Raw genomic sequence first — 487,584 nt, forward strand, 5'->3', positions numbered from 1 at the left:
GGGCTCTTTTATTCTCCTCATGGATGGAGTCCCCCTTCCCCCCCGGGACTCAGCGGCTCAGTCTGAGCTGTGTCTGAGGGGACCCACGTGGACATCTGTGTGACAGAATAGTGAAGGGGGCTGGGTTTGGAAGAGAGGTTGATGAGCGGTGCTCAATAATTCTTCCTCAGATATCTCCACTTATCCCTTGCCAAAATGTACTTGACTTTTGCTAAAAGGCCAACCAGTAATGGGTCTGAATGGAAGTATCTTGTAGTCCAAAGGGGAAGGTTACATTGATAAAGATGAGAAACTTCCTGAATGAACACTTGCCCAGGAATGACACAGCCCTTGTCCTCACAAGTGAGCAGGAGCCCTGTGGGTCTCTGACTGGTGTTCCGCTGGTGCTACGTGTAGCTAGGGTAGTTCTCAGGTGTGATGCACAAGCCCAAAAGGATCATGTGATGGCCAGGTGAGGTTGTGTGTGTACCAGCGCCTCCTGTGCAGATTCCCAGCCTAGGCCTACCTGCTGTGCCGCACTCCCAGGGGACAGAGGTCAAGTTACATTGAATGTGCAAGACCTGGTCAATCATCTCTCTCTCTCTCAGGCATCCCAAACAGATTGGCACCTGGCAGAGAACTGGTGGGGAAGCTTCCCCTGGAACACTGCATTTCCGTAGTTACCCTGCCATGGAAACTGCGAGGTCCTCACTACCCAGTGAACTCACATATGGAATCTGTGACTCGACGCTCTCGAGGTTTTGTGGAGTGCAGGCTGCAGGCGGGGAGGCACCCTGTCTGTGCTCTCATACCTGGCCTTCCCCACCCAATGCCTTGGTCAAGTAGCCACTCCCTGTGGAGCACACCTGTGCACTGGCACAGCCCTGGGGACCACAGGAAGGCAGAAGAAACTCCATCCTGAGGTTAGTGTGAGAAGCAAGATTAACCTAAGACAGCAAGGTTTATGGCACGGACCCTGCAGTTGGAGAGCAGAGATTTGTGTGGACCGGGCAATCAAGGAAGCCTCCTTGGTCATGGGCCTGAGGGACAAATGAAACGTGGACCCATGGAGAGAAAAGGGAAGACATTTCAGCTGGAAAGAGTGAAGGCAAAGACAAGCTCTGCTTGCCCTTGTCCTGCCTCACGCATCAGTTCATAGAACCCTCACATTTCTAGGACTGTGGACTCAAAAAGCCAAGAGGTTCAGTAGCCTTCCCGAGTTACCCAGGGGGTGGCGAGGTGTCCTGCTCGACAACAGTGCTTCCCGTTGAGACCCTGGATTTATAGCTGATAGGAATTAAGGGCTAACTCATCACATTTCAGGGTGACACCGGGAGAGATGTTGAAGGTACTCCACAGGAAAGTGAGGGCCCTGAGTGACTTCACAGTGTGGAAATGAAGGGCCCATTTTAATATGAAATTGAAAACAACTCCATGACAAAATGACAATGGAAAACACCAACCCAATCAACATGCTTTTCTTTCTTTCCAAAAGGAAAAGAATGACAATGCCCCCAGCATGAAAGGGTAAGATGTGGGTGCAGACGCAGTCCGGTGAAAAACATGTCACAGTGCTAAGAGATGTTGTTAAAAGATGACTTGGTTTACTCAGAGGAGGAAAGAGAGAACCCCGCCATTAGCATGGTCGGGCTGTGGAAAGAAAGAAATGTTTGGGAAGTGCTTTGATACAGTGTGGCAAGAACTTCCTAACAATGAGAGATAACCTTCTTCAGGAGGGTGAATCCCTGTGGCTCTCCTTTAATAAGCAAAGATGGGACATAGTTTGCTGGGGCTGTTGTAGAGGGGTTGTGCCCAGGAGGTAGGTTGCTAGGCTACCATTTTAGCAGGTGAGTAACCCCAGCCGAGACCCATAGTGCCGTCTTTCACTCCAGGTTGCTGGCATTAGCACGGTGCTTGTTAGGACAAAGTCATGACTCCTTACAGATGATTACCTTCAGGGAGTGGCAGGAGGTAAAAGGTGAAGGGGAGCCTCTGGAGGAGGTTTGTCCTGGCAGGGGGGCCGACAGGAGACCGCTCAGAATCTCCAAGGCTTCAGAGAGATTACTTGTCTGGGAGTATCCTTCCTATCTGGTGGGGGTACTGATACCTTCTCGGGACCAGGTTGGGCCTCTGGGTAAGGCAGAATAGCATCGACAAATGATTTATCAACTTAAGAGGCCTTGACACTCACCTGGCGATTCCACAGAACAATTTCCAAGTGCCTATAAGTGAATTCTTGGCCCAACCCTCAGATGACATCCAGATCTGGAGAGAGGCTCAGGCATCTGCACGTTTAACAGGCTTCCTCGGTGGTTCTGACACAGTGGTCCATGGAGAGCAACCCAATTATTGTTGAAATCAAGTGGCTTTTGAGAGTCAAAGTGGGCAATATTAAACACTGCATCAGGCATAGACGTGACCAAGGACTGTTCAAGGAAGACAGAGGCGTGCAGTTATTCTGTGAATGAATCGCGTTTGACAAAACCAGCATGGTGGTGAAGAACACCACCCTCGGTACAGACAGGCCAGAGTCTGACCTACTTACTGTGTGATTCTGAGCAAGTTCTCTTAGCCCTCCGAGCTCCAGTTTCTTCACATAAAAAACAGAGCTTCACTGTACATTTAGTACAATATTCTCTCATGGCAAAGGTTGCCCTGGGCCCATTTCTGTTTTCTCCAATTGATCATTTGCAGTGTGCAAGTATTGTTAAGTTGTTTTGTCGAGTATTATATTTGCCTAACAACTATTCATTACTTCAGGCAATGCTTACATGATGTTGCAGAGCTGGAACCTAGGAGATAATGAGAGAATGTTAGATGCTTATTTTGCCAGTTTGGCAAAACACTGTAATCCTCTCTCCTCTTCTGCTATCGCCAAGAGATGAGGAAAAAGGCGGGGACTGGAAATGCACAGTATGCAATACCTCTGTGTCAGTCTGCCTTTTATTTTTTTGCCAGGAGTTCTCAGATTGACCTCGTCAAGACTGTATAGTTTAAAACAAAATTATTACAATTAAAATCATACAAAGCAAAGCAATTCATTTCTTTTTTTAAAACTTTCTTTTATTGTTGTTCAAGTACAGTTGTCTCCATTTTCTCCCACCCCAGCCACCCCCACTTCCCACCCTTGATCCTACCCCTTTTTGGTTTTGTCCATGTATCTTTTATAGATGTTCCTGAAAACCCTTCTCCCTTTCCCCCCCCCCCCCCCCCGTTATCCTCTCCCACCTCCCTGCTGGTTACTGTCAGTTTTTCTTAATTTCAGTGTCTCTGGTTATATTTTGCTTGCTTGTTTGTTTTGTTGATTAGGTTCTATGTATAGGTGAGATCATATAGTATTTGCCATTTCTATAAAAATAACTCATGTGTACATAATATTTATAAAACATACTGTACAATAAAATATATAACATGTTTTCACATATTGCACTTCAGTCATAATCTTCTTCCTCTTCATCTCCTATCTCATACTTCTTATGCTTCTTATTTGCTTTATTATCATCTTCTGCTTTTCTCTTCCCAGAAGGTTCAGCTTCATCTTCACTGGTGAGTTCTTTTGCTGTGAGTAATCTTTGAGGCTTACCTTCTTCTGGTCCTTCAGCACTGTCTGATGAATGGATTCTGGCTCATCCCTCTCCAATGCCCCCTTTGCATAGGTTTGTAATGGCAGCCAAGCTGATGGACTCCTCGTTCATCATATTGATCAGATTCTAAGTAACTAGCACTCAGCCCTGCTCTGCCTCTGCCGTGAGACCAGCAGCGTCCCAGCCAGGGCTGCTTTGGAAGACCTGATCCTGCATTGTGTGGGGCAGGGAGCAGAGCCACACCAGACCTCAGCCAGCAAGCATGAAATGAACCTCTGCAGTTCAAACTCACAGAAGGTTCATTGTGTGTCTTTGTGTTTTAACTACAGAGTAGCCTGACTGATGCAGGTATTTAGTAGCATTGTTAGCATAATGAGTTCTTCTCCCAGCCTTTTCTGTAGGGAAGGGAATGATACCTACATCATTAGGGTTTTGTGATGACTAATAAAGTTACCATTTGAAAGTGTCTGACACAGAGGAACCCATTATAGGCTCTAATTGATATTTGCAGTGATCCTGGGGATGAAGGTGATGATGATGTCCTATTGTTGGAACTTCATACTGTGAAATGTTGTTGCATATGGGTAGTTATGCAGTGAGAAGCATTAATCTTCAGGAAAAAAAGGAGAGCTTTCTGTTTATAATAGTCTATAAAGGCCTCCAGATAATAAACATTTTATTAATGTTAAATCTTGACAGAGTCAAAAGAAATGGGTTGGAGCCCAATATCATCACTTAAAATCCATGTAACGTTGGATGAGCAACACTCGGCTTTATTGAGCCTCTGTCTCTTCTGTTAAATGATCTCGCTCCTCTCTGACCAACCTGGGGTCATTATCAAAATAAATGAACTTTGTCTGAAAGCCATGTATAAACTGTCCAGTGTTCATAGTAATACAAGAGCTTATGAATCCTTTATAACTTACCAACTACTATGTTTTTCCTTCCCATTTATGGTCCACATTGCTTCAAAAACTCCTCTTCATTTCCTACTTTCTTAAGGGAAAAGGCTGAACCCTTTGTTGATGTGTCAACTTACACGAAGAAAATGCAATTTTACTTGTGTTAGATGCAAATATTACTTCAGTGCCCCTTTACTGTAACAGTCTGAAGGAATACACTCTGCCAGCACACCCCCAGAGAGTTAGACCGTGCAAGTCTTCACAGTGAGATAAAGTCATTTCCTTTGTGCCCGTAACATGACTCAGTTCCAGAACGGATACTCCAGCTTCTTTGGTAAGAAAATTGCAGCATTTGAAGCAGGCTGGTAGCCATCTCTGCCCCTTTCCTGTGAATTTCTAAAAGGTACAATTTAAGTGGTACAAGGAAGTTGAGTAGTGATATTGCAACCTCAGGGGAAATTCTTTTCAAATTGTGCATAAATTGTGCCAATATATATCTGACTTTTAATGTGTTTGCAGTTTCACTGTCAGACAATACTATTCTATACATTTTCAGAGGATTTTTTATAAAGAAAAAATACATTTTAAGAAATGATCTGTGTATAAAATAAGTCTGGAGTCAGACTGGCTTGAGTTTAAATCCTGCCTGCGGCACTTAGCAGCTGTGGGATGTTGTGCCTCTCTGAGCTGCAGTGTCTTTATCTGTAAACCAGGAATAATAAGAGGTTCTTGCTCATAGAGTTGTATGAGGATGCATAAACAAGACAAGTAAAGTATTTAGCACATTCCCGGGTTCTCAGTTAGCATTCTATACAAATTCCCTGTTACATTTACTGAGTTACTCATTTTTGCTTATGCAAACTTAAGGGAGGTATTCCTTTTATACTTTAACTGTTTATTTGCATAACCAAGCCAAGAGTGTGTCCACCCAGTGCTGCCGATGGCTGATTTTTTATGCTGACACTGGAGTGCGGTGAAAGAAGAGGCATTTATTGGATGGCTCCACACCATGAAGAACTGGCAGTGTGTGCTGGAGGACCCCGGACTCCTCAAAGGTTAACGGACAAGGAGTTTTTATAGAGCAAAAATCAGGAGTTGCCATGTATAAGGAGTTCAGGGTCCTGGGCCATGTTCATTAGTCAGTTCTCATGCACGCTTTAGCAATCTGGTGTACTCAGCTCCTGGTGGCATCCAGGCTATGGCCAGGTGGCCTTGATGTTCTAGTGCAGCTATTGAAGAAGGGATGCTTTAGTAGTTTTAACTAAGAGGTAAATTCTAATATATGTAGTGTATTATTTGCTTTTGGCTTCATTTGCTTTACTCACTCTTTCTTCAAAATAGCTGTTCTTTTCACTATTTTTTTATTACTGATATTCACAAGCACTAACTGGTCTAAAATGTTATTTGAATAGGCAATATTTTGAGTGGGGTCCTTTTATTCTGAATTGTGTGATGAAGTACAGAAACACACACTCCTCTCCCACGTGAATAAGAATCTACAGAGAATGCATTAGAAAAATTGTCTTTTCACTTTTGTAAATTGCTGCTCCTTGTTTATGTGTTCATTTTACAGGTTGATTCATCCTCATTGTTAATTAAACCATTAAATTACCATCCAAATTGGAATTAAAATAAAATGTCAAAAGCATTTACATTTCAAAGCTAGATATTCCACAAGTACAATTAATCTCAGAGCACTAAAAAGATAAGGGAAATAACATTAGTGTTAAAATCCTAGACACAGCAAAAAAAAAAAGTAGTTGTGAAATAAGCTATTTGTGTGGGAGCATTAGCCAGGGTATGAGGCAGAAAGTTCTACTTACGGAGAGACTGTTGGGGGTCCCCTGCTGAATGAATGGGGCATGAGAAAATAAATAAGGTTGAAACAAATAATAAAAATGAAGCATTCTTCCCCACCTCATTTTCAGACCGATTATAAATTGTCTTTAATCATAATCTCCAGTATTAGAAATTTTGTTGGCTTATTTTTATCATGTGCTAGCATATTCTTGCTCCTTCCTGGGAATAAATGATCTGTTTTGGCCTAAGCCTTTTTATTTTGCAACATTACTATTCCTTTTGCATCTCTCCCGCTGCTCCATATCACTACAGAATATTTGTTAAGTACGGGAAAAATTCATGTTTGCCTCCTGCTTGTCAGGTATAATGTGGAAGAAGGACTAATGAAAACCATTATTCATGCTTATTCAACAGAGACCATTAAAATGAAATGAATGAAATGCCTTTTGCTTAAATTGAAATCTGCCCAAATGTTTCTGTAGAGAGATACGCTCTCTCTCTCTCTCTTTTAGCTAAATAAGCTGACCTTCTATTTGTTTAGACAACAATTTCTCACATTTCCCCAGAAGCAAGATACTGGGGATGATAAAATCAACATGGCGCCTAGGTCTTCACAGCAGGGTTAACCATCTGGACTGTGAAGGAATTGGTCCAATTCGAGGTGAGGAGTGCAGACTCTGTGATGCAGTCTGTCACTCCACGTCACTCACAGTCCAAACTGTCTCTGAAACGGCTTGCGGATGAAGCAGAAAGGCAGACGAGGTAAGATGGGATCCTGAAACGTCTGGCTTCTCTCCTTGATGGAATTCTGTTCATCCTTATTTTATCAGAGAACAGTCCCCTGTGGTAGGACTCCTGGCTCCAATCCATGTCTGGAACTCCCAGAATCATGGTATGGTCCAGGCTGGTGGCTGCAGACAGAGCTTAGCATGAGGTGAGTAGGAGAGGCAGAGAAATGGGAAGCGGGCCCAGGGACTGCTGAGCTTGCACTTGAGGAAACTGGAGGCATGTCCTTCAGAGGTCAAGTAGGAATGACAAAGTCTTGACAGAGGAGGTGGGTGCTAAGGAGGAGTCAGCTGTAGAAATGGGTTTAGAAGTGAGGGAATGAGAATAAGTGAATTTAGACTGAAGTGTGGAAGGTGGCATCTGCAGTGATTCACCAACCTCAAGAGCTTCTGTGGGAAAGGAGACAATCATGAGTAGTGATGGCATGGTTATGGGCAATGATGATGAGACTTTTTACAGCTCAACTTTCTCCCTGTTCCACACCTGTACCTGCTCAGCTGATCGTGGCTTGAGAAACGCACAAACATGTTAACTGGTCTAAGTTGAAGTTCATGACCTTAAGTGGTCCCTCAGAGCTGCCTGGAAGTCATATTCTATGTCCCAGTTCATCCACTCATCTACACTCTAGATGGCAAGTGTATGTCACCTCTCTCCTCATACCTCCTATGTTCTAATTCTAGTTGATGATGTTGATTCCTAATTCACTGAGAAAATAGAAGCAATCAGAGAGGTGTCCCCTATGTCCCACCAGCATACCTTCCCACCTGCCCCTGTGCCCAGACACTCCGACTTCTTTCCACTTCAGTAGATGAAACTGACTACACTCTTCTCCAAGAAGACCCTGTTTACCAATGCGCCGATCCTGTTCCTTCTAATCCCCTCGAGACATCACGGTGTGGCATTTCCCCTGCCCCTCCTGTGTGGTCCTCTGTTCTCACTCTGCTGCCTTATTCTCAGCAGCATACAGCCATGTTGAATTTCTCCCACTTCCCACTCCAACTACCAACCCATTTTTCCGCTCCTGAAGAACTTCAGCTGGCTTTTTGGGGTTCACCATTCTACTAAGTGGCTTCTGTCAAGGTTAGCAATGACTTCCATGTTGCTAAATCCAATGCTCAATCATCAGTCCTAATCCAACTTTGCTCCATCAGCAGGATTTCACAGTGTGAATAACTCTCATTGTAATACCTTTGACACGTAGTTTCTGGAGCACTACACTTTGCTGACTTTTCTCCTAATTCCTAGCTGCTCCTCCTTAAGCTCCTTTGTTTGTCTGACTCATTCACCATAGTCACAAACATTGGAGAGCCCCAGAGTGCCATCCTTGGGGCTTTTCTCTATCTACACCCACTCTTCAGGTGTCTTTTTTGAGTTACATGACTGTAAATACTACCACTATATTGACGATTCCTAAATCTATTTCTCTCCTGAACTCCAGACACATGTACCCAACAATCTATTCGACATCTTTACTTGGATGTCCCATGAAAAATTTGGTGTTTCACAACACAACTCTTCCTGTTCCCCCTTGAACGTGTTCCTTCTGATGCCTATTCTAGTCAGTAAATGGCAACTCCATCTTTCCGATTCATCTCCTGTCTCAATTCCTCCATTCAATCCATCAGGATGTTCTATTGTTCCTATGTTCAAAATATACCCAGACCCTGACTCCTGCTACCAACATTGTTCAAGCAATTGTCATCTCCTTCCCAGGAAAATTGCAATATTCCCTTGTCTGTCTTTGCTGGTTCTACATTTGCCAATAAAAGTAGACATGACTACTGCTCATTGAAATTGGTTTTCCTTTCTTCCTGGGAGGACTGTATTTCCTTGGGCTCTGACTAGTTCTTGGCCATAGAGTGTGAGTAGAAGCAAAAGTCCCCTGTGGATCATCCAGTTCACTTTCTGATTGTGGGTAAATATGTCAGCTGAGTTTGAAATAATAAAGCCACAAATAGAGGCAGCCTGGATCACCACGCAGAAAATAGTTAGCTGCTTGGAGTATCGTCAATCTTACATCAAATTTCAAATGAATGTAAGTCAGACCATGTGTTTGTATTTTACTCCGAGTAAAAACCAAAGTCCTTAGAGTAGCTTACAAGACCGTATATAATTTCCACCATTATATCTCTGCCCTTACTTCCTGTTACCCTCCTCTTTGCTCACTCTACCCCAGGCCACTCTATACTGCCTCGGGGTTAGCCTTTGGATGCCACCCACTTTTTGCCTCAGGGCATTTGCTCTGTTTCCTCTGCCTGCAAAAGTTCCCAAGATGTCTGTATGGCTTGGTTCCTCATCTTCCTTGGGTCTATTTGGAAATGAAATCATCTCAGTGAGATTATCAACTTATTTAAAAATGTAACAGTTTATCTACCCTTGGAACTCCCCAGCTCTTTCTGTTCCTTAATTTCTTCTTTACTGTGCGGTACTATCTTACATATTATGTATTTAATTTATTTATTATTTGTTTGTTTTCTCCAATTAGAATGAATACTTCATCATAACAGGGGTATTTATCTTTTTTCCCCCACTGATCTATCACCAGTGCCTATAACAGTACCTGGTGTGTAGTAGGCAAGCAATGAATATTTTGTGGAGTGAATGACTAAATGGATAAAACTTCCTTTCTCCAACTGTAACATCTGAAGATAACAAATGCTTATTAGCATGTTATAAATGGAATGTGTGAGGCATGACCTCAGAAACTTACAGCCTAGGCTACCTATAATGCATCGGTAGCATACAGAGGGTCACCAATGAGAATCAGATCTCACACGTAGCTTAGATGCAAACCAGAGAGTGCAAATTGTAAAGTCTTAACTACTTATAATTAAAATAAACAGCAACAGGCAAGGACTTAATTTTTTTCTATAATTGAATCTATTCATTTTTATAAAATACCTACAGTGAAATCTGGACAGGACATTACACAGCCCATTAGTATATAACAATTGATGCAGAAAATATATTGCACAGTAAATAGGGTAGGGAATGAGGCAGGGGTTGTGTGTGTGGCGTGTGTGTGGGTAAGCGGGAGTCAGTAAGTGGCCGTGAACGTCCACCTCATGTTAAAGCAGCCACCCGCTCCCAGTTATTTGATGTTTGCTCATAGAGTTATTTCCACATCCACAGTTTAATTGGGAAAGTTCAAGGCTTTAATGTGAAAAATGACCCCCCAAAATGTTCTTGAGATTACATCATAAAGCTAAAAATGCATGGTGTTATTAAATAATGATTTTTCTTAAATATATATTTTTAAGCTGTCATTTTCTTTAAAATATTTAATAAACTCAGAACAATCTGTCAAAGGGTTTCTGTGGCATATGGAGAGGCTACTATAACTAATCCTGAAAAAGCTGCTTGAACATTTTTATGGGGTTTTGTTTGAATTCAAAATCTGCATGTTAAGGACACTCACCTAAGTTGCCTGGAAAATCAGACCAGATAGCACAGGGGTCTTTGACGTAAAATATGAGACTGGATTTCAGCAGCTTGCCAGCCCAGAGTTTACTTCTGACCAGCATTGCCTTTATATTCAGAGATCAATTATCAACTAAATTTTTGGAAACAGTTATAAGGATTGTGAAATTGATATATGCCCTTGGGATTTTGTAAGTATACACTACTAGCCACTGAAAAAGACAATGCCAGTTTTTTAGAGAGTTAATAATGAGGCAATGCGGGAACAGCAGAAGGACACTTGGGTTCTAGAACTTCCTCTGCAATAAACAAAAATGACTTCACATTTCTGAGCATTGCTTTTTTATGGAATGGGATACAGGGGCTACTCTTAACTCTGGGGGATTTTGTGAACTCCAAACAAGACAGCAATTATCAAAGGATGGAAACAAATCTCTAGAAAAACCCAAAAGGATAATAGATGTTATCACTTACAGTTGAAGATCCCAGTGATCTTACTTCCCAGAGTGGACTTCCCTCCCAACCTGGACAGAGTCTGATTATCTTTAATCCACAAACAATATATCGTGTGATGATTTAGAGAGAATGAAAGAGATTGTTTAGGATGAGATTAGAATATAATAGTCCCTCACATCCTTTGAATTCCAGACAATTAGAATTTCCAAGAAGAAATGAAATCTTATAGTTTGTCTATTTACATGGACAAATTTGTCATTTGATCTTTTGCTTCATTTCTTCTTAGCTCTGATTATGGGCACTTGCTAAGTAGTTGTTAAGATCCTTGCTTGGTTGTTCCAACGTGGTCATTGAGGTGTGGTGATGTGCTCCAAATGCTTTTACACACAAACACCGTCAAGTTTCTATGTGCAAAAAAAGATAAGATTATAACTGAAAAACACTTTTCCGATGAGGAAGAATATAACCTCCAGCATATCACATAAAAATACTCAAGAGAAGATTTGCTGGAATTTGGAACATTATTCCACAGATTTTAGTGTATAAAAAGAGACAATTAGTGGGAAATTCCTCTGTAGGGAATTTGCATTGAGTCTTGAATTTTCTGAATTCTTTAGAAGAGGAGTAAATAAAAATTCTTAACAAGAAAAATTATTTAAAATCATCTTTCCCCATTTCTCTCATTTTTTCTTTTACCTGCCCTAACTCTTTCCTTTACTCTCAGTTTTTCTAGATCTATATTTTCTTGCACAGAAAGCTCTTTGTCCTTTCTAATGCATAAATGTATATGTATACATGTCTGACTTTTCTGGGTTTCTTTCTTTCTCCTCAGGACAATATGACAAAAAGTTAAGAGAGTGAAAATTCACAGAAACCTCCTGGAGAGTAAGCTAGGTCCCTCCATTTCCTAGACAATGACCCTTCTATAATGGGAGGTCTATGAACAAATACACATTAATCTTTCATCTGTGCTGTTTGATAAAAATACAGCGAATATGGTATTTTTCACCTTTACCTACAGCTGTTCTTCTTCTGCACGTTGATCTTGCACATGATCTTCACACTAGATTGTTTGTTCCCACCCATCTGGGTAAAGGCCACGCTGTGCAAACACTGTCCGCTAATCCACAGGAGCAATCCTCCCTCTTCCAAGAACCATCCTTGACTGGATATTCCCAAAGTTTAGTTAACCATTCCTCCTTGAGTCCTACACAAATGGCGTTCCCCTTCCCCAAGTTAGAATATGTCTCTAGAGTTTCCCACGCCTGGGATTTTTTTGATACAGGCTTTGTTTTATTTTCTTCTGTGTGCTTATCTAAACACAATGGGGGTCACAAGAATAAATGCACCAAATCATAGGCCAAATAATGGCCCCCAAACATAGCCAGGTGCTAATCCCTGGGACCTGCGAGTATTATCTCATCTGGTAAAAGAGACTTTGAAGATGAAATTAAGAATCTTGAAATAATGAAATTATCCTGGATGATATGAGTGGGCTCAGTGTAATCATTAGAGTCCTTATAATAGGGAGGCAGAGGGCGAATTCACACAGGAGAGGAGAAGGCAATGGGACCATGGAGGTGGAGTCTGGACTGATGCAGCCAAGATCCAAGGAATGCTGGTAGCCAACAAAAGCTGGTAGAGGTCAGTAACCTATCCTCCCCCAGAGGCTCCCAGGGGAGGGTGGCTCTGCTGACCCCGTACAACTGACTTTGAACTTCTGACCTCCAGAGCTGTAAGAGAATAAATGTTGTTTTAAGCCACCAAGTCTGTGGAAATTTGTTGTAGCAGCCATAAGAAACTAATTTGTAGGAAGCCCTACTAAGTGGCAAACCAAATATATTGGAGATTGCACATTTATAAAACCAACTGTAATTATTTAATTACATTTGTTTTCCTTTTACATTGGCCCATACTTGTCATCTAAGAGAAGAAAGAAATAACTTTGCTTTTCATGTTTGTAGAATATAGTCTCAATAGAAGAAAAATGTTCTGACACATGAAATGCCCAGGTCTATTGTGAAAAGATGAAGTGGTAGATTATACTACTAATCTCCAATACCCATCCCCTTGAAGTCAGGCAGAGCCCTGTGCCTCCCTTTAACGAATGAAACATGGCAGGAAGTTTCCCATGCCCCTTCCATACGGAAGCTTTAAGGGACAATGTGTGTTTCCCCTTTCTCTTTCTGTTCTGCGGCAGTTATCGGCAGTGCTGCGCGTGCCTGAGTGAGGCTGAGAGGAGGGGCAGGCACCCAGCTGACTCCCCCGTGGGTGGGGAGTGTGAGTGCGAAATACAACCACCACCACCACCACCACCACCACCACCACCTTTGGTGTTTTAAGCACATGAAATTTGAAGACTGTAATTGTAGCATAATTTAGAGGATCTCAACTGATACACAGAAATTACCTTTCTTGTCCCTAAGTCCACCTCCCCAGTTGTTAATTCTAGAATCATCTAAAGTAGGGACATCCAACCTATGGCCCGCAGGCCGCATGCAGCTCAGGTTGGCTGTGAATGCGGCCCAACATAAAATCACAATTTTACTTAAAACATTATGAGATTTTTGTTTTGTGATTTTGTGTGACAATGTATTTAATGTGTGGCCCAAGACAACTCTTCTTCCAGTGTGGCCCAGAGATGCCAAAAGGTCAGACCCCCTTGAAAAGCACTCATATATATTCGATAGAAAGCCCTGTTCGTGTTTCTTCCACAGTATCTCTCAAAATATCCTTTCCTAGCCATGACCACTGCCTACGGCTGTGTTTAACAACTCCTCATTTCACTCTTGAACCCCTGCAGCTACTGTTCAAGTGTGCCACTACGTCCAGACCCTTCTCTGTGCAGTCTCTCCTGCCAACAGCTGCCAGGCCTCTCTTTAGAAAATGCTGCCCTCATCACACAAGTCCTTGTGCAAACTCCACAGTGTCCGGCTACGCGATAAATATTTGTGCCCTGCCCCCCAATTTCACATGTTCAAATCCTCCCTCACCCCAAATGTGAGGCTGTTAGGAAATGGAGCCCTGGGGAGGTTATTAGGATTAGATGGAGGCAGGAGGGTGCGGCCCTGATACAGGATTCACGCCCTTGTAAGAGTGGTGAGAGAGCGTGCTTCTTCTCTCTGCTCTCTGCCATGAGAAGATACAACGGGAAGCTGGAGAAAGAGGGTCTTCACCAGAATCGCCCCACGCTGGCACCCTGATCTCAGACTTCTAGATCTCCCAAACCCTGAAAAATAAATTTCTGTTGTTTATAAGCCGCCCATTCTACGGTCCCGTGTTATAAAAGCCCAGCTGACCCAGGCAGCTCCCCGCTATCTGTTGGCTAAATACGTCATCCTTCCACCCCTACAAAGGGGCTGCAGTTTTCTGTTCCCAATTTTATCATCCTTTACGATGACATCATACTGTTTTCACTCCGCTTCAGCCAGAGAAGTCTCCTGCCTTATTGAAATGTGTAATGCGCCTTTAGTTTTCCATTCTATCTTTTGGATAATATTTGTTATCTTGTGTCTAATCCTCATAATTGAACATCACCTAGCACTGGTCATATTTTAAAGTGCATTTGAAATATGAGGTAAAGATTTTTTAATTAAACAGCTAATGTCTTTGCCTGAGTGAGAAAGAAGAGAGAGCTGGTCTGAAGAGCAAACCCTTTCTGGACGTGGAGCAATTTATCAGCCTTATGTGTGAGGGCCCTCTCATCTCATGTAATCACCATGCATATATATATGATTTGTCAGAGCTGCCGCAAATTATCGCTCTGCTTAATTTATTCGGACTCTAGCTCTCTGTTTATGTATCTAAATAACAAACACTAAACACAAGGAAGGAGAAAAATCTGTGTTCAATAAATTGAAACATGATTTGCAATATACCTCGTGAAGTTTAGTGGCCTTTGGCTAAAGAGTCTATTTTTGTTTGAACAAAGGGTTTAATTATTATAACCAACACCATGTCAGCATTATTTTCCCTTAGAAATATTGCAGTTAAATTTTTCAATTCAGGCAATTAGTTATTTGTAAAAAAAAAAATTGGCTACCTTTGAGGCTAGAATTAAAGATGATAAAAATTAGCCATCTAAAACCATTTCAATTTTATGAAAAATAAAGCCGTGCGCAATGTTTCAGCTTGAAAGCTCAGATGATCTTTAGGGGAAATTAGTGATGTTGCTAATGGTGGTTTCAATTTATAAGGCACTAGAAGAAAGCAATTAAAGGGGGTGAAAACAAGATAAATAATCCTTAAATGGGACAATTAAATAAAGATCGTTTGTGACAAAATCACAAGACAACATTCCCCGACTTTGAAAGGCAATGCCTTTCTTTTTGTTAATTAGAGATAATCTACATTGTATAATATGTAACTATTTCCTAGGCAGTGGTGTGTTTTCTGTTGATATAAAAACGGATGCATTTCCAGATGGACTTCTATTCTACAGGGAAGATGGCTAAGGTGATAATTTCTCAGTTCTCTAGGAATAACCTTGACAATCTCCAGGCTCTCCATCATTTTCTTCTTCAAAATTAAACTACACATATAAACCATGTACATCAAAACTAAAACTCGTGTAATATATAATATAGATTTTTTTTTCATTTGGTAGAGATATTAAAATACCTGCTTATTTACACTTATGGCTGAGTGTAAACATGAGATGAAAAATGTCACATAGGGTTCTCTCAGGCAAGTATATTCCCCTTCATAATACTCATGCTTGTATTTCAAACCTCATGGAATGAATATTATATACTGTGAGTTTAACAGATGTTGAATGTGTTGCCGTTACCTCATTTACATACACAGATTAGAATGTTTCACTTTGTTATGCACCAGCTTGATCTCTTAATTTCGATGATCTCAAACTGTTTTTATTAAGTTTACAAGAAAAAAATAGTCAATTATTTCATAAAGAAATTCATCCACATAATGTGCATCTATTCATACATAGAATAAATTTTAAATGTATGTATTACTTTGTTCTCTGCCCCATATAGTCAGAATGATAATGTTAGAGCTTTCTTGATTCATATTGCTTTAAAATTCATGCAAATAGGCATAAATACTGGTTTTGTACTTTCGTTTAGCATTTTCATGCATATTTATTCTCACATAAGTAAATATTTCTCACTTTCAAATTCCTTTTTTCTTTCTGAGAAATTAACAGGCCAGAAAATGAAACTGTAAGCAAAATAAATTTCTAGATTCTGCCAAATTTACTTTATTGGGGAATAAAGCATTGCATTCTAGTATAACTTTCTTTCCCCTGGATATAACAGCTATGAGAATCACAGTTAGGGCCTCACTTCAAACGTTTGGCTCCCGATGCTCTTCGGTTTGTTCCCAGGGTACCAGCTCTCCCGGAGCCTTCTCCCATCCCTGACCCACGGATCCCTCCCTGGCTGTTTCCTTTCTATGGGGTCTTGATGACCCACACTTTACTATTACTCTTCCTCAGTCATAGCTCCCAGGTGTTTGTGTTTGCAGAGACCTCCACCTCTTGCAGGTAGAGGGGAAACCGTGTGAGAGCTCTTCCAAACTTTTTTGCCTGACCTTTTCAAAATTCCAGAAGGTACCTGTTCAGCTTTGACTCCATTTAAGATAACACATACTAAATCCCCCCAAGAAGCAGGCTGCACTGTAGCAAGAGTTCATTGTGTGACTCTACCCTGTATCACAGTCTTTGATGAAACTGCCGAGGCTCTGGTGAAGATGTCTGGACAGACACTTTCTCCCTGAGAGAGGGTCTCCTGCTATTTAAGCAGGCTCCTCCCCGCCCCTTCTAGGAGGTTCTTTCCTCTCTCTTTGTTATCAGGAAAGTCTTAATTCCATGTCTCCACTATTTCTACAGAAGAGGCAAAGTTCTCTTAAGCACGTGATTGTGGGAAAATTGTATGATAACAAAACTTTATTTACACCTGCAGTCTCTTCCTACACCTTACTTCTCAGGACCTTCAGTCACATGCATTTAAGTCACCAAATTATTTTACAGTCGCCCCACATTACCTGTCACATTGTGTGCTGTTCTGAGTAGCGTGATAGAATCTCTCAGATCTTGATCTGACCCGCCAGGGATGTGAATCATCCCTTTGTCCAGCTTCTCCAGGCTGCAGATTCTCCCTACTCATTAGTCACTGGCGGCTGTCTTGGTTATCAGATCTACTGTCACAGTGTCGCAGGGCTTGCATTCAAGTGACACGTACAGTAGCCTGACAATGTCATAACGCCTACATCGACATCATTCGACTCACTTCATCTCGTCATGTAGGCATCGCATCCTCTCGTATCACCATCGTCAGAAGGGTGAGTGCGATACTTAGACATTTTTAGAGAGAGAGAGAGAGAGAGAGAGGGGGAGGGAGATCACATTCACGTAACTTTCATTACAGGATATTGTTATAATTGCTCTATTTTATTATTAGTTATTGGGGTTAATCCCTTACTGTGCCTAATTTATAAAGTATGTATGTAGAGGAGTAAACACAGCCTATAGGGTTCCGTACTATCTGTGGTTTCAGGCACCCACGGGGGGTCTTGGAATGTATCCCCCACAGATAAGGGCGATTACTGTATTTTATTTTACCTTATATCATGAAAATCACTGATGGAATTTCTTCTATGAAGAAGGCAGTGAGTAACACAGAGCTCTTAAGAAGATAATAATCCAAAGGGGAGAGAGGAAATACAGACAAAAAAAATCAAAGCGTAAGCTATCCTACGAATCAAAGGGTTCAGAAAGACAATTAGTAAAGCTGTGCTTAGAGGAAAGGGAGGGAAACAAAGGTAAGAGTGGGCTGTTTAATGAGCTCTTATAAAATTATGTGTTTAAGTGGGTTTTGAAGGATAGATAACTCAGTTCAGTGATGACCGAATGACGTTTCAGGCCATGGAAATTTTGAGAGAAAATGTGCTGAAGTAGGAGGGCATGTATTTGGCATGGCCTTGCATGCTGGTGGCAGCTCAAAGGCATGTGTTAGGGAACCGAAGAACGGCATAGCTCTGGATGGATGGAGGGTTTGTTTAGTGGGAAACACTGAAATTATGAATGGGTGGCAGGTCATAGAATAGCTGACACTCCCAGCGATTAGTTTCTTGAGCCAAACTGTGTTCTAGTCCTATGAGATCTTAATAATGACCCTCACAGAACGGTTTCAGAGTAAAAAACTTTATTGAAAAGCACTCTATTATTCCCTTGGATAGTCACAGTACATTTCAGCACAATAAACACTAAGAAGGGCAGCAATAAAGAAATCTGTTAAATATTGTTTAACCCAGAATTTCTGAACCTGATTTAGCCATGGAGCCCATTTTTACTTCTTCACAAAGCACTTTTGCCATTAGCAAGCCTACTCTCCTGGGGAGCAAAGCTGCTGCTGGCTTTACATGGGCTGCAGGAATCTGAGGCAGGGACCGTCGATACCTGCATAATCCTGGGACCATTTGACATAGAAGCCATTAAAAAATATTTTCTTTACAGAAGTTCAGAATCTAAATCTTGATGAATCAAGATATATTTATGACAAAACTTTCATGTGCAAAGCAAAGGGCCTCATTGGCATGGAGAACGCACATATGAATAAGAATCAGCCGCTACCATAATGTACTTACTAGCATACGAGGCAGATAAGACAATTTCATAAATGACTATTATACAAGGAGGAATATAATATGTGAGAATCAGGTTACAACAAAATGTTACAGGGTGAAGATGTGGCCGTGGAGATGGACTTTCTCAAGGAAAGCGTTTGGAATGAGAATGTGCTTCAAGGAAGAACTGGAGGATACCCTGGCGGAAAAGGAGTCTGCGAAAACACAGTGTGGCTCTGACCGCAAAAATGGCAAGCCAGCAACCCGAGTTTCACACTTAGAGGTATTGAGTTTGCCTGCAGTGTTGCCAGTAGTTTAAAATTCAAAAATTTACATAAAATCTGGTTTTCTGACACTTATTATTGACACTCCTTATTGCAAATAAGGAGACTTGGGAACCAAAAGCTGGAGCTGATTGGAAACTTCCTCTTGAGGTGAGGTATTTGGGTTTGGTTTTGGGGACCGTCTCTGCCACAGTGCATTGTCCCCGTACCCAGTGTCTGGGGCTATTTATCTCCTAGGTGACAGCGGTTTTCCTTCTAGTAGAGGTAAGAGGAAAGTGAAACATTTCTTGTGTCCATGTTTCTAGCAAAAGTAGGGAAATAAGAGAGGATATCTGGGCCACAAGTTTCAAGAATAATGGGCAAGACCATGTCAGTTGTGGGAGATAAGAATATTCTTAGATGTTTGATATATATAGAAATGTATCTTTGGTGAAAGAATATAACATAAGAGACCACTTCATCATTTATGTCATGGGCTCAGGTTCTGTAGACATTTGAGTTTGACTCATGAAATAGGGGAACAGGGAAAGTGCTCCCAGGAAGTCAAAGGTAGGAGAGGGTTTCTAAAAAGAAAGAAAAGAATCATCCAGAAAGATTAAGTGGATTAAGAACTAAAAGTGCCCATTGGATTCAGAGAGAGGCCATTGGTAAACTTGATGGTGGAAGTTTTCCTGGAATATGAGGATGGACGCCAGTGACTGAGGAATACAGAAAAAAATGGAGGAGCTAGAACCCATGCAGATTGTTTAATGAAGGGTGTGGGTGAAGGTTTGTGCATGTGTGTAGATTGTTTTAAATACAAAAACCCTACCTGAAGCTGTAGGCTAGTACTCCTTGTCCTTCCTCTTCCTTGGCATTTTCTGACAAGGGATCTCATATGCAAAGCTCGTGGTCAAGGTAAAAAAAAAAAAAAAAAGAAAAGAAAAAAGAAAAAAGCAAGTATTGTTTTTATTAATCTCAGAAAACTTTCCAATGCTCCTTCATGCAGAGTTTTGACAAAATTAATATTATAGAATATAATTTAATTCTAAAGCCATACTTGAATTTTCTACTTTCTTCTCCTTTTGTCTATGCTTATTATACATCTCAAACGTGAGGATGGATCTTATTTCATTGCAAGAAAAAGTGAATTTAAAAGCAAACAAAATATAACCAGAGACATTGAAGTTAAGAACAATCTAACAATAGCCAGGGGGGAGTGGGGAGGGGACAATGAGGAGAGGGGATTACAGGAACTACTGTAAAGGACACATGGACAAAATCAAGGGGGAGGGTGGAGGTGGGGGAGGGAGGTGGGTTCAGCTGGGGTGGGGTGGAGGGATGGGGAGAAAAGGCAGACAACTGTAATTGAATAACAATAAAAAATTTAAAAAAAGTTTATCTATGAGGACAAGAGTAAAAGGAGCAAGATAGCAACAATGTACAAATTTGCCTTAATGTAATGGGGGTCTTGGCAGATCACTGCGAGGCAAGGGAACCCTGATCTGGCGGGAGAGGCTGCACCACCTGGGAGAAGGGGAGGACCCCTGAGAGGGGTTGGGAAGTGCAGAAGGCAGACTGAAATCAAAACTGGGGCTGCTGAGTGATTCCATACCCCAAGGCAACAGTAAACAAGCCAGCAAGTGCTTTGGTGTGTGCTGCACTGGCAACAGAGCAGCAGGGTGCGACACAGCCAGAGGCAGCTTGCACAGAGCTTTCCAGGGGATTAAAAGGTAACAATGGTGTGTGACAAGGTGACATCCCACCCTGGGCAGATATGCAGTACCCCTGCATAGCCAGAAAACCCTCTCACCCGCTTTTGGATCGTGGTGGTAGGAGGAGGGGCAAGAGACACAGTGCAGGCTGAGGTGCATGGTGGACTTGGGCTGTAATTGGCTGGGAATTTAGATAGTTCCCCCTCGCATGGGATTTTTGTGCTGGGACTTTAAAAACGGAGGGCGCATGTGCAAGCATGTGCTCTTTCCTTCCCCTCACAAGCCTGGTCAGGGGCCAGAGCGCTTCTGGGGTGGCGACCCCGAAGACAACGTGGTCTGACAATCCCCATTCTCTCAGCAAGTTGGAGAAGCGGTGGGCAGGGGAGGGAGGAAAAGGGCAGGGTAGTGCACTGTGAGAAAGGAGGCCGGGGCGCACAGACACCAAAAGACACCTGGAGTGGAACCGTGACTGGGAACCAGTTAAGCCACTTATATTTCCCAAAGGAGGTTTTTTTTTGTTTTTTTTTTTTTTTTTTTTTTTTAATGGGCGTAGGGATTCCAGATGCATCCTGAAACTGAGCTGGCAAGGGGTAGAGGGGTTATTTTGCCTTTGGGTTTTAGAGGAAATAAGCTTGGCCAAAATTGTATATCCTTTAAATAAACAACCCCTTTCATTTTTCACCAAACCTCTGCTCCTGGAATTTATTGGCAGCAGGCTACAGAACCCTACCGGGTTGTATGGTGGCAGTAATGCCTGGAGTCGAGTGGTCCTACACTGCTTAGCCTGTGTTTGGTAAATACAGGCATCCCTCAGTATCTGTGGGGGTTGGTCCCATGGATACCAAAATGTGTGGATGCTCAAGTTTCATATTTAAAATGAGGTAGTATTTGCATATTACCTATGCTCATTCTCCCATATACTTTAGTAATCTCTAGGTTACTTATAATACCTAATGCAATATAAATGCTCTGTAAATAGTTGTTATACTATATCGTTTAGGGAATAATCACAAGAAACTGAAGTCTGTACATGTTCAGTGCAGACACAGCCATTGTAGGCCTAATTACATAGTACATGTCAACAACACTGTAGCTTTCTGGAAAGAATAATTTCTGAGCCATGGTTGGTTGAATCTACAGATGTGAAACCCAGGCAAACAAGGGCTGACTGTAACCTGTACCAGGCTGCCTTTGAGAGGCGAGAGGGGAGATAGCCTGTACTTTTCCCTGGAAGGGCAAAAAGACCAGATACTTCTTACCAGCCACTGGTGCTAAAGGTAAAAATACATAGCAGAAATGGAACAGGAGAGGCCTCTGATCCTAAACTTTAGTGTGGTCACTTCACCCACTAGTAAAACACGGCTCAGTGAATGTTCGGATCTGGGCAGACGGCTGTCCGCACACAGAATGACTTGTGTTTATGGGACCCTCACGGCCCTTCAAGAAGATCGCTAGCAGGTCCTTATCAAGAGACACTAAGTAAAATAGTCTGGTTATCGAAAGGTAAATATTGCAAGATTCCTCTTAGAGAAGCTATCAAAAATAGTCAGTTTCCTAGAAGCGAAGTGTGGAAGGGTGACCATGTGGACTGGGAGAAGGGAGGAGTGGGGAGTTAGTATTTAATGGGAATAAAGTTTCAGCTGAGGAAGATAAACACGCCCTAGAGATGTGCTATATCACACTGCGCCTGCAGTCAACGACGATGTATCGTACACTGAAAAACTGGTTCGGAGAGAGGATCTCAAGTCTTCTTTCCAAAATAAAATGAAATAAAATAAAGTAAACAAAACAGTGGAAAGACAGCATAGCGTGGTGGCACGAGTGAGGCTTCTGTAAGCGACGGACTGCAGTTCCACCGCTGGGGAGCCACGCAACTTGACAGTGTATGTGAAGTATTTAATACAGTGTCTAACACATACTAGGTATTAAATAAATTATACACATACGCACACACTTTGACATGATTTTGCAAACCTAATGAGTGCTGTTCCCCCAACTATATTCGATGAAAACCACTTTCCATAAACTTATCGGAAGAAAGTTGTTCCTACCATTGGGAAAAGAGTGTGCTTCATTAGGGGAAGAAAATGAAGTTGAGAGAGACTATACAACTAAATCAAAGCCTGTAATTAATAAATGGCAGAGGTGGAATCTGCAGTGTAAACAGGGGTTGGTAAATTACCGTCTGCTGGCCAAATCCAGCCAGCCGTCTGTTTTTCTTGTTAGATAGAACACATGCCCATCTCTTGCTATTGTCTGTGGTTCCTTTCACGGTATAGCCAGAGTGCTGAGTAGTTGCTACAGAATCACCTGCAAAGCCTACAATATTTACAATCTGACCTTTGAAGAAAAAGCTTGCTGACCCCTGGCCTAGAGTAGGCTAGAGATGGAACAAAGGATAGACATTGAAATAAGCCCAACCAATACTAATTTTTAGTGAGACTTGAAGTAATTCAACTGTTCTGGATCCTAGCCTTTCATATAGGAACTTAAACCTTGAATTTTAACTTGATCAATAACCGTAGTGCACATTTAGATGCGCATTTATATGCTTGGCAGGCATCTGAGTATTACATCCTTAGGAGCAAAACTTTACACTGAATTGGAGTGGTTATAATAATTCATTTTCAGTTTCTGCTTTACTATTCATTTCTACAAGTATTTTATTGCTGGCTCAGATCTTGAAAGTTCTCTTGGGTACCACAATTATGTTGGAGATGCTTCCAAACATTGTTATTCCTCATCCTGAGACCCTGTTAGGCTTGAACCACCAGTCTTCCTTCTCTGCCTGTAGCTTTCTCCGGAGACTCCACATCAAGGAGGGCACAGGGTGATCAGAGCAATGCATTATCACAAAGTCAAATCAGATCCGCGGCAAATGAAGAGCAAAAGAGATTAATGGACTCACTGCTTATACCATATGAAAACCCAGTGATTTGCAGTTTCCACTCAAAGGGAAAAGTGAAGCTTGGAAGGCTCCATGTAGCCTTGTGATAATTTTCCTGTGGAAAAGATTTACTGCTCTGCCTTTTGCCTGTTTCTCCCTCCCCCCCTCCTCCCGGACAAATGGGACTGCATGTTACATGCTTGATTTAAGACTTTAAATTTTCCTGAATTTAGGACTAGCTCCCCTTCTTTCACAATTCATTACAAATAAATTTGCACAAAATCAAGAGCAGGTGCAAACTGATTTAGGTCATTTGTTGCTTTGAAATCAAAACTGTTCCCCCTTCACAGAACTTCAGATGACAGACACCTATTTCTTATGGTTCTTGCCTGGCTGCCAGATGAGATAAAAAATTGGGTCCCAGCCACATTGTGACCTCAGCCAAGTTACTATGCTTCCCTTAACTTTCTTATAAGATGGAGATAAAAAATAGTAGCTTTCTCATATGCTTGTTGTAAGAATTAAATGCGATAATGTATAGAAGGCACTTGGCACAATGTCCAGCATCAATAATTTTAGACCAGGACATACTTTCTTAGTTAAAATGACTGAAGTAATTTTCTTTTTTTATGTAAAATTCATATGGGAAAATATGTCCAAGTATCCTTGATTGATATGGAGAGATTAAGGGAATGGAGCCTTACATTATTTTTGTAACCAACGAAGTCCAGACTGAAATTGCCTTTGTCTTCTCTGCCATTATGGTGATAGCCTTTGGCTTCGGCTTCTTTCCTGCATAAATACCTGAAAAAGTCAAGTGTAGAGTATCAGAAAATTCATTGTTTCACATAATTTAGCAAGAACTTTCAAAAATCTTTAACCTATAGTTTCTTAACCAGGATGCCCACAGAATAGTTTTCTGGGGATCCACAAGAGCCCCGAGGCCTTATGTAACGGTCTCTGTCTGATGTTTATTTATCTGGGAAAAATCTCATGGCTTTAATCAGATTCTTACTACGGTGTTTGATTTGCAGATCAGGTATAGAATTCTAAGAAGTATCAGAAGGCCAAGAAACTGTTAAAAACTTTGGAATTTTGTGAGTAAACAACAATAGCCAAGAACTCTGTACTTTATGACAATTTAACTTTTCTCCCAAGTAAAACTAATGAAAAAGCACTTTGTAAAAGGCAACAAAACAGCCTAATAAAATAAATAATTACACATTTGTGGTGCTGATGAGCCAGTTAAGTATGTTCAGGTGACAGTTCTGTGGAAGGAAAGCTAATTCATTGTGAATTAACAGCACTTTATAATAGATGTTTAACAAACCAGGTAATAAAACATAATCAGCAGACGCCTTTTAGAAGCTAATGTTAAATATTACCAAGAAAATGCTTATATTCCTGAATAATTGTGGATTCTATTCAATTAACTGTTGCCACTCTTCCCGAGAGGCGACCAGAATTGTAAGTCCTCAACATTTTGTTCGTGTGCCTATTACTTTCGGCGGAGGTTACCATATGCATATGCAGCCTGGTGTGGAAAGGTCCGTTTTTTTCTTTTCTTTTTTAAATATATTTTATTGAGTATGCTATTACAGTTGTCCCGTTTCCCTCCCTTTATTCCCCTTTGCCCTGCACACCCCCTCCCACCTTCATTCCCCCTCTTTAGTTCATGTCCATGGGTCATACATATAAGTTCTGTGGCTTCTACATTTCCTATACTATTCTTAACCTCTCCCTGTCTATTTTCTACGTACCATTTATGCTACTTATTCTCTGTACCTTTTCCCCCTCTATCCACCCCTCCACTCCCCCATTGATAACCCTCTGGGTGATCTCCATTTCTCTGATTCTGTTCCTGTTTTAGTTGTTTGTTTAGTTCCTTTTTTTTTTTTTTAGGTTCGGTTGATAATAGCTGCGAGTTTGTTGTCATTTTACTGTTCATAGTTTTGCTCTTCTTTTCTTTAGATAAGTTCCTTTAACAGTTCACGTAATAAGGGCTTGGTGATGATGAACTCCTTTAACTTTACCTTATCTGGGAAGTACTTTATCTGCCCTTCCATTCTAAATGATAGGTTTGCTGGATAGAGTAACCTTAGATGGAGGTCCTTGCCTTTCATGACTTTGAATACTTCTTTCCAGACCCTTCTTTCTTATAAGGTTTCTTTTGAGAAATCAGCTGATAGTCTACTGGGAACTCCTTTGTAGGTAACTGTCTCCTTTTCTTTTGCTGCTTTTAAGATGCTCTGTTTATCTTTAATCTTGGGTAACTTAATGATGATGTGCCTTGGTGTGTTCCTCTTTGGGTCCAACTTCTTCAGGACTCTCTGAGCTTCCTGGACTTCCTGGAGGTCTATTTCCTTTGCCAGATTGGGGAAGTTCTCCTTCATTATTTTTTCAAATAAGTTTCCAATTTCTTGCTCTTCCTCTTCTCCTTCTGGTACCCCTATAATTCGGATGTTGGGACATTTAAAGTTGTCCCAGAGGGTCCTTAGCCTCTCCTCATTTTTCTGAATTCTTGTTTCTTCATTCTGTTCTGGTTGAATGTTTATTTCTTCCTTCTGCTCCACACCGTTGATATGAGTCCTGGTTTCCTTTCCTTCACTGTTGGTTCCCTGTATATTTTCCTTTATTTCACTTTGCATAGCCTTCATTTTTCCTCTATTTTGTGACCAAATTCAACCACTTCTGTGAGCTTCCTGATTACCAGTGTTTTGAACTGTGTGTCTTTTAAGTTGGCTATTTCCTTATCGTTTAGTTGTATTTTTTCTGGAGCTTTGATCTGTTCTTCATTTGGGTCATTTTTTTGTCTTGGCACTCCTGTTACGTAACGGGGCGGAGCCTTGGGTGTTCACCAGGGCGGGGCAACCCAAGTCGCTGTGCTGTGATGCTGTCAATGGGGGGAAGGGTCTGAGAGGGAACAATGGTATTTGCTCAGTTCTCTACCAGCTTTCAGTCACTTCTGCGGCTACCCATAAACAAATTGGGCCCTTGTGGTGCTGATTCCTGGGTGAGTGGGTTTGTGTACATTCTAGGACCCCGTGGGTCTCTCCTGTGAGGCTGGGAGTTTCTCCTGATGCCACAATCCCCACAGGTGTTTTCAGTCAGAGGCTTTGAGGCTTTATTTCCCTGAGCTGGTATAACAGGGTGCAGGCAAGGGGGGCCTCCAAATGGGGATTTGTAATGGGGTCCAGAACTCAGGGTGTCCAGGAAATATTAGAAAAGAAATATACCTATAGGATATCCTCACTCTCACAAGTCTGAGCTGAGGGATGGGATGCATGGAGCAGGGCCATTGAGAGGTGTTTTGTACAGCAACAGTTTTGCAAATAACCTCAGGCATGGTCATTTAACATATGTATAACCTTTAACTGGTTTCATTGATATGTTAAATAGCTGTGGCCATGCTTTGAGCCATGGGGATGGGAGTGACTTCAACCCATGATGCAACTGGGTGGCAACCCCCACTGGTTATAGCGCCTGCGTGAGAGCTTGGAGATGATTGGCTCCATGCCATGGGACCACAGCTGCCTGGACTTACTATGGCAGCCCAGTAAAGCTGGACGAATACAGGAATGCTGGCAGGTGTAACTGATTGTGGGAGGAGTCGGAAATGGTGCTGCAGAGGAAGACTGGCTCTGGGATTTTAAACCCAGGTGCGGCAGCCATGCTGGTTTTTTGGGACCACATGGCTTTGATGAAAGTTGGGACCGTGCAGCTTTAGGGTATGCTCTTTTTGCCACATGGCTTAGTAAGCAGGAGGGACTTTGCCTGGAAGAAAAGGGGTGAAAGGACTCTTGCTGGTGGGCCATGAGAAGGTGCCACACGGTTTTGGATTAACTGGAGATCACGTCGGCAGTACAGCTGATGGTGCTGGGACTGAGGGGCTGCCTGAACCATGGACTTCTTCTTTTCCTGAGATATAGTACCCTGGACTGGGCAAAGGGGAAAAGGAATGTGCATTTGTGGGTATTCTAAAGGACTTTAGTATTTTGATAAAGACATTAAGTCATTACTCTAAGCCTGTATAACTTTTAAAATAAATAATCCTTTTCCTTTTCACCAATCTCTGGCATTGAGAGATGTCTTTCCCTGGTGGTGGGCAAGGTGAAGCTAGTATGGTGGGGGGGACCTCTGGAGCACAAGGTGGGTCCATTTGGTAATAGTGTATCATTCGCAGCACCCCCCACACTCTCCGCCCCAGGGTCTGTTCTGTAACACTGGAACCCTGGGCTGCACGATCTGTCTCACTCCCCAGTTGTTCCTCCTGGTTTATCTGCATGCATAAGTGGGACTGCCCACTCTGCCAGCTGCTGCCTTGCCATGAGTCCTCTCTGCCCCGGCTGCCCGTCTCCACCCCTCCTCCAGGTCTGGATGAATGTTTCTTCCTTTTTTCTAATGTGAGGGAAGTTCCCTGGTTACCATGAGTGGTGGGGTGGGAGGAGGAAGGTGAGTCTTGGGAGCTGCACCCAGAGACTCGATCTCAGCCTCCTCCTCCTACTGTAGTCCTGGAGAGGTGATTGGAGAACAGCTACCATCCTTCCTTTGACTACCTATTCTTCTAACACATTTCCCCCAGATTAAACCTCCTGTACAGGAAGTATATGAAGTTATTTTCTTAATCTATCGTAGCTCTCAAAGAAAGTAGCACATTGTGTGGGAGGAAGAGGTTGTGACCTAATCCAATTTCATCATACTCTTGAACTATATAAGGGAAGGGTTTGTTTATGGCTTAGGCCTTCCAAAAGGAGAATGATCCATACGCTCCATTCTCTGGTTTCTTTCTTATCTTCTAGATGGGAAACCCCATGCCTTTTTGGGAAACTCCACTGTGGCACGAAGATGTTCTTCCCTTTTGACCACATCTCGTGTCTTTCAAAGGTGAGTGTCAAAAGTGAAGACATCACTTCTGGACGTGCAGGTGAAACTGGGTACTCCTATTCCCGTTCCATCTGCCCATCAGAAAGCAGTGCAGCCCACTGCCTCACTAGTTTTCCTTAAAAGCAAGTACATTTTGCCATGTTTCTATTTATTTTCTCATGATAGGAAGAAAGGGTAGAATTCCTTTAATATGACTTTGACCTTGCCCCTAACAATATCATCATTATTGTGCTAATAGTATAGGGAAGTGTGTTTTTCCAGTCCATTTTGTCCCAGAAAGGTCTATTTCCTAAGTTCTAGAAACATTTGAAAAACAGTAACTGTCACGATCGTGATTTATATGGGAAAAAATTGAAGAATTACAAACACTGGTAATTTACTTTTGGTAGACCTAGAAATCTAGAGACTGAACTTACTCTAAAACCACCTAACAATATTTTCTACTAAACCCATATTGAGAGGCATAGCAGAGACTATTAATATCAATAAGAATTATTTTTAAAAATAAGTCTTAGAAGGAAACCCTGTATATGTGTTTATGTTTTAATGTTTAGGCTAATAAGGAAATGAGATGACATAGGGACTTGGGCCCAGGAAGGGAAAATGCCAGATTGCCAGGAAGCTAAGTTGAAGACCAGGTGGCCAGAAGAAATGAAAAAAAGGCACCACCCCTCCGCTCCCTACTCACAAACACGGAGGCAGTTGATTTGATCTGCTTTCTGACTGCCTGCTTCCTTGCAGTTGTTGAAACTCTGCATGTGCACTAGATGAAGGGCTGACTGTTAGTCCCTCTTCCGAGGGTGGTGCTGATAAGCAGTCTGGCATCTTGCCCCATGGTGCAGGCCCAAACACAGTTACCAGGCAGCATAGCTGGAAAAGGAGGTCACCTGACCAAAAGCGGACAATTTGGCAAGCCTGCCTTTTTCTGAAAGCTTGTCCTTTCACACAAGCCCACTTCTTTCTCAGCTTATAGAATCAACCAGCCCCTGAGTGAAGTTCAGAGGACCTTCTTTTCCTCTGTGCTGCCTCCCTTGTACTTGAGAATAAGCTTAATAAAATCTAACTGGAAGTTTTTCTGGGGTTTCCCCTAGCTTTCTGCCTTGGGGAACCCAAGAACCCCAACACTGGTAACAAGTACAATAATAGTATAGCAAGAAGAGTAGCATTTTTGGAGTCACACAGGCATGGATTTAGGTTCTGCCAGGATGACAGAGGGGCTGTGTGTGACCTTGGGCAGGTGATTTAATCTATCTGCAGCTTTAGTGACCCCCCAGCACCAGGCTGATGGTAATACCTAGTAAGAGAATACTAAATAAAGTAACGGCTGAAAGTCCTGAGCACAAAATGAGCATTTAATAAGTGCCAATTGTTTCAACATATTTTTTATTTTTCAGAAAGTGTAGTGTCTACCCTCCATTGTTGTCGATGTGGCCATAAGGCTAGGTTAAGGCCAATAATACATGGTAGAAGTGATATGTACCACTCCTGGGTTTTGCCATTAAGTGGATTGGGAGGACATGTTCCTGGGTTCCCCCCCCTCTTTTTTTCTGTCTGGGAGGTCACGTGAGCTAGAGTAAGAATAGCCACACAAGTGGGAGCCACGCTGAGGAAGGCCCAGCTGTACCAATCTTGTATTTCTGTATGCCCACGGGCTGTATTGTTACAGAGAAATAAACTTGCATCTAGGTTAAACCACTGTATTGCCTTGTCTTTCTTTTTTTCTTCCTTTCCTTTTTTACCCTTCCTTCCTTCCTTCCTTCCTTCCTTCCTTCCTTCCTTCCTTCCTTCCTTCCTTCCTTCCTTCCTTCCTTCCTTCTTCTTCCCTTCCTTCCTTCCTTCCTTCCTTCCTTCCTGGCAGCTTAGGGTGTACTCTATTGTAAAGTCAAAATACCAGATAAAAGGAAAAAAGTAGTCAGGGAAGGCTCGCAATTTCTTTTCTTAATGAACCCAGCTATTATGGAGCCATTAAAATACTTATTAAAAGTATGAAACTATGAAATAATGCTAATGTTAAATTTAAAAAGCAAAACTAAAAATTATAAATATCATTACAACCATAGTTTTGAATTGATTTTTAGATAGAGAAGGAAAGGGGAGAGAGAGAGAGAGAAATCAATTTGTTGTTCCATTTATTTAAGCACTCATTAGTTGGTTCTTGTATGTGTCCCGACTGGGGATCAAACCTGCAACCTTGGCGTATCAGGCTGATGCTCTAACCAGATGAGCTACCCGGCCAGGGCAAATATTGCAACCATAGTTTAAAGCACCCAAGTGAGGGAGAAAAAAAGAGCTGGAAGACAATACAGTAAATAACCATGTTTCTATTTGAATAATAGCATCATGCTACTTTTTATCTTTTTGCTTTATTTCCTGAAATTTTCTCAATAAATTCATGTTATTTTTGTACTGCAAAATATTTTAAAGCTTTTTCTAAGGAAATAGTTAATCTGATAAGGATTTCTTTGCGAAGATGTCCATCACTCCAGCAGCTTTTATTAAAGAGAAATTGGCATCCCACCATAGGAGAGTAGTTAAATAAATTATATGAAGCAATATAATTAAATATTATACAGTATATCTGTTTGTTAGGGCTGCCATAAATAACATCACGGACTGGGTGCCTTAAACAACAGAAATTTATTTCTCATGGTTTTGAAGGCTAGAAGTCCAAGCTCAAGGGGTTGGCAGGTTTGGTTTCTTCTGGGCCTTCTCTCCTTGGGTTGTAGACGGCTACCCTCCTGCTGCTGTTCACGTGGTCAGCCCTCTGTACCGGTGCAACCCCGGCATCCTGTTGTGTGCTCAAATTCCCTCTTCTTCTAAAGGCACCGATCACATTGGATCAGAGCTAACTCTGTTGGCCTCATTTTAACTTAATTGCGCCTTTAAAGGCCCTGCCTCCAAATACAGTCACATTCTGAGGTACTGGGGGCTGGAACAATTTGGTGGGATGGGGGGTAGAGCTTGGCCCCTGACATGCAAAATTAAAAGTCATGTTGGGAAGAACACTTGATAGCATGGGGAAAGGTTAATGGTATAATATGAAGTGGGAAAAAAAATCAAGTTAAAAATTATTTATATAATACAATGTCAAATTTATATAAAATTATGTAGAAACCAGCTTCCCTTCAGGATAGCATCTATGATTCAGTCTATCTTAATATGTAGAAGCTGAGGACTTGCACTGATTTCAAGACCTGAGGAGCTGAAATAAATTGAGGACTGATAGGGACACATGCATTGTCGTTTCAAGGAGAGCAAATTTGCTATCTTAAATGATGGTAAAGGTGGTATTACAAAATTAGCATACTATTAGCATACAATCATAAGTATATTGAAAGGGAATTCATCAACTTAGTAATGTTGACTACCTGATAGCAGATTTATCATGTGATTTTAATATTCTTCTTTGCTTTTGTCTGTATTTTCCAAATCTTTACAGTGAGTTACTACTTGTTTATAATCAGAAAAACAACTGATTTCCTCTTAAATAATGAATCATAATATTGCATGGTTCAGGAAGAGTGGATTCAAGTCATGACTGGCTATCTGCTGATATTAAAAAAGACAAACAATTTAGCAATTCAATTTAAGTCCTTGTCAAACATCCACCTGAGCTAGGCTACAGACGCCTTTTCTAGAAATTGGGGATAGATTTTCAAAAGAATATTCTTACTCCCCCATACTTCACCATTTAATTGAAAAGACTGATACGTATATTTTTTATTTTATTTATTTATTTATTTATTTTTAAAAATTTATTTATTTTTATTCAGTTACAACTGTCTGCATTTTCTCCCCTTCCCTCCACCCCACCCCAGCCAGTCCCACCTCCCTCCCCCACTTCTACCCTCCCCCTTGATTTTGTCCTTGTGTCCTTTATAGTAGCTCCTATAGACCCCTCTCCCCACTATCCCCTCCCTACTCCCCTCTGGCTATTGTTACAATGTTCTTAATTTCAATGTCTCTGGTTATATTTTGTTGGCTTTTTTCTTTTGTTGATTATGTTCCAGTTAAAGGTGAGATCATATGGTATTTGTCCCTCACCACCTGGCTTATTTCACTTAGCATAATGCTCTCCAGTTCCATTCATGCCATTGCAAAGGGTATAAGTTCCTTCTTTCTCTCTGCTGCGTAGAATTCCATTGTGTAAATGTACCATAGTTTTTTGATCCACTCATTTGCTGATGGGCACTTAGGTTGCTTCCAGTACTTGGCTATTGTAAATTGTGCTACTATGAACATTGGGGTGCATTGGTTCTTTTGGATGGGTGTTTCAGGGTTCTTAGGGTATAATCCCAGCAGCAGAATTGCTGGGTCAAAGGGCAGTTCCATTTTTAGTTTTCTGAGGAAATTCCATACTGTTTTCCACAGTGGCCGCACCGGTCTGCATTCCCACCAATGGTGCACTAGGGTTCCCTTTTCTCCACATCCTCTCCAACATTCGTTTGTTGATTTGTTTATGTTGGCCACTCTAACTGGTGTGAGATGGTACCTCACAGAGCCAACAGATGTGTATATTTTTAAAAAATTGTGTGTGGACACAGGAGCAAAGAGTCAGGAACTATTGGTTTTGCCTTGAAGGGTCCTGGAGAGCTATGGGGAAGTAGCATTTAAACTTGCCCTTGAGGAATAAGTGGGAGTTGCTGGCAGCAATGAGTGAAATACCAGTGAATGGAATGAAATCGACATTCCAGGCAATTGACACCCTGGAGCAGAGGCTCCAGGATGCAGCCTCACAATTAGTACCTGGAGTGGGGCATTGTACTTGGTAGAAAATAAGTGAGAAAGACAGGTTAGGGATTTAATAAGAGCAAAACTTCATTCTAAGGAGTTGTACATTATCCTACAGGCACTACACTGTAGGTAGCAGGTCTGTACATTGTTGAAATAGTGCGGTTGTGATGTATGAAGGTCAAGCCTGAGGTACTGATAGAATGAAAAGGAAGGAATAGAAGCCAAGTGCTTTTTGAGGTAAAACTGAAAGTTTGTCCAGGATGGGAGAGGGTCAGAGGAATTCTTTGGTTCCTAGAGTGGAAGGAATCAAGGATGCCTATTGTCAGCCAAACAGAAAAGGTAGGAAAAAAGTAGAGGTTTGGGTACCAGGTGAAATAATGTGCTTAAAGCCCTAAAAGTGCAAACTGCGACTCACAGTTCACCTTCAATATACTGCATGTATTGGCCTTGACTCTGAATGCTGGTCCTGGCCCACTCCACAACAGTCTCATGGGGCCAGACACACTGTAGCTCGGAATCCACTGGCTGCCTTTCCACTCCCTCACTGAACAGTTTTCAGGCATCTTCCCTGATCAGTTGCACAGCCAGCCTTATAACAGTCCTAACGAGCAAGAAAACCAGCCCAATTTAGTATAATAGAAACAACAACGACAATAAAAGAGAAACAAAAAAATCAACAGCTATAATAAAACATACAGGGATAAAATCACCACAAAAAGCTAAGGAAAACCTTTAGCCTAAGTTTAGCATAATCCAATCCCATTAAAAAAAAAAGACCTGGCCCTGAATGTTGAATCTGCTATTCAAGGCAGGAAATACTTCAGAAGGAGAACTGCAGATAAGGGTCCAATGATGAATTTCTGCACGCCAGACTTAAGCACATTTCACTGTGTGTGACTGATAGAAAGTGACCTATGAGAAAATAGTCACAGAAGAATCCTTTCCCTATTGACTCTCATAAATACCACTACACACAAACAGCAACAAAAAGCCTACACAAAATGCCTCATGATATCGACTCATCACATGATAGCCACTCTACAATGTACAAAGAGCTTTCACGAGATGGGATCTCTGATCCTCACAGGAATCACGTGACCTGCGTCGTTAATGTACTCATTTTATGGACAGTGGCCTGAAGCTCAAAGGTTAAGTTTGTTCAAGATCTCATACACACACTTGGCTGCAAGGTCCCCAGTGAGAAATAGAAATGAGCTGCTCTGGGGGCAGGGAGCATGTGTTTTATCTTTGCACTTGAACTCCCAGCACAATACTCATTCATTTCTCATGCAACAGGCATGAGAAATGAATGAGTGGGCGAAGAAATTAATTAGTAATAAAGGAAACTGTCCCCAATCAGGCACATCTTTTTTACCACATGACGAAACTTCTTAAAAGAGAAGGCAATATTTTTTAGTCGGGATGTTAACTTTGGACTTGTTATATTCTTCAAGGAAAAAATAGTGAAATGGGATTCTTTTCATCTGTAGACGCCTTCACACTCTCCTACCGAGGTCAAATTTTCCCTTTTCACATCACTCAGTGCTTCTTTGGTTTTATATTAGCTTTGTGCTGAAAATTGAAATTGGAATATTAGAACTCAGTCGGGGAGCACACTAATTTAATTAAATATTAAAAGCCAGCTGGTTTTATGTTATGTGGGCAAATTACAGAATTAATGATTTGGTACACTTTCTTGTTCCTGTCAAGCTACAGGAACATGAAGAATAGCTCATTCATACCCAGTTACAAAAGGTGAGATTGAAAAATTAGGTCTGCTTTATTAGAGTGTTTCCATCTAGAGTCTTTTGAGAATAAGGTAACATTTATAAAATGCCTCAGAAGGCTCGAGGTGTGGGCCAGTGTGAAAGAACCCGAGAGACCTTCCTGTTAAGCATCTCCAGTAAAACCTCACCTGGGAGAACCAATCCACTTGAGAATGGTGACGAAAATTTTTTTGTGTGTGCAACCTGGTTGGGAGTCACCTGGGTACCTGTTGATGTCTATAGATTCTGTAAACTGATCAGCTCCTGTAAGGCTTGAGAAATATTTTCTCAGAAACACGCAGTGTGAAATGAGATGAGAGTGACATGCAGTTAGTTGAAATGACATTCAGTCCTTAACAGTCATGTGTTATACTAAAGATTTCCCAGGTTCCTTGGTTCTAAGTGTACACACACACACACACACACACACACTATACACTGCGATACTCTAAAAGAGCACTCCATTTACCCCCAAGGCCAGATGCTGGACTTTGTGTCCTGTGTCCTTGGCTTATTAGGTTTATGATTGTTCCTCTTGTTCCAGACTTTTCCCATTTTCCCATCCCATTCTTTTCCTCCCATCACCTTTAACACTGGAACACTGAGATTAAGGCTTTGTTAGAGGCTACGTGTTTCAGAGGAGGATGCTGTGAAACTCAGAACAAGTCACTAAATCTCTCTGTTTCTCATATTTCTCCTCTGACACAAAAATTGGACCAAGTGATAATATTAATCATCCTCTGAAAGGATGAGGGTAAGTGCTTCTGTTACATAGTGCTGTATAACAAAAGCCGTGGCTTTAAACAGCAACCATTTTATTTGTGATGATTCTTCAATCTCTACTGGGCTCAGTGGGTGGCTCTTCCAGCAGTCATTCCTGTGGCTGGCTGCGTGGTTGACTGCGTTCAGGTGTGGATCATTTGGAGGTAGACTTAGCTAGGATGCTGGAACAGCAGGGGCTCTGACTTCCTGTCATCACAGGACTTCCTCTCCAGGTGGTCTCTCCACATGGTCTATCCACCAGGGTTTCTTAAGCAGAGCACCGGACATCTTAGTGAGGTGGCTCAAGGCTTCCACGGTTGCAGGCACAGAGGCTGTCAGACCCAGAACTTGCAAAACAACATATTTGCCATATTTTCTCAAATTCAAGGAGAGGAGACTACATGTGGGGGGTGAGATTCACTGGGGGCTAAAAATGTTACTAATTACCTCAGTGAATTTAGACAACACCATGCTAGTTTGGTACCTACACCTTCTACATGTAGTGTTATTTCTAAAATCATGTTTTAAATAGCTCTATTTTTTAAAAATGGTCATCACTCACAAGGTTAAATTATTTTGCCTAGGGGTTATATCATGGGATTCCCACTCCTGAAGAAAACTCCTTTTCAATACTTTCCCACATTACTGTGGTTACTTTGTTGCTTAAAATGACTGCTTACTTGACTATTTTAGGTGAGCAGAGTTTTGAGTAATTTTCAGTGGACAATGTTAACCTGATTTAACTAAGGAATAAAGCTCCATGCAGACAGGCATACATCTTTTACTTGACTCAGAAATAGCCCCGGTTAAAGTGCAGCCAACCCTAGTGAGATGTCCTTACGTCTCTGAGTAGCTAATCATCTTTCTAAATTGCATATCTGACTATATTCCTTCTCATGGCTCCTCATTTTCTTCCAGATAAAACCTATAATTTCTAAGATGGCTTTTACCACTATCTAGGACCTCCTCTCCCCTCCCCCATACTATTCTTCTGGCTTTTGACTATTTCCTAATTATTTGTCAAGTCTCAGCCTAGCCAATGCTTGTTCTAGGAAAACTGCCCCTGACTCAGTCTAAATCAGATTATGTGCCACTTATGTGTACCCATAAAATCCTAAATGCTGTCTATACTAGTGCCTGTCACACTATAATTTTCTGTACCTTTCTCCTTCATTAAACTCTAAGCTCTGTGAGCACAAACACCATGCCTGTTTTGTTTCTTCTTGTATCCTTTGCATTTAATATGGCTATCGAAGTGCCATAAGTGATTATTGAATGAACAATCAAATGAGTAAATTTCAGGGTTACAGAATCAATGGCTTGGTGCTTTCCACTCCTCTTACTTGAGTCTGCCATACAGAAGGAGCATTTGGTTTTCTTAACGGCTTTAGCTCCTTCTCATTCCCAAACCTCAAACCCTCTTTTCAGTGTCAACAGTATTAGTTGTAATGGATAGAAAATCTTTTAGGATATTTATTTTTTTTAAAAAAAGAGAGCTTTAAACTCACACAAATCTCTGTTTGGTGGATTTTGACAGTGTAATAAATGGTAGTTAAAAAAAATCAGACCGTGCCCAAGGGTTAGGGAGAAGGCAACTGGAGAGATCCACCATGCAGTGAGCCTTCTCAGGCCACTTAGTTTTATTCTAAAGGGATGCTCTTCATTTGTCTATCTATGTGTTGGCCTGTCCAAAGCTGCATTGTTTTCCTCCTGAAAAGTCCCCTTTGCTATTATGATATTATTAGGCTGTGGTAACCATGAAAGTCATTCACATATAGGTTCGAGACATAAGTTTTTCTTGCTTGTCTTTCAGATCACTTTCCAGAGAGGGAAATTTATGACGTGGTAGTGGACATTACTGTTTTCCTGTGAGTATTCATTTAATGGAGCTGCTGTAACAAGGTACCACGAACTGAGTGGTGGAAACAACAGTAATTTGTGGTCTCATGGGCTAGAAGTACAAGCTCAAGGTGTCAGCAGGGTTAGTTCCTTCTGAAGGCGGTGAGAGCAAGTCTGCTCCATGCTTCTCGCCAGGCTTCTGGTGGTTTGTTGTCAATCTTTGGCATTCTTAGCTTCTAGAAGCATCACCTCAATCCTTGTCTTCATCTTCACATGGTGTTCTCCCTCTGTGTGAGTCTGTCTCCAGCTTTTTCTGTTTAATGAGAACATCAGCCACAGTGGATTAGGACTCACCTTAATGACCTCATTTTAACTTGATTACCTCTGTGAGGACTGTTATCTTCAAATACAGTCACACTCTAGGGTTAGAATGTCAACATCCACATTTGGGGGGACACTGTTCAACCCGTAACACCATGTGAATTTTCTCCTTACTCTGTTCTGATTGTACAGCAGTCATATCTACTACTACAGACCTCTCTCGTGCAGACCATGAATGTGCCATTGACGTGATTAATCCCTAAGCAATCTCAGACTCTGGCCATGGTGGGCTTAAGCCAACTGGAGTTTGGCATTAATTTGGTCACAGAATTGGTTTAGTTGTGACCCTGTGACCTAATCAAATGACAAAGTTTACCAACGTTTATGAGAAAGAAGTTTCTTAGCTCTCAAGAAGGAGCCACAAAGAGAGCAGAAAGGCAAATTTTTTATAAAGGGGCAGAGAGTAAATATTTTAGGCTTTGTGAACCATGTGGTCTCCGTTGCAACTATTTGATTTTGCTGTCATAGGTGAAAGTAGTTATAAATGAATGAGAGTGACTATGTTCCAATAGAACTTTCTTAATAAAAATGCTTGACAGGCTGGATTTGGTCCACGGGCCATAGTCAGCCAACCCCTGACATCAGGTGTGAGAAGATGCCCCCTTCCTTTCTGAGGCTGAAGCCCACACAGAAAACAGAGATGAGGACAAGTCAGAGCAAATAATCTGCAGCTCTGCTGTGAACAAGCCTGACTGTGACTCTGACTCTGGACCTTTTCAGTTTCTTCAGTTAACAGATGCTCTTTAAGTTTAAGTTGGTTTGGGATGGATTTTCTTATATTTACAGCCCAAAGCATTCTAACTGATAAGTGAATTCAGCAAGCCCCAAATAATATGAAAAACAAGGGTTAACATGAAACCTTAAGTCATCTCCCGGGGCTGGGACTCTCCATAAAATGAGAATGCCAATGTAAGAAACATCCAAGCCTGTAGAGAATATTTATGAGTTTATTTGAGCCAAACTAATGACAATTGCCAGGAAGCAAAATCTCAATGGACTGAGAAAATGCTCTGGAGAATGGCAGTTTTGCAGTTTATTTTATACATTACAATCAAAGGAAAAGACATAAGGGGGAGTTACACGAAAGCCAGGGTGTTAGAGAGGTGGGAGAAAGCAAAGGAGGAAACCTCTGAGATTGGATAAAGAGTAAAACAGACACATCCTTTTTTTCCACTGGTGGGACAGTTAGCAATGAACATTTACAGCACACAGAGATAGTATGTGAGGAACAAAATAACACGAGGGGTTCTACGGTCTCTGCTCTGGTGGGAGATTGTGCTTGGTGGGTTCTGGAAGAAAGGGGATCCCTGACATTCCCAACGGTATGTTATTGGAGATGCAAAAAGACAATAGACAGCCTCGCTTAAGGTAAAGACTGACTTTTGTCAAGGAAGATACTGGCCTAGCGCATGAATACGCACCATGAATCACTTTTAGTTAGGAAGTATTATATTCAGACCATCCTGTGTGGTTACTTTAGGATGGTCTCCGAGTTTGTAAGGCTACCATGCAGGCCTCCCCTGAGCTTGTCAGGTTTAGCACGTGGCCCCTTTTCTGTCCACAGGAATTTTTAAGAGTCAGAAAAGATTGTTACTTGAAAAAATATGTAGCAACTTATGAATTATGGGCATAACCATTTGGGTCTAACTTCTTTGAAATAAGCAAAATAAGAAAACATCCATAACGCAAGTTGAATTTCTAGTTCTTTTTTGTAATTATGTATCTTAGAATGTATAGGCCAGTGTCCAATACAGAGTCTCAATTTATCCTTGGTGATGATTGATTTCTCACTTCAAAACCGCCTTTGTTTTTGAAGTGAGGTTAAAAATATTTTTGCTATACATGATAAAAAGAGACATTCACTTTTATGTTACTGGGTTTAAAGACGGTAAAGCAGACATCCTCACCCAAGATAAACCATAGATAAGAGAGAATTTTGCTTTTTAAGTTGACTGATAGCATATAGCTATATTTTGGGAGTGTAGAACAAAAGTGTAAGCAGAATAAGAGGCAATTTGATGTTTGAAAGACAAAGGTACTTGAAGGGAACATACAAATAATGGGAAATTTATTTTTACATAATCTTCAGGTGATTTATGGTCTAAGAGCTGCAGGGAGGATAATTAAATGAAGTCTTCCTTGAAATGCAAGGAGAAATGCATGTCTAAGTCTCCTGGACAGGCGTATTCTCGGCACTCAGAATGAAGAAATGCATTTTGGCTAGAAGTTACTCAAAGCGCACACATCATAAAAAGAGATACCGCTGCTGACAGCAAAGGAAAGCAGCCCACAAATGAATGAAGCAGAATTGTTGGGGTTTTTACCTTTAGGCTTCAGGGTACATCTGAAAGGTTTGGAAAAAATCAGTGCAGAAGGGCTTTGAAAAGTTGAAAGGATGTCAGTGATTTTGAAAAAACAAAACACACTTCAGCAAGTGATTGTAATGCAAAGATCAAACAGAAGTTTCCACCGGTTTTCAGGAAGAAATAGTTGTTAAGTTACGGTGAACTGACTCTTTTAGGGGAGGAGCTACTTGCCAGTCTCAGCATCTGGCCACCAAGGTGGCCTCAACCTCCCCTTCATGAACTTTGCGTGGCTTTTTTCCAACAGGCTGCCTGGGAACAGCGTCCTCTAAAGATGCACTAACAGTAGGTTTTGGACGAACTTGCTGTGCACATGAGTATCACAAGACATGGCTTTGCACTGTGGTTTTTAAGACCAAACAGAATTATTAATCAAAGAAATTAAACATGCTATAAGAGAAACTGTAATCATACCTGGAGAATTCAGGTGGCTTTAGCTGTAGCATTTGCTGGAATCAAGCTGCTGATGAAAATGTTTGAGTGGTGCACCTGTTGGGCACTGGTTTCTCCATTTCTTCCTTTCTTGCCAAAGAAAACACCTGAATGCTGCTAACTGTCATTTGGGAAATAAAGGGAAAGTGTCCGTGTGCTTCATCAATTTGTATTCTGTATATGTATTAATTGTTGGGCTTTCAGAGTGTCTGCTCCATCTCAAAGCATGGGTGGAGTCTAACTAGACATTGTGTACTAAGCTCGACTAGGAAATTCTGTAACTAATCTGAAAAAAAGGGTGCCCATAATGCACTTGTAAAATAACGATTTCCCTCATTATTCTTCCCAGTTCTCCCCCCTCCCTACTTCCCTTTGTTTCGCCTTCTCTCCTTTTCTTCCTTAGGCAGCAGTGTTGCTGAATACTAATGAGGCAATTCTTGGCCCTACCCCATTTATTTATTTTCAGGCAATTAATTCAACTTTCTAACATCGAGCCAGAATGTTATGCAGGTAATTTGTGGGTCTGCTTAATTTCTCAGGATCCTGTGGTTATCAGCCAGCAAAGCTCATTGTGGAGATGAGATAATCCAGCTGGTAGGCAAGTTTGATTTCCACTGGTAATACCTTCCCTTCATTAAAGCCACTGAGTCCTTGAGCTTGGCAAGCTTCCCTTGTTGCGTACTTCACTTTCTGATTACAAACGACTCGCAGCTTCTACATGTTTGCCTCAAGAGCTCATTTTCTCCCCTGAAGGACACTGGGCCTGATGGCATTATTAGCAGTTTTTCAACATAAAGTTTCCCAGGGCTCTGACAGCCCTTTCTGGCTCTCTGATGTTGTGTATTTGTGACTAGGGCAGACTGGTGCATTTAGTCCTCAATCCTGAAAGTGTAATAGGTTCTTGGGGGCGACTGGGGGAAAGGGAATAAAAGGTAAAAGACATAATTCCATTTGCTGTGAGGTCCTTGAAGCAGTGACCTACCCTGCTCATTGCTAGGCACATAATAGATGCTCATTGAATCTGTGTTACTTTCTCCTGTGAATGAATGACTGAGATTGTGGGGTGGGAGAAAATAACAACATACACCAGTGGAATATCTGGGAGAGTAATTATGAAAAAATGTATGATTTGTGGCAAGAAAATATATCTTTAAAACATCTCTGAGGGCAATTAAATGATGGTGTGGGATAGTCAGGAACTCTTTGACAAGGATCAGCTGGGAAGAAGAGAATCTTTAAGGAGAAGAAAGGATTTGAAACGACATGTAGTAGAAGATCAAATAGAGTGAAATTTGAAGGACTATAAAGAATTTAGAAATTATGAGTATAGGACCTGGAGTCAGAGAGACTGGGTTTGAATTCCGTCTTAGCCATTTACTTGATGTCTGATGTTAGGAAACTTAATTACTCCTCTGGACTTCATTTTTTTTTGTTATTTGTTAAGTGGGGACACATTACATCATAGGATTGGTCAGGATTAAATAGAAATAATAGGAGATAATTTAGTATAGTGCCTAGAATATAATAAAAATAAATGGTAGATACTATTTTGATTAATATAAATTTGGAGTGAAAGGAGATTTTTAGGGCATGAACATAGAAAGGGGTATGTAGGATAGTCAAAAATTTTGAGGCATTGGGAACAGAAATTATGGAAAATGGTAAACTACTGAAGATTTCTGATAAGGGAGAAGATAATAATATTTAAAGGCAATACTACAAAAAGACAAAGGGCTTGCTTTAGACAAGCAAAGTAGCTAGCAGGATATAGTGATTAGCGAAAAGGGGAAAATATGGTGACTAAAGAAATAAGAAAGAGAAGGTAAATTTGAAAGACATTACATAGGAAAAACCAGAAAAGTGGTAATTAATTGGAAGTGGGAAGGCGATGATGGAGAATATCAGAAAAAGGTAAGTCATACAGGGAGATAATGATAATCAAGTATTGCAAGCAGGAGGGTTCCACTCGTAGTGATAGATTAATTAGCATTTTAAAGAGTATGTTTTGAACCCTAGTACATTGTTGGTGGGAATGCAGACTGGTGCGGCCACTGTGGAAAACAGTATGGAATTTCCTCAGAAACTAAAAATGGAACTGCCTTTTGACCCAGCAATTCCACTGCTGGGATATACCCTAAAAATCCTGAAACACCAATCCAAAAGTACCTATGCACCCCAATGTTCATAGCAGCACAATTTATGATAGCCAAGTACTGGAAGCAACCTAAGTGCCCATCAGCAAATGAGTGGATCAAAAACTGTGGTACATTTACACAATGCAATTCTATATAGCAGACAGAAAGAAGGAGCTTATACCCTTTGCAAACAGATGGAACTGGAGAGCATTATGCTAAGTGAAATAAGCCAGGTGGTGAGGGACAAATACCATATGATCTCACCTTTAACTGGAACATAATCAACAGAAGGAAAAAGCCAACAAAATATAACCAGAGACATTGAAGTTAAGAACAATCTAACAATAGCCAGAAGGGAAGGGGGAGGGGACAGTGGGGAGAGGGGTTTACAGGAGCTACTATAAAGGAAACATGGACAAAATCGAGGGGGAGGGTGGAGGTGGGAAAGGGGGGTGGGTTTGTCTGGGGTGGGGTGGAGGGATGGGGAGAAAAGGCATACAACTGTAATTGAATAACAATAAAAATTTTTAAAAAATCTAAAAATGATTAGAAATAAAGAGAGACGAGTTCTTTATGAGCTCAGGGCATGTAAGTATTTCCAAAAGCACAAACAACAATAGAAAAGATGGATAAACCTTATTTGATTAAATTAAGAAAAAAAAAAGTATGTTTTGATTTTTGATTGTTCATGCTATATACTGGTAAAGAGAAGTATAATCGATGATTGAAGTATTGACCTTGTATCCTGCAGCCTTACTAAACTCACTTGTAGATTCTAGGAGACTTTTTGTAGATTCTTCGTAATTTCCTACACAGACAGTTATGCCATCTGCAATTGAGATGGTTTTATCTTTTTCTTTCTCCTATATGTTCTTTTTATTTGTTTATTTTCTATTGCCTTATTGCACTAGCTAGCACTTCCAACACGGTGTGGAGTAGAGGTGATAGGAGTGGGCCTCCTTGCCTGGCCCCACTCTGAGGAAGAGCACTCAGGCTTTCACCAGGACATGCAACGTTAGACTCAGATTTACATAGACGCCGTCTTTACCAGGACAAGGAAGCTTCCTATTACTCAGGGTTTGCCGGGAGCATTTTTTCTTTCTCTAGAAATGAGTTTTGAATTTTTGTCAAATGTTTTTATTGCATATATTTAGATGATCATGTGGTTTATCTTCTTTCAACTGTTAATATCCCGAATTACATTGATTTTTGAATGTTGAACCAAGCTTGTGTTTCTAGCAAAACTGCACTCCGTTGTAATGTATTATCCTTTTTACATATTGGTTGATAAAATTTTGATAACATTTTGTTAAAGATATTGGCCTATTTTCAGGAGGAATATTGATTGGCCTCTTACATGCGCCCCAACCAGGGGAGCAGCTCGCAACCCAGGCATGTGCCCTGACCAGGAATTGAATACGTGACCTTTCACTTTGTGGGACGATGTCCAACCAACTGAGCCATGCAGGCCAGGGCTCTTGTGTGAGTTTTAAGGGTTTATTTCTTTCAAGGGGTTCATCCATTTTATCTAAGTTGTTTAACTTATTGACATAGAGGTATCTGTAATATTCTCTTATTATCTCTTTGTATTGTAGTATTTGTAAAGATGTATCCTCTTTAATTCCTGATCCTGCTCATTTATGTATCCTCTTTTTCTAGGTGGAGGTCAATAAATTTTATTACTCTTTTCAAAGAATCATATTTTTGGTTTTATTTGTTTCTCTATATTTCTGATTTTAGTTTTTATTTTTCTCCTCTTACCTATTTTATTTCCTTTCTCCTGCTGGCTTTGGGTTTAATTTGCCCTCTTTTTCTAGTTTCTTAATGTGCAAGTTCAGATTATTGATTTGGGAGTTCTCCTCTCTCTCTCTCTCTTTTTTGATGTAGACTTTCATGTTACATGAAAATTCAGCAGAAAATGTTTGTCAGTACTACCTAGTTAAACCTAAGCATATAGATACAGATTTCATTAATTTGAATAAAATTTCTTCCAGTCAAGTGTTTCTCAGAGTTTCAATTACACACAAAGCAGCAAAGAATCATGTGAATTCTGCTACTAAATTTATTCAAGAGCTCTTCGAATATGAAAATAAGATGATTAAAATGGAGAGACAAATGATGAATCTCAGCCACCATGGTTCTGTCCACTAGGCACAAAAGCAGGCTCCTATGGACATCTTCAGGATCAATTGAAACCCGAGGTTTAAAAACTAAAACTGCAACATGTGAAACTTATAAAAAATGATACACTTCATCCAGACTGTAGGATCAACAAGAATTTAATAAAGTTAATCAAATAATTGTAGTTCAATTGCACATAAATTTGAATTGTTTTCCCATTAAAGAGTGCTTGTCTGTAAATTATTGCAGGGAAAGTCATTTTCAAGTTAATGTTTTAACCATTAGAAAATACAAAGGGCATTTTCATTAATTAGACACAGCTCTCTTTCCTCCTAGTTTATCTTTACCTTTGTGAGGTGGAATCAGTTTAGTACTCAAATTTATTGACATGTGTGATTCAATGACACTATTTGTTTAGAGATCATCATATACCTGGTGGAATAAACTCATTAAGTATAAATGAATAGTTATGTAGTCATCATCTAAAATGAGTCAGTGCTGTTCTCCAGAGTCATTATAATAAATGTGAACACAGCTGGAATAAAAGTCTCTGTGAAGGTTACAGGCTTTGTCTGAAATATTTAAGGCTGCACTTTCTTCCTATTATTTGAAGGGCCTTGTTCAGGAAAAAAGACTTGACCTCCCTTTGAGGAAGATTGTCACATGCATTTACTTGCCATTTTATCAAAGCTGTGAATGTTCTACAATGACATCTTAGAAAGGATGAGAACACGGAAAATCCAGCATCACCATTGCTATTTGTGTTTGGTGTGTTTTCTACAGTCGAGGAAGAGTCTGGAGAGGAATGGCCTTTGTGGGTTCCCAGGGCTGCCAAGTCATTGATGTTGTCATGAGGCAAGACCCCTCTATCTCCAACCGGCTCTCCCTGATCCCCCACTGTTCATCCCCTGATCCCCTGCAGGGGGCATGAAGTACCCCATGAAAGAGTGAGGTTCACCTATGCTGTTTTTGAGATTTATAGTGCAGATTGGAATATGGCGCTACAATTCTCTTTCAGTGTCCAAGGGTGGAAGTAGGCATGACCTGAATATGCACGTAGAGTCAGACATGCATATTCCGGCCAAGACGGAGGTGGAGGTAGAAACCCTTCGCTTCCTCGCACAACCAAAAGGAGGACAACAACCAATCTAAAATCAATAAACAACCAGAAGTGCCAGAAAATCAAACCTCATGGAACTCTGACAAGCTTGGAATTAAAGAAAGTCAAATAGAACAATCAGACCGGTGAGGTGGTGGACCATGGGGGTGGGGCTGGCTGCAGCAAAGTGGTGGGCTGTGAGGGAGGGTCTGACTTAAGGGGAAACTGAGACTCAGAGCTGGCTGTGGGCTATGGAAGTTGCTGTGGTGGGAGAAACTCCCAGTCTCACACGAAAGTTCATTGAAAAGTGGGCTAGAGATGAGCAGGAGAGCCTTACTGTTCCCTCTCTGGCCCCTCATCCATAGGCACAGCAAAGAGGGTTGCCCTGCTGAGGTGAATACCTAAGGCCCCTCCCCTTACAACTTAACAGGGGCCTTGAACAAAGAAATAGGGCCACAATGAAAGAACAGAGGAAAACCTCAGAAAGAGAGCTAAGTGATGAGGAGATAGCCACCCTATCTGATGGAGAATTTAAAGCCCTGGTAATCAAAATGCTCACAGAACTGATTGAGCTTGGTTGAAAAAACAAATGAAAGATACTCAAAATGAAATAAAGCAAAATATTCAGGGAACCAACAGTGATAGGAAGGAAACCAGGACTCAAATCAATGATTTGGAACAAAAGGAAGAAATAAACACCCAACCAGAAAAGAATGAAGAAAGAAGAACTCAAAAAGTGAAGAGAGTCTTACAAACCTCTGGGACAACCTGAAATGTTCCAATATCTGAATTGTAGGGGTGCCAGAAGGAGAAGAACAACAGCAGGAAATTGAAAACTTATTTGAACAAATAATGAAGGAAAACTTCCCCATTCTGGTGAAGGAAATAGACTTTCAAGAAGTCCAGGAAGCCCAGAGAGTCCCAAAGAAGTTGGGCCCAAAGAAGAACACACCACAGCACATCATTATTAAGTTTCTCAAGATTAAAGACAAAGAGAGAATCTTAAAGCAGCAAGAGGAAAGGAAAGAGTTACCTACAAAGGAGTGCCCATAAGGCTATCAGCTGATTTCTCAAAAGAAACCTTGAAGGCAAGAAGGGGCTGGAAAGAAGTATTTGAAGTCATGAAAGGCAAGGACCTACATCCAAGATTACTCTATCCAGCAAAGCTCTCATTTAGAATGAAAGGGCAGATAAAGTGCTTCCCAGATAAAGTAAAGTTAAAGGAGTTCATCATCCCCAAAACATTATTATATGAAATGTTAAAGAGACTTATCTAAGAAAAGGAAGATTAAAAATATGAACAGTAAAATGACAACAAATTCACATCTATCAAGAAATGAACCTAAAAAAAATAAAAGAAAAACAATGAAGACAAAAACTAAGCAAACAACTAGAACAGGAACAGAATCAGAAATGGAGATCACATGGAGGGTTTCTAATGGGGAGGGGGAAGGGAGGAATAGTGGGGGAAAGATACAGGGAATAAGCATAATTGGTAGGCATTAAATAGATGGGGAGGGGTCAAAAATAGTATAGGAAACATAACTCAAATAACTTAATGTACAACCCATGGACATGAACTAAGGAGGGGATGCTGGAGGGTTGGGGGGGCAGGGGGGAGGGGGGATAAAGGGGAACAATTGGGAAAACTGCAATAACATAATCAATAAAATATACTTAAAAAATAATATGCACGTAACTAAGGATGGAGGGGTTCACTAGAAGAGTGTTCCAAAACTCTGCTCTAGAATTATGCAAATACAAACAGTATTCCAGAACCTGGCTTTTAACCCGCAGTCACCCTTATGCTATGATATGTGTGCTTTATAGCAAATAAGCCATGTTTAAAATCAGGGAGTCACATCAATAAAAAAGGGAATTTTTTTTTATCAGTGCACAAAACTATTCTGTTCTTCTAGGATTTGGTAGCATATTAGCCCATCTCACAGTAGACACCATTGAGAGAATATCAGGGGAGAGATAAGAGGGAAGATCTGATTTAGTGTAACTTATATAATGCTCCCATGGAGGTTGAGCTCCTGGGTAGACAGTGATGAAAGGATATGGCTTGAAGGCATTCCTGGTATGCGAGATCACTTTTCCTCACCTCCCTCTTCCCCTACCTTTCACCTTTGAAACTATCTGACAAATTTGCTGGGATGTTTTTTAAAATATAGTGATAGACATGTATATTATGATGGGAATATAGTTAAGGTGTGAAGCTTCTTTTAGTTAATGATATTTTTCTTCATATTATAAAAAAAACATTGTATCAAGCAAGTGAATGGTTTATGCCTTTTGAATCCTTTACAATAAATGTTAAATATTATTTATTAAAGTGGTAATACTTTATTAGGCATAAAAACTGAACCTTGGATTGATAAGAAATGAAATTATATCTACTAGTGAGAAAAGATCAAGGAAAGGAAGGATGTAAAGTATATATTCCATAATGAGTTTTTTCTTTTATAAAAAGATCATTATGTGGTGCCATACATATGGTGCCTCTATTCCCCGTATCCCCCCCTTTTCCCTCTCACTCTCTCCTTTCTGGTTTTCCCCTTCCTCCCCCTCCCCATCACCTGGTTTCTGTTGTCAAATACAGCTGCAGATTAATGCCTCTGTCCTCTCCTGAGACTTTCCATAATGCTCTTGTCTTCCCTGTAGGGGTGAAAACTGAACTGATTATCACTCTAAATATTCATGCGTTTGATAAGACGTGGTCTTAGTGAGCTGAGTATTGAGTCTATTGCCTAAAAATCAAGCCAAAAAATAAGAGGAGCTTTTCACACTAATGACCAGGTGGTAGTGCACATAGAGAACAATTTATTGCTGCTCACTCATGCTCTCACTCACTTGTTCAATGCATGTGTATTTTGGTGGCACCATGTGCTTAGCAGATGCCAGGTACTGGGGATATAAAGAGGAATAGGTTCTGTGGGAAATTATAATGAGTTTCACATTTCATTTTTCCTTGAGAAATTAGGTGAAACTTAAGCACAAACAATCGAAAGTAGAATGAATGAATAACCTGAAGTTAGGTAAGTGTGGATTTCAAAATGAAATGGCTGTTGTAGCCTCTCCAAAATGTTCATTCAGAAGGAGGGGACAGGACAGGAAGCGTGGAGCGAGGACAAGCTCCCTGCCCCCCCAGCTCCAGAGTCACTGCTGCCTCCAAGTCCTGGCTTGTCATTCACTGTCCGTCATTTGTCATTTACTATCCGCATGATGGTAAGGTTCCGGAGGGTAGGGATTTTTGTTAGTTCTGTTCACTGATGTAGCCCAAGTGCTTGAAATAGGAGGTGTTGGATAAATGTGCAAAGGATGTTTGAAGAATGCACAGAACTTGGATTGTACCTTCACCTCTCTTCATTGGTTTCTTCATCTGTAAAATAAAGCTAATAAAAGTAACTACCTAGTAGAGTTTGAGTATTCAATGAGGACGTAAAGCTTAGAAGCATGTCCAGCACAGAGTCAGGGCTCAATACTGTTAACTTCGCAGCTCATCGTGCAGGAGCTTCCTGCCAGGCTCCGTCGTGGACAATGAATGCACGAGAGTGAAACAAAGCTGCACAGCTCCTGTCATCTAGGGGGAGTGAGGGGTGCAGACACGAACACACAGAGCACACACACACACACACACAGACAAGTATAATGGCAAACTGTGATGAGAGCCAGGAAGGAAAAGAATATGGGAGGTAACAGAGAGGATGACCTAACTCAGATTGTAAGTAAACGTAGTCGTCATTGATGAATGCAAACTGGTGCCTGGTGGTTGAGAAGAAATTAATCCAGAATGGGTGAGAGGAGGGCTCCACGGACAAAAGGAACAGGGAAGCGTGGGTGGGAGCCGCAAAGCAGTAAAGAGATTGGTGCGTTCAAGATGAAGGGGCAAGCTGTGCCTGGGCTGCACAGGTATGGCACATCTGTGTTAAGACTTCATTGTTTTCAGACCACCATTGTTTTTGTTTTGTTGTTCTTATTAGCTGCTGCACTTTATCATAATTACTCTAGATGTACTTCTCCCCCCACCTCAGATTTTAATATCTCTAAAATCTGGAGGCTTCTTACAATTAAAGCCGTCTTACAATTGTAATTATAGTGTTCTCATCTCTCTTAGTGGAACATATAATTATGTAACCTATTTTAATTGAGGGCAACTTATATTTGATGAAATATGGTGACACATCGTAACAGGTGATATCAAATATTGTAAAATATACACAAAGGTAAAAATTAATTTTTATGTTGAGAAAGTTAATATTTAAACATGTTAATTTAAAATTTATTAGTATCATAAGACTCCTTAGTCCTTATGATATATATAAAGTGAATAATTTGGTTGAATATGTTTCATTATTTAAAAAACTTTAGGCTTATTTGTAAGTTACGATCATTTCTAAATTCAGTTTATTTAAGTAATTGGTGTTATGTCATATTTGAGAACGATCCTTCACAAGGATATGTACATCTAAACCGAAGTTCAAAATAGACTACACTTAATCATGATAATCATTATCTAATCTTAACCAACAGTGAAGCCAACGATTTTGCTTAGAGCCAGCTCATACATTTTCATCTTCCCTGTGTCAGTCAGTTGTTTCTGCAAACTAAACAGAAGATGGTGAATTTTTACACTGGTTTAAAGTCAATGTAATTGAATTTAAAATTATTTTTGAACATTAAAATTTGTTTCCAAGACTTTTAAATATGAAGATATGCAAGTTGTTGTTTCTAATCCGCACCAGAGGACATTTTTCCATTGCTTTTAGAGAGAGGAAGGGAGAGGGTTAGAAAGAGAAAGAAATATTGATGCGAGAGAGAAGCATCAATTGGTCGCTTCCTGTATGCGCCTGGACCAGGGAACAAACCCGCAACCTGGGCACGTGCCCTGACTGGGAATGGAATCTGCAACCCTTCGGTTACACGTTGATGCTCCAACTGAGCTACACCAGGAAGGTCTGCAAATTTTTACAGAAGACACATTTACATTATTATTGTCAACAAAAACACAGTCCGTGGAGATATTTCCAGACCTCTGTTTTTGACATGCTGACTTCATGACATAATTCTCTTTGGAAAAGCAGTCATAGTGTTCATTTGTCAGCTGTCTTCTTGTCAGATTTGGTGAGACTGTCATTGTTCCCCCTGTAATGTGGCTGAGAGCTTTTATCAGATGTTAAGAGAGGAATCAGCTCTGCCATTTCCTTGTTCATTTGTGCTGCACTTTCAGTCCTCCGTGTGATGTGCACGCATGCACGTGTATGTGTGACGTTCACACCTGTGCACGCTAGTGCTCAGGAATCGCTTCAGACCACTTGGTGGAGGTTATGTTAATTAAAGCAACACAATTAATCCAAATGTTTTCTTAAGTAAAGACTGCCTGTTGTTCAATACCGTACCGTGTTCCCTGCTGCACATCCGACAACTTGACAAGCTGACCAGGTGAGGGTGCAGCGTTAAATGGTAGTAAAGCCAAATGTCTTTCTTATTTTTAGATAAAAATAAATATTAATGCGTTCTCAACTTTCTTCCCACACCCTAGTGGATGGGTTGCCTAGTGTATCTCTTCTGGCCAGGACGCTGAATGCTGGAAACCTGGTTTATCAGACAAATGCCTCAGCTTCGGATTCATGGCCTTCCTCAAAGTGTGTCACTCTCACGTCTCCACGTTTATTCTCCGTTTCTCTCTTTCACAGACCTTCAGTCTTCTTCATCTTCTTATTCTTCCAGAATGCAGTGCAAAATAGTGCCTGTCCAGCTTTGGTGTACAGACAAGTCACCTGGGTATAGTGAAGATTCTGAGTCAAGTCCAGGATGGGGCCTGAATTTCTGGATCTCTTAGCTCCCGGGTGATGCTGTTGCTGCTGGTCCATGCATGAATTTGTGTAAAAAGGAAGTAGAGAAAAACTGTCATAAATATATTTACTAATTTCTTGATGTGACAAAGCCACATGTTGGACCTTAAGTTTTTAATATGTAATCTATGGTGTCCATTGACTCATTCTTTCTCCCATTCAATGAGGATTTATTGACCACCTAATATGTATCATGTCAGTTCCTGACAAGTAAGAGGTTTCAGGTACCCAGCAGCTGAGGCTAGTGGATTGTTGGGTGAATTTAACGACTTACCATAAATGGATGCACATTTCAATATATTTTCATGTACATGTATGCATGTATTTAAGTAGCACAAACACATACATGTATGGATTGTCATAGCATGCACAGATACATGTGCACACATATGCACAAACACATTTTTCTACCTGGTATCTTTGGTCCACGTTGTCCCTGCAGCCTGCAGTGCCCTCCCCTCATCTCTTCGCTTGCCTGACCCCACCTCACTTTTGTGCACTCAGCCTTTCCCTTTCCCTCCAAATTGAGCAAATGTTCTTTTTTCTTAACTTTTATAGCTGTTATTTTTGGCAGCATTCATCTGGCATATAAAAAATGCTAAAAAGGCTATTTTTTCCATAATAATATTGGACTGTTAATCTCATTAATGGAGGAATCGTGTCTCATGCTTTTGAAATATAGTTCATTACATTTAGAAGAAGCTCCGTCAATATTTATTGGCAACGGCCATACTACTTTTAGTTTTTAAATGTTATATAATGCCTAACACCGATTCCTAGTTATTCTGTGATTTCTTTTTTATTATTCATCAGTTTTCAGTTAAGTAGCATTTTTTCCTACAAGTTATGGTATTTATAAAAATAAGTTGAATGCATAAAACAGAGTAGAATGGTTGCCAAGGATGGGGGTGGGGGAACGGGGAGAGGTTGGTAAACAGTTATGAACTTTCAGTTACGAGACGCAGGAGGCCTGAGGACCTAATATATAATGTCTGAGGATTTAATGTCTAACACGGTGGCTGTGGTTGATAACGTTGTATTGTATAATTGAAATTTGCCAAGAGAGTAGAACTTAAGTGTTCTTACCCAAAACAGAAAAAAGTGAGGAGATGGATTAGGTGTCAGTTACTGGGCTGTGGAATCCTCTCATCACATATACACATATCAAATTATCACATTGTATACATTAAATACATTAAAATTTTATCAATTGTACTTCAATAAAGCTGACAAAAGAACTTAGAACTATAGTTTAAAAATGACAAATATTTAAGAAACTTTAATAAAAGAGACTTAAAATATGACATTCTTTTTTTATGGTTATCCATTCAATTCATTTTTCTATCATTGTTCCTTGAAAATAAAGATCATATTTTATACTCTGAATACTTCAGAATGCTCATCTTACTCTGCTGTGTAACAATCACTCAAGTGTTGAAAAATAAGTATTAGAGATGAACTTTGTTTACTACATCAAAATAAGAAGTTTCAGGCATTATATAAAACTGTATCAAATCAATAAGTTAAAACAATTGAAACTCATGTGTTCTTCCTTCTTCCTTTGTTTGTAATCATATACAAAATTGTACTATCATTGTGAAAGCACATCCAAGGAGTGATGCAAACTCTTAATTTTTGCCTTTTCGATGTATCTTTATGAATCTTCTGAACGGTTGTGATGGGAATGGAAGCCATGAGGAGCTCTTCCTTCAGGACATGCACCTTTATCACCACGAGATCACTTTAAAAGTCTTCATAGAGGCTGGTCTAGAACCTCGGTTCAGACCCACACCAGCTATCTAGTTTAGATCTCATTGAGCATTAGAGAGTGCATGGTTCATTCATTCTTTTAAAAAATGATACATAAGGCTTCGGAAGATGGCGGCAACATAGGTGGGAGCGGAGTCCACTTCCCTTCAACGCCAGGGAAATACCTAGCTGATCTGAGGAGCAGAGCGAACAGCCAACAGTATTCCAGCATATACAAAGATCAGAGACCAAAGATAGAGGACACTGAAAGATCTGACGGTAAGAAGAGTGCTGAAGGACAATAAGGTCCACGGGACCCAGGACCGCGCGGTACAAGGGCGGCAGAAGCGCCAGCCCTGGTGCAGGGGCTGTGGCAGGAGTATTGGGAGAGGGCCAGGCTGCGCTGTGAGCAGCCAGGTGCTTGATTAGACCAGGGGGGCTTGAAAAGGAGGAATTTCTCAAAAAGAAAAAGAAAATAGAGACACTCAGGGGCTAATTAGAGAACTCTCGGTAGTAGCCGAGGCCCCTGGCGCCCCTCCCCCCTCCGCCCCTGGACTGCTACGCTCACCTGAGGTCCGGTCGTGCACGCGAGCAGATTAGCCAACGGGACCCACACTTGAAACCCCGGAGGGGCGCCCACACCTGAAACCTCCGAGATAATTTGGAGCAGAGACTAGCTGCTCCACCCACAGGCCCAAAACCTCGGAACCAAGTGCCGCGTGATTCAGTCCCAGGGCGGCCCCGCCCGCCCGAGAGACTCAAGCCCAGGGCGGCTGGATCGGGCCCCCAAGCACAGAGCCTGTGGCTCAGCGGGCTGCGCGCGCTCACCAAGCACAGGGCCGGCTGGGTGCCTGTTTTCCAAATACAAAGCTGCTGGCGAGTGTCCTAACCCCAAGGCGGCTGAATCCGCCACCTGTGCGCTAGCGTTCCAAGCCCTGGCGGCTCGATTGGTCCGCCGGCTGAGCGCGCTCAGGGCACAAAATAGCGTCACAACCCAAAGCGGCTTGATTCCCCTGCTGCGCGCGCACGCATCACAAGCCAAAGCGGCTGGATTGGCTGATCAACGGACTGATTGACTGCCAGGGACCACACCTACAAAACAGCGAAGAGTGTGACCCAGGAAGAGAGAAAAGTGAAACCAATCCTTCCAACCACCCCCTCCCGTTGCACAGACAGGACACCAGCAGAAATAACCTGACCGGTTTAAAGCCAACAGAAGATTTTTTTTTTTATCCTTTTTCTTTTTTTTTCCTTTCCCCCTGAATTCCTTCTTCCTCTCTCTTTTTTTCTTTTTTTTCATTCCTTCTTCCTCCCATCCTTTACCATTTTTATGTCTTCTTCCTGCCTTCTTTTATCTATTTCTATGTTTTAATTTTTTCTAAAATTCCTTCTTATCTTGCCTCCGATCTTTCTTTATTCCTTCTTCCCTCCTTCCTTCCTTTCCTCCTTTCCTATTTCCTTTTTCCCTCCTTCCCATCTTTGTTTTGGTTTGTTTTGTGTGTGTGTGTGTGTGTTTTTTTTTCTTTTCTTTCGCCCCCCCTTTCTCTTTTTCCCACAGGTGAGACAACAAAACCTGGAGTGCTGAAAAGACTAGAGTTAGACCGTGTTAAACACATAAACGTCAGCTCAAGACCAGTGAGCACAGGAGAGTAAGGAGACAGCACCACCGAATCCCATTGGCATTCTACCATAGAAGTTCATATCATAAATCCAGGGAGTCAGAACAAAGCAATTTAAGACGCAGAGGCCAACAAGAAGAGCCTCACAAACAATGGGAAGACAAAGAAACAATTCCCAAATGAAAGGAAAGGAGGAAGTCTCAGAAAGAGTACTAACCGAAAAAGAGGCAAGTCAACTATCAGATACTGAGTTCAAAGCAATGGTCATCAGGAAACTCACTGAGCTCTCTGAGCTCAAAGAGAACTACCAGAAACTACAAGGAAACTACAATGAACTCACTGCAAACTATATCAACATGAAAAAGGAAATAGAAAATATCAACAAGAGCCAAGCGGAAATGAAGAATACAATTTCTGAATTGAAGAACACAGTAGAAGGAATTAAAAGCAGACTTGATGAAGCAGAGGATCGGATCAGCGAGCTGGAGGATAAAGTAGAAAAAAACACCCAGAAGGAGCAAGAAAAGGAAAAGAGGCTCAGAAAGAATGAAGAGGCAATAAGGGAAATGCAGGACAACATGAAACGTAACAATATCCGTATAATAGGAATACCAGAAGGAGAAGAAGAAGAGCAAGGGATAGAAAACCTGTTTGAAAAAGTAATGATGGAAAATTTCCCTAATCTGAGGAGAGAAAAAGTCACACAAATCCAGGAAACACAGAGAGTCCCAAGCAAGAGGAACCCAAAGAGACCCACTGCAAGACACATCATAATTAAAATGGCAAATTTCCAAGACAAAGAGAGGATCTTAAAGGCAGCAAGGGAGAAAAAGGAAGTAACATACAAGGGAGCCCCAATAAGGTTAGCAACTGACTTCTCAATGGAAACGCTCCAAGCCAGAAGAGAATGGCAAAAAATATTCCAAGTACTGAGAACCAGAGGCCTGCAACCAAGACTACTTTACCCAGCAAGGCTCTCAATCAAGATAGAAGACCAAATAAAGAGTTTCCCAGACAAAAGAAGTCTAAAAGAATACAGCTCCATCAAACCAGCTCTGCAAGAGATGCTAAAGGGACTGCTTTAAGGAAAGGAAGGAAAAGAGAAAGACAGAGGAACACAGGTAGGAAATAATGGCAATGAATAACTACCTATCGATAATAACCTTAAACGTAAATGGATTAAATGCTCCAATCAAAAGACATAGAACAGCTGAATGGATAAGAAAACATGACCCACACATATGCTGCCTACAAGAGACCCATCTCAGGACAAAAGACTTACACAGACTGAAAGTGAAGGGCTGGAAACAAATTTTCCAAGCAAACGGACAGGAAAAAAAAGCAGGGGTAGCAATACTCATATCTGACAAAATAGACTTCCAAAGAAGGGCCATAAAGAGAGACCCAGAAGGTCACTTCATAATACTCAAAGGAAGAATCCACCAAGAAGACATAAACATTGTAAATGTATATGCACCCAACATAGGAGCACCCAAATACATAAAGAAAATATTGGAGGATTTCAAGAAAGATATTGACAGCAACACAATTATAGTAGGGGATTTTAACACCCCACTATCAAAAATGGACAGGTCTTCCAAACAAAAGATCAACAAAGATATTGTGTCACTTAACAATACCTTAGAGGAAATGGACTTAACTGATATATACAGAGCTTTTCATCCCAAAGAAGCAAAATACACGTTCTTTTCAAGTGTCCATGGAACTTTTTCAAAGATAGACCACATGATAGGACACAAAGCAAGCCTCAACAAATTCAAGAAAATTGAAATCATATCAAGCATCTTCTCTGACCACAAGGGTCTGAAACTAGAAACCAACGCCAAGGGTAAAAACCCAAAACACTCAAAAGCATGGAGACTGAATAGCATGCTATTAAACAATGAATGGGTCAAGAACGAGATTAGGGAAGAAATCAAAAACTTTCTGGAAACAAATGAAAACGAACTCACAACAACCCAAAACCTATGGGACACAGCAAAGGCAGTCCTGAGAGGGAAGTTCATAGCAATACAGGCCTACCTTAAGAAGTTAGAAACAGTTCAAACAAACAACCTAACCCTATGCCTACAAGAACTGGAGGAACAACAACAAAGACAGCCCAGAGCAAGCAGAAGGAAGGAAATAACCAAGATCAGAGCAGAATTAAATGACATAGAGACTAAAAGCACAATTGTAAGGATCAATGAATCCAGGAGCTGGTTCTTTGAAAAGATAAACAAAATCGACAAGCCTTTAAGTAGGCTCATCAAAAAGAAAAGAGAGAGGATCCAAATAAACAGAATTAGAAATGAAAGTGGAGAGATTACAACTGATACCACAGAAATACAAAGGATCGTAAGAAATTACTATGAAGACCTGTATGCTAAGAAATTTGAAAACCTAGATGAAATGGACACATTTCTAGAAAAATATAATCTTCCAAAACTGACTGAAGAAGAAGCAGAAAACCTGAACAGACCAATATCAGCAAAGGAAATTGAAGCAGTCATCAAGAAACTCCCATCACACAAAAGCCCTGGACCAGATGGTTTCACAGGAGATTTCTACAAAGCATTTAAGGAAGAACTAACCCCTATCCTTCACAGACTATTCGAAAAAATCCAAACTGATGGAAGACTCCCAAACTCTTTTTATGAAGCCAACATCATCCTAATCCCAAAACCAGATAAAGACACAACGAAGAAAGAAAACTTCAGGCCAATATCGCTGATGAACATAGACGCTAAAATTCTCAACAAAATATTAGCAAACCGCATCCAGCAATATATTAAAAAGATCATCCACCATGACCAAGTGGGATTCATCCCAGGGATGCAAGGATGGTACAATATTCGCAAATCAATAAACATAATACATCACATCAACAACAGCAAAGACAAAAATCACATGATCATATCAATAGATGCAGAAAAAGCATTTGATAAGATACAGCACCCATTTCTGATAAAAACACTCAGCAAAGTGGGAATAAAGGGAGCAGTCCTCAACATAATTAAGGCCATATATGAGAGACCTACAGCCAACATCACACTCAATGGACAAAAACTTAGAGCTTTCCCACTAAGATCAGGAACTAGACAAGGATGCCCTCTCTCACCACTCCTATTCAACATAGTATTGGAAGTCCTAGCCACAGCAATCAGACAAGAAAAAGCAATAAAAGGCATCCAAATTGGAAAGGAGGAAATGAAACTGTCACTGTTTGCAGACGACATGATAGTGTACATGGAAAACCCTATAGACTCCACTCAAAAACTACTCGACCTAATAAATGAATTTGGCAAAACAGCGGGATACAGAGTCAATACCCAGAAATCAAAGGCATTCCTCTACACCAGCAACGAAACTGCAGAAACAGAAATCAGGAAAAAAATCCCATTCGATATAGCAACAAGAAAAATAAAGTACCTAGGAATAAACCTAACCAAGGAGGTAAAAGACCTGTACTCAGAAAACTACACAACACTGAAGAAAGAAATTAAGGAAGATACAAACAAATGGAAGCATGTACCATGTTCATGGATTGGAAGAATCAACATTATCAAAATGGCCATACTACCCAAAGCAATTTATAGATTCAATGCAATCCCTATTAGAGTACCCATGACATATTTCACAGATATAGAACAAACATTGCAGAAATTCATATGGAACCATAAACGACCTCGAATAGCTGCAGCAATTTTGAGAAAGAAAAACAAAGCAGGAGGGATCACAATACCTGATATCAAACTGTATTACAAGGCCACTGTAATCAAAACAGCCTGGTACTGGCATAAAAACAGGCACATAGACCAATGGAACAGAATAGAGAGCCCAGAAATAAACTCAAGTCTATACGATCAATTAATATTTGACAAAGGAGGCAGGAGCATAAAATGGAGCAAAAACAGCCTCTTCAACAGATAGTGTTGGGAGATCTGGACAGCTACGTGCAAAAAAATGAAACTCGATCACCAACTTACGCCATACACGAAAATAAACTCAAGATGGATAAAAGACTTAAATATAAGCCGTAACACCATAAAAGTCCTTGAGGAAAACATTGGCAGGAAAATCTCAGACATTCCACGCAGCAACATCCTCACAGACACATCCCCTAAAGCAAGGGACATAAAGGAAAGAATAAACAAATGGGACCTCATCAAAATAAAAAGCTTCTGCATGGCTAAAGAAAACAGCACCAAATTACAAAGAGTACCAACAGTATGGGAAAACATATTTGCCAACGATACCTCAGACAAGGGCCTGATCTCCAAAATATATAAAGAACTCACAAGACTCCACTCCAGGAAGACAAACAACCCAATTAAAAAATGGGCAAAGGACTTGAACAGACACTTCTCCAAGGAAGACATACAGAGGGCCCAGAGACATATGAAAAGATGCTCAGCATCACTAGCCATCAGAGAGATGCAAATTAAAACCACAATGAGGTATCATCTCACACCAGTCAGAATGGCCAACATAAACAAATCCACAAACAAATGTTGGAGAGGATGTGGAGAAAAGGGAACCCTTGTGCACTGTTGGTGGGAATGCAGACTGGTGAGGCCACTGTGGAAAACAATATGGAATTTCCTCAGAAAACTAAAAATGGAACTGCCCTTTGACCCAGTAATTCCGCTGCTGGGATTATACCCTAAGAACACTGAAACACCAATCCAAAAGAATCTGTGCACCCCAATGTTCATAGCAGCACAATTTACAATAGCCAAGTACTGGAAGCAACCGAAGTGCCCATCAGCAAATGAGTGGATCCAAAAACTATGGTATATTTACACAATGGAATTCTACGCAGCAGAGAGAAAGAAGGAGCTTATACCCTTTGCAACAGCATGGATGAAACTGGAGAGCATTATGCTAAGTGAAATAAGCCAGGAAGTGAGGGACAAGTACCATATGATCTCACCTTTAACTGGAACATAAGCAATAGAAGAAAAAAGCAAACAAAATATAACCAGAGACATTGAAGTTAAGAACAATCTAACAATAGCCAGGGCGGGGGTGGGGGGTGGGGGCGGGGATAGTGGGAAGAGGGTATTACAGGAACTACTATAAAGGACACATGGACAAAACCAAGGGGGAGGGTGGAGAGGGGGGAGGGAGGTGGGTTCACCTGGGGTGGGGTAGAGGGATGGGGAGAAAAGGCATACAACTGTAATTGCATAACAATAAAAAAAAAAATGATACATAAAAATTGGGGATACCTGCACATCATAAAAAATAGTAATCTAGAAAGTTCTATAGTGAAATAATATTTCTCAGGCCATCCTGACACATACCAACCAAAATTCATACCTCAAAATAATCCTCACTGCCAGTTCTCATGTATCCTTCCATATTAGCTAGCTCTTGATACACAACAAACCATCCCAAACCCGGTCACTTAAAATAGTATTTGTAGTTTTATGAGGCAGCTGAGGACTTTTGTAGTCTCATCTGAGATCAGTCATGGGTCTCTGGTTAAGGGGTTGGGTTGGGCCATGGCTGACCTATGATGACCTTGATTGAAACAGGTAGGAAAACTAGAATCTCTACGGTAGAATCTCATTCACCAGTTGACCCAGGCATCTTCTCTTCTCATAGTGGTGATGGCAGGGGTCTGAGATAAAGAGCAGAAGCACCAAAGGCCTCATGGCAGGCCTGGGCTCTGAACTGACACACTGCCATCTCTGCCACATACTGTGTTTAAAGCCAGGACAGATTCAAGGGGTGAGGAGATGGTTTCGCCTCTTGATGGGAAGAGCTGAAAAACCACCTTGGAAAGGCACAGGTGCAGGGAGGAGTAAGGATAAGAGCCACTTTTACTGTCAGTCCGCTGGAGCTTCAAAGTATACACATTGTGTATACGTTGTGTACATATATACTATGTACACATATACATATATATGTATATGTATACTATGTGTACATATACCATACATATACACATAGTACACACATATACTGTGTGTACACATATTATATATAATAAATTAGGTATATAATTTATTATATGCATATCTATATAACTTATTTAGCACATGGCACCAGGCCATATTTTAGGCACTTTTCTTGAATCAATTCATTTAATCCTTCCCAAAACTTGAGGAGACAGGTACTTAAATCTTGTTTGCATTTTACAAGTGAAGCTACAGAGATATTAGGTAGCTTGCTAAAGTTACCCAACTAGTAAGAGTTGGAGCCAGGATTCATTCAAACAGACTGGCGTGAGAACTGGAGTTCTTACTACTCTGGTACCCTACTTTCCACAGACCTGATAACTTATGATGGCCTACTTTACACGTTATTCTGCACCTTGCTTTATTTATGTAGAAATAGATCTTTGATTTTGGTGTGTATTTGTACATATAGGCTTTCCTCATTATTTTCAATGAGTCTATATATTTGGTTTCATAAATATATGTGTGTGTGTGTATGTATACATTATTTAACTAATCCATTAGTGGTGGACTTTTGGGTTGTCTCAAATATTTTTCTATTACATACAATATCTCCTTAAATATCCCAGTACATTGGTTTATTAAATGAGATCTGAGGGTCAGTTTTACTACTGAAGACAACTACCATGAGTATTTATGTCTTGATTAACATAGTATTGAAATTTAAAACCCAAAACCACTGTAACTGTAAGAAAAAGAATGAACAGAAATATGATTTGGAAGCATTAGAAGATCTTAGACAATGTTCTCAGGTGTTTTCAGATAAAACACTCAAAGAACAACTAGGGCATAGATAATCTAAATGACAACTAAACTGTTTAAATTGATATTCATTAAACTTTACATTATACAAACTGCAAATGCATTTTATTTCAAGTATCTTTCTGACTAAATATTAGACAACATTCTGAACTGCTTTCTATTAAAACTGAAAATTAATACTGAAAGTATAAACATACTAACAAAAATCTGAATTATTTGAAAGACATTATCCTAAAAATGTTTTAGGGAAAGGAAGATCTTGAAACTGCTTAAAATATAGAACCCTTAGGAAAATAATCATGAGACACAACAAAGGAGGAAAATTTATAGTACTTAAAGAGGAAAAATGACAAATTACCATTCAACCCAAGAAATTATAAAAAGAAGAAAAACATACCTGTGTAAAACAGGTAGAAAAATGAATAAACATAAAGCAACAACCAATTAATAAATACAAAGCACTAGCCCTGAAAAACAAATGCAAGCATTGGCCACTTGAATACAATGGTTCTTCGGAGAATCTTACAGAAGATAAACAGGAGAACAATAAGGGAGATAAGATACTAGTGAATCCAACCAAGTGAAAACAAAGAACAAAAATAGGGGGAAAACTATTCGACATTAGAAGTAACTGAAGTTGTCAAGATTAAATGAATTATAAAGATGTATTTTGATTGCATTTATGATAATACAATAGAAAAGTTGGATAAAATATCTAGAAAATGTAAATAACAACATTTAATAATACCATAAAAGAGATTACCAGAGTAATCCAAAAGATCTCTCTTAAAATGTGCTAGTTCCAACTACCTGTACAGGGGCCAGGTGGGCACCTACGGTGCAAGGGGGTCACTTTGTAAATTATATAATTATCTAACCATTATGCTGTACACCCAAAGCTAATGTGAAATAATATGAAATATCAACTACAATGAAAATGGAGAATAAAAATAAAATGCGCTAGGTCCATACAGTTTCAAGGTGAAGTCATTTAAACCTTGAATGAACAAATCATTCCTATGCTGCTGCACACCCTCGACTCTAAGAATCAAGCTTCTCACAATTCCAGGGGACTCAAATCAGCACACATTGTGTAGCATATAATAGCCACATTTAACATCAAATTATTTCAATTTTTCTCTAAAGCTTCTTTTAAATTAATAATGCATTCTACAATGGATAAAGTTGTAGAAGTTGAATGTGCTATTCAAACAGAGATAAATGTCAGCAAATAATTCTACCTCATTCCCCCAACAAAATGCACGCTTCAGCTCCACAGACTATACATTTTTCTGCCACGAAGAAATTTTGAGAATAGTTATCTCGTAAATGTGCAATTTTCTCCCAATTGACTACAAGTCTCCTTAGGTGAGGGATTGTGCCTTCTGCCCCATTTTTACCCATCATAGTGTAAAAAGTAAAATTTGGACAAATACAAGATGAGGATGCATGCTTTTGAGACAGTGAATGTCAGAGGCAGAGGAGCAGTTTTGAATTCTAGCTCTGCCACTTCGTATCTGTGGGATTAGGGAAAATTACTTAACTTCTAAGATTTAGTTACTCATATTAAATATGTATGACAATACCCTGGAGGGAGAGTATTAAACATGAGGACTGAAATGTATAACAGGAAAGCAGTCGGCACAGGGCTGTGTGTAGAGTTCCGAGTGCCCATGATGCTGGCGATGGACTCTGTTGGTTGAGTCTGCATCTCCCTAGGCGGGACTCTTCATGAGGGCAGGGGACTTCGTTCCTTGTCTTACCAGTTATACTTAAAGCAGTGGTTGGCACAGAGCTGGCCTCAAATAAATACCTGTTAGATGAATGAATAAATTTCCAGTGTTTGCCAAGCATAATTTGCTTAGTCCATCTAAAAATAAGTCAGTGGTATTTTCATTATTGCAACACTAAAAAAGATTTTATTTCTTCTGTGGTTAACAATAGATTGGTTTAAAGGATTTGCTAAGTACACATTTATCTTTAATATGTTCCATACCTTTAGTTCTTCTGGCAGTTTTTCTCATTTGGTGTCAAAAAGAAAATATGTGTTGGGGAAATTTTTCTATCAATATTTTGTAGTAATAAAACAGGTGAATGAAATACACTGGAGACTGACAGAAGAAAAAATATAGCCCAGCATCGGGGTAGTATGATTAATTTTTTTAACACAAATTTGTTCACTTAGTGTGTGCTTACATTCATCTTCCATCACTCTGTTCTAATAATGAGTTTCCGAGAGGAAAATAATTATTTCACCAAAACATAATTTAGTGCAGGGGCTATATTAGTTTTAAAAAGGCACAAACCATCATTTCTTTGAACTTGTCATCAAATCCCCTCATTTTAACGGTCATTTAAAAAGCTACCCTCCCCCCATTCATTCAGGATGAATGTCAGTGTGCACAGCCAGGCAGAACACCAATCAATTCAGTATTAATGATTATTGTTTCCATTTCAGAGTGTTTACATTTTCCTTCAGCTTCTCCTAATGCGGCGTTGTACGATTTATGGGAGGAGTCACCGCTCTCTCAGCATTGTGGCACATGTGAGCATTTCTTTGCTTATTCTTCCTGGAGGCATTTAGTTAGAATTTAACACAGAAACAACAACAACTGGCAATATCTTTCCCCACCCCAGTGAACACAAAAAATTAATCATCTCAGAGAGTCTGCATTAGACCCAGCCCTGTGCACAATGCAAATATGACACAAAGTCTATCTTTACATTTAGTTGCAAATGTGTACAGATATGCTTCATATAAATTAATCCTCCATTTCATTATAAGGGAAGAATTACGTCTGTGGTCAAAAGTGGTGGTGCTGGGGGTAGAGCTAATCTGATTTAGCGCAGCATGTGCAAAATTAATTGAAAGTCAGAACTCCATAGTGTTTATTATAAAGTAATTTCACACCAGCTCAGGATTAGCATGGTAACGGATAACAATAGGTCATCACTATGTTAATTGAAAGACAGCATGTTTTGTAAAGAAAGAGGAAGAAAGGGAAGGAGAGAGAGAGAGGGAGAGAGAGAAAGAGAGAGAGAGAGAGAGAGAGAGAGAGAGACAGAGACAGAGACAGAGACAGAGAGAGAGAAGCGTGATTTAGAGACACAGGACAATATAAGTTGATGGTGGTGGTGGTTTGGGACAAAGGGTGGGACCTCACTGAGAATGATAGCCTTTTGCAAAATTAAATGTCTTTCTTTGGGTAGCTTAAGCAAATGCTATGTCTGGTGACATGAAGTCCTGTGACACTCTAAGATTCCGGAAGGTTGAAATGTTTTCTAGTTGCTACACCTTTTACTCTTCTAACTGAAGATGTGATGTGCTCCCTGGTGGTGAGGCTGGAGCCAGTGAAGAAAGGGAAAAAAGCCCAGGCCCGTGGCCAAGTGCTTTAACTTCTCTTCATCTTTTGTTCTCTGAGGACACAGCTTGGCTCTCAAGAGATCCTGAACTCTCACCTGGAAGGATTAGTGCAACAGCCTTGTTAGTGGTCAAGTTCATTCACCAGCCTCAGGGTTAATATAGCTGATAGCAGCTGACAAGTAACAGAAAATAGTCTGTCATTTTGACATCATGCTGACTGAGTGCCCAAGCCAGGCTCAGCGTTGTAGTTGAGTACAGGATCCACTGAGCATCTATCTCTACAGAAACCTGTGGCCCAAGACACTCCGCAATCCCACCAATGGGCTGTGGGCTGGGATGTGCAACCTGGGACCATAGTCTGCACTTTGGTGGCTGAAATAGGGAAGCACTTCTGCGGTATTTATATAAGGGGGTGAGGTGGTAAAGAAGTTTCATGCCACAGACACAGGCAGAGATCACACCATAGGCACAGATCACATGGCATGTATTGCAAATGAAGACTCTGTGTTACTAACTGCCATTATCCCTGAGGTCGGGGCTAGTGATTGATAATGATTTAAATAATCGTTTCCATCAGAGCAAGCAAACACACACACACAAAGTAGCACACTGTAACCTATATTTAACTAAATTAGGTACTGACTCAAGGAAATCAAACCACAGAAACATAGAAGAGAAACTAGCTGCGGACTGCGGGGCGAGTGGCACGTGTGGGAGTCCTGCGTGTGAGCAGGAGGGGTTGTGACCATAGCAAGAGGAAATCAGTGACTGTTATGTATAAAAAGAAGTCATCTTTTTGGATTCTGCAATTCTCTGTGGTATGAGCTGATGAGCATGACCTTTCGGCCTACCCTTTCTTGTGGAAAGTTTGCCACCAGGCTGACATCAGCTCTTGTAATATGTTAATTTTGACCCAGCTCTGCTACAGATACTAACCATGATCTCTAAGACATTTTCACTGAGAAATATAGTCCTTTCAGACATGGCTTTCAGCACTAAGGATCCCAGTGAAGTGTAGTCACCCTTCTAACAAAGGTCAAAGTGTAACAACAAAAACAAAACAGGAGAAGAAAAAGTGGTGTAGAGAAATGCGAGCACCATGGAAATTGTTAACTGTGAGGTTAGCATTCTGGGTAAAGTCCTCCATTTATTTAGCTAAATTTATTGGGGTTATGCTGTTTAATACAATTATATAGATTTCAAGTGTACATTTCAAGGAAGCATCGACTGTATATTGTATTGTGTGCCCACCACCTGAGAAGTCATATCTTCCTCCATCATCATATATTTGACCCCCTTCTCCCTTCACTGCCCCCTCATCCCCCTTCCCTCTGGTAACCATTGTACTGTTCTCTGTGTCCATGAGTTTTTGTTTGTTCATTTGTTGTTTTCAGCTTCATATCACACATATGAGTGAAAGCATATGGTTTGTAACTTTTTCTGTATGGTTTATTTTGCATAGCATGATTTTCTCAAGATCCGTCCATGTTGTTGCAAATGGCAGTATTTCCCCATTCTTTTAGGAAGCTTTGTTCTTTGCAAGAGCATGGAGGTCAGCTGGAAGCTATCTGGAAAAAATTGCATGGAGAAGAATTCAGGGAGACTGAGATGCATTTGGAATCTCCCATCAAGGAGCTGGGTATAATTTTAGAGGCTGGAAGGAAATGGGAAAAGCAGACTTGCTCAGCTGAGAGTGTCCTGTGATACTGGGTCAACATTCATTTGCTCAGGGGTTGACCATCATGGGTCACAAGCTCCAATGCCTCCTAAAGCCAGCCACATATTAGAAAAGAGTGAAACTGTGAAGTAGGTGCTCGTGGGGATTTCAGGGAACTGGGAAAAGAGGTAGTGGCTACTCAGCCCTGATTGATTGTTCCTACAAAGAAGTATACATGAAATGCCTGTACCTTCTGAAGAGACAGAAAAAAAAATTTATGTGAAATTTCCCAGTTCCTAAGTGTGTACATCTAATTTAAATGTTTGAAATTACTGTGTGGAACTAACAAAGACTACCTGTGAGAAAGACACAGCCTTATGCTTATAGTTTGCTGCTGGGCTCCAGAACGTTTGCTCCAACCCCCCCGTTCTTCTCTGAAAGCGTTTGCTGCAAGACAGGTGTCCCTCCGTCAGTATGCATGCTTGCAGAATTGATGTTTATTATTATTATGTTATATTTTTAAATCCAAAGGTTAAATGAGTTTTTCATCCTCTATGATTAGTGACTCTCAACTGTCAATTCTCTGGTAAAATAAAAGGGAAAATATGGAATATGGATTCTGTGACACATATAATTAAGAAGTGTTGAATAAGAGAACATTTCTTAAAACTACGATGTTGTATCTTTTTGTTCCCTTTTTAAGATGAAAAACAAATTTCCTTTGTTCTAGAGCCAAAATTCTTAACACTGGGTTCACTGATGAACCCCACTTGGGCCCTAAGCTCTCTGAAATGGTACATGTAATGCTGAATGTAAATGTGGATTGTACATTTTCCTTTTTTGAAAATGGAAGGTTAGTATTTGAGACTTGGTAGAACAAAAGGTCTGTCTGGAAACTGTCCATCACCTGGAGAATGTTAATATCACCTCGAGAATGGCTTGTGCGACATCAATGTAACCTGGCAACCAAGGAGAGTGGACTGGAGTGCACATGCACGAACAATGATGACTTCACTGTACTAGTCAGTAGGTGAGCATTGTACTGTGTGGCCATCACATTCCAAATGACTGAGCAAGTAGAGCAACGAATCTGCATCAAATTTATATTAAGCTTTAACGTTCCTCTATGGAAACTATTCAGATGATTCAGAGGGCTTTCAGGGAAGATGAAATGAGTGCGGCACAAATAAAAGTGTGGCACAAATGCTTCAAAGATGGTCAAGAATCTGTTGAAAGTGATCCACATTCTGAAAGGCTTGCAAGAAGCAGAACACCTGAGAATGCTGAACATATATGGTCTGCCATCAACAGAGATCGGTGGCTGACAGTGCGAGAGCTAGAAGCTGATCTGGGGATTCCCAAAACTGCTGTGTCTCAGATTTTGACACAGGATCTTGCCATGAATCATTTCATGGCAAAATTTGTTCCATAGCTTCTGCTACCAGAGCAGAAGGAACACTGTGCTGCAGTTACTAATGACTTGATTTGAACTGCTACCAATGAATTAGTTTTGGTACCCTGTGACTCCTGGCTTCTACCAAAACTAAAATCACCTTGGAAATGGAAGAAATTTCAGACTGTTGATGAGATTTAGGAAAATACAATGGGGGCAGCTGATGGTGATTCCAACAAAGGATTTTTTAGAGTGTTGTGAACAGTGGGAGAGGGGCTTGGAGAGCTGTGTGAGGTCCTAAGATGTCTACTATGAAGGGGACTTATATCTTGTATCTTCTTCAATAAATGTCCCTATTCTTCATAGTACGTGGCTGGATACTTTCTGGACAGACCTTGTACATACTTTCCCAGACTTCACATTTTTAGATAATATGCTAGGTGGGCAATTGTCATTTTTTTTAGATATCCAGAATCTTAACCCTGTTCCCCTCTTAGATTTTAAGAACATATAAAATATTTTAAATAATTCATTAAAATTCCTAATGAGCATACATAGAATGGTAATAAAGAGTGAAAATCACAGCTTTGAATCAACTTAGCTTATGATTATATTAAGGTAATCTTCCCCCAAGCTAACTCTTTTCAAAAGGCTAAAGTAAATGTTCTCTGGAAGATATAACATAATCCAGACCCTCAAGTGTTTTCATAGTTTATCACACACAAAAAATGTGTGACCCAGAATGAAAAAAATAACAGGCAAAAATGGCATAAACTGGCCAGAAACCAAGAGGAGAAAATAGAAGCAGGTCAATAGGAAATGCAGGTATCGAAGCAGTGAAACTAATGTAAGTTTCAGAAATTATATGATAAAATGAAGAATTACAGAAGGTAGCAGACATACAACTTCCCCTGACTCAAATAGAAAATCAACTGACAAATAAATACCCCAAATTAAGACTTCAGTGCAAATTAGACTCAGTTGGAGAGAAAATCATTCAAGTGAAATAGGGGTCAGAAATAAAGATCTTTACTAAAGCGAAGAGAGACAATAGATTGGAAAGATCAGGGAAGAGCATTAGATGCATATGAGATGCAAAGAAAAAGTCTAACATATGTGTAATTGGAATCATAGAAAGAAGAGAGAGAGTGAGGAAAGAAGGAGGGAGGAGGGAAAGAGGTGGGTAGGGGAAGAGGCAGAGAGGGAGAGAGAACAAGAGAGAGACAGAGAACCTGAATGAAAAAAATGGAAGAGTAGAAATATTTGAAGGATTAATGTCAAAAAATTGTCCAAATGAAAGAAAAACACTAAGCAACAGTTTCAAGTAGTGCTATGATTCCAAAGCAGAATGAATCCAAAGAGAACTACATAGAGACATACCATAATAATATTGCTGAATACCAAAGACTAACAAAAAAATGTTAAAAGAAGCCAGAGGAAAATGTTATAGTACCTTATAATACCCTTTAAGTGGCAGCAATAAAGATGAGAGATTGTTAAGAGAAATGATGCAAGCCAGAACACAATGAATGGTATGTTCAAAGTGCTCACAGTTTTTGTGTTCAACAAAAAAAGAAAAAAGAAAAAAAAGTCATTCATAAGGGCAAAGCAGATATGGACTTCTTTTTCCAGTCAGTATGAGGTAACAGAGACCAGACTTGCCTTCCTGCCTGCAACAAGAACAACAAGAAACTGGACAAAATCAATAGAACAAAAGTTTTGCAGACACTGGATATTAAGTCTACAAAATTGTATCCTGGAGAGGTGAGAAACAAATGAAGTGAGCACTGCGATGACCTCAGCTTAATGCTTGACTTTCCAACCCATAGTACAGGGAGAACACTCAAAAATTAATAAGAGTGCAAGTGACCCAATAAAGGATGGGCAAACTATTTGGATAGATTCTTTACCAAAGAAGATATACAAACTGCAAATGAGAACTTGAAAAAGCTTAACCTCCTTAATCACTAGAGGAACGACCATTAAAATCACAATTAAATCTCACTAAAAACCTGTTTGAAGGGCTAAAATTAAACCAGCTGACCATACCAAGCGTTGACAAGGAGATGTAGTGATTGTAACGCTCATGCAATACTGGTGGGAGTGTAAAATGGCATCACATCTTTGGAAAAGTTTGACAGTTTTTCAGAAAGTTAACATACACCTACTCTGTGAATACACCATTCCATTTCTAGCTATTTACCTAAAAAAAAGTATGACCCATGTAAATACTTGTACACAAATTTTCATAGTAGTTTTATTTGTATTAGCCTCAAGCTGGAAACAACCCAAGTGTCCATTAACAGTGAATGGGAAGATACTTGGGTGTATATCCATACAATGTAATACTACTCAGCAATTTGAACTAAAGGACTATTGAAACATAAAATAGATGACCTTAAAATAATTATGCTGAATGAAAGAGGCCAGACAAAAAGAATATACTTGCATTATTCCATGTATATAAAACTCTAGAAAATTCAAGCTAATGTGTCAGAGAACAGATCAGTGGTTGATTGGGATAGGAGGGCCCTTAGAGCAGGAAGGAGATAATACAAGAGGGATTTGTGGATATATTCATTTTTTGATTGTGGTATTGTTTCATGTGTGTATACACATGTCAAAACTTACCAAATCACACACTATAAACTGAATATATTTAGCTTTTTTTGTCAATTATATCTCAGTTAACCTGTATTAAAAACATAATGAGAGAACTCTTCATCAGTTTATCTGAACTAAAAGGGTTTATTCAGATGAAAGGAAAATTATCCCAAATGGAAATGAGTGGTGTAAAACAGAATGAAGAATAATAAAAAGGGTAAATACATAGATAACTATAAGTGAATAATGATTTATTAAGACAATAAAAACAATGTCATTTGATATTAAAATGTATGTAATAATATATATAAACTGCAGCATAAAGATGGTTAAATGGAGTTAATGTTCTAAGTTCCTTCCATGGTTTGAGAAGTGTTAGTTATAATAATTTTAATAAGTTGACAATGCATATTTTAACCTCTATATTAATATGGAATAAAATAGTAAATATAAGGACATAGGAGAAAATAACAACAATAATAAAGTATTCCAATGAGGGAAAGAAGAGAGAAAATGGGACATAAAACAAGCGGGACAAACAGAAAATAAGTAATAAGATAGTAGATTTAGTACAAGATATACCACCAGTTATATTTGAAATAATAGGTCTGAATATTTCTATTAAAAATCAAAGATAATACTGGATATAACATTGGATAAAACAACAAAATCTAGCTATATGCTGTCTAATGTAAATTACATAAAGATTGAAAGTAAACAAATGGAAAAAGGTACCTTTGCATATACTAACCAAAAAAAGGTAATATTGTCATAATAATATCAAACAAAGTGAACTTCAAGGTAAGAGAAATACTGGAGATAAAGGGTAACATAGGAGGACTGCCAGCCAAGATGGAGGCATAGGTAGATTCACTGTGCCCCCTCACACAACCAAAAAAAGGACAACAAATTTAAAAACAAAAACAACCAGAACTGACAGAAAGTCAAACTCTACGGAAGTCCAACAACCAAGGAGTTAAAGAAGAAACATTCATCCAGACTGGTAGGACGGGTGGAGACAGGCAGCTGGGAGGAGAGGACTCACGGCAAGACAGTGGCTGGCAGACTGGGTGGTCTCACATTTGCATGCAGGTAAACTGGAAGGAACAACTGGGGAGTGAGACAGACCACGCAACCCAGGGCTCCACTGTGGAGAAATAAAGCCTCAAACCACTGACTGAAAACACCTGTGAGGGTTGAGGTGGCGACAGAAACTCCTAGCCTCACAGGAGAGTTCGTTGGAGAGACCCACAGGGTCCTAGATCATACACAAACCACCCACCCAGGACTCAGCACCAGAAGAGCCCAATTTGCTTGTGGGTAGTGGAGGAAGTGACTGAAAGCCAGCAGAGAGCAGAGCAAGCGGCACTCTTCCCTCTTGGGCCCCTCCCCCACATACAGCATCACAACAGAGTTGCTCCACCCTGATGAATACCTAAGGCTCTGCCCCTTACTACATAACAGGTGTGCCAAGACAAAAAAATATGGCTCAAATGAAAGAACAGATCAAAGCTCCAGAAAAAATACAACTAAGCGATGAAGAGATAGCCATCCTATCAGATGAGGAGTTCAAAACACTGGTAATCAGGATCAAAAATGGTTGAGTATGGTTGCAAAGTAGAGGAAAATGTAGAGGCTATGAAAAGTGAAATAAAGGAAATGTACAGAGAACCAACAGTGATGGAAAGGAGACAGGGACTCAAATCGCTGGTTTGGAGCAGAAGGAAGAAATACACATTACTAGAATGAAGAAATAAGAATTCAAAAAAATGAAGAGAGGCTTAGGAACCTCTGGGACAACCGTAAACATTCCAACATCTGAATCATAGGGCTGCCAGAAGGAGAAGAGGAAAACCAAGAAATTGAAAAGAGGAAAACCAAGAAATTGAAAACTTATTTAAAAACATAATGATGGAGAACTTCCCCAATCTGGCAGAGGAAATAGACTTCCAGGAAGTCCAGGAAGCTCAGAGAGTCCCAAAGGCGTTGGACCCAAGGAAGCACACACCAAGGCACATCATAATTACATTACCCAAGATTAAAGATAAGGAGAGAATCTTAAAGGCAGCAAGAGGAAAGGAGAGAGTTACCTACAAAAGAGTTCCCATAAGACTATCAGCTGATTTCTCAAAAGAAACCTTACAGAAGGGTCTGGAAAGAAGTATTCCAAGTCATGAAAGGTAAGAACCTACATCCAAGATTACTCTATCCAGAAAAGCTATCATTTGGAATGGAAGGGCAGATAAAGTGCTTCCCAGGTAAGGTCAAGTTAAAGGAGTTCATCATCACCAAGCCCTTATTATATGAAATGTTAAAGGGACTTAGCTAAGAAAAAGAAGATGATCAAAATGTGAACAGTAAAATGACAAGAAACTCACAACTATCAACAACCGAACCTAAAAAAAACAAAAACAAAAACAAAATGAACTAAGCAAACAACTAGAACAGAAACAGAATCACAGAAATAGAGACCACATGGAGGGTTGTCAATGGGGAAGGGGAGGAGGGAACAGGGTAAATGTACAGAGAACAAGTAGCATAAATGGTAGGTAGAAAATAGACAGGGGAAGGTTAAGAATAGTGTAGGAAATGTAGAAGCCAAAAAACTTGTATGTATGACCCATGGACATGAACTAAGGGGGTAGGGAATGCTGGTGGAAGGGGGTATGCAGGGCAGAGGGGAATAAAAGGGGGGAAATGGGACAACTGTAACAGCATAATCAATAAGATACATTTTAAAACAACAACAAAAGTAACCTAGAAGTGTCATTCCACCTTAAAATGTAACAATTCTAAACTTGTATGGATATAATTATATAGTTTCAAGATCTTTGAAAAATTATTAGGCAGTATCTACTAAAGTTGAACCTATGCATACTCTACAACAGTAATCTGTACTTCATATTTCTAACAGAAATGTGTACATTTATGCACCTAAAGATGTGTACATGTATGTTCACAGCAACGTTATTCTTAATAAACAGAAACTGGAAACAACTCAAGTGTTCATTGAAGTAGAATGTCTAAGTAAATTGTGGCATACTTATACAACGAACATCCTTTGAATATCTAAAAGTCCTTTGAATTTCAAGATCTCTTACTCTGTTCCCCTGTTGCAAAGTCATGTGTATATATTTTTTGTATATGAATGTTGTGCATTTTGGGGGAGAGACTAAAGCTTTAGAGGTGTACTCAAAGGCATCCATGGCCCCACATGGGCTAACCTCTTTTTCATGAGTTGATCCAATGAAAACTGAATGGTTAGTATTTCTTAAAGAAAACTGATGAGTCTTTTAATAGGAGCCTAGGGTCAAATATGCTCAGGTAACACTGGCAAATGTAGTCACTCTTTTGGAGATTAGCATGCTTAAGGCTTTCATAGAAACCTTGCTGTAAAGTGGCATGTTATTTTGGGCATTTCAGCATCCACTAACAAGTTTGACAAAGGAACTGAATTGCCCTTCCTGAAATGTTTTTGTTTTTGTTTGTTTGTTTTTGTTTTTAAAAGATATCTGATATCCTAAAGGACTAGTCTTTCTTGCAGAATATTTTGGAAAACATTTATGTGTAATAATTCTGTGTGGGGGCCATTAAAAGAATTAATTTATTAAAAAATACATAATTAAGAGATGACTCAATTAATTAATTAAAACTACTCACTGCAAAACCCAGGTGTTAGTTGAAATTACCCAGCCCTTATAGATACACAACTGACTCAATACTCTTTATGTTCTTTAGAAATCCAATCCTGCCCTAATATTTCCCTAAGTTCCCAGGGGATCACATTCTGAGGCTCATTTCTGGGTCTCGGCTTCTACTTTCATTGAACTCTTGATCTTAATTCACTTTTCACCTTCTAAGAGTGTTCTCTTCTTTCTGTTACACGTAAAACTAGTTGCGGTCTCTGCATTAATCTCTCCTAGTCAATGTGAGTGGTAGACCTCGCTAATGATTGATTGGGTCGATAGAAGAGTTTAAGGTGCAGAAAAGCAAAATCTAAAAATTTTTTGAGATCCTTGTTCTCCAAAGTGCATCAGCCCCTTAATTTCCTCACTGGCCACGTCTTGTCAGAGGTTTCTATCCTACCACGTGGCTCTGATCCTTAGTTCCCTCCCTTTGCTCTTTTCAGAGCCTGTCTGTCTCCTTCCCACACTGCCTGTTTTTATCCTGTGGAGGGTGGTTTAGTTGTCACCTGTTTCATGTATGACCTAGGGTTTCACCTGCTACTCATGAAGGGCTTACTCAGCTCTGCTCTGAGTGAATTCTTTTTTTCTGTTATTTTTTATTTCTCACTTCTCTTTATCTGACATTGTAGCCTTCTCTAATCTGTTTCCCACCTTGATAATTTAACATGCACATACAAAGGTGGGCATTTAAAACCTTTTTTTCTTAGAACACAACACTTTCTTGAGGTATAACTAAAGACATATCACCACCTGGGCAAAAATACGTAGTCACGACATTCCCTGTGTATAATACTAAATCTTTCTTTAAGATGCAATAGCTCAAGTGTTTCGACTTAACCATTTCATATTTGCTCTTATTAAGCGTGTGCACATGGAAATTGTTTTCTTGCCCTTAAGACTAATGAAAGTGCTTTGCATTTCTACTTTATCCGGTCTCCAGTACCATGCACTTGTGTAGAAAGAGGAGGAAGACAAATCACTCCTTTCCATCTCTCGTCTTTCTCACCTCTAAAAAAACTGAATAAGCACAAAGGTACCTTCTCCCCACGACAACTTTTATTTTGTGATGTAGCAATTGTATTCTTGAGAACGTGTGTGACATTCATTCACTGATTCATTCATTCATTCTTAAACTCACTAGGTATGGGCTGGGTCCCACCAGCAACTATGTGAGGAAACAGGTCATAACATTAGTCAGTGCCGGTCAGCGCTGGGGTTTGGCGGCTTCTCCCCTTTCAAGCATCGTGCCTTCACTAGTTTTGGGTGATCTTGTGTCACAGAAACAAAGGACAAAGCTTTGATCTAACAATGTATCTAGAAATTTGATTGATAACACCAGTGTTAATTCCGAGGAAATTTTCACTTAGGAGATTGATGTCTCTGCAACTAGAATACTTTTTTCTGCATGACTGTCTGACTGTCTGTTATGTTCTCTTGGTTTATTTCAAACTTCCCTAAAAGGCCTAAGAGTAGTAAAGACCATCAAATTAGACAGAGCTTCACTTCATGAGAAGGGAGCATCTATGAGCTGAATTCTCTTCCAGGGAAGTGAAATTTCATGTGAAGCATTTGGTGCTCCGGGATTGGAAGAGGTTATCGGCCCAGCATTTGCTGTAAAAGCCCTCCCTGCTTTTCCCTGCATGCATGGGAAGATGCGAGTGCTATCAGTCTGACATTTCTGTCAGAACTGGTATTTGAACCACTGGATGATTCTGACAAATGCCACTGCTGTCATTGGCTTAGTTTTAATTATACCTGACTGAAGCTTTCAATGGCAGCAAGCAGAAAACTTAATTAGTTGGAGTCTAGGGCCTGAGCTGGTTGGGGGATGCCCAGTGTTTGGGTTTCAGTGGACAAGTGACAATGTTTAAATCTACCACTCTTGGCAGGGAGCTATCCTGGCCGGGCAATTGTCAAAGCCTCTGAAAAGTGTAGATCGATTTAAATTGTTCTTGAGAGCACACTACACTAATATATTTGCTTTTCTAGGAACTCAGTAGCATATGAGGGTAGGTGAAATAAACAAATACAAATAGAAAAAAAAATAGGCGTGTTGAGAAAAGGACTGTATGTCCATGAGGACTGGCAAAAAGAATGTGTGTGTGTGTACATGCATGTTTATAAGAGGATGCTGGGTTCAGGAAGACAAAGCAGAATGGAATTAATGTTTTTATTACATCGTATGTGCTCAATATTTGCTTTCAAAGTATAAATGTGTTTGTACTTTTTACTTTACATTTCTCTAGAAGCATGCATTAGCAAGCTGTGATGTCAAACTGCTAATATGGTTCCATTAAAAATTAACATAACTCTTGCTTGTTTATTGGAGAAAGGTTTTTTTCCTATTAAAAAAGTAATTTCTCAGAATCACTATTCTTTTGTACAGTATTCCTGACTTTCCATTTGAAGCTACTACAAATCACTGTGTAACTCAGACTGACTACTTTCTTTTTTTGGCTCTACTTTTCAAATTACATGTGGGTTTGAGACTCCTCATTTATCTTCCCTCACATAGGCTAAGCAGTGCAGAAAGCATTGTGCTGAATATTGAGTTTTGTCAAACATAAAGAATAACATTCTGCTTGATTTTACAAAGAAAATATGGCAATGCTCGACGAGACTGGCTGAATAACTTTTGTCTTGATGACTCAGCTAAGACTCAGGATCTCCACTCTTGTCAGCTGTCCAGTTTGATTCCGCTGCCACTGTCACTGCTGCCTGTAAACCCAGGGACGCCTGTGGGACAGAACATTATTGGATACTGATTGACTACTTGGGCAAAGTAAGAGCCTAAGGGGAATCCTACTTCTGAAGGGACGCATGACAGTGTTGGGCTTTGAAATTTTCTCCAGAGGGTTCCTGAGGGAATAGCTGTAAATTTCTCACTTTCAGGAATAATGAAATGCTACTACTTGGCTTAAGTTAGCCTTATGGTACACTGGAATTATTAGCCTTAGAACAATATCTGGGTGGATGCTTGCTCCAATATTCTTAGCAACTTGGGGAAAAAAAACAAATCTTAGGTTTGGTTGTTAAGTAAGTCTAGAAATATTAATTTCCAGGGGTAAAATGACTACTGGGTATGTCTTTAAAATTTAGCAATATGGGAGCTAATTTTAAGCATTGTCTTTTCCCTCATGTATACATTGTATTAGAATGCAGAAGTCTTTTTGAGCACTGATATAATTAACAGTACTTAGTCTTGATCATTTTATGACAGTTTTCAAGAAACATGCTCCTATACCTCTGCTGTCCCCACTGAGGAGAACCAAAGTATGGATAAAGGTTGATGGTGTCTCTTTTCACCATTCCTGTGGAAATGAAATGGAATTAAAATTGGTACTTAAAATTGAATGAGGTGAGGTTCCACGTATCAAGTAAATATAAAGTATTTAAAAGAAAATGCTACAGATGACAGAAAAAGCACAAAAATTGTTCCTGGCATGAATAATTCACCAATTCTCGGATGGTATAAGTCACCTACTAATGTGTATTACTTGCCATTTAATAGTGGCTGTATCTGAAGAAATATGGAAATTGGAATATTTTAATAACTTTCTATATGAAAGATGATGAGACTGCCTAAATGATTAAGAGGAAGATATGTTATAATGAACTGAAGCCACTCGAGTGTAAGGTAATTTTAATTCAAATCTCCATCTGCTTATGTATAATTAAGACTCATTTAACAAGTTAATGCCTACCAGAGAGAACTGATAAGTTTGGTATTAAAGATCTTAAGAGAAGTAAATTAAACTGTTGGGGTTGAACTGGTCTTTAGTTTTAATTTTTTACACCTGAACCTTGATATGAATTTCAGGGTCCATTTCTTTACCTTCGCTATTCATTTAAATACAAAGTTGAAGACAAAAAGGGAAGGGAAATGGAATTATCCTTTTATATTTTAATTTTGGAGTTCCTTCCTGTCAAGGGTGTGACAGCATCTTGACTGATATGAATATTTATACACTTCCTATTGTTCACTATATAGCATCTATATGCCATTAAGATAATGATTTCAAAGCCACAAAAATATTTATGCACATTTGAGATTGGCAGCAAGGTTAAATATCCTCAGAAAATAAGAGAAAGGCCTTGAAAGTGCCAAAAGGGGCTGTTTTGATCTCTGGTGAATTTCATGAGCTTGTTGACTGCTCAACTTCCTAATCAATTCTTTTTCTACACTTACTGCCAAAGAAGTTCCAGCCATCACAAATATGGTGTCAACCTTTTTGTCTTCTAGCATAAAAATTTAATGCCTAGTATATGACTCCTTATTTAGAAAGAAGATGAATGTATCTTCTATTTACATGCTTTTTAACATCTTCGGACTAAATTCAAACAGTAGGCTCAAGGATTCATGCAGCCTTTTGGCTTGATTCTCACTGAGAAGTCACGGGTTTTCGACCACTCTTGGGTAATGCCAAAGCCACTGCGGATCCACAGAGTCGAACCTCCATCTTCTTGCTTTGTCAGCTATCACATATAACTTTTGTCAGGTCACCTAGAATGACAACTTCCTAAGTCATGGTCACCGAAAATGATAACTTCTTAAGTCATAATTTTCACAGATTGCAAATTAAATTGTTGAAACTTTTTGAATCCTCCCAAGGAATTTATAGCTCTAGTCACCTTCTAATATGCATTGTCAATTCATTTCTTACAACTTACAAGCTAGCAACTATTTTATTGCTTAGGTTTTTTTTTTTTTAAATTTTATTGAACCTTACAGGTTAAGGAATTTGCTCAAGTTCAAAGTTCATAGAGATCTGGGTCTAGTATTTTGATTATTAGTTCAGCATTCTTTCTACCATATCCCACTGCCTCTTAGAACTATGAAATCTACCATCTTCCTTTCATACACATATACTATTCATACAAACATGTATTTTTCCATATATATATTCACACAATTGAAATATCCTTAAGTTAACAATGCCTCATTTTGTTAAAAATATGTCCTGGAAGGAAAGTAAACATTTGTGAGTACTTTTGAACTATATAGGAAAGCAAAACCCACTTATGAATGAAACTCTGGTCATCCCTCCAGGAAGTATAAACTATTTTTCCTAAAATGTGCATAGAAAGCAGTGTCTACAGAAAATTTTCATCTACCAAATTACTGAAAATTTGACTAGCCACTTAGTGTGTTCATGTTTAATAGACCCATTCCTATCCACTTTTGCTTCCTCAATAATAGGCCTCCCTTGGGGTATGTAGTCATTACAACTGGGGATTCGCCGCAGAGATAGTGAGATCTTAAGGCAAATATTTTGTTTTCATGTGATTGGGCAATCTCATGCATTGTTTTTGAGAAGGCAATTGTCAATAACTCCCTGAAGGGAGTTTTAAGAATATGAGTTGAAAGTCTTATAAATGATCATATACCTTAATCAAGCAAGCTTACTCCTGGTTATTTATCCAAAGAAAATAATCAACTTAGTGTACAGAGATGTATGAACAAATGTGTTTATTGCATCATTATTTATTATACCAGCAGCCTATTATAAGAGAAAGGAAAAAAGGGTGATTATTAAATAAGGTATGGTTCATCCATATAATGTATATCCTAAACATGAAAATGCTATATATACACATTTATTCTTATAAATATCTATTAAAATAGATTGTTAAGTCAGACAATCAGGACATAAACAGTTTTTATCATATGATATGATTTTGTAAACATATAATCACACATATACATAGAAAGAAGCTTATAAAGACATTGTTTTAAGCGAGTGCTTCTGGTTGCAGTGAATGGAAACTTCCTTTTACTATAATAATGGTGGCCTATCATGAACCTACACAGGGAGATAAGGGATATAGGAATTTCAATCACAGAACCAGTTCTCATGTGAACGAGAAGAAACATTGTTACCAGTCATCACTAAAAAAGCATGGACTGCCAGAGTGAAGCTTCATGGAGACAGAAACTAGACAGCACTCACAAAACTGCCCTGTCCTGAGAACACATGACTTTTCTACTCACGTTTTCACCATTATGGAGATACTTTGTCTTTCTCTCATTCAGCTTCATCACCAGCTACGTAACTAACTGATTAACTTCCCAAAGCTCCAGTTCAAATTCCTAGCAAATTTAGTTGATCTACTTGATTAGTATTCTTGTTTGGGCAAGGCTAATGTTCTAGGCCACTCCTTAGGTAGATGGCTACCACCAAGCTTGGATGCCCTTGAGTTAGATGCCTGCCCTCTAACCCAATTGGCTATGGTTAGGGGTATGGGTTTTCATGATACAAGGAAGTGACCTATAAAAAGAACTAGTACCTCTCAATAGTAAAAGCAAAACAAACCAAAAGACAAGAGTCCCAAATCATCCAATTAAAAAACTTGCAAAGAAGTTGAACAGGTTTTTTTAAAAAAGAAATGGCCAACAAGTACATGAAAAGGTGATCAACATTACTAATCACTAGGAACTTGCAAATCAAAACCACGATGAGAGTTCTGGCCAAAATGGAGGTGTAGGTAGAAACCCTTTGCTTCCTCACACAACCAAAAGGAGGACAACAACCAATCTAAAAGCAATAAACAACCAGAAGTGCCAGAAATTGAAACTGCATAGAACTCTGACAACCAAGGAATTAAAGAAACATTTACCCAGACTGGAAGGAGGGGTGGAGACAGGCAGCTGGGCAGGTGGAGAGGCAAGGTGGCGGACTGAGAAGGCAAGGCGGGGTTGGCTGAGAGGACCCGTGGCAAGGTGGTGGTCAAACTGAGCTATAAATTACTGTGGGGGTTGCCATGGCAGGAGAAACTCCCAGTCTCACAGGAGAGAGTTCGTTGGAGATGGGGCTATAGCCAAGCAAGTGAACCGCATTGTTCTCTCTCTGATCCCTCCCCAACAGACTGCACCACAACACAGCAAAGAAGGTTCCCCTGCTGGGGTGAATACCTAAGGCCCTGCCCCCACAACATAAGAGGTGTGCTGAGACAGATAAATATGGCCCAAATGAAAGAACAGATCAAAGCTTCAGCAAAAGAACTGAGCCGTGAGGAGATAGCTAACCTATCTGATACAGAGTTCAAAACACTGGTAATCAGGATGATCACAGAACTGATTGAGCTTGGTCACAAAATGAAGGAACAAATGAAGGCACCCAAAGTGAAATAAAGCAAAATATTCAGGGAACCAACAGTGAAGGGAAGGAAACTGGGACTCAAATGAACGGTTTGGAACAAAAGGAAGAAATAACCATCCAACCAGAACAGAATGAAGAAACAAGAATTCAAAAAACTGAGGAGAGGCTTAGGAACCTCTGGAACAACTTTAAACATTCCAACATCCTAATCAAAGGGATGCCAGAAGGAAAAGAACAAGAGCAATAAGTTGAAAACTTATTTGAACAAATAATGAAAGAAAACTTCCCCAATCTGGCAGAGGAAATTGATTTCCAGGAAGTCTAAGAAGCCCAGAAAGTCCCAAAGAAATTGGACCCAAAGAGGAGCACACCAAAGTACATCAACATTAAGTTACCCAAGATTAAAGATAAAGAGAGAATCTTAAAAGCAGCAAGAGGAAAGGAGAGAGTTACCTACAAAGGAGTTCCCATAAGGCTTTCAGCTGATTTCTCAAAAGAAACCTTGCAGGCAAGAAGGGGCTGGAAAGAAGTATTCAAAGTCATGAAAGGCAAGGACCTCCATCCCAGATTACTCTATCCAGCAAAGCTATCACTTAGAATGGAAGGGCAGATAAAGTGCTTCCCAGATAAAGTCAAGTTAGAGGAGTTCATCATCACCAAGTCCTTATTATTTGAAATGTTAAAGGGACTTATCTAAGAAAAAGAAGAAGATCAAAAATATGAACAGTAAAATGACAACAAACTCACAAATATCAACAACTGAACCTAAAAAACCCCCAAAACCCCAAACCAAAAACTAAGCAAACAACCAAAACAGGAACAGAATCAGAGAAATGGAGATCACATGGAGGGTTTTCATTGGGGAGGGGGAGGGGAAGAATAGAGGAAGGAGAAAGGTACAGGAAATAAGAAGCATAATGGTGGGCATAAAACAGATGGGAAGCAGTTAGGAATAGTATAGGAAACAGAGAAGTCAAAGAACTTACATGTATAACTCATGGACATGAACTAAAGGGAATGCTGGAGGGTTTAGGGGTGTAAGGCAGAGGGGGGATAAAGGGGGAAAAATTAAGAAAACTATAGTAGCATAATTAATAAATACACCTAAAAATAAAATAAAATATGCAGGGGCTATATTATCCCCCAAAATAAAATAAATAAAAAAAAATTAATTAGTAAACAAAAAACCCCCACAATGAGATACCATCTCACACAGATTAGAATGGCTAGCATCAGAAAGACAAGAAGTAGCAAGTGCTGGTGAGGATGTGAATAAAAGGGAAGGAACCCTTGTGCACTGTTGGTAAAAATGTAAATTGTATAGCCATTATGGAAAACAGTATGGAGTGTTCTCAAATGATTAAAAATAGAACTACTATATAATGCAGGAACCTAACTTTTGGGTAAGTATTCAAAGGAAATAAAATCAGTTTATTGAAAAGATACCTTTACCCCTATGTTCATTGCAGTGTTATTTACAAGAGCAAAGACACGGAAACAACCTAAGTATCTACTGACAGATGAATGGATAAGAGAATATGATACACAAACACATACTCCTGCACAAAATGGAATATATTTCAGCCATAAAAAAGACGGAAATCCTGCCATGTGTGACAGCATGGATGAATCTTGAGGACCTTATGCTAAGTGACATAAGCCATCCAGAGAAAGACAAATATTGTATGATCTCATTTGTCCATGGAATTCCAAAAAGCCAAACTCATAGACACAGTAGAATAGTGGTTGCCAGAGGCTTGGAATAGGGAAAATGGGGAGATGTTGGATGAATCTCACAACCAACATGTGGAACAAAAGAAGCCAGACTCAATGAATATACACAGTAGGATCCCATTAATTCAAAGTTCAAACACAAGCAAAATTAATCTGTAGTTTTAGAAGCCTGGACATTGTTTACCGTTGGAAAGGCAGGAGGGGTAACATTTCCAGGGTGCTGTCCCTGGTCTATTTCATGACTTGGTTGCTCTTTGTCAGGTGTGTCCATTTGTGATAATTTATACAGTTTTCCATGTATGTTTTAGTATGATACAAAAGTTTAAAACATAAATCATTATCAAATAATAAAACACTACTTAGAAGGGAAATACGATGCTATGGGCATTCTGTAGCTTAGTTTGTCTGACATGTTGTAGATGCACCGTCAGATTGCTAGTGGTTATTGCGATGGCCCATGGATGTCTCTATAAAAACAGGCCTTTTTCTCCTAATGTTTTTCCTTATGAACACCCTAGTGCTGTGAAAAGTAATTACCTTACCCCACATTCTTTGTAAGCATCATACTTTCTTATTGGAAAAGTATAGCAATCTAGCAACTATTTGGTTCTTTAAAATAATGAGTTCAACAGGTACTTAATCCTAAATACCTGCAGGTAATATATTGTATGCCCACATTACTAAGGTCTCTTTTCCAATTCAAGATAAAGAATGTGTTTACATATAAACAGGAGAGTAACTCTGTTCTAAGATCTTATTTGGGGGTCTGTTTACTGGGGCCATATCTCGTACCAAGAACAGTATTGGTTGGAGTAAAAGCACGAGAAGAGAAACTTCTTTTATTTCTCTTATTTAAAATAAGATGGGCAGAGTATAATAAAGGGAACTCATCAAGGAATACAAAAAAGCTGAGAATGAGAAAATCCAAACATTAGAAATACTGGGGAGCCAGGGCAAGCCTTACTGGTGTTTGTGGGCCAGGGACACTGTGGAGAGCAGGACCAATAAAATGGCATTGGTCCAATCACGGTAGCATAAAGTATGTAGAACAAAGGGGAGTCATGTCCTTTTGCCAAAAATCTACTCTCATATTCTGCAGTTCCTGCCTGGTGTATTCTCCGCCTTCCTCTGTGTATTGTGGCCTTCCTTGCCCATGGTTATACTCTGATATTTGCTTTCCCAAAACCACTGGTCTGGCAACATATAAGTCATCCCGTGCATGCGTTGTCATATTCTCCTGGATCCTCTGGGTGAGGATTTTTAGGTTTAAGGTCATCATCAAAAGTAACCTTAATATTGTCAGCGGACTTCTCTGTACCATTCTGTGCACTAAATTCTTGATTTTATGTCTATGGGCATCTCCTTGGGACAATGCCTTCAGAATCAATGCCAGCACTTCTTTTTTACAGGCTCTATTAATGAGCGGTTCTGAATTTCTTGGAACAGTGAGGCCTATCCGTACATCCTCAATGGTTTGTAGGGGGAATTTCTTACAAACTTGCACTTCAGTCTCAACGTTGCACCAGGGATCTTCCACTGGCAGGAGAGTTTTTGGTATCCTCTTAAGAGTCAGACCTTTTATTAACTTTCTGTCCCAGGGTTAACATTTTCACAAAAGTTTGGTAGCTACTTATAGAATATTTTAGTGTATGCTAATTCAATTTGCCACCTTATTTAGTTATACTTGGACAAGTTTTTTAACAGTTTAGCTTCCTTTCTTTCAGCCTCATTATAGATCTATTTTGCCAGCCACTCTCGCATTCATTGGTGCTGACTATGCCAAATGTCAAGAGGGTATGTTCGTGATACAGTCTTTCCTACAAGCCAGCAGGGCGACTGTCTGCTGAGCAGCCTGGCACCAAGGGATAGACAAGACTCACACACAGTAACTATGCTATTCATTCAGCTTTTATTAAATGCAGGTTCACTCGAAGTAGAACATCAATGTACATTAATATCCTACTCACACTCTTAACAATCTAAGAAAAATATAACACACACATACACAGAGCAATCAATGGGGAATAATGAACCCAAATCCCAGAGTCTCCGGCTGCAGGTCTGGGAGACAGCAAAGGAGTTGCCAGCGTCTTGCAAGGAAGGATCTCTGGAGCCAGGGGGGCAGCAGGGCAGATGGAGTCCTCAGTCCAGCAGGACAGAGCCTCCAGCAGCTAATGCTAAGGAGATCAGCATGCCTGGGGAACTGCTCTCTGGCATTGTTTCAGGCTTAAGTTAGGCAGGGAAGTAAGGCAGCCAAGAGATTAGGAGACTTCTCACAGACAGAATGAGGACTCAGACTATGTCAAAGCTGAGGGGTGAGGGTCCATCACCCCCTTTTTCTATAGCCCCTGAAGTCCTTCTCTGAGCGCCCCTTCACGACCATGCCCGTCTTAGGTCATCCCTCCCTTAAGGAATCTTACCCGTCATTGGCTAACCAGTCATCCGCCAGGGGCCAAGCAGGGTGAAGTAAAAGGGGGCAGAGGCAGCGCCCCTACTAGGAAGATAAGCTTTGTCTCCTTAGTGGCTTATGGTCCCAAGGTCTCTTACTCAGCCTTAGCCATGGGGGGTTACAGCTTCTGAAACTAGGCAGGGCAGTTCCCAACAGCCCTGGGGGGGGGCTTGGTAAATGTGTTCACATGGTCACCTATTTTTGTAAAATTTGTTAAATTAAGATATTATAACTGTGATTAGTCAATCACTGCTGCATGGCTTCATTCAGATTTCTTCCTTTCATATTTCCCCTCATGTCAGCTGGTGACAGGACAGCCGTGGACATTTGGGGGCTCAGACTAGAAGATGACTTGAGAATATATATATTTATTATCAGTTTATCCGGATATATTTTTGTACTTTCCTTCTGTGCTTAGTTTTGAATTCATAATTTTTTTTTTAATTAGAACTTTTGAATGTTTAAGCCACAGGTCCCAGAAAATCTGGATCGTCCCTGGAAGGGGGACATGCCATGACTTTCCTTCCTCCTGTCCCCGATTACCCTGAAATTGCCTCCATTGACAGTTGAAATGAGAACTTGGGATTGACAGTATGGGGGTCTCTAGAGTAGGGGAACGAAGATGCACTAGGAGGCAAACAAGCCAACGTGTCACAGCAAGGAAGTAGGGAGAATAGGTCCTTTCAGACTCGGCTGGTAGGAGTTCAGATTGTGCCACCTCTGTGGAGAGTAATATTTATGATAGTAACCCTCAGAATCACAAATATATATACATACCCTTTGACCTTGCAATCCCATTTCCAGAAAATTATCTAAGATATACTCACTCATGCATGAAATGGTATATATTTCTAAGCTTATTAATTAAGGCATTGATTGCAATAGTTAGAGATTAGAGTTAATGAAAATATACAGAAATGGGTGATAAAGTAACACACTTATAGTTCATCAGTACAATAGAATGCTTTTCCCTTTCAAAAAGAACACAAGTAAACAAAAAACCCTTTATAGACTAACATGGAATAATTAAGTAACAAGGGGTTGTTCAGTTTTGCCATCACTGATGTAAATAAAGTTCATAATCCTTCAGCTGAAATTCTAAAATTCATAAATTTCCAGGAAAAAAATCCTACATTTCCCCATAAACAATTGGGTTGCAAACCCTGACCTGAACTTGCATGGGGCTATTTATAGTTTAAATATGCTTTGCTGAAGATACGTTTATCTATTTGGTTGAAGGGTACTTTCTTAGATGCCTCTGGGAATGTTTCTAAAACCCATTCTCTAGGCTTGAAGGTGGCTTTGGAGGAGCTGGTCCGACACGTGATCACAATGTGCTTGCCTTCCACTCTTCACAAGGCAGAGATGTGACATCACCCAGATAAGCAGGGCAGGACCCAGGGGATGAAGGCGATGACAATTTGATATACTTCTCACCTCCTGACACTCAGCAGTTTCCTGCTCACTGCTCCTCCCCTGGTAACCAGGTCTTTGCGACCATGAAGGGGCCGAGGTAAAAGAGAAGAAACCAGTGGGTGGTACTATTGGTAACCACAACATGTGTTCCTCCAGATCCTGCCTAACACTATGAACTCCATGTTCATATTTTTAATTTCCCACTAGACATATCTCCCTGGATTGTACTATTGACACCTGAAAATCAGCATGTCCAAGACTTACTTTTTCACCTTTTCTTACAGGTTATTTTTTCATGCTAATCTTGTTCTGCTGAGTAGTGTTATCATTGACCCAGTCACCCAACTAGAACCCTGAACAAAGTCAAGTTCTCCCTGCCTCTGTTTATCTCCCGTTGTACCTCCAGTCATTCCCCGAGGCCTAGCTATTCTACTTCTCTAATAGGATTGTCAGATAAAATGCAGGATGCCTAGTCAAATAAAAATGTCAGATAAACAATAAATAATTTTAATATAAATACATTCCCAATATGCACTTACATTATAAAAAATATTCATTTTTTAGAAATTCAAATTTAACTGGTCTCCTGTGTATGTGTGTGTATATATATGGTATATATGATTTTTTTTCTCTAAATCTGCAGCCCTAGTTCCTAACATCTGTCAAATCCTCTCTCCACACTCACTGGTTCATTATTCAAGTTCTCTTTTCTTCTGGATCACTGGAACAACCTCCTAATTGGCTGTCCTTCATCCAAATATTTCCCTATCTAATACTAGGTCTAAATTACTAATATACAGATTTTCAAAAACATGAATTTGATTACTTTAATCCTCCCCTTTGCATATGAAACCCTTTGTGACCTAGCTCCTGCCTAACTCTCCCACCCTTCTTATAACCAACACGTCATACATTATATGAAGAAACTTGCCAATGTGTCTGCTGGCCAACCACAGAAGCTCTTCCTCAAGTAGCCCAGAAACAAGCTTTGTAAGGCCAGCAAGCTGGTAGTCTTGAGTGCACAGCTAAGAGTTATCCAAGTGGAGGGCAGTCCCTTCCTTTCCTGTCTTCTCTGTAACTATGCCAGTGTCAGAGGGTCCAGGTCTCTCTTCTAGGACACAACTCCATGATGTTCTGGGAGTGGAGAAGACACATGTAGTCTCTCAGAGTGCAGTAACCACCGGGAACGATGGGAAGTCGCACATTCAGGTCTGCACTACGACCTTGCACGCTTTAAAGCTCCGGAAGCATACTGCAGGCCACTCAGAAGCAGATTGGGAGACCACACCTGACAGAGTTTTCACTTGTACAGAGGCGGAATGTTTAGGGGCTTGTGCAAATGCACCGACGGTTCAGATAAATAACAACTACTGTGAGGATCTGACACCTAAGGATATTCAAAAAATTATTGATGTGCTCAAGGCTGGCAAGATTCCAAAACCAGGGCCAAGGAATGGATGCTTCTCTTGACAAGTTGGGGGGAGGCTCACCCTTTGACTGAACCACCCAAAAGGCCTGGCTTTTTGTGCAAGCAGACCTTTAATTTGTATTCAACTGTTACTATGTCACTGGAGAAATAAAACATGAATCTCCTACCTAAAAAAATAGAAAGAAAAATGACTTTTAGAAAGAAAGTATGTGATATGGCAGCCAGTGAATAATGGAAGGAGGGGCTAGGCATTTTTTCACACCAACAGATTGTTACCCTATTTTTCCTTTGGAAAATGTCCCTATTTCCTGTACTAGTAGAGGATGAATTTATCTATCCATAACAAATTGTGGTATGGCTACAATAAAAGGATATTTGGAATACAATGTTCATTATTTATTGGCAATTTTTAGAATGTTAGAAACAAAATGGGTGATGAGGATCATTTGTTCCCATACTCTCATTTCATGGATGAGAAAAATGGAAGCTCAAAGAAGGAATGCAGCCTGCTCAAGATCACAGAATTGATGAGAGCCTGTCCTATGGGTAAGCCGTTAATCCAGGCTGGGAGACTAGGGAAGGCTTCCCAAAGATTGCGGCCCATAGGACACCCCCACTCCTGTTAATCCTCCTGTGCTCCTCACTGGCTCAGTCACTCTGCACTGACTGATTTATCCACTTAGATTTCTCTTCACGTGCTCCTATTTCATCTTCCCAAGACAAGAAGTTTATTAATGACCCACGTAAACCATTTAACACAGTGAATATTGTAGGCTCTCAAACACATTTCCTTCTCTTGACTGTTTTGTATCTTTTTGTGTGTCCTCCATCTGGTTAATTTTCTGAATAGCTTTCTGTTTGAAAAACTAAGTCAGGCTTAATTAAATGGACACAAATAGAAGTCTAGGGGAGGGTTGGTTTCTTGAAACATTTGAGTAGGCTTTGCTTCCTAGAGCACCTTGCAAATATTCCAAGATACATTGGAAAGTTGCATCTGATCTAATCTATCCTTAATACCGCCAGAGATGTGAAGTGAAATAAATGTCTTAGTTTATTAAATTTGGTGACTGAATAACTAGCTTTCACTGTGCTTCCTAGCGAAACAGCTCCACAAATAGATTTCCAAGGGCTTCTTCACAACAACGTCACATTCCTGATGGCGGACTGGCAGGCGGCACGGTGGCCAGGGGGCATAAGAGATGTGAGGCAGAACGTAATGATGTCCTAGGTCGCTCTAGAGAAACAGCCATAAGCTCGCTGACGGACCAACAACAGAATTTACTACCGTAATTCCTCATCATAGGTAACATTAAGTTAAAAAAATAAATAGGTTGGCCCGTGCAGTAGTGCAACCAAAGGAAGAAAGTCAGCACATTCGATGACGCATGGGAAATGGTGTCAGTGCCTGGGTGTCTCTCTGCAGCAGAACAACAGAGCTAAGTGGACAAGCTGCTCTGAACTCTGATATTCATTCTTAATGTGGAGACTGCACGTAATGGAAAGAAGAAAAAAAAGTTGTTGTTTTTTTTGTTGTTGGGGGAACCATCACGAGTTGGAAGCTAGAATCTATTGCTTAGGAGCTATGGAATTTGTGGCAGATCCATAAAATTATATTAGCCACAGTCTGCTCATGTGCAAATAAAAATAATGGCTGCTATCTACTGAGTGCCCATTCTGTGCCAGCACTCATCTATCTTCTTTATATGTATTAACCCATTTAACCCCCAGCCCATGAAAAAGGCTGCAATTGTCTCCACTGTACTGAGCAGCAGCAAGCTTAAGTAACTTGCCCAAGAAAACAAACGTAGGAAGTGGCAAGGCTGAGGGAAGTAAATGAGTAGTGAATATTAATAAGCTTAAAACATTTTATTACTAAGTTTAAAACATGTTATTTAGTAGTAGGATACTAAATAACAAGCAGGACCCTAGTTTATGGATTGCCCATGAACCGGGGAGTGAGCTTATTGCAATACAACACTGTTGACTGGGATATGTAAAGAACGCACAGCACCCCAAATCCCGAGCAGCTGCTGTTTAGTAAAACAGAAGAAATGCCAGAAGGACATATGTGGCAATGGTGACTAACTGTGCAGCACACTGTACTTATGACAGACACATTATGGAAGCAAAAATTAGACTCTATTGGGTGGAAAGTCAAGTGAGTGTTAAGACAATATATCACCTATTTGAGAGCACAGAAATTAGAGCAGCTGTTAGCAGGAGTTAGGGAAAATCTCCTGGAGATGGGAAGACATGAAATAAATATTGACAGAGGGATGGACAAAGAGAAAGGAGTTAATCTAATGTGTGGAGAGTGGTGTTGGAAATGAGAATGACATGTTGGAAAAACTACATGGAGTCCTATCTGACTAAAGCAGAGGCTTTATGGTGCCCATTTATTCAGTTCTACAAGAAGGCTTCTTATAGAAGTGCTCCAGGGTATAGTGGTCTTGCTTGGCTGAAAAGGGTGGCACACTTGAGTGGAAAGAGAGAGACAGAGAGACAGAGAGAGAGAGACAGAGAGACAGACAGATTCAAAGCACTCCTCAATAGATAACTATCTTGGTCAATTATTTGTCAGTAGCTTCCTGAAGTCACTGGTCACTGAAATCCTAAGACCATATCATGCATATTTATAAGAGAAAATGGCTTGTTTTATCTAAATTTTAAGTCTGTTAATATAACTCCAAAGACACACATTCCTACATTTTGGAAAATAATGCTGGAAAACCGAAGGGAGAAAAAAACTTCAAATAAGTGGGAAATAATTGGCTGAGAAAATTTTTTCTGTTTTTTTCAATTTAAAGAACTAAAATTGGTCAGGAAACCTGTGGCAGTGTTCAACTTTATTAATTAAAAATTAAGAAATTATTTACTAATTATTATCTTATATCAATTATATTCATGGTTTTTACTAGAAATAGAAAAATAACACAAATTAATAATTAACAGTATTAATAGAAGATAAAATTTAATTAAAACCTAAAGAACATTAGTTTGAAGGAGCATCACATTATTTATCTACTCAAGACACAGTCTTCTTGAGGTCTAAGTTGGAAGTGTCTCCTGGAAGAAATGCAAAAAATGGGAAACAGATGGGAAAAGCTGATATTAAATTATGGAAGTCCTTGGACAATAGTCTCAGGCAATCGTATTTCCATCCCATTTCTTAGGAAAAGGCACCAAATGCACCTTATCACAGTGAGGAGACGCAGGCTGAGTGCTGCCGCCACGCGCAGCAGACTGGGAAGGGTGCACAGGGAGGCCGCTACAGGCCGTCGGAGCAAGTCCGCTCGAGCCAGTGACGGTCTGGCCAAATGGTGGTTTAACTTTAATAAAGATAATCAGACACATTTCTAAGACAAATTAACACTGATGTGTTAATAGATAATAGACAATTTTGAGAAGACTGAGGAGATAAGGATGAAAGAGCAGGTGAACAGTTGGCACCATCACCAAACAAGGAATTTGAAGCAGAAGCTCATTGGAGGGATAAAAAGGGTATGTTAATGTGGTCGATTTAGACATTTCAAGACATGGATTAAATTAACATGTAGCTACAGAAAGGCTCTGTCAGAGAAGGCCCCCGCACCCCCCTTGGGTGTTTGTAAAGGTAGAGTCCGCACAAATGGAGATAGCTGTGTCAGCCTCCTTCACGGCACACAGCCAAGGGACAGCCTCTGAGTGTACATTATTTTCGAGTTCCTTAGGTCATTCACACATGGACCCCAACACCTACTTCTGTCACGTCTTCAATATAAAAAACAATAAAAGATGTGGAATTTCAAAGGCAAGCCCAAGTAATTTTCCCTCTTTACCTCCACATATTTCTTCTGAACTGAGATAAAATATCCCACATGTAAACAATCATTTTTCTTTGCTGAGCAACAGATTTATTATTCATTTACTAAAAAACATGTGTAGCACAAAGATATGTTATGTAGAAAGATAAAACATAACACTTCCAGATTTCCACTGGTTTTTGAAAACGACATTTCTCAAGTGGTAGAACCATATAAACACAGACATGAAAAACACCATCACATTTTTAAATAATTGGCAAGCACACTTGGTTTTAATAAAAATAAAATTAAACTGGTAACTTTGGAAACACAGCATTCTGTGGGATGTGTACATGTTTCTTTAGGAAAATTTACATGTTTGCTCCAAATCACATTTACCTATAGGAATAATATGAATTCAATAAATATTTAAACCCAGTTGTGTTGAGAGGATACACAACAATCTTAGGCATCAGATCAGGAAAAAACTGAGCTCTTAAGAAAGACAGGCATTCTTACTGAAAACCATTGGATTAAAAGTTAACTCTCAGCACCATCAAAGTAACCTTACTGATTGGGTTAACAAAGGCTAAAGTTAGATAGAGGTGATGAAATTTCCAGTTGCCTTATGTTACTGTCATTATCTTAACATTTTTGAGTCCAGCTTTTCATTATATATAAATAAGATTCACTTCTTTCCATCTATGTAATAACCCTTCAAAAGGTAAGAACTTAGAAGTGTAAAAGAGTAAAGAAAACAATAACAAAAGGACCAATATGTGTAGACAGATAAATTAATAACATAGTTTAACTCAACCAGTATTCATTATTATTAGTCATTCTAGCAGAGATTTAAAAGACAGAGGAAGGCACAAGGGCCGAAGTCCCTGAACTTAAAATCTATGCAGGGAGACAATAAGTTCTATGTATGTGATTCAAATACAAAAAATAAAATTCCACGGTAAAACAATAGTGCAGTTGTATCAGAGTGTATGCCAAACTGCTGAGAAAATCTGGTGTCATCAAAACAGGCTCTGAAGAGAAAATATGGTCATGCTCTAAAGGAGGTGTAAGGTTTGGCACAGAGATCCCAGAGAGAACAGCATGAGATAACTTCAGTGAGAATGGGCAGATAAGGAGCCATGGTAGGTAGGTTTTTAAATAGGAAAGTAGTTTCAAAAATATTGAGACATTGTATCTCCATTAAGTTAAAACAATCTCTTGGGTTTAATAAAAATTTGATTGAACTCATGTGTGCCTGCACAGGGTGGACCTGGCTTTCACTCTGGAAGCGTTGTGATTGACATGATATAGTTTATATATTTTATGATGAAAAACTAGGTTTGAAAACTTACATGATAATCTAACAATCTCACTTTTTCATAAACCTACATAAAAGGCATTTATAGTTGACTATGTGGAAAATGATTAAAAAGATGGTTCCCCAAAATTTATTTCCAAATGATTGAATCAATAAATGCACATAGTGTTGTGGACGAAATTATATGCTCCCAAATTCCTATGTTGAAGCTCTAACCCCCAATGTGACAGTAGCTGGAGGTAGAGCCTTCGGGTGGTAATTAGGTTGAGATGAAGTCAGGAGGGTGGAGCCCTTGTAAGGGGCACTTCACTCCTTGTAAGGGGCATCAGTGCCCTTACAAGGAGAGACACCACAGAGCTTCCTCTCTACCATGTGAGGACACCGTGAGAAGGTGGACATTTGTTTCAACCACACAGTATCTAGTTTTGGCAGCTTGAGTTGACTAATACCTATAGTGTCCTCATAAACAATCTTAGACACGTCACTGATCCTTGTCTCACCTTGCCCGAAATTTTCCTTGGCTGTTCCTTACACCCAGAGGAAGCATGAACTCATGTTTACAGAATTTTAGTTAGCATCTGTGATATGCTCTACATATGTTACTTAATTTAACCCTGGTAAGAATATGTGACATCATGACCTATGGGAAATATTTCAAGATAATTTTATTGAAAAAAAGTGATAGAAAATGTACACATTCTATTATCCACAATTAGGAGTCTTCTAAATAGTATACATACATAACTAATTTATATTGGGTAGCCACAGTGGACAATGAAAATAAAACACTCCTTGATAAGTTTTCTTAAGGATAATCAATAATTTATTTATCTTTTATTGTCACAGTTATCACAATTATCTAGCTATATGACCAATGTCACTACATATCACAGGAAGATTGTCCACCTACACTTGACTGAGACAAGGACAACGGCCATTCATGTATTAAATGTACAATGGGATGTTAAAAAGAGGTGGCTTTATGTATAAGACAAGATGTGGTACATAATTTATTAACACACTTGATTTAATACACATTATGCCAAGAAGCAAGCATAGAAAGGTTTTGGCATTGATTTGTTATTAAAGTAGAAAATAAGTAAATTAGAGAAATAAATCCAGATCTTAACTTACAATAGATACATTAAAATAGGAAATTAATTGGCTCCTCAGAATTTTTGTTCAAGTTTTTTTGTTTTCTTTCCTTTTGTTTGTTTTTATATATAAATGAGTAATATGAATATATCACAAGTTAAAGAAAGTCCTCAGCCAAAAAGAAGGTACCAGTATATGAAAAAAAAATGAAAAATTACCAGGTATTTTTGCTTACAAAAAATTTAAACTATAAAGAGTCAGAAAATATATATAAAAACGCCACATTGAACGAGGCAATCATACTCTACCCAAACTGGTAGCACCCTCTTAAAATCAGCTGCGTTCCGTTCACTAGGTCATACAGTGGTGACTGACAAAAAGGCATTATGAACTCGTGTGCCGTCAGGGGACTTGGCCCCATGGGTCATCAGTTCTTGGATTGTCATCCAGTTGTCCAAAATTTTCTTGTTTCTTTTCTTCATCATCTTTTTGTGACTCAGTTCTATGATGTTGATCTCCTTCTTGCCCTCACTGCCGCTCTGAGGACTCTCCTTGAGACACTCTAGCCGGCTCCGCATCATGAACTCCCGGCGCCGACGCTGCTCTTTGGCCCGGACCAGGTGTTGCTTTCTCTCCTCTTTGCTCCAGTAGCGCCCCATTTTCATCTCACTCATAGTGTCATCGTCTGTCGTCATGCCGCTCCGCTCCTCCTTGATCTTTAAGGCACGTTCCTTCAGAATCCGGTCTCGCACTGGTCTCTTCGTGATGTACCGGGTCCCATCACTCCTAATTTTCACCTTCCATTCCATCTTGGGCTCTGAACATTTCTGGGACTCCTTGCACATGCTCACCAAACTCAGCTGACTCTGAGCGTATTCGACGGCAGACTTTTGCTGGATTAACTGCATGTAGCTTTGATAATGCCGGGCATGTGCTGGGATGTTTGCATACCTATATGAGGAGCTGTGGTAAGGAGAGAGGTAAGGGATGTGTTCACTGCTTGTCTTCTCTTGATCAGAAAGCTTGTTGCTTTCTGAAATCTTCTCCTTGCCTTCAATGCCACAACCTTGTTCAGTGTTTTTGGCTTTGGTGGAGGTCGACTCTTTACTGCTCTGTCCAGAAGAGGACTGATTGGCTGCAATTGTGCTTCTCAGGTTTTTCTTGTTGGTAAGGTTGATCATCCTTGGAAGGGAGCTGTCAGGGGAGCGGTCCACAGTGAGCGGGGTGCTTCTGCAGCTTTCAGCTGTGTTGTAAGCACTAGAGCTGTCCTTGTCTGACCTTTCTGGGTGTTCGATGATGTCATCTAATTTTCCCCTTTGCGTGTCAATGCTGGTGTTATAATTCCGGAATCCTCCATCGTGCAATGCCCAGATGTCTCCATACTGCTCTGTTACCTTATGCAGCCTGTGAGCCTGCATGATATTCTGACACTCGAGTTCAATGTTTCTTAGTTCTTCATTCAGCAGCTGTAGCTCATGCTCTACTCCTTCTTGTTCCCCTTGGTTGCATTCTATTGTGCTGCTTGAGTAATACAGGTCACACTCTCCATGGTTTCGAATCTTGCATTTGAGCTCCAAGAGCTGCCGGAATCGTTCACATTCCTCATCGTGGTTGCCAGGGCAGTCGGAATCAATGTACTCACCTGACACAAAGCTCTCATTGCACTGAAGTTCAACGCTCCCCAGGGTGTCTTGGCTCTTCCCCAGCTCTCTCTTGGTCTTCAAGGATGTGCTGTTGGGATCCTCAGCTGTGTTCTCTTGCTCTGAGCTCTCATCATTCCGCAAGCTTTCGTCCGTGCGTCCCACTCCGCTGTCCTTCTCATGGTTGTTAGATGAGGATGTGGCCGTGTCTGTTGTGCCTTCTTCTTCTTCTTGTTTTTTTGGCTAAGAAAATAATGTCGAGGGAACAAAGAAAACACCAATTGTTGAAAACACTCACTGGAAAAAAACAATGCTTCTTGGCAAATGTGCAGGTCCTAGAAAGCTGCTGTAATTTCAGTATCCACAATAATTTTAGAAATAAAGGCAATTAGCTCAAGGCAGCTTCTTACAATGAATTAGAGAAAGTAAAAGTTGCTTGCATGTGGCTGTTACTCACTTGGGGATAAATGTAACAGGACACAGGTAAATAAATGATTCTTAAGGCCTTCTCTTACTTGGGAAACTCTGGCATGAAAGTGTGCAAAGGAGGTGACTTTCTGAGCTTCTGAGGTGATAATACACAAGAGAACAAGCACCACAGGATGTCTATGGTCTTCAGCGACATGAAGGTCTGGAACTCAGAAGCCACATCATGTTATTATTATTTTTTTTTCTGAATTTTAATTTTAGGGGAAATTTTGTTATCTAATTGTACACTGATAATGGTTAGCCAAACATCACAAAATTTCAGGAATGGGGGAGTATTGGAGCCTGGGACCTTCCATCTATAGGTGAAGAATCTTAATCTCAGATGAATTTAGCTTATTAGTGACAGAGAGGGGTTGAGAAGGCCGATGCCATCTATTCCCGCACCCACGATGCCGTATTCCCGCACACACGTGCTTACCTCAGTGCATCTCCCAATCATGCGGCTCAAAAGCAACAATAATGTGTTAGAACTCATTTGGGGGTACTGAAAAAGATTTTCCCTCTAAACCAGTAATTTCCTTGAAAGGTTTAGTGTACTGAGAATAAACGAACAGTTCCCATGGAAGTCTGAGCCACGCCGATTGCTAGACATAGGCAGAGTATCAAAATATATTTTGACATATATACATAAAGTTATTTACATGTATATAGACTTCCTCGGTAATTTTTGGCTTCCATGCAGAACGATGGACTGTCCCTGTCCTACGAAGATGCACGTTTAGTTCTTTCTCTGTGAATAGGGAAAGTTCCTTTTTTCTCCCCGCTCCTCCTATAGTTTTCTACCTGGTAGTTTCTAGGCTCTATTTTCCTTACGTCCCAGTTTTTTTCTCTAGCAGGTGTAATTATATAGTGAAGCCTGCTCGGGTTAAAGAAGAACAGAATGGGCGATAAAAGGTATTCTAGGACAGGTCTGAAGGGACTCTCCAGATAATTCCTCTCTTCCACAGCAGTAATGACAGAACAAAATGTAACAAAAGGAGAGGGCAGAACATGGCCATGTATCATGTTACTCTAGGATTCTCCATCTTTCCCTAAAGTACTTTTCTTCATTTGTTAAAAACGTACTAAGATTGATTTCAGGTGTCTTATTGATAAAATAAATGTTATAACTAAGTAAAATTGTAGCTAACAATGGGAAGCTTGTTACATCCCTGTGTCCCTCCCTATGAGCTTACAATACTGTTAAATGGGCTGATATGTGCCTATGTGCCATAAAACCCACAGGATATTACTCATACTGGACATTGGAGTCTCCACACCCCATTATTTACATTTATATTTTTCTGTATCTACTAAGAAGCTGAAAAAAAACCACTGGAAAGCTAGCTTTTGCTTTTTCCTACAGGCAGTGTAAGGGACACAGACACATCACGCTGTGAGAGATGGTTTGCAACGCACCAGAGCAGCCGTGGGACCGAGGGTGGCGGGGGAAGCACAATGCCCACGTGCTTGTGTATCTCGGTTTTTAAATATGGATATGCATTTTGAATTCAATTTCCCTCTCTCTCATCACTGTTTATGAGCAAATGCAGAAATAAAAGTTTTCTCTCGGAAACCTGGAATTCCTAGTTTCTAAGGTAATGTTATCTACGATTTATCGTTTCCCTACAGAATTATTGTAGTGGCAGGCAATGCTTCTACCAAGACATTTCTAATGTAGTGATATTGTTTATAAGGGCAAAGGACTTTTAAAGGTTGCTGTACTTATCATTATTTCATTCTCATGACAAAGAGAAATTTTCCCACCACAAAAAAAATCTAACCTCAGGGACGTTTAGAGATACCCCCAAAGACCTAGCATTTGTATTGTCTGATGAGGAGCCATACAGCACTTGACACCATATCGCTTCCCCAGGACAGGATTTCTCCCTTCTTGCTCTATCCCAACACCCTCTTGTCAATAATTCGGCATCAGGTCACATTTTGTATCTAAGAGGGAAAAAGCCTGGAGCGAGGTCTTTCTTGATTGTAACCAGAAGCTGCCGCCCCCAAATATCTTTATCTGTGGCCAGTGTTGAAGTCATACATAAAGATTACAATCTGTCCTCTATTGAAAAGCCATCATGCAGTAGTAGCATTGCTTTTGATCTTGAACTACTGTTTATGACGTGGCTAATGAGCATCCATGATCAGCACAGTGTATAGAGCATACATGGCTACGTGGACACTGCAGTGTACAGTCCAGTGATTTATTTAATATATGGACATGGCACACACACACACACACATCTCTGCTATGGGATGCTAGCATGTCGATATAGTTCATTGTTCAGCTGGGTAAAGTAATGGGATGTTTGTGTTTTATGTTTCTAAGCCTAACTGTCAGGATTTTAAAAAAATGATCTTTTAGGCTGTGTTAAGAATTAATGTTGAGAATAGGATGATAATTAAACAAATTAGCAAACTGACAACAGAAGTATTAATAGAATTATATCAGGCAGATGAATCTCATGAATCTTACATAAACAAAATCTATGATATATTGATCTGATTTGTGTCTAGTAGGAAAACAACAACAAAAATGGAAAGACTTGGTTTGCCCCAAAGCACGGTGTGATCTTTTATTAGTTATGAATTAATTAAGGGCAGAACTTGGCTCCTTTTTCTTTGTATTCTCAGGATCAAGTGTGCGACACTTTCGGTGCTCGGGATATTTTGTTGAATAAATATGTGATTGATGGCAAAATGTTTTCAATAATATCAAGTGGACCTGCTCCTATTTTCAGTATAAAGTTGTAATCATGATACGAAACCCACAAATAAGAATCCTGGCTTACATCATGCCACCATCTTCCCTTAGTTTCCTAAATATTAGAATACATACATTAATTCCAAAAGATAAAATGACTGTTTAGGGGAGGGGTTCCCTTATGAGTTCTGTTTGTCTCCAGCTGGCATTGCTGAGAGGCAACTTGCATTTTTACTGTTAAATTTCTGGACTAGGTTGAGCAGCATCTGGGTCAGCATTTGAATATGACTGTACTCTGTCAACAATGGTCCTAAGCTTCTCGAACTAGACATATTCTTAATAGAATAAAATTGTATTGACTCCCTCTGCTTCATTTGAGATTATCATTAGCTCTAAAAAATTACCATTACAGAGATGTTTGATCAAACTCTTTGATTTTGTTTTTTTTCTTTTTACTCCATTTATGGTTATACATTAAAAAAGAGAACTAGCAGCATTTCAAATGATGTAGTTCAAATTGTGGGCCCTACCTGCTCCACCTCATTGGCGGTGTGCTGCATTGCTTCATTATGTTGTTCTTCCAACATCTCCAAGTTTAACTCCTCTAAGAATTCATTCCTTTCATCTTCCAGCCAGCCTTCATCCAGCTGCAAAAGAATACATTAGTGCATTAGATTAGGTTAGTGGGGACCCATGCTGAAATAGGGGAAACTTAAATGGCGACAGCTGACCAGTTCCTTTTATCATAATGATTCTCTTTAGAATACCAGCCACTGATGGTTCACCTCTCAGAAGGAAGAAAATGTGTTAAAAAAAAAAGTTGGACTCTTATGCCTTTTATCCTTTCCTGAAACAGAGCTACAGATTTTCTCTCGTAACCCAGTAGATCTCACGGCATAGAGCATTACTGCCTTTCCCAGTGCATGAAAGGCATGCTCTGTAATCCACAGCTGTCCTGCTCATTCCCTCCGAGAGTCCCCATGATAACGAAATGCGGTGGTACACATAGGGCCGTGGGAAGATGGGGCTTTTGTCCTTATCAACAACCCCCAGTGTGATGATACACAAAGTACCTCTCCCCACACCCTGACTCTGCCCTCACCCTGCTTTTTAATTTCTCGGTGAGTGGCTTTCAAGTTAGCAAGATGGCAGCCTGCCACAAATGCAGACATCGTTTATGCTATCTGAAAAAGAAAATTCTAAGTTATTCTCAACACCAAATTAAAAAAAAGGTGATGCCCGGTCATGTTTGTTTTGATTCGTTTTCCAGGCCCAATTCCAAATGCTGTGTTTAAGGGTGCTGGAGTGGCGTGCAGCGGGCAGGCTTTGTTTGTGGGCACTGAAGGCAAGAATTCTTGGGGAGTCTTACACAAATTAAACTGAACGTATCCCGTTAGCTTCTCTGTGCAGAGCAAAGTGGAAAACTGGCAGTTACCTTGCTCCTGTGATGAGTGTTGATGGCCAACACAGATAATTTTTCTCCAAGTGGATTTGGGAGCTGGATTACATAAATTAGCTCTTGGCACTTATTAAATTAGCTGAATTATTGTCAGATTTCTGCTTTGCTCTGTGTTATAGAGACACAGCAGCTTTCTAGTGAGCCCAAATTGACAATAGTTTGAGATGTTTTCACCACTAAACAAATGGGCAAAATAACCTTTTAAAGATAAGTGAATCTAAAACTTCAGAACGAAGCAAACCTGACAGAAAGACATTAAACTGCACCAGAAAAGACACTCTAGTCTATATATCAAATTCGTTAACATGCAGGCAATCAGAGTTTTCTTGACATTTATTAAAGGCTATCTAGAACTAAAATTACCTCAAATTTTACTGGGGCCAGAAGCCTGAACACATTTATTTATCTCATTTGTCTTAATGTAGCCTTAATAACTTGATCAAGTTCCACCCCACTGACTTTGATATGCAGATGAACTATGAAAATGAAGCTGACTAAAAATTCAATGCAGTCCAATTTATAATTGTCCAAATTTTACTTCCTTGAATCCCTTTTAAATTTCATGAAGCTGCAAATGCCAGACTCCAAAAGAAATTACTTAAAGCTAGAAGTGTTTCCTTTTTATAGGCACACCAAGGAATATTTCTTAAATCAGGTCAAAACAAAATATTTGCTGACACTGACACAGCAATGATGGAACAGAGTCTTCTGAAATGTAAATGGAGATGTGGGAAAGGTAAGGGGACCGCAGGGTAGAAATCACCGGTTCCCTATAACTCTTTCCTTATTAACTCACCCCGCAGATCCCCGACTTGCCCTCTGTAGCCAGTGTGTCTGCTTTGATTAGACTTTCCTCCGAGCTGGAGGGATACACAGCACTGTAAGGGGAGGTTCTTCTTGCTTTCCTCCTTTCCCCATCCCTTTCCACCTAGGTGTGCATTCATGGAAGCCTGAGTGTGGCGCTGTGGCAGGGACAGAACTGCCCCTTGAGCTGAGCTGCAGGAAAGGGAGGACTGTCATTATAATACAGGGGGATCTGTCTGCACGAGTGGGTCACACACTGGCATTTCAGAGAAAGGAACAACCTGTGCTGTCTCAAAAGTAGTGGCTACAAGTTCTTATTGAGAGCCCTCTCTGCCCCCATGTCCCAAGGGGGAGAGGAGAGAATAGCAATATCGTTAATGGTCTGAGGAAGAAAATGGGCAGAAAATGAAAGAAAGTTGACAGGGAATGAGAGAAATGAGTTATTTAAAAATATTGCACAGTTGTACAATATTGCCCCTAGCAACTCTGTAGATCTTTTCCAAGAATGTAGAGAATATTTGAAACGTTAAAAAAAAATGACTAGAAAAAGCACTCAAGGAACTTCCACATTCTCCCTGAATCAAATACATGTGCAAAAAAATGTAATAGTAAGATATATTAAAATTGATGAAAAATATGGGTGATATAAAGACAAAGATTTTTTTTGGTCTTTTTAAAAATGTTACTTTATAGCATGTACTGCTTAAGTTACTTTTCTAAAGTATGGTGTTAAAATGCATTTTCTTTCTTTATTTTCCTAAATATCTGACTCTCTGAAGGCAATTAGCTTCATTCCAGTGTGTGAAGGCCAAGGGGTCCCCAGAGCTTGGGACTCATGCAGATTCTGATTCTGACAGACACAATGGTATCCTGCAGAGTCAGGTGACCATCCTTTTTCCACTGCGGAAAGGAAATCTTATTTGAAAATTCATCCTTCAACACTGATTCCTTTGGGTCAGGAGTGTAGTCAGATACGTGAAAATGCCACTGGGTCTACCTAGCATATGTGTCCCATCTAAGACTAACAAGATCTGGTCTTATGTCATTAATCCCTGTTCTTTCCACGGCCCATTATAGCTATGGGGGAAGGAAATGCTTTAATTCTAAGTTAATGAGGTTCTCTAGCAGTTACGTGGAAAGGGCAAGGAAACCACATTATAACATTGAAATACCTTTTCTACAGCAGGGATGACTATTGAGTTCTCTTTAATTTACCATGATTTTCACTAATATGTGTTTAGCCTCATCATTCTGTTCTTTTTCAAGAAAAACAGGATCAGTGAGATTAACTGGTTTGTGACATTTCCAGATAATTTAAAAAATTCACTCCCAAACAGGCAGTCCAGACCGTGGTGTGGGCTCCCTTCCCCACTCCTAAGACCTCAGGTGTGCAGCTTTACTCTGCCCTGGGCTATGGCAGGCTTTATGGGAACCATTTAGAATGGTCAAGGGCATAAAGGAAATATATGCGGAAAGGGTGATCTTTTATAACCACTATATTCAAGTCAGGATTCGGTCTGACACTGAAATATACTTACTCAATGTAATTTATAGATAGTATGTAGTTACTGAGTCTGAAAAATATCAGATCGATAACCTAGGAGACAAATGGTGATATAACCAACTTCACTCAAACTACTGACAGATGGATAGAATGGTGACAGTGTAATGTCCTTTCTGCATTGCGGTGGGTATAAAAGGGTATAAAAGGAAGGACCGATAGTGCATTTCGTCCACCATTACCTCTCCTTTACTTTCACAATATCTCCCTCTGTGAAGATATAAAAAATCCCTTCAGAAGCTCTCAGTTTGTTTTGGGCCAGACAGATGTTGTTGTCATAGTAAACTTGGAAAAAATTCATTTACTATACATGAAACCACATCATGCTCTGGAAGGCATTTTATTTAATAAAGTTATTCTAAAAAGATTTAAGTTGGTAGTTAGATATGCTAATGTTTCTCTCATTAGAGATTCTTTCAAGGTACCTTAATATGCCAATTAAATATTTTTAGATGGAAACCTAAAGCAAGGATCCACATAGAATTAAAAATCGTGTGGAGTCAAGCATTTTTCATTCATGAATTCATTTAAATAATTGGTGAGTGGAAGGGGAAAATAATGAGTCAATTTTGTGTTTTTCTTTTTTAAAATGATGTTTAACTGTCATTCTGTGGAGCAATATAAGGGAGTCTTTTAACTTACAATTATTTTTAGTAGGTTGGCAAGTTAGAAAAGAGGGCTCAATTATATTTTGTATACTTGGTTTTATAAGTACTGATTTGCTACAGAATAGCAGATAACAGACAGAAAATCGGTTTGGAGACTTCTGGTCTCTGTTCTGACCTGCATCTCTGGCCTCGCAACAAGCAGCACGATTCTCTTGCACTCATCACTGGAGAGCAGCGCCACTGCTTCTTCTCGATTCTGGACATCCTCGCCATTTATCTAGAAAACAAATGAAAGTGGCACATCAGTTTCCATTTCCACAATGCTGCACACAACAAATGGCAAATATCAGCTCATTTATGGTAAATGTATGGACAATGAAGCTCACACAATGGGCTCATCTTCAGCCCCTCAGTGGTAAGTGCCTTCACTCAATTACGCGCTTACTATAAGCGCCATATCGATCCCTGAAGGATGGCGGACATCAGAGGAAGCAGTTATGTTCATAAATGTCCAACCTGCGCCCTGGCAACATACATCTAGCAACACAATTAACCAGCCCCTGACAGGTGACGTTCATCTTTCTCCGCTCAGAGTAATGGAAGTGTCACTCTGAGATAATAGTGCTGGGGGAAGCAGGGTGGCAATACCACAACTGAAATTCGTCATCCTGCGTGCTTGCTGCGAGCCAATTAGAGAGCTGTGGTATTATCTCTCACCAGGCAACCTTCCCAGGCCACTGCTGATCGCATTTTCATTTAATCATTTCATATCTGTGTGTGGGTCTGACTCAGTGGTCCCAAATCACTTTCAGAATATCTTTCAGTGCTTAACGAATCAAAACAAGGAATACTTTATCAGTCACATCCTCATCAATACTCCAGTTGTATAAGATTTGTCCTTATCCTTAAACAATAAAACTAATGCAATAGCTTAAGTCTCATCGGTTAGCTGTGCCTAAAATTTTTTAAATTAACATGGAGTAACATTAGCTTTTTGTAAGCATGCTTAGTGAAAGAAACCAAGCTTGAGTAAACTTTTGATTAGAAAGACTCCATTGGAATTTAAAATATATCCTTTTTTTCCTTTTTCTGATTTCTTACAGACAGAGCAGATAAGGTTTCTAAAGTTTGTATTTTAAACTACATTTTCAAGTTTAAATATATTTAGCTTTTAGTTAACCCATTTTTTTCCTTTGGGTATTTTAAATTTATTTTATTTTATTGATTCAAATCCATAAAGATGATGAGATCTTTTCATCTATAACATATAACCAAAATATATAAAAAGAAATTTCAGTTGAGGAGGTCAAGTAATTCTACCTAAAATAAGTATTAATTATGTCAATAAATTAAAATGTGGCTGCACTGACATTTTATATAATGCATTTCAATAATTAATTTAACATCTTTCACTAAAGATTTCTGCTTAAAAGCAAGAAGTAGACTACTGAGGTTTTCTCATTGTGGGTCTCTGGGATTCTGGCTGATGTATGACGACAGACATAAGTATCAAAAGCAAGCCCAGGAAATCTCAACTTGGAGCTGCAATCAACGATCCATATGCTTGGACTCTTATCATATACACTTAACACACATAAAGCAGGCAATAGTAGGCAAAGGGGGGAAGCACAATCACATTTTGTATTTTCTTTCGTTGACCAAATGAATATCACTTTAATTTTTCACATGTATATGTAGGAAATTCTGCTGAATATCTGGCATTGAAAGAGTGATTTATTGTTTCTTTTTCAAAACAAAGGCCGTTTTAGCCAAAGGCTGGTAGACCCCGTTGTCCTCAGGACTTTAGTGTGATACCCAAACTGATGCGGGGGCAGGAAACGCAGCCATGGATTTTAGCAGAAATGCTTCTCAAGGGATGAAAAGGTCTGAGGGACGGAATGAGATAGAGCTGTCACCTTTTCTTTGCTCTTGCTCCTTAATGACGACTTGTAGCTACGGGACTGAATGTGGGGAAGTGGCTTGCTGTGCTTGCCAATACCAGCACACAAAAAGGGGCAGCACCCAGAAACAAGGGTAGGAGACGAGGAGGAGTTGGGTGGCATCAGTGCAATTTAATGGAAGACTTTCCTTTCAAAAATGAGAGAGGGAGGCCCTGGATAGGTAGATGCGTTGGTTAGAGCATCATCCCGAAAAGCCAAGGTTACAGGTTTGATCCCTGGTCAGGGCACATACAAGAGTCAACTAATGAATGCATAAATAAGTGGAACAACAAATCGATGTTTCTCTCTCTCTTTCTCTCTTGCCTCAAATCAATACATAAAAAATAAAAATAAAAAAGAGAGGGAAAGGGAACCAGGAGAAGGCATTTTTCCTCATTTATACCTTCTGTTATAAATGAGGAAAAGCTTTGCTAGATAATATATCTGTCTCATTTTCTGTGGGTGGCTGTGTGCAAATATCAGTTTCAAGGTGGATATTGCCTTGGCCTAGAAGAGATTTGTAGCAATTACAAAGATAAATCAGTTAAAATTTCACTTTAGGCCCAATTTCCTGTATATGCATATGAGTGTGTGTGTATGTGTGTAAAATGCTAAATCCAGGAAATGGTTTAATATAGCTTTATTTGCTTGAATATACCAATTTTTAGTTGTCCCATGTTAGTATGCCAGAGGCAAGTGGGCAACTAAAATTGTAGGTGTCCTGCCATGTGTATGAAATTTCTTCTTTGAAAACACAAGAATGTAGGCAGAAGAGAAACAATTCATTTCAATGTGTTTATATTTTAGGGTGGAGAGAAGAAGGTGAATGAACTATAGAAATGTGGAGATGAAAAAAAACAGAAATCAGGTAAAACAGCCATAAAGGGAAGGAGAAAAGAAGAGCAGGAAGAAATGCCAAGGACCAGTTTATGTGCAGAAAAGAGAAAGAGAGAGCTTGTTAGGAGTCTTCCTGTTCCACCGTTAGGTATTTTTGCAGGTTTTTTTCAGAGAGCATCCTTAGGAATACAACTGACTGTTTTGGCCAATGTGAAATTAGGCTGCTTACACAGCATATTAAATGGTTACTATCTCAAGGAGGAAATGAAAATACAGCACTCCCTTCTTTGGAAAGCTCATCATAGGCGCTATTTAATCCTTCCTGTCTGGTTCAGAAATGCCTTGTCTTTATTTGGTGCGGCAATTTCGTGAGAGGACTTCCCCATATTAATTCCTGAGGACACATCTCATACCACACGTTTGTGGTAACAGCACAGCAGATAGAACTGACAAGCACTTGCAGAGGAAAAACACATACATGAGAGTTAGAATATGTTCTCATAAAGTTAGTTTACGGTGTCTCTTCTGCATAATTCACACCCTGTACCGATCTCACGTGTGTAGCTCTGTGTGTGTGGTGTCATTGGGTGGGATCAGCTAACGGGGCCACGCTACGTCATTTGGAAAAATTTAGCTAGGCAATGAGGGCAAGGCCATGGAAGTACTCTACTTAGGTCCTCAAGAACAGGAAATTAAAAATCACAATTGCTCTAAAGAGATTCATTTAAATAAAAGCCCCAGGAAACTTGAAGGATAAGAAGTAAATCCTCCCTTTCTCTCACTCTCATCTCCCTGGGAAAGGAGTCATTAATTCTTCATTACAGGGTATCCCATAATCTCCTCATCAGCCATATGGGGGCTATTTGTCTATGGGTACAATTTTGTCACAGTTTTATTTAATATAATTTCTCTATCACCCTTATGACTCTTTGTTTCCTGTGTGTGCAGACAGAATTGAATTCTAGGCTTTTTAATGTGACTTGTATTTATTCATTAAGGGGGACATATTTGCCACTGAATATAAAGTGATCAGACAGACAACAGCACTTTATCAATTCTGCTGTTGTTTCTTCAATGAACCAACTCCATTAAGAAATGCCATATTATCCAGCAAATATTTTATCTAAAAACATTTTCTGCCCACAATGTAGCCAAGAATAAAGTGTCAAAACATGCAGTATGCATATGTGGAAACATGTATTTCTATCCAACTCTAGCCACAGAACTAATAGATGTCATTTTAAAAGCTGTGCCCGTGAATCTGGCCTATGGAGAGGCGATTAGCTGAAAACTAGAGAGGGAGCCAGCGCAGGTACAGAAGGTGTGGGGTGTGGTGTGTGGGTGGTGAGAGGAAGAAGTGACAGTTGGAAATAACAAGAGAATGATGACAAAATATAAACCTGGCATATCAGAAAATGTAGCCAACTAGGGTCATGTAATACGGGGCACAAAAACTTCCAGACCAAAAACTTTTAGTCACGGAGCATTTTACTCTATTTATTATAGTATTGTGTAATGATTGCTGAGCATAACATGACCCTGAGCATCAAAAAAAAGTTACATTCTTTTTAGTGTACTTAATTGGAGATGTTTATGAAGCGAACAATACATTTAAAATTATTTCCAAACAAAAAAATTAAAATATTTATAACGTTTTCATTATCTAGATCACACATTAAAATGCTACCCTTATTTCTTCTTGAGGCTACACAAATAAAGCTTTACTGCAGATTTTATCCATCTTTCCTATCACTCGTCCCACAGAATACCTTTGTTTCATTCATTCATTCATTCATTCATTCATTCCCATGGTCATGAGAAAGACACTGAAAATATGGGAGTAACAAGACTAAGCCTTGGCTTCCTGATTCACTTTCCTTCCTTGAATATGTCCAATGCCAGACACACCCAGCTTGTTAACTATAGGCCTCCACTTAGGGAGTTCACTGAAGTAGAAACGATATATATTCTGGAAGTTTCCTGAAAATGAGAGGGACCATGAATGGTCACTAATTCATACTTTTATTCTTTTTACATTGGAGTCTTAGTAAAGGGTCCTTGATGAAACAGGAATCCCACGGCATCTAGCAGGAGGAGGGAAATGTATGCAGAAGCGATGCAAGTGTCCCTGTGAAGACAGGGAAGGAGAAAGGAGAAAGCAGAAGGCTGGGCAGGATAACCCTGGGTACACACCCAAAGTGGCATGGGTACACCGTTAGCATGACAATGTCAAGTGCATTTGTAATTACCTGTGTATGAAGCCACCTCCCTAATTACACAGGGCCTGTCCCCAAATGCTGGGAGGGCATCTTGTCTGTTTTTGAAGCCCTGTTCTAGGTAGCGTGTTGAATTCAAGTGTATAGATATTGAATTCAAAGAAATGTTCTTCAGGGCTCCATATCTAGTAAGAAGAAATGGAGCTATAGATCTGTCGTAATGACTAAAAGTTTTGCAGAACGTTTTAACAGTTTATAATGCCCTTCGTTTGTCTTTGAGTCCTCCTTCCTGTTCTGCAGTTGGATCTGCAGTGGAATTCAACCCTCAAGGGCCTGTGTTCTTATTTTGGGTTAATATGGATGCAGAAGCTGAGGAGCTGTGTGTCTTTCTGTAGCCATTCTCCATAGGAAAGGATTCAGAAGGGACAGAGCAGGTTAAGGCAAGTTTAGAAATAGAGACGTGGGCTTTCAACGTTGTTACTGATCTGGCCCCGCACTTTTCCAGTTCTGCAACCCCCACTATGTTGTGCTTACCATCTCTCATTCAGCTGAAATTTAATCAGTCTCTATATTTTCACGTTTCCACATGGAGAAGAAGGCATATTTCCCCCAGAACAACTCATCGGTAAATAGTTAAAATGTCTTCGGACTTCTAGACTTTCACCTAATTAATTCTGGAAAAGACAGCGATGACTGCTGCTGCTGCTGCTAGTAGTAATAGCAATTAATGTTTATTACTTATCGTGCACTGTGCCAAGAATATCACATGCATAATTACATTTAACCTTTGCTACAATGTTTATTATTGTATTTTTTGCATCCTCACCCGAGGACATATTTATCGATTTTATAGACAGAAGAAGGAAGAGAGACAGAGAGAAACATTGATTTGTTACCTCTCATACATGTCCTAACTGGCGATCGAAACCACAACCTACCTACATGCCCTGACCAGGAAATCGAACCTACAACTCTTTAGTGTACGGGACGACGCCCAACCAACTGAGCCACCTGGCCAGGGCTAGCATTATAATTTTTTAAGATGAGGAAATGGGTTTACAATGAGAGGCTGAGTCATGTGCCCAAAAAGTGTGGAGCTGGAAGTTGGAGTCAAGTTAACTGAGTTCAGAGATAATGTCTTAGTCAGTCATTGTTAGCTAATAATTCTGAATAAATGGCACTGTTTTACTAAAAAAAGGTTTAAATATCTTTTTTATTTTGTAGATGTTACTATCCAAAACAAAGACAGATTCTTTTCTCTAACATTTTACAAGCAACAAATACAATTAAAACTGTTGGATACACAATGGGAAACTAAAGGAAATGATTACACCACCTACTTGCAAAATACGATCGCCTTCTCGAATCCGGCCGTCTTTGGCAGCAATGCTGTTTGGACCCACCTGCGGCAGAGAGGGCAGACATCTTCAACCGCGTCTGTGATATCCCCCACAAAACCGAAAACGTGGTTTTAAAAATATTCCGAAAAACCTGGCTCAGAGTTCCGTATTGATTTATAGAATGCATGTCAAATTTTTCTCTGGTGAAAAAATCATGGACTCTAAAAATGTAACTTTTAGAATGAATAAAAATACTATTAAAGAGGACTAGAGAACAACATGATTTCAAGACCATTTTTTCTTTCCTCCCTGTCTTTCTTCCTGCTTTGCTTCCTTTATCCTTTCTTCTTTATCATATCCACTCACTCGTTTTTGTACCCCACCTGTCAGACATGGTCTTCAGCTGATGTTAATACTTAGGATCCTCTGGACCAAGGAAATTTACTTTCTACTACGGTGATTTTTAAACCCTGCCTTAACTGTCTTAGAAAAGCTGATCGCTGTACTGTAAATCTGTGCTTATTAAAGGGATTTCTTTCACATGAGCACATTAATTTATAGAGATTTTTAATCTATGTTGCTTCATTAAAAAATCCTACCCATGTAGATTATTAATAGACACTTCTTTATATACAGGGTGAATACATTAACTAAAAATTTTTGGAGTAAATAGATATTTAAAGTTCTATTAAGAGTTTATCAACATTGTAATGGGCCAAACTTGAGTGATGACTTAGAGTTCACTAGGGGTGAGTCCGTCTATCACATTTCACGTGATGGCTTCAAACTATTTATTTGAGTTTATTCCACCAAAGCTTTTATTTTTTCAAGCAAAATGTTTCCAGTGTTACATGAGGTTAATCCATCCTATCCAGATGTTAGTTATTATTTGTTTATTAGGTTGATGCCACCTAATAAATGAGTCTTAAGTGATCAATCAAGAAGACAAGACACTGGAATTATATATAAGAGGTATAAGGAAAACATTTCTCCAAGTGCACATGTTCAGTTCCTGTGTCTTCTCTTCTATCCCTGAAAAGTAAAGGTCTAAAGCTGACATATTTAAATAGTAAATAAAGACTTACTGGAAGGAAGCGAGGGATGATTAATCAATTGCATCCCATTTAGAAGCCTTTCGCAATCTCACACTTTGTTTTCAGAACTGTAATCAAAGTAATATTAAACTTCTACATTTGTACCTCTGTACATATTACAAAGATAATTCTGCAGGTGTTTCCTTATACTTCCTCACCATAATTGCAGGGATTATCATAGTTGTACATTTAAAAGAGGTATATAAACCAGACGTTTTCTGTAGATTTTCCCATTACAAGAGCCAGTCAGTAAATTCTTTGGTAAAGTGATAGAGTAACATTTACATTTATAGAGCTGTATAGTTGTCTAAGTGTACTAACTGCATTAACTTTTCCATATGTATTATAAACACCTCCACAAAAACAATGAAATAAGCATTGTTGTACTAAATTTCTAGCTGAGGAAGCTGAAGCTCAGTAAGTCAGGTAATGTTTTCAAGAACATGGCCAAGAAAACTTGAAAGAGCATGGAACAGCAATTAGTATCTAGTTTGTCTAAATTCTGCATATATATATTTATATAAACATCAAAACAGGTTGTTTTGATGTTTATATAAATAAACTACTCTCAATACATATATATACATATATATAAAACTTTTGTATATATATACAAAACTACTCAATACATTTATATATACATATACACACAGATAGAGGAGTTAGGTAAATATGCACGTACATATACATATATACATACATATGTTTACATAGGTATGCAATTTTTAATCTTAAGTATATATAATTTAAAAAAATCATACCTTACCCTTTCTCATAAAAAAATTCTTTTGGGAGTTTTAAACAATCACCTATAATAATAAATTTTGCTTCACATTTTTTCAAAGTAATTAACACAGAGGGTGTTTCATATTTAAGCACCTCATTTTTTTCAAAAGTAATTATGGGGTTGAATAAAACAAACTAATAGATGATGCATTCCTCGAATATTCTAATTTATTAATCCTATCAGCAGAGTAAAATATGTGACTGTTGTGAATATTAGATTTAGAACAATTAGTCAATGCTATTGTTAACAGAACCAACAGAAGACACAGTGGGATGGAAGGACAAATGTTTGCTGGTCAGAAACTTTGCTGGACTTCCTGCACACTTATGGGAATGTATTCAAATTTAGACAATGTCACTATTTCTGCTTTTTTTCCTTACTGGGATTTTGTGGTGAAAGCATCCACCTTAAACAAGCTGATAATAATTACATTACTTGGGCAACATAATTTACTTTCCTAATTGAAAGTGACAAGTATTGGAACGTGGCCAATTCTTCACATTCAAGCCTCCCAAGGAGTTTCTCATTGTGAAGTCGTTTTACTCCATTCCTCACAGTCTCCCTCCTCTCACCTCCCCTCCGTGGCATTTCTTACCTCGCTGACATAAATGCCGGTGTCTTCTTCATCATCCGTTCGGTAACAGACTGTCAGACCCAGCTTCTCTTGACTGCTAACACGGCACAACTCGACCTCCTGAGAAAAACACACGCACAACAACATTTATCTCAGAGAGAATTCCCACAGCAAAATGGAGAACTTTCTGGCACTCGGGGCTACCCTGGGATGTGTTCATAATTATTGCCCAATATTTGAAATGAAGTTGTTATCAAAATCACCAAAGTTTACCTTCAATGTTTTTCCTACATATTCAAGCCAATGTTTTCAATTTTGTTGTAAAGTTGAAAATGTGCAATTTTTCACATTAAATCATAAACTTAAAACTTCTTAGAAATCACACAATAAAGTATAAATACAATATGCATAAGTCAATAAGATGGAATCAATAAAATATTTGCCAATGTTTATAAAAATATTGAGAATCTCCATGGTTTTTTTTTGTATTTAAAAAAAACAAAACATAGTTCAAATAAAAACAGACTAAATTGGATTCTACATTAATTCTTCTTTTGAGTTCTATACAACATGATAGTTAGCAAGTATTTTGTGTGGCATAGGTCAAGGTTTTCTATTATTTGGTGGAAGCTCTTGCCCTTGGGATAAAAAGGGTTCATCCAGGCTGAAGAGAGAGACATCAACAATCATGGGGCAGAGGCAATGATTCAAAATGTAGCAGCAAATGAACAAGGAAATACATTTATTGAAACACATGGCTAAGGGGCTTGAAATGTCAGTCCTTAGGTAATGTATGTTGAATCTATTTCCTGACTGACGTTCAGTAAAATAATAATAAATTTCAGCGTATTTCATTTTTATATAATGAAATAGAATTATATGAGTACTACTCTCAGAAGCAGATGACTTTAGGATACATTGCAAAATTCCAAGGACTAAAACACAAATTGATACTCTCATCATGGAGAACTTGTTCCTATTGAATGGAGAATATAAGGCCCTTTAGTAAATAATCAGACGAGAAAGAACAAAGTAAAATTAAATCGAAAGTGAAGTCTGGATCAAGTTTCCAGAACCCAGGCTGTGTGGGAATTGCAAACTTGTCTGTCTCACTTAATAGTCTTTCTCCAGGGTCTAGTTCAGGGATTTGCAGAGTGTGGACGCTCAGCAAATGTTGTTTGAAGGGTGATCGTTACTATTTCGAAATCTTTCTTAATGCTTGTAACTTTTTGTAAATAATTAAATAGTCTTTTTCCTCTTTAACTGGAGGTAGATTTTGTGTGTGTGTGTGTGTGAATAAAAAGATTTTGAAAGTCGATAATAATAAAGTATCCATTTAACGGTTTATAAAATGAAGTAATTACCAGGACTAAATAAAGAAAAATTCACTTTAAATACGAAGTTACCTACCAGTATACTCTGCTACATTTGAAGAAGTACCTTCCCTTTCAATGTTACATTTCAGGGAGGTCTTTGTCTTTGAATAATGACCATTTGTTTTAATGACATGCTAAAAGCCACAGGTAAATCGTTAGCAAGGGTAGACTATCACGAGCTCGAGTGACCAATAATTTCACAGCTAATATGAAATCAAATAAAATTTAAATCTTTTATCTTGAGGCATGTACTGCAAATTGGTGAAATACAAGAAACTGTGAAGAATGATGACTTTCTTACTAGTGGGCAAAGATACTCTAAATTCCACTACAGTGGTTAAGAAGGGCACGGCATATGCTGAACAACTCAAAAAAAAGATGAAAAATCTTTTCACCGAAAGAAAAAATAGGAAAAAGTGACATGATCTGCCACCAGAAGCAGAAAGTAATACCAAGCAAGGATATTTTCAAAACTGGCAATAATTAATGCCTCCAGAGGGAAAGAACGCTTGGCTAAAACTATAACATTAGGAAGGAATTACAGCAACAGAAGAGCTTCAATTACAGCAATGAAGTACACAGTTAAGGAGTAAAGAAGTTCGTGATTCCTGTGAGGCCTACAAGGAAACCTAAACACTCCATAAAGAGCTGGGATTGGGACCTTTAAATTCAGGCAAAGGAAGAGCAGTAATGAGTGCTGAAAGCCACTGACTTTCGGTGTCCTTCCCACAGCACAGGAGGAGCTCCCTGCCCTGCGGGAAGGCATTTCGGGGGGAGGGGGGAGCATGCCTTTTGTGAGTGTTTTCTCGGCTCCCTCAGTGGCGTGCCCTGGCGTGCTGTTTGTGTAGACGATGCATATCACAGTATTTTGCAATTAAATGGAACCAGTATGTGAACATAAAAAGGGCAGAATCTACCAGTAAGACTTCAATACCACAAATAAAAGCATTCACCCATGAATCACAGGGGAAAGGAGCTTAAATAATAACTTTTCCATCTTGTCATTTTATTAGACCTAAGCCAATCAGTGGAACAGGCCCCCAAGTTACCTACAGCATCTTTGCTTACAAGGTCTCCCTTTTAAAGATGCTCAATGCCCTCATATTTCCTTTTAGCTTCCTGAAGTTCTGAAGGGCTGCCTATGTAGGTAGCCAGAGGTAGTTCAGGTTTGCCACCTTACCAGTCTCCTAAAACAAATCTGGCCTTTGGTGCGGTCTTCCATTTTCTCAAAAAGAGCCCTTAAGATGCAAAGGTAATTGACAAATACATGTTTCTTAGAGGGATCATCATTTAAATTACTTAAAAATGATGGTTGCTGGTACACACTAATAAAGATCGAAAATATGAAGCTTTAATTCAACAGACGAACTTTCTGGCATCACAATTCCAGGCTGTGAAGGAGGCTCCAGTGAGGTTTCCCCGATGCCACAACCCAGCCACTGTCAACCCCAAGTGTGCACCTGTGTTCCTGCCTTTGTCTGAGAATGCCTCCACCACTACACATCTCACAGTGGGACCCAGAAGCATACATTTTAGAATCAAAGTTCCTTTAATTCTGTGACAAAACAGCTTATAAGCAGCTACCTGTAGACCATTTTGTTTGTATGAGGCAGAGGTGGCTTTGTGAAGCCTCATTATCTGAAAGGAATTCTCTGGCACAGGTTTAATTTAGCATTCCCTTCACACTGCACCCCAGCCTCTGACTTCTGAAGGAACAACCTCCTGGTAATAGAGAATGTTTTCCCTAACAACTTTCATACCTTTCCCTCTGTCACTCGGAAGCCGTTTGATGAAAAACATAAAAGTGAAATGCTGCCTTCTGTACATTTTGTGCACAGAGACGATTCGCGAGTGTATACAAATCAAAGCTGAGCCTGTGCGGACGGCACTGCTCCCTGTCCATAAGTCATTCGTGACTGGGGTGGGAGAATCACTTCATAGATCTCATGAAACTACATTCATTTTGGCTTCAATGTGCTTTAGGATGCTGTGTTCTGGGAATATGTATAAAGTCCCTTAAAAAAATCAAATCATGGTATCTAATCCTGTGAGGGATTGATTATATGGAGATGGAGGGAAGAGTGTAAGATTAAAGTTTGTTAGTGAAGCTTGCTGTGAATCATCCTTCTAATCTTAAAATGACATGAGTGAGAATTTTACATAAATCGGTTATACTACAGTGCTGGAAAATTTATATATATTTATTTTTTAAGATTGGGGCTAGGGAAAAACAAGGAAAAGAAAAGAGAAGAAACTACATTTTGCTTTCTAGAAAGGACTCTCTTGCTGGAGGAAGACCTGAGGCTCGAGCCTGCCATGATTTTTTAAGCAAATTGTTTCCGAACTCTGAAGAGCCCTGAGGTCCAGACCATGAAGGTTTTTCCCCTGAGTGAGAAAAGTCCAAGGCTTAGATGTTCCAACAAAACATTTATTTAAAAAGTAATGAAGTGGAAAATATGAAAATTTTCACCCCCACAAGAGAAGCCTAGATACTCTATTGTGAAAATATTGCTTCAATGTCATTATCTTCTGAATAATGAAAACCACATGCAATACTTAGTAAGAAATAAATAATAAAACTCCTGGAATACCCAAGTTGCTATTAAAACATTTCAAGCTGTACACCCCAACTCTAAACACATAACAGTTGCTGCAACTAATAATTAAATCACCTTTCATAGAGACATTAGGGTGAATGCAAAAGCAATACGGCCAACGTCTTTACAGGAACATCCCAAACCCAACCCCTGATTTGACGGCTTCTTTTTCAGTGACACGGTTGTGAAATGTGGGCAGTGTTTAATCCCCAATTTCCTATTCTTACAGACTTTCTGGATTCTTTGGGAAATAAAGCTGTCACATTTTTTTATGACCTAGGTTGTCTGCTTCTCACTGTGGGCTCTGAATTGCCTTAGGAAGTCATAAATTACCCATTTTGAATGAATTTTCTACCTTAACAAAGATGAAAGAGTGATTTTGTTTACACTTTATAATTGGTGGAGGGAATGGATTCATGATGGCAGCAATCAATAATCGGAATCATGACTTGTGGGCCAGGAACGGAAACTTAAATCCGGGTGAGTGTGCGAGTGAGTGTGCGAGACGGCACACCAGAGTTGTATTGTTACTTCTGCTGCGCCAACCGGAGAACCAGGCCAACGGCCTGGATACCTGTCCCTGGATGGGCTTTTGCCCAGCCCTGCCCTGTCTAAGCCAAAGAACAAAAGCATGGGAGGAAACAAGGGAAACACTTCTGTTTATATCAGATAAAGTCCTTTTCTATTTTGGTTATGCAGCTTTTGAGAAACCTGCAGTTGCTTTTAGGTGTTAGGATCATGTAGGTTACCTTTGTAAGAATCCAGAAATCCAGGGTTTTTTAATATTTGCTTCTGAGTTTTGAACAACCATTAAAATGATCGTTTGTTAGCTTACGAATGGCACTGCTAAATATTCACAGTCATTTGTGGCTGGATTTTGTAATTTATATGTTAGCTCGTGGGTGGGTGGGTAGGTGGGTATTTCATCAAAATAGCTCAACATGCCATAAACAATGTGTAAAATAGAGGATTGATAAAACGTCATTTCCATAGTTGCTTTACTTTTAAAACATCCACTTCAAGCCCTCTACTCTCTGATCAGCTCAGATACTCTCCCATTCCCACCCTTCGCTCTTTCACTAGACCTTGAACGAAACAGCCCTTCCACTTCTCACTATCGATAATTCTGGCATGCCCTCTCCTCTCTCCCTGCCCAGCTTGGAATCCATAGTTAGTCATAACAATCTGTTGTACAGACCCACAGCTCCCTTGTTGTTCTCTGACTCCACTGTAGCACCGAGCCAAAGGTCAATCATGGTTAAGCCCAATTATACACTTCCTGTATTCCTACCTGAGTAGCTGTGTGGTCCTGCAGGAAAATGCACAAGCACAGCAATCACGCTGACTGCTCTCACTGTATATTCGCTAGCATGGTTCTCAGTTCCCAAATGGGCCATCTATGCTGCCTGACAACCACACTGTACTTCCCTTGTCAGGTGCACTTCTTTTCTCAAATTTCCAACAGACCCTGTACACTCTCAGCTGATGACCCTCACCTCATCGTTCATTGGACACTGGTAGACAATTACCACTTCAACTTTCCACTCTCCCATTCTGGTACTTCACACCTCTTTTCTCTGCTCCAGTGCCTTCTCTCTCTTCACTCTTAGCCAATCATCCTATTCCATGCTTCATGGAAAAAAAAGAAGTGATGACATTAAAACTACTTCATCTTCCCTCCACTCAGAGTATCAATCTAAATTCATCTGTAATTATCTTATAGTGTGTACTTGTATTATAGTGAAAGAAAAATATTCAATTCTGTCAAAAGCCAATGCCTCCTCCCCTCATTCTCTATTATTTCTTTTTAAATTTTTTCAGGGTTTTTCTCATGGAATGATTTCTTCCCTTCCTCTTGTGTTATCAGTTTCTCTTTCCTTTTTAGATCATTTTCATTGCTACACATACTCCCCCAAAAGCATTAATAAACCCACATGGGGTGGGCTAGGAGAAAATCCAATAGAGATGGTGATCAGCTCTAGGTTGGGGTTGTTGGAAGAACCTAAAAAAAGCACCTTGAAAGAGATGATGAAATTGACCTTGGTGTTCACCGAAACCAAATTCCAAGTAGAGATCACTATCCATGCAGAGGCACAGAGACAGGAAACAGCGTGTCTTGTTAGAGGAGCTTTAGTAGTTAATGAGTATGAAGCTAAGGATTTAAGATTTGGGTAGATGAGGTGGCGTGGCAAAAAATAAAACTGGAGAGGTAAATGAGGGCCATACCATGGGCAGAAGGCCACAGCTCATTAAGTAATTTGGACTCTGCCAGAAGAAGAGAGGAGTCGTTGTAAAGAAAATACAGTCTGATTTGCAGTTTGGAAAGATGGCTTCAGCAGAAGCATAGTGGTCTTGTTGGATTCTCACATAGGCTGGAGCACCAGAAGGAAACGGGGAAAATAGCGCGATGGGGTGGCAAAATTACTGATTGGAATGGGGGAAGCTGATAGAAGCCTGTCATGTAGGTCAGATGTGCAGAGACAAGGACAAGGTTGAGAAACTAACGTTTGCTGTAATATAAACTGACTCAGGGTGATGAGTACACGACTCTAGGAGAGAAGGGCTTGAATCCAAAATTTTCTTCCTGTACTTTCAACCCTTCCTGTCTACAACACATTTAAAAAGAGGAAATAGTACACCAAACTTTTACGTGAAAGTATGGTCCATTCTCTGAGAGGCTCAAACATCTATTGTCATTTTGATAGCACTGCTTTTCACCTGGTCCTGCTGTCTATTGTATCTCTACCCCTGGCATTTGTAGCTGTCTTTCATTCGAATTACTGAAAATAGCTTGTTCCAAAGAAAGTGTTAACAGCATTTCTTTGAGATTAGCTCTGTGCTCTCTGCAAAGTAAAGAGTCAAAAAGGACAGGCTGTGCCTTTGTGCCTTGGTAGTCCCTGATTCATTGACTGCACTGCTCGTGACACTTGCGGCCATGCTTTTGAGCTGATGTGCTTTCAGTAAAGAAGATACCATTTGCTTTCAGGATGCTGTTTTCAAGTGAACAAACACACAAAGACCCTCATCGTTTTGAAGAGGCAGGCGTTTACTTGACAAAGGCAAAATACCTGTTACCCGGATGGAAGGATCCACAGCTACTCTGGGGGGCAGGGTCAGCCCAGCAGAGCAGTAACAGCGAAAGGCAAACATTCACAAAATGGTCCTCCAGTGCACATTGAGAGGAATTCAATAAACTAGGTTATAAATACCAACTTTGGGGGACAAGCTATGGTGGTAACGGTTATTAGTACTTTATGTAATGGGAAACAACGTCATTGGCAGCCAACACTTGGGAATACTGGAAGCCCTGTCAAATATTTGGTAAAGAAGCTGAGACAGATATAGGGTATATGGATAGGGACAAAGTGGCAAAAAGGCCGAATCAAGAGACAGGGCTGGAGTGAAGGAGTATATTTAGGTTTAAAGACTGCTCCAAAGGACACAGAGTTTAGGAGAGATTTTTACTGTAAATTTGGGCTAAAATTTAATAAAGGAAAAGATTGCAGGACATGTTAACAAACAGAGCTTTTTTGAAATTGAATGGGGAATTTAATCTAAATTTATCAGATAACATTCCATTTATTATGCTTCATGTTGGGTCAGTACGTTAACATGCAGTGGCATTTTTTTTGTGAAGCATAGTGTGAATCCACTATTTTCCTCATTGAGGGTCAGATTAGTTGTAAAAATTATGCAGAAACTACATTGTAAAACATTACATAGGATAAATCTGTGTTCCTGGAAGTGGATCAAAGGAAAAAGTCTTTTATATTATCATATTTTATACCCAATGTTTAAGACATTGTTTGAACTATAATCAAATAATGAATTAAATTTTTTTCTTACTACAAAAAGCCATAATATTTACTGTCTGCCTTACTATGCTCATCCAAAGATACGGCACTGTATTCTAGCATCTGATGGGCAGTAACAATCTTGATCCACAAGATTAATTTTTAAAAGATGGTGGTGTTCCACACCTCCAGATTATACCACAGCATAAAATAAAAAAGTTATTTGTAATTACAAGGCAATTAATTGTAGGTCACTGGCTGATTCTGAATTCATGCATTAATCCATATTTGGTAGGTTCTACATTTTGCCATAGGCCTCGATCCCAAAGTGTCCAAAGAATTCATTTGATAGCACAGATTTGAGATGTTTCCTGTTCTATCTCTTCTTTTTGGAACTGGCTCTTCCTAGTTATTTTTTAATGCCAGTCTATTATGATACATGAAATGCACTGCATCTTTATTTTCCTGGCAATAAAACTCTAATAACATGCATTAAGACCAATTAGCAGACCTGAATATCTCCTGATCTGATGAATGAGAAAGGAGGGTCTCCATTTATCTATTTCAGATATTATACATTGAATTCCAGACTGGGAGACGCCCGAGTCCATGTTGACACAACAGAAATTTGTCAGTCCTCCTCAGAACTTCTCTTTATCTGAAAACCATTCAGGAACTTTACCAGCATGTGTTATTAGGGAAACATAAAGGGAAGATTAACAACGCAGCAGAAGAAGGGGAAATAAATAAACCTGTTGACAAGATGAACTTTATTTCCATCAGCTGGTTACTGGAGCAGGAAATGCAGGCTTTTCTAATGAGGTCCAGGGCTATTATTGCAAGGTTTTTTTTTCCCTAAGCTATTTCATAGTGGGGCTAAGAGCTTTTTCCATGGTCATCAAAACAGAAAAAAAAATTACAAGACTTTTAAACCAGTCAGGGTCCCATAAATGTCATAATAATTGTTCCCAAATTATTTGTTTTCCTATTCTTGCTCTTGTTTGGAAAAGTAGCACTTTCATATAAGTAATTGTGTTCACATTACCTCATAGATATTTCTGACCTAACCAAGGAAACTGAACACCAAAAATAGAACCATTACAAAATATAACAAAAGGCTATAAAATGTGGGAAAAAAAATTTGTGTTTTACTCAACATTTCTACCTTTTCTTCAAAAACACTCACAATGTTTGATGACTTTTTTTTTCAATCGAGAAGCAAGAAATGCTTTTTAAATAGACCTATTCTTAGAAAGGAGAAAGGTCATTTTGGGGAGCTGTGTACATTCTTAAATACTAGAGCAGCTTCCTCTAAATGTATATAACATGAGTTAAAGGCACAGTTACATGTCCACATATTTTCTAAATTTCATCATAACTCCTATTTGTACCCAGAGGATCCACAATTAACAATAAACTGTGATATTTACCACTGATATTATCTTATCATTGTTTAAAAAATGCAATAAGTGATGGTATAAATGTTTGTGAGCTTGTAAATTTTCATAAGAATATATAGACTCTCACAAAGGTATTGATTTTTGTTCTAGATGATTTAATTTTCCCAATGACTTGTGCATGGGTATGTAACTGTATGTTTGCCTGATCATGATGCCAGTTTGAGTCATTTTAAAGATATTTGAGTAGCATTTTATGATATTAGATAGGTAATTAAATAAAATAATCAGATTTAAAATTTTTATTTATTTATTAAAATTATTTTATGGCTGTTTGCCCAACGACTTTTTGAACTGCTGTTTCCTTGGGCCTTTGAAGAGTAGGCATGTTTCTCTATTTGTTGTTAATAAGATTAGTCTGATCACTTGGCCACTTGAAAACTAATTTCAATCATTGCGTTATGTATTCTGCAGTCTGGTTTAGTAACTACGTACAAAACCACGTAGAATCAGCAAAATTAACCTGACATATCGGCATCTGTTCACTCCCTCATAATTTATAACAGCAAAGTATCACCAACGTCCTCGGTGCCCACAGTATCAGAGTTCTTGAATAAATAAGGGAACACCCAAACAACGGAATCTTATGACTCTGAAGAACTTTTATAACATGAAAGTGATCACAGTAAACACTAAATAATAAAGCAGCACACAAGTTTAAATAACGCATAATGTCTCTGTTATAAAGTTGCTGTTACAATGATGATTCCTTTCTTTTTAACTATACCCTTGTATTTCCAAACATTCCTTACTTAGAATCAGAAAAATAAGTGTACATAGCAGAAAGAAGGAAGGAGTTCCTATCCTTTGTGACAGCACGGATGGAACCAGAGAGCATTATGCTAAGTGAAATAAGCCAGGCGGTGAAAGACAAATACCATATGATCTCACCTGTAACTGGAAGCTAATCAACAAAACAAACAAGCAAGCAAAATATAACCAGAGACATTGAAATTAAGAACAATCTGACAGTAACCAGAGGGAAGGTAGGAGTGGATAATGGGGGGGAAAGGGTGAAGGGTTTGCAGGAACAACCATAGAGGACACATGGACAAAACCAAGGGCAGGAAATCAGGGGAGGGAGGTGGGGATGCCTGGGGTGGAGGGGACGTGTGGGGAGAAGAGGCAGAAAATCGTATTTGAACAACAATAAAATTTAAAAGTATTTAAAAAATAATAAAAAAATAAAATACAAGTATCAATCACTGAAAAAGTAATAATGTTCTGTATATCATGAAGCTTCAGGTCTCTATTCTTTCCCTTCTACCTGATCACCTTTTTTACTGGAAAACACTGATTAGAAAGCAACAAAAGAATGTAATTTGATTAATTCCGTGGAGTGAGAAGAGAATAAACACAAATATCAAAGAAGCACTGTGCGTGAGTAAGAAGCGCAAGTGCTGTAGAGGCATGTCTCACCTGGCCCATGAGCAACAGAGAAAACTAGTTAATAGAATAAGGTCTTTGGAAAATGTGGGGTAGTGGTTTTGAGGCCTTAGCTAATACATGAAGAATAAGATGCAATCAATGAATTTTCAATACTTGGAAGTTTGCAATTTCAAAATATTGCATAGCTTAAAAATTTTATTTTAACTTTATCCAAAGGAGCTACACATGCTAAACCTCAGTTATTTTTAATACCAAAGTGCAGCCGAGCTTTACAGCTATGGAGTGCCAGCACCTGACGTTCTTTGGGCCTGTGCTGGGGCCAAATCTCTACATGTTGAACAGGTTGGACCTAAGGATTCTCCACAAACCCGATCATCTTCCCAGCCTGGCTAATAACATCACCACTGTGCTAACCATCCTGGTTTAAGTCTTCAGGATTATCTTGTATTCTCCAACTTTGGCCTTTTACAAATATTTGGTCATTGCCTACAAAATTATTCTCTTTTCCCTGTTGTTTCTATTCCTTCTGTTGTTTCTCTAGTTAGGCCCACATTTTCTCTTTCTACCTGTTCTACCCCCTTGAATCCATCTGGAATATTACTTATTGATTAATCTTTATAAAATTAATCTTTGAACATGTTGTTCCATGCTGAAAGGCACTAAATGGTTACTACTGATTATTGAGTTAAGTGCAAAATTTTATAACTGACTTTTCAGGTCCTCTTGTAATTGGATCCCAAACAATGTTTTTCCCAATATCTCCTGTTCTTCTGCTCAAAGATCTGATGACCTGGCCAAACTGGAATACGAGTCATTTCCATTCTGTCATACGTACCCTCTTCCAGCTCCCAAAAACGTAAGCCACCTCCTTTACTGTCCTAATTGAAATTCGACCCTTGAACTTGCAGAGCAGTGACAATACATTCAGTTTTGTAGGACCCTGCGAGTCATAAGGACCACTGCCTACTTGTTGAATAAAAGCATCCATTTCCACCCGACATGCACCCACCAATCAACTGTGCCATTTTCATAAACATTCATAGCCGTGAACATAAGTGAATTGTAGCTATGCATGACAACTAGGATCAGCAGGGTCCCAATTTCCAGTAAAAAGTACAGGTTTCAGAAAAACACATTCAGAAAGAAACATTGTTTTAAGCTACACATTTATATGACAAAAGTATAAAGATAAGCGAGATACTGGCAAAAGTCAAATTCAGGATAGAGGTTACTGCTATGGGGAAAGGTAAGGAGCAGGACTATGGAGATGCACGCACAGGAGTAAAATGTCAGGGTGATACTTTTTTCCCTAGAACTAGATGTTGAGTAGACAGGTATTTAACCATCTCTATTTGAAGAAAAGTTGACATTGTAGCATTGTAGTAATCAATCTCTTTTTAGACCTGCCTTACAGTCTTATGCCATTGTCCTATAGGTACAATAGAGAAGAAGGGAAAATAAAAGACATATTTTAGCTCTTTATGATGCCAAAAGCATAAAGACAGGCCAAGGTCACCTCTCCTCCTGGGGTGGCTCTGGGAACGTGTCATGGCATGTACCCCGTGGTGGGTGTGCTCCATCTGGGCCAGTCAGGCAGGGCGACAGGGGAGTGGGAATCAGAGCATCGGGATCAGCAGAAGCACCATTGCCACATTTGAAGCCAGAAGGAAGGGCAATGTCCAATTTTATGGAGTAGCAGAAAATAAGTTTTGAGAGCTTAGTTGAAACATACCCTAAGGATTTCTAGAAGCTTCTGGGAGGACATGGAGGGGAGATGTGGGAAAATTTAAAAACTGTTGGAAAGGATACAGCCAGGAAAGTACTGTTTTTTACTGTCTGTGTTTTATCTAAACATAGGTGTCTTCTAAGGAAACAGGGTAACTCTCATCTGCACACTTAACATGGATAATAGATATTAATACTGAGGGTAGTGATTGTATATTTCTTTTATCTTAATGTTACCTTACATGACATAAAATAAATATTGCATGAATGAATGCGAACATCCAACAGCACTCCTCTAAAACAACCTTCGAGTGTGTCTGGCACTAGATATTAGGGATACCATTTTTAGAAACGAAAGAAGACGCACGACGTCATAGCACTACTGCGCTCTCCTACTAGTCTTCTAATACCATTCGGTGCACCCAACTTTAACACAATATCTACTCTAGGGCAAGCGTGGGTGTGAGGGAAAGGGCCCATGAAAGCCGTGTCTCCACAGATTTGTAAAGGGGACAGAAACATGTCATACAAAGACAGAGTGATTTACGTACACACGAAAATCTAGAGACACACACATACAAACACACCCCTCTGCAACATATACTGGCCCTTAAAGGCTGTCCTTTCCAGCTTGGCCATGCCACTGGTGTCCAGCACCCCAGGTAGTTGCTCTCTCTGAATGCTCTTGACTAAAATGCAGAAATTCTGCAAATTACTTCTATAATGGGCAATGGAGAGGAAAAACTGGCTGAAATGCAACAGAGGAAAAGCCAATTTGAATCCTATAAAATGTTTTCTAATGATGGAGGATATTAGGTCTTGGGATGATCTCAGCAGGAGAATGTAAATGTGTTGTTACAGGAGGGACTTAAAAAATCTCAGTGAAAAACCGACTTTAACTGTCAGCTGGGCAAACATCTGCAGCAGAGGAAAGGCAGGACCTTTTGAACCTTCCAGCATTATAATAATTGTTGAAAACTTATGTGTGACAGAGAAAATCATGCAATTCACTGCCGGGTGTTGAAAAGTAAAGGACATTGTCATGTCAAAAATTCATTCTTTACTTTCTAGGGAAAAAAGCTCAGTTTAGTCTTCAAAATATGGTTTTGTGGCAGGGTGGTCTAGCAATGAGAAGCAGCGGATGCCTGCCTTAATTAGGGTTCTCCTAACTGTTGCAAACCTTTCACTTAAAGAAAATGTTCATTTTAAGAATCTTCGACTTTCCACTGTGAAAAGAAGTTTTGTTAATGACCACACTGTGGGCAGACCACAGTCCGCTGCTGCTCCTAGATTTCGGCTCTTCCTTTCCTAGACTTTGTGAGCAGTGTATTCATGTACATCAATAACCACAACCCTATTTGCAAAGAAGAAAGAAAGGAAAAAAATGTGTCATGCAGAGCTGAACTGTGGACTTCTCATCAGTGCTGGGTGGTCCTCTGAGACTTTCATTTCTTTCCTTTGCAAAAGTAGATGAAGTTTAAGTACATTCCTGTGTATTTAATTTAAAAATATCAGCCACTCTATTGTTCAGAACGAAGTCCGTTTAATCAAAAAAAAAAAAAGGTCTCCTAATTCCTCAGATAACTTCCATGCATGAGGTAATGAACAGTTTAGGATTTGGGAAGTATGCTTCACAGTAATCCCTTAGGTTTTTCTATTGCACAGAATTTACTACCTATTTTGCTAAATGCCTACAGAGAATTGGTCAAGTTCATGCTTTTCCAGTTAAAGCTACTGAAACTCTTCAGTTGTGAAAACAGCCTAATGAAAGTAACCTCCTTATCCTCCTTCTGCACTCGCAGACTCTTCAGGAGCGAATGTCTCACATAAGTAGGCATGGCCTCAATGTGTTTTGGGGCTATTTGGGTGAAAAGAGAGAAGTCTTGGAGCGAGACAGACCAGTCTAGAGGTAAACAGGCTGCAATTGCTGCCAGCTGTGACATTACAAATACGACTGCATTCCCTGCTGTCATCTCACTTATCAATTTTGACAGGTGACTGTCTTGACTCCCTGGAACATTCATCAAAGAGGACAAATCGTGCAAGTGTCAAGCTTGCCAGAATGACTTTGGTTAGCAGTTGACTGTAAAGAAAATAGGGCTCATAAGCACTTGTCATGCAGGGGAAAAGTAACGGTCTACCTAAATAGTTTCTGCTTATTTAAAAAAATGCCCATTCATTCATTCATTCATTCATTCGAATCTATACCATCCCCACCACCTCGGTTCAAGTCTTTTTCATTTCATACCTGGACAAAAAAAATGGCCTCTACTTTATCTCTCTTTTGGAGGGCGGTTGTTCCTCCAAATTTGTTCACACTCTCACAAAATGGGTCCATCTGGAATACCAATTTGACTCCATCATGCCCTTTGTAACATGGAATTTTCTTTCTATTGCCTGTAGTATAAAGCTCAAGTTTCATATTGTGACATAAATGGCATTCCCTTATCTGGCCCCTCCATACTTGTCCCGCTTCATCCTGTACCTTTCTTCACGTCTCAAACTTACTGCCCAGGTAGACAGAACTATTTGCAGTTCCTCGAACCTGCTGTGCTTGATGCCTTCAGAAGCTTGCACTTGCTCTTGCCTTAAATGTCTGTTGTTCGACATTCTTCTCAGGTGACATTTCCTCTCTGACCATTCCCCAAAGACTTAGTCACTGGTTTGTTTCTCTGGGCCACTTATGTATTTTATTATTGCGTATGTCTCACAGTAGTGTAATTATATGTCTTCCTGTTTCCACATTTAGACTGTGAGCTCCTTGATGGAAGATAGGACCTTATTTATTTTTGGCTTACCAGTGCTCAGCATAGCATCTGAAATGTCATATTGCTCTGAATTTATCTGAGTGCCCATAGCTGCAAGTAAAACATACATCATAGTAGAAGTGGAAGTCATCTCAAAATCTTTGTGTCTAAAAGAAAATTTAATGTAATATGACAAATAAAATGTAAAAAGCCCGCATATTTAATCATTTATTATGGAATACCATGATCTGTGTTTGCATGCAGAAGGTTTGAGACCTTAGAGTGCAATTTGCTTTTCTTTTCTTATTTTCCCTAGCTTTTATCGAGGTGTTGACATACAGAAAAATCGAAGGTGTAAAATGTGATGATTTGATTTGTGTATGTATTGTGAAATGACTATCACGATACGCTTACCTGACATCTCCGTTCCCTCACGTAATTACTTTTTTTCTTAACTTTCAAGGATATCATGCAGCACCGTTAATCTTCACCATCACTGGGTCCCTGGGACTTACACAGTAACTGGAAGGCTGCGCCCTTGACCAATGTCTCCCTGCATCCCCACCACCCAGTCCCTGGAAGCCGCCATTCTGCTGTCTACTTCCTCTTAATAAAGGACACAGGCATTTGGGCCTGCTGTGACACTCAGATTATTTTTCTTGTGTGCTGCTCACAATTGATGTTTCAGGTGCCTGTACTTAGACCCTACCATCCATAAGGCAAAATTTCTCTCCTGAAAGTTCATTTTCTTCTTTCTCCTTGAGTATTCTAACTCAAGGTGATAAAATTAACAATTATTATGGTTAAATGTTATATACATGCAGAATATAATATTATATATAACATTTAACCATATATATGTGTGTATATATTCCAGCCATTGTACTACATATTCTCATCCTTTATCTCATTTAATATTAAGGAATGTTTATTATTAATGGTATCTTCTTTGCACAGATGATGAACCCAAGGCTCAGAGAGGTCACATGGGTACTAAACAGTGGAGTGTGACTTGAAGCTGATTACAAATATACCTAAACATAATTTTCCTTTCAATCAGAGTGCTGCGATCAGCCCTTTTACTTGTTGGGAACAAAAAGTTTGAAGGGTTTTCTTGCAAATTAATTGATAGGTTATTTATAGGGGACAATAAAGAAAGACTTAATGAGAGCAATTTACATAGTGGGAAAATGAGCACAATAGTTGGGGTGTCATAAAATACTCTAGACTCTTTTTCGGGTACTTGATCTGATAGCCATCAGCTCCCCCTGCGTTACTATGTTGCAGACATTTACACTTTGTTTTATAGCTGCTACACAGTTATGCATGTGTTCAAGATCATTAAGAAAAATGACAGGGAATGACTCTAAAAATAATGTTTCTACACCTGAGAAAAGCCCCTGAGAGAACATACGACCTTCACTGCTTTGACGGACAAGAAGAATAGAGCCTGAATCTGGAATGGTCATTCTGGCTTAGGAGTGGAAATAATGTTAATACTGTTCCTTCTCTGAGAATATTCACATGTGCTGCTACCTATATGAATTTTACTTGGTTTGTGGGCCTATTTACCCATCCAACATTGGGTTTTATTGCATGCAATTGCATCACTAAAAATACGTATGGTGGATAAATCCCCAAGCACATCATTTGAAAAATGTATACCTTCAAATGAAAACAGAAGAAAGTAAGCAATGGAAACTCTGACAGTCACCTGGGCTATATTATGTAGAGAAACAAAATTTTGGAGTCTCATCAACTTTTATTTGGGAGGGAGAGATTTTATTACTTTCTGTGCATATCAGACAGGAAGGAGTTAGATCTTTCCTAACTAGAAACAGCACTGTCTTCACTCAGGGAATCATAGTTTTCTTTAGAATTTCCCAACTAGATTGCTCATATGTTGTTAAAGCATATTTAAAACTTTTGTTTAAAAGGATTTACCACTGTGTTTACTTGGCAGGTATTCATGTATAAGTCAATGAAAGGAAAAATTCTTTAAGGATTATGAGCTTCCTGGCTATAAAAAGGCTCAACAGCTGTTCCTGGATTCTGTAGTTACTTATAAACATCCTCTTGGAAAAACACTATCCTTCCAATGGTTATTTAGAAGTTCCAGACCTTTCTCATAAGATAAACCACAGGTAATCACACTTTTTTGTGTGTTTATAAGAGAAAGGTGGAATATTATATACTCTTGATAATTATACACTCTAAAAAAAGAACACATACTCACTATATGCCAAAGGGGAATTTTCATAGGGAAATAAAGTAATGAATATCTATTACTTTTATAAACATAAAATATTTTTTAAGAGAAAAAAGAAATTCTTGTGGAGTACCTGCTATTTATTAACTGCCTGTGATAGATGAATCTTTAACTTTCACACGCTTCTCTTTCCTTTGTCAAATAAATTGTGTATGCTTCCAAAACCTCCTTCCGGGTCAATGGTACCATGTCAAAGTTCTCTGAATTTTAATTCTCTGCTGTCTAAATGGCATTCAATTGTTTTTTAATTCAGTTTTTAATTTTAAAGTTCTGCCTTTAATATCTCTTAACATGACTTGATTACTAAAATTGCTTTTATATTTGAAAAAAGAGCTCTTATGATTCTCCTTTAAGAGCTACATTAAAAAAAACAGGTTTCTATAGCAAATTCTTTTTTTTTGTTACTGCTTCTTATAAAATTTTTTATTTCCTACTAGGAAGAATCTGTAGCTTTAAAACTTGGTCTTCTCAGGAGAATGCAAGAATAAGTGGATTCAATGTATTTTACAGCATAAAAAAGTTAAGATTTAGCTTTCAACATGTTGCTACTGAAAAGCAAACTGAAATATGAAAAGAGAATATCTACAAGAGGGCAAGAATAATGAAATGAATGCACAGGGAAAAGAGTACTTGTGAGACTGGTCAAATTTTAACTTTGGCTGCTGAATAATTCTGCTATAGAACTCCACCTCACAGTTAGGCTTGGGTCCCAGACAATGGCTTCCATGACCTGGTCAGCACCAAGTCCAGACCCATGTTGCCTTGAATCTCCTGTCCTTACAGAGGAAATCTGGTCATTTAAAATCCGATGATGTAAATAAAAAATCTTAGTCTAATCAAAGTGGTACTGATTTTTTGCCATTCAGTTTCCCATTTTCTCAGGCTCTCCCGTTTATGATGAATATAGGTGTAGATTATTTCTTGCTGTATTTCTAAATACTACAGTCCAGTGCTTCAGCTGTAAACATCATTATTACTGATGATATTTTTCTCTAGATTTAAAATGAACCAAAACATTTATTTCCCTCATCACTACATTCCAAACGCCCTACTAGCCCATGAAGAGGCAGAGTCAGGTGTTTTGTGACTTGTATGCCTGTGTGTGTGTGTGTGTGTAGTATTTTTAGTCAAGTTTACTAGAAGAGTAAGTAACAATTTCCAATTTAAACCACAAAAATTATAACATTTTAAATTTGAAGAATATTTAATTTGAAGAATTTTTAATTTTTAATTTGAAGAATATTTAATTTGAAGAATAAAGCAACTGTATGGAAAATGAGAACATCTAAGGAGCTTCAGCTCTAACCCCCCTTAAAAATTTAAACTTTAGATTTGCTAGCCTGCAAGTATATTTAGAGTTTAGTCATTACTTCAATCATTCTACTGTGTACTTGGCACTTGAATGACAAACATGTGTAACATAAGGTCCTCCACACTGATGAAGCTCGGAGACTTATGGGTGAGCCCAAAGAGAGAACAAATAATAATAATAATACAATAAGGCAAGTGGTGGAGGATACAGAGACCAGAAATCAAGACCCAGTGCTTATTTAGACTTTAAAAAATATTTTTTTATTTACTTTTAGAGGGAGGGGATGGGAGGGAGAGAAACATTAATGTCAGGGAGAAACAGTGATTGGCTGCCTCTCATATGCACCCTGACCGGGGACTGAACTTGCAATCCAGGCATGTGTCCTGACTGGGAATCAAATCTGTGATCTTTTGCTTTGTGGGATGATGCCCAACCAATTGAACCACACTGGTAAGAGCCCTAGTGTTTATTTAAATGAATAACTATACCAATATCTTAGGATTATTTAATTGATATCTGTCAATTATTTAACACTTAAAGCAACATTTTTGACTCTGTTTTTATTTCTACCTCCATCAAAAAGTCAATGAATCATCAGTTTACAAAGGAAGAGAACAAATAAGGAAGAGGAAAAAAAGGAAACTATAAAACAGCCAGAAGCAAATAATAAAATTATATTAGTAAGGCCTTACCAATCTTTAAAGAAAATAAATAGATTAAATTATTCAATCAAAAAGCCCAAAGTAGCTGGATGAATTAAAAAAAATAAGACCCAGCCATATGCTGCCTACAAGGGACTCACTTCAGCTTTAAGAGCATACATAGGCTCAAAGTGAAGGAGTGAAAAAGAAGTGAACATGGAAATGAATGCTCAGAAAACACCAGGGGTAGTTATACTTCTATCACACATAATAGACTTCAAGTCAATAACAATAGACAAAGAAGGTCATTATATAATGATAAAAGGGTCAGAATACTAAGCAAATGCTAACAAATCTGAAGAGATAAAGAGACAATAATATAATACTAACAGCACCCTCTTTTACCAATAGATGATCAATAAGAAATCAATAAGAAAACATGGAAAATCAGTAAGTAAATATTGGAAATCAATAAAAACATTGTACTTGAAATGTAGACCAATGGACCTATCACACACAGAGAACATTCAGTCCAACGGCAGCAGAATACATTCTTATCAAGCACACACAGAACATGCTTCAGAATTAGTCATGTGTTAGTTCACAAAGCAAATTTAGCAAATTTAGAAGATTGACATTTTATTGTGTATCTTTCTGACCATAATGGCACAAAAATAGAAATCAGTAACAGAAGAACAGCTGGAAAATTCACAGATATGCAGAAATGAACACACACTGCTCAACACCCAATGGTCAAAAGAGAAATCAAAAGGGGAATCAAAACATCACTTGAAACGAATGGAAACAAAACGTGCCGAAATCTAGGCGACACAGCAAAAGTAGTCCCCAAAGGGAAGGTAGGATGATAAAAGCCTACGTTAAGTACAAAGAAAGATCTAAAATAAACAAGCTGATTTTATAGCTCAAGGAACCAGAAAAATAATAACAGAATAATCCCAAAGTTTAAGCAAGAATATAACAGAAATAAATGAAATAGAGACCAGAGAAACAACAGAAATGGTTGATGAAGGTAAATGCTGACTTTTTGAAGATATACAAAATTGACATACCTTTACCAGACAAAGAAAAAAAAGACAAGACTCAAATAAAATCAGGAATGAAAGAGGAAACATTATAATTGAGACCACAAAATACAAAGGGTCATAACAGACTGCTATAAATAAATATACAACAACAAACTGGATAACCTCGAAGAAAAGAATAAATGTCTGGAATCATACAACCTACTCAGACTTAATCATGACAATACCAACAATGTGAACAGTTGAGTGAGCGGGAGATTGAAACAGCAAAGAAAAACCCAGGACCAGATCGTTCTACTGGTGAGTCTATGAAACATTTAAAGAAGAAATAATTCCAATCCTTACCAAATTCTTCCAAAAATTTAAAGAAAAGGAAACACTTCCAAACTCATTTTACAATGCCAGTATTACCCTGATACCCAAACTGGATAAAGACACTACAAACCATGAAAAATACAGGCCAATATCCCTGATGAATATAGGTGCAAAAATTCTCAAGAAAATATAGTAAACTGAATTCAACACATTATAAGAATCTTACAGGAAGATCTAGTGGGATTTATCCCTGAAATGCACGAATGTTTCAACATATGCAAATCAATAAATGTGATACACCACATTAATAGAATGAAAGATAAAAATCATATGATCATCTCAATGGATGCAGAAAAAGCATTAGACAAAAATTCAACATTCTTTCATGACTAAATATTCTCAGCTAATTGGGGATAGGTGGAATGTACCTCAACATTATACTGGCCAAACGTGACAAGCCCACATCTACCATACTCAGTGGTGAGAGGTTGAAAGCTTTTCCTCTAAGATGAAGAACAGGACAAGGGTGCCCCTCCTACTACTCCTACTGCCAGAGCAATGAGGCAAAAAGAAGAAATAAAAGGCAACCCAATCAGAGAGGAAGAAAATTGTCTCTGCATATAATATGATCTTATATGCAGAAAATTCTAAAGATCCCACGAAAAACTGTGTGAATTAATAAACAAATTCAGTAGAATTGCAGAATACAAAATTGACATACAGTAAGCAGTTGAGTTTCTATACACTAAGAATAAAATAGCTAAAAAAGAAAGAAAATAACCCCACTCACAATAGCATCAAAAACAGTAAAACACTTAGAAGTAAATTTAACCGAGGAGGTAAAATACCTGTCCACTAAAAGCGGTAAGACTTTGATTAAAAAAATATTTGAAAAAGACACAGATAAATGGAAAGATATCCTGTGTTCATGGATCAGAAGCATTAATATTGTTACAAATGTCCATATTATACAAAGCCACTTCTAGATTTACTGTAACCCCTTTCAAAAATACCCAATGGTATTTTTCACAGAAATGGGAAAAAAATCCTAAAATTTGTATGGAACCATAAAAGACTTCAAAGGGTAAAAGCAGTCTCAAAAAATAAGAACAAAGCTGGGGGCATTTCTAACAGGCAAATTTGTATGAGTTAACTTGTTCTAAATGGGAAAGCTAATGTCAGATAATAGGAAGAGGTGTATGACTTGCTACCGACTGGTACAGTATGGTACTAGACACTGACCGATGTGTGGTCATATGAGTGGATGTGCCCTTTTTATGAAAAGCTATAAAATGTGGTTGATATGTTTGAAATGTTAAAATATGTGTAAAATTAAGCCCTATTTGGATTCCTGCCACTGGATTATATTGCCTCCGGTAGGAAATGCAATATAATCCTTATTTGTGATTTACTTTATATTTAAAAAGACAGCTTTCCTTTCTTTGCCCCTATGGAAACAGTTTATCAAAGCAGAATAGAAGTTACTGGGAAAAAATGAGTTGAAATGCAAATGTTCACCTGAAACACGGCCTTTCCCAAACACCTTTCAGTAATGCAACGCAGTCATTGGAATGCGTGTCATGAGTATCTTCGAATAAAAGTTGAATGTCAGCATTTTGATAAAATTCATTTACATAGTATAAGGAATCTTCTTTTTATATCTAGAGTCCTACTAAAATAAATGAGCTTATGGTTACATTGTTTAATAAGCTATTTGGAAAGTTAAATTTGCTTTTCACTGTTTTCTTAGGAAATAAGGTTTAGTGTTGTCATAATCACTGAGGCGAAAAATAAATTTGTCTCATATTTGTTTTATGAAATTACATGACCAAATTAACACCAATACTAATCTCATTTCTTTCAGTAAGAAGTCTAAAACAGTTGCAATAACTTTGATGACTATTTCCAACTTTGTGGCATTTTCATTCTAGTCACTCCCTAAGGAGGACCTTTTTTGTTAAAAAAAAAATAGAAAGTCAAAACTTAGGGGAAGTCATTCAACTTAATAAACATGAGGATTCAAATTAATAAATTGTGAGTCATCTCTGCTTGGAGTATTAGGATTATATGAAATGTGGTTGCAAAACCTCAGCCTTGATTAAGATTCAACAGGTATAAAAACTAGGACAACCATATAATGTATTGTGGGACTAGGACGTTTTTGAAAGTGGAAGAGGATGCTATTTATAATTACACCGGAGCATCAGTCATATGTGGGGATGGTTAGAGCAAACCAGGAGGCATGGTTATCCTAACATGAACCAAACCCCCATAATTTTTCATCTACGTCGATTAGCAAGTCTGTTTACTTGGGTTCTCCATGCACATCATCCTTGTTAGAAAGGCAACAAAAAATAAATAATATTTTTTCTTTTATGATCTGGCATGAGTGTATGCTTCAATCCATTTACTTTAATTTCTAAGCTGTTAATTGAATTATTTTGAGGAAAAAAACATAGACTTTCACACTTTATTTTACGTTTCTATTCCCCACCAGCTCTCTTCCTTTCCCCCCACTTAGCCCTTTGTATTTGTTCTCAGGACACTGCAAGAACAGTAGCAGCAATGATCAATAGTTCCTTCACTCATCCTGCAAATGCTGCTGAGTGCCCACTGCCCACCAGCCAGGGCCTACGCCAGGCCCTCCTGGTGATGGATAATTAGAAAGACAAACTAGAACAAAAAGCTAAGTACATAAATTGTAACCCAGGGCATAATGACTAAATATATATATTTAGAGAATGCAATGTGAGAGTTCAGTGGTGAGAAAGAAATTTGAGAAAGGCGTCTGGGGAGCAGAGAGGCCCATAAGTAACGGCACAGAGTGGAAAAGCATGTGGCTTCCTCCGAGTGTCGCTGCGCTGTGGAGTTTGACCCCAGAATGCCTGGGAAAGTGGGGTGGTGGCAGAGTACAGAGTATCGTCAATGCCAGGCAGAGGATTTTAGAGTTAATTCAAGGAATAGAGTCATACGGGATGGTGAACGGGGAGAGGTCCAATGAGCAGCGCACTTGAGGAGGACTGGGCTGACATTGGTGAATAGGATGGACTGCAGAGACCAGGGAGTGACTGGCTTGAGGAGACCAAGAAATAGCATGATGTTCTAGAAAGGGAGGAGGCAGTGGTCATGAAGGAGGAGCATGTTATGAAGGAGGAGTGTCTGGAAATATAAGCCCACATATAGGGTCTCCATGATTAAGATTTTAATCTGACATAATAGAGAAAATGGTGGTGTCACTAATCGACATTTCAATGAACCAACTCCAAACTGACTGTGGATACCATCTTATCTTAAATGTTCAAGTAATAAAAATATTTTCACACTTCATCTAGATCAGTTTTCAATTCCATAAATTTTCCAACAGAATGAAACTCATGAAGGTGATTGTTTAAATGGATGATTTTATTGCCCCAGTAGTAAGTGGTATAAAATTGTTTTAGATATTTCATTAATAATTCTAAATGTGACTAGCAAGTGGAAGAAAAGAGCCTGGTGAAATATAAAGCATTTAGTGAATTAAAAAATGCTGAATTCTACAGTTTCGTACTTGACACACTATTTTGTCTTCCTCTGGTATCCATCACAATGTAAGGATAATATATATAGGCTCCTTATGAGTTATGTTTCATATACTTCTTCCAAATATATTCCTTCCACCACTGATTTTCAAACTCACTGACACGTTCCTTCCCTGAGTACCCAGAGATTGTCAGTCAGAACTGGCTACCCGGGGAGGTGCTCAGTAGCCTGCCCATTGTAGTGTTTCACAAAATTGCTGAGTGATCCCTTGATGAAAAGATTACAAAAGGGTGCAGGGTGGATTAGAGAACATGTCAAATTCACGTGATATATAAGATTCTATGATTTTATTAAATGAAAACCACGAAGGTGAATTTTCATGGAGACCATTTAAATTCTAGTTCCTTACTTATCTCTCCCTACCTCCCTGCCCCACCACTGTGGCCCTTCCCTTCAAAATGTTTAAATAAAACAAATATGGGACTAGAATTAGAACCCGTGTCCTAAAGAACAAATACCTGTTATAAAAGGAAATCTGTTGGAACTGCATGGTGGTCCCAAGTTCCTTTCCAATCCCCTTGTACACAGAGGAGGACAGGTAGTGCACTACCCAGAAGCTGGTCCCAGCAGACAGCACGGGGATTCTGCATTTATTCGTTCATCGAGCACTGAGCACCATTGTCAAACAGCTGATGTGATGCAGTGATGAACAAGGCAGATGGCCTCTGCCCTCACAGCCTACAAAGGAGCCAAGAAGCTCTACACCTGCACGCCAGGAAGCCTTGGCTTCACATATCATGAAGCAGCTCGAGGAGATATTGCTGAAATCTCATCAATGTTTATCTTCCTGTTATTTTTTTGAATGAATATCTCCTTGATTCATAATTCTTTTCTCCTTCACTACATAAGAAAGAGATTATATGCTTAAATTCTCATAAATATTCTGCACATTTTTTTTTTGCAAAAGGACACTTCTCAGCATAGCACAAGGGTTTACTTATGCTTTGCGTAAGTATAGCCAAGAAGAAGTTAATTAACATGCTAAATACTCTTTCTTATTTATAGACACTGGCCCATGTTTGGTTTTCAGTTAACATGTACTCTGCACTCTGACATATATTTGTGCTCTTTTTTTTTTACCTTTGATACCTCTTCAAGCAAACTGCTAAATTCCTCTTCATTTAGATGACAATGCACACATAAGGGGAACTCTAAGTATGCTTAATTTAGGCTGTTGAATATGCTTTCTTCAACTTGATTTTCAGGAGAGCAGTAAAAATGATTTCAAGTAGCATTTTAAAGTGATGAAAATCTACCGGCTCAGAAATATTGCTTAAATTATTTGCTCGCCTTGGTTAACGTGATGTTTCATACTATCAAAATGTTACACTGATTAGTTCTCTGACTCACCTCTGTCAGCGCTGACTTGAGAGTTAATGGCAAATACTGCAAAAAATTCAACATCTTGCACCCAGGCAGTGGCAAACATATCTTTATTAGGAGTTGGGCCAAAGAGTGCTATATTTTTTTGAAGCTTTTCCCTTTAAATTATTTCTGGTAGAGGTTGGATTGGAGATCTGCCTCTGACTTGCTAAGGGCTATCTATGATTTATTTCAACCTTTAGCTGGCTCTAGAAAAAAAACGAACAAAGTAGAAAATAAAGAAGAGAAGACACTTAATCCTCAGTGGTATTTTGATGGTGTGGAACATCCTGACTCTTAGGAAGAGTGCATGGTTTAAATTTAAGAATATTTTTATTTTTTCTCTCAAAAATAAAATTAAAATCATCTATCATTTTTAATTAGAGAACAAGTGGCATTATTTTTTAAAGAGAACAAAGTTCAAGCTGTGAGTCTTTTAATTGCAGGCTGGTCCTCTGAGAATTTTCTGAAGCACAGTGGGAAAATTTGAAACCCCGTCAAATAAATTCCTTAGGTAAAGTGACGACAGGCTATGGAGAGATATGGGTGTCATTAAGATCTTACAGAGATCCCTAACATAGCACAGTCACCATAACATCGACACGTCGACTATACTAATATCTCCAAAGAGGCATTTGCTGTCCGCCATGGCTCTGAAGGGAGCTGTTACAGTCTATCAGAGCAATAACATGCATGTTAAAAAGTCCCCGACTATGTATTTACAAGATAGTCAGATCTGTTTTTGTCTATTGGGTCAATAATCCATTTACTGAAAGTCCCTAAATATATATTTACAAGATACATCAGTTTTGGTTCACTGAGTCAATAACAGTAAGTAGGCCTTTAAAAAAGGACCTAGATAGTTGCGTAGTTTGCATCTTAGCAAGTTCAGAACCGTCAGAACCACAGTTCTGTACAGTTTTTGTCTTTTAATGAGTAGATGGACTATGCTGGTCTCAGTGGATGTCAGAAGCTGTGTGTCTGGCCTGTGATATTTTGTTTTTACAAAGTCAGATGAAAAAAACACTCCATAGCATAAAGTATATTGAAAATCTGAGGCAAGTAATGGAACCAAAGACATTTAGGCAGATCTGAGGGCCAGGATGGGTGGTGTTCTTCGGACGGTCTTGGCACTTGCTCCATCGCCATCTGGGTCCAACCCGTGATTCCCTTGCACCTGACTGCTCTGCTGTGGCCTTTGCTTCCTCGTGGTCAGTCTCATTCCAGCAGCCAGAGGGATCTGCTAGGGCTTCACACCATGGCCCTAGTCTTGCTTCTCCAGCAAACTCGCATCTCATAGGAAAAGCCAAAGGCTCCTCAAGATGTGGCCCTACTCACTCTGACTTCCCCGCCGACCAGGCATGCTCCTGCTTCACATCCTTTGTGCTCCCCTTCCCTCCATCTGGAAAGCATCTCCCTCAGAAATCCATACGGCCAGCTCTCTTAATTCCTTTAGAACTCATACAAGAGGCCTTCTCTGACCACCTGAATAAAATAGCAACTCCCCATCCCAACACCATGCATTTCTTCCTTTGTTACCCATGCTTGTTCTCCGTTAGCCCTTGTCACCATCTAATGTACTGTGTTGTTACTTATTTGTTTATTGTACAACACCTACCCTAAAGGTTAAGCTCCACTAGGGCAGAGGCTTCATCAATCCGAAACTTAGATAAGAACCTGCATCTTTAAGTGCTCACTAAATATTCACGGTACAAATGAATGACAGCAGATGGAAAGGAGTCTTTTTTTCTACTTTCCCAACTGCCTGCTGATATGTATGTACTCATGCTTAGGTTGAGGAGGAATGTGAGCGTCTCTTTTTGAGATGAAGTCCTCTCTCTTTGGCCTTAGGCCTCAGTTTCCTGTAATATTCTTTATGTGGCAAAAACCCTGTCATTCCCGAAGGTGGTCGGTCATCCACCACATCCCCAGAGCTGCTGGGTTAGGACAGAGCTCCTGGAGGAGCTGGGGTTATCTTAGCTGGTCACAGAAACACAGTCCGTTTCCAAGTGCACTAGTGCGTAAAGATGGGACTAGCACTTCTGCATCCCCCCCATTCAGTGTGGTGGCCACCATCAGCTCTGGTGATAGCAGCGGACTGCCTAGATTTCACAGTCTAATCTGATGCAGCCACGAGGGGTGGGTTGTGCGCTTCTGCCACACTGGGGAGTATTGGGGAGAATCATTCCTCTCCTCCACTCTTGGTAAATTATCTTGGGGTATTCCCCCACATCCCCACCCCCACCACGAACCATGCATGATGTTCTCAAATACATCCTCTTTCATGCTTGAAGCCTGTCAAAATAACTTCTCATTTAAATTTCACAGGAACATTCTTGATTTCAATCAGTCAGAAAGGTGACTTTGGCAAGAGAATCACAGCTGACAGCAAATTAATGACTAAAAGGCTGTGATTAGTTGGGATTACAGGCTACAGAGGACTTGTCTGGGCATGACCACTGTCCTCCCACTGATGCTGGCAGCTGTCAGTCAAACAGAGGCCGTGGCCCTCTGCAAATGAAGAGGAGTCTGGCTGTGATGTAATATTCAATTATATGCTAATTAATTGGGAGGATTTTTTCCTGTTATCCTGCTTGGCCTAAGCAAGTCTCTTTCTCAAGCCTTCCCCTAGCACACAGGTTTATTTTAATAAAACTTTAAGGCACAAGCTAACTGAAAAGCTTGAGGTAATTTCATATCCCAAACCCAAACTGTTTATTAACCGAAAGAAAAACATTGCTTAATCTTGAATTTTTGGAATAAGTAACTCAGTTTTGTAATTTTCTTTGTATGAGTAGACAAATCTTAATGGAGATTCCAGTGTATACCAGGACTCAAGTGGATTTATACAATAAAACTTTTCAATCAACTTATCAGAGGGGGATAAAAATTACTATGAACAATAACAATGAAAAAACTGTCTACCCACATACCGAGTATCATTGTACATACTTCCAAAGTCTGGCTGAAAAGCACACTGACTTCTGTAATCCCTAGAAATGACTTTTGCAGGGGGAAGATTGCAAATAAACGCCTGTTTGCTTTGGGTGAGCTTCACTGAAGCGGCCTTATTTGATTTTAGATCCTCCTAAGGGAAGAGATTTCAGGATTTCCTGGTTGTAAAATGGAAAAGAACATTTTGCTGAACTTGTATGACATCATCTAAAGCATTAAAAGGGCAGATAATCGTGGGTTCTCTGCCTGTTTACCAAAGCTTCTTTACCTCCTTAATCCATTTTATTTTCAAATGTCAGAGTAGTCTGAAGCCTTTCCTAGATTTACAGACTGCAGAAGCAGAGGAAATATTAGGATAAGTCCTTTAACTTTTGTGGAAGCTCTTAGACAATTAACAGACCGGCTTTCGGAACTATTACATATCATCGTACAGACACTCAAACCTACACCTTGTGAAGGCTGCACGTGGGTCAGCCACAAAGGGCTTGAAGGCATCTCTCTTTCTTGAGAGACAGTGAAACTGTTCTTCTGAGTCCACAAAATAAAGAGAATATTTAATTTGTGAAGGGGAATGTGACATATAATAAAATTTAGTTTATCAATTAAAATTAAAATACTATGCAGTGAATCAAAATAGTAAGCACCATCTCAGTTTTAAACACAATTTCTTCTCCAAATACTACTTGGAAATACTCTTATATTATGGAAAGAAGAAAAAATGTAGCTGCCGTAATATCATTTATAAAGATCAGCAGTAAATGTTAGCAAATTGTTTTCAAGCTTATATTAGAAAAATGTTTCCCCATATACTTAAAATACTGGAGTCAAATAGCCAAAACTAAAAATATTTAAAAGGTCTTACTCTAGATATATACTCGACAAAACATTTCTTACTGTAATAAATTAATTTTTCTTTTTTATGCAAAATTTCTCAACCATAACTTCATGAAGAAATGTGAAGTGGTGTGAAAATAATCTTACCTCATATTCAAAGTCCTCTGTTCTGTCTGCATCAGCAGGCAAGCTGGAAAGATACTCATTGTCCTCGTAAAATTCATGCTCCATCGGATGAAGAGAATGGCAGCTATGGGGAATGTAGCAATATGATAGGAATGGATCAGAAGGCTTGTTTTCAAGATTAAAACTGATTTTAGAATTTCACTTTCATTTTTTCTGCTTTGCAGTAAGACCTGTATTGGTCTAGCCTTGAAAAGAAATACAGCCCAGAATAAGTAATTGCTTTTCTTTCTCTACCTACATGAAGTCTATCAATTTGATTTTCTAAAAGAGCTCTGACATAAGGTCCCATGGTCAGAGCCGCATCTGTGAAGGCTGCTGTGAGATCTTTGACAGGCCATGGGACCTCACTGGTACTCTCTGGCCTTGCTACCGTCCCACCAAATGGGACTCGCTCCATGCGTGTGTGTGTGGCATTTGAGATCACAGTCTGCCCAAAGGCGGCTATTTTGTAACAAAGTGCTACCAATTTCATAATACACAGCCCCAGACTGTTTTTTTGACATCGGTTTCAAAGTATATATTTTTCAGAAACATACTCACATTGCCACTGTTCCTTAATACCTCCTTCCTCATTCTCTCGCACAACCCACGTTTTGCCGTTTTAAAAAAAGGGCTTGTGCACAAATATTAAATAGCATTCATGGTGATAACTCTCTAGAAAGCTTTATATATGAGGCTTATATAAGCCACAAGGTTTCGTAGTCTTTTTAGAAAATTCCTGGGTACAGACAGAGCTGATTAAGTAAAGGAAGGAAGGGAGGGGGACCCAGGCTACTGTACATGACTTTTATGTATCCTTTAACTTTGGGAAAATCTTTTAAATAATTGATAGAAGTGCTTTCAAATCATATGCTCTGATAGATAATATATATTACACCGTATAAAGGCTAAGCGTAGTTCAACAGCAAAGGGCACGAGGTCATCTCTATCTCTGAAAGTCAATGAAAAAGCTTAAGTGCCATTAGCCAAGTTCACTGCAGGTGAGAACTCCAAGCCCTGACAGTGGGGACATTATTGAAAAACTGGAGTGAGTCGTATAAATTAGTTTTCTCATCAACAGTTGAAATGAGAGAGAGAACCATCTCGATGCCTTCACACAGTCAGTGTAAATATTCTACCAGCCTCTTCTCACTACCATCAGCTCTGTACAGGGTTGAGCAATGCGGGCCCAAAGAACAAAAGCAGTGCATGCATCGCCTTGCTTGCTGGTCCAACAGGAAAACCCTACTTGCGCAAATCTGGTCTGGCTCTGCAAAGCCCATTTGGGCTGGTAAAATGTCAAATTTTGCTGTTTGGGGCATCTGATGAATTTCCCTTGCCCTTCAGTTTGTAAGAAGGGAGCCTTGCTGGGAAGAACACCTTATTCATTCAATAAACATCGCCTGTCTACCAGATACCAGGCCCTATGCCAAATGCTGGAAATACGTTGGCACACAAAATCCAATTCTTTCCCTATGGATTGGGGAAAGCAGCAGAGTGGGAATTTTTAAATAGTGTGATAATTTAAGGGAAAATACAGAAGCTCTGAGAGCACATGGTAGGGATGGACTTACTGTAGCCCTAGGAAGTTTGCTAGAGGAGGTAGCCTCTATGTTAAGGTCTGTGGGACTTAGGGAGAGCAGCACAGCAGAGTGGGTACAAGAGTGGGCACTTCGACCTCTTTGGCTCAGGGGCCTGGCTCTGTCACTTCTTTGCTATGTGACCTTGGCCAAGTCACTTAACATTGGTGACATGGATATGGTAATAATATAATGAACTCCTCCCAAATGTTATTGTGAGGACTGAGTTAATTAATGTAAAACACTTGGAATATTACCTAAAATATGCTAAGTGAGCCAATAAATGCCAGCTATTATTTTTCCTTCAAGGAAGTATCGATTGAATGGCTACTCTGTGTCAGGCTATGCTAATGAATATTAGACACTTGTGTGTTTGTGTGTCGTTTATCTTACCCTCTAGAGTATGAGCTCTAGGAGACAGTGACTTTATTTTTATTCCCGGGTTTTGCCCAGCACCTATTTTATTCCAGTGCCTGACATAAGGAGCTATTTTATAAGTAATGGATGAATATACAAAGTCATAAGCAAGTCAAACAGTGCCCCTGCCCTTCTGAAATTTGGGGTTTTGAGGAGTGGTATCCAAAATGTAGCTACACATGAGAATTTCCTAGGGAGATTTTTGAAGAATTATGGTGCCTGGGTTTCATTCTACAAAATTCTTACTTAATTGGCCTGAGGGGGGATTTGGGTGATGAACTGTTATTGCTTTTTCGTGTTCCAGGTCTAATGGACACATGTGACCCACTGAAATAGACTTACCGAAGCCACTGAAGAGCAGAGACGTGATCAAATCTGAGTTTTACAAAGTGGAGAGTGCATTAGTAGGCTGTTAAAATGTAGTCTAAAGAGCCTATTGATCTTATCAATCAAACTCTCAATAGTGTTTAAATATTTGTTTAAAAAGTCATAGAACAGAATGTATGGGGCAAAACATATTTCCAAGACTAAACAAGCTGGATCATTTGAATAAAATATCTTTAACTGCCTTTAAATTAGGTCAAAACTGTGAAGAAATATTCCTTTAATAGTTCCCTATACTAATTTTCTGACAGCCAGAACCTTTGGTTACATCTCAATAGATTGGGTAATTGCTTTTGCACTTTAATTAAATTAATTTCCTAGCTTCTCCTTTAAAGAAGTGAAAAGCAAAAGAGAGAAAGAAAGGCAACCCACAGCGGAGAATGCAGTGCCAACATGTCACTTCTGCGTCAGTCTTAATAGGGTTTTTGGCAGCTTTGGTGAGAAAAGCGATTTCCCTGACCAGTGCTCTTGAGACTTTTGATGACTGAGAATCCAACGATGAACTAATCAGAGCCAGAATTTTTCATTGCACCTCAACAAGTCTGATTCCTGAGGTGAAGCACTGTGTGGGTCAGGGAAGGAAGCTAACAGGGACAGCTGAGAACTAATTGGATGTAGACATAGTGGAGATATTTTCCAAACAGAACTGAGCACCTGTCTCCAAAATTGTCAACTTGCTAGTGTGACTGATTCTTTCCAACACCTACTCTAAATGATGAATGAGAACAAACAGGGCTTTGGGAGAAGTGACAGAAAAAAATACCTGTCCGAGAGCAGGAATGGACAGATGTCTGGCACGGGAGGCGTAGGGGGCCTGAGTTTGGCCAGGGCCATGATGTGTTCAAAGGTAATGTCCGTCTGAGTGCTGGCGTTCATGAGCTGCACTTCTGGGGCTGCTCCACAGAGTGGCTTACTGAGAGGCGTTCGCCTTAGAACCTGAACCACAATGGGCTCCTTGGCATTGCGAAAAGCTTCCACTGCCTCTTCATGGGTGGCCTTTGAGAGATCCTTCCCATTGACCTGTGAAGATAAAAGGACATTGCTCATCTCTGAGGAAAGAACAGAGAGGCTGTCATGATAGATTAATAAAAGGTGGGGAGGGGATGTTTAAGCCAGCTCTGATAGGGATTTTGTAAAGGAATATTTAATCGGACATTGGCATTCCTTGAAATCTTCATCAACAGGAGGAAGTGCAGGAGATAAGGAAAACAATTACTTCTGGTTATCTTTAGAAAGTCCACCATCAGAAAAAGTAAAAAAAAAAAAAAGTAAAAAGTAAATCTTCAGATAGGTAGGAATGGTAAGTACATACTTTTATTTTTAATGATTTATCAATCCCTTGGTGGGATTTTCAATATTTAATCAAAGCCTTCCTGGCCTAGAGCCTATTTTTTTGGATATTGTCAAATTTATTTCATACTCATCATCTTTTTATCAAAGATCATGTATTATCCAAGATCATGTGCATCTTATCCTAAATCCTTTCTATTCACTATGTGGTGTGTAGGTCAGCAACATAAGTATCACCTAAGAGATGTTAGAAATGCAGATAACCTGGTCCTACCTCTGACCTCCTGAATCAGAACCGGCATTTAATAAGACCCCAGCTGATTTATATCATCCACTCATGAAAGGGACTTTGCGCTGAAACACCTCTGAGTGAGAATAATACTGTGTCCCTTTGGTTCCAGCCTTACCTGTTTTAATTTATACCAATTGATGACACTCCAAGGCAGCCCTGGACATAGCAGAGAAAGAGGTGTTTGCCTTTTCCCTCCATCACTGCTTCTCAGCAGGGCCAACTATTGGCATTTGGGAGAGAAAAATCATTCTGTTTGTGTGAGACTTGCTCACACCTGCTTATTAAGGGCCAGTGATGTTCCCAGCTTTCGTGGCACCCCAAACATCACACACTTTTCTGAACACCCTCTCAAGGGACAGTACAGGCTGCCCTGAAATAGTTGTCAACTTATTTCCCTAAAACGAGTCCTGATAACACCATCTCTTAATGGGAGTTATATTTTAATGAAGGGCTCTGGAATCCTGAAATAGCTTCACAATTCTCACCCCAAATGAATCAATACTGTTGGCTTTTGCATATAGTAAAAGATTCTTGGGAGCACAATACTGCACTCAAAACCCCTGAAATTATACCATTTCTAGTCAACTAAGACACCCGCCTCTGGGTGAGGCTCTGTTGACAGCTATGCACCAGGAAATCCTTAGAGGTCCCTGGAAAGAAGCAAAGGGAGTCTCTGAGTGGTAATCTTAGAACAATTGCTGACAATCAAATGAACACATCCTCTCTCCCTGAGTAGACAAAGAATATGTGTGCTTAGAGTGAGTGTGGGGCATCTCGGGGTAAATGATACAGTGCCAGGTAGAAATTGTCAGGTCATGTAGAGACAGGCTTAATGACCTAGAGGAGCTAATTTACTCAATGGGCCCTGAAAGAGTTAATGTGCCTTCAAAAATAGAGCAATTAAGTTTCCTCACCAGCAAAACATATCCCAGTACAGTCTTTGGATCACTAGTAAGAAAATTCAGTTGGAGATCTGAGCGGGTACCTGCTAGTGTGCCCACACTCACCAATCTGTGTACATTCACTCTCTGATTCTTTTCTCCATGGACTAAGCTTGAAACGAATCACCAAATTTTCACTGGCACAACCTTGGAACGTCTTGGTGACTCTGGGCACACGGGAGTACATAAACATAGGACACAGTCATCCATTCCTTGAGCTATTGTCAATGACAAGCACTGTGGGCTGAGGCCACTATGGTCTTCCCCGAGGACTCACAGGCAGCTGACGACAAGAGAAGTTTCAGATGGAAAAGTACAACCTAAAAGCTGGCCTCTCCTATTTAGTGTTGTCATTCTCTATGTTTTGTGTTGTAGTCGGTATTTATAAACTCCAGGGTTGTGGAAACCTATCTGTGGTAGGGAAGGTTGCTTTGTCAGTGGGACAGAAAAATTGTCCTTTTGTCCCTAGGCTTCCCAGTTCACAGTGTCCCTTCTATTTAGGGAATATTGACTCCGGCAAAATATCATACCCTTTCTGATCTGAAGAGAACTCCTGGTCACTTCATCAACTATTTAAAAACTACTGAAACCACGCCAACAGGCTGTCTTTTCCGATAAGCTTCGCATTGAGAGTAACCCCTAACAGTGGCAGAATGAAAGAAGACAGTATCCTTTAAAAAAAAACTTCAAGCAATATCTGGGGTGAAGGGAAAAATAAATCATGGCTAGAGTTTCTTCCAGTCACACATGAAATCCCACTAATGCATGAATTATATGCCATTAAGTAGTGAACAGACAAAAGCCATTATTCCATTTCTTCTTCAGGGTGGCATGGTACCTCGCTACAAGTTAACCTCGTCTCGGTATTCCTTTATTTCTTATTTGTTTTAGTGATCTTTAAAGCAAGAATAATTTTTAAAAAGCAAGTTCCTTATGGATAATGATCTTTATTTTATGTTCCTACAAGCTAAGTAGAATCATTTTTGCAAAATCCAGAAACGTATACAATTTCGGCAGAAACATAAAAATTACTGAGGTGTTTTAAGCTGTGAGATCATTAGTTCTTATTGTAATGGCCAGTGTGGTACATGCAGACCACATTAGCGTTCACACCGCGGGATCAACAGCTACTGATTCTAAGACCTGTGCATTCACTCATTGACAATCGTGGCATTTATATGCAAATTTTATTTTTGGTTTTAAGGACAATCAAATACCATCTTAAAAAGGGACAGTCCATGTAATCTCAAATATCTTATCGTTTTCCATTGGGGGATGCTCTTTTCTTCCAGTTATCACGTAGCTGACCTCTATTTTCATAAGCTATTTGATATTTCTCAAAGTAAAGAAGTCTGTGACCTTTAAAGGCTCTACCCACTCACGTGATTCCTTAGAAAATGTAAGCACTGATAATACAAAACACTCTTTTTCTTTCTTTCACTTCACTTGAAGCTCATCAACATACTGTTAGCCTATCAAAAGGTTACCATTTTATAAATTATGCCTTTTACAACTGAAAAAAGAAGAGCTGGCAGTGGCATTACTTGGTTCTCATCAGTTACAGCTAGGGAGAAGAATAACATTGGAAGAATATCTAAAGTTTTAATTCTGTAGGAAAATTGTGTAGTAAATTAAAAAGTAAATTAATAGCAAAACTTCATTTTTTTCCAAATGGTGAGATCTTAAAACCATCAACAAGGTATTTGATATTTCATGCCATATATTTCTTTTCCATTATATTCTCTTGCTCCCTCCCTCCTTTGCATCTTCCCTCTTTCTTACTCTCCCCTTACTCCCTTGTCTCAATCTTAAACATGGTTTTGTATGGACGACATATTGCTTTTTTGTGCTTTGTGAAATGAGACAGGAGATGGAGAAACCATCTATCAAAGGTGTATCATTTAGTACAGGTAGTTAAGGGTGTAGATACAAACTCTCCTAGGCACCCAGGAAAAGGATGGAAGCTCTTTTGCTGGAAGAGTCCAGGGGAAGTTAACTTTTAGGAGGAAAAGCTGGATGAAGAGGGTTGGGAGGAAAATTGGTGAGAGGAGAGGAAAGGTAATTTGAAGGTTAAAAAGAAATACCCAGGTATTATGGGGCTTGAGTTTGAGGTTTATATGTAAGAAGGGTTTCAAGAAGGTTGGGAATGTGATTTAAGCACAGCATAGAGAAAAGAGACTTTTTTTTTCTCTAGAAAGAAATGGTTGTTAAATGGAATGGGTGAGAGGTTAGAGTGTCATAACCAACATGAGGAGTATATGAGAGAAGACCCTCCATTACTAAAACATCTGGCATTTTGCTAAGGGTGGCCAAAGCTGATTTGGTTCTAATGCTACCAAACAAAAGTATATAACTGAGAAGACTCGGGTGATGGGTGCTTGTAAGAGGCTGGCAGTCCCCTAGTGGGACAACTGGACTCTGAGATGATGATTAAGCCACCTGACTTGAGATGAATAAGAAACCAGGAGTGTTATGCACAAAGAGGTTGTCAGAATTGGCAACAGCAAAAATGAGGGGAGGAAGTTACCAATGATAGAAACTCTGGGATAGAGGCACGTGGTTGTTCTCAAACCAAAGTACAAGTGGGACTGAAACCAAGCAGAAAGACAGCGCTATCACCACATGGTAAGCTATGCAAATGCTAGGTCACTCCACTGTACACCTAAAACTAATATTGTATACCAGCTATATCTAAATAAAACATATATAAAATAAAAAGTAGCAGTATTAATCATGCCAATGTTGGAGCAGTTATAAGACATGATTAAGACTACATTTATTAAAACACTTGTCATAAACTAACAAACAGATGGTTGGTGAGTTAAAAAAAAAAAGAAACTGATCATGGGAAGCCATTTTCTGTGAAGGTCTTCCTCTCACCCAGGCACTTACCAGCTCAGTTAAGCTGAAAAAATATACACATTTTTGCAGAGATGAAAAAATAAGTATCTTCTAAAAAGTTACTATTTTCCTTTGTATTGATAGGAGAAAAGTGGGCACTTTTCAGCAATCAATGCAAAAGAAGGGTGAATACATTTGTTGTGGCAGATGGACTAATTAATCCATAAGCAACTTTTGAATGTTAGGTAAAGAATATAGCTTTTCTTATGTAAAGCATATCACAGCAATGTTTGATGAAGCTTCTGTTTAATGAACAATCCACCCTTTTGCATAAATTGCAAAATCTGGGCCACTTGTCAACAACCTCCCCAGAGTGACTGGTGGCCTCAGCTTGAATACGAGCTGTTCTACTTGGATTATTCCTCCAAAAGCAGGACATGCAAAATTTTCTTGAGTATCAGAAAACAGGTTTTCTTTTCTTTCTGAAGTGCAAATAAATGCATTAATAACCAAGTCACCCTAGTGAGCTGCCATTTCTAGAGTCAGCTGTTTGGGAATGATGAGGACTTCCAAATCTTTGTGCCTCTAGTGAAAAACAATGCGCCCTTAGGCATCTATGCCTGTCATGGGAGAATACCCGTAAGAACACTCAGTAGAAGGAGTAGAGAACACCAAGGATGAGGTACAATAGATATAGCCCAACTTCAAGTTGTAAATAAGTAGAAAGCACATGAATATTGTTTTTTTAATGATTACAAAATTTATACATTCATTCATTTTCAGCTTTATTGAAGTATAGTTTTTAAAGTGTGTGACTCATGGTGATATGATATATGTATATGTTGTGACAGAAATCCAACTATCTAGTTAATTAACACTTTCATCCCTCATGTATTTACCTTTTTTGGGGGGGGCATTTAAATTCTACTCTCTTAGCAAAGTTCAATGATATAATACAGTGTTATTGGCTATAGTTAGCATGTTTTACATTACATGCTCAGACCCGAGTATAGTTATTCTGATGACCGTTTACAAGCTCACCCACCCTTACACATAACTGTGGAATTAATTGTGATTAAAGTCCCTGTGAACACTGGTCAAATGTCCCACAATATTTGATAAGTAGGGAGGTATTGTGCAAACATGGCATAGTAATATTTTACAGAAGGAGAAAATCATTTAAATCTCTACTAAAACATTTGGTACAAAAGGAATAAAAAATGATCTGAACCCTGTATTTATTAAAACACTTGTCACATACAACTTTTAAATCAATTTTAAGGAATTTCAGTATATTTTTCCTAAACATTGATATGTTTGATTCTATGTGAACATCTGCTATATAGATTGAGCATAGCAGAGTGTAAAAAATATTTCAGGTAAAAAATACCTTACAGAATAGGAATTGTGTAAAATTATGTGAAGAACACCTAATTAGAGATTGACTAAAATTAATTTTGATCTTTGAAAATGTTTTTAGTAATCAAAACTATCACTGGTAGGTTAGTGATCATTATGTACGTTTAGAAAGGAAGAACATAAGAAATCTTAGAAAATGTTAGATTGAATTAAACCAAAATTGGTGTAGTCCAGTGTTCTGCTTTTACAGTGCTATTACTAAATATTTGGAATAAATGTGGTAAATATCCCATGTGATATAGCAAGCAGACTTATTCAGAAGTAATCCTGGGGCTCCTTCTGGCTTGTCTGGACAGGGAGGGACCTGGAGCTTCACTTTCCTGGTATGTGTGGGTTGGGGGTATAGCTTCCCTTGGACTCCAGATTCCCCAGCTGCAGGGCAGCTAGCTTTCCCAGACAAACAGAAATAACTGACTTCTCACCCAGACAGCCTGAACATCTGGTAATCTGTTTCCTTACGGACAGTGTTTCCATTAAGAGAGAGCAACAGCAGCAGAATGGGCTCCCTCCCCAGGAAGAGAGGCCCACGGCATGTGCAACAGTTTCAGGCCCCCACATGACTGTGTTGCTGACTTCTATCTTGTCAATAAAGATTGTTCCTTAACCTGTAACTTGTGACCTTGTGGGATTTGCTCTTATTAACCATGTGACATAATACACATTTGCAACTTAAAGAACTGAATATGTTAAAAATGCTTATATATACAACAGTAATGAATTGAAGACTCCCAGTAACCCAATGAGATATTTAGACAGCTTATTATTCCATTTAGTTAATTGATGGCGACACTGAGGTCACCGCAGTAGGACAGTAAGCTGCTTCCTCATCTTTTTCACAGGACACTTTGATGGTGTAGGATTCCCAAAAGCGAGTAAGACTTATCTGCACCTTTTCTTATTAAGGTGTTATAAACCCATTATTTGTAAGTTTATCAAAACTGCTCTTGAATTAATTTATAATTTTGGTCATAGGAAATCTTGGGGATGCACCTTTCATGATTGCTTTTTTCCCCTATTATCCTTTCTTTTTCTTATTTTTTGTATCCCTTCTTCTGTATTTTTTGTTTCTTTTCTTCTTCCCACTGCCACACTTCTCTTCTAACCTTTCCCATTGGGAATTTAACAAATTTGAGAAGTGTTTATCTATATAAATCATTTCTGTTATTAAGGAACAGGTTATGATATGTTTTGATTCTTATTGAGGGAAATAAAATATACACAACATAGTTTCATTTACCTCCTTGCATATAATATATTTCCTCTCACCTTGTAGCTTCTCCTCTTTGGCACATAAGCTGGTGGCTCTCAGCTTGTCCCCAGGTCTACAGTCCACTCTTCTCCACCCAGCTCTGTGCCCAGGAATGCTGCGCATTGTATGCTGCTCACCAGGCTCCCTGCTTTGTGTCTTTTGTCTGGTTTGGCCAATGGTAAGAGAGCTAGTATTCTGTGCCTCTCCCCCACACCCTCCCACCTGCCTTTCAGGATGCCAGCTCTTACCTGGTTCACACCCCTCTCTCATCAGTCCCTTTTTGGACTAGGAAGGATGTCTCTATCTATTACTATTCCTTATGTTCTTTCTTGTAAGCTCACACCTGAGTTGTTCTGTCATTCAACTGTCTTTAAGACCCCTGAGGGTGCCTTCCATTTCCTTCTGGGGCTCTGCCTGATACAACTAGTCATGAAACTCCTTTGATTTAAACAACAACAAAAATATGAAGGTTACTATCTTTACAAATTAAGTTTACTACAAAAATTAGTTGCATCGAAAATATAATTTCCAGTTTCTCAAATTTAGCAAAAGTCACACATTTTTTAAGGGAGAACTAAAATATAACTTTTATTGAGAACATATAGCAAATTTAAAGTGTTCAGATATTTGATGTGTACAGTTATTTTGTAGAGTATCTCTCAACTTGCCTCTCTCCAGTGTTTCCTCTTGATTAGGTTCAGGTTATGTTTTTTGGCAGGAATGCTCAGAAGTGGTGTTGTGTCCTATGAGAAAACTAGTACTGTAGATTTGCCCATTCCTGGTGATGTTAACCTTTGTGATGAAAGAGAGACAGATAGATAGATAGAGGGAGAGAGGGAGAGAGGGAGAGAGGAAATGGGAGTATGAGAATGAATAAAAGCTTGTGGAATCTAAATAATTGGTATTTGAGAATTCTTTGTAGTATTTCTGCAACTTTTGATAAGTCTGTAATTGTCAAAATAAAATGTTTCATATTATTGTTATGTTTGTTATTAATTAAGGACAGATTTGTGTTGTAATCATTTGAATTAATAATGATAAGGGATTGACAGACACAGAGCTTCCTCAGAGTGTGTTTCTATATTTGCATACCCCTAGAGGACCAAATTTCTATTCTGCACTGATGTCTTTTTTCGCATGTGTGGGAGCCCCCCCCCACATCCCTACAGTAAAAAACACAGAGATTGGTATCACCAACTTTATCGTTGTCATAACAATTCATCTTCTGAATATCACCTGATATCCTGTTCTCCTCCAAGCTGAGCTATTTAAAAAGATAGATAGCTGCCTTCTGGCTAATTGTGGGAGTCCTTTCATTACTATAAAAAGACTTTTTATATCTCAAGTGACTCTATAAGCAGTGAATAATGACTTGAAGTCTTTGGAGAGTCCACTGATGAAATGGTAAGATAACAACTACTTACTGACCTTTTACTTCCTAAGATAATACTAAGCTGATGTAACTGATTATTAATAAACGTATTCATTGAGTTTTGACATATCAGATCCAAGTATGCTAAACTTAATGGTAAATTCTCAGGGAGACAAAATTTTCTGCACCAAGCCTAAGGGTGCAAAGACATAAGGCATATATAGGGCAAACACTGTTAAAAAAAAATGCAAATTGTTTCACTGGGAAGAAACTTCATTGTAATTAAGCAGCCCAGATTTTCTTTAAAAAATTACCATAAACAGCGTTAGTAACTGAGGACTTGGACTGAGCTATTCATCTTTCACATCCACTGAACAAAAAGAAATGTGCTCTTAGCCCCTGGACAAGATCTCACGGACCCATTTTTGTTACGAAAGCCTGTGTGAATGTCAAGAACACCCCCTAGAGTCCTAGCCACACTAGCATAGTGCCAAAGGAGTGCTACAATAACTACCCGCTCACAGGAAGAATAAAAGTGCTCCACGTAGTTACGAGCAAGAGACTGAGAGATGGTGAATTATTTGTAACTGGGCGTCTGTCCTAACAGCATCCCGGATGCTGAGGACATCTTCACCAGAGCTTGGCTGTGCCCCATCTGTAAGTGATCTCATGCTTCACTATGTAAATTCTGTGCAAAAGACAGTAAGTGATAGGAAACTGTTTTGTTCGCTGCTGCAGTTTAAGGGCCCCAAAAATGTATGACACATACTTGACAACATGTTTCTTTATCAAGATCCACATTAAAATAAATGCAACTGGACTTTTCATTACAGTTACCAGTGTTTACATGTCAACTGTGTTCCTTTCGCTGCCCAGCTCCGTTCGGTAACCCAGTTGCCCATATCATTCCTTTTACTTAAAAAAATTGTATAAGTGATTTGAGTGGCAAGCAAAGGCATCAAGTGCTCCGCTTGTAAGTCCCCACCATCATTCAATACTTTAGTATAAAAGAACACGAATGTGGGAATCATCTAGAACTAGGGTCTCAACACAGTTTTCAGTATTAGCTGTGTGACTGTAAGTAAGTTATTTAAACACTCTAAACCCTTCAAGTAAGTTATTTAAACCTTTCATTGGGAAAAAACGATCACACCCATTCACAGAGTTGTGGGTCATGTCACATAAATAGCACAACTAAGGCAGCTAACAGAGTGCTGTGATGATTTCATCCATGTTTGCTTCCTTCCTTCCCCTCCTTTCCTGAGGAACTCTTAGAGACTGAAATTAGACAATTCTCTGCGGATACGAGTAAATACCTGTTCTTACAGTGCTGGTAGTGGCAAGGAACAGTACCAGCCAGCGCTGAGTGAGCTTCCACAAAACGCCAGAAGCTGAGCAAAGCCTTGACTTGTATTACCGCAGTCACACTCAGGAACAATCGTGTGAGGGGAGGATTTTATCCTCATTTGAAAGGAGGAGGCTGAGGACCAGAAGGTGAGGTAGGCTGGGCAAGGAAAGGCGCCTGCTCTCAGGGCCCTCTAGGCCCTAGGGGTGTCCAACCTTCTGGCATCTCTGGGCCACACTGGAAAGAGAGTTGTTTTGGGCCACACATTAAATACAATATGATATGGTATCACAAAAAAACATCTCATAGTGTTTTAAGTAAATTTATGATTTCCTGTTGGGCTGCATTCATAGCCATCCTGAGCCTCGTGCAGCCTCCAGGCCACTGGTTGGACACCCCTGTGAAAAAAACAACATATGCATCTATAATTGTAAGCAAACTTGCAAACAGCTTAAGTAAAGGTACTGACAGAGTTCTGTGGAAGCATAAAGGCAATATTGCCTGGGAATATTGCTATTTGAATCCAAGATATGACATTTCAGATGGGTCTAAAAAGATGAAGAGTTTCATAAGGGGTAGAGATGGGAGAAAGGAAAGGAATCCCAAGTAAAGTCTTGAAAGAGCAAGTCTCCTGAGAACCAGTGAGGGATCAGTGTGACAGAGGACGGAGGGGTCTGGCCAAGGGTTGGGAGAAGAGGCTGGAAAGGAGGCTTTGATACAGCTTCCAATGTTCTCAGTGGGCCATGGTATGGTATTTGTTTTAAATAACAGCTTTCATCTGAAAAAGAGCATGACTTCATTTGTGTTTTGGGAAGATAACTCTGAAGGCTGTAGTGAGAAGTGGTTGATCGAAGCAGGAAAACCATTTAGGAAGTTTCTAGGGCAAAAAATGGTCAGGGCCTGGATTGAAACAGAGACAGCATGTGGGTCCAGTCGGAGGGGGATGGAGAGGGGTGTAAGTGGTGTTTTGATGCTCTCATTCACGTGTATCCCAATGGGATCCATCAGATTGGCATATTTTCTACAACAGCCTCACCTCAGTTCCATTTCAACTAATTCAATACATACTGTGCAGAAGTACAAGCTGTAGCAGTTGAAGTTTAAGTATAAAGTCTAAAGACATAAAGGCATTCTAAGTATATGTTGCCCATCCCCTGTAGACTTCTATTTTCAGTGATGATCTTAGAAATCAAAAACTATTACTTCTCTCAATGTTCAGAAACTCTGCCTTTCTTGTTACCACCTACCTAACCAAGGAGTGTTTGTCTCACCATAAATACACACGCACACTCTCCCTGTTTTTCTCTCCTTTTTCTCCCTCTCTCTTTTTCTCTTTCTCACACACACACAAAAGACACACTCACATATGTACAAACACTTTTATACTTTCTATGGTCTTCCACCTGAGTCATTTATGGCTTTGTGTGGTATATAAATTTAAAAAGGCATTTAACCCAAGTGAATATGTAGTTTTAGAACATAAGGATTAACACAAGAAAATAGAACTTGCATAATATTGAACTCTCTCTTTTTTTTTTCAATGTAGCAGTTTTTAAAAAATTTTTATTGTTATTTAATTACAGTTGTCTGCATTTTCTCTCCATCCCCCCCACCCCATCCGACCCCACCTCCCTCCCCTGCCTCCACCCTCCCCCTTGATTTTGTCCATGCATCCTTTATAGTAGTTCCTGAAATCCCCTCTCCCCAATACCCCCTCCCCACTCCCCTCTGGCTATTGTTAGATTGTTCTTAACTTCAATGTCTCTGGTTATATTTTGTTTGCTTTTTTCTTTTGTTGATTATTGAACTCTCTCTTTCAATACTAGTATCTCTATCCTGGTGCCTTGAAGATAAATGGTATTTCGTACCAGTTTGAAAGAACAGAACAGTCATCACACCCTAGGAGACACGGAGGGTTAAATCACTTTAACAATTGATTCTGCCTCTTGAATCCATTCTGACACTTGTTGAGCTCCTTGGATGACATGAAACTGTGGTAAAAAGGCCAAGTGCTGAGTTATTCACAAGCTTTTACACCTGCAGTGAAACCCACCTGAATTTGTGCCCAGAACCTTCCTAACACCATCCTTCCAACTTCCTCAAATTCACGGGTTTTGAAAATTTTTTTTGTTCTATATTTATAAAAATATAGATTACTACCTAACTGAGAAGATAGTTAATGCATTTAAAATAGCTACTGATATTACTTTGTCCAAAATAGTTGAAATCTGCCCCAGCAATTTCATTGACTCGATTATCTCTGAGTGCACGAAATGCATAATAAAGATTGTGATAAAATTTGTTGAGCGCTTACTAGGTGCCACATGCTCCACCCAGTACTGTCTGCTACCAGAGGTGCAGAAATTATCATCATACTTACCCTACAGATGAAGAAACTACATCTTAACAGCTTACCAACTTGTTCAAGGTCACACAACTGCTACATGAAAGAAAAAGCAAGATCTTTCCACAAATTCTTATTATTTCCTTTTTTAAACATCAATATGCATTTCAGCATAGAAACTCTAAAAATTAAATTGGCTAGAAATTTATTGTTCTATTTTCTTTTCTTAATTTTTTAAATAAAATTACAATTAAGTAGTGAATCAATTGTGGGCATTCATGAACATGAGTAAGTGTCTTAACTCATGCACCCAGGACAAGAATATTCAGTTGAAAAACAAAAATATGTTCCTGTAAGATGAATAAGTTAGATAAGATGCTACCCAACAACCTTGGGAGTTCTAAAAATGTATTTTTAAAAAGTAGGCATAAGTACGAATAAGCTCTTTTTTTTAGTACAACCCCTCCAGTTACTTAAAGCTTTGGTAGAGAAACCCCCACCACACCCGCCTTTATTTTCTATAAGCCAATCAGGCAATGCTCAGAAAAGGAGATGACTCAAGACCTGTCCATTTGTTATTGAAATTTTCCCTTAAGATTCCCGGTTCCAGGCCAGCCTCGCCCACGGGTAGCCTAATAGTGCTGCTGCCAGGATGCGATGGAAGTTCCTAAGGGGAGAAGGCCACCTGGCTTCTCTCACGCTTTTACCTTAGTGGACACAGTCACAACGAGGGGTTCAAGCCAAAAGAACTCCCTCCAAACAGCAGTTGGACTGTGTGGAGAGCTGGAACCCACTCAAGGCTCTGGGTTTACCTGGGTGCGTGCATGGAGGAGTAGACACCCGTACTCGGGGACTCTATCACAAACCCTTTTACGCGCCTCCATGTCTCTGTCTGGAAGCAGATAAGACAGAGCAACAGAGCTAGTGTGACTCCACAGATGGAGTCATCATATTCTTAATTAAATTTGCCACAAACACTTTTCTATACGAATACTATTAATTGTAGTTCATTTTGTTTGAAAGAATGGAAGATGGGGGCAAATTTTTACAAATTTAGTTCCTTTCAACAATTACCATCTGTATGCTTTTGAAATAGTTTTCATCAGATAAAACCATCGTGCCAAGGCCCAGTGAAAGCTCTGCATTGTTCCCTGTCTGCACAGATTACCTTGCATCTTCAATGATTTTATGTACATTTAATCACTAAAGATTAATTACATGGCATATGGAAATCAGTGAAACACTGAAGAGATAACTTCACTTTAAGTGCACATGCAGCTAACTTGTGGCTTTTTAAAAACAATTTTTAATTAAAACTACTAGAAGGATCATTGGGCTGAAAATATTAGGAGCTCTGGGATGGATGAGCCTAGCATAGCTAATTAATTGTATATTTAATCACAGCAGCCTTTGGCTGTAATTAATAATCTATTTTCCTTTGGTAATAAATATTGTAGCTCTGTAAAATGGAATTTATAATTTCCAGAATGCCATATGCACAGAAAAATGGGACAAAAATCAAGCATTTCCACACCAGCCTTTGAGCTGAGCTTCATTTTGGTTCTTTAGAGAGGATGTTTTCCCTATCTTTCATCCGTTTTAAATGTCATCTCACAGTGGCCGCTTAAAATCACTATCCCAGAGTGACATAGACATTTCAAAGGCAGAAAGAATAATCCAAAAGGAGTGACTAGCAGAATGTTAAATGCAGTCTGATTTTTCTTGCACCATTAAAAATCTTGTAGGGAACTTTAGGTAGCTCTATCTTAATGTGAATGCTAGGGTGGTGAGATTCTGCGCTCATCAGTTCCTTCCATTGTTTCCTTTTGAATGGCGGAGTGAGACTCAGAGGTTTCCACCACCTGCAACCTGGCAAACGCTCAAATCACACAGCCAAGTTTAAACACCCTCTTTCTTATGATACAGCTTTCATTCTGCCTGCTGAGTACACACATACAAACACCCCCCCTTCTGCTCTTCAAGGATTCATGCTAAGCATAGTACATTGAATTCTTAGGATCTTGTCATTAATTTTTGGGAGAGAAGCTCTATTCTGGGAGGTTGTTGTATGCTTTTCACATGATCTGAGATATTTTTCTTATTGCAAGAAAGATTTAAATTCCAAGAGTTTTGCATATGAAGGTGATAATATATTAATCTTAGAGGATAGGTTTTTGCTATATTGTAAAGATATTTTAACATGAGAAATTTAATTAAATATCAGTTTGTCATTAGCATTTTACATTTGAAAGATTTTTATGGTAATGTGTAGGAGTTACAAGCTGTTGAATAAATAAATCTCTAGCTTAAAAAAATCTTTTAAGATCATGGAGAACACATTTTTGTATGCATCTGACACAATTGCTTGGTACACTAATCAATTCATAGATTAAGTTCTACTTTTCTGGGGGTTATGTGGTCTTCATATGAATACGTGTGAAAAACAGATATGAATTAGGTTGTTAAAATTATATCCAGTAAAAATATGTTTATTCAGTCTGTATTAAGCATTAATAAAGGTCTAGGAATGAGACAAAGAACAGAATAAAACATGGTGGTAAAAATTTGCAAGTTTCCTGAAGGTCACCATCAATATCACATGACCAAAAGTAGCTCCTTATCAAATACATGATAATGTCTTCAGGGCGCAATCACTTTATAACATAACATGCATTTCCAATGAGAACAAAAGTATTAAAGACAATTGTTTAAAAATTGCAATAGTCTTTTCTTTTTGGAACGGTGCATAGTTAACAACTCCTGACACAGGATCTCCCAGTGTCCCGCTAAAATGACCTATGAAAGCAAAGGGGAAGGGAAAACGTGTACCTGCCCAGGGAAAGGCAGCATTCACGGTTACCTTACTTGTCCCAAATTTCACAGAACTTTTCACTTACTGATTGAACCAAAATAACGATGTAGACAACTTTCTCTGAGAAGTCATGATATTGGGATAACATGGGCATGTGCAGTGTATGTGAGTGTGGCTGTGTGAGTATGTGCGAGTGAGCATGTGTGTATATGTGCACACATGAGTGTTCATGTGTGCAAGCATGTGTGTATATGTACGCACACATGTGTATATGTGTGCATGCATGTGTGCAAGCATGCATGTATATGTGTGCACATGTAAGTATGTATATGTGTGTGTCTGTGAGAGTGTGTGAGCATGTGAGCATGCATGTGTGAGGGCATGTGGGTGTGTGTATGTGTGTGAGCGTGTGAACGTGTGTGTGGATAAGTGAAGCGGCAGATATGCTCTCAGTCTGTGGGAAGCCTGGCAGTGTCCCTGCTCTCCCTGAAACACCTGTGCTCCTCACAGTCAGAAGCCCACTCTGCCCTGCCCTGTTGGAACCCTCAGAAGATTATTTTAATATGTCAGACCTGAGGGTATGCACTGCGGGGGCTGGGGAGATGGGTTTTGAGAGGCTAGATCCTACCAATAGATGGGTGGTGGCAATTTCTTGAAATGTATAAGGAGATTTGCATGGCACAAGTTCAAAGCAGAAGATCTTAGAAGCAGGACAATTCCTAAGAAAGGACAGTCTCTGGACTCAGGTGAACTCGTGAGATGACACTACAATGGGGCTTTAATTTCTTCCTTGGACTATGAAGAGATGCCATATTTACATTTATTCTTCATTTTAACCGTGTTCCTCACTAGCGATTTTCTTTAGTTTTCTGGAAAACTTCTTATCACGAGAAAGGAATATTTGGAAAAGAAAAAGAGGGAAGAGTGAGAGCAAGAGAGTGAGAGCGACAGAGAGAGAGAGAGAGAGATAGAGAGGGAGAGAGAGGGTGAGAGAGAGAGAGAGAGAGAGAGAGAGAGAGAGACATGCCTGAGACAAACTTAGCTCATTTAATTTCAATACGGTACACGACATCCTTCTAGACAAGAAAGAATTGTGCACACAGCGAAAGTACTATTTGGAGAGTCTAGGTTACTTAAATAGTACAGGATAAGATATTAATGTACCATTATAACGCACAAAGGCAGAGTAAAGAAAAAAATGTGTGAATGTTTAGTCTCAAGTTTGATTCCTAGCTGTGCCCTGTAGCATTTGACCGACGATCACTTTCATTTTTTTTTGAATTTTGACGTGCTCCTCTATGCATAGGGGATAATAGTGTTGACCTCTAAAGTTGTTATGATGAAATTATGAGAAGATACAGAAAAAGTAACCAATATGTTAAACAGAATAGAAATTTAACAAACATATGGAAATTATTTATAATATTTTGTTATGTATGTGGCATTCAAAAGGATTCCCTATTCAATGTTTATCAGTGACTGATAATTATGCCCTGTATAGAAATGTTGAGAAAGCACAGTAATGATGTTTTGGGGGTTGTACAAATTTGAAAAAGTAACATGTTATATGCAAAAGGAGCATTGGATTTGTGGTCAGGGGACTTGGATCCCAATTCTAGACCATTGGTTCCAATGTAGACCTGGAAAATTAACTCAGTTCTGGAAGCCTTGGTTCATAACAAGTTTCAAATATATGTGAAGTCATTACAGATAAGGAGAGTTAAATCTTGTGCAATCTATTTAGCAATTTATACATTAATTGCTTATCAACATTTATCTCACTGCTCACAGGATATTAAAGTATTATCCATATCTTAAATAACAGGTAAATATTGGTTTAATTGATTTTTACAAAGGTCACACAAGTGGTAAAGCTGGGATTAAAAGCCTTGACTAGCTCTCAGCATTCTCATTATCCCACCACAAGACACTTTCAACCTGCTACTGGATTATTTAATTAATCACTGTACAGGATATAGGAAATGGTTGTTAATATAAGTCCAAAGATTATGTTCTCAGAAAAAAATGTTTATCAAAAAAGCAAAAATAACAAGAAGACAGAATCTATTATTGCTTTTCAAGTTCTCATAAATATGTTTGAGTAAACTAAAAACCAGGGCTCATAACCATTGGCTAAACTTGGCCTTTGTGAAATACTCAGTTTGGTACCCCTTATAAAGCTGAAGATATGGGGAATTGGTGTCACATTAAATTTTTACAAGTGCCCTAGACTTATCAAATGACAGCTTCACAAAATAAGAGTTCTACGCTGAAGAGGAAGAACTAAAAACCTCAGTAAATTATCCAAAATTTATAAAGTCTAAGTCTTTCGAAAGAACTGAAATAACATCAATTTAGTTTAGAGAATGGTGAGTTGACTTGCTCTCATTATTTAACTTGGACACTGAGTGTAAATTGCTGGGATTCCAAACATGGAGGTAAATTCTATCCGCATCTCCTGCTCTATTACCCCCACGATTACTCTAATACAGGGTGCACACAGAGGAGCAGCTGGCACAAGTGATTTCCTAAGTGACTGAAATGCTGATACCACGATATCCTTTAGGCTAGGCTTTCTCAACAGCAGCAGTATTGGCATTTTAGGCGGGATCATTCTGTGTTGTGGGAGACTGCCATGTGCTTTGAGAATGCTTAGCTGCTTCTCTGCCCTCTACCCATTTGATGCTAGTGGCTTCCTCTATAAAACACACACACACACCACCACCATTTGTGACAACCAAAAATGTTTCTGGACATGGCCAAATATCTCCTAGAGTGTGAGGTCACACCCACTCAGAACCACCATTTGAAGTTGCATTTTTTTAATGTGTGATTTTTAAAAATGAAATATAGCTGACATACAATATTATATTAGTTTCAGGTGTACAACACAGTGATTCAACATTTATATATCTTATTACGTGATTGCCACAATAAGCCTAGTAACCATCTGCCACCACCTGAAGTTATTATGATATTAGGTTATGATATGATATGATAACTATATTCCCTGTGCTGTGCATTACATTCCTGTGAGTTAAGAGCTACAAACTTCCATCTACAAAACAAGTCACAGGCTTCATTTTCATGGCGTTTTACTTCATTAAGGTTGAAGAGCGGTGTTCTAACAGAGACCTGGGTTTATTATAAGAGAATTGGACCAATGAATAACATACAAGTTGAAGCAACAAAATTAACTTCTGTTTCATGGATTATTTTTAAATTATTATATTTATATATCATCATATTTTAAGGGAAAACTGACCTGAACTTATCGGAATAAAATAGCAAGCAATATTACTTAACAGGGCTCTTAATTTTTTCGCCAGTCAGGAAAAGTTCAGTGTGGTTGTCAGGCTCTGCCCTCCATGCAGTTATCCGGATGGAGAAACCCAGAAACGTCACTTGTCCATCTGCTGCTCTAGGGCGGACCCTTTGAGCTATCACTGAAGTGCTGAAATCACACTTTGTTGGTGACAGCCATGGGACCGAGAAGACTTGGACACATAGATTTCCAGATGACTTGTTCTTTGGTTATTCTAATAAATATTGTTTCATTATTTTTTCCTTGTGGACTGTATTTTGTATTTTTTATTCAATTTATCATTTCCTCCGAACTTACTTAAGTTTTCCATATCACTCTCAAGTGGTAAAGCCTATATATGGCTGTGGTAGGCACCCTACTGAATAATAGCCTAGACATTATAAATGTGAATTTAAAATTACTTGAAGTTCCATATGCTCTTTCTAGAAACATTCCACTCTACGTCGATTATGTGAACACTTCGTAGCATTGCTGACTTGGAACAGGAGTTAGGGTGCAGAATAGAGGAGCGTGGAAGGGATGGTAGAATGTACTTTTACAGCACTAAATGGCTGTGACACATCACCAGATTAACAACAATCCTTGTAACATTTCTTCTGGAAATGGTACTTAACTATTTGGAGCTCTTGACATGACTGCATACTGTTATTTTGGATGCTGATGAAAAGTAACATAGTGGGCTCATATCTTATTCATTCATTCATATATAATGCATTTCTCTCTAGATTTAAGAAGGATGCATACATATGTATTTTCTAAAAGGCTATAAAAGTCAATTATTCTGTTTACCCAACAAGGAACTACTTTCTCAACTTTAGAACTCCAATTTGAGAAAACACTCACCTCTTAGCTAGCAGGCACTTTCCGTCTTCCCTCATTAGGGTGGTGGAGCCTGATACAGAAAAACGTGATCAAGTGTGACAAAATCCGTGTTTCATCTACACTGGTTGCTTCCACTTTACTTTTAATTGCTAGATATCAGGGCTTGAGTTATTTCTACTGCATATCTAGGGACAAGCCTTATACATTAAAGAATTTTTTGGTAAATAGCCAAACATGTAAATATATATTTTGCATAATTAGCTGATTTTTGGGAACCAGCGCATTTGTAGAGTTCACAATGTGCATGAAGTTTTCAAAACATAAAGTTGAGGTCCCTGCTTACAGTACTTCAGGTTCGAGACTTATTTAGAGTTGCTTACAGTAGAATAACGGCCAGTAATGTCGCTCAAACTCAAAGCTAACGATTATAGAATATAGTTAGACATTGAGACCTTCCTAGTGTATAATGTTACAGTCCTGTCAAAGTACTGGAACTACTTAGTTCAAGTACAAAATCACAAAAATAATTTTCCTGAGTCTGAGATTAGTTTCCTCTTCTTTTTTTTCTTTCAATTTTCATTCATGAATAAAAAGAGAGAACGAGAAATTATTGAACAGCAGCCGCGTGCCCGACGGTTTTAGACAGTGAGGTAAAGTAGGTGAATGAGTGGTCAGAAAAAATCCCTGACCTCACAGAGTTCACTTTTTGGTGAGGCAAACAGACAATAAACATAACAAATACTTCATCTATTTGTTAAGTACTATGAAGGAAGTAGAGGGCATTTGAGAGTGGGGGAGGGGTGTTACAAGTTTTCTTTTTGTTGTCAGTGTAGGTCTCTCTGAGAAGGTGCCGAACATTTGAGCAAAGATCTAATTAAGACATAAGGGACTGCTCATATGACTATCTGGAGGAACCCCAGGAGAGAAACAGGCATTGCAGAGGCTCGGATGTGGAAGTGTTCTGTGCATTCAGGACAGCAGGGAGGGGAAGGGACTAGAGAGGAGTGAGTCGGGGACAGGAGTGATTGATAAGCTCCCAGTAACCGGACATGTACTAGGCCGCTGTATGGCTGGGCTTTGACCCTCAGTTGTCTTCCGAGAAAGCTTTCCACCTTTCTTCCTTCGCTTTGTTTTCCCTGTTTTCACTCTCTACTCTCTTACCTGAGTCATTCTGCCTCCTCCTTCTCTGACACCACCCTTATCCCCCAGTTGTCATGCTATTGCCTTTTCTCTTGCAGTCTCCAGGTGGACTGTCCACACAAGCAGTGAAGCCTTATTAGCTGCGTTTTTTCTCTGTGTCAAATGTGATACATCAGATACAATCTCATGTAATTGAATGTTTGCAATAACGCTTAGGTTGGGCATTATTCCTGCACCTATTTTTCAGATAAGAAAAGAAAGAAAGGTTACATATTTCTGTTTATGTTGCATAGTAAAGACTTATAAGCAATGGGATTTGAACCCCAGTGGAGTTGACCCCAAATCTAAGACTTTTATCCATCAAGTTATATTGTTTCCTGGTTTGTCTATTCCCCACTAAATTCAAGAAGTATTTCAAACAGTGGATTTAACAGAATAGGAGCCTTACCAAAATTATTTTTCAGTGTTAGGAAGGGGCCTTGCAAGTCCTTCTGTCTAACCTCTCCTCAATGTTTAAATGTCTTTTACAGCTGCTTTGCAAGTGGTCATCTACACTATATGAAAACTTTTGACAACAAAGAGTTGGAATAATGGTTTGTTTTTAAATAGAACTGTATTATGACATAGGTCCAGGATAATCTATTGTTCTGTCTGACATAAAACTGGGTACTATTGGCTGTGGTCTTTCAGAATTAAAAAGTTATTGTCACTTTTCTGTTCTCTCTTCTTAACAGTATTTTGTCTTAGTTTGTCTCATTAGTGTTAAATTTTTGAAATAATTCAATAGCATATCTTTAGATGTATTTCTGCTTAAATTTTGTTTTGAGATTACATTATAGCAAAGGTAGATCTAGAAACTGTTAAACTTCCTTGCCTCTAATTCTATTTCAAAACAAACACAAATAGTAACACAGGAAACAGGTGACAGTAGGAATAGCAATACCTCTAGTGAATCCTGGCATGCTGGGCATTTCCTGATGTGTCATTTCCGTGCTGAAGTAACCCTCAGGAATAGTCAATCTCTAGGATCTAGTTATTTCCGGAGAAGTAAGGGATACAGGCTGTCTGATTTGGCTTGTACCAAGTACAGGATAGTGTTAGTGCCCAGAGATAGGCTTCTTCCAGTTCCCTCAATAGCCTCCTCTGCCGCGGAGCCTGAAGCTCCTCCCTTTCCCTTTTCTCTTTGCCCCCTCTCCTCAAATCTAATAACACCCCCAATGACCCACGTCTTGCCTGAGAATAGTAATATATTAACATTCACTACATTTTTCCATAGATGAATTAATCAGGTCACCTAGCGTCAAGATTTAGATTTTAAGAAACCTGTATTCAGAGCAAATACATTTTCCCAGGAAGAGGTTGGGGCTGAAGAGGAGAGGCACGTTTTGAGGCATGAGAAGAATGATTAGGGAGTCAGCCCTGGGAAGCATGGTAGGAATCAGTCTTGGGTGGCCAGAGGGAGGTTACAACCTGAAAGAACACAAAAAGCCACTGGATGGACTAGCATATAGACACACTTGACTTCCTGCATGCTTTTCTCCGGTGTTTGTTGTCCTGTGATGACTTCAGAGTAAAATGCCAATGTGCCCATAAAAAATATTTGGACCACAACTTCACCTGAGAGTGAAGGAAACAGAATCATAAGGGTTAAGTAGCCCAACGTTGCACAGTTAGTTTGTAGCAAATCTGGGTGATAGAGATCTACCCGACAGATCTTTGTACTCCTTGGTTTGGTCCACGGTATGGTAGGTAAGATGAAAATATGGGCAATGATAATTCTAACAGTTCACATTTCACATGTATTTAGCACTTACTAGTCACCAAGTGGGAAATATTTTTGTTAGATGCCTTCAGCGTGTTATTGGTAAAAAGGCTCTTTGTGGTGGGATAACCCTCCTATTATACTTTCTGGGTGGGTAAGAAACAGATGCAATAATTTTAAGTGACTTCTCTGAACTCACATAACTAATTCGCCAAGATTCAGGATTTGAACCAAAACTAGATTACTGTACTAAAATGAGAAAAGGCACTGGTTAGTTGTGGTGAGAAGAATTCATCCCAGAAATGACCTCTTCAATCCTGTAATTGTGATTAAGGTAGGTTTAAGTTAAAAAATTCACATGGATTTGCTTTGATCGCTTAGGATTATTTGAGTATTTGCAAATATCTCTTCTCAATTTCATATTATTGTAGGGCAAGAAAACCCCAGTTATAATGAATAATACTGTTTCAATTTTGACATAGGACACTCATAAGTTCTCTATATAATACAGAGCATTATTTTCTTTCTTTTAAAAATAAGTTGAACTTTTTTAATGGGTTTAACAGGAAGAGCAGTATCTTACACATAAACTCTTAAAGTTTTTTTAAAAATGTATTTAGGTACTTAGAGAATGTATTTTTTTTTGATGAGGTGCAGAACACAATTTAGCAGAGATAAAAAATAAGCACAAAAATTCAGGTGAAAATGAAGAGGGCTCTATTCATACAAATGTCATGTATGTAATACTAGACTCTGAATGAGGTCACAAAAAATGTCAACTTATTTGGTTATTTGTTTATTTTTTTTTTAGAAACCATATCAGAGCAAAGGTTAGATGTTTTAAGAAGCTGCCCAAGAACATTTAAGAGAGAGAAAACAGACTCCCAGTTATGTGCCATAATTTAGGGATCCTGACAAGAACCATTAATTGTCACTGTGTTATTACCATTTGAACTCATACAGTCGATTTAGTCTGCGTTCTTGCAAGATCTGAGAGGATCATTAAAGGAAGCTTGAGGCTAAGCACAGATAATAGGAGTATTTTAATATTCTTGATGCTTTCACAAAAGAACAGATGTCATACAGCACTTCTACACACTGCTCTGAAGCTCTCTAGATGGGGGTGGAGGAATCCCAGCCACCCTCTCCTTTCTCCTCCCCAACTGCTTAAAAAAAGAGATGTTTCCTATGCTTCCAGAAATCCTAAAGCACCATGAGTATTAAAAAATCTCAAAAGAGACAAGTATTATTTTTCATTCCTTTTGAGATTCTTCTCTTTGAAGTCTCGTGTAAGCTTATTGAGAGAATGAAAACAGATTGCTACTTTTTGGATTACCTTGAAAAAGGAAATTGAAAAATAAAAAGAAATCCTAATCCTTGGTTATGGAGAATGCCTACAATGTACCCTTGGACAAAGAGGATAGAATACAAAATGTTCAGGATATGGAAAGCCTCAGCTGAAATACAAGCTATCCTTCAAATTCTACATAAATTACATTGCCTGAAAAACTCCCATAAGTGCTTCTCAAGTATTATCTATGTATCATATTTAACACCAGGATGAACTTCCTCTGAAAGTTAATTATTTTTCTATTTATATAAATAGAAATAATTGTATAATTTAGAAAAGTCCTTAAAACTCTTAAACAGAGTTGACCCCAGGCTAATCTCTGGTGGACGGCCCTCCTCCCCCCACCCCCTATAAGCAGCCTCATTGTTGGAAGGCCAATTTACTTGTGCGGTCCCTGTTCCCCTCTTACTGCATATTAAACATACTACCATATCTTGATCTGGTTAGGTGTTTTTCTTCCTTACTATCATAAAAATTTTCTGCTCTGAGACTTAGCTGAGCTGCAGTACAAAACACCCTGGCCTTGGCCTTATAAGAAGGACTTAAATCTCAGCTCTCCTACTTTGTTAATTTGATAATGCTCTAATCTCACTGATCCTCAGTTTCTTCATCTGTAAAATGGAAAATACTACCAGTCTCATAGGATTGCTATGAGAAATAAAACCTCAACATATGTGGAAGTTTTGGATCCTGGCGCTATAGGTACTTCATGATTGCTGCTTAACTCTGGTTCTTACCTGGTGACAGATACTATTGGTTGCCCACCCAGAGCCTTTCCCTTCTTTCTTTCTGTAGAGCTCTAACTTCCATGATAGAGGCAAAATACTCCTTTTTCCAGTTTCCCCAATAGCTAGGAGACAGGTACATAATCCTACACTGGTCTGAACTATTTCTGGGAGAATCTGATATTTTGGGGTTTTCATTTTGATCAGAGAGAGAGATGGCACCTTGTCTGTCTTCCCACCTTAGGCGTGGCCATGTGAGAATGTGATGCTTGCAGCTGTGGTGGCGTTTGTGACAATGAAGAGGAGGCTGAGAGAGAGACAGGGAGGCTAACCTGACACTGAGATATCATTGACCCACTGATCCAGGCTGGGAACGATGGGTCCTGAAATGTTTGACGTGGTCAAAATGAAAGTGAACTGTATTTAATCAACCTGCGGGGTATTTTGTCACTCATAGCCAACAAGCATTAAAAATGCCCTCTATAAATATAAGGTTTTATTATCATCAACTCATTCCTCTTAACCTGGCAAACTGATTCTTATCACCCACACATCCCTGGTAGGAAACAGCGAATCTAGTGGGACAATGTAATAGACACTAGTGAAGCAAACAGGTATAAAATCTGCTTTTTGTGATTTAAGATTTCATTTTGGTTCTTGTATTTTATTTACCTGACATCATGAGGTTTCTCAGTCTATCCAACAAAATGATGACTTAGTCATGTTTTGAAATCTACCTTCTCCATTCTATCCCTTGTTGAAATTTTATCTGTCTCCCATTCTACAGAAAATCTGGGTTGTCTACCTAGGGTTCCCATTTGAATTGAGAAGAATGTCTTTTTCTATTTCTCCTACTCTAACTTGTTCTAAGTTTACTATCTAGAAAAAAGATCTTCCAGGAGAGGAGTTAAGAAATTATAAAATGTTTATATAAAGTTTCTACCTGGTAGCTAAGACATTGGGAAATAATTAACTAGTAATAATTAAAATGTTTATATTACTTTTCTATTTGGTAGCTTAAGATATTGGGAAATAATTAACTAGCAATAATTATTTTTGTTGATTACCTTCATTAAAGCTACATTTTGCAGAGATAACACACATAGTAGGAAACCTTTCCTTTCCACAGGGCACCTGGGACGCTTATTAATAACCTTGTATCTTCACCACATGTTATGTTTTGACATTCAATCTATATGTGTCTCAAAAGATCAAAATCTCAGCAAGATTTGTTACTCCACTGAAGATGTATGTTTCAGTATAATAAGTAGATATAAAACTAGGGGGAAGGAGTAAATTTTATCTAAGAATTCCAAATCTCAATTTCAATTTAACTTGACTATCTAAAAAATCCCAACCATCTGGTAAGTTAGCAGTAGGCTAATGTCAGCCTTATGTCTTGTGAACAGGATCAACACTAGAATAGAATTGATAAACTAGCCTCATCCCAGAAGGACACCAAGGCCACTGAGGCAATAAATAGGCCAGCTGCTCTCTCAACAGGTGGCTGGTACAAGAGGAGGCTATTGTGACTGACAGAAGGAATTGTTGATATATCCCAAATCATGGCCTTGAACTTCTAGTCATAATATTTAGTTTAGAGAACAAAATTCTGCACCAATGTATAATAAGCATGAAACATGCAAACTTAAAATTTGCAAAGAATTACATGGCCACAAGGGATGAACTGTCTTGGTTCATTGAAATTATATGAGTCATTCGGTCTAGTTTTAGAAAGTTATGGACCAGTGATACTGATTCACATTTAAAGGAAATGTCATTCAGAATTGATAAAACAGTGAGGTGCATCAAGCGAGTCATTTTAAGGATGCAAAATGTGCTTTTAATATGTGCATATGTTAATTAATTCCATATTTCTTCTACTTTCTGCACTCTCATATTCTTTAATGTAAAATTGTTATTGAATCCTTCAACAACGGGACATGTCTGTTTCCATAAAGAGACCTTTACAACTGGGTGTTCTGAAATCCCTTTGGTCAAGCCTTTCTTGCATCTAAACACCTTTTTAGAGAGGAAGAACTTTCTCCGTGTATGGCAGGAACTCATGTGTAAGGAAGCTTTGGAGATAATAATGTCAATGATCACCGTTCCCATGTAACTGAGAGACCTGCTGCTTCAATTTAAACTATTTCTTCTTGCTCACTCGTCAGTGAAAATGGTGAGCAGCTGGTTAACCTTTTTCATAAAATAATCCCACGCACATGAGAAGTTACTCAATCATTCTCTCAGCCATAGAAGATTTTTAAAGTAATAATGGCACCAAGTAAAAATGGATATATATACTATCATAATACCATCATAACTACATTCACTGATCTACTGGACTGTAGAAAACTACTGTGTCATCTACTTTGGATTCCTGACAAATCAATACTGCCCCAATCTCAAGAGGAAGTCAGCCTTTCCTTTTGTGTATGGGGCGGGGGTTGGGGTGGCAGGATCTAGCAAAACAGAGAAAGGGCTCATGGACGTGGACAACAGTGTGGTGACTGCAGGCGGGGAAGAGGGGTTGGAGGTGGATGAGGGGACAAATGGAAAAAAATACCATAAAAAATAAACTATTAAAAAAAGAAAACATATACCCATATCCAAGTTAGGATGTGATCACAACTTTTTTACTTTCCAATGTTCCCAACTGAATCTCGTTAACATGCCATTTGTGTAAGTCATTATTTGTTATTCTAAAATTGTAACGTGAATGGTGATGTTGCATATTTGAATGGCCTTCATAACAGAAACAAAAACTTTTTTTCACAACTACTTGCTTTATTTTGAGAAGGGAGGCAGGGCAGGGATTGTTTGGCCCTTATTTTCTTAACTCATTAGAAACTAAAAACACTATTATTTTCCCTTAGAATTCTGAATTGGAACATCTCTACAAGTGGTTATGCCTTGGTATTAGATGTGTGTTTATTAGGCAATATGGTTTTAACAAAAACTTGATCAAGCTTTAGCACAGCTCTGTTAATTTTTCCCAGGAGAGCCCCCTAGATATCATGAATAGTAGCAATATGGTGTGTGTGTGTGTTTCTTATTTAAGAGGCCAAACCCACTGTGATTATACACTTTAGCTTTTTGACCCAGTCATCACGGGGTCATTGTGGTTACCACAGTTCAGTTCCTTCATGTGAACAGGACTTCTCTAAGACTGTGGAGAACATGAGGGGAAGTCTGTGTCTTATCAGACTTTAGTTTATGTCTTGGCTTTATGTAAATTATCAACAGGTAGAAATGTTTTAAGATATATTAATATATCATAATACGAACAATCTCTGTTCTTTTGTAAAGAGTAAAAACCAGCTTCCTAAATAACCGCATAACTAAGTAAGCCAGTGTATTTTAGGGATTGTGTTATTTGGGGGCATAAAACTAATGGTCAAAAAGAAAAAGTGGAGATGGCTGGGTGGGGGGCAGTAGCGGAAGGAAAATGGAGACAGCTGTACTTGAGCAATAATAAAAAAAATGTGAAAAGAGAAAAAGAAAAAAACCCAGAGCAGCCAGATTTGTCTCTTATTAATAGTCATGTAGGTTAAATTGCTCACTGATGAGTAAGGGAATAAAGTGATGACATAAATTTAGACAGTCACGTCATGAGCAAAAGACTCAAGGAAAAACTCTTACTTGAAAAACATAGAGAAATACAAAGATAAGCACTGCCCAGTCAAAACCATTACCACGTATACAGTAAAGGCCCTTGTGGGCTTTTCATGATGTCACATTTATCTCTAACATTTTTATTTGGCTGTTCTATGCAGAGTTGATGTATTTGCCAAATAACCATCATTTACATTTATATTTATATTCATATTCATACTTGTATTTATACGTATATTTACATTCTACATCATACTAATTATGAGCTTATACAAAATAAGCTTACATTTATCTGGCTCTTTGGCATCAGTAACCCATTATTGATGCCCAATACTTTTTAAAGACTAGTACTAAACAAAAGGAATTAAAATTCCAAAAGTATGCTGAAATCTTTCTCTGACCAAGACCACTTCTCACCATCCTTTTCAGCTATTCTTAACAGACATGTGCCAACATCTCTTCTAGACAATTTCACCTTCAATACTGCGGAGACTCTGCCCACTAATGACCATAATGAAACATGCTTTGTGTGAGAGCCTGTTCATTTATTTTCATTCCCGTGAGTGCCTTCAGAGACCAGAGTTGCAATCACGGCTACTTACTATTTAATTCCCAGCCAAATTTATGGTCAAATTGAAAAATGGAGGCAGGCAGCCTGATGCAGGATGCTTTTGTCTGAAGTGTCCTCATGGAATCATTATACTTGCATTAATCTTTAATCTGCAATTAAACAATCAGTTCTATGTAAAAGATAGCTGCAAACAGATCTCCTGTATGTATCCTAGACTATATATCTTAATGGGAGATGTGGAGGAAGGGTGAGAATAAGGGGCAATTAGGGCTAAATTCGTCAAGGATCCTGGTTCAGTAGGAGGTTATTTATGGAGCTAAAAGTTCCTCCTGCAAAATGACTTTCATATATTCCGATGTTCGCCAGATAACCTCCTTGTCTTGCAGTGTGGGGGGACGGCAGAATCACAAAACGCACATGCAAGTGTGAGGACTCGAAAACGAAGCTTGGCCCGACAGATACATGTCTTGGCAGAAACTGCAACCTGCCTTGATCTTCAGCTGCCCAATTAAGAGCCCTGCTTTCCAGCTTCCACAGATGCTTAATTAGAGATCACAGACACTAGGCAGGAGTGGGCACCGCAATCATTAACAGGTAGTGTGCGGACATTAGGTGCTCTGGCTTGTCAATGTTCCTTCCCTGGCAGACCTGTCAGCAAGGTGCCTCCTTCCTGCAAGGGTGAAACACCTGGATAAGAGGAGCTTTTTAATAAATAAAACAAACAAAGCTCTCAGACTAGACCAAAGGTCTCAGTGTGCTCTTGGGAGAGGAGCAGCCTGAAGCAGAGGCCGCGTAGGTCTCTCTGCCTGGGGAAAACAAACACTAGAAAAGGACCAAATGGGAACAGCAATAGTTAAGGAAAGGGTCATCCGTTTCAGGTTTGGGAGATCCCCTGATTCAGTTTTTATCCTGGATGGCACTTGAACACTAGGTCATTTGGGGTCTCTAACAACTTAGAGTAAAAATGAGATGCAGACCTTCTAATTTTAATTTCTAATTGTGATTCCATCTCTCGTCTGCTATGCTGGTTCTTTAGCAATACATATGTACTATGAAAATGAATGGTTTCAGTTAAGTTTGCGGAGAACAGCAGCTATTACAAATTTCAAGCTAACCTAGTACAGAGAAACAAATTAGGCATAGACATTGTTTTGGAGCAATTCCTGAAAAGACTGACTTTGTGTCACACTCACATTTCTACAAGTAATTTCCATCTTAATATCTTGTTTCTTTTTCCATGTACAGTGCTTTCTCAATCATAATAGTCATAGGAAAATAACAGAACTATTGGGGATACTAAACGATTATTTTCAAGGCACTTTGGGAATCTCAAAAAGCTGTCAACCGTCAATGGCATTTGGACATGCTCCTTGGGTGCAGGGATGGGATGTGATGGGGGTGGGGGGTTGCAGGTGCTGAGGAGAGTCCTTAGAAGCTTGAAATACAATATCCTCAAGGAGCTGAAATTCCCTGTTCCTGAAAGAATAGCTTTAAAATACCAAGTAACGTGTATCGAATGAACAGTGGAGGCCACCAGAAAAAAACAGGGAGAAGAGAGCAAAGGGAATAGTAGAAAAGGCTCTGTAAGTGTGTTCTGTTTAAGACACTGCACAGGAATGCCAGGTTTTAAGCTTATCTCAAATAGTATACGCATAGAAGAAGAATCTTTTCATGATATTATACATAAAATGAATAAAATAAAATTTGAACTGCCATCAATCTGCTTTTCAGGGTGGTTTGGATTCAGAAGATTACAGGGTCAGCATTCATTACTCCTCATAATCAAGAGGCAAAAGTCACTTTCAGTACATGAGTGTTCTCACGAGTTTCCAACAACACCATGTAGAACTGCAAAGAATTTGCTTCTCCACACCACTTACAGCCTCATGGTCAAGTACTCCAGATAAACATCATCAAAGACAAGAAAGTAATAGGTGTATATTGATCCCAACTACTAAACCAGTAAGAGCATTCTAAAATAATATTTTTAAACATCTAGTGATTTGTTTTACTCTATGCTATCATAGGTTGCAAGTTTTAAGTTCTATTAAGAAAAAACAGACATGAGATCAGAGTCTCCAGAAGAAAGAAAGAGAAAGCTAGTATCTGATTTTCATTTCTCTACTATTTTCTTCAGCGACTCAAGACCACAGCTATCCTTATTATCTGAGTAATTCTTGTTCATTTAATCATATTTATTGAGCATCTACTATATTACCAGGTCCAGGGATGAGGGCTTAGAAAGCGCTTCTAGTTAGGAGACCCAGAAATAGGAACACGCTATTGAATACAATACAAGTACTTCCAGTTTAAGGCAGGAGCTTCAGGGATCCACCTCTAGTGTTTCACTGGATATTTTCGCTTGCATTTTATAGTCTGGGCACAAAGTCTGTCTCAAAACGATTCTTGCAATTTTTTTCCTATTTAAGATTGTATCATAATTTTAGCTAGTTGGGTGTACATACTCAGGATCATATTTCATTTCACTCTTTCACACTTACCTTTCTTAAAAATCCAGTTAATTCCTCCATCTACTTTATTCTGCACTCATACTATTTCTCACATTTTTCTCTTTCAATTCTCACCAGCCCTCGATCACCTCAGTTTATAATTATAGAAGTTATCTTCCACCTCACCACCCATAGAAGTATTTAATAATACTTACATTTCACTTTCGTTATGTTAATTATACTACATAAGACCTTTATTGCCCTGCTGTCCCCCTGTGGACACCCCCACCCCCCCACTTTACAAACATTAGCATAAGAACACAAAGCCTGCAGCAAAGCTTCCTGTGTTTGGATGCTGACTCCAGCATTTATAAACTGAGACTTCAAGCAAATCAGGTAGTGGGTGGGGGTTCCTCTATTAGCTCTAACACCAGATGAGAATAATGATAATAATCATAGTATTGGTCTCGCTGGGTTTTTGTGTAGTTCAAATGAGTGAATTTTTGTTAAGAACTTAGATCTGAGCCTGTTACATAGTAAATGCTTTCAAAGAAATTAACTAAAAAGATTTAAAAATTAGCCTTGATAAGACACTTACCCTCTTTGGATCTCTGCTTATCTCTATAACTGATAATTGCCTTCTTTTATTTGCTAAAATGGAAGATGTCAGGTGTTAAGTATTTGGCACACAGGAAGTACTCTGCGGTGGTGGCAATTTTGGTTGTGAATCAAGGCCCTCAGTCCAACATTGAAAACTTGACACAAACTATTTTAGTCCATTTTTCTCTTGTATCACCAACTATGTGAAATCTTCAGCCTGGCTGGGTAATTCCTTATCTGCTCCATGGCCATGCGCCCCTCTGAGTTGTTCTTTTCACCCCACTGTTCCCACGCCCTGAATATCCTTTTACGTCTCCATTCATCCTGGTTCTACCAGTTGTTCGTCGCCATTCAAGGCTTATCCATGTTGGTGAAGCTTTCCCTAAATACTCTGATTTTCGAAGGCTCTCTATCCTTAAAATTACAATACTAACTGTTTGGGTCACTTTGAAAGACTTAATTACATAATATTATAACTTGCCCACTTAGTAGGTTGAGCCCTATCAAGGTATCAGCATGGGCGTGGGGAACAGTGCCACTGCCTAAAGGAGACAGAGTTCAGACGCCAGAGGTGGGGGCAGTGGGTGGGGTTTGGAGAAGGTCACCAGTGCCTGACCTGGAGAGGTTAAGTGCGTAACTACAGACTTAGCAGAAGCACAACCTAAAAGACTCAATATATACAGTTTCCTCAAGGCCTGTGGGCAGAGGTTAGTAAAATAAGGCAGGAGTACTCCAAGTCGTTGTGGCAGGTACCGTGAGGTTGCAGACCCCTTTCTGAACACCTGAAACTCATTCCTGCCCTTGTATCTCTATTGGTTTTACAGGCAAAGCTCTCTGAGCCTGGCTTCTGGACACGATTTCACTCTGCCAGACCTCCAGAGGGACGTCATCTACATTTACAGGTGTGTACGTCTTGTTCCTACACTCACATTGTAAGCCCTCAGGACCGGAACCATGTATTACTTCTTGGGAATATTTGCATCTTCCCTGTTATGATTTCTGACCCACTCTGTAGTAAATGCTTGTGGTCTCTGTTTGGCAATCATTTGAATTGTATGAAATTGCTAATATGTGACTATTTTTGACCTTAACAATGGCAATTTCATATGGTTCAATTGAATATATTTTGTCTTTTTTGGGATGCTTTACTTTAAAAACCATGACAATATTAGTTAGCTTATAAAGCTGATTAAAATAACACTCAACTTTTTTTTCCCTTTCCTCATGCATTAATTGTACTGAGTCTTCTATGATCAAAAAAACATTTTTCAAATCAGGAGAAATAATGGGTACTCTCATTTCTGTCTTTTATATGTAATAATAAACTACATACGCATTCCATTCGATATTGGTTGCTCAGTAATATCATGGTTACTTGGATACATCACAAAAACTATTATGTAAAAGTTACCTTAAAAAGCAACATTTAGGTTCTTAGAAGAGAGGCAGCTTTATCGTGGCTCAGAGCAAGGTCTCTGGTATTTGACTGCCTGGGTTCAAGTGCTACTGCACTAGTGAGCAGTGGGATGACCATGGGCACTCACTGAACCATTCTACGCCTCAGTTTCATTGCTGTGAAAATGGAAGTAGTGTTACTACCATCGCCTATGTCTGCTGAGAAGACCAAATGAGTTAATATGCTTCAAACTCCGAGAGTGACACCTGGTACTAAGTAAAAACTCAGTAATTCTTAGCTAAGTGAATGGTAGCTAGAATACTTCTTCTCAAAATTCTTTCACAGAAAGTAAGTTACTTTTTATAATTTTTGAGGAAGTAAAAAGTGCTTTAGCAGAATTATAGATCCATGAAAGTGTATTGATCATTTTTTGTCACAGTTGATAAACAAATAGTGCTATGTGATATGAAATATCTCAAATAGAATCAGTTTTTTAATACATATTACAGAATAACAGTTATTAAATATATGCACTTTTTTATTACTTGAACTTATTGTTATCATCTGTTGGCTATCAATTATATTGACATTTATTAGAAATACAATTAATTATGCTCAAAGGGAACTTAGGTATTAAAATGTATTCTTAAAAAATTAAATTAACTTCTATAAAGAAATTTTTATAAAAGCAGAACATTCTATTTTAAATGAAGTATATTTCTGGCATATTTTTAATCAATGATTTATGTATGTAATTCTCACTCTATAATACCCAATAATCATAATAATGATTATATCATAGTAATACAACTCATTGTAAGAGCTAGAACAATTTCAACCTGCATTCATTAATGCATACAACCATCTCCGAATTTCTGAATAAAAATCATCACAGTCACCATTATTGACATCATCAAAAGGCCTATTTAAATTCATCAAATATTTACTTACTACCTCCTATCTGTGAGGCAATGATCCAAAAGAGGAACCAATAGATAAGTCCTCCTGTTTGCCAAAGTAAAGAATAAACCCTCTTTTAAAACTCAACTCATATATGGCATCGAACATAATGTACTCTAGAAATTGACTGAGTTTCACAAGTCTCCTTGACATCACTCGTTAGATAGAACAATGAATAGTAAATAATAAATAGTAAGTAGACAAATAAACCAATAAAACATACTTAAGTAACTTCAGCAAGAGTGAGAAGAATATGGCATTGATTTTAAAAATTATTTTTATTCTTTGGCCCTATGGACATTTTAATAACATTTGAGTTGTTTAACGCAGGCTGCCATATGGGTGCGCTTTGCCACTGAAGAAGGTTTCTCTGTTACCTTGGCTCTCTGCACATGCAACTTTCTTATTGGGAATGGGGTCATTTCGAGACACCACCATTAGTGAAAACAATACCTAGAGTGCATCATTAAATCAATCGGTTTTGTTAAGCAGGTAATTTGCATATTGGTACAGCTAGATGATTTTATCTGTGTGTATTCTTATCTATTTGTACATTTTCTCTCATTTTCAACTTCCAGGTTGTTTATTATCTGTGGCTGAGTTGGCTAGCTCTCTGCCATAAAGTCGTGCTGTCCCAGTGTGGGGTTGTGCTGAGCCAGTGACTATGTTTCTGACCTCCCCTCTGTCCAGCTGTGGTCACATGGCTTGTTCTTGTCAGCACATTAAGAGCAGAAGTGATCAGTATCATTTTTGGTCAGGACTTTTAAGAGGCGGGTGGGTTTTTCTACTCTCCTCTTTTTCCCTTTCTGCTGGCCGGAAGCAGAGGACTTTGAAGCGACAGTGGGTGGATGACAGATAGAAGACCACAAGACAGAAGGAGCCTGAGGCCCTGAACCACATGGAGGAAGGTCTCCCAGCCAATAGAAGAATGTATCCAATCCCAAGCTACTTTTTTTCTCTCCTGCAGAGGTTCTTTATTAAAATAATTTTGACCTTTCTTATCACCATTATTACAAAGTAAGTGAGGATAGGATGGTAATGACTAGGCATAAGTTCTGATAATTTGAATAACAAAAATCAAAGGCAAGAAACAAAAGGGAACCAAAAGAGGTTTACTAGGTTGTTTGCGATAGAACTGATTCTGATTTTTCTAATTAGTGACTGTAGATGAGGAGAAGAGATTATGCTACACATTTAGTTTGTATGCTATATACTTACGCAAAGGTTACATTCTAATAAGTGTATGTTATGTTTGTGGGGAAAGACCCAGAAAGTTTAAAAGTTTTTAATCATAGTTCCTACAACTCAAAAGGAAGAAGAAGAAAAACTTTTGCTTAGGAAAGTATGGCTATTATTTAAGAATTTACAATCACAATGGATAAATGGGAGTAGGCAAGGAAGGGACACTTTTAGCAAAGGAAATTGACATTTTAGTCTTTCAGCTGGTTTCCTTTTTACAGTTCAGTCAATAATATGAGTTTTGATGTAGTTAGTTCATGTTTAACTCCATGTTTTGGGGCTTCCTATCCGAGGGGTAACAATGCTCTGGAGGTTTTGAAAGGAAAAACTTTCCCTTTGGGTGAGAGTTTCCTTCTAATGCCCACGTAAATTTGGAAGATTTTTCCAAAGAATTTCTATGATTCAATCACTCTACTATCAAAGTGATAGAGAATTAGTTGGGAGGTCTTTCTAAGTGTTCACTGACTCATTTTTAGTTTCCACATTTCTAGGGACCAGCTGCATATTCTCTGAAATCGTCTCTCCTGTGCCTCAGGGTACTTTGGGCATACTTCAATTACAGCATCACTCAAATTAGACTGCAAATATGCTTTTTCCTCCTCTATTAAGGAGGAATGCTATTTTTATTTTTCCATCAATGAAGTGTAATGTCTATCTCATAGATGTTCAATATGTTTGTTGAGTGAATGTTAGAACATCAACAGTTACAGAAGATATCCACTACTTAAGTAATTTAAAGGGACAGAGAACCTTTCAGTAAGAATAGCAGCTAGTTTAGCAACAAAATAGGGGAACATATGATGAACTAGGAATGATTGGTGGAATAAGTGGTTTCTCACTTTATATAAGATTTTTCTTGGCCAGGAAGTGCCAAGTGCCCTGGGGCTTTCGGCAGCAGGAGTTGGGAGTCACCAGATAACACCAGCAGTAGATCAAAGCTTGTGGTGAAGCTACAGCCTGGGGCTGGCTCTGGGTCACAGTTTTGTATTTCTGGTTTGTGGTAAGATAAGAGTGGATTTGTTTGACCCAGAAATCACGTCTGTGTGCTGGGCAAATGGCTAAACCACAGTGACAATATGGCCTGTAGTGACAATAGATCCAATTGTTTCCTCTGAAAACGCTGGAACCCAGGAAGCCCCTCATATACAACTTCATACATCCAAAACCTTCCACTTTTGTCCTATTGAATAGAATAAGCACACTATTCTATGCTTGTAGTCGGGTGAAGTAGCATTTCTGTAGCACTGTGGCAAACAGTTCAACTGTGAATCATCCCTTAACACCTTCATATAAAAGACACACTGTCTATTAATTTCAACCTGGCTTTTGAAAGAATGTACGATTATTATGACATGTTTTCCCTCAAAACCAAGAGAAAACCTCATTCATTTTTGAGGCCAATTACATCTCCAATATTCTTTTCTGGGTCAGTGTTTTCTGCACAATTATAGTGTAATGAATGAAAACTTCCCGCCCACCAAACTCCCACCCTAGCTACCTTTGCCCTTACATGTCATTGAAGGGTACCATATTTGTGGTTAGGTATGCCATGCTTCCATCAGGAGCAAAGCTATTTTGTGCCATAGTGCAAAAATGACTGCATTCATCAAAGGAGCTTTGTTAGTTATTCATTGTGTTCCTTATCATTCCTTTCCCAAACCCCAGCGACTCCCAGCAAGCACAGGGGTGTGTCACCAGCAGCATCAGCGCTGTCAGAGGTATCCTTATCAGGAGGAGCAGGGTGCACTGGGAATGACCTGCCAAGTCTCTGCATCCTCTTGTCTTCCCACTCCTTTGTGCCTGGAGAGATTCTTTGTCCTCATTCTCTGATCTGCTTTTCTCAGCTTGGTTTGTGGTGTGAGACCCACAAACACACCTAGAAAAACACACTGGAAATATAAAGGATTTGTGAAAATGCCAGGCTCTTTTTCTCTTCTTCTTTTGGTATGAAATGAGTTACTTTGTCCAGCCTTCCCACATGGATAAGCTTAGTTGTTTTCTCTTTCTTTTTTTCTTTTTGAAGCACAAACGTGATGCTTTAAAGATGCCATAGGACTCAGAGAAGCCTAGTAGGAGTGGAGAGAAGGAAAGCCCAAAAGGCATATTGACAAGTGGAGAAAAGGTCATCTAACGTCTCCGACAGAGGCAGGCACGGGGGGCTCTTTTTCATTACATCTAACACAGCTTAACTGAGTTCAACATAGCCTTCTCCATCCTCTGGGGGGAGGTTTTCTTTTTGGACGGGCACTAGAGATTAATCCGTCTGTAATTTCGCCTGCTTTTCTAACTGTCAGGGGATTTGTGTTGGAGATAATGGCGGTATTAATGCCCAACCTAGGTGTAGAAATTGCCTTAATATAACAGGGATCATGAGGAGCACACCAATAATTGCCCCTGAGTGATGGCCCTTAAAGTAAACGGCAATATAGGAGGGCCCACGTCCAGCAGTCCTTAATGAAGTTTGGGGCTTTTCTGATGAGATTCTCTACACAATAGGCAGAGCATCGAGGCTGCCTCATGAGTTTTAACCTCTAGCCTGGATTTAATATGGCCTTATTAAAGATCCTGGCCAGGCTCATTCTGGCATGAAATGTAATAAAACAAGGCACAGAATGTGCTGTAATTAAAGCTGTTGGATAGTATTATCAGATACTTAATAATTAAGGGTTTTATCAGACAACTGTGCTGGACAATGAAACAAACAATACACTGATAATGAACTGATAATGGCATTGAAACCAAGGCTATTTTAAAAAGAACAGTAAAAACTGTCCTGCATATATTTTCTGAAAACACTGTGGCAGTATGACTTCAGCTATAGTTAAGTATCACTGGTGAGATTCCCTAAATGAACAGTTGTCAGGAAATTGAAATGGTCGTAAGTAAACACTTCTCACATTCCTGTCTTCTTCACCCGGACGCCCAAACGGACTAGAGGCAGGGAGAGAGACCAGTTAGTGCCATAATGGTCCATATATAAAGCAAGACAAGGGCAGTGGGGTAAAGAAAAGGGAAGAACAGGGTTGATGTTAAAGAAGAGCAGCTGCCAGACCCAGAACGTGTCTATAAATGATGTTATCATACTGTTGCTATAGCCGTAAGCAAATGGGCATATCTGCTATTTTTTTCAATACAGAAACTTTCCATTTCTAACTCCGTTAACATAATATCTCCCCATAGTTTTTCTTTGGTCAAGTAATTTTTCAAGAACATGCACATTTTTAAAAAGTTTCTTGGCTTAGAATAAAACGTGTTCAGAAAAAAAGGAAAAGAGCTTTAGTTATCTGATGTTTAGTGAGTTAGAAGTAAAATGTCCACGGTTGTTTAATGATGTGCTTGGATGTCATAGTTTCAACACAGCTGTCTTTTCTACACTGACTCAATACAAGTTCCCTCCTCCCTCCACAGCACAGAGTACAAACCATGTAAGCAGATGTTTAGAGGTTACTTCTATGCCTTTAAAGGGAAAGAAGTATAACTGACAGTATGACAATTGTCCGTTCACACTCACTCACTATGTCAGTGGACAAGAGTAAGTAAAAGAGACACCACCAGATTCATTCACTTATAGAACAACGAAATTTAACCTAAATGGTTCTAAACAAGCTCCAGTTATCATATAATATTTTCATTATCACCTTCTGTCTTTACTTCTCTTAACAGTGATAAGTGAATTCACCAGATGAGCGAATTAAAGAGAAAAATATGTAAGTTAATACTTGGCTGTTTTTATTTCCGAATTCTCATACATAAACTCCATACCAAAATATGTCTCTAATTCAGAACAGAAAAAGTAAAAATATATACTAAAATAAGCATTAGGAAAAGAACCCATGACAACTACAATTTCAGAATGCATGTTAATTGTGTTTGTGATTTGCTAACTATCTGGTACCATATCCATAGACTGACGCATCCCAGGCACTGTTGAGTGAGTGAGTGATTCCAGTGAATGCCATCATAATGGAAATGGTGAGTAGGCACAGGTGGCTATTCTGCTCACTTGCACTTGAGCTCTTCCATTCTATAGAATTGACCAACATATGAGAACCACCTTCCACTTTTTTCTGGAAGCTAGTGCAGTAGAAGCCAAGAACTGAGTTAATTCTCTTGGCATTCAACTGGATTTGTGGAGAGAGCCAGTTCTATCATCTGGTGAATGCATTTTGCTCCTGTGTTCATTCAAGATTATGTGGGCATAGAACTGCTTGACCATTCTAGATGAATGTGGCTTGTATTATGGAGTGTGGAAGACAAAGCAGCCGTTTCTAGAAGTAACTGAACTTTATTCCAGTGGTGTCCCTGGATGTGCAAGCCCAACCTTCACAATAGATTCACTGAGGAAGCCAGGAAGCTCTGGTCACCCTCTGTGCCCCAGGGCTATGGAGCCTTCTGTGGGCTAGCTGAGCTCCCTGAGTCCCCCTGTGTTAGGCCAGACTGAAGCCTCTGCGTGGCCCACACAGGATCTTTAACTACTGAAGGGAAAGTATACTGTCCTCCATCCTATTAGAGACTGTGCCGAAGTCCAGGTGCTTTCTGACGATCAATTTGACAGGGATTAAAATAAAAATTTATTTTTAATGCTATATGGGTGTAAATGTACCACAGTGTACCCTACTCTCTGATTTACCAAGGGAGTCACATGTTGGATATAAATTTGGGGATCAGCATATAATATTCTAATTCTATGAGTCTGGTATGTGTCCTGTGCCTTCCAAGCTACTGTGGGTTCTTGTTGGTTTATTTAAAGATTGCATGGTTTATGTCCACAATGAATAAAGCATTGTGCTAGATATTGTGGAAGATACAAAATCTAAGACAGTGTCTCTTCTTTCAAGGAGGTTATAATATAAGGATAACTCCCCAAAATCTGAATAACTCTAACATAGGTCAGAATGTGAAGGACTTCATTATAAACTAGGATTATGTGGACTTTGAGAAAGTACAGCTGAGGAACTCAGGAAAGGATTCCAGGCTGGGAAGGCATTCCTGAAGTAGAAAAAAATGTTTCCAGCAGAGAATATAAAATGGGCAATGTGAAAAAAAATTTCAGAAGTCAGGAAGTTGCCCGATTTGGCATTTGTATATTTGGAAGAATTGGTCGAGGTGGCTTAAGAGAACTCTTATAACACTTCCTAAGCATACATACCTGTTCTGTAATTTTATAGATAACCAGGAGCCTCAAAATACTTTTGAGCAAGGGAATGTTATTAGATATTTTTTTAAAAAATGTATTTGCCAGTGGGGCGGCAAGGAATAATAGGTGTGCTATTGATGCTAGAAGGGATCTCAGGGTACATGACCCCATCTTGGCCTTGAGGAAACCAGGATGTGCCCAGGGTCTGACAGTGGACAGACCCCCAAGTGCTTTTACACCCCAACAAATGCTCTAGTTAATATCACTGTTGGACTATTGCAATTCTTGTTTTCATATTTTATAAGACCATTTTATTAAAAATTGACAAAATTACTGATAAATAATTGTGTGCATTAATTTTTTAGTGATAGATCTCTCTATTGCAAAGGAACAACCCCTCCCCCATTCACTTATTTTTTACTGGATTTAGAAATGCTTAAAAATCAATATTTCTTCCTTTTTCTTGTAGGTTACCTAGAAAAGGTCTTAGAATCCAGGCAGGGGCTATTGTGTGCATATCCTTAAATATAGTCTGGGAATTCTTCTGAAGGAGTGACGAGGTGACGGCCAATTTTACCTGGATAGCTTCATTTGTTTTCCTTGGGTAGAGAGATTAGCAGCATCTTGTGACTAATGATCAATGACTTCTAAACCATGTCAATACCTTTTTAGAGTTAAAGCATAATGAAAACTTAATGAAGTCTTCCTGGTACATTAACTTTCTATGAGAAATATACATAAGAAATGCATGCTTAGCAGTCGAAAGACTCCATGTGAGTTTTATAGGTATTCCTGACTTAACAATTTAGTTCCACAAACAATGAATATCTATTTTATTAAAAGCCCTATATTAAGCAACTCTGGGGGATTCAAAAATGATATATGTCAAGGCTGATGAACACCAGATCAAATAGGTTGTGAAGAAGCTGTGTGACATTGACATGGCCAAGGTCAACAGTGATTAGACCTGATGGACAGAAGAAAGCATGTGTTTGACTGACTCCTGACTATGATGCTTTGGATGTTGCCAACAAAATTGTGCTCATCTAAACTGAGTCTAGCTAGCTATTTCTAAACATAAATCTTTTTCACTGTAAAAAAAAAGATGGAATGTAATCAGAGCTGTTTACAATCAAAGTCTGACCCTTGGGAGCACAATATCAAGTTAATATTGAATGTGAACATGAATGACATTTTACTGAACATTTACTATGAGCAAAGTACCCTGTTATGGGATTTGGGGTGAGGTGGCGAGTAAAGCAAATACAAAAGATACAGGCCCGGTTCTAAAGGACAAAGAAAGACACACCCCCAATGAAAATACAAAGCACCTGCCAAAAGTTCAATAAGAGAGGCCCAGACAATATTATAGATTTTTGGAGGAGAATTCATTTATTCTATTTAGGGCTCTGAGAAGACATCATAAAGCAGGTGACATTTAAATTGGGTCTTGAAAGTAAGATGGAATTTTTAAAGGTAAGGAAATAGGGAAAGACCATCTCAATCTCATTCCCTAATATTTTTACGTGGGTAAAATCTGGCTAATTATATCTGTATTAAAGGTTTGGAGAGGGAAGCTACCACTTGAGAATTACATGGGGAGATGTGGTTGTCAGGAAACCTCCTGTCCTTGTAGCTCAGTGGTGGCTTTTGCTGTTGCTTTTGTCTGTCATTCGTGTGGTTAGCTAACATGTTTCCCTGCAGCCCCAATTAAATGAACTGGGGTCTCACCAAAGGCCAAGGCCCAGGGAAAGTACCCTCTTTATTACACAGTAAACTGTGGAGCATCATCCAGCGTAGAGGAAAATGCTACACATCTGTGCCTGAGAAGGTAAAGCACAGAAGTAGAGACTCCCTGTAGAGGAAGAAATCAAACTGGACCATTTGTAACTCTAATGAACCCTTGCAATCCACTTTGTTGTTGCTCAGTCCAGCAACATCAAGGTGACTAGTCAGGACAGACACATCTCCATGAACCTGTTCATCTAGGGTGATATGCGCATTTTAAAGCAAGATGTAACTCTGTTCTTTGCTTTCCTACTCAAGAAAGCAGAACAGAAAGCAAGAAAGTAACAGTGCAGTTGGAGGAAAATCCTTCCTTCCTTCCCTCTTTCTCCCCCCCTCTCCCCTTCCTTTTCCCTCCCTCCCTTCTTTCCTTCCTCCCTCTTTCCCTCCCTCCCCTTCTCTGGACACACACACACACCCCACACACATGAGTTTGTGAACATTAAATACTTTTACACAATTATTAGTAACATGTTACTTGCAAAAATATAATAAATGTCTAAGACACATTTGAATATTTCAAAAATGTATTCAGGTAGGCACTCAGAACACTAGTACACACAGCTTGCTTTACATTTTTTTCTCAAAATAAACTCCTACTGAATTAATCTGTGAACAATTCACTTTCTCCACACTTGCTTTGTTCAAATGGAATAGGAAAAAGTTCCATTTAGGAAATGCCTCTCTATTAAGCTTTATTTCCAGCATGTTCAAATGAATGCATTAGAAAGTTTGAAACCAGTTAAATATAAGCCTATTTTCATTCAAAGTGAAAAATTGCAACCTTTAAAAAATGCATGTTTAATGTGCAACATTATAAGAAGTAGCAAGTGAATACTTTTACCTATCCCTTAACACCTATCTAAATATTTGAAAAGGAGGACATTTGTTCATTCCAGGAATAAACTCTTTGTCAAAGTTGCAACCAATATATAATAAAAAGACACCAGTAAAAACACGTGCTAGGCAGGCTGTGTTTATGATCTCCTGACAGAAAATGTACAAATAGGGAAAATGTGCCACTCATTCACGAGAGCCTGATGAAGCAGAGCTAAGACCTCACACGCACTATTTCTCAGGTTGGGAACATTGGCAATTTCTCAATTTCATGCAGAATAGCATTGTTCAAGTCATATTTCTTGGAACAAAGGTCATTTTTCCCCTTCAGTCAAAACAGTAGCACTGTAATTGTCCCAGAAGTTTTCATTTTTCTTAAGCTAATGTTAATTTAATGGGCACTCTTTTTCTATACTCCTGAATGTAGGTAAGACAGGGCTGTGAGGCCTACGGAATCAATCTGTTCCATGCATGGTGGCGCATGAAGTCCATTTAATTGATGTTCATTGCAAGGCGAAATGATTTCTAGTGTCTAGTAGGCATTCAGAATTTAGAGCCCTGTTGTTGATAACAGCTTTCTGCAATAACAGAATCTTTGGGTGCATAAGACTATTCCTAAAGACTATTGAAAATATTACATCTCTTTAGCCATGGAATCTGATTCAGCCATAGACGTGTTGAAGAATCCAGTACCAGCTAAATGCTTCCATAGTTAAGTCTGCTAGCAGCTAATTGAAAGGTTTCAGTGTATAAAGAAGGCTTAAATATGGCCCAGGTTTTAGACAAAGGCACGCTTCCAATTTTTGAATGTTCATTTATATTTCTGCAAGCTGCATTACTGTGTTGGCCAAAAGAGGCATATGGAGTTTCAACTACTCTCTAAGCTGCACATTGTTCACTTGCCCATGAAAACACATTTCAAAATTCGTTACATCAGCCTATATCATATGCCAGGTGTCAAGACTCTCCTTTTATTACTTTCTCCAGTTGTTTTGAAACGTTGGTGTAAAAAATCAGTTTAACAAAGTTTCAGGATATACTAAGGAGAGGAAAGTAATAAATACAAACAAGTCACCTCAGTTAAACCTGGACTGTGCTGACATGATTTTGGGCAATCGGACAGCTTCACATCCAGATCGCTAAGTGAAGCTGTCAACATTTGTCTGCGTTTTTGACACCCACTGCCCTACAAACCTTTTGAACTCAGGTGTTTCACCTATTCCTAAGGCCTGTCCTTTTGCATCCTGTATCTCCTTAGTGCCACTGCCCTCTTCCCAAGGGGTCCAATCTGACACATCAGAGACTTCTCTGCCTCCTTTCTCTCCCTAACTCTTCCCATTGGAACCAATCACCAAGTCATGATGCCCCGCCTGGCTCCCTTCCCAGCTACCCTTTCTAGGCCAGTCCCGATGGTCCCTATTCCCATCCCGATTTTCCAGTTGACCTCTGTCTTTCTCACTTATCTCCCTCACCAGTCCACCTGTAGGGGTGGCAGGGGACACCTTGGGGCTCACAGTACTGACTCTACCCTCTGAAACTCCCCAGACTCAGCTAGGCAACTCTAACTTATATACTGAAGCTCCTTATTTCATTTGAAAAAACTGAAGTTTATACTTCTAAAAATAAGTGTGAAAATCATACCTACCTTGCCAATAGTAACTTCCCTTCATTTTAGCCAAGCACACATCTGATCTTGCCACATGTCTTTTTCAAGAAGCAAAAAAAAAAAAACAAAAACAAAACCCTAAAAACAAAACAAAAAACAACCAAAAAACAAAAATGTGGGAAGGTTTCTACCTGCATATAAAAGAAAACTCACTCTCCTCAGCATGGCCCCCAAAGCTGCCACAGTCTGCTCCTGTCTTACTTTTTCTTCCCGCCTTCCCCAAGACTAGCCTACTCCAGATCCCCCCAGTTCTGACTCTTCACTTTCACTGTCTTTATCAGAATGTAGCAACCCCATCTGGTTGTTGCATGTTCCGGGAACAGATTCAATGGTATGTTCTTCCTGAGATGTTTTTTTTTTGTAGCTCCATTAGTTACAATTCCGCTCCTTCTCTTGTTTTCATGGCATTTTGCCTCTTTCTAAGGACTTTTCCCCAGGATGTTAAACTTCTGGTCCATGTTCTGTCTAATTCCCCTCTGGAAGGCTACTCTACAAGTAGCCTTGCAACTACAGTGCACTTAAAGTCTGTGTCAAATGTAATTGGTCACTATCAATTTTACTACTGATATTACAAAAAAATTATTAATCTTTTTTTCAATTATTTAAAAGAGTTGCACTTTAAACTTGTAAATTAAATTATTTTAACTTATTTTAAACAAAATGTTTCTGAAATTGGTACAATGAAAATAAGCATTGGTTGAAAAGGTCTTGGTTCCTTAGAATTTGTATTGTAGTTACAACCACGTGACTAAACTGGGAATGATACGCCAGCCATTTCATTCTACTCTAGCTAAAAAATGGGGGAGAAGGAGATTACACTTCACGACTTGAAAGTGTCTTTGTTATAAAACTCGAGGAAGTTTAAATGTTGATTTTAGTATTGCCTAGAAAATTTGAAAAAAAAATCATCTTTAAATTTCAAGCAATTTTTCCTCCATGGAAAAGTTTTTGTGGTATTCCTTGTACTACTATTCTACTTTCAAAAAGCATCAACAGCAAAATGCATTTGGGGAAAATGCAGTCACTACTTTTGAGATCAGTTGTTTACTTGAAAAACAGTATTTTCAGTTGTATAACTGTCACCTAAGTTAAACTTTCATGAAGGATCCATCATAATTCAAACACATGGCGTCGTGTTTATAATATATTCAAATTAATCAATTTCCACACTTCTTGGAGGGTCTACCTCTGCCTAGGTGCCATGGGAACCCAAAAAAGAGTTAAAAGATAGAGGAAAACAACGGTGTGCACATGTGAATGGTTAGACAAGGATCCAGTGAAGAGCCTGAGCCAGTGTAGAGCTGACTATGGCGCCAAAGCACCGGTGAGGGCCCATCTGCACTCAAAGAAGGCAGCTCCTCCTCTCGGGCTTATCCCTTTCTGGGGTGGACACTGCTCTCGCCACACACCATGGCTGGGTGCTTCACTTTGCCTTCTCTTTTGGCCCTCACATTCAATTAGTGTCAAGAACTTAGAGTTCTTACCTTTTTCTTTAAAATATCTCTTACTCTCCTCTTTTTATCTTGGGTCCCTCTGCCACACTGCATGAAGCGTGTACATAACTTCCTTTGTCCTCTCAAATGCACCTGCACCCCTCCTGCTCACACGGCCTTGTGACTGCTCATTGTTGGTTTAGTCCAGTTAACACACCAGTCAGGATGTTCAAAGGCCTTCCACAGTGAGCCATAATTAATGCATTCACTCATTCACTCTAGCAACCAACATGTATTTTTTTAAACACTTATAATATGCCAGGTACTAAATAGGCACTGGGGATATTATTATTTTTATTTAAACATTGATCTTATTAATCTAGAAAGCGGGTCACTTACTGGCTGTACAATCTCAGATTATTCTCTCACCTCTCTCAACTCTGCCGGTTTCCTTCACTACAGATGGGAAAACAGTCCTGCCCACCCCACTTAGGTCACAGAACTGCTGGGAAACTTCAGCATGAGGTAGGGCATTGAAAATGGTTTGCAATCGCTAACAAACCACCGTTAATTCCTTTTTATTTTTTGGAGTTATTCTGAAAATAAGTACAGTTAACTAATAATAGGGAAGAGCAAAATTGGTTCCAGTTGACGTTACTGTGGAGGCTTTCAGGATTCAGTGTTGTTCTCCGAGCTAGTGTAACTTGTGTAACTGGATTCTGTCTTGTGTGTAGTGAGTGGGAAATCTGTCACTCGAGTTTGGAGCAAAGGAGCCTGAAAAAGAATGTACTGGCAGCTGGTTGGAAGATGGCTTAATGCTTAAGAGATCAAAAGCAAGAAGATAGGCTAGCAGTAGAGAGAAAATGTACGTTCAAGAAGTCCAGAAGATTGGCAGCAAAGGAAAGAAGTGGGGGGAAGGTGAATATGGTAGAGGAGAAATTCCAGAATTGGACAACTTAGATGTGGCAGTCGGGAGAACAGGGTGAGGGACGGAGATGAATAAGAGGATGGCTCGCAAATCAGTATTTGAAGCGAATGAATGACTTGTGATCCCCCTACCAGGGAAAAAGAGTGAATTTCTATTCAAAGGAAATAGGTTTACTATTGAATGATGAGTCTGAACTGTACATATCTTGGGATAAATATGAAATATATATAAAATAATACTCCCATAAAAGAAAGTATTATTAGAGCCAAAATGGACTAATATGGGCTTTAAAGAAATAGCACTTTGTAACTATTTCTCAGCACTTTGTAACTATATCTCATGTACTTTAGTACATGATTTATGGGCAGAATCCTCCGATTGGGGAAGAGTGTGAAAGAAGGTGCAGTACAAACTGCCTCCCTAATTATGTTGTTATTAATATTGTTGTTTTATTATTTTGTTTATTTTGACTTTTACAGTTTAAAGGGGAACTGTTTTTCTCAGAATGCTCTAGTTGATGACAATTTTTTTTTTTTTTTAGGTAGAAATGTAATTCCTTTGTGTGTGGATCAAAATGAATTCATTCTTTGCCCCCACTGCCAAGGTACAATGATCACATTGCAGGCTTTCAAGATCTGTAACTTATAAGATGGTGAGACTGTATTTTTTTTTCTGGGACATTTTAGTGCCAGGAATATTTACTAAGCTGTTATGTAAGGGTGTATTTTTAGTGTTCTCACTTCTAAGACTCCTCTTTGTAGGCTATTCTATGTTATTCATATTTTTATGCATTTTGAACTTATAATTCATCAGTTTTTAAAGAAGCATTACACACTTAAACAAAATACCAGCACCCCCCCCCACCAAATCCATGAAGACTTTTAAAAAATTCTAGGATATAAAAAGAATTGAAATGGAAACTTCAAAATTTTAAGACCTTAGAATCTGCCGCAGTAGGTATGACTTCTTAAGAATTTCTAGCTCTGCACTGTCCAATTCAGAAGCCACTGGCCACATGTGGCTACTGAAATTTGACTAAAATTAATGAAATCAGAAATTCAGTTCCTTGGTACCTCTAGTCACATTTTAACCAATCAATACACAAAGGTGGCGAGTGGCGACTCTATTCAATGACACAGATACTGAATATTTCCATCAACAAAAATTTCCGTTGATATTGCTAGTTGAGACCATTTACTTACACAAGTGAAAAACTGACTACAGTCTGATAGTTCTGTTTGACCCACAGTTGGTCCAAGCATCTGCATAGTCCATGAACATTAATACTGCTGAAAACATAGACCAGGCAGGCCACATCCAATCTGACAGCTGTTCACGGATTTACTCCTGCAGTCAAAGTCCCAGAATAGCTCCCTCCATCCGTGTGGCCGGGGTCAATATGCAAGAATGTTTTCATTACGCAAATTACCCCACAGACCCCTGGGCAGTCAGATTTTCTTCAGGGAATTCCAAAATAATTTCTTTCATAGTATTTGCTCAAACATTTCATTTATAAATTTCATGTTTGAAAAATACGTGAATCTTTTCTGTCTTTTCAGAAATAAGTCCACACTGTCCCTCAAACTAAACACAGGGATATGAGGAGAAATGAGGTGCAGAGGCCAAAGCCTTGTAACGGCCAGTGGGCAGGGTTTCCCCCTCAATGCATTAAAGCTTGTAATTAAACAAATGTTTTGTGAGCAGTGCAGAAATAGCTTGCTGTTCTGCAATTTGTTGAACACAAAGATAACATTCAATACATCCAAGAAAAACATAGTAAGATTTGGGCCTTCCAAAATCACTACCGTTTTGGCTTCAGTTTACAATGATGGTCCATTTAATGATCAGCCATCAAAGAACATAAATGAGCCATTATGATAGCTCATCGTAAGGAAAAAAATAATCTGACACGGAAGGCATTGATTTAATTGGTGCTAGTACTGAGAATTCACCAAAATAACTCCTGACTATAAACAGTGTTACAGCTATTAAATTCATCTTTAAAAGATCAAACATTTCCGAGGGAGGCTGAGTTTTAGAGCACACTGAGTAATGTGCTCTTATAAGTAGGAGACTGTATGGTAAACCTAGCTAATTAAAGCACTTAATAAATGGGGTAAACCTACCACTCTAAATCTCTTGTTGGTACTAGAGAATTCTCATTTGCTCTTTCAGAGAAGTAATCAATTGAAGGGCACATTTTTCTGCTCTTTGTTCTTTTCCATCAATTTTAATGGGTGCAGAACATCAGTCACACAATATGTAATGGGACAAGAAGATGGATGCGTACATTTGAAGTCACTAGTCACAGGACAGAAAACATCCTGATGAGGTGACCGTGGCAGTGCAGAGTTCAGCAATATGGCCTGGGCAGTATTTAGTAAGTGAACGTACGTGGCTATATGATTTGGTATTAGCATTCAGCAAAATCAATCTCAGACACAATTTATCACATTTCCACAGGTCAGCCTTTCAAAGTCACATTCTTAAAATATGCTTCAATGACACTCTTAATTCCAGAAAATGATTTAATCTAGCAACAAAGTGGATAGAGAGGAGGAGAACACTTTAACCTTAACCTTGTCTTATAAGTGATTAACATTCCTTTGGGGGGGTAGTTTACTATAGCCTAGAATTATGCCCACATCTTACAAGGTGAATTGGTATATGCAAGGGATGTTGCTGAGCACTGACAGCCCTTCAGGACAGAGGCACTCAAACCTTGGCTTCCGGGCACACTGGGTGCTGCAGCCCAAGGGCTCTGTCCTGCTCTGGGAACTGTGCTCAGCCAAACAGAGTTCCTTATGTAAAAACTACATTCTCTCCTCATGGGCTACCATACCCAAAGATTACACAGTGAAGGGGTGTGAAGACTTGGCTGCTTCACCTTCCTTGGGAACCATTCTGAAGGGCCATCCCAGCTTCCTGGCACTCTCTGCCATCAGCTGAGGTCTCTGTTGAGACTGCATCCCAGTCCTACTTTTTCCTCTGCCTGATCCTACTGCCTTCACTCCCCCTCCCCTCCGTTGTTCCCGAGACAACTCCCCCAGCATCTCATGTGCAAATCCCTGTCTCAGAGCCTGCTTCCAGGGCCATATAATCTGAGACCGTATGTGTGTGTGTGTGTGTGTGTGTACGGAGGGGGGCTGCGGGGAGAGAGAGGGAGAGAGATGGGACAGAGGGCACCATTCATCTTTCTTTGCAGAACATTAAGACAATTTGATTGGGCTAAATAAAATAACTATGGACATTCAGGTTCATAACTGGTAAATAACATACTATCACTTTTTTAGGACTAACACAGACAAATAGGTGGTTTTATATAACACTTAAAAACATTTAAAACATGTTACATTTAAGAGCTTAAGTAGTTTGATTCTGTTGAGCCCCTATATCCCTGTGCACTTCAGCAACTAAGCAAAGTGTATTAACACATTCAGGGCTAAGGTACCATTTGCTAAGCCTGCAGTTTGCTTTTTGAGGAATTCAACACAACATTTGGTATTGTATGACCACCTATTGGTTCCCACCTATGAATACTATAATATTATTAATAAAATTTAAATAAATATTCCCTTAAGGTCCTGGTAGCCATTTGTCTCTTATGCATCTTCTAACAGCAATAATTTATTATAGAATATTATAAATGAAACTAAGCCTACTTGAAAAATATCAACAGAAGATTCCACATCTCAAATTAATATGCTTTTTTCCCCCCTCTCAGGCTTTCCTGTGATCTGTGAAACACAGGTAATACGGGCTGGAGAGCTGTGCATACTTCAAAGCTATCCAAGCAAACTTCAAAGTGAGGGACCAATTTTAAGATGATTTTCTGGTTGTTGCAGAAGGTGACAGCTAGGTATTTACGGTGGGAGGAAGAAGAGGAAAGCACTGGGAAGTGGTCATTAGCACATTCATATTGTTACCGGGTGTGCTCCATGACATCAGCAGGCCATGTTCATCAGTCACAGTAATTGACAAAGTGTCGATTACACAGCCAGAAAGAGAGAATCCATCAAGATCATTTCATAAATGGGAGATCATACAGAAATTGCTAGGGAAGCTATTTATGTATACTATTTGCTTTAAATACTTTTTACTGCTGTTGTTTTTAATCAGTTTTGAAACCACAATTTCATTTTCCTGAAATCTAGACCTAGTTACATTGCTTTCAAGAGACTGGAATGATAGTATAAATGATTTGTAAAGTCACATCTTTATAAGTTATATTTAACTTAGCTTTAACAACTTTTAAAAATAGTATCCAAATGGAACCCACAAGCCTGAAAAAGAATTGACAGTCACGGACTCCAGTTAAATACATCTGTGAATAGCCTACTGGGCATATGAACATTATACCAATGAGTCTGTAAATATTGTGTGTTTGCTGAGGTTACTGGTATTTATTGGTGATGTTTCAGAAGGTAGGGATGCAAAGACTAAAGTAAGCCAGCTAGTCTGTGCCAATTCAGAAGGAGACATCCAGGGAAATACGACTATAGTGGATAGAATATTGCCCTTGTCTTTCTCTCAATTCTACTGACTAGATTAAATATAATTGGGTACAATTCTGAAAAATTTTTAAATGTTACTTTCTTTTTATATATTCTTGAGGGATGAGCAATTACCCTCAGGTAGCGAAACCACCCTTATATAGAGTCCTGAAAATGTCCACCATAGCAAGACAGAAAAAATATCCCGTCCCCTCCTCCCTCGTCAGACTAACCTAGAATCTGGACTCGCCTCTAGTCTGTCATGAGGTATGTTGGGCATTTAGGGAACAACTCAGAACTAATTTTCATAGGAATGAGAAAACAATCCTGGTTTAAAAGGAACTTCTTTTTAAATTAAAAAACTTAACTTCTACTCTCTTTGAGTTTTCCATCTCAAGTTATCTGTAGGCCAGCTAATCAGTTTTCTGAAAAAGCTTCACTGATATTGGGAGTATCAGAGGGATTATTTTTACTCATATTATATTCTTCATGGCTCAAAGGCTGTTCTAGATTTTCCAAGTAATAATGAGTAACAATAAATATGGTTTTGATTTTAGATAATTAAATGTTTTATATATTTTTGAATTAAACTAGGTTTTAGTTAGAACTTAGAGTTTTAAAAATGACTTTCATGACTTTCTTAGGCTACTCTTTGTTTTGTATGATCTTCATTGGGATATTTCCAGTTAGAGAATTTTCAGTTTAATGCCAAAATAATTATAAAACCCAAAGGCAGCATCTTCATGAAGGAAAATTCAGGTGTTCGCCAGTATATTTTACAATCATCTGAAAGTTGTTATATGAAGAAGGAACATATATAAAATGAATAGTTTAATAATTGAGCCATAGTTTACTATTTCAATGATGGATATAAATCATCTAAAACAAAAAGGCATTTTTATACAAAGAGCTAATTCAATTTTACTGTATGGAAAGCAGCCAACGAGGAAACCTAACAGTTACTAAATCAATAATCAATTCATTTAATCACATACACAGTACTATTTTGCTTTGCACAATGCATATATAATATATTCCACTTTAGATACTTCATTTTAATTTTTGTCTGTACTACAGCGAATCATCATCAGTATGACATCTCATAGAACTTTGTTCCTCTCTCCCTCCCCCCACCCCTCTCTCTCTGGCAGAGCTAATACCATCTCGTGCACTGTAGTGGTTCGTGAACAAGTCATTTACTGGAGCCTGCTGGATGGCGGCCACCTCGAGGACAGAGATAGATCCCATCTTCTTCTGCTTCTAGGTTGCTCCCATCATGTTGCCCTGCATGCACAACTCATTTAGTGTTCACTCAAGAAATAGCCACCTGAGGACTGGGTTAGACTGAACCCTGGGTTAGGGTTTTTGCCCTGCAAGGATTCAGAGATCAGTTGAAATCGTAAGCAAGTAAATGAGAAACAGAGACAATACCATTTGGTACATGTTATGACAGAGGTAAGCACTGGGTACCTTGGAAAGAGAAAAGAGGGGCCTACTCAGGTTGAGATCCTCTGGGAAGATCTCCTGGGAAAGGTGATACCTGACCCAAGCTTAGAGGAGGGCTAAGGCTTAGTGAGCTGAATAACAATGGGGAAATTCTAGGGGAACCCCGCCCCCCCCAGCTGGGTTTATTGGCCAGTTTGATAGTTGAATAATGAAAATTCTATTTCTATGTATCATGACTGGAGATTTTGAGATAAGCATCCAATCTGGTGGGTCCATCTGGGTAATGCAATCCTCAGGTGGTAAGAGAAGGTCAGGAAACAGGAGTTCAGCAGGGGAAAGGAAGATCCAACAGAGATTTTTTTAAAACAACTTTAAAAACTTTAATTTAATTTTTTTGAGGAAAGCAATGACAATTTTTCACACTTCTAAGATATATGTTCTCCCCAATATTTTCTTGTTTCTGAAATTGGGATGTAGCTTGCAATCAACATGCATGTTAGGACAACACAGTCGATACTAGAGAGAATGCTAAAATAAACTTTCTTTTATGAATGCACGCATAGCTATATCCCTGCTCCTATTCCTTGACTTGATCTGTATGGAGTTGACCCATTGGAGCCAGGCACTGCATGGCATGGTAGAACTGTAGAGATGAGGAAAAAGCTAAACACAAACACGGAAACATCTGACTATATTTCAACTTGTGAAGCACCATTGAGTAGGAGCATTGGAGAGAGAGAGTGACTCTGTCGGGTTTGGAGAGGGCTTTCCTGATGGGGAGCCTTGAACTGAGTCATAAGGACCTGCAGTTTTTACACATATGGGGGTGGGAAAAAGCACATCTGGAAAAAAGGACATTGTGTTGAAAGAAAAAGATAGGAAAAATTAATATTGTGAAAACTTATAGTTTGGTTTGTCTAAACTTTGGATTATTGGGAGAGCATAAGGAAAGATGGCAAATTGTGAGGGATCTTTCATGTCAGACATGGATTTATGGAAAAGTGAAGAAAGGCTTTTAAGCTCTCAAAAGTGGGAGTGACAAGTCACTTTCATGTTGGTGGACTCTCATACATAAGATAATTAGACTTAAGCAGTTAAAATATATGAGGAAAGAAGTAGGGGAGCCCCGGCTGGTGTGGCTCAGTTGGTCGGAGTATTGTTCTGGTTCCATAAACAGAAAGGTTGCAGATTCTATTCCTGGTCAGGGCACATACTTAGGTTGCAGGTTCAATTCCAGGTCAGGCTACATGCCTAGTGTATGGGTTTGGTCTCTGATTGGGGTACATATGAGAAAAACTGATTAATGTTTCTCTCTCACATTGATGTTTCTCTCCCTTTCTTCTTCCCTTCTCCTCTCTCTAAAATCAATAAGCATGCCTTTGAGTGAGGATTAAAAAAAAAAGAAGTAGTGGAAAGGACCTGTTTCTCCAAAGAGAAATTTAAATAGCATTTATTATTTCCCCTCTTCTTCCTTCCCTCTCTCTCTTCTGTTTTTTCTAAGATTTTTCTTTCCTTTATTTATCAGATATTTATTGCATGCTTACTATGCACCAGGTGTTTTATGTATGTAAAGCAGGTTAAGATAGAGAGCTCAAAGGGAGATGGATATTTGATACTTGTAATAATAAAAGCAAAAAACATGGACTTCGGCATTAGCCAGATCCTGATTTGAATTCCAAGTGTTCTACTTGCTGACAATATGAATTTGCCTCTTGGTTGTTTTGTGCTTCAGTTTTCTCATCTGTAAACTGGGACAATATGACCTGTGTCACAGGGTCACCTGTTAGACTGAAATGAGGCCATAATCTCAAAAGTACCCTTTATGGCATTTCTGTAATGCATTATGCCCTTTATGAATATTATCTCATTTAATCCTCAACAAAACACTTCAAGAGGGATTTTAATCAATGACACAAAGGCTAAATACAGTTAAGCAACTAACTTAGAGTCATAGAGAAAATACATGGTGCTGCTGCTTGATTCCAAAGCCCCTGTTCTTTCTTCTGCACACAGAGCCTCTCCTATGTGCTGCGTCGTGATTGGTATTTAGTACGCACTCATCGAGTAGTAATATCCTATGTGCCAACTAAGAAAAAAATATTCTCACCATTTTTCATGTTGCCTTAACATCGAGGTTCACAATTGCATAGGCAAAACCAGTTTCAAATATTATAAATATGAGTCACTAAGGAAATATAGAGCATACTTAAGGTGTGAATGGCAAGATCTGTCCTTTGTGGGTCATATCAGCGTGGCTGTGCTCTTCTAAATAAAGTAGGAAGCAAACAATATTTACACATGTTCTGTTATTTAAATGGACTTCAGAGACTCTGTTTGATTGCACCCTTAGGGTATGTAGTACTCTGTAGTGATTATGGCACCAAACCCATTCATTTTTTGCATAGAGATTAAGACACTCAACTAACCTCATCCCATATCCTGTTTTGGTCTGGTTTGTTTTTTTTTTCCCCATATCCCCCAAGATATGTCCCATTAGTCATCTTTTTATGACTTTGCTTTTACAATACATCCAGGACAGCAAGCATATTACCTCCAACTTAATGGATATACAATAATCATGCTGAATTAAAAAATGGACCTTGGCTCCTAACATAGGTCATTCCAAATAAGAACTACTGCTAGGCTATTCCACTAGATCCTTCGACTGTCCTTATCCATATAGAACTGTCCTTTCTCTGTAATGTCTGCTGTGTTAGGGTCACACATTGCACATTTGTCCTGTAATTGTTTCATGATAACACACCACCCTGAAGACTGTTTTTTTAGCGCAGGCTTCTTTTGCATCCTCTGTTGCTACCTAGCACGGCACTGAGCGCAAAGCAGGTGCAAAACAATTAGTTATTGTTATTTAATGAGAAATGCTCTTTTCCAAACTTCCCTTTATTTTTAAAAGTATTAACATCTGAATTTACCGTGATCCCAGTATCAGGAAAAACAATTATCACCAGTGATTACAATAGTGGTCATTCATAGGTGGATTCATTGGTTTTTAAACCATACTAGGTATTTTAGAAATTCTCTTTGTTCACATACTCTTGAAAGAGGCTCTAAAAATAAATAAATAAAGGTATCTGACACAGACCCTTAAGAAGGTTGGGAATGAGACTTTCTTGCAGAAAGACCTAATTTCCACTGAGATGAGAGCAAGGTTCTAAAAAAATGTCTACAGTATTTCTAAAAAGCTACATAAAGCAGAAACAGGGAGTGAGGGGGAGAATAGTTCACTAGGACCCAAACAACCATAAAGCAAGATTTACAGCTTGTTACAGAATGGCACAAAATTAGCAATTAGATGTGGTATGTTGAAACACAGGAGAATATAGGGCTGCTACCTTTCTAGCTTTTTGTTGATGGGAAACAATGCACTCTTCAGAACAACCCTTTTAAAGCTGTTATTCCACACTGAGAGTGATAGAATTAAGAAAGAAGAAATGAATGCAGCTGGAAGGGAAATGGAGAAGGGACAGGTTGTATTGACGACTTTGGAAATGTTACATTTAGATCTGAGAAACACAGCTAAACTCGAATTATCTAGAATTCTAAATCTGAAGACAAAATTAGCATCCAGTGGTACCTAAATCCCCAAGTGTCAAAAGAAGATGACATTTATTAATAACATCTAAAATTCTTGCGTCATGTGCCCTAGAATGGATAATGGGAGAATACAGTGTCTGCAAAAAACTAAATGATTGAATAAGATCCTTGTTCATCTTTTCCCTGTGGAGTATAACTGTTTACAGGGTAGGAATCCTTCATAGAACCACGATCTTGGGGCCTAGCGATTTAATTTTTGTGCCTTTCTTAACCACGTGATAAGATTGATTGAATATCTATTAAATGATGTGAAAATTCAATATGTAAAAATCTACTTACACAAAATGAATGTACTAGACCATAATTGGCTGCTGTGAAGGAAATTTTCACTTATCAATTAATCTTCAGAAATAGTTCCTCTTGTAAATTTCAGAAATCACTGTTTGCTAAAGATAAGAGGCTCATTTGTTACTGTCTAATATGATTGAAAATGAATAACAAATGTGCATATGTTAAGTAATTATGTAAATAAGATGTTTTAGAAATATTTTCACCCAAAAATTGAAATTAAAGAATTTTCTAATCAGATAATCCTACTTAACCAGCAAATTCAGGTGAATTGAAGAGTCAAATTTATCAGCACACATGTCAGCTGAGTTGTTAGCAGCATGTCCCCTCATATATAGCAAAGTATCGGTGAAAATATTTTCCTACAGAATGTCAGCTAATTAGAAAGATACGCAATTAGAGACAGTTGACCTTCTTCCAGGTCTGGATCAATTCAGTAAGTGGTGAAATGTAAAGAAATTAAATGTATACATTTTAACAAAATATGTGATATTCTGATCCTTCTAGTGAAGAAAGGCATTCACTTATTAAACTTATAAATTAATCGCAATCATTAAAATATTTATTTTTACAAAAGGCCTTGTGTATATCAACAACGCTCTTCAAAAGTCTTAGACAAGGAAGATTCTGGCTAAATGTACATTTTATTTTTTAATCACTATATTATCGCCATCTTACTACCATGACTTAAGATATGAAATCACTTTACCTTAGTTTTTAAAGTAAAAGTAGAGATGACTTTCATTTTTTAAATAATTTTGCATTCCAAAAAAAGTGCCAAGTAAAACAGTACCACAACATAAGCAGTGAATCCACTTTCCATCATTTGCGCTATTTCAGAAAAACTTGGAAGTACAGTGGATCTTTTTTTTGAATCCACCACTTTCTGAATTTTGTCCACATTTCTGTATTAAAGTGCTCTGTGATCATTACCACTGGCCTCTGCCAAGGTTAGGTTTTCCAGGATGCCCACCTCTGAGATAGAGTTCAGTGTGCAGGGTTTGCTAAGGAGTGTTCTTTTTGTAGAAAGGAGAAGAAGGAAGCAGCACTGAGCAGGAGAACCAAATTATGATGCAGGCCCACCAACGGTTGCAGAAAGCTCTAGAGCTGGAATTGCCTTTCAGAGAGTCCCCATTCACACAAAGGTGGCCAGGCCTTTACACACCGGCATCAACCTGCCATTGGACATGAGCCTCCTGGGAGGGGAGTAACCATGGGTGAGGGTGCTCTCTAAGAGAACTAAGATAGTCCCTGAAGAGGCTGGTACTTGAAGTTTCTCACTGACATCATTCTCAGCAGCTGAAGAGGGACCTGGCTAGCCAGCCATTTGCACTTTTCAAATCCGAAGACAACTGTGGTTCTTAACTTACTATACACTCTAATGCTTTTGACCACGTTGGCCACTCCTTTAAAAAAAAACTCTTCTCTTGGCTTCTCCCACATCTCATTCTCCTCACTCTGACAATTTCACTTTTTCTCCTTCTCCTTTGCTTATTTCTCAAAATTTTATTCTTGGCTCATAAGTCTCCCACTTTTTAGTATTTCTCCTTACTTTTTACATCCTTCCGGATGATCTCATCTAACAAACATACGTAGGCCGTGTTTTTGTTTTGAACATTCACTGTCTGCTGGACGTGGCTTGTCTAGCCCATAAGTGAACTCAACAGCCTTCTCTTCCCTCCCCAGCACTCATCGCCCTTCTTATTTCTTCTCTCTGTAAATTCACTACACCTCCCATCTCACAAGCCAGAAACCCCTGGATCTGACCTCCTCATGGGTCTCAATTCTGTCTTTTCTTTAACATCTTTTCTATTACTAACTTACTCTTTGTAACAGCCTCCAGACTAGTCTCTCTTGCTGTGGTCTTGCTGTAGTACACCGTCCCCGACTCAAGCCTGATCAGCCCTGACATGCACCACAACCAAGTCCACACTCTTAACTATTATCAGAGGGATCATCCTCAGTCCCTCCTTAAAAACAAACCAAAACAAACAAATAAAAACAAAGAAACAAACAGCCAGAACATACGAGCAACTCCAGAGAGAGTTCTTGTCCATGGCTCAGACCATGTCCTTGGAGCCTGCCTCCCACCTTAGGTTTTAGACACACTTACCCCTTGTAGTTCCCATACTCCATGTCCACTCACACCTACCACCTGTTTGCCACTGCCAGGGACCTCCTTACCCTTCCATGTTTTGTTTTCCTCCCCTGCTCCCCAAGGCCACACCATGTTGAGCACCTTTGCACCATCTACTATAGATGTCAGTGAATATCTCTGTTGATTCGGTGCTTTATTTACCACATTATGTGAAAATTTCTGCACATGGGTCTCTCTTTTGCTACCGGACTGTCCATTTTTCCAAAGCAAGGACTGTCTCATTTGTCTTCTCATTCCCCTTGGCAAAGACAAGGACTTGGCACATACTGGGCAATTGGAGCTGACTGAACGTTTATTGAACTCAAGTGCATCTCTGGAGTTTAAGGCACCTGCTAGGTGATTGACAAAAGCAAGATATTATAATGTGTCCTCATTTAGTTCTGATTGTAAGGAACAGACACATCATTTATGCTAATTCACATAAATAGGGACTTGTCACAGTAATTTAATGGAACTTGAAAATGAGGTCATTGAAGATCTGTTATTTATCCTTCCGCTTCTCTTTCTTATGTCCCATGAACTTATTTCTCACATGTCTGATTATTTCAGTCGATCTGACCTTCCCAGATCTGGTGGACTAGAGACCTTCAAGTTCCCCCGTGTACTTACAGCCTCTTCTCTTTCTCTCTGGTAGACAGACAATGTTCTACTGAGTCTGAAGAAAAAGAACTAAGTTACCGTGGTCCCAGTTGGGAAGCCAACTTAAAGAGAAAAGTAAAAAGACTGGTCTGCAGGGATTAGACACTACATTAGGAGAAGATTGGTGAAGAAGACAGCTGGATAGGAACCTAAGATCAGCTCAGGAGGGCCTTCAATATACTGGAATAATCTGTACTTCATTTTATAGGAATTAGGAGCCATTGGGTACCTTCGAGAAATATTCCAGCTACAGCAGTCAGGATAGATCGGCTTGTTGGCAGGTTCTAAGTGGGAAAGTGTTTACCCCGACATCAGAGAGAGTTAGTAAGAGAAATTGTGCAGAAGTATAATAACCAGAGGTCACTCTCTGGATGAAGAAGACAGAAGTGTCCCCTTCAGTGTTTCTGTGTTGTGTTGATAGCAGGAAGGATGGTGAGACCTTCACTTCTGCTAAGCAATGGGAGGGAAGGATGGCATTTGGAGAAAAAAGACGTTATGAGTTGGGTTCTTGTAGTAAGTGACAACATCAACTTCTGAGGGCCATGGGACAGTAACTAGAGAAGAGAGATTATATGAGATTCAGGCAGCTTGTAGAATAAAGGAGCCTTTAACATATTTTAAAATTATGGGATGCTACCCTGAAACTCCTTATTGGGTTTTTATGAAGATTAAGTAAGCTGATGCTTAGGGAAAAAGTGCTCAGCACAGTGCTTAGAGTAAAGTAAGCGTTCGCTGCTAGCTGCTGTCAGTACTGTGACTGTTGTTCCTTTCAGGTGCAGGTTCTGTTTCATCCTGTGTTACTGATTCATGGGGGCAGGCTGTGGGGAGACCTTGGAGCTGTGCCAAGCCAGTCAAATGAGTAAATCAACGGTGTCGTGCTATGGTCGCCACTTAGAAGAGGTCAGCGGTCACATCAGTGACATTGCCTGGAGAGCTAGCCCTGTTCCACTTCCAGCTTTCCTGAGAGTGAAGGCTATTTCTCTTTTTTCCCCTCTAATTTGGCCAGTGAGTCAGAGAAGAATCTTGCATATCACACTATGGGATTTTAATGGCATTTTAAACAGTTTTAGGTTAGCTGTATTAACTTTTAAATATTTGCCCACATTTTGAACAGATTATTTGACACCAATGAATACCCCATTGATAATTTCCATGGTTTAATCAATCAAAAAGTTACATTTGATTCATGTATGAAAAATCCAACTAAGAAGTCAACAAATTTAGCAATTACCATACGATCTCACAGAAATAAATGGTATTAGGTAAAAATGCTTGGCAATGGACGGTAGCTCTCTTAGTCAGGTTGGCTACTTAATCAGATTAATACAAAACAGGCAATTCAGTTTGTGTCCACAGAAAGGTATTGTTCAAATTACTCATTTATTAATTTTTAAGAGGTTAATAAATGACCTGCTTTGAATAAATAAATCACTGTAGATAACAACTGTGCCCACGGTACATATAAAAGTTAGTAGGTGCATAAAGATGCAAGAAAACTGCTTGGTGTGAAGGTTGCTGGACCTACCCAGACCCGAGATTCTTGCATCTGTGTTTATACTGGAGCCTGATTGGCTCAACTCCAGCTGAAAATAATTTTCTTGAGGTGACATCCCCTCTCTTCTGCCAATTGAAAGTCTTAGCTCCTCTTTGGGAGCAAAAAATAGCAACAAAATATAAACGACCTCATTTCACACCTAAGCACATCATTCTGATTGTCCCACCATACTCCAACGTGAGCACATTTGCTTTTGTGTACCGCAGTTGTAAACCCGAAACTGGCCCATGTTATCAGATTGCTAAATCTAGAAAGAAAATGTGTAAAAGTCCAATATCATGATTCCTTTACAGAGAAATAAATGTTTTACTCTTGGTTATGCATTTAGTATTCACTGCTAATCTTAAATGGTCATATCCCCTGATAAACTTTACTTTGCCTTAGCTTTTAAGAAATAATAACAAAAGAAACAAAAGGGCAGGTGATCGGGGAATTACAAGTCTATCAGCATGTAGGACTCGGACAATCAGGTGTTAATGTTTGTGTGAGCCAATTCATTGTAATGTACCAGCTAGAAATACTCAGGCTTCCAATCTCAAGTCACTTTTGTAAATAGTATCCTCTCTAATGGGGGCAGCTCTGTGCCCTTGTGAACACCTGGTTAAGAACATGCTCACTTTTATGTGTGCTCAGAGCTGCTTCGCCTCCAAATAAAAATAGAAACTAGTTTGCAGCACCACACGGGGCTCCAGTGTATTATATGAGCCTATCACTGGTTCCCTTTGATATCTTATCTATTCCATTAACTCAAAAAAATAGAGCGTAAAGCTGGAGACAAACTGTAGGAGGGCTCCCCTTGGAAAAGACATGCAAGACCTTTAAGCTGGGGTTTTAACTTATGTACTAAGAGCCAGTTAAATGGACGCCAATACTTCATTTTTCAATCCCTTTATTAAAGATCATAAGTACTGCAACTTAGGAGTAGAGAAAACAAATATATGGAGGAGTACAGGTGGAGGCAATAAAGAGTGTGGCTTATCTATTTTCTCAAGATTTAGGAAGCACTTAAAGCCAAAACTCAAAGGCAAGCATTTAAAAAACCCACAACAAAGGCTCCTGCTCCCTAACAAATACAGTGGTCCTTTCTGGGTGCAATAATCCTGCTTGACTTCTTAGTCGAATGTAAACAGCTTAACCTGGGCAAAATTAGGGAGGGTGCCCCCTTCCACTTCCATATTATACTTTTATATCAATTTAATAAGCCAAGGAAAAATAGATAGATTAATCCACTCCCCTGCTTCTCTACCACCCAAAGAAAAACAACACTAGAACTGAAACTCCAAGAAAGCAAACTAAAGGAAAGTGTTCCACCTAGAGACTGTTTTCATGAGTCCAAGTGGATGAGAGCTTACCTATGAAATGAACATTATTTTAGCCTATCCTTGCAAGTTTGCAGTAAGAAATGAAACAAAAGGTATTGCTCCTGGTGTAATTAACAACGTTAATCTTCTTTTTCCTCTCTATGGTGATAAAGGAGTCATTTTTATATTTAATTAATGCAGAGGATCATTTTGGAAACTGGCTAATGAGCCTCTGATCACATTACCATGAAAATGTGCATTAACATTGCAACTGAGGAGGCTGTTTCATGTGTAGCAAATCCACTTTGTAATTAGCCCACTGTGAAATGAATTGAGTTAGGGGGAAATCTGAGGGAACCACTAGGCAGTGGGCACTTGGCTGCTGCTGTGCCCACAGACCACCAACATCCCAAACACTGTCTTTTGTCAACAATATTGTCGAGACACAAAAGTAGAGTGTGTCACATCTGGACGAGCTGAATAATGGAGAGATAAACTTTGACAAACAAGAAATGTGGACTTGAGAATACACCCCCAGAGAAAACCTGCCTAAATAAAATGGTAAATTAATACAATTCTATTAAAAAATTGGAAGGCTAGGGATACAGTTTTCTTATTTTTATTCTGAAAAGCTCTCTGCTAAATAGCTGAATTTATACACTTTTCCCTAGGACACATATAGATATTCTAAGAAGCTCTTGAAATTAATTTCTAGTACTAAACAGGCAAAATAATTATAAAAAAGATCCAAGAACAAGTTATAAGAACATTTATCTCCTTTTTAAGCCAAGACATATCATATTTTTTTCCCTCACATAATACAAGTATACCAGGTCTTCCTCTTAAACCAAAGCAAAAATTCCTCATTAATCAAATAATTCCTCTGGCTAACAAGATTTGGCAAGAAACTTTTCCTGTCTATTCAAAATAACTTAGATCACAGACCTATGAAGTCCCAATATTTATGCAGACAATAATACAGTTGATTTTCAAATGTAAACACCATTCCCAAATGAAAGAGGTATCTCAAAATATGACAGAAATGGATCTCAGTGTTACTCCTTTTACTTGACTGACATCTTGGCAGTAGATACAAAAAAATGTTAAAAAGAATCCCACAGGAAGTCATCTGAAGGGGGAGTGGCAAGGAAGCTGAAAACTGCCACCCAAAACCCAAATAAAAAGCCCACAACCAGCAAGTCTGCCCTCAATTCTGAAATCTACTGAAAGAAAAAAAAATAAAGCTATAGCCACAGTTCATTTACCATCTTTCAGACAAACACAAAGCCTGGCTGTTTACTTGCTGGCATCAGAGACCCTGCACTCACCTGGGAAACTTCATACAGCAGTTTGTAGTGTTCCTCTCTTTTCTGAAAAGTGCACAAATTGCAGCCCATTCTAAGAAGCAGATAGAGAGAGCAAATCTTCTAATTTCCCCAGAACTGAAAGGCAAGTGAACTGAAAGGGAATCACCCTCCAGACTTGACTACTGTTTTTCATCAGTCACTTCAGTCCAGAAACAGACAAACCGCTGTTAGCTGGAAGCACAAGCCAGGGCGGTGCGCAGCAGCATGCTCTTCTTCGCTTTCCCTAAGTATCTTGCACTCACTGACACACACACAGAGTTTCCAGTCAGTTCATGGCAACACTCCCCCTGTCTCTGCATCAGTGCACATGACTACACAGATTCCAGCTCATGAATATTAATAGTGCCTCATTGATTATTTATGACAGAACATGTTAGCAGGGAGGGGTGTCATAGCTGCTGCTGATGACAGATGAATATTCACTAATTAAGAAGCAAATGTAGTGTGGTTAAACAAAATTCACTTGTGTCAATACCATCTCTGTTTATTAAGGATAGAGGGGGTGAGCACAGGGCATTTTAAAAAAGAACATACACTTAATTTTTCCATTGATATAAGCTTTTAATAAGGGAATAAGAAATATAAAACCCAGAAATATATTTAGTTCACATCTCCATGTTTTGCAATGATTAAAAGAAATATTTTCAGCATTATCAAGTCGAGGGGAAGATGAATAGGAACAATTATTTAAATTTATAAAATAAACACAGAGAGAGGCAAGTGAAAATTTTGGGAGTGATGTGGTAAGTGAACAGCAGATAGGGGGTATCATTCAGAGCTTTAATTCTGATAGTTCATATGTAAAGACCACTACTTTTTAGAGAGAAAATAGGGCATATTTTCTTAGTCTAAATAAAGAACACTGAAGCAGGTATAAGTGGGTGATACTTGTAGAGATAATAAATATTTTAATTAGATAATAAGGACCTATCTATTGAGTATAAATTTGTAGCACTGTAATGCATGCAGATCTATATTGGAAAATTAGATGAATACAATGCCTTTTCTCAGAAAAATTTCAATTGCATATAGTATTTATGCTAATTTTATTAAAGTCATATAACATTTCAGAAAGCTGACATTGGCAATATTTAAATTCTAATGTAATGCACAATGACTTCATTTATGATTCTATATTTAGTGTTTGTAATGTACAAAGGTGGGCACGGACTCAAAAACTGAGCTTAGATATTTAAATAACAGAAATAATGCATTTAATTTCACACTCTCACAAATACACACATTGTATTGCAAGCTGGCAATTTTTGTCCCTTAAAGATATACTACAAACAGCTATCACAGATAATGAAAGAAAATTCCTTTTGTTCCTCTACTGCCTTATCCACAACCTCTGCTAATTAAGAAGTATGTCCTTGTTCCAGCACATCCTTAAACTGGACAGGATAGCAGGTGGGTTCCAAAGCAAAAATAATTACTTGGAAACTGATGACTCTGGTTAGGAATTAGGTACATTGGATCTTGAAGATTTTTAATTGCTCAACACTTATGTATAGCTACTTTGGGGGGGTCCAATTTCCTGGAAGTGCTTTGTCAGTTGTTTATAGAGTTGATAACAGGAAATGATTCTAATGAGTGCTAATTGTTAACAAATTGGCTTTGCGACTAGCAACACCTCAACACCAGCAAGTAGTGAGGAGATGAGCAATCATCTGCTGCTTATCAGTCCTTTCCCCTGGGACGTAATAATCCAATTTTCTGGGCCTAATTTCACCCACCGGCCTGGATGACAGCCAGGCTGAGAGACCTCCCTGGAAGTGGCATCGTAATTGGGAACACTGCCTGTGAATGAAGTTCACCAGGACTTCCTGCAAGCTGGAAACCACTTGCAGTAGATATGAATGATTTTGACTCCTTTATGGAAAGATGATTTCAAGGAGGTATTTGAGGAGACCTTTACGAAAATCAAGGGTGGCCACAGATAGTAGCAATTCCTTTAGGTTCAGTTGTAAAATAGATACGCTTCCTAAAATTTTAATTTTCTCGGAGTGTCTGCACTACTTCCCACGAAGTGTTCTTATGCCAGAGTTCATATCCTGAAAGTGAGCGCTGACTATTTACCTGAAGAATTCGGTATTGCTGGGCTATAAAAGCATTAATGGTTTTAAAGTCTGTACATTAAAAAGTCAGACCAAGGAATGAGAATGCAGTAAGGCAAGGATGGTTCACTCATCTATCACTGAAACTTTGCTTCCTCCACTGATGAAACTTCTTTATGTGACAGGTTTTGAAACCTAATAAGAAACAATTACTAAAGTTACCATTGTTTATTGGAGCTTTCTTCTCACAATATTTTGTTGTTAGCTTCCATAGAAAAATTAAACAATTGTATCTTCAAAACATATTTGCTTAGTCATCAGAAAGTAAAGAATGAAAATCAAAGTAAAGTCAGCAATTTCAAATTGAAGTTGTTCTTTCAGGAATTTCTATGGCTATTTTTTTTTAAAGATTTTATTTATTTATTTTTAGAGAGGGGAAGGGAGGGAGAGAGAGAGGGAGAGAAACATTGATGTGTAAGAGATACATCAATCAGCTGCCTCTCACGTGCCCCCACCTGGGGACCCAGCCTGCAACCCAGGCATGTGCCCTGACTGGGAATGAATGGAACAGGTGACCTTTCAGTTCTCAGGCATGCTCTCAATCCACTGAGCCACCCAGCCACGACAATTTTTTCTTTATTCTTTATTAGCCCCCTGTTCTTTTGTTTCTATTTCAGAAAGCAAGGACAGCTTCTCTAATCATTTATCAAATGCTGCGCTGGGCCCATATATCCTGAGAAGACACTATTTTCTGTTACAATTGCATCTCACAGAATTGAAAGGTGATTTGAAAAAGGGTCAACCATAATTCCGACATTCTCTAAATTTCATTAGACCATGAGGGTTAGTTTTCTTTAAAATAGCTAAACAGAAAAATCTTGTATTAGAATATAAATTTTGAAGTAGATAGAAAAAAGAAGTTACTCTGAACAATATTTTAAAAATACAAATGGATTATATATTATCTATCTTGAGAGGTAATAATAATTGGGATAATATAGATTAAAAAATAAGCAGAGAATAGATGACTACCTTTACAAATATCCTTGGAGAAAAATTCACCAAAGTGTGATAACATGTTGGATATGTATTTCAAGATATAGTTATTTAGTTCAATTGCCTTTGTGTTGGTTTACTCCCTTAAAATGCATGGCATTCAAAATAAGACATGTTTGCCAAAATCCAGACTGACATCTAAGTGAGAGACAAATGAAAAAAAGGAATTTATCTTGCTTTTCTTACATAAATTATGCCAGTGGGTAACTAAAGAGTAGATGAGAAAATTTCTCTTTATTGAATAATTCCAGCCAGGAATGATAGAACAAGCCCATGCCAGAAATCCTAAGTTAATTAATGGGTCTAGCTCCCAAGAATTAATGGTTGCTAACATCACGCACACACACACACACACACACACGTGCATGCACGGAAGATAACTGGACATTACAGACCACCTGATAGGAGAAAATGGCACTATTTTTGAAGGAGCCTTTCCAAAGTGAGCAAATTACAGAGATTACAGAGGACAGGGGAGAATATTAAACTATACCATGAAGATTCAATCAGCCAAATGCAGACAGCGGGCAGCTAAACAAAGAAATACACATTCCAGTTTCTGAGAGAAAGGACAGAGAAAGAGAGGGAAAGGGAGAAAGACCTGGGGAAGGAGAGAGAGAGAGAGAGAGAGAGCAAGAGAGAGAGAAGAGGGAAGGGGACTGGAGATAGATATGATTGGGAGGGAATTGATAGAGTAAGAGACTTCAGTGACATTTAAAAACAGGAGTTAAAGTATATATTTAGACACACACATCATTGGGGTAATAAAACTATAGATAAAAGAAAATGATGACTAAGAAAATGATGACCAGTGATGACCAGCAAATGATGACCAACTACAGTTATAGTTTCATTGGGTAATAAAACTATAGACAAAAGTAAGAAAATGATGGCCAAAGGATGACCCTGCTCTTTAGGGAAGGAGAGACAGCTGTGATCAGGATGGGGCACCAGAAAGTTCCAGGGTGGCTAACAAAATTCTGACCCCTGATTCGGGTAGCATTTCACCTTATAATTCATATAATTGACTTTTGTTTTATGTGCTTTCTATATTTTTGCTACATTTACAAAAAGGCATTTTAAAAACTAATTTACAAAGAGGCTGTGCTTATGTCCCACCCCTGGGGGTCCAGGCGGTACACAGCTGCAGTCTCTACTCTGAGAGGGCGGCAAATCCAAATACTGCTCCTCTGAATCTCCAACCTCCTGAGTCTGCGACAGCTGCCAGAACCTGCAGGTGATCTTCTTCTCCACGGCCTTTCCAGTGACTCCGATCTTCTTTTCCCTCTGCTGGAGTGGGGTTCAGTAGGTAACTCCACCCTGTTACCTCCCCTGTGGCCTCGCCTCAGTCATGTGACCTTCCAATTAGGCCTATCACCAACCTTGCTTACAAATTTCAGTCCTTCTCTCAATGCTGCGTTCATGTTAGAGGGCACTTGGGCACACTGAGTGGATACCTAGCTGCCTCACATTTTCTAAAGTTTGTTATTTTATATTCAAAAGAATCGAGCCTCAGAGAGACAGTGAGTTGCTCAAGGTCACACCGAGTAAAGAGATCTGAACTCAGCTCTCCAATGACAAATTCCACGGTTGAGTCCGATAGCTAATTTGCTGAGCTACCTCTCTTGCAGCGGAAGCCAGAGCTACATCAACATGCCTTTACCTGACCCTGGTGACTAAGGTCATAGAGGACAGTGCTCGAGAGTGCTGAAATTGGAAAGAGACGAAATAGCTTCAAAAAGATAGATCTGGCCTAAATGAGGGAAGTGAGTTGTGGTTCAAAATGTAAACTTTATTTATTAAAGTACTGAAATGTTTTTCTCTGTCATAGCTAAATACTTCTGATGAGCTACGGCCCTCCACAACCAGTCACCAGCCACTGCACCAGAGTGCACACTAGAAATGACCGACTCATCCCGGCACTTTCTTTCCCAGCTTAGCACTCAAAGTTCCAGATCCCAGGAGCACCCCAAGTCCTGAGCAAATTGGTCACTGGAGTGTACAACTCTTTTCCAGGCTCCAGCCAAGCTGAACTGCTGTTTATAGATTCCCATCTTCTTAACTTTGCCTCAAATGTTACCTCATCCTGCTTATTTTTCAGAAACTCCACAAATAAACCTATTGACACTTTGTGGTCCAGTTTAAATACTCTCTCCTCCCTGGACTCGTGAAGTGGGAGTAATGATCTCTTCAGCTTCTGAATTCACACTGCTTTTTATCTACACCCGCCTCAAGATACACTGCACCTCTACTTTGTATCATTTCTATACACACACTTTCCCCCTTATTGAACACTAAGACGTGTAAGGGCAGCAGTAACCTAAGTCCTGGGCAAAATGGAATGAGTTGGTCAATTGACTGGCTTCCGGAAACTCCTAGCATGGCGTCTTTCACAGTGAAGGCATACTGAAGGAACGAATGTGCCTGGAATGTAAGCAGACCCGATTCTGGCAAAATGATATAAATTTGTGTTTGTGTGCATATACCTAATTACCACGTGACATATTTTCCCCAATAGGGCTGCTTGGAGAATAGTAAGTCAAAGGACTGAAGAACCATAAATATAAGTTATATTTAATTTGGTTTGATTCTATAAACATAAATTTGAAAGTCTTTGAAATAAATATTTCTGTGACAGATACACAAATAAATGAGGTATGATTGATCACAGGCATTTTATCAGTTATTTGTGTATTTAGATGTATATACTTTACACACATTTAAATTTATACTCTGCTCCACATATCAGTCACATAACTACTTATTTATCCCACAAACATACGTTGGGCATTTATCATATGACTGGTGGCATATGAATGCCGAGTGTGGGGGATTATGTCCCATCTCATTTGCTTTTCACAGTGTCTCTGAGGTAAACGTGCCAGATATTTTTCCTTTTTTTTTAATGAAGAAATCATTAGAGGTTGAAAGTCCCAGTGCCAGGAGACCTAGAGCTTTTGCGTTTTGACTCTAACCTGTGCGATATCAACTAATATCATGAACTGACAAAAATCCCTCTGCTGATACTGCCCACGTGTCATCCATTTGCTTGGATAGAGCTCAACAGATAACGTGTCACCACGCAACCTTTTCACATCATACTCACCAGGTGCCCATCTTCATTTTGCACCTATAATCACTGCTTTCTCTACCAACTTACCATCACCTAGGAATTGTCCAGTTATAGACTGGACTCCATTGGATGTCTAGGGAGTGGAGTTGCAAAGAGGAGGGCCAGGGCTCTGAGCTAAGCCTTGTCATTATTACCTGTGTGATTTCGTGTGACTCACACACCTGTAATAATGTTTACCTTGCAGACAGAGTGTAAAGATGGAATGAGAGAAAATGTATGAAAAAGGACCCAGAAACCATAAAGTATTTTGTCCATATTGGTGCGGTGGTTCAGCATGCGGTCCAGAGTCAGCCTGCCCTGGGCCAGGTCTCAGTTTCCCTAATTTCTATCTATATGATGTTGGGCAAGTTACTGTTTTTAGTATTCTCTGTTTCTTGGTTTCTTGTCTCTAAAGCAAAGGTAATGACAGCATCTACCAAACAATTGTTGGAAGGGATAAAACTGTTGTGCGAACCTGTATCGAGTATACCTGGCACATAGCATGTGCCTGATACGTACAGGCCACTAGTAATCATAATCGTGTGATTATGGGCAGTATAATGATAATAGTGGTCTCCATTTTAGAGTTCTAGGTGATCTGTTTCTAATTTTGCTGTGATAATAAACCTCTGCTACATTATTTAGCAGTTACTTCATTGAAATTTTATATGTCCACTTTGTTTGCTTTTGTATAGTTATGTTGATCATTCAACAACTTCTAAAAGGCTATTTGTTTCCCAGTTTTCTGTATAAAAATAGTAGCAGAGGAAGCAATCATTGTGTAAATGGGACCCATATACAACATATTCCTTTTGTGTAAAGAATGGAATGTATTACATTCAGAGTAATAACTCTGAGGTTCTATTTATTTCATTTAATGCATACTGTGTAACATGAACATAAGTGTACAAGAAACCAATGACAGCGAAGCAAGTTTTATACAATTATGAAACAGGTACCCCAATGATATTTCTTGGAGGAATTTTAATGACTACTATAAGCCCAGTATAATACTGGTTTTCGTGATTTTGTCATCTGGCCATGTACTTTCACAGGTACCATGTTTTGGTAATGTCATACTGTTTAGGGAGTGCGTTGGGTTTCCCCAGAAGACTACCGTCATCATTTTTAATTCTACAAGCGGCCTTGTAAATACTCAGTAAATACTTTCATCCAACCAGTATTTACTGAACACCACTATGAGTAGAGCATAGTGATAATTCCTAAACATTTTTGAAAATAAGAGCTAACGTTTATTTATTATTTTTTGAATACCAGTCATTGTTCTAGTACTGTAAGCTATTAATTTAATTTAATCCACATGTCAACACTTTGAGGTAGGTACTATTATTATTTCCTCTTGACAGGGGTAATTAATAGGAAATGGGGGAACTAAGACTCAAACCCATGTAGTCTGGATCCACTGCTTAACCAGTATTTTATTTTCTAGATGGCTAGAGGAAGAATTCTGGGGATGCTTAGAGCACACTGAGATGTAAGAATTTCCCCAAGGACCGGAATGCAGTCTAAAATTAACTCCCAGGTTCCAAGTTGTGTCCTCAAGCTTGGCTGCATAAAATAGATTGAATAAATCTAAGCAATTTCATAACCTTACTTCACTCCACTGGTGATGGGGTATTGCTACACTGAATATGTACCAATAACTGCAGAGTATTTTTTCTTCTTAATATTTATTATAGTAGGGAATATATTCATTGCTAGTAGGGCAGTCATATCACTATATGAAAGAATCAACAGTTACTTCAGACGAGTAAATTTGGAGGTTTTGAGAAAAGTGAAGTATAGACTTGCTGATGACTCCCAGGCTTAAATCTCCAGCCTTATTTTCTCTCTCTCTCTTTTCTCTTTTTTACCCTCACCCAGGGACATTTTTGCATTGCTCCCAGAGAGAGAAGGAGGGAGAGAGAGACACATCAATCAGTTGCTCTCTTGTACATGACTGACCAGGGATCACATTCATGACCCTTTGGTCTATGGGATGATGCTCCAATCAACTAAGCCACACTGGCCAGGGTTTATTTTCTCTCTTAACCTTCAGAGCCACTTATTCACTGACTGGTACATTAGCACATGGGCCCTCAGCAAAATCCACAGTACATTAAACTCAACTTATCAAAACTGAAGTCATATCCTCTTCCCCTGAAACTGCTGCTGTACATGTGCTCCACATCCAAGAACAGCCCGACTATCCCTGGGTGATCACGTCTGAGGTCTGAGCATCTGCTTTGGCTCCTTCTTCTCCCCACACCTAGAGACCAAGCACTGCCAATATGAACTGCTCAATCTCTCCTTTCTTCCTTCCTTCCCAGACCATTCTCCTAGGTTCAGGCTCTGTCTCTTCTCAGCTCTGTCCTTCATTCACTCATGAGCATTTGGAGTTTATAATAGTATAAGGGAGCCAACTGTTGGGTTCTTGCAAACTCTGTTTACAAACACACATTGATAAGCCCTTCTTACCTCCAGTTCCCTGGCCCCCATTCTCTCTGTTTCTCTCCCCCACCTCCCACACATACACAAAATAGAACACACAACAAAATATTCCTGCTTTAGGTATGTAGATCACATCTCTACTAACATCTCTCTGTATGTCTTTTGGTATCTTTCCTTCAATGACCTTAATGGATTCTAGACTCTACTTTTCTGTCTGGCACTGTGAAACATGAACTTTCCTCTCTCACCCTTGGACTCTGCACACCTGTGTAGTCATTATAATGATATTTAAGTTATACAAAAGTCTCAGATCTCATATAGTGAGAGGAATAAATAAATAAATACGCAATCATTACACAAACTATCCAGGCAATAATAGTGGTTATATAGGGAATTCACACAGGGTGATGTGATGGACAGTAACTGGGTCATCCTTCTTGATATTCTAGACCCTGGCTTTTCTCCCTGCCTGCTTATATAGGTGCATATACAGAATCAAGCAAATGTAAATAAAGAAAAATAAGGCAGGAAAGAGGATAGCAAGCAAAGAGATGAGCTGTTTTAGGAGGGTGTTCAAAAAAGTCTTTTCCACCTCAGGAACCTAGGAAATTACTTATCTGTTGGGGTCCTGGCATCTTCAGACCTACTCCATCCCATTGCAATTTTTGTTTTATCAGGAGAATAGCCTTAATATGGCTGTTTAAAACATTAGCATCACTAATAAATCTGTTAATACAACATAGATTTCTGTGAAATGTTGGGAACCGCCCTGCCTGGTTTCAGAAGCTGTAATCCCCCATGGTTAAGGCTGGGACCTTGGGACCATAAGCCATTAAGGAGACAAAGCTTATCTCCCTGGCAAGGGCGCTGCCCCTGCCCACTTTACTTTACCATGCTTGGCCCTAAGCCTGACCAGTTAGCCAATGATGGGTAAGATTCCTCAAGGGAGGGATGAACTAAGACAGGCATGGTCATGAAGAGGCCCACAGGGAAGGATCTGGGGGGCTATAGAAAAAGGGGGTGATGGACCCTCACCCCTCAGCTTTGACATAGCCTGAGTCCTCATTATGTCTACATGAAGTCTCCTAATCTCTTGGCTGCCTTACTTCCCCTGCTCGACTTAAGCCTGAAACAATGCCAGAAGTGGGTGCGGCCCTGTGCTGGGAAAGGTGGGTTCCCCAGGTCGATCAGGCCTAAGAAAGAATGCATAAAATCCTGTGAAACCTGCTTTGCTAAAACCCTCAATTTAAATGATAAAGGTCCAAGCTTGAAATGAGTTTGTTTCCCAAAGTCTTATAGCCCTTTGGCTAACTGACCCTGACATAGAATAAGCCCTCAGAGTTCTTTGTTTGTTATCTATTGTTTGATCCTTACTGCCTGACAATGATTGATGAGCTTTACCTGTATTTCTGTGCAAATTGAACCCATTAAAAGCCCACTGAGGAAAAGGCTCTTGGCCCTTCTCCTTTGAGAGATGGGCCACCTTTCCTCCCCAAGCATATCATGTCTTGGTAGACTTATTCTCATCCGTGCTGGCCAGAGGGAGCCCTGCAGGTGGAGCTCCCCCACAGTGAAACCGATGATACAGAATATCTGATTGCATAACAATTCCTGCCTGGGTCACCATTATCATCAGAATGAGCACCAGAGTTCTTTTTAGACTTTGAAGACATCTGGAAATGTCTTTGAACCTCACTCTAAAAAACTTTCTGTGTGAACTTGAACAGGTTACACACCCTTTAGATGCCTCCATTTCCTCACTGTGAAATAAAGATATTCATAGCACCTACCATAAAGGGATTTTGTGAACTAGTGCTGTAGCTGGAGCCTGCCCCATGCAGGTGCTCAGTAAATATTGGCTAATATTATTATGGCTTACATTGTCATCTTGTTGAAGGTCCTAAATTCTCCTATTATGAAGACATGCCAAAAAAGCGGCTATATTATTGTCCTATCTGCGTTTTTGCCAATAACTGGATATACACTTTGAAGCATCAGTTTTCCTCTAGGAGGGGCTGGATTCCTCTATGATAAATGATGGTTGATGTCATAGTGACTGAAAACCAGAAAGCAGCAGAAAAGAGTTACTACAGTTGTGGGAGGTAGGAACTGGGTCAAGGCACAGGCTCTCTTACTTCTATAATGTTTCCCGAGTATTTAGCATGTAAACCTCCTATTTAGCATGCTCTGTGCAGGCCTCTAGAGCAGGGCTCTTAACTAGGGGTGTGCATCTTTACAGACGGAGCTAGCATTTACAAAGCACCTATCATATCAACAGCTTAAGTCTCACAAAAATTTTATGAGGTACATGTGGGTTTTTTTCACATAAAAAACCCCGAGGCTCAGAGTACTATGTGATCGAGTTTCATTTTTTTGCATGTAGCTGTCCAGATATCCCAACATCATTTGTTGAAGAGGCTATGTCTACTCCATTTTATGCTTCTGCCTCCTTTGTTGAATATTAATTGACCATAGAGATTGGGTTTATTTCTGAGCTCTCTATTCTGTTCCATTGATCTATGTGCCTGTTCTCATGCTAGTACCAGACTGTTTTGATTATTGTGGCCTTGTAATATAGCTTGATGTCAGGCATGGTGATCCCTCCTACTTTGTTCTTCTTTCTCAAAATTGCTGTGACTATTTGGGGATTTCCTCAAAAACTAAAAGTGGAACTTCCTTTTGACCCAGCAATTCCACTGCTGGGATTATAGCCTAAGAATCCTGAAACACTAATTCAAAAGAACCTATGCACCCCTATGTTCGTAGCAGTGCAATTTACAATTGCCAAGTGCTGGAAGCAACCTAAGTGCCCATCAGTAAATGAGTGGATCAAAAAACTGTGGTACATTTACATGATGGAATGCTATGCAGCAGAAAGAAAGAAGGAACTCCTACCCTTCGTGACAGCATAGATGGATCTGGAGAGCATTATGCTAAGTAAATTAGCCAGGAGGTGAAAGATAAGTATCATATGATCTCACCTATGAGTGGAACCTAATCAACAAAACAAACAAGCAAGCAAAATATAACTGGAAACATTGAAATAAAGAACAAACTGACAGCAACAAGAGGGGATGGGGGAGGGGGTAACCAGGCAAAGAAGGGAAAGGGTCATCAAGAAACATGTATAAAGGACCCATAGGCAAAGCCAAAGAGGGGAAGATTGAGGGTGGGAGAAAGTGGTGGTGGGAAAATGGAGACAACTATACTCAAACAACAGTAAAAAAATAATAAGATAAAATAAATAAAAAAAATACTATGTGATTTGATTAAAGTCACACAGCTGCTAAGTGGCAAAGCTGAGATTTAAATCCAGATGGATTGAACTTTAAGACTCTGCCTTATCCATTTAGGGAATAAGGCAAAATATAGCACAGTGTCTTTAGTCCTGCATTCCTTGAATAATCCATGGTAGACCTGAGCTTGAACCAAAGTCATTGTCTCCTTTTGCAATTTACCAGATACGTCCAACCTATGGGCTGTACTGATGAGCAAACTCTTTTTTAATGATGTTAAAATTTACTGATGAGCAGAGTCAGATCGGTAGCAAGGCTGGGTTTTAGCATCTGAGATCAGGTATGTGGTTTAGCATGAAGAGCCCACCATCTCCTAGTGGGATAGTGAGTGCCAATTTCCAGGCATTGGTGCCAGGCAAAGGAAATTAAGTGATTGCTTATTGAATTCTATGTTAATAAAAGGATTTTCCATAATGTACCATAATTGGTCAAGAAGTGTAGAAATCTATAACTTTTTCTAAAAGACATGATTCTTCTTTGATTTTTAGTATTTCTGGACACTAAATCCAACCTGTGTGGAGATTAATTGCTTGTCATTTGCAATCTGCTTCATAAGGAGCTGTAGGTAGTGATAAGGCACATAGGGTTACATACCATATGGTTTCAAAGGAGTGGTAATAGAGAGTATACCTTGAAAATTGTGGTTTTAGGCTATAATTCTTAAAATTGATGGTACTTATAATCTAGTTATATATAAGCTCATTTCTTAGTTAGGGAGAAGTACACCCAGCAGTCTAGTGATTAAATCCAGTGGGGAAGGAGCAAATGTGTCCACCACATACCTGCAAACACAAAACACCAATGTAGTGAAGTCACATGGTGAAAAGAGCCCATCTCTCTGACTCAGTACCGGGACAAAGTCACTCAGATGACCTTCCAACTCTGTATGAAGGACAAATGCACCTTCACTTCATCAAACCACTAAGGATGTGGACGCTGTTTATCACCCCAGCACAGCTTAGCATGACTAATACTCAAAGACAACACTTCTGAGTTCATGTATTTAAACAAATAAGTTAGCACAAAAAAGCTCAACTCATCGTGACTCAGTAACTGGTCATGATGGCTTCTAGGGACCACTTCAGCAATTTTGAATAAAGAAATATAGCAACATGACCTACCATAGTTGTATGAGTATTCAGAAGTAGCAGTATAAAAATAGTCAAATTTCCCTATGCCATTCAGATTTTCATGAGATCATTTGTTTAATCATAAAGATAAGTAGTATGTTTTTGGAAAGAAGGGAGAATCAATCCAACATAAGGACAGATTTATAGAAGCAGACTAAGTATATGCATGGTGTGATCATACAGAGTTAATGATCCTTTGGAGAGAAACTTGCCCACTTCGGAAAGTCTGATGCTCAGAGGGGTTTTGCATCTTAACTGGGTTAAGACAGCAACTCTGTAGCAGACAAACAGCATAAGTAGGTTAACCTGATTTCAAATCAAGTGATAAATATTTTTAAATAAGGGAGAGTGGGCCTGAAGGAAACTAGACATAGGATGGTTTTTAATGTAGTTCAGAGAACAGAAATTTCCAGAGCATGAGGAGCTTCTCAACACAGAAAGGGTAATGGAACAACATCGGCTGCAAAATCAAAAAGTCATGGGTTTAAGTCCCAGCTCTACAGTTTGAACTACAAAACCATGATCGACTTTGTGAGACTCAGTTTCCCATTTGTGAAACACAGTTAGTAGCTTCTGCCTCGTGGCATAGGTGATAGGTTTACATGAAATACTGTTCCTCATATAAGACCATCTTTTTCTTCTGCAGCTCCCAAGAGTCTTACCACATTGGGAATGATTTGGACAAGTTATAATTACTAACTTGTTCAAAATTTTAACAGCTACATTTGTTAATATCAACTATTTAGGTACTGGGGTGGGGTGTGGGAGTCCACTGTATGGTAAAATGAAAATTTCTGATTTAGGGAGAGACTCAGGAGTATGAACCTGATGTCAGAAGTTGGGCAAAATTTTCATGGTAGTATGTCTGCGAAATACAATAGTACATGCAAAAGGTCAGAAGCAACGGATCACACAGACTCAGGAAAATTTTGGGAAAATTGTCCTAGTAGAATGAATCTCAAAATTTTATCTAACTTTAATTAACACTGAGGAGTGCAAAATAACAACAAAATACCAGAGTTAAGCATATGTTGCCAATTTCTAACCAACAAAGAGGAGTTGTTGAACAAAGAAAATCAGAATGTAATGATTCAGGAAAACCAGAATAAGCATACATAAAAGGAAGGAAGATGCTGGAGGATAGGAGCTGGGCTAAGCATCTTGTAAATGCCTCAAATAAATGCCATACTGACAAAAGAAATTTCCATTGCACGCATGTGCACACACATGAAGAGAATGAGATGCACATTTTGTGCATGTATATATTTATGCCTATGTGTATATTTAAACATTTTGGAATGTTCTAATAGATTTTATTGCTGGAAATTTATTAGAATAATGATAACCAACAAAAGTTCCTTGAAGTACCAGAAAATCTGCTAGGTACACAGTTAATTGGACTGAGAATATCTTCCATAATTTCTGTCATGTAATGGCAGACACACAATACTGTCTTTCAGTATTAATTTGTAATATGGAAATAAGTTAAGTTTGTCTTGACTCTCTTTTCTTTGCTTTAATGATAAACTTATTTAATTATTTCCATAGGTATAACATATAAGATACAAGTCAGAGAGAATAAAACTACAAATAAAAGCAAAATTGATAGTTCTGTCAGGTCTAAGAGATACCAAGGTAATGAGCCAAGAGATTCTAATTAAAAACAATCAGTTAAATTCATTTGTTCATTCAACAAGTATTTATTGATACACATGGGTACTCTGCTAATCTTAAATAATTAAATAAATAAATCATTAAAGCAGAATTAGTAGAAACATAGTATACTAATCACTGTGGGATATTAACTAGTTAAGAAATCCATTTTTATATATCATTTACTTATAAATATATGATACACGTATATGTATTTCATTGCTGGTGATTTTGACTATTTCTCTGAAAAATACATAGTAGGATAGATTTGGCAGGCAGTGATGGAGGAGTTGAAGAAAAATTGTTGGTGGAAGAAATCGTGAAAAGACGGTGAATACTTGAGAAAGCATGAGAATATTAAGGGCATGGCAAGTAATTTACTCCGCAGGGTGAAGCGTGGAACCCCCTCGGGAGAGATGAACCCGACTATTAGGGGAAGAGTCTTGATGGTCTGTGTTTGTTATTTCTGAGGTGGGTACTAAAGAGCTACTGAAGATTTCTGTGTAAGGGAGTGCCAGAATGCAGGTCATTATTTCAATTTCTCAACTCTTCAACTGGAAGGAACAAATAGGAATCTAATAATAGCATTAGTAACAAAAAATAAATCTTTTACCACAGTGTGTGAGTGGTCTTGAAGTGGGAAATAGAAAGAATAGGTATACAGAATAAGTGAGAAATGCTGCAGAGATAAGAACAAGCCATTTGCCAAGTCGATGTCAAAGGACAGGAAGAAATGAACAAAGAGCACATTTGTAGGATTGGCTGTGTGGGTTAAAGGCCATGTCAGCCCTGGCTGGTGTGGCTCAGTGGGTTGAGTGCTGGCCTGTGAATCAAAGGGTTACTGGTTCGATTCTCAGTCAGGTCACATGCCTGGGTTGTGGGCCAGGTTCCCAGTAGGGGGAGCATGAGAGGCAACCACACATGGATGTTTCTCTCCCTCTCTTTCTTCCTCCCTTCCCTTAAATAAATAAATAAATAAATAAATAAAATCTTTAAAAAAATAAAAATAAAGGCCATGTCATTAATAGAAACAAGGAAGCCAGGAGGAAGAGCTACTTTGTAAACAGATTGGAATTGGATATGATGACATCGGGGTACTTCTCAGAATAAAGATATCCCTTATGGATTTGGAATTTTGATTAGAGAGGACAAAGACAGTGGCACGAATGTGAAGGTCACCAATATGTACATCGCATTTGGAACTTAGGTAATGAGTTGGGAATTAAAAATAAAAAACTATTAAAGAAAAGGGATCAGCAACTGCACTTCTGCACATCCCTAGGTAAAGAAATCAGAAGAGAAAGGGCCAGCGAACAAAGACAAGAGTCAAGGGAGCTGAGAATGCGCAGAAACAGAGTTCCAAAGATGAAGTGCTCTTCCAAGTAAAGGCGTGGGCAATTTAGAAGTGAGGGAAGGGAGAAGAGTTGCAAGAGCTCCCATCAGATGTCCTTGCATTCAATGATGTAGGAAGTAAGGGTACAGCTTCTTGAAGTTAACTTAAAAAGAACAATATTTTAATACCTAAAAAACACTACCTAAAAAATCAGGTATTCAACAAATAGCAGTAATTTCAAGTACTTCAATGCTGTAGAAATCTAAGTTTCCACAGGGACATGGAAACTGCCTCTGAGAAGTGACAACTTGCTTTGCTTTTGGCATGATAGAACTTACATCCCGCATATGCAAAACAATTGAGGTCCCAAGTAATGATCTAGTAATATGATGGATGTAAGAGAAACACCAACTATTACCAAGAAGAATTCCTTATGCATTGGATGCATCTAACAGCTGGCTAGTTTGATTTAAAATGACAATTTGAACAGATAAACTCATTTCTTGACAGTCATTACCCGCCAATCATAAAAGTGTCGTTAATTCTGCAGTAGTCAGCAAAATGCTTTGTAATGATCTAACACTAATGCACCCCACTCCTATAAAAACCCCGCGGCAGCAAAGGTTTACTCTGTAATACTAGTTGAGTTTTCAGTAGCTTAAAATCCCTGCCAATGCACCTGCTTTCCAGAAGATCATTAGGTAAAAATCCCAAGGCAGCACAATCAACCTGGCTTCCGTTACCTTACCGTCTGCTAGAAAAGAAAATTAATGTTATTCCATGAGTCTCTCTCTCAAGATTGGCTAGTGTACAGTTACTGGGCCAGCTGTCTGAGGGGTGCTTAGGTCTGTTCTAAGCTGACCCGGCTCATTGTCTATTTGGATCCTAAGTCCCAACGTAGCACACTAACACGCTGATTGCAGCCTGCACCAGCTGTTACACTATTGTACAGGTACTTAGCAGGATTACCGCACACGGGACCGCTCAGTTGGCAGGGAGTACTTTGCTGTCCAACCACAGCTTTACAGCAACTCTTGCAAAAGCCATCATACTTTTTTAAAAAGCGTAAAACCAGAACACCAGAATAAAGCAGGCATTCAAGACAAGCAGAAAAGGAAGGCTCCTAATACAGGATTATTGCTAAAGTCTATTTAACAAAGGCTCTCTCTTTTAGTCTCATTTCCTATGGAAAAAAAAATACAAATTAGCATAGAAAATGCTGCTTTATCTCAAAATGGATTTACAGAGCCTTAATCTGAAATCTGCTTTTCTTCTGGCTAAGCAGGACATCCCATCAAATTTCAAGGGGAGATTTGTTACATTTGACTGGTTCTCAGACTGTGGGTCATCAGCTGGATACTGATCTAAGACAGCAGTCACCTCACCACAGACACCTACACCCTACACTGGTCACCCAACTTATTCTCCAGCCAACCCCTTTGCCTTTGGCTGCTGCTAGATCCACTCAGGGAAACAGCAATAGATCAACACTTCCTTCATATATCAGAGCTGCCCTCCAAGGAGGACTGCAGTGAAAATTGCTTAGTTTTACATAACAGCCAACTCTGAAATTTCATGGTAGAAAAGTAGCCACAGGCAAAATGTAGTGAATCTCACACAATCTCTGGTTTAACCATTTAAAACAGGACAAAGTCATGACTATTTATAGAGATGCAGCTTGCTTTTGGATTTGCATGAAGCACAATCACAATTTTTAACAAGTCAGGGATTTTCGTTTTTCAAACTAGGAATGAAATTCCTTAAGGGCCATTTTTAAAGTTGCTATCTCTATGTAGTAACTATGATTACTTCCTTGTTTTTATGCAAGCTACAATGCCTTTGTTAGTTTGAAATGTATTTCGCAGTATCTTTCTTCCGGTTACTCTCTCCAGATAATGTGCCAGTAGAAATGATACCAATGATTCATTTAGGCTGACAGCCTACTTTCAATTAATGTTCCATAGAATGAAAGCAATGTTTCTATGTTTTTCAATTTAGATTTTAAAACATGTTGCTATTTTGAAAAAGTGAATACATGCAAACATCATGTACTTTTGCTGTTTGTCAATGTCAGTCAGTTATAAATAAAAATAAATGATAATCTGTTGCAGAAGAATGCTCATAGAAGCAAGAAAAAATAACCCTGTTAGAACTGCATAAATTTTACTTTGTCATTCAATGTTCAGATTTTTTAAATAAAAAATACAAATCTGTAATTATACAAGTTATATGATGCACATATAAGATTAAAAACTTATTATCTGTTCTAAGGATGAATAATTAGAAAATTTATGAATAGGGGTTGTTTGTGGCACAGGACTATCAAGGGACTTAGCATGTTGTACTGAGTTGTCATTGTATATACGCATATATAGAAAAGCAGAAGGTGTCAGTAAATCTTGAGACCCACACAATGTGCATTACTTCAACCTCCAACTTCCTCTACTCCCTTGGCGCACACTGCCTAGTCTCGCTGTTCTCGAACATTCTTATGCACCTTTATCCTGTGCAGTTCTAGTAATGTTATTTCCTCTACTTTGAATGCTAATAATCCATCTGAGAATTCAGATTCTACCCCTTCTATGAGCTTTTTCCTTCTGTCTGAAGCAGAACTGGTGCCTCCTTTCTTGTACCTCCATACCACTGTGTAATTACTGCTATTAGAGGAATTCTGACTTTGCCTCCAATTTGCCTGCTGGATGGTGATATCTGGGAGGACAAGTACCATTGCTGACCTTCTGGCATCTTGAATACTGCCTGGCACACAACAGACACTCAGGAAGTACTATATGGATGATTGAATGAGATGTGTGAAACTAAAATAGTGGCCAAATGAGGAAGCACAATATACATAAATCTCTTAAACTATTAGCTTTATCAATGGTTTTCCTAACTGCTCACCCTGAAAGTAGGTGATGCTAATTAGTTTGTGTTGACAATGGCACATACCAAAAGTCCTCTGACCAAAGATGGCATTGCCTATAAAATAATCATCAATTTAGTATCAGCTTTTGGTTAGTGGGGCAGGGAGAAAGAAAAATACCACAACATTAAAGGCATGCATAAATTGTAAGTCTTTTTTAAACTTTTCAAATAGCATGGAAATATTTAAAAATTAACTTCTTTAGAATTGAGGGAATATGACAATTTATTTTTCAAGTGCAAATATTAAAAAATGATCACTGGTCAGGCTATAGAATGCACCTCAATATTCCATTTCTGGAAGTGATAATCGGAGGTAATATCTGTACATTTTATTAAAAAACAAAATATGAGTTCATACATAACAAAATTTGACTTTATATAAGAAGTCAAATTCTAGTTTCTTTAAGAATATATTCTTTTAATGCTGCCATAGACTAACTGTTTGTATCCTCTCCCCCACCCCCAACACATATGTTGAAACCTAAACTCAATGTGTTGGAAGCTGGTGTTGGGGGCTCTGGGAGGTGATTAAGCTATGAGGTCAAAACTCTTATGAATGGAATTTGGGTCCTTATAAAAGACACCCCATGAGGCTCCCTCACTCCCTTAAGCCATGTGAAGACACAATGAGAAGATGGCTGCCTATGAACCAGACAGCAGACTCTCACCAGACAATGAATCTGCCAGCACCTTGATCTTGGATTTCCCAGTCTCCAGTACAGTGGGAAATAAATTTCTGTTGTTTAAAATCAACCAGTTTGTGATATCCTATTATAGCAGTTGAAATGGACCAAGACAGATGCCTTTATCACAGAGTTTAAACATAAGGCACATGATGCTTTTAAGTAAGGGTAAGTGTTTTGGGAAAAGTTTACGCCTATTCAGACAGCTAGAGCACCCTGCTGCAGTCCAAAAGAACAGATCTAATCTGACACACACTTTCAGATCAACTTGCATAACATGAGAACATCTACCCAGGGAAGAAACAAAAATTTATTCCAGGCCTTGTAGCCACTTCATGTGGCTATATCAGTCCAAATTTCTAGCTGTATGTAAGAATACATGTTGAGAAAAATGAAAGGCTAGATGTTTTTAAACAGAAAGAAAGTCTCTCTTTGAGACTCTTGGTCTTCAGAAAGAAGAAAAAGATTATTTTATTTACAATGGAAGAAAATGATATCTTTAAAATAAAGACTTAGTTACCAGACTTTAAACTATAGTAGATATACAAGTATGTGGAAAAAATAAGAACCACCATGAAAATACATTTTGTACATTTGCTCACATTTTAATTGAAATCATCTCTTTTTTTTCAATTTATACTATGTGTAAATTCTTAAATTTTAATGGATTAGTTTAAGAAAAAAATGTTTATCAATCTCAGAGGAAAATGTGACTCCATCACTCACACAGTTGTAAAGTCATAGAAGAACACCGAAACATGGCTTTGCTTCTAGGACCTGTGTGCGCTTGTGTGATTTAGTTAATCTCAATTTATTTAAAATTTAAAATGAAAATTCTTGACTTCCAGTCAAGATGGCAGCATAGGTAAACATGGCTTGCCTCCTCAAATAACTTCATCAAAAGTACAACCAAAGTATAGAATAACCATCACTCAGAACTGTCAGAAATTGAGTTGAATGGAAATTTGACAACTATGTATTAAAGAAACCACATCCATCCAGACTGGTAAGAGGGGTGGAGATGTGGAACAGTATGGTCCCACATTTACATATGATGGATAAAAATTCAGGAAGAACATCTTGGGAGTGAGGAGTCCCAGTCCCACACCAGGTCCACCAGCCCAGGGTTCCAGTGCCAGAAAGATAAGTCTCTGTAACTTCTGGTTGCAAAAACCAGCAGGGATTGAGTTGGTGGAAGAAATTTTTGGAGTCCCAAACAGTTCCTCTTAAAGAATCCACACATGGACTTACTCAGACTCATTCCCTCTGAGCCGCAGCACTGGGGTAGCAGCTTGAAAGTCACCAGTGGCAAAGAGGGAGGAACTGAATTGTCTGGCAGTGAGGAAGGAGCTGGAGGACAGCTTTCTCCCTGACAGAAAGGCAGGCAGAGGCCATTATTCCTTTTCTGAACCCTCCCCTGCAACAGAGCCACAGAGTTGACAGGTGGGTACCACATCTAAGACTCCATCAACCTGGCTAACATTGTTTGCTCCACCCTGGGTATCCCTTGAGACTCTATCCCACCCAACTCATAGTCCATCCAAGCTGTTGAATGTGACTTTTCCATATGAATGGCTGGTCTTGGTTCCTGTTTCACAACTTCCTAAATCCTACTAAACAAGCAACAGCTGGCCTCATAAGCTCTCAGCCCCCATAATCCTAGCTCAGTGGCCCCAGGCCCAGTACTAGCAGCAGTCAGCCTAGATTCACAGCTTAGCTTTGCCTAGGAATCTCCAAGCCCAGCATAAGTAGCAGCCATCTCAGATTGCTTTATAACTCAGGCAGGGTGACTCCAGCAGAACAGTAGTTGGGGCTAACCCTGGCCTGCACCACCGCAGAAACCCTGGAGCCTGTGCATCCAGTGGACAGCTATGTGAGAGAATCACCACCCTGACTCTGAACAGCTGACACTCCATGGAGAGTGGAGGTTGGTGGTCCCTGGTCATAGCCATTCCTTGCAGCTGACTGGCCTAGGTAAACACCTCCCATTGCCTGCCAACAGCGATCAAGGCTCAACTGCAAGAGGAGAGTGTAACAGCCCACACAAAGGACACATCTTGAGTTCCCAGCTTGGGTGATAGGGGAGGCTGTGCCACTGGACCCTATAGCACACCTACTACATTAGCCACACTACCAAGACACAGAGTCAAAGCAGCTCTACCTAATACATAGAAACAAACACAGAAAGACTGCCAAAATGAAGATTCAAAGAAACATGTTCCAAATGGAGGATTGAACCAAAACTCTAGAAAAAGAACTAAAAAAAAAAAAAATAGAGATAAGCAATCTACCAGATGCAGAGTTCAAAACACTGTTTATAAGGATGCTTAAGGAACTTAGTGAGGACCTCACCTGTGTAAAAAAGATCCAGTCAGAAATGAAGGATACACTAATTGAAATAAAGAACAATTTACAGGGAAACAACAGTAGAGTGGATGAAGCTGAGAAGTGAATCAATGATTTGGAACTTAAGGAGGCAAAAACAACTAATCAGAACAACAAGAAGAAAAGTGAATCCCCCAAAATGAGGTTAGTGTAAGCAGCCTCTGGGACAACTTCAAAAGGTCCAACATTAGCATCATAGGGGTGCCAGAAGGAGAAGAGAAAGGGCAAGAAATTTGAAATCTATTTGAAAAAATAATGAAAGAAAACTTTCTAATTCGGTGAAGGAAATAGACATACAAGTCCTGGAAGCACAGAATTCCAAACAAGATGGATGCAAAGAGGCCCACTCTAAGACACATCATAATTAAAATGCCAAAGATTAAAAATAAAGAGAATCTTAAAAGCAGCAAGAGAAAAGCAATTATTTACTTACAGGGGAGCCCCCAGGAAGATTGTCAGCAGATTTCTCAAGAGAAAGTTTGCAGACTAGAAAGGGTTGGCAAGAAATATTCAAAGTCATGAAAAGCAGGGACCTACAACCAAGATTGCTCTACCCAGCAAAGATATCATTTAAAATCGAAGTTCAGATATAAAACTTCCCAGACAAGAAAAAACTAGAGTTCATCATCACCCAACCATTATTTCATGAAATGTTAAAGGGACTTATTTAAGAAAAAGAAAATCAAAACTATGAAAAATAAAATGGCAATAAATACATATATATTGATGATTGAATCTAAAAGGAAACTAAGCAAAAAGAAGAAGGGAGACAAAATCATGGATATGGAGAGGGTTTTGATGGTTGCCAGATAGGAGGGGTGTGGGGGAATTGGTGAAGAGGTGAGGGGATTAAGAGGTACAAATAGGTAGTTGGAGAATAGCCATGGGGATGTACAGTACAGTATAAGAAATGGATTAGCGAAAGAACTTATACTCATCTCCCATGGACATGAACATTGTTGTGGTGATTGCCTGAGGGAGTGGGAGATGCTGGGTGGAGGCAGGCAAAGGGAGAAAAATTGGGACAACTGTAATAGCATAGTCAATAAAATACAATTCAAAAAATATAAAATGGCCATCAAAGAACATGTATAAAGGGCCCATGGATAAAGCCAAAGGGGGGGCAGGGTTGAGGGTGGGAGGTGGGGGTGGGTGGGGTGGGGGAAGTGGTGGTGTGAAAATGGAGATGAATATACTTGAACAACAATAAAAAATGCAAAAAATAAAATGAATATACTTGCAAGTTTGAAAATAGACCAAACTTAGAATAATCCTATTTCAAGAGTCAAGATCTTGATTATCTGAATAAGCAGATAGTAAAATGTGACAAGTTCAGCACATTCTTCCTTGAAAATTACCTTTTGTAAAACTCAATAGCATACTGCAACTCAATGTTAAGATTGCTATGGTAAAGCATGCCTTCTGGGCACAATTCCTCATTTTCAAATAATTATGTTTTCTCTACTATAAGATCACCAATTTCTTCCTTTAAATACAGAAGAAAACATTTCTATACTTTGTTACAATACTTTCCCAAAGTCAAAATTTCACCAAAAATGTTAGACGCCTTATGACAAAGACTGTTAGTTTTTACAAATTTGATGGTATCAATATTTTCCTACGTGCAAACTAAGGTTCTTATTCATTTAGCTTTTATTTATATCTGGGCAGTGTGTACTGCTAGACTTAGGAGGAAAAAGTAAAGTTCCAAATTAGTAACTGAATTTTTCAGTTATATGTTAAAAAGACAAAGAAAGTGCTATTGGCTTTTGCTTCTAAATATCCCAGTTCCACTTACATGTCTATATTTTTTTACTACATACAACCAAGTTGAAATCACTGTTATCTTTAATCTGAATTGTACAAAGCCAGTCCTATTATGTATATCCTGGCCCTTCAACACTTCCTATAAGTTTTCTGTAATTCATCTACACAAAAAGTGAATTTTTAAAATGTAAACTGGATCATACCACACCCTTACTTTAAACCTTTAGTGAATTCCTGGCAGCTTAAGGCTAAATATAAAAATCCATAATACTTTTTGCAAGGCCCACCCAGCATGATTATATCTGTCCTTTTCCAGCATCAGTTCTCCCTGTAATTCCTTCAGTCATTAGCCTCCTTCATTGAGTTCTTCATATGAGTTCTGCCCTGTTATCTGCTCCCTAGGAACTTTGGCTGTGCCAGTCCTTCTGAATGAAGAACACTTTTCGTTGTATCCCGAATGCTACTCATCCTACAATATCACCTCTTCTGGAATACTCTTTTTGAGGCTCAAAATGAAATTATTTGTCTGCTAGATGTATTTGTAGCATTCTGTTATTTTTCCATCATGTTAGTTATCATAGTTTTAATTACTTTTGTGAAAATTTCATTAATGCTTGTCTTCTTTACCCTTACTTCTAGATTTTAGAGTTGTAGAGACTAAGTACTGTAATTCTATAACGGATGATGAGGATTTAGTTCTTTACTGTCCTTCCAACTTTTCAATATTAATTATTCCACCACAATTTTTGTTTAAATCATTATTCAGTTATTATATCATCATAACTATGTATTTACAATTCACTGTTGACTTACGTGTTACATTCTGATTATATTTTCTTTCGTTTACAAAATCATGTTTTTCCTGGAGTTAATATTGACATTTTCTTTGATGTTTACTCAGTATGTGTCTCTGTATCTCTATGTCTCTATAGCAGAGTCTGCTAGTTGTCACCTAATATCACGTATCTCTTCTTCTATGTAAACGAACTCCCAATTTTTAACTTGGCACATGATTACCCAAAATTCATCTTTCAAGTGTAGCCAAGTTTCTGACCAATTCAATGTAAATAAAATGTCATGTGGCAGCTCCCAGGAACTTTCCTAAAATCACTGCTGGCTCATGCCCTTTGCTCACTTTTTTTTTCAGCACCCTTTTCTCCTTCCTGCCATCTTTCCAACAGAAACAGAGTGAACACACTGACTGGAGGAGAAGCAGTCATTTGGGCCAGGAAGTGACCTTGGGGGTGGAGGCCAGGTATGCCCATACCTGTGGTTCAAGGGCATCTTTTATGTTATATTACACATAAAATTGTGTGTGTGTGTATATATATATCTCCAGATATGGTGGGAAGAAATCTGGAAGAACTGTGAGATTTTCAATGAGGGAGCCCTAACCCTTAAAATATTAAAGTTGATCTAATGCAATCTCTTTATTTTATACCTAAGGAAATTGCCCCAGAGAGATAAATTGCCTTATATAAGATTATATAGACACGTACAGCAGACATCAGACTACCTGAGATCCTAGGCTCTTGGCCCCGTCTTTTTTATCCTTTCTTCTCAATATCTTTATCATCTTCTGTTACTAAGCAGTTCTCCCTAGCTATAACAACCTGGGGAAAAAAGCTGCTGATCACATTAAGAACTAAAATTCATAGAAGACAGTGAAAGAGAAGGACATAGCTGCTTTATTTTGTTTACTTATAGGGCCTTGTAAAGAATTAACTAGGTTTAAATGAAATGTCTTTTGATGCCTTTTATTTGAAATATCATCTTGCTTCAATTAAGCAGCACTCAGTGAAGCAATAACCTAGAAGGATGAAGTAAGCCAGAATTTGCTGGCCCTCTAAGTTCTTTAACATGCTGAAAATTCAAACCCAAGATGAAATGTCTGTGCTTTTGTTGATGAATGCCAGATAAACAAGAAATCCTGTGTCAATTGATTTCTTTGTCTTTCACCCAGTGAGGAAAGTCAGTCTGATCAATGTTATTTCTCACTCACAGGTACAAGTTTTCTGATTCAGCCCATGACTAAAAACAGAGAAACTCAGGGGAGGTGCTGTTACCTCTAAAGTGGCACCTCGAGACTGTCATCTTCTTAATCCCTTTTCCCGTCTTAAATGGGAAGTTGAAGGAAGTGGGGCTAGAAAGGAGAACAGGAACTGCAAACAGGAGAGCTATACTTATATCTGGGGGGAAGACTGGTTCTGTGAGTTCTCACATTCTACGTCCTAGGTTGTGAAAGCCAGCCTCCTTTTACTGCAAGTTCCCAATCAGATCTGACTAACCCTTTCCCAGGTAGCTCCTATGTGACCAGCGGTGAAAGAGGCACTCTCTTATGTTATGTCATTTAATCCTGGAAACAGCCCTTTCATTTTTAAAGATGGGGAAATTAAGGCCAAGACAGATTTAACAATCAGAGCCATTAAGCCACAACAAGATTCCTAATTAAATGTCTCCCTTTATATCTCACTGTAGCATTATTTTTCCCAGCTAGAGTACCAAACAGAATATACTTTCTAAATACTAAAGAAAAGGCTGCATCACTTAAACCATGAATATGACATAATATTTTAACATTTCACTTCAGGCGAGGCCAAGACAGTATCAGAAGGCTCGATAGTAAAATGGTGTAACTGTAGATATGTTAATTATAGAACTGCCTGTGATAAAGAATTCCAAGCAGTGGTATGTATTTAAAGACTAAATTTGACCTATCACGCAAAAGTTTCAGAATAACCATTTTTATCTTTGTAATTGTGTGTGTGTATATTTTTCAGCATATGAGAATATGGGGGTGGTTTAGGAAATCTTTATGCTTATGATTTTAAAACAAAAAAAGTAATAAAAGCTTCCCATGACCATGGCCAACAAAAGCATGAAAAAAAGTGTTAGCAATGTTTCTGGGACTAAACATATGTACCATTGTTCCTATGTTTACAGTGTTCAATTTTTGCAGAAAGGTAAAAAGTTGAAATGGAAGTTTATATTCTGTTAGGGGTGTAACTGTGCCATTCCCCCCCACCCCCCAAAAAACTATGCTGAAGTCCTACCTTCAGTACCTCGGAATATGACCTTGTTTGGAAATAGGGTCACTGCAAATATAATTAGTTAAGATCAGGTCATACTGGAGTAAGGTGAGCCCTAATCCCACATGACTAGTGTCCCCGTAAGAAGATGGCCATGTGCAGACCCAGGGAGAATGCCACGGGAAGGCAGAGGTAGAGAGTGGAGTTAATGCTGCTAAAAGCTAAGGGGTAACGTGGGGCCCTAAGATCTAGAAGAGGCAAGCAAGCTGCTTTTCTGGTGGCTTCAGAGAGAACGTGATCCAGCCAATACCGTGACTTGGGACTTCTGGCCTCCAAACTGTGAGGCAGCAAATTTCTACTGCTTTAAATCACCCAGTTTATGGTATTTAAGACAACCCTTCAAAATTAATACATATACTAATACTAGTCGTTTCTGAGTTTCATTGAGAATATTGAAAAATATCTTTTTAATATCTGAATTTTATTGAAAATACAGAGAAACTTTTCATATGTTGGATTTCTGAATTATAAAGTAGTAAATAAATGAAATGCCAAGAAATATTGTCAGGACAAACCTCCCATTGAATCCCGCTGTTTACTGATCTCTTTTCCCAATGGACTAAAAGTTCTTAAAGATAGAAGTCTTGTCTTTTTGTAAGTTCTGCTCTCAGTTGAGTGTCTGGGGATCTGATTAACTTAATAAGTATATGTATTAAACAAATAAATAAAGGAATAACAAAACAGCATATATTTTAACATTTAAAAAAATAATGGGTATTTGAAATTAGTTTCCTAAAACAAAAGTACAGTAGCCCTGGCCAGGAAGTTCCATTGGTTAGAGTATCATTCCTATACACCACGGTTGCAGGTTCCATCCCTGGTCAGGGCATGTACAGGAAACCGCCAACAAATTCATATATAAGTGGAACAACAAATCAATGTGTTTTGTCTCTCTCTCTCCCTTCCTCTCTCTCTCTCTCTCTCTTTCTCTCATCAAAACATTTAAAAGTTAAAATTAATTTAAAAAACAAGAGTACAGTAAATCCTTCTATGTGAAGGCTATAGGTGACTTAACATTTTCTTTTGTCATCTTCAACTTTTTATATTTCTTAGCTATTAGATTTAGAAATATAATCAACCTTGTCTTTTAAAAGTGAAAGTACGTGGAGCCAAAATTCATTCAGTAATAGAAATAATTTTGCCTTTGATACCACTTGGATTATAGGATGTACCCAAGTAGCCCGGGACATTTGCAAAAGTTTTAAAAACAAAAGCTACCAGAATTTTTCATTTTCTCATTCAAGCAAGCATTAGTGATAGAAATAAATATCTTTCAGCTCCAAAAGTAATAAGAAGAAAGATAAATATAAAGATGGAGAGAGACACACACACACAAAGGGAGAGAGGGAGGGAGAGGTGGGGCAAAGGAATGAGAAAAGGAAGTTCAGGAGGAAGGAAGAGGAAAAAGAGAGAAACAGTAAATTTGCTCAACCAGAGGTTTGAAAATTCAACAAGAATAGCGTATTGTTTATTGGAAAAAAATGTATAAAATCCTGACTTTAGAAGTTTTCAGTAAACCTCAGGTTGTAGATTAAGCGGGGCCTATGATCTTTCCATGTTACGTGCTCGTGTTCAGCACGGCTCTTCAGAGAGCTACTTCTCCTTTAGATAAGATACCACTTTCTCCTTAGAAAACTTCATCTCTTAGGTTGAAAAAAAGAGTATGTTTTAATTGGTTTCTACACTTTGACAAAACTTGAAATCTGTAAGCTTATAGAAACATAGCGTCTCTCTGTGATAATACTTCATTGGGAGCTGCTTAAAATAAAAACCTGTTGGGCTGGAAGAAAAGCCATTTACAAACATCTTTATCATTCTGTTTCAAACCACTTCTAAATTAAAAACAATGAGTTTTTCATAATGTACGAATCAGTACCTTGTAAATGTTTCCATGAAGGTGAAATATCCCTTTCTTTATAGAATACAAATGCTTAATTTTTCTCTTCTATTCACTTGGTGGTCTTAGCTTATCATGCTTTCTTATTTATAATATCCGTCTACTGAAATTATGCCTGGCATTTTTTCCAGTTGATAAATACTGTCAAGGTAATTATTAAGTGTATATTTTTCTCCTTAGCTAACTCGCCTTATTATCAAGCCTTACACTCTAAAAACTAATTGTATGTAAAGTCAACGGGCTGCATGTTTAAGAATTTTAATTACTTTTCTATGATCACTTTATATTCTGTACATAACATCCAGGTAACACAGCCTCTATGGTGATAAGGAGTTTAATTAGAAAGCTAAGATAAGAAAAATGCCTTTTACGTTACCAAATTTGTTCATGCCAGTCACGTGACAACTTGGACTCATCTCTTCTTGCAGAATTTAAAAATGTGAAATGTTAATATTAGGTGAACCTTACTTCCTAACAGTCTAGGAAATGCTTTATTAATATGCCATTTGGTTCTTTCTCCTCTGCACATGTAAACACTACAGTTGTAATTAGATTGCAAAACCGAACCTGCCTTTAATCTTTGTGCCAGCCCAAACAAACAAGTTCTTTCTCACACTCCTAACCTGGCACAAAAACCACAACAAAAAGATGCAAATGTAAGCTCTGAGCTGCCAATAGCAAGCCTGCCCTTTCCACAAACTGTCTCAGAGGACAGCCATTGATTTCCTAGTTATTATGAACATGAAATTATTGAATGACAGATGATAGAGTGTTAGGTCCTACAAGTATTTTCCCAAATGGGTAATCTAGCCAGGGTTGCCATGGTAACTAGGCTGTTTGACAGACCTTCCCACAAAGAACCCTTTGCTCAGAATTCAGCATCATATAACTCTGCTTACTATAGGCTCATGTTAAATCACAGAACTTAGAAGCTTTCTTATAAAGGAAAGAAGGTTTTCTTGCCGGGTGAGTCCACTCTGTTACCCAAACTAACCTAAAATGGCACTGAGATATTTTAGCTCAGTATTTTCTCAAAGTGGATGAAGACTTTGACAATGGCTGAGCCCTGGACTATTAACAAAGACAGAGTCAATTCACAAAAGATAAATTAATAGTTCTCAGACACAGAGTCCACAGGGAATATAAGTTCTGCATCACAACACACAACTCATTAGAGGAACAATGCTCACAACCAGGCACTTCTTGGACACCTAAAGGTTGTACCGCTCCTTGTCATTACAACACACTTCAGAGTTGGGCTGCATTTTTCTTTCTTCTCCTTTGTGGGGAGGGGTTGCCACATACATGCATAAAATACAGTAACATTTTTTCAAAGTAAAATGGTCTTTCTAAAAATGTTTTTAATGGTGATTTTTCTAGTGGACAGGTCTCTTCCTAACTTTTCCTTTACGCTCAGCAGATTGGCAGTAAAAGGTGTATACGCTGGCGTGGTTAAGATCAGCAGTCCTGGGTGAGTGTAAACAACAATTTCATATCAAAACAACAAATTGAGGACGTCATAGTAGCTTGGTGAAGATGAAGGGGGCCACTCTCCTGCCCACAAGGAAGCTTTGATTTTTTAAAAAATTTTCAGCTGTTTCATTTACTCAGTTTTTTTCTTGATAAATATAACATTGTTCTTAAAGACATTTTATAATTCAAGAGCTTTAGTATCCTTACTAAGTATATAGCATTCTTCCAGGACTACTTTATTAGGTTTATCTAATACTTGTATTTCAGTCTTCCTGCAGAATGTGTCATTACTCTGTGGGAACATAAGTTGGATTGAATTTTACATCCATCCAATGCTTTAGAGAAGAAATCTTACAGGAATGAATAAAAAAGATTGCATTCTTCATATGTAATAGCAACTCATCTTCATGTTTCTATTCAAATTCTCCAGTGACTATTTTAGGCCAGAGATGCCCAATCCGAGCTTTATGACATTCTATTATCTTAAGGGGGAGGACCTAAAATAAAATTAATTTTAATTTATTTTAGATTAAAAATATATATATCATTCAACATTTTTTCTTGTGTAGAGGAGACGTCTCATAAAACTCAAGCAAGTAATTATAATATGACACAGTTCCAATCATTTTGGACTAATTAGTTTTGACCAAATATGACTATTAGGATCACTGTAGTGTAGAGTAAAGATTTAAAATAAAATAGAAGCTTTAACAAACCATAACTTAGGCAAGCTTCTTGCTAGTCCAAATTTAAATTATTCTGAGTCACAGGAAATTAAATTTACCTTTGTACATGCTGATAACAGACAAATTCTATCTCTGTAGATTCTCACCCTGGCCCCCAGACCTGTATGGCCAATGGTCGACTGGACGTATCTATTGGGATGACCAAAAGACACACCGAATTGAACATGTTCAGTATGGAATTCATTGAATTCAAATTCATTTAATTCATTCTCCTTGTTCTTATCATGTCTCCAAACCAATTGCTGTTTTCTATATATCAAAAAAAAATGATAGCATCATTCATCCAATTGATGCTACCAAACCTTAAGAAGGTAGGGCAAGGCCCTTAATAGGCTGATATTAAATTTCCAGCATGCAGAAAAGGAAGTTCTAAGAAGAGATTAAGTTTATTTGAAATACAAAGTTACCTTATTCTGTGAGTTTATGTGTTGCTATTTGTACCTACCAGGTGTCTAGACTGTCTTCCCTTTAACACCCACCCTCTCAGTCTTTTTCAGTGAGTCTCAGCACTGAGAGCACACCTGAGGGGCATGCATAGGTTTTCTTTTTCCCTTTTCTTCTACATCTTTTTTATTTTGAAATATTTCAAGCATTAGAAAAGTAAAGAGAATAGTACAATGAGCCCGATATACCTAACGCTCATCTATAGCAATCATTGACTTGGCTTGGGAAGCTTTTTTGAAAAAAAACTTCAATTACTGTTGACATACAATATTATATATGTTTCAGAAATATAGCATCGTGGTTGGACATTCATATACTTACAGGGTGATCGTCCTGGCCAGCCTAGCACCCCTATGACACCACACACAGTCACTAAGATACTATAGACTATATTCCATATGCTGTACTTCACGTCCCTGTGACTGTTTTTGTAATTGGCAATTTGTACATCTTAATCCCTTTCCCTCTTTTACCCATTTTCTGACCTCACTCCCAATGTTCTCAGTATCTATGTTTGTACTTTCCCCTCTCTCTCTCTTCCTTTCTCTCTCTCTCTTTCTTCCTTCCTCCCTCTCTTCCCCTCCCTCCCTCCCTCCCTCCCTCCCTTCATTCCTTCCTTCCTCCCTTCCTTCCTCCCTTCCTCCCTCCCTTCCTTCCTCCTTCTTTCCTTTCTTCCTTTCTCTCTCTCTTTCTTGGAAAGAAGGGGAGAGGGAGGGAAACAATGATTGGTTGCCTCCTGTACATACCCTGACCGAGGACTGAACCCACAACCCAGCCATATGCCCTGACTGGGATTCGAAACTGCAACCTTTCAATTTTTGTACGCTCCAACCAACTGAACCACGCCCGATAGAGCAATGAGTTTGTTTCTGTTTTATTTATTTAGTTAGTTACTTATTTACTTACTTATTTATAGATTCTACATATAAGTGAAATCAGATGGTGTTCGTCTTTCTCTCTCTGACTTACAATGAGCCCCATATACCTAGCATTTACCTAATAGCAATCATAAACTCAGAGCTTGGGAAACTTAAAAAAAAAAAAAAAATAACCAGGAAATTGAAAAAAAATCAGTAATGACTGAGACTTACAGAATCAGTGTTTCAGGGGAGGGATGCAGGCACCTGACTTACTTTAAAGTTCCTCAAGTGATATGGGCAGGCAGCCAGGGTTGGTGATGATTGGACTAGCCACTTATGTAATTTCTTCAGATGATGTCATCTGGGAACTTGTCTCTGAGCTCCCAAGCAAGGGCTTTGGAATCTTTCTCATACACTCCCACAGATGCCATGCTACTCACATCTCTCACACCATGATTACTCCCTGCTTAACATGTATGGTTTACTGCAAATGACCTTCCTGCTTGTCCATTTCTGGGGCTTATGTTTAGTTTGGAATTGTGTTTTAAGTGACTGCCACTGTACTTTCCACGTAAAAAGTAATGAATAAAATTTTTAAGTGAATGAATTACATGCTAGTATTATAAAAATTGAGATATAGTTGACATATAACATTAGATTAGTCTGAGGTATACAACATAATGATTCAATATTTGTATATAGGGGGTGGGGCAAAGTAGGTTTACAGTTGTTTGTATGGGAAATAATACAATAAATAATAATACAAGAATAAAATGTTTCCCATATGCACAAATGTAAACCTACTTTTGCCCCACTTGTATTGCAAAATGATCACTGTAGTATGTCTAGTTAACATCCATCACCATACCTAGTTACTAATTTTTTATATGTCAGTGTGGACTAAAATTTACCTAATATTTCAGGAGACTTTGGTCAAGAATTTCTCTCAGTTGCTATCAGAAGAACAACCTTATTACTGTTCTGATTGAAATTTTAAGTCAAAATTTTCAATGAAGTCTGTCCCTGTTACTCCCTCCCACAATGACTAACCTTATATTTCTGGTACATTTATTTACTTATCATAGCAAGAGGATCTTCTGGAACTTTTTGAATCTGAAATTTATTGATAACATAAAATATGGACTGTATCTTTTTTCAGTGGTTTTCAATGTTGGAACTAGGGAAGTATGTGAGTCATCTGGGACACTTTTTCAAAATAACCAAAATATTCCTTCCCTACCCCTCATGTTCCTTACGTTGGAAATGTCACCTATGTGTCAATTACTTGGGGGAGAAGATGACTCAAAAGCCATTGATATAATTCCATTACTACAAATGATCTTCCCAGCTTATGACTATTCTTTACAAATGAATCATGATACAATGAGGTGATAAAAATAAGATAAAAACAATAGTGGCAAAAAACCAACCAAAAAATAAAATACAAAGCAGGTATTCTTCCAAACATTCACCCTGAAGTTTACTAGCCACTGCGCTCAGTGTTTAGTGGGCTGGGGTCTCAAGCTCTCATCACGTGGTAAGATGGCTACATGGTACCCGTCACTGTCAAGCTGGGTTTAATTCAAATGAATGAGCAAAAGGAGGAAGACCACACCATCAATTTTAAATTTTTAAAAATTGCTTATGGCTTTCCTTTTTAGACTTGTTGATAGAGGAACAATTTTGACATGAATTATTAAGTGATAAGAGTCACTCAACAATAGGTGGATGTTGGCATAGAAGATAAGAAGTTCCCTAAATCACATGATATTATCCTAACTTCTGTCTTCATTTTAGTTTCTGTTATACATGAAACGCTGTACAAGGTTCTGTGTTGGGAAAAGATAAGCAATACATAAGATACTGACCCTGCCCTCAAAGATTTTTCTTTTAGTAATTTTCTTATACAAAAGAGATCATACTCATTTAATCTCTGATCAATCATGACAAGTGAAAGCACTGGCGATTAATTTTTGAAAGACTCAATAAATTCAAACATTTTCTTGCCTCCTGGTTGGGAAAGAAGTCAGGGCTGTAGTAAGGGAGAGGCCCACCCACAGATGCAAGATTTGTATGCTGACCTCAGGGGATGGATAGAATTTTTTATGTGAGGGAGAAAGGAGTAAGAGTCTTATATACAGAGGGCACAGAATGTGCAAGGGCCCTGAGGAACGTAAGGGTTTGCATAATGAAGAGGGTGAACCTGCTTATGGCCAGAACGTAGTTTGGGGAGAACTGTACAAGATTAGACTTAAGATGAAGATCAGAAAGAGACAGCAAAGTCTTTCTGTGATATTCTGTGGACATTGGACTTCATCTTGTAGATAATGTAGTTGGTAGCAAGGAAAGTAGCAGGGGGGTTACCCTGGAAAAGAGAAATTCTGGCGATAGTGAAGGAATTGGACTGAATAACCCATAAGGAGGAGGCAATGGCAAAGAGGGGCTGGATTCAACAAACCCTGTGAAGGCAATAATCTATTTCATTAAAAGGTGGAGCAAGAAAAAAAAAATAATCAGTGAAGTCCTAATTTCTAAAGTCTGCCTTCTGCTCAAAATACACCCCTGATGGTGTCCCTGAATGTATTGCAAATCACCTAACACAAATTATCTTCCCCAGAACAGCTTTTTGATGCACTGGAAAAAAAGAAACTGAGATAGATTCTGAGGTTTCTGACTAGATAACTAATAGGTGGTGAATGTATGTGGAAAGAGATTTTTATAAGTCACACATTCATAATAAAACTATTGAATTTATCACACAACACAATATCAGGGCAAGTTAAAGAAACAACTGAAACATGTTTATTGGAGATGTTAGAGAAATTGATGTTATTACCACGAGCTACCAGAAATGTTCAATTTCACACACCTCCCGTTAGTCCTCAGCAGACACTCATGAAATGTCTCCTCAATAAGGGAAATGGTATATTTATTTGTTTGAAATATAGGCCTGAAAAGTGTCAAGTTGGTGAGAATTTGTTGCTTCATGGGTATTTTAAATGTATCTAGCAAGTTGATCAAAGGAATTATAAGGACAAATTTTTACCATTTACACAGAACATTTGGATTGCCAGTGAATAGATTTTAGCTACACACAATGCACATTATGGCCAGCAACCTCTTTCAAATGTACCCATTTAAGTCATTAGGAAACATTTTTAAATGCTTAGATCCTAAATAATGTAAAGACCAATTCTTTTACACAACCTGGAATCTCAGCGATACAATAATGTAGCCTAATTACAGTCAGGTTCAGATCTCTTTAAAAAATTCAAAGGATATAAATGCAGGTAAACTGAGGGAGGCCTGATTTGGCCAAGTAGGCTATACTTCTCTGGAACTATGTTAGCCTCCTGTACATTTTTTAAAAAAGTTTCATGCTTCTTGCAAAGCAACATCTGTTCATAAAGGCACTTTTATAGAAGAGGTGTTAATGAAATTATTTTTCAGTGAGGGTTACTTTAGATTTTACAGTAAGAAGGGTAAATGATGCACTGGAGTAGTTTTATGGAATTAGCCTCCCCTGATTCAACCTATTCACTCACCCCCTCTCTGTCCCTCCTGCTGAAAGCTGTAAACATTTTAGGGCCGTGTGACAATCCCAGAACAAAACAGAACATATGCAGTATGTTTTCACACAAGCAACAACAAAAACCCCATGAGGTTCTCATTTCTGAAGTCTGCCTCCACCCCAAATGCACCCTTGACGCTACTTCGAATATGTTGCAAATCACTTAATACAAATTATTCCAATTTAGGCGAATTTGAAGACCCATCAGAAGAGTATTAGTTGATTCTTTCACATGGAGGCCAATTACATGTTTCCTATATCATTCCCTGACTACACACTAAAATTTTGCTGATACTAGCCGATCCAAAATGCCTTTCTGGGACTTGAGGACCAATAGTGTCTATTAGAAAATTCATCCAGAGTTTCTGTCAGATTTAAGTTAAATGCACAGCAGGGAGGAGAGCTGCTGGAGAATCGCAGATTCAGTAGATACGGAAACAAAGAGAATGTATTTGTGCATTGCTCTCAGAGTCCTGCAACCAGAACCTGAGTGATTTGATAACTGCTTCGTAACTGAAGGCTGCTCGAATATCTCTTTAGAAAAGTCTCACAGTTGCCCAAGTTTAAAAGCGAACATCTTTTACCATAGGAAGCTGCCCCAAGCGCCAGGACATTCTCTCCTTCCATGCCGCCTTCGCCTTTTCACTGTGTCCTTTGCAGGATGTAAGGAGCCTTCATTATGAGGCGGAGGGAGTGGTAGCATCTAGCCAAACACGAGCATTTGGATTTTACCCTAAAACCGACGGGCCCATGGAACAACTGACAAAGGGATACAAGAGGAAACTGCTGCTTTTTCTTTCTCCTCTTGACATCAATATCATATATCACTGTGGGTTGGAGTAGTTTTAAAACCCATAAATGTGTAAAAATTTAAGTGTGTAGCTCTGAAAAAAAGGAAGACAATATAGCAAGTTGGAAAAATAAGTAGAGGGAACAAGAAACAGAATAAAGGGACACAGTCTACCATTCTGATTTTAATTTCTTTTATCACTTTTATATAAGCCTATGTGTTTATCTATGCATACAATATGGTAATGGTGATTTTCTTCGAATGGATATAGATAATTTTTTGTTTTTCCTTTTCTCCATTTTGGTCATTTTTCCTTTTGACAATCTATATGTGTTATTTGTTTAATAAGAACAACTGATTAATTTTAATGGATCAAATAAAATACCAGTATCCCGGAACTGCATATTCTAGTACATATAAAAAACACTTTATTTTTAGGCCTAAGACCTGATGACTCATACACTTAAAAATAATGAAAATAAGTAAAATTACTGAAATATATTGTCTTTGCAAGTGCTTATTTCACAGCTCAGAATGTTTTATGGATAAATTTGTGGAGATGAAATGCTTTCCTTGAATCTAATCTAATTTGAATTGGTATACTAAGGGGAGACTCTCAAATTAATTGTCGACTTTCATACAACCAAAAAATACTTAGTGAGCACCTACTGTGTCAGGCACTGTTGTAATTTCTACAATAAATACCTCTTGACTATAATTTATTTATGCCATAAATAAATATAAAGAAATGAGAAGAAAAATCTATATCTCTGCATTTCTAATCCCTGGGAAGTTGACTATGCTTCAATTTAAATACAAATTAAAACACTATAACATCTGATATTTGACAAAAACACAAAATGTGTACTAAATGAAAGTTACACAGAAGTTAGAGCTCATGACATTCACAAGTCATTATAATTCTTACTCCAAATTGGAACGGCCACAGGCGTTATTGTGCATCTTCAGGTTAAGATCTGATCTGTGCATTTCTTCACGTGGTGACCTATGATTTTTCTTAGAAAAGGGACAACAGATCTCTTTTTTTACTTCCTTCTCTTCCTACACAAATTTGAAATAGTTATTATTCTTCAATGACTGACTTCATATACCCTGTGTCCCACTGTCCCATCCTTTGATAACACCTTCTGCAGATCTCATCCTTCTCCAGGCCCACTTTCTGTTACTAAAAACTCTGTCTAACCTCATTTAAAACCCTGGTCTCATGACTGCTTATCCCCCTTTTTCTCCATGCAGCTCAACCTGTGGTCTGGGGGACCTGGAGGGGAAGGAGAGGAGGTCTGCCGACATGGGTGCATTTTAAAATTTAGTGTCATGTTGACTACAGAGTAGTGATAGTAAAAACAACCAAAATTTGCAGACCACATGTTATGTATCAGGTATTTTATTAGAAACATCTTGTGTTTAAACCTCTACTCTTCACATCATCTCAGAGGGGCAGGCAAGGCTTAATAATTTGCCCAAGATCACCCAGCTAGGAGGCAGCTGAGTTAGGATTTTAATTTGAGTACTAGTGGCTCTGAAGCCTGTAGTTTTGTTATTACCATACTCCCTCTCTTCTTTATAAGTAGCAACATTGTGTATCTTTTACTGTAAGATAGCTTATATTCTTGGATTAAAGAAGTAAAAAAGGAATATAAGTGGCTTATAAAATAAATTGCTGCTTTCTAATAATAGTGTAAGTTTTATAAAGGCATAGAGACTGTTACATGGTCTCTAATAGTACACCTTAAAAATGTCCATTGGCTAGAGTTGTTTTGATTTTTAAGAGTAAGAATAACCTGGAAACCAAAATGTGGGTTCTTCAAATTTCTTTGGAACTTTCTCAAAATTGAAATCTATTCAGAAAAGAAAATACTGAATGTTAAAAACAATTAAATACAGCATTTTTCTCTCAGCTTGGTTTGTCAATCCTATTAGACCAAACTCTAATTAAGGGTAGAAAACTGGTTATTTTATCTGCCAAATTAAAATAATCTAGTGCAAGCTAATAAGGGTTGGCTTATTACCGATTGGCCATTTTGATTCCAGCTTGTTATAATAGTAGAAATTACTTTCAAATATATACTTGTTTTGCCAGTCATTTACAACCATGGAACAAAGAGAGAATCCTTTGTTGTGTGTGCTTTTGAACTGAAAAATAGGATGGAGGTATAATAGAGAGGGAAGCTGAACGCACCCTTAGAAATCCTAAATATAATTAAGGTGAAAGAAGAAGGAAGGTAATGAAGTAATTCTAGTATTTTCTTAGTGTTGTATTTTAGTGCAATATCTTTCTCTTTTTTTTTGAAGATTTTATTGATTTTATTTTTAGATAGAGGGAAAGGGAGGGAGAAAGAGAGGGAGAGAAACATCAGTGTGTGGTTTCCATCATGTGGCCTCATACTGGGGACCTGGCCTGCAACCCAGGCATGTACCATGACTGGGAGTCAAACTGGCAACCCTTTGGTTTGCAGGGCGGCACTCAACCCACTGAGCCATACCAGCCAGGGCTATTTTAGCACAATGTCTTCCATTAACAAAATCAAATATGAGTGTGATTTGAAGGTAGAACTTGTAAAAAAAGTACTTTAAAACAAACATTTATTGCGTACTAGTTTAATGTATGTACCCACTAAGCTACACAGACCATTTTAAAACTGTATCACACGAGCAAGAGAATAAAAACTGATGACCATAAACACTGCATTTGGGAAGTTTTTATTTGTGTTATAGTGTAATGATATCTACTTGGTGTGTTTCATCATAAAATATAACAGATAGTAAGACTGATCATAAAATTTGCTCTCCAATACCTGACTTTCTCATTGTGCACTCACTTCATTTGTGTTGTAATTTTCTTAAAATACGTCCTAGATCCTCTACAAAAGGATAGCATATAAAGAGACAAGTGGAAAAAAAATGCCATGGACATAATGAGCTATTTAGCTCACTTACAAATGTGAGCTCGGAAGTAGATCTTCCCCAGAATAGCTTTCCAATGAGACCGCAGCCCCAGACAACTCCGTGATGGTAATAATCTCATAAGGACCTCTGCTAGGATTTCGGGTAATTTGTTACACAATAATAGAAAACTACACAAATTTTGGTACCTGGAAGTGGAGTGCTGCCATAAAAACAAACAGACAAACACAAAGAACAAAACAAAACAAAACAAAATTCAAATGAGAGGGCAGCACTGAAGCCAGGAAATCAGGTAGTGGGCTTTTAGGAGAGCGTTAGTAAGAGCCGGAAGGGCCTTGAAGAAGCTGTTCCCCGGTCACTGATGGGGCTGTAGGGGGGGATTTGTGGGAAATTTTAGTAAATGTTATTGGAAATTGGAGGGAAGGGGGTTCTGGTTATGGGGTGGCAGGACAGTTTAGCAACTCAGTTACCTGCCTGATAAACCGAGTGATCTAGTTAATGGCATTTCCAAGCAAAGTATTGAAGCTGCTTTCTGGTTTCTTCTTGCTGCTTATAGTAAAATGCAAGAGAATAAAGATGAACTAAAGACCTGTTTCCATATGGCACATAATGCTAAACTTAAGAAACGGCTTCTGAGAAAAGATGAAATCCAGGGCACTGCCAAGAACACCTGGTCCGAAGATGAAGCAAAGGGTACACCTGCGAGACCTTCTGTGAAGACATCAGAAAGATACGGGGTGTGCCCCAGGGTACTATTCCAAACCTACAGCCAGACCAAAGGTCTGTAAGAAGATCAGAGGTGTGCTTAATCTTCTAACTAAACATAAGTCTTCCAGAAAGATTAAAGGTATTGTTCCCCAGTGTTCACTGCTGAGTCCCGAAGTAGAGAAAGGCTTCCCTCACAGACATTTTTGAATGCAGCCTTTGTCTAATAGAGTAGACATTACTAAGATTCACAGAAGACGCACAAAGTTTTAAAAGGATTACATATGTGGACACATCGTCAGCTTGGACTGCAAGGGACAGAGATAGCACAAAATGAAACACGGAATTTTGGACCTCCAAGGTTCTGCTTGCTGGAAGCAGGCAGAGAAAGTTATTTACCTGCAAACATGAGCTAACTTTCCCGAAAAATGAAGGAAAGCCTGAAAGTGGAGCTGAGTTTTTGAGAATCACTCCCAGACCTTGAGGCCTAATCAATGAACCTCAGAATTGTAATGGACTAGTGACTCTTCTATGTTTCTCATTTTCCCCATTTTTTGGAGCAGGAAATTGTATGTCAGTTATCTTATACCTGTGATACCACTGTAGTTTGGGTGTGTGGAGAGCAGACACCTTGCCTCTTTAGTTTTACAGGTCTACAGATCAAGAGGAACTGTACTCAAGAAGGTTTATGTTTGGGTCTCTAGCATAGGAAACACCTCCATCACTACACCCAATTTAGATGATGAGATTCTGCACTCAGAGCTGATGCTGTCTCTGATGGATGAGACTTTGGGGGCCTCTGGAGAGGTAGGTACATTTTGTGTGCGGAAGCAATGAGAATACATTTATGGCCAGAAATTGAGTGCATTGGTTACAACAACTTTTGGTACTTCTCCCTTCAAAAGGAGCATTGCAGTTTACTTCCCTCTGAGTGTGGGCTGGGTATACTGATTTGCTTCTAATCAATAAAATATGGCAGAAGTGAAGCTACTCCATACCCAAAGTAGGGTATAAAAAGACTGTGGCTTCTGGTTTCTCTCTCTTGCCTGAATTCTTGGCCTACAAAATCATAAGATATATTAAAATGGTTGTTTTATTAAGCCACAAAGTTTGGAGAACTTTTTATGCAGCAATGAATAGCCAGAACGGTTACAATTTTGATTATAAGACAAACGTTCTGTTACACAGCAAAACATAACCAGAAAAGCTACCATTTCCACATGAGCTCCAAACTCATCCCTGAGTCCATAAGACCTCTGAAAAGTCACTTTAAAAACACTAGGAGTATGAATCCTACAGCTTAGTTTTCTAAATATGCACTTGTTACAACTAATTGGGTTACAGAGCAATTACTAACAGCTGTGAAAACAAAGTAAGCCTTTTAAAGAAATCTTACAGCTTCTTACATGTAATTATTAGCCTCAGGCCAATTACAGTGTTGAAAAAAAATTATTGTTACATAACAATGTTTTTTGTTACGTGACAGGTAGTGGTGCTAGTGGGACTGTTCCCACAGTATCATCACAATAAACACATAATGCCTGGGACACTGCAGCAGCCAGTAAATCTTTCTGAGTGAACACACTTTGAATAAATGCATATAGCATATGATAGTGGAATACAGTGACTATAGTGTGGCTTCGATTCCTGTTTCTAGGCCAACACGAAAGTTACGTGAAGGAATTTTCCCACATGGTCTGGGCTACCTGCAAAAATGCTGTTTTGCAGTATATTGTGCAAGCAGTTCCATTTGGAAACTTCCTGAAAGAAAAGGTCGATGAAGGGTAAGTTTCCAACGTTCCCTGTACCATTAGTCTTATAACTATTTCTAATAGGGTTCAATAGGTGATAGTTCTCTTTATGGGTAACTTCTAGGATAATTGGGATTTAGGTAAAGGGAGGGCATTCTGAAAAAGATAATAGCGTGAGCACAGGTCCAATGAGAAAAACACGCACAGCATATTCTTTGAAGAAGGAGGCTTCCAGCGCAATGTAGTTCAAATAGTTTTTTGGGAATCATCGATAAATTGTATCATCAAGTTAGTGCTATGTCATGAGCCTTTTAAATGAAATATTAAAATAGTAGGATAGGATGGGATAGAATAGGATAGGATCAGATAAGATAATCAAAGTGTGTCATAGAAGATAGGAGGACATCTCTTTTGAATAATATTTGTTTAACTTGTGTGTATGTGTATCCTGAGTCCCAAGGGATAACCTCTTCTTTCTCTGGGCCGTGATCAAAGTAGTTTGAGAACCACTGTCCTAGGGGAATATCAGCAAAAGCCACAGGCAGATCTTGAATTACAAGAACCAAAGCCTTTATTTTACTCCTCCATCAAAGCAAATCCTTCAGGACACATTCGCGATTTATTCATCCCCAAGCGTTGAATTCTGAAGAATTCTGGTACCCATACATTTCATGTGGCCTAATTTTCTTAAGAACTACAAAATAAAGTTTCTCTATTTTAGCGGCTATAGCACCTATAGCATAAAGCTATACTGTAACTTTCTTGTTTTTTCAGTTTACATGTTCTCCCTACAGCCCTGTGCTACTAAAAAAGATATAATATAATTTGAAACAAACATCACTCCAGGGCTTCCTCATCTTCATCACTCGTTGGTTTTTGACCTTGACACTCATTCAATTAGAACCGACTTGCTAATCACGCACTCCTTCGCTAAAGTCAGCCTTCTCACACCAGGGGGAAGGCTATTTAGTTAGTAAAGATTTTTCAATGAACCAAGAGCCAAAAAGAAAAAAAAAACACCTTAAAATGTTAAAACATATAAACTAGTGATTGGGGGAGGGGTGTATTTCGAAGACTCTACTGTATCCCCTAATATTATGACACTCGGTGAATTGATGTGTATGAGGAGGGTCTACAAATGATCCACTGGCAAATAAAGTGTTTCAAAATGTCCCAGACTGTGAGCTTCTTTAATCTATTCTGTGACATGTGCCTCAGTAAGATGGCTTTAGCTCTTCCTAGTTGTCATGCTGATTCTCCTCTGGTCTCAGAAACCCAGGTGAGTCCATTGCACATGTTGGCCATCCTGTAAGCTTGGAGAGAGTGGACTTGTTAAGATTGTCAAATACCATTCACAAATTTATGCCTGTGAAGTTGTTCCCCCTGGAAAGGAACCAAATAACTCATGCTTTTTGAAAATTGCTTGTGACAGCTTCTCAGTCTGCTTTAGGCTGGCTCTCTGTGGTGATTTGTATTTTCATATACTGCTCACACATTAAAAAATTTATACCTGTCAGGTATTGACGGAGTGCCTCCATCCCTAACCTTTTTCAGAAGGGGATGCTTTGCTTCTAGACATTATCCAAATAAGTTTCTATCAAGAGTGAGGGTGGCATAACAGGTAGAAGCATAAGAAATGTGAAGCATATCGGTATGGAATTTTAATAAGAAACTGGTCTTTGGATTTTCTGAAGGGGTGGAAGTTGCAATAGTCCTAGGGCATTTGAAATAGCATGTCCAGTTAGAGGTTAACAGTGGGAGAGGCCATAACATTAGCTACGATGTAGAACTTGCAAAGTTTGTTGTATTGTTTATGATGAAAGTTTATTTTCTCCCTGCATCTGTGACTTATGCTTAGAATTAGAAAAAATAAGACTGTCCATGGTATCTTCTTTTTTGATTTAAAATAAATGACAATAAACACTATTACTAAGCTGTTTGCATTAGTTGTTTGGTTTTCCTCACTTTTGAAATTGCTTGCACCACAGGAATTATAAATTTTCATCTCCTGCAGGCCATTTTCCATCATTCTTATCAAAGAACTTACTGGGACATAGATTATGTCAAACACCAATGGGATAATGACATGTTACCTAGCCCAATTAAAGAACATGTATGATCTGAGCTGTAGTCCAGAAATATCAAGATAGCTTTTCCTTTATTGTTTTCTTCTCAGGAGTTCTTCATGAACACCAGGCTCCTAGGTGAAAATTCTATTTTGCTTAGAGAATGTAGCTGCCAATTCTTTCAGAAAATAACCTCTGGCTCCTTCTCTCCCCTTGGAAAGTCGTGTGGGTTATTAGGAGTAGGGAAGCAACCAAAATAAAATGACAACAAACAAGCAGCCCAAACAACTTGAGAAATAAAATGGTATAGGAAAATCATCAATGTAAATATTTCATTCTGCATTTAATGAGGCAAGAATTAATATTTGTCTGAACATAAAAAGTTAAGTTTTTTAGTACACATCACAGCTATAAATAATACCAGGGCAGTTCTTCTGGGCAGTGATACTTAATTATCCCTGCTCTTAAAGTCTAATAAATGGCTGGATTATCAGTGTTAAAAACCCAGTTTGTCCACTATAAATTACTGTTATTAAAAATATCACTATCCTCAACTATGTAAAGGACTTTAATCTCAGGCATCTAACTAAGATTTACATCCTTTCATTACAGCTGATATATCAAGTGTTGAATTATTGGCTTTTAGCCATTTATTTATCCTACTTGAAGAATAACCAGTCATTTTCAACATTATCAAACATAGGATGCTGTTGGAATCCCCAAGTGTTGGAGACTGGATTTATCTTTGAGTGTAATGGCAAATGTGGTGATGACATTCAGCATTTCGCGGAAAGTAACCAAATCCAGAAGAACCCAGAAATGGAGATGTCTGCTCAGACCTCCAGGTGGATGTCCACTCTGTCTGACCTCTGGGAGACCAGCACAAAGGGCAGTGGCAAAGGGGGACTTGATGTTGCGAATTTACAGGTCATAGGCCACAGGTCACAGGGCACAGTGTATGGACACTGGACCCATGTGACTTGCGGAGGTAGTGAAATATCTCACTTAAGGTTCACATCACTTTGTTTCTAAAACTATGTCCACATTGTTTGCGCTTGAGAGCATTGCATCCTAAATTCCCTGAAAATTAAAAAAAAAAACCTCAAGTCAAAACATAAACAAGGTAATGTAGACCATCGGGCCAGGAACAAGTTGATTTGAGTTTCAATCTCCCGTAGCCGTTAATCAGCCATGGGAGTGTGGCCAAGTCATGTAGGCACTTTATCTGGGATCTCAGACGGAAAATTAAGAGGTGCAACTAGATACTTTCTAAATTCCCTTTCTTTTATAAACTCTGGATTGTCGTAGAGGTACAGGTGTACTTATTTACATTTAAATACCATCTTTTGTTCCAAATTAGGGCTTTATTTGATTTCATTGAAAAGCCTAAAGGAAGCCTTTGAAAGATTTCTACGATAAAACAAGATGTGCTTTTAGTCTCATGAACGTTCTTTTGGGTTCACTGGTTGTAATCAGATGTCGCTTCAGATAGGAGTGCATTAATTTTCTCATTTATAATGTTCTTTAAATCATGGATTCTTCCAACATACTGCATGTAGACCTGAGAATTTTAAAAGCAGTCAAAATTCTTAGTGTGAACAAACATTTATTTTTCCTCTGTTTTTTCACATAATTTTAAATATGTGCAGAGATATGTAACAGTCCAACCACACCCATCTATGGCTCTGAATGTGAAATCACCTCAGCCGTCACAGCCAACTCCATGGCAAGTTTAATCGGTGCCACTGACAAGCCATGCAAAAATTGATCAATCGGTTACCAATATTCCTGATTCCATACAGCAAGAAAAGTGTTATTAGTGTACATGAAGAAATAATATACTATCCTTTTGTCCAGCTCGTGGCCTGTGGGCTGCATGTGGCCCAACCCAAAATTGTAAATTTACCAAAACCCTTGTTTTTGCTCATCAGTTTTTATTAGTGTTTGTGTATTTAATGTGTGGCCCAAGACAACTCCTCCCCCAGTGTGGCCCAGTGTGGACACCCCTTCATATGGAGGCTTGCTCTGTGTGTTTGGCTGCTCAGGTCCTTGATGTCCTTGAGGTTTTTCCTCTCCTACAACATCCCATCTGTCTGAAATCCTGTTGGCTCTGTCTCAGAAACACGCCCAGCATCTGCGCATTTCTCGCCACCTCCATTCACTGCCCCTTGGTAATTTCTCACCTATGTTATTGCAGTAGTTTCCTAAATGTTCTCCCACTTGTACCTTTGCTCTCCTAGAGCCCACTATCAAGTGAGCACCAGACACATAAAAGGAAAAGCAGATATACAACAGGATTGCATAAAACCTCCAGTGGCTTTTACTGCAGTTGAGATGAAGTCTTGACAAATGGCCTACGAAGCCCATCACAATGGTCCTGGGTACTTCTGTGACCACACTTTCTTTTCCTTTTCTCTGTTCACTCTGTTCTAGCACCTTAGCCTTCAAATATGCCACGTCTATGACTGTGTTGTTTGTATTGGCTGTTTTCTCTGCATGGAAGGTCCTTACCCCAGATATCTGCAAGGTTGGGCCCCTTGTCTCCTTCATTCTTTGGCTTAAATGTCACCTCTTTGTTTAAGTGATCATCTCTTTTCAATCTACAACCCCTGTCCAAACCTCCCTATTCTCTTAGCTTGTTTTGTTTTTCTTCATAGCATTTCTCATTTTCCACTATAAGAAGTTACTTAGTTCATGGGCTGTGTCCCCTCACTAGAATGCCCTTTTTATTTTTTAAACTGCTGGATCAGTGTCTAAAATTCTGCCTGGCAATCAAATAGGTGCTGTTTATATCCCTTAAAACAGTTCCTACTCTGAAACTGATATTACCAACTTAAAATTATGATTCTTCCATCACCTTGAAACCCTTTGTTTATTAAGGGACCCCCACCCACGAGCTACTTTTATGACCGGAAATGGAGTACTTCATTCCATGAAAAGGCTTTTCTACGTATCTCCCACACCCTTCAGATTAATCAAGTAACATCTTGGTGTATGTATCACTGTTGTATGAGTTGTGCTAGCAGAAAGCAGCTCAAAGGATCCTGATATATTCAAGGTAAAATTAAAATGAGGAGTAACACAATGTAATAAGCACTATATAAACATGTACAAAGTAATAGCAAACACTTACAAAAGAGTGATTAATCCATGTGAGGAGAAAAAGCTTCACAGAGCAGGGATTATCTGAACTGATCTTGAGAAGGAACTGATCCAAATAATTTTGGACTTCAATGTTCTCTGGAATATGTATCTTTGCTAACCATAAAAACTCAATATGACTTGCTTCTTATGAATGCACTTTGAACAGTCATAAATATTTTAAGTTGGTGCTTTAGCCATAAAAATATACAAGTACTTATTTCTACCAGCTAACTACTTTAAAATGCTCAGCATGCCACATTGTTTCTCAGATCCCTTTTTTTTTTTTTTTTCCTGCCCTTTCCCTCAGAGTGCTTCCACGAAACAGCTTTGCTGAAGTTATTTCCTTGGCAGAAGGGAGGCAAATTTCTGGAGCATCTACACGGCAAAAACTAAAGAAATAGTGTGGTCTAATTTCCAAATTAGGTGCCAAAAGTCCTCATTTGGTACATAAAGAGCAGAAGGGCACAGAAGATCCCATTTCATTGGCCTCACACATCTGAGGACTGAAGCATAATCAGGGGACTGAGCAGCTGTAGCTGAAACACGGCGAGTTACACTCAAAGCATTACAAAATCGCAACATTGAAAAGGAATTGACTTATGTTGCACTTACACTGTGTTCCTTTACTTTCTTTCTGGGGGGAAACCCCAATGAAGAGAGATATGAGGGAAAGGTTATGAATCGTGATTTTCATTTACAAAATGACAGCTGACAAAAAGCAAGATGAACTTCATTTTATGTCAGTATAAAACAATTTGTTGGTAAACGAACTGAGTACTTTTTAAATATTGTTTTAGTCTTTTCTTAACATGCTCATGATAATAGAGCTATAAATTAAGGTGTAAATTAAAGAGTAGTTATAGAAAAATACTACCTGTATAAAAAAAGAACAGTGTTTTATACCTAAAATCCCCCATCTTTTGACCCAGACTTCCATAGTACTGCCTACTAGTATAATGGAAAAAGCACCCCTTTGCAAAGCAGAGAAACTGCTGACCACTCCCTACGTGAACTTTGTCACGTAATTTAGAGTTGCACCATCCTCCTCCGTATGAAGGCTCAGCCTACTTTGCAAGGTAGATCCTTCAGAAGAATCAATTGTGGTGAGAATATGGGCTGGTTCTTAATGAATATTCGACAAATGAAAGACATGGATAAACTTCCATTCCAGCCAACTACAGGATGTTCTAGTTCCTGGATTGCTGTTCTTTCCCCTGGTTGCCCTTCGCTCGCCCCATTCCTTCATTCAATGCATGGTAGATACAAGCGTGGGGTCTGGGAGCCTGTGTGATCATCATCAAGTTGCTTAACTTCTCTGTGTCTTAATTTCCTCATTTTTAAAAGCAGGGTGATAATTCTACCTAGCTCATAGGATTGCTATCTTCAATGAGTTAGTACATTTAAAGCATTGAGAATAGTTATTTGGACATGTAGTTTAATTTATACTTTATTTTAAAACTGTGTAAGTAAGTAAAGACAGGGATTCTGAAGTTTGATTTAAAATACATATCAATGGTCACTTAGAAGACGTGGTACATCTATACAATGAAATATTACTTGGCCCCCAAAATAATATCTCATCATTTGTGACAACATGGATAGACTCAGAGGGTATTGTGCTGAGTGAAATAAGTCAGACAAAGAAAGACAAATACCATATGATTTCACTCATATGTAAAATCCAAAAAAAACAAAATAAACAAGCAAAACAGAAACAGACTCATAGGCACAGAGAACAAACTGATTGTTGCCAGATGGGAGGGGTTTTGAGAGGTGGGTGACAAAGGGGAAGGGATGTAGAAGTTCAAATTGGTAGTTACAAACCGGTGGCGGGGATGTAAAGTGCGGCCTAGGGAACAAAGTCAGTACTGTCGTAGTAACTGTGTGGAGCCAGGTGGGTGCGACACTAATCGGCGCGATTTCTTCCTAAGTTATGTAAATATCTAACCACCTCGCTGCACACCTGAAACTAAGGTAAAATAATATTGAAAGCCAACTGTGATTTTAAAAGTTTTTAAAGTAAAAAGGACTAATAAATAAAAAATAAAATAAATGTAAACCCAGCTATATGTTGTTTAAAAGATACGCACTTAAAGACTTAATGATACATTTGACTAAAAAAGAAAGGATAAAAGAGTATCAGTTTAAAAAAACTGAAAGAGAAGTTATAACACCAATATTGATTACAAACAAAATGGACTTTAAAGTAAAAGGTAATTAACAAAAAAAATTTTACTTATAAATGAAATGAAAAGTACAAGAGGAAAAGGTAACCATATTGACCATTATACACCTAATCACATCTCTTCCCAGGGCATAAAGGAAATATTTGAGAGGATTACAAGAAAGAATTGATAAATCCACAATCATACTGTAAGATCTTATCATACAATTCTAAGAAACTGGTAAGAGACAAAAAAGCAATGTAGATGTTACAAAGTAGAGTTACACAATGAACAAGTCTGATTTACCGCCTGTGTATACGAGTGTATGTGTAACTGTGTGAATGTATACGTGAATAGGAATGTGTAGTAAATACACGTATGTACATACTTATGCTCACATGTGCGTAAGTGAGAGAAAGAACCTGTACCCCAAATTATAGAAACACTCTTTTAAACCATAATAAATTGCAAGTAATGACAGGTATATTATGTGATTATGGAAATATCAACATATGTAGAAGACTACGTTTGCCTTAAAAATGCAGTTCATCTGAAGAGGCGAAGGCACAATCCATAAGTGTGACACAGAAAAAACGTACTTCTAAATATGTACAATGAAGACATAATTATGAAACCATAAATACTTATCACGGCCATGACAATTCTCTATATTAATACTTATAGGATGCAGCCAATGCAGAGTATATAAGGAAATATATAGTCTGAAAGTCATACATGAAGAGTAGCAAAAAAGAAAGTGATGTGTTTAACTTATGAATTAGGAGGAAAAATAAAGGTAAGAGTAGAAATTATTGAAATAAAAAACAAAGAAAGATTAGAAGTATTCAATAAGAATAATATAAATGACAAAGATAATAATAATAATGTAAAAGATGAGAAAAATGGACAAACTGTAGGCAATATTGGACTAGAAAAAAGAGGAAAAATATAGAATAGTAGAAAGAAAAATGTGGACATTCCTACATAAAATTTATAGAGTAGGTATTTTTTAATACCAGAGCAGTACAGACATTGTAAATAGTAGACATATTCTTGACAAAATAAAAATACTAAACTGAGATTGGCTTAACAGCATAATAGAAAAATAAGAATTTATATAAACATGAAAAAATTGAATTAGTTGTGGGAAAAAACCTACCCAAAAATCATCAGCCCCAGTTTTATAGGAGCAGTTTTTACCAAACTTGATAATCTCCATATCTAATCAATTGGTACACAAAATAGAAAAATATAGCCTAGCATAACCTGATACCAAAGCAAGCCTGTAAATACATAAAAAATTATAGATTACAAACAAGTAGCGTTTATCCTAGTTATGCAAACTTGGTCTAACATAAGAATAATTTTTTAACATAAAATGCCCTATTATCAAATTAATATTGTAAAACTACATGTAAATGCTAATTTCAGTGAATAATAAAAATTCTTTAAATAAAAATCAACATTTATTTATATTAAAAATCTTTTAAAAAGAAAAAATGTAAGTTATTCACATGCAAATAATATAGCACATGCCATTCTTAGAATTAAATGTTTTTTAAATATATTTTACTGATTATGCTCTTATGGTTGCCCCATTTCCCTCCATTTATCCCCCTCCTCCATGCACTCCCTCCTATCCCCGCTCCTCCCCCCTTAGTTCATGTCCATGGGTCCTACATGTAAGTTCTTTGGCTTCCACACTTCCTACACTATTCTTAACCTCTCTCTGTCTATTTTGTACCTACCGTTTATGCTTCTTATTCCCTGTACCTTTTCCCCCTCTGTCCCCCTCCCACTCCCCTGTTGATACCTCTCCATTTGATCTCCATTTCTGTGACTCTGTTCCTGTTCTAGTTGTTTGCTTAATTTGTTTTTGTTTTTGATTTTTTTAGGTTCAGTTGTTGATAGTCGTGAGTTTGTTGTCATTTTATTGTTCATATTTTTGACTATCTTTTTCTTAGGTAAGTCCCTTTAACATTTCATATAATAAGGGCTTGGTGATGATGAACTCCTTATCTGGGATGCACTTTATCTGCCCTTCTATTCTAAATGATAGCTTTGCTGGATAGAGTAATCTTGGATGTAGGTCCTTGCCTTTCATGACTTTGAAAACTTCTTTCCAGCCCCTTCTTGCCTGTAAGGTTTCTTTTGAGAAATCAGCTCGTTGTCTAATGGGAACTCCTTTGTAGGTAACTATATCCTTTCCTCTTGCTGCTTTTAAGATTTTCTCCTTATCTTTAATTGTGGGTAATGTAATTGTGATGTGCCTAGGTGTGTGCTTCCTTGGATCCAACTTCTTTGGGACTCCCTGGGCTTCCTGGATTTCCTGGAATATTGTTTCCTTCGCCAGATTGGGAAAGTCCTCCATTAATTTTTCAAGTAAGTTTTCCATTTCTTGCTCTTCTTCTCCTTCTGGCACCCCTATGATTTGGATGTTGAAATGTTTAACATTTTCCCAGAGGTTCCTAAGCCTCTCCTCATTTTTTTTGAATTCTTGTTACTTCATTCTGTTTTGATTGTTTATTTCTTCCTTCTGATCCAAATCATTGATCTGAGTCTCAGTTTCCTTCCCTTCACTATTAGTTTCCTGTACATTTCTCTTCATTTCACTTTGCATAGCTTTCACTTTTTCCTCCATTTTGCAACCATACTCAACCATTTCTTCGAGTATCCTGATTACCAGTGGTTTGAAGTCTGCATCTGATAGGTTGGCTATCTCTTCATCACTTAATTCTATTTTTGAGTTTTGATCTGTTCTTTCATTTGGGCCATATTTTTTTTGTCTAGTCACAGCTGTTACATTGTAAGGGGCAGAGCCATAGGTATTGACCAGGGTGGGGCAACCCACATAGTTGTGATGTGGTGCTCTTTGTGGGGGAGGGATCAGAGAGGAAACAATGCCACTTGCTCAGCTGTCTGCAGGCTTTCAGTCACTTCTCCTGCTACCCACAAGCAAATTGGGCCCTTCTGGTGCTGATTCCCAGGTGTGGGGGGGGGGGTTGTGTGTGTTTTAGGACCCTGTGGGTCTGTCTCTCCAATGAACTCTCCTGTGAGGCTGGGAGTTTCTCATGCTGCTGTGACCCCCACAGGTTTTTACTGACAAACGTTTTGAGGCTTTATTTCCCCACGCTGGAACCCTGGCTTGTCCAGTCTGTCTTGTTCCCCAGTTGTTCCCCCCAGTTTATCCACACGCAAATGTGGGACTGCCCGCTCTGCCAGCTGCAGCCTTGCCTGCCCTGGTCCTTCAGCCGCTGTGCTGGCTGCCCGTCTATGCCCCTCCTACCAGTCTGAATGAATGTTTCTTCTTTAACTCCTTGGTTGTTGGACTTCCATTCAGTTTGATTTTCTGGCAGTTCTGGTTATTTTTTGTTTTTAAATTTGTTGTAATTTTTCTGTTTGTGTGAGGAGGCAAATTGTACCTACCTATGCCTCTATCTTGGCCAGAAGTTAGAATAAAATGTTGAAAGCAGAAAGTTTTGTTTTTTTAATCAAGAATAATACAGGGATGTTCATCATACTTTTTGTAATTGTGATGTATCAACATTCCAATAGAAGCCTTAACCAGTGCAGTAAAAATACATATGAAGTAAAGGAACCAAAAGGGATAAACAAAAATATTACTTGTACACAATATATTTATATGAATGAAACATTCAGGAGAATCTACAAATTTATTGATTATTTAAAAAATCCAGCAAATTCATTGTATATGAAATCAACTTATTAAAATTATATAGCAACCTATGTTGGAATTCTGTTTTCTATTGTACAAGCCACTCCAGCCATGTGATTTCTGGGCATGAACCATAAACTCTTTGACATGGATTCTCACCTGAAATGCCAGGGTAATACTACTTTTCTTGCAGGTTGTGAAGATGAAATGCGGTACTGTTCATAGTATCCAGAAAGGTAATTTCCCTTCCCTACAATGTTCACTTCATGGACCATAATAAAAGTAGAGTCACTAGGTCACTTGGTGCCATTTTTGTATGACAAATTAATAATTACCTACAAGAAAATAATTTGCAGAAAATTTTCTCATATAGAAGTGCATACAATTTGGGCAGTACTTTTTTTAGCAAGATAAGTTTACCCTTGAAAATAGTTGGCTGGTTTTCTTTAAATTAAAAATGGAAAGTTACCTTAGAGATCAGTTCTGGAATTAAAGCTCAGTTACATAATGTGAAACTAGTAGGCTTCTATGTCCCGGTAATACACCCAGTAAAAAGTACAGTGGGGGCTTTACATTCTTGACAAGAGCAGCTGCTTGCGCTCACCCCTACTGCTAGTTACTGGGGAGAAGATGAAAAGTACAGAGTACCTGGATAGCAGATGAAGAGCTCAACTTCCTTTACAAGCACTAATATTATTACAATCTTTTCAATGGATTGAGATAATACCAACTGCAGACAAGAAAGCTGTCGAAAGGCCTCCAAGGGAAAACTTACAGGTAAGGAAAGGGAGAAGGCTGGGTGGGGCCCTGTGCTCTCAACTTCAAGGTGTTCTTGCATTGAGTTATTTGAATAATAAAAATAATAACAGCTAACAGCCCCTGTTCTAAGTGTGTGTGTGTGTAATTCATTAACCCTCACCAAATACACATCCTCACACAACTCAGTGGGGAAGGTCCGATATTCCAGCCCTCTGGTGTAGCCTGGGTCTGCAGTCTCTTGACAGCGCTATTGCTACACGTGGGAAAATGGATGAAATGGAAGCAGAGACTCAGAAAATGACTGAAATGTGGATGAAGTGAGACTGTCTTCTCCTGGGGAACCATTTTGTCCTGCACAGGGATTCTGATCAACAAGAATATAATCACAGCTGTGGACAGGGAGACAGCAAAGAACTGTGCAGGTCCTGTTCTCAACAGCGACACTTTGTGGCAGACAGGAGTAAAGGCAGTCAAACGGTGAGGACAGATCTGATTCTTCAGTTCCCTCTTCAACTTGGATTTTGAAAGCAGGACTGCGGTTTTTGGCTTGTTCTTGCTTTTTAAAGAGGAAAGAGGGAAGAAAGGAAACCGAATGTCTTGCTTATTTATTCAGGCTGTAACGTAAGTGCTTACAGTGAATATTAGATTATTCTAAGATAATATTAGAACTAGAGGACACCTTGCATTTTCCCTACACTGGCGTGCATACAAATTCCCTCTGTTGTCCTAGCAAGCTCCAAACCAGATTGGCAACTCACTGCTGGTTCTGGTAAAACATTTCTCTCAAGGGCCCAGCAGCAATCATTCCTTCTGCCTCCTGGATGTGCTCTGGGATTTTTCTTCTTGTTTTTATTTGCTTTTAATAAATAAATAAGAGATTTCATATTATGATTGAATTTAGTTTGTGGGTTCCTCAGATCCTCTTGAAAACAGGCAGGACATATTTCGAAAATGGTAAACTATTTCTATTTCTCTATAGTTATCATCCGAAATGAAACACATATTATTCCCAAGTCAGTTTATGTCAATAACAGCAAATTCTCATTTCTTCTGTGAAAGTGTTCACAGAAAAAAAAATACAGAAAGAAGGAAAATGCACTGATGAGACACAGTGGTTGTTTACACAGGTCTGGTAGCAAATGTAACATTTTTACCAATAAATTCAAGCTTCAGATCTTAAGCGATGGTGGACTTAATTCTTCCTTGCCGGAGACTCACATAAGCACATGCACTCGGGAGGCAGGGGCGAAGCGTTGTTCACAGGACCACACAGGTGGTTTGCACGGGTCTATGTCTGCACTCTGCCTCCTGTAGTCTCACTGAGCTGAACTTGCATGCCCCAGCGCTGGGGGGAAGGGGAACCCCTCCAGCTCCCCACAGGTCTACATCACCTTTCCTAACACCATTCACGCTCCATGCCACCTCAGCTTGAACTCACCGTATTCCGACCCATTCAGGCACATTGCAGATACTTCAGTCTTGTGCTAGAGCCTTTACAAAGAATATTCATTTCCAAAGCAACTCATAATTTCCTAATATGATGAAAGATATATATATGTGTGTGTATATATATGTATATATATGTATACACATATATATACATATGTGTATATATATGTGTGGTTTACCATAACCAGCAGTGAGTTGCCAAAACTTATACACATATATGTATGTGTATAAGCATATATATATGCTTATAATAATTACAACATAATTTAAAATTTAAGGTAATTTTCTTATGACAGTAAATGCTCAGAGGAATTGCTGTCTTGTGCAGATTTTTACAATTTACCTTTCTTCCTCTATCCTTTCTTTGTCAAACTCAATAACACCCATTTTATTGCTAAAGTCTCACTAAGGAAACAGGTTACCTCCAAAAGGAAACATTACGGCATATTCCATTAAACACAGCAAAACTTAAAATTTCACATAAAAATAGGTTATCTAATTACACGGTAAATGTGTCATTTGTTCATTGTCCAGTACACAATATATTTACAGGAAAATTACCGGGAACTTCTCAACTGTATCAGATTTCAACCTTATATTTAGATGCAGTCATATATTACTGCTGATAATGTGATGTCAGTGAATAGATTGGAATTTTTCACTGTCCTTTATCAAGATAAATTGTTCTGTCAATAGCAAATGGCTGGCAAGTATTAACACTCTGCACACTATATGACTTTTCATTCCCTGCAAAAATTGTATTTAATGCTTTTGCACAAAATCTATGGCCGTGACTATCCTTATTACCTATTTAACTACCTTTTAAAAGGAGGATTTATTTCTGAAAATTAGGACCTGGGTAACAAGATGGTATCATGCATCATAAACTTTAAGTCAATACAAGGCAGGACACTGGCAGTTTGAATGGGAAAATACCTTGCTCTCATCTCTTGGCCATCCAACAGTGTTAGCAATCTGTGGTGGGAGCAGCTGCTCCGAGCAGAACTTTATCTTGGCCTCCTTCCATCTATACTGCCAACGGTGTCCCACAGTAGCAATTTGCTCATTGGCCTATTACTTTCAATAGGTATTCCAGTAATTGGCTATTTCACACTTGTAAGGCTTGAACTGGCAGAGAGCAAAGGCCAGGCAACCAGCCTGTCAGGGTCTAGCGAGCTGGTCGTTCATCAATTATAATCAGCTTTTACAAGAGTGAGTGAATCCTCGCAAACCTTGTTTGCTCTGATCAGCTTTGCTACTAGTATAATTTGACCCCAAAGTGGGCCGAGTCCTTATCTGAAGAATGTAAAAGGTGTCCCGCGGTGACAAGCATGTTTGTTTCTTCACAACCCTGGAGAAACTAATGTGGGCTCAAAAGCGGGAATGGAACATTTTTGATAATCTCCAGAATTCTGTGTTCCTTCTATTTTTGTGTTGCTGTCTGGCACACAATACACTTCCTTTTGCCAAAAAAAAAAAAAAAAGTAAACATTCACAGGGCACAAAATAATTTGTGTGATGATGATGAATTTATTCAAGACGGTCTTATCAAATTAAGAACTGAATTCCTCTAAGGTGAGGTGCACTCTGGCCAGAGGGGTTGGGATTACTGCAATCATGTAGATTATTTTAGTAATATCTATTTAAGTGGAACAGGCAATTAAAAATATATTGTAATAGCAGAAGTGATGTATGTGCCTATGTGGACAATAAGTTCTCGATGACCTGATTTAACATGATCTAGGATAAGCTCGAAAAACAGTTTGCTGGGAACTTTGGGTCCATAACAGTAAATCACTGTGGGCTTCACTCACATTTAGAAATAGCAATTTTCCTGTTATTAGCCATTCCCAGTCCCCTCTATTATTTCTAATATCACTGAGCTCTAAGAGAAGAGAAACACAAATCTAAGTTCTCAAGCAAAAGATACGTGAAAGAGAGTCAAGAAGTAACACACTGTAAAATTCCGATGACGTTAGCTGCGCTCTGATTTTAGGGCCCAGGCATCTGGTTCATTGCTAATTGATGTAACTCACCCTAGGGAGCTCGGAAAACTTCATTTGTATTATTTAGAAAGAGGGTGCTATTTAAAAATGCTTCCTAATACTCAGGATTTATATTTTCCTCCCCACTGGCGTCTCCTTTGCTGAAAGGGTAAGCCAATGCCTACTTGGAATGCATGCTCGCAAGATTTCTAATAGAAGTAACCTCTCCTCATTAGGATGCCTATTATTGGCCATTGATCAGCCCTATGATTCCTGTACAACATCCTGTGCTCTCTCTTCCCAAAGGCCCATTCGGTCTGTTGGCCAGCTGGCGACAAGGTGACCTGTCGTCAGCAACTGCCTTGAACACAAATAAAATATGCAGCCACACATTTAACCCATTTAGCAAACATTTTTTTTTATTCCACACTTAAAAAAGTAAAAGGTAGGTGATTTAGAAAGCTGTTAGAGAAGCTCAAAACCCAATCCTAAATTTTAAGACGTGAGTGAAGCTCCTCATAAATCTACCTTCAGAGACTGGCGTGCTCTTACTAGTTGAGTGAATGCAGTGACGCGGACACATATCTAATTGTAATCCATCACCAGGTGATCTGTCAAGCCCCAAGTTCTCAGGCCCTGTCACCCCCTCTGCCTCCATTATTTATCTACAACCTTCGTTGCCAGTGAAGTTTAGTGTGGCATCGAAGACAGGTTCTGCCACTTAGCAGAAAACTCTCGGAAATCAGAGTGGATAGTGATCGTTCAACAGTGCGGAAACAGTTTCTGACGGGATAACACCAACACGTTGCGAAAGCATCAGGATCATCCCGGACAGAACCACGTATTCATTTAGCTGGGCAATACACTGGCTGTGCCTTCTAACACATCTCACCGAGGTGAAACTAAAGGCCCAGATGCCTTTTCTTTGTCACAGAGCAATCGAGCCTCCATGCTCCTCCTTGGGTCCTTTAGGGACTGGAGAGATCATACAGAAAAGCCATTCAGAGAGAGTAGCATCTACTTCAACAATAGGCAAGTAGGCCAAGGGCCAAAGTAATCATTTTCTTTTCTCTTCTTTTTTAAATGGCTAAGTTGATGAAGAAGTGGGAAGGCGGAGAGATGTACATCTTTGGCACCTTGCTGATGCGGGGCGCTTGCGTCTGGCAGTTACTGGCAGGCTTGCTCTTCTGCTGGGCCTTCCTCCAGTGCACTTCGCTCGGCCCCACATCCCTTAACCGGGGACAGGCACCTAGGTGAGCTTCCTGAACACAGGTACCCTGGTGTTATAATCAGCATCACATGGTCCTCTTTTTTTTTTTTAAGGAATCACTGTCATATTTCACAGTAGGTATATTTTTTTCCAAACATGCTCTTAAATAATAAAGAGAAAAATCCACATTTAAACTATCCTAACAGTTCAGCCAGATTTAGCCATGAGGGGGTGATAAGAACAAAAAGCTGCTTCAGGCACTTAGTAGTAGGAAATTAAGGTTCCTGTAAATTAGGTGGCTATATTCCTCTCCCAGTCCAATTACCAGCTTTATTATTTGTCAATAAAATACCAAATAAAAGACTAGTCTCCAGATAAGGCAGCTGTTGCCACTTGGACCCTGTGATGCTTTATGTTCTCTGACTGTGGTGTGGAAGTTGCTGATAATGCCTTTACATCACTAACAGGTGCCCTAAGGCCCAAATCTTATATACTTTCCTCTGGAAGGAAAATATCATAATAAAAGAACAAAATATACACATCATACACAAGGTAAGATTAGGCAAGTTGCTGTTTTATGACCCTGTAACGTTTGAACTGGAGTTTTGAAACATCCTTTGTGATTAATAAAAGTCACAATTAACGAGGAACATGATAGCTAGAAGCAATTCTGGTTTAATGTAGCAACTAAGCTGCTCGCCATGGCACCACACAATTCCTTCTAACCAGAACCCATCCTGTCCTGTAACAGCTGCTTCCCATCACTTCCCTGGACAGAGGGCAGTGGATTACATGCCTTTGCTATGAGACCCATGCATCTCCTTGACAATGTGCAGGAAACCCCACCATGTGGAAAAGACAAGTTCGCTTCTTCCCTTTGAAGATATATGCTAAATTTACGGGATCATTAGGCTACCCTGTGAAAGAATAGATTTTCTTTCTTTCTTTTAAGACTTTACTTCCCTTAAAGAAAAAAAAATTAGCCTCTGTCTTATGTGGCTTTTTAGGAAAACAGCATTGAGGACATAAATTCAAACTTGTCTCCTCTGGGCTGGGGTTCTTGTGCTTGGACAGGTTTTTGTTAGTATTTGTTTAAATCAGAAGCTGGCTTCCCCTCTTAGAAATCCAGATTCTTTTCTGAAATAGAGACCCAAGTAAATACTCCAAAATTAAGAAGACACACACACGCTGTCCACAAAATGCAGGCAAAATAAAGTAATTTTAAATGTATTCTCATTTTGCACGGGTGGGGGAGTCTTGGTTCTCTGTGATTGTGGCAGTACTAACAATTAACTTAGGATAATGGTGCGACATGAAAATAAAACTTCCGATTGAATTTCAAGGACTCTTCTGTTTAACTAGCTTCAAGAGTCCTTTTTTGATCATCATAAAATTATTTGCCATATGGTTCAGACGCTTGTGATCCCCTCTCAATGAGAGGATTATGCATGAGCTGGAATGCTACTACAGCCATGGCCAAGCACACAGCTGGCTCTGATAATGCCGACAAATGGCTTCATCCATCTCGGTGTCACGTAGGAGCTTGTGCGACACGATCCGCCCCGAGTACAGTTAAAATCTACATCATCTGTGAGAACAGTGATGGAGGTTCTGACATCAGAGCTGTGCCAGATTCACCCTCTTCCCAGGGTAACGGAAGAAACGTGTCGCCCCTTCCCCCCGTCCCACTGGTGAGGCACCCTGCGCACCCTGCCCTTTGCACACTGGAGGAACTAAATCCAGGGGCCTCTGTTTAAAAGCTTCACCCTCATCCGACATTCACTAACAAGACGCACAGTTTCTAAACTGAAGGTGTGTGTTCTTTGCTTCCTCTCTTTTCCTGATGTGAAAATGCCATTTATGTCCACCAGTGAAGTATAAATAGAAAAGTTGATGATCCATAAGGCCTCAAATTGTGCCAATATGCAGGAATTTCCTTGTTTTAGTTCCACAATGTTCAACCACACTAATAAAATCAGGTTTGAACATCCATTTGTTCCAGAAAGCCAAATTTTATTGCTAAAACATCCATAACTCATCACAAGCAAGCTCAATACCAGTTCACGGACAAGCCTCCTCTTCTGCATGTTTTCAGTAAAAATGAAAAGTGTTGTCTGAGCAAGGACTTTGCTGTTTTGCCATGTTATTTGAGAAGGAAACCTTGCAAATATATTTCATTAGCATTTCCCATGACTTTCCATTAAACTTAAGTGAAATAACATTTAAATTTCAGAAACAGGTTACTGAGTTATTCTACAATTAGTTGATTATTTATATACTTTTGCCGTGCACTTTTGTCTCTACCCAGTGAGTAGTCTTAAAAGACAAAATTACAAAGGGCGCAGGAGCACACAAACTGTAAACTAGCATGCAAACTTCTCCTGCAACTGGAAAAGTAGTCACACCAAATACGATGCCCGGTACATCAGAGTCAAAGAAAATCTGTACCGGACACTTGGAAGTCCTTAATGTACAAATAAATGTGTGTTTGCATATATTATACATATACATGTGTGTAGATATAAATTGTACATATATTTATGTATATAAATAATTCTTTGGGACAATGTATAGGGTTTTTAAATTTTTCTAACCCTTGGGTTTGGTAGAACACCTCGTGCCACATAAGGCAGATAATCCACAGTGAACCTTAGACGGTTCGGATGCCAACTTCTGTGTGCTCTCCCTGTCTTTGATGATCTATAGTACGCACTACAAAAATTACTCTATAAAGGGTAACTTTTAATCAAGCCTCTTTCAAGTAGTCTACTAATGTGACAATTATGATTTTAGTCCAGTCGGTTGGTAAAAAAAAATATATATAAAAAGCAAGTCGATGATTCATTAAATATTTTAAACCAAGTAAGCCATATAACTAACTCCCTATGCAATGTCCTGTGACAATTTTTGTGGAATTGGTTGTGGTCATCCTAAACTAGGGGTTGTCAACTTTGGCTGCACCTTAGTATCACCTGTGGTGCTTTTAAAGGTGATGATGCCTGCGACGTACCCCCAATGTGCTGAAACTGAATCTCTGAGAGTGGGGACCAGACTTCTGCATAAGGTCCTTTTAGAAGGTCATGATAGCTAATGCACCATGAAGAATGGAGACCTGTATCTAAATGTTGCCTAGAAAAAGCATTTTAAATGTAAGATTTAGCACCTCTATGAAACACACATCACCATGAGAATAACAATTATTTACAAATACTGTGCTTTGAGCAAAATAAATCAACAACGTTTCTGACATAAATTTATCCAATCCTGTAAGTATTGATTATACTGTAATATGTTCATCTCTATGCTGCATATTGTGGGGGAATATAAAAAAGTGGAAGACAGAGTTTCTATGTTCATAGAGTTAATCATCTCCACAGAAAAAGTACTCGCACAAAAATAAATACTAAGCAAATATTGTATTACAACTGTCCTCTTGAATGATGCTTACAGTGAATGCTAAAAAGCAGCGGCACTGGAAAGTACCAGTGTGCAGGCATGCCTACGGAAATCGTCATCAAGCATTCCTCTGCAGAGCAAGACCCACTGATGCTTCTGAGAAACGATTAAGAAAAATTGTCACGCAAAACTAGGAGAAATATCACGCAAAGCGCAGTCCTACATTCCTTGTATTTTAAGTGTTAGTATTAACTTGCAGTAATTCCAGCCTGACGAAGGTCTAGTTTATTAACGCCAATCTGCTTGTATCGCACCGTCTTTTAGAAGAGAGAACTACAAAGTTATTTGGAGAGAAGCAAATTGGTAAATGTATTAGTACAGGAATTTGAATATAGAAGTGTCCCATTTCTAACCAAAAAGCAACTACTTACTAGACTTCTGTACACTGTTCTCAACCATAGTGCAATTAACCAGGCCCTTTCTTCAAAAAGGTAAAAAAAAAACATTTTAGAGACTTGGTGATTGAAAACAGCTTTGAAGAAAGCAGCAGGAACATTGTTCTGTATGAGAATGTAAAACACAGAGGTGTTAAAGGACTTGTGATAAGTCACCCAGTTAGGAATAAAACATGAACACTAACAGTCATGGGGATAGGAGTCTCAAGTAGTATTATTAAGTTACCATCAGTTAGCTCATTAACCTAAACTTCTCAGACAAATCAATCTCAGAGCCTTAATTATTAAATAATTTAAATAAATTAAATAATTAAAGACTTCGTTATTTCAAAAATATTAAGTAATGGAACCCAGAGGGGAGAAAACCAGTTCTCTACTGTGTAGCTATTCCTAAAAGACAAAACTATAACGTAGCTTTGACATATGCTCACATGAAAATTTAAATTATCATGAAAATCTCTCAAGCAACTGGAAGATGAAAATACCTACATAAAATAGGTTAACCCATGGATGTGATTAGAGCCAAAGCAAAGCATAATGCACATGGAAAGTCCTTACATACAAGCATGGTCCACCTGTGGGCGACCCATAGCAGCTGGGGCAGGGCAGCCCTGTTGAGGCTCAGATTAGCTCAAGGCAGGCCACTTTAAAATCAGACAGACCCACATCTGCCTCGTCTCTGCCACTGACTTAGCTGGGTGACTTGGAGCAAGTCCATCAGCCCTTCTCAGCCTCAGTTTCCTGAGTAGGTGTGAGGGTTAAGTGTATGGGAATTGCCCAGAACAGAATCTGGCACCTTATCCCAATATAAGATGGCATAACAATGATGTTATTAATAAGAAGAATAACTGGGAAATTATTTGTTAAACATTGGAGCACTGAGTTTAATCACAATACTCTCTTGCTTTGCCAAGAAATTGTATGTGAGTTCTGGCAATGCTGAATATAATTCATCTATTCAGCATGGATAATTACATGGAGGTGGCTGCTGGTATACAAACAGTATGCAAGGGGCTATGATTTTGTGGCTGTGCTTTTTTTTTTTTTTTTGCCCATTTTGTGCTATTTCTCACAATCCTTGTTTATAATATCAAGTCCTACAAAGGGAACATTGGGCCCTTTTGAGGAATTACCACAAATCAGAAAATTCACACTGTTCAGAACGCAACTTTTTCAGTCCTGCTCATTGTCCCCCCTGTCTCCCATCTCGCCCTCTTCCCCACTGACTGCCCCACAGCACGAGGCAGAGGAGGGCTATCACACTGTTTCCAGGTGAGAGTGAAAGACACCAAAACTTTTCTCTTGGGTTTCATGAGCCTGATCCTCACTTACAAGCAACTGGAGGGGGTATCCCTCCGTTGGGGGGTGGGTAGGAGGGGTGCAGATTGCTAGAAACCTGAGGGAAGCGCCACTTGGAAAGCTGGTCTTGTCTCACAGCTGGGTCCTGAAACATCCTGTGGCTGCATAGCTGCAGCTGCTACCCAAACAGCCAGCCAAGGCCAACCTGGCCACCGGAGCCTGGCCTCGGCACACCACCTCACCAATCCGTCAAGTTCCCAGGCCTGCTGCAGGCCTCGGCAGCATCAGTAGCCACCAAGCTCAGCATACGCTTCGGGCTCACGTCTTTGCACAGAAGTCGCTCATCTACATCCCATCAGTTAATAAGACAAGAACTACTTACACATTGTCGATACCAAAAGGACAGGAATCATGTCTGTTTTGCTCACCTCTGTATTCCTAGCTTCTAGAAAAGTCTGAGACTCGTAGATGTTAAGTTGTCGAATTAATGTATAAATGGATATAACAGCATACTGGTTAAGAGAATGGAATTTAGAATAAGACATACATACATACATTTAAGTTCTGGCTGTATTACCTTGAAGCACTATTTATTCAGTTTTCTCTTATGTGTGCTGCATACAGCAGCTACTCTGAACATATCAATACTGTTCTAGAATAGACTCCAGGTAGAGGGTGTGCGTGTGTGTTTAGGAGAGACAGGGAGGGAATGTATGTGAAAAGTTAAGGTAAATCTTTCTAGATTTGGGAGTCAGAATAATGTAATGCATCATTTTAGGGCTCCATTTTTATCTGCATAAAATAAAAAGGCCCTTTAAAGAAACATTTTCCAAAGAATCCTGAAATGAAAACTGCTTGAGAATTTAGATCTAACCCTGAGTCCCTAAGGTAACTTGTGGATTTGAAGATTGGTAAACCTAACTACTTGAAACGAATCTTAAAAGCATTCAACAATGAAATTTTTTAACAAAAGAATAATGAGTTATCAGTTTGGAGCATTTTTCTGAATAGAATGCCACCTGTTACTCATTCTTTCCTTTAGTTTTTCAAAGATAAAATTGTCTCAGTGAAGGTGTCAGAGCCAACTGTCTGCCAGATTAAATCAGTTCTAAAAGGTCATAATAAAATTAGTGAAGGTAGACAGATAATGTGCCAATAACACCCCATAGCCCCCAAATGTGTGCACACTGGTGTCATTATGGTATCAGACATGGCTCTTTCACCTCTTTTCTTTTTCTTACATGCGTTCGTCAGTTTCCAGGGATACAATTACCTTTGTGGTTGAAATTCAATAATATACATTACGGATTGATAGTTGGGAAGACATAATTAGGTTCTTAGCCTATGCAGAATACTATGTTTCAACATAGCCTCTCAATGAGTAAGCATGAATAGAACCCTGGCTTGTCAAAAAGAGCATAGGACCTGCAATATAGATTCTAGAAGCTGTCACCTCCCTACACGGTTATTAATCAACCTATGACATGTTTTTTTATCACTTTATCCTACCGCTGTTAAAAAAATAGAAGATACAAACTATATCTAAGAAAGGGAGAAAAACAGTTTTAAGTTCTTTTGTTTTAATCAGTTTTCTGCCATTCAACGGTCATAATTGGAAATTTCTACACATAACCTTAGTACAATTTCTATGATGCTTCACTTGGATTCAGTTTAATTTAGTCAACATTGAGTGTTTCAAAGACCTTTAATACCTAAATTTTAAGTGTGCTTAATATATGTTTTATCTTCCATCTTGGTGTTACATATTTGAATCCATACCTGTATTTAGCCAGACACTGGCCAGAGCAACTCAAAGAGAATATTTTATTTAATTGAATTATCTGAATAAAATAAACACAAAAGAAAGAAGATATCTGAATTTTCACATGCAATTTTTCCCCTCACTTTTATTTTTCGGGAGTCTACAGAGGCAAGAATCCACCTGCAAAGGGTGGGGTGACTGCTGTATCGCATGCAGGGACGCATGCCATACAGGCTTTCATTCACTGAGCACCAAATAACCGCTCTCTCTGGGATAGCTTCCCCACCCCCTCTTGGGTAACTATGAATAAAGCAAAAGTTTACTTCTCTGAACAAGCTCCAGAAAACTTGGAGGCACTGATATGATCTGATCACCTTCTTTCATTTTTAGTTTTCATTTTGTGGGACCCAGCTGTCTGCTTACAAGACTACAAAGACTCTGTAATACTGTATCAGTGTTCTTGGTTTACCATGGACAGATTTGAAAAGGTTGTTGCAAACTGAGTGCATATATGCAAATGTTTTGTTATTAAATGGAAACAGTCCAAGAACTCAAATGATCCATGTGAAATTTTAATTATAACTTAACAGCTGCTTGAGCTAATTGAAGGATATCAAAAAGGTGATTTCCTTCTCATTGTAATTAAAGAGTTAAGCCTAATTTGCTGTTGTCAGAACAAGACTAAATACCAATCTGATCTGCCTAATTATATTAAAAGGTAAACAGATAACCACTGAAAAAGGGTAGCGCCCACCCTAGCCAAGACAACAGGTTCTGGGTGCCATCACCACCCATTGCTCTTGCTGGAGTATGAGTGATGACCTTTAGGAAAGTAGCAACTGTTCTCAACTTCTGCTCCAAAGGCTGCAATTGCATCTTGCAGCCTCATCTGTTCCTTCCCTCTGGTAGCCAGTTTTATTTTCCTGAACCATAGCTTCAGTTTCTTAACTTTTCCCCAAGAGTCCTTGGTGATCTTTTCATTTATGTGATAAGGAAACTGAGGCAGAGAGAGTGCAAGAAAATCTTTTAAAGCAACAGTGGCAAAACAAGACTTTTGATTAAGTGGTATGGTACTTTTTCCACAACTTTCTGCTTTGCCTCTGCTAACATGAAATGTATCTTGTTTTCAATTTACTGCATTACAGTAACAAGGGGGTACATCTTGAACTCTTCATTTTTGATCTTCTTTACAGAGTGCTATGGAAGAGTGTCCTTTGTGAGCAAATACATCCAAATATTTTAATTGAAAAAGGTTAAAGCTCCAGTTCAGGAATGCAATAATTTTAGATATTAAATAAAGAAATCACTTGATCTGAGCCTGGTGTCTCATGCTGTTTACGACACCCTGTCTCACTCTCAGTGGGCCTGTGGATATCACAACAAGGAGGTGGAGTTCAGCACACAAGAGTTCTGGTAACCCTGATACTTCTTGGGTGATTATTTTCCTTCTTCTATGAATTCCCCTTCATTCTATCAGCCCATAATATAAGTGTAACCTATATTTGTTTCTGTGGATTTTTTTTTCCTTTCATTTTCTAAATAGGAGACTCCTTGGTAAAATGTATTTGGAATAGGGTAGGAGACTGGAGGGGGAGGGGGTTATTTAATAGTCTCTGGTTCTTTCTCAATGGATACTTACCTCCTCCCCAGAGATGCTTATTGCAAGGGAAGCAAGGCTGGCCTACTTCCCCCAAATAAACACTGCAAGTGAAATGAGGCTGAGAACAGAATCGCTGTCGAAATGAACCACTGCCCCTGCGTGTGGTCCATGCGTTAGCCCTTAGGTGCATCAGGGCAGATTATATGAAAGACCAATGCTCTGTGATTCTTCAATGAAATAATAATCGCTTTGCTTAGAACATCCTTCTTACCCAGATAACCCACTATCATTAAAGTTCTGACTCTCATTGTCCTGATCTATGCCCAGTCCCATATTGCTATTGCCTAATTCTATGTTTGTTGCATCTACTCAAACTCAACCTGTCTAACCTCTTCCGCAGCAAACCAGCTCCCTTGTTAATGTGACCCGTCTCTCCTATGTTATCTTTCTAGCAATAGTCTCTTTCTCATATTATTCATCCTGCATAGTGCTGACGTTAATCACCACTTAAAAATATTGGGTCAATAAGCATCACTTAGGTAATGTCACCCTACTGCTCAAAACTCTTTAATACTGGGATATTTCCTATAAAGTTCAAACTCCTTAGGCTGACACTAAAAGCCCGCATAATCTAACCCTAAACTCTTGTACTTTTCACAATTTTTAGTTTCCAGCAACAAAAAGAACTCTAACCAGCTAAAGCAGAACAGGAATTTTTGGGAGAATTATTGGGTTGCTTGCACAATTGTTGGGGAAGCATAAGAACCTGGCTTAGAAAACAGACCTGAAAGAAAAGAGGCCAGCCAGCTGTCTCCAGATCATGCCACTCAACTATTCCAGTGAGGACACTGCTGCCTTCACCGCTGACCACTGGGTACCACAGCTTGCCACCTCCTGTCCCCAGCACTGCTAGATGCCAACCCTAGGTGAACTGCCGGTGCTACTGTAGTGGATGGATATGGTGTCCCCACGGCCTGAATCGATGCTTCATTACAAAGGCAACTAGTTCCTGATTCCAAGTCCCAGGCAAGTCATGTAGCTGGCCAAACCTGTGTGTTATAAGGGAGCTGGGAACCTGCCCTATCTTTGGTTGTAAGGGACTTGGGAAACAAGTTTCCAAACTGCTTAACTTCTACAACAAGAAGTCAGGTCTGCCTTCTATCAATGCTCGTATGGGGAGAAGTCCCAAAAGATGGGCAGAGAACTCAGATGCCAGGGAGAACACTGGCTAACTAATGTCCTAACCAAACCATTAACCCACTAATCTGTGGTGCATTCATTCACCTGAAACTAATTGTATTCATCCTTGCCTTCACTAATCACTTAATTAATTATACTTATTCATATATAAAGCACCTAGTGTATCACCAACGAGTAGTCCCTAACTCATGAGAAAGTACTACTTCCATTCCAGCTCAAAGGCCTTTCTCTCTCTTTGATTCCACATCTACCCAACCGAAGAACTGGCTTGAGCCCATCTTGTCCCCGCAGTTACTGCTGAACACTCCGACTCTGTGTTAGCTATCTGTTCGAAGTTCCTATTGTGTTTAATTTGTATCATTCGGTTGTGGTGTTTATCATTTATATTGTCACGCTGCTAGCAATTTCTTCCAGGTGTGCAGTTTTGTACCCACGGATATCAACCTCCATGACAATAAAGACCGTGTGCTATATATAACTGTTTGTATCAACTCTAGTGGTGTCACCATCTGGGAGGGCAAGCGCATCACAAATGCTTACTGATTGTTGAAGTGGGTTTTAAATTAAATTCTTAGTCACCCACTTTCATATACTTTCTCATTCATAGAAAGAGGAAAGTATAGAAAAACTTGGGTTAATAAATTAGTTGATTTTCTGTTAATCAAAGACTGTGGGAGCGGGGGAGGGGGTGGGATGGGTAGAGGAAGGCAAAGGGGGAAAATTGGGACAACTATAATAGAAAAACAATAAAAAATGGTTTATAAAAAAGAATTATCATAATGAAGCTTCTAGAATATTTTGTTCTCATATATATATTTTTGTTTTTCTTTAAACCATGTAACAAAATTTCTGTAAGACATAAAGTAGAATTGGCAACAGTAAGTTTATCAGGGTCAGAAATGCCGTGATAAATAAAAAGAACCCAAGGTCTCTTATCCTTGCAGCATAGGAGCTGCCAGTCGCCCAAATAAATCACCCACCACTCCCTTGCCACTGGCTCTTACCATTAGCTCCTGACGAGCTTACGTCTGTCCTGTCTAAATCAACAAAAGCACTTTCCTGACAGTCTGTCCTTTTGCAGGGTGACACTCGCCCTCATTCTCTTTCCTTTCACAGCAATGCCTTTTAAAAGTGAGCGTGTGCTCACTGTCTTTGTGCCCTCAAACCTACACGAGCCAGCACCACTCTCCCATTCAATCTGCGAGTACAGAGGCCACCAGGCGGCTTTCATGTGCTCACTCCAGTGCACCTTTCTCAGTACTCAACGTGACCGCTGAGTGTAATAGACACAACGGCCACTTCCCTTTTTTTGTGTAAGTCTCCTCCTTAGCTTTCATATCATTTCTTTCCCGGCTTTCTTTCTTTACCTCTACTCCTTTGAAAAATGTTTGAAAGACTTCCTCTACTTCAACCCACCTGTTTAGCATTTGATGATCTCTGTGCTGTAAGTTGGAGCCCCAGGATTAGTTAATTTTATACATGTATCAAATAGTGCTGTATACCTTTAGCTCACACAATGTTTTATGTCAATTATATCTCAGTAGAGCTGGAAAAATAAAACAAAAACTGGATGTTCTCCAAACTAATGACCTTGGCCTTATTCTCCTCATACTTTTCCACCTGTTTGTATACCCACCCCCTCCCCCGCACACACTCAGTCACAGCTGCTTTACAGGAAAAGCTGTTTTACTCACAAGGCCTGCTGCTACCTAACGAAGAGCACTCCTCATCTCTTTTGTTACAATAAAACTGATAACACTCTGCTTCCAGAATTTCTGGTATAATGTTGTGTCTTTGAGTGACCACCACCTATAAGGTGGAGACCCAAATCTGTATCTCCATCCTCGATTTCCCTCCAGAGCCCAAATCATATATTCGACTGATTTTGTTGGTGTTATTAAAAGCTTAATGTGCTTCTGACAACCAGAGGGTTGTCCATGACCCAAAACTCTAGAAGAAGTGCACCCATTCCCCTGCTTCAGATCAGACTTCGGTCATATATTGAATCCTGCCTGGAACCAGAATGAAATTTTGATACCCCCCAACCCCCAGGGAAGTATGGCTGTGGTGCATAGGCCCCTCCCCAGCACGTGGCAGACGAGGGGGCTGAGGGTGGCCCCGCTGTTTCTACTCTGACAGAACACCTGCTTCAGGGTCAGACAAATTCAGACTCAGTGTGGGGTTGGTTTCAGTTCCTCACTTCCCACATTTATATGCAAAGTAGATACAATACTATTCATAATGTAGTTATACAGACATTCAAAAAGTAGATATAATAACAACAAATCTAACGTGACTGGGGTATCTATTGAAAAGGCGTATAAAGTTCTAAGTTGCTATTACTATATTTCAGAGACTTATTCCTGTTTTCTAAATGCTTTGCAGGAAACTATGTTTTGTGTGAATCTCCTTTTGGGGAATGCTCATTAAGGCAGAAACCAGGCACTTAGTACACAGTTTAAACTAAAATCTACTCATATATTATTTGTTTCAGATCCTATTATTTTTGTCATTATATAGTATCTTTTTTCTAATTCAGTGCATTAAATTCAGTATATTTTGTAATTATTAAGGTTATTTTGAACCCTTAGGCGTATCTTTTTTATTTAATCTATTTTGAGCACTTCAAGGACCTTTTCTCTCGTTTTCCTACAGGCAATCAAGACTTAACTATGAACAATTGTTACGCCCTGTGCCATCTTGTGTGGGCACCGAAGTCACAACAATTACAGACTTATCAACACTACATTCTCGAATTGCTTCAGGTATCCATACTGTTAGGAAGTAACAGTAACTACATCAGGAAGTCACCTGGTGACCCAAGCACACAGCAGAGAGCTTTATGTGGATTTCCCATTGCATCACAGACTACTAAACGACGTCATCCAAGGCCGAAGTCTAGTAAAGTTAATACTTCTACCTATTTCATCAGGGATATTCTTACATTAAACTGGCATTTTACTTCGTTTGTTTGTTTTCACCTTTCCTGCAAGGCGCTGGCAGTAAGAACGGAATGACCGCCCGCGCAGTGCGCTGCCACTGCCTTGAAGCATGTTAACGCAGTTTTAGCCGCCATGGCCTCTGCATAACCAGCGTGATGTCAATACAGGGAAAAAGGAAAATAATGTCTGAGCATTGTTAGCAAAACTGTCATGACCCGGCAGACCACCTGTAAGCGTCTCAGTGACGCCCAGTGCTCTGCCAACGACACTTTGAGAACTGCTGCTCTTTGACACAGAACGGTCAAGGTCAGCAATGCTGTCTGCTCTGGAAACTGCAAGGCAAGTGGGATTAATGAGTGGTGTTCCCGATCTGTACGAAAGCAGGGAGAATCTGCCAAAACTTTACTTTGATTTTTATCTCACGATTCACACCAAGCATGAATGTCATCCCCACAACCACAGGTAATCTTTCTTCCCAGAATTCCCAAGATATGTACTCGATTCCTTTTGGGTAGTCCTGCTCACATCTTACCTTACTTTTAGTTATTTCTGTCATGTCTGTTACTCTTTATCAGGCAAAAATCCTTTCGTGCAGAACTTATCAGATTCTAGGAAAGCATCTGGACTATGTCTCTTGAATATGTAACAGTCACTCACAAACATTCTTTGAATTGACTTATGTAATTGGCAAACCCCAAAAGAATTAGGTGCAAATTGCAAGGTGTCCTTTTTAGGGTGTTACAAAAGAGCTACAGAAAATACAGGAGTATATCTTCATGACCTTGAGTTAGGTGATAGTTTTTAAATATGACACTTAAACCACAAGCAGCAAAATATAATTGGGCTACATCAAAATTAAAAACTGTGCCGTCAACACTACCTACCATTAAGAAAATGAAAGATAATCCACAGAATGAGAGAAAATAATAGCAAAACATACATCTGATAAAAGACATACCCAAAATATGGAAAGGACCTTTATATCACAATAATAAAATACAAATAACCTAATTTTAAAATAAGCTAAGGATCTGAATAAACATTTCTCCAAAGAACACATACAAATGGCCATAAAGCACTTGAAAAACTGCTCAGTATCATTAGCCATTAGGGAAATGTGAATCAAAACTACAGTGAGACACCACTTCACACGCTCTAAGGTCACTATATCAAAAAAGACACTCAATCATAAGTGCTGGCAAAAATGTGGAGAAGTTGGAATCCTTATACATTGCTGGTCAGAATGTAAAGTCATGCAGTTGCTATTGGAAACAGCCTAACAGTTGCTCCAAAAGTTAAACATAGACTTGTTTAACCTATGACCCAGAAATTTGACTCCTGGGTATATATACCCAAGAAGAATGAGATGATGTGGCCACACAAAAACTTGCACACAAATATTCACTGTAGCCTAATACATAATAGCCAAATGGCAGGGACGGTGTTCATGAACTGATAAATGAATAAACAAAACCTGATTTATTCATGCAGTGGAATTCTATGCAGCAATTAAAAAAATGAAGTACTAATGCATGCAAGAAAATGGATGAACCTTGAAAGTATTATGCCAAGTGAAGGAAACACACCAGACAACCACATACAGTATGCATTTTATGATTCCATTTATATGAAATGCCCAGCATAAGCAGATCAATAGAGACTGAAAGTAGGTTAGTAGGAGGGTGTTGGAAGGAAACGGGGAGTGGCTGTCATTAGGGTGCGGTTTCTTTTAACTATGCTCCATAATTAGACTGCAGTGATTGCCGCACAATTTAATTTATACACTTAAAATTATTCAGGGCCCCATCTAGCTTTTGGTTAGATGGATTATATCAATATTCATCAAATAAATATAACAATATTTATAGATCAGTATTTACTGTATTAGAAACTAATGTTCAGAACATTAAAGAATGTGCACAAAGTAATCCTCAGGATAGCTAACTGAAATAAATTTAAATTCATTTTCATTAAGAAACTTCAGGAGAGAGATTCAAGATCTACTTTAAACATTAGGCAAGTTACCTCACCGTCTCTGCTTCAGTTTCCTCACCTGTACCACTGGAAATTTGCCATTTTCAAGATTCAATGTGAAAACAGTAAGGTTTCACACAGAATATTTTCTTCCAGTAATACACATGTATTGATACATATTTTTTAGCCCTAAGTATTTGGTAATCACAGGCATACCTTTCCACACCAAAACACATAGATATGATTCATAATCCAGTTGGAGACCATTGGTCATGCTCAGAAATCCACTTTTCAGTTTTACTATCTAAACTGCCTTTTAAAAAATTCAGAAGAATTCCAATACAAACATTTTGGGCAAAATAAATACAAATACATCTATCACCACATTTTGCTTCATGGATAAAGAAACTGTCTAAATAAGAAAAAATTTATGACTCATCTTTCCCTATCCTGACAAAAGTAAATTTAAAGCAATGAGAAGATAAATGGACCCTCGCATAAAGTGGGGGAGGGCAAACTAATTTGGGACTGTGACAAAAAAGCATTCATTTGTCATCATCGCATCGAGGTGTCATTGTATATTGTTTGACTAGAAAGACCGATGTCTGTTTCTGCCTCTTCTTTGTCACACTCCTCTTCCTAATGCCTCAGTTTATTCTCACTGAAGGGTATTAGCAATATGAACTCTCTTCAAATCAGGTGCCCAGCAGAAGGCATGGGGGCAGGTAGGGAACTGAGAGGGAGAGGAGGAAGACATGCCAACTAGGAGGGGGAGGGTGGGTCATGGATTTGCAAGGACTAATTTGTCTAATATGCAGTAACAAAAGGAACGCGTCTGTGCCATGCATTAATGCAGCATCAATCACTCAGTAGCCGCTCGACACACATAATGAGAATACTCTCTGGCCAGCCCCACGATGTGTACAGACAGCTGGGGAGATAATGACCCAAATGGAATGTTATTTTAATGCAACTCCCATCCTTTAAACACAAAAATGAAACAGATTAAAGTTGGTAAAAATGTAACAGCCTTTCATAAAAGCTGAGTGGAATAACATTTATTCCAGCAGTGATGCTACAGAGCCTGAACTGCCTCCCCTTGACTGCGGGGATTCTCCAGTTTCACGGCCCTTCTCTGTTCAAATTCACTATGAGCTGCTTTAGTCTTTCCAGTGGTTGTGTCTCATAATGCCGCCTGCTCTGATGACATTTCAGTCAGCCCCCTCCTTCACAAGGGTGCTTGGAAAGCCGTACTTTATTCGGAATTGCTTACTTTACATTTGAATCAAAGTTATACCCATATTGATATGTATGTAAAATATTAAAGTACTGTATATGTTTATATCCACACTGTGTACGCAGTATGTAGTTAAGAAATAGATTAGCTACCACAAAAATTCACAGGAACAGGCATTATATTTAAAAACAGATCAGCTTCATTGCGATAGAAATTTAGGTCACATGCCAGAGAAAAACATTTTCCCCATTCCCTACTCTCCATTCTACAAGACAAAATACAGGCAGAAAAGTGAATGTTTTTCTCATTTGTTGGACTGCAGTACCTTCTCTCCAAACGACAGTTTAAAAATAAATTTGAAAATAAACATGAATAAACATGGAAAATAGCTTTTGACACTTAACGAGCTTCTAAAACATAATCAGCAACCAGGCAAAGGAAGTCTACCTGAGTTTTTGTAAATGAAGGTCACGAGGCACGAGGAAATTAGCAGCAGCATTCGGTCTGTTGTCACTGCCGGGAATAAGGAACTCTCCCTGCCAGAGGTATTTTAAAGGACACTTTTAAAATGGTAAAGGGGCCGAGAGGAAATCTGAAAAATAGTAAGTCTAACCATGACAAACAGAAGGAAGAGAATTTAATGAGGTCAAGTTGAAAATATAATTTAAGATAAAAAACCTCCTTGAACTCTGCCTGCTGTTCCACTACACCAGGATGATATGATCGGCCTCCTTGATCTCTGGTACAGGTTCTAACGCAGGGAAGCTGTTTGAGGAGGAAGCCATTAAATGCAAAATGCCTGTGTTACTAACGAGTGGAAGCACACTGTTTTACAATATTCGTTGTGCTGTTTTAGGACTAAAAGAATTAAGTTATATAATACGATTTTTGATTCATTTTTAGGTCTATATACCATAAGTCTTACAGAAATCCTTGATATCTTTAAATGGAATGACACATACATTTTAGCTAAATCTTTTTCTTAAGCCTAAAAAAAACCTGTTAATAAAAGAACTATGAAACATGTAGCCTGACCTCATTGAGGTTTAACAGAGAGCTAATAATTGGTTTAAATTTTTACCACAAGGTTCTACTTGTTTTAAATTAGTTTCAGTACTATACGTAGCATACTCCTGGCAGCAAAAATAAAAATTCTCCCCACACACCAGATTGTGAGTCGATTTTCCCTTAAAGAATCACTGATATGCATGTACTTCTGCTTCCCCGCAAGCAAAGAAACAATCGTTAAGTTGAATTTTCTGTAGCCCATATTCAAGAAACAGTGTTTTATCATTTCAAAGTATAAAATTACACTGTAATATTGAGCACGCTTTTCCAACTCTGTACCTTTTCATCCTCTTTTGAGAATCAGTGCTTTAAAGGTTGGACTAATTGGGTCAGACTTCCCTAGAAAACAGCTGGGAATTGGATCAGAAGACTTTGACCTTTGCCTTCAGTATGGGCCCCCAGTGATCCCTGCTGCCTGGTATCGGTGTTCCTGTGTAATCTTGTCCTGTGCAGTAACAGGGTTGTCTGTGTTAATAACAGGACATGGCAGAAATGATGGTACATCACTTCCGTGGCGACTTTATAAAAACATCGTAGCCCTTAGTGGTTTGTTCACTCTCTCTCAGATCATTTACTCTGAAACAAGCCAGCTTGCATGTGGTGAGTAGACCTATGCAGAGGCCCAGGGGCAAGGAACTAAGGCCTCCAACTAAGAGCCAACAAGAGCTGCAGCCTGCTACCAAGAGCCGTAGGAGTGAGACAGAAAGTAGGTTCTCTGGCCCCCATCAGGCCTTCATGACTGAGGCCGTGGCCTATGTCTCGACTGCAGTGTTGTGAGCGACACCGAACCAGAATTACCCAGCTAAACGGCTCCCAGATTCACAGCCCCAGGAAACCTGAGAGAGAATGTGTGTGCTGTTTTAAGTTGCTAGGATATTCAGTGAGTGATAACAGTTCCTACTGTAACCAAGAAGAATAGGCAGAGGGCTAAAGAGAGTGCCCAATTGCCACTGTCAATGAACATGTGATTGGTCTTGGGTACGGGTTCTGGTCCAACCTGGTTCACACGGCCGTTAGCTAACCACAGACATGGATGCTTTCCCTTTCTCCTGGTGTAGGGATGTGCCGACACGAGCAGGAGAACCCAAACTGTGGCATTTTTACTGCGTATACTTTATAAAGAATCCTTCGAAAGCTATTCAAAATGGAAAATTAAGGCCATAAGAGTTCCATAAGAACATTTGCATTCTGTTAAAATATCTTCGTAATGTTAATCTTCATACATTGCTTGTGGGTCTCACTAATTTTGAGGTTCATGAGCATTGAAATAGTTGGAACTAAATAAATACTAGATGAATGAATAAAATAACTAATCCACTGTACTACTAGGTTTTATTTTACTATTAAAGTAGAATGTTAAAACAAAAATTCAGAATAAATATCAATCCATCTTTTCTAAATGACTGAATTACCTACTATAAGCACATATCTAGGCATGATATATTCTTTAAGAAAATAAGATAGTGACAACTACCTTTGGTTTATTTTCTAATTTTACACATTAGCAGGAAACTACAAAGACAGAGCATAGGAAGAGAATGAATAGAGGCCTTTATGAAGCCATCGAACTTGGTAGCCCAGCATCCTCTGTGGTCTTGGTGTGGGCTGTTCCAGGAGAGGACTGGGTCAAAGGTGGTTTAACCCTGTTGGATTCCAAGGAACAACTTCATTCTCGTCCTGGCATGTGACAAGGGCGACTGAACCCTGGGATCAAGGTCATCTGATAAGTCTTCATGAGAACAAAGGCATGGCTCAAACAAAGAAGAGCAGAAACTGTAAGAACTGAAATGATGATGATTATTATATGATACCTGGACAGGCTCTGAAACTCCTCTGAGCTTCTTCTCAAGAATTCATTTTCTGTATAAAATCAAAATCTTCCTTTCTCCTCTAGCGTGTCCACCCTTGGAGTTCTGAGTGTTATGTGTCATTCTTAAATCCACAAGTCACTGATCAGAGCTGATGCAGGGCCAAGTTGGAGGCCTCATTCTACCATAGGGTGAGGCAAAAGGAGGTTTACGGTTGTTCGTGTGGAAAACAATACAATAATTCATAAATAATAATACAATAAACTCTGTGTTTTGCATACCCACAACTGTAAACCTACTTTTGCCACACCTTTATTTGGCACTAGGGCGATATTGACATTCTTTTTTGAGGGACATGGCTCTGCTCTAACCAGCTTCTACTTTGGGTACTGGTGGAGAATCTTGAAAGAATAAACACAAACTTACAAATTCTCAAATTCTCCCAGAGTCAGGTGTGTGTATATAAAGAGAAATGATGTTCTGAACACATCAATCATATGACTATCATGTTTATCTTCCCCTTTCGGCCAATACTTCCCCGTACAGAGCACTGTCTTCTGGGAAGGAGTGCCACGCTAGTCTTTCCACGAAGTAGGCCCCTGATTGGACTGAGGGGGTGGGGGCAATATCTGACTCAATCCCTGAGCTGGCCAGTCACCTATTAGATTATGGTCTCTACGAGAACAGTGCATTATTCTCCCTTTCCAAAGCTTCAATCTATCATCTCCTCTTTCTTCCTCCTCTCTGATCTTCACATGCCAAGATGAATCAGCACTTAGCTGACACATACATTATTCTAGGGGATACTTTATATAATTTGGCATATTACTGGCCATATTTGTTAAATGGTAAGGGCAATATATTATATCTTTACATAGGCAAAGAATGAGAATTGTTAAGAGGAGGAATACCTCCTTAATTTGCATGCAGATTATAATCCTTAGAGCTATGATTCTTCCTAAAGGAATAATTTTTTTATATGTCTTATTCTAAAAGTAGTTGTTTTACAGGGCAAAGTGCTATTTGTGGAAGGAACTCTTTTTATTTTAGTTATCATTTTAATAAACCATGTACTACCCTTTTCTAGTTAATATTACCTGGAGAACAAATAGTAGAGTAATAATATAAAAATGTACCAGAGATCAGATCACCCAGGTAAAGCTCCCACAGGGGTTTGGTTAGGACGCTGAGTCACATTCATAGCCCCCTGCTCCAGGACAGCTCATATGTACACGTACTGGACATATCGACGCCACGGGTTTTTCTGAACATTATGGCTATTTTCCCACCATTGAGAGAAACAAAAAGATTCAGAAAACAATATTAGTCTCTTTTGTCTCAGTGTTATAACCCAGTGAAATAACTAATATCCTGGGCAAACATTATAAATACATTTTATTGTATACTGCGTGTCTGCATATCTTAAAATCTTCTATTCCTTCCTTCAACAGCCAAACAAATCAAGCCAAACATCATTAATTAGTTTTCAAACCTCAATAATTAACTTAGCTAAGAATTATTGCTCCTTTCATCAGATTATTTTAATACAAAGAGCATGACGTTTGCGACCTACAGACCATAGCACGGCGGTGAATGGGCAGAGTGACTATAGTGACGGTCTGCCTGGGACACTTTCATTGTCAACGTACAAAGCTACTTCAGATGTGCACACGAGTCTTCTGCTGCCACCATTTCAGATGGTGTATGAGCAGTAGACTTTCACGCCAAATACCATTATATTTAATATCTTCATTTTTACCTAGCCATTTATTTTCCAAGAATGCCCTCTCAAGATTATTAATGCTCATTTTATTTTAAAATATTAAGATAAAAATTCCAAAGTATATCAAAATCACTTTGCTGTTTTTCAAAGCAAATGTTGTTACATAGACACACGGTTGAAAGAATCACACATACGGACTTTTAGGTATATGGAAGTTTGAAAACAATCTTATTCAGTGGCAGTTTCTATTAGGGATGCTGACAAATTTAACCGATCTAGAACACAAGGTTACAGTTTCAGTGACAAGTGAATTAAAGGAAAATCAGATATTCTATAATCAATGATTTATCTTTCCTCCTCTTCTTTAACCAAGGAATTAAACCCAGACTGCGTTAGGCCAGTTATCTGTGACGTGCAAGGCAGATGTGATCCATTGTGCGCCCACTGTGAGTGACAGCATGAGTGACAGCCTTTGCCAGTCAAAGGCACGATAAGGGCTGGGTTCTGAGGGAAGCTTCCACTCCAGCGCATCTGCATTGTTCCAGCCATCACTGCTGGCAGCGAGGCTGATTCGCAGATAAGAAGGTGACGGTGCTGAGCTTATTGCCGAGAAGGATCTCAGCAAACTGATCAGTGCCATCTGCATTTAGGACAACAGTCATCAATTTGGCTCCGTTCTTTCTTCTTCTATTTCTTTCTTTTTTTCAACTTTTCACTGAATACTTTCCACGGCTTCCTCACTGTTAGTATGCTACCAAAGACAAACTCTTGGTATTCAAGAGCAAACAAAGCCAAACAAACAAACAAACAAAAAACATCAAAAAGATGTGAGAATAATGCAAAGACAATAAGTAGTAGTAAGAGGGCTTGTGAAAGATTCCATTCTGATGACTGAGATGGGTGAGATGCTAGTCATACACTCACAGAGATTCAAATGCTAATTAAGAGGCAAAGGGGGTCTCTTTGGGGTCTCTTTAATGGGGTCTTCCGAAGAAAAGGACGGCCTTTGCCCAAGAGGTGTGTATAAGTAAAAACAATAACAAAAAACTACCAAAAGAGTGGTAGATACTCAGCTAGTAATAGGGGTTCCTGCCAGCAATGCGATGCGAAAGCCCAGTGGAATTAGAAAGAGGGAAATTTCACTTTCGACAGGGGTTATGGAATGGTTAATCGTCCAAATGCTCAGTCTGTCTGTGCCTCACACGAAGATAACTAGGAATGAAGAGCATATCCTGGTCGAACCAATACAGATTCTCTGGGAAACCTGATACTCAGATAAAAGCAAAGCAAAATACAATCAGCTACACAAATCATGATGTCCTTTCCTTCATGTATTTCTTTACAAATATGTGCTCTTTAATAGGGCCTGGAAACAGTGCGCACTCTAGTCAATGTGAGCTGCAGAGATTTTTCTGGTGGAATGCTTTAGGCATAAAGGATAACAAGATTGTATATCTATATGTATATATATAACAAGATTATATATATATCCCCCCCACCCCTTTTGTCAAATTGCAGGCCATCCTGGGCATTTCCCACGGAGGAATGGAGTGAAGGTATAGTAAGGTACTGTCTAAGATCTGGACTGGCTGAACACTGCACAGCAGGCGGAGTTGGGGCCTGGATTTCTGGGCCCAGCACGCAAACAATAAGCTACGGTGTGAGAGCCAAGGGGCAGGACCTGCTGTCAGGCCACCGAGAGCAACACTCTCTCCCCATTCACAGAATAAGCAGTCTGGTCCTCTGTTTGACACAGCGGATGGCCAGATGGGGTCCTACCTGGGTTCGTGGTGGGGTGGCAGTATGAGGGGCAGTGAGAAGCTGCTGTGCTGGATGGAGCCTGTGGCTCCTGGGAAAGAAGGGTTTACAGAGATCTGCTCTGTCTCTCTGTGCCTATGGCGCAAATTCCTGAGTCCCACACTTTCCTATTTCAGAGCCTTAGCCTACCGATCCCAAATGGTCCCAAAGCAACCTGAAACCCAACGAACACATTCTTCTACAGAGGTATTGATTCTCTTAATTTCTAACTAGAGACTAAAGCAGCCATGAAGTGGTTTAGAGATACAGGCTTTAAAGCCCAGTAGCCAGGATTCAAACTCCGGCCAAGTTATGTGACTTTGTCAAAGTTACCCAAATTTTTGTTGCCTCTGTTTACTAAAACAGGGATATTGTTAGTACCTCTTACTTCTCAAAGGGTTATTGTAATGATTACACGGGTGAATCAATGTAAAGCATTTGGAACAGTAGCTTGGCTCACACTAAGTTCTCAATCACTGTTTCATTGCTATTATTATTATTACTATTACTACTGCTACTACTACTACTACAATTATTTCATGTACTTCAGATCAAGGAGGTGGAGAAACTGTCCTTCTTGGTTCCCCACCCTCCATTTCCACTTCCAGACAATTTCTTTATCTTCTTCTTGTAAAACCTGCCATTCTGCCCTCCCTGCCTCTTTGGAGCTATTGTTACTCATTTCTTGGTCACTTCCTTCAATTCACAAATGATTTTGGCTCTGGACTCTGACCTCCTTGTCATACAAACTCTAGCCAGTCTTGATAATGTCATGTCATCATTAATTGGATCATCTTTCCAATTTAGTAGACCCTCAGGTGCTTCAGCTCCTTATCTCAGATGATCTTGTCCTTCACAACACTGCAAGCACCCTTTCTCCCAATCACAGCGAACATTTCATTGTCTTCAGAATCTGCACCACCTGCGGGTCTAAATGCACACATTCCACCCTGGGATCACTCTCTCCTATTCTTCTTTCTTCCTTATTCAAATAGCACTCTAATTATAACACTGTAGTCCATAGGGCACTGGACCCGCTGAGTTTTCATCTTCCTTCATCTTCCTCCTGTTTCCACATCTGCAACTTACAAGCAAGAGAGTCTATCATTGTAATCATGACCACTACTACATTGTTTCTCTCCTCTTCCATTGTACGTTCTCTGCAAACTCAAACTCCAGATGCACGTAGCCATCTGTTCTCTTAATGCTACTTCCTGAGTAGTTGAATGTAGCTGGAGAAAAAAATATATAAACAACCAGGCATACTCTTTTTAGTTTAACTTCATAACCATACATCTCAACTGGGCTCTTAAAATTACTCAGCAGTTTTTCCATGTTTTCCAATTACGCTCAGTTTCTAATATTTGAGATGGCTATTTCATATATTATCCTCACTCCTTTCTTATCCCAACTCTGACTCACTCTTTGCTAATGGTCCCACCTCATATTCTACTGTGAAAATTGAAATCACCAAGATGCCAAGTTCCTTATAACCAGATTTACCAGCTTACTTATATACTCACAGATCTTCTCTTTTTCCTTCCTTTTGTATCTAAGAAATATGTATGCCAATCCCTTCACAATTGCTTGAATTCCATTATGGCTTCTCTTTCAAGCTCTTTACTCCTGTTTCTCAGATCCAATAGTTTTATCTCATCAAGTCCACAAGTGTTTAGAATGTGTAATTTTTTCTGGGTTTATGTGATTATTGATATATTTGTACTTAGGAATGCTCATCTGTAAATGGTCAGATAATACTACTAAAGCATATGAAATAATTAAGAATATTTAACATACTCAAATTATGGGGAAAGTTTCCATAAACAAATAAATCGAATATGGCCCAAACATACCTGCTGTTTTCCTGCTTTTCACAATCATGAAATTCAAGTTCTCAAAGTCTAAATATACCCTATTCTTACTCTGATTGGTTCATTGATTGGTTATATTTCTCAAATCAGTGGGAGCAATTTGCAATTTGCAATGTTAATTGGTCTTTCCTAAAGCCTACTCATTTTTTTACAATTTTAAAAAGATTTTATTTATTTATTTTCAGACAGAGGGAAAGGGAGTGAGAAAGAAGAAAGAAACACCAATGTGAGAAAGAAACATCAATTGGCTGCCTTGTGCATGTGCCCCAGCCAGGGCCGAATCTGCAACCCAGGCAGGCACCCTGACCAGGAATCAAACTGGCAGCCTCTCGTTTTGCGGGATGACACCCAACCCACTGATCCACACTGGTCGGGGTAAGCCTCTTCGTTGTTTAGATGTTTTGAGTTTGAATTCAACTCAGTAATTCTCTCTCTCTCTTGTTTTTTGTCTCAGTGGTAATGGAGAAAACAGCTACATTAAAGTTGCGCAATGTGCTATAATTTAAAGCTGCATACTAAAATCTTTTTTATGATATGAGCTAAATGCAGCAGTAAAAATATTTGGGGAATGATTTCTTCAAAGATTCTTGCACTGAATGCACACCAAGTCATGTGGGTGCACACGCTGCAAAAACATGTTCTTTCCAAAAATGCAAACACTTTACTCTGATTGTGACCAATATAAGCAAATAATTTAATTTATTATAAATTATTTTGGGCTGCTAGTGGTATTATTTTGAACATATTTCCTTCACTCACCAATTGGTCCATAGTTCTTTGCTTTTAAATTCTAATAATGAGAATAACAACTAAAATTTATGGAAGGTTACTCTAGCATATTTGTATTGTGCGAAGAGCTTACATACATTAGCCCTTTTAATTTTCTCATCAATCTTATGAAATAGGTACTATTAAGGAAAACCACAGAAAATTGTTTTTTCTATTTTTTAAACCATTCTTGACTTATAGACTTGCAATTTTATATGACTTAACCTAATTTGCATATCTACATTTTACAGATGAGGTGACTGAGGTAAAGAGAGGTGAAGCTGATTACTCAAGGCTTCTGTCACATCCAGGTGGTGAGGCTTAAGAATGGAAAAACCTAAAACCCAGAATGGTATCTTAGCAACATGGAATATCAAGCTAACTTTTCCCCCCTGTAATGGGAACCTTTGATCAATGATAACTTTTGAGTTCTGCAACACTGTCTTATCAATGGTTCAACTTATTCAGATTTTATCAGATAATTCTCTGTACTTTGTCACCCTGAGTAACACTCTGTAGGCTAGCTTAGATGCAGAAAAGGAAAATAGTTCTTTAAACAATATATAATAACCCTAAATTAATCATTATTACTGAAAACCCCCTAAGAATAACTTTTTAAATGGTCTAGTTTATCTCCCGAGGAAACCTGAAAAAGCACATTATATTTCTTTATGTCATAAGTCCAAACTTAATCAAAGTTCAGCCTTTAGGCAAGGACCAGCCAGTTGTTACCGAGAATATCAGGAATAAAAGATGAAAGGGGGGAATTTTGTGTTCATCTTTAGAAGTCAGGTCTCAGCAACTGGAGTAAAAGCAGTATTTGACTTGAGAGATAATTTAATCTACAGAAGTACTTTTCTTGCCTGATGATTTTATAGGAATTGTTTTCTCATATGTTTAATGGGGTTGAATTTGTATAAGCAATGTTAGATGAAACAGCTCTTACTTAAAGAAACTAGAAAAGGAATTTAATTGGCAATAAAAAAATCTAGTTCTTAGTAGTCATTATTCTTAGTTCTTGTTCTTAGTAGTCATTATTTTAGCATTATTCTATGACTGTATTGAAGAAAAATGCACTTCAATACTACATTACTACACATAGTCACCCAAAAATGACAACAGAAATATTTATTGCCTTGAACAGTATGCCGAACTGATGTTTAAAAACATGATCAGAGAATTGATTAGAAGTGACATAATTATCTCAGCAGAAGGAAATTACACTAGTGGCCACGGGATTCGTAAACACTTCCTCTGACAAATATATGCTCTTTGATCAACTTTGTAAAAAGCATAATGTAGAAAAAAACATGTTCATGTATTAGCATATATAAAGTATTCGCATACAATAGGTAGGATATTAAAGTTGGCTTAGAGACCTGACCAGTGTGCCTCTGTTGGTTGGGCAACATCCTGCAAAGTGAAAGGTCACAGGTTCAATTCCTGGTCAGGGTATATGCTTGGGTCGTAGGCCTGGTTCCTGGTTGGGGCAAATGTGAGAGGCAACTGATCAATGTTTCTCTCTAACATTAATGTTTCTCTCTCCCTCCTTTCCCCTCCCTCTAAAAATAAATAAATATAATCTTAAAAAAAATGAAGTTGGCTTTAGCCATAGAAGAACACAATGAAAACACATTCCTCTATTAAATATAATCCCAACTACTTTGGGGGAATAAATTTCAAACTATAGGTGGGTAGGATTGATTCAAGGGAGGTTCCAATCTTCAATGACTCCCAAATGAATGAACATCAAGTTGTACTACCAAATAACTAGCAGATGATGTTATCAAGAATTTGCAGCAGAGTTCCATAAAGTTACTTAGGGATGAAGAACTTTAAAGCTGAAACTGAGCTGGGGAGCAAGTCCGGTATCTAAGAGGAAGACAATTATCTCAAGTTCATCATGTTGGTTCCCATTCTGCTTTACTGTGTCCTAATTTGCTCAAGATTCAAAATCCATTGGTGAACTCTCTGTGAAAGCTGCTCCCTGGCATACTGTTGATAATACTTTAAGTCTTCACCTTCTGGCTAAATAAGGTAACAAATCAGAAAAGCTTGACTTCTAGTCACAAAATGAAATCCATCTGGCTCTGCCTAAATGCTCCTCATGATGGTCTCCTGTCGTCCTGGGTCTCATAAGGCTCATCAGATGTGCCTGCTTCGAGTCTCCAGATACATTTTCTCCTGCCCTGGAGAGAATACTGCTCTGCGGATATAGTAAGTCTTATCAATGTAAGCAACACCATTCTCTGCACTGGTGAGCTCTTAGAAACACCTTAAACACATCTTCTTAAAGAAGATCCAGGAACATATAGGCAGAATTTCAACAAATAACCTTTTAAGCAAAGTTGAACTGTTTTATAACAAACTTCCCAAATCTGTAGTTATATTTTTAAATGTTGTGTGTATTAAAAAATATATATTTTTTCTGAACATATTCCAACAAGTACACCACCGTCAAATGCCAAGGAACGCAAAAATTTTTACATTTTGTTCAATACCAATGGCTTGGACAGAAGGTTAAAAACAAGCATCTTTATCATTGGAAATTAGAATTTGCTTTTATATTTTCCACTGTTTTTTTAATGCATAGTTAATAAAGTGGGATAAATCTTCTTCCTGTCCTCTGAGCTAGATTAAGTACAGCTTGGATTCCTAGTTATACTTACCACTTTCTTCATATTTGTCTCATTTAGTATAGCTTTATAATATCTGGAAACATGCCTCAGCATAGACAGAAAATAAAATGCATTTTGATTATTTTAGTAAACTTAAACAAATATATCTGAATGCATAACTGCAATATATATATTTATATATATGTGTGTGTATATATAAGGGATCTCATATATATATATATTCACATTGTATATTCACATACACATGTATCCCAACATAGAGCAGTTTAATATTATTTTATATCCTATTTACATACCATATTATTATCACTTTTAAAGATAATACCACTGGAGAGGTAGTAGTTACTGAAGTGATTTTGAGCTCTCTACCAACAGGGCGCTAACAGAGAGATTAGCCATTTCAACCGTAAGCCCCTGGCCTTACCCATTGGTTCAGGGACTTACTCAGAACTCACGGGGACTGTTTACTCCTTGTCAGTTAAAAGCTACACAAAGGTTTTATTCAAACTGAACAGGCTTTGCGATTTGATTGATGTTCACAGCTACAACCATTTCCCCAAAATTAAAGCAGCAGAAATCAAGTTGCACACTTTAATGGTGATCAAGGTTGGCCTTTAAATTTCAAAAAATGTGCTACAGTTCAGGTACAGAAGGAAAAGATTTAGCAAAGAAGTAACATCAGAAGTGCAGAGAAAGGCCTGTGTTTTATTAGCACCATGGATTAACTGCAAAAGGAAAGTCCCATAAGGAATGAGCCTGAAGGTGGATGGAGGCAGCTTTCTGCCAATCACTGCAAGCTGAGGAAAGAAAAGGGATGCTCAGAAAAGAGAGAAATTTACCAACGGCCTGAACAATGCAAGGGCAATGCTGCACCTTACACCCTAGTTTAGCAAAGTAGAACATGTACTAAAATTAGGAAGAAAAATGGTCTTCTCCTTAATAGCAGGATAGCAGGGAAAATTAAATTAATGTGGGTTGTACCTTCAAGAGAAATAGAAATTATAAATGACCATATTCCCTTAGAGAGAAACTGATTAAAAACATAGGGAGAGAAATAATTCAATTCCGACACTTAGGACCAAAAATACATCATTCAGTCTTGTTTGTTTTCATTTTCCTGCTTATAGTCAGAATTTAATTAAAATTTAATTTGTCCATGTATTTTATTAGTACCTGAATATCCTAAGTTGTATATTATATAAGGTCATTCATTTTAGCAAGTGATATATTATTCTCTTTTTAAAAATTTTCAATTATAGTCTGTGTTTGTGAGAAATTCTTCCCATCTTCATTTTCCTACTCTGCACGGGGAGGTTAGTGCCTTCCCTGGTGCATCTAGTCAGGCCTGTTTGCTTTCACGGAGGAAAATATACTGGGTAGAAGATAACTGCATCCGAATTACACTTGACCCTCATCACAGGTGTTCGGTGCTCAGAGCCTTCTCCTCCCTTTGCCCTTGCAGTGGGTGGGGTGTACTGATCCCAGACCCTCGACTGCTTTTTAATCCTTTGCTGTTCAATCTTCAAGCCTGAACTTGTGACTCCGATTGCCTGACATCTACCTAGAACAGGTTTTTTTCTGTTCGAATTGAGAAGTGTTTTAAATTAATGGTTGTGAGTTGTGGTAGTGAGGTCAATTTAGTAGAGCGTAACCAGAAAATGAAATTGAATAGACTAGACAGAAAATATCAAAATCCATCAGCTGGAATAATGGTGAATATGGTTAGGGAAACTGTGTGTGTGTGTGTTGTGATGTAAATGTATTACTGCTGGTCATAGTCCAAAAACTTTGAAAGTTACTACCGTATAACACTTATCCATGAAACTAAAGAGTCAAAGGCATTCCGAATGGAATTATCCTAGAAAGTTTGTTCAATTTATTTGACATTTATTATATTAAGCTTCTCTAAGACACATACACTTAAAACCTGCTTATTTCTTATGATATTCTAGGCCCCATATTATGAATAAAAACATTTGCTAAAATGTCTTTTTCGGGGATCACTTTTACTTTTTGTATTCACAATATCCAAACTCCAACATTAACAATTAAATGAGGCAGATCTATAGCTCAGACTGTCTTGCACGTAATCTTTGGCAGAAACCCTCCCTTGGGGGTCTCAAGTAGTGCTCGCCAGCGAAACTGAGCTTTGTCTCTAGACTGGGCCTCTGTCCTCTCTGGCTTACCAAAGCAGTCAACTTTCTCCCTGTTGACAAGAGATTTTATGAATTACCGAGTCCTGGTCCCCTCCTCCATGGTAGAGCCCATCTCAACTTATTTCCCCAGAGACTCATTGTTAGAAGTTTTTAATATCAATGATTATACTGTTTCTGAGAATTTAGTTAAAATAAAATGCATTAAGATATTGTAATCATTGATGCATACAAACTAATTTTGGTTCACTCTATTTTTAGAAAAATCTCCAAGCTACATTACGCTAAACACACAAACGGCTTTCAGAGAAATGTTAATGTCAATGAGAAATTACTAACATAAGGTTTTCTAGTATTTTTAAGTATGAATTCAAATGCCAGTGAATCATCACATAATCATATGGCATATAAATAAAACCCCAAGCACTGGAATATTTATTTTTAATATGGCTATCTGCAGAGAAATACAAATAATGATCATGCCCTAATGCTTTAAATATCATTTCACAAATATTAATAAAGTAGCCCATTGAAATACCTCCATGGCTGGTCCTCACTTGAAAGAAAGATATTTGCTCTACTCTATTAGTTTATAAAACAGATGCACTGAGGTATCTAGATCCGCACTGTCCAATAAAAATCCCATGAGCAAGGATGACATCCACACATATCACTTCAAATGGTAAGTTGTCTAGTTTCTACATTATAAAAAGCAAAGAAGAAGTGGAGTTAATTCTAATGACGTATTTTATTTAATCCAAAATATTCTTATATCAGCATGTAATCAATATAAAAATGAATAAGGTATCCTCCTGCTAAATCTTGGAAATCCCATAAATCTCAGTACCTGCACTATTTTAATTAGTCAAAGAGCCATCAGTGGATAGTGGCTACTACATTGATAAGCACAGACCTGAGAGGTGACTATTTGGATGAATAGGAATATTCACCAAGCAGTTCCTTTTAAACCAGTTATTCCTGATGGATGCGTCCATGCAAACTGGCATGTAGATTACAGTAATCTGTGTCTACAGTGAAAAAGTAATAGTATCTTTCCAAAGTCACAAGATGAAAAATGTGGTTAATGGACAGAATGTTTCTCAGTAAAATGTGTTCTTGATATAATTTGTAAAATTTCTGCTCTTTCATAACATTTCACAGAAAGCACTAGAATGTCCAATTGTTTCAAAAGTCAGCAAGCTGCACAAGTATTGATACAACAGTAATCTCTTTCCTGACTTCAAAATAGGGCCTAATTTTCAAAAATTGTTCCCATATAAATTTGTACAGATATATTTTTAAAATATATCTGTAAAGTGAGATATAGATAGTATCATGATTAAAGAAATATTTAAGGCCTTGCAGTGCTTGCAAAATCCCATGTAGAATAATACAAAAAGGAAAAATTAAATCACTTGTATTTAGACAATGCTTTTATTCAAACAATCTTTCTATGTTATGGTGTATTGTGACACATGAAAGACATTAGCTGTGACAAAAAAATCTTTTTTCCTGTATTACTCACAGTACATTCTTATAAATATGATTCATGGAGGTTCAATTATAAGAAAATGAATGTCTAAAATAGCTAAATACCCAGATTTCAAAAGAAATAAACCTAAGCAGTATTTTTAAGAGCCATAAAGCTAAATTTATTAACCATGTTTTTATACCGTGCTTTCTGTTTGAGATTAATTATACGTTATAATACAGTAACCCAGGTTAACTTGTCATTTAGTGTATTATATTTACATTTTTAGAAAATTAACATAAATCAAATTTCTATGAGAAATTTTTATAACCAGACTTATTAATAAAATGAAACTAACGTGTATCAGTATAAAAATATGCAGAATGTTTAATAGATATTTTATAACTCATTTCAAGGAAAGAGAAATTTAAATGTTTAAACTATAGCATTTGTTATTGTATTAGTGATGTACTTTTTGAAAAACAAATAATTTTGCAACTGATTTAAAGGGACTTATCTAAGAAAAAAGATGATCAAAAATGTGAATAGTAAAATGACAACAAACTCACAACTATCAACAACTGAACCTAAAAACAAAAACAAACTAAGCAAACAACTAAAACAGGAACAGAACCATAGAAATGGAGATCACATGGAGGGTTTGAGCAAGGAAGGGGAGGGGAGAGAATGGGAAAAAGGTACAGGGAATAAGAAGCATAAATGGTAGGTACAAAATAGACAGGGAGGTTAAGAATAGTATAGGAAATGGAGAAGCCAAAGAAATATGTATGACCCATGGACATGAACTAAGGGGGGGTGGCGAATGCTGGTAGGAGAGGGGGTACAGGGTGGAGGGGAATAAAAGGGAGAACAAAATAGGACAACTGTAATAGCATGATCAATAAAATATACTTTAAAAAGTTAAAAAATAAAGTATACTATCATTTCAATTTGTATGAAAATTTATCTTCATATTTTTTATTCCATAGCTTGGTTATGATTATTTCTTTCTTTTATTTTGCCTGAACAATACAATAAGAAGTCCTATCTACTCATCTAGCAAAATAAATTACTTTTTCATCTTCTGTTTACCTTAGGAGTATTCAATTTCAATAGCTTCATTACTTTACATTTTATTCTATTTTATTGTCCTTTTATCATATGATTTTTTAGATGCCTATATCAAACTGAACTAAAGGTCTTATGTAAATTTCCTGAATGGGGTCAATGTTTTCATATGATACTAAAAAGCTAAAATATTTATATTTTGAAAATCAACTTTGATCTTTCATTCCAGTAACAATAAGGAATTATTTTATTTTGATGTTTCCTTAAAGCGTACTCCATCCCTAGAAGACTGTTCCAGCATAGTCATCCCATCAATTCGAGACTGTAACAGAGCTGCAAACCACAGGGTAGAGTAGAGTGCTGTCTCCTGCTGGGCTCAAAAGAAACTGAATATTTAGATAAGATCCAGAAAGCCCCAAACAAAAGTAACGCAGCTATTAATCTGGACACCTTCATCTCCAGTCAGACAGAGCGGAACGGGGGAAACACATTTCTTTAAGGACCGGCCGTCTCTGCCCTCTGCCGCGTCTTTCATTATCCTAGCAAGGCAGGAGACAACTCTCTTCAAGACATAGAGAATGACCTCTCCCCCCAGTATTTATAAAAAAAGAAAAAGAAAACAATCAGAGTTGAGATTCCTTTCCATGAGGATGTTTCTAAACACTCCAGTAGAGTCAAGCTTTCCAAAATTAATTTTATATGTTTCATAAATGCATTTATTGTATAACAGGAGTTTCAGCAGATATTTTTTGGAGTCCATTTATAGTATGAGTCTAAAACCACCCACCAGGAATCCTCCAAGTCGAGTTACAGAAATCTTTGGCAAATGGCAGTGGTGGTGGGTTGGTCCCCGAGGGGTGTTATGAACAACCTGTTTTAAATATATCAGTTCAGATGCTGACGCAGGATGAAGAGGCAGCGCGATTAGTTTACAAGCATATCCACCCACATAAAGATAGAATTGTAAGTTTTCAACCAAAAATCCCAACGTAATTATTTGAATTATAAAATTAGAATAATGGTTAAATATTCTAAGTGATGACCACCATCTCTATTCAAGACAATTAAAGGTTAATGTGTCATATTTATACATGTGGTTCCTGTCATGTCATGTACTTATCTTCTAAAAAAATATGAGACAGTTTGTTTATTTAAAATACAGTGATTGAGATATTCTAGTCCATCCACAAAAAAACAAAACAAGCAAATAGGTTAACAGAGCAAACGAGTAGATGCTACTAGTTAGACGAATGTATGAGAGTCCTAAGTGAAGAGCGAACTTGACTTTCATTTCTAGGAACTAAGGTGGGGCAGTTTGGATTACCTAGTTCTAATTCTGACATAGGAAGGTGCACAAGATCTGTCTGTAGTGATAAACTGTTTCCTGGGAACAACTTCACAAAAGGGAGTTCTGTGTAGGTCTATGTGTAAAGAACAATCAATCTGGACGATATTTTAAATTATAGTATTAAAATTGGATGCAGAGATAATGTGAAAATGATTCTCAGGTGATAGCAGAGAAAATACCACAATATCAAAACTCAGTAAAAGTGTTTCTGAGCTATTAAGAAACGCTGTGGTCCAGGCATGTGGTTTTCTGATGACCGACGTAGTTTAGTGCGAGAGCAGACGGATAAGTCAAACGCTGGGGGACAATTGCTTATCTCCATAGTCCAGCGTTTGTGACATAAACAGCAGACACTTTATTATTAAAAGGTGCACGAGGGTTGTTTTGTTTTTTTCATATTGTATTTTCTAATATGTGAGAGAAAATTTAGAAACTCACACTGCAAAGTGAAGATTTTTTACACTTAAATGTTTTGGGGGGCATGACTATTTAATTTGTAGAAGTTTTCATATATAATTATCTTTTATTATAGAAGATATATATATTAGAAGATATATGTAAGACATATATTATATATATATGTATATATATAAATAAATGCTAGAAAATGCAAGCAACAAGAAGAAAATAAATACATATAATTGAATCACCTAGAGATAATCATTGTTAATTTTTGGTATGATTTCTAAGCACTTCTATAGTTATAAGACTATTCATTCTAATGAACTTCACTCAGCTAGTCTAATGAATTTTAATTCACAGACTGTCGTTCAAAGGGAGAGATGGGATTTCTCCTTTGTGCTGTCACTCCCTACTTAACTCAATGCAATTTTCGTGCTTTCAGTCTCTAAAAACTATACTGAGTCAACTATCTCTCTGTTGACATCTGCTTGTCTCTGAATGCAGGGCAGCCTGAGGTCAGCTGGAAATAAGCATTGCTCCCTTCTGATCAGGTGCCCAGTTATTGGTCACTGCACAGAGAGCAAGGCGTGATAAGGAGACAGCTCAAGGCAATGTGAGTGGCATTTTTTGCTTGATACCCTCCATTTCCACAACATCCTGGATAGCAAATAAAAGCTTTTGTGAATATTTTAGATATAAAACTGATAACCATACTGAGTCCTCAGCAGCAAGAAATCGAATATTTATGGAAAGATGGAATGAAAAAATAAAATCTATTTAGTCAGCACACACCATGGGAGATGAAATGACAATATAGTAGCGACACTGTATCTGATTTTGTTCTAGGGACACATTTAAGAAAACTGGTAGCATGCACACTCGTCCAGGGGTCCTCAGAATCCAGGATCTTGGAGCCCCAGGAGGTGTGAAATCGTATGGCGAGAGCTCCAGTGAGTACCAGGTACATGGCCAAGGCTGAAATTGTGTTCTCTGTACTTCAGCTCCAGGCGGCACTGAGTTGAAGATGGCCAGCGGCGGCACCCAGATGGCAGCTGCACAGCAAGTGAGAGCAGGGTGGCTGCAAGCCCCGGAGGCAGAATAAATGCTGTAGGACATGCAGACACACAGGAAGGGCAGGCCGCACAGCTGCTGGCTGCTGGGAGCAGTGGCTTGGGCCAGCCTGCGACTAGCATCAGAGACAGAGTGGCAGTTTTTGCAGGAGAGGCTAGGGCAACATAAGGTTAAAAAGCAGGGGACAGACTATGCGTTTCTGCAAATGATCCACAGGGCTGCAGGTGAGATGAGTACATTGTTTTCACCTTTACAGATATTTAATAATTATTCTCAGCCTCAGTTTTCTCCTCTGAGGTAACCAACGTGTCCTATCTCAGAGATATAAAAACAAAACAATCCCTCCCCCCTGCCCTGAGGAATTTATACTCCAGCTGACGACTGTGGAATTGATAGGCTAATTATTCCTGGGAGGGTCTGAATGCTTGTGGGCTTTTTCTTTGGGAGGAGAAATGAAATTTGTATCGAGGTGTTGTGGAAAGACAACAGATCACATCTGTTGCAAGTGTGTGGTACTGAGAAGGGGCAGTGGCTGGCGTTGAGAGGCTCTGGAGCAGGTGGTTCGTACTGAATGATGAGGGACTGCGTGCATGTGAGGCTGTGAGACTGGCCACCAACACCGAGGACCGGGCCCCAGGGGACACAGCTCATCACAGAGTGAGAGTAGATCACAGGCCCTCACGGCCCTCTCATTCTCTTGTTCTCATTCTTTCTCTGCTCTGTAAGCCAATCCTCCAGCAGCGTGGGCATCCTGAGTGTTCATTATTACTGCCCCCACTGCAAGGGTCCGTAGGTGTCCATAGAAGAATAAAAGACAACTGGAGCAGCGGAACATGAATTAACCTTCTAACATCCCTCTGCAGACTCTTAGAACAGCTAGGAAGATTTTGAAGGGAGGCTGAGAACCTCTGTGAATGGGGGTGCTGGAAAGAGTGACCGAATTCAGGCATAAATGTGTCTGTAATCTCGTTTGCTCTCATAGAACATTAAGACCCCCAGGGCATTCAATTACATGTAAAAATTTATATGCTTGTTCTATGTCATAGTTGTCTTGAGAAGTTAATTATGTAACATAAACGATAGGGCCTAAACCAGGTTCTGGCATGAAGAAGTTGCTTAATATTTTTCAAGAAACGCTGTGCAAAAAACTTTACATGCATTTTCCATTTTTAATCCTCACCAGTTACTTGACAAATTGTTAAATAATGAGTATTGACGCCTCTGCCATAAATTTCAGAGAGGTAATAATCTACACAGCATCATTCTGTTCTAAGTGATGGAATCAGAATGATAGGAGACTGCCCAATCAGGGGTTTCCTGTTTTCTGTTTCTGGTTTTTGTTATGTTTTGCTTTTCTGATTATAACTGTAATTCTCAAGCGGAAGCCAGAGGGGAGGTGATGGAAGAAATCACCACAATCTAGGTGTGCAGTTTGAGAAAGCATAACTCATACCTCTGCTGTTTTCATTATACAAACTACAGAAAGTATAGCTCGGTACTACTGCTCTTGGCCGGTGGGGATGCTAAATGAAAGACTAAGACACACTGTGGAGTTACGTGACCCCCTGTATCTCTCCGCACTGGCTTACCTTGGGACCCAGCACATACAGCAGCGCAATGAGAATGTCAAAATGTTAATTTTTATTTCTCTTTGGGTGCTGGTGTTATGGGCAATTTTTATTTCCTTCTTTGTTTCCACAATCCTTCCTAATCATTAAGATGGTTATTAAATGCTGACTCAGTTTTGAAATTTAATGTTTATTATAATATGAAAGTCACTTTAGATGGAGTAGTCACAGTTAAAAGGTTGTAAATAGAAGTATATACATAAATGTCTATGGAGAAATTATGCTCATTTTTCTCACTCCAGCTCATTTTGATTGTGCTTTCAAAACTGCTCCTGGTACCCAAAGGTAGGTAATAATAAGCCATATAAACAACACAACAGTTTTCTTGCAGCTGTATTAACATTTTAGATTGTTTTGTAATGCGATATTCAATAAATATTTATTAAGTAAGCAATTTCATAAACTACATTAACAAATAAGTGCCTGACTGTTTTAAGGCACAGGGCAAATAGAAGGGTGAAGGGCTATACTACATCTGCCTCTGTGAGGAACTTCAAAATTACCTGCAGAGTTTTTCGACCCACAAACCTGCAGAAACACCTTGCGCTCATCTGTTTCTATCTTTCCCCAGATTCAGATACACCGGTGGTCGAAGATAGAAAACATGGCTGAAAATCACTCTGTTAGTGAGTCAGTGTTTCTGATGTCAACGTGTTTAGTTCCACCCATGTGTGAATTTGGAAAACGGTGATGCAATCCCTGAGACCCTGTTTATAGCTATGCAAAAGCGTCACACTGAAAATCCTGGAGCAGTATATTGTCGGCCACCTAGGTACAATATGTATAAACCTCAGAGGTTTTTTTGTTTCTTTCTTCTGCTTTGCTTTTGCTTCTCAAAGGGAAAGCTCCCCTTCCCCTGTTCTATCCTCCAGCCCCCCAAACAAAGATGAATAAATGATATTGGGTATTGGATGATTTAAAGCTTTTCCACCATGGTAAGACTGTTACTACTTCTGCTTTGGCCCCCATAGCTCAGGTCCGAGCGTGCAGTCATCAAACACCCTGAGGAAGGTCAGTGAGACAGAGCCCATTGCTTCTGGCAAAGGTTAGACAATGAATAAATCTTAATGAATGACCGAGGTGTTAGAGTTTAAACTGACACTACCAAACCTGGATGCCTGAATGCCCTGTGGAATAAGACTTCAATCTCTTACAGAAACCAACCACATGAAATTGTTTGTTTAAAGGTACTAACAGTTGGAGAGCATTATTTTAAGTGAAATAAGCCAGGTGGTGAGGGACAAATACCATATGATCTCACCTTTAACTGGAACATAATCAACAGAAGAAAAAAGCAAACAAAATATAACCAGAGACATTGAAGTTAAGAACAATCTAACAATAGCCAGAGGGGAGGTGGGAGGGTACAGTGGAGAGAAGGGTTTTCAGGAACTACTATAAAGGACACATGGACAAAACCAAGGGGGAGGGTGGAGGCGGGGGAGGGAGGTAGGTTTGGCTGGGGTGGGGAGAAAATGCAGACAAATGTAAGTGAACAACAATAAAATAAATTTTTTTTAAAGTACTAACAGTTTAATTAAAGGTAGCATATCAGAGATCTCCAGAACCACCCAAACATCACAAGGCGATCTTGTGACTCAGTCACTTTCACTGAGGCCATGTAGTTGGAATACTCTTGAAATTGACATTTGTATCACTGTCATAAGTTGAAATAAATATTATTTAGGTGTCAGCGATTGTTGGAGGGAATTCACTGTTTGGGACTACAGTTTGTGTTTTTTACTTTTTCCTCTAGTAATCATACCAGCCTCAAACATCTTATGAGAGATGTTTCCTAGATTATTTCCTCGTGGTGATTGCTATGTATACAATCAAAGCACCATTTCAACAGTTAAGAAGGAAAAGGCAGATTCTTTACTCCTGGATCCTTATTCTTGATTTTAATATGCACCTCACTCGTACCCAAGATTACGTATTTATATTGACTTGTCCTTTAAACCAAGGGGTTCAATAAATGAAAACAGGAACAATGTAACTGTGGGCTATGATCACTAGGCATGAAGAGCAGAAGAAAGAGAAAGCATTCCAATCTGAGTAAACAGCTCTCCGATGAAAACAGGAAAATGGGTTACATTTCCTACCTATTTTAGGGTTCTAAGAAAAAAATACATTATTTTGAGATTCGTTTCTGAAGGATTTGCCTCTCTCCCTGGACAGCTCACCCTACCTCACTTCATAAGTCACACGCTGTCTAGACCAGATTCAAGGTTCACTCTGAAAAGATTGCGTTCACAGGGTCACTGGGAGTGAAGGTGCGGGCAGGAGCGTTCAGCCTGGAGAATGGAGCTTTGATTTATGTTGGGTTGCAAATTTAAGTCCCGAGCAGGACTTTTCTACCTTCCCAACCTGAAAAACGTGAACGACAGCAAAAGAAAAATAACTTGCAATGCACTAAGGATGAGCACAACGAGTTAGTGTAAGGACAATCTTCCTAAATAGTACTTCACATGATTCCAGAACAATCGCTGCATTTTATAACTCTTGCATGATACTGTTACAACCCTTTCATTGGATGGTCCGTAATTTCCCCAGTATTACTAGCTTATTCACATCAAAATCTCATTTACAACTTATTAATGAAAAGCACAAGAATTATGGTCCTTTATTGACCAAGATTAGAAATCAAATGATAATGATAACAAATAACACTGAAATACTCTGTCTGTATTTCACTGTGCATATTTTACTTCAAACAAAGGGATTACAGTACTCATTTGCTCTCACACCTTTCATATACATCTTCATTTAATTCAAAGGTCAAATGCCAGTGGTGTGGATCCAATGTAATAAACAAGAGTGGAAAAAAATCAAATGTCATTTGGCTTTTTCACTCTCGTGACCGTGGCAGTAGTAAGAAGAAACTAAACTGAATGTCACCTCCTGGTCGGCAGAGGAGGGTTTCATTGTTATGATAGGCATGCATGAAAACAAGGACGCGTAGAGTTCAGAGAATGTCACTTCACAATGAAATATATGCTCACTTGTCTCCTGTAGGTTTGGCTTCATATGCTTTTAGATTGAAAATGTGGATAATGTAACGGAGAAGAGTTCAGAAAGGAGTGCAAAGTTGCCCGCGGATGAATTCCCCTGGAAGCTCCGGCCTGCAGCGTTGGTTTGGTGCGCACCACTTTATACCAAGCAAGCGAGATCACCGAGAGTCATAGTTTCTCCCACATAATCTCTGCCTGCATGAGCTACCATTCTTAGTGACTTAAAGTTAGTGTTCAATAATTTTTAATGAATATCTAAACTTTAAACATCTCCCAAGGAGCACTTCACTTCTTTTTGAAGACTCAGGCTGGACCAGGGCCACAGGAAATTTAGCTAACATGTGAAAAAGACACGGTGAAGAGTCTGGATTTCTCAATATTAAGAGAATCTGAATAGGGGTAACTTAAACAAAAATAATCTTAAAAATATAATCAAAATCAGACAAAGACCAACTAACCCACATAGAAACCTCTACAAAGCACAGCTTTTCAGCTACACAAACTTTCTAGTCTTCCTCGAATGTTCCACATTCTTTGTGATGCCTGAATCTTTCCTCATACATTCCTTGTTCCTTCTTTCTATGTAGGATATTTGCAGTCAACATTCAAGACTCAGTTAAAATGTCACTTCTTTGGTGAAGTCTGTGACTGCTCAAGAAATAATCATTTCTTGACTCTGTTACCACAGCATATTCTGCATCCTTAAATTGTAGGACTAATGCTATATTTTAATTTGTATTGTAATTTTCCTGATTGTGAGGCCTTCAGATTATGGAGAATAGGTGGTGATTTCTGGAACAAGAAGTAACAAGTAGCCTCAAAGGAATCTTTTTCTAATAAATAAGGATAAGTAAGTAAAAAAAAGGGGGGGGCTCTCAGCACAGGGAACAGAATGAGCAATGGTACAGGCAGGGTCAAGAAGCCCCATAGGTTCTGCCAATAGTAAGACTTCACTAAAGAAAGGAAGGAACTATGAGTAAGATGGACTCATGAGTTTGAACATTGCCTAAAGCAACAAGGAATCTAAGCAAGGGACTCACAAAAGCACATTTGCATTTGATAATGATGACTCTGGCAATAGGGGGGTCCTAATGGTGGAAAACTGGAGATAGAAAGGAGAATTCTGAGTCTTTTATAATAGACAGAGGCTGCTGCTGATGGGGTGAACTAATGCAGTGTCACAGTGGGAATGGTGAGAAAAGAATAAAGTTCAAAGAAGTTTAGAAGTGAATATTGAATATGAGATGGAAGATACAAGGCATTTAAAAATGGGGATCTTTAACCGATAGGATGGTTTTTATATTTTGATTTGGAGGTGAGGACGAATGGTGGTCTGGTCCACATAGATGGGTAGTAATAGTGGAAGGAAAAGTCTGGAAACAAGCAGTAAGTTTCCTTTTTAATGCCCTGAGTTTATTTAGCCTATGGGTCAGCCAGTTGGAGATGCTTGGCAGAGAGTCGGAATTTCTGAGCCTAACACTGAGGAAAGCAATGTGATTTGGCATAATGGCCACAGGGGCCACAGGAGTGTACAAAACTGTCCAGGAACAGAATATAGAGGAAGAAGAAAAGGAGTCTATTTACCTATTCTCATGGGTAGAGTATATACAGGCAGGCAGATAAAGATGTTACAGGACCTGAATTTGTTAGAAGAATAAAGCCAACCTTTGCCAAACTCTACATTCAGTGGAATACTTCTGGATGTGCTTTTTGGCTACAGAGAAATGTGAAATGTGTGCGCATATGTGTGTGTGTGTTTCCATAAAAGCATTTGGCATAAAGGGAAGACTGCCCACAGATATGAAAATATTCAGAAAAGGCTTAAAAAGAACAAGTAAAATATCATGTTCATGAAGAAACTGAACAAAACTGAATGCACTATAAAAGTGTGTTTAAAGTAATACTGTTGCAGTGTCTAGTGTGTGGTCGGAAAAGCACCCAGTGCTGATTGAGGGAAATCTGAGTACGGCACCAGGAGTGTCCCCAGCTTTCCTCCAGCTGCCTGGTAGCTATGACAAAGCACGATGCCAAATCAGTGGTGATGAATGTCGCCTTTAAATATAATCTGCCAATTTTTTGCTAATCAAATATTTAATGTGTACTATGTTTAAAAGGAACTACATTAACTTTCCTTTGTAATGAACATAATCATTTTCTAATATATTTTATTTTAAAATCCACTCCATACCTTTTGAGTCTTTCTCAAATGAATATACTTTTATACCTGATACAAATTTATTTGTTTTTATAGGTTGCCAATACCCCATATAATAAACAAAACAAATCAGGAAATGATTCATTCATATTACTAAATTCTAAATATTGGTGTACACACTTCCTGAGGATCACTGGATTTTGACATCTTATTAGGATAACTTGTGTTCTATAAGACTAGGGAGTAAATCGGGAAGTCCAGTTGCTGCAGTACTAGAGGCTTAATGTATCATTTTAGTTCCTTCACAACAATACCTAATAGTCCAGTCTTCCCAGGCTTGAATGAAGTAGTTCTCAACCCAAGAGGCGTATCAAAATCACCTTGTGCACCTTTGAAATTACAGATATTCAGGCCCACTTGAACTTGCTGAAACCAAAGAGGTATTCTTATATCCTGAAAATTCCAGCACCCAACACTGCCACCCATTGTGAACTATTATAATGGCTTGTGTATTGCTAATTACTTTCCATAGATGAGGGTGTAATTTTCCCATATAACAATAAGTTGTGTCTTCCTCTTTTTTTTTTTTTATAAATCTCTCTCTGCCTATAGCATAGTACATCAGACTCAGAATACATGTTTGTTGGCTGATGTGATTTTTAAAAGATTTCCTGATGTCAAATTAAGCTATCCAATGATGGACCAGTAGAGTGGTAGTTTTTAAGGAAAATCATATAGGATCGTAAATTGTTGACAAAGATATTCATACTATTCATTGCTTTCATCTATTTTTGATTGTTCAGTGCAATAAGAAATTTTGCAGATGTACGAAAAACATTTTTTAATAGTTGTTAAAAATGTGTGCTGAAGGAAATATATCATTAGCAGGGGACCTAATTTACATTCCAGATCAGAGGAAGTTGGTAGTAGAATAGTTGTATGCTCATGAGACTCGGCGTTAGAACTGTGTACTTCCCGTAATCCTGTACAAGTGTTGTGGATGTGCAAACGACACTTTTATGTTTGTTAGAACCACTTGCCCCAAATATAAATGGTTTCCAAGGTAAAGTTACTAAAGAAAGTGATAGAATATTTGTAAGAACTTGTCTCATGAATAAAACATTAAAACATGGTAATGATTTAGAAATAGAATACTGTGGCAAAAGGTAGCCTTTGCCTTTTCATAAAGCTTTCTTTTTATCTTAAGAAATATTTTGCCCTTCATCCTCAAGAGCAAAAATTGACACTGATTACTTAGCAACTGTAGAAAGCATGGCGTGGTCAAGCTGCGATAATGGAGCCATCAGTGCACTCATCACGTACTTAGGTCCTGAGGACAGCGGTTGCAAATGGAACTATGATCCAGGCTAAATCCTCTTTGCAAGTCTGGGAGGGTTAAGAGTGCCTGAATAGAGCCCTCTCACGTGGCAAGTCGCAAGGTGAGGGAAAGGAGGATGAGGTTAAGAGGATGACATGATCTTTTAAAAATTCTAGATATTGTTAACATGTAAAGTCCATCACTGTATTGTTTTTAATCCATAGGCAAACATTTATGATATTCAAATTTTAATAATACTTCAAGCATACACACACATGCATTGTTGGATATAGTCAGCTTTCTCAATGTTTTCCATTTTGATAGCTAATAATTAGCATTTATTAGAATATTACTGAGAAGTATATATATTTTTTAAAAATGTTTACCATTATTCATTATTACCTGATCCTAGTCTTGGCTCATTTTTCTACGGGATTGTTTAACTTTCCCTTATTTATTTGTAACAGCTCTTTCAATATTAGGGACATTAACCATATTAGGAATATTAACCAAATAATTTTGTCAGTCATATTTTTAACTTTAATTTTGCTTATACTTACTTTTTTTCATTTTGAAGTATTAAACTATGTTTCTATTGGTGCTTAAGGAGGACTTCTCTACTCAAAGACTATAGAGCATCAAAATAGCATATCCTCTATTTCCTTCCAGTATTGCATTTTAGGGAGATGTTGCATTTTAATGCAGATCTTTAATCCACCTGGATTTTATTTTTATGTATAGTTACAAACCTTTTTTTATTTAACAAATTGACGTGTGATCATAAAATACCCTGGAATACTTAGTTATAAACACACCTATGGGTGTGATGTATCAGATTTTGTATAACAAGATTTTTAGGAAGAAAATAATGAATAGTGTTCTCTATTTGCAGAATGTTGTGTGAAGTATAAAAAGGAAGAGAGTGTGAATCTAATTTCACTATGTGAACTCTCTCTGAAGACTATTTCTGGAACACTTGTCACTTAAAGATTCAAATCTCACCACATGCTCTTTTTAGAACATAAACATCCATGTAAAAGGTTTAAATCACATATAACTATATTATTGGATTAATTGCTATTTGATATTACACAAACATATGCTTTCTCCCATTTATAAAGTTATATGAGTTGACAACATGGGACTCATTTCCAGATTTTAGTTAGGAATTGAAGATTGTCTTGGGATTTCATGTTTGCCATGACTCCCCAAGATTTCCTTTATTTGTCAATTTACAAATGATTCATTCTTTTGAACTGTGAGTGCTAAAGGTAGGCATTTTTCTTTTGCACATTTAAATACTGTACTATCCGGTATTTAAGAAGAGAGAATTGGAACCCCTGTCTCTGAGGTTCCTCATCTCGTGTTTGAGTGCCCGGTGCTACCTCACATCAGGATGAGACTGAAGTGAGAAGACGGCGGAAAGGCCCGGCATTGGGTCTGGTGCATAGAGACAGGAAATATTAATGTCTTGTCTTTTCAATTCGTTCTAAACACATACTCTACACATGGGCCAGGAGTATTCTTTAATTCCAGCTTAGTGAAAGGTAAACTGAAATAATGATATGAATAATTTAAAAGAATTTAGAAATATTGTCAATATTCGATTAGAAAGATTTTTTTAAAGAACTGCCATATGTATTGCTCTATTCTGAATGTTTGTGTCCTATCAAAATTCCTATGTTGGAATCCCAGCTCCCAGAGTAATGGTATTAGGAGGTGGGGCCTTTCAGAGGTGATTAGGACATGGGGGCAGAGCCCTTATGAATGGGATTCATGTCCTTATAAGTGAGGCCTGAGAAAGAGCTCCTGAGCCCCTGTTGCCACATGAGGTTACAGCAAAAGATGGGTCATCCTGGAGGTGGTCTCTCACCAGCCACCAGATCTGCTGGGGCCTTGATGTTGGACTTCCTAGTCTCCAGAACTGTGGGGAATAAGTTTCAGTTGTTTATAAGCTTCCCTGTCTATGGCATTTTGCTGCTGCAGCTGGAACAGACTAAGACAAGAACGTTATCAGGAAAAAATGATATACAAAGCAGAACAGCAGATGTTTAAGTGCTGGGGCATGAAGTCATGATCTCAAATTTAACTGCTTAGTAACTGTAGGTACTCGAGAAAATTACTCACGTTGTCTAAGCCTTAGGGTTTATTTCCTTGTGAAAAATGGGCATGATAACAGCAATAACCTCATAGAAATGCTGTATGGATAACTGTCTGTAAAACAATTATCCCAATGTTTGACACACTATACCCTGTCAATGCCTCGTGCTGACAAGTTAACCAGATATTTTCATATGTAACAAAGAGTGGATTTCTAAGACATTATGGAAAGGCTGGCGTGGAGGAAACGTGGTATGAAAGACAGTATAGAAGAGTTCTGGACTGTGTGAAGCTGTTACAGTACAATACAAAGAAACATTTTTAAAAAATCGCCCCACTCCCAACATTTCTGCCTCAGGTAAGACTCTCATCAGGTCTTGCCTTCCTTTTAGACTTACTGTACCCATTCAATAATCGCTAACAATAGTGCTTATTGTATGTCAGACACTGTTCAAGTGCTCTAATTCATTTATCTTCCCAAGTCTCCCAGAGTGTTCTCCCCTTTCTGGTTTCCTGATGGCATCCTTCCAGATTTCCAAATGATGGATTTCAGAAGGGTTTTAGCAGGACAGAAAAGAGAGACCCGTACTGGCTGTCCTCAGCCCCCTTAAACAGGAAGTGCAACACCCGAGTGAACTTTCAAAGACACAAAACTAATTACGTCACTTCTCCACCACGAAGTTCAGTCTCTTAGTTTAGGACATGGTCCTGACCCTTCTCCAGCACTCTCCTCTCTTTTTAAGTGTTTTTTTTGCAAACCCCCAAACTGGTCGTGTTGTTTTACTCCCTTTGCCTTTCGATATGTGGGCCTTGTCTGTCTGCGATGTTCTTCGCCTTCCTTTCCGCCTGGTGGTCACATCCGCGCACGGCAAGCCTTGACGGTGAGGGGAGTTCATGAGTCTCCTCTAGCAGTGCCCCGCCAAGTTGCAGACAGACAGCCTCTTCGTGCTGACATCGCACCGTGTCCATTCTTACGTTGTTGCACTCGCTACCGTCTCCTGAAATTCCTGGTTTGCTTGTACCTCTCATCCATTAATTAGTCATCGCAGTGACTGAGGAAAAGGACCATAGGCTATTCATTTTTACATCGTTAGAACTTAGCAGAGTGTCTCCTAGGTATGCTTTTTCAATGGGGTGGCTATCACCCAGGGGGCAAAACTTGGTCCTTGGGAAGAGGGTAAAATAAATTAGCTATTATGATGACTGCGGCCCTCCAGAGAGCTGCGGTATAAGAGAGACGGGTATACAGGATGTCTGAACTATTAAAATTTCCTGGGGAGAAGGTTATTAGGCAAAAAAAAAAAAGTCTAAAAAGCCTCCTTCCGTGGAGTGATAATACAAAAAAAGTTTGAGAAACACTGCTTTGAAGTAAACATTTAATCAAAGTTTATTTTTATTATTTTAATATTCATACATATTTTTGAGTAAAGAAAAGAATGAATTAATGCAAATTAGTATGACACACTATCTGGGTGACTTTGCATAGCTCACTTAGCTTCTCTTGAGGAAATTCTCATACAACACTGGTGAAAGATGAAAGACTATCGCGTATTTGAAACGCTGGAAACTCAAACATATGGAAACAGCACACTCGTCCATGCCACTGAAATTCCTTTCCTTGTTTCCTCTGCTCAGCAACTTCTTAAAATAAAACTGTTCATTTTTTTGCCTATGAAGTATGTCCCACTCTTTTAGTGGAAAACTGCTCTACTGCATATATCTCTACTCTCTTAATAATGTCTTTATATGTCCTTATATGGAGCATAAGAATTTTGAGCAGAGAGTTTATGTCTTATTCATAGATGGTAGGTACTAAACTGAAGACCAAATAAATTCTAAAAGCTGATGAGAGAACGCGAGGTCAGATACTTTCGTGTTTGTGACAACATAGCCTCGCCATCCTCCCGTCACTGCTACACAGAGTGACAATGAAGAAGCAGCCACCGAACTTCCCCAGGACTCCGATCCTGCTAAGGGCTGATCGGCAAAGCAAAAGCACACCCGCGAATGGAGCCTGCCTTCCGTGGACGCGACACGCGCTGCAGTTCTGCAGTAACCTTCCTAGCCAAACCCTGAAATACTCTGAGTGTTCAAACTGTTTTCAGGAGAGCAAGATGAAGGCAACCTAGACATGGTTAGACTAACATTTAAATAAAACATAATACATTGAGGGATTAACTGGATCAAATCTTGTTGAAACCTGAGTGGGAGCTTTCCAGAAGAAACAGGTGGGTTCTTCACTATTTTTATTTAGAAGCAGTATTTTAAAAAATAACTAGATGTCTGTAGCCTTTGGTCTTACATGACATAAAGACGTAAGAATTTTGGAACAGAGTTCATGGGTAAAGAGAACTCTAGGAAGCCCGGAAGCATGAGATCATGCCTAACTAGAACCAAATCACAGGCCAGCAGGGAAACCCCCTTAGGCTCTTGGCAAAGTGCTTAGGGGAAGTTTTCTCTACAAATCTCCTTTGTCATTTTGCTGCATCGTATTTCACCCAGGGTATGGTCTGACCTGTGGTTTCACTGAGTTACTGGCCATGGACAACATGATGAAAATGGAAGACTTGGAGCGATAATTGTCACTGCCTCCCGGGTCTCCCTAAGACCGCCTTCTCCTGCCCTGAGCTCCCGGGCCCCTGTGGACGATGCCTCAGGCCGTGCATTTCGAGGCTCCCTGACTAGCAGTGCTAAGGCCAGTGTCATGAACGTGTAGCTTTGAAATTTGCAACTAACAAATTGTGTGCATAGCGTACTGGTCCATATAAATAGGCCAAGGCCCATAGTTACATTAGGCCAGGACTAGAATTCTAAACACCTGATCCACCCTTTAGGCTACACAGGAAGGTTCACCCAGATCCGCTGCACCCACATCAGGACGGCATTCACTGTGGATGGGGCGGGGGAATAAAATGAACCACCGATCAACTAAGGGTTGTAAAATAATTGTAGTCAGAAAATATTCCTGCAAGGCTATGATACCTCACTGAATACACAGAAAAATGTTAACTTTGTAAAGTAACTTTTTCTACAATTCATTGTTTTGCAAAGGTTAGCAAAAGTGAAACAGATTTAATTCCTCTCCGATTATAAAACGGATCATATAAAAACTCACCACCTACTGGAATATTTAGGTGTCTGTAAGAGGCATGCAGAGGTTACACAGCTTTCAATAGTATCCTTCATCTATTAAAAACTCTCTATTCACAAATCATCCTCAAAATATCATCTAATGTTATGCTTTGAAAACTCGAGTGTGTGCCCTTTGCCTTGCATATACATTGGTGAGCAAAAGACACAAGAAGCCACAAAATGAGTACTGAGTATCTTTTGAAGTAAACAATTTCCCTTCAAAATGTGGTTGAATGTGAAGATATTATTTTAATATTAAAATACATAACAATGTAAGGAATACAAAATGCACATGGATATTTAAGATTAAACAAGAAACTTCAAAGAAATATAATTTTGAGGTCAGTAAAAATATCCTGAATAAGGTATATGCATGTATATCCATACATTAGCTCAAACCATGGTATGGACAAATTTGAAAATGGCCACTTTTAAGATGAGCCATGTGAGTTTTGTGGAGGTTAAATAATTTGCCCGAGACCACATGGCTAATAATTATCAAGGTTTTATTTCAAACCTATTTTGTGAGGCTTCAAAACAAATCCCAGCCTCTTTCCACCCACATTTTGATATTAGGACTCCTGATACCTAAATTCTGTGAACAACTATCTAACCTTGTTTTCTCTTACTCTGTTACAGTGGAAAAGGAGAAAAATATTGGTAACTATTGCTTACAGCACAGCTGTGATATTTAGCATTAATTTTTAGTTGGGTTACGGTCTGTAGAACGAGTGACTGCAAAAAGCCCTTGAATTAAGTGAGATATTTAAAACTTCCTAATTATGTACCCGATGAGACAGAGCCCCAATAATGTGACTTCGCTTTTCTTTAAGAATTATATGACGATTGTGAAGTCTGTATATGGTCAGGTTTTTCTTTTATAATAGCTAAAACAAAAAAGCAGTCCTCTGCTGTACAGAAGACAAAGGGAACCCCACACATACAGAAGATTTGAGAAAGCTTAGATATGTTTAAACACACCCCCACCCCCACACACAAATCCTGCAAGTGGGCACCTGGAAGGCAAGACAGTATTTTAATGGGTGTGAAGTCTGTCCCTGTTTCCTTCTCATCTTTTCCACCTCTTTTTTTAACCCCTTTGAAAACAAACAGCTGCCACACATCCCCAGTAACCTCCTGGGAGTGCGAGTGTGAGAGAGATGTCCCAGTAGCCCGGCAGTCATCTACAAGCTAATAACTGTCAAAGGACAGAGATGATATCAAAAATAAGGTCAATATTTAGAATTGGAAACAAAATTAATCTATCCTGATAAGAAATTCCTCATCCAGATAAGCCAATATTTTAAAAATAACAACTCCTTTCACCTTGGCAGCTTCCGTGCTGCAGATAAAACAGAAGCCATAAGACTGACCTTGTGTTTTGATAACCTTGATCTCTTGAGTCCACTGTCACTTCAAGTTCTGGGTCTAGAAAGATGTATTTATTTCTCCTGAAGCTTTCAATAAAGCACAAGGAAGTCTTCGAAGACATAATAACTCTGAAGGATCACAAAGTTATACTGCAGAACTACATGAAGTTTTCATAATGATCTCTGGGTATAGCTGACCACTATGTGAGAGTCCCCAGGGGTATTTGACAAATATCTTACAGATTTAATAGGGAAGGAGGAACTCTTGAGGTTTTTATTTCCTTAATGTATACACATATCCTGGGGCCAAATGAATATCTTTATTAGAGGCCATTTCTCAAAGAAGAGATAATGATCACAAGGGAAAAAATAAAACCTACATGTTATGAGATATTTCTAATATATGTTCAATTTTAATTGGGGGCATTTCTGGGTATGCCAGAGAGTTTATTGAACTGTTTCACATAAAAATACAACACATATATCTTTAAATAAAAGTATTAGTTATTTTAATCCTCTCTATTGCCCATCTATACTTGAAACATTATTAAACTGATTTAGAGAATTCTAGTACTGAGTTCATCAGGCTTTGTGATGTCAGCATATCATTTATTGCTATAGTATCTTAGTTTCTTAAAATGAAATATGAATTTATACATGATTATAAATCTTATTTCAAAAGATTTTAAGAAGATAAAAGAATATCTATATTAAAACAGTAGTTAAAAGAACTATGAAAAAGTAATGTTCATGGCTATTATTGTTAATATTTTTCTTTTTAGAATATATTTATTAGTAATGTTTACATAAAAATGATATAATAATATAATATATAAAATATGATACAAATAAATAAACATAGAAGTTAAATATGCCTTACCTTTAATACTGGTAGAAGTTATTCAGAGGTCAAGTTAGATTAAAAATTAAGTAAAAATACATGCATTAAGTCTATTTTCAATAGGGTATGGTGACATAAACCTATTTTTGAAAAAGACTTTTGCTCATAAAATATCATTTTCTATAAAATATTATTCTTGCTTTATAGAGATAAAAATATAAATTGTGCAAGATCTCAATATATAAATATACTTAAATGGCTTTTGTGGCTGAATTTGCTGAGTCTGTGACGATGAAACTCAAATATGCTGTGAAATATGCTTTGAAAACAAACTCAACTTGAAAATGCAAAAGCACAGAAAGATTATTTACAGTTGTTCCCCAAAAGATTAAATTAAATAATTTTCCTACCTAAATGTATACTCTGAAAGCTATACTTTCTAAGAACCAATGTGATTTTGCCACTGAATAATGAAGCATAATTCACTGTTAAGACTGTAAGGATGCCATCTAAGTCTAAAATATCTGAGGGTTATAAAAGAAATAAATTCTGGGAAAGAAAATATCTAGAATCAATTAGGATCTGAAGTTAGAATCAATAATTATAATAACTTCAGAAGTTAAATTGTGTCCAATAGGAGCATTCTGAGATTGAACAAATCTTGATGATTTAACGGATTACAAAAGAGGAGAAAAATCTGAAGTTCAAGAGGAAGCTTGAAAAATGAATGTCTAGATTGAGGCTTTTTAACCGCTGAAAATTTCCATACCTGTTTCTCTCTATCTCTCTCTCAACTTTCTACTGTAAAATACAGTACAAGAACATTTCAGAGAATGTTTTTGATTAATGCTATTTATTGGTTAAAGCAGCTGGAGAAGATGGCTCTCTCTACTAAATTTACTTTTTAAAGAGTCATTTGCTTTGGAATGTTATATAAAATGAAGAATTCCTCCAAGAACCCAGGGTCACTCCTGCTTGCTTTTACTGAAGGATGCAGGGAGCATCTGGCACTAGCCTTGGAGAGGGCGCTATTTAGAAGTTGCCAGAAAAAAAAAAGTGCAGCAGAACAATAGGACTGAGAAAACAAGGTCAAAGGGTGGGGTCGGGGCGCATGATCACCAGCAAACTGGAGGGGTTAGGGCTCCAACAGAAATGAGGAATGGCTCCTCAGAGAACTGGGTTCCATGAAACCAGTTCAAAGGACAGAGAGGTATAGATTGCCTTCTCAAAGAAAAAAATATTTCCCCCTAAATTTTATCTCTTTAAGCAATAAATAACAGAAATTCACATGTTCATTGTAATCTGACACATTTATGTTCTTTTCTAGGAGACACTGTATTAGCCTAATTCAACAGTTTGGCTTATTTTAATGCCATTTAAACATACTCTCATTTACATTCTCATCAAGTAATTTGTGAAGGAATCTATAACAAAAAGCACATTCTCACTTAAAAAAATCATACAGCAACGGATACAATTAAGCTTAGAAATGTATACTAGTACCACGGGATATCAAGAATATGCAAATACCAAATTAAAACATAAAGTAAACTTGAGTGGTGATGCAGCTGTGACATTATTAAATCTTCACATTTATTAACTTGGGATTATTCAACCAGCGCATTCTTAGTTGGGAAAACAAGGAAAGAATGGACACTGTGCAAATAGTGAAGTTTATAAAGACACAAATGGAATCCTCAAGCTTTAAACTGTCACTGGAACAATCTTGAAATTCATTTCTAAAAATCATTTTTGAACTCATACCTGTTAATTACATTTTTCTCTGGGGTTGGGAGTATTGGACATTTTAGTTTCCTTTATTTCTATAACTTAAAAATGATCATTAAAGTTAAAAAATATATTTGAACTAGAAATTATGCATTGGCTTCTCCACTTTATAGGGCAGACTAGGACGGAGTCTGACAAGGACATTGAGAAACTGACAACCCACTTTAGGGGACTGCAAAAATGTCACCATATCATTACGGCGTTAAATCCAGAGGGGCCAATTCTCCAGGCTGCTGTAATTTGCTTCGTGGATTTTTGGAGTTTGCTCCCTGTACTGGATCCCTGTGTCTCTTAAATGTTGTCTATAATTAAATACTGCATTTTCCTTTTTAACCTAACTAATAGCGAATTTCATCAAAACCTTTTGTATTATTTTACTTCAACTTATTGACTATCTGGGTATCCCATGGACATGGCTTAAGGCACAAGTTACAGAGACACAGTTTTCCACTGAGGTTGGCTTTAGAAAGAGGGAAAGGAAGGATGCTCTCTTCTCCACTGAAGAGGAATATTTCATGAGTCCCAGCAATGACCGCTAGGTAAACAGCCTATATATTAATGAATGATTTATTCAATATCCTAGCACTTTTAGGCCAGCCAGCACGATCTTTCTGTCTGCTCCAAATTTTAAGGGCGTGAGAACCAGTTTAAAATAAGCTTCAGAGAAGAGGATTTAGTTTGTACATCAGTTGGTGAAAAGTCACAAGAACAATCAAAGGCATTACTATGGACTTTGCTGGAGTGGAGGGAAGGCGGGGCCAGAGGCAGGCCACTGGGATATGCCATCTCCTAGATTTAGGATTTCATTTTTTCCTTCTTATTCCTCTCTCTCTCTCTTTAAATTTTACTCCAATGTTATTACCTGCCTGCTATTTAAAATTCAAACATACAACTATTATGACCAATTTTTTTCTTACATCACCTATTCAAAAGCATACTATATTTTGTTTTAATATGCATGTATTTTGGGCCATTTTTTTCTTATGGAGTTTTAGGTCTTGTTTTCGAGTGGTGTATAGGTAGTACAGTTCTGTTTACTTATTCTTTTGCTTTTTCTGGCTTTCTTAAGCCTTCTTCTGTTGAGAAATAAAACATCTTCACAGATAATAGCTTCTAGCTTTTCAGACTTTTTATTTTCCGATCAAATCCATTTCTATTCTGCACCTCTGTTCTATGCTTTCTGTTTGACTTTGGGATTATTTTTGATTTATGTATGATAATTTGTGATTTTTTTGTATTTGAAATCAATAGATTGGTTCCAATGTTTCTTATATCTCAAATTTCCCACCTCTTTGGTTTTCATGACTGTTTTGCTGGAGCACAGCAAATGGTGTATAAAAGGTAAACTTTGTGAGTTCTTGCATTTCTCTAATTGTCTTTATTTTGACCTCATGGCTTAAGGAATTTGATTGGGTATGAAATTCTACTTTGAAAGTCACTACCCTTCAAAATTTGAAGGGATTACTCCATTGTCTTTGCAGCATTACTAATGAAAAATTAGATGCTACCATAATTCTTACACCTTTTTGATGGCTACTTTTGCCTTTCTGGAAGAATTTAGGCTCTTTGAAAAGAATTCTTGTCTCCATTTGGTTGTAGGAAATTTTCTTCTATGATTTCTTTGATTATTCCCTCTCTTCAATTTTTTGCTTCTTTCATTTTAGAACTTACATTAAGAATATTCGACCTCCTGAGTTGATCTGTGTTTCTCTGTCTTTTTTCTCTAAGAGACCTCTTCAACTTTATTCTCTAGGTCTTATAATAGATATAAAAATTTTTTTTTGTTAGACTGTTTTTAATATACAAGGGGTCTTGTATATTTAATTTCTGAGTATTCCCTCTGGTGAAGCGTACATGATTCCTTGAGCTCAGATTTGAAAAGAGACACTATTTAAGTTAATCAAATTTGGATCATCTCTACATTAATAAAGAGATTTAATTTCAAAGTCACCCTATTTGATATACATGATTTTAATATAATAGTTTTCAATGTTCAATAGTTAAAATGAATTAATTCTTTTATATAATTTAATCTTCTTAAAGTCATAACAATTATTGCACTATTATTATTAAACTTTTATCCTTTGAGATCAATCTTGTTATTTATAATTCATATAATATTATAAGAAATTAATCAGTTTAAAAGAAAGTCAATTCAGTATGTTAAATTTAGGTTTTGTTTAATATTATATAGCTAATATAGACAACAACTTTGCAAAGTATATTTTATAAACGGGAAACAGCTTGAGAGATGGCAAGTTCCCTGCATGTCCAGTGTGATGAAACCAGAGCTGGTACGCAGGTCTGTCCGACTCCAAAAGCTCAGGTCTCTCCATAACACTCTACTGCAAAGAGAAGTGGACGTTTCCATGGCATGAAAGATAAAGGTGCATATTTTGTCCGGGAAACACATACTATTGGTAGGATACAAACAAATGGTAGTGGAAAAAAATAAAACTATGAAACTCTGTGCATATTTATACAAACATCTTCAAATTAATCCAAGCAACACTATTGTTTATTGCATGGCCCATCTTTTGTTGAATAATTATGAAAAGGGAGACAGATCCTTGCTTATTTGTAACAGTCATATTTTCCAGCTTTGATACTTAGCATTAGAAACTTGTTTTATTGGCTTTAGTTTGCAGTATTGTATCATTCTTCATGACATCCAGAATGAATAATTAAACAGGTAACTGTGAAACACTACAGAAATTAATTTTAAGAGGACAAATGGGATCAGAGAACACAGCACACACCGCATTTTACTGAAAACACCTTCAGCCATTACACTAAATAATCCATGCCACGTCCTCTGGTAATTTCCAGGGTGATCTCCTTTTGCCAGGATGAGTTATTTCTGCCACTACAATGTACTTGGGATATGCATTAATGGTGAGTTTACTTTTCAAAAGAGGAAGGGAGCAGTTAAAGATTTCAAGGAGAGCCCCCCAGTGCTGGCACCATGCCACGGCATTTACTCTAAATAGTAGCAGAGAAGAGGGGGTGTGGCCATTGGCTTTATAGACATCGTGGGTGATAGCTTCTGACTCCCTGAGAGCAAAAGCACGGACAGAAGGGGAGAAAATGTAGGAGATGGGAAAGGGGGAAAAACCACAGCCCGGTCCCTTGAGTGGAGGTGGTTAAACTTTATAGATTTTAAAGTTTACTAGTACTTTACACCAGTACGTGTGCCCCAACCAGTTATTTTCTTGACAGCAACAGGACATTTTACAATGAGGTGTGACCTTTTGACTAACTGTTGGCGGGTGGAATGTGGGTGAAAGTTCTGAATGCTTTTTCCAGGGCTGGCCATAAAACAGGCCAAGGGAACTTCGTTTTCCCCTGGCTCTCCCATCTCCATTCACCTTCCCTTTGCCCCGACTAAGCCTTTGGAAGGAAAGGACTCCTAGATGGCGTGGAGCCACAAAATGTGGCAGCTCCAGAGTCCCGAGCCTATCTCAGAAAAGGGCCACCCAGCAAAGGCACCTGATCAGGAATATTCACACTGGACTTCTCGTGAGCAAGGAATAAACATTCACTGGATTCAGTCAAAGAGACCTGGAGGTTTTTTACCACACCCTTAGCTGCTCTTGTCAAATACAGAGCCTAAAACATTATTCAAACTGGCCTGATGTACAAAACTCTGGGATGTATTTTCAGTGGTTGCTGAACCCTATTAAAATGTACACAATGTGCCACATTCTCCTCCAGATTCCTTAAGGGTAAAGGTAACAGCTTGGCATCATACTTTCAAAGTCATTTTAACAATTGAAATGGTCTCATGCTTCCAAAGATGTCTAAGATCCTACTGTGTATACTTAAACAATGAATTTCTGGGCCACGTGGGTTTTGAAGCACTAATTCTATTCAACGTAGTAGCAGAAGGAAGTAAACATAGTCAGAAAGCATCCTGAAATGTAACAATAAAATGAGGAGAAAATCCCAAATGACAGGTTCAGAAAAGCAGTAAAAATTTATAAGTGAACACCTTTCAATAAACTATTTATTGCCTCTTTCCCTGACCCTTGTACCTCTGCTATTCTTCTGGTCAGTACCCCTGCACACACATGATCTCCTACAACATGAAACTTGTTTTTTGCACACATGATCCCTAGGAAGGCCAAACTCTGGAACCGTTTTTTGCCCCTTTGGTAAGATTCTTGAGCATCGTGCTGGAAGTGAACAGTTCTTCATAGCTAGTTCCTGAAATCGGTTGTTCTGCCCTTTTCCTCTGTCCCTTTGTTGTTATAATTCATTACTGCATAGTTGCAACTATGAACAACATCTCTTCCTTGTCTAAGAACCATTATGCCTGACCCACTTTTTTTCTCTAGCCCTCGATACTCATGCTTTAATTTCTGCTTGTGTGTTTGCTGATTAATTAATTTACAAATGCTGAAGACTGTGAAACACCACCTAGGTGGATACAGAGCCACTTGGCTGTTTCCTCAATGCCAGCAGATTTCTGACTGTCCTGATCTGATCCTGGCTTCCTCCCATATTTTGGGCTCAAGGTTCCTGTGATGAGAGACGCTTAGTGAGGCTGCATCTAATGTGCCAGTTTTCACATATGGGGGAGGGGGACCCACGAAGAAGAAGTAATTGCAGTATTTGCCTGCCCTGCCGTAGATATTCCTCATGATGCACTCAAAGTTGTCTATCTCCTTATTTCACTCACAACCGCTGTTCATACAAACCAAGATTCATGTAATTCTGGTTTCAGTAACTATACATAACATGACTACAGCATATCGAGCACCTGCTGTATTTAGGGTTTACTTTTGGCTTTGGCAGAATCAGGATAAATTATATTTTAAATTATACAACAAATAAAAAAAGAATATTTATTGAACACTTTCAAATCTCAAGGAAACTCTGAGACTATTATTTTCAATTTACAGATGATTAAACTGAGATTCAGAGAATTTAAGTAATATATCCAACTCTACCTAGCAGATGAATGAGAAAATTGAGGGGTAAACAGTTCCATCTATATCCAGGAAATGCTGCTATGTTCACGAAGCCCTTCATCAAAGCAAAGATAAGGCAAGGTATGGCTTTCTTGGTTTCTTTTACTTACAGCTTATACTTTTAAAGCATTTTTTATTAGAACAAATTACAGTGTTGCTGACCACTAATATCTCAGAAAATATTCAACACTTTTAATGTCTGTAATGTTTCTAGTAACCGAATAAAATAAATATTAATGCCTTTCTTTATATTAGAACTATGTAAAAACATTTATAAGCCAATGGATATCAATATTTGGATATATGGAAATATTTTGTAAATCCTATATAAGAATTTACATTGTCCAAGGTTAATTTTTCCCAGGTTAAAAAAATAAGAAAAGAAGCTTCAAAAACAAGCAAAATATATCTCATTTATCTAAAAAAGCTTTTATTCTCTTATGGAAATTTATGCCTTGTCCAATTTAGAGAGATCTAAACATAGAATTCAACACATAAATAAGTGAATCCTTATTTAAAATCAGAAGATTATGAATTTTTAGAAATGAAGGTAAAAAAGTCTGGAAGTGAGAGAGGTACCCTTGCTAGACCCAGGAAAAGCAATGAATTCCTATTAAGACTGTGAAGAATGACATATTGTTTTTCTTTGAGAGATTTTGAATACCTATTCTCCTGGGATTAGGGTAAATATATGACATTATCCCTCACAGACTTAATCATAATCTACTTCACATTATTATTTCATTGAAGTTCATTAAGTAATGTCAATACTGGATTCTATATTTTTCTAGATCTTTCCTCCAAGTTAGAGTGTTATCGTATATGTCAGGATGTATGTGCACCATAGAACATATTTGTATAAATGTGTATGCTTTTTTTAAGGGTGACTTTTTTCATATATATGGGAAGGGACTTTGTTTCTTTTACACTTCCCTAAATAAAATGACAAGAGGAATTTTTTAGAAAACGTGATAAATCAGTGACCTATTCACTTTCATTTTAAAGTGTCATGACGCAGAGCAACCAGCTTCAGAATTTCTATTTTCTAAACAAAGATATCTTTGAATAAAAGTATTTTAAGGAAAGCCTTCACTCAGTGATGCACAAAATTCCCTACTAAAGCATATTTGATATTTTGCTTTGAAATTCTTTTATTAAAAAAGTCTCCCATAAGTAAAAGCAATGCATGTTAGCCAACCACAGCACTTAAATCATCTTTCATCCGAGCGTATGGTAAGGATGCTAACAGGATTCTATTCCAAAGCACAATGGATCTCAAACATCAAATAAATCCCTAGCTATACATGCAGCCAACGAAAGGGCCCATCGCCAGCATTTCCTATGCACCATGGTGGCTTTCCACAACTAAGCAGATACTCTTAAGCTTAGTATTTAAAGGCATGCCTTGTTTGGTGTGAAAATTTCCAACTCTTTCATAAAAATCCTTGGAAATCCAGCTTCTATTATGCAGTCAGAATTCTACTCCCTTCTCTAGGATACACTCACAATGCAAAAGGAAGAGGGAAGTTGATGGAAAAGGACTTTGCACAGCTTTTTTCATCACTATCTCCAATCTGAAGGGGAGAGAAGGCATCTGTCTTCAAAGCTGCTGTCACCCCTGTGCTGCAGGCTTTTCTAATCCCTGTATTGGACTGCAGCAATCTCTTCTGTGAGAGCCAGCTTGGAGGACCCGCTGGTGCAGAACAGAGGCCATACCAGCCATTTGAAATGTGACAGAGCCATGCTGTGCCTTGCGAGCTGTACCAGTTACATATTTGCTTCCCAATGAAGTCACGATGATGTGCTTTAAAAGGCCCTGCATTACATCAATTCTGGTTTCCTTAGAAATTGGCCATCCTTTTGCAACTCAGCTGGTGTGCTGTTGCTAATGGTCCCTGCATTTATATTTCAGGGACATGAAGGAGCAGTGGGCCTACACTATTATTTCCCACCTGTTCCAATCCAAATATTCTTCAGGACTAGTTCAGCATCTTTTGTATGAAAAGCATGACCCCTCCCACACTGGTTTGATACCTGGGGATTGAAATACAATTATAGTTGTTACTATTATTATAGTTGTATGACTCTAATTAGTTTGACTGTTTTAAAGTTACAAACCATACTATTACCCTGACGTGAATGGTGCTGTGTGGATGTGTCAAATCACTGTTTTCTTTTTCTTTTTCTTTTTTTAATTTTTATTGTTATTCAATTACAGTTGTATGCCTTTTCTCCCCATCCCTCCACCCCAGCCCAGCTGAACCCACCTCCCTCCCCCACCTCCACCCTCCCCCTTGATTTTGTCCATGTGTCCTTTATAGTAGTTCCTGTAATCCCCTCTCCTCACTGTCCCCTCCCCACTCCCCCCTGGCTATTGTTAGATTGTTCAAATCACTGTTTTCTTAACTGTTCAGAGAACAGCACGAACTTCATGTCTGGATACCTAGGTCAAGACAACAGAGGCTTGGTAAGCAATGTTATGCATTACAAAAGCTAAAGTACTTTTCAGAATTAGTTTGCACCATTGTAACGTAAGAAATCACAGCAAAATGAAATATGTCTCACCTCCTTCAGAACAGATGTCAATATCCACCTACCGTTTCTTACAAAATCTTTCAGATCTTTGTTACCATAAGAGAAAATTCTAACATGTTAAAAAAAAAAAAAAGCTGTATATTCTCAGCCAAAAGAATGGTTTTAAATTGGGTCTTTTTTACAAATGTACCAACTATTATTACCCCTGCTGTTATCCTAGGACGAATTAATACACACAGAGGCCTCGGAGATGCTAACAAAGTTTATGTAGGCATGGTTGTTTAAATCGTATATGATCAGTTGAGATTTGCTCTCATCTAGGCTGGGCTGTCATCTTGCAAAACACATGAAGTGATGATGAACTAGTGGCTATTAGAGCTCCCAGGAAAAGGTTCCCATAGAGTATCTGTATTTTTTAAGAGGATAAATACGAACTGTAAGGACTTACTGATTTCTCGCCCATGCAAAGATAACTAAGAGGCAGGCTGGTATCACTTAGAGCAGTTACACAGTGTTATAGAACTTTTATTTTTAAAAGAAACACTGCACCATCTTGCAAATAGAGACACAAAGAAGAACTACAGTTCCAATTAGGACAAAATCAGCCACTCCAGGCTATAAAACAACAGGAGGCATCACAATATCGATACCTGAGAAATATTGCCACTTGTTATCTAACCATAGCGCTCACTCAAAACATGACCCAGGAGAATCAGAGCCTGGCTAAACACTTCAGAACCCATCCAGGGCCGTATGGCACACTATTCTTTCAGACCTCAGGAGTAAAAGTTAGCCAGAGCCTACTGACACAGTAAATGATTTATTATCACAGGGCTGAACTAATGCATTCTGCTTTACAGCTCTCCTGGCAGTCCGGGGGCGAGGCTGCGTTTATTACCTACAGTACATAATGCCCGTTGCACGGCTCTGTATTATTCATAAGACTGCCTTTTTTGTGCCATCGTAATGCTGATAAATTATGAAAAAATGCATATTTTATTTCAATTTATAACATAGTGTTGTACACATATCAATACATCACCTTGCAGCAGGCAGGGCAGGTATTGCTGCTGACAGCTGTTGACATGCTGCTATAAAGCCCAAACAAAGGGGCTTCGCCAATAATCCTAAGTCACAACTAGCATCTCAAATAAAAAGCCACTTCTTTCTCTCATAATATTTAGAGGGGATTTGCAGAAATGTCAACGCTACTTAAGGGAGAAACTTTGGCCAAAGCCCCGAGAGATAATTTTCTACCCAAATTCACTGGGGTGGTCTTAACCAGGAAGGCTTCCGTAGGAAATGTAGGTTTTAAGTAAATAACAGGAAGTCTAATTAATGAAGGAGAGGTCCTGTCAGAGTTTGCCATTATTTTGTGGTTTCTTTCTCTTTCTTTCCTTGCCTCAGAGGGTGAAGTGCCTCTTGCTAAAACAATCTGAGAAGAAGGTCCTTAGAGAAGAAGAGAGATTCGCCATTACCTCAGACTTCTCCTGCAGTTTTCAACTTTTCAAGTTATTTTCTCATTAGGTAGACTGCAGAGCCAAGTGGAGTTTGGATCTTTGCAAATAAATTTAGTCATTTCCCTTTTTTTTATTCCATGTACTGAGGAATAGCTTAAATCTAATACCCAGAAGTTCATTTGGGTAATTGATACTTTTAATAAGGGCAAGTGTCTCTTAGACATCAAGAATTGGTACAGTTTTGAGCTAAAAAAGATCTTAGATCTCATCAGTTTAATTACTTCATTTTACCAATTAGAAATCTGAGCTTATAAATAAAATGATCGGCTCTAGATTATGCCTCTAGCAGAGCCACTGTCTTTCTACTATTCCTAGTGGCCTTTCGAAGTTTAAAAGTGCTATTTTATGTATGTGTATGTGTGTGTGTAATGATTAAGTGACTCAAAAAATGTTTATACTTAACCAAATGAGTAAGTAATATTTGGATGCAATGACCTATTTCTGCATATCACAGTGGAGACAACTGTACTTGAATGACAATAGAAAAATTTTTAAAAAAACAACTTCGAAAGCATTGTTGCCTGGGGTCCTCTGCAGAGGCTAGCTACAATAGAATGAGAAGTCTACAAAAGCTACCTTCAATATGTTTTTATGTCTAAGTGAGGAGAATTTATCCAAAAAAAGAGACACTCTTTCCAAACCTAGATAACGTAGAGACTACTAAAGGAAGGTAAACATATTAAATTAGCAATATGAAATAACATGCCATATAGTTGAAAATGTAAATGGCTGTGGTTTGCACACGGGTGTGTGTAGGGGGAGTCTCATCATGTCTTCTGACTTATCTACCACAATGGACGCCTAAACTGCTGAAACAAAAGCCGTGCTCTCATCTGCTCTCTCACTGCAAACAGCAGTGCCCAAGACAAAGGCCTCTCCTGAACACCCGTTTACTCTGCCTGCTTGGTGTGGACCAATCCATGTGCATGTCCGCCAGCTGCCCGTGCCTCTGGGAGCAGCACGAGAACCAGGAACTTTATTTAAACAGAGCCTGCCTTTATCGAATGAAATAGGATTAACCACTGTGCATAACCCCCCTCAAAGATCTTATAATTTGTGCCCAGGTTTTCATGCAGACCAGGTCAGGGATCAGCTGGGATTTTTTTTTTTTTTTTTTTAAGAGAGCATCTATAAGAGGGTTGGGTTAGGTGGGGTGATTCTCCTATGACAGCTGAAGTTTGCAGTGAGAGTCCACCAGATAAAAAATTACCTGTAAAGGAGAAGTGGGACCTTCTAAGCTATCAACATCCTTATTTAGAATGTACCTTATAACCTAAGTCAGAATTTATGTTGTTTTCTGCTAACTAGGATATAGTCCTTCAGAGTAATGGAGGAAGAAGTCTGAATTTCAAAGAAATCTTTGTATGTGCCTTGCAGGGGCCCTTTTAATGAATCACTATATTCAATAGTATTGACCATTATAGTTGCTTTTATTCTATCTTAAATATTATACTATTTTAACTATCTTAAATTCTATTACTTTATTTGAATAAATCACCTTTCCCTCCATCAAAAGCATTACTGTTCACATGTAAATGGTACTATATTTCATTTCCACATATTCAGCTTTAAAAATTCACATTTCCCACAAACCAAACCTAGGGTCAGTTAATAGTTTCAGCTGAGGACACAGAGTCTTCCACACCCACACCCACACACACACATACACACATACACCTAAAACAAAACAAGCTTTCTCTAGAGAAACACAAACAGAAACTAATGGATTCAACACTAGTCACTCCTACCTATCACTGGGAATTCACCCTTATCTTTAATCACCACAGACATCATTTTTTACCCAGTGAAGACTTGCTGCTTTTCATTTAGGTTCATATACTGTACCAAGGCGTTTTAGCTCTTGGGATTTTAATGACAGCCTACTTTGCATGAATACAACTAAAGCTAAGATAATTAGACATAATATTTTGAAAACTGTATTTCCTTTTTTTGGTTTGATTTTGTCATTCTTAAATAATTTTGAGCTGAAGAGAGCCTTCTTAAAAGTCCCTCTAGTTCAACTTTCTTATAAACGAGATGACTCACGTCAAGAATGTTTGATTTGCTTAAAGTGTGACAAGAGAAGTGGTTCTCAAACTTTATCAGTTCAAACTCTTGAAAAACGTGTACCCAAGGCCCACATGTTACTGATTTTCCACAGCCCTTGGAGATTCGCTAAACAGGCATCTTCGCAAATTGTTACTTTCATATTACACGGTCTTATTTTTAACGTCCCACAAATCCTCCAGGGTTACCAATATGACAGGGTATTTAAATGGGTCCTGTTCTCCCTCCATGTTTGGCTGCAGGTACAAAGGCTGAGTCCAGAGCCTTGACCCCCCACAACCTGCGTGAATGCTGGCTCACCAGGCAGGACTTGAGAAAATGATATCCAAAAGCAAACATACACTGAGACCCTTAACTCAATCCGTCCTCTGAAGACACTTAGAAATTAGAGGAGTCAAGAAATGGATAGTTTGGGATAGGAATTCTCATGTGAGAGTTTTTGGCACACTGCAGCATTTTCCCATCGTCCCCTCGCTTCTAGAGGAGTAAGAGGAATTTTAAGGGAACCACTGGAGAAGGCTTAACTCTAAGGGAAGTGGGGACTTTTGATTATTAAGAGACCTTTGTAGTAATTAGAAGTCACTGAAGCTATGGGACTGCTTTGACATTTTGTGGAAATAACAGGCCTGTCTAGCAGAGTTTCAGGGACAGGAGGAGGAAAATATGCTTTCCACGGCTCTCTGTTGAGTTGTGCTCTTTCGGTGTAATTGGCACACAAACTAACCTTTCGTAAAGTCAATAAACCTTTTTATTCAACAGATGACTGAGATTAACTAATGCCTGTACATTAACCCATCTCGATGATTAACCTTCTGCAGAAAAGAAATTGAACATCAGTGAAAAACATCATGCTGGATAGAAAGATGACACCTTTTCACTGTATCTATTTTTTCTTCCGCAACTTTTGAATGCACTGTAAGACTCAGCTTGGAGAACATACCCAGTCATGGCTTTATCATGAGCCTCCACTCTACTCAGTCCTTTTACCTCACAGGCCATGCATCTATCAAAGGGTAAAGATGATTGTGACTTCGAGTACATCCAGGGAACAGGAGGAAAAGAATCACCCAAATGTCCAGGCAAACATATTAAGTGCCAAAGGTCTGTGCTGACTTATGGACACAGCTTTTACCTCTAAGAGCGCTATTAGCATAATTGGCTTTGGGATCAGATGGAGGCCATTAGCTTTAAATTCTTTGCTGAGGATGAAAATGTCTAACTAATATCCCTTTTATTCTACATTACCTTTCACTTGTTCACGTAAATTATCTTCCTCTCTCCTGGACATAAGGGGAAAAAAATCGTCTTTATCCATACAAACCTCTGTGTGTGAATGTTCTCTGTGGCTGCTAATCTACCAAAGAGAAATCGATTTCCTCTGTCAAACACTGCTTTTCCTAAGCAAAGAGCAGCAGAGTATCCTCAGTCGCTGCAACCAGAGCGATTTCCCAACCTTATTCCAGCTGGAGGTCGCGTTTTCATTCCAGCAGTGAGTCTAGATTAGCGTCCGCACAGCTGGGGATCACTGATTAGTCCAGCCACTCTAGTCCACTGAGCTGACGATCCACCCACCTGGACCAGGTGAGAAACCGTCACAGTGAGCGGAGGTGGAGAAGAAACTAGGACAAGAAGGCTCGCCATCTGTTTGTGGACAGCATACCGGGACTGTGAATAAGCACCTGACCTCACAACGCACAGAATCAAAGCTGCCTCCTCCCCCCAGAGGGGAATTCACCCCTATGGTGCCTCTAAGCTGAGGTACCCACCCTACACTCAGCCCTGCTTTACTTTCAGCACTAGCCCTGTATTCAGAGGCAAGAGAATTATACATTTTTTGTATTGTTAATTAACCAAAAGTCCATGAAAAAGGAAAAGGCTTCATTTGGTGGGAAGCAGGGTTTTAGGCCCACATTCAGAGGCTTGGGCACTCTGCCATCTGCTGGCATAGCTGTGGAATGTTTAGAATTCCTGTGCTCTCTTACAGTTGGGATTTTCTGACATTTTCATTGTTCAGCTGGGTTTATGAAGTTGAATTTTAAAAAATTGCAAGTTAAAAGAAAACTCAACTCATTGATAGAAGTTACTTTTTAAAATATAAGAGTAGTTTTAGATCTAGAGAAAATCTGTGACTACGGTACAGCGAGTCCCCTTATGCCCACACCCTGTTTTCCCCATTGTCTGCATCTTCCCAGCGTGCAGTGCACGCGTCACACCAACAATACTGATGCATTATTGTTATGAACTAAAGTAGAAATGGATCTCTGAGAACAGCAAATGCTGCTGAGTCTGGCTATACATGCGAATGTAGGGTAGGAACCACAGGTGTATAATATCAGTAACTAACATCCCTGCCTGGCACTGTGATTCTTGTTTTATGTATATTTTCCCATGTAATTCTCATAGCAACCTACAAAACAGGTGTTACTACTGTGTTATCCCAATTTTCCCAATCAATAAAATAAAGCTCATAGTGATGTTGACCCTAACTAACACTGAGAGCTGTGTGACCTTGGGCAAATTTTATGCAAATAACCTCTCAGAAATTTATTGCGAGGTTTTAATCAATACATGGAAAACAGCTAGAAGAGTCAATGGCACGCAGTAAACATAAAATAATGCCCCGGTCTATCTGAGGACAGAGTACACTTCTAAAGCCACTATAATATACTAAGGAGAGTTCTTAAAACCCTAGAGAAAGCCTACTCTGTATGAACTGTTTCCTCTTACAGTGTCTACTCTCTTACTCTGTTGTATTAGGCTTGTCTCTCTCTCTTTGTGTTATCATCTCCCCCACCCCCAACATTCCCTATGAAATCCTAACACCGCAGATGTACTGTTTCATGTGTTTACATATCATGGTCCCTTGGAGGGCCACAAACCATTGTCACATCTGGTGCCGGGGTGTTTTTTTGGTTTTTGTTTTTGCCCTCCAAGAACTATTTTTACCTGTTTGGGGCTGATAATCATCCCCTTTGAGAATACTCCAGATTTATTACACCGTTCACCCTTCCTCTCAACAACTATGCAACTGCTGCTGGTCAACCACGTCCAGCAGCATGGGAAGATACAAATCTGGAGCTTCCCTGGCCTGGTACCCTCCTGGTACCCAGAAACTCCCAAGTACTCTCACAGTCTTCGCTTTTCTCACATCCCTCTGAATCACCTTTGTTCTCCACACAAAGCCTTACCTTTTCTCTGAATGATTTCCTTAGGCTCAATTAAGTCCATTTTTCTTACAACAAAACTCCCTTTACACATATCATGGTGGCCCTTGTTAAAAAGCTCAGATAGTAACATGCTCTCTCTTAGTCTTGTGGACAGTCACAGCTGAGTTTGAATCCTATCTCCTTGACTTATTCTACATCTATAAGCTTATTAGAGTAAACAGTCTCATAGATTCTGTTTTTATGTCTACAACATACCCTCATACAATTTTAGTGGAGATAAATAAAATAGCAGAAAACATCGAGAACAGACCCTCGCATGTAGCAGGTAAGGATGTGTATCAGAGGGAATCTTCTTCCTGCCTCTCTACCATGTCATTCCATGAGATTTTCTGAGTTGCTTGTTCAATCTACTGCAAAGCTCATGCTATTGGCCAATAGACCATTTAATGCGGAAAAGCTGAATGTGGGAACTTTTAACAGTGAAAACTAAAAGATGTTGGGACTTACATTCTAGTGGAGATATATTTCCAATAAACTGATTAATATACAACATACAAGTGATGATAAATACTATGAAGAAAATAAAGCAGGTAGAAACTTATGATGGGGGAGAATGCTAATTTGTACGAGGTGATCAGACCGGGCCTATCTAAAATATGAACTTTGAGAGGACACTTGAATAAAATGAGTAAATAAGCCACACAATTCTCTGGTTTAAATGTCATTAAGCACATCCACTCTGCCAGAGTTGCCTCTGATGTCATTTTGATTCTAGATCAATCAAGGTCCTCAGCTTAGTCATGCAATTCAATGTCAAGCATCTTAGTTTAAAGCACTACCCTACATAGCTTCCAAACTACATGGATACTTCAGCTCTCCAAGCTGACACCGACCCGTTCGGTAGCCTCTGGTTATGAGTTTACTCAAAAGAAGAGCAGCCAACATTTTCTGTCCATAAGAACTCAGTGATTTGCAGTAGCTGGCTGAATTCAGAATATTGTTGTCTGTGACGATTCCCTGGTGGCTAGTCCATCTAGGGATCTATTGCAGTGAAAAGGAAAGTCTCCATGGTATGGGCAGCCAACAGGCAGAGATCCTGGGGATGTCATATAGACTTGAGGTGGCAGCTAAAGGGCTACCTCTACTGTCCCTGGGAGGGCATGGCACCGTATTTGCTCCCAAAGTATTCTCCAATTCAGATCATTTACTAACTCAGGGTGATCTTTTTGTCTTTCTAGTTTCAGCTTGAAAGTATTAGCTAACACAAACAAGCTCAGCACTTTAAAGGCTTTTCCATTTATAGATATCAAATCAACATAGTTCCATTTAACTTGGAACTGGATCCCATGCCGATTTAATTTTTAAAGGATTGATTAGTTTAAATAATGTTTGGCATTAAAGGAATTATAAAGTCAATAATTTTAACTACACAATACACAGAGCAGTTATTAAAAAATACATTACTGTCCTATGAAAAAAGCAAAACTGATACTTCCTAAAGGAAAATACCAGCTTTACTCACACTCATTAGGATGACCTACTTTTGACATGCGGTTACAATTTATTCTAGCACTTACTGGTGATATAGTCATCCCAGTTCAAAATGGAAAAAAAATGTAATCACTTAAAATGTTATATGAACTTAACTTTAAATGCCATGTCCTACATATAAGAAGGCAAGACCCCTTTTATGACAAAGGGAAGAAAAAGCAGTGTGAACCCCATATTTCGATGGTTGCTGACCAAGCTTGCCTTTGTGGATTTATACTTTAGGGCTTGATGCATTGAAAAAAATGATAAATGATAATGGGATGACATTAAGGCGTAATTGCTGAACTAGTTCTTTGGCATCTGTTGCAGTGAGGGTAAATTTAATGATAAATTGCATGCATTTGGTGGTTTTCCAGTGCAATACGACAGGTCTTAAAATCAACCATAGTTTTTGCTGATGGAACTGAAAAATATTTTATCAATTAAAAATGTGATTTTAGATTCCATTATTTTTAGGTATTCCAAAAATTCCAAAAAATTACTCCTTCTGGTTATACATACTTTTTCTTCAGTGGAATATATTTATTCATTTCTGCATCACTTTTAGAATAATGTCTAATCTCTGAAGCTCCTTACTAACTTCCCTTTTCATTTCCCCCATCTCTGATTTATGCCCTATGTTTAATCTGCAGTTAAAGCGATTGTAGTTTTCCATTCTTCACACTATTTTATTCTTCTCTGTTCTGACTTCCTTTTTTCTCCTTTTTCATCATGTGCTTTCCTTCTTTATCTGTCAAGGGAACTGTATTTCCAGGGTTTAGTTAATAATGGCTTTCATGACCCCTGCCCCACCACCGATCGGCCTTTCTTCCTCTCGATAGAACTCTTTCATGCATACTTCCATTATTACAAGGGGGGGGGGCAAAGTAGGTTTACAGTTGCGAGTACACGGAACACAGCTTATCCTGATATTATTATTTATTAATTAATGTATTATTTCCCATACAAACAATTGTAAACCTCCTTTGGCCCCAGCCTAAAGAGACTAAGTTTTTTTTGTCTCTGTCTGCAGCATTTAACACATTGCCTACTAAAATATATATTTTTGCATGAATAAAATTAATCCAAATAAACATTAAATACTTTCCATGCCTATTATTGCTTAAATTTAACATGAAAAGATTACTAAATAAGGCCCAGAAAAGTTCAAGCAAGATACAAAGAAAGTGGGCTTTCAGGAGCTCCCCAATTATGTAGTTCTCAGTGGTTGCAGAGGTTAATTTCCTCCTATGTTTTCATTAGTAAGACTTTAATGTAACTTCTGAAAATTGAGATGAACTCAGCAACACTGAGCTTGCTATTCTCTCACATGCGGGGTAATTTAAGCCACTCTTCCCATGCTCATTCCAGATGCCTTCAAGGGACAATTCTGTCACAAAGGAGAAAAGACAGGATTTCCTAAGTGACTACATTATGACAAAATAAAGATAGAAACTTAAACCAAGTATGGCCAATGTTTTTAGAACTTTCCAAACGGCGACAAAGTTTGTAAAACTTGTTCTGGTGGTACTGGTACTCGTGCTTTAGAAGCATGTCCAGGTTTTACCAGAAGATTGGGTTACACCTCCAGAACATTCTAGTGTCGTCCCTTCTAAGGAGATGGGAATAGCTGCTGGTGTACGTATATATCTGTGGGGCAATTAGATCTGTGACCCTTTAAAACAGTTTTAAGTAGTTGTAAAGATTTAATATTCATTTAATACAATGAATGGGCCATTATAGTTATGATGCTTTCAAATTAATATGTCAAGCAGGTCAATGTTAGAATCAATACATATGGTCTGCGAATTACATTTTATATGGATGCCACTTAGGAATATTTTATGTGAAGCTCCAGACTCGCAAGTTCCAATTAGGTTAGAAATTTTCATAGTCAAAGGAAACAAAAATTTTCATGGTATTTTCACCAGATAATTTTAGGTTTCTTCACCATATATATTGGCACCTTGACTTTAAAATGGTTATTTATTATGAATTTTGTGTTTCTTACTTTAATGTTGGTAGGGAAGAAAACAAGCAAATAATTCATTGAATAAACCTTTAAAAATCTGTGATTTTTATTGTTTATTTGAGAAAGCAAGTTTAAATGTCTGCTTACCACTCCCTTTCATACCAAAAGAATTATGAACTCATTATTTGGTAGATAAAGATGTCTCATTTTTGAGAATTTCTATATAATGGAGGCTTATGTGGACACAGAAATAATGTTTCAAGATCACTTGGTGCTTATACCATATTGAAATATAGAGATCTTTTTTGAGATCAAAATAATAAAAACAGGCCTGGGAAGCATGTGTTTTATTTTTCTATTTAAGATATTCCCTAATGATAACCACAAGGTTCTCTGAGAGGCATGTATTTGTTTTCGGTGCAATTGTAGCAGAATGAAGGAAAGCTTTAGCTTACTAACATGCTCCATTTCTAATAATTCTTTCCATCCACTTGCAAATGTGAATTGTCACCCCTGATTCGTGTTCATTAATCAAAATGGCAAATGCATGTGGAGTGCAGAATCAGGGTCCAGGCTGTTGTCTGAAAATGTGATCAATCATCACTGATTGGCATTTTGAGTTAAATATATAAGAATGTGGAAAAACAGATGCTTGCTGGGGACAAGGGAAAGGAAGTTAGGGCCAAGAGGCTAGCATTTTAATTGGCAAGATGCAAAATATTTAAAACGGAATAGACTAAAAAAAAAGAATTGAGTTTGGGAAGAAAACAATTATGCCAAACAAAAAGAAGAGTGATTTAAAAAAAACCACATTTATGTAAAAGATATCTTTAAAACAATGCCATGGATACTTAAATATGCTATCTGCAGTTGTGATTTAATAAAGCTATTTGTTTACCTATAGGAAATTAGCTAAGTATAATGAGAATTAGCTATCCATAAAACAATAAACTTGGAAGGTATGTAATGTATCCTGTCTCCAATTTCTGCTTGTTGATGGGGGTGGGTGGTAGGGTAAATTGATTAAGTGAGTCTCTTCTGAAAAATCTCTAACTACAGTCACTCAGGAACAAATGGCTATATTATCTTAATCTGATGAGATGAGGATATGCCTTATACCTTGAGATATAAATAATATAAAACACAAGAGGAAAAATGGTATTAAAGCAAATTTTGGAAGCCAAATAGAATTACCATAGTCCTGGAGAACTACATGTGATGTTATAAAGACTTAGTATTTAAGGTTTCTCAAATAATAATAATTTCAACCTATAATAACACACGAGATTTTCACCTTTTAATACTCAATTTTACTACATTATTTTATTTTTAAATACAAAGTTGTCACTCAATCTGCAGATAGATTAAAAACACACTTTAGGAAAGAGCCCTTCTCATTGGAAACATGACTTCCCCACTGCAGATGGTGAGTTCTTACCCTCTCATTGCAGCACCCACGCAACAAATATTGTGAGATTTCTGACCGACTGAACAATGAATAAAAGAATGAATGAGATTTTTTATGAAATCTGTTATCACTATTGCCAATTGGATGAATCTCTATTCTATCCTATTAGGATATGAAACATCAAGAAATAATTACTACAGGAGTGAATACACTTATTATGAGGTTAATCAGTTGAGAATGATGAGTACTTAAACTGCGGCGATGGCAAGATAAAATCAAATGAGAAGATTCTAACCTTGTATCTTTATTGAAAACAAGCAGTAATTTTGAGAGAGTCAAAACTTTTAGGACAAAATTCCTTTGGAAACTGAATAAATAAATATATCTTTTTTTAGGCAAGACATTTCAGTGTTTTGTGACTTAGTTCTCCTTAAATTGAAGAATTAGATTCTCTTCAACATCTTCCAGCTGCAAAACTTATAAAGTCTAAATTTCTACAAATCACTTAAATTATAGCTGGGTTATATCATTGAAAATCTAATTCTAAACACATACAAGTACACACAAACAATAGTTATAATCCACAAATAAACCTGGATTCATGTTACCAGCAGAAGGCACTCTTACATCTATGAGCTAACGTAATTTATAACAGTCTTGGGGGTGGGGAAATAATTATCACTGCTTCAAAGATAAATAACTGACTCAACCATAGCTATTAAATTAGCAAAACTTGAAACCTGGATTCAATCTAGCTCTGTATGATACCCAACTCTTTCCACTGTACAATGCTGCTCATTAGAAGTTATTGAAAACAAAACAGAGAGAAAGGGGAGAAAAGAGGGTAAGGGGTATTTAACGTTCAAGAGATTTTATCACAGTGTTGCATGGGTGTCTGTGTCTGTGTGTAGCAGGTGCTTATCAGAGCACAAAACCTAAGGTTGACTGATGACTTCTCCCTGTGGGCCCATGCAACACAACTCTTTATTATTGCATGTTTTATCTCCCTAGGTCGTGCTTTGTGCAGAGTTTGACCGTGCATCTCTATTTGGAATCCTCTGGAAAAAACAGCATGACGCAGAGAGCCACTGGCTCTGGAGCAGAGGAGGCCCAAGCCCTGGCACAATGGGCCGCAGCCCAGAGGAACTGATCCGTGCCGGGCAGGACGTCTGTTTTACAATGGTAACGCTTTCCAATTGCTGAAATAAATTGAAAACACATTTTCTTAGAAAATGTCTATTTTGAATCATTTGTTTAATTTAGATCAGGGGTGTTTTCTATCTTCTTTTTTTTTCTTCTTCTGTGAAAAAGGTTTTCATAAAATCAATTAGGCCTCTGTAATTGGGAATGCGTCAGAGGCTGTATAATGCACATTCCGGTAAATTTTCCACTGGAATCAATTACGCTGGGCTGCAAGAAGCTATCTGCTTCCTGTATGATGCATAACATCCGACCTAAATAATATCAGCATTAATAAGCTGCTCTTAAGTTTCTATACAGCTTTCTCTGGGGAGAATTTGTTACTGTCAGTCAGCTGTCAAATGCTTATAGAATGATTAATGAATCATATGTAGATGATCGACAGTGAAAGTCTCCTTTAGAGGATGTGTCAATCATTTTTATAGTTGCTTTCCATTTTCATGGACAAGAGTAATACTGGTCTCAGCTTTAGAACCATCATAACCCCAACTTGGTTTGCTGCAGGCCACTAGCTAGACAGAGATCTGGAGGAGATTTTATTCCATTTCTTTTTACGTTGCTCTAGGCTAAACCAAATATCCTTGTTTGCCCTCTCCAAGCTGAAGGCAAGCAGCTGGGGGAAGCAACCAATTCATTTTGAGTGAAAAATTAATGACAGAGGCTTCCCATACAGAATCATATTATCCATTCGATAACTTATAAGGCAGGGTGCAAAGTGGAATGCCTGAGTTTCAACCATGCAGTTTTCCATGTTTTTACCCTTTGATGATTCATTTATCATGTTCCTCTTATATTCATTCTGCCAATTTAATTTGAACTTTTAAAAATACCATAGTCTCTGGTATTTTTGTCAAGAGTTTCTCCATTAAAATGATATTGACATTGCTAAAAAAATATGGAGATTTTATTTGTCCGAGTCTAAAACTCTTTACACTATGTTGGAAAAGAATGATGTGTTTAAGTGGCAATTACAACATTGTCAAATGTGTTGGCTCTCTTTAAGTGCCTAAACCTATATTTATAGTAAAGTTTAATAGGTAACCATTTTTGAGGAAAAACAGTCAAAGCTTTTCATACCTGAAAATAATTCAAGACTAGGTAGTGAGACCAGAATAAGTAGTCAAGAATAGGTATTTGATATTTTATTTTATTTTTTATTTAATCTTTATTGTATTTCTTCATTACCACTTAGTCCCCCATATTTTTTAAAAACTCTTTATCCTTCACAGACTCTATGTTCTGTCCCAGGAAATAATGTACATGAACAAGAGGGGAAAATCACCACTGCTCTTTTGCTTCCTTGGTTGTTTCAGCGAATCCAGAGATATATGAGTGAGAAAAAGTAGGTTCACAGTTGTATGTATAATAATAATAATAATACAGTAACTAATAAATAATAATACAAGAATAAACTCTTTCTCTTACTCACAACTATAAACCTACTTTTCCCCTCCGCTGTATAAAAACAAGTGCAACTATCTTATTGGCCATGTGAGGCGACACAATGTAAAAAAGACTGAGTTTTGTGTGAGATCGGGCCTTACTTGGTAACCGTCTTAACTTCCCCTAACTCCCCCCATCTCTCAAGTTAACACAACACTAACTTAAGGCCTGGGATATTTGGGGATTTAAAAATAATAATATATGTTAATGACCTGGCATGGTGCCTAACACATACTGGGGGTTGAATTTGTAAAAACCCCTCTTGTGTACCTACCATAGAACCTGGAATAACAGGAATCTATGTGTAGTATGCATAATATCACTTAAAAATATTTGTTGAATTTAATAAAGTTGGAATAGTCCAGACTAGAGGGCCTTAGCTGTCCCCCAGGTCACCATGGCAGCAACGACAGCCCTGGCAACTGGCTACTTTGTTTAAGATTCTTTCTCTATGGTGAAAGGGATTATCAGAGTAACTTCGATATCAACTGCTTTTCCTTCCCTTTGACTGAACTCTGATCATCAGCAGCACATAGAAAATACATTTCTAACTTCTGATTCACTGGGAAACCCTGGTACTTCCTCCTGTCTCCGCTGTCCCATATCCCTACCTTTGCCTTTTTCTTGTTCATTCTCCAAATGCAACAATGGCATCAAGGTTTCATGTAACATGCCTGCTCCAATTGGTTGGTAATGGCTGTCTAGAGATGGATTCTGATCAGGTTCAGTAAGAATGATCAATTAGCAATGCTTGCCATAGGCACAGCGGGGTGCAAATGAATTATGTTTGCCAAGTATTTGCCATCCCTATCAAATCCGACTGCAGCTAAATTTCTGCTTCATTATATGCTGAAAGTCATAAGCAGGTTTTACATTATCCACATAAGATGACAGCCAAAGGCTAGACAGGTTTGCTTCTGAGAGTTCATAGACCAACACTGAATTATTTTTAATTAACAGCTTGTTTGGCACCCAAGCTGAAAAGTTACATGAGCAGACAATGCTTTGAGGCACTGAGATGGCAGGCTGGTTGTATAACTACGGATGGACAGATGGAGAGACAGACTAATAGAATTCTGGTAATATGTAATACAAAATTTGAGAATACACTGGAAAGAGCACTCTACTTTATGGTATTATATTAAAAACCATTTTCAAATTCCTAACTGATATATTATAATGAAAAGATGGCATCATTTATGAATGACACAAGATTTAGATACATTCCCCCAAAGCATTTTACTAATTTTAAACAAGAAGCTTTTCTTTTCCAACAAATAAACAAGCCAATTTCTGTATATTTACCCAGGTACCACTGATGAAAAGATCAGCTCAGTCTGAGCTTAAGAGTGAATTGGATCTAGAAAGCGGAAATGCCTCAGGGACCAGCTAGTAGCTGCACTTCCATTCTCTCCAGCATTGTCTTTGCACCGTTCTTTTCTGACTCATAAATTTCTAACATTCTCTACATTCTCTGGTTCAGTGTTCCCCAAATTTGAAGCAAGTATGCCAATAAAATATTTTTGATTGCACAAGGATAAATAATTGTCCTGTGAGATTGATGAGGAGGCTGGAGTAAATATTCCTTGGTTGCTAGGTTGGTAGCCTTAACTGTGGCTAATTCACACATGGCAAGGTATTGGTGGTTCGCAGACTTGTAGGATTTACTGGGTCACGAACTAGGCAGAGAACATAGGAGTGCTAGGTTAGCCACAGGCCGTTCTCATTCAGGGGCCTGTCCACCTCAGGCAAAGAACTACTGTTTGCAAAATGGATAGGAGTAGGGGTAGAGAGAAAGACTGTGTGACTTCCAGTCTCTTAAACATCTTTTCCTGAGGTGCGTACCTCACCTGAGTCAAAGAGTAACCTGAGACCTAGCTTCCCGCTCATACCTGCCTCCCACTGCTTAAAGAACCATTGTCCATAATTAAAAATGTAATTTGTGATCTGGCTTACAATGTCCAATTAGGTGCACATGTGAAATGAAATTCGAAGTTTCAGTTGATATCAACACAAAGGAATAAAATAGGGAATTATCTTATTGATTTCAAAAGCTGATCTTAAACCATAAACTAAGCAACAGTGGGCCAAAGCAAACCCCTTTATTATGAACTGATAATAAGGGGTTTTGAATTGAATGATTTATTTTGTATGCATTTTTTTATAGACAGTAGATCCATCAGTTTTTTTTATTGTTTAATTTCAATAAAAATATTTTCCTTGTATTTTTTGTTTTTATTGTTCCCTAGTATTTATGGGGCACCATTTTGGATTTCAATTTGTGGTTATGGTACCCTTTACAATACACCGATTTAAGTTAAAAAGGTGAACCCATGAAGAACACAATAGTACAAGGGGTATAAGGATAAGGCCAAAAGCTGGAGAGGCATTGGTCTAGTCCAAGTCCCGAAGAGAGTAAGTCTAACTGAGCAGTTAGTTACCACCCTCTTTCTCTGGAGTTCAGCCCCTCAGCAGTCTGGCTGCCTGTCCACCAAGACGCTCACCCTCGGTCCCGTCAGCAGCTGCCCCATGCTAAGAGGAATCCAGCCCTGACCCATTCTAGTTTTAGAAGAAAACTGGAGTCCTAATATAGTTCTTTAATGCTTAGTGTTTCCTTAAATGTTCTGTTCTTATTTTTTGATGCAGCACAGTATTTAATCTAATCCATAGAATTAAAGATAGGAATTGAAATAGGTCCCCACCATGCTCTGGTGTCACATACAACCATTTCTTAAAGTAAAACCATATTCACACCATATTCATTTGAAATTACATTTAAATTAAGTAGAAGTTAAAGATATATTAAATTATATAAACCACGTAGTTATATAAGATGTATTCTCATCTACGAATATAAATTGGGTTGATGATTGAGTACATTTTGTCTTTATTTATAAATCATATATGTAAAATAGATCTTTTAATATAAATAATCAACTTTTTAAAAAGTCCATAATTTCTTCATATATATTCCCTAAATTTATAAAATTTCAAATGAGTTAGCTATTCATTTTAAGGAATATTGACATTATATTGTGTCAAACAATCTTTTAAAATAAAACTTGAAGATGTTTAATTGCACTATCTACTTGTATTTACCAAATTAAACTAATGAATGCAAGCTAGAAATCCAAGTTTAGAGTAATTTATTTGCTTTTATAAATGTAATTTTTTAAAGCTTAAAATTCAGCTGAGGGTTTGTATTTCAGAAAAGTAAAGCACTAATAAAAGAGACCAACACTAAATAATTTATTTTGTTATTGAGAAGCCTATTTCCAAAACTCTCACAGAGAGGCAGAATCCTGCCCCTTTTCACAAGCACTTTTCCTCAGCTTCAAAGTAATATTACATTGCCCTCTAATGGATTTTTTGAACCACTACAAACACTGTGTAGATAACAAGAAAATGGCAAAAAGAATATATTTTAGTGGTGATAAGCAAGTTACCAAGAAGGATAACTAGTAACTAATAAAAGGCTGGTCTTAATTACTGTTGTTATGATACTTAATTCATGATGATTTTAAAGTCAATTATCATAGTCTTCGTGTAAACTGCATACGATCAGTTCGGGGCTTACTCTCAGAAGGCTAGAGTCACCGATCTTTGCCATTCGATATCATTATTAGTCCTGCCAATAAAATCCTTTCATTATTTAGCTATCATACAAAAATAATGCATTCTTTATACCAACAGCATTGTTTAGTCATATAGACAGCAGATGATAGATTTAAAATTTTTCCTTCCCCTAAATAACAATATTTGTAAGTATGAACATATTCTTTACTATATTTCTATGTTTTCAAATAGCTCTGAGAATTAAAAGGATTAACAGGCTGGGTCAAAGGTGTGGGATTATAGAAGCAATTAGTTTCTTTGGCCAGAGCTCAACCTGTTGTCAGAGGTAGTCCTTGATCGCACATGTAAAAGCACGTTTATGGACTGATGATACCAATACAAATGTTAATTACCAATACTGGTATTATTAATACAGGGGGAAGGAAAGAGTCTTCTTCCTGTATTTTAAAATATGAGATTAAATTTGGTAAATATTTTTATTCTATAATGTAAACTAATAATTCTTTTTAAATTTAATATAGGCATAAAAATTAATATCATCGCAAATTATTCATCATTTTATTCATCATTTTATTTTTATCTAATTGATGGGCTCTATTCCAATTTTCTTTAAATAAATATTAGATATAATACTCTAAAGATACTATATTAATATATGTTTTTATAAAACCTAATGTGTACTTCTTAATCCCTTCATCTTTAAAATCAGCATGGTTGAATAATTCACTTGAGACGCATATGTGTGTAAATACACACACAGACTCACACACAGACTTTTGTTTTTACTTTTGAGAGTCACTATAGAATCCAGTAATAATTTTGAAGAATTATTAAAGTGAATAAATTAGTCCTTTTCATGATTCCTTTACCCAATAAACACAAATGACCACAGTCCCTCACGGTTTATCATTGGAAGCATGAGCTCATCTTCTAATACTATGTATATTTTAACTAAATATTATAGTATATACTATGTGGCTAAGAATGTTAATATGAAATTGTGCTTTTTATCCCTGGTGCAAACATTAGGCTAAAATAGCAACTCAATTGACTTATTTATTAATCTTTAAGCTTTGCCTTCAGTTTAATTCTTAAAATACAGACCTTTTACCTTACTCAAGTGATCCACATTCATCTTCTAACCAGTTTCACCTAGAATCAATCTGAAATGAGGTATAATTACTAAATAAGCTAGCATATGTCAGGACGGCTTGGTCTAAGGTAGGTCATTTCACTCTAAACCAGGGATTTATCGCCCATAAAATGAACGCCATTCCTCCCAGTTCTCAAACCCAAGGCAGGCATCGATAATCATTGGGACCCTTCCTTCCACAGTGTCTGGAAGAAGCCCGAAGATCTTCAGCAAAATGATTTGAGCAGCTACTATCGATTGATTGGAGTTGGTGTGAAAGTTGATCTCTGCTATCACTGCTCATATTTTTCCAAATTCACTTTGTTTTAGATCTAAACAAAGAGTATCTAGTCTATGAATGAGATACCCCTAGTGCTTCTTCTGCCCATGATTACTCCTGTGGTTTTCCTCTGCGCTGGTTATGAACCAGCAGCAATTTCATCCTTTCAGAAGCTAACACAACCTTCAAGACCATCTCAAATGTCACTTCCTCAGGGGAAGCTGCGTCTCCAGTATCTTCTAGCCAGCACTTCTTACTGTTTTCTAGTTTTATTGAGATATCACTGACAAATAACATACGTAAGTTTAAGGGGCACAGTGTGATGATTTGATACAAGTATATTCTGTGTAATGGCTACCACACTACGGTTAGTTAACACCTCCATCCTCACATTGATTACCGTGTCTCGTATGTGTGTTAGTAATATGTGAGATCTACTCTTTTTGAAATGACTTTCAAGTATGCAATATAGTTTTGTTAATTATAGTCACCATGCTATGCATTAAATTCCGAAAACTTATTCATTTTACAGCTGGGAGTTTGCACCCTTTGGTCAACATCCCCCTTTCTCCACCCCTTTGGCAGCCACCACTCCACGCTTTATTTCCATGCGTTCTAGCTACTACTTCTTAGACCATGCTAGTGCTGTTGCCTAAATAGTATTGTAAGAATTGTACATGCCACGATGTATTGAAATTGTTTGTTTTCATCCATTTCTCTAAATTAAAAATTCCAAAAGATCACAAATCTTGTCTTATTTTGTATACCCAGTCCAAAGGCACTGCCTATCATAGCGACACCGAACAGAATCTTCTTAAGAGGAACCAAATGTATCCTAACACATGGATCAGACAAGCACCTGCAAGCTGGTTTTGTGCACATGTGTGCTTGCTTAGCTCAAGACTATACCGTTCAACGGAGTGTGGTGATAATCCTTCCTCAGGCGAAGCTGTCATAGTTGTTACGTTCTACAGCACTATGTCATCAGGGCCACTGGAAAGTAGAAAAGGAGTTCCAGGGTCCTGATGTAGGAGTGGACACTGATTTAGGGGAGTGGATCAAGCATCTGGGAGACCTGATGTAGTGCTCATGGAATCTGGGATGAGGCAATGAGAGGGTGGAGATGGGAGAAGATGACTGTAACCACAGGATGAAGGTCCGGATTTCAATGAGGAGCCATTAGGCCCATCTTCAGCCCCGAGGTCTGCCCCTTCCTCATCACTCTGCCCTACCAGCCTTGCTCACCATCCTCCTTGCCATGTTCTTCATCCTGGATCTGCTAGTAAAAGAGTATGTTTCTCACTTTCCACATTACACTTCATCAGAAATTGTTAAGTTTGCTAACATTCAGAAGAGTCCAAAACAATAAAAAGAAAATATAACTGCTTTGACTACTTTTGCAGAAGAAAGGGATCTGATTCTTTTAATTCTTAAATCTTGACTAAGCCAGTGACTTCTGATCCAGCATAATTCATTTATCAGAAGTTATTAGATTTTCAACAGTCCATGAGAATGGGATTTGTCCATTTGCCCTTAGGTGTTTTCTAATCAAAGCCGCAACTATTCCTCACTAAGTACTGGAATTTACCTTCTTCACAAGCCCACTCAATACATTTTTCAAAAAATCTAAATTAGTTTGTGATAAAAATCTATGTAAATTGGCATGAGAAATTCTAGACAATTCCAGACCCTCTAGACATTTTTGTATGTCCCTATTGAGTTTATGGGATAGATAGTTCTTTACCTTTCAAAGTAGGATATGAAGCAACAAAATAAGGATAATGAATCTTCCTGGATCAGTAGTTTTACTCAATTAATAGAAATATGTTGCTTTTGTAATGAAAAACAAGAGTTGTATCCTGGAGTTTAAAAATAAAAAAAAACCCAAATTTAAAAACATCTTGATTGCAGGGATTTATTTTTAACAAATTAGCAGAATCCTGGGTTTCGGAGCTCCTTATTGTCTGTCATTAGAAATATGTCCGATGGAAAAGTGTGAAAAATACTAAGGCTTCACTGTGAGTGAAACAAAGGAAATGCAGATTATAGAAGAACCAAGTTCTGACACCAACTGTACACCAGTTTATGTAGATTCACCGTACTTCCTGTTTAATGTTAAGAGCCTAGACTCACAGTGGATATAATAAGCCCTCAATTAAGTTTTGATGGAACTAATACACTGTTGATAATATAGTATGTAGCAATTTTTTAGTATCAAGAAATGTGTTTATTACCAATAATTACATAAGATAACACTGGCTACATAATTCTATTATGTAAAAAAAGGAAACATAATTTTACATGAATCCAGGCACAGTTGGAATCATAACTTGGATCTGCTACAAGCTGAGTTTCCTTAAGGCTTGAGTTTATCTTATTTTCAAAATAAAATAAACTATGACTCTCCCACTCAATGGCACCGGCTTGTTTAATCAGAGACCACCCAGGATACGACACTTCTTACAGCCTTTGTTTAAAAGAGAATCCAGACTAAATTTGTCATAGAAATTGTACCAAAATGGACGCACACACCCCATCCCTGCTGTCATCCTGGAAATTATACCAAAGTTCTGCTAGAAAGTAAAGTGTATGGGATATTATCATTTCTACTCATTTAAGTCAAAACAAAACAAGACAAGTAAATCTTTCTAAAAAATTTTCCAAAGAGTTGGCCAAATGAGGAAAAAAAAAGGCTGTCTGAAAGATCTTACTTTTAAATGCATATTTAATTGCGTTCAGTAGTTTTTGATAGAAAATTCATTTAATTCACTTTCATCAATCTAATATAAAAATAATTTTAAAGATTATTCTCAGATATTCAGAATAAAATGGTGTACAAGCTGTATCCTGAAACAAAGTGGAAAATAACCTAATACAAGTTTAAACTATTTCTTCAAGGTCAGTTATTTCTGAACCTTACCAGAAATATAGATGAAAAAGGCTTATATAACTGACACTTCAATTTCTGTAGATTTACTTGCAAAATAAATATTAATAGAATTTATAATCCTAGTAAGTGAAATAGTTATTGATAAAGATATCAAGAGAGATAGCTAAGGCTAAGCTGATTAGTTAAAAAAAAGTAGTTTACTAGACTTAAATTTATGTGCAAAATAATTACAAGATATAATCAGTCTGGCCAATATATTCTCTTTTTTACAATTTTTATTTTTGTTTCTTCACATAAATAATTTTTAGACTTGTCTCTGTTGTATCTTGAAGTCTGTGTTCACATATATATTTGGAGTTTACAAAACAGACCATCTGAGAACCAAAGAAGGAGACTGGCCCAGGTTTCATTTACTGGATTAGTTCTACTATCAAGAGCAGATCCAACCCTCAGTCTAATTTCATCTAACAGACATAACAATTTTCTAGTACCAGCATTTCTCCATATGCTTGTTCTATTAAAATGCAGCATTACAATCTTCAGTGGCTGTTTTTAAGGACTACAATATGGGCATATTGTCTGAGCAGATGTATAGACGTGTCTCTCTCTCCTGCATTGCTTTTTCTGAATGCAAAGATATCTCTTTATATCTATTTTTGACTGAGTGTCTTTTTGCCTCTATTCTCCTTTTATTTTCTCCTCTTTTCTCTTTCTGCACTGTCTTTTCACTTTAATAGGTTGAATAGAGAAGTATTTAAATATTATTTTTTCTTATAGTATTATCCATCATAGAACTATTTTAACTGCTTACAATATACATATCAAAATACACATCAGCTAGTGACAGCCATCATTATTATTTTGGTATCTGCTTCCAGTCTCTTTAATGTTAGTATTTACATGTAGGTTAATTTCTAAATATATGCAGTTGTTTTAAAAACTTTGTAAAGCACATGATTTTCCAACCACTTTGCTATATGTCAGAATATTGAATGTAGACTGTAATTGAAAAATTAACCAACTGATGCTTCAGCCTGCAGTGAATAAGTATGCTTTCTCTGTGTATGCCTGTTAATGTCTTTACCAACATGAGAGCCAAAACATGAGCCAAAGTCTGTGTTCTTCATCGCCAGCATCATCATCATCTAATAACATCAATTGGTCAGCACCCCCATCATTCCCTTTCTTTCTTACCCTCCTTTTTCATGATGGCATATATTACAACCTGCCAGACTATACTTCTTGGTTTATTTATTTGTTATCCATCTCCCCTACTAGAATATAAGCTCCATAAACATAGGGAACTTGGTTTGTTCATCCCTACATTCCTAGTCATTAGAATAGTGTCTAAGCAGCCCTGGCTAGTGTGGCTCAGTGGATTGAGTGCTAGCCTGTGAACCAAAGGGTTGCCAGTTCGATTCCCAGTCAGGGCACATGCCTAGGTTGTAGGCCAGGTCCCTGGTTGGGGGCATGTGAGAGGCAACCACACATTGATGTATCTCTCCCTCTCTTTCTCCCTCCCTTCATCTCTCTAAAAATAAATAAATAAAATCTTTAAAAAATGATAAAAAAGAATAGTGTATAAGCAAATAGTATGTATTCCAAAAATGTTTGTGGGATGGATGAATTAAATGTAGTTCCATATTTTTGGTACTTAAAGAGTAGTATTTCTATTTTTATCAAATGGTCTGTGGTTTAAAGTAGTATTTATTATAAAAATCCCTGCTTTTTTCTTTCACCTTGGGTTATGTTCTTCTAATTGGAGAGAAGAAGAAAGATTCCTTATAGCTAATATATACAAAGAGGACTTATATAACCAATGACTCCCACTCTGAATTCTGTGCAAAAAGAGACATTTCACTTCTAATATATGATTTTTTCTCCTTTTTCCCCTCTCTTTTCCTCCATTTATCAGATTAAAAACATTGGGACTATAGCTATCAAAGGCCAAGGGTAGGCAGGATACAAACATTTCCCAGTGCATAGCAGAAGGTATAGCAAGATAGCAAGTAAAGTTTACACCACAACATATAGCAACTTGAGTTTCAGAAGATGTCAACTGCCTAGTGTCATCTCCACCAGCTTCACGTTAAGACACATGTTTACGGAGTAACCCTCAGTTTCCAGTCATTGCTCACCGTGCTTGAATCCAGGCTTTGTCACCTGCTATGTGGTCATGCACAAGTCATTCAAGTTCTGTCATTCTCTATAAAAGGCATAATACTACTACTTATCCCATAGTTTGTCAAAATGATGAGATAACATAATGTACCTAAAACACTTTGCTATGCATGGGTACCTCATAAATGCTGAATAATATGACTGCCACATTTATAAATCTAGAGAGTTTCTAAGGTATAGACACATTCTTTATGAGCTAGGTCCAAGTCACAGGAAGACAAATAAAATGAGTAAATGAATGAGTCACAATTGCTTTCCACTTGAGAATGCTTCCTCCAATTGGAGCAAGAGTGAAATCCATTTAAAAAAAAAAACCCCAAAAACAACAACGAATGAAATACAATAGAAAAAGTCAATCTCCCAGCAAACCACTTACTAATTCCCATGATACCATACTTCCCTGTTTTAACTTCTTTGTCTCTGGTCCTATTTTCTGTGTCACCAATGTTCTTTCTCCTTCATCTGGTCATTAAGTATTTACCAGAAACTCTCTTCTCATTCTAAGGTCTACTGCGGGGTCTATTTCAGGGAATTCCAAGGTCTACTCCCTTTAAGGCCGTTCACAAGCATGCTCCAGTCGCCTTCTCTGTGCAGTCGACTTCCACATCTACATTGCTAGGCCACAACTGTCTCCAGACTTCCATATCACCTGTCTACTTGACTATCCTCTTGTGTGTCTCAAAGCTGCTTTGACGTAACACGTTCACAACGATCTTCTAAATTTTCCTACCAGATCTGTGCCCTGTCTCTTTCAGGTAATGGCATGACCATTCATCCAGTTAAATAAACCGTAAAGTCATTTCTGACTAATTTCCCTCCTTTTCCTCTGCTATTCTAACACTGTAGTCCATTGTTCTTTGCCTTCTAAATATTTCTTGCATCTGCCCACTGCTCTCCACCACCTTTGACCCAGCCTAGGCTATCAGGATTCCTCACATGGCCTATGCCTCTTGAATGGTCTACTTACATTCACTTCCTCCACCACACCTGACCAGCCTATTCCCCAAACGTAGCCAAAGTAATGTTTTTCCATTGTAGATCTAAATAGGCTCCTAGGAGAAAGGCATCACTATTTAGTGTGGCCTGTAAAGCCCTATGAGATTTAGCTCTCATCTGCCTTACTCCAGGAAGGTAGGAAATAGAGAATAAGTACCCACTTGTGTGTAGGGAGATCAATATGTTACTCTGGGTTCTCATTGCACATTTTAGGTATTCCTTATCTATGTGTTAAATATTCAAGTGAAGACACAGTCTCAGAGTAAAAAAAAAAGGTATTCAAGTATTCTCTTTTACCATCCCTCTTACAAATTGTTTAAATCAAAAAGCCATTTTAAATATTTTCCTTCATACAGGGAGGGGCAAAAATGGTTTACAGTTGTTTGTGTGGAAAAATAATACAATCAATCAATAATAATACAAGAATAAACTGTGTGTTTCACATACTCACAACTGTAAACCTATGTTTGGCCCCTGTATTATTTATACAAGATTATCAAAATTTGTCTCTGGGATAACAGGGCCTTAAAAAGTGCTAGAAATAGATCTTTTTTCCTTGCTCAACATATTTTATTAACAATTTTCTTCTTTTTTTGAATCAGATTTATTCTGGTAACATCGGCTAATAAAATTATACAGGTTTCAAGTGTACAATTCTATGATGCATCATCTGTGTGTTGTGTGCTCATGTAAGACACTGTGACTCATAAAGATTTAGTTGAGTATAGCTCTTCAGGATTTACAATTTTCAGTCAATCTTATTCAAATCCTAGTCGTGTCACTCATTAGCTATGTGACCTTTGAGTATTTAATCTCCATAAGCTTTGTTTTTTACCACCTTTTCACAACCTATCACATGGAGGTTAGGAAAGGCTTAAATAATATCAGCCTTGTAAAGTATTTAGTATTATGTCTGCACTGTGCTAAATAATAAACTCTTGCTGCTTCTGATCTTCCTGGCAGTGTAGAAGAAAATGCTGGTGCCTACAATTTTTATCTCAATTCAATATGCTTTTAATTAAAAACAAATTAAAGTCTCATTCTCCTAGGGATGTTTCCTACAACTTTATATTACAACATAACTTGCACCAACTATTCATTTGTTTTTATATACTCACTCTAGTTTTTCTTTCAAAATTGATTTTACTGAGGTAAAATGTACATAAAATAAATACACCATTACTAAGTATATAGTTTGATGAGTCTGTCAAATATATACATCCTTGTAACCACCCCCACAACCAAGATCTGAGACATGCCCAGCATCTCGAATAGTCCCTTCATGCTTCTTTGTAGTAAATCCTTCCGGCCCTTTCCCCAGCCCCAGACAATCACTGACCTGCCTTCTGTTCTTATTGATTGTTTTGCTTAAGGGTTCTCTATAAATGAAACTTCTGTATCTGCCTTCTTTCACTCAGGAAAGTGTTTATGATTTGCCTATATTAGTGATTCGCTTTTTCATTGCTGAGTAGTATTTCATTGTTTGTACAAACCCAAATTTGTTTAACCATTTATCTGTTGGTGGGCATTTGAGTTACTTCAAGACTTTTGCTATTATGAAAAGAACACATATATTTGTGCTTTAATTTCTTTCTAGAAAATAACTTGGGGTAGATTTACTGGTCATATAGTAAAGTATGTATAACTTTATAAGATATTGCCAAAAGTTTCCAAAGTAGTTGTACTGCAATGCTTATTTTAAATATAATATGTTTATAATTTTTTCCCTAAATTTTACAATTTTGTTTAAGGATTCATTGATCTAGACTGAAATCTGACCACACAAGACATGTCCGAATAGCTCAGGTAAACAAAGAGGGAGTCCTGAGTGAGTTATCAGAGTGCATTTTATATAAAAAAAAACAAGATGATGGTGGAATAACCAATAACTTTCTTAGTATGTTCTAAGTGCAGGATTTCAAACAAATACTTCCAGTTTTTCTAAAAATGTTCTTTTTGGGGGCAAGTGAATGGCCAAATCTGTACCAGTAATAACCATCTTTCCTATCCCACACAATTGTGTGGGTAAACATCAATTGTTAATCTTTGCTGGAACATGATATAAACCAGTAGAAGCTAGTTAACAACAACGACAACAAAAATGCTTTGTGGGTCTGGGGTGACTAGAAGGTCTGTTTTGTAATATACCTATAATAACCTGTCTGAACACCTAAATCAAGAGCAAGTAAGTAAAGTATACAAGTCACCCCACCCGTTTTCTTCATCATCACCTATATCATCTAGAATTTTATAAAGTATCATCTAGATAAAATTGTCCTTAATTGAGAGTTATGTCTCATTTCTATGCTTGCTGATGTAAATTGTGGGAAAATTGGATTGATTCCCCAGAATATTTGATACACACACACACACACACACACACACACCCCTTTCCTATAAACAAAGACAAGGGTTCAGTTATCAAGTCCAGATACTGCATCTCTGCTTCCTCTTTACTTCCCTAGTAGCTTGCGCTATTCTTAGTTTTATGTAGAATGCCATACATGTCCAAAAAAGTGAGAAGTCTTAAGAGCACAGGAAAGCTACATACTACTTACTTCAGCCAAGTCACCTTCAAAGAACACTTGGATGGTCCATTGCTATACTTCCTAAATAATTAAGGGGGAGAGCAACCCGGGTTACCAAGGGAATGATGTGTTCAGGGCATGATGATTGTTCCCGTCACCCTTCACCTGACTTCTCTCCAGCCTCAAAGCTGCTCACTCAGCTCCCTTCTTCATCCAAATCTGCACAATGCAGTCACAAGCCAGACCACAGGTTTTATAGTACTATACTGCTATACTGCCAGGGGCATTCAATGGGTGTGAAAGTTCCCAAGTGCAAGTTTATTTTCCCCAGAACAACTTATTTTGACATGTTATATACAATTATTATAATTCACCCTCCATGTAGAAATGTTTCCTCGTGGGTAACAAAGCACTTCCTCCCGCAATGTGTCCAGCACCCACCGTCCTAACAATGCGAATGTACTTGTTGTGCAGAACACATTTCCCAGCATTTTGTCCACTCTCATCTGCACGCCCAGGCATTGAATCTCATAACGTAATTATCCTTTTCTGGAATTGATTTTGTGTGTGTATGCATGCGTGCATGTGTAACCTGGATTGCATGGTCGTTTTTGTTTGTTAATAATGAAAAAAAACTTCTTACTTCAAAGCTATTTAGAACAAATACAGGAGAATCAGAAATACCCGCTAACGTGCCTAAGTGCAATGCCTACGTAGTTCATACAACCATGGCATCTAAACGCTTTCTGGTTATTACCAAGCATTTGCTACGTGATCCATGTTGCAGTTAGTAGCGACATTCCATAAACTGCTCCGGGGAAAATCACCTTATGCTAAGTAAATCACCTCGGTTTTAATTCAATTTAAAAATGGAGTTTTATATTTTATAATGCAATTATTTACACTAAGGCTTCTTCCAATGACATATATTTTTAATAAAACATATTTTATTAAAATATACTTTTTTAATTGTCATTTTATAATTTTTAATATTTTATAATGTATGTGTTATTTTATACGACTTCTAAGAGTTCGGAAAGACTGCTTTCCAGAGACGTCTGCAGTTTGGTTAATTGTTATACGTGAAATATGTTGGGGCTCACAGCAAATGTTAAAAACTTCACACTGCAATCATTAACATACATGACCTGCACTCTTTTTTGACAGTTTACCCTAATGATTAATTACTGCCATTCTGAAATCACAATTTCACACTGGATTCCTGGGAAGGAGGATAAAAATCTCAGCTATTACTATATATTACACACTAACTCACTTGATTTTGCTATTGAATGTTAAATAAGCTTTCTCCTTCCAAGTAATTTAATGTTACTTTTCTTGCCATTGCATTAAGTCCCTATTTTCAGCATACCATGTGCCATTTAGAAAACCCATCATGCATATGCATAATGAGATCGAAGTTAACCAAAAAATGTCTGATTCCCTTATAGAAAATCTCAATGATACATGATTTAGGTTTGTAAATTATATCCAGCACTTTGGGCTTGGTCTTATCTAACTCTGAAAGTACTTGGCAAAATGCCTCCTGAAGCATATCCATAATTGTCACCAATTATTGCTTGCTGAAGCAAGACAGAAAACAAAATCCAATACATGCAGGCCCTCTGGCCAACATCACTTGAAATATCATAATGAGTCGGTGAAGTAAACCTGCAGGAACTCGCATCATTTCAATTCATTGCAGCCTGCTGCGTGCAGGTCATTTCCTGTTTCACCCTGACTGCCTAAAACAAGGTGCTGGCAAGTTTCACATCTACAAATCTCCAAGGACACAGCCTCACGCCAGCGCTTTCAATAGTGGAAATGCCTGTACAAATGTCCTAATCATTTTAATACACACCCGAATCTTATAAAATCTTAGCTTGAGACTAGATATTCCAAAACAATTTTTTTAATATCAGTATTTTAAATAGGCTACCCTAACCACAAAGGCTATTTTGTTTCCTTTTAAAAAATGTTTAAAACTGTTTTTAAATATGTAATTTAAGAAAAGGATAGAAGATAAGTGGACTGCTTTTTAAAACATTTATATCAATTTACTTTCTATCATCTATCCAGGCCTGCTATGCCAAGAAACATGTAACAATCAACATGTCAGAGATTTTCATATTTCCCAAATTAGTCATAAACAAAGCCAAGCCCAAGACAGCAGTGCGGCAAGCGGCGTGCTCAGTGAACTTACCGCACACACTGGAGGGACTTCCGCTCATTACGCAAAACATGTCAAAGGAGTCTCCACTCTCTCTCCCCCAAATCAACAATCTACTGTTACTGGGTAACTGTAATGGTCAGTGGCGTGCAGCAGCACGCATAAAAATCAGCTTGCATAAAAATCTACCACTACACCTATTGCCAGCTACCCTTCCAAAAACTGTCACTGATTCAGTGAGTGTAGTTGGGCCTGGAGAATTTGCACATTTAAAGACTTCTCACAGAATGCTGATTCTGCCAGTCCGCATACCACACTGGGGTTAGGCAATATGATTAGCATCTTCTTTCTAGAGCTCTCAGCCAGACGTGATACATCATTCCTATGTACTCCCCAAACATTCTTACTTAATCATATTTTACTTTGGACCATAATTTTTTGGTACCTATTAACCCCTTTACTAAATTTTGAATCCTTTGAGGGAAGCGTTTCACCAGTATTACATTCTTCATGGCACTTTGTATAGAACATTGGGTATTTTAGATTTCAATATGTTTGTTTAATTAAAAAAATAGAAAGAAATAAAGGACATATTAATTCCTGGAGAACTAAAAACAAAATGAAAAAAAAATATTCTAGCTAAAGACTCAATATAGAATTATCTACCTATGTTTCAGAGTAAAAGGGGAAAATTGTGTAAGCTCTCTAGGCAAAGCAATGCTTTTAGCTTCTTAAGTGCTTTAGATGTCACTATCTTCCTTATCTCTCACATCCGATGGTACATAGGACCAATTATGCCACGGTCCTAGAGAATGAAGACCTAACAGGGAGGAAGTGAAACTCGCTGCCTTCCAGCCCCCACTGAGTGAGATGTCTTAGAGGACAAAGGAAATGAGAACAGAATCAAGTGCCAGAGTGCAATCGGTTGTGATTTTAACCTCTTGAAGCTGACTTCATCAGAACGCCTGCATCTTGTTGCCCGATCTGCCCTTCCAGACAAGCACACACAAGCAAACTGAAAAGCTGAGATATAGTCATGACATCATAAAGTGTGGCAAGAGAGCATTCCCCAAACGTTTGAAATGAAAACTTGCTCTGAAGAATGAAAGAACCCCGTAACATGAAGAATATAAAGGGTTTCCTCAAGAGCGTCAGATTTAGATGTACTTTAATCCACACGTACCCACGCAGCAAAATCTTTATGCAGAAACTTACCTACCATGTAATCACAGCTCTTTCATCTACAGTGCATTTTGAAATACACTGTCAATCGTATAATCTTTAAAAACTTTGACATGTATGGTATGACAAAACAGTTGTTATTTTTAAAAATTCCTCTGCAGATAGAGCTTGTATAAAGTATTGCGATGAAACAGGCAAATAACACTCAAGCAAATTGCCTAGAAGATATTCTATTAGAGAAATCTCTCTGCAGTTGGTAAAATGTGTCCTGGTCATTTGCTGCTCAGTGTGCATGCTATTAGAGATACCACCCTACATTTTGAAGTATTAAAATCTCAGCTAGTGTTTGACTCTGTGCAGAATAATTCCACATCTCTTTGTATTGCAAATAAGGTCTTTAACTCTTATCCCCCAAGTTACCCCTCCAAATTACTACATTATTTTATGTGACTTGAGCCACACCAAAAAATATCAAGTCCTTGCATTCTTCTTTTCGTTTGCAGGACAGATGGTGGCAGTGGGGGAGCAGCTCCCTCTCGACTCATCACTTACTGACTTCTTGCCTTGGCTCTCATAGGAGTCAGCCTAAATGCTATTTCCTCTATAAAGAGTCCCTGTCTGCACAGGAAAAATTACTGTTTCATCTACTATATTACCCTAGGATTTAAAACAAATGTTTTGTTATGGAAAATGTCAAAAATTTAAAAGTATAGAGAATAAATTAATCCCTATGTGCCCATCACCCAGCTTTAATGACTGTGAACACCTTGTTCCACATATAAATCACACCCTTCCCCTCCATACCATTTTGAAACTAATCCTAGATACCTTATCATGTCATCCATAAATATCTCAGTGTGCACAGACTTCTTACAAGGCTTCCACTGTATCAGTGGTCACATCACACTGTAAGCAATTTTTTCATGTCTATGTCTCCCACTTGAAAGCAGAGCCCATGTTTTATTCCTACTCATGTTCCCAACAATTAAAATAGTGCCAGGCATATAGTCAAAATGTGTTTGCTGACAAAATAATGAATTTGTTCCTTCATTTATTCAACAAATTTGTATTAAACGCCCAATAGGAAGTATCAGTGCCTGGGTCCTGGAGATAGCAGCAAACAAAACAGGCAAAGTTTCTGTGCTCAGAAACCTTCTCTTTTAATGTGGGGAGGTGTAATAAACTGATGCATTTATAACAACTATGGTGGTGAGGATGCTTTGAAATACAGTTAAGTACTGTGACGAAGCTAGAAGGTACCTGAGGTGTGAAGCAGGGATGCTGTTTTACATGGGATGACCCAGGAAAACTTCCCTGACAAGGGGACATTTGATCAGAGACCAACATGAAGTGAGGATCAAGTCAAGGGTACATCAAGGGACAGGACTTCCAGGGAGAAACCCACACAGCTCTGAGAGGAGAGTTGGCTTGGTTAGCTGAAGGAATAGGAAGGGTGCTGCTTGGGTAAGGGCAGAGTAATCGGTGGGGAGAAGGGTAGGAGATGAGGTCAGAAATGGGGCCATGTAGAGCTACAGCCATGAAAGAACCTTGGATTTTACTGAGTGAGATGGGACTCACTTTGAGCAGAGGAGTATCACGGTGCTCTGACATCAGGCGGATCACTCTGGCTGCAGTGTGGACGATACAATGCAGTGGGGCAGAAGAGGAAGGAGAGACCGGTTCAAGGCTACTGCAAAGCTCTGGAGGAGAGAGACTGTGGCTTCATATGGATGGTGAGACAGAATTTCATATAGGATGTGTGAAAATGAGACATGGGTGACTCCAAGGGTTTGACCTCAGCAACCAGAAGAACAAAGTTGCCATTTACTGAGATGGCTGCGGTGCCGGAGTGGGACAGGAGAAGTTTGTTTTGAGTCATGAACAACTGATGCCTATTAGACGTCCAATTGGAAATGCTGGGAAAGCAGATGGAATTTGGGTTAGAGATCAGAACACATATAAAATGTTAGGAGCCATAAAGGCTTCTCCAGCCGTGGGTTTGGCTGAGATCATCTAGAACTAGACAGAAATTATAAAAAGGTGAGATAGGGAATATGAGAAGGTAATGGTGATATTTGAGTGAATATTTTAGCTAAGTTTACAAAATAGGAACATTTGATGGTTTTCATTTTGTTAGCTGTGGAGATATATTCTCTACATGTGAAATCCTATATATCATATACTATAAATAGAAATATATTCGATTGTACTGCTGTGAATTAAATATAAGGCAACACTATCCCACATATAAATTAAAAAGTACTAAATCTAACACTCATTGTAAAAAAACTCCCCAAATTGAAGTCTGAAAAATAATTTTATTTTGACTGCAGTTGTAAATACCAATAGGCTTCGATAAATCTATTTAGCTTTAACTGTGGACTAAGTCAAAAGACTTTAAATTATCTCATATTTTTAACTTTTCAACTTATTGCTTTGTCATTATTTGGTGCAACTTATAAGATGTGGTAATAAATTTAAAATATTTCAAGATTTACATGTTTCCGTCTTTTACCAAAACTGAACTTATTAATTTTTAAATTTGTAATTATTCACTGTAATACCTGAAGCATAAACCAAACGGACCTAGATGTTAATAATTAAAAAAATAAAAAACATCTAAGGAGTCGTATCTGTTCAAATGGTTAAAATTGAAAAATATTTCCTATAAAAATCTGACTTTGACGGTGTCTCTCCATCTCACTGTGCGATCCACTCCATGTACACTCTTCTGGAGGCAGCAAGAACATTCTGTAGGTGAGGTAAAGAGATGGAGGGAGGTAGGGGAAAACTCTTCTTCCCTCTATACTCAAAATGTTTTTGACTCATATGTGAGGCAAAAGTAATGTAACAGAAGCCTGCACAGCAGGAGAAGATACTGAAAAGAATCTTACTTAGAATCAGATATGACAAAAGCATTTAGAACAAGCACTGAGATTAGGTGGAAATCAGGGGCCAGGAATCCCTTAAGAAACAGACGCTCTGTGGGTCTATTTGCGCCTGGACAAGGGCCGCCCAGAGTGCGCCGGGCAGGGTGCTGCGGCCTCACCAAGGGCGTTGCTCCCCAGCGGTAGAGACCGCCAGAGCAAGTGACAGCTACACTCCATCCTCACGGATATTTTCTGGAAATTAATGTTTTCCAGGAGAGGTTTTTATCTAACAGATTTTCTAAATGAAGCAAGAAAAAAAAAAGTACAAGAGATATTAGAGATGCAGCACAGAACTTCTAAAAAATAGTAAGAATTTTGAGGATTCCTGGACCCCCACTGAATGTAAGATATGTGCAAAGAAATTTTCAAAGTAATAAAACTACTAAGGATTTTTTTACCCTCACCCAAGGACATGCTTATTGATTTTAGAGCAAGAGACAGGGAGGGAGAAAAACACTGATGTGAGGGAGAACTATCAATAGATTGCCTCTTGTACCCTGACTGGGGACCAAACCTGCAGTTTAGGTATGTGCCCTGACCAGGAATCAAACCTGCAACCTTTCAGTTTATGGGAGAATGTTCCAACCAACCAAGCTGCCCTGGCCAGAGGTAGAATTTTTAGCTTTTAATTTTCAGTATTCTGTGTCACCTACTGCAATCTAAGAAAGTACCTTGTGTGATCCTTGAACGCACACGTGAGAATCCCATCTTGATTACGTAGTTGACGGGAATAACAAGAAACAAATTTTTAGATATGACCACCCACAGAAATACTTCTGTCAACCATCAGCCAGAAACTTATTAGATGTTTACACCTACTTTGAATTCAACTATAATAGTAATACAGTGACAAATTTTCAAAGCAGCAAGCAGGGACAGAGTGGGAAATGACTAAGAAAATTTGCCACATTTTCACATTATGCGCTGCTGCCTGCTTCCATGATTGGTCTGTCTTGCCAAGTGTGCAATATGTGTCTTTTCCCAAATATGCGCCTTAGAATTCTTTAGAAGGGAAACATCATTCGATATATCGAGGTTTAAAACACTATCAGATATGTTCCCTCTGGAAACTTTTAAGTTCAATCTTCTTTATGGCTTTTGTTTGATTTTAAGATTTGTCTCTTTTAAAATGCCTTTACTATTCTTACAAATAGTTACATAACTTCTTCTTTTCATTCTTCTAGTTTCTCCAGTATACCTGCTTCCCAGTGAATTGGCAGAAAAGGTGTAAGAGAGGCTAACAGGACTTTTCAATGCTTAAAAAACCAATTCTTGAAAAGAGCTCATTCAGTGTTTCCGTCACCTTTATAACCCCAATAGCACCTGGCACTCTTTACCTAGAAGGTACTCAGTTAATTCTTGGTGCATAAGCTGAACACAGTAGACAAGGAAAGCATCTAATTTCCCTCTGTTATTACGCTACTTCACAATTGGGAAACAGAACACATCACAGTTGTGCTCCGTGAAGCATTAAATTAAATTATTTTACCACACGTCTCAAAGCAACACATGCTAGTAATAGTAATACAATTATGAAACAATTTAGTTGATACATTTACTAGAACGTCTATAACAACTAACATGGCCAAATGAGAAAATGATCCTTAAAGGTATTTGCTGTAAATATGTCTTTCATGACCTTAATTTTACAAAATGTTTTATATTTACATTTCATAGAGGAAAAAATAGGAAATAGATTTCTTTTTGAAGTATTATGAATAATTCTTTCATTTTGCCACTTGTCTCTGAGTCATACCCTTTATTCATTTGAAAGGGGTTGGTTTCCATTTTCTTTTTAAGAAGTGCCTACGAGGGGCCGCCGCCACCGAGAGGGTGTGAGGAGTCGAAGCTGACAATCACCCAACCGCATGTTCGTGTGCGCGTTTCATTTTTCCAAGAATGCACCTTCGTGTTAGGAATTCTAATCCTTCTTGTATTTGTTTCTGTAATCTATATTATCATTTATTTTAACTTTTAAAATATTCATTTGAAATGTTATCAGTCCTTCCCCTTCAGAGAACCTAATAAAAACAGAAAAAACATCTTCTATCTTTTCTGTTCTTCCTCTCAATAAATCTCATTTATAAAAGAAACTACACCCAGAAACTGAAAATAGAAATTGTTTTTGACTATGTACGAAAATCCAAATACCCACTGTCTTATCATTTCTTTTTTATTCTATTGGTTATGCTGAACTTCAAAGAGAATGGTGAGCTGATAGCGTGAGAAGAAAAAATAAACTGAGATCTAGGTCAAATTATTTCACTTACAGTGTTAGCAAGAAAGAAAGCACAATCCATGTACTGTCACGGAGTATGGCACTCAACCCAGCATCTCGTACGTCCTTCTGCTCCCACACCAGCTCAAGTCCTCCTTATCTGCCGTCTACTCTATTGAAATAGCCTAACTGATCTTTCTCTTTTCAGTCCCTTTTCCTTTATCTCTAACCCATGTTTTACAATGCACCAGCATTAGCCTCTAAAACAGACACTGTACCTATTAAAAAACCTTAGTTGATCATTTTTCTATAGAATAAAATCCCAAACCATGCCAATATGTTAGCCAAGGCTCTCCTCTTTGTAATATCGTCCCAAGTTTGCCTCCCACCCTCCCTCCACTCTGGTCCCTTCTGTGCTCCAGCCTCATGGCCATTTACTCTTGCTCAGTTCAAGAATTTGGATCCTCCCCCCCCCCCAATTCTGTAGTGTCTCACTCTCTCAGACACATCTGAAATGCCACTTCCTTCAGGATGCTTTCCTTGATCTTTGATCTCTGCAAAGAATCAATCTTTCCTTTCTTTGTACTATGAAGGCACAAAGGAGATGATTATTTTTCTTTTTCATGACATTTGTACATCTGCTTTTATCTGTGCTATATTAAAGCTAGTTCTTCTCATCCCTGGGTTGCAAACTACTTTGGTTAGGAATAAATTTCAGTAACTTCTTCAATGTCTTTTAATCTGAATACTAAGTAAATGTGGGATAACTGGATTGTGAAAAAACATTTCAAATTAATTCAGAGATTTTTTTCTATAGGATTAATATTGAGTCTTGAAATGACTGTTACTAACTTCCACCACTGAATATATGTACTATAGCTTTAATTTGACTTTTGAAAATTGAGTAATGAGAAAGTGAACATAATACATTTGAAAATTCTGTAACTCTTATGCCTGGTTATTTTCTACTCGATTAAACAAATATTTTTGCACTTTCTGCTATCAATAAAGCTTTAATTTTGTGCATATTTATACATTGCATCAGAGGGCGCAAACTGGTGTCCTGTAGGCCAAACGGCCCTTGAAATCGCACAGGTATATGGTTTGGTCCATAGAAAGTTTAAGCGCTTTTTGAACCAACACTTAAAAACCAATATATTTTACATGCGAATTTAGATTTCTACCTTTCTTGAAAAAACAAAGCCTAGCTCTTCTGGGCCCATATGCTGGTAAAGTAACATGTGTGTTCAATTTTCTACAGTCCTCACCATTCATATGTCACAGTGTGTACAAATGAACTTACTTCCCATGTGGAATTTTCCCGGCCCTTCTACACATTTTGAATTTGTGGCCCTGGTTAACATAATTGTTTTTCTTCTTCATTAGTTTAATATTTTAATGAAATGCTATAATTTATAAAGCTGGGCTTTGAAACCACACTGTTTTAAACTTTATTACATTATTTGGCCTTTTCCTTATTTTTTTGGAATATAAGTATTGTTGCAAAAGGAATAAAATGACATATTAATCAGCCACGTGAGAAGGTGCTAGGGTTTGAAATGTCACCTTTGTTGCCACGTCACAGAATTAATATTTGATTCTACTGCACTAAAAGTTTATACCTGAACAACATAAAATTAAAGTCATTATCTTAAAGCCAATAATCCTCAGTTCTTACTTTCTAATTGATAAGACAGTCCAGGCATATTCAGGAATGCTAATGCCCTGAGAGGTGTTTCTAATAGACTTATAAAAGACCGTGTGTTTAGGTAACCTCCTAACCCCTTCCAGTGCAGGTTAGCGGAGTGGTTTACACAGACTGGTGGCTGGCTTCAAAGCTGGGGTCTGGGGAGCGCCCGGAATGCATCCTTCCGCAGTCTCTCAGCCGGTCCACTTCAATTAGTCTCATATTTACTCTCTCCTGCTCATTCACATTTCATTTTTGAAGGCTGAGACAGGCTGTCTCCATCTGTCATAGGGTTCAATAACCATCTCCAATTTCAGGAGATTCAATGAGCTAGAAAATACAGCTCTGATCCAATCAACTTTTGAAGAACACATTTATATAGCAACTAAAGAGCAACCTAGAAAAGAAAACATTGTCCATTCTGGTTTCCGTTAATGTCATTACCATCTCATACAAGACACGAATGCATGTAAAGGTGAACTTCAGTGACTTCCTATGCAGTTACATCTGACTCTGACCGCTCCCAGACACCCAGAAACCTCCATTGAACACACTCTTCCCTGTAAGATGCATGCATTTGTTAGATAAAATGGAAATTTAATGTTATCCATGTTGCCATTCTGAAAGTCCCTCTTTAAAATGATACCAACCCATACTACTAGGACCTGGAATTTTCTGTTTTGACGCTGTCACAAGTATATTTGAACTTTTCTATGATGCTTTTTGTGACCAAAGTTTTTGAGTTTCTGTCCTAATTCTGGCTGCTCATATTCAGCATTTACTTGAGCATTCCAACTATATGAATTCAGGGAAACTACACATCTTTTGAAAGTGAAGGAAATCACAGGTCTCAATACTTGACAAATTAATTTTGTAAAATATAGTGTCAGTATTAGTCATCTTAATTATAAAATTATATTGATGTAATTATAGTATATCATATACTGATATAAATTATAAATTAAAATATTTGTTTAATTATATAAAATTATAGATAGCCCTATAATTTGGGAATTTGAAAAGGAAAAAGGCAAGATATATTATCAAGAAAATTCTTTACTTATTTGACTTCTTGAGGATTCTATTCATCGAAGAGCAGTAAATTCACTAAAATAAACATTCTTCACAAGGCCAGTATTGTGCCATAATCCAGCCCAATCGTTCTCTGATAGATCTGAAAATACATTTCTTTGCTATTCATCTCCCCATGTGCCAAACATGCAAGGATAGAAGCACCTTTATCTAGAAGCTAAGTAAACTGTACGATGTGTTGTTAAATTCTAGGCCTTGCTAACACAAGTGATGCACACCCCCTTACATATTCGGGAATGGTACAGAGGAAAACAGTAGAGGGGTGTTTTTCACCCTGTACATTCAGGGCAGAGTGAATTAAGGCGTGAACAACAATGTACTCTGTTGATCATCCTGTGCAGTAGGGGAGGGGAGGCTACCTAGGCATCAATTTATACCTGCTTTACTATAAAAGTAAGTATTTACTAATAGTATATGAAGGCAGCACTTCATCAAAACTTAAAAATTTAAATTTGAATATGTTTCGTAACATGCAGTTACCCAATAGATCTGTAATCAAAGTGGCTTTGCTGCCACAGATGGCATTCCGTAACTTCTTGTTCTCTAAAAATGGCCACCTCTTAGAAACAGTGCAAATATTTATGCCTATGTTAATATATAAAGAAAAATATATAAATACATCTTTAAATAGTTCACGATGAATTTTTATATTTAATAAACTTTAACTCAGTTATAAAAGGTACTAAAATATTTTGAAAACATTTCCATACAATTATACTGCCTTTTTCAGAGTAACTTCAATACTAAGATTTTTCCATTTGCTTTTATGGAATCATTAATGTTCGGTATAGAACTAAGCACAGTTCAAGAGTTTATGTAGCAACCGCAACTGACAAATGCAGAAATCACAACTCAGCCAGTGTGAGAACTGCTCACAGTCACATGCGAAGTTAGTGGTAGGGTCATCGGGGGAGACAAGTTAAAGAGATCAGCAAGTTAGTTATCACATCCTGCAGTTTTGTTTTGGTTTTCCTATTGTATTTAGATTTATAACAGAGCAAGTCCAATCCTTCCTGCAATGATTAATATCATTGGGAAGTTAGACAATGTGAATGGCAACAAATGGATTTTTTAAAATGATGACAAAGACAATTTTAACATCCATATATTCTTCCCTGATAAACTGTGAAAAAAAAAAACAATTGCGAAATTTACAACACCCATTCATGATAATAAAGCAGTGTAGTTTCTCAAGGGCTCACCAAGTCCAAATCAGCTCCAAACTCTATCTGCTCAGCCCTAATCAGTGTTTCTCATTTAAGATGAATGTGCAACTAATGGAAGCAATGTGAGCTCATAAATGGATTTCTGTTCTATATCTCCTTGATACTTCTTTTTGAACATACACACACACACACACACACACCATGTGCTAGTCCACTAAACCACAGGGGATGTGATAGAAATGACTTTAAATTAATCTTACCCTGGAAGAATTAGACAACTCAAAGACAAAACAAAGAGTATACTGTTACTTTTTAATGTGGCTGAAATACAGATTTTCCTGTTTCCTGGGTAAAAATAATTAGCTGCGTGTTAAAAATAAAAGAACTACCATGGATGTGACTATTACAAAGAAAACCAGGTAGAAGAGTTAAAAATGAAAGACAAAAATCTATTTTTCTAAAAATGTCTAAAATAATAAAAAACACTATTTAAATAACCAATCACTTTGAAAAAGATGAGTTAGTTTCCAAGTCCACTACTATAAATGAAATACATATTTACTTGGAATCTATAATTTCTAAGAATAGCCAAATAAGACATTATTTATTTCACTCTATTATTATAACATGCCATCCTTATTCATAACAGCCTACATTTATAACTTACCATCAAATGAGACACTCAATTTTTTGGCTACATGCAGTGGAGGGAAGCAAGAGTAAAAATAATCTAGTAAAGCAGTAACCCAGAAATTGCAAATAATTCCTTTGGAACACACTGTATGATTTCAATTTTATTGCCTGGACACAATCCAGTGATGAGAAAGGGTTTCAAAAGGCAGGCAGGGTAAAGAGTCTGCAACTGAAAAAAATTGTATAGATATATAAGAGTCCTCTGATATAAATGACAAAAAGCACCGACTTGTACATGGGACATGCTATCCCTTACCCAGACTTGGATTAACCTATGTACTTCACCCGGTCAACTTAGAGCAGGGAGCTTCTCACTGAGCTGACACACTGCTCTTCCAGCAGCAGGGTCTACTCTGTTCAAAAATACTGTCAGGTTTGGGATTTGGGGGCTTTAGTAGAATAGGGATCCTTTTTAAAGTAAGTCACTGTTGAGTTGTAGGGAACCCCTGACATAGCAATAAAAACAAATGATTTTTGCTAAGAACCACTTGTAGAAACTTGGGAAAAATCACTGAGAGCATCAACTTTATGCAGAACCAAAGTTATTATACCTTAAAAAAATGTTGTTGGTCCATGCTACCCAGAGCAATCTACACTGTCACGATAATTCTTATTAAAATACCAATGGCATATCTCACAGATCTAGAACAAATATTCCACAAAATTTTATGGAACCTCAAAGATCTCAAATAGCTTCAGCAATCTTGAGAAAGAAAAACAAAGTTTGAGGTATCACATTACCTGATATCAAATTATATTACAAGGCCACTGTAATTAAAATAGCATGGTATTGGCATACAAACAGGCATATAGATTAATGGAAGAGAATAGAGAGCCCAGAAATAAACCGAAGCCTTTATGGTCAATTAATATTTGACAAAGGAGGTAAGAACATACAATGGGGTAGACAGTCACTTCAGCAAATGGTGTTGGGAAAATTGGACAGATACACACAAAAAATTGAAACTAGACCACCAACTTACACCGTACACAAGCATAATAAACTCAAACTGGATTAAAGACTGAAATGTAAGTTGCAAAACCATAAAAATCCTAGAAGAAGACATAGGCAGTAAAATTTCAGACATTTCTTATAGTGACATTTTTTTCCCAGTAATCTCTGTGGGCAAGGAAACAAAGGAAAATTAAACAAATGGGACTACACCAAACCAAAAAGCTTTTGCACAGCAAAAGAAACCATTAACACAATGAAAAGAGAACACACTGAATGGGGGAACATATTTTCCAATGATACATCTGATAAGGTGTTAATTTCCAAAGCACATAAAGAACATTTACAACTCAAAACCAAGGAGACAAACAACCCAATTAAAAAATGGGCAGAGGACCTGAAGAGACACTTCCCCAAAGAGGACATAGAGATGACCAGTAGACATATGAAAAGATGCCCAATGGAACTAATCATCAGAAATGCAAATTAAAACCACAGTGAAATATCACCTCACACCTGTAACAATGGCCATCAATAAGTCAACAAATAACGAGTTCTGACAAGGAAGTGAAAACAAGGGAACCCTTGTGCAGTGCTGCTGGGAATACAGTATGGAGTTTTTCCAAAAAATTAAAAATGGAACTGCCTTTTGAACCAGTGATTGCACTTCTGGGGATATACCCAAAGGAACTCAAAACACTAATATATGCAGGCATATATTAGAAAGAATATATGCACTCCTATTTTCATAGAAACCCTATTCACAGCAGCCAAGATGTGGAAACAGCCCAAGTGCCCATCAAGTGCCCAAGTGCACAAGTGCCCAAGTGGATAAACAAGCTGTAGTACATTTATATGATGGAATACTACTTGGCCATAAAAAAGAAGGAAATCTTAACTTTTGTGACAGCATTAATGGATCTGGAGATTATAATGTTAACTGAAATAGGCCAGTCAGAGAGAGACAAATGTCATTTGATTCTACCTATATGTATAATCTAATAAACAAAATAAACTAAGTAACAAAACAGAAACAAACAGAAGAGGCACAGAGCAGACTGACAGCCATCAGAGGGAAAGGGACTGAATGAAAAAAGGTGAAGGGATTAAGCAAAAAATATATATATATACATATATATAAAACACATAGACACAGACAACCATGTGGCAATAGCCAGAGGGAAAGGGGGGTGGGGTAGGTGGAGGTGGGCAAAGGTGGGAAAATGGGGATGGAAAGAGACCTTGGGCGATGTGTGCACATGATGGAGTGTGCAGGTGATGTACACTTGAAACCTGTATGGTTTTATGAACCGATGTCACCCTCATAAATTCAAATACATACATACATACATACATACATACATATTTAAAAAAAGGAGGTCAAGTTGGATCATGCCTGAGCTTCCAGACTAAAGAAAGAGGCTATCCTCCTAGTCGGAAGTGCAGAGAATGTTACTGACCTTGCCTAGGACCCTGGGAAGAGGAAGGTTATTAATGCCATGGGAAGTTTCTCAGGCCTCAAGCTCTGACAGTTTCCAAGGTTTCTGAAGTCCAGCAGAAGAAGGGTTAAAAATGGAAATTCCAATACAGCAATGGTGCTCCTGGTCCTGAGGTTCTTTTAAAGAATAGTGTGAAACTAGATACCAGAGCTGCATCTATTCCTGTGCTTTGATATAGCAGCTAGCAAATAAGTCATGGAAAAGGACATAGTCTGAGAGACTAGGGGCTAGTACACTATTAATATAGTGTACAATCTTAACAGGCTCCTCACACTTATCTAAAAAAATATCCCATTTGGGGAGCTGGGTGAAAGAGGTGAAGGGAGTAAGAAGTACAAATAGTTACAAAGCAGCCACAGGGATGTTGAAGTACAGAATAAGGAATCTAGTCAATGATATTATAACAACCATGTACGGTGGGTGGGTACTAGATTTATCAGGGTGATCACTTCATAAATTATATAAATGTCTAATAATTATGGCATGCACCTAAAACTAATATAATAATTTACGTCAACTGTAATTTAATTTTTTTAAATTTTAAAATAAAACAAGGACCAGGGGAAAAAAAAAAAACCACTTCCTTCGAAATAAGAAGACAAAAGTAATAGAAAGAGTAACACACCAGGAATTCTCTTTCTGATGTTGAATCTAACATTTTTGGTTATGAACTTTTGAAAAATCTTCTTTGGTGCTTCATGTTTTATTTGTAATAGTGCACTTTTCATTCTTTCATTGAACACATTTCCAAGTACCTGTCGTAGCAATAATCTTCAGGTTCGCCCACCGCGCAGTTCTTCAGTGGGTTGAACGGGCACATAGCACGCACCATCTGACGTTTTACCAGGATGAACGCTGGACGAGTTAAGGTGCGGGGGGATTATAAAGCACCGCATGGCACAGGACTTGACTGAGGTAATGGGTTGACTTCCAATTCGGGAGGGGGCGTATTTTATTGGTAAGAAGAAGCCTATCAAACTGAATTGTTCAGAACGCCTTACCAATTGGAATGTTAAATCTCATTCAGGCTGATACTGCAGCGCAATGCTTCTTCTGTCTAATTTTTAAATTGTTATTTTCTGATGAATTTTTAAATTCTGACATTATCTGATGAAAAGAATTCATTTACTACACATACAAATGTGAACATATTAAAAAAGCACCACACCTCATTGTATACAGTGACTTTAACAGAAGTAGTTCAGTAACCTGTAAAGAAACACTGTTTCCTTGAGGTGCTCAAAGGAAGCTCAACCAAAACTTTGTTTTCTCTTTAAGAAGACTCATGTTTATATTTGTCAATGGCATTACAGTTGTCTAATTCACAACAATCAGAGTGTCACAGCCCCTTGAGTATCCTGAACAAGGTAGTCTTTTTATTTAGGAAGATGATAAAATTCTCCTGGGATTCTTTACCCCAATTAACACTCTAACCGGCTGCACATTCTTTTCTGGCAAAAGGCCTTTCAAAATCCAAGACTGGAGTCAGGTTTTTGTTTCAGGATTTTTGAGGGGTTTTTTTTTTGACCTATTATATCCAAGTTAAATAGTCTATTCATATAATAATAATGCCATTGTGAACTTTCTTGAATCCTCACAAATTCTCAGCATAGGACAAAAATTATTCTGTAGTCGGTAATTCTGACTTATACCCCCAAACTGTATTAACGTTAACCTTCAGCCTAAAGAGACCCTAATGAATTTCCTTTCTGTGATTTAAGATAATTACGATGACATGAATGGTGATGTGCTGATGAATGGCTGCCACTGTTCATCTGATCAGAGAACCACTTGAAAACATCTTCTCTGGGCTCGGGCACATTCTGAAGATGGTTGATCATAACTATTGGTAGTAAGTAGACATAGAATTCAGTCTTTCTGGCTCCACATCAGTTCCATCTGAATGACTGTCTTTCCTCATATCATTTTGTTTATATCACGGATAGTATTAAAGACCTTTTCTTTTACAGTTGAATTGGTTACCTAAATAGTACTAGTAAATATCTTCTCTGAAAGTTATTATATTTTTAGTGTATAATCATACACAGAATCAACCTTGTGATGTATATGTGATATGATATACATGTGTTATATATATGTGTGTGCATGTAGTTTTTGTTTGCTTGTTTAAGAGAGTTATTGTTTATTTAAAATGTGATTTTTGCTTTTCCCTTAAATCTCTACTCCTGGATACTTTGTTTCTCATTATCATATTTTGCATAGAAAGAAGTAGGATTTAGTTCACTAAACAGCCCGCATCACATACACCACAGCTACATTCATACTATAGGCCCCGATCACCGTGATACCCCAGGTTGTGAAAACCACACTGGCCCTGACAAAACAAGGAGAAGCAATGGGGTTACTCAAAATCACCAAGGGTCCCAGCCCTTTGGTCTGAGATAAACAGAACTTTTAAGCTCAAGCTAAATCAGAATTAAAACATATTCAAAATGCCTCATAAATATCTTTTCAGTCCATCATTTTGCTTATTTTATTTACCATTTTTGAAAGATAATATGAAGTATAACTAATAGCTATCATTCTAAAATGTATGGATTGTCTACAGCTTTTGAATCCACAAATTTGGATACAGAAAGGTTATCTACATACGATGCTTTATTGCCATGGGTGGCAACAGGGATGGACCTTGAGAACATCATGCTAAGTAAAGTAAGACAGAGAAAAGTCAAGAACCATATGATTTCACTCACATGGGGGTTATAACACAGAAGCAACAAATGAACAAACAAGAAAAACAAACATAGACACAGGCAGCGATACGGTGGTTACCAGAGGGAAGGGGGTTGGGAGGATAGCAAAGGATAAAGGGGATTAAATATATGGTGATGGAAAAAGATTTGACTTTGGGTTGTGAACTCTCAATACAATACACAGAGGATATATCACAGAATTGTAAACTTGAACCTATATAATTTTATTATTAACTAATGTCATTCCAATAAATTTAATTTTTAAAAAGGGGACTATGCCTATCTATGCTTGGGATATAGTACACCTGCATGATACAAACAGGTTAACTACTTGTGTATAAAACAGTAACATGAGCAAATACACAATGGTCAGAGAAGGCTGGTTTCACTGACACAGGAAGGAGAAAGAAATGCCATGGACAGGCATGTGGAGAGTGAATGCTGTGATCTGAAAGGCAGGACATGATTTCGCCACAGGAGAGTGGGGGCTGAGAAGATAGGGGTGAGGGAGGGCAAAGCTCTTTCTTCTGTACTCACAGTGCGTGACACTGTGGAACTCAGCCACTAATGATTTGTTATTTTCTTTGGATATTAAAAGCTTTTACAACTTCAACATTATTAAAACACTAATATGTCTAGCAAGAGTAGTATCTTAAGCTATAGGTTCAGACTGGAATCTCACGGCCAATATTTAAGCCACAGACAAATTTTTTATGACCTGCAGTGTTTTATACATTGAAGCAACATTTAAAATCAGGAGGTTCTATGCTTTATTTTATGAGTTAACACTTTAAGCCAGAGTTTCTTTACCTTCATTTTGTTGAGGGTCATGGGCCCTTTTTGGAATCTACTAAAAGCCATGTGCCCCCATAATTCATTGTTACTTCAACTAAATTTATTGAACAGTTACTAGGTATCAGTCCCAGTTCCAGGCCCTGGAGTTCTTAGCAGTGGACAAAAAAAAAAACCCAAACAAAAAAACCCTCAAGGAACTCTTGATCTAGAAGGGAGTAGATGGAAAATAAGTGGGTAAGTACATTATACAGTGCATTAGAAGGTGCTGTACTATGGTGAGAAACAGAAGATGGGGGGAGGCAGGGAGTGTCTGGGGTGCATTTGAAGAGGCGGTCAGGCAAGTGCTCAGCAAGAACCTAGTATTTGAGCAAAGCCACGAAGTTCCTGAGCTGGCCATAGAAAAGTCTTCATTTTGGAATGAACATATAACAGCATACAACACACAGCATTTGAAGAAAATTTCACATTCTGCTCCTCAGTGTCCCTTTTTTCCCTGAATTGCCTGGTATACTCCATTCCTTCTTCTGCACTCCATTCTCTTACCTTTGGGGACTACAAAACTGACTGCCAAAGTGCCATCTATTCCCTGCCATAGACTAGTTTTACACGCAATCCAAGACAGCTTTTGACATCAGGTTCTCTCTGGCTATTTATTTATTCTTTCAAACTTTTAGTTTTAGAGAAAAGCTTACTGAGTCCTACTATACGTCAGATGTACTGAGGATTCTGTAATGGGCTAAATTGTGTCCCCCTCAAATCCATATGGAGCCCTGAGCTACAGTAAGTCAGAATGTGAATGTACTGGAGATAGGCTCTTTGAAGAGATAACTGAGGTTAAATGAGGTTATTAGGGTGGGCCCTTCCTCCACAGGACTGGTGTCTTAAGAAGAGGAGATAAAAACACAAATAGACACAGAAGAAAGATGATGTGAAGACACAAAAGGATGATGGTCACTTCAAAACCAAGAAGAGAGACCCTCAAAAAAATCCAACCCTACCAACACCTGGATATTGGACTTCTAGCTTCCAGAACTGTGAGAAAATACATTTCTATTGCTTAAGCCACTCAGTAGTACTTTGCTATGGCAGCCCCAGAAAAGTAATACAGATTTCACAAAGGAAGAAAACATAAACACCCTGGCACACTCTGGAGCTTGGGTTCTAGGATCTTCTTTAGTATACTGCACGCAGCACACCCCTCCCAACTAGTCCTGTCCTCTGGGACCCCACTTTGCATTTGCAGCCTTTGTGGAAAGCTCTCACACTGGTTTATCCTCCCTTTCACATCAGAGTCAGACAAGGCCTCTGGGTCAAACTGACGTAGAAAAGCTTCTAAAATGTTTCCAATGTTGTAGGTTATACACTGTATTAGTATTAGGGGAAGTCAAGAGTTAGAGATTTTGGCCTTAGCTGATAGGCTTAAGTGATGAATGCATGTTGGAAAGCTGTTACTCCAGGAACTGTAATGCATGACCTAGAAGCTTTCAGGAGGTCAGCAAGCAATTCAGTCTCCATGCTCCACAGGGTCTGCAAGCAATGGAGATGGTATGGAAGGAGTAGTAGCTGGAGATGGTACTTGAGCTGAGCAATTGTGTTCCAGGGAGGGAACTCCTTGACACAGATAAAGAGTTGTTGATCAGCAGATAAAGAAGTACCAGGAAAATCACCTCCAGACTGTAACTCTTATCCCATTAACTTTTTTCCCCAAACCCCTTACTTATTCTTTCTTCTCCTTATAAAAAGGTCAGCTTGAGATGAAATGTAATGACCATTTTTGAGGGTACTTAACCAGCCATCTTGTCAGATAGCCAGCATCTGAATGAAGCACCCAGAAAGATTCAAACTTTGTGTCCGTTAACTGGTTCTGGTAGTGACAGGGTGCCTGAATGCTGATTTTTCTAGGTTCATTAGCAGCAAGCTACAGTATCTAAAAATGTGCTTAAATACATGGAACTCCTAATAAAATTTTTGGAAAGTATGACACAACTGTAAAAAGTTCTTTAAAGAAAAATATCCCATTTTCTACATAAACAGGAAATAACTGACAGCTAATTTCTTAATATCATGTCAAGGGCACTTTTCAAAGAGTACACTCTTGAAGCATTAAGTCTTATCTAACAGTAAACTTTGTCCCTGAAGGCAAGTTCAGGTTTGTCAGTTAGCAGCTTTAACACCTCACCTAACATATAATCCAATTTCTTTTAAGCATTTGTGTTGCTGAAAATTCAGATTATCAAGGACATTGCCAAGGTTATTTCTGATTAGCAAAGAAGTTCTGCTTACCCCCACTGCAAAGAAAGCCAAGTTCCAACATCTAGAGCATATCATGGGATTATGCCTTCTCCTTGATCTCTACCTCAATAGTAAAATATACACAAAAAGATAGTATTTGAAATAAAGGGCAGGGCAAAGGTAGGTTTATAGTTGTGAGTAGGTGAAACACAGTTTATTCTTGTATCATTTCTATTATTGATTAATTACTGTACCCTTTTCTGTAGGAACAACTGTAAACCTCCTTTTTTCCAACCCTGTATATACGATCTCAGCTTTGAGACTATCCGGTTTTCTTCTCTTTGCCACTCCTCACCTCCAACCTTACTGAACTCCTACCTCACTCATCGAAATGGAGGTCAGAGGTCACATCCTCCAGGAACTTTTCCTAGTTTTTCTCCCGGTTTCTTTCCACCCTCTCCAGCTAGAACTGCGGCGGGCTTATATCCTGTCTGAGCATTTAGGACTCAGTGCTGTAATTCTCTGATGTCCCGGAAAGACAGGGGCTGTATCTCTATAGACAAAGCGGTCCCTGTAAATGTTTGCTGAGCGAAGCAGCATTTATTTCACCCATCAGAATAATGTTATTATTCCTAGACACCTGCTTAAGATTTTAGACCTATTTCTACAGTTAATTTAAGGTTTATTCACTTTTAGCCTAATATTTGAACTTGTCATAAAGGGATAGAATTAAATTAAAATGTGTAAAGAGCAGTGGATGGGAAATATTTGAATATACTTCAACCTTTATTTGCTGGAAATTAGCTATAGTTAGTGACAACTGTAAATTTACTTTACATTATTTCATTTCAGTAGATACAGATGAATTGAGTGTCCTGCTTCACAAGTCACTTTCCGCCTCCAGCTACCATTACTGAAAGAACACAACACTTGGTACAAGAGCGGGTCAGTTCTTTCAAGCCTATTATCAGATCATTACATTGTAAACAGTTTTCTAGCACTTTAAAAGTATTCTTAAACAAATGCACCTGAATGGAGATTTATGCTACAGAATGAACTTCTCACCTTTAACAGTGATCAGATCTGAACAGAACAGATCAGATCTGTTCTTCAGCCTTTGACATTTTTTAATTCTCTTAGAACATATTTCCCTTTAAGTGTCTCATCTACTCTATCCTGCCCTCCCCTGGCCCAGGGGAAAGGTGTCCGTTGAAGTGCAAGTCAGATGAAGCAATGAGCTAGGAGAGTCCCACAGATTCGCACAACGTGCAAACGGAAAATAGGCTTCTACTTTAATTATCCCTACAATTCAGACAAAAGTAGGATGGTTTCTTCTAAAATTGACTTAATCTTTTCAATAGTTTATTATGCCAGAGAAGTAAACTGAATGGTAGAAAGATATGGCAGCAGCTTTTTCAAAAAATTGGCCCTATCGGAAAAATTTTTATTTGGGGAATGAGTTCATTTTCAAGGTGTTTTGGCTCTTTGCTATTTGACTTGTCCAAGTCCTTTTCCATGTGGACTGGAAAGGCGGTACTCTGTGGGCAGTTTATGTGAACCAGGTGGTGTCTCCATTATTTCCTCGCCGAGGTAACGGTGGGATTTAGAAAGGTCTTGGTGGCAGACAGGAAACCAGCAAACTGGGAGACAGGCTTAGTGTGTGGCATTGTCTATGTTATTGGCAGCCACACTAAGAATACCTCAGATGGATGGTGTCTGCTTGTCATTACAGAGAAGCAAACAAACAAAACTAGTAAAGAGGGGACACTGAGGGAGAGCTGAGAAAATGGACTGTTTGCACAGAGAGTAATCCCCTCAGGCTGTCTGAAGTACTAGCTGAACTGATTTTCAAAGAATCTGTATCTTTCAAATGTAAACCACTTTCTTTTCATTAGAGAGAAAGAAGGAGCTTATACCCTTTACAACAGCATGGATGGAACTGGAGAGCATTATGCTAAGTGAAATAAGCCAGGCGGTAAGGGACAAATACCATATGATCTCACCTTTAACTGGAACCTAATCAACAAAAGAAAAAAGCAAACAAAATATAACCAGAGACATGGAAGTTAAGAACAATCTAACAATAGCCAGAAGGGAGTAGGGAGGGGACAGTGAGGAGAGGGGATTACAGGAACTACTATAAAGGACACATGGACAAAACCAAGGGGGAGGGCGGAGGCAAGGGAGGGAGGTGGGCTTGGCTGGGGTGGGGTGGAGGGGTGGGGAAAAAATGCAGACAACTGTAATTGAACAGCAATAAAAAAATGTTTTAAAAAAAAACAAAACAAAACAAAACAAAAGAATGTACTAGGGAAATTTTGGTATTCCAACTGATTGGATCCCCCCAAATCTGCTATTCTTCTCATGTTAAAAAATGACACATTGTTTGGTACTGTCATCCTGCTTTGAGATGCCACCATAGTAAAGGATAAAAGCGTTAGATGACAATGTAGGGCTCCTTGTTCCAAAATTATTAAGAATTAAAACAAACACAAGGCCCTTCCAGGTGTGACGACAGCACAGGTGCACGTCCATGAAGCCAGCCCTGCCTGAGAGGCTTTGTGAATTCTGTGTGCACTTTAAAGAAAGACAGAAAGTGATTGGTTGGATTGCTCTGATTTGGGTGAATGACCTCTATCTACTTCAGGAGTCACTTGAGTCTAAACTGAAAGTCAGGTGCAGTGCCAGCTTTGAGTAACACCTTTGTTTCATCTGCTGCTTAACCCAGCTTCGAAACTACAGGTTTTGCCCAGGTGTATGAGAAAGGAGACGGAAAGGATCATGTGTCACACAGGGAAGACACTGAAATCAGCCTGTTTGTCTGGGGAAGGTAACGATGTTGGGGAGTTGATTTCACCATGAGACAAACAACCATGAATTTCTATATAAACAGGGCTCTACCGTGCAAATGTTTACTATGAATATGACTAAGGCAGTGAACACATTAACTCACTGATTTTTTAAAAGAATTAATACTTGATGATTTTATATTTAAAAACAAACAACATAAAACAGATGACAAATATCTGGCTTTGTGCTCTGAGATGAATTATAAGTTAAGCAGATGAGACCAACAGGCCCAGAATAATTACTCAATCATTACCAATAGGAAAATCCAATGGAAGGTAGAACAAAAATGTAATGACCTGACTATGTTAGTTTCCAGATATAGTGGAATGCATGTGTTTTTAACAAGAAAATATAATACATAAAAATATACTCAAAGTTTTTTTCTAGTTTCAAATCTCAAAATTTTGCAACTAAAATGCACTTAGAAAATGATTTCTACCATGCATTCCTGTAAACCTCTTTCTGATAACAAGCTTCTGAAATCCATCTTCCACAGTCTAGTTGGAATCATCTGTGAGTCCTTTAACTGCATCTTCTACTTTTTCCTGTAAAATCCAGCCTCACCATCAGCACTTTCTATCATATTAATGGCATTGATTATGTGGTATCTTGAATTATGGTTGTTTGTATTTCTTCTCATTTTCTCTTTTAAAAAATCTCTATAACTGTATTGGGAGCTAAATTTTAATTTCTCATATAATGTCCAGAATAATGTTTTACCACATGCTAGATGTTTAATAATTATTATTTATACCTAATTAATCTGCATTTGCCCATAGAAATGGATCTTACCAATTAACACCAGAAATGGAATTTTATTTAAAATAATGAAATTTGTTACACCAACAAAATTTCTTCTGACAACCCAGAAGAAATGGATAAATTCTTAGAAACATAAAATCTACCAAGGCTGAATCATGAAGACATGGAAAATCTGAACGGACTGACTACTAGCAAGGAGATGGAATCAGTAATCAAAACCCTCCCAACAAACAAAAGTCCAGCACCAGACGGTTTCACTGATGAATTCTACCAAACATTCAAAGAAGAGTTAATACCAACCCTTTTCAAACTCTTCCAAAGAATAGAAGAAGAGGGAACACTTCCAAACTCATTTTATGAGGTCAGCATTACCCTGATACGTTTGTTGACTAGTATAATTGAGCCCACAGTGCGGAGACAGAAAAAGATTAGAGAAATGAGTGCGACAGGACCGCAGGGGTAACGGGAATTTTCAGGTCCTAAACCAGTAATGGTAGTTTACGTTTCTGCAGTACAATTGCAAAATGCTCTTGTGTAAATTATCAAATTAAATCCTTAAAACAACATGAAATTTAGGAGAGCATGGTATTAAATTTAGTGAGAGAAAAAACCAGAGGCTTAGAATGTTTATGAAACTTGGTCAAAGAAGGCAAGCTGTAGACAAAGCGTTGTGTGAGACCACTATGGGAGGAGGGCGGAAAAAATAAGGCTGAGAGGCATAATGATCACTCTAGATAGTCTTTGCCTAAGGTGAAAAACATGCAAGCTCCACTTCAAATGAATATATTAAGTAGCTGTAAAAACTTCCCTAACATATTCGTATTGTCATCGGGACAATCTGTTGAGCTCCAGTGACTACCAGCCAGATGGCCTTTGGACTAGCATGCAAATAAAACTGGCGATGTCACTTGCTTTACAGTTCTAAGGGTAGAAAAGAGATCCTGTAGCTTTTGTTTATTACCAACTTTGTACACACCACTGGGGGCAATAAGAGCGATATTCAGAAAGTATTCAAACAGCACCATCAAGCTGGCAACGTTAGTCCTTTGTACCCTCCTAGGTACCCTTTCACTAAGTTCATGAATTAACCACTGGCCTGAGTGGCTCTCCAACTTTAGCATACAGAAGTCTAACTTGAGCTCATGACGCAGATCTGGGGCATCTTAAGATAGTCAAACAGAGACGAGTACAATATTTGAGGAGTCTGTAGTTCAGAGGTTATTTAGGTGGTAGGTTTGGGGTTGGGCTCTGGAATCTGCATTTTTCACAAGTTCCTCAAGAATCTCACATAGTAATTTCTATACCATAATTTTAGAAACTTCTCCAAGTCCTTAGATAATACAGTCTTAGGTTGGGACTGCCCAATATGCAGTTTCACTTTACTAAGGGATTCCTTAACACTCAGCAATCCTCAAGACTTGAAATGCATTGCTACTGGTGGAAATTCAAAACAGGTAGTAAGTGTTAAGCGAAATATTTTGGTCAGGGAAGTGGGGCCATCAGTCCCCATATCACAGTCTGCTGTGTTTTCAACCAGCTGGGTTTACAGGCTGTTTTTCCATCCTAGAGAAACATATACATCTGCCATGAGTCTCTTTTAATTTCACAAATACATGTCATAGTTTTTTTAAAGTACTGAGAACCATCTAGAAAGTGAGAGGATAAGACTTTACTAACTATAAAATTCTTCCTCGAACATTTAAAGCTTTTCAGACATTCTTTTTCTCTCAAGCAGGCAAGTCACTTAATTTTTCTAAGCCCTGATTTCTAATCTCTACCATTAAAGAATTTGTTAAAAAAAAAAAAAGAAAAAAAAGAAAGAAAAGAAAAAGTAATCCATAATGGCTTTCTCTAACTCTAACATTCTCTAAATACAGATGTGATTTTAGGTTGAAGTAGAAAACCATATTCTAAATAACCTGATGAAATTAATCCTACAACATTATTAAGCCTGCAAACATTTTTTTCTTTTAAAAATGTAACCATTTCTTTATCCTATTCCCTATTGTTTCCAGCCAGAATTCTAGTTCAGTTCAAGTTGTGATGACTATTTATGGTTCATATTTAAGGGAGTAATCGGTTATTAATAGATAATACTCATCATCAATGTTATATAAGTTATTTAGACCAATAATTATCCCACTAACCCTCTTACCAAACTATAAGTCACACAGTAACCCATTTTTAATTATTTAACAAAATTTACATAGGGGCTACTATGTGCCAGGAACTTATTCAAACTTGTTACAATACTAAGTCATTTAATCTTGATACCAGCCTTATGAGGGGGCACTGTTACTGTGCTCATTTTAGGGTGGGGATCCAAAGAAGGTCAGTGACTATCCCATACCGTAACCATAGGTGGCAAAGCTGAAATTCCACCTGAGCCTGGGCTCCACATCAGTGCTGTATGCTGCTTTCCCAGATCAACTATTGACAACAATGCTTCCCAAAAGCTTGCTACAGGTTGTCAGGAGACAGGATGCTGATAAGACAGGGCCTCTTATATGTAAATAGAAAGTTACTAAAAATGTAACTTTAATGTGGGCATTGCATGCCTCTGTGAATTTTTACTGAAATGAAGAAAGGCAGTGCTATTTAATTAGACCAATAGAGATGCCTATTGTTTATATTCATCCTGAGTATACTCTTGGAAAATATTTTGAGTTTCTAATTTTTCTTTGTCACCACTGCTGAACCCCTGATCCAGCCTGCCATCTGGAATCTGAACAACTGGCTGATGACAAAATGGTCTCCCTATCTTCATCCTGATTCCTCAAATCTACCCACAACTTTTCAGCCACAGTAGTTTTCTGAAAATGCTAATTTGATCTTGTCACTTCACTGTTTAAATATTTTAATGGGTTCCTGTTTTTTCTTAGGATTAAAAAAACCTGACTTACAAATTGGGTGATCATATAATGTAACATCAAATTGGAGCACTTTTGATAGTAGTAGGGCCATTATTAATCATTTTGCCGGACCATCGAGGTTGCCCAGGGCAACCTGGATATATGGTCACTCTGCCTGTGGGATGTCGATGAGTGAGCTCCTTTGAAATGCTCAACCCCCTCTGCACACCCTTCTTCTACCAGCCTTCTTTCAGTTCTGTAACACTCTGATTTTTCCCGCCTCGGAGCTTTTTTGCACATAATCATCTGTCTGTTTATAAAATTCTGCCCCCAAATCTTTGCATAACACACACCTGTTCATGTTTCATCTTACAAATAACACTCCTCAAACAAGACATCCTCAATCCCCCAAATAAAAGCCACCCTCACCACATTCCCATTATTTCCTCAAACACCTAAAACTTCTTTCTTAGAAAGCTAACAAAGTAACTGTTGATTTTTTTAGCTCATTTTCACCTAAAATAAACCACTTCCCATGGTTCACTAACTTAGCTACACATTTGTTTCCCAGGAACTCTTTCCAAAATAGGGATAGAAAAAACTATCCTCATTTAAATCAAAGTACTGACACATTACTTTCTGACTTGGCAAAGGGAGAGGAAACACGCCCACATTCGAGCACGCACAAATACTCACACACTTAGAAACCACTGCACTTACGCGCCTTCTTAACCTCATGAAACTCCCCCTGCACACTTTAAACTCCCAGAGCATGAGAAAATGAAGGTCGAAAAATTCATCACTTTGTACATGTAAACTGTCTGGAAAATCTTTTTTTAACATTAAAACCCACAAATAATAAGAAAAAATATTTGTAAAAATTAACCATCTTCACTTTCTTTCCTTAATATGGCCTCTTCTCCAGCAAATAAACAATAAGCATCTTACTACAGAATTTTTTTTCAGAGTAAAAAGGCCTACAGAGCGTGTTTCCTACATATCCAAGGTCCAGGCTTTTAGTAAATAAAAATTTCATATATCCTCCTAAGTTGTTTATATTACAAAGTCACCCCCATATGGAGAATTAATCTGAATATGGTTCAAGAGGATAAGCAAACCCAGGTTGCGATCATTCTAAAAGGTGAAGTTTTGCCAGCTGCTACTGGCTAAATAAGTGACAAAGAGTAGAAGCTAAATCCCCGATGTAACGCAGACAGATGTTACTGACACGAGCGGTGCCAACCTCTCAGCAAAAAGCCAGAGACTGCATAGAGTGGGGTGAGATTTCTTTAGCTAAAAAATGTCATATGGCAAACCATCAGGAATATTAAGCTTTGGGAATCATACTCTCAATGCAGAAAACTCTCTTCAAGTTATACCTGGAGTTGGACTTAAAATGTTCCCTTCAACCAAATAGTCAAGTCTTTATCGTACAGCGTGCACTTAAAAGCCCTCTGTGTGTAGCAGGTTAGACATGTCTAGTACACTACGAATCTTCGGATTTAACAATTGGACCCCAGAAGAAACAACTGGAATAGAGGAGAGTGGACACCAGATTAAGGTTCATAAAGCTTAAAATTGACAAAAGATAGAACATTCAGAACTAAGAATGAACCTATCTTTTCACTTCGTGGATGGTTTCTTTCGGTGGGCAAAACCTTTTTAGTTTGATGTAGTCCCATTTGTTTATTTTTCTTTTGTTTCCTTTGCTCGAGGAGATACATCAAATAACATACTGCCACAAGAAATGTCTGAGATCTTACCGCCCATATTTTCTCTAGGGCTTTTTTGTCTTTAATTCATTTTGATTTTTTCTTGTGTGTGGTGTAAAGAAGTGGTCTAGTTTCATTTCTTTGCATTTATCTGTCCAATTTTCCCAACACCATTTATTGAATAGACCAGCTTTACTTCAATGTATGTCCCTGCCCCATTTGTCAAATATTAATTTACCATGAAGGTGTGGGTTTATTTCTGGGCTCTATTCTGTTCCATTGATCTTTGTCTGCTTTTATGCCAGTAACAATGGGAGAATGTATTTGCCAATGATACAACTGATAACAGTTAATATCTGAAATTTATAAAGAACTCAAAACCAAAAATCCCCACACAATCCAATTAAAAAATGGACAAAAGACCTGAGTAGAGACTTCTCCAAAGAGGACATACAGATGGCCAGTAGACATATGTCACTATTGATCAGAGAGATGCAATTAAAACTACGAGTTATCTCCTCACACCTCTCAGAATGGCCATCATATACAAATCAACAAACAACAAGTGTTGGCCAGGATGTGGAGAAAGGGAACCCTCATACACTGTTGGTAAGAATGCAGACTGGTGCAGTCACTGTGGAAAACCGTACGGAGTTTCCTCAAAGAGCTAAAAATGAAACTGCCTTATGCCCAACCTGCAATCCCACTTCTGGGAATATAGCCAAAGAAACCCGAAACACTGAGACAAAAGTATATATCCACCTTATGTTCATTGCAGAGCTATTCACAACAGCCAAGAATTGAAAGCAACCCAAGTTCCCACCAGTAGATGAGTGGCTAAAAAGCTGTGGTACATTCACACAATGGAACACTACTCAGCGGTAAAAAGAAAGAACTCTCACCATTTGCTAAAGCATGATTGGATCTAGAGGGTATTATGCTAAATCAGGCAGTCAGAGAAAGACAATACACTATGATTTCACTTATAGGAGGAATCTAGTGAAAAAATAAACAAAAGAGAAACAGACCCATAGATACAGAGAACAGACTGACAGCTGAGGACTGGGTAAAATAGGTGAAGGAATTAAGCAAAAAAACCCAACAAAACTCATAGACACAAACAACAGTGTGGTGATTACCAGAGAGAGAGGGGGGTGGGGGCAGGTAAAAGAGTGTAAATGGGGGCTAAATAGTGAAGGAGACTTGACTTTGCGAGGTGAACACACAATACAATATACAGATGATGAATTATAGAATTGTACACTTGAAACCTATATGATTTTACTAACCAATATAATCCCAATAAATTTAATAAAAATATTTTTTAAAAAGAACAAACCTATCTATAACTTGCTACACCAAATATTTTGTAATCTTTTAACAATAAAGTTATCACAAACTCTAAATGCTACGAGACACAATGATCACTGTGTTTCCTTGATTTTTTGGTAAGCAGTAAATTGGGTTAATACTGTAATTAACTTGAACTTTACTTCCTGGCTTAAAGAGCTGGCATCATCACCTCCATAGGTCTCCATTATACGTCTGTCCATGGTTATTACTGCTCCAAATAAACCAACCCACATTTTCTCCTTGTGCATAAACAAGTTGATTATGATAAAATTGATCCTTATCAAGTCTAAGTTGTTATTCATGGTATCCTTTAATTGCACCAATATATTTCATGTAGCTTTTAGCATAGGGTTTACACAAGAAGGAGGCCATAAATATTAGAGCTATTATTGACCTTTAAAATAATCATTGTTCATATTATTATGATGAAAGTAAACAGCCATTTGGTACATAATTTACATATATGTCCAGATACATTTTATGAGTTCTCTCTGTATCAGACACATGTATAAATTACAGTTCAATAATGTATTCAGTAACACATGGTTCCACATTATAAAATATTTAATTATATAAAATATTGCTAGAGTATTCAGCATTTTCTTTTTACTTTTTATTTGGAAATCATTTTTCAATCATTTGCTTACATAACAATTATCAGCCAAACAATTGTTTCAGCTCTAAGACACTATCTCACCATGTGTGTGCCTGGGAATTTGCTTTTATCTTGGAGCTGCCTTAGTATGCCTCAGTGACCTAATTCTGGACCGGTAGGATCTGACATTACTGGATTTCTAATGTGAACCAAAGAAAAATTATGCCTCTCTAAAAGGAGATATGCATTACAAATTTCTGGCATATAAAAGGAAATCTCCTCTAAGTAAAAGCTCAGGTAAGGAAAAAACCAGGCATTTTTCTTTGATCATTCTTATCTGTTGGAAAGAATTATGCTTCTGAAGAAATGACACCCACACATTCAGTAAGGTGAAAGGGTTTGTAACAGTATATCTAGGCCAAAAGTATTTGTTTGGGGATCATATTAATCTTTTTGACACTGTAACAAAGAGTTGGGAAGGGATACATACACAGCATAAGACTAGCCCTACAAAAACATTATCATTAAAAATTGTATGCCCAGGTGGTCAAGTGTGCTAATGTCAAAAGATACACAGCACTGCTTCTCCTAGAAAAAACCTGAGTAAGGCAGGAAGGGTATAATCACTTCATGATAGCTAATATGTTTAAAAGAAACTTAAGAAAGCTTTTTTCACCCATTTAGTACATATTTATTGCAAACCTCACATATGTGAGGTATAAAGTTGTTTAATTTTATTTTAAAATTACAGTTGACATTCAATATTATTTTATATTAAAAGCATAGTTTTAATAGCAATGCTATCTTTGCTTTATTTTTATAACTTTGTAGGTATTAATTCATTCATCAAACAACTGAGTGCCACTGTGGCAGGCAGTGCAGAAAAGGGATTGTAAGATTTCTGTGTTCACTGTGGCATAAACAGTTACTTCCCCAGAAGGATATTGAAATCACCAGTAAACACATAAACTTGTTGAACTTCATTAGACATCGAGGAATTGTGCATACAGAACTTTACTAGACTTAAATTTTCAAATAGAGACAATAGCATGTCTTTTGCAAGTATGTAGAGTAATTGAAACTCTGGCACTGCTGGGAAGGATGCAAACTGCTATCACTATTCAACAAATCTGTTTGGCAGCGATCGCTGAAGCTGAACACACACATATGCACACATCTTATGACCCAACAACGTACAATGTACTCCTACGGGTGAGAGAGAGACACGCAGAGAGAGACACGCAGAGAGAGAGACAGAGAGACAGGAATGCCCGCATATATTCACCAAAAGATGCACACTAGAATTTTCAGAGCACTATTGTTGTACTAGTGTGAGTTAGCCATGGCACTTATGGTAAAATTAACAACTAAAATGTGATATAGTCATATAGTCACACAGCTATAAGACTGGACAAACTACAGTCAGATGCAACAACATTAGCAAATTTTTACCAACAAAATGTTAAATAAAAGAAACCATATTCTAAAGAAAACTTACTATGTGAATTCTATTTAAACAAAATTTAAATATAGGTAAAACCTGATGGAAGTTAGTGATGGATAGAAGAACACAGGAGACTCCTAGTTGCTTGACCTGAAGGTTGGCTACATGGGTGACGTTATGATCATTCATTGCACTAGACACAGGATTTGTGACTCTTCTGTAAAAATTTACCTAAACATAAGCACTAAGCACCACTCTTGATTTAGGGTGAGTATATTTTGGGAAAGTGAAGACAAGGGGAAACATTCAGGATATGTATGATGAATGAAGAAACAGCGGTGTCGCTACCTTCGGGCAGTTTTCTACTGTATTTGCTACAGGCCCTTTTACTGTGTATGTGGACAGTCGTGGTCCTCGCCCGCTAGTCTCCCTATCTCAAGTTCCTTCACTTTTCAGCCTGTTTGACATCCCATTTTTCATTGCTCTTTTAATTGTGGCATTTCCCATGTCATTGCCCTGCTCAAAAATGATCACTGACCCCTCATTTCCTATACTATAAAAACCTAACTCCTCACTCAAAGATAAATGCCTTCCATTAACTTCATCAAAATCTGACTCTCCTGCTCAGGCATTATCTGCCTTGAATGACCTGTATGTAACTCAACAATAGGCAGTATCAGGTGATGAGCGAGGGCATAGTCCCAAGGACCCTCAACATCATTAGTCATCAGGGAAATGCACTCAAAACCACAATGAGATATCATCTTATACCTACTAGAGTGACTATCACCAAGAAAATAAGAGAGAAAAACTGTTGGTGAGGATGTAGAGAAAAGGGAACCCTTGTGCACTCTTCGGGGGACTGTAAATTGGTGTAGCCACTGTGGAAAGCAATATGGAGGTTCCTCGAAAAATTAAAAATGGAACTACCATGTGATCCAGCAACCCACTGCTGGGTATGTATCCAAAGAAATGAAAAACGGGATGTCAATGGGATATCTGAACTCCCATGTTCACTGCAGCACCATCCCAGAGGCCAAGATATGGAAACAATCTAAGTGTCCATCAGTGAATGACTGGATAAGGAAGCTGTGGCTCATGTACACAGTGGAATATTACTCGGTCATGAAAAAGAAAACCCTGCCATTTGGGACAACATGGATGAACCTTGACAGCATTGTCCTACTAAATGAAATAAGCCAGACAAAGACAAATGGCGCATGGTATTACTTATAAAAGGAACAAAAATAAGCCAGATTCATAGAAACAGAAGTTAATTCATTGTTTCCTTTACTTAAATGTGATATGTGGGTAAAATATCAGATTACCTAATTTTACATAAAATACACTAAAATTTATTTTAATGTAATATATTTTTCTAGCTATTCAGTGCTGGATTTTATCCTAATTATATTATAAAAATTAACTATTTCCCTATAAAGGGAACAGCACAGCCAATTGCTTATTTAATCTTATGAGTTGGAGAATTATTCCTATACATTTATAGCAATACATAATTGTTAAACCATATAATGAATAATGTCTATTCTTTGGGGCATTTTTTTAATTCAAAGATATTATTGAATCACCCGAGATGCTGATTATAAAAGGAGTGATAAGCTCCTTTTTTTAAGAAAGATTTTACTTATTTTTAGAGATAGGGGAAGGGAAGGAGAGAAGGAAAGAAATATCGACAATCAGTTGCCTCTTGCACACCCCCACCGGGGACCAGTCTGAGCTCAGGCATGTGCCCTGACCTGGAATGGAACTGGTGACCTTCAGCTTTGTGGGATGATGGTCCACCAGCTGAGTCACACCGGTCAGGGTGATAAGTGTCTTCTCAAGAACATTATTAACTGCTAAAAAAGAGGGAAAGTGAAAGGCACTGTCCATAGAGCCACTGGACTGTGATGTGACCACAAATATCCACAGGGTTGAGATGATCAGGCACCAAATCCACCCACGTTTCAGCTGCCCTTTCCAGCTTTGTGATGCTTTCACAGGAAGTGGAAAGAACAACATTTTAGAAAATAATGGCGAAGTTTCTATTCCTGTCTGTAGTATCACACTATAATCTACTAGAAATATTATAGCATGTATTCCACCAAAGGACAACTTCTTAAAACTTGCAGTAAAAAGCTCCAAGCAACAAGCTTTATGAGTTTTTTCCTTAAACTTCTCAGAAAGTCCCTCAGCTGGGGCTACTGTTAATTATTCTAAGCAGCTCTCATCATGAGAACTTCAAAGAGTTTCCACAACCACTCCTTAGTGCTCTAGGAAGCTTCTAACTCTGTCTCTTCACCAAACCACTTATAAAACTTGGAACCATTGAAAACATCTTTTATCTCGTCCGCTCCTCTGTGGTTGATCGTGTTTTTGTTCAATTCCATGTTTGGTCCAGGGCCATTTTCTACAAATCTGCTGTGCAGGCCAGCATGTGATTTCAGTCAGCTTTACAAGTGTTCAAGTTCAATAACAAAAAATATGCATCAGGGTGAAGGCGAACACACACAACTTCAGATCCAATTTGAGGATTTGCATAAACAGAATTTGAAACATTGTATTGTAGATACGAGTTCTTTCTTATTTACAGGCTAGATGAAACAGTGTAGAGATGTACAATTGCTTCAACCTATTATCACTAGACTGTACAGATTTTGAAACCGAAACAGTAAGTTTATCCTTGTGATAAAGATGCAAAGTGAAGAAACAGGATGGAACAGGGTAGGCTTCAAGGACTGCCCACCTGGCACCTCAAAAACTCTTTCATTTACACCATAATGCCTAAAATTCTGAGCTCAAGGTCTATGCATTCACTTATTCCATCAGAGAAAATTAACAGAATGCCCATAGTTTGCCAGACACAATGGCTAAGAGCAGGAAGGGTGCTGGAGCTATTAAGTTCAATGTAATTCTAACCACTTTTAAGAAACCTATTTGTGGGGGGAGAAGAACATCATAGAATAAATACACAGCACAGCATATGAAAAGTACAGTGAAAGTGAGAGGTATAAAAATCTACTGGCAACAGAGATAAGAGAAGAATTCCCCTTGGTGGATCTGAAGGGCATCAGGGAGTGGAGGATTTTTGAGGATACTCAGAAACTTGCCAGTTTGAGAACAGATGTGGGTGTGAGAGTAGGATCAGAACACAAGGTGAAAAGAAAAGAAGGAATAAAAGCAGAGGGGCATGAAGACAAGGAAGAGGAGGAGGTTCACATTACCATGGTCTAGAGTCTGAAAGGGAAAATTGAAAAAATAAAAAGAACAAAGGTTTTGAAGGTCCATTTTTGCTTCTTTAATAAATTTAGATTTTATCCTGTTGACAATGTAATATTAGCAAAGGACCTTAAGCAAAGGAAAAGTAAATAAATAAAAGACAACCCTGACAGTGGGAAGCAAGTTGGGCTGCAAATGGTTGAGACTGAGTGAAGGCAAAGTACTCCAGAAGGAACTGTGCTATTCGAGGTGAACGTGATACAAGCTTGGGAATCATTAAGGCACTATCTCCAGTTAAAGTTCAGGGAACCCAGAGTGTGGCAAACTCACTATTCAAATGTCTATTTGTATGTGACCTTAAAGACATTCTTTCCTAAAAACAAATGCTGCGGAGAAATAAGAAGATGAGAAAGAAGATGCCAGATGGCTAGGATGGTTGAAGCAAAAAAAAAAAAGGACAAGAGATACAGATAGTAAGACACTGCCTATTTTTGAAATGTTCAGGAAAATCAGCCCTGGAGCTCATTTTAAAATAAATCTCAACAACATTAATGGGGAGATTCTACTTCAAGATGTCAATGTAGGAAAACCCTGAACTCGCCTCCTATTACAGACACACCAAATCTACACTTACATATGAAACAATTTCCTCTGCAAACAAAATCAAAACCGAAATACTGAATATGGTGGAGTGACCCCTTAGCATCAGGAAAATGAAAGGACAAAAGGGGAAGCACACAGAAGTGGGTAGGAAAAGCCAAGACATGTTTTTTGCCATAAACCCCATCCCTGGCACAGGGACCTACCACCCAGAACTCAAATCCGAGACCTTCTGCTTGAGCAGTTAAGGGTTTGTTCTTTACCTTGGGCAGCCTCCTGAGAGACCAGCCCCTACAACATCTGGTTTTGATGACCGACATGGATCACACTCATGAAAGCAAAAGGGCTCTGCAAACCGAGAAACGGTTGCTAACGGGCTCAAGTGCAGACTCGCCCACCCAGGTCCTCGCACAGAAGCAGCCCTGTGAAAAGTGCCCAGACTTTAAGTGAAAGAGACACGTTTGCTAATTTTAGAGTGTTGGTCTGAGCGGCAGGGCCCGCTGGGATACTGTCCAGGGACGGAGGCTAATGGTGCCATCCTCCTGCGCTCTCTCTGCCTCACTGGAGTGGGTAGGCACTGCCTGTTTTATTTCTGGCGGTGCCATCTTTACGCTTCAGCAGGTGGGTGCCATCCTCTGCACTCTCCCTCTGCCTGTAGAAGCCAGTGAACCCCATCTTTCTCTCTTTTCTTTTAAACTTTTTTCCCCCCAGAGGGTGACATCTTTGCACTCTCCATCTGCCTCATTCCAAAGCACCAGTATCTTCTGGAGGAGAATGTTTACACACATCTGGTGCCCTGATTTTACATCTGGTGACTCGAGTTTTGGAAATGCTATGCAGGATACGCCCCTTGATTGCTCAGCTCTGGAGGCCAGGCAGGCTTGTGTTCCTGGGTCCCACAGGACTGTTAACAATCCAAGAGATAGTTCTTAGAGGATGACCACCCTCAGGGTACTGCACAGAGAGCACACTGAAACACAACTCTAGTCTTTCCGAGAAAGAGGCCTGGCTGCTTGTCCAGGAGCTTCGGCCTCAGGGGCAGGGAGCCTTCTGGTTCTGCACACTTCCAGAGGCCCCTGGAAGGGCTCTCAGGGAACAGAGGCCAGGGGACACAGTCTTAGCACTCTCCCTTGGTCTCACTCCAGCTCTCCAGTATCTTCCAGAAAAGAGCTTATACCCTTGCCTGGTGTCCTGACTTTTGTGGCTGCTGCCCGAGGACTCCTCTCCATTGCCTGGTTCCAATGGCCTGATGGGCTTCTGCTCCAGGTTCCACAAAACTGTAACCCATGGAGAAAGAGTTCTTAAACAGCCATCACACCCAGGGCACAGAAGAGGCAACATACCCAGGAGTTCAGTCTTCCTGTGAAAGAGGCCTGTTAGCTTATGATCCTAGCTGCAGCTTGAGGGCCAGGTTTCTAATTCTCATAAATACACATCTAAGGGCTGATGGTAAACATTTCCTGAGACATTGGAGGGCAGGCACCACCTTCTGGTTCTCCCTCTGAGTGCTCCAGAGCACAGCATCTTTCGGAATGGAACACTCATGTATTGGTACCCCAGTTTTTATATCTGGTGCCCCAGTTTTTGTGGTTGCTGTCCACAGGATGCCTCTGTTGGCCAGGGGACTTGCATGCCTGGGTCCCAAGGGATTATAACAATTGGAGTGACAGTTCTAAGCAGGCTACCACCCCCAGGGCACTACACAGAAGGCATCCGAAACACACCCCAGACCTTCTATGAAAGAAGCACTCCTTGCTGGCCCTGGAGGTTCAGTCTTTGGGGCAGGCCTCAGGTTTGGGACACATCTAGAGGCTAAGGGAGCCCAGGTATCCATCAGTCAATGAGTGGATGAAACAATTATGGGACATTTACACAATAGAACACTGCTCAGCTATAAAAAAGAACAAAAATTTTACCTTTTGTGGCAGTGTGGATGGACCTGGGCAACATGCTAAGTGGAATAAAATAGTCAGAAAAAAACAAATACCATATGATTTCACTCATATGTGCAATATAATGAACAAGCTGAATTAACAAGCAAAATGGGGACAGACACGTAGATAAGAGAGCAGATGACAGCTAAGGAGGGGAAGGTTAGTGGGTGGAAGGATTGAGCAGAAAGGACTCATGGACATGGACAACAGTGGGGTGATTGCTGGGGGGAGATGGGATAAGGGGACTAAATGGCAGTGGAAAAAAATACAATACAGATTAAATTTTTTAAACAGAAGCTAAGGGAGTATTCTCAGGGCACACAGGCCAGAGATTTGTTCTTTGTGCTCTCCCTCTGCCTCACTACAGCTCTGCAGTGTCTCCCAAAAAGGAATTCAGACCCTCACTCAGATTTCACAACTGCTACCAGGGAAAACCTCAAGATCGCCTGGCTGTGGTGGTCAGTGGGACTTACACTTGCTGTCCCACAGGACTGTATATATTTGCATACCTTAAAGGCTGCTACCTGAGGATCTGGCTTCCAATCAGCCTGAATCTAGGTACTGACTGAGATACTGAGATTCCACCCCAGCTTTTGGGATACTCACAGGTCTTGGCACACCCGGTATTAAAAATAAAATAGGCTGCTTGGACAGTCACAAATGTTTTAGAGGCAACCAAGAGCTTGGACAGGGTTGAAGGACAAATTTCATCTTATACACTAGGCCAAAGCTTCAAGATTGGGGAAGTGGCTATTTCACCTAAAGCATAGGAACAAACACAGAAAGTTAAGCAAACAAACAAACAAACAAATAACATTGTTACAAATTAAAAAAGCAAGATAATATCTCTTTTTTAAAAAACCACAATGAAATAGAGACATGTCCTGGCTGCGTAGCTCAGTTGGTTAGAGCAAGGTTGTGGTTTCAATCACTGGTCAGGACACATACAAAAATCAGCCAATGAATGCACAAATAAATGGAATGACAAGTCACTATTTCTCTCTTTGTTTCTCTCTCCCTTCCTCTCTCTTTAAAATCCATTAAAAAATTTAAATTAAAAAAATCAGAGATAAGTAATTTACTTGATAAAGAGTTCAAAGTAATGGTCATAAGGACGCTCACCAGACTTGGGAGAAGAATGGATGGCCACAATGAAAACCTCAACAAAGAGAAATATGAGAAGACAACGAACAGAAGTCATGACAAACAGAATGGCAAAGCTGAAGAATATAATACACTCAACTGAAAAATACTCCAGGGGTTTCAACAGCAATTAGATGAAGCAGAAGAAAGAACCAGTGAACTTTTAAATATGGTAGAAGAACTCAGCCAATCACAGTAGCAAAATAAATAAATAAATAAATAAATAAATAAGCAAGCAAAGAAAGAAAAAGAAAAAAATAAGTGAAGATATTATGGGACTTATGGGAAAATATCATGAAAACTAAGATTTGCATTATAAAAATCCCAGAAGGAAAAGAGAAAATGGCAGGAAGTTTATTTGAAGAAACAATGGTGAAAACTTTCCTAACCCGGAAAAGAAACAAACATCCAAATCCATGAAGCCCAGAAAATTTCTAAAAAGATGGCGTCAAAAAGACCTACACCAAGGCAGATTATAATTACAATGTCAAAAGTTAAAGACAAGGAGAGAATTTCAAAAGCAAAGAGAAAAAAACAACTGTTTAAGTATTAGGGGGTCTCGATAAGACCATGGATTGATTTTTTAGGAAAAACTTTTCAGACCATAGGGAGTGGCGTGATATATCCAATGTGCTGAAAGGAAAAAAAAACCTTCCAACCAAGAATACTCTACCTGCAAAACTATCATTCAGAATTGGAGAAATGCATTGCTACTATATCAGCCATACAAGAAATGTTTAAGGGGCTTCTGTGAGCTGAAAAGAAAGGATGCTAATTAGTATTAAGGAAACATATAAAAGTATAAATCTCACTGGTAAGATAAATATATAGTAAAGGATAAGCACATAAAACTAGTATGAAGGTCTAAAGGCAAATATAGGAAAACTAATTGTACCTACTATAATTAGCTAAGGGATAAAAAATAAGATGTAAAATGTGACATCAAAAACATAAATCATGGTGTGGGGGAGAGTAAAAATGTAGAGCTTTAGAATGTGTTCAGATTTAAATTGTTATAAATTTAAAACAACTGTTGTATGTAAGCCTCATGGTAACCACAAGGCAAAATCTATAGTAGATACACAAAAGATAATGAGAAAGGAATCTAAACACACCACTAAATAAAGTCATCAAATCACAATGAAGAGAGTAGGAAAAGAAGAAAGAAGCAGACAAATTATAAAATGGCCAGAAAACAATTTTAAAAAATGACAATAAGTGCATACTTATCAATAATTACTTTAAAAGTAAAAACACTAAATTCTCTACCCAAAGAACATAAAGTGGCTGAACAGATTATAAAAATTAAAACAAGACCATTTGCAGTACACACTGCCCACAAAAGACTCACTTCAGACATAAGGCCACACAGAGACTGAAAATGAAGGGATGGAAAAAAAACATTCCATGCAAATGTAAACCATAAGAAAGCCAGGGCAATACATAATGATAATGATAATCTTGCAAGAGGATATAACATTTGTAAATATCTGTGCATCCAACATAGGTACACCTAAATGTATAAAGCAAATATTCACAGATATAAAAGGTGAAACAGATAGCAATAAAATAATAGTAGGGGACTTAGTACCCCACTTTCATAAATGGATAGATCATCCAGACAGAAAATCAATAAAGAAACATCAGCCTGAAATAACAAATTATTAGAGAGGGACTCAACAGCTATATGCAGAACATTCCATCCAAGAGCTACACAATACAAGAGGGACTACATTAAACCAAAAGCTTCTGCACAGCAAAGAAACCATCCACAAAATTTATAGGTAGAAAATATTTTCAAGCCATATATCTGATTAGCGGCTAATAGTCAAAATATAAAGAAATCATACAACTCAATAGCAAAAAAGCACACTATTCAATTAAAAAATGGGCAGAAGATCTGAAAATATTTTTTCCAAAGAAGATGGCCAACAGGTGAAAAGAAGCTCAAAATCACTATCAGGGAAATGCAAATCAAAACCATGGTGAGATATCATTTCATACCTGTTAGAACAGCAATTACCAAAAAAGCCAAGAGATAACAAATGCCGGAGAGGATGTGAGAAAAGGGCACACCTGTGAATTCCTGGTGAGAATACAAATTGGTACGGTCACTACGGAAAACCATGTGGAGGTTCCTCTAAAAAAAAATAAAACTACCATACTATCTAGCAATCCAGTTCTGGTTATTTATCAGAAGAAAAAAAATACTAACTCAAAAAGATATATGCACCCCTATGTTCACTGCTGCATTATTTATAATAGCCAAGACATGGAAATAACCCAAATGTGCATCAACAGATGACCAAACAAAGAAAATGTGTTATATATACACAATGCAATATTATTCAGCCATAAAAAAGAATGAAATCTTGGCATATGCAACAACAAGAATGGACCCTGAGGGCATTATGTTAAGTGAAACAAGTCTGACAAGAAAGAAAATACTGTATTTTCTCACATGTGGAATCAAACAAAATAAAACAAACAATAAAACCAAGCTCATAGATACAGAGAACAGATTGGTGGTTGGCAGAGGCAGAGTTGGTGGCGTGGGAGAAACGAGTGAAGGGGGTCAAAAGGTGCAAACTTCCAGCATAAAAAGTCATGACTGTGATGTACAGCCTAGCGGCCACAGTTAGTAACTCTGTATTGTGTATTTGAAAGCTGCTAAGAGAGGAGATCTTAAAACTTCTAATCATGGGAAAATAAATTCTGTAAAAATAGACTTACTGTGGCGATGTGATCATTTCACAATATATACAGATACCAAATCATTATGTTGTGCACCTGAAACTAACATAATGCTGTATGTCAATTATACCTAAATAAAATGTCACATAAACAGGGTAAAACAGTGTTATAAGTATTCTGATGCGATTCTGTAGCACGGAACAGTGCGGAGAGCAGGAACTACCGTCGGACCTCTGGCAGGAACACCACCTGCAGTTACGCAGTGTGTAAACTGCACAATCAGATGTGCGGCCTGTTGCCTTTCTCAGAAGCTTAGCACTCAACCCCCCCCAAAACGTAAGTTCATCTCTCATAAATTTAAAATAGATAAAACAGTGCTTAACACAATAAAACTCAATGGTGTGAACACCTTTCCAGCCTCTCTTGTAAGCTAAAATAAAACTGCATTTATTAACAATGGAAATTCAGTGGACTGGCAGAACACTATGATCATCAAGTTAGAAAATCCAGAAACTAGCTATTGTTGCCCGTGTAGTTACAGGCAAAACAAACAAACAAGCGAAAAACCCTGAAAATAAGAGAAGTTGAGAAAACTTTGCCAGATAACTCGCTACATACTCAAGGCCGAGACCCAAGTTCAAAGTCCCCCTTCCTAAAACTATGATGCTGTCTTATACCCATAGATTCTATTTTACAAATTAACCACTGTCATAATTTCTCCGAAAGAATGGAACTACTACTTGGAGAACAGGAAAACTAGATTAAACCTGCAGTGTCATTCCACGAAGACAGCATGGTGATGCCTATTTATGTTTGAGACAACTGAAGAAGCAGCTTCGTACAATAGCCTGCTCTGCCTCGTACAGGCATAAAACAGGAACTCCACTATAGATATATGTGTTACTTGAGGGCAGACAATGGGTCTCATTGCTCCTTCCTAGCACACACTATGCCATCTGGCACCTACAGGAAATTAGTGAATACTTGTTGAGTAACAGAATTAAATCATGAGTGTGTAATTATAAAGTTTTCTCCCATAGCCCTTTTTGCATCCGACTGTACATATGAGTATGTGAAAATTGAACAACTTAAAGCTTCCTACATTTGCTCATCCACACTGTGGTGTCTATGGACATGGGAATCACTGAGAGCTGGGAGAGAGTGACCTGGATTCTCCAAGGAAGGAAAGTACCCAGCCCTCCATGGTCTCGGAGCTCTGGAGAACAAAGTACTTGCATAAGCTGAAGGAGACACGTCAGGCTCCCAGTGGTGGGTTCCCAGAGCCTGCCCTGTGCCAGGTACTTTGTGTACACAGTAACTGTGAACGCCACAGAAACTGAGGCACAGCTGGCTTGCGGAAGGCCACACAGCCTCAGGGGGCAGGAGATGAACTCCAGCCAGATCTCCTCAATTTCAGTATTCATGCCCTTCCCACTACACCACAGTAATTTTCAAAGGACATTAAATATGCAATTATATAATGATAACTATATCATGATGTTAAAACTACATTCAACTTAAGTAACGTTTAACCATGATTACAGACCTCATTACAATGTGATTCTTTACTTGCATTAACACGACTGCTTTTAGTTCTTTCTTAATTCTTTCAATCAATCAATGTTTTTGAACACTTAAAATACACCTTTAAAATGTAAAATGATTTTTTTGAAGACTTCAGTGATGTGTTTGAATTACTAGAAATTTGTCAAAAAACGAATGGCCCACCAGACTTACAAGTGATCTACAAAACTTGTAGATGCTTTTTCACACGCACAAATTAACAAGGCTGTTCTGTGAGGTACAAGGGCCACTGCGCCATCGGGCACATAGCGCATTGCAGATCTGCTTCAACAGCATTCCTGAATGTTCAGCTCCGATCTTATTTAAATTTCCGGCATTAACAGCTGTAATGGAACTGTGCAGAGCCTTAGGCAAATAAACTTGATAACCGGCAAAGATTTTTACTATAGCAGTGCAGAGTGATGGCATCAAAGGTGGAAGGTAGAAGCTTCCAGAAAAAAAAAAAGTGTAGCAGTCTGAAATAGTTAAGAAATTTTTGTTGAGACATTACTTTTGTAAAGTTCTTCCTGCTACTACTTAACTCAGCACTTTCTAGAAAGTGCTGCCCTGACATTGTTCAATGTGGGAACTCTTTCTAAAATAAATGAAAAGGCCTTGTGTCCTACATTTCATCATGATTTCAAGCTAAATAAACAGAAGGGATTTTAATATGCACACTAATAAAAAGTCTGCTTTCTGCTCCAAACTATTCTACTCATAAACTGCACGGACCCCCACCCTCACTCCCTGGTCTCCGGAGGCTGGAGAAGTGTGGAGACTCCTGCCACGCAGCCTTGGCGGGGAGTGGGGGAGGGGTAAGGAGAAGAACGTGTGAACCAAGACCTGTAAATGACTATCCACCCTCCTATTCACTTTGCCACTCTGGGGTTATGATTTCAGGGCCTGCTGTCAGCATCACAGAAATGATAACGGAGGAAGAGTTGCTGACAGCAGCAGTGAACCCTGATGCTCAACTCCCTGCCCTCAGGCATCTAACGTGATGATAACCACAGTAATGGCATCCACCTCTTAGAGAATTGTGCCTAAGCCTCTGATAGTATCAAGGATCTTCTGGGGTTCTTTTGAGTCTGGAAGGGGTAGAAACAGTTTTTATTTGGATGTGCACTCTGGTGAATTCCTACTCTAAGTAAACTTCTATGATGTTTCAAAAAGCCTTGAAAAATATCTTCTGCCTGTTCAGTCTCCAGTGATACTTCAGCACCTAATGGCGTAACTCAGATATCACAACTGATTTCTTTTCTGAACCTACACACATAACTATTTTAATGAATGTAGATGTTTAAACACCTAGAAAGTGATAAACAGTTTCTAATAGAACTGACTCCAAGACTGAATTTTCCTTGTATTATGTGAGAAATACAACAGAATACCTCATGACTATGATTTTTTCTGTTATAATTCTTGCATTTATTTGATCAGTTTCAGTGGAAAGCAGAATGTTTCAAATGCTATTTTGGGAACTGTAAGCTTTTGCTAAACTTTGGCAAAATTATATCTAGTATTTTTATGAGAATTAGTAAAATCTCTTTAATCAATAGAACCAAATCTTTAATAGCATATCTATTTTCTCCTTCAACTGAATGATTTAAGAAAATTTTTTATTTGATAAGAACAATTCAAATGTGGTACTGCGTGCTGTGAGCAATTAACTTGCCAAAATATTTTTAGCATATCTTGATTGTAATAAAAAAGAAACTGTTAGGCAGTTGCTTTTTTATTTCAGCCATATATCACTGAATTCAAAGCACTTAGTAATGTGTCAGACTGTGGCAGGTGGGTTGTATGAGTTGTTTCATAATATATGACCTATTGGTACACTTTATACTGCTAACAAACTCATTTGTTGCACCAGGTTTAAATCAGCATGGTTTTAAATTCAAATGAGTTCAGTAAACAAATCATTGAGCACAAGAAGTGGAAAAGAAATTATTTTAAAACTCTTTTTCTTCTTCTGCATATTTTAAATTAATTAATATATGTCTTATCAGCCTCCTACTACTATAAAACATGGAAAGTTGACTGGTACTGCAGCAGCAGAGAAGCTAAAATATTCTAGCTCATCTAATATTTCTTAGCATTGAATATTTCTAACTTTAATTGGTATATATGGATCTTTTGCACACATATGCTACTTGTTTAAATATATGTGTTAAATAAAGTCACACAAATATCTATTTACTTTTAAAAGCTGACGGTGCCCTGGCTGGTGTGGCTCAGTGGATTGAGCACCGCCACCCTGCAAACCAAAAAGTAACAGGTTTAATTCCCTGTCAGGGCACATGCCTGGGTTGCGGGCCAGGTCCCCAGTTGGGGGCATGTGAGAGGCACAATGGATTGATGTTTCCCTCATACATCAGTGTTTCTCTCCCTCTCTCCCTCCCTTCTCCTCTCTCTGAAAATAAATAAATAAAGTCTTAAAAAAAAAAGCTAATGGCATCACTGAATGACTAAATATGTGAGATTTTGTTCTAATAATCTTCCTTCCAAAATATTTCATGCTATTTAACAGACAACATTCCAGAAATATACATATCATCTAACTTACTTCTTAACTGCAAATGTGGTCACATGAATCTATTCTAGAACCATAACAAAAATATGCATATTACCAGTATGCCCTGGCATAAAATACACATTGATCAGTTCTATCAATGAAGTAAATTTCAACCTCTCACTATTATCTAATACGTGCACATCAAGGTGAAATAATACTACTGTAACAGCTAGTCATAAATCATAACTTAGATTTTCATGGTTGATATCCTTGATCATTGTCTTATATGATTTAAATAAGCTTATTTTGACATATACTAATAATAGCATTAGATCGATGTCTAGATGCACTTCATTTATCAACCATATTCTTTATAACATTACCTCTTTACATTAATAAAACCAATAAATGTTAAACAAAAGTGCTATGTCACAATATAAAAGACAAATTATTCCTCCTCTTTTTTAATGCAACATTAATAAAGCATGTATAACATTGTTACCTAGCTAAAATAAATTATTTTCTAAATCCCTAGTATGTGTTTCTGCTGTGTGTATGTGTGCACTAATTGTATTCAGTTCCAACAGCCTTTCTAACAGTACCAAATGCAGGCAGTTAAATGGAAATGTAAATCCAATTAAATGGAAAAACCAAAAGGCTTTAGAGAAAAGGCAGAAAAAAAAGGACAATTTTTTGCTATGTTGCCCCTTTTACTTGTACTGCACAAAGACAAGTAGAAATAGAAAAATTCTAACTTTAGAAACTGTAATACAAATGTTGCCACTGGGCAAACTGTCCAGACAACCTGGATAGCGCCAGTGAAAGCGGGCCTCTCTTTTCTTGGCTGCATAACTGGAAGGGGAGAATCATGCCACTAGGGCCTCTGCAGACAAAAAGCACAGTTTTTCAGCCAAGGCATCTCTTCTCTCTTCCTCAAAGTGCCTATTCAGCTAATTTATAAATGTTATGAGTTCTCTTCTTCCAAAACAGAAAACTATTGGCTCTTCTATACTGTTTACCCCATCCTAGGTCAAATGATTCAAAATTCAACTTTTTAAAAAATAAACAAATGATGAATGAAGATCTAAAACTTTACTGAGTTTAATAAAGAAAAACACTCTCCATCAAGATAGTTTATATAAATATTCAGAAGGTTAACACTACTAATTATAGAATCTAGAATGAATAGCATTTTCCCAGAAGTACAGTGGAGTCAAATACACCTTACAAATTTCATATACATTGGAGAAAACTCCATTGACAAAAATACCCTAATCATTTACAGTAACACTAAATAATACTATCTCAGCCAGTTAAAATTTCAAAACACTGATGTGGTAAATGGCACTGACTCAAGATTCTATTATCATAGCCCAAATTTCACTAACTTGAAAGTATTAACTTTGCTAATCCCATATACAACAATACAGCTACAATGTGCCCTAGAGAAAAATGAAGATTTCTCACCAGGTTTAGGCAATAGGAAAAAAAGAGCTGCTTCCTTTTATTCATGTAAAAAAGACATGAAGATGATAACCATATTAAACTAAAAAATAGTAAAAGAACTGTTATGTTTCTTTTATACTAATGTTATAATTAGTATATGTAGAGTTTGAAATTATTAGTGTAATTTACTATACTAATAATATACTAATATTAAGTTTAAAAACAGTAATATTTCCTTATCAAAAATGTCCTTCAGCAGAGATTATCCCTTTTTTGAAATGTTATAAAAATTAACCCCTTAATGATCACATAACTACCATCACAGTTAATGAGGAGAGACAATTATTAAAACAGATATTCATTAATACATTTAGACACTTGGGGTGAATTATATCTTCTTCCAATATCTAATAATTGGTATGGGTGAGATACATACTATATACTCTAGTTAGATATACATGCTAATAAGAACCCCACCCAGATAAACCAATACGTTTAGAAATTGAAAATGTCCAAATGTTTCTTCCATGAATCATCTTTGTGTTTTGGTATTGTCTTACCTCAATGATTTTATCGTGAATCTCCAGGCCATCTGCTCTGTCTGCAGGTCCATTTTCCAAAATTTTTGAAACATAAATTCCTTCTGTTGATATTTCTTCCTGATTATTTTATTAAAAAAACATAACCATTAGCAGGAAGAAAGATATAAACAAAATTTTAAGTTGGATCAAGGACAATTTAGTAAATGTCACACTCTCAATCCTCCTTAACATGAAACTATCTTTTTCAGTTGAGGATTTGACACTGAATTTTAACTTAACCCCAGTCATTAGTCAAGATGGCAGCTCTAAAGAACAAGTGCAGCATCTTTACCAGATTCCCTGTTTACCTCGTGTTTCTGCATATACATAAGAAGCTATGGGGAAAGGGCATGCATGCTTTATAAAACGTCTCACTTCTAAAGACGGGTGCAATTAAAAAGGGTTACAAGTTAAAGAAAACAAAAAGGATACCCAGCCTCACTACATAATTGGTTTGAGATGTAATTTTGAAAATATAACCTATTTTCAAAACAGGATGTGACAGATTTGGAAATATAGCTCTGTTCCCTGTCCCAGGGAAGACTGGGAGCTTGCTCAAGTGTGAAATCCCAAAAGATCAACTCTGAACTGCAAGAGAACCTACTCAAAGCTAATCTTTACACATTTCCAGGTGGACTGAGCCCAATGACTAGTTAAACCTCAAACACATAGCTGATATGGTAAAAGTAGACATTTTAGCCAGTCTCAGGAAGCCAATGACATTAAAAAAACTTATTTAGGAAAAATGCTCAGTATCCTATAATAATATGTTGTATAATTTTAAATGTCATTTTACCTCATAGCAGTTTAAATAAAATTATTTCTCCTTAATTAGCCTTCCTTAACATGCATTTTAAGAGGCTCTAAAAATTGGCCAATGTCATCTAAATGTCAAACACCTAACTGGCATTTATAACAACATTCCTTAGGGGAAAATGAAACAAAAATGATATGATGAAAAAGACATCCATATTTTCCATAGTAAGTGGGGGCTGTTCTAGAAACAGAAGCCAAGCAGTCATTAGTTGCTAGGTTTTTGAAACACTAAACACAGAAGAAATATGTCACTGCCATCCCGACCTAAACAGAGCACATGGCCAGCAACTCCAAGACAACATCTGCAATACAGGATGCAGAAATTTCATGGCAGCTTACGGGGAAAGCTAAAGAACATGATTTTTTTAAAGACTTCACCCCTTTTTCCTGGTTATGGTGAAGATTAAGTTGATGCAGCATTTAAAGGACATAACAGAACTTTGCAACTGCAGTGCACAGTGTAAGTTATAACCCATGCATTTTGAAAACAATTGGCATCAGTGTAGAAAGTATTGTGCATTTGATTAAATAAAGGATTTGATTTGGGGAGCCAAAAATATTTCAAATCTACTCTTCTCCTTCAACATGGCATTTCCTAGGTGGTTGTGAAAACAATAACTCTTTATTTCAAAACTTATTTAACTCTTCCTTTATTCATTCAACATATGTTACATACGGCCTGGTCTGTGTAATATCTGAAAACTGACCAATTTAACATAATAAATAGAAGGTACAGCAGGCAATACAATTGCCTAATATTAATAAACAGAAATTGCCCATACACATTATGTGAAATAGGTTTGTTTAAGGAATTTGTCAATGGGGTTATACAATATAGATAAAACATGATAGGTGCTTTTTTTTTCATTAGCAAAGAGAAACAAGATTTTTAGCTATTGTTTTCTTTTGTTTTTGTCAAAAAATATATATGTATATACTGCAATATTTGCATTAAGGAAACTATTTGATTACAGGCATGATTTTAAAGATCAAATCACTTGTTTTTCTTACTCAAAATCTACAAGTGAAAGCTAAGTTTTCAATTATTTTATACGCAAAGAGTGAGCTATGCATTAACAAGGTAGGTTACCTGATTTGGTCGACCTCCTATAATATTAAATCCCAGAGTGTCATTTTGTCTCTCTAAGACAATGGTGAATGGTTTATATTCTCCATCCTGGAAGAAAGGGGATAAAAGAACAAATTAAGTAAAAGTATTTTAAAAAATAAATGCTAGAGTAATGTTTTTCTTGTAAATAAATTAACATTTGGAAAGAGGAAATCCTTAAAATAAAGAATGGTTGAATTGGAGAGAAGGTTACTTTCTTCCTAAACTAACTTTGAAAGTTATGTATTTGAAGGGAACAACCATGCTTGTGAAAAAAAATCCTATTTTCTACTAAATGGCATTGCATTTTACACATGCAGCTTCTACACTAATGTGTTCATCATCTAATTCTGACTTCACTGTGATTTAAAACAGATTTCTGGTTTAGCTCTGTAGCTATTCTTATTCTTTCCCCTTATTACAGAGGAGTAAACTACACTGTGAAAGAATCTGAGAATTATTTTATGTAACAATTTCACTTCGGAAAGTCTTAAGGCATAGTTAACTACTTATAAATGTTGTTCAACTGTACTATTGGGGTTACCACTTTAATGTAGGTCTGACCGATTAGTTATCCTAATTGTAAATATTCTTATCTGGTTTTGCATAACTCCTGAGGGATTTTTAGAAAACAGAATATTTGCCCAGTAAAGTCGTATTTCTCTGCCAGTGGCCAAACCAGAGTCAAACACGTAAGACATTGACCTACACCCTGTTTATTGGTAAAGACCGATCTAAAAACAAGATAAAATAGTGCCGGACTAGACGGGTTTTATTTTCGACTGCGGACACTATTACCTGTCCTAGGATATTATACATTTGGTAGTTACTTCTGAATGATAAAAACCTCAGGAGCATCATCACCACTGCTACCATCACACCACCACCTTTTCCCAGGAGCTTTTCCTCAGCAGTGCACACAGCAGCCCCTACTGGTCGTGTGAAAACAGTTCTGAGGAGCACAGAGCAGCTCTCTGATAATTAAGTCTGCAAATCACGGGCCGGCAGTTTTTCCTCACTCCTCAGAACAACAGCTTGACTTGTTGAATGACACCTCTCATATAATTCTAGCTGTTGCTCTTTTCCATCCGCCAAGGTGTCCCTAAGAACTTGAAACCTGAACTGGCACTACAGAGCGTGTTTCTGTGCTTCTCTCTTGGCTCTTCGCATTTTATAAGTTTACCTGTATAAAACAGGATAGAGAGAGAATTAGAGCACCCAGTCTTTTAACAAGCAGTATGCTTCCGTGCATCAGAGTAGGAACATTTTAGCCCCTCGCATTTCAGCTTTCAAGGCCAGAAGCGTCTTAATCCCATGCTTGAGTTGGAGGCAGTCCCAAAAGGGAATCATCCTGGGTTGCTCCTCCCCAGGACGCTGAAGAATGGAAACAGCTCCTTGAATGGAGTGCAAGTTCTGCTAAACCCCTGCTCACCATGGCAGCGACCAACAACGTCAAACACTGTGCAGAAGTGCTCCAGAAGAGAAGTAACAGCATTAGCAACAAGCCTCTTCACGAGGGGTGCTGCAAAGAGGCTTGTTTATTCGGTCTGAAAGCGGGCCGTCCGTGAGCACGGTTCGGGGCCAGCGGCTTCGACAAAGAAGGAAAACAGGCTCTGTCCCGGGGCTTCTCTGACCGCAGACGGCTGTGGCTGCTGTCAGACCTGGTTCCCCAAGCCACACATGCACACTCGACCAATAATGAAACACGAAGGCAGGTAAGGGCTATTTAGGGAAGGTCAGAGTGATGGAAATAACTCTGCAGATCCAAAAAATATTTCATCTCTTAACTTTTAACTCTAATTCCCCGCATCTCTGACAATTCCTGCACCGAGTAGAAGAAGGTGGCCCATATGGGCAGTCTAACAGGGGCAACTAAGTCATGCAGAGCCAAAGGTGTGGGTCTGACGAGGCCACCTGGATGCTGGTCCAGCGCAGAGGGGAGGCAAGGTCGGAGAGGACACTGCTTCCTGGCTTATCTTCCTCTGCCTTCAGGTATGAGCCAAGGTACAAAGTATAGGTAGGCAGGAGATTGAAAGACGGGCAGCAAGTCTCTGGGTGAGAAAATGAGTTTCCTTAATTCATCCTTCTTCGTGGAAAAGTTGGAATTGGAACTGTTTAACTCGTGACGATCCTAACATGAGCGGAGAGGGAGCGATCCTTGTTAACGGCATTACTAAAACATCCGAAAGCTAAATGACAGTACAGTAAGATCAGGACGGGTGGGTGCTCCCTACTGCACGATAAGGAAGGGTCTATCACCTTCCAGGGAATCCTGAAGGACGGATAGAACCGTTCCCCTTCCCACCCCAATCGATCACTCCCCGGGTGCCCGGCCCCTCTGCGCTTACCGGGCCGTGGCCGCCGTTCAGGTCCCTGGCGAAGTTGCGGACGTGAGCCATGTACTGCGTGAACTTCTCCTGGTACCTGCGGGCAGTGAGCTGCACCTCGCCCTGCAGCGCCTTCTCGCGCCGCCTCCAGGCCAGCACTCGAGTCCCGGGCCCCCGCACGCTCCCGCAGCGGCCGCCCCGCAGCCCCCCGTGCGCGCTCCCGTCCCGGGCGGCCCTGGGCGCCGCGCCGCAGCACCCCCGCGCGGGCACGTCCCGGCCTCCGCGGCCGCCGGGCCCCGAGGCGTAGCCCCAGCGGCGGCGGCGGCAGGAAGGGCCGAAGTCGCAGTGCTCGACGTGCGCCGCCAGCTCCTGCAGTGGGATCGAGCGGCCGCAGCCGCGAGCGCGGTAGTCACACCGGATGCGCAGCTTGCGGATGAGGCTGCGCAGAGGCAGCACCCGGTACAGCTCGCCGGGAACCAAGGGCTGGCACTGCAGCGGGCACCGGCGCCACCGCGCTGCCCAGGGCAGCAGGCAGCTGGCGCAGAAGACGTGCCCGCAAGGCGTGCACAGGGGCTCCTCCAGCACCTGGCTGCACAGCTTGCACTCGAAATCCGGGTCCACGGCTTCGGCGAAACGCTCCAGGGCAAAGCCCATGACAGGGTTGCGGGGAACGGGGAAAGAAGGCGGAGTCCGCTGTCTCCGAGCCCCCTTGCCTCCCAGGAATACTCCTTGGACAGCTCTCCTTTGGCGGCCCTGACTGCTCGGAGGGGAGGAGGTGAAGGGTGGGGGGGTTGTAGTCTGAGTTTGGCTGGAAGTTTTCAGGCTCCAGTTAAGTCCCTTGGTTCCACCGTATTGACTCTAATAGACGCCACCCCAAGTGACGCCTCCCCCGATTCGCTGCTGTGCAATTTATATTCTTTCAAATTTTGTCCGCGGAGAACTGAGGCCAGCTTACAATAACCCTCCAGAAAACCGCGCTGTTTAAGTGAACTTCAAGCAGTCTTCGTGCTGAGCTGGGTATAACTTTTAATCCCACCTGAACATAATAAGCTCCAGGAAAGCAGAATCTTTGTCCATGAGGTTTTTCATTGAATCCTCATCGCTCCGCATCAAGTCGGTCTTCAATAAATGTGTTTTAATTAGATGCACTCTCGTTCTTTCAAATCAGCCAATTACAAAAATCACCAACTCAGTGTGTCTGCCACCTTAGGAAAATCATTATGAGGTATCTACAGAACCAGCCTTCTCAAACCGCGGTCCAAAAATCAGGTGAGTGTAGCGAGGAGGGATGAGGACTGACAGCTACGATGGGGAAAAGGCCAGGTGCTCGCCTTAGGGAACCTCTCTCTCAGGGAGAAGTCGAACCGCCGTTCGAGGCCTCCAACCGTGGGAGGAGACTGGGATTCGGTTACTGAGCAGTCTGACTCCAGGTTCAGTCACCCCAGCACCCAATCCTCTACTTCCACAGGCATTGACCATTGGGAAGGGAATGCTATCATCTGGGCACCTGGACAGGAGAATTAAAGGGAGGGATTATTTTTAAAAATCAGTGAAATAACAAATAAAATCTTAAGTGTTGCTTCCCTCTATTTACCCTGAATATACAGTTTAGGTCCAAACTGCCTCCTCCCCCAGTTTGCGCCTACACACTGTGTGCTTGCCAGGACTTACTGAAAACATGCAGCAAGGGGTGCCCACAAACCCTCCTTCCCCAGCTTCTGAAAAGTAGGAATGCAAAGCATCCCTAACACCTGGATACACACCACTTCCTGCCTTATCCTGAAGCTACTTCCACATGCTTAGGGTGGGCTTCCTAAATTAACCATTGATGATTCCTCACTGCCGGCTGAGTGTTGTTCCCAGAAAGCTGTGTACTCTCCTATAGGACTAGAAGCTATATTTGAAACACATGAACAAGGCTCCAGTCTTTATCCATGGAGCTAAGGGAAGAATTAGCAATGGCTAATAATAGAGGCTAATAAGAACCTTCTGAGCCTTCTTTCTGTTTGAAAGATGAGATTTTATTAGAGTAGTTCAATAGGAGTGGGGATCCTGGAGTGGCTTGCCAGATATTTGATATGCTTTTAAACTTGTTTCAAAATAAGATGCTATATTCCCCATTTTATTAATATAGATACGTGATAAAGTAACATTTGCCACAATGCTCTAAATTCCCCCCTTTCCTTTGGCCTTTTGCCAAGTAAACGAACAATAAATTTCCAAATCAATAAGAAATCATTTAACATTAACAGCATGAACATATTCTTGTAAATTATAGAGATCATAAAAAGGAGAATGTTATAGAATGTATTCAAATAATCTGGGTCAGAGGGTTCTATTTCATCTTTTTTGTTGTTTTTATAGAAAAGCCTATGATAGCTGTGACTTTATAGCTAGTACTTGACAATAAACACAATAAACACAATGGCAGTGAGAACATTTTTTTTAAGAAAGAGAAGAGATGATATCTGAAAACGTTCAATTTAGATATTAGGAAAATGAGGTCTGAAGTTACTTGAGAAGAAATAAGTACAACGATGGTTACATGATGAGTTTGGTCCACCCGTGCAATTCCTGTAGCAATAGTAGGGTCATGAGCAGGTTATGGTATGAGTAATTTCGGGATGTATAACATTTTGATTGCTGAAGAGAAGATGGATGTCCACAGAGAATAACAAATTCAAAAATGAGAACATGTGAAGTGAAGCCAAGTAATGAAGTAGGCCAAAAGGAAGCTTAGGAAAATCTTTTGCTAAATGCAAAATGCAAGTTTGCATGAGAAAATACACACTTGAGTACTTCCAAGAGAGTTAAGTACCGGGACAAAAACATTGTAAGAGTTCAATACTAAGGGAATAGACATACCTAAGTGAAGCTCACGGACTCTTCCCATATGAAGACATTGCAGCATAATCAATGTGTGACATCAATTGAGCTAAATAGTCTGATTTCATTTCCTAGACTACAATAGATTATTCTCTATATTAGGACAATTGTAATGTTTCAGAAAAGCTTGGATGAGTTAGGAATCTGGAGCCCAATTACATTGAAGTAACTAGGTAGACAAAGAAAGCACTTGAAATAAGTTTAAAATATGCAAAAATATTTCAGTAAAACAAATCCAGTAACACTTTAATACCTTTTGGCAAGTGAGAAAAATTATCCCCTTGCGTCATTAGCTTGGGCATATCCTTATGTCTTCACTGATCATAATAATCTATTAAGAATTCCTGGTTAGTGGAACTGCAGGCTCAAAGGCCACATTGGGGAAAGAGGTGAAAGGCAAGCCACTGTCTTTCTTCTTGTCCGGCAAGGCCAATTTCTAGCTGGCCTGCTGCTCGTGGCCAAGACCAGGCCTGCCACCTTTCTCATAATCTCCCATTTAGACTGGACCTGGGAATATGCTTTGCCAACTGAGATACAAGGGGAAGATGGTAAGTATACTTCTTTCATCTCCAAACCAAGGACCATGGCTGAACTCAAAATATGTTAGTAATCAGTGTTTGGTTAGATATTTTCAGCGTAGGAACTAGTTTTTGCTCCAATCCACTGTCAGGGGTCATACATTCATGAAAACAGGTAAATAATTACCTTGCTATATTCTTTGGGCCAATTTCTAGAGCAGTAATGAAAGTGGGGTGTGCCTGAGAGTGTTTTCAGTGAGAAGAGGCAAGGTTCCAACGCAGCTCTGAGTCATCCCTACTCCAAGGATGAATAGGGAATCTGAGAGTTACTGATTGTTAAGTGAAATGCTAAAAGACCTAAAACTGAAACACTATATTCCGAGACTCAGAAGTGATGAATGGAGAGGTGAAAAGGAGACAGAGATAATTTTTTCCACCTCATGCATAGATAATACCTTAAATCAACTCATTTGTGATATTTTTTATGTATCTCATGCATTTAATTGAGAATCATAAAGTCAGGAATCTTAAAGAAATTTTTCGAAGAAACATTTAAATAAATTACTTCTTTAATTTATATATGCTTAGATAACCTAATTTGGTACTTTAAACAACACAGTGATTTTTAAGTCTTCTATTTTAAGAACTTGAAATCTCATCATTTATATTTCCTTTTCCCTGATTCCTTGGTCATGTATCATGAATTACTGTTATAGTCTATAATCGTTTGCATTTCTCCAAAGTTGCCCTGAATTTAAGCTGTAACTATCTATATAAAATTATCCTGGTAGATGAGGTAAAAATGCCCAGCTACTTGAGGTCAAAATAGTTGCTTTGGAATATATTTATTTATTTTATTGAAATTAACGTTCATTTTGTTCTTATCTTCATTTTTTTTGCATCATAATCAGAATTGCACCTAGTGGCGTAAAGAAATGTGTTCATAAAGCCTGAGATAATATAAAGGTGAATTGAGAACTATTTAAAATTCTAAAATTGATAGGCTGATAACATATTATGTCAGTGAAGACACACTTTTGGATATGCATTTTACTCTGAAAAAATACAGAATTGGTCAAACCTAGAGAACGTACAGCAATATCAGTCATTGTGATTCCTGTCTGTTGACAGGTAATGAATGCATTAGAAGTTATTTTCTCTTTCTTTGCTTTTCAACTATCATTGGTAAAATGACAGTTTTAAAGGGGCATCATGACAGTACAGAATGCCATTTTTAAGAGATATAAAATGAATCAGACAAAACTGTTACGTACAGTAGATGACTAAGTGTGCAATCTCTGTGAGGATGAATTACCAGGTACAGTGAAGAATTTGAAGGAAAACAAGTTAAATTGAGATCTTAAATTAAAAATTGTGGTAACTTTCAATTCAATTATGGACTGATGCCTAAAGCCACTGAGACATTACCTAGGGTAACATTATCCTATTTAAGAAATGTTGTGAGAAATGGTTTATACAAGAAAATAAACTCCCTGTATTCAATTAGCCTTGAATTTTGTGCTATATCTTTGTGGGTCACAGTCACCGACAAAGAGGGAAGGGACCAGAAATGACTGTAGGAACTAATACATAGTAACTATTTACTCAGTGACAGGCACAGCAGCACAGGCCGCAGTCACCATGGCGCCCCATCACCCAGCGACCATCTGTGGTAGATACTGTTATTACTCCCACAATGTGTCCAAGTTTAGACAAATACAAAGTGGCAAGGTCTAGGATTAAACCAAAGTCTGCCTCATTAAAGAACTCTCACTCTACAGTACACTGTGATGGCTTTAATGGCTTTTGTTTTTTCACCTCTACCGTGGAGTTATTGTATTGATAAAATGCACTATAAAACACGATATGGGAAGGGAAGTTAGAACTGCACCTATTTGATTCCATTGTGTAAAAGCTACCACTTTTCCTCCTTTTCTCTGAGGAGGGAAATGCTAGGGTCATATTTATTAGAGATCTTTGAGTAATTGATGCGAATAAAAACATTGATATTATTCATTGTTCTGTGTAACATCACTGTGGTTATATTTTCAGATCATTTTGTCACACATAACTGGTCTCAAACAGATGGGAGCTTTCTATATAAAAAATCAATGGTCTCATTACATCCTGGTTTAATAAATCACTATATGTCTTACTTGAAACTTTATTTTATGTTTCTTTCTTCAATGAAGATTTTCTGTGACTTAATATCTTTTAGATTTCTCTCCAAAATTCCAGTAATTTCCACAAATTTTTGAGATATGGTGAATTCATTAAATGAACATGTTGCTTAGTGAAAACTAACAGAGTATTTTGTCAAATATCATTTTTTTGGTTTTTACTACTTGTAATAGTGTTGGAAGCAGAGGCTAAAGCTAATGTTGTAAGTAGGATTTGAAGACAAAACTAGAAAAAATACCACTAATCAGATTGACCATCAGTAATACTCCTGTGGGTTTCTGAGGGCAGGCTGCTCACTTCTCACAACCCAAAGTAAATCCATAAATAGTTAATATTATTTATTAGTGATTTATTACATAATGATGTACATTTCAAAAACAAGAGGAATTGGAAATTCTACACGAAACCTCTGTTTACTACTATAGGGTCTAAGAAGTGGAGAGATGTTTCTGCCATCATTTGTTCCACCACACCATGGCTTTGGTCACGAATTATTGAAGCTCAGGATAAACTCATTTGTTAAATAAAATAATTGGCATCTTTATCCTCTCACCTCCCAGAAAGTTTTAAAGAATAAAGTAAAACATCTGTGGTTTGTTTGGGAAACTTTAGCGACCACTTATAGACAAAATGATCATATGCTTTAGTACAATATGTGGCAGAAGTTAGAACTCTAAGCTCCCAAATTCAGCGTATCCTATGTTTATTATTGTAAAGGAAATATCACTGTTGCCACCAATTGGATAAATAGTCTTGACCAATTTAGTTAACCTTTTCCTGGTGTAATTTCTTATTTGTAAAATGAGAATAATAATTCCACCTACCTCATTGGCTTATTGTGTAATTGAGTTAATAAACATAATATAGGACCTGAAAGCATAGTTAGTGTTCTATAGGTATTTGTCCTCATTATTGCACCCCAGAGATATTTTATCAAATGACACACAGAAGCAGAGTATGAGTATACATGTACCACGACACTGAATGCCTGCCGTCCAAAAAAACCCCCGACACTCATGATATTATTTTCATTTGTACTTTTTTGTTTACCATTAAATTTGTTTAATGTTTATTGATGATAGGTATTTCTTCCTGTAATTTACTCTTCACACTTTTCTAGAATAATATTTGTCTTTTAGTAATTGATATATGAGTGCTTCGCATATTTAGAATACTGATTTTTATCAGCCTGTAGAACATTGTTAAGTGTTGTTTAGGATCGTCTATCTTTGAAAGTTGAGTAAAGAAGAGCATTGCATTACTCTTTGCAAAAGGACCCTAAGAAATAGACTATCAATCATCACTCTCTTGTTTTGAAAAGAGAAGAAGAGTTTTGCTTTGTATATGTCTCACCACATCCATTAAATAGATACGCATGTCCTGTTAGATGAGAGAGGAGTGTGCCACTCAGTGTAACTTTGAACACGAGTTAGGGAAACCATTTCCCTCCTTCTGAATTCTTCCATCTAGCTCACCGAAACCACCAAAACAGTCTTTCATTTACGTTGCAAATCTTGTGCACCAGTTTTGTTATATCATTTACCTTTATTTGATATGTGTGATGCTTAAATTGTACTTTTTTGTAAGAATCCTTTTTTTAACAAAACTTTGTATGCACAGTGCAGTATTTGGTAAATGTTTGTCTAATGTTAAATAAACATGACAGTTTAAATTATGTGCAATTTTGGTTCATAGTCAAGGTTATGATTACAGTATTCACTTGCAGAGTCATCCCACAACTGTACACCAAACTTCTGATTGTAATAGAGGGGCTGATTAGTTCCATTCATGTCCTTCTTGCCCACCTCCTAGCTCTGTGCTGCTTAGTCCCACCAGGTCCAAATCACCATTCAAATTACAAGCCCTTTGGGTTAATTGTCTTCTCCCCGCTCTTTCTGACTCTTTATTTTCTTTTTCAATTTTTAAAAATCATACTTGCTTATCTTTTTAACCCCATTTTCAGGTTTTTTCACAATGCCTTCCCATATAATTCTATTTCCAAGAATTTTTCTTGTATATTCAAACTTTCCTAAGAAAACGTTTTTCGTATCTACAATTCCAACTTAAACTGATTTTCCTCTGAAAAATGGAGTAGTTCATTCTCCTATTCATTAAAATCTCAGAGGGAGGAAAAGGGATAGCATTTATTTATGGTCTGTTCAGAGAGACACATGAATACAACTTTGACTCAGTTACCCTCTGCACCAAAAATTCAACCCATGCCTAAACAGTAGGTTGGAGTCTAGAGCTAGAGTAGGTTTTGGTTCCTCCAAATGCCCTCAATGAGTCAGGTTCAATCCCTTTATGACCCTGGCTCTTCCTAAGTTCGATTCCTCTAATGACTTAGGATGGGTGCTACTAACTTTCAGTGTTCTGGGCTTCCTCATACATGCCAAGTGGTCAGGCGGAAGGTTCTGCTAAGAAAAGCAAGCAAAGAGCCAGTCCCTACACCCTAAATTTCTTTGAGTCTCAATGGCCATACTTGCACGTAGAGCATTCTAGAATCGTTAACTAGCAAGGATCATGGAGTTATTCTGATTGATTCAGACTGAACAGATCCCACGCCTGGAGCTGGGGATGAAATCAGCTTCCCCTTGGTAAACCGGGTTCTGATAGAGAGAAGCAAATATTGGAAGAAAAGACCTGTCTTCTTTGGAAAAACAATAGGTAACAGTAAATTGACTGCTCACTATGTTTCAGAAACTACCCTAAATTTTAAAAGTAGATGAGTGGATTAAAAAATTGTGGTACATTTACACAATGGGATACTACACAGCAGAAAGAAAGAAGGAATTCCTACCCTTTGCAACAGCATGGTTGGAACTAGAGACTATTATGCTAAGTGAAATAAGCCAATTGGTGAAAGACAAATACCATATGATCTCCCTTATAAGAGGAATCCAATGAACAAAATAAACTGACAAGCAAAATAGAACCAGAGAAATGGAAACATGGAAGATCCTGACAGCTGCCAGAGAGGAGGGGGGAGGGAGAACTGGTGGAAAGAAGGGGAAGGGATGAGCCAAAGAACATGTATGAATGACCATGAACATGAACAATGGTGTGGGGATTGACTGTAGGTAGAGGAGGACAAAGGGGGAAAAACTGGGACAACTGTAATAGAATAAACAATAATAAAAAATTACAAAAAATATTTTAATTATTTACAGGTCAAAATAACTCTAGGAGACAGGTATTATTATTGTCATTGTCTATTTTTTCCATACAAGGAAACTGAAGCATAGAGAGTTTGAGCGACTGGCTTAAAGTTTTAAAGTTCTAAAGTGGTGACACTGGGATTCATACTTGGACAATAAGAACAGAGTTCAGAGACTCTGTTCTTAACCACTAAGCCAAAATGTCCTCATGCTGCCTACCCTACCATCTTTGTCTGAAGTCCAGAGTGAAGATGTAGACATTGTAATTAATGTAGACCTGGAAGTAAACCCTTGCTCCTTTATATAGTGCCTGTGCAACCTTGTGGGAAATGAATTAAACTTCCTGGACATTAATTTCATTATCTATAAAGTGAGCTAAAGAATGGCTATTACACAGTGATTATGTGAAAACCAATAAAATAGTGCTTATATCAGTGACACATAGGTGGTATTTAACAAATAGCTGCTCTTGGTATTTTCTCTGGGAAAACCTAATTTATGTTAGGACATTTTAAAATGTAAAATGTATGCAATTATCCTAAAATGTTTGGTTACCCTATAAGTCATATCATATAATATATCATCCCTTGTTCAAGTGATATGAAATATAATTTTATTAAAACTTTTTCTACTATATCACCTACATTAATAAGTATGGATAAAACTAAATATTGCCTGTGCCATTTCTCTAAAATGCTGTTTTTTTTCTTTTTCAGTTAAATAATCTAAAAGAGAATTGCATATAGAAGTACTATAAACATTAGACTTCTTTTTTTGACTTTGCACAGAGTTATAAAATTCAACCTGCCCCTAAATGTTGGCACAAAACCAGATTTTCCACTACATGTGAATCTTGCCAAAATACTTAAGAAATATAAGCCAACAAATCTGGAGAACAATCTGGCAGCACTTAGTGACGTCAGGAATGTGTACCCCTATGACCCAGCAAATCTCTCCTGGGAGCCTCTTCCACAGGTTGATTCTGGAGGTTTGCCGAAGCTTTGTCTGGGGCCCAGGGAATTATGGGAAACTGAGCTGTGCATCTCTAGGAAAAGAAATGAAAGTGTAGAGTAGAAATAGCCTATGGGCTATGCAGTGGTCAAAAGCAATGATCGACATACACATACAGCAAACAGCTGCAAAGTCACAATATTGAGTTAAAAATAACCATAAGCATGTCTGCAGCAGAATTCCATTTTTGTAAATTAAAAACAGATATATTCATAAAACAAAAATACACATTTTTCAAGGATACATACATATCCAAGGACACATATTAAATGCATTAGAGTAGGTGACTATAAAAGAAAGGAAATGGAAGTGGGGAATGGGAATTAACGTGAAAAAACAAAGCAAAAAAATAAATTGCAGACTAATGATGATGGTATATCATGAACTGAGGATTATGATTCACTCAATTCTCTGTTTTTGATGCCTAAAGAAACAAAAGAGAAGAAGAAAAGGAAAAGAAATAGAGAGAGAGTGAGAGAGAATAAATGAAGGGAAGGGAAATAAAGGAAAAACTACAATCAGGTATTACTTCATGAATATCCATTTAAGAACTTCTCTTTTAATTATTTCATAGTAGTTTTAATTGTTTGCAACCCTGCATATCAATGAAGCATATTTCCTGAAGATGACTGCATTTAGTATACCTACTTTTAGTAGGTTCACATTACAGGGACATTTAAACATTAAATTTATTGATTTAATCCATACTTGAAAGCAAGAAAAGCAAATTGACTCTCTACCCAGCTTTGACTTCTACTAAGCCTGCTAAACATTTGCCGCAATGGGATGGTTTCTACAACTGTTTGTGAGTCTTATGTTGCATTGTCAGAGAGAGGTCCTAAATAGCAAAGGGTAAAAGGTGCTTGTGTGGGCATACTTGTAGTGGTGAACAAACATTATGAAAAGTGTATTTCTCAGTTAGTTTTTCTACTATGGGGTAGTATAGCTCAATTAACACAGACACACAGAACATCCATTTGGTGTGTGGAGATACCGTAAGCTTCCAAGATACAGGGCAGAACCTGGAGGGGTTTGGGGAGAGAACAAAAGGGATAGGATTGGCAGGGTAGAGAACTGGCTTCTACACAAACACTGCAGGAGTTAACCAACACCCAACACTTCTTAAATTATCTAAGCATCCAGCACAGAAATTTGGAAAGAAGTAGATGATTTAGTAAATGACATTAGGAAAATTACCTACATATTTGGAAACAAAATCTATTTCAGTTTTGATCAATCTCCATTTGTACAGATAAGTTCCATATGTATTAAAAATTAAATTTTAAAATTAAATATTAAAAATTTTAGAAATCAATCTGAAGAAAATATCAGTAGGTTTGGCTATGTTACCTTCAAAACTTCTGGACATTAATAATAAAATAAAAGCAAAAGTAAGTAATAAACATGCAAGTTATATCTCTAAGAAAATATTAAAAATCTAAGAGAGAAATGAGCAGAAAGCATTTACAGGAAAGAAATACACATAACTAAGAAATAAACAAACAGCCCTAGCTGGTGTAGCTCAGTGGATTGAGCACGGGCCTGTGAACCAAAGCGTCACCAGTTCAATTCCCAGTCAGGGTACTTGTCTGGGTTGCAGTCCATGTCCCCAGTAGGGGGTGCACTAGAGGCAACCACACATTGATTTTTCACTCCCTCTCTTTCTCCCTCCCTTCCTCTCTCTAAAAATAAATAAATAAAATCTTTAAAAAATTAAATAAACAAAAGGTTAATTTCATTAAGTTAAATACATGCTAAATACAGAAGCAAAAGAGAACACTCTTTGTCTGATAAATTAGCAAAGGTTAAGTTATGAATGGGAGACTACAGATGTCTGGATATCCGTGTGGGTTTGTGTGAAGGTCTATCTGTCTATCATGTGTCTGTGTTTTCATTCGCGAGGCTTATTGGATTTTACATTTCCTGGTGTGGATAAATACAACCTCTTTGAGGATATAAAAGTCAGTTTAAAACCTTAGTTTTTATTCATAGTTTTATTAAGACCACACAATAAAAAAGAATCTGTCACTCTACACATGATTTATGACAAAGGTTATACTACAGCACAATGTGAAAGGGTGTTCTTTTATTCTTAAATCATTATGGGTTAATGTGATAATAATATGGAAAAATATCATGACTTCTATCTCATACAATTTATTGGGGGGCCAAAAATCCATTTAGTTTTTTGCTTAAAATAAAAGATACATTTTTGACTTTCACCAATAATTTTATTGGTTTGGATATTTTGAGTATGTCAGCTATCTCCCACATGGTATAATGTTGATTGTTCTCAATTAATGTCTTGATTTGATCACTATCAACTCCAAGTGCTCTATCTGAACTCAGAGCATCGTCCAGCAAGAAATCTCCAGCATGAAACTTTGCAAACCACTTTGGACACATTGGATCAGTCACAACTGATCGTTTCTAGACTGTTTCTACAGTCTCCATAAACTGTAGAAATCTTTTTTTGCGTTCAGTTGTGTTTTTATCTTTCTTGAAATATGAAAGCATAATATGCTGAAAATGTTGGATATTTTCTTCCATCTTCAATATTAAAATGGCTACAAAAATTCATCAGTTTTGATAGTTTTGTTAAATGCACGCTAATATGACAGCTGTCACAATACAATCTAACAAAATTGTTTTGAATGAAGTTACCAAAATCTAAGCGCTACTAGAGCCATCTTACGAAAAAAACCAACTGAACTTTTGGCCAACCCAATACAATGTTTTAAGTGTGACAGTGTTCGAAAGGTGAAAGATAGGTATGCTACACATAAAAAATAAAAAATAAAAGTCTTAGATAAAAACTCATGATATTGGAATAGACTAAAATTTCTAAAGCAAGATGTAAGTGTTCTAATGATAAAACTTTTAAATGATAAATTGGGTGGTAACTGGAAGGATAGGGGATTCACAGGTTTTGCTTCAAAATTATATAGGTGAAAGCATGTTTACAGGTTGATTAGTGTGATCCATTAGAGATGGAGGATGTGATGGAGGCAAAAGAAGACATTGAAGAGGCGGGTATTCATGCCCTTCCCTTGAGTCTTGGCTGGCTTCACTAATTGTGTTAAAGCAACAGAATGTGGTAAGAATGATGGGTTGTCACTTACATGATTAGGTTACCTAAGATAACGACTTCTGCTTTACCAGCAGACTCCTCTTTCTCTGGTTTTGATAAAGCAAGCTGCCACACTGGGGAGACCCATGTGGCAAGGATCTGTGGATGGATTCTGTCCAATAGCCAGCAAAAAATGAAGTCTTACATCTAACAGCCCCAGGGGAACTCATTCTTGCCAATAGCCATACAAGGCCCATCTGGATAATCCATATGACTTCAGTTTCACATATTTGTAGCACGGAAAAGAGCTGAGCAAGGGCAGAGACAGGAGGGGGAGGAACATCAAGCCCCAGGGTGGCCAATCAGTTAGGTTTGCCTGAGACTAAGGTGGCCCCAGAACAGGACACTTTCGTTTTTAAAACTATGACAGCCCTAGGAAAACTGAAATGATTTGGTCACCCTCTCAGGCCTTAACTATGCTAAAATTAGGCTTCAGTGCCACAGACTGAGACTTCAGTGGCAGGTACCAGCAGGATGCTATGGATATCTAGGGATATGAGGCCTACACCCTACTCTATCTTCACATGGTTTTATAAACTCAATCCCATATGGAGACACATCTTAGCTAGAAGAAGACGTGGAGGGGACAAGTGCTGCGTGGGAATGGGTTGGTGAAGAAACTCTTGGCCACTGAGCATTTACCTAAAAGATTTACTTTATCCCAATAAGATAGTTTAAATCAAAGGAAGGTCCTTTTCATGGTTAAGTTTATATCCTTCCTTCTTTCAGCACTGTGGGATCCAGGCTCAGGAGCAGGAAGAGCTCTGTTACAGAACAGAAAGGAGCTGTCATTTCATGCACGTCTAAGGAGTGTATACGGCTTTGACATCATTACACCTCTGTGGTGGTTTTGCTGTGGGTCAATTTAGCTAAACTGGATTGATGCTTTGATAATTCCCTTTCCTGCATGATTTGGATTAGGATAGCCCTGGAATATAATATGTGTAAGGCTTGGAAGGCAGAAATCATGCAATGCTGTGTTTATGCTGGGAAGTTTGGTAAAGGGTCAGAGACTGTGTGGCTCATGCTTGTGTCCTGGATCTACGGGTTCACCTTGCCAGCACAGATCAACTCATCCTCCTGCAGCTTCTCCTAATCTGGGGCCGTGGCCATGGCAGTGTCAGCTCTTCCACAGCTTACTAATGTCTTCACAGCTGGAGGCTTAGAGGCAGCGAGAGGTGGGTACGAGTGCCGGTGAAAGACTGAGACGGTGTCGTCATGAACTCCAACGTACCTCCACAGGCTCTGGTTTGTCCTTGCTCCCCTCATGTCACATCCACCTCCCCTTCCTTGCCTCTGTCCTTTGCCAACATCAGATAGCACTTCAGAAATAGCAACAGCGCACTTAGACTGCCTAACCAGCTCCCATAATCCCACAGGTTCTGATCCCTATAGTAAATGTGTTACGTCCCTCAGAGTGGTTCAGCTTCATTGATGGAATTTACAACATCCCCGATAGGTATTAATAATTCTAGTAATATCTTAATTTTTCTGATGAAGGCACTATAGCTGAAAAAGGTTAGGTAGTTGACCTTAAATCATAGAGCTCATAAATGGCAACCTTTGATTTGAACACATGTTTCTTGAGCTCTGTAGCCTTTCTTCTCTCCAAGTTGGCTTATCCTCAGTGATTATCATCCCTGGGAAATCATTCCGTCATGTTAGTCATCGCCTAACAAAACTCTGGCAGAATAAAACAGAGGGCAACTTGGGAGAATAGAGAATAGCTGCTTCTGAGGTTGGGGAAGGGCAGCTAGCGAGCCATGCCGAGCAGGTTCTGGTTGCCTGAGCTTGAAAGCCCTAACACTTACTATGATAACAACACCGTGTGTCAGGCTTTTCCTAAGTGCATTGCACTTACTAAGTCATTTCATCCTTATGGCAACTGTAAAGAGAAGGCTTTACTTTTAATCCCACCTTACAGATGGACAAGATGACTCAATCAGTTAGTTGGCTTGGAGCCAGGATTCAAACTCAGAAGGTTGGACTACTTGGATTTTCTGACCAAAACAGAGCAGACCCTGTAAGGTGGGGCTGAGTTTCATTAGGAGAGTTAGGGCTTCCCACAAGGCTAATATTTCTACCTCACAATTTTGTCGAGTTAAAAACACATCCCAGAAATATAAAAGCTGGTCAGTGTTGTCTTAAAAAAAGACACAGGAAATGGACAACAAAGTAAAACCTAATGACTTTCTGCAACTAATTTAATCAATCTTACTCTTTTACAAGACATTAAATTGTTAACAAAAACAATGTTTTGAGTAATTGAACATTGGAACCACCATTATTATTAACCGCTAAAGTAAATATCACTAAAGTGAAATTTCAGGAGAATGGCCAGATTGTTTAAGTTGTGGGTTGTCAGCTATTCTTCAAGTGTCCACAAGGGACTTTTCAGCTACATTAGGATTTTTTGCTTAGTGGCTTTCTGCAATAAATGGTTGATTTTCATATGGTCCAGGAAAGCTGTTTAATTATATTAATTCTGAAGTTATATCTTTAAGAATTTAAAGAAAGGCCCTTTTTGTTCATCTAACACAATTAACAGGATAGAAAAGTGAAGGATGAATTATAAAGAGGAAGCTAGCTATAAACACAAAGGAAAAAGATGGGGAGAAAATAGCATATTGGAGGATTTCCAGATTGTTTACTTTTCTTCTTGGAACTAGGATTTTGAAATAAAGTTTAAATATCACTACATTAGAATATAATTGGCTTACACCAAAGCTAAGCCAAGCCTCGTCAGAGATCTGGGAAGAGCTTCCCTGTTACTGCATGAGCTAGAGACGCAAGATGCCTTCCTACAAGTCAGAGAAAATGCTCCCACAAGTCTTCTTGAAGCCAACTAGAAAAGGGAGTTAAAAATCAACGAATATATCTTAAAGTCAAGCATTATTTTGATCTCATTTTTCTATTATTACTTTTTTCTTCTCTCTGAACAGGAGGCACATTAGAAATAAAAAGTAAATAAGTGAATAAACTTAAGGAACAAATACATTTAATATCTGACTGTTAAAATCAATAAATTAAAATTGCTATCATCACATTATCCTCAACAGTATTATATAGATTAAAAACATGATTCTTCTAATTCATACAGGACTTTGCTAGGTCTGTATAAAACACGTTCACATCCATTATGACCTTTCACACCAACTCTGGGAGGAAGGGCGGGTATTATTATCACTGCTTCACAGAAGAAAAAACTGAGTCTCAGACCTTGAAATGAATTGTTCAAAGTCACAGGCTAGAATGTGAATCTGCATCAAATAATTTTAAGATTAATTCCCACCCCCACCCCCGCATTTAAACTAGTTTTTATCCTTCTTAGTTTTGAAAAGTCTGGCATCAAGAATTTTTGACTTTTTTTTTCTTAAATATCTTCTCAAGGTTGAAATTACAAAAATTAGCTGTACTTTTTACTACAGTCTATGTTACCCATGGACTCTATGTTCTTTCTTTCTTTCTTTTTTGTTTTTTTTTTTTACCAATCTTGATTTAATATAAATGAAAACTGGACTATTAAAACCCCTTTACCCTACCATAATATTTTAAAAAAATCCTTCCTCATGAAAGACCAGAAACATCCAGGTCTCTCTCTAATATCAGTGTTACGTGGAAAAATTAAGTCAACTCAAAAAGAAAGAATATTTCAGCCAGAACATTAAGTTGGATCACTGGGCTTAATTCAGAAATAAGATAGCTGTAATATTTTTACCAGCCACTCTTAGACTCTTTCTGTAGAAATTCTACTTTATTAGGAAGCATAGTACTCCACTGAACAAAATTTTGTTTTCTGGCCTATGAGAATCTTGACCTTTAAGAAATCTTTTGTTTCATAAGATGTACAATTTCCTTATTCACCACACTCTGTAAGAGCCCACATGAAGGTAGGGATTTTTGTCCAGTTTTGTTCACTCTTGCAACTCTGATATCTAAAACAGCGTCTGGCACATGGTAAAACTCTCTACAAATATTTGTTGAATGATAGAAGGAAATGTATAAGCAAAGGTTTAGTAGGGAAATTGGTTTCCCATCTGCTTTCAAATAACAGATGTATAGGCAGAATTTAGGTCATCAGTGCATCTTACAAAATTGATGCTTCCCCTTGGTCCATACATTATTCTTCAGCTCTGATGCCTCCCGTTATTTGGCATAACTCCTGTCACTCACACACTCAGTGATATACAATACTGGGAACAGAAGGTGGAAGACAGTGAAGCAGAGTGGGAGGGAGCAGGGAAGGAGGATGGAATCTTATCTCTTCCATAGTCTTTCATCTTTCACTTAACCTCCAATAATGTCTTTTTTAACCTCCAATTTTAACTGCCTCCCATTAATCTGATAGACACTACCATTGGCACCTTGTTCTCAGCACACTTACTGATTGCCTCCTACAACCAGTTGGAACTCTGACAGACATATATCTCTAGAACAGCTGCTGGTAATGTTAACAGCACTCTTAAGAAAGTTGCAAGGAAATTGTCTATTATTAAATTATTATATGTAATCTGAAAATAAAAATAATGTTCAATAAAATATCAATCACAACAAAATACACGTACATATGACTACATTTCAAATCAACATTCCTTGCTAGCTATAAGTAATTCTACTTTATTTGATAATATCCAGCAAATTGCAAAGGGAAAGTTAACTCTTGCTTTTCTGAGAAATTCTGTTCTCATTTGTATGCTAAATTAGGCTGCTCTTTGATGATCTTTGGCATCTACGTCTCCATAGGTCTTATTTTACTAGTCAATTGTAGATATGCACTTTCCAAAATTAATTTTTTTAGTGTTTTTGATGTCTACATGAATTACAAAAAAAAATCCAAGAAAAAAACAGTTAAATAGTCATGTTAAAAGATGTATTTTTATGTCTTTGGGGGTAAACCTACTCTGCATTGTTTAGCGTTCAGAAAAGTAATCCACTAGAAAGGTTTTAGCAGTGTGGTCTCTTGTGCATTGACTCGGCAGCTCCCAAACTGTGTAGCGCTTTGGCCACCGAGTCTCAACATCTCCCAAACTTAGTTGTTCTGTGTATATTACAGTTCACAGAGTAATAAACTCCGCTTGAGTTTAGAAACTAATCTAATGACCTGTTGATCTGAAATGGATTTACAACAGAGAACCTTCTGAAGGGGGATTTCACTATGTCCTTTTTCTCAAATAGATTATTTTAATGTGCACTTATCAATAGCACACTCTTTCTGTGTTGGTATTAAGTTGCAATTAAATTTCTATAACTGATGATAATAAAACAAAATATTATCATCTATTTGGAAATACATTCTTTTGCTTTGTTCCCCAAATCTAGCACTAACCTTTTCCTCTTTCCTTGTGACCTAAGTTTTGCATCTTTTTTTGCATATTATAACTGACCATACTCATTCTTTTTACTTTCTTAAAAGAGTCATTAATTCCTACATTTTCATAAAAAATTTATTTTTAAACGTAGTCATTATTTTTCTCTATTTAAAAATTCCATTTTAAATTATGTTTTAAATCAACCTCACAAACATCTCTAAATAAGTCATATATACACAATTTCAAAATTCTGCATGTCATCTTTGCCTTCCTACATACTTCCTGAATTTAAAAAAATTATAGGTATTTTGTGTTAACATTTAAAATAAAAGATACTCATTTATGGACCTAAACTTACCTGGTTCTTAGTGAAGTAAAACTTTCAATACTCTCCCTACAGACTTCTCTGTATGCAAACAATCCTTGAATTGCATCTAAAATAGAGCAATTTCTGAAATCCAAAAATAACGTTAAGTAAGATAGTGTCACACTCACGAGTTAATCTACAACACGTACTTAGAGGATGAGGTTGAATAAACTACTGTGTTCTTTCAGTTCGGCACCTATTAATGTTAAAAGAGCAAGAGTCACCAAAATACCCCAAGCTAGTGTGAAGGCTGAAAATCAGGTTCTCTAGAGGAAGGTTATGAAGTTATGGCCAGTGGCCAAATCTGACCTGCCACCAATTTTATAAATACATTTTTATTGGAATAAAGCACAGCTCATTTGCTTATGTATTGTTTATGATGATTTCACACTACACTGGCAACAGAGACTGTCTGGCACCCAAGCTTTAAAATATTTACTATCTATAGGGCTTTTACAGAAAATACTCTAGAGCATAGATTACATGAGGGCAAGGGTATTTCTAGGTTCAAATCCTTATATAACACACAAATACTTTACAAATATTTGTGCAATTTGATGACAATATTTTTGCCAGCCATTGAACTTAGAAATATAAATAGTGCACATTAAGAAATTGCAAAAATGTTTTTTTTTAAAAGGAGGCAACAACAAAACCAATCCAGTGTCCATGATATATCATACAACAGAAAACAAAATTTCAAATGTCTCTCAGATGGAGAATAGTAGAAAAAAGAAAACAGTAAAGAAATATCAAATTAGAGAAATTATGCAATGAGAAGGCTAGCCTTAAAAATAGGAGTTTCTATTGTTTTACCAAATAATTTAAGAAATGTTTTTGAGGTAAATTTAAATAAAAAATAACTTTAAATTTGTACAGTATTAACATGACAAAGAACTAAGTAAGCCATTTTAGTAAACTCATAAACTAACATTTTTATATATTTCTAAAACTAGGTCAAGTTTTTGGTGCTAACAGGTATTTGTGAAAAATCTGAATTATATTTTTATAAAGTCGTATTATGTTTAAAATCATATCATAATGGAATGAGGTATATCAGCACTGGTGACTAAAAGATTCAGGGAAGTTATAATATTAACATCTTTCAATTATTAGATTCCAGCACTGTGCTAAATATTTTAAGGTACATTTTTCTCACTTATTCCAGATGAGGAAATTTACCATCAGATCATATTAATTAATAGTATTTAAACTCATATTGAAATTATAACAATCTCTTTTTCCTTATAATTTGTTTTTATTTTTCTTTTTAAAATGACTTTTATTGTATTTTTTCCATTATCATTTAGTCTCCTTATGCCCCCTCCCCTCCCCCAATCATCACACTGTTGTCCATGTCCATAAGTCCTTTTTTCATTTTGCTCCGACCCTCTGCCCCCTATTCTCCCCTCCCCCTCCTTAGCTGTCATCCTGCTCTCTTTGAGTCTGTCTCCATTTTGCTTGTTAGTTCAGTTTGGTCATTAGATTCCACATAAGAGTGAAATCATATGGTACACATCTTTCTCTGACTGGCTTATTTCACACAGCTTAATGTTCTCCAGGTCCATCCATACTGTAGCAAAGGGTAAAACTTTTTACTTTTTCTTTTTTGGGGGGGGGCTGAGTAGTATTCCATTGTGTAAATGTCCCATTCTTGTTTTATCCACTCACCTACTGATGGACTCCTAGGCTGCTTCCATGTCTTGGCGATTGTAAATAACGCTGCAACGAATATAGGGGTGCTAATGTTCTTCAAATCAGTGTTTTTGGTTTCTTCGGATATATTCTCAGAAGTGGGATCTCTGGGCTAAAAGACAGATCCATTTTTAATTTTTTAAGGTATCTCCATTCTGCTTTCACAGTGGCTCCACCAGTCTGCATTCACACCAACAGTGCAAAAGGGTTCCCTTTCTCCACATCCTCGCCAGCACTTGTTGTTTGTTGATTTACTGATGACAGCCAGAAGTGTGAGATAGTATGTCATAGTCTCTTGAAGAGGGTTGAGGCTGGGACAGGTGTGAGATAATATGTCAAGTGTGAGATAATGTCTGACATATTAAAAAACTGAGTATCTTGGATGGGATGAGGTAGCTAATAATTTTTTTCCTATTAGGTTTAAGGTAAATCTTTTTTCATTTAATAAGTTTTTCACCTAGCAGAAGAATTTTCAGAAATAAATTTAAATTGTTAAGCAAGAGATGGATGTACTTATATAAAGGGTTCACTTGGAAATAAATGCAGAAAAAAGTGTCCACATCATTCTTAAATTTACTGCTGGGCTGTGATTTTCACTGTCACTCACAACTAACTATTTAGAACAACTATAATCAATAATTTGAACACAGATGTAATTCAGAAAAATGCTCTCCCCCCACCAAATTACATAGAATGGCATTATTTTCATTGCACTTATACTCATTACTCTTTGTAAACTATACTTATATTCTGTAAGTTCAAATATGCTTAAATATACTTCAAAATGCTTTGGATGTATGCCTAGATTATCAGTAAAAATACACATGGGTCTACAGGCTGGCCAGGGGTGGCTACTGATAGGTGTGTGTTTTAACATAGTTGGTGTGTTTTAGAATATTCATTAATTGGATACTGTGTGTTAAAAAGTAAAAATTACTGGGAATAATCCTAACTTTGTCTTTAAAATATGAGGGGAGAACCTCCAAAACCCAGTATTTACTTATAAAAATAGTATATTCTTACATGTTTAAACTTCAGGCACCTTAAAGTACCCTCCATTTGATGCAATACTTATGGAGACTTTTTTCCACTGCTCAAAACTGCTTTTGAACTCATCAATTTTGATGCCTTTTAGTGCTTCTACCCTTTTTTGTTTCTCCTCTTCTACATGGGCAAAACATTTCCCCGTGAAGACTTTTTTCATCTGGGGAAACAAAAAAAAAGTCATTTAGGGCAAGGTTGGGTGAATAGGGATGGTGGGGCATGGGGGTCGTTCCGTTTTTGGTCAAAAACTGCTGCACTCAGCACTGTGTGGGCAGGTGCATTGGTAGATCAACCATCACGAAATGGGCAAATGCGTTTAAGAGAGTCTTCAAAAAAAATTCACTGAAGCTGAACGCAGCCTCTCACCAGAATGTCGGCTGGCACTTAGAACACTCACCCAGTGAGTGAAGCCTGTCCTACGAGAGGCTTGCACTCCAGAAGATAATTCCAGTTTTCTGGGGGTCCCCCTTCATATATTAACTTGTATATAGACAGCATTAAATCACTTATAGCAGCATCTTAGATTTTGTAAATCTGACTTGAAGGCATTAATCATTTATTTTCTTATCAGTTTAGACATTTTTAAAATAATGGCCCCTTAGAGAAAAACTTTTGGAGTTTACTACTTACTCAAAGTGCTTCTTATGCTAAGTGAAATAAGCCAGGCAGTGAAAGACAAATGCCATATGATCTCACCTATAAGTGGAACCTAATCAACAAAAAAAACAAGCAAGCAAAATATAACCAGAGACATTGAAATTAAGAACAAACTGAGAGTAACCAGAGGGGAGGTGGGAGGGAATAATGAAGGCAGAAAGGACACATATAAAGGGTCAGGAACATGTACAAAGGACACATGGACAAAGCCAAAGGGGGGTAGGATCAAGGGTGGGAGGTGGGGATGGCTGGGATGAGGGGAGTGGTGGGGAGAAAATGGAGACAACTGTACTCGAACAACAATAAAAAATATTTTAAAAATAAACAAAACAAAACAAAATAAAAAACAAAGTCCTTTCTTTTTTGGCTTAATTTCATATGTTAACTGTTTGTGGAGCTTGGAATGCATTCTTTCTACTCTTTAGAAATTCAAATTAAATTTAGTTTTCCCCATATCAACTGATAGTCTTGGTAAATATGAAAGAGACATTGGATAAATGAAAAATCTCTGAAATTCTTATTTTTAGGACAAAAGGGAAACTGACCTTATGCCACTAATGCAGATAATTTTGATAATCTAATTCTGAACTAGATGATTTTTCTTTTTGGTGGAATGTAAATTATAAGTTACTTGGAAGACTGAAAAGTAGTTTTCCCTCTTAAACTTTGAAAGTAATTCTACACCAGTGTAATATTAGTCAAAATTACAGAGTACGACCCTGTAGTAGTGCACATTCATAACAGTTATTATTTAACGTGTGCCCTAGAATATCAATATCAACTATTATTTCAGAAGCGTGTAGAAGGAAGATTGTATCTGTGTTAACAGTATAGCAGTAGTTGGAAATTAGGCTTGGAAGAGAAAAAAAGATTGAATATTAAAAACTTAATGGCATCTACAAACTATGTATTATTTTGGTCTAAATAATTCAGTGTTTTTTTCCTCACATATAAATTCATGAGAAATGCCGACCACATTGCTTGACACATAGTAGACATTAAATACATGCTGTTCTCCATTTTGTTAGAATGTAGAGTAAAAACATTGAGGTCTGAGTTTGTGTCAATGAAATGCATTTCAGAAAAGAGGGGGAAAAAAGCTAAGTGAACCACTTTTGGGTTTGACAATGTGAATGATCCTGGGACCTAGTTATGGAGGTGTGGATTCTTTGACTCTGATCCAAACAGTGAGGGAATAAATGAAGCATCAAATTGCTAGACTAAAACTGGACAACAAAAATAAATTAATAATAAATTTAATGATAGATCGGAAATCCTAACAAGGTGGCCATGTGTGCATGCCTACATACATACTTAACCATATAAGGATTTTGAGAGATTTTTATAAAAACTTTAAAGAATATTTTTAAAATCTATTATTATTGCTACAGATGAATTGTGGCAATGAGCAACTATCATTTCCTTCTCTCCTTCTCCTGGCTCGTATGGAAAACCAAATTGCTTGCTATATAAAATAGAGGTTATCAGCAGTATTGCTAATTGATGGTGTAGCTGCCAAATACCAAGGCGCATTCTGACAAGGAATATGACCTAATGTTACTCAATAACATTTCATCAATCACGAGTCAGAAAATAACCAACACTCAGTATTTTCTTTGGATCAGCCATGCAACTTAATAGTGGCTGTTAGCATAATTAAAGGCCAGTAACCAGATTAAAAAGTCTTAGTTTGTATTTTTTTTAAATGGGTATGAAATGATGTTTGAGTTGAATCCAAAGTATGGGGAAAGGCCCACCAATATGATTTAAAAGTTTTCAACGAGTATTTAATGAGTACCTACCCAGTGCCCAGCGAAGGGCACTCGAGGGGATATAATAGTAGAGGATAGAATCTCCACTCTTCATGTATTTACAATATAATTGGGTAAAGAAAATAAGCAACTTTTTTTTTCTAAAAGCAAAAGCTTGATGGCTAAAAATAAAATATCATAGGATATCTAAGGATAAGGAGGATTAAGTGAATTGAAATTGTCAGCAAATAACATTGCAGAGGAGGTACACTTCAAGAAAATGTAGGAATGGAAAGCATTTCAGCGGTCCTTCTTGTCTCTAAAGCTGATTTCCTAAAGAAGCACATAAAAGCTTAGCTAAGTAAGTACATAAAAAGGCAAATGTGTACCCCAACTGTGTAGGACACAAAAGTTTAATGCAATAAAAAATGTATATGTAGTCATTTTGTTGCCATTAGCACTCAAAGGATAACTGAAATTATGAACGTACACTAACTTGAGCAACTAGATCTAGAGGCAGAAACAAAGAACCAAGTGCGAAGTCATGTGTAAAATACAACGATCGCCTGAAAGATGCAGGGGAATTTTTCATCTTAGGCACTAAGAGTAGTAAGTGAGAAGTTAACAATTATCAAGGCAGTTTGAGTGAGATAGGACATAATATTGGATCGACAAGTAGTTAACTATTGGACTGTATGAGGAAAGAAAACAAAGACCAGAATGTGTAGATTGGTTGAATTAAAAAGCATCATCTATCTTTGGAAAAGTTGTATAGTGGAAAAAAAAGAGAGAGTTTGCATGTTATTTAAACATTCTGGAAACAGACAGCAACATTATTTCAAAAGAAAAATGGCCATTGCAAATATCATTGCTTTGGTGACTATTTTGGTATATCACAGTAGACAGAAAGAGCTTCAAAAAGAATTATTCTTGCTCCTATGAAAAAGTAAAGTTGAGTGCTAATCCTGATCACTGTAAACTGGCTGCTCAGCATTATATGGATTAACAATACAGATTGTGATGGTGTTCTTTCATACCGTTATGGGGGAAAGAACATGATGGTATGTTCTTTTGTACGATGGGAGGCTAACCAATTTGTCAAAACAGAGCATTTTATCAATCTTAAGAAGTACTTGGGATATCATACTTTTCTTCTGGAATATGCATATAAGCAGCCAAATAGTGCTCATTATCCCTGCAAACCTGGGTTCCCCTTGCTCTTTGGTATTCATCACTCACTATGAAATGCTAACTTGAGACGTTACGAAAGACATTGGAAACAAGACGAGATATATGTATTTAAAAGAAAACAAAGGCTTAGTGTCAGTAAAATACATGAAGCCACATAACTGCCAAAAATAAATATTAAAATTGGTATTAATTTATCTTATTCCTTTCAGAAAGCTAGTTATAACACTCACGACCATCGTTCTGGAGACAGAGTGCCTGCCTTTGCCACTTACTGGCTGTGTGTGCTCAGGCTAATCACTTAACTTTCCTGTGCCTCAGTTTCCTCAACTGTAGACTATTAAAAAGCACCTACATTTTAGGGTCAGTGTGAAGATCAGCTCATATAGGTTTTTAGAGTAGTTACTGGCACAAACTGAAAGTGGAAAGTGCCATTTTACTTATCATCTGTTTAAATTTTTTTAATTGTTTCTAATTTTTCAATTACAGCTTACATGTAACAGTATTTTGTATTTTCAGCTGTACAGCATAGTGGTTAGATAATCATATAATTTACAAAGTGTTCCCCCCAATATTTCCAGTACCTACGTGGTTTCATACATAGTTAATAGTTAAATATTACTGACTATTCTCCCTATGCTATACTTTACATCCTCACCAATTTGCACTTCTTAATCCCTTCACTTTTTTTACCCGTTACCCAAAATCCTTCTTATCTGGCAGTCTTCAAAATATTCTCTGTATCTTTGAGTCTGTTTCTGTTCTGCTTATTTCTTTTATGTGTTTTTTAGATGCTATATATAAGTAAAATCGTCTGGCATTTGTCTTTTTTTGTCTCATTTATTCACTGAGCACAATGCCCTCTAGGTCCATCCATGTTGTTGAAGATGGCAGTATTTCATTCTTTTCAATGGCTGAGTCACAGTCCATTGTACATACACATGATATCTTTATCTATTCATCTATGGATGGACACTTAGGTTGCTTCCTTATCTTGGCTATTGTAAATAATTCTGAAATAAACATATGGATATATGAGGTCTGTCTGAAAAAAAGTCCAATCATTGTTAATATAATGAAAATGGTTTGCACAACACTGATGTAACCTGGCAGCCAAGGACAGCGGACTGGAATGTGCATGAGTGAACAGTGACGACTTCACTTTACTAGTCAGTGGGGGCAGTAGATACCATTGAGTGAGCGTGTATACTGTGTGGCCATTGCATCCAGAATGACTGAGCGAGTAGAGCAATGAATCTGCATTAAATTTTGCTTTAAGCTTAAACATTCCTCTGCAGAAACTATTTGGATGATTCAGAGGGCCACAGCTATGGGCAACTGGTGATTGGCAGCTCCAAAACAGCAACACATCTGCTCATAACCATGTCTTGTGCAGAGATTTTTGCAAAATATCAAATTACCCAGGTGACTCAGCCCAGATTTGGTGCCTTGTGACTTCTGGCTATTCCCCAAACTAAAATCACCTTTGAACAGAAAGAGATTTCAGACCATCGATGAGATTCAGGAAAATACAATGGGGCTGATGGTGATTGAGAGAACTGTGTGAGGTCCCAAGGTGCCTACTTTGAAGGCGACTGAAGAGCCATTGTTCTATGTACAATATTTCTTGTATCTTGTATCTTCTTCAATAAATGTCTCTATTTTTCATATGACATGGCTGGATACCTGCTGGACAAACCTCGTACATATCTGTTTGATTCAGTGTTTTGGGTTTCTTCAGATAAATACCCAGAAGTCGACTTGCTGGGTCTTTCTTTGTCTCTTGTTTTAGCCTTTGTTTTAAAGTCTATTTTGCCTGCCTGGTAAAAACATTATTACCCCAGCTTTAAAAAAATTCATTTTCATAAAATCTCTCTCCATCCCTTTACTTTCAGTCTATATGTGTCTTTCTATCTGAAGTGAGTCTCTTGTAAATGGCATATGTAAGGGTTTTGTTTTGTTAGCTATTCAGTTGTTTCTCTTTAATGACTTCAGGTTTCCCCAATGATTTTATGAGGTTGTGATGTTAATTTAAAGAGTTGTATAGACAATTGTGTTAAATTTATCTTGGGCTGCTATGGGCTTGTTTCACATATCTTTATCTTTCAGTATTTATTTTGGGGGCTCTGGTCTCTCATTCACCACTGGGAACACAAACAGGGGTGTCCAACCTGCAGCCCGGGGGCTGCCTGGAGTCCAGGACGGCTGTGAATGCGGCCCAACACAAAATCATAAATTTACTTAAAACATTATGAGATCTTTTTGTGATCACATGTTGCAATGTATTTAATGTGTGGCCCAAAACAACAACTCATCTTCTTGTGCTGGCCCAGAGATGCCAAAAGGTTGGACACCCCTGCATCTTCATGGAATAAAGGGCCAGGGAATTTTGTGCTCAATTTTCATGTTTTGTCCTTGAAAGATGGGTGTGTCTCAAAGTATAGACCACTAGCTACCTGCTTTCCAAATAGGGTGCTTAAATATATGCATTCCTGGGTCCTAATACAGAACTACTGAATCATAGTCTATTGGTGTTAGTTCCAGGAAAATATATTATTTATATAGGCATACTCTAAGAAGAACAAAGGCGTATAAAAATTTGAAAACCACTGAGAGATTATTTGGTATACTGTCTCATGCTTACACTCAAATTTTTAAAAAAAGATTTTACTTATTTATTTTTAGAAAGAGGGGAAGGGAGGGAGAAAGAGAGGGACAGAAACATCAATATGTGGTTGCCTTTCATGTGCCCCCTACCAAGGACCTAGCCTGCAACCCATTCATATGCCCTGACTGGGAATTGAACCGGCAACCCTTTGGTTCACAGGCCTGAGCTCAATCCACTTAGCTACACCAGCTGGGATGCACTCAAGTTTTTTGCTCATATCGTTTTTCATATATTCTTTTATTATCTTTCCATATTTTCTTTCATGGACCTTCAAGCTTATGGGTGGAAAGAAAGAAGCATTTTTCTTAACAAAAAAAAAATTCTATAGGCTTTTTGAGATTTTTATCATAAAGTTAGTTGTGTATTTTAAGTTGCTAGTTGCATTAACCAGGGGACTAAGCATTTTAATGCAAAGTACCTAAAATAACATAAGATAAATAACAGCTAATCTGGTGTAAGATATAATATTGAAGCTGTGCAAGTCCACTAGCATGCCTGCACATAGTAGGTACCTATTATGCTATCAAACACTGTGCTGGGTGTGTTACATGCATTGCACTATTTAATTATCATGACATCTTTAAGAGATGAGAACTAATATTTACAGATAAGGAGACAGATGTAGAAATATAAAACAACTTTCCTAGAGTTACCCAGTGAATGAAAGGGCTAGAATGCCAAAGCTGTAGGATCCCTAACAATGATCTCAAGTGCTATGGTATTTTTTGTATATAAAGTTAGGCGCTTACAAGTAGATCTTGGGTATACAACCTAGCATCACATAACGAATATGTTTTCACATCTGTTCTTTCCCATAAAAGGCACTACTAAAATTAGAATAAAGTGATAGAAATGTACAAACATATAGTACAGAGAAAATGCTATGGTGAAATGCTGATATAAAGATATCAAGACATTTTAGAACTAAAAGAGTATGAAATTGTTGCCAGAGAGGAGAAAGATGATACAAATACTGATGACAAGCAGATTGATTTACAGACACCCCAGAACCATGCAAAGGCCCCTAGTTGGAGATTTACAGGAAGCAGTGTAAAATGTAGGGATAAAAATAGGGGAAAAGTTGGGATTTGTTATGTGGAAAAATTGAACCACAGCAACTTTAGAAATTGCTTGTTATATTTTCAATATATTATACTGCAAATATAAAATAAACATCTATATGAGGCCCAGAGGGTAGTTGGTAAGTATCTATACATAGTTTGATGAAACATCCAACATGCTTATTTATATTCGCTAATTATGTGTTAGGGAAAATATTAAATATTAACTTTACATAAAAATTTCATAGAAAATATCTTAATTTTCAATATAATGTTGCCAGTCTGAATATTATTATTCTTTTTTGTATCAGTTTTTATTAAAATGGCTTTATGATATTCCTGATTAAAATGCAGTATTAGGAAAAATATTAATTTATTAGAGTATTCTTTGAGGCTTTTAAAACAAATTTTCAAAATATTTTAAAATTTAAAAAATATTTTTCAACCTCCTTAATTGGTTGATTCAAATTCCATAATCTGCCATTATCAGAAGAGATGACTATTTTCTGCTAGAATAAAACCATATTTTTGCAATCATTCAAAAATTACAAGTTGAAATGATAATTAAATAATATGCCTTCTGCCCTGGCTGGTGTGACTCAGGTGGTTGGGCATCCTCTGCAAAGTGAAGGGTCACTGGTTGGATTCCCAGTCACAGCACATGCCTGGTTGTGGGTTCAGTCCTGGTTGGGGCACGAGTGAGAGGCAACCGATCAGTGTTTCTCTCCCTCTCATTCTCCTCCTTCACTTCTCTCTAAAAATAAATAAATAAAATCTTTAAAAAGACAGTCTCTTCAATAAATGGCATTGGTAAAACTGGACTGGAATAAGGAAAAAAAAAATGAAACTAGACTACCAACTTACACCATACACAAAAATAAACTCAAAATGATAAAAGACTTAAATGTAAGTCTTTAAACAAACCATAAAACCCTGGAAGAAAACATAGGCAGTAAAATCTCAGATATCTCATGTACCAATATTTTTGTCAATATATCTCCTAGGGCATTAGAAACAGAGGAGAAGATAAACAAATGAGACTATATCAAATTACAAAGCTTCTGCACAGCTGAAGAAACCGTCAGCAAGATGAGAAGGAAACCCACTGGATGGGAGAACATTTTCATCAATGATACGTCTGATTAAGGTTTAATCTCCAAAATACACAAAGAACTAATACAACTCAATTCCAGGAAGACAAACAATCCAATTAAAAAATGGGCAAAGAAACTGAATAGATGCTTCTCCAAAGAGGACATACAGATGGCCCATACACTATGAAAAAACGCTCAACATCACTAATTATCAGAAAGATGCAAACTAAAACTATAATGAGTTATTACCTCACACTTTTCAGAATGGCTACTATCAATAAATCAACAAAAATCATGTGTTGGCGAGAATGTGGAAAAAAGGGAACCCTAGTGCACTGTGGGAGAGAATGCAGACTAGTGCAGCCACTGTGAAAACAGTATGGAATTTCTTCAGAAAATTAAAAATGAATTCCCCTTTGAACCAGTAATTCCAATTCTGGAAATATATGCTAAGAATTTCAAAACACCAACAAAAAATATATATGCACCCTTATGTTCATAGCAGTGCCATTTACAATAGCCAAGATCTGGAAACAGCCTAAGTATCCACCAGTAGACAAGCAGATAAAGAAGCCGTGGCACATTTACACAATGGAATACTACACAGCAGTAAAAAAGAAGTCACTTTTACTTTTTTGTACGCTGTGGATAGAACTGGAGAGTATTATGCTAAGTGAAATTAGCCAGTCAGTGAAGGATAAATACCATATGATCTCACTTATAAAAGGAATCGAATAAACAAAATAAACTAAAAGAAAAAGAGAACTGGAGGCATAGAAACATGGGACAGACTGACAGCAGTGAGAGGGGAGGGAGGGAGGATGGGGACTGATTGAAAGCAGGTGAAGGGAGTAGCCAAAGGGAGTATATGCATGACCCATGGACATGGCCAACTCTGTAGGGATTGCCTTCGGGCTGGGGGGAGGGAGGGAAGGGTGAAAAATTGTGACAACTGTAATAGCATAAATAATAAAATATTTAAAAAGTAAAACATACTCTCTTAAAAATAATAATAATATGCTTTCTTTTTCTTTCATTTCCAAATGTGATATTAGTTACTTTTAATATGTTGATAAAGTTGATTTCTAATTTACCTTTTTATGCAAATTATTTTAACAAAGTGACAAATCTCCAATTTGTAGAAGATATATGCATTGCTGGAAAGATCTCCCTGCAGCTAGTTTGAAAAGGACTACAAAGTCAGAGTACATAAACATTGTACATGCATACAAGTACATAAACTACAAATAGAGTACCCAATAAATGAACATAAAAAGTCTGACTACCTCCTGGAACTCTGTCTGCTAGGAATCTCTGCCCGGCTCCCCTGTTCCCCAGTCCCTGACAGGAGCCTCTTTGGTCAACAGAATTCACACTCCTCCATCAGCTCAGGAGGTTGTCACCTATGATGGTCGCTGGGACACTCTGCAGCTGGCTGCTGAAACACATGGCAAGGAAATGAGATGCAACCCAGCAAATCAGCTGGTGCTGAATTTGCTCATCATGCCTGCTTGCTGAAGGGATTAAAGGGGCCCTTAAGAGTTCCTGAGCAAGGCTGCTTGTTGCTATTACAGATGACAGATGGGTGACCATATAATTTATCATCCAACCGAGGACACATTTAAGAGTAAAAGGGTGTACTATTTAATTACATCGGGGCAACCGGTGTAAACCAAGGCTGTTGGAAATGTGATTATACCACCATGGCCCCACCCAGGCTCCATCTGGTCATTTCAAGGGCTTAGGAAATCAATAACTATGGTCAATCTGGGATCCATTCACTGTACTTAATTGGGAAGCTCAGGTCTTGTACTGAAAGAGGAAAATTGAGTAAAAGTCAACAAATAAGAGCGCGGTTTTAAGAAAAGCACATTCAAGCACACACACCACTACACCTGCTTACCCCGTTACTTTCTCAACATACAGTGGTTTCCCATTGAAATAGCCTGGTCACCACCCAACCACTCTCTTCGAGAACCTATCAGTTTTTAAGTCTTACCCATACACACAGAACTTTCCATTAGCTTTTTAGTAGCCTCAGCTTAAATATTTGGAATGGATAGACAAACATTTCCAGACTATTGTGAAGAGATTTTCACGTGAATAGAGAGAATAAAACAAGTAGAAAAGGAGATTATTAGAGGACACAGAAACAGCACAGGGAGCAGAAAAATACTGCTATTAAAAAATACCCTCGGAAAAATAAGAGAATACTTTGTATACCTGTAACAATAGTATAATGCCAAAAAAGGCAACATGAGAGGAGAAAGAGCATGTGCAGACACAAGCAAGGGCCTTGTTAAAATATGAAAACATATGTAAGACATGGATAAAGTGTTAGAAAATACAGCAGAGACAATCACTCAGAAAGAACAAAAAATGGGACAGAAAGGATAATGCAATCACACATTAAATCAGGAGATTTCAGAGCTTTAATTAAAAAAAAAAATGATTTCCAGAAAGAGAAAACAGAGAAGTGAGATGTGTAGGAATGAAATAATATTTAAAAATTTCCTAGATTGGACCAACATGGGTCTGAAAAGATTACTAAAAATGCAGTGAATGAGAAACAGTGACACCAGATGTACCATTAGGAATGTCAGGGAATGAGGGGAAAAACAGTGGCCCCAAAAACTTCAGAGAGGGAATAAAAACTGGCCTCTAAGGTAAGATCGAGAATCAGCATGGCATTGGACAACTCAACAACACTGGAAGCTTAAAGACCATATAGTAATGCTTTCAAAATTCTGAGGAAAAATTATTTCTTGGCTAGAATTCTACACATACGTATGGAGGTGTGACGAAGACATTTTCAGACACTGAAGGCTCTTGAAGAAGTTGTCTCCCTTGTATGTATACAGTCTTTGGAGGCTCCTGTAGGGTGCATTCCACCTAGATGAGGAAGTGAACAAAGAGAACTACTTGGATGTTAGATGGTGAGAAAAAAGAGTAGAATCGGCATTTGAGAGAAACCCAGGGAGATCTCAGGGTGAGAGCTGTGTTTTAGGCCTAGAGGACAGCAGCCCATTTGGGACTCCAGAAGAAATATCTTTATTTAAAATAACAACAACAAACAAAACTGGGATTGGAAGAACATTTAGCATGTAACCCTGTAACGTGTTGCGTGTAGAAGGTTGTAGAGATCTGTTTGAGAAATTTTGAAGATTGACTAATGAGGGAATAATAAATAATAAACAAACAAAACCTATTATTAACCCCAAAAGAATAGGTACTGTTGCAAAAGAAAGAAAAGGTATACCTCTTGGCTCCATGATGATTAACATTAACACATTACCATAATGAGGTAAATCCTGAATATTGAGTTAACCAAAAAAGTTAGGAAAATGGAAGGAGGTGCAATTGGGGAAAGGGAATATAAAAACAGTAATTTCATATATTTAATATTAAAAGGTTAATAGATATCTTAAATAGATTTCTTAAATAGAGTATACAGTTTTCACCTGTATACATATGTTACTTAAACTTTAGAGGAAATGCCAGGACAAATAGCTAAAGAATTTATAAGAGTTGCATTTAGGGTGTGAGACTGGATGAGGGTGTGAGGAGGGGTCCTGGTTATCAATTATAAGCTTCCTAACAGTATTTTGTTTTTAATCAAGAACTTACGTGCAAATGAAATTGATACAAAGAATATGGAAGCTATTAGATGGCTATGAACAGAAGCATGTTGTGATCTGGTTTACATTTTAAATGTCAATAATATTTAAGCAGAAATATAGCTGGCTATAGAAAGTGTATATATATATATATATATATATATATATATATATATATATATATATAAAGATCTGTGAATATAGAAGTATTTGTAGTTAACAGTACACGGAACTCTGGGTGGCCAAATTTGGAGTGCTTTAAAAATAATTAATTTTATTTATAAGTTTTCTATAACCAACTTGTACTACTTGTCTAACACCTGGCAGAAAATGCCCCGAGTCAGAGACAGCCAGATAAGAGCTGACCAAATGAAGCTTAAGTGTCAGGGCCCCTCATTTCCACAAGCCAGGTGTTTTGTATTCATAACTTCATTCTCTTTTGGTTAAATGATGCCTATTCCTAAATGTTGTATAACCTGCAGGACCCATAAACACTTAGTTCTGCCCTGAGATGTAGGTTCAAGTTTTAGCCCTCCTGCTTACTACTGTGTCTTCTTAGGAGACTCACTTAGAACTCACATTAACGTCAGCAACTTCTTTATAACTTCCTTATTTGGAAAAAGAAGGGGCTATCATTTTTCTCTCAGAGTCATTACAAGGATTAGATTTCTTACTGAAAATAAATGTCTTTTACTGGGCCTAGAATATACTAAATACTATAAATGTTAGTTCTTCTCTTTTTCACATTTTTAAACAATAAAATTTTAAGATGCAGTGTATGTTCTTATAATGCTAGAGCTAGCTATAAATCACTGCTAAATGAAAATAAATGTTTTGTCCTGGAACTTGCAGAATTCCTTAGTGTAGCTCCTCTGGCATGCGTCTGTGCATGATCTCAAGCTGCATTTATGCTTTTCGCACAATAATACATATATTATAGAGGATATATATTTTTTGCTTTCTTGTTTTAAATTAATGTATGCATTTGGCCATTGTTATGCTTGATGAGAAAGATCTGGCCATGCGGGAGAGCTGCCATAGCAAAGTACCACAACTGGGTGGCTTAAAACAACAGAAATTTATTCTCTCACAGCTCAGGAGACAAAAGTACAATTTAAAAGTGCCAGCAGGGCCAGGTCCCTCTGAGGGCCCAGGAAAGAATGGTCCTTGCCTGTGGTGGGAGCAATCCTCAGTCCTCAGCCTGTAACTGCATCGCTCCTTTCTCTCCCTCCGTCATCATCACACGACCCCTCCCCATTGGTGTGTGTGTGTGAACAAATTTCTCTTTTCTTATAAAGTACCTAGTTACTGGATTGAGGGCTCAGCCTAATCCAGGTTGACCTCACCCTACTTAATTACACCTGCGAAGACCCTGGATATATAAATAAGTTCACATTCACAGACACCTGGTGTTAGGGCTTCAACATGATCTTTTGGGGAACACAATTCACCCACAACATGTACCAAACATTTTAGCCACTATGAGATGTGATCAAGCTTCTTATTCTATTTCAACTGCCACATTTTTAACTTCCAGAAAAAAAAAAGAGGAAAGTAAGGGTTTTGTGATATTTTAACATAAATTTAATAAATCTAACATCACTTTCATTTGAATGTGATGTTTTAAGGATTTTTCTTTTTTGTGACATTAAATATTACCTAGTTTTCATGACATGGGCACCTTTTTGATTTTACCTATTTATTTATGTATATTTAATGATTTATGAACAAATATCAAAGGACTACTTTACTAAAAAAAGGAACTTGGAGAAAGCTTTTAGCATGTGTTAAAGAACAATAAATTCCCAAACTACTTTTTCACTCGCGATAAAAGTAAGCTGGTTGCCAAGGCTTGAATCTAAGGTTTATTTTGGGAACTTCCAAAAATACTTTGATGTGTGAAAACCCTCTTCAAGAATCATACTCCATGTCCCCTTGAGACTAGCACAGCGATTTTCAACCCGTGGGCTGCAGGAATGTTTAAAACATGCCATACCTGCCTATTTAGTCAGGGGCACTGACCTCTTTTCCCTTAGCTTGTCAAATTAAAAAAAATGACAACAGCCAACACAACAATAGCTGTCTGGTGTGAATGAATCCAAGTTATACCTATGCTTTTTTGGATTGGCAAAAATGTATTTATTTTGGTGTGCCACAGAATTGTGGGAATCAGTTTGTGTGCCATGAGATGAAAAAGGTTGAAAATCACTGGACTAGCGGGATGAGAAAGTTTATTACAATGAATTATTTTACATCAAAATGATGTGCACCACAAGTAAATGTAATGAGCCCTAGTAAAAAATCTGTGGTCAATAGATCTTAAATTTGAAGTGTAGGTACTTCATATTTGAATGTTATACTGAAAACAGTCTGTTACCTAATCCCAGAAAGTATTTATCTCAGATTATATAAGTAATTGCTTTCTGCTACATAAGTCTACCTGTGTTTTACTCTTTAGTTTATCAAACAAAAATATATGTACATACATTCTTCCTGAATTTTAAAATTCTGTATCACATAACAGCTAAGTGTATGCTAGGACTAGGATTTTTACTTTATATCTGTCAAAACACTAAATATCTTCTAATTATCAAATTGAGATATTTTAATATTGATATATTTAATTGCTCTTTCCTGGGCTTTCACATTGGATAGTTTTATATTTCATTATATTGCCCTCATGCTTTATTTTGCTTGAATACCAAGCATAGTTTAGGAGTTCCACAGTAAAGTTCCTTGACAGCAGGCATTGTGACCTATTTGATTTTGGGCCTGACATAGCCTGGCACATAGTAGGTGGTTGGCAAATATTTTTCTATTGAAGAAATAACACTGGTGTGGTGATAATGAAATGTTTACCTGAAGATACAAAACACACTCCTAATTCTGTGCGTTCAGAGGTGGAGAGTGGAGAATGTATCTCATAGGCCTCTGTGGACTTGTTTAGAAATGCCATTGGCATGACTTTCAAACCCAGAGGCATGTAGGGTTATAGTGTAATATTTTAAATAAAAATAAACATTTCTGTTTTAATAAGGGTCCAGGCAGGAAACCAATGGTGCTCTCAGATGAGGTGATTGTTGAAAGTTTAATGAAGAAACTATTTAGGAAGATGTGGGCAGCATTTAGAGACTGAAACAAGGGATTGTGCTGGGACTGAGGAGAGGACCGTTATCACATCTGGGCCTCAAGGGGCCAAGGGGAGGAGCTGTCACAGAAACCTGAGCAAGCTCCTCAGGGAGAAACACAGCCACTGCAACTCATGTTCAGGAGATAGGGGCAAACATATAAATACCCGCTCTTCCTACTTCTGGAACTCCTGTTGGTGCCTTTATGGACCAGACGCACTGGAAGCCAGCAGGCAATGCAATCAACAAAGGGTCACAGAACAGTGTGGAAAGGGGAGGAGAGTGAATCTGGATAGACAAATGAAGAATACATAGCTGAGTTTTGTTTTTCGTTTCACTGTTTGATATAGAGATTAAGCAAAAGGATAAAGAAAATCTTAGGCAACTTTTAGAGGATATTCATTTAATGATCATAGGCGAAGTCTAAACTTAGTGCTAGAGACCATCTACAAGGTCTGTCTGGAGAAAGCCCAACCATTGTTAATATAACAAGAATGGTTTGCACAACATCGATGTAACTTGGCAGCCAAGGAGAGTGGACTGCGATGAGCATGCATCAGCAATGATGACGTCACTGTACTAGTCAGTGGGGGCTGTAGAAGCCACTGAGTGAGCATGTGTACTGTGTGGCCATTGCATTCAAAATGACTGAGCGAGTAGAGCAATGAATCTACATCAAATTTTGCATTAGACTCAAAAATATGGAAAGTATTCAGAGATTTAGAAGGCCACAACTATGGGCAACTAGTGATTGGCAGCTTTATCACGATAATGCCCCCTCTCATACATCACATCTCATGCAGAATTCTTTGGCAAAACATCAAATCACCCAGGTGACTCAGCCCCTGTGCAGCCCAGATTTGGGGCCCTATGACTTCTGGCTTTTCCCAAAACTAAAATCACCTTTGAAAGGGAAGGGATTTCAGACTGTCACTGAGATTCAGAAAAATATGATGGGACAGATGATGGCAATTGGGAGAACTGTGTGAGGTCCCAATGTGCCTACTTTGAAGGGGTGTCATTGTCCTATGTACAATGTTTCTTGTATCTTATATCTTCCTCAATAGATGTCTCTATTTTTCATATTACATGGCTGGGTAACTTCTGGACAGTCTCTCTCTCTCTCTCTCTCTCTCTCTTTCTCTCTGTATCTATCTATCTATCATCTATAAAACTTATGGGACTCGCCTTTTTTTTACATTTCCTTTTTATTAAGTTTATTTAGGTGACATCAGTTAATAAGATTATAGAGGTTTCAAGCGTACATTTCTATGATCCGTGGATCATAGAAAATGGGTCATCTTCATGCTTTCTAATCTAGAACGTCTAAAATTGGCATCCTCACGAATTCATCCATTCACTATTTCGAGTATGCTGTGCACTAAGTACTCTGCTGATGGTGAAAAGACAGACAAGACAGGTAGGCCCCTGCCCTCCCAAAGTTTACCTTTTAGAGAGGAGGTGGTCAATAACAACTAGAGAGGCTGTCAGGATAATTAGGTCATCCGCATCACAAAGAAAATTTAAAAGGATAGAAGAGAGAGTAACTGAGCAGGCTACTTTAGGGAAGGACAGGGAAACTTCTGACACCTGAAGGAAAAGCAGGAGTCAATACAGTTTTTTCAAACACTGGGTAGTTTACAGGAGTTAATCAGTGGTAAAAGTGATGGAGTGGGTTCAAAATAGCCTTTTCTTTGTATATAAATGGTTACAACTGACCAGACTGCATCACACATACCAAGTAAGGAAGTGTTGTTTGGTGAAACAGCTTTCAGTTACATATGTATATGCGGGCTGGCCTTTGATAAAAAATATGTCCCTTAGGTGGATTCCCATCTAATGCCACAGAGGCCAAAGTGACCCAATCTGTTACTGATCTCCACTTTCTGAATTTCTTCTGTTGGACCCTTTGGAATGTAAAGTAGATTAGCAGCCAAATCCCCCTTTTCAGTAATTTCTTTTCTGAACGTTCACTTTCTTGTCATAAGTGAAATCTAGCCATCTCCTGCTGATGCTGCACTTCTAGCAAAGCTCAGGAGTAGAGTTTTTCTCTCTTGTTTTCCTTCCATATACCCCAGGGCTCAGAAAAGGGAAAAGTATGTGTCTCTCTCGTTCACCAAACTGTCTCCGTCCTTCTCATTCAAATATACCAGGTTCTTTGAAGTTTATTTCAACAGACTTTATGAACTGCCACCCTCCTGAGTTTGATCTGCCAGTCTCCAGGCCACACCCCTTCCATTCACGATGATTTTAGTAGTTGCTCCCTTTCTTCACCACATTTCCTTTGGCACAGTTCTTGCTGACTCAGCAACTGCTTAAATGAGCTCTCTAATACCTTAGCTTGTTAATTCTTTGGCCTTATGTATATTTTCTCATTCACTTCACCTCACCAACACCCATAGTCTTACCTTTGACAGTTATAACCATCAAAAACTCAAATGCTGTCAATGTCCATTTTAATCTTCAGACTCTAACCACTACTTCCCACCCACTTAGCTTACTTATTGTAGCTCTACTCCAGGACTCCTTTGCCCTCATTGAGATGTTTATTTCTTTACTGCTTTTTTTTTTAAAAAAAAGATTTTATTTATTTATTTTCAAAGTGCAGGGAAAGGGAAGGCAAAAGGGAGAGAGACATCAATGTGTGGTTGCCTCTTGCGCACCCCCCGCTGGGGAGCCTGGCCAGCAACCCAGGCATGTGCCCTGACTGGGAATCCAACCGGAGACTCTTTGGTTCTCAGGCCTGCACTCAGTCCACTTAGCTACACCAGCCAGGGCTCTTTACTACTTTTACAAAAAATATCAACTATAACACTCTAATTCTCACTGCTATGGTTATACAGCTTAACTTTAATGGCCAATAATTAAAATCACTTTCTTGCCAGAACCCTTAGCTATCATGCATCTCTCTCATTCCTTCAATTCTTGTTCTAAACCTGGTAAAATCAGCTCTTCCTCTACCAATACTTGAGCAAATAAATGTTGCTGGGGGAAAAACACGATGGAACCAACTGGGCTCACCTTATATCCATGACCACAAATCTCTAAAGTGAGGATACAACTTTAGTCAAGACTCCTATATACTCTTGTAGAATGTTTGCTTTCCCACTCTCTAAAACAATTATTTCAAACTACTTCCCTTTCCTCAAGCTTCAACACTCCACCTTTTTCTTACTCTTAGGTAATGCCCTCAAGGAGAATATAAGATTAGGCCCAGACTCCCATACCTTTTTTAATCCCTGAATCTACCACTTATTTGGTGTTGAAACTAGCACCCTGTGCTTCTTCTTCTGCTAAATGGCCAATGTGCTCCCACTTAATCAGTGGTCACTCCTTCATTTATTCCCTGGTCCCACTCCCTAACAGTGTCTCAAGAACCTCACTCCCACAACTTTCTCTTCCTACTCCTGCATCATCGGTTTCACTGTCTTTACTGCTCAACTGGTTCATTCTCATCAGTATACCATCATACTGTAAGCACTTACTCTTTCAGCTCCTCCAGCCTATTGTCTGGTCTCCTTTATGACAGTCTTGGAAGCATTGTTCCAGTGTAATTCCTCCACTAACTCATTTCCTATTCTCTCTTCTTCAGCTAGCTTTAGGAAGGTTCCTATCTCTGTCTCTGTCTCTGTCTCTGTGTCTGTCTCTGTCTCTATCTCTATCTCTGTCTCTGTCTCTGTCTCTATCTGTACCCTGATACTGACAGTGTCAGTGTGTGAGTCTTGCATATGTCCACACCCAGTGGTTAAACTTGTGTCCTCATGTTATTCAACTCCCAAATTATTTAATATAGTTAAATGCTCCCTCTTTTTTGATATTACTACTTCTCTTGGCTTCTGAAATATCACAGTCTAGCATTTTCCTTCTACCACATTGGCGTTCTTTCTCATTTTCTTAGCTAACTTTTCCCTTCATCCTAACCTCTAACTGGCTGGAAATCTTTCTTCTATTCATTCTTTTTTTATCTAGGTATATCCTCCAACTCAAGACTTTAAATGCTACCTATGTGATGATTAACACCAGATTTATATCTTTAGTCCAGACTGTTCTCCTAGATTGTAGACTGAAATATCTGTGTAACTGCCCACTTAACATATCCACCTGGATGTCCAAGAGGCATCTCAAGTTCTGAATAGTCAGAACAGAACTCTTAACTCATCCCACTCAACCCCAAACTTGTTTTCCTCACAATCATACCCATCTCAGAAAATTGCATCTTCCTCTACTTAATTGCTTAAGCCCAAAACCTAGGAATTATTCTTGTTTTTTCTGTTTACTTCATCTTCTATGTCTAATCTATTAGCAAGTCTTTTCTCTATCTCCAAATGTCCCATTTCCTACATCTATATCATGACTGGCTTAGTAAGAGTTTTCATCCTCTCTAACTTGAGCTATTTTAGGTTATCTGTGACCTGGTTCCCTTGTTTCTTCTTTACTTATAAAAATCTATTTTGCAAGTTAAAGTTATTTCTAAACACTTAGAGCATATCACTGGCCTACTTACTATAATTTAATGGCTTATGATTTGAAATAAAATCTCAAATCCTTAACCTGGCATAAAGGTCCTACCTTACCAATTTCCTGTTTCTTTTCCACCTTACCTCTTATTATTCTTGACTTTGCTCACTAAGCTGCAACAACTCTGACCTTATTTCTGTAAATTAACATGCTAAATTTTCTCCTACCTATACTCCCAGCTCAGAAAGATTCTCTCCATATTTTTACTAGTTTTTCTTGTCAGCAAGATCTTAGTTTTATGTTACTTCCTTATGTCCCTTCCTTAGTTTTATAGCACTTCCTTCTTCAAACCCCCAATCCAAATTACTCTCCTAGACATTCTTTAATACAATGCCTGATTCATTGTTTTGTAGCCTTAATCATTATATAATTTTTTTTGTTTATTGTGTATTTTTCCCATAGACTACTGGTTTCATAAGAGCAGGGCTGGTATTTTATTTTCTTACCCTTTTTGCTCTGTAAACTTTCACAATGCCTCCCATATCCTAATTCTGTAACACATTTTGATATATATGTGTGTGCGTGTCTGTGTGTGTATTTATATGTGTGTGTGGTCATATATATGTATATATATACACACACACACACATAAATACACACACACACATATGAATGAATGGATCAGGACTCTCTGTTCCAGTCTTATCCATTGTTCTCTTCTTGGTTTCATAGCTTTCTCTGCCTCTTCCTTCCATGAACCAAGTGCACTAGAGGAACTTATAAAGTATAGCTACAATAGCTTAACATCTCTCTTTATATCTCTTTTTTATGCCAAATCCTACAGAAGGATGCTAATTCATTCAAATTGGATCAGAAAGCACTGTGGTCTAATGAACCATAATCAGGAGTGTTTAGTTATAGACATATGATATAAATATGGCCACGGGGGAACCAACTACTATGGATGAAAAGTTTCAAGGCATGGAGATGCTGATAAAGTATTTATTATAATCAGGGTAGACATTCTAAAAATGTCTTTGTAACCTAAATTAAGTTCCTTTATGACGCATGTCTTTGTCCCTGTTGCTTCATCTGTCTGGCATGCCTCTGTTTGACTTAACTGCTCCCTTTCCAACTATGTCTTTGCAGGCCTTGTCTGTGTTATTTGCTCCTATATCTCAGCTCCCTTTGTAAGTTTTATGTAACCCTATTATAAAACTAATGGTTTCTCTATAGAATTTTATTAACATGTCTGTCTTCCCAGCATAGCTTTTTAAGGCTATGAATCATGTCATAGTTCTGCATATTCATGCTAGGCAGAGTAGAAGGCCCTAATGAGTATAATTTTTTCATATATGATTGAATAAGTAAACAGGCACAAAATTAAATTCCAAATAAGTTTGGTAGCAATGAATAGAAAAGCAGGACCAAGGATAGAAGAACAAGAGAGGGCTAGGAAAATAAAGTTTTGTTTTATACATACAAAGATTTAGTGATCATGGCATTGGAATGGAGAGTTCATGGGTAAAGTAGAGAATAAATAAGCTAATTTTAGTGACAGAAGGAAGAGGCATGCTTGGCACCTGAATATCTTTTGGTGCCCAACAATTTCAACATCTCCCCAGAACATCTTAGAAAAAAATTCCGGAAATGTGACCAGTCTATAAAAATTGCATGCTATCAGAAATATAAATTGATCATCATGTCACTTTTAAAATTTATTCTTCATCAGTGCAAATAATTGAATTAATTAAATTATATATGCAACATTGTTCTCATTTGCTGAAGGTGAATTTTTCCTGCTGACAGGGGACAGACTGACCCACATAAACTTCTATGAAAGATACATTAGAATGAAAAGAAATTAAAAAATATTAATTAAAATAAATAATAGATTGAATGAAAATGAACATCAAAGAAAAAAGGAAAAAGAGTGGGACCCTCTCGAATGCCAGGCCCACAAGGTCCAGCCTTTAACAGCATTGGCCTTAGGTTCAAGTGAACCCCAATCAGATTATGTGGACTTTAATCCAGCTGGGACATTTTCTAGATGTAAACTGGGATCATTTATTTAACCTAAGTATTTCATCTGTAAAAGTACATATTTGAGGAGTTAATTGACAAAAATTCATATAAAGGCTGTATTAATCAATTTTTTTTGCCACAAATGCAACAAAAATTAACCAAATTTAGAATGAAAAAAAAAAACAAAGCAAAGAAAAGATATTTACTCAGTAAATGACAAGTCTAAGCAGAATTAGAACCAGGGACATGAACAATGTTATGGAGTTTATTTTGTGAGCTTAGATCTTAGCCAGCCTCTTTCTATGTGGATAAAAAGAGGAATGCGGGCAGCCTCCAACTTGTACTTTTATGTCTCATAGTCCATAGGGAACTAAAACCTTCTCTTATTTTTTAGAAAGACTCTGATTAGCGTAGTTACATGCCTGCACCAATAGTAATCAGTATATCCTGGGGACTACCGAACTGCTAGTTAAATAGTCTTCCACACGTCTCTGGATTGGGTGAAACATCATAACTGACAGTCCCAACAGAAACACATGGATTCAGAAAAGATGGTTCTCTGAAGGAAGGGATAAGGATAGACAAAAGTATACTGTTCACCACTTAATAAATCACCTTGTCTATGAGCAATAAAGGCTTGTAAGAGAGGATGTGTATCAAATAGGAAGTAAATATTACCATTCTTTCTCCCTTCTCCTTTCTTCCCTCTGTCTAGTTTCCACAGTTTTCTCTTGGATTAGTTGGGCCAAACTCTATTTCGCTTAGAAATCATTTTAGTTCTTAATCCCTCTGTGGCAAATTTTGATAAGTGAAATCTTGACAAACTTTACAGTGAATCTGGCTATGAAGTTACATGCTGTGATGTATTTCTGTGGTGCATTATCATCTGTCTCTTGTGCAAACAGAAATTTATTTGTAGAAGCCAAACAAGGTTAATAAACATAAGTCTTATTCACAGGAGTTACAGTGTTAACATTTGCAAATATCCTTGCCTTAATGCCACAGCTAGGTGGCAAAACATTAAACTAACCCCCCTCCTTTAGAATATGTAGAGATTATTGGGTTTAAGACAGAAAGAAGCAAAGTAAAAGTGGATTCTCTTCCCTTTTCTGCTGGTTTAACAGCACGCTGTAGGAATTGAGCTAGGTACCTTAAATGTTGACCCTAACAGATGGAGTATTGAGAACTCTGCAAACTGAGCAGTAAACTTTTTTATTGTACACATTTAAACCTGTAATTTCAAATCTTTGTAATGTGGTATTATTAAAATCTTTGGCTTGCAATGTACTTTTCAAAACCAATTCTTATTGTATTTTGTAACATTAGAACATCAGAACATTAGTGTTCACAAAAGCCCTTTAAGTTAGGTTTAAATTATTTTCCTGTTTTTCCATTTTCAGTGAAGTCTATATTTCCCCCAAAAGTTGAAGTGCATTGTTTTCATTGTTTATAGGTATTTTCTGAATGCAATACCCATAAAGTAAGGCTCTCAATAAAATAAGGTATTAGATGTGAAATTATCTTCTGACATCTGACATGCTTGTTCTGGGTATTTTGAATAATCAACAAGGAGTTTCTTCAGATACTTAAAATGAAATTAGTGATAGCGAATATAAAGAAGGAACTCTAATTGTAGATTTATGTGTGTGGTTGGATGATGTTGGGGTTGGTGTGTGTGTGGTTGGATGACATTGGGGTTGGTGTAGGTACAAATGTGGGTACAAAACCAGGTGAGCATATTGATTTCTTCCTTTGCACCTCTTTAAGTAAGGCAGAGACTGGCAGCCACAGGGAAGCACCCCTAAATTGAGGTTATTCCAGTAAAAGTTACAATATACATATTTTTATTTGCAAATTCTTCCTCTTTGTGTTGGTTTAACTAAGGAACAAAAAAAGAAAAGGATGATCTCACTTTCCTTGAAGGGCAATTTTCACAAAACCTTATTAGTCAGGGTTTCTGCAGATGACACCTCCCTGAGACAAGATTATGAGTGCGATATTTTAAAAATATAACACAAAGATAACTTAAACATTTGACATTTTAAAAACATATGACATAGACAATGATAAAAATAATTAGGATTAATTAAAAATGAACTTGACTGGACTACATGACATGGGTAAATCTGGCTACCACCTCTTTAACTTAGAGCTAATTCAGGTACATACCTGAGGTTCTTGTTTATCTGAAAAATAAGTGACTGGCCACCATAATTAATCTAAGGCCCTACCCTGCCTCCATCTGGAAGGTACCACTAGCAAGTGGTTCAGTTTCTCCTCTACTTACTCACTGTAAAATGAGAGCAATGACTTAAGTGCCTCACATAATTTTATACAATCAAATGAGGTCATGGGCATGAAATCCCTTTACAAATACAAAATCCATTTCACATGTAAGTCAGAATTAATACTAAAGATGAGGAAAACAGGTAATTATCCACAGATTTTAGATACTAGTCTTATAATGTTTAAGAAATCTATTATTGGGAGTCATCATTTGGAATTTCATCCAATGAGGTATCAACATTTTATCATTACTGATGACCCATTCATTCTTCAATTTAACCTCAGTATATTCTAACTTCCTCTTTAATGTTCACTCTTCACTTCTCCTCTAGTTACCTGAGGAATATCTATCCACTGACTTTTTAAGCCAATACATGTTGAGCCTTCACTGTGTGCCAGGTGGTCCATCCTTGTATATATTTTGTACCCATATTAAGTTTTATGTGTGATCACTTGTTGTATGCATGGTGCTTTACAACATTCACATATTTGAATTTCCATTGTTTGTTTTAATTTTCAACAGCTAGTGCTTTTGTGTTCAAGTTATTCTAATTGAGACTCCCTGCCTCTTTTTCCCTCTCATGGGTGGCTCCTTAATTGCTTTTTGACTTTAATTCCTTACATTTCCTTCTTGTAACCCACTAAGTGGATCAGTAAAGATTTCCTACCCACTCAAAGGTTAGCACAATGCTGAACGCTTACATGAGAATCCTTAGGGACCTACCCTATAGTCACAAAGATGGGAAGAAAATTCTGATTTACAGCAAAACAGAATCAGTCTTTGTCAGAGAAATACCTTAAGTGTAACCGAAGAACAGTGGAGAGTTAACTCCACCAGACAGACAGATGAAGAGAAGGGCCTGAAGGCACAGATATATGAGCTAAGTTTTGAAGGGTGACTACAATTTTGCTGAATAATGTGATAGCAAATGTATTCTAGAGAAGAGCAGGTGAAGGCAGAGAAGCGTGTTATTCCTCTGAAGTAATTACAACTATGTAGATTGGTACAGTAGCTGAGGAGAAAATAGATTCTTTGTGAAAAAAGAATGGGATATGAGTTTCTGGGTATGAAAACAGCTGGCTTCTGGCTGCATCCTCACATGGCCTTTTCTCTGGGCACAGGGGAAGGGGGTGGCAGTGGAGAGAGAGAGAGAGAGAGAGAGAGAGAGAGAGATGCACCACTGCACCTCTGATACCTTTTCCTTTTACTCTAAGGATACCGGTCCTACCAGATTGTGGTCCCATCCTTATGACCTGACGTAAACTTCATTGCCTCTTTAAAGACCCTCCCTCTAAATGTAGTCACAGAGAGGATTAGGGTTTTAAAATATGAAAGGTGGGAACAATTCAGTCATTAGCATAGAGGATGGAGTTCATCACTCTAAATAATTAAAATAATATAGTACAGTAATTTCTCTATCTATTACAAAATTCAGGTGGCTGTAGTCTGTTCTGCCACATTCAAAAGAAAGAAAATGCCAAAGGCAAAGCTTTATATTGGAAAGTCTTTTGTATAAAATTAAGGCCTTTATATCAACTGGGGCCCGTATCTGACTATTGAGAAGACTTACAGCCAGGCATGTGGGGGCGAGGAGGGAACTGTTAGAATTTCCTTTGTCAAACTCTGCTTTAGGAGTTCTTTCTTTTTTCAATAAATGTTTCCACCATCACTAAGGGAGATATTTTCTACCCCATGACATTCATAAGAGTAGATTTATCAGTTTTGATCAGTGTTAATGCATGACAAGCACCACATGGTAACCACACTAAGATTTAAGTTATATGACAGAGGGAACAAAGAGAATGCCACTTCAAACATCTGCACACACTAGAAGCTCAACTTTACACCTTCTATGCTATTTGTATAATTCACAAAGCACCTTTGCAGATATTATAATTTGAAGCTCAAACTATTCTTGTGAGATAAGCAGAGAAAAATATCCCCATATTTTGCAAAGAATGAAGAGCTTTCCTAATTAGTAGAAGAAAAATTCAAACCCAGTTTTTCTAATTATTATATAAGTATTTCTTAGAACTCACTTAACAAATACTCTACTGATACCTCTTCATTCAGAAGTTTGTTGATTCTTCAATTTCTTTAAACTTGATAGTTAACTCTAAAAAATGGAATGTAATCAAAGGAGAAACATATCAGCATTTTAAAATTATAGTTATTCCAAAAATAACATTTCTTTTCTAGAAGAACATAGGATTACCAAAATTGAGATCCAGAATTCAGCCAGTCTTTAGGGAGGCTTAATGTTTTCTGCCGTACTTTATTTATAACAATCTTTATAAAACTTCAACATTATGAAAATTTTCTGCTTAAAATACTCCCATGTTTATACTGTAGTGATATCTAAAATAATATTTATTCTTATTAGAATGCTGAGCAAAATATACTTTTGTCTCTCTCTCAAGCTTTGTTAGTTTTGTGTCTAGCCTTGATGTTCTTCTTCAAAGCCAACATCCTTTTTCATATCCTAGTATCTTATTCACCCTTTAAGAGTTAATGACAATATCAATCTCATTTGAGAAGTTTATCCTTAGATTCCACAAGAAGAATAGAATTGTTTTCCTCCCTACCTATTTAACAATTAATTAAATTAATTATTATTATTACTTTACTTTTCTCTCTCTTACCTTGTGTAAAGGCTGAAGAGGCCACTCTGTTCTATGCAGTTTTGTATTCCAACACTTTACTGTAGGTACTTCATGTTTGTTAAACAAGTGAATGCATCAACATTGCAGTGTGGGTGTAGAGAAACAACATATCACCAAGATTTTTTTTTTAAAAAAATGAGCTTTGAAATCAGATCTAGATTTAAATCCTAGTTTTAACACTGATGGAAAAATTTTCTTATCTTTCTTAGTTGTAACATGTGTATAATAGCAATAAGTTAAGGATCTTAAGATGATTAATCCAGTGCCTAGCACACTGAGTATTCAAAATACGCTAGGTACTATTTTAATTTTAATAATGCTATACTTAATTGAGAGAATAGCTAATAGGGTATGGTTGGTGTATAGCAAATCTAAAGAGAAATAAACCAAAGACATTCCTCAAGATCATAGAGAAGGAAGTTTCACATGGGTGTCCTATTACAACCCTTTGGGAAACTCCTATCACAGCCAGCAGGCTTTATGATGGATGATGTGGCAGCAGAAGGACCTGAAGTGAAGCCAAGCAGCAAATGGAGCTGGGTTTGTGGGGGTGGGGGGAGGGAAGTGATTAATCAGCTCTAATTCAAGTCAAAGGGTGATCTGTGCGAGACAGCACTGTAGCTACTGGTCACTTAATGAGCTAGTGATCACAGCTAGTTTAATTCTTTTTAATACAAAGTATACAGAGTATTTATTAAGTTGAATTGTTATTAATCATCCTCCGCCCCCTCATCAATGAAAAAGTTATTAAGTCCCTACCTGTGGGACTATGTGGAAGAGGACTGAGCCCTTTATTAGTGCATGAGCTATGCTTAGAAAGAAAATTAAACACCTCTGAAAGGATATGCAGACAGTCCCTGGCGTTTGGCTTTCCTCACTTCTATTTTACAAAAATTAAAATTATTGCTACCAAGTCCGAACAGTGTCTTTTGTATTGTTTGAATCTCAGCTTTATAAACACGACAAAACTTAATGACATTTTGTAATAATTCCTCATATGATTGTAGTTTTTATAAACATAGCATTTTACTCTTAAGTAGTATTTGCCAACAAATTAATACTATAAACCAATAGCAGGTTGCAAATGGGATATATTTAAGGGGTTTTATTAGCTAAAGGCAGCTATTCACTTATATATGATGTGCTGCCAGGGCCGGTCAATCCAATCACCATTTACTTAACGCCAGTCTTTGACGACTCTCTACTCTACTAAGGCGAATACATCAAGTTAATACCCGCCCCCTTCAGGAAAACAAAACAACACAACACAGTTATACAACCAAGACACATGAAATAATTTTTGTACATTTAGTGGTTGTCAGAAAAAAATCTGAGATTAAAAGAAATACTTTTAAATTATTTCTAGTAGAGATACATTTTGGACCACAAACTGTGTGCCCCCTGCACTCCCTAAAATCAATGTTTTGACCTGCTTTAAATAAACTTCTATCCTATTGAAACTGTGAACAATGGATGTTGAGCCATCATAGAAGGCAACATCTGAGAAGTTCTCACACCCTCGCATCAGGGAAAGGGTCCCTTACTGCATGCAGGCTTGCATGTCATCATTTCCCAATCCTGCAGACTGCTCCTGAGCTGAGGCATCTCCATTGTGCAGTACCCAGTGTGGGGTATGGATGGACTAGCCTGACTCGGGGCTCACTTTCTTGAAGGACAACCGGTACTGCAAAGACCAGCTCTGTTTCCTGAAGGCCAGAGTGGGACTGGGGCCCTGAGCCTCACTTCACCCACAAGTCTTCCTGTCCTTTGTGCTTGGAAGCAGCTCTCCAACTGTTTCTCATGTGTACGCATGTTGAATGTGTGTGTGTGGCCAGGGGTGGCAGAGCCCTTCTACTCACCTCTTGGGTGTCCCAAGACCAGAACACTCTTGCCTTCAGACCACATTCTCTCCAGGGCAAAGACTCTCACACAGTGTGGCCTCAGGCTTGTGATTGAAACTTGGACTGTGGCATGGGCAGCTGGGTGGGGTGAAGGGAAAGAGATAAACACATAGAGAGAATCAACCCAGGTTCCCATATCACCTGTATTTCTGGTCATATTTTAAAGGTAAGTGAGGAGACGGATGAGTTTTGAGGTAATGCTTTAATAATTGGAATAAATTAGGCATCACTGAGTGGTTTTTAGAAAGGCAAAGGACAGTAATAAATCAAGCTTGGAGTGAGAGGGGAACAAAGAAAGGAAAATTAATTCTGATTTGAGCTCAGTTGAAGCTTCTAAAATTGGCAGATACAGCAGCTTAAGTGCTATTTTTTAATCTCCTTTAAGTAGAGGTTATCCTATAAAAGAAACCAGTCTTCAAATATATTTCCTTTGAAATGAACATCTCACCCTGGCGCTTCCTCCCTGTGTTAGGGGACGGCTGTGAAGAGACGAGGAGGGGCTGAGTGAGCCGGACTCCGCAGTTCCCAGTCTTATGTCTCTCAGAGAGACTCCGCTTAGATGTTTTCTCTGTTGGGCTTAACCAGTACCACGCTTTAGGACAAAAGGATTCTCCGGACAAAAGAGGGGCAGAAAGTGTGTAAACAACCACTACAGGGTATCAGAGAAATGACCATTACGACAGAATAAAAAAGGTAGATGCTACTACATATTTTTTAAATGTACAAAGTTAAAAAATCCATCATATGAAAGAACTAAGACAAACTTAGTAAAGTTAGCTATTAAGGGACCTTAGCAATACACTAAAGGATCTGTATCTGTGATACTTTTATAACATAACATTTCATAGTGAAACTTATTTTAAATAAGCAATTCAAAGCTATCTCTGTAGGTAGAAAGTTCAATATTCAAAGATTTAGAGAAAATGAGATTATGAGTTTTATTCCTTTTACCCAGCCCAATTCATTTTTCTATGCCATGTTGATCTTTACTGTGGTGATTTTCTTTAAGAGAGAAGTACATTTTATTTACAACCTATAATGTTCACATCTAAGTGATGCTTCAACATCCCATTATTTTTAATAATAGTGTGATTAAATTATTAAAATATGAAGGCAAAGAAAAAGAAGAAGAGGAATAAGAAGAAGGAAAAGAAGGAGAAGAAGAAGAAGAAAAAGAAGAAGAAGAAGGAGGAGGAGGAGGAGGAGGAGGAGGAGGAAAAGAAAGAAAGAAAGAAAGAAAGAAAGAAAGAATCCAGGTTAGAGAAAAAATATCTATTAAAAATCATGTATGGCATTAGAAGAAGCTCTGTCTGAAGTCCTATTTTCTTACCTAAGCATTGTATAACTTCTCTGAACCTCAGTTTCTTCATCTGCAAACTGAGATTAATAATTTTTATCATGAAATTCCAGGTACTTTGCTAAGCATGTGGTATTTATTAACCCAACCTCACACAACCTTATGAGGTGGTTGCTACTACTGTCACCACTGTTCAGGTGAGGACCTGGGATCTGTGGCAGTGCATGTCACATAGACAACGAGTGGTAAAGCTCAGTTCCAACCCAATGGTCTGACTGCAGAGCTATGTGGTTAATAGCTACTTTGTATTGTCTCTCTGAGGAGCTGAACCCAGGCATTATGACAACAGTCTGCTCCTTGCCCCTGAGCCAGTCACTTATCTAAGCATTCACTCCACAGATATTTATTTGTGTCTATGATGAGTCACTTACACAATTAAGAATAAAAGCAGGAAAAATGGTTACTCTCATGATACTCATGCTATATAGCAAGGGAAACAAAATACCATCTTTTTTAGACTATAAGACACACCTTTTCCCCCAAATATGGGAGGAAAATGGGGGTGTGTCTTATAGTGCAAATGTAGCTTACATTTACATTGGTGAAATATTATGTTATTTATGTTATTAAATATTTTACCACATTTTTTGCTTCAAAATTTTTTTCCAGTTTTCCTCCTCTACAACCTAGGTGTGTCTTATGGTCTGAAAAATAAGGTAATTAGACTAAATCTATATGATGTTTCAGGTACTAAGTGCTAAAATGAAAAAAATAACTTAAGGAAGAGACTAGAATGATAGGAGCTGTTCTTACATAGATGGGTTGATTACTGAAGGCTTTCCTGACAGGGTGATGTTTGAACGGAGATAGGAATACAATGGGCGAATCATGGGGAACAGTTATGAGGATTATACAAGTACAAAAAGGTACTTAAGATAGTGCCTGTCTCATAATAGGGGCTAACTAACTCATACTTTCCTCTCCCCTTAGAGTAAAAAGAAGTTGAGAGATGGGCCTCTGTGAAAAGACCAAGCATTGACGGGAAGCTTGTCTATTCAAACCTTTTTTAAAACATAATAAAAAAGCCAACCAAAAGTCCCCAAACTCCTTTGAGCATTCAAATTTGCAAAAGCAAATGCTTTGCAAACCAAGACATAAGCTGTGTATGTGTCTGTATCTGTGTGTAGGAGAGAGAAAGACAACAAACAAAGGAGAAGTTGAAAGGAATGTTCGAAAGTTGGAGCAGAAAGTGCTGACAGACTTTTGTGCATTTCAAAGCACAAAGCACCTAATGTGCTAATAAATAATGTTTCTGGCAGGTCAGAATTCAGAACTTTGCGAAGAGATGGAAAGATGAGTATTTGGCTGCTTCTGGATTTCATCCCGCTCAATTAATGTCACATATATCATCTGCTTCACCAAAACCCATAAATCACAGGCACAACTGCCAGTACTTTTTAACCGATGCCAGGGCTATTGTGATGCCACGCAGAGAAATTGAAGTTTCCTTTGGGAAAATTATGTGCACATTAAAATTTTATATGACTAACTGGAGAATAAACATGGAAACACTATAGCTCTAAACTTCTTTGGATAATATACTCACGTATGTAACTGTAAGTACCATATCAAAGCATCTAACTTGGGTGAGTCGACACGGTACGTTCAGGGTGACTTCGTGTCATGGCTTTGGTATTAAATTAAAGTGAAATTTACATAGAAGTCCATCTGAAATTTAATCCAGAATCCAGGTGCAGGGACTGTAAAGTGGTAATTACTTTGGGGTTCTTGGCATGGACAGGTGGATCAGATCAAGTTAGTGTTACCTTATCTCACACTGCTGCTGTTATTTCAACTTTGCAGCCACTTACTGATATTTTCACCCATCATATTTAATCTGTAAATATGTAGCCAATCGATACAATGCAGGGAAGTTTGAGTAATGGAAGTTGATGGATATAAATGTGCTTTTGTTTCTCTAATGGTCACAGAAGTTCTTTGTAGGAGGCAATAACTGGGGAAACTCTAACCCAGCAGGCTACTCGCTGCTTCATTTATTTCAGGACTTGATTAAGCTTCGGACGTCCCCAGTGGAGCTTCTCGCCCGAAAATGGGGTGCTGGAGGGAGAAAGCACCCTCTGAGCTCCTCCCTGTGCCCTTCCATCTGGTCCTTTCCTTCATCCAACACTTTCAGCCTACCTTTTCCAAGCCTTCCCATACCATGTGCTCTAGTCCAAGCTGCTACCTCCTCCAAACTGGTGCTCAGATTATTTTTATCCAAGAAAGGAATTTTCCATGTTTAAAGGCATAAGACTTTCACTATTTCAGTTGTATAAAAAAGTCTTTTTAGCTTGACACTATGCCACAGCCCTTTAAAATACATCTGATTAGAGCCTTAAAACTGGAAACTGTCAGAAGGAATGGCGTGACACCCTTTGCAGTGCCTGAAGCTTCTATTCCTCTGGTTTTCTCTGTGTCTCCATAAAAACAGGCCTAAAATTATTTTAGAAAGACACAGTAAATACTTTCAGTAAATAATGTTCTTCAGGAAGTGGAGGGGGGAAAATGGAGACAATTGTACTTAAAAAAACAATTAAAAAAGAAGAAAAAAGAAAGAATGTTCTTCATATTCACAGAATGGATTAATTTTTATAAAGCACAGTATTATTTTACTCAATAGGTTAATAGTAAAGTTAAAAATTAATGATAAACAAATCTCCTCAAATAAGGGCTTTTAGAAGGAATAATTTCTCTGAGAATAGATCCAGCCATATCTATTTCCCAAGGACTCAATGACATGAAACTTTAAAGTGACATGTCTTTCTCATTAATTGAAAAAACATAATAGAATTTAACAAAATTTAAACAATCATTTGGCTTTGCATGCGTTTTATACTTCAGTAACCAAGTAACATTAAAAAATGCAGTGGCTTATGACAATGTGCATGATAAGGTTAATAGTATAATGAGAGAAACAGCTTTAGATAAAAAATACTGTCAAGACACAGACCGTTGCAAGAGTATTGCATTTCATGTTCACACCCTTTCTAGGTGTGGTGTGACTTTCCTTCAGTCCTTGTAAAAATGAAATACTAAAGATAAATAATGCCTACCAAGCACATACCACGGTTTACATTGAACCAGATGGTAGCTGCGACTGTAGAAAGCCACACTTCTGATTCCAGAGCAGACCCTGTGGGTCACTGGTACATTTAAGTCATGCCTTAACCCTCAGAGAAAGATACTGCACATCCCATCATGCAACTCAAAAGAGACAATTCCTTTTCCTAAGGAAGGATTGTTTCTTTGACAGTGGTGGCTTAAGATTACAAATTTGATTCCAAAAAAATTTTCTTTATCTCCATTGATGTTCACTGTAATTTTTGAGGCACAGTTCTAAATCTAACAGGCTCTTGTCAAGGGGGATAATGGGCAAGCCTGTGAATTGGAATGTTAAATTGGAGTGGCTTTGTTGTATTTTCAGACCTCTGAGTCACTTTTTAGATACATTCCTAGTCTGTTAATACATCAATCAGGTTGCATTTTAAGGTATCTACAATGCATGGAAAAAGCAAAACCCCCTGTGCCCAATTTAAATCTAATCGGGCCATCTTAAAGTATAAAATATATGTGACAAAATATAATCAAGTGTTAAGTGGTGTGATATAACTGGGCAGGGCTAAATGAACTCACAGGAGTAAACAGGTTGCAAAAATTGGCAGATAATTGAAGACCACCTGCCCTTGATGAGCAGGCAAAGACTGAAGAGGCAGGGAGAGAAGAAATTTCAGGATGAGGAGACTGAGCTGTGGAGAAGTGGACCTGGTTGAGAATGTTGTCAGAAATAGAAGGGGTTGCTCCGACCAGAATTTAATGGAAAATACATTTTGATGGTTTGAGTGGGAGGAGATAATAAAGAATTTTGAATTTCCGGTAGTAAATGGTGGATGGATTTAGAACAGTGAGCTTCTTGAAGTGAACTTTTGTAGAATTTTCAGCAGGTACATGAGAACTATGTGTGAAGAATTTTGACATTATAGATTAAATGAAAGAGAAACTGAGATCACAGGACCTCAAATCAGGTAGACGGTTGTTTTTCCCAATTTTCAGATAAAGACTATAGCAAGGAATTAGCTGCTTATGAAGAAATACATTGGAGAAACCATCAGAATCAAAGGAAAAGATGGCCATTCTGAACTCATGGTTCTAGGAAGCATTAAAGAAGCTTGAGAAGGGCATTGGACCGGCCAGAGAGGTGTGCCACTTGTTTGCCAGCAGCAGCCGGCCTACGTCGTCTGGCCACGCTTATTCTGCGTGGAACACACTTCCACTTGCTTGCTAACTCTAACAATAATAGTGCCCGATATTTACAGTGTTTTATACTTGTGACTTTGTGAAATGGTTAACTTTATTTTGAAGATGGAAAAAGAAGAAAGTGTTTTGTCCAATCATATAACCTAAAAAGAGATACATGCCATTTAACACCAATTCCAGCCTTAGAGACTTCCGTACTGCTACAAAAACTAGTTTTGAAGAACCAAAAGAACTGCAGTGCAGAGCTCAGCTGTGAAATGATGCCTGGGGCCTGTTGTTAGGTGATTGCGACCATTCCTATGTTGACATGTCAACCTGTCAAATTAGGAATGAAGGTTGGCTGTCTTTTCATTCTTTTGTTCAGGCTTTTCTAGAGTAAATTTATGATCTTTGAATCTTACACCTTCCCACTGTGTGTTCATGGAAAATTCACCCATGTTTTTTTGCTTTGGCTGTACACTTAGAGAGAAACACAGTTGAATGGCCTCTCAAAGGGTCTAAAATTTGGCATGGATGTGCGTTGTTTGCACACAGATTCCGTTTTGTAGGCAGAGTGCCCAGTTTCATTTACATTTTTGTTTATTATTTGTTTAGCATTCCACATGTTCTTTAGTCTGCTGCTTTGTAAATATGATCACATTTGGCTGCTCTTCTGTAAAAGGGACAGTGTCATTTAAAGATAGGAAATAGATTTATATCGGAAGTGGGATAAAATCTGTGATTCTGAGTCTTTGATGCTGTGCCATTATTTGCTTACCAGAACATTTTCTGCCTACCCTGAGGAAAGGAGCATTCTGAGGTCCTCACATGCTGTCTTGAAAATACCTTGAAAAAAGAAACAAGAATATGGGGGAAAAAAAGAAAAATTAGATGGATGGATGAGTAAGAAACAATTTATTTACCAGTCTTTATTACAAGTAAGTTTAAAATAATTTATTGATAGTGGAATTTTGGGCATGTGGTTTACATTCAGCTAACATGCTTCATGTAATAATGGGTATAAAGTATTATTTGTGTGTGTGTATGAGGGGGAAGAGAGAAAGAGAGAGTTTTCCCTTATTCTGTCTATGGCTGAACATAAATTGCCAAAATAAAAATATGTATTAAGTCCTCACTTGGTGGGGGAAATATCATAAAACAGTCCCATTTAAACTATGGTGCCCCCTCTACTATTATAAATCACTAGAAGGAGGTATATTTCTCTGGTGATTTGTTACAATTAAATATATTACAGAACTATTTCTCTATTTGTGACACTGTGAGATACTACAATGGATATCAAGATGAACAGAAATTTACTGAGGATGAAAGGAGAAAGGGAGTGGCAGTCACAGTGAGCTGCCTCTAAAAACAAATGGAATTTTATTAAAGGAAGGCACACTAGGAAATAAAAGGTGTCTTGTGCTTGTGTAGGATAATGGGGAATGGAGACATGGCAGCGATGGATGGAACTGATAAGTAGGCAAAAACAAGGAAATATCATATATTACTCAAAAGAACTCAGAATTTTTCTGGTCAATGCCATGTGGGGGTAGGATAAACTGAATGTTTGTGCCCCTCCCAGATCCATTTGTTGAAACCCTATGACACAATGTAATCTCATTAGGAGGCGGGGCTTTTAGGAGGCAATTAAGATTAGATGAGATCCTGAGGTTAGAGACCTAATGAGTGGAATTAGTGATTTTATAAGAGTCTTGAGAAAGGCAGAAATTGGTTCCAAAAACTGGGGGTACTACTGTAACAAATACCTAAAACTGTGGAAGCAGCTTTGGAACTGGGTAATGATCACAGGCTGGAAGAGTTTTGAGGTGTGTGTTAGAAAAAACCTACATTCCCATGAACAGACCTTGAAAGGCAATGCTGGTGAGACTCAGAAAGATAGGAGAAAAGGTGCCAGGAAAGCTTTTATCTTAGAGTATACCTAAGTAATCCCAAACAGAATGTTGGTAGAAAAGGCCACTTTAATGAGATCTGGAAATGAGGAGCATGTTATTGGAAACTGAGGAAAGGTGATCCTTGTAATAAAGTAGAAAAGGAGTTGCCTGACTGTGTCTTGTGTTCTAATGCTTTGTGGAAGGTAGAACTTGTGAGTGATGGAATTAGATATGTAGCTGAGGACATTTCTAAGCCAAATGTTGAAGGTGCATCTTGGCTTCTGACTGCTTATGGTAAAATGCAGGAAGAGAGAAATGACTTAAAGATGAAATTGTTAAGCAAAAAACAGGACTAAAAGATTTGAAATCTTCGCAGGCTACCCATATTGCAGAAAGTAAATCCTGTTCAGAAGGAAACACACAAAATGTGGCGAGGCATCTATTTCATAAGTAGATTGGTATACATGTGAACCGGGGACTCACTCAGCCACCCCAGTGGGAAACTGTCAGTTTGAATGGGAGAGGAAGGAGACAGGAAGGAATGAAGGAAGGCTGTCAGATTTTGGATTTTTACAGGACAAGATCCTAGAACTATTTGTCTCTGAACTTGTATTATCTTCAAGACAAAGAAAGAGTGACCCTGACAACTATCCAGAGATCATTAAGGCTACTTCCTTCATCTCAAAAGGGGGGCCATCGCCTTGCTTTCAATAGGCCATATGGCCTCTGCCCAAAGCCTTGAGGGTGGGGCCATGTGGCAGAGCCCTGGGGATGCAAAGCTGTTGGGTCAAAACCAACACCTCATGAGCCTGGGAGGGAGCATCAAGTCCAAAGAGCATTATCCTTGGGCCTTCAAGTCTAATATAGTTTGCCCTGCAATATTTTGGACTTGCTTGGGGCCTGTCACCCCTTCCTTCTTTCGTATTTTTTCTTTTTTTGGATGAGAATATCTCTTCTATGCCTGTCCCACCATTGCATTTGGAAAAAATTAATTTATTTGGCTTCTGAGGTCCACAGCTAGAGGGAAATTTTGTCTCAGGATGGATAGCACCTTAAGTCTTGCCCATATCTGATTTAGGTGATATTTAGATGAGACTTTGGGCTTAGATTTTAGAGTTGATGCTGGAATGAGTTAAGACTCTTGGAGTTACTGGGATGTAATGAATGTATTTATATGTGAGATGAACATGAATAATAGAGGGACACAAACATGGGAGGAACATATTTGGGACTAAATGTTTCTGTCCCTGCAAAATTCATATGTTGAAGCCCTGCCTTCCAATGTGATGGTGGAACCCACATGGGTGGCATTAGTGCCCTTTTAGGGGTCCTGACAGGTCTTGCTTTTTTTCTCTGCTCTCGCCATACGATGAGAGTTGGCGATCTGTAACCAGTAAAAGGGGTCTCACCAGAACTTGACCCTGCTGGAAACTGCCCATGGATTTACATTTTCCAGAACCATGAGAAATAAATTTCTGTTGTAAAGAATTCTCCCAGGCTATGGTGGTACTTTTTATAGGAGCCGGAACTCATTAAAATAGGGATATCCACTGTTAAACTTTTTTTAGACATAGAGCCTAGAATTTTCATTTCTGACTTCTCCCTCCACCAACTCGGGAGATGGGAGGAATAAGACAACCACCCCAATATTGTTTTTATCAGCAATGTCACAAACTTTGTAGTATAGCTTGTCTAAGAGCTTTAATTTGGATATAGATATAATTGGCTTTTTTATGCAAGAAGAATTCAAATTCCTGGATTCTCTGTTTATTCAGACTATAGAACACACGCAACATTTTTCTTAACAAAACTGCAATACCTTCCGTCTCTGCTTATTCACTGCAACATGAATTTAGTGCAGATTTTTTTTTAACAAAATGGTTTACTGGAACTGTCCATAAGCAGCCAGCATGCAACAGCATTCTGCTTTCCCCACTTATTTACCTAAGGCTGCAGTCTTGGTTGGCACTTGATCTGCCTTCCAAGTCACAGTAGGCAATGATTTGAACAAAGGCTTTACCATTTCTTAACAACAGTTACAAGATTTCCAAACTCCAATATCTAGGTCGTCTTTGCCTTTACCTGGGCAATGCTACATTTTAGGTTGTGTTAGTTGATACGTTCATTTCCTAGCTTTCAGATTTAGGCAGTTAACACAACTAATAAACACATATATGGATACTTTTCAATTTTGTTAGAATTTTGTTTCTCAAAGATATTTTAAAATTAGTATGCACATTTCAAATTAGAAAGAAATTAAAATTCAATGGGTGATAATAAATATGGGGAAAAATTGGTACTTTCATACATGCTTATTGGCAAAACCATACTTTAGTTTTGTTGGGCAATATAAATCAAGTCTCATAATTAATACAGTTTGATAGTGTGGTATCATTTATGAAAAACATTTTGAGAAATAATAAATAGAATAAAAGCAATGTGCATGATTTGTTTGCTATTGTTGCCAAAAATAAAAGGCAACTTGAATATTAAAATGAAGAAAATTGGATGAGAAAATGATGATACTTTTATTCAATACAATATTATGTAACATTTAAAATAATCATGAAGACTATGTTGCTGCATAAAAAAGTACTCATTATTTAATGTAAAAAAGTCACACAATGATTGCAAGCAAGTGACGTCATGTATGAAAAATGATTGGATGGGATTATAGCAAAATTGTCATAATTGTTCTGTTGGGTGGTGAGATCATGTTGTTCTACAACCCAATTTTTCATCTGGGAAAAACACCTGACAGTTTATGGCCTATGACTGACAGGACTTACCTTTGAAGCATTATCGAGGGCACCCAAATGATTAAACCGATTACAAGGGGCGCGTGACCGTCATCTGGTGGGCAAGATTAGACGCAACCTTCTGTTCTGTTTGTTCTGGGCTTTATACTACGTGCGGAGCAGCTGTTTCATCCTTTTCCCCTTTACTTATTTTCTACAATGTAGTTACTTACACTCATACAAACTGCCAATAATTCATTTCTCAAAGAAATTATCGAGGTGAGTTTTAGCAAATCTCCTCTGAAATTGTTCAAAATACAGTTTAAAGTTGTTTTCTTAAAGGTATACACAGGCATGCCATGATATTACTGTAATTTCTTTTAAAATGATTTTCCATTTCCCATTCTTATTTTTTATTTTGCTTATACTGCACTACTTCCATTTCACTTATTCTGCCAAATGATATCTAGGGTATTTAAAATACTTTTTTAAAATGGTCATAAAATAGCTTTTTTATAAGTAATAGAGAATGTCAACATAAATTTTATAAATAGAAGATCAAAAGTAGAGTAGATTAAAAATGCATGTTTGATACATACATGTTAATAAATTCTCCCAGTTTGGGATCCTGTTACTTGAGTTATTAAGGTCCACAGTGTTTTATTTTTCTCCATGGACCTCTGGTATATGCTACACAAGTCTGTTCTTCTCGATTTTAATACTTTACTGAAAATACTGAGTGTAGTTTTTTATGATGAAGCTTACGTGCCACACATTTTTTTCCTTCCAACCATGTGTCCTAAGATAATTTTTTCCTTTGAAAATTTATATTATCTTTCTTGAGGGAAGAATACTTTTAGAAATTGTGCAGGATATATTTTGTATCATTTTTTAATAGTTCTGGTAGCTTCCACAGTAATAACTATAATACTTGAGTTCAGTCAACATTATCTCTATGTTATATCTTACAACTTTTCATCTTTTTCCTTCTACAGCCAGGAGGAGGTTCTCAAGTCTGTCTTCTACCTACTAACTTTCATTGTTACTTAGTTTTTTAGTTCATTTGTTTTACTTTTAAGTTTTCTCTACGCCACTTACCTCTATCACATCTCTATTCCCTTATCTGTGACCTTTGCATTTATATTTGCTTTTATAATGATTTGTACTCCCGAGTCAGGATTTTTCTTAGCTTAGGAAATAAAATTCCTAAAACTTTCCTCTGGTTTAGCAAACACTGGTGTTCCTCTGAGTCGGTAGAATATTGGTCCTTTTTACTTGTTCTGCAATAATTTTGTACCATTCCATGTGGTTATTTAAACACTCATTCTCCGCTTAATAGAGCTCAATACAGGATATGACGCAGGCGGAAAGCTAAAGTTGGTGATTTGCTCTGTTTATTTGGTTGATGTGGACACTTTTTTAAAATCAGTTAGATAAGGTCATGACTTACTTAGATAAATTGCCTCTTAATGTCTACAGTGCCAAACCCAAACCAATGTCTAGTTCCGATCTGAGGGACAGACATGGGAACATTCCTTAGCTTATTATTCTGACATAAAACTAAAGAAGAACAATATATTAGAGAAAGCCACTCCCTCATTTATAATATTTGTACGTTTTTCCTGCCCCTGCTCCACCTGCATGGGCGCCCCTGCATGATTTTCAGGTGGGAATCTTTCTACCGGAGTTGCAACATGACATCACCAATGTCCTTCCCTCCTACCTGTCTGCCTTCAATGACATCGCTTTTCTCCACCAAACACCCTGCTTGATCTCCAGCACCCCACTCTACCAGATGCTTCTTATCAAATACAGCTGGAAGTGTAAGTCCTTAAATAGATAGAGCAGGAAAAGGGAATGTTTAAAGGGTGGGAGAAATACAGCGCTCAAAAACTAGCACCCAATAAACTGAGGGTCAGTGGCTCCTTTTCGAGTTTAGCACACCAGCATTTTTCCGTATTCAACAGATATTTATCAAGCTCCTCCACATGCCATGGACGGAGGTAGGCGATGGACACACAGTGGTGACAAAACCAAACAAGTTAAAAACAACAACAACAACAACAACAGCTACGATCTTTGTCTTCATGAACCTCACATTCTAGTAGGGCAACACATATGAACAACCTTTCTTTCTATTTTTCTAGATATCCTTTTATTTGTAATTGTAAATTACGATAAGGACGATGAGGGGCAAGACTAGAGTACCATTAGAGGATTGAGCATGACATCGATTGGTGGCTGAGAGAATGATTCTCTGAGCAAATGACATTTGAACTGAGGACTGACGAATGAAAAAGGGTTAACCATGTGATGTGTGGACGCGTGATTGTTGGGTGAGAGCCGGGACGGTGGGCAGGCAGAGGGAGGGAACTCAGCCTGCTAAGTGCCCTGAGCTAGGAAAGGACCGGGCACGGGTCTCCTGTCTGTGAAACGGAAACCATGCAGTGAAGGGGAGACGAGCCATGGTTTTCCCGACTAGGGAAACAGAGGCTACCGTGCTTTGCATTGCTACTTTATCCCATTACTGCTGCTTCAGCAGGGAGGTCACAGGTTCTTCTTCTTAATGTTACCATGAGTTTTCAGTCTTTAACAGCATATTTAAAAGTTGGTGGGGTTTTTTGTTTCCCTGTTTTGTTTGCAGGTGGCAGAATTTGTTGCAGGATTCGCCAACCCGCTGCTATTTGAAGGAGACTCAATCAGGTGGGCAGGCATTCCGAAAGCAGCGGCCTGATGGCAACAGGACCACAAGTGTGACCACAACAATTGTTAGGTGGCCTCGCCGCCTCCCTGGACTCGGTCACTACGGCTTACTACATATGCAGAAGCCAAGTAAGGTGCCAGCTTGCCTCGTGCCTAGATTCGTCAGAAGTTTCAGATGACAGGTGACAAGGCGATGGGGCACTCTGCCTTGAGGAGCAGCCTCTAACCCAGAGCCAAACAGTCTCTTCCCTCTTGTTAAGCACCGGCCAAGAGGGAAGCCCGCCGGAGCTCCACCTCCTGCCGCCCCGCCCCCATCCGCGGACAAACCGGCCCCTGGTGCCAAAAAGTTTGCGGAGGCTGCTCTAAGGATGACGAAAGGTGGAAAGTCACGTGCTCAGGTGAAACTAGGGGGATGGGTGGGAATCAGCCTTGCAGCAGTCTTCTGCGGGACGGGGGTGAGAAACAGCCCCATGGCTCTTTTGGAGCCCTACCTCTTCCAGCTCCCAAAGGAGCCGCAGGACTCGCCTCCCAGACTTGGATGAGACTGTGGCCACAGGTGGCCACAAGGCCTGTGTGCAGGGGTATGAGATCACCAGGACACCATGTCGGAACCACTTCCCTATGGACCACCCGATCTATTTTTAATGCCGCTCTAAAGTATATCCTGTGTTCTTTATAATTATCCAAAGGAGTCTATAGAAATAACATAGGAAAATGGTGTAAACCAGTATATGACATTGAAATGCCAACTCTTTCTCTCTAAACACATGCATGCGTGTACATACATGATATATAATTTCTAAAGTGGAGGCGTTGGCCCTGTTTGTTACTCAGAATGATTAAATTGGATCTGCGGCCCTGGCCAGGTGGCTCCTTGTTTGAAGCATTGTCCTGTACACAGAAAGGTTGCAGGTTTGATCCCCAAGGCATAGGGCACATACCCAGGTTGTGGGTTTGATCCCCCATGGGGGCACAACTGATTACAGGAGGCAGCTGGTTGATGTTTCTCTCTCATGTCAATGTTTCTTCTTTCTCTCTCTCTCCCTCTCTCCCCTCTTTTATCTTTAAATTAAAATCAATAAACATATCATCGGGTAAAGGTTTAAAAAACAAAAATATCTTGGCTATGATGCCAGAACAACAACAGAGAGTTCAGAAGAATGTCCAACCTCCTTGTTAATTGGGGAAATAAGTAAACCTGCAGATAAGTTCACTGCAGACCCAACAGATGGATGGATATAAAAAGACTGGCAAATATTTGCTAATTCCATTTTGGTGTGACCTTATAGAACCTAACCACCACAAATAATGAACATCAATTGTACTTGTTTTATAGTTCCTAATAAAAATTCAAAAAAGAAAATTCAATTTAAAAAGGATGGAAGATGATTTTTCTATAGTTGGCAGCTAATTGGTACTCATAATATAAAACCAGGAAGGGAGGGAAACGGTAGACCCCATCATTCCTGCATATGAAGGGATACCCCCCAAAAAGGAATTTAGTTATTAAAAAATTGTTTATTACATGTGTAAGCTTGTCACCTTCAAAATACGCTCCATACAACTATCAAGACATTTTTTCCGCTACTAAAAAAGTTTTTGAACTTGTAGATTTTGATGCCTTTTAGTATTTCTGCTGTTGTTTGTCTCATCTCTTCCACATGGGCAAAACATTTCCCTTTGAGGACTTTTTTCATCCGGGGAAACAAACAAACAAAACAAACATCTATTGAAGCAAGTTTGAGTGGATAGGGAGGGTGGGGCATGGAGCTCATGCTGTTTTTTGGTCAAAAGCTGCTGGATATTCTGTGCTGTGTGGGCAGGTGCGCTCATAAATCACCCATCATGAAATGGCAAACACAATGAAAAGAGTCTTCAAAAAAAATTCACTAAAGCCTCTCACAGCCTCTCACAACACCACCAGCTGGGACACTGACACAGCTGGGTTACTAGAACACTCGCCTAGCTGGGGAAGCCTGTACTATAAGGGGGCTGCCCTCCAGAAGATAATTATGTTTTGGGGGTCCCCTCTCCTAATTTCAATGTGATATATTAAAATGTATTACTTTCTCAGAAAATAAAAGACTGGCGGTCTGAGTATGGACAAGTATTTGGAGTGACTGCGATTCTCATACATTCTGGGTAGAAGTGTAAATTGGTAAAATCACAGTGGAAGACTGTTTGGCATTGTCTATGAAGTTGAGCATATCATATTATATGACTCATTCCCCTCCTAAATGGAATGAGTTTTCACAAACCAAAATGCGAGAAAACATGTTTGGAGGACCCTGTCCAAAAACATCCACAGCTGTATTATTTAAAACAGGCCGAAACTGGAAACAGTCCCCTGGCCCATAAATACTGTTAGTAGAAGGGCTAAATCGTGGACTACTCAAACTACGGAATGCTATGTAGAGTAAATTAAATAAACTGTAACTAGATGCAGTAACAGGGCGAGTTTCATAATCGTTGTGTTGCGTTATGTTGTGAAATATTCTATTGTTGAAAGAGGAAAAATGTACATAACCTATTATTTCATCTATACTGGAGTTTAAAAGCATGCAAGGAAAACCACTCGTTAGAAGTCAGAAAACTGGTTATCCTCAGGGAAGAATAAGGGCAGTCATTTAAAAAAGGAGGAGGAGTACTTCTTTTTACCAAAAATCATGTTTTTTTGAAAAATTATTCTCACTGTAATAATTAATTGAGTTGTACTATTGTGTTTTGATTTTTCTTCATGTCTCATTCATCATAACAAAATAAAATATAATAAACAAAAAGCAAAAATGCAAACAAAACATTAAAGTTAGAACAAAACCTCACCAGCATAAAATGAATAAGGGAAAGATAAATTTAATATCACTTTTCAAAACATAATAGACAGGAATAATACAGAATGTTATCCCATGACTTAGCACAGTACCTAAGCATATTCACACTGCTACCTCTGAATGTGCTATCAGCACTCTGGAAAATTTTGATAATTTTTCCTTAAATTCTACATCTTAAAGAGAAGTAGATCAGGGGCAAATATGCAGCCTGAAGGAAAACCATTGAAAAACGCTTAAATGCAGAAATCCACACCTCCCATTGCTACCTATCAGCAGAGACGGAAAACTACCACCAAGGCTCAGTAGTCTCTAGCGCTTTGCTCTGAAATTGAGGACAGGAAACGAACACAGAAAGGAAACATTCAACTGAAGGCCCTGGTCGGGATGGGGAGGAGAGAGAAATATGCTTCTGAATGATAATTGGTGCTCTTTAATTAGGAAACCTCTAAAAATAAAATGTAGTTGAAGACATGATTAAAAGAGAAATACCATATGATCTCACCTATAAGTGGAACCTAATCAACAAAACAAACAAGTGAGCAAATACAACCAGAGACGTTGAAATAAAGAACAAACTGACGGTAACCAGAGGGGAGGGTGTAGAGGGATAGTGGAGGATAGTAGTGGAAGGGCCATCAAGGAACATGTATAAAGGACACATGGACAAAGCCAAAGGGTAGGTTCAAGGGTGGGAGGTGGGGATGGGTGGGGTGGGGGGCATGGTGTGGTGAAATTGGAGACAACTATACTTGAATAACAATAAAAAAACTTCTTTGATAAAGGAGCTGAATTTATTTCTTAAAAGTCTTATGAAAAATGAAAATGTTGAGATGTGTTCTGGCTAAGTTACTGAACCTCAAAAATAAAGATTTCTTTCAGTCACGTAAGTGGAAAAAGCAAGTGACCAGGAGGGTCTCTCACATCCTCCCAGCAGTAGTTGGTGTCGGGAGACAACAGATCACGTATACCAAGTCTTAAAGGGGAGAATATTATGTCCAGCCAATTTGTCCATTCAACAAGCATGCATTTTCAAACAGGTTAAGGACTAAGGGAATATGGCTCCCAGGATCCTTTTTTGAAAGAAATCCAACGATTGATGATTAAATCCTACAAGTCAGAAAATGAATAAGGAATCAGTAGCAAAAAGAATACAGTAAGACCTAAAAGCAGGAAACAGAAGGGTGAGGTCTACAGTTTTCTGGTAGGAAAAATGTAGATCAATAATTGTTTACCGAGTTATAAGATGAGTTTCTCAAGTTTGCAGCCATTCAAGAATATAGATCTTCCGACGTTTTCTTGTGAGAAGAAAAGAATCTGATTATTGAAACTTGTGGTAGGGAGCATGGCGCCCTCGGATTCCCAGCCTTGGATGTAGACACACCTGCTCCCACTACTCAAATAAACATCAACCTGCAGGTACTGCTTAAGGATTTTCTGCAGACAGAATTAAGGTTCCAAATCAGCTGACCTTAAAACAGGGAAATTATCCAGGCAGGCCAGGTCTAATCACATGAACTTTAAAAAAACAGAGCATTTTCTCATACTACTTGCAGAATAAAAAGAAGCTGGAGATTTATACCATGAGAAAGACTGGGTGCAATGTTGCTGACTTGAACATGGAGGGGCCATGGGGCCAGGAGGGTGAGCAGCCTCTAGTTGCTGCAAGCAACCCCCAGCTAATACTCAGCAAATAAACAGGGACCTCAGTCCTGCAACTGTACATGTATGAATTCTGCTGACAATGAGAATTGCTTGGAAGCAGGTTTTTTCTCAGAGCTTCCTGATGAGAATTCAGCCTGCCCGACACCTTTGTTTCAACCTGTGATACCCTGGGCGCAGAAACCAGTCATGCTGTGCTAGTCTTCTGACCTGTTATAAATGGGTGTTGTGATACACAGTGAAATTCTTGGTAATTTGTTACATGGCAATAGAAAACACATATAAAATCTAACCAGACCAATAACCATCACAATGAAGAGCTTAGGAATGTAGAAACAATGGTTAGAGTTGATCAGTGAATTAATATAAAAAGAAATGAGAAAACCAATGACCAAAAATACAAAGAAATCATTAACCATTAGTCACTCATTCTTTTTTCTTTCAACAAATATCAAGCACCTGTATGACAGGTACAGTTCTAGGCACATAGAAACAGTGGACAAAATAGGTAAATTTCTTTGTCCTTGTGGAGTTTACTTTCCAATGGCAGGGAGAGGAAAGCAGACAACAAACAATATGAACAAGGAAAATGTGTAACATGGTCGATGGTAATCAGTGCCGTGGAGAAACAGAAACTAGGGAAGGTGGATAGAAAATTTGGAGGGAGGGCTCCAATTTCAGTAGGGTGGTCAGGAAAGGCTGCAGTGAGAAGGTCGCATCTAGGTAAGGTGTGCGTGATGAGAGGGAGTGAGCCAGGCAGAAATCTTGAAGCGAAGGGAGTCCAGGCAGAAGAAGGAGGTGCGAGCATGCCCGGCGTAGCTGAGGAGGGCAATGTAGCTGGGTTGGATTCGGAGGAGACGACATGAAATGCATAACAAGACACAATTACGTAGGGCCTGTAGGCCACTGTTGAGACTCTGAAGGGGGTTCCTCAAAGAGCTGACATAACGATGGCTTTTATGAAAGAATCCTCTGGATGCTGTTTTGAGAAGTGACTGAGGGGGCGCAAGGACAAAGCAGGGAGACTATTAGGGAGCTGTTGCAAAGACTCAGGTGAATTGACGGAGACTTGCCCCGGAGCCCGGGTCATGACGGTGCTAGAAGATGCACCGATTCTGGGTGTGTTCAGAAGGCAGAGCCAGCAGGATTTGTTCATGCTCAGGCTGTGGGGCGAGAGTTGCTTGAACTGGCACCTGGAAGACAGGATTGGTGATAACCAAGGTGATAACCAGTCTTGCCTGGGGCGGGGGTGGGGAGCAGGTTTCCTCCTGGAGAGGTGGGTGTGGGGCGTACGAAGTTTGAGCGGCTCCTTGGGAATCAAAAGAGCCCCAGAGTAGAGTGTAAGTTGTACAAACCTTCATAACATAATAAAAGACAAAAAGAAATACCAAACAAAACCCGTAAACTGTGTAACAATGTTCAGCTGTGAGGACGCATAGGAGGTAGGTGGTCGGAGGATAAATTCTAATGTTCACATCCGAATCTTTATATTAGGCCATTACTACTGCTTGACGCTGACATATTTAGTTAGAAATAACAATATAACACCTTGAAGTTTTCATGTCCCTTTAAAATTTAGTTTAGATAGACTCCGTATTTTTTGGACTATAAGACGCAGTCGCCCCCCTCCAAATTTGGGAGGGAAAGGCGGGTGCATCTTATAGTCCGAATGTAGCGGACCTGGCTCACCGGGGGTGGGGGGTGGTGGCAGTGGAGCGGGTGTTTTCCCCCTATTTTCCTCCTCTAAAACCTAGGTACGTGTTATGGTTCGGTGTGTCTTATAGTCTGAAAAATACGGTATTTTAGATCAAGGTGTCTTTTTAGATGAATAAATAATTCCCCAAACTTTAACAATTCATTTGTTTCAATTCAGCTATTGTTCTTTTAAATTAGAATATAGTGGCATGCAATAATTTTGAAAATTAAAAAAGTAGGTACAGTTCCACTTTATTCTGCTCTCTCAACTGAGAGACCTATACCTCTGTGTTTGTGTATTCATAAAGAAATGGCTGAAGTTAAAGTCACTGTAATTTAACAGTGATTATTGCTAGGTGATTAAATAGTTCTTTTAAGTTTATTTTTATGCTGAATGGCTTATTTTTTAAACATCCAAATTTTCTAATCAAATAAATAGACATGAGTTTCTATATTTAAAAGTAATAATGTACAGATTATGGAAGTGTTTTCTACTTCTTTTGTCCTAACAAAAACTGCATAATAAGAAGCAAATATCTAAGAGGACCTCTGGGAAACCCATCTCCAAGCCAACTCATGACTAGGAGTGTCTGTATTTACCATGTCCATGGTGATAACCTCATAAACACCTCTGTCTAAGGTGATTCACAATTATTTTGTTTGAGAAAGTGAGAAGTGAATACGATCAATTTTGTGGACCAGTATTTATCACATGTAAATAAAGGGACTAAATTATTCATTGGCAGAATGTTTGATACCAAAAAAACCATCCAGAGGTAAAACACAAAATAACCAAATGCTATGTGTCCATTTGGGGATCACGTAATCCAGCGTCTTTACTCATCTGGAGGAGAGCTGAGTTGCTTCAGTTTTACTTTTTGCCCTTTCTTACGATCACCAGATAATTAGAATCGGTATTCTGCAGCCTAGAGCGGCAGTACCCAACAGAGTAGCCACTAGTCACACTAAGCTCTTTAAATTTACATTTATTACAATGAAACAAAACTTAAACTTCATGCCTCCTTACACTGGCCACATTTCAACCACTCAATGGCTAGTGGGTTCCCTTTAGGACAGTGGAGATACAGAACATTTCCATCATCTCAGAATGTTCTAAAGCAGCAACTTTTCAACCAGTGTGCACCAAGAACTTTTCAAATATGTGATACCTGACTATTTAGTTGGGTCACTGACCTCTTTTCCCTTAGATTGTCAAATTAAAAAAAGACAACAGCCAATACAACAATAGCTGTCTGATGTGAGTAAATCAAAATTAAACCTATTTTTTGTCAGATTGGCAAAAAATATATTTTTTGGTGTGCTGCAGAATTTTAGCAATTAGTTTGTGTGCCACGGGACGACAAAGGCTGAGAATCACTGCTCTAACGGGCAGCACTGGTCTGGAGATAGTTTGCTCCGTGAAGAAAGTCGTTTTGAAATGCTCCTCTAAAATGCTTTCTCTCTACATTTCTCTAGGTCAGTGTGTGAAAATGGCCATTTCAGAGAAAAACTAGACATCTTATGTGATATCCAATGATTTAAAGGAGTTTAAGAACAAAGTATTAAAAAATTAATTTTAGTAGAAGTTAAAATTGACTTCTGCATGATGATGTCGTAGACAGAGCCCTGGTGTCTGGGCTGACACGAATCTGGAATAATCTTCAAATCTTAGTCTTTGAATAAGTTTCAGCCATTGACTTAATTCATAGGTACAGTCTAAGCACAAAGAAACCTGTAAGTTACAATTCAGAGCAAATGCAGAAACTTTTTCATGACTTTAGATTTCTTCATGAGGCATTTTACAAAGCTTCCAAAAAATTAATTGTGTATGTTGGAAATTCATCCTCAGCTGCATTGGCTTAATTTTATTTTGTTTCTGGGAATTTAAATGGCACTCAGATAACCACAGTTAAGCTATCTTGGGGGATGACTTTTTCTTCGGACAAACTTTTAATCTCAACAACCTATGATCTGGGTTAATAATGGCGTCCAGCCAACTAATCTCGTAGATTAGTGTAAAATATCTCTTGCTTACGAAGCAAAATGTCAAGACCCTTGATGTTAGAGTTTACTTAATTTAATTTCTTCCACCAAAGAGTACAAACGCCTCTCTACAACTGGGGAAAAGCATCTGTATTAATGACTTACTCTGTGGACACCCACTTAATTACACAGATAATGCTTCCTTTTCACTGAGGTTTTTTTTGTTGCTGTTTGTTTGTTTTTAATGTTTAGTAAACTAGTTCCTTTGATGTACTTACAAATACATTTCTGTCATATTTCACTCTTGCACATGGAAAATATAAATGAAATAATTCGACTAAGGTATACTTAAATTCTCCTCATTTTGTGAATCAAATTTTGATTCAAAACCCTCTCTTTGACTCAGAGTTCTTTCTCAGTGTTCCTGATTCTCTGGGCTACAAAGAGAGTGACGATGGAGTAGCTTTGTGTCTCCTATATTTTCTTCTAAGTAGCTGATGCCCAGTCAGCAACTTTTGGTGTTTGCTGTCATTTCTCTAATGGTAAATATTAACTTTATTTGTATAAAATGTATGCACTACTTTCAAGTCTTCTTGCATGCACAATAATTTTTTAATACATGCCTATTTATAGTACAATCAAAATATTTTAAATGTCATCAAACTATAAACATGTGTGACACCAACTACGCTTATAACTTAACTGTCCTGAGGTCTATATTGACACATGACCAAGTTCTCACACACTCGGACAAGGTCACTTACTTTAAATATGCTTCTGTCTAACTATGATTGTGAGATTCCACTTCAGAGATGTCCAAAAAACTAGGTAGGAGCTGAGGCTATGGAGTGATTGCAACCTCACTTCTTGCAGAGCGCTGATTTTCTTTAAAAAGGGAAGGTGTTTTCAACCCCAGCTAGTTGTTTCTGTGTAAACGCACGTCCCATTGTTGACAGATCTGTCACTTTTTCAAGAAAGCCATAAACCCAATATTTTATGTGAATTCAACAGACAATTAGTTAAAAGTTAAACAATGAAGGCCAAATGAAGAGCATATGCTGGCCAAGTTTGGGCTTAGGTAATGTATTAAAAGGTAATATAAAAAGTTAATAGGATGCTTTCTTGCCTTGGCCTTCATTTTAGGGTACATGACCCTCTAGGGAGAAGATATTTACCAGTTTCCCTAGGAAGAAGATGAAATTTCATCCTCTAGTCTATTTCAGGAAGCTTCATTAAAAACTGCTAGAACATGCCTTTAGCCTCTTCTTCTTTGAGCCTTCATCCATTCTACTGCCTGAAATGCCCTTGAACGTGGAAGTCAAGGGCCACTTCTTAGGACAGCAGATTGATGAACTGAAGAGAGCCTAACTCCTTGAAGACTTTGTAGAACAAAAATCACCAAGCTAGCTGTCCTTTGCCAACCTCCAGGCTTTTCTAGGAGAGGGAATACATCATGTATTGTTTAAGCCAGTGTTTTCTTTCTTTCTTTTTTTTTTTTTAATTGATGTTCGAATACAGTGTCTCCATTCTCCCACCACTACCACTTTCCCCTTCCCTACCCACCCCCACCACCCACCCTCAATCCTACCCCCCCTTTGGCTTTGTCCATGGGTCCTTTATACATGTTCATTTACGACCCTTTCCCTTCTCCCAGTGTTTTCACTGAATTTGAAATTCACTCATAAATTCACTCTGAAACTTCAAATAAGCCTCTATTTATCTTCATCTTTGTTATCAATGTTTTGAATTAACTTCCCAGAGATAATAACTAAAAATCCTACCAAATCAAACAAAACCTGGTAATCCTTCTTTAAATGATTAATGAGAAAATATATTTTAATGACTTTAAAGAGGTCTACATTACAATATTCCCGTGTGTCACCAGAATGCCTGCAGCTCATGAGAAGCAAATAGTTTCCATTACTCACTTCCCTGCCCTTCCCTGATTTTATGGGTCTACTTTTTCAAAGCCAGAATAATCCAACCTCCCATCTTTCAAAAGTTCTTTTCTAAAAAGAGTTGCCAATTTTTCTGTGGTTTATTTAGTTCTTTAAGTGGCTGCGTATTTAAAGTATACTTGAAATTACAGAAACCTCATAGGAACTTTCTAGAACTTTTCTAGGTTATTTGGAAGTATTATCAGAAGACTCAGGTACATGAAAGCAATCTCAGGAATGACTGATAGGAGACGTGAACCAAAACACAGTCTAAAGAATGAACAGGAAAGGATCAGCTGCTCAAGAGCCCAGTCCTAAGGAGAGCCTGTTGCAGGAGGTAGAGGCAGATGGGACAAGCTGCAGATCAAAGAGCTTCCTGTGGCTATTCTGGGGACAGAGGTCTGAAGCAACTCTTTGATTTTGGGATTGGCCACCCACATGGCATAGTTTGCCTCTCTGGAATGGCCACCCAAACTGAGCATTTCTGAGTACCAGACAACAGAATATGTCATGGAAAGAAAAGATCTAACCAACTTGGTTTTGCTGGTCTTGAAGAGTCATCACTAAGGAAAACATTGTTACATTAATTAGAAGAAAAAAAAAGGATTAAAGAGGAAGTAAGAAGAAAAAAAGCAAAATAACAACAACAAAACAGATTCTTAGTAAAAAAAAATATGTAAGGAACTGGAAAAGGTCACATTCTTTATTTGATTGTTAATGAACCAAGATTTTGTATAGTTCTGCAGTAGCCTTGAGGCACCATTTCTCTGGCTAAAAAGCACTTGATTATACTAAATAAACCAAAAAATAAATTCACTGTAAAGACCTAAGGATAGATTCTTTTCCTGGGGGTGGCTGTAAGATAGACCAGAATGATATTTTTTTCAAAGTTTGAGATAATGAGAACAGTATGATAAAAACTATGGTGTAATTTTCTTCCTTTCTATAATTAAAGCACAGAAGTAGTTTGTCAGTTAAGGTTTAGCACGCAAGCTTTTAGGATCAAACTCATCTCTAGGGTGACATGAAAATATTCTTGATATGACATGTGTGAGATCCAATTAAATAATTAAAGGAAAAATAATTTATTTCTTTTTGTTTAATATTAACAATGCAGAGGTTTAGGATGCAGCTTGAAGAAAGTTTCTTCAGCTGCAGTATTCAATGATACAGATCATTTGAACCAGTGATTATTTGTGCCCACTCCTTCCTGTCACAGTGAGCAAAACTTAAGCCCATATGAATCATGTAGTTAACTCAGCATTGCTAGATCTGGGACGTAAATCTAGTTTACTAATACTCCTAGTAAACTAGTTTTTTGGTTTTTCCCCCCAAAGAGCTGCTGTATTTTCCAAGATTTTTCAAATGTTAGGATCCTTCCCTAACGGGATTGCTTAGAGTCTTCCATTCCATAGTAGATTAAACATTGCTAAAGTGTACAATCTGAGTGCCCCTAATAGAAACATTTTCAAAGCAGGCATTTCTGCTCAAATCAGAGAACATCACAAATGTACAAAATCAATAGTATCTCTGATGCCCAAAACGCGGATCAGTACATCTTTTCTGAAAGCCCTTTTCCTCAGTTAGCCGTGTAAAGAATCCCTCTGGGGACTGAAATGGTTTATTTTAGAAGTCCGCCTCTCTTCCGAGTGCTGGACACGAATGGCTGAATTGACTAGAATAATAAAACCGCATCTATAATGTTTACTAGTGTCATGGACAATATTTTAAGTGTTCAAATTATGCTTCAGCTTCTTCTTCACACCCCCTTTTTTTTTTAATCCTCCTTCTCGTGTATGATGGAGGAAATGGGCTCTGTTACCTGGTATCATCTAGCGTGTTTCAAAAGCTTCACATCATCACTAGATTTGTTCTGTACAAATGTTTCACTTCCTAACCCCTTAACTCCAGCCAGAGAGGATCGTTTTTTTCTTTTCTTCAAGTCCATTCCCTTTTCTACTCAAATTATTTTGAAGTAGACTATGAAAGGAAATGATATGCTATTCTGTACAGATAATATTTGCATTTTAACTCTTGCCTATCAAGTCTTAATCCATGGTTCCTCAAGCTGGGTCTGGTCAAAGACACTGCTTCCCACAGATTCTGAGAGTTCTTGAGCATTTAAAATTTTTCATCATTTGATGATTATCTTTAGATGACATCTTAAAAGGTAATGTAAGTATATTCTGGATATTCTGAATGACCATTGGATAGCTTAATATTTTTCATAATTTTAGTCTTGGAGTTGGTGTTTACATTTCTATTGGTAGCGTGTAGTGGTACTATTTATTGCCTCAGGCTAACGAGAAATAAGCAGACGTGCACTTAATGGTAAATGATGAGGTTGCACTAAGTGATGCCCAAATGTCAGGCTTGCTTGCCAAAATATGGTAATTAGCATCGAGAAATGGTAGGATAATTCAGACTATGGTACAGGGTTGTGAGCAACAAATTAGTTTTGGCAAAACATCAATGATCACATTAAATCACTTTAATTTCAACATTACTGGTAGCTTTGTCTCATTTTAAATTTGCTTTGGTAAGAGTTATAAGAAATTTAGAATTAATTTTATGTTGTATATATTTGGGTAACATTTTAATAAATAATTTTAGAACATGGTTGGTCTATGATTGTCTGGTTGATTTGTTTGGTTTCAGCTGTACTTTCCTCCAGTTTAAGGGACACAAAGCCAAAAGAGATAATAATATAAAAATCTAAAATCCATCAGACAGATGGTCTTTTGGCAATTCTCAAATCACACAGTACCAGGGTTTCTCTTCCCAATATTTGGCTTTGGAAATGGCGAATACGTAAGCAGTCAATCCGTCAATGTGTCTAAGCACAGCAGATTACGTGAGGAGGAGAATGTTAATGTATCCTATTTTAAAATATCTGTATCGCTGTGCTCTCCAAAGGGATCCAGAATATCATCACTTCCAAACCACAAAAAATTAGAGAGACTTTTGAACAATATGAATTATTTCTGCTTCCTTACACAAGTCTTCCTAGTCCCATGGAGATACACATCATGTTGCAGAGTTTTATTTCAACGGACGTTAAGCTGGCCGTCTTCCAGATTTTCTATTATTTTTTCTAGTCATGGCTGTGAACAGAATAAATGCTATATAAATGCCATAACTTTAAGTGTGAATACTTAAAAGTACTCAAAATCATTCCTGAAGTCATTAGACAGCATTAAATCATTTCTAAGAAAAACAGCTAAACCCCAAATCAATAAATGATACCCAACTCTTTTCATTTTTTCTAATTAAACATATCCATTTAATTTATTTGCTTTTATTTGGCCTATTAGATATCTTTAAAGTCTGACCACTTCATTTTCCTTCACCATAAGAGGATTTCAGGCCACCATCCCTCGTCACCTGGATTATTGCTCCTATTCCCTCTTTGACCAGTTTCACTCACACCAATACTGCTCACTTTCAAGCCACCCTCTACAGTGCAGTTTGAAGTGGGTCTAAAAGGCAGATTTGCTTATTTCACCCTTCATTTGCCCTCCACTATGGTAAGGAAAGCGCAAGTTTGTTAACACGACTCACAAATGTCCTCATGGTCCACTGTGATCTCTCCAGACTTGACCCTCATGCTCCAGCCACTGTCCTTGCAACTTCTAAATCTCCCTCTGACAGGCAAATTCTCCTCATTGTTCCCTGTGTAATGCCCAGTCCTTCTCCACCCCGCCGGGCAGCACCTGAAACATCATTCCTTGTGAGAAGCTGTCCTTGATACGTGGACTGCAATTGCCAAGCCCTCTGTTGAATTCCCCGATCTTAACTTACAGTACTCGATTATAATTCTTTTTTCAGTCACCAGTTTTCCTTATTGATTGCGAATAACGGGCTTTATAAGTCAGTTGTGGGAGATTGTGTGAGTCACAGTTCCTTGCCTAACAATGTTACTTTAGGAGGTAATTAAAAATGTAGCCTTATGCACCAATAGGATTATTGAAATTTTTCACCTAATTTACTTATTGAAGAATAATATGCATATTGAAAAGTACACAATTCATAAGTGTACAGCTTAATGAATTTTCACCCGTATCAGGAAAAACTATCTCCCCAGAAGTCTCTTCACACTCTCTGCCAGTTACGACCTTCACTCATCGTCTCAAAGGTAATTAATACCTTGACTTCTAATGAAATAGATTAGTTTTGAACTTTTTAATTTTAAACTTCTCTTTTGTATCCCGATTGTTCATTCAACAAATGCATGTGAGATTCATTCTTGTTGTGTAGCAGTAGGGTGTGCATGTGGGTTACTGTTTAAATATTCCATTATATAAAAATACCATAGAAAATTTATTTAAGATACTATTGATGGGCACTCAAGCCGATCCCAAATTCGATCTGTCTGCACAATGCTAGCATGAGCACTTCGATACTGCGTACCCGCATGCTCACATTTTTCTATTACATACGCCCAAGATTGAAATTGCTCGTTCATGATGAATGTATATCTTCACAGTTTCTATAGAATATTAAAACATTTTTATATAAATAGGAAATTCATAGAAGAAGAAAATACAAACAGTAATCATACAAAGATGTGCTTAGTATATTTAGTAAGCAGAGAAATGTAAACTAAAACACTCCATACGTGACCAGATAGGCCAAACTTGGTATCTACATAAGGTCAATTTCAGATGGGGGAATGAAAACCCTCAGCTGCTAGATGAAGTGAAAATTGGAGCCACCTTTTAAAACTTGTGTGACTTTATTTTGTTTATTACTGTATCTGAACCCTAAGAAGAAAGCCTCATTGAATAAGTATGTATGGGTAAAATAATATAAGATAGGATATAAACTATAACCTAGTAAACTTTCACTACTGAATATATACCCCAGGAAAATTCTCACAGAAGTTTCTAAAAAGGCATGTAAAGAATGTTTGCCATAAAATTGTCTCTAGTAAGAAGATTTCAAAACAGAATGAGATGAGGAAATGAAATGTAATAAAAGCAACCAGGGTAAAAACTAGACCTACATAGAGTATGATAGCTAGATTTGGAAAAAAAATAACCTTAATTGAAAGAGCTGGGAAACTAGATAAAATATGCAGCAAACTATAATTTATGTAAATAAAACCTAAATATAATGATACTATTTATCATTCACAGAATAACACATGTATAAATAAAACAAAGAAGGTGAACTGAAGGGACAAACATTAAATAATGACCATGAAGTCATGGTGGAACATGGAATTGGATTTCAGTGGAGAAAAACAACAAAATGCATGTATAAACAACAAGAGACACTGTGTCTAGACAGTGTGTTCGTGTGCGCCGCACACTGTGGGGTATCATTGGTGATATCAGCCTGACCCTGTGCTCCTGAGGTACACTCTGGGTAAAGGGATGATCCACATCCCGGATGGGATGGAGTGAGATGGCATGGAATTTCATCATGGTACTCAGAATGGCACACAATTTAAAACATAAATTATTTCTGGAATTTTCCATTTGATATTTTCTCACTACAGTTCACTATGGGTCATTAAAACTGCAGAAAGGAAAACCAAACACTTAGAAATAACGTGTTATGGAAACAATGCTCAGAGAAGGAGGTAGTGGCTATTTCCTGAGAGTGCAAGTGTAGAGAAATCTCTGCCTCTTCAGTGATGACCCTTCATTTAACTTACTCCTCACCCAGACGTTTTTACAAACTCAGACTGGTAAACACAACATTGTCAAAAGCTATGGTTCTCTTTTAGTAAAGATGTCTCATAGTAAATTATGTGGCATAAGCACATTTTCAATCAAGTAATATGAAAAGTATTTGCAGAAAAATGTGCTAAAATACTGAAGACTTAAAAATTTGTTTTTTATTCAATAATCTGTTCAATATGGATTTACTAAATCCTGATGACATATAAGGCCTTGTGCAGCTTTCTGAAAATGGAAAGAAACTGAGTTCAGTCTGATAGGCTACTCTGAACTGTTGTCTTTACAGTAGACGTAAAGGTAGAAACTATTTCCCTCGGCATCGATCTCCTCTGAGCTCACCATTGGGATTCCGGCCAGCGAGGCTGGACTCTTGCTTCCTCAGCAAACTAAACAAAGAGCATTCAATGTCCTAACCTAAACATAATCTCACTTTCTTTCATCCAGATTTGGTCTAGAAGCTGCAAGTGTCCATAACAGCTATTAAATGCCATATTTTATCATTTCTAGTA

General features: G+C 38.3%; 1 protein-coding gene across 2 annotated transcripts; it reads right to left on the reverse strand.

Annotated features, from left to right (window-relative positions):
• Window positions 1-93,781: 93,781 nt before the first annotated feature.
• Window positions 93,782-409,491, reverse strand: PDZRN4 (PDZ domain containing ring finger 4). Of its 2 annotated transcripts, XM_045184393.2 has the most exons (10): window positions 408,582-409,491; window positions 406,216-406,302; window positions 404,289-404,387; window positions 145,625-145,881; window positions 142,463-142,565; window positions 112,942-113,040; window positions 110,466-110,528; window positions 104,308-104,409; window positions 100,231-100,347; window positions 93,782-96,765 (listed from the first exon to the last, which is right to left on the reverse strand). In XM_045184393.2, exons 1-10 carry the CDS (start codon window positions 409,212-409,214, stop codon window positions 95,239-95,241), a joined length of 3,087 nt encoding a protein of 1,028 aa, XP_045040328.2. In that variant the 5' UTR covers window positions 409,215-409,491; the 3' UTR covers window positions 93,782-95,238. The 2 variants fall into 2 exon arrangements, with proteins under 2 accessions (XP_045040328.2, XP_053777633.1); XM_053921658.1 differs by lacking the exons at window positions 404,289-404,387; window positions 406,216-406,302; window positions 408,582-409,491 and adding an exon at window positions 209,332-209,658.
• Between the last annotated feature and the right edge of the window lie 78,093 nt (window positions 409,492-487,584).

Source organism: Desmodus rotundus, chromosome 3, assembly GCF_022682495.2.
Source record: "Desmodus rotundus isolate HL8 chromosome 3, HLdesRot8A.1, whole genome shotgun sequence".
Classification (NCBI taxonomy): Eukaryota; Metazoa; Chordata; class Mammalia; order Chiroptera; family Phyllostomidae; genus Desmodus; species Desmodus rotundus.

Bases quoted from the DNA above. Each gene is read 5' to 3' on its own strand.
- PDZRN4 (XM_045184393.2), bottom strand. From the start codon at position 409,214: ATGGGCTTTGCCCTGGAGCGTTTCGCCGAAGCCGTGGACCCGGATTTC. The intron at 142,566-145,624 runs GTATTTTTTTCT...CATTCCCCATAG, and splicing joins CCATTCCTGCTCTCGGACAG to CTGCCATTCTCTTCATCCGA. The intron at 104,410-110,465 runs GTAGGTGGTGTA...TTTGTTTTCTAG, and splicing joins AAGGCGATCGTATTTTGCAA to ATAAATGGCGAGGATGTCCA.